General features: G+C 42.4%; 9 protein-coding genes across 21 annotated transcripts; 4 read left to right on the forward strand and 5 right to left on the reverse strand.

The window, feature by feature from the left end:
- Positions 1-17,866: 17,866 nt before the first annotated feature.
- On the reverse strand, positions 17,867-52,163 carry LOC108928867 (cadherin-related family member 2-like). The gene is made up of 33 exons (XM_029257471.1): positions 52,118-52,163; positions 51,092-51,301; positions 50,962-50,990; positions 50,732-50,821; positions 43,579-43,668; positions 43,346-43,468; positions 42,938-43,081; positions 42,723-42,801; positions 42,430-42,548; positions 42,031-42,258; positions 41,418-41,573; positions 40,687-40,848; positions 40,451-40,512; positions 38,624-38,873; positions 38,286-38,525; positions 38,120-38,189; positions 36,321-36,914; positions 35,462-35,533; positions 35,162-35,211; positions 34,661-34,812; positions 34,254-34,350; positions 31,684-31,772; positions 31,253-31,321; positions 31,022-31,160; positions 30,633-30,754; positions 28,804-28,914; positions 28,558-28,641; positions 24,135-24,198; positions 23,063-23,181; positions 20,583-20,972; positions 20,239-20,405; positions 18,816-19,090; positions 17,867-17,950 (listed from the first exon to the last, which is right to left on the reverse strand). The coding sequence occupies exons 1-33, from the start codon at positions 52,161-52,163 to the stop codon at positions 17,867-17,869; spliced, it is 4,776 nt and encodes a 1,591-aa protein (XP_029113304.1).
- Positions 52,164-52,876: 713 nt separating this feature from the next.
- On the reverse strand, positions 52,877-79,092 carry cdhr2 (cadherin related family member 2). The gene is made up of 29 exons (XM_029257472.1): positions 79,074-79,092; positions 78,647-78,786; positions 77,413-77,502; positions 76,960-77,049; positions 76,743-76,865; positions 76,477-76,620; positions 76,305-76,380; positions 75,313-75,431; positions 74,952-75,170; positions 74,577-74,732; positions 73,928-74,089; positions 73,691-73,752; positions 73,157-73,406; positions 72,778-73,017; positions 71,089-71,158; positions 69,379-69,969; positions 69,102-69,173; positions 68,851-68,900; positions 67,741-67,892; positions 67,423-67,519; positions 67,058-67,146; positions 66,094-66,162; positions 64,891-65,029; positions 64,302-64,423; positions 63,641-63,751; positions 63,363-63,446; positions 61,054-61,117; positions 54,684-54,761; positions 52,877-52,939 (listed from the first exon to the last, which is right to left on the reverse strand). The coding sequence occupies exons 1-29, from the start codon at positions 79,090-79,092 to the stop codon at positions 52,895-52,897; spliced, it is 3,723 nt and encodes a 1,240-aa protein (XP_029113305.1). The 3' UTR covers positions 52,877-52,894.
- Positions 79,093-95,989: 16,897 nt separating this feature from the next.
- rnf44 (ring finger protein 44) lies at positions 95,990-120,775 on the forward strand. 7 transcript variants are annotated; one of them, XM_018746911.1, is made up of 12 exons: positions 95,990-96,264; positions 107,524-107,751; positions 109,129-109,326; positions 111,324-111,528; positions 112,238-112,357; positions 112,699-112,875; positions 113,664-113,825; positions 114,491-114,606; positions 114,856-114,943; positions 116,914-117,035; positions 117,132-117,231; positions 118,144-120,775. In XM_018746911.1, the coding sequence occupies exons 3-12, from the start codon at positions 109,220-109,222 to the stop codon at positions 118,204-118,206; spliced, it is 1,260 nt and encodes a 419-aa protein (XP_018602427.1). In that variant the 5' UTR covers positions 95,990-96,264; positions 107,524-107,751; positions 109,129-109,219; the 3' UTR covers positions 118,207-120,775. The 7 variants fall into 7 exon arrangements, 6 of the variants coding, with proteins under 6 accessions (XP_018602427.1, XP_018602589.1, XP_018602351.1 ...); XM_018746835.2 differs by lacking the exon at positions 95,990-96,264 and adding an exon at positions 96,359-96,628; XM_029257363.1 differs by lacking the exon at positions 95,990-96,264 and adding an exon at positions 96,742-96,816.
- A 1,352-nt stretch (positions 120,776-122,127) lies between these two features.
- Positions 122,128-130,516, reverse strand: faf2 (Fas associated factor family member 2). The gene is made up of 11 exons (XM_018741136.2): positions 130,416-130,516; positions 129,745-129,813; positions 128,780-128,914; positions 128,281-128,357; positions 125,814-125,952; positions 125,376-125,461; positions 125,184-125,275; positions 124,848-125,025; positions 123,990-124,161; positions 123,252-123,395; positions 122,128-123,171 (listed from the first exon to the last, which is right to left on the reverse strand). The coding sequence occupies exons 1-11, from the start codon at positions 130,476-130,478 to the stop codon at positions 122,989-122,991; spliced, it is 1,338 nt and encodes a 445-aa protein (XP_018596652.1). The 5' UTR covers positions 130,479-130,516; the 3' UTR covers positions 122,128-122,988.
- A 6,833-nt stretch (positions 130,517-137,349) lies between these two features.
- On the forward strand, positions 137,350-145,780 carry cltb (clathrin, light chain B). 3 transcript variants are annotated; one of them, XM_018747518.2, is made up of 8 exons: positions 137,350-137,470; positions 137,555-137,774; positions 138,416-138,471; positions 139,277-139,394; positions 139,800-139,911; positions 141,333-141,353; positions 141,517-141,570; positions 144,148-145,780. In XM_018747518.2, the coding sequence occupies exons 2-8, from the start codon at positions 137,597-137,599 to the stop codon at positions 144,317-144,319; spliced, it is 711 nt and encodes a 236-aa protein (XP_018603034.1). In that variant the 5' UTR covers positions 137,350-137,470; positions 137,555-137,596; the 3' UTR covers positions 144,320-145,780. The 3 variants fall into 3 exon arrangements, with proteins under 3 accessions (XP_018603034.1, XP_018603123.1, XP_018603201.1); XM_018747607.2 differs by lacking the exon at positions 141,517-141,570; XM_018747685.2 differs by lacking the exons at positions 141,333-141,353; positions 141,517-141,570.
- A 1,128-nt stretch (positions 145,781-146,908) lies between these two features.
- On the reverse strand, positions 146,909-148,567 carry higd2a (HIG1 hypoxia inducible domain family, member 2A). The gene is made up of 2 exons (XM_018747798.2): positions 148,338-148,567; positions 146,909-147,398 (listed from the first exon to the last, which is right to left on the reverse strand). The coding sequence occupies exons 1-2, from the start codon at positions 148,561-148,563 to the stop codon at positions 147,232-147,234; spliced, it is 393 nt and encodes a 130-aa protein (XP_018603314.1). The 5' UTR covers positions 148,564-148,567; the 3' UTR covers positions 146,909-147,231.
- A 14,189-nt stretch (positions 148,568-162,756) lies between these two features.
- On the forward strand, positions 162,757-229,331 carry pdlim7 (PDZ and LIM domain 7). 4 transcript variants are annotated; one of them, XM_018745304.2, is made up of 12 exons: positions 162,758-162,899; positions 167,973-168,190; positions 170,491-170,589; positions 193,695-193,846; positions 200,091-200,121; positions 203,006-203,199; positions 222,263-222,330; positions 222,469-222,691; positions 223,206-223,386; positions 224,074-224,194; positions 227,956-228,071; positions 228,299-229,331. In XM_018745304.2, exons 3-12 carry the CDS (start codon positions 170,494-170,496, stop codon positions 228,383-228,385), a joined length of 1,269 nt encoding a protein of 422 aa, XP_018600820.1. In that variant the 5' UTR covers positions 162,758-162,899; positions 167,973-168,190; positions 170,491-170,493; the 3' UTR covers positions 228,386-229,331. The 4 variants fall into 4 exon arrangements, with proteins under 4 accessions (XP_018600655.1, XP_018600820.1, XP_018600738.1 ...); XM_018745139.2 differs by lacking the exon at positions 167,973-168,190 and having other exon boundaries at positions 162,757-162,899; XM_018745222.2 differs by lacking the exons at positions 162,758-162,899; positions 167,973-168,190 and adding an exon at positions 169,356-169,457.
- On the forward strand, positions 204,546-215,262 carry LOC108930230 (PDZ and LIM domain protein 7-like). Of its 2 annotated transcripts, XM_018745422.2 has the most exons (6): positions 204,618-204,815; positions 205,283-205,299; positions 206,347-206,385; positions 209,243-209,403; positions 214,314-214,350; positions 214,666-215,262. In XM_018745422.2, the coding sequence occupies exons 1-6, from the start codon at positions 204,786-204,788 to the stop codon at positions 214,760-214,762; spliced, it is 381 nt and encodes a 126-aa protein (XP_018600938.1). In that variant the 5' UTR covers positions 204,618-204,785; the 3' UTR covers positions 214,763-215,262. The 2 variants fall into 2 exon arrangements, with proteins under 2 accessions (XP_018601018.1, XP_018600938.1); XM_018745502.2 differs by lacking the exon at positions 206,347-206,385 and having other exon boundaries at positions 204,546-204,815.
- Positions 229,332-237,738: 8,407 nt separating the features above from the next.
- unc5a (unc-5 netrin receptor A) lies at positions 237,739-455,727 on the reverse strand. The gene is made up of 16 exons (XM_018746522.2): positions 454,958-455,727; positions 347,754-347,975; positions 314,898-315,041; positions 311,109-311,212; positions 310,361-310,541; positions 305,518-305,685; positions 294,935-295,099; positions 286,277-286,465; positions 280,536-280,835; positions 275,514-275,601; positions 273,919-274,087; positions 267,816-268,049; positions 248,519-248,668; positions 245,776-245,940; positions 243,735-243,913; positions 237,739-238,342 (listed from the first exon to the last, which is right to left on the reverse strand). Exons 1-16 carry the CDS (start codon positions 455,046-455,048, stop codon positions 238,177-238,179), a joined length of 2,715 nt encoding a protein of 904 aa, XP_018602038.2. The 5' UTR covers positions 455,049-455,727; the 3' UTR covers positions 237,739-238,176.
- Positions 455,728-576,716: the final 120,989 nt, after the last annotated feature.

Genomic DNA, 576,716 nt, shown 5'->3' on the forward strand with positions numbered 1-576,716 from the left:
TCTGTTACAACAATAGAAAACAAATATTAAATACCTGCATGACAACTTTGTTTGGTAAAAAATCCATCTGACAATATGGCCTCATACAGTTTAAAGTATCCATCCTCTGTCTTCTGTGAATGTTACCCTTTAAATAAACTTGATACTTTTTAGTGAAAGTAAACATTTTCTGTTTTTCTGAATTTTTCCATGTTTTTTTTTTTTTTTAACTGAAAGGACATTGTTTGATAACAGAATTCTGAACTGCTGTTATGTTGCTGAAAGACTGAATAGTCACATATCTAAAACTATTCAAAATAACTGCATTTTTTGTTTATTGCTTTTTATTTTCTGTTTTTATTTAAATCTTGTTAATAAACCTCTAATTCTGAGAGACAACTGTGAACTGATGAGCTTTGGAAAACACCAGCATGACATTACATGGAAGAGTATCCTTTAGCGCTCAGCATCGCAGTATCTAGGGTACAGGACACAGGAAATGGACAGATCTGGGTAAAATTGAGGATCAGTGTGAGAAACAGAACTAACCCTCTATCCCCAATATGAATGATTTGGTTGGTAACTGCAGGGCTCTGGAGAGCAAGCATAGCTGAAAACACCTACACAAAGCCACCTCCACATGTGTCCAAAACCCGCTAGCAACACCAGATTCAGAACAAATGCCTGCAAACCATAAAACAGTCCCTGGGAGTGAGTAGGAGTGAATCTGCGTGTGTGTGTGTGTGAGCATTTTCAGCTGAGGCATTACAGTCTCTCACTGACACTGAAAGAGTTCAACAGGAACCTTTCAAACTATCCACAAACCAATTTACAAAACAGACACCAAAAAGGGTGATTGCAATTATTAAAGACATAAAATATACATGAGACATACTGTATAAGTGAAACATGTCAGTGTAATTCTAATCAGCAATCTTAAACACACACACACACACACACACACATTTTCAGAACCGCTTGTCCCATACGGGGTCGCGGGGAACCAGAGCCTACCCGGCAACACAGGGCGCAAGGCCGGAGGGGGAGGGGACACACCCAGGACGGGACGCTAGTCCGTCACAAGGCACCCCAAGCGGGACTCAAACCCCAGACCCACTGGAGAGCAGGACCCGGTTCAACCCACTGCACCACTGCCCCCCCAAGCAATCTTAAACATCAGAATACAATTAAATATTGAAATTGTGCATACATAGACAGTTAAAGCTGTATTTAAGTGTTACGGTGCTATAGCTTGAATACTTAGAAGACATATTTAAGATGACAAACTGACATAAGACCTGCTCTAGTCTCAGACATCAGTATGAGGAAAGTCTTGCGCTTCACTCTTGGAATGTCTAAAATTCAGGTTGGGCAAATGATACAACATAGCTTTGAAACTAAACCCCATAAAATATGAAAACATAATTCTGACCAACGATGAACTGCATACAGTGGTTTACAAAATATAATAGCTCATACACGTTTCCTTTTTGGTAAAAGCACATCCTTTGCTGGTGTATGTAAGAAATACAAAATCAGTATGAACTCGTGTTTTTACAGTTGAAGGCTGATTGATGTCCAGTGGAATAAAAAATGTACTTTTCACAGTCTTTCTGTGGAAAACCTGTGAGGAGCGCAATACTTTTCAACACGTTCTTCTTAGCCATTTACCTACAAGGTTTCCACGAGATGACGTACCTCGAGCAACACAGTTGCTAGGGAACAGGAGTCGAAGTGATAGAGGGGCTGGGGTATTCAATGTGAGAATACGACTGACAGAAACAACTCGCTATGGCGCGTGAAAAGTGACACAAAAACGGACATTCTCTTACTTTGCTTTATCGTGGCCAAAAATAAATTGAAGTCATTGCCGACTATGGTATTCAGAGACATCAGGAATCCAAAGGCTGAAATTCACAATACCTTTGGTTGCTTAGCAACTGCTTTTAAACAATGCAGCCCACATAGCTTGCAATTTTTTTACCCATTTGTTACCCAGCTGGACACTGCTTTTTACAGACATGATGTAAGTTATAATCATTTACACTGAACATTTCTGAGATGAATGACTATATTAGCTATACTGGAAAAACAATTTTATACATATATAACATATAAAAGCATGCCCATATATCAGATGTTTTTTTTTTTCCTATTATATAATATGTTTTTCTTTTTTCCATCAGTACATCATAGCAGAATATTGTCATAATGCTGAAAACCCTTATTCCAGCATAAAAGAAATATGAGTATCTCCCATTATGCAGACCTAATTTGTTCCAGGAAATGGTTTATATACCAAGAGTCTAAACCAAGAGGTCCTTTCCCATTATTTTAAACAGGAAAAAATTATGCATTCCTAGACTTTATGGACATGTCCAAATATTTCCACAAACACGCCCTAAACAAATAAAACTAGTCTCAAGAAATAGTAATCAAAACATTATGATGATAAAATATTGAACATAATCAAGATGGAAACGAACAAAAATTAAATTAGGGCAAAAATTTTATTTTTTTTTTACTAAACTACACCTTAAGTACATGTAAACATAAAAAAGACACAGAGTACATTTACATTTATCTGTTTAGCAGAAGCATTTCTCCACAATGGCAATCATCTCAGAGAACAATATAAAAAAAGTGCATTACATCAACAGAGGCAGAGATTTTGATATAGACACATCATTTTTGAGTACAGCCAATTTGTCACATACCACAGGATAAACCAGTATACATTACACAGGTAGCTGTCTATAGGCTTTTAACAAACAAATTGTTCTTAAAAATTAGAAAACATAAATAGATACACATGTATTGAACATATACAAGATCAGGGGAGAAGTGAGCCAAAAAGAGGTAAGGTTTGAGACCTCTCTTAAAATAATTTGAAGCACAATGTACAATTAAGAAGAGGTTATCATACTTTCTTGAAAAATCTGTGCCTGACTGGCTCATGACTTCTAGATTGTGGGGAAAAGTCTCAGACTTATTGGTTGATGACTTCTATATCATCAGTGAAAAGTGACACTGCTTTCAGATTTTTTAAAGAAAATTTCAACAAGAATTTTCAGTGCGCCCTTTGTGAAATGTGCAGAATTTATCCAAAAAAAAAAAGACAAAACTGGTCAAGGGTCTGAATACTTCTGAGAGCCACTGCATGTGGTTCACTGAAATGTATAACTTCCACTAAGAATGTCAAATGTTTGAAACGTCCGTACCGTGTAAGCCAGGCCTCCATCTACCTGTAACGGTGGGGGTCTATGCATAACCAAGCAGGGACACGTGGAAGGTGGGGTGTATGCATAATTGAGGGGGCAACTGAAGCCTGTAGGTTACCAGGGTGACTCTCCAGAGGACCTTGAAAGGCCCAATGTAGCAGGGGCAAAGTGTCTTGGAAGAAATGTGGAGTAAAAGATCCTGGGTGGACAGCCATACCCTCTGCCCAGGCAGGAAGGAGAGAGTGCACCGGTGTCGGTCTGCCTACTGTTTGTACTGCTGGGTGTTCCATTGGAGGTGTTCCCTTATGGCTTGCCACGTCTCCCTGCTGTCCCAGTACCAGGCGTCGACCGCAGGGACGTTGCTTGGGCTAGCGTGCCAGGGAAATAATGCAGGCTGGTATCCTAGCACACATTGGAAAGGCAACATACCGATTGAGGAGTGGGTGAGAACACACACACACACACACACACACACACACACACACACACACACACACACACACACACACACACACACACACATTTTCGGAACCGCTTGTCCCATACGGGGTCATGGGGAACCGGAGCCTACCCGGCAACACAGGGCATAAGGGGAGGGGACACACCCAGGACGGGACGCCAGTCCATCGCAAGGCACCCCAAGCAGGACTTAAACCCCAGACCCACTGGAGAGCAGGACCTGGTCCAACCCACTGCGCCACCGCACCCCCTGTTGGGTGAGAACATTGTGAGTGTATTCTGCACAGAGCAGATACCTGGCCCATACCTGTTGCCTCTGGGTGTAATAGCTTCGGAGGAACTGGATAATGTCTTGCTGGAGCCGTTTCACATGACTGTTAGCCAGGGAGTGCAATCCAGAGGTTAGGCTCACTGATACTTTCAGCTTGCTCCAAAAGGCCTTCAAGACCCTTGAGGTTAACTGAGATCCCTGGTCTAACACGACATCTTCATGGAGGCTGAATAAGTGAAAAACCTGCTGGAACAGTCCTATAGCTATTTCCATAGCTGTGGGGAGCCTTGGGGGCAAAATCAAACGATAGGCTTTGGAAAAACGGTCAACCACAGTCAGAATCGTGGTCTTACCATTGGAGGGGGGTCAACCAGGAAATCCACTGCAATGGGTGACCAGGGACAGGAAGGCATGGGTAGCGGTTCCAGTAGCCCTGCTTGTTTCTGGGTAGGGATCTTAGCCTATGAGCAGGTCTAGCAGGCTTATACGTGCTCCCGGACATCTTCTCACATCGAGGGTCACCAGAACTGCCCCTGAATGAGGGACAAGGTTCGATGGATGCCTGGGTACCGAGCTGAGGGGGAGTCATGGGCGGAGTCTTACCGGTATATATTCTTTACCTGCTGGCTTGTCTGTTGGACCAGTCTCTGGGCTACGATACAGTTCTTTGGCAGGATAGGTTCGGGGACTTTGGTGGGAGGATCACTGTCGTAGAGGCACAAGAGGGCATCTGCCTTAGTGTTCTTGGTGCCTGGCTGATACGAGACACTGAAGTGGGACCAGGTGAAAAAATAGAAGCCACCAGGCTTGGCAAGGGTTCAGTCGTCAGGCCATCTGGAAGTATTCTAAGTTGTGGTGATTGGTCGAAACCAGGAATGGGTGTGCAGTCCCCTCCAACCAGTGACGCCACTGTTTCAGGGCTAATTTGATAGCCAGCATTTCCCGGTTTCCGATTTCATAGTTCTGCTCCACCGGGGACAGTTTCCTGGAGAAATACGCGCAGGGGTAGAGCTTCAGGGAATTGCCTTGCATTTGTGACAACACAGCTCCCACCCCCCCACCATGGATACGTCCACTTCCACCACAAAGGGCAGTGTGGGGTCTGGGTGCTTGAGGATGGGTGCCGTGGTGAACTGATTTTTCAGCTCTTGGAAAGCATGTTGGGCGTTATTGGTCCAAACCAGATGGATCTCCTTACCTGCTGTGAGAGCCTTGAGCAGGGTGGTCATGGAACTGAATCCCCTGATGAACTGCCTATAGATGTTAGCAAATCCCAGGAACCGTTGCAGAGCCTTCATGTTCTTAGATCAGGGCCATTCCGCAACCAGGTGAACCTTGTGGGGATCTATGGTGACCCCCTTCTTACTCAGTATATAGGACACTCGCGGCTGGTGCAATAAGCCTTAATAAGCCTCCTTTCATGCAGAGGTGGTTTTGCAGGAGTCATTGTAACACAGCTCTTACCTGCGGCACATGCTGTTCCAGAGTCCGGGAGAAGACTAAGATATCATCCAGGTACACCAGGATGCACTCATTGACTAGGTCCCCTAGGATATGATTCACGAAAGCTTGGAACACTGAGGGCATATTAGACAATCCGAATGCTAGCACTAATATTCATAATGACCCAGGGTTGTGCTAAATGCAGATTTCCATTCATCTCCCTCCCTGATCCAAATCAGGATGTAGGCACTCCTCAGGTCGAGCTTATTAAAAATCCTTGCTCCAAAAATCCTCTCCAAAGCCTCAGTGATCAAGGTCAAGGGATGGGGACACCTGATAGTCATAGCATTCAGACCCCAATAGTCAATGCAGGGAGGTAGCCCCCTGTACTTCTTACCTATAAAGAAGAATCCCACGGCAGCCTGGGATGTAGAGGGCCTGATCATGGTGGTGTCTAACGCCTCTGTGATGTATTCCCGCATAGCTCTTTGTTCCGGGAAGGACAAAGGGTAAACCCGGCCCCAGGGTGGAGAGGTGCCAGACAGGAGATCGATGGCACAGTCCCAAGTCCGGTGCGACGGAAGGGCTGCAGCTTGGGTCCTCTAGATCTTGGTACTCAGGGAGAATAATTACAGGTTGGGTCCCTTCGTGGCTCGACAGGGAAGGAACAGGCGGGACCGCGTGCATTGTGACCCCAGGACACCAGCTCCCTGGTGCTCCACTGGAACACGGGGTCATGCCGGACCAAAATGATGGGGGGTGCCTGGGGACTGGAACAAGAAGAATGCTGGGTCCTCCTGGTGGCATGCCCCAGCTGTTGCGCATATCAGCTCGGTGTGGACTTCCACCACCCCAGTTCCCAGTGGTTGCCTGTTCAACACGCTGACCCACAACGTTACGTCACATTCCTGCCTCGGGACATTATGGGTGTTGGTGAACCCGGAGTCCATAAAACAGCCCGCGGCTCCGGAATCCAGCAATTCTTACATATGGACCTGACCCCCCTCTTAGGCTAGGACCACTGGCACGGTTAACTGTGATTCAGGATGGCAAGGTTTACTAACTTTAGAGTCCTGGGGAGCTCTTAGTGGTGCAGGACAAACCAGGCAGGCTGTGCGTAAGTGGCTTGGTTCCCCACAGTAGAAACATAGCCGGTCTCTGAACCCGCGCTGCCTCTCGTTGGGGCTGAGTCGTCCATGTCCAATCTGCATGGGTTCCGAAGTGTCTGCTGAGGGCCCGGGGACCAGGGAGGGCACCCAGGATCACAGGATTCGCTCTCAGGCCAGGTTGTCAATCGTTATCGCGGTTTCCACAAAGCAGTCTAGGGTCCAATCCTCCCCTCTGCTGGCAAGCTCAACCTGGATCCGGAGTTGGATCCCATTCCTGAAACTGGCTAGGAACAAGGCGGAGTTCCAGCCACTTTGCCCAGCCAGGATTCGAAACTCCAATGAATACTCTGCCACCGAGCGATTGCCCTGCCAAATCTTCATCAGCTAATCACTGGCGGTGTGCACCGAGAGAAGGTGGTGGAAGACCACCTCAAACTGTTTCTTGAACTTGTCATAGGTCCTAGGAGTGCAGGTCTTCCACACCAAGGTAGCCCAGCGGTGTACCTTGCGTTGAGACGGCATGGTGCAGCAGGTTAAGCATCGCTGAGTCCATAGATTCGACAGGACCTTCTGTCGTGGTTGCACTCAAGAAACCAGAGCGGCCAACTCAAGTGTGAGTGCCCTATTAAGTCCAGGAGCAGAAAGAGTGGCATCAAGTACAGGCAAGGGTTGGTCAACCTTCATATGTTGTTCAAGGAAGCACACAAAGACAGAGTCAGGGTCATGGAGCACAGGGTTGATGAACCAGGAAAAACCAAACCGGAGGAGGACAGGGCAGGGAGGGAGAGGGGCTCCAATATGAGAAACAGGAAAAGAGGCTTGCTGGAGATCACAGTGAGTTGAAGCTTCTTGAGATGAGGTTCCACAGTCAGGTGTTTTCCAATCTGCCTCTTTATAACCCTGCCTCCCGAATTGGTCACAGGTGCTGTTGTTCGACACATGGGTGAGGGCGTGACATTTGATCACATGAATTTTGGAAAATTTGGTCACCCATTTAAAGCTAATTAGATATGCCCAACCTTGCTATATTTAATAAACTTTTGCATTTGTGCTACATTAGTTGTGTCTGTAAGTTTACAGATTTGCATTTTCTCGGTATCAGTTCTGTCTTTGTGTTGCTATGACCTGTTCCTATTGTGTTCTGTTAGTTAAATAATGAAGAAACACCAGTGTCATTGAAAATTAATACAGATTTCATTCACCTCAGTGAATATTCTGAAAAACATTTGCAAGCTGAAAGCAGGACTGTTTTTTGTTTTTCTTTTTAATTTTTAATTGCATAGTCAATACATGGGGGTGCAGTGGCGCAGTGGGTTGGACCACAGTCCTGCTCTCCGGTGGGTCTGGGGTTCGAGTCCTCCTTGGGGTGCCTTGCGACGGACTGGCGTCCCGTCCTGGGTGTGTCCCCTCCCCCTCCGGCCTTACGCCCTGTGTTGCTGGGTAGGCTCCGGTTCCCCGTGACCCCGTATGGGACAAGCGGTTCTGAAAATGTGTGTGTGTGTGTGTGTGTAGTCAATACACAAAAAGTATGAACTGGAATTTTAAGCACAAAATATATACCTCCAAATTCAGGAAGAATTAATATGAAATCATGTTTTATTTTATTCCTTTTCCTGTTTTAACAGGTTCCTTCTCTGAATGTTCAGAGAATACCAAAGGATGCCTTTAACCAGCATTATCAGCTGACAACCCTTAATAGTCTTTTGGAAATCTTTGAGTATGGAGACTGCTTCAAATAGTTGCATAAAGTTAAAAAAACAAACAGTATGAACCTATTTTAGATGACCATGATGATTAACAGATATATTAGTGGTTTCCTGAACACAAGGATAAAGTGATACACCTTCCATGACCTCTGCCATCACGAGACTTAAACATTACTGAAACACAGAGCTAACAATTAGGTTTCTATTCCATATAACCCTAAAAAATGAATGTTTTTGTTTTGGTGAGCAGTTCCCTGCCAAACACAGCTAGGCTTGAGTGTCAGACAGACTGAAGGTTTTCTCAGGTAAAAGTTTCAAGCTACTACTTTTTAGTTACATTATTTTTATTTGATTTCATCTTTGTATTTTAGGGAAATTCTAAATTAACAAGTTTATTACCTCTGTAGGGGGGGTGCAGTGGCACAGTGGGTTTGACCCGGACCTGCTTTCCAGTCAGTCTGGGGTTCAAGTCCTGCTTGGGGTGCCTTGTGACACACTGGCATCCTTTCCTGAGTGTGTCCCTCCCCCTCCAGCCTTGCACCCTGTGTTACGGGCGTGCTACAACCCTGCTTGGGACTAAAAGCAGAGGTGAGATTTGAACCTGTTCACTTTGGACCAAAAGGCAGTAGCTCTAACCAATAGACCACCAGCTGTCCCCTTACACACTGCTCAATGCATGTTTCCAAATACATATGCAGATGTTTTGACATTGTTAGCGTGACAGTCTTGTGTAATGATAAATAGAACTATTCAAGAAATATACTGGTATTTCAAAAGTGACAACAATAAACCTGATGCAGTTAAGCTAAAACAAGGTATGCAATAGGAATGTTTCTTAGTTCTTAGCCTTATTTTTCATTGTTGTGTTTTTATATCGATTGTCTTGTTAAAGCTAGTGTCATCTATTTCCTCAGGTTCCTTAAAAAGAAATGCTGTTCTTAGAAACTAATTAAAATGAAATTGTCAATATCACTGAGAACAATATTTCTGTATACATACAAAATATGTAAAACCAGGTATTCAAATGAATATGTAGCATTTTTTGTGATTTAAAGAGCTTGAGAGACGGCTCTTCTTTGATTACCACTCAGTGCCAGGTTGAAGCTGGTTTCCAGGGAGACAGCAACCAGAAGCTTTAAATTCTCTCTTCCACAGCAATATCCAAGGATTATCACAAAGATCCTTCTAGTACACTGATCGTACCTTGGCAAACTGAGACTCCTGATCCAGAAGCAACAAGAGGTGATTTGATAAACTCCTCATGGAATAGAGAACATCAATACAGTTTTCCTGAAATGGATGAATCTTCTCTGTTGATCCATTTTTTAAGGTATGTATTACTTATTTATTTTGTGCTTAGTATGTTCTTTAATCAAATGAAATGCTTATATTGACCAAAATGTTTGAACATATCTTCAAAATAAAATTCTATATAGATGGAAAATTGGAATGTTGTTTTATGTAAATTACCTATTGAACGATGACATTTTTATTTTTTAACTACTAACAGTCCAGAGTATACTGGATGGTTCAGCAACCGTCAGTTTTCATTTAGATGAAGAAATGATTATGGCACTATAACAGATATGTTCTGACACAATTTTTTGAGGTTTAATTTTTTTTGGCAATATTGTATATTAAAATAAATTATATGTTTACATAGTTTTGCATTGTTGTATATAGGGGTAACAAATCTGTAAATAATAAACAAAAGAATTCAACATTAAAATTAACAGTTTAGTTAGCCTACACTGCAGAGATTTCGTTCTCACTGAAATGTTGGTTATGAAAGGTGTGTTATGCAGTATCTAACATAGAAGTCTGGGTTTTATATGTAACAGTATGTTGCATGAAATGACTCATATTTGCTTGAACTGGATTTTTTAGCTTAACATTTCGGTTTTTGATGAGCAACACAAAAAAACAAAAAACATTGTTGCCTGTGGGGAGTCTTTATTTATTGTTTCTGAAGTTAATATTGTACTGGTGTAATTCTAAAAAGAGCATTTTTTTGTTAATATTTTACAGGTAAATAGTTCTTTTGGAAATTTTGAGAACTGGTCATGAGATGCTGGAATGAGATGATGGAAAGCCACAGTGATTTGCCTGGCAGTGCTGAGGAAACACACTGTTCTGATGAAGGTTCCTGTTGTAGCTGAAACTGCAACAAACATAAATTGTGCCTTGTCTGAAGGGGGCGTGAGCTGTGAAATTAGCTCTAAATAACTCAACTTTGGTATACGTGATAAGGACAATAGAAGCAATCTGCAGTCCCTAAGTACAGTTTCAAAAGAAAGGAATGTCTCAAAAGGAAGCAATGACAGAATGGATATGCCTTCAGATCACACTGAAATAACATCTTTGACAAAGAAAGGTTCCCTCTCAGCTGAGCTGGACCAACCCTGTAATAACCTGCCAGAAAGTATACAAGATAATGCCTCTGTTAATAGGAGAATGAAAGAGGTTAATTTCAATTTACCATCAATAGAAATTAATGACTATACTGAAGAAGAGGTTATGACTAAACATGGCAACGGTGATGACAAAGGTGAAGAAACAAAGGAATGTGAACATGCTCAATACGTTGATCCAGTCTGTCAGGATTCAGTCATACTTCTGTCCAATACTGAGTCTACTTGCTTAGCTAAAGGAAGCCGTCTGGAAACAGTTTCATTACCTTTGGATTCTAAAAGGCTTGACACCAACACTTCAGATGATTATGATGTGTGTAACGGCAAAACAAAAATAATACTCGATGGTCCTTCTGTGATTCAAAATTCAACTCACACAAATCTAAGTGTTCAAATGGTAAAAGGCAACAGTGTTGAAGTCCATTACTTGGGTGGCTCAGAACCCTCAGAATCTCTAAGTAAGTCTGAGATTTCATTAGGAAAAACTAAAACACATACATTTGACAATATAGAAGAAACTGTTTCAATTGCAGAAGTTGCAAACCTTTATGACAGACACAAACAGTCGCACACAACTGCAAAAGACCAGTCTTCAAATAAAATGAACAGTGAAGTTATCCCACTGGAAACTAATAACAAGGAAATGCAAGGAACTGGAGGTCAGGTTTCAAAGGTTTTGTCTCTGCCAGGAAAATATGGTCCACAAGAATTAAAGGAAAATGTATCAAATACTTTTGATATCAGTGAGATCAACAGACAATCTCAGGTGACTTCTGGTGGAACACCACTTTTGCCTTCTCACTTCCTTCCTCCCAATCTATCATTAAACTCCCAGCAACATGTACAGACTCAAGTGAGCCTGGAAGTCATGTGCCGGTCAGCAGCAACTAGTCCCATGACTCCCCCAGAAGGCATTGCTGCTGCATTCTTCCCATACTTGTCTGGGAAGTTAGAACTTAGCTGCAAAGAATTGGCTATAGCATCAAAGAAGGATGCAGAGTTACAAGTGGGAAAGGTAGTAGAGTCTCGATCTGTTGCCACAGCACCCATGAGCCCTATGACCCCCAATGCCCCAGAGGACTCTTATCCGAAGATCGATTTTAAGAGCAACGTGGAAGACAACCAGCAAGAGCCTGTACAGGCAATAAACTGGGATGAGAAGGGCATGACCTGGGAGGTCTATGGTGCAGCTGTGGAGGTTGAAGTTCTTGGAATAGCCATACAGAAGCACCTGGAGAAGCAGATCAAGGACCACAAGAAGTTTCCTCCTCCTTCTCTCCCTTCTCCCCATTCAATGAAGCCAGCAATTGAAGAGGCAGGACACCCTGTGGCTTCACCTCCTTCTTCACCTCCTCCTGTTTCAACACTGAGTAGTAATGTTTTGACAAAAGAACCTGGCAAAGCCCAGGAGAAGAGGGAGGCAAAGAAGAAAACACGGCTCCAACGCAACCCCTTTCGAGTGGCATTAAGAGGCATGCATCGACCACGTTGTTGTTTTCGCACTAGCACCATTGAATGACACAATTTTCTACTCTATCTTAAGCCCTTCCTTCAGTCGTGAAAAAAATTCTGAACATACTGTATATGTGATTGAAGATCTGATCCCTGCAGGGAAAGGTTCCCTCTTAAAACCATATATTTCACAGTAATGTAAATTGAAAAGTACATCTAAAATGTTGCAATAACATTTTAATGAAAGCTGCATTTGAATATTGCAGGCAATATTTGTGTTTTATGTATTTGGAACAGATTAGATAATTATCAATCAAGAGTTGTAACTTTTTTCATCTGAAAAGTAAGAAGACAGTAGTTTTGAGAGTACAATGCATACTGCTTTGTGTTATTCAGTTTGAAAAGTCCAATGATTTATTTGTTACATTTAGTGCTACAGTTTTGTTGGCATTTATACATGAATGACCCAATCATTTCTTTGGTATATTTATACAGTTTTTTTACCAAACATCAGAATTCCTCATCTGCAATGGAAACATTTTAATAGTTGATTAGTTTTGTTGCTTGTGAGTTATTCTGTTTCTTTTGTTAAATTCTCTCTAATATAACATCCAAACAATTCATTTTTCAAAGTATTAAATAGAAAAGTTATGATTTTGAGTGAAAGAGGATAAATATTATCTAAGATGGAGTATTAATTTTTCCTTTCTTTCAGTATACGTAATATGAATTGTTGTGTTCTAGTTGTTAAATAGACTGTCTTACAGTTTATAGGGAGTAGTTTAATTATACTTCAATCCAGATATATAGTGCTTTACCGTTTGTCATTCTTCCAGTAATATGATGGTCTTCAATAATTACAGATGTACTTTTTAATTTGTTCAAAATGTCCTCAGTCTTGGTCTTTAGGTGATCACAGTCAGCTGATACATGTACATTGTCAATATAAAGAAAATTATAAATTATTTCTGTGAAACTTTATTTCTGTTTTAAGAATTTACTTTGTAAATCTACTTAAGTAAATACATGGTGATTGTTTTCAGTTTTATGTTAATTTTCTATAAATACTAATTTAAGGTTTCAACGTTACAAGAATACAGGTCACCATGTTTAACTTTTTAACAGAAAGAGAAGCCTCTCTTAAATTAAAAACTTGCAACAAATCCCAAAATATTTAAGCTGGTCCCAGAAAGCATCTTAGACATGAATTTTGATCTAGTTCACATAAAATGCATTTCTTTGTGGGTATATTAACATGGATCACAGTATTCACATAATACCTGAGCCAGCAGAGATTCAGTGTTCAACTATGACAAGAAAAACAAAAAAAACCCAGCCCCCATTTGTGTAAATGAGCTGCCTTCCATGCTACTATGAAAATTTTTTGCTTCTTTTATATATAAAACTTATTTGAATATTATAGTTGTGTACCTTTATTTACTCTTGAGAAGTATTAATTGCTGTAAGTGTGAATTTGTTTTGAGTGTTAAAAAAAATAAAGTGGTCAACAAGTAGACATAATTAGCTTTAATTTATGTATGTATTTGTGTTGCTAGCCATATCACTGCAACTTTCTTTTACTTCCTTTTAAATATTAAGAGCAGCACTTAATATGAATTTAATAATCTCAACCAGATGCTTTGCCCATAGCCTGGAGATGCTCCTCCTTAAAAACAATTAAACCAGACGACTGGATTTTAAAGCTTGGTTGATCCTATAACGTACTTTGTGCTTTAAATGTTAAACACTTTATTGCTCAAATGCAGGAACATGTATTGGTTATATATCTTTCTGCAGAAAAGGTATTCAACAGGGTATAAGGAAGGTTCTTTTTTGCTCTTTTTAATTATTTAATGAATCTAAAGAAATTTTTACTTTAATTGTCTGGCAACAGTTAAGATAAATGGCTTACAGGCAAAGATATTTCCTGTATGTTGATGGTTCAACTTTAAGGTTAACTGTAACCCTATCCCTAAGCCCAAGTTTTTAAGAACAATAAACCATATCCAATATAAGGGTAGGAAGAGGCAACCATCATACTTCCTTTTCTGCTAGTGTGAGTACTTTTACATCTGCCAAACCCTGAAAGATTACCATCGTCCTAGTTACTGTACTTTTAAAGTTGATTGCTCATTGTAAAACTTCAGGTTATAAAATACATCTCTCAAAACTGCAGTGGAACTCAATATCCTGAGTTAGCCTTATTACCCAGCTGTCAAAATGGGTGGGTAAATAATTGTAACCTTAACATTGTAAGTCACTTTGGAGAAAAGTGTCAGCTAAATGAATAAATGCAAATAAAAAATGTAAAATAAATGTAAATATCCTAGCTGACTGTAAATGATGCTATCCCATTCAGTTGGCAAGCTTACGTTCGACAACTCAGTCAGCTGCTAGAATTCAACTGTTTATCACTAATTAGGAAGATTGAAGAGTATCTGTCTGCATGGGCTTCCCTACATCTTTCATCTTTTTTTAAGTTGCCAGCTTTAGTTACTCCCAAATTTTGTCTCTTTTTATCTATTGAGAGGTTTTAAAAAACTAGGTACCTTGACTTCTGGATTTGTTAGAAACAATAAAAGGCCTAGAAAAACACCTCTCCATTCTAGGCAGAAGAGTAGCACTGCTTTAGTTCTGGAGAAACATCAGGAGACATATGTGAATGTCAGCTGAACCCTCATTATAACTCCTATTTTATTAACCAAAATCTTCCCTTAGACAAGTGTTATCTTTGCTCAGTATAATACTCACTCACACACTGGCTGAAACCGCTTGTCCCAAGTGGGGTCATGACAAACCGGAGCCATAGCCGGCAACACAGGGCATAAGGCTGGAGGGGGGAGGGGGGAGGGGACACATCCAGGACAGGATGCCAGTCTGTCACAAGGCACCCCAAGTGGGACTCAAACCTCAGACCCACCAGAGAGTAAGACCTGGCCAAGCCCGCTGCACCACCGCACCACCTCAATATAGTACTGATTTCTATAAACACTTCTAATTGTTACACTGAATAGACTACAAAGTTTACTAAAGTGCATCTTTTTGAGCAGTTTTAAGGATACAGTCTTACATTATATTACATCCACTCGTAGTCTAATGATGTAAATTTGTTCTGTGAAATCATGCAAAATTCCTGCTTGTAAGGGGATGCAATTACAATTTTTATCTAGGGGAAGAAAGTTGGTTCCAGCATGAAAGATACATAAAATAATAAAAAAAAAAATAAAAGATATTTTTATAAATAACAATTACAGCATCAACAATAATTTCAAAATTAATATTTTTAACAAGAATTATTATTTCTAGCTTCTGTTTCAATGTTATATTTTCATCCATTCATTCATTTTCATTAGCAGCTTGTCCAGTACAGAGTAGCAGTGGTCTGCAGTCTACTCTGCAATCATAGGTTCCGAGAGAAGTTAAACACCACACTGGATGGAGATATTTCCTGCAATTCGTTTGCAAATGTTTGTGATGTAAAGAAATAAAGAAATAAAGAAATGTTCCCAAGAACATTTCTTATGTCAGTCTGCAGTGCTCACAAGAACTATACTGTTAGAGATGTTGCAAAGCATCTCAGACAAATGTTTAACACCAGACGATTTTCACTGAATTGAGATTAACATGTTACTTTTTAAGGGCCTTCATGTTATTAAAGCTGTTTCTATGATTGTGGCATGAAAGCACAAAATGAGGATGGTCAATGTCGTCAGTAGTAATCCTTTATTTATACTTTTTCTCGTAGTCTTGTACAGTAGAGTTAGGATACACAACCCAGAGGCGACCAGAGCAATTGTGTCCGTCACTGTTATCCCTCACCAGCTGCAGTTTCTGTACATAGCACAAATGAGTCAGTCCTGTTTCCTGGAAGAGCCAATGAATTCAATGATTTCAGTAGTTGGGTTAGTAGTTATATGTTTATACTTCATTTCTTCAGGTGCAAATCTCATTTCCTGCTGGAGTACCCTTGAGCAAGGTACTTATGCTCAATTGATGGAGCAAAAATGACCCTGTGATAAAATCAGGTAAATCACTGAAAATAGCTTTATACTCTAAGTCACTTTGGAAAAAGTATCAGCTAACTCTGAACTGATAGCAAGGGACAGAAGGTGTCACAAGCATAGGAGTAATGCTCCCAATGACCACAGGAGACACCACTCAATTCCAACAATCCAAGCCCACGTACCTGTTCACAAACTAACAATCAGTAACCCTACAGCTATAAAAGGAGTAACAAATGGAAGCAAGGTTGTAGATTCTTAATCAGCCTTCAGCTGACTGGGTCTGAAAGTATTGTCTTGCTATCCCCTGTACCTACATCCTAACCTAGTGCCCAGTGTTCTAGTGTTACCCCATTTTTCCCAGTCTCCATGTTCTTTGTCTTCCTCAGTCCATAGACTGATTCCCTGAACCATCTCACTGATCAAGTCACGAGTCTGTTCCTGGTCAAGTCTCTGTGGGTTCATCCATGTCCAGCACGCACCTCAACACCATTTCCCCAACCAGAACCTATAGAACTGTGTACTTGTGAATAATTTTGCATTTGAGTTCACAAGATTTCACATCTCCTTGTGTTTATAACAGAGGGATCTGGCAATAATGAACTCAGCAGACTTTTAGAATCTCAAGAAGGTGGCTGTTGCCAATGGACACAGTCTTGGAGCACATCCAAAAGAACGTATCCACCTCTATGATGTCAAGTGATACAACCCAGCTACCTGTCATCGATCGACCCAAACAAAATTTGTGGATGGAAGCACCAGTCCACCCTCACAATTTGCATTATGGGAGTGTGCGTTGCCAGCACAATTCACCATGATGTTGGACAGGAGAAAGTAAATGCCACAGACACTCACCAACAGGTATAACCAGAATCTGTATGGATCAGCTGGGGACATCAGACACTTGGGAACAGAAGATATTGTTTCCAGTATGGACTGTGTTTTTACTGTGGAGATACAAATCAGGTCCAGGTCTCCTGTCTAACACCAACCCCCCTGTGGACTTTGAGGATGTTATTTAGTGGTGAGTGGAGTTTCTCAACATGTCTCCATTTATTGTCACTGGCTAAAATGTCATTACCTGGGGGCTGTACTATGCTTACTATATGTATCAGTTCCATAGAAAGAGAACCTATTGGTTCTTGGTTGATAAAACATTGTATGAAGCCTGTCACCAGCATCTACTGGTTTCCTCTTCATCAAGAAAAAAGATGGAGTGTTGAGGCCATGTATGGATTATTGGGGGTTAAATGTTATCCTTGTGTCACACAGAAGGGCTGGAGATGGGGGGTAAGTGGATGGACCCAATTGTGGATCGGTTTTTACTTTCAACAAGGCTCGATGGACAGGGCAAATAGTGGAGGTCAGGGACAGGTGAAGTTCTTCCAGGTGCAGAAGTCACAATACAGGCAAGACTAAACTCAATGGTTGAGAGAACAGGCGAGGGTCAAGAACCAGGAACTTGAGAACAAGGCAGAACACGAAGGTCGAGGAGTTGATGCTGATACCGCTCAAGGGCGTTTGCAAGAATCCGCGTTGCTGTGCGGTCACGGAGCTCCCTTTATACCAGGTCCCATCAATTGTTCCTGGGGGCTCAGGTGTTGCTGCTCTGCTTGTTCCCGGGGGCATGACAGTACCCCCCCTTACGGACGGCTCCTGCCACCCGCTGAGGCCGGGGCACCGGGCGATCAGGGTGGTCTGTGAAAAGAAGAGATTAGGTCTGGATCCAGAATGTCCTTTGCCGGAGCCCAGCTGTGCTCCTCTGGGCCGTACCCATCCCAGTCAACAAAATACTACAGATGGCTGCGACGCCTTTAGGAGTCCAGGAGTTCTTTAATCTGGTACGTCGGAGTTCCATCAACCTGTACCGGAGGTGGCGGCTCTGAAGCCCGTGGGACCTGGAGGTGTGACACTTAATGTGGCTTAAGAAGGGAGACATGGAAGGACGAATGGACCTGGAGAGACGGGGGCAAGCGGTAAGTAACCGGAGTAATCTGGCAGATGACCTGATAGGGGCCTATAAAGCGGGGGTTGAGTTTTCGGGATGGGAGGTGCATTATCAGGTCCCTGGTGGACAACTAGACCCACTGGCTGGGATGAAAGGAGACAGGATGACAGTGGTGAGCTGCCTTGTGCTTGTACTGGTGCATGCTGCAGCATAGCCGGGCTATGACTGTTCTCCAGGTCTCCTCACTGTTCCAACACCAGACATTGACTGCTGGGATCTCTGTGTGTTCTGGATGCCAGGGGAATAGGGGAGGCTGATACCCTAGGACACACTTAAATGGGGTGATTCCGGTGGAGAAATGAGGCAGGGAGTTGTGGGCATACTCAGCCCAGAGTAGATATTGGGCTCATTGATGCTGCTTCCGGTTGCAATAAGGACCTTAAGAACCATTCTAGGTCCTGGTGGAGTCTCTTGACCTGTGCGTTAGCCTGCGGATGATACCCAGATGTTAGGCTTACTGTGACCCACAGTTTCCACCAGAAGGCCTTCCAGAGTTGTGAAGTAAATTGTGGGCCTTGGTCGGAGACAATGTCCTCCGGAAGGCCATAAAGACAAAAGACGTGGTGAAACAGGGCCTCTGTGGTTTCCAAAGCTGATGGGAGCTTCGGTAAGGGTATCAAGCAACAATACTTTGAGAACCAGTCGAGGACAGTGACAATGACAGTGTTACCTTGGGACGGGGGGGAGGTCCACCAACAAATCTATCGAAACGTGTGACCAGGGACGAGCTGGGATGGGAAGAGGCTCAAGCAGACCTGTGGGATTCTGAATGGGGTCCAGGCTTCGGCACACATTTCACAGGCCTCTACGTACTCATGCACATCTTCCCTCATGGACAGCCACCAATAGTGGCCATTGGAGGAGGGAAAGGGCCCGTCTGTGACCCGGGTGTCCTGCTGCTGGGGAGTTGTGAGCCCACTGCAGGGGAGAAGGTCGGAGTCTGACTGGCACATATTCCTTACCTTCCAGTCGGTCTGGAGGTCCGGGATCCTCTTCTTGGGCCGCCTGAAGCTCCTGTTGGAAGCGCCATCTGACAGGAGCCAATACACATTGACTGTTTCTCTATAGAGCCTGCCCACATCCAAACAGCTGGATGTTGTTTCAACAGGTCTTCTGGCTGTATGACATACCAGAGGATATTGTGTGTGATGGGGGTCATAGTTTATGTCCAGGGTATGGACTTCTTTCTTTTCCCTTCTGCAGTATTGGTCAGCCTGACCTCTGGGTATCATCCCCAGTGCAATGGGCAAGTGGAGTACCTCAACCAAGAAACTGGGCATAAACTGCAAAGCAACAATGGTCAAAACTAGGCCAACTGGAGCCGGGTCCTCCCTTGGGCAGAGCACGCTCAAAAATCTCTTGTGCACTCATTAGCTAATCTGATACCTTTCCAGTGTGTTTTGGGTTACCAGTCACCGTTGTTCCTACGAACTACTGAAGCTAGTGAGATGCTTGCTGTGGATATCTGCTACAAGAGGAGTGAATCAGTATGGGAATCTGCTTATGTCCATTCCAGGAAGTGGTGACAGCCAAAAATGAAAAGTCTGACAAAAGTTTAGAACAGCTCTATACAAACCAGGAGAAAGAGTGTGGTTGTCTACTCTGGATGTCAAACTGCACCTGCATTAAAAAAAATGAACTGCCAGATACATTGGTCCTCTCAAGATTGTCAAAAGAATCAACCCGGTCACTTACCATTTGCAATTACCCCCTACAGTATTTATCTGTGACATGCCCATTCTGGGGTAGGGAGGGTGATTGATGGCCAGAAACCACACTTCACCATAACTTACCAGATTTAAACAATTTGACTGACAGTGAGGGCACTGAACTGACAACCTGGGACCCAATAGTGAGAGACAGAGAGAGAGAGAGATGACTTGCACCTAATCTGTCTACAGTCGCCCTGAACACAAGAGCTGACACTCCGCCAGCAACCTTTTCCCTGAACAGTGAGCATTCATGTTTTTAGTTATTTAGTGGAGTTCAACAATCTGATGGCCTGTAAGAAGGAGCTGTCCTTCAGCCTGCTGGTGCGGGATCTGATGTTTCAATACGATCTGCCTGATGGTAGCAGCAAGAGCAGTCCATGGCTTGGGTGGCTGGAGTCTCCGATGAGCCTCCGTGCTTTCCTCACACAGCACCTAGTGTAGATGTCCTGGAGGGAGGGAAACTCACCTCTGACATCTGTGGGCTGTCCACAACACTCTCTGCAGAGCTTTGCGCGGTCGAGGACGGAGCTGTTCCCATACCAGGCAGTGATACAGCTAGTCAGGATGCACTCCAGGGTGCAGATGTAGAATGATTTGAGGATGTTAAAGCTCATATCGAACTTCCTCAGCCATCTGAGGAAGAAGAGGCACTGGTGAGCTTTCTTCACTCATTGCCTCAGTGTGAGTGGATCAAGTGAAGTCCTCAGTGAAATGAACACCAAGGAACTTGAAGCTGTTGACCTGCTCCACTGGAATCCCATCAATGATGATGTGGGTGTACTCCCTGTCCTGTCTCCTAAAGTCCTTTACAAGCTCCTTTGTCTTTTGATATTGAGCAAGAGGTTGTTTTCCTGCCACCAGTGTGTCAGAGTGCGCACCTCTTCTCTGTAGGCAGTTTCATCATTGTCGGTGATCAGACCTACCACTGTTGTGTCATCCATGAATTTGACGATGAAATTGGAGCTGTGTGTGGCCACACAGTCGTTGGTGTAGAAGGAGTACAAGAAAGGGCTGAGAACACAGCCCTGCAGGGCTCCAGTGTTGAGGGTCAATGGGGATGAGCTGCTGCTGCTGCCAATTCTGACCACCTGGCATCTGCCTGACAGGAAGCCCAGGATCCAGCTGCAAAGGGAGCTGTTCAGTCCCAGAGCCCGAAGCTTCAAGTCAAGCTTGGAGGGCGCAATGGAATTCGATGTTGAGCTGTAGTCCACAAACAGGATTCTCACATTTGTGTTCTTTTAGTCCAGGTGGGAGAGAGTAATGTCTAGGGTGAAGGCAATGGCATCGTCAGTGGGACGGTAGTTGCAGTAATCGATCTGCAGTGGGTCGAGCAAGGCAGGCAGCACAGAGCAGATGTGGTTTCTGATGACCCTCTCAAAACATTTGCTGAAAATGGGGGTCAGAAGAACAGAGTGCCAGTCATTCATGCAGGTTACCTTGGACTCTTCAGTACGGGCACAACATTGTAAAACATGTGGGGACTACAGACTGAGAGAGGGAGAGGTTGAAAATGTCAGTAAAAACACCCACTAATTTGCCTGCACATGATTTAAGGTTGTAAGCCAATTCAAAACTTTTACCTCACAATGGTATTTCTTCCGAAAATATTTTTGGAAACACCTAGCTGTGTTTCAAATGTAAGACTGCTTTGGGAACTTATTGATTCTGATCTGCACAGATCTGCTGGTCAACTGTGTGAGAATAATGCAATACAGACACACACTGTAACAATCAGGCCAGAATGAAGCATATCTTGTAATTCTTTACTATGTAATTGGTACATAGATATGTGCAGAATTCCAAATTTTAAATTACCCATAATAGCCTAATGTGAAATTCATCTCTCAAAAGCAACTCATACAATTCAAGGTATATAAAAACACACTAACAAAAAGCTTAAAATATAGACACACAACAATCAAAGAACAGGTGGTCTGTACTACAGTCTGTAAAGGTATAATCAAAACAAGAGGTATTGGAACCTTCAAAAAATTCACAAAGACATACAGTAAGTCGTATTTTGAGTTCAAATCTATGGGGACGCCATATACTTATTTTTTAACAGAATTTTTGTTATAAAAAACATTTTATTGAGGGGTACATTTTTCACTGAAAAACCAACCAACCAATGTCAACAACTGCTTATCCCAAGTGGGGTCACGGCAAGCCGGAGCCCTACCCAGCAACACAGGGTGCAAGGCCAAAGAAGGAGGGGACACACTCAGGATGGGATGTCAGTCCATCACAAGGCACCCCAAGCAGGGTTCGATCACTGAAAACATAGGTTTCAAAATTTTTCGCAGAGTAAAAATGAATATTTGCTGAAGCCTGTCCTGGGGAGGATAACAGCACTGAGTATCTTTCTGTAAAGTATGACAAGTTTGGAGTACACTTTGGTGGGATCTTGAGGTACTCCATCCTGCAGAATATTTCAAAGTCCTTGATAGTCTAAAGTTTGTGCTTGTGGATGGCCCTCTTTAATTCGGACCACAGGTTTTCACCAAGATTCAGGTCCTGAGGCTGAAATGCCCAAATGTTAATTGTAAGGGTGTCAGTAGTTTTGAAACCTATGTTTACATACTTACACACACACACACACATTTTCAGAACCGCTTGTCCCATACAGGGTCGCGGGGGAACCAGAGCCTACCCGGCAACACAGGGCGTAAGGCCGGAGGGGGAGGGGACACACCCAGGACAGGACGCCAGTCCGTCGCAAGGCACCCCAAGCAGGACTCGAACCACAGACCCACCAGAGAGCAGGACTGTGGTCCAACCCACTGCGCCACCACGCCCCCCTGTTTACATGCATTTTTGGTCAGTTTCGTGAAGGATAAGAATACTTCTTGACTTGCCTATATAGCTACGACTTTATAACATTAACTAAATTATGGCAGCATAAAATCAATGTTACATTAGCTGTATGTGCTACAGATATGATTGTGTGTGCAACTCCTGCTGGGTACTTTGGAAAAAAAAAATGTAGGCCAATTTCATGAATGATTGGTATTGATATTTAACATTACAGCAAAATATGGAAATAGTTCCAACTGTGTTTTCAAATAATGTTGCATTAAAGAAATAGTGAAACCATTATAATTTACCTGGGAAAAAACACACAAATAGAAAATCTGAGACAAATATTGTAACAATGTATTTAATTTCTGTGTGAAATTTTCTAGTAAAAAATCTTTTTACATAAAAGGTGCACTTGGCAGCTGTTTTATTGACCTTAATAGCAGGCTGGAGATAGACCAGTGTTCATACATAAGTAGGTGTATGGTGCTCACAGGTCAGTGGTACTGAGGGCAGGGTTGTCAAACGAGTTACTTGTGCCTTGTACTAGTGCAGCACCAACTGGCTCAATGTACTGGTCGTTTGCAGTCTCTTCATCTTCCTCCTGGATAATCTAAAAGGATGGAAGCACATGTACACCATATTTACGCTGACACCACTATCCAATGTTAAGGTGAAACATGAACTAGATAAAAATAATGGACTAAGGCATATATTTCCTATTTAAAAATAATGCAGTAATAATGTAGAATACAGTTGCTTTTTCCATTTTTTTTTTTTGTTTTGAATCTTTTTATGTTTCTCCTGATTCTCCTGCAGTTTATCTCTAATTTTATCCATTGTCACTTGACAAAAATACAAGTGCTTTACATCAACAAGTGGATATCTAAAGCAAATTACACACACATATTATATAACATACATAGATATTATATAGAGCCAACACTACCTATTGTTGTATCTAATAGTATTTTAAAGGTTGTTGCATTGCACTGAGATACTTTGATATCAAAAAGATAAGCACTGACAGTATACTGGCTAATTTCTGAGCTTTTTGCAGTAGCATGTGTCTTCATACTAATAGTTATGAAAGTTAGATGCATTAGAAGCCATGTCCTAAATTTTAAAAGCTCAGTAAATATCACACACATTTTCTGAACCACTTGTCCCATACGGGGTCACGGAGCCTACCCGGTAACACAGGGCATAAGGGACACACCCAGGACAGGACACCAGTCCGTCGCAAGACACCCCAAGCGGGACTTGAACCCCAAACCCACTGAAGAGCAGGACCAGGACCAACCCACTGTGCCACTGCACCCAGTGAATATCAGCTTGTGTTAATTTTCCACACTATGTCAACTTAAACTAAATTTTGCACAAACTTGGAATCCCCTTGATGTGATTCTACATTACAGGCATTCATTCAAGTCTGATACTATGGATCGTCATGTTATGAACACTCAAGCTGGGAATTTTAAAGACTCATATTTTTAACTTTGATTTTTTTTTTATTGTGTAGGGGGTGTGGTGGCTTGATCAGAGATGTTTTTTCTAATTTTGTACCATCATTGGCGTAGTGTCCCTCTCAGTCATGTCCATTTCAGTATTATAATCCAAGGAATTGAGGCTGCAAATAGAAAAACAAATTTTAATAAGATGCTAGTGCTTGAATTTGATCCTAAATAGTAATGATCAGTTTGCAAAATATTTGTAAATGTACAGATGATTACTCCAAACCTCACAATGATAATTTAACGTATGCAAATTACAGAAGCATTGATGATTAAATGCAGTATGAGCATGAGGCAGCAACGACAGGGTCTTTTTGTAGCAATAAAAAACATTGCATACTGTCGGGTAAGAGATACCATCCATCCATCCATCCATCCATCCATCCATTTTCTTAGCTGCTTAGTCCTTCTATGGTTGTGGTGGCAATAGGGAGAGCAGAAAAGCCCAGACATCCCTGTCCCTCGCAACTTCCTCCAGCTCAACCCAGGGGATCCCCAGCCACTCCCAGGCCAACTGGGAGATATAATCTCTCCAGCGGGTCCTGGGCCAACCTCGGGGTCTTGCCCCAGTTGGCCGTGCCTGGTATACCTCCAATGGGAGGTGCCCATGGTACCAGATGCCCAAACCGCCTCAACTGGCTCCTCTCAATGTGGAGGAGTGGCAACTCTACTCTGCGTTCCTCCCGGATGGCCAAACTCCTGACCCTATCACAGAGAGTGAGTCCCACCACACTGCGGAGAAAACTCATTTCAGCCGCTTGTATCCGCGATCTTATTCTTTAAGTCATTACCCAGAGTTGATGAACATAAGTGAGGGCTGGGATGTAGACCAACTGGTAAGTAAAGAGCTTTGCCTTATGGCTCAGCTCACCCTTCACCACTACAATCCGGTACAGCGACCGCATTACTGCTGCCTCTGTTCCCAGTCTGCAGCCGATCTCACGCTCCCCTCTCCCCTCACTCATGAATAAAACCCCAAGATACTTAAACTCCTCCACCTGGGGCAAATTCTGAAGGAGGCATGAAGGGGGAATGCCATCCTTTTCCATGAGTGACCCATAGACTCAGACTTGGAGGTGCTGATCCTCATACTATAGGAAACTTTGTGTGATTTGTCTAGGTGACCTGAAACTAACCCAGGCAAGAGTAAACACAGCTCAGGTATATGTCCTGGGATGAGGGTATGTTTAAACCAGTATAACAATCAATCAAGGGGATCCCTTGATGGCAGTCGTGTCTGTAAAACATAATAGTGGAGTAGTGACAACAGCATGTGATGACGTAGAACCCCAAATTAACGATACGTGTCAAGACAAGAATCAGGCAGACTATTCTATTCACCACTGTGACTGAAGGACCATTAACTGAAACAGCAGTAAAAATAGTGGCCTGATTAAAGGGTGATCTGGACCATGTATAAAAAAAGGGAGTGTCTGGTTAATTCAAAACTGTATACAAGGTACTGTTTATGAGTAGTCTGGCAGTTGCTCTGCAGACCAACTCAGCACTGTTACTTTGTAATAAAGTCTACTTAAATTTACAAACTACACGAAAAGTCTGGTGTGTTGTCTCTGGAAACCATGACAATACCAACCACTTCACACTCGACTGCAAACCATTCCAGTGCGTGCTGGAGGCATCCATGTGACGGTGCCAAAAGGACAACATCATCCACAAAAAGCAGAGACATCATCTTCCGGCTCCCTTCCGGCCCTCCTGACCTCGGCTGTGCCTTGATATCCTGTCCATGAAAACCTCAAACAGGAGTGGGGATAAAGCACAACCTTGGCAGAGTCCAACACCCACACTGAATGGGTTTGACTTAATACCAAGTATGCGGACACAGCTCTCGCTCTGTGTGTACAGAGACCAAATAGCCCACAGTTGTGGTCCCGGCACCCCATACTCCAGAAGCATCTCCCACAGAATTTCTCGGGGAACACGGTTGCAGGCCTTCTCCAAGTCCACAAAACACATTTAGATTGAATTAGTGAACTCCCATGCCCCTTCAGTTATCTGTGAGGGTAAGAGGCTGGTCCACTTTTCCACGGCCAGGACGGAATCCGCATTGTTCCTCTTCGATCTGAGGTTCAACTATCGGCCAGAGCCTCTTTTCCAGTACCCTGGCATAGACTTTCCCAGGGAGGCTAAGAAGTGTGAAACCCCAAAGGTTGGCACACACTCTCCAGTCTCCTTTCTTGAAGATAAGGACCACCACCCCAGTTTGCCAATCCAAAGGCACTGTCACTGAGGTCCATGCAACATTGCAGAGGCGTGTCAGTCATTACAGCCCCACAGCATCCAGGGTCTTATGCAGTTCTGGGCAAATCTCATCCACCCCCGGTGGTTTGCCATTGTGGAACTTTCAAACTATCTCAGTGACTTCCACCAGGGAAATACACTCTGATACCCCTGACTCCTGTAAGGGAGGAATATCTCTCAGGGTTCCTCAGAGTGCTCCTTCCACCTCCAGACAATGTCCTCATTTGAGGTCAGAGTTTCTCCACCTTTGCTGTGCACAGTTTGAGCGATGCTCCTCCAACCCCTAATGAGCCGCCGGATAGTCTTCCAGAACTTCTTTGAGGCCAGCCGAAAGTCATTTTCCATGTCCTCTCCAAACTCCTCCCATGCTCTGGATTTTGCCTCTGCAGCTTCAGCTGCTGCTGCCTTTTTTGCATGCCAGTATCTGTTGAGTCAGGAGTCCCCAGAGCCAAACCAGGCCCTAAAGGCCTCCTTCTTCAGCTTGATGGCTTCCCTCACCACTGGTGTCAAGCAGCAGGTTCTTGGGTGGCCGCCGTGACTGACACCAACAAGTCTTTGACCATAGCTACGTCTGGCTGCTTCCACAACGGACGTTTTGAACAGGGTCCATTCAGACTCCATGTCCCCTACCTCCTCCGGGACATAGGAGAAGTTCTCTCAGAGGTAGGAGTTAAAATCATTCCAGACAGGGTCCTCTGACAGTCGTTCCCACCACACCCTCACTATACACTTGGGTCTACCTGGTCTGTCCATCAGTTTTCCCTGCCATCTGATCCAGCTCACCACCTATCATTGACCTCTGGCCTAAGGAGCTCTGGTACCAAGTACTTACGAGCATCCTTGTGTTTGAACATGATGTTTGTTATGGACAAACCATGGTTAGCACAAAAATCCAATAACATTATACCGTTTGGGTTTAGATCAGGCAAGTCGTTCTTCCCAGTCACCCCCCTCCAGATTTCCCAGTCATTACCAACGTGAGCATTAAAGTCCCCCAGCAGGACTTTCAACATCTGCCCGGTGCCTCTCACCCCATGCAACTCCTAAGTAGGAGAGAGACTACGCCCTATCAAGGAGTTTGGTTCCAGAGCCAACACTGTGAGTGGAGGTGAGCCCAACTATATCTAGTTGGTATCTCTCAACCTCCCACACCAGTTCTGGCTCCTTTCCCCCCAGTGATGTCCCGGCTCTTCCTGGATTGGGGTCTTGTCATGGCTGAAGGGCTTGTGTGATCTAGGGATCTCCAGAGCTATATTGTCGGAAGCAGTATGCTCCTGGTAGGGTTTCCCATGGCGATCAGGTCTGGAGTGAAGATCCAGATTAACATGATCTGAAAAACCTCTATGGTGAACCGAAACAAGTCAGCATTTACCCTTCACAGAATAGGGTCACCGGGACCAACCCCTGGAGCCAGGACTAGCGTTCATATGCGAGTGCCTTGTGGCCAGGCAGCCCACATAACCTGGCTGGGCTCAGCCCGAAAAAGCAACATGGGGGGGTCATGTGGGGCCACCACCCGCAAGGTCCAGCAAAGGGGTCAGGTGCAATGCTTTTCAGGCAGCAGAAGGGGGCAGGGGGGCGCATGGTGTCACGGACCCTTGGGGCAGAAACTAACTCTTGGCATGTGGAATGTAACCTCACTGTAAGAGATATGTATCTGTAAAACTTCACTGAAGTTCCTGCTTTTGGGAAGTGAGCACACTGCATTTTTGAGTTCTGTTTTATTATCATAACTGCTAATAAAGGTGTAATGTTAGTTAAAGAGGGTCTTGCTCAGTGGTCGGGTGGAATTCCATCTGCCAGCTTGTACAAAATCATTATAATGAGGCCAAGGCTAGAGTGACGGGATCAAGTGTGGAGTTTATTGTTGTGAACAAGACTACCTAAAGAAGGAGGAAAAGATGTCAATAGCAGGAAAAACATAAGACTTCCAGAAACTCTGGCCAAGATCTGGCCTCTCAAATCACAAGCAGAGATTTCTAGTGTAATAAGACTCCTGAAAGAGGAGCTGGTGTGAACAGTCCAACAACTGGTAACAGGTGTACTTAGCTCTTCCAGAACTTTGGGTAGAGGGATAATTATGGGAAGAACCAATTTCATTATTGGGGGATAAAAACTGAAATCAGGAGTTTAATACAGAGTGCCATAAATTGCACTATAGAGTAACAAAGAAAAGAAGGTATCCATTCTTTTTGAAAGAAGTATCATTTTACCTCATTTTGTCAGCATTGGAACTCTCTTCATCAAAGCCCAGGTCTGTGATATTGTCAATGTTCAAATTTAGCACAGGGTTTGCTCTAAAAGGGAAAACAGATGAGCATGTGGATCCCTTTACAATTTGTTTATATTACAGGGTTCCACTTTTGAATGGCATGTTGGAACATACATGCAAAACACAGTATTTTCTCAAGGATATTTATGGTAAAAAGTGCTCATACATAATGCCATGTCATGCTTACCCTTCCATTGAGTATTTATTTGTACCAGGCACTACTGCTCCAGATGTGTGGTTCTCTGTCCTCATAGCAACTGTGCTCATGGCTTTGGCTGCCTTCAGCTTTCTCTTGTAGCTACAAAAGGCCATAAACACATATTCCAGTAACAAATAGAGTACATCATATATATTACATCACTGTTAACTGACAGAAAATACCAATCCTGTTGTACTGGTTTTTCATACAATAAGTCTGTGAAAATAAAAATAATGTAATCATAGCCATAAAGTGTATTGTTCCTTATACATGTGGTCTGTACAATGAAAAACAATCACACACAGTAGGCTTAATATTTTGTACAGCGGGATTTTTGCACATTACAGTCACTTCATTTCCAAGACAGATATTTTTATATTACCATGGAAACAATGACCACTAGTGTACTCTGCTATACATACTTCATACTGTTTGTTCTCCCTTTCACATTGATAGCATTAACAAATTGCAATTGTCAATTAAACTGAGTCTAACTAATTGAAATAATAAATTCAACACCAACTTTTAGATATAAACTAGAAACACTGCAACTCAGTTACTTAATAATAAAAGTTTTCTTAATAATAAAAGAAACTTTTATAAGATGAATATTACACCAGTGGGGGTGCGGTGGTGCAGTGGGTTGGACCGGGTCCTGCTCTTCAGTGGGTCTGCGGTTTGAGTCCCGCTTGGGGTGCCTTGCGACGGACTGGCATCCCGTCCTGGGTGTGTCCCCTCCCCCCTCTGGCCTTACGCCCTGTGTTACCGGGTAGGCTCTGGTTCCCTGTGACCCCGTATAGGACAAGCAGTTCTGAAAATGTGTGTGTGTGTGTGTGTGTGTGTGTGTGTGTTACACCAGCATAAAAAGCCTTAATGTTGCAATCAAATAAAGATCATTAAACAGTAGCACTGTATGGTGTCTTTGTGCTTTACAGAGTGAAGGCTATACTGTGAGTAGTGATCCTGTCAACTTTACTTCTTTTCATTGTAAAAATCCATGAGATAATTTACCCAAATGTCTCCCAAAAAGGTTGAGAAAAAAGCGCAAAAAGGCATTGGGAAAGGGTATCATGCATAAATACAACATTTATTATTTTTTTATTTTTACTACGTCAGCTTACAGTTATTCATAGTGACACATTTCATCTTAAATGCAAACACAACTGCTATATAAAGCAGACAGTATTTCTTACAGTTCTGCTGAAAAGATTATTTCCTCCGAAGATTTAAGAGCCTCCCTTTCCACTTTTGCATTAGTTTAGTGTTAGCAAGTTTGTCATATTTGAGACACAAACGAATGGTGAAGTAACAGTTTGGATTGGTTTTTGCTTTTATTGCAATATCCAACCCCCATAGTCGATCAGTGCCAAGCTTCATTTCAAAATGAGAGAATTTAGCTGCACACTTTTCAGAGGCCCTTGTTGCCATAGTGATTACAGCTATTTCCATACGCAGCAAGAGGCAGCATACTAGCTTTCTGTCTTCTCTTATACTGTGCCATTTTTAAGAACTATGTAATGGATAAAATATATTGATGCATTCTGATAAACTGATTTAAAAAAAATGAGAAGTTGTCAATATCTAAGTTATAAAGATGCTTATATGGTTTGTGCTATATGTTCTTCTCTGAAATCTTACCTTGGCATTTTTGTCTTACACACTCCTATGACTTGTATTTACTGTCTTATGTCAGGGAGACTGGTAAGCAACAATGTGATTTTGGTGTAAACTTCGAATTTTTTCATTATAGTAGCACCACCTTGGAAGGGGAGTGCCATTACACAGAACCTTTGGGTCAGAAAGCTTCTGCTACTCACCTCCTCTGAGTGCACACAAGCAATGTTATCGTGACCACCAACACTATAAGTAGACTAGCCACCAAGCCAGTTAATATAAGGAACACAGGATCAACTTCCTTGACCTCAGAGCCACCAGACACCTGCAACAGAGGAAGCTGGGCTGGCACATTCCTGAACAATGCCTTTATTCACATTATATGCCTAATCCAAAGACACAAAATCAATAACAGTGCTTGAACCTCCCTCCTGCTTCATCCCTGAGTAAGGCACACAATCAATTATTACCAGTTATATACAGTCATTAATAAAATTATCATACGTTCCTAAGAATGCAGCATCTGTTTCATACTCGGGATTTAATGCTTTCAAAGCCTACAGTCCAGATTTATTGGTTCTTGTATACTCACAATGTATGTGAGGCCATATTTTCGCAGAATACTGGCATGATACAGGTCTTCTTGCAGAATCTTTTCAACACTGTCAGAATTGAGTGCACTTCCATTGGGAAGTATAAAATAGGCCCCCAAAACAACTATCTCTGAGGCTCTGTAAACATAAGCAATTAAACGTGATTGAGTTTTAAATCATTATAATGTGAAAAGTCAGTTTTCACTTCAAATGCAAATTCAGATCCTTACCTCGGTTCCACACTTTCTGCCACAACGTCCAAAATACGAACAGTTGTTTTTGTTGCTGCTGAAAGTGCCCTGCACAAATGTAAGAGATGCAGACAAGGAAAAGGAAAGGTAAGTATATTCAGCATGTTTAGAAAAGCCTACTTAAGCAATGTTTTCAAAAACTATTTTATTTTGCATCAGCTGGTAGCTCTGAATATCAACTCTTCTTGAAGAATGTGAAAGAATAGCATATAAAAGGCATCTGCAAACATGGAAAATAAAAGTAAACAACATCCTGGCGCCAATTATATCACATTTTGTTACTAGAAGTTTTTATTTTTGTTTTTACAGCATTCCTTCTGCCAAGCTGGACCTTTTTTCCATTAAATTTAACTCTGCACTTAGACTTCATAGTTCGCATACACATACACTTTAAAGCACAGCAACTTTACCACTGAATTTGATTGAGGTTTGTGTTGACTTCTGACACTGAAGACTCAAAACGAAGTCCAACACGATAAGATTTGTCAATGGTGTAAATCTGCAAAATAGTTCATTCAGATGTCAGATCACGTCAGATGTAAGTAAATTAATTGGAATATTTATTTTTATATTGTATCACTCAAACCAGAGCGAGGATGGGACTCACTTTCGGCCCAGGAGTTATATTCTGCAGACTGGCCCTTAGTTGTTTTGGCTACCAGGCAGTGAAACACTATAACTAATGTAGACATAATGGCACCCTACACTAACCCAACAGCCTATTCCAAATAACAGACAGGCCAAAAAAGGCTTTCCATGTGACAGAGTAAGCTATGATTCATAACAAGATAGAAAATCAATACAAATAAAGCATCAACTACTTTAATATCTGAAGGTAATAACCTCAGTTTTATCTCACATATTCATATAATTTTCTCAGGAAAATCTTGACAAATCTTGACTGTCTCAGATTTCAACAAAAGTTGTCCCCTCAATAAGTCACTGCTCTCTGTCACCTTCTTTGTCATGTCATTATTGTTCAAGGACATATGACATGAAAATGAATGTGTCAAAGTGCTCCTGAATGGGAGAACTCCATATTCTGTTCTTTACAGAGCTGATTGTAGAAAATGAGTAAAAGTACTACTGCACTAATCCAAATGGACTGGAATTCTTCTATAATTCTCATTGTAATATTTTATAATTTTGTAATAGTAGAGCTTTCAACTCTTAATGTACCATTAAACTGCACTCTATGCCTTTGCTGTTTTAATATATAGTGCTGTATCACTGTATCATATCTGAATCTACAAGCTAACTCTGGAAAACTGGACTCCAATGCTCTTTTTGGATTGTGATCAGTATTGTGGAGTTGAACTGAACCCATCACGACAGCCCATTTATAATTTCTTATACATTTAGCAGATGTTTTTCTCCAAAGTGACAACTCAGAGTAAATAAAAGTGTATTTTAACAACAGAGAGATGTAGATGCTGAAGACAATTCTCGAAGTACAGTAACTCAGTCAAAAAACTGTTTTTGCCAGCATACTATAATGGCATTGACGGAGGCTCGTGTGGATTAATGTACATGGTTGATGCTAGTTTCTATTCTTGTACATAGTCCTTTGTTCCTTTCTTTTTGGCTGTTATGTTGCTTATGCTTAATTTGCCACAGGAAGATTCTGGGGGGTACAAGGGGCAACCTCCTAACCATTGTGTGGAGAATGGGGGCTTACAGTGACCTGAGGGAACTTTTTTGTGCTTAGCACTGTCTTATATTCTTTTTGTCAAGACTACTATTGAAAAGATATGCATTTACTGCATAAAACTTTATCAGAATATCTATGATTCTAAATCACTTTCCTAGTTATATATATATATATATATATATTGGAGCTATAGATAAACATTTGCATTACATTGCAGGAGTAGCTGTCTAAAGGTTTATCCGGATATGCGTATCCATATGTGTTCAATAAAGAGCATTTTCCTAGAACCCTGTCTCCTGTATCTGTCTCCAGTATCTCCATGGGGCTACAGTACAATACCTTATAGAAGTAGCTTCACATAGTACTTATAAAACACGTAATTTAAAGAACACTCAGTGGCTTCCTTTTGAAAGTAAGGTGTGGTAGTGCTTACAAATGCCTTGTTTGTCTTTGAATCACAAACGCTGGGAAAATATTCATCATCTGGATGCTCAAGCCAGAAACTCAAGAGCTGTGAGAGACTGACGTCACCTGCTGCATCACTGTACAAACAATTACTAAAAAGAAAAGAGCAGATAGACTTTTCCCACACAATCTTCAGTACTGCATAAGTAAAATCGTTTTCTATGGGCTATCCTTTAAATGCACAACTAACACTGTGGATACAAGCTGCAAGCCACATTTTATGGTACGCCCCAGCTGTATCTTCTCCGTCTCTAACTTGGAATATATTGCTTATTATTCTGGACACCTTGGGTCTTGCACATATCACTCAAGTTCATTTTTCAGATGCTATATGTTTCAATTATTGTTTTAGTTGCATGTAACACCAATCATTTGCACTGCAGAAACATGCCAAAGTTTAAAACACTCAATTAAGACCCCTCAATCTTTAATTTGGCGAGCACCTCCTCTTCAAAATGAACAAGGATCCATAGCGTCATTTGCTGACCAATCAAGATGCATTTCCAGCTGTACCAGTGCGGGAGGAGCCGTTCCTTACAAACCTAAATCCATAGACTTGACCGCAAATGACTTTTGTGTGTGTGTGTGTATGTGTGTGTGTGTGTGTGTCTGTGTGTGTGTGTGTGTGTGTGTGCGCGTGTGCATGTGGGCAACTTTCAGTCGCTCAGGCAAACCCTATCCGGCCCACCAGGAAAAAGTTGTGCTTCTTCCAATTGCTGCTGCAACAATGACTGTAATTACCTTAAAGAAAAGATTACGAAACTGTTACTATAATAGCTTTTAAGATATAGAATGTTAATAAACTGAATATTTGAAACAGAATAAGACTGAGTGAAATGCAAATGTACATCACAAAAGGTATACCTCAAGCTGAGTTTTTGCTGATAAGTTTCCAGTATCTTTTGCCTCAACTGTAACCAGATATTTTCCTTTTAAGGTACTGTCAAGGCTGCCCATGCACCTGAAACATTTATATTTTATTAAATGTTTGTTCTGAAGCTAATAATATGCTAAAACTACATTAATATATTTCATAGTATTTACATTTATAAATTTATGAAAACAAGGTCATTTCAAACAAATACTGCTACTTTCCAGAAAATCAGTGCATAAACATCTTGACATTTATTAAACGTCTAAAGTTGCTATTAATTAATGTATTTTTAGACTCTAAATTAATCGTTAAAAGGGCAATCAGAAGAAGCGGGAGCATAGTTCTGAAAACATATAATGAAAACAAACACCCAATACAGATCAAAATTAACATTTACCTGATATCTCCTTTATAATAATCTAATACTGCAGTGGCTTCAGCGCTGAAGATTTTTTCTGTTTGCCTCTGTGCATTATTAGAATCTATAAATTCAACTGATAGTACATCAAAATTTATCACCTTGTTGTTTCCAGAATCCAGGTCTGTTGCCTTTAGAAGATCAATAACAAAACATTAACAAACATGAAGAGAAATTTACTGATAGGTTAAATCATTTATGTCATTGTGTGATTTGCATTTGTTAATACTTTTCACGAATATAATACTGAAAAGAAATTTCCATTACACTTAATTTATTGTTTTGAGAATTGAATTGAATTGAACTGAATTATGTACAAACTCCATGGGCTGGCAGTACAGTATGTTCTGTTCAATATGTATAGTACACTTACATGGTATTTCTGGCCCCAAAAAATGTTAAGGCAAGTTTCAGCAACATGTGGACTTAGCTGGTAAAAAATAATAAGCAAGTATACAAAATCATTTAAAAAATACTTACAGTAAAAGATGCAACCACAGTTCCTTGTTCAGTTTTTTCACTAAGGACAACTTCAGAGAAATACATTTTTAAAAAATGATCAGTACATCAAATTTATAGTTAACTTTTAACAAAAATGTAAAAAGAAGAGACAACAGGAAAATATTCTCCAGAACAGCAATGTATTAGTTATTGATTATTATTGATATTATTGATGACTGATTATAGTTCAAATTATCATAATTTTTGTCAAGTTATAGTTTAAAGGACCTTCTGTAACAGTATACAATGAAGAACAAACATTAAAAAATTATAAATTACCAAAAAGTCCATCAGGTTTCAAGAAGCTGGGAGCATTGTCATTGACGTCATTAATATTGATTGCCAGTTTTCCTAGAAAGAACCAGTTATATTTGCTTGAATAAATGACTATAATATCAGCATTTGAAAAAATAGCTCGCAATTTGATTCCTGGTTATATAAACAAGGAGCATTAAAAGAAATTACACAATTGTTATCATTAAAAATATCACGACCATATAGTATGCAATGGAGGTCTTTACCCTATTTTAGGCCACAGATCCCTGTAAGAATCTGAGAGCCCCTCTTAGAAAAATTTCTGAAGATAAATTTGGAGAACATACTGCGCTCAATTTATTGAGCACTGACAAGTAATCACCTGGAAATGGAATTATGTCATAGATAGTAAAACCAAAGTAATATTTCTTTTTAGATTTAAGTTTTATTTATTGTCTTATTTTCAGAGGAAGTCTCCTCTTTACAGAGCAAAAGCTACCTTCTTTAGATCGGCAGTGAAAAGATGCACATTTATGCAATGAATTGTTTTACTGTCAGCATTGAATAACAGTTTGTGGGGACAACATACTTCTATTTGCATTACATTTACATTTATTTATCTAGCAGATGCTTTTCTCCAAAGTGACTTCCAATGAAGTCTATGTAGTGTAATCAGCCCACACACCATATTCACCAAGGTGACTAATTAATTTCAAATGTGTCTGTTTTAATGTAGCTGAAAGCTAATGTAAATATTAAAATTAGATGTTATACAAAATACTTTGTATTTACTTACAGCTTCTTAATATAGCTATTTCTGACATGGTGTGTCAAGATGGTTGATATTTTGGGAAATTTTACAGGGCAACAGGGTAGGACTAACCTGGAAGACTGTGATTCTCTCCTTTCTCTGTGAAAATGTCCACAACCCCAACTTCAAAAATGAATTGGTCACACATTTCATAATCAATTACAAAATCCTCATTAACTATTATGGCTCCTGTGGACTCCAGTATGAACCATTCTTCATCACAGGGACCCACTGTATCATTGCAATGGCACTGCATGGAGAGTAACTCGTAGATGAGAGAACTGTTGGTGTCAGGGTCCTGTGCTTCAATCTTGACCACCTCCCCTAGGCCTGTAGTGTTCTCAGGCACATGCAGTGTGAAACCTTTAGGGAGAACTGGCCGCTCATCATTTACATCCAGTACAATCACTTCCACGTCAGCTAGATCCGTTTTCTGGCCCAGATCAGTGGCTTCTATTTTGAGATTATACGACCTTCTTCCTTGCTCAAAATCCAATTCAACATCAGGGTCCACAGATATATCGCCAATGTAGCCACTGCCATCTTCTGCTGCTGAGGTGATGACAAGAAAATTTCCAAAGCTGCCATCCGTAATGCGGAAAGAGATACGATTGTTCATCACAGTTTGGTCCGCATCATCTGCAAATACTGAGCCTACAAATGCTCCTGGGGAAGAGCAGAAAAAAGGTTGCATGAGACTTAGTGCCTCTGCAAATGAGGATATGCTTACATTTATTAATTTAGCTGACACTTTTCCTCAAACTAACTTACAATGTTAAGATCACTGTTATTACAAGCGTACAATTATTTACCCATTTGAACAGCTGAGGTATTTTATTGGAGTAATTTTAGGGTAAGTACCTTGCTTTACTACAGCCAAAAGGTGGGAATGGAATCTACAACCTATGTATCCAAAGGCAGTTCTCACATCCACACACACTGCAATCGATAGCACCTGACGACGATTAAGTGCCTGTTGACAGCAGTAGCTGTAACCACTTTGCCTCTGCAGTCCAGCAAAGTAATCCAACGTTCTTTTCACTCTGATGTTACCATTACAGTACTCAGTCACTCACTCACTTTCCATAACTGCTTGTCCAAGTCAGGATACACAAACTTTGATGCAATCCTCATCCATTGCAGGATAGCCACACATTTGCGCATGCACACACACACACAAACACACACACACACATGCAGAGTACCCAGGGGAAACCTACATGGAAGTGGGGAGAATATGCACACTCAACACAAAATAAAAGCGGATCAAACCTATATCTGACAACACAGCCCAGGTGCTGTGAGACATTTGCAGTACTTGATGTGTCACCGTAATGTAACTCATAACAATAATGTTAGAAAATTTAATGAATAATAAATCTATTTATCCATTTACAAACCTAATTTTCACTAAAACTGTGTATGTTAGACAAAAATTTATAAAACCGAAGACTACCAATATTCTTTATGATCTTCATTATAAAACCATCCACTCATCTGTTTTCAGTGTCCTGAACATGTGGCCTGAAGTCAGATGAAATGACTACAAAATCAATCATTGACCTTTGGACTAAGGAGCTCTGGTACCAAGTACACTTATGAGCATCCTTATGTTCGAACATGGTGTTTGTTATGGACAAACCATGACTAGCACAGAAGTCCAATAACATTTCACCATTTGGGTTTAGATCGGCCCCTCCGTGAACCGCCACCTTACCGTGGTGGAGGGGTTTGAGTGCCTGAATGACTCCAGGAGCTATGTTGCCTGGGGCTATATGCCCCTGGTAAAAATGGACGTACAATATGCTTAAACTGAAATTTTTATTAAAAGTTAAAAATTATTTATTTTTACTCAAAGAAATATTACTCACCTTTATCACTTTCTTTGACAAAGAATTTGTAAGTACTATGTTCAAACTTAGGAGTGTTGTCATTGACATCCTGGAAAAAATATTAAAAAATGACAATTCTGTTAATTTAAAATATAAAATGTTGTTTCACATCACCATTCTCCTGTGTTTCTGATATAAGGCTTACCTCTACAGTGATTATGACCGTTACCCCTGTAGATCTGGGTGGCACACCCATGTCTGTAGCATTCACATTTAATTTAATTGCCCCATTAAATGAAAAATCAATTGCCTCTCTGTCTAATGGCCCGTTATTTTGCAATAATCCTGTGTTTACATCAATGGTGAAGTTGTCACTGAATTTGCTTCTCTGTATTCTGTATTGAATTCTACTGTTGTCACTGTCTTCTTGGTCCCCATCAGTAGCCTGCAGAGTGAAACATATGAATGCATCAGAATGATTTAATACCAACAAATAAAATCAATTTAACATTAACATTACTTCAACAGAGTTACAGGACTGACCTGGATTAGTACTGACCACTGGAGAAATGGTCCTTCCTTCACAAATTCTGGATATATCTCTCTGGGTATATGTGGTGTCATATCATTTATGTCCAAGAGTGTAATCACTAGGATTGTTCTACCCACATTGTTGTCATTGTCTGTTGCTTGTAAGGTTGCTGAAAAAAAATAACTGACCTCCCGGTCGAGTAGTTTTCCATCTACCACTATAACTCTACCAGTCTTTGGATCAACATCAAAGTACTTTAGTCTGGAACAAAAATATAAAATCATGCAGAACATATGGTAAGTAATTCTTGGACAGTGTTCCTCATTCTAGAAATTTCTATAGCATATTTGTTGTTTGCAAAATTAAATATTTATATATAATATTCACACACACTTGTCCCAAGTGGGGTCACAGCAAATCGGAGCCAAACCCGGCAACACAGGGCATAAGACTGAAAGGGGGAGAGAACACACCCAGGACAGGACACCAGTCCATCACAAGGCACCCCAAGCGAGACCTGAACCCCAGACTGGCCAAAGAGCAGCACCCAGTCAAACCTGCTGTGCTACTGTACCCCAAGCATGAGTACAGACATCCCTGAATTTGTTCCTGAAAATTGTGCAGATATCAAAATTTCGGATGCTGAAAACTCTTTTTCCTCATCAGTTTAAATGGGAAAAAAATAATAATGCATTCCCAGTCCATCTAAAAACCTCAAACAATTTTTCCCAAATATCACTAGAAGACTCCAAAACACTTTTATGACTATCAACCCGTGATTTCAGCACAATATAAAACACTTTAGACACAGCATTTACACACTTACTTCTCTGGGAAATTTCCACTTTCCTTTTTATTGATCAGTTTTCTACAGGATGAGCAATAGATCAAGCAGAGAGCATCTTGTGCTCATTGTGAACGTTTGTCTAAAATGCACACTGCTGCTAAAACGCAAATACATTCTTGGTAAACTATTAAACTTTTCCTGCTAATTTCTCAGTTGGCATCACAATCATTCCATTAACCAACACACCCAATCTGGCCAAAAGACACTTCTGTGGAATTTTATACACTTCCCATAATGGCCAACTCTCTTAAACAACTCTTTGACATTAACACACTAAAGGCCAAGAGATCTGGGTGCAGATACACCAATTACAGTACAATTTAGACGATTTCCAATACAGAAAATGGAGGAATGCCTGTACTTAAGATTGCATAAGGATAATTTATTCTTCACATTAGGAATGGGAATCATTCATATAATGTTTGTATGAAAATACAACTGAAAAGTGAAGCTTACAACCTTAAGGTAATTGTGAAACTGATGTAAAGTATTGTGCAAAAGTTTTAGGCACTTGGGGGAAATAGCTGTAAAGTGAAAATGTTTCCAAAAATAATGCTCTTAATAAATAAAGTTCCTACAAAGCTTGGTAACCATTCATCGTCAACAACCACTTGTCCCGAGGGGGGTCGCAGCGGGCTTGGCTGGGTCCCGCTCTCTGGTGGGTCTGGGGTTTGAGTCCTGCTTGGGGTGCCTTGCAATGTGTGTGTGTGTGTGTGTGTGTGTGTGTCTGTACGTTCTTTCAATAACGACATACAAAACCCTTACTGTAATACTATAACTTTTTGCAAAAGGAATGCTTGGAAATCTAAAATATGCTCTTTCCTATTGACACTGATACAGAAGACATTAAATAACAGTCTAAAACAAATATTTTTGTGAAACATCTGTCTAAGATTTTTGCACAGTACTTTATATAAAAAAGAAATATTCACTTGAAACATAGTTTTTGCTTTTTACAGGGCTTGCATCTATTCCACATGCAGGCACTTACATGCTCTGTGGTAAAAGCCTGTATGTAATGTTGTTCACATCTGCTGTATCTGGATCTTTTGCCTGGAAAAAAAATGTTTTATCATTGAGACTTTATTAGAAGTTGGTTGTTAAACGACATGTTTTATTGTCTCTATTGCACTGACTTTTATTGTCTCTAAAAGACATTTTCCCAAAACGTGCTCTTCAAAAACTTAAATTCAGTCACAAGAAATATGAAGAAAGAAATTGACATACTGTAATGGTGTCTATGATAGTGCCTTTTGGGCTGTGTTCGCGAATTTCTAAATTGTAGGTTTCATGCTGGAACACGGGGCTGTTGTCATTGATATCGTTGATCCGAATAATGACTGTAGCCGTGGAGCAGCAGTCCATGTTGGAACTGTCATGAGCAACAACCTGTGAATTCAAAGCATCGTTTCAGTTCATGTATAATCTCAAGTAAACTTGTGGGCTTACTATGTTAATACAGTTAACTTCACGCCATAAACTTTTTTCTTTTTAATTAGAAATGCATTCCAGTTAATGGTCACACTTCTGCCTGTCATATTTATCCAAACTGTGGACAAACTGACCATGTGATAAAATCATAGAACAAGGTAGATTTCATCATCAGCAGATGATTAAACTGATACACTGATCACTTCAATTCAATTTATTTTTATAGAGTGCTCTTCTCACACAGTGATACAGAGCACTGAATAAAAAGATAAGACAAATAGAGAGTTGGCTATATGTTAAATTACTACAACAATCATGCAATTATTAGAGTAAGCCTACTGGCTGTGGAGGAAAGCAAAAAAACTACCAACCGAAAGTCAAGGGAGAAAAACAACTCTGCGGGTCCAAGTGCCAGTGGCTGCCCACCCTTCTTGGGCATTGTAGTTTAAAAAAGACTTTTAAGTTAATTTACAGCAATTAATAACAGTGTATCTAAGTGCTGTTAACTTGACACGTCACACCTTTACCTTGACTATCATTGTTTTTACTTCCTCATAGTCAAGAGCTTGTGGGTTTTTGACATGGATCTGGACTGGAGTGTCTGAAGTAGCAGAGAGTGGAAACACGGAGAAGGCGTCTTTGTGTGGCCCACCTAGGTGTAAGGTGAACTTGGCATTCGTGCCCTGAATGAGAAAAGACATTATTTTGAAGTTCATCTTTTAACTATGTCTTCTCTGCTTTCTGTTTTGTCTCCTTGTTTTCTTTGAATGAAACACATAAAGAAAATATTTGCCTTTTTTCCTTTAAATGTGTAGGTTTTTTTTGTAATCTTTCTTTCTTTTCATATATTGTCCCACTGAAAATTTGCGAATGTTTGCAAAAATTTTGCTTGTTAAATTTATTGCCAAAAATTTTTTCAAAAAGCTTTATCAAATAACCCAACAAGTTTTCCCAGCTCTTGCGCAGCAATTTCTAGAGATATGAGAGACATCTGGGTTGTTTTGCTTTGATTTTTCTGTCCAGTTAGTTTCATAATAGTACTGCCCAAGTTGCCCAGGTGTACTCAGAATTTTGACTTTTACTGTATTTGACCATTTAATATTTGCTAAAAAATATTTTCCAGAGTATAATTCATCTTACCTGATCCAAATCTTGTGCAAAAATATTCAAGCCATTCACGGGCTCGCCTACAGAAGAGTGTTCATTGATGTTTCCATGAAAGTTTGTTGATTCCAAGGCTGGATCACATGACTCATTGTTACACTCATAAAATATAGGCTTGTTGTCATTGATATCGCCGATATTGATTTGGATATCTGTTGATGTTCTGGCAAAAATACCATAAATGTTATGTGTGGTTTCCTGGGCCTGAAAAACATGAATTTATTATTGGTACAATTTCATTACATAACATCTTCCCCATATCTAGCCTAATACAGTAAAAATGTTCAAGCCTTGGAAGGTCTTCACTCATTAAGGCTTAAATTCAGTTTTATGGAATTAGCATCTGTGTCAGTAGATCCAAACTTCATCACTTACCAGCACTTGAAGTGTAACAGCAGCATTGATGTCCAAAAATTTTTCTCTGTCAAAAATGTTTTTTACGATTATGTCTCCAGTATTTTCATTGATCTCAAACAGATCAGGTACAGTGGTACCTATAACAAAATCATCAAAATACAGATGTTAAACGGTGCCATCATCAAAGCAAATCCATTAAGATTAACTACTTAGTCATTTTTAATGTTATAATTTAGTCATCCAGTTATAATCCATTAATAAAAAATAGTAAATGATTTTTCAGGTAAAAATAAATTACAAATAAAAATTACTTTTTTGAATGCTGTAGCTCATTGTGGCATTTACTCCTGTGTCAGGATCTACAGCTTGCACTTTTAGCACTGTCTGGCCCTAAAATTTAAAGAAAGAAACTCCGTAAGCTATAATTGTACTTGCTCAGAAAGTTTATTTATTTATTCATTCATTCATAAATATATAGAATATGGACAGGAAAATGTACAATTCCATAACAGTTACTGACACTTACCACTGCTGTATTCTCATTGACAGTGGCTGAGTAGGGAATGTTTATAAACTGTGGATCAAGGTCAGGAACATCAATCACAGTAATAGAAGCAAAGGCAGAACTGAACTGAACAATATTTTGTCCATCAAGGAGGCCGCCACTGTCCTTCAAAGACAGATCAAAGAAGGTTTTATTTAAGTCAAAACATTTGCTCTAATTCTGAAATTATTTATTTTGCTTCAAAACTAACCATCAGTATGAAGTGTTCAATAATTTAACAATGATTATAAATTCACCAGTGGGAGAAAAATTATTTATATTCTTTGATGATATTATGTGTGATAAAACCAAGTACAGTAAAATGACAAAAATAATAAAAGCCTTTAAAGCAGATAACTTCTTAATTTTTAAGGGAGATTTCATGCCTACCGAAGCATTGATTTTTAACTGATAAAATGTGCTTTTGCTTGTATAATTCAAATGTCCTGTCAACTTGACCTCACCAGTTCTATCAGAAATTGAAAAAAGATCAAAACCGTCATTTGGTATTACCTACAAAAAATGAAAAAGAAAGTAATTAGTGCTCCTGAGCATAATATTATGAAGCTGTGTTGCATAATTAAGAATAGTTTGTAGACAATCTTCTTACAAAGTTTCCTTACATTGTCAATTTTGTAAACCACAATTTTTGCTAATCCGATATCAGGATCGTTGGCTGACACTTGAAATAGACTTGTATTCACACGAGTATTCTGGAAAGAGAAAATTAACAAATAATTATATGAATTTAAAAGGCCTTGGCAAATTTTTGGGCACAAATGTTAGCTGTATTCTGTGATCTGTACCTCAATGGAAATTATCTTTGTTGAATTTGGTGATCTCCTTTTCCTTGTTGATACCTTGTAGAACTGTTTCATAGTAGAACTGTTTTGAAGTGTTTTAATTTAACAGACACTTTTCTCCAAAGTGACATACATCTTATAGAAAATACAATTTGTGCATTACATTACAAGAAGGAGAGATATAGTTGCAGACGTGTGATTCTTAGTTTGTTTCTTTCACATTTTGCAGCAATGTTCATCACATGAGTAGCTGCATAAAACTATCAGAATATCGACGATTCCTGATCACCTTCCTAGTAATTTTTTTTTTCTGAGATACATATAAACAGGGGGGTGCAGTGACATGGTGGCGCAGTGGGTTAGACCGGGTCCTGCTCTCCGGTGGGTCTGAGGTTCGAATCCTGCTTGGGGTGCCTTGCGATGGACTGGCATCCTGTCCTGGGTGTGTCCCCTCCCCCTCCAGCCTTATGCCCTGTGTTGCCAGGTTAGGCTCCAGTTCCCTGTGACTCCGTATGGGACAAGCAGTTCAGAAAGTGTGTATGTACATATAAACATTTATGCGACATTACAGGAGTAGTTCCGTAAAAGATTGATCCGGGCATGATCTTAAAGTTATATTGCATAAACATTTATACTTTACATGAACTTAAGAGATCATGAGCGAAGTTAGTCTGGAAGAGGTGAGTTTTAAGATGCTTTTTAAATGTGGACAAAGATTCAGCAGTTCTGACTGAGAGGGGGAGGAGCCAGAACCGAGAACCTTGTGCTTTACCTTTCGTGAGTGGGACCACCAAGCAGGCAGATGTTGAAGAGCGTAGCAGTCTGGTTGGGGTGTTGTGGATGATCAAGATTTGTAGGTAGCTAGGAGCAGTTGATGCATTTGTAGGCCATAACCAGGGTCTTAAATTTTAACCAAGCAGCTATAGGAAGCCAGTGCAGAGAAACAAGTAGAGGAGATACATGGGAATGTTTCAGCAAGTCAAACACAGCTCAAGCAGCACCGTTCTGTATCAGCTGTAGAGGTTTGATGGCAGCAGCAGGAAGGCCAGACAGACATCACTGCTACACTGACAATTAGGGTTGCCAACCCCTGCAGAAGAAAATAAGGGACACTTTTGGGTTCTTTATAGGAAAATAAGGGACAGTATAAGAGACACTCAGAATTTCTTTGTAGTTAATGTACATGTGTAAAAAAGAATTCTCTGCTTGACTGAATTAAATGTTAAAATGAATTTACACATTTAATTTGCTTTTAGCTCACTGACATACATGTCAATCGTAAAAAATACATTTTAATGTCATGCAAGTCTCACACACCATTACACACATATCACTATAGCATCTGTCTAAGCGATTTATAACAATTTCTAACAAAAACACTGAAAATAGCTCCTTGGCTCGTGTGCATTCAATCGTTCCGTCAATGATTATCTGGTTCACATCTTGTTTTACATCGTATAGTCCACCATAGCTGACAGAGGAATCTCTCTAACAAACTTTAAAGTTCACCATAAACTCATTCTCCATCTGTTCTCCGTCTCCCATTCATTTTTATACTTCTCTAATCGTTTTTGTTAACGAGGTGGACTATTAGTAGCCATGATAACATCTAGTCATCTAGCTACCTGCCTTGACCCTCTCACGGGGCGGAGATTCACTTTGACCCCTCCAACTGTCAAATGTAGCATCCAGGTAACGTAGCAATGCCCAATGACAGTTGGACTCAGACACGCAACACAGCTCTGTTTCTCATACTTTTTTGTGATTTGTTTTCCTAATCTTTTAACACTTTTATGCAAACTGTGAAGTTTATGTATGCAATAAATAAATATAATAAATACTTTTAAATGTCTCTGTGTGTGAAAGGTTAAAATCTGGGACAAACCACGTTCTGAATAGTTTTAATACGGAACACAACTCTCATCCCTTAAATAACGAACAATTCTGTATTATACAGGACGGTTGGCAACCCTACTGACAATACCCAACAATTTCTTTCTTTTCCCCCAGAACTACAAATATTCCACCGTATATCACTGCCTGCCTCTCCACTCAGGTTCAAGATCAACTCGAGTCTGTCCTTTCTCAACATATTAAAGTCATAACCCAGTACTGCTGATATATTTTGTGTAAGGTCCGCAATTTCCACCCTTAGGTTACAACAAACTCTGTGCAACTTCTGGCCCAGGCTATGGTGATATCCCTCCTGGACTACTGCAGCTCCCTCATTTCTGGTCTTCTGGCTTCTGCCATCAAACCTTTCAGGCTGACAGAGAGTGCCACTGCACCAGTTTTGTTTGATCTCCCAAAGTGTTCCCATGTATCTCCTGTTCTCGTCTCTTTCCATTGGCTTCCTGCAGCTGCCTGCATCAAGTTCATGACTGTAGTTATGGCCTACAAGACCATCAACAGATCTAGCCCCCAATATCTACAAGAATTGATTATTCACTAAGCTCCAGCCAGACTGCGATGTTCCTCAACCTCTGGCCGTTTGTTGGTTCCACATACAAGTGGTTCAAAATCAAAATCTGAAAAATTTTTTGTTTATGGCTCCATTGTGGTTTAATGACCATCCTCCCTCACTCACAAGTGAATCTGAATCTCTCTAAGCATTCCATGTTCTCAGAACTCATTTCTTTCGGACTTACTGCTGTTCAATCTTCTATGTGCTCAGTAAAGTTGTACTGTGCTATTTGTTAGAAAAAATTGATGAAATTACTCATGCAATCTATACTGGTTTATGCTGTGGTATGACAATTGACTGTATTCAAGAATCACATGTATGCATCTACATCTCACCATCTGTTGGTGCAATGCACTTTTGTGATCTTTTCTGAGATTTACATTGTAGAAAAGTGTCTGCTAAATTAATAAATGTAATTTAAATGCATTATATACCTACTTCTTCAGAACATGTGTCAGCCTCCCGTAGCTGCATTCTAACACTTGTAAGCCTAGACACCAAGATGTTCCTCTTCTTTCCTACCAACAACTTTCATAGTGGAAATGCAATATATGAAAGCTAGATTTATGCTCCTAAGACCAAAGTTGAACCTCTCAATACCAGTTTTCCTTCTCATTTCCTCTATCGTTAGTTCCCAAGATGGCAGCATGCTCAAATGTAGCTGCCTCTCTCATTCCAGAAACAACAGTGTTTTCTAATTTTTGTTTTATATACCTTCAACACTCTCGGAAAGTATGCCTAAATGTATGTACAGTCGTCAGCTCCTGCTAGACATGGGCAGAACAACTGATGTAAATCTCACAAACATCCAAATAGAGGAGCTACAGAGCTTTGTACTGCTACGCATATCAAGCTGACTAAGCCCCAGAACAGCGATCTCGCCTACTGCTACAACACCCGGATGGAAAGGTCGTAAGCGCTATGAGAGGGGACGTAAGCAAGGCCAGCACGGAGGCATCCAGGCTAGGCTAAAGGCTAGTCCCAACAGACTGGCAATCTTGACCATCCTGCTCGCCAATCTACTCTCTCTCAATAACAAACTTGACGAAACCCAGCTACGAAGAACCACTCAGCAAAGCGTGAGGGACTGCTGTGCTTTTATTTTGATGGAAACATGGCTAAACAAAACTGTCCCAGACTCCGCCATTCAGCTGGACTGACTAACCACCTAAACAGCGGACAGAGACACGGCCCCGTCCGGTAAGACTCGCAGGCTTCTCCGACCACATATCTGTTCTATTCTTGCCTGCATACAGACCTCGTGTGAAATCTGCCAGACTGGTATCAAAGCAAATTAGGGTGTAGCCAGAGGGAACCACAGCTGCACTACAGGACTGCTTCGACACCACCGACTGGACTATGTTCAGAGAGAAGCAGCAACCTACGACCATCACACAGACATTGAAGAGTATGTCGAGACAGTGACTGCCTACATCAGGAAATGTATCAGTGATGTCACTGTTACCAACACCATCACCATTCGGGCTAACCAGAAACCATGGCTGACAGGGGAAGTCCGCACACTGCTGAGAACCCAAAATGCTCCCTCCAGATCAGGGGACTGAGCAGCGCTAGGAACAGGCAGGACCAACCTGTCCTATGGTATCAGGGAATCTAAGCACCAGTACATGAACAGGATAAACGGAAACTTCAGTAACAATATAGACACATGGAGTCTGTGGAAAGGAATCCAGATCATTACAGATTACAAGCCCCCATGACAGGCCTGTGACAGCAACAGCTCTCTGCCAGATCAGTTCAACAAATTCTATGAACGTTTTGAAATGCTGAACAATACACTGGCACAGAAAATACCACCAACAGTTGATGACCAGGTCCTGTGTATGTCCACAGCCAACATGAAGAGATTGCTAACTAGGATCAAGCCCCACAAGGCTGCTAGCCCAGACAACATACCTGGCCATGTTCTGAAGGACTGTGCAGAAGAGCTTAAAGATGTCTTCACAAATATTTTCAACATTTCACTGCATTCAATAAAATCATCCCTCAGCAACTTGTGGAAAAACTAGACTGGCTGGGCCTGAACATCTCCCTCTGTAACTGGATCTTGGATTTCTTCACTGGAAGGCCTCAGTCAGTCCGGATTGGAATCAAACCCCTCCTTCCCCCATCCAGATGAACACCAGCCACTTTCATACGGTCTGCACAGATTTTCCTCTCAGGTCACTGACGGTCTCTGTTTAAAGCTCATTTAAATTGGGGTCCATCTAAAAGTATATAGCTATTTTTCTTTAGTGCATTCCACATTGACTTACATTAGGTCACACTAACCCTCTTGCAGAAAAACTAACTTTTTGAACTACCACTTTTAAATCTGTTTACATTTCTATTTATTGTAGTAGTATATGTTGTATATGTCATCTATGTCACACCGTGGTCCTGGAGAAACACTATCTCATTCCAATGTATGTTTCAAAGATATTGTGAAAATGACAGTAAAGTTGACTTTTGACTTCAGTTTAAATGTGGTCTGTAACTGTTGACATAGTTTTTCCAACTCTATCTAATAAGCCTTAATCTTGGGTGTTAACTTTGAACTACAAATGGGGCATGGTGGTTAGAGTTGCTGTCTTTGGATGAAAAGGTTGTAGGTCTGATTTTCACCTTCTGCTATAGGACTCTTGAGCAAGGTACTTACCATAAAAATTGCCTTGATGTACACCAATCAGCCGCAACATTAAAACTACTCACAGGTGAAGTGAATAACATTGTTTATCTTGTTACAGTGGCACCTTTCAAAGGGTGGGATGTATTAAGCAGCAAGCGAACAGTCAGTTCTTGAATTTGATTTATTGAAAAAATGGGCAAGTGTAAGGATCTGAGCAACTTTGACATGGGCCAAATTGTGATGGCTAGATGACTGGGTCACAGCATCTCCAAAACCTACCAAAAGTGGTCCAAGGAAGGACAACTGGTGAACCAGCGACAGGCTCATGGGCACCCAAGGCTCACTGATGTGCATGGGGAGCGAAAGCTAGCCCATTTGGTCTGATCCCACAGAAGGGCTACTTTAGCACAAATTGCTGAAAACCTTAATGCTGGGCATGATAAAAAGGTGTCAGAACACATACACTGCATCGCAGATTGCTGCGTATGGGGCTGTGTAGTCGCAGACCAATCAGAGTGCCCTGCACACTGCCAAAAGCGCCTACAACGGGCATGTGAGTGCTAGAACTGGGCCATGGAGCAATGGAAGAAGGTGGCGTGGTGTGATGAGGTACATTTATTTTAGATCATGTGGATGGCCAGTTGCTTGTGTGTCTTTTACCTGGGGAAGAGATGGCAGCAGGATGCACTATGGGAAGAAAACAAACTGGCGGAAGCATTGTGATGTTCTGGACAATGTTCTGCTGGGAAACCTTGGGTTCTGGCATTCATATGGATGTTAGTTTGACACGTACCACCTACCTAAAGATTGTTACAGACCACATACACCCCTTCAATGGCAACAGTATTCCCTGATAGCAGTGGCCTCCTTCAGCAGGATAATGCAGCCACACTGCAAATATTGTTAAGGAATAGTTTGAGCAAAATGACAAAGAGTTCAAGGTGTCGATTTGGCCTCCAAATTCCCCAAATCTCAATCCGATCAAGCATCTATGGGATGTGCTGGAAAAACAAGTCTGATCCATGAAGGCCCCACCTTGCAACTTACAGGACTTAAAGCATCTGCTGCTAATGTCTTGGTGCAAGATACCACAGGACACCTTCAGAGGTCTTTTGGTGTCAATGCCTTGATGGCTCAGAGCTGTTTTGGCTACACAAGGATGACCTACACAATATTAGGCAGATGGTTTTAATATTGTGGCTGATCGGTGTATAAATGGATCAATTACTGAAAGTTTCTTTAGGGAAAAGCATCTGCTAAATACATGAATGTCCTTATTAAAATAGGACTTCTCTGCAACCAGTCCCTGCTGTTACCTAGTGTACCTTCTCTGTATCTTTAAACTCAGACCCTTCCTTACCACCTCTAACATTTAAATACTAATCCAGGACCTGGTCCTATACAGGTTGAACCACTGTAGCTCTGTGTTCACTGGCTTTCATCAAAACACTGTTGAAGCAACATATCCGCATCAAGTCAAAATCACATTTTTCTGATTCTTTTCCTGGCACATCAAAATTGTTTCTGTTGATGTATTACACACACACACACACATTTTCAGAACCGCTTGTCCCATACGGGGTCACGGGGAACCGGAGCCTACCCGGCAACACAGGGCGTAAGGCCGGAGGGGAAGGGGACACACCCAGGACGGGACGCCAGTCCGTCGCAAGGCACCCCAAGCGGGACTCGAACCCCAGACCCACCGGAGAGCAGGACTGTGGTCCAACCCACTGCGCCACCGCACCCCCTGTTGATGTATTAATTTAACGAATACATTCATTTAATCATAAATACTAAACTAAATCTAACTTCTTTATTAAACAGATACTGAAATTACCAAATTGACTGCATGGACATGAGTAAAAAATTTCACTTACTTCTGGTACATCTATATCATATGAAGGAGGATCAAACATAGGTCGATTGTCATTAGCATCATCCAAAATAATACGTATTAGTTTGGACACCTGTTCAGAACACAAGAAATAAAACTGCAGAAAAGTGATAGGAGGCAATATAACAGATTATATACACTCTACATTGTGATTTATATTATATAGTTTACTGTATGTCAATGATATAATGCTAAGAAAGGTTTTGTACCTACCTCTGTATGAATGCCATCAGAAACAGCAACTGTTACTGGAAATGTATCCATTTGCTGTAGAACAACATGACAGGCATGTAAAGCTGTCTATAAAATCAACACAGTCCCTTTATTATTTCACAGGATGAACGCTTCAGTGGTGTCATGGAACTTGCCTCTCTGTCCATGAGAGCTCGTATAGCTACAATTCCTGTAGACTGATTTACAGTGAAGTAAAATGAATTTTCTCCTCTGAGAGAGTAAATTAAAGGGTCACCATCTGGATCAGCTGCTGTAATATTAAAAGCAAATGCACCTAATGGAAAATGAGAAATAAATATTGTCACATATTTAAGGTATTCTTACATATACACCTCCGAAGCACATAATTTCACATTCATTCATTCATACATATTGATCATTATTAATCAAAAATCAATCATTTGTCACAATCAGCAAAAACTTATATTTCAAATGTCTCTCTGTTTATTCATGGGTTAAGTTGTGTAAAAACTGTAGAAAAGACTTCCTTGCTTTCTTGAATTTAAGATTTTGAGATATATGACGATTTTTGTTAACTGTAAATAAATTCAAACCAGTTATTCGACTACTTAAATAAAAAATGCAAAAAACATACCAATGTATTGTTAGATCCAAAATTAATTATGGATGACAATAAAACTTTAATTTGAATACTGAACATAGGTCAATAACATTCCTGCTACTACTACTACTACCACTACTACAACTACTGCTGCTACTACTACTACTACTACTACTAATAATAATAATAATAATAATAATAATAATAATAATGTACACATACCAATTTGAAGGTCCTCACGCAATCTGACTAGACTCATTAATATCTCTGGCATATTTTCACAGTAAGCTTGAAGGAGATAAAAAGGTGATTGATACAATGAGTCCAAAAATATTGCCATAGTTGATATGGAAACACTGCAAATTGATATATTAAATTCCACTTCAGCAATATTGTATATAAAATAATATGAAATTAAATTCTCAGTGCTGTTAGTTTTTTAAATATGTAATACATCAGAGATAAACTTGCCTCAATTAAGACATTGTTTAAAGATCATTGTTGTAGTCAGGATCACTTAGGTGGTTAGTTTGTGATGGATCATGCTGAGAACAAAAAAGTTTTTCTACTTACCAGTGAAGCACAAGAATGCCAGGACCAGCACAACAACACTTGCCATTTTAGAATCTCTTTCTATGCCTTTTAAAATGAACAATGAAGTGTTTCTTTCAAGCCTCTGCCCCATGCATTTATTGTTCATGCAAAGTCATGCCCAAAGTATAACTTACAAAGAAGTTAAATTTTACATGAAGCTTATTGTTCTTTCCAAAGATGTGCAGAAATAATTGCTAAAACTCTGCTTAAGAATTAGATTTTTTTTTAAAGAGAGCAACTCCTATTATGAATGGTGTAATATATACAGAACAGTATAGTAAAGTACAGTATACTGGGCTTTTTTGAAATCTGTGATTTATAAAAAAGTTAGTATTATTGCATTACTTGTCATAATCTATTGTGTACAGTAATTCTTGTCAGTAAACCTAAATTGGTTGTAAACAAAATGCACTTTGTGCATATAGCAGGTTTTCAGTTGTCTTATGGATGTGAACCACTGTCACCTGTGAAAAGAAAGTGAGAGCAAAGCAGTCCCTGACTGAAGAATTCAGCTTCACAAGCAGGTAAATCTGTGCTGAAATTACACTGTCTTAAGAAGTCTGTACAGCACAAAGACAACTGAAACATTTGTTACAGATGCCTTCCTTCTACAGCCTAAATGCAGAACTTACCCATCCCTGTGAAAAAAAGACCAGTTGTACGAAACAATAAAACTTTTTATGATCACTTTTGTCCCAAGCAGAGGTTTCTGAACACTAACCAGCAGAGAGTCCTACTGTCAGGGCCTGATGGGGATCACCAGTTCAGGACGGGTGCTGGCGTGCCCCTCATTGGTTCCATCTGCAACAATTGCAAGGCAGTGGGGCAGAAAATGAGCAGCTGCTGCCTTTGGAGTGAATTAATGGAGTGATTGCACCTCTCTAAATTCACCATCATTGTTTAGTGTACTAAAATCTTATAGTACTAGGCGCAACACAACATAAGGAAAGGGGAAGATGTTTTGATATATCAATGTGAAAAATTGTCAGTGGGTTGAATACAAAATTGTAGAGAAAGGAACTCCAGGAATTTCAGAAGAACCAATTTGCTTGACCATACTCTGAACTGCAAGAATGAACTTGTTCTACTAAGCTCCACCACTCTCGGCCCATGGCTGCTCCAAGCAATTATATTCAGTGAAATAATTATCCACTACTGTCCACTCTTCATCATAATTAGACACAAACCACGTGATGAGAACAATAGTGTCCATTCGAGCACCAAGCATGAACACAGGCTATTTATTTTCATTTAAGCAGCAGAGCTTTGGCCATTTTCAGACAGCACAGAGCTCAATACAGTGTTTAAATTTCAGGAAAATCAGTGCCCTTTAAAAGATATTTTTAGTTCATATTTTCAAGCCAAACCATTATAATTTAGCCAAATGAACTGAATTAGTAAAATAAACACAATAAATACAAACACAATATGCTTATATATACAGTATTGTGTATGCTGAATGACACATACACAGTGACAGAAACTGTAACAAAATTATTTTTATTACTGTATGCCATCTGTAATTCCATGAGCTTGCAAAAAGAGTTGATTGACATACAATTGTATCCCACATTAGTTATTAAAATCTTTACAATTTTTTTACATTTTGATGTGATGAGAAGTTTGTTATTTACTCTTGGCATTTACGGGTAGAATACTCTCAATCCTAGTAATTCATATCTTGCTCGTGGTTGTTTTACAGTGTCAGTTTTGAGGTAACAAATGCCATCAAATACACCAGATTGCATTATCTGAAAATATAAATCTCAGTATTAATTAGACATGATCCATTTTACTGAACTATTCATTCAACAGCTGACAAAAACACATTGTGCACTAATGGCACCACCAATGACAGGCAGATGACTCTCCACAGCTCCACCTGACTCCACTGAAGCACACCAGCATGAAGCTGTATGCGTACAGTTTTCACGAGGATGTGCTATGCTGTAAAACTGAATGAATTTGAACACACAACTGGAGAACATGTGGACACACAGTAGAGCATATAACCTGTAAAAGTTCTTTGGATACAGTTTCTATGGACTTTGGGATAACAAGAAAACATTGTTAGCACAAGTTTCAGTTGAGCACTCGAAGAGTGAGGAAGATTTAATTGGTCTCCATTTCCTCCAATTAAAGTGGTAGTCGTCAGTATTCATTTAAAAATAAGGGCATGTTTAGGCTATTGTTAAAAATTTTAAAGTCATAAAAAGTCTTGAAAAGCTGGTGACCTTGATCGGTCACTGATGTGAATGATTATTTGTAAGTTCGAGCAGAGTCTTTATAAAGTTGCCAAAATAATAAGAAAACAAAATTTGAGAAAACTGTTTGGGAGGTGTAAAAACTTAACATGAAACATTTCAGTAAACACAATTATCTGTGACTGTTTCTAAGGGGATAAAAGGTATGCTTGGAATTTCGATATATTTGTCTTGACAAAAGGTTGTGATGCACCACAGCTCTTGAATGGAAGACTATTTATTCTTCACAGGTCTGTAGTATCAAGGCTGGGGTTGGCAAAGTTCATATGCTGTTGGGGCACCTTATTCTTGCCTCGTTGTGCCAGTGCAGCACTGAGTGGCTCGATGTAGTCGTCATCTTCGTCCTCCTCCTGGATCACCTAGTTTGAGATACATACACACACACACACACACACACACACATTTAGAGTGATATTATCTTCTGGAAGTTCAACATCCCCTGACACTGATCTTCTGTCTTTATTGAACCTGTTCGTTTGTTAACTTTAGAGCCTCGCTTTCTGTACCATTTTTGCTCTTACTTGTCTTTTAAAGCTCCAGCAATGAATAAATGTAAATGTCAATTTGAAGGGATCCAATAAATATCTGCTATGATAAAATTATTATATATGAGGACCGCTACAGATAGGACAGCAAACCAAAAGCCAAATCCTAACACAGGCTTTTCTCAGATTAATTAATTTTTCCCTTGACATCATCCTGTTAGACAAATTACCATTATGAAGAGACTGAATTATCATTATTTTTTCTAGAAAAAATAAAAGTTAACAGACAAAAAAACAAAATAACCGACAAAAAAATATATATTGCCTAAAATTAATTGATATTTCTTTGTTCTTTTTAAAAACCTCACAGTGACTAAAATAACACAAAAGCAAGTGGGTTGTCACATTCTTTTGTTTACATTTACTCTATTGATTCAGCAGATTTTTTTCTCCAAAAGTGACAGTGATTTACCTATTTATACAGCTGGGTAATTTTTACTGGAGCAATTCATGGTAAGTGCCTTGCTCAAGGGTACTGTCACATCCCACGGGGTCACTGCCCCTCCTGGTCAGAGGCGGCGCCACTCAGTGCCGCTAGCTAACGCTTACCTATCACCTCACAGTCTCGTAGGACATGGAGGTATAAAAGGAGCCAGCGGAGCAGAACTAGTCGCGGATTCTTAATCAGCAGTTCTCTTGTGCTTCGTTGGCGATTGGTAGTCTCTTGTTCCCTCAGTTTGTTTCCTAGGTGTGCATGTTCCAGTCCCGAGTGCCCGTCCCGTCAGTTCCTGCCTCTTGTTCTTCAGTCCTGGTCCATCGTTCCTGTCCGGTATTTCGTCACGTCTCAGGGTTGCGGTCAGACTCACAGATTAGCATTTCACTGTTCACCGTAGTTCCAACACCGTGTGTGTTTCCTGGTCTCGTGTTTCTTGTTTCACTTCCACCGAGTGTCTTACAATACTCACCGTACACGTCTAACCTCACACTGCACGTGAAGTCATTATATATTTCGTCTGTGTTTGGACGTAATAGCAACGCGCGTCCGTGTCGGACTCCCGTCCGGACGCTACAGAAGAATCCGCCTGCTAGTATGACTTCAGCGGAATGGCGTGAGCTGGCGGATCTGACAGAGGCGAACCAAGAACAACTCCTGGTTTGCACAAACGCCGCTAGCCGCCTCACAGATCAGTTGGAGCGGTTGACACGACTCCTCAGTCACGGTGGGCGGGGCGCCGATCCGACCAGTTCGCAAACGCATGATGATTGGCGGACATGTCTTTTTGATCGTCTTTATGCTTCCTCGGGTCCTCGCGCGGAGCCCACGAGCCCTGTGCAGACCAATGGGATCAGCGCTACTGAGCAGCTGTCCGTTCCCTTCCAGGAGGCTTTGCAAGGTAGCAGAGGTGAGAACCAGAATTACACAGAATACTCAATCTCCAGTCCAGCCTCTCTGTTCCCAGGGCCCTACTCTCCTGAGTCACCCCCTAGCCCAGACAGAAAGACAGAGAGACAGTTCTTCCCCAGCACCAAGAGTTTTCAGGTGCGTTCCTGGTCTCCAGTGGAGAAGACATCCAGCCCCCGATTGTCAAGACCACTCTCTCAGGAGTTCTCGCCGGATTACCGGAGCAACTCCGGTTCCAGCCGGACCCCGACGCCGCCAGGGCAGCAGGTGCCCTACAGCCCTGTGGACCGTGAGCCGGCTCAAGCACGCAACCTTGTCAGCTGTGCAGGGCTCGAAGAACAGTGCGTCAGACAGGGAATAATACGACTCAGTAACGGGCGTGTGACAGAGGAGGAAAGGAGGCGCCGTTTTCTGCAACGCTTGTGCTTTTACTGTGGAGCTGCGGATCACGTTCAGGTTTCCTGCCCAGTGCGGCCACCCCGTGGATCCCAACGGACCGACTTACTGGTGAGTGATGTATCTCTCCATACCTCCCTGTTGACATTACCAGTTACAGTATCCTGGGGTTTCCAGCAGCAGCAGACGAAAGCTATGGTAGACAGTGGCGCTGCAGGGAATTTCATGGATCATGATATGGCCGCGTCCTGGGGCTTGCCCTGTGCCCGATGCCCAAAACCCCTGGCTGTTAAAGCTATTGATGGCGCTCCAATCGGGTCGGGGCGTGTAGAGCAGCGCACAGAGCCCGTTACTATGCAGGTAGGGCCACTCCATAAGGAACAGATATGGTTCTATCTGATTAAGTCCCCTGATAACCCCATTATTTTGGGATACCCATGGTTATGCACCCATGACCCTATTATCTCTTGGAGTGAGGGGAAACTGCTGTCTTGGGGACAGCAGTGTCCCAAACACCTGGAGACGTCTTGTAACTCCACATCCATAGAGAGCCCTAATGCAGATCTGCCCCTGCAGCTTCCAAGGGAGTATGCAGATCTAGTGGCGGTGTTTAGCAAACACAAGGCTGCAGAACTGCCTCCTCATAGACCTTGGGATTGTGCTATAGATCTTTTTTCGGGCACTACACCCCCTAGGGGGCGGGTATACCCTCTTTCTCAACCTGAACATCAGGCAATGGAGGCTTATATAACGGAGGCACTAGAAGCCGGATTCATCCGGCCGTCTACCTCTCCAGCTTCCGCTGGCTTTTTCTTTGTTGAGAAAAAGGACGGGGGTTTGCGCCCGTGTATTGATTATCGGGGGCTAAATGCCATTACTGTGAAGTACCCGCACCCCTTGCCTCTTATCACGTCGGCCCTCGAACAGGTTTCCGGTGCTACCATCTTTACGAAACTGGACCTTAGGAGCGCATATAACCTGATTCGCGTTAGGGAAGGGGATGAGTGGAAGACCGCTTTTAGCACCGCCCTCGGCCATTATGAGTACCTGGTCATGCCTTTTGGCCTGGCGAATGCACCTTCCGTATTCCAGGCTTTTGTTAATGAAGTACTCAGAGAGCTAATTAATCGCTCAGTATTAGTGTATCTGGATGATATCCTGATCTTTTCTCGGTCCCGTGAGGAGCATATTGGACATGTCAGGGAGGTGTTGCAAAAGCTGGCTGCACATAAGCTGTACGTGAAAGGGGAGAAGTGCCAGTTCCATGTGCACTCTGTGGATTTCCTGGGGTACATCCTAACACCCAACGGGGTCACGATGGATCCACAGAAGGTCTCGGCAGTTCTGTCATGGCCCCAGCCAAAGACAGTAAAGGACCTGCAACGGTTCCTAGGTTTTGCGAATTTCTATAGGCGCTTCATAAGGAACTTCAGTTCCGTTGCAGCCCCGTTGACTGCTCTGTTAAAAGGAGCCCCTAGGCGCCTGACCTGGACTCCTGAGGCGAGTCAGGCCTTTGAAGACCTAAAGAAGCGTTTTACTTCTGCCCCAATCCTGAAGCACCCTGATCCCAAACTGCCCTTTATTGTGGAAGTTGATGCTTCTGAGGCCGGGGTAGGGGCAGTGCTCTCACAGCGCCAGGGAAGTCCCCTGAAGCTCTATCCATGTGCGTATTTCTCACACAAGATGTCGCCTACTGAACAGAATTATGATGTAGGAAACAGGGAGCTCTTAGCCATAAAGATGGCCTTAGAAGAGTGGAGACATTGGTTAGAGGGGGCTACGCACCCATTCTTAGTGTTAACTGATCACCGGAACCTGGAGTATCTGCAGAAGGCAAAGAGGCTCAATTCCAGACAGGCGCGGTGGGCCATGTTCTTCACCAGGTTCCGTTTCACGGTGACCTATCGTCCTGGCTCCAAGAACGGCAAGGCCGATGCCCTGTCCCGTTTGTTCGAGGTATCGCCTCAGCTCTCCCCACCAGACACCATCTTGTCCCCGACGCAGTTTGTGGCTCCTATCCGTTGGGCTTTATTGGACGATATCCAAGCAGCCCAACGTCAAGAACCCGGTCCCAACGAGCAGCCCCAAGACAAAGAATACGTCCCGTCCACTGTTCGGTCCGAGCTCCTACACTGGGCCCATGATGGTCCAAGTACAGGACACCCAGGGGTCAACCGAACCTTGAAGCTTCTCGCTGAACGCTTCTGGTGGCCATCCATGAGACAGGACGTACGAGACTTCGTCCTTGCCTGCACCACATGTGCCCAGGCCAAGGTCCCACGGCAGCTGCCAGCAGGGCTTTTAGAGCCACTCCCGATTCCCAACCGTCCATGGTCCCATATAGCGGTGGACTTCCTTACTGATCTTCCGTGTTCTGATGGAAACACCACCATATTGGTCGTCATAGATCGCTTTTCCAAGGCCTGTCGACTGATTCCTCTGAAAGGTCTACCTACAGCCCTGGAGACCGCGGAACTGCTGTTCCAACATGTCTTCCGGCTGTATGGCCTGCCAGAGGATGTCGTCTCGGACAGGGGACCCCAGTTCACCTCAAGGGTCTGGAAGGCCTTCTTTGCCCGCTTAGGAGTCTCAGTCAGCCTCTCCTCTGGTTATCATCCACAGTCTAATGGGCAAGTGGAACGCCTCAACCAGGAGGTTGGACGTTACCTGCGGAGTTACTGTGCTCAGAATCAAGCGGATTGGAGCAGATACCTCCCCTGGGCAGAGTACGCCCAGAACTCCCTGGTCCATTCGTCCACAAACTTAACTCCTTTCCAGTGTGTGCTCGGTTACCAGCCTCCGCTGTTCCCGTGGACGATGGAGACCAGTGGGTTGCCAGCTGTGGACGACTGGTACAAGAGGAGTGAGTCGGTGTGGGAATCCGCACATGTCCGTCTCCAGGAGGTGGTATCCAACCAAAAGGAGAAGGCCGACAAAAGGCGTAGGACTGTATTGTACCAGCCAGGGCAGAGAGTATGGTTGTCCACCCAGGATCTCAAACTGCATTTGCCCTCGAGGAAGCTTGCCCCCCGTTTCATCGGCCCCTTCAAGATCCTGAAGAGGATCAACCCGGTTTCTTACCGTCTTCAGTTGCCCTCGCATTATCGTATCTGTCCCACGTTTCATGTTTCGCGCCTCAAGCCCCATTGTGTTTCCGCCCTGCAGAGCCCAGCAGTCTCTCCACCTCCACCGTTGGATGTGGATGGTTCTCCTGCCTACTCCGTCAGGGCCCTCCTGGACTCCAAACGGAGACGGGGTACGCTGTACTATCTGGTCGACTGGGAGGGCTATGGGCCGGAGGAGCAGTCTTGGGTACCAGCACGGGACATCTTGGACCCAGCTCTTATTGAGGACTTCCATGAGTGTCATCCAGATCGGCCTGCTCCGCGACGGCGGGGGCGACCGCCTACCCGCCGGCGTTCTGCGGCTGGAGCCGCCCCTGGAGGGGGGGGTACTGTCACATCCCACGGGGTCACTGCCCCTCCTGGTCAGAGGCGGCGCCACTCAGTGCCGCTAGCTAACGCTTACCTATCACCTCACAGTCTCGTAGGACATGGAGGTATAAAAGGAGCCAGCGGAGCAGAACTAGTCGCGGATTCTTAATCAGCAGTTCTCTTGTGCTTCGTTGGCGATTGGTAGTCTCTTGTTCCCTCAGTTTGTTTCCTAGGTGTGCATGTTCCAGTCCCGAGTGCCCGTCCCGTCAGTTCCTGCCTCTTGTTCTTCAGTCCTGGTCCATCGTTCCTGTCCGGTATTTCGTCACGTCTCAGGGTTGCGGTCAGACTCACAGATTAGCGTTTCACTGTTCACCGTAGTTCCAACACCGTGTGTGTTTCCTGGTCTCGTGTTTCTTGTTTCACTTCCACCGAGTGTCTTACAATACTCACCGTACACGTCTAACCTCACACTGCACGTGAAGTCATTATATATTTCGTCTGTGTTTGGACGTAATAGCAACGCGCGTCCGTGTCGGACTCCCGTCCGGACGCTACAGGTACTGCAGCAGGAAGTGGAACATGGGTCTTTTGGGACCAAAGGTGGCAGGTTATATCAACTATTTTTCCACTCTTTGTGAAAGTAAAATAACCTCATAATGGGTTAAAAAAAAATGCAGCTATATTAAATATTAGTCCCTCTGCATTAATAAAAGGGTGCATATTTTCATAAACTACCGTAAGCAGTCTTTTCTTGTATGGGATCCCATTGCATGAGGGTTGAGAGTATAAAATAAAGAATATTTTATAACATTTGGTATTTCCATAAAAATGTGGAAAATAAAAAGGCTAGTTAACTTAATTCACTGCTGTGAAATACAAAAGCCTAAAATGCTATGTGGTGAAGCTTTTTTCTTGCTGTCAGTTTTATCTTTACCATCATTTGCATATCATCCTTGTCCATAATGTTCGTATCCATGTTGTAGTCCAAGGAGTTGAGGCTAAAAATGGTGTTAAAACAAAATAAAGGAAATTGAAACAAAACAATAAGATTAAATGAGAACCATATGGACCTTGCTCATGACGTTAAAGACAAGGTTTCCATTGAAGAGACTTTTTTTTTTACCCCAGTAAGTAATTTTTCACAACTGTGAGTAGATAGCGTGTTACACAAATTTTAAAGGACAAAATATATGTGGTCATAAGTCTGTTTCTGATTACATTACCATTTATTAGGTGAGGGAAACCTGCACTAACAAAAACTGTTATTTGTCTCATATGTTGGATTAACTATAATAAAAATATAGAAATGAGAAAATACAAATAGAAATACTTTTCAAGGACGATATTTTCTGATAATTACAGAAATTAATACAACACTGCTGAAAACAAGATCTTATTAAGATAAACATACAGTATTTATAATTTTGCTGCTTTTATGCAATAGACATTAGAGTTTGTTTGTAACTCAATCAAAGGCTAGACTGCAATTTCATAAATAAGGCCAAATGTGATTTAAAAAATAATAGTGTCATGGGATATTAAATTTTAATTTGTTCATCAAGGTTGTTGGGATAGTGGATTCAGAAAGTATTAAAACCCTTTCATTTTTTGCCCACTTTTTTTGCATTGCAGCCTTATGCTAAAATCATTTAAATTCATTTTTCCCTCATTAGTCTACACTCAATGCCCCATAATGACAAAGCAAAAACAGCCTTTCAGAAATGTTTGCAAATGTGTTAAAAATAAAAAAACTGAAATATCACATTGACATACACTAAGTGTTCAGACCCTGTACTTATTACTTAGTTGAACCACTTCTGGTAGCGATTACAGCTTTGAGTCCTCTTTGGTATGACATGATAAGCTTTGCCCACCTGGATTTGGGAATTTTTTGCCATTCCACTCTGCAGATCTTCTCAAGCTCTGCCAAGTTGGATGGGGACTGTTGGTGAACTGCTATTTTCAGATCTCTCCAGAGATGTTTGACTGGGTCCAGGCTTTAGCTGTGCCACTCAAGGACATTCACAGAATAACCCTAAACCATTATGCTTAGGGTCATCACCATGAACTTTCAGTCCAGTCTCCAGAGCACTCCGGAGCAGGTTTTCATTAAGGAAATCTCAGTATTTTTCTCCATTCACCCTGAGTGGTGGTGCCTGGTTTCCTCTAGACATGACATTTGGAATTGATTTCATCAGACCAGAGAATGTTATGTCTTACAGTATGAATCCTTTAAGTCCATTTTTACAAACGCCAAGTAGGCTTTCATATGTCTTACTGAGGAGATGCTTCCGTTTGGCCATTCTGCCATGAAGCCCAGATTGGTGGATTGTTGCAATGATGGTTGTCCTTCTGGAAGTTTCTCCCATGTCCTAAAAGGATCTGCGGAGCTCAACCAAAGTGAGAATTGGGTTCTTGGTCTCTTCTCTTACAGAGGCCCTTCTCCTCCATTGTTCAGTTTCACCAGGCAGCCAGCTCTAGAAAGAGTTGTGGTTGTTCCAAACTTCTTCCATTTAAGAATTATGGAGGCCACTGTGCTCTTGGGAACCTTCAGTGCTGCAGACATTTTTTATATCTTTCTCCAGATCTCTACCTCAACACAATCCGGTATCTGAGCTTTACAGACAATTCCTTGAACCTTGAACCTCATGGCCTGGCTGTTGCTCAGCTGTGGAACCTTATATATATAGGTGTGTACCTTTCCAGACCATGTCCAATCAATTTAATTTACCACAGGTGGATGCAAAACAAAGTGTAGAAATATTTCAGAGATGATCAATAGAAATGGGATACACCTCAACTAAATTTCAAGTGTCATAGCACACAGATGGACTCCAAACAAGGTGTACAAACATGTCAAAGATGATCAATGGCAATGGTCAATAGATAAATAGAGAGAGAGAGACGCAAAGGGTCTGGATACTTCAATGTAAGTCAATGTGAAATTTTAGTTTTTTACTTTTAACAAATTCGCAAAAATTTCCAAAATCCTGTTTTTGCTTTGTCTTTATCATGAATTGAGTATAGATTGATGATGGAAAATAGAATTTGAAGGATTTTAGCATAAGGCTGCAACATAAAAAAAGGTAAAAAAGTGAAGGGGTCTGAATACTTTCTGAATACACTGTAACCTCATTGCTATAGGATTAAAAACAAAAGTGAGGCTTTAAAAATTTGAACAATAAATTAAATCACACATTAACAATGGAAAAGGATCCATTGGAGAAAAAAGCAGTATCATACCTCATTTTATCATCACTGGAAGCTTCTTCATCGAAGCCCAGGTCTGTGGAGGCGTCAATGTTCATATTCAGCACAGGGTTTGCTCTACAAGGGAAAACAAGAGCCCATAAAAACTTTAAACATGAGCATTTTTGTTTAGAAACTCAGACAATAATTTGTCCCATGTGAACCAGCAAAATGTAAAAATTAAATTTCGAGCCCAGCTTTCAAAAGCAGCTTTAACATGGATCAATCGAAGCAAAAGCTGAATTTACAAAATTTCTATTTTTAATGCTTACCCTTCCATGGTGTACTTATTTGTACCAGGCACTACTACTCCAGATGTTTGATTCTCTGTCCTCATGGCAGCTGTGCTCATGGCTTTGGCTGCCTTCAGCTTTCTCTTGTAGCTAAAACAAGTCACTGAGCATAAGTTAATACTGCACATTCAGAAACTATTTCATCACATCTTTACTACATGTGTGAAAGCCCCCTACCATATGCAGAATCCATTACTTTTACCATAGTTGTACACACATTAGACACCGATTTCATATAAAGCTGGAAGAATAACACTTTCACTAAGCTTGATCCTATTACCAATTTATACAATCAGTATTATTTCTCAGTAATAGCTAAACATTGGGGGTGACTAAATTCACACTGTTTATAAAACATTATGGGAAAACTATAAAAGTCAAGAATATTTGAAACATCCCGTCCTGGGTGTGTCCCCTCCCCCTCCAGCCTTACGCCCTGTGTTGCCGGGTTAGGCTCCGGTTCCCCGCGACCCCGTATGGGACAAGCGGTTCTGAAAATGTGTGTGTGTGTGTGTATTTGAAACATTGTGCACTCAATGAATAATGATACTGCATCATTTAATTTCATTGTTTTAATCAGAAACACTGCTCACAGTCACCAGGGCACCAGGTCCATGACCTCCTGCAGGAGAAATCTCACCTCCTCTGAGTGCACACAAGTGACGTTATCATAATCATCAATACGATAACCAGACCAGCTACCAAGCTGAGTAAAATAAGGAACACAGGATCAACATCCTTTTTCTCTGTGCCACCCAACTCCTGCAACAGCGAAAAGAGCTGAACAACCAACTGGGTAACAAACTGAGAAAAACATGGCCTTCACATTATACATGTCTGAAGATCATCAATGTTCATATGTAGACTGAAATAAAAAACATTTAAGACATGTGATTTATATCCACTTAATTCCAAATGCCTGACACAAATTGTGAATTAATATCACCTGAAAAGTTAAAGTTCATTTGGCCTTAACTGTGAAATATGACTTTGATATGGAAATATTATTTTTTTTAATAGTTACTTACAAAACTGTGTGTAAACTGTTGTTTAGGTTACCCTTAAAATTTTTCAATGACTAGCAAAGTGAAATGTCCATGTTCTCTCTTCCCCCCCATTTATATATTCTCACTTTACAGCTTTTTTCCCCAGCCAAGTGATACATTATCAACATTTTAAATAAAGCAGGTGTACAGCAAGTGCAGTTAAACAGGCTGTTATTCACTTACAATGTATGTGAGGCCGTGTTTCCCCAGTATACCACCAAAATATAGGTCACCTTGCAGCATTCTTTCCACACTGTTAGAATCGAGTGCACTTCCATTGGGATATATGAAATATGCCTCCAAAAGCGTTATCTCTGTTGCTCTGAAATATAAATCAATAATTACTAACGGGAAAAGACAGAATTAATTAATAATTTGCGTATTGAATAAGTAACAGAAAGTTATATTTTTGAACATTTTACCAGTGCCCAGTATTTTCTGCCATAACATTCAAATTGTGAGTGACTGCCTTAGTTCCTGATGAATGAGCCCTCATTTAAAACAAGGATTTAAATGTGTCAGACATTTTCATTACTTTTACACTTCTAAGCAACAATACTTTTTCAATAGAAAAAAAAAAATGAATTAGTCTGGGTTTTCAGCTCACAAACTCGACTGGGAGAAGGCTTTTCTGAATTTGTTTTCTCCATAATTCCAGTGTCACAATAATTAAAAGTCACAATCATTAATGCAGATATTCACGGGTTAGCTTCTGTAAGAATCTCAGCTATACCTACAATAAATAAAAATATTAAATGTATGACTTCTTATTATTTCTATAACCTTTAGCTAAACTAAAAATAAAACTGATTTACAAATCACTGAAAAAATACAGTGCTCCCAAAATCATATCCAATATTCATTATTTTCTCACAACTTTGGTCTGTGCCTCTTTTCTTCACCTTGCTCTGCATGGCAAAAGAACACCTGTTTTTACCAGAACTATAAGAATCGCAATCACTACATGTGTGCCATAAATAATAAATAACAATGGATGTGTTTTACTACCACCTGCTGGATCAGTGGGTAAGCATAGCCCATGTTAACTTTGCTACAGACTGAAATTTTAGAATATAGGAAAAAAATGCATTTAAAAAAAAATACACAGAAAAAAGTTTACATTCTTTGTAAATTCATAATTCAATCATTCATAAATTAAAGAGCCATAATTCAATCATCCATAAATTAAGGAGCCAAAAGTCTTTTATGGCAAAGAATGTCAGCTTTGCCTCTAATGTTAGTTCTTCTCTGTGCAAAATAACAATCACAATGATCTATTTTTATGAAGGGATTGCTGTCTAGAAGTCCATTTTATATATTTAACCAATGAAAAGGGTTAAAGCTCACATCACATCAAAATTCACATGTTACAAAGTCACATAGTACCTTTGTTTGGTACTTTCAGCCACCACCTCCAAAATGTGAACAATTGCTCCAGTTGCTCCTGAAAGAGCCCTGCAATTAAAACAGAATTAGGCATATAATAATAATAATAATAATAATAATAATAATAATAATAATAATAATAATAATGTTACACTGTTCCTGTAACAGATTGACGTAGTGCTCAGCCACGTATGGGCACTTTTATTTACTCAAAACATGCCAACATGACGGTAAACAGAAAGTTCTTAACTTAAAAACATGATAAGGATTGGAAATCTTTTTGTAAGTTGACAGATACTTTTACCATTTTTTAAACTGAATGTAAAATATACTTTTTGTATATGTAGTACATGGACAATATTTGAAATGTCTTAACCTGCTTATTTATGATTTGACACACTGTAAAAGAGAGACAAAATAGATAGATTTGGTTGTTGATTTTCATGTCTTTACCATATTTTTCTGTGTGTTTCTTTTAGTAGCAACTTCTGCGCTTGTCAAATACAGCACTAGCAAGCACAAAATTACATAGAATAAATAAGGGCCGGAAAGTGGAAGTGCTGGACTGTGGCTGGCTAAATACCTTCAGCAGTGACATATTTGGACATACAACTATTGATGACTACAAGACATGACTAAGAAGATTACAAGACAGTGGACATATTGTCAGGTTTGTTCATATCTTTGAAAATCTGTAAGCTGAAAGTTTGCAAGTCAAAGGCCTACTATAATTGATTGCAAGAGCCTATATTCAGTAAGGACAATTCTCTTCTTTATCCCTGCTTTCTTGTAACATGTTAAAATACCTCTGCTTTTGGAGTAAATCCAAAAAAGTTGTTTTAAAAAGTAGCTGTTGCTAACTACTATTACTGATTTATTTGTTCTTGTACTAGGTACCTGCTTGACGTGGACAGATGCAGATTTCGTCCTTAGTCATACATACCAAAAAACAGTGATAACTTACCTAATAATTTCAGCCAGATTTGAACTGACATATTCCACTGAGTTTTCAAAACGAAGGCCAACACGGTAAGATTTGTCAATTGTGTAAATCTGAAAATAAATATAGAAGGATATATATATGTACAGACACAAACATACACTGGTTGATTTTTACATCACTAATCCTTCATCTAAGAAATAATATCAAACAAAATATTCTGTCTGACTCAGGGTTGAAGAATCAATGAAGAAATCAACAAAGAAATATCAGTTTTTATAGTATAATACCCAATAAAAGGAAAAATAGTTCTGAGGCTACAGTAGAAAATTTCTGCTATATTATCCTTTATGCTGTTCAATTCACTTCTATATTTATAAAAACCATACCTCTATGTGAGTTGCTGTTGCAAGGTTTCCAGTGTCTTTTGCTTCAACTGTTACCAGGTACTTTCCTCTTAAGCTAACGTCCAGACTTCCAAGGCACCTGAAACATTCATTTGTTTGCTTGAAAGTTTGTGTTTCTTCAGTAGTTACCATTATTATTCTTTGCACCCCCAAAACCCAACAAGTTCTTATGTCGCTATTTGAACATATCTAAATTCATTACTTAAAACAGACATTTAAATAGAAGAATCAACAGAGTATTCTTGTAAAGTGATGATTGAAAATAAAAAAGCTGCATGCCAATATTTATCATTTGTTTACCTGATATCTCCTCTATAAATATCCTGCACTGCTGTTGTTTCCACGCTGAAGAGTTTGTCTGTTTGCATCTGGTCATTATTAGTGTCGATAAATTGTACTGACAGCACTTCAAACTTGATCAACTTGTTGTTTCCAGAATCCCTGTCAGTTGCCTTTGGATGAAGAATAAAACAACGAGCAGGAAAGCACATTCTTAAAAGACAAAAAATAAAACTGGTTATATGAAATAATTTAATTTTGTCAAATATCATAATGCTATAGATCTAGCATTAGCCAAAAATATGTAAATAATTAGTACTGTAACAGAAATTGTTACAAGCTTGTGCTAAAACTGGGACACAGTGGTATAGCAGGTAAAGCTGGTGGCTCTCAATCTCCTGAACTGTTCAGCAGGTATGGGGTTTGAAGTCTGCTCAAGGTTCACAGAGTTTGCATGTTGCTCCTCCTGTTCACACTCCCCAGACACAGGTGGAAAAAAAGGCAGTGGAAAACCAAAGGAGTAGTTGCTATGAGTTGGGATCAACTCAATAGCAGGACCATGATCATTGTGTTAAGATATTTGATTCACAGTTGATAACAAGTCTTATGCTTTGAGCGGCTGTCAATGATCACTTATAGCTATTGAAAATGGTGGCATGATACTTGACATTTTTAACAGTGAATTTCTGTTAAGATTTTAGAGCCATCTATCTATCAATTATCAAAAATTGCCTGTCTAGGGTCACAGTGGTCAGATCCTATCCCAGAAGTATCAGGTGTGAGGCAGGGTACACCCTGAATGGAACACCAGTAAATCACAGGGCAAGAACACATGCTCATTTACACTATTTCAAAGAAATCAATGGACTGTGGAAGGAAATTAGAGGGACCAGAGAAAACCACCCACTAACACAGAAAAAAACATGCAAACTCAGACTGAGCTGGATTCAAACCCATATGGGTACCCACAACTCAGCAGCTGTGAGGTACTAGTGCTACTGCTTGTGCCACTCTGCCACTATGAAGTTTAAAGCACTACACTTTATTCAGACAGATATGTAGGTACTGAAACTGTTCATAACGGGTACATAAAGTACCTTTATGTACAAGAAAAAAGTGTACAGGACTTACTGAAACATGGGCCACGGATGTCCCTTGCTGGGTGTTTTCACTGAGCGCAACTTATAGAAACAAATTTTTTAAAAAAACTGTAAATCTGTATTTGATGAGTAGTATAAATACACATATAGTAGTGAAATAGATATAGCACAACAAATGTAAGACAGTTGCATACCATAGACTTTCCAAATAAAGGGAGAAGTACAGTCTTTAGCTGTTAGTGTCAAAACCATGTGGAAGAGATATAAAAAAGTAAAAATTACCAAAGACTCCATCAGATTTTATGAAAGTTGGAGCATTGTCATTGATGTCATCAATATTGATTGTCACATAACCTGAAAAAAATGAGTTACTTTAATATTGACAATGGAATAAAAGCACTTAAGAAAATGGCAATAGTTTTAAAACACACAAATAGCATTTGAAAACATGGTTTATAATAACTCAAGTGAATATCATATCCGTGTATTATTATTACACCTCTTTCCTACCTACAGAACATGTGCTTTCTTTGTCATGAAGGAGGCAAACGCTTGTTACCTGCGACACTGTGATTCTCTCCTTTCTCAGTAAAGACATCCACCACGTGTACTTCCAGTTTAACCTGGTCACATGTTTCGTAATCAATTACGAAATCCTCATTAACTATTATGGCTCCTGTGGACTCCAGTGTGAACCATTCTTCATCACAGGGACCCACAGTGCCGTTGCAATGGCACTGCATGGAGAGTAACTCGTAGATGAGAGAGCTGTTGGTGTCGGGGTCCTGTGCTTCAATCTTGCCCACCTCCCCTAGGCCTGTAGTGTTCTCAGGCACATGCAGTGTCAAATCTTTGGGAAGAACTGGCCGCTCGTCATTTACATCCAGTACAATCACTTTCACATCAGCTAGGTCTGTGCTCACCATATCAGTGGCCTCAATTTTGAGATTATATGACCTTCTTCCTTGCTCGTAATCTAGTTCAACATCACGGTCCACAGATATATTGCCAATGTAGCCACTGCCATCTTCTGCTGCTGAGGTGATGACAAGAAAATTTCCAAAGCTGCCATCCGTAATGCGGAAAGAGATACGATTGTTCGTCATAGTTTGGTCCGCATCATCTGCAAATACTGAGCCTACAAACGCTCCTGGGGAAGAGCAGAAAAAAGGTTGCATGAGACTTAGTGCCTCTGTAAATGAGGATATGTTTACATTTATTAATTTAACTGATACTTTTCTTCAAACTAACTTCCCAAAGCTGCCAACCATAATGAGGAAAGAGATACAATTGCGTACTATAATTTGATCTGCATCACCTGCAAACACTGAGCCCACAAAGAAGAGAAGCAAGACAATTAAAGGAATACCACGGTATGTGTGGTCTTTTGTTTATTTCAGCCTTTTGGTACATTACAGAGGGAAAAATAATTTATCCATTGAAAGTAAACACTTATCCAAAGTGGGTAACATCAACCTTCAACCAGGATTTTAACCTTAAACACAGGACAGTAAGCAACGTCCTCCTTTAACACTATTCCATCACACAGCCTTCTGTGGCTGTTTAGTTCACACTGGCAATAATACAGATTTCCCTTATATAACAAATGTTTCTTTTTACAAGAATGGAATTTGTACCAGAAAACTCATTTCACAAGCTGTCAGCTCTCACGAGATACAGACATTTCAATTCAATAAATGTACTTTGGTGACATCTCACCAGGTAAGACTTCCGTCAGCTGGAAGCGACAGTGAGTGATCATAGCAATTAGAAGAATTGCTCATTTCCATTATTATTATTATTATTATTATTATTATTATTATTACAGTTCTTTTGATTTCACATCTTTTCAGATGGTATTAAGAATCTTTTAATGTAATTCCAGAGCAGATGGAATTCCCTAATTTATGATGTTGTCATAGACCGATAAATGTACCAAAATGAATGTTTTAAACCTTAAACCAAAATGTATGTTTGACACGTACGCATACACAAACTGGGACAGGCACAAACAGCAGATATTTGTCACAACCCATAATCCTCCTCTACATTTGATGGGACATGAAATGTCAATGCTGCGACCACAATACAGCTGTACTTTAACTTAAGGCCTTTAACAACTAAAACATTTCTGTTTCAGGAAAGCATGGTTCATTTTTCCATCATTGCTAGTAAAGAGTTGTTTTTATGAGATTTCACTTTATGAGCACACCTTAGGGAAAAGATTACACTTCAGTGACACAATCAACAATACAAAAATCTTACTCACCCATCTCACTTTCCTTGACAGTGAAGACATAAGATTTATTTCCAAACTGGGGTGCATTGTCATTGATATCCTGAAAGACATTTTAAAAAATACCTAAGTGTTGAAATCTAACTATCCCTACTTTTCTGACTGAGGACAATTTCTCAATTTCGATTCAGTGGTAATAAGTACAGGCCCCCTTCTGTAAAGGTTGACCAGACAGAATCCAAAGCATCTTCAGAGAAAGACGAAAAGCTGAATAGCTCAACATGCTTTTCAATCATTTATCTACAGCACACTGGTCCATACTGCAAAATTTTCCCTTATCTCTTATGGCAAATACCTCTGCTACTATCAAAGACAAGAAGTGCTGCCTAGAAACAGTAAAAAAGTAATCCTTTAATGTAAAGATCTGAAAAAAAAAACAGACAATTGAATTGCTCTGAGGTGTTTTTAAACCAGCATCGGTGGCAGTTCATTGTGAAATAGGAGTTTGGTTACTCATAAAAAAGCTTAATTCTGAAAAAAAACATATACAGATGCTCCTCGACTAATGATGGGGTTATGTTCCAATAAACCCATCATAAGTGGAAATATCGTAAGTGGAAAAACAGTACAGTACTGCATCTACCAAACATCATAGCCTAGCGTATCTTAAACATGCTCAGAACACTTATCATAGCCTACAGCTGGGCAAATTTAGCAGAGAGAGACACACACATGGGCATTTAGTAGACATGATGGGATGCAAAAACACAAAATAAAAAAATGCTTTCAACACAGTATCAGTTGCTTACACTCATTCACGTACAGAGACTGCAAGTGTGGTTGAGTGGATGCTGCCATCAAAGCGCTCTGTGTCACTGCGTGAGAAGAGCGCTCTATAAAAATATATTGAATTGAACTGAATTGAATATGTATGGGAAAAACTAGACAGGACAGTGAAAGCAAAGCATCACATGTCAGTCAAGTGTCCTTCATGTCTGGGGACTCCTGCAGAAGAACTAGGAACACGTGTGCTCATTTCTTTGATGCAATTTGTTAATCAAAAGCCTTATGAAAAACAAAAATTGACATTTGGTTTATTTTAATGCCTTTAACTAATATCTAATGGAAAATTGCTGGAATATACAAAGTGAGGAAATTCCCCAGCACTGTTTCTGTTTTTATCAGGGATTTTAATCACAGTCACGTGAAATATGATCTGCCTGAATATTACTAGTTCATCAATTGCTCGAGGGCATTCCTGCATTTTCCCCATGCATCCCTCAGCAAACCGGCTCACACCATGCTCATGCTTGTACCCACTCAGAAAAGGAAACTGGAAGAGTCTAAGCCTACCAAGACCATCAGCCGGTGGTGGACACCTGAGGACACCTGAGGCCATTGAGAAGCTGAAGGACTGCTTAGGCTCCACAGAGTGGGAGGCCATGGAAGGCTGATGTCACAGTATAGGTGAATGTACTGATATATCTCCTATGAGACACTGTCTCCCTTGCACCAGTCCCCTTCACTCCCTGTTCTTTTTCCCACCTCAGTGTCACTGCCCCTTCTCCATCCGTGTACAGTTCACGTACTCCAGTTTTTCTCCTTCAGTCCCACAACTTTTTACTACCCTGTTCTCTCTTTTCATTGTTGACTTTAGTGAAGTTATTCTGTTGGCAATAACAATATATTATATATAATGCTGATGCTTGATGTAAGGCTTACCTCTACAGTAATTATGACCATCACATCTGTGGATTTCTGTTCTACCCCCATATCTGTAGCCGTCACATTTAGCCGGATTTCCCCATTCAGTGAGATGTTAATGGCCTCTCTGTCTAGTGGTCCTTTATTCTGTAATAAGCCAGTGTCTTTATCAATGGTGAAGTTGTCACTGAACTCTGTGTCAATAATATTGTATTGGATCCTGCTGTTATCAGTTCCCTCTTCATCCCTGTCAGTAGCCTGCAGAAGTAACACATCAGAATTATTTATCAGCAAGATTTCATATCCAGTAATGATAAACATTGAACATAACTGCTTAAGTTTTTATGAGCTGAATCATTTCTGTTGTGTTTCTACAGAAAGGACATGGCCAACTAACCTGGATTGTAACTGATACTTTCCCTTTTGGTCCTTCTGACGTATATTCATCATATGTCTTTCTGGGTATGTATGGTGTCATATCATTTATATCTAGGAGTGTGATCACCAAGATGGTTCTTCCCAATTTGTTGTCGCTGTCTGTTGCGTCTAAAGTTGCCGTAATAGAGGGAATGACCTCCCGATCCAGCAGCGTGTCGTTCACCACATGAATGCTGCCATTCTTTGGATGAACATCAATGTACTTGTGGCTGAAAAAATGAAACAGAGAGTGTATTGGATTTAACCCTGTCATACATTTCTGTGGTGCCACTTTGAAATGTCTCGTTCTAAAAAAGACTGGTGTTAAGCTTCTTCTGTATGTATTGGTATAATGGTTATTACCGATTCATAACATGTAAGCTGAAAGTAGTGACACAAAGCAGAGTGTCATTGCACTCATATAACAGGTTTGTGCTCTGTTACACCAGGCAGATATTTCCTCAGCTTTGCCTTGAAGCTTTCTCTTTATGAATCCAGTGCCTTAGCTACTTACATGTTCTGTGGTAAAAGCCTGTATGTAATGTTGTCCACATCTGCAGTGTCTGGATCTGTTGCCTGGAAGACAAAATAAAAAGTTTTTGGATGGAATGGAATGAGAAGTGAAATTAAAGTGATTGAACGAGATGTGAAATTCCCAACACAGCTTTTAACCTCTTGCAGAATAGTTCCAAAATGTGCCCTTTACAATAACTTTTTCTAGCAGAAGAAGGCAAAATAAAAGTGAACATACTGTGATAGTTGCTATAATGTATCCATTTGAGCTGTGTTCTTCAACCTCTAAATTGTTTATCTCATGCTGGAATGCGGGGCTGTTGTCATTGATATCGTTGATCTCGATGGTGACAGTGGCCGTGGAGTGCCAATATGTGTTGGAACTGTCGGTGGCAACAATCTGAAGAAGAAGCATATTTCTTCATCGTTCAATGCTTCAAGAACATTTGAATGCTTCATGAATTCAAATCGATTGTTTATTCTTTACGTAGCGTGTGTGTCATTAATGCACATTTCATTCAATGTCATATTTATTTGTCTTTCTACAAAGCAGCTTAGAGCGTTAACTTCTTTAGACTGATATATCTATTTATACGTCAGGGTCATTTTTATTACAACAGTAAAGATTCAAACCTGCGACTTTTCAAGTCTGAAGGTAGCAACTGTAACCACTACACCAAATGCTGCCTCAACAATGAGATACAAAATCTTACATATTGATTGTAAGCAATACAGTCTTCAGCAGCACACATTTACTGCTTTGGGGATCATTCACTTGTAGTCATTTTAACTGTAATTTAAAACATAACATAAAGCATCTTTATAGAAAGCTCTTTTCAATCCTTAGCTGTATGATTACTGTTCAGAAAATATTTCATGGTCTTTACCTTCACTATCATAGTTTTATTTGCTTCATAGTCAACATCTTTTGAGTTTCTGACTTGAATTTCCACTTGAGAATTGGATGTAACAGATTGTGGAAACACTGTAAAGGCATCTTTGTCTGGTCCAGCCAGCTTTAAGGTGAACCTGGAATTTGATCCCTGAATAAGAACAGACATTATTTAAATTATCACCTCAAAATTCTAGTAGAAGTTTTCTTTCAGTCATAACTAAAAAGGTTGACTTTTTACATGGTCCTGAATTAAAGGTACTATTGATCACACCAGTTTCAATATAAATAAAGCTTTCAATACAATATAAAGCTTTTTTATGTTCATCTACATGCAGTCTTTTCCATAAATAAGGGGAAGAAAACTGACCTCATCACTGTCTTCAGCCAGAATGTTGAGTCCGTTCACAGGCTCGCCCGGGGGAGAGTGTTCATCGATGTAGCCAATAAAGACGGTTGTTGGAACACAAGGTTGAGCCGTACAGTCGTAAAATTCAGGCTTGTTGTCATTAATATCTCCTATCGTGATCTCCACGTTGGTCAGTGTATTGGCAAATACTCCATGAACATTTATTGTGGTTTCCTGGGCCTGGAACACACAAGTTCATTTGCGGCACAAGAGCATTATGAGATGGAAACTTCCTTCATACATAACAAAGCAAAACATTTGGTGAAATTCATGAAAGATCAGTTTTAGCTAACTTTGGATTGGCCAGACGTATATCACTTACCATCACTCTGAGAGTAACAACAGCATTAATATCCAAAAATTCTTCTCTATCAAATATTTTTTTGACAAATATGTCTCCAGTATTTTCATCTATCATGAACAGGTCAGGTACATTTGTATCTGAAAAAAACCAAAAAATTGACTCCTTTAAATGGTGTCATTTTCATAATTGCTATTACTAGGCAAATTGTATTTTTCTTTTTGTGACAGAAACCTAGCACTAAAAATAACACAGTAACATAGAAACCCAGAGCTAAAGATGAATGAAGCATTGATCATTGGCCACAGCCAAATTAGCTCAGAGGTGCCAGTCTTACTGATTAGACTGGTCTAAGTCTATTGATTAGAGGGGTCATCATTTCCAGTTTGAACTGGTTGACAGTTTACAATCACAGTATCACTTCTCACACTAAGAACCTTATTCTGAATGTAATTTTGCTAAAAAAATCATTTCTATGGTGACTTGTTAGTGTTATAAATATATATTTTTCAGATTTAATTACAGCTCAATCACACACACACACACACATTTTCTGAACCTCTTGTCCCATAGGGGGTCGCGGGGAACCGGGGCCTGCCCGGCAATACAGCTCAATCAGTTATTGAAATATTAATGATTCTGTATGAGTTTCAGATGGCATGCAGTGCACAGCATCAGAGCATTATGCCACACTGTGTTCTTTCTTGCTTGTAGGGACTGTATTCTTCCCCATGAAGGGTTTGAAAAAGACTTGCAAAATTACAGTGATTATTTGTAAACGTGCAACAACACTGAGATGTTCACTGTGCAAAAATTAGACACATAAGTAACTCAAGAAACAGGGTAAGGGGACAAGGAGTTGTGTAGTGGCTAAAACTCAATAGCACTACAACAGAAGGTGACATTCAAATCTGGGTCCTTCAAGGGAAAGGGGCAGGTTTAACTCCTACAGCATCTGTTCTCCCATACAATGTATATGCTTTGCATTCAAATGCATATCACTCTCCTCTCACCTTGAATGCTGTAGACAATTTTGGCATTAACCCATGTGTCAGGATCTATAGCTTGCACTTGAAACACACTGGTGCCCTAAAATAAAATTTAAAAAACTACAGTTAAATTATCATTGCTTCAGAAAAACTATATATTGCATTTATTAGCCATAAATGGACAGCAGACACTTACCACAGGTGTATGTTCATTGACAGTGACTGAATAGGGAAGGTTTATGAACTGTGGGTCAAGGTCCGGAACATCGATGACGGTGATTGAGCCAAATGCCACGTTGGATTGAACAACATATTCTCCATTAAGCATGCCACCTTTGTCCTTCAAAGAGAAAAATATAAATAAAAAAAAGGGAACTGAAGCTACTGAGTGAAATATAATTGTTTCTCAACATCAAGTGTTTAAATGGGACATGGCCACTTTTTTGCCATTTTCTTTCTTACCGATGCATTGAACTTTATCTGATAGAAGCTGCTTTTACTTGTAGAATTTAATTGTCCTTCTAGTTTAACTTGACCGGTTGTTTCAGAAACGGAAAACAGGTCAAAGCCACTACTTGGTACAACCTGTACAAATAAAGGAAAACATCGGAATGCACTCTTTCGACAAAACTTGTTTGGGTTAGAGACTGCAACCTAGAGCACTTCAGTTTCTACTTACGCTGTCAATTTTGTAAACAGTGGTCTTTGCTAATCCAATGTCTGCATCAGTGGCTGACACCTGAAAGAGGAGAGTGTTCACTGAGGTGTTCTGTGAAAAAAGAGAAAAAGTATCATTCACCAAACAATACTGCTGGCTGTACAGTCGAGGTAGTGATCAGGGCCCTGATATACTGTGACAAGTTCTTTCATTTTAATAGCCCCCAAGAGCAAATGTATCCTGGAAGCACTTGATTTTCATCTTTGTGAAACTATTATACACTAAGGGAGCAGCTGATAAAGAGACCCCAAAGGATGTACACTGAGCCCCAGTAGCAGAACTGTAAAACTGTTCTGGGCCAAATTTAGAAAATTGTTAACCATTTAAAACTGCAGTGCAAAATGCTTCTGATATTTCATGTTCAATTATATCTGACTGCTGCATGCAAATACTGTTTGTAGTAATTTCATTTACCTCTGGAACAACCACAGAATATGAAGGGGGATTAAACACAGGGTGATTATCATTGGCATCTTCCAAAATTATGGTAACAGTTTTTGAGGTCTGTTCAAAAGCAAAAAAAAGGAAATAAAGGAAATAAATTATCTTAGCTCCGTCACATAGTTTATCTGTTGATGTGCAAATGTTTATATACCATAAAATGTGTGTTTTTACAATGATAAAGATTTTGCACTTACCCTAGAAATGCCATCAGAAACTTCTATTGTTACAGGAAATGTATCTGTTTTCTGTGGGATTATAAAAAATATTTATAAAACTGTCCCCCATTATGAATTTTATGAAATTATTGTTACACTATCAATATTAAAAATTAAGCTGCAGTTTTAAAGACATTTCTGCAGACCCATTTCATTTGCATTGTTTAAACATGTTTGTCATACAATGAAAATGGCCTAATTCAGTTCTTTAATTCATTTAAAAAAACATTTTAAAAGAATGAATTTATAATTTTGTCTTCCATTTTGTGCTAAAGTCCAAATGAAGTAGGCTTAAACTGAATAACCAGACTATATCACTGACTTTCCCACACAAAATAACCACACTGTATCACTAACCTACCTAAAATAAATCACTAAAGCAAGCTAAAAAGGACTCCCAGAAAATGCATTTGAAAGATTAAACTTCAAGAAAGTAAATGTACTAAATGTACAGATTACTGTCCCCCCAGTCATTGATTTGTGTGTTTTTATTACTGTCTGCCCATACATTTTCTCTGCATCACAAGTGATGGCTTTTTTGGTCATAAAACTTCGTATTGATGTGTGGCATATCCATGCCCAACACACTATACAGCCATTATTTCCACGGGTAACTTGCTAGTACTGAGAAAATCTAAACAGAACCAAATTTAATCTGACCATAAATCATCATTGTCTGAAAATATTAAAGGACTAGTTCCATATACAGTTCCATATGTGTCCTATAATCTCAGGTGTGGATTTTATGCCTCTAGCTCTGATTCACAGATCAGCTTGTGCTCTGTTTTTGACATGAGAGCAGATGTACAGGACATCATCAGAGGCACTGTGCTTTCACCACGCAACACAGCAGTAAATACCATCTGGCATCTACATGTTGCACAACCCGGAACCACAAACAGTGGCCTGTGAAGTGGAGCTACTACACATTTTTACCAGGCTTACATTATTACGTTTATTCATTCTACTCAGAGCTTAACAGAGCTTACCTCTCTGTCCATTTCAGACCGTACAGTTACATTTCCGGTGTTTTCATCTACGTTGAAGTAATAAGCGTTTTGGCCTGTGATGAAGTAAGTTAATTCATCGCCTTCAGGATCTGATGCTATAATGGCAAACGCATATTCATCTACAGGAAAAAAGTGAAAATATGTGTTCATTAATATTTACAACACAGTATCAAAGCACACAAGTATTGGAAATTAAAAATAAAATCAGAAACACTGACTTTCAAATTAAATAGCAATACAAGATATTTGCTGCCACTGAGCTGAATGTATGAAAACACTCACTATTTATTGAAAAACTGTTTTTTCAATCTACAGCACAAAAAAATTCATGGAAGTATTGAGAAATTATTTCCTCATTGTTTGTAACATTGTTAATATCAGACATTTTATTTTTAAAAAAACATACCAATCTGAAGGTCTTCCATTACTCTAACAGTTGTCATTAATATGTTTGGTCCTCTGTTGGCTTGAACTGAAAGAGGTAAAAGACATTACTAAAAAAGTTAGTAAAGCCATAAAATAAAATTGTGACTCACCATACTTTAAACAGAAATACTGAAAAACAGTAAGATTTAAATATAGAAAAGTTTAATAGAATAATGAATTTAAAAAGAGGTTTAACAAAAAACATGGAGCAGTGAATAACCATTGGTTTGTTGATTTAATTTATTCATTTGAAACAGTGCCTTGTGAAAGCTTGAACACAACTTAAAATTCTTTTGCCTACAGTACAGCTCAAAAAACTTCCTTGATCTGAAAAAAGTATTAAACAAAAAACAGTTTTGGGAAGTAAAGTGTGAAAAATGGATGATGGTTATGATAACATGAATGAATGAATGAATGAATGAATGAAATACATATATACATAGAAATTTAAAATTATTGGCATATTTATATACAGTATATATATAAAGTAACTGGGGAATAAAATCAAAACTATTTTCTACTTTTTTTCCTGTCAGTTACATATGGGAAATATGAAATTTAAATGAGAGTATGAGACGTATGAGCAGCTGTGTGTTAGATATGAGCACAAAATGGTGTGTCCTCAGATTGCTATTTCTGCTGTATTTCTGCTGGCAGATGTCGTGTGGAAAAGGGCACTGCCCTGTACTGCTCACCAGCAAAGCACATGCACCACAAGAGCAACACGAGTTTCACCATCTTGGAGGCTTCGTGGAATCTAAAAACACACTGTGAGGTCAGCATTCCCACACTTCTACAAGACAGCTGTGTATACATTCATTTTTATGTGTAACTGTAATAGAGAGGTGAGCCAGCAACAAACTTCAAATTGTTTCTAAACACAAGAAACATTTTGAGCAAGAAATGGTTCAACCCTCGAACACGGGAACCTTGGTGAACACTGTGTTACTCTGGTGAGGAGCACACGCCATAAAAATAAACTGAATAAACTGCTTTTTTTTGAGCATTCTTTTTAGCAACTACTAGACATTTCTTTTTAAACAAAACCATATCAGTGCTGAAAATGTATAGTAATCTTAGTCTTAAAATAACCACTTGTCATACAGTGTTGCATTTTTACATTTTTATACAAAGTATTTTCTATATGGCAAAGTCAGGTGCATGCTGATACCACAAATGTAGATTTCTTTAATGTCAAAAATAAAACACTCTGAAACCTCATATTAATCGCCACAACAGCAGCAATGGGTGCTTGGAAATACAACTGTTTAGAATAACTTTTCCTTTCTCAAGTGAGTAAGATGCCAAAAATATGTGTAAAAAACAGTATCCACGGAAATTTTGATTCACAGTTAATCAAAATTGCATGATGTCCAATATTTTTCAAACATTTACCTTTATATCCAAAGAGTGTGGAGTTTCCACAAACCGCTTGTAACTTTCCAGAACCTTTCGCACTAACACAGTGTTAATACTTTCATTAAAAACTCTGGAGAGCAGATCTTGAAAGACTTATTTCTAATTCATGGGAAAACAATCCAATAATTAGAGAAAGTATTAAGAAAGCCTGTTCATTCAATTCTTGAAAATATGCAAACTTACCAGATGGAACCAACTTCTTGTGTGGTTTTCATATGTTGGTTTCCTGCAATAAGAAAGACCAAGCAAAAGAGAACTTTGCCTTATCCATAATTAACATTTTCTCAAATCAGAGGCAATAAATGTGAATTATTAACAGAAGGAGAAACACAGCCCTCAAAGGACTGCTTTTCGGTCACGTAAAGGATGTCAGTATGGATGACGCCTGATGTTTTATCGCATGGCCTTACAGGACAACCGATAAGAAGCATATCAGCAAGCACTTTCCTAGCATTAGCGTCCACATAACTGTATATACCACACTTTCCAAAGAAACACCATCAACTTGTTGAGGTCTTTGGCAACACCTCTATGCTGTTCATCACCATCCCTAAGGTACTCTATTTAACGGAGTATGGGATCTGCACAGGTTAGTGTCACTGTGGAACCATGCTGAGATGGTGTGTGTGTTTTGTGATAGGACACATCATCCTGCTGGATGTATGAATCTGAGAAACACTGGAGGCCACTAAGAAGTGTACCTGGTCATCATCAACGTTTAGGTATGGTGGGGAGTTCAAACAAAGCTCTTGTTGTTGCTAACGAATCTCATGTAAGCAATAAAAACGTTTGTCATGCAAGGCAGGATCTAGGTAGGCATCAGTTCCCACTCTTTATGAATAATGCCATACTTGTCATCAGCATGTCACAAGAGGAGGCAGAATGAGTCATACCAGACAATATGCTTCACTCTTCAGTCGTACAGTTTTAGGGATGATATGGGGATCCATGATTCCTGTTTTTTGCTTAGCAGAGAAGAATCCCACATCTTCTCTTAAGCTGGAGCCCATCTGCTTCAAGGTTTCCCAAGTTTATTTATATATAAACTAATAGCATAAAAGAAAGTCAAACCAACAGTACATCTCGGACTTATGCATACATATTATATATAAACATATACATAGTGTACACATATACATACAGTATACTGACTTTCTAGGCTGTCCAAACGTTTGCACATGCCACAATTACTATTTTCTTTCTTCCTATCTTTTAAAGTTCATGAAATAATAACTGTGTATTAAGAGATGCAAATATGTTGTTTTTTAACACAATGTTTCCTGCAGCAGTTGTTTACTACTTTTCACTTACAAAATTAACTAAAAATGTAATTTGGGTTAGGGGTGCCCAAACCTTTGCGTAAAACTGTATGTATACTAGCTGTAATGTTGTTAACTTTTGCTCCGCTGATGTTCTTAGATAAGAAACTTTACAGTAACTCAGCCCCTCTTTCCAGTAAAGCAGTTCCCCATGGGAATTTGAACCAGGGAGCTTCAGGTTGCTCTCACTATTATGCTACCTGCATACAAACACACAGCACTCACTTTGTGAAATCGATACAGTTAAAGCAATTCCGAGTGAAATAACCACTTCACTGGCATGTTTTGTAACAGCTCTGGGAAATAACATTGTTTGTAAATTAGTTTCAGATAATTTCTGTGAACTAATGTGAACTAATAAAGATGTGCGGTTTTTTTATTGCTTTTACTGGGAGTATCCAGTGGTGCTTTTATCATATCATTCTGAGCTGTACATACACCCATCTTTTATCTTAATTTGCTCAGACAAGCAGACCTTTAAACCCTTGTAAAAACAAGTGATACATGTAGTGCTCATACTTGGAACTGTCCTAATTATCTTAGCTGTGTAATGGATGCTGTGTACAACTGAGTATCATTCTGGTTAAAAGAACTACAAAGCTGATTGGACGTACTTATGAAATGTGAACAGCCTGTACAGAAATTATTACATTAACATATTCAGAAATCAAATGATATTGAGTTTCATGACAACATCAGGGTGAGACGAAAAGCCACGCATTAACACGAAGAACTCCTTGCTTGGCAAGAATCATACACAGAAGAGTGGAGTCCGTTGAAGGGTCGTGAAAAAGCATGATTCCATGAAGATCAGTGATTGATCATAAAGAAAACCATTTCTGAACAAAATTTGCCTCATGAGTGTTATTGGTACCAGAAAACCATTGGGCCAATGGTTGAAAATCACCTTTATGGTTAAGTCAGCAGACTTGATACCATTTGTTTTGGAGACCCAGGAGTAGAGAGGAGAGAAAAGAAGAGTTGTGTTGTGCACTGAGCAAGTGGACATGACTGAATTCAACTGGTAGATTATTTCTCAGAAAAGCATATATCCAAACTACTGAGAAAACCAAGGGACTTTTTCATCATTACAAACAATAGAGCATACTTTTTTTTTTTTTTTTTGCAGCTTTGACAAAGGGATATCAGACAGTACAAGAGACATTCCAGGATCCCCCAGGTCACTCTGAGCCCCCCAACTCCCCATAATGGTTAGGGGATCGACCACTGAACTCCCCAGAATCCCCCAGTGGCAAACAGAGCATCAGTAACATTACAACCAATCAGAACAGAACACAGGACAGGAAAGGACAGGAATGGAGACTAACAACAACTATTTACATTAATCTACAGCAGCACCCCCTCAGTTCCATTACAGTAAGGAAATAAACAAATGTGAAGGTGAGAAAACATGAAAAAGGCAATGAAGTTCCCTTTTACACTGTTTCTTACTCAGTTTAAATGAAGGAGCTAACAAGGGTAATTTTTGCTGTATGAATTCATGGTAAAAACCTTGATCAAGGCCACAACAGCAGAAAGTGATCATTTGAACATGGGTCCTTTAGTTGTGGTTCTAAACACTACACCACCTGCTCTCCCCTCTAGTGCTAAATCCTGCACACCTCACAAACACACCTATGTGAAGGGTGCAGCCTGTCAGAATTTTGGATCTTTTGATTCTTGATACTGAGCAATTTGATCAAACAAAAAGATATATATAGAGAGAGTATGTTTATGGCACAAGCTGTCTATGAGTACTTAAAATAGCTTTTCACAAAATACTCGCTAATCTCTCCGGTGACCCAGGAATATTCCAGTTTATAATGTCCGTCTTGTTTCTCCACTATGGAAGTCTCCTGATGAGTTTCAAAATTTGATAAGCAAGATTCAGCAAGGCCATGTGGGCCCACCGCCTGCAAGGTCCAGCATGGGGGTCCAGTGCTATGTAAGAGTTGCGGGGGAGGAAGTTGCGGGGGACAGGGGCAGCTGGGCCTCTCTGCTCTCCCTGCTGCCATCGCGACCCTTTTAGGACAAGCGGGACAGAAGATGGATGGAAGATTCAGCAAACTTTAGTGACAATTTGAAATTTTGCTGCCACTTTTCTTACATGTGATTTTTTTTAACCCTCTTTCTGTATTTTTCTAAAAATCCACATTCCATTTCTGTCACTTGGATTATTGGCTTTACAGGTATTGTAAAAGAAAATAATCAGTACAGTAACTGCTTGTAATGACTAATTGCTATTTTCTAGTGTTTAAGTGACTATAATATGACTTTTTATGCCAAGTAGTAATTTAGGCCACATCCCCATCTCCTGGACCTTGGCTGCACCTGGGGCTTGTTGACCCTATTAAAAAGTTATTGAACAGACATATAAGAGCAGAGAGAGACTTTCTTTTACTCCTGACATGGAATCATTTCTTCTGGTCTTGAAGGTCACCAATAGTGCTGACTTGGTACCACTGAGAATTTTTTCTCTTGAGATAGTTCACCGTTTGACTTTCTGTGGTCGTTTCACTTCTCACTTTCCTTGGCCCCCAATGGTTTTATTCTTTATTCTACATAGCTTCTGTCATTTAAGAGCCAACAGGCCATTCCAAGTTGCTGTTCGGTCTGAGCTCTATTTTGGTCTTGTTGACATAGGCAGAGAGGGTCATAAAAAACATAAAGCACCTGGTCATTTCCCGCAACAGACACGCCTTGACACGTCATAGTAAAATGAAGTTTCATCTATGTTTCTCAGTACAGTATTACAATATAAACTGGCATAACTGTTTAAGTGTCAAAACTAGAAATACTTTTTAGTTATCATTGCTGCAAGCTGACTGTCTTGAACCTCAGATGTTCAAAATGAACTAATTAAAATGTGCTGGTCTATAAAGCATTCTCCTGTGGACTGTAGTTGAGTGCTATTGCTCTGATTTATAATGAGATCATATCTTTAATAGAATAACATGCTTAGAAAAAGTTTTTCTATATCAGTGCATGAAATACGTTGTTTGCTTGCGTGTATCTGGTGCAACACAGGTTACATTGTTGACCTTTAACCAGTCACATCATTGTCTGTTTGCTGAAGGAAATGTTGCCCAGGTGGGCTTTCAGCCAACTGCAGGCAGGCACACAGCATCTACCTCCAGGCTTCCGAAATCCTATTAACTGCAAGTCCTCAAAGGTCAGATTCCATTCACAGTCATATATTTATATAATGCTGTATATACATTACAAACATTTGTGCATATTAATTAAAATAATGCTGTTTTAACAAATAAAAACACTTTGCAATGGTAGTTCAAACAGAACAATGAAACACAATACTTGAAACTTCTACTCTTTTACTATAGTGCAAATGTAGTGTAGTGTATGTTTTTCTTCTCTAATTTTTCTTACCTAAGTATTTATGTATAAAAATAAAACATTACAGTAAGATACATTGTTAAATGTTTTTATCTTTTAACTGTTTTCATATAAATTTAAAGTGTTCAAAGTACAATATAAGAAAATGGATGTTTTTCATATTAGGAGGGCGGGGTGGTGTAGTGGCTTTGGCTGGGCTCTGCTCTTGGGTGGGTCTGGGGTTTGAGCCCTGCTTGGGGTGCCCTGCAACAGACTGGCGTCCCATCCTGGGTGTGTCCCCTCCCCTTCCAGTCTTATGCCCTGTGTTGCCGGGTTAGGCTCTGGTTCACCGCAACCCCGCTTCAGATAAGTGGTTTCAGAGTGTGTGTGTCATTTTTACTGTTAAAATAATGTAAAAACTTTACTTTCAATATATTGTCCTGTATTCTCCTGATCCCAGATAGAAGACACTTCTGACAAAAGAGAAATTATTTCAGATATGCAGACATTCTAATACATGTATGTGTTCTGTTTTATTTCTGGACATGTATTACAGGAGTAACATGGTGGAAGATGGAACTTTACTGTGCTAGTGCTGCCCCCTGTGGCCAGAGAAGGCACTGCACATGGTGTTCTCAAATTACTGGCTACACATTTCAGTACAGTTAAAGTTAAGAAAATATGAAATACATATCCAAAGCAATATGTGTGCAGTTTGTTTTTCCCATCACCAACATATACAGCAGGTTTGATCCCCACCTCCAGTGCCCTTGAGCAAGGTGCTTACTTTAAATTGCTCCAGTAATATCATGCAGCTGTATAAATGGGTAAATAATTGTAAGTACTTTAACATTGTAAGTCGCTTTGGAGAGAAGCATCAATTAAATGAATAAATGTAAATGTCAATGTAAACTGCATTCATAACTGATTTTTAAGCAATTAAGTGAACATACCAGTTTTTAGGAGACATTTCTTCAAAGCATGATAGTGACAATTTTACTGCATCTGAGATTCCATCTGAATGAATAACAATTGATTTTAATTTGAAGCATAGAATTAATTTAAAATCAAAACATACTAGCAATAATTTGGGATTTGATATGGAAAATATTTGGTCATACTTTGATATTTTAGGACACTATCATAGCCAGTCTAAACCACATCTTACTGCCTTGAGATTTGCATAATGACAGTAATCACCTGTTATCAAATATCACATATCTGCTATCAAGTGTCCTAGAGTACAGTTTTGTGCTATGGTCATATTATTTCAATAGGTTTTTGTATTTTTTATTTACTGTTATAGTGGGTGGGGTGGGGGGGGGGAGGGTTTGAATCCCGCAGTGGCGCAGTGGGTTGGACCACAGTCCTGCTCTCCAGTGGGTCTGGGGTTTGAATCCCGCTTGGGGTGCCTTGCGGCGGACTGGCGTCCTGTCCTGGGTGTGTCCCCTTATGCCCTGTGTTACGGGGTAGGCTCTGGTTCCCCGTGACCCCATCTGGGACAAGCAGTTCTGAAAATGTGTGTGTGTGTGTGTTATAGTGGGTTTCACAGTTAGGCTCTTCTTCTAACATAAACAACTGAAAAAAATGAAAAAGGATGGGAATATAGATACAAAATTTGTTGAGAAATTTCAAATGAATAAGCATTACAGTACAGACCATAAAGCAAACATGGAAATTAAGCAATAAAATACAGAAATTAAGCAATAAAATACATTCCATGAGAAAAGAATAGGAATATATAAAAGCAGAATAAACAATAATACTTACAAATAATTGTACTGCACCACATTTTTTTTAATTTACAATAAATGTTTGCAGCTTTGTGCTGTTTTCGGTTGTATTCCATCCCGTAAATCTAACACATGTAAACTCATCATTTATTTCGGGACCGTTTATTGCCAGTTTTGGATGTCATCGATTGAATGGCTTTGTTTTATTAATTTCTTCATTGTATTTAGCTCAGGGGGTGTGGTGCCACAGCTGGGACACCTGGTTTGGCCAGGTCCTGCTCTCCGGTGGGGCTGGGGTTCGAGTCCTGCTTGGGGTGCCTTGTGACGGACTGGCATGCCGCCCTGGGTGTGTCCCCCACCTCCAGCTCTGCGCCGCTGGGCTAGGCTCTGGCTCACTGTGACCCTGCTTGGGACAAGCAGTTTCAGACAGCATGAATATTTAGATTAATGCCTGTACGGACATATACTGGGAGGGCCAAAATCACCAGAATGACCATACATGTAGACTAGCATTGCAATTCGGGATTCTCCGATTATAATTTAGTATGTGACCATTTTCTGTAATATACAAGCATTATATTTACAGTCACAAACACACAAACACTTTCTGAACCGCTTGTCCCATTCGGGGTTGCAGGGAGCTGGAGCCTAACCCGGCAAAACAGAGTGTAGGGCTGGAGGGGGAGGGGACACACCCAGGACAGGATGCCAGTCTGTTGCAAGGCACCCCAAGTAGGACTCGAACACCAGACCCACCAGAGAGCAGGACCCGGTCCAACCCACTGTACCCCCCCCAGAAAATAATAAATTATTATTATAATAAATAGACCCTTGTTATAACTGATCAGCCATGCGGTATGCTTACTACAGTTAAGGGGTTCTTGGCCTCAGTCAGAGTGTGACAAACCTTGAACTGTCTGTTCATGTGTAAAAATGCTGTTTGCTCTGTGTGTGTCTGTATGCATGTGAAGATCTTATTTTCAGAGCAATTCTTTTTTTTTTTTTTTAAGCAGACGCTTTTCTCCAAAGCCATGTACATCCCAGCAAAAATACAATTTGTGCATTACATTAAGCAAAAGAGACATGGCTGCAGACATGTCATTAAGTAAACCTAGTTTGTTACCTTCCACTTGATGGACCGATGTTCATCGATCGAGCAGGCGCATAAAGCGCAGGATAGATGAATCCCGATTAAGAAAAATTGGTAGGAGGTTAAGAATAAGGTAAACAAACAATCACATACAATGCCAGAGTAGTGGCTCTGTAAAGACGATTCTGACACGATACATTTTACTTGTGTAATATTTCTAAAGAATAAATGTGTCAGGGACGAGGACTGTACGCAGGTAAGTTTGTGGACCCACTTGCGCGTTGGACTTTGATCTCGTAGGACAGGTTCAAGGGACAAGGCAAGGTCAGAGTCAGAAACAGGCGTGGGTCAATCCTGGGACAAACGCGGCAATACAGGCAATCCAAAACTCGGTGGTCAAACAAAGAACAGGCAAAGGTCAAGACACAAGAGCAGGCAAGGAACAGATGCTGAGGAGAGACGCTGAAACTGCAAAGGCACAGAGCAATTGCAAGAATCCGGGCCTGGGTGTGAACGCAGAGCCTCTTATCCCTGGTCTTGAGTGGGCGTAGGTGTCTCTGCTTTGCTCGTTCCCGGGGGCGTGACAGTACCCCCCCCCACGGGCGGCTCCCGCCGCACGCCGAGGAGGACGTCCCCAAGGACGAGGTGCTGGGCAATTTGGGTGGTCTCTGTGAAAGGAAGCAGTTAAGTCTGGATCTAGAATGTCAGATGACGGCACCCAACTGCTTTCCTCCGGGCTGTAGCCCTCCCACTCGACCAGGTATTGCAGCCAGCCATGACGTCGGTGGGAATCCAGGAGTTCCTTGACCCGATACGCAGGGGTCCCGTCCACCTGTATTGGCGGGGATGGCTCGATAGTCCTTGGGGCCTGAAGGTGTGTTTCTTTATAGGGTTTAAGCAGGGACACATGGAAAAAAAATGGGTGAACCCAGAGAGACGGGGGCAGACGCAGACAGTAGGTAACGGGAGGTAACCAGATGGATGATCTGGTAGGGTCCAATAAACCGGGGGCTGAGCTTACGAGACGGGAGTTGCATTTTCAGGTTCTTGGTTGATAGCCAGACCCATTGCCCGGGACGGAAGGAGATCTGGCGCCGGTGACGATCTGCTTGGTGCTTGTGACGTTGGGTAATGTGCCGTATCCTAGCTGAGACTGTCCTCCAGGTCTCCCTGCTGTTCCGATACCATTCTTCAACTGCCAGGATCTCGGTTTGTTCTGGGGACCAGGGAAACAGGAATGGCTGGTAACCTAGGACACACTGGAAGGGTGTGATACCGGTGGAAGAGTGAGTCATGGAGTTGTGTACATATTCTGCCCATTCTAAATTCAGATATTGGGCCCACTGTTGCCGTTTGCGGCTGCAGTATGAGCGGAGATATCACCCCAGGTCTTGGTGTAACCTCTCAACCTGACCGCTCACCTGTGGGTGGTACCCCGATGTAAGACTTACTGCCACACCCAGTCTCTGCCAGAAAGCCTTCCATAGTTGCGAGGTGAACTGTGGGCCTTGGTCCGAGAGGATATCTTTCAGAAGGCCGTACAGGAGGAAAACGTGTTGGAATAAAGCTTCTACTATGTCCAACGTGGATGGGAGCTGCGGCAGGGGTATCAGGCAGCAAGCCTTAGAAAACCGGTTGAGGACAGTGAGTATCACGGTGTTACCTTGTGATAGGGGCAGGTCCACCAGGAAGTCCACCAACACATGTGACCAGGGACATGCTGGGACGGGTAAGGGTTCCAACAGGCCGGCGGGCTTCTGATTGGGAGTTCGGGCTTGAGCACAGGTCTCACAGGCCTTGACATACTCCTGCACATCCTCCTCCATGGATGGCCACCAATAGCGGCCGTGAAGGAGTGACAGGGTCCGCCGAGCTCCGGGGTGTCCCGCGGTGGGGGAGTCATGTGCCCACTGTAAAAGGGAAGGTCGGAGCCGGACTGGGACGTATTCCTTACCCTCTGGCTGGTTCGGTGGCCCAGGGTCCTCCTCGCGAGCCTCCTGAAGCTCCTGATGTAGACTCTATCGCACCGGGGCCACAACCCACTGCTCCGGCAAGATTGGGGCCAGTTCTGCTGGTTCTGGGTCTCGGCTGTGTATCCTGGACAATGCGTCCGCTTTGCCATTCTTCGACCCGGGTCGGTAATTCACTGAACCGAAATCTGGTAAAGAATGGGGCCCAGCGCGCCTGCTGGGGATTCAGGCGCCGAGCCTTCTGCAAGTATTCAACGTTTGTGGTCCATGAACACGAGAAACGGGTGCACCGCTCCTTCCAGCCAGTATCGCCACTCCTCCAAGGCTAACTTGATTGCTAGTAGTTCTCTGTTGCTGATATCGTAGTTCCATTCCGGCGCTGTCAGTTTCCCGGAGAAATAAGCACAAGGATATAGCTTGGGAGGGTTACCTTGTCTCTGGGAGAGGACAGCCCCCACCCCGATCTCCGATGCATCCACCTCCACTACAAATGGGAGAGATGGCTCGGGGTGTCACAGAACCGGGGCAGTGGTGAACTGCTCCTTTAAGGTGTGGAAGGCCTTCTGCACCTCTGTGGTCCACTCCAGTCATTTCTTGTCCCCTCGCAGGAAAGCGGTGAGCAGGGAGGCCACTGAACTGAATCCCCTAATAAAATGCCGATAAAAGTTAGCAAACCCTAGGAACCTCTGCAGAGAGGTGACGGAGGAGGGTCGAGGCCATTCAAGAACTGCTTGCACCTTCCTTGGATCCATTGCCACCCCCTCTCTGCTCAATATAAAACCAAGGAATGCGACCTGCTGTTGATGAAACAGACATTTTTCTCCCTTTGTGTAAAGGCAATTCTCCAACAAGCAGGACAAGACTTGTTGGACCAGACGAACGTGTTGTGTTATTGTGTGTGAGTATATCAGTATGTCGTCCAGATACACTATGACTCCCTGGTTTACCAGATCTCCCAAGACGTGGTTCACATAGTCCTGGAAAACAGGAGGCGGGTTTGCTAGCCCGAACGGCATCACAAGGTATTCATAATGCCCCAGCGAGGTACTGAACACGGTTTTCCACTCGTCGCCTTCCCTAATCCAGATTAGATTGTACGCGCTATGCAGGCCTAGCTGGTGAACACCTGGGCACCGTGCACCTGTTTCAAGGACGCGGTGATAAGTGGCAAAGGGTGTGGGTATTTTACTGTGATGGCATTGAGCCCCCGATAATCGATGCACTGGCGTAGCCTTCCGTCCTTCTTTGCTACAAAGAAGAACCCAGCAGACATGGGAGAGGTGGATGGTTGGATGAATCTGGAGGCAAGGGCCTCTTTGACATAGTCCTGCAATGCCTGTTGCTCAGGTAGAGACAGGGGTAGATGCGGCCCCTCGGAGGGGTTGTACCTGGCAGCAAATCGATGACGCAGTCCCAGGGCCTGTGCGGCAGTAGAACAGTCCCCTTACTTCGGCTGAAGACCTCTGCCAGGTCCTGATACTCTGGAGGGACCACAAAGGGGTCAGGTATGTTGGGGCTTTCCACGGAGGTGGCCCGACAGGGCAGGGCTAGACACAAAAGGTTGCAGTGCGGACCCCAGGTCACCAGTTCCCCTTTACCCCATGAAAAGACAGGGTCGTGCTTCTTCAACCAGGTGAACCCCAATATCACAGGTGTTTCAGGTGCCCTGATCAAGTAAAACACGAGATCCTCCGTATGACAAACCCCGATTTGAACCCCGTAATGGCAAGGTCTGCCTCTCCACTCTACCCATACCCAGCAGCTGCTTGTCCAGGGCCTTGATTTGGTAGACGATATCACACTCACGTGTCGGGATGCCACAATGTAGCGCAAAGTCGATGTCCATAAAACAACTCGCGGCCCCCGAATCCACTAGTGCGCGGGTCTGAATGTGTGAGGACCCCCAATTCGCCTCTAAGGATATTGTCAGGTGAGTACCAAAGCGACAGATGGCACTCACCTCGGTTCCCCGGCGCGGTGTGCTGGTGGGCTTCTCTGGGCAGTGGGCTCGGAAGTGTCCTGCCCCCCCACAATACAGGCACAGCTGGCCCTGGATCCGCCGTGCACGTTCCTCTGGTGAAACACGTCCCCTGCCCAGCTGCATGGGTTCTGGGGCCTCCGCTGACCTCTCTGTCTCCATTGGGTACGGCCCCAGGCAGGGCAGTTGTTCCCAGGTGAGGTTGTCTACAATGAGGGCGTTTTCAATGAAACGGTCCAAGGTCCCATCCTCCCCACGGAATGCCAGTTCTGCCTGGATCCGGAGGTTCAAACTGCAGCGAAACGCGGTCAGCAGGGGGGTTTGGTTCCAGCCGCTCTTCTCAGCCAGTGTCCGGAACTCCAGGGAATAAGTGGCCACTGTCCGATTCCCCTGCTGAATGGTCATGAGGATGCTCACTGGCTGCAAGCACCATCAGCGGGTGGTCGAACACTCTCTGAAAATGCTCGAGGAAACCTTCAAAAGACATGTTTTCTTTCCTCTCCCACACCGCCGTCGCCCAGTCTAGAGCAGGGCCCGTCAACAGGAAAATCATATAAGTACTCTTACTCATATCGGTGTGATAAGCCCGCGGTTGGTTCGTGAACACCAGCTCGCACTGAAGAATGAAATCCTGGCAGTTTTCGGCTGCCCCATTATACCTCTCTGGCGCGACTGGTTGGGGCTCCATAGATGGTAGGACCGGGATGACTGCTGATGACACAGGGAGGACGGTGACGGAAATCGGGGTTGCTTCTGCGCCGGCGGGTGGAGACGCCAAGGCAGCTTCCGATTCAGGAGCTGTGGCTCTCAGGTTCTGAATCACTTCCAGTATGTCATAGGGTTTGCTCGTGCACCCCAAGTCATGCACCCTGCACACACACTGCTCGCTGCAGCTGCTCCAATTCCGCTGGGTCCATGTCGATGTGGTGGATTCTTCTGTCAGGGACAAGGACTGGACGCAGGTAAATTTGTGGACCCAATTGCGGGTTGGACTTTAATCTCATAGGGCAGGTTCAAGGGACAAGGCAAGGTCAGAGTCAGAAACAGACGTGGGTCAATCCTGGGACGAACGTAGCAATACAGGCAATCCAAAACTCGGTGGTCAAACAAAGAGCAGGCAAGGAACAGTTGCTGAGAAGAGCCACTGAAACTGCAAAGGCACAGCACAATTGCAAGAATCCATGCCCAGGTGTGTACGCAGAGCCTCTTTTATTCCTGGTCTTGAGTGGGCGCAGGTCTCTCTGCTTTGCTCGTTCCCGGGGGCGTGACAAAATGTACTTCTGCTCTGTTTTGTTTCTGTCATCCTCTTTTCATTACTTGTGAATTTTTCACATTTACAACTAAACCACTTGTTATTATGGTGAACCATTTGCTTCCAAAGAAGTAAACTCAAGAAAATGAATGTGAGCTTAAATACTAAGTTAAGAATGTGTTTTTTTTTTCACACATTCAGACATAGAATTTAGAATGGCCAGTTCACTAAAAGGACAGGTCTTTGTACTGTACAAAGGAAATCATGCAAACTGCATACAGACAGCTGGATTTTAAGCACCGCTGTGGTAACTGAAAAAATAAAAAAAAAATAACTTTATTAAACTATTTATTATATTTATTATTCTATGTAATATTTATTCTATCTATTATTTATCTTTATCATTTATTACAGACTAAATAGTGTTGGTCTGGGACATTTCAGTTATAAGGAGTAAAAAGTAAATTTACAGCACACTTATTCATCTGAGACTCAAGGTGTCAAACTGTGTTCTACAAAGTGCCTAGTGGACATTTGTGTAAAGGTCAGAAAACAAAGTGTGTTTGCACTTACGATGCTTTTTTCCAAACTGGAAATCTACCCACAATTATTTACCCATTTACACAGCTGGATCATTTTTCCTGGAGCAATGCAAGTACCTTGATTAAGGGTGCTACAGCTGGGATTCAAACCTCCAGTGTTTGAATCCAACAGCAGTAGCACTAACCACTACACTACAATTACCCTCAAGACCCAACCATTGTTCCTTCCGGTGAATTATCAAATCACTATGAAGGCTGCACGCAGGATAGTGTTATGACAAATGTTCACATATGGAAATCCACCCAGCCAGTTTCAATAAGCACATGTCCTGAGTAGGGTCGCTGTTGGCCAGAGCCTATCCCGGAAGCACTGGGCATAAGGCAGAGAAAGGTACTCCCTGGACAGGATATCAGCTGAACACAAGGTAGTCACCTGTGTACATACTCATTCTTCACACGCTAACCATGTCCATTCACACACTAAGGGCAATTTAGACTGACCAATTCACCTGAAGCAGATGTCTCTGGACTGTGGGAAGAAACCCATGTAGGGTTAGGGTTTCCACATGAAAGAACATGCGAAGAACATGCAAACTCCACACAGACTGAGCAGGGACAGAACCCATCTTTGAAACTGTTAAAACAACTTTTGAGTATTAATTCTTGGAACTTATGTGTCTTTTCTAGTCATTTAAAGTTGAATTTGACTTTCACATGGTCTTAACATAATGTCAAAGCTGGACAGCATACAAAATAAGTTATATATTCTCCACTTCAGGTGTGTTGTCATCCTTGTCTACCACTCTTTTCTAGTAACGTCAGTGTCGGTGTGCATGAACTCTGCTCCCACTGGAAAAAAAAAAAAAAAAACAAAGTTACAGCAGGTTTTTTCTCTTCTCCTATTACTGAGTATTCACTAACTATGGTAACCAGCTCTGTGTACAGTATTTTCTAACCAGAATATCAATGGTAGCATTAGCAATGGAGTACTGCTTCAATATCTAAGCGAGACAAAACTGAGCAAGCTGCAGTGAACTCCCTACACAACCTGTACTCAAGCCAATGCTACTGTCCAGCTGTGATGACCACTGCCCACCTGTATTGCCAGACAAAGTAAAGCAAGTTAACAGAATGTGGTAAATCTATATTGTTCCACCTGTCTCCAGATTTGAAGCATCTCACCTCACTGGCATTTTTCATTAGTTCATTCATTCATTATATGTTACTTTGTGTCTGTTTTTTTTTCTTATTATGGGACAGTCGGCAGTTTAGCATTTACGGATGCCTTGTAACCAAAAGGTTTTCTGTTCAAATCCCAGTCTTCTCGATGCTGTTTTACCTCATTTTGAACTCCTCTTGTATAAATACAGTGGTAAACTTTGGCTAACAGTGTCAGCTAAACTAGCAGATGAAGAATATAACATCATACTGGGCAACATCTTGAATAGCTCCTCCTGTTATAGTATCCTTAGTAAAAGCCTTTAGCCTGAACTGATACAATAAAGTTTCCCTGCTGTATAAATGGGTATATTGTAATATCTGCAAACAGCTAGGTATACAAACCTAAAATTGTAAGCCACCTTGGCTTGGATAAAGGGGTGTTAAATCATGGTAGGCTGTGGTCTTTTTTTGGTGTTTTATTTGATCAGCATAACTGACAATATCCATTTTTGCACAGTACAATTAATTTCTTGAAAAGATGAGTTAAAAGTACACATTTTACATGTTAACCTTGCTGGTGGTTCATAACATTTAAAAAAAAAAAAATTTAATTTCAGTCAAAGTAACTTCAGTACTTGAGTAGTTTTTTGACCTAGTACTTTTCAGTTTTAGGCCAGTCAGTTTTTGAACGAGCACTTTTACCGAAGTAAAAATTTTTGAAAGCACCAATAACTGCATCCAGTGTTTGGCTGCTCTCCTCATGGGCCCCAAGTGTGAGCTGCGTGGACCACAACAGTCATGTCAGTCTTCCCTCTTCCACATGTATGGTGCACACACTTTCTCATTTTCTGTCTGGACGTTACGTTTCGACTTGCTCAAACTCAATAACATTTTAACAATCGATATAAGGACGAATTCCATTTAGGTAAGCTTGTAAGAAATGAGGAGAGCCCGAGGACAGCGCACACCGGTGGGGGGATTGCGTAATGCAAGCGAAGCGGATGACGTCAGTGTATTTCTGTGTGGCGCGCATAGACGGCGACTCACACTGCACTACTGTACTAGATGAGCAGCGAATAAGTTCGAAATGGGATCCTGCAAACGCGACAGCAGGGGAACTGCAATGTCCGCAAAGAGGAGTACGCCTCAAATACCTGCTTTTAGGCGTTGCATTCGCGTCATATGCTTTCTATAAGCATGTATGAGTAGCTGACCTACGAACGTGAATTTGTTCTTAATGAGCGAAACATGACATTGAGACGTTTTCGACTCGCATTAATACGGTCTTTACGGTAGCTTTGCCATAATAGTGTGCGCGCGCTCAAGCGCTTACCAAAGGGGGGGGGAGAAACTTCGAACCCGCCCGCATATCAAGTAAGTGTACGGTCGTGCATGTGTCCTCTTTATTTTGTTACAGATAAACCAATACATTGTTAAACGTGTTTTTTCATCTAGGTTCGTAATGGGGTGTCATTTTAAGACGTGTCGGAAGATTGGTGGTAAACGCAGGTCCGCTTCCCCCCGGCGGTGGTGGCGTCCCGGAATGCTCCATTTAGCAGGAGCGGCTCGCGGCGTCGCCGAAGCCTGGAAATGTGAACGAAATGAGAAATGTGGCAAGACAGTACATCAATAACAGAATGCTCGTACGCTAACGGTCAAAGCTCGGAGCTTGAGCTGCGTCCCCGCGCGCTCTCGGCACGCGCGTTCCGTGCCACTGGGGGTCTGCGCTGTCTGTGAGGTACCGAACCGCTCGTCTTTTTTTTTTTTTTTTTTTCTCCCCTCCTTTTTTTTCCGCGGCCGCATTCCGCCTGGTTGTCCCCCGGCGCCGCGCCGCGAGCCCCTCCTCACGCTGTCGCGCTCCACTGTTTACACGGGCCTGTTTGTGCGCTCGGGGCCGGGCGCGTCCCCGCCACGTCGGGCACGCAGGTAACCTCCCTGCTGCGCGGCTGTGCGCGCACTGCGGAGGGCGGCGGAGAAGCCTTGGCGCGGTGCAGTGGCGCGTCGACACGCACAACGTGTAATAGCAATAACAACTGGTGGTGGTGGTGGTTGTCGCCTCGCGCGGGGACGAACCAGAGGCCCGAGTGGGAACGCGAGCCCGGACCGTTTGTTTGTGCACACTAAGTGCTGCCGTTCAGCTCTCCGTGTCCCGTGTTGTTATTCAAGCTGGAATACAATCTGCTCGGGCGGACGGATGAACGAACGGACAGACAAAAAGAGCGGCGAGCCGTGGTCTGTCGGCCGTGTGTTTGTGACCTAGTGGAGGAGCCCGCCCCACTTTCCTCGAACTCGTCCAGATGCAGTGTGTGGCGTGTAGCTCTCCACGTACTTCTTAACACTTACATACAAGTTCGTACGCACTCGGGTTCGCTTGAGTCTCGTGTTGTTTCAGTTTCTTTGTAAAAACTCCCAAATCAGCTGAGTTGTACCGCTAACTAACTAATGAATTATTAGTTCCCTTAATCATTTAACCGGTGCAGCCTTTGCTTTTCTCGAAAGCAACGCATTGTTAATTTACCTACAATTATTTACACAGATGGATAAAAAAGTTTTTACTAGAGCAATGTAAGGTAAGTAGCTTGCTCAGGGGTAGGTGGGAATCGAACCCGTGACCTTTGGGTCCAAAGGCAGCAACTCTTAACCACTGCATCACCAGCAGCTGTTCCTGTTTATTTCATGATTAGATTCAGTAAAACTTGAGATAAAACTAACAAACAAAATACTTTAAGCAGCTTTTAAAAATAGAAATTTAATATTACTGAAAATCAGCATCTAATTTCCACAATCTCCTCTTCAGTCCTGCAATGCTTGCTGACCCATTCATTATATATACAGGTCTGGTATTTGTCAGCTTCTGGCTACTCTTTATTATCTCTTCAAATGGTAAAAGTTTAAACCCCCTTTGTGGATGTACTGCATAGGTTCTGTAGAAGTCTTGCATATTGCTATTGTAAGACTTAACTTTAGGCTATATTGAAATTAATTTGTAAAAGTTTTTACACTGTCAGTTCTTGACCAGCTTATCCCATAAACTGGGAGCATTTGTCATTCTCTGATCACCAATACTGAGGAACACCAGACACCAACTGTCAACACTGGAAAGGAGTTGAATGAAGGCAAGTCCACACTTACACTCTAAAAGCCAGGAGTGGAAACAAGGGATGACTTTCACTCTGCAACTCTCAACTGAAATTTTAGCCAAGTGAACAACATACATTTTTTTTTTTTCCCCCAGATTATTTACTGTATCTCATACAATTTTGCAACTAGGATGTTTGTACCATGAGGAGCCAGTGGAAAAACAGACAGGAACAGAGAAAGTACAGCAGGAAAAGAAGATGGTAGATATTTGTGGACATTGCCATAGTAAAACTTAGTAAAAGTTTTTCTGCCTGTTTTATACGGGTTCACCCTTTCCTCAGTAACGAATGACAACAAAGAGAAAGGCAATTACTTGCATAAACTAAAGGGAATTTAACTTATTAAAGGTAAAAATGCTTCTAAATAACTGGGGAAAAAAATTTTTTTTTAATCCAGACTACATTGAAAGCATGTTTGTAAGGATGACATTTCTCTTTATTTTGTTTTGTACCATTACATTTATTAATTTAGCAGATACTTTTCTTCAAAGTGATGTACATCTCAGGGAAAAATACAATGAGTGCCTTACATCAACAGAAAGAGACTTTGACATGGATATGTGATTCTAAGGCACAGTTAATTTGTCACATTCCACCAGATAAACCAATGTACATCACATGAGTAGCAACATAAAGGTTTATCTGTTATTCAACAGTTATAATCACAGGATAACATTTACATCACCTGAGAATTGACAATCTTTGATTCCAGGTCCTTATATCTTTCAGTATTATCTCATGTATGACCATCATAATCACAATTAATGGTGTTAATTAGTGGGTGCAGCTGGTAATGTAGTGATTACAACTGCTGTCTTTGGAGCCAAAGGGTGCAGGTTCAATCCCCACCTTTGGCTGTAGTACCCCTGAGCAAGGTGGCTATCCTAAAATTGCTCTAGTAACATTACCCAGATGCACAAATGGAAGAACTCTAGGTAGGATAACATTGTAGGTCACTTTGGAGAAAAGCATTAGGTAATTGAATAAATGTAATTATTATAGCAGTTCTGTGTTAAGCAACGGGCCAGATTTCTTCCACAGCAATGTGAGATCCTAGTCAACAACTATAAGAAGTGTTCAGTTGCAGTCATTGCAGCCAAAGGTGACGCAGCCAAAGGTGACACAACCTATTAACTCTGAGAAGTTATTTTTTTCACAGGGGTATGTGGGGTTGCCATATAAATTTACATCTTTTGTGTTTTTTACTTGAGCTTTCTCATCTGATACAATTGATCCCTGGAACATCAGACACAGAAACAATAAAGAGTGGCCAAAAATATATATATTTTCTAAATTAAAGAAATTAAATGGGGGAAAAGGTGTTTAGAAAACAATTTTAAAAATGTATACATAGATATGTGCATACAGCTGTGTACGTGTGTGCAAATGTTTGCAAAATGTGCCTTCAGAAGAGCTATGTGTATAGGCCCATTGCTGTTCACTGTGGCACATTACATTTATTCATTTAGCAGACGCTTTTTTCCAAAGCGAGACACATCTCATAGAAAATAAAATTTGTGCATTGCATTAGTAGGGAGACACTTAGATGCAGACGTGTGATTCTTGAGTGCAGTTAGTTTTTTGCTTTCCACCATATGCACCAGTGTTCATCACACGAGTAGCTGCATAAAACTTTATCCAAGTATCCATGATTCCAAATCACCTTCTTAGTAATACTTTATTTTTTGAGATGCATATAAACATGACCCAACCTCAGTGCCTCCCTCTCTCAAAGTTTGCAAAGCAGACTCTTGTTTGCATGTTCCAAAGTCCATGTTATCCATTGTTTTTTTTTTTTTTTTTTTTTTTTTTTTAGCTTGCATTTTTGTCAGGAACATATGTGTGTGCAGATTTATTTACATTTTTGTAAAATAGAACAATGTATACATATACTAAGTTTACATGCATGTGTATATATAGTACATGAAGATGGGAAACATCAGGAACAACTGATATTCGGGGCATAAGACACTGCATCCCTCCATATGGTGTGTTGTTCTGTGGAAAGACTGTATTATTGTTGTAAGATCTGATGGAATTCATTGTCATACATGGAAAAAATGGAGAAAGCAAAGGCAAATGCTTTGTCATGGCTGTGCATCTCCATAGTATACAGATTTAAGATAATTCAGGGATGCAGGGACCTCTTCAGTTTTGTTCTACTTTTTCATGAATGGAAAGGAAGTTACAAGAATCTGAAGGTTCCATAGTGGCATTTTTCTTGATGACAATGCATTTGGATGTAGACACCCAAATCTTTTGAGACATATTTTATCCTGTGTTAGCTATTTTTTCCTTGCGCTGCCTTTCCTTTTGCAAATTGTAGGTTTTGAATCATAAATTAGTTGAATACATTGTCAAAACTTGCTCTGCAGTGGTTGGACAAAGTAATGGAAAGGAAAAAACACAGAATATACAAATTTCAAGTAAATGAAAGAGTAGGCAATCATATTTCTTAAGAACAGCTTCAGTACGTGTTTAAATGCTGCCCTTTGGGTCCTGAATTGTATGTAGTGATACTAGATCGTTGTTCCCGAAGGAAGGCCTTAAATTATTTAAAACATGGAGGAGGTGAACTCTTGTGTTCCAGAACTTCCCCAAGTTCAATGTGGAAGTCATGTAACTTCTTTGTGGTGTTTTTAAATCCATTTAATGCTGTCTGTGGGGTTCTCATTGTCTGACAATATGGGAACATGATGGTTGGCCCTGGTCTGTTCGAAAGACTTCATGATCTTGGTCATTATACTGTGGTACAGAGCAGTTATTGAGTGCAGTAGCTCATAAGATGGATTCTTATTGTTGTTCCTCAACAGCTGAAAACAATTTGGGTTGAAGGCTTCATTTAGTTTTCTTCTAAGAGATCCCTGCATGTAGGGACAAACATGAAAGATCGACATCTCATGCTCTGCACTCCAGGATTATGCACTTGGGTGCAATGGGTACGATACAGGTGCATCAGCTTTCTCAAGCTCCTCAAGCTCGGCATTGATGAGATGGGGTCACAGAGTTCTTGACGCAGTTGTGGTCATGTTTGAGGCCCAATCTTTCTTAGAGATTTACAGCTAATTTAAGTTCTTGTCATTTCCCGCAGATGAGTTTTGTCTCAGAACTACTGTTCCTCTCTTGATGGAGTTTCTCCTTGTTCAGCATATGCTGTCATGGTTTTTCAAGACTATTTTTGCTCAGTGGTTGCACTTGGGGTGCTGACCTCCATCGTGCTGCGTGTGTGTGTGCTGAATGCATTCTATGGGTTTGCACTGATGCACCTGCCTGGATGTAGGAAAGGGTGACATGGTAAACTATAGTATTTTTTCCACTGCTGAGTGGTCTTAGTTCTGTGCTCTTCACAGTCATACCAAGAGAAACATCCCTCATGTTGTGAGCATTTCACTACGACGAGTTAAATTCAGTACCCCTAATTGAGCTCACGTGGCATTTCTTCACAGTTCCTATCAGTTTCACACACCTCCCTTCAGGTGAGCAGTGTAAGAGCGGCGCCATCAAGTGCTCTTCTCACTTCTAGTTTGGCTTGTACTGCATTCTCTCCCTGTATCGGCCCTGTTTACTATCATTTTTGATCATCTCGCTGATCATGGACCCATGTGGACTCTCCAGACCGTGACAGCTTCTTCTCTGAGTGTCGCTTCATTTGCATTGTTTTCATTGACTTCTATCGTGTTCACTCTCATTTTTCGCATTAAAGGCTCAATTAATACATAACATTGAGTGTCGTGAGTGTATGTTTTGTGTGCGCGCTATATAATAGCTATGAAAGAGCTCAATAAGTGCAGGTAGAGAGCCGTAGGCTATTTGCAGGGTCAAAAATGCACTCTTGTGTTATGATGACTGATGTTAACTACTGAAGTAATTGTGTCCCTTTCAATGGGATTTGGTGATATTTTAGCACACGTGAATGTCAGTTTTGGGATTCTGCAATACAAAAATGACCATTCAAACCAATGGTAATTATGTTTTAACTTGTGAAAATTCACCTGGCAAAGGCTTTTTTCAAAAATAACTTGCTGCCCAACATGAAAAGACTATTCCCAGCTGTCTACACCTTGGACACAAGCCGGTTCTTAACAGCAGCCATACCATAAATGTGTGTTAGACCCATTACGTACAGTTTAGGTTGAGCTCGTGCTGTGGTGTTCATTGAAGTCTGAGGAAATCGAGTTTCAAGTTTATTGTCATAGGTACAAGTACTGTGTGCAAGTATTGTGAAATTCTTTTTGAATGCTTCTCCACAGACTATGGACAAAAAAAAAAAAAAAACTAAATAAAGCTATTTTGACCACCCTCTGTAGGGCTTTCTTGTCCTGTATTGAGCAGCTGCCACCCCAGGATGTGATACACCGTGAGGACGGACTCCACAGCACACCTGTAGAAGTGGTGAGGACTGTAGTGGACATCCTGGCTTTTTCAGATGCCTGAGGAAGTGGAGGTGTTGATGGGCCTTTTTGATGGTTGATGCTGTATGCTCAGTCCATGTGAGTTTGGCAGTGAGGGTGACTCCTAGGAATCTGAAGCTGTTGACCCTCTCTACAATGTCCCCTCCTACGTATATGGGTGCATGAGCCGTATCCTGTTTCCTGAAGTCAATCACCAGCTCCTTAGTTTTACTGACATTTAGAGACAGGTTGTTGTCCTGGCACTACTCTGCCAGGAGCCCCACCTCCTCCCTGTAGGCTGTCTCATCATTGTTGGTGATCAGACCCACAATGGTGGTATCGTCAGCAAACTTTATGATGGTGTTGGAGCTGTACCTGGCCACACACTCATGTGTGAACAAGGAGTATAGCACTGGGCTCAGGATGCTTCCCTGTGGAGTGCCAGGTTTGAGGGTCGGTGGGGAAGGGGTGTTTCTGCCAATCCGCACATGCCGGGGTCTGTCGGTGAGGAAATCCAGGATTCAGTTGCCTGTTTTCTGATTTTAGGTAAACGTCAGACTGAATATGTCTTTCTCTTTTGAGCTTTGATTCCCATTTGCAGTTTCTTTTTGCTGTCCTGTTTTCTGTTTTTTGGGAACATACTGTCACTTTGTCAGTGTTCTTGCCATGGTATATAAACCAGTATACACATTACACAAGTAGTTTGTGTGTGGGTTTTTTTTTTTTTTTTTTAAACCAAATAACGTATACGTGTTTACAGAGCACGGGAAGAAGTAAGTTCAAAAGAGATATGTTTTGAGGCCCTTCTTGAATGTAGAGAGATTCCGCAGTTCAGAGTGAGAGGGGGAGGTCATTGCATCACATCGGAGCCAGAACTAAAAACCTTCACGCTTTTGATTTTTGACCTCATATGTGCAGGACCACCAAGGTGCCAGAGGTGGAGGAGCCTAGGGCGTGATCAGACTTTGTAGGTAGTAAGGAACAGGTCGATTAACAGCCCTGTAGGCCATAGCCAGTCTTAAATTTGAGGCGGCCAGCTACAGGAAGCCAGTGGAGAGAGACCAGCAGGGGGGATTCGTGGGAAGTCATGTTAGCCTCATGTTGCTTTAAACTCCCTGTTGTATGGCTGGTGCACACTGACAATTTGGTAGCTCTTTGTCCTTTAGTTCAGACGGAGGCATTTCTCATGTGGTGTTTCAATAATTTACTGCTTTGAAAAATATTGTGCTTGCAAAAAAATCTGAAGGTATCCATAGTTCCAGGAATGTCTGTATGGGGATGTGATCAGTGCTGGAAAACAAACTGAGGACCAGAAATACAGTGTTGTAAGGAAATATTTGTTCATAGTCAGGTTCTTCACCACAAAGGTACGCAAAAGAACTGTTCAGTTGCCAAGAAGCTGCTTCCCACTGTCAATTGCAGCAGTTTGAATACATGGTTGAGGTGAGCCCTGCCTGGTAACATTGTTACTAGGAAGGTAATTAGGAATCGGCAATATTTTGGTAAAGTTTTATGGAGATACTTGTGTGATGAATGTCAGTGCATATGGTGGAAAGAAACAAACTAACTGTACTTAAGAATCACACATCTGCAGCTATGTCTCTTTCTCCTAAGGTAATACACACATTGTATTTTTTATGAGATGTATGTCACTTAGGAGAAAAGCATCTGCTAAATTAATAAATGTAAATGTATGATATAACAATTTACCATTATGTTTTAGCTTAGCAGCAGAAATGTGCAGCTGCAATTCAGTGTTTGCACAAAACTATATGTTCACATGTCATCACAGTCTCAGGTGGGGGTGTCACGTTGGAGCTGCTGTCTTTGGACTCAGAGGTCCCAGGTTCAATGCCACTTTGTGCTGTAGCACCCTAGAACAGTATAAAAACAACCCTGCTGTATAAACGGGTCAATCGGTGTAAGTAAAAGAACAAAGGGGGCACCACATCAAGGATCAGGCCTGCGAAGTGTGCAGACGACAGTGCAGTGCTGGAAATGCTTCCACTACACATCCCTAGAATGAGGCCGTAGTAAAAGACAATTATTCAGCACTGCTGTGCTCAAACAGCTGCACCAATAATCCATAATCCCTTTCCGCTTTCATTTCCTTCATAAAATTAAGGCTCTCGAGATGTGCAGTTCTTATGTATATGATGTTCAGATATCTTTCTTGTAGTTGCTTGAGCAGAATTTTTACTTTTAAAGAGAGCATTTACTACAGAAATATTTCAGACTGCCCTACTTTTACATGTTGATACATGTCACTTGATTATCTGTACTAAATAGTAAGCTTGTGGTGATTTCAAAATGCTACTTGAATCAAGGAGTCCAAGAGTGAAAACTTAAAATGTTATATACTGCTGTCCAGTTGTACAATTTTTTTTCTTTTCTTTTTTGAGGTACATATAGGGGGGTGTGGTGGCGCAGCAGGTTTGGCCAGGTCCTGCTCTCCGGTGCGTCTGGGGTTCAAGTCCTGCTTGGGCTGCCTTGCAGCGGACTGGTGTTCCGTCCTGGGTGTCCCCCCTCCCCCTCTAGCCCTACAGTCTGTTTTGCCGGGTTAGGCTCCAGTTTGCTGTGACCCCGCTCGGGACGAGCGGCTTCAGTCACTGTGTGCGTGTGTGTGAGACACATAAAAACATTTACATGTAGATAACTGTGAGCTGTTCTATTGATGCATCTGTAGGCCATAACCAGGGTCTTAAATTTGATCTGAGCAGCTATGGGAAGCCAGTGCAGAGAAACGAGTAGAGAAAATACATGGGAACACTCTGGCAAGTCAAACAACTCGGGCAGTAGCATTCTGTATCAGCTGTAGAGATTTGATGGCAGTAGCAGGAAGCCCATACAGGAGAGAGTTGCAGTGTCCAGACGGGATGTCACCATGGCCTGGACAAGTAGTTGCGCAGAGTCTGTTGTGAGATAAAGACGGATGCTGCAGATATTATGCAGGATGTATCTGCAGGTCCAGGTTGTGGCTTCTATGTGCTGAGAGAAAGAGTTGAGTCAATCATCACTCCCAGACACTTAGTCGAGGAGGTAGGCAAAATGAGTGAGTTGTCCAGTTTGATCGAGAGATCATGGCAGGAAGACAGGCCAGCTGAGAGGTGTAGGATCTCTGTTTTGGAGAGGTTGAGCTGCAGGTGGTGATCAGACATCCATGCAGAGATGTCCGACAGGCAGGCAGTGATGTGTTTAGAAATGTCTGATGCTCCAGGTGGACAGAAGAGGAAGAGCTGGGTATCATCAGCGTAGCAGTGGTATTTGAATCCATGGGAGGCAATGACAGGGCCAAGGGAGGAGGTGTAGATGGAGAAGAGCAGAGGACCCAGTACCAAGCCCTGTGGGACACCAGTTGAGAGAGGCAGAGGGTAACAGCGGGAGTCCTGCCAGACCACTTGATAAAATCTGGTGATTGACAGTGTCAAATGCTGTAGACAGGTCAAGGAGGATGAGGACCAAGGAGAGGGAGGCCGCTCTGGCCGACTGGAGAGCAAACACTGCCAGGAGCGCCGTCTTTGTCGAGTGACCAACTTTGAATCCAGACTGATATCTATCGAGTAGATGGTATACCTTTAAACATTGGTGTAGCTGTCTCTTGTATTATCTTTTGTTGTCCATCTTGTGCACTCTTGTATTTCAGTGGAATGACAGTTACAATTCACAATTACATTTATGTTTATTCATTTAGCAGAAGCTTTTCTCCAAAGCGACGTATATAGAGAAATACAACTTGTGCATTACATTAGGGGAGAGAGAGACATAGTTGCAGACACACGATTAAGTAAACTTAGTTTGTCTCTTTCCACTTTACGCAACGATGTTTATTGCACGAGTAGCTGCATAAAATTGGATAAAGGTCATCTTTTTGAACTCGAGGACCTAATACATGTGGGAAATATGCCAGATGTCAGTGTTAGTGCTGTTTTTAACGTTGTAATCGACTTAAATGAGGAAACAACACAAGTCACAGAAAGGCACTTTGATTTTTTTTTTTTTTAAGCGCACAACTCTGGGCAGTAGTGTTTGCGTTTTTAAAAGCCGGTGTAAAGTTTCCCAGTGCATTTGTGACGGTTTCATAGCTACTGCCAGCTGGGGTGTGCACAGCCTTCTGGGGTTTTGTGCTTCCCCCCATGCATCCATGTTCTCAGGTGTAAGTCTTACACAAATTAAATACTATCCCGCACTGTGCATCTGGCTCCCTATGAGTGTTTGAGCCCATGTTTTGAAGGCAGAGTGCCAATGTCTAAGTTCTCTTGCAGTTGCTCCACAGAGCTGTTGGGGGCAAAGCATTGCTCACTCTTCACCGAAAAGTGGTGCTCAGCACTGCACTCCTTCATGATCCAGGTGCAGCTTTATAATCCCTGCACTGGTACCACAGCTGAGGGCACATGATTGTGTATCTGCGTCATGCCTCACAAAATACGTACTGTAACGACCGGCATTACTGGGAGTTTGAGTGGGAAAATTAGCTTGTTGTAAATACTTGAATGTGGCGGGTAAAAAGTGAAATTAGTGTTTAACCGCTGTTGAAACGGAATGGGGACGGGGTAAGTTTGTTGGGCAGTGAAAAAGGGAGGGGGAAGGCCAGCCTGGGGGACGCTAAGCATGCTGCTGAGAAGGCTGGCTTGAGGGACAGATCCTAGAGGGCTTCTCGGGCCAGTCAGGAGCATTATTTCCTTGTGTTCGCGCCTGTATTTTTCGCTGAGTGCCGGTAACGGTATAAACGTGAGCAGTGAAGAACGCTGTCCGTGCCGCGCTTCCATCCGAACCCAGAGCGCAGCGCGTGACGATGCCATTCATTAGTCGCGCGTGCCACCGTACAGCATGTTTGCATGACGTACGACCAGCGTACGCGACTTTTCGCGTACTGCCCTTGGTAGCGGCATGAACAGCCTCCGTAGGTCGCGCGCACGTGGCCGTTCGTCCGTACGCAGCGTAGTCCGTGACGTCACCGCCGTCCCCTAGCGGAGGTTGTCCCCGTGTTCGCGGCTGTCGGTGGGGCGTGCGCGAGCGTGGTGCAAACTGCTTCTTTTTCGTACTACCAAGAAGTAAGGGGAGAGTCGGCGGAAAAGTAGTTCTAAGAGCAGTTCTCCTTTCAGGGTGGTGTGTCGACGGCGGATCTGTAGCATCGACCGGAGGGGAGCAGTTGCCTCGCACTTGGCGACTAGCAGAGCGGAGCAGCAGAAACAAAGAAAACCAGGAGCAAGAAGAAGTGGCAGCTCGTAGCGCCCGTAATCTCGCAGCGGTTCAGATGTGAGGCGGTAGCGCTCACCTGCACACCGCCGTAGAGCCACTGGCACTGCGCTCCCGACCGTCCGAAGGCGAAGGTGAGCCGAACTGGGCCGGCATTGAGTGGAGCCGTACAGCTCTCTCGGCTTTTCTCTTCTCTTGATTAAAACGGGGTGATTTTTTGGTGAGGTCGGGGCGATCGCGGCTGGACGCACACGACTCGAGTGTGTGAGCCGTTGCTGCGTCTTTGTTCGCGCAGCAGCCAGCGGCAATCGCGCGCTCGCATTGCCAGAGCTCGTATGCACACAAACACACGGAACGTGGCTCCGAACGCACGTGTTTCTGTAAAAGCAGCGGAGCGGGCACGGGAAGGAGGCGCGAGCGATCTGCACTCGCGATGGCCAAAGAACCCGCGCGGGCACCGCGGCTCGCTAGCCCTTTCTTTGTTGTTGCTTTGTTTCCGAGCGTGGCGCACGTGGCTTGGCCGGCCTCCCGGGGACGCCCTTAAAGGGACAGCGCACAGTAAACTCAATTTAACTGTCGAGAAACGTTGTGGTGCTTAGCCCAAGGCACCATGGGAGAGCAACGTCCTATCACATCGACAGACTCAACCGATTAATGCAGATGTATCGCACACAAACACACCAACGTGTGAACGGCCTTTACAAATAAAAACGTGGTGTTTAAATGACTAACTGTAACGGCATCCACAGAGAAAAGTCTTTTCTACGCACATAAATAATCAATTCTGCAAAGTGAAATCAGTCGTTTCCGATTTGATCGATTTCGATGGATCCCGTGTTTGTGTCTAAATTTTTTCTTTTGTAAACGCGAATAGCAGTATTTCGGTGAAAATCTAGCCCCACGCTTTTGAAAAACGGAAGTTGTCCACTGGTTTTTCCCTTATTTGTTCATCGTACATTTGAGATATTTTATTCAGTTATTTAATAATTTCCCCAGGCAGTTATTGCTGACTATAGTGACTACTATTGTGTCTAGTTTTTGCTCAGTTACTTTTTCTCAGTCTGTTTTTCACAGAGGAGGCCTTTGCTGAGATCCCCTCTTTTTGCTATCACATGATGATGGGACATGGAGTGTAGATAAACTCCTAGGCTGTGTGTGCGCTCCTCAGTATATCCGTATAAAAAAATGTATGTGCTATGTGTATATTTTGGCGACAGGTGAGGTGGACACAAAACACTGACGTGCTCTTAGCAACATACGCTTTTGTTTCGATTTCTGAATGTTGACTGTGCTCAGATAGCTACTGCACTTGATCATCTTTAGAGTATTTTGACACAGAAACGATGAGGCCGGTTTTCCGCTTTCGTTAAAAATGATGCGATGTGTGCGTTGTGCCCGCTGGGTCATGTACTCATGCCCACGTGTGTCAGAGAAGTGCCCCTGAATTGGAGGTTGCAGCCGGAGCTCGTGTGATGACGCAGTCTGTGTGCTCCTTCTCCTTTCTGAGCCAGAGTGAAGACAATCTGAGGCTCCGAGACACAAGTGCCTCAAGCACCATCTTTCTGCTGCGCTGGAGCTTGACTCGTCCCCACATCGTCACCAATGCGACCATGGGAAGTCACGGTCAATAGGCGGCCACCAACTGCCCCCTTAAATCAGAGGAGGTTCTTGGGGGAGCCCTGCAGCACCCCAGTGCTTCTCAGGAGAAGGTGAGTGTCGTGGGTCCCTTCGCAGCGCTGCTGCACCGTGTGACCTCAGCAGTTTGGCTTCCCTCAAGTGCAGCACGTTGTTCATTCGCAAAACTCTGCTTGCACATATTCTCCTGAGGTGAATTCTTTGCATCGACCTAAGTGGGAAAGTGAATAATCCATTCCCGATCCACAGCAAGTTCAGCTTCCCCCCACTCAAGCCCCCCCCCCGTAAATCATGCAAAATTCCTGTCATAGTTTGAATATACAAAAAACAGAGAAATTCCACTTCAAACCCAGGCCTTTAAATCCTGGCTTAATGTTCACATGTTCTGTGTATGCCGCCCTGTGTTTCTGGGCTAGCCTCTGGACAACCACTACACTACATTTGAAAATGTGTTTCTGATAATGCATTAATTATTATAACAACAATAATAATTAAAATAATGTATAATAAATAAATCAAACAATAATGGAGCCTGCTTTTTATTCTTTGTCACAATCTTTTTAATGTAGTGTTCATTTAGTATTATTTATGATAAAGGAGCAGTAGATCAAATCACACAGCAATCTGTGGTGACAATGCCTTGCAAAAGAATTCTGTGCATATTATTGTGTCAGGTTTTAAACTGATGGGTATGGCTTTCCTTTGCCTTCACAGCTTGTTCAGAAAGTTGTAAGTTAAGTGATCATAAATTGAGGAGACAGTGTAGTAACATTAAGTATTTTGAAAGTTTGTGACACTTTGTGGACTGCCAGGTGGGAGCTACAGGCGAGCAGCTCATGCACCCCATGGCTGCACAGCAGGTAACTCTGGTGCCTCACAGCACCTGGGTTGTGGTTCGGATCTGGGTTTCCATCCGGCTCAGTCTGTATGGAATTTACATGTTCTCCCTGGGTTCATTCCAAAGACACGTGTAGAAGAAGGCAGGGGGATAGGACTTAACCTTACCGTGGAAACCACACGTTAAATCCACTTTGACTGTTCGGCCCTTAGCCCTTTGTCACTTAGAGAAATTTCAAAATGGACAAGCTAATGCACTGTACCTAGCAGTCCAAGTCTAGTTTCTAGAAGAGAGTGGCATGGACTCCCGTGTTTCATGTGAATGTGGCTTTTTCACTCTGCGTTAAAACATGATTCACTTGTTCTCCTAATTTTCTTTAGCTTGTCGAAACGTACGTATTCTTTGTGTGTGGTTAGTGTGTTTGGATGGATCTGTTTTATTTTAGCGGTGTACCTGCTTCCTGTGGATAACGGTAAGGGCCAAGAGCTCGAGTGGAGACAGTGACCGGCGGCTCGGTTCAGTTTCCAGTCCAGCTGAAAGGGGGTCCCGTCGTGACAAGGGCACTGCTCCTCGGAAACAATGCTATGTCGATAGAAAATCCTGCTGCACGGAGCCACATGGTCACTGTGGTCAGTTGGTCATATATGAGATGTTTGGCATGCGCGATGTGCATTGTTTCACTGGGGGTAGAAGAGGTGGAACATGGCTGAACCCTGCAGTGGTGTGTCAGTCTTTTGGTGTTCCATTTCGATTCAGCCCCGTGTTTCCAGCTTCCTTTCTTACTTCCCTGTGCCAGGGTTAATTATTGCCAAATAAGATATGTCACAAAGGTCAGTTTTGGCTTTCATACGGTATCCAAAACAAGGCGGTAGCATGGGGACAGAAACAGTGTGGTCTTCATTATTGTACCCTGTCCCGGTTGAGGGCGTAATGAATGCAGTGGAGAAATACACACATCGCACAGTGCACTTTCACTGGCAAAATGGATGATTCATTGATACTTGATAGCATTGAGCTCTGCTCTGTGTTGTTGTCGTGTGAGGATATGCAAGTTTGAGATGAGTTCATTCACCACTCGTGCTGGAGTATTTATTTCTCACTCCTATCCATGTGGTCCAAAGGCTCGCTTGGGGTCGCTTTGTTGGGTCAAGGCAATATGGACTACGTGAGAGGTTGGATAATGAGATGCTCTGGTGCTTTGCTGAGCTTGTCTGCATTTGCCTCCACCCCTAGTCCTCCTGTGAGACGGCAGTGGGGGCGACGAGACAGACCCATACTGCACCCGGGCGAGAACTTCCACCATCCTCTCCTCTCGCAGCAGCAGCTTTCTGTAGATGAGTCCCGACTGTACAGTCACACCAGCGCACCGCCACGAATGCTGCACCCTGCCGCTCACCCGCCTCAGCAGAACGCCATCATGGTGGATCTCCATGAGCAGGTAGGCATACTCAGCCAGGTGGCCACTTTGGTGCCCGCTCACACACAAACACACCACCAGACTGGGTGTCTACATTATTGAGCTCTTCCTGTCCGGCTCAACAATCAAGATGGGTTTTTGGGTTAGGGTTGTCTTGGATTTTTGTTTAATTTTTTTTCTTTTTTAAATAAATAAATATTTTTTGGTAAAAAGAATTTTATGGCAATGCATAGCTTAGTGGCTACAGCTGCTGCCTCTCGACTTGAAGGTTGCCCGTTCAAGTCCCACCTCTTGCTGTTACCCTTGAGCAAGGTACCTACTCTGAATTGGAGCAGTAAAAATGTACCCAGCTGTATAAATGGGCGGAAGTCATTGTAAGAGGCTTAGCACTGTAAGTTCCTTTGGGAAAAGTGTCAGGTAGGCGATTAAGTGTAAATTTAAAAAGAATTATCTAATAATGGTTGTAACAATGGAATCACTAGAAATATCACTAGAAATCATAGCACAGAATATTTTCACAGGTCTGTTTGAGAAATGTAACCATACTTTTTGGTGTTAAAATGTACAAGATAAATAGGCCAGAGAACAATCTGCTGTGCAGTCATTTGTAATTAATAAACATATACCGTTTGGCTCATTTGAATTGTTAATAATTACAGGAGTCTGTCCCGACAGCCTTGAGTTCAGTTGTACTACAAGGATTCTTGCACGTTTTGTGTGTGTTTTCCAGATGCACCAGGGACCGGTCCCAATATCATACACGGTTACCACGGTGACAACACATGGTTTTCCTCTACACACTGGCCAGCCTATCCCAGGGTGCAACGCTCAGCAGCTCCCAGCATGCTCGGTAATATTCGGTGGACGGCACGCTCTGCTCTGGTGCCCTCTTCTTCCTGTGAGTGTGAGAAGTGTGTAAAGGAAGTGCTGGAGTGTGAGGTGTTCTCTGTACCCACCTTTCCCACCTACTGTTGACCATTCTAGGCAACTTTAACAACACACTCAGTATTCAGGGATACTTTTGTGCATTCTGTTCATCGTTCACTGCTTGTGGCATGAAATAGTTATGGTGAAGAATGACTGTAACTAGGGTCCTAGGAGGGTTCTCTGTTGCGGGGGTGAACCTTGAAAAACATAAAGGCCTTTCAGTGAAACGTTGTGTGTGTGTGTGTTTGTGTTTTCTGCCCTCAGCTCATCCAGGCCTGCACAATGCAGCACTTACCCATCTCTTACCAAGCCTTCCCGCCCCTGATCTCCAGCGAGCATTTCATACTTCACCCTCCCCCGCCGCCGGTGCCCCCCCACCAGCCTCCGCACCTCCCACCGCTAAGCCAGTTTGTCCCGCTGCAGCCGCAGCACCCTCGCATGGTGAGCGCCACCTCTAATACACTGCCTTTCACACTCACATCATGTACGGAAACAACGAGGAAGGAGCCGTCGGTTTACTTTGTGTGTCGTTCGCATTTGTCTCTCATTTGTATTTGTCTGTGTGTTGTTTGAAGTTGACTCTGTGACTTGTTTATTTTTTGTTTGTGTGTCGATTTTTCTGTGTATTGTACCTTAAGTATAGTATTTGCACAGAATTGCTCCAGTAAAAGTGCCCAGCTGTATAAATGGGTAAATAATTGTCACTACCTTAATATCGGAAGGCACTTTGGGGAAAAGCGTCAGCTACATGAATAGTTTGTGTGTCATTTTCCTGTATGTCGTTTGTGACACCTTTGCATAGCAAAGTGCAACTAGAGTTTACTGCTGAACAGATTTACATTGCATTTATGTATTTAGCAGACATTTTTCTCCAAAGCGACTTCCAGTGAGCTCTATGTAGTGTTATCACCGCACACACCTTATTCACCATGGTGACTTAACACTGCTAGGTACACTGCTGACACTGGGTCACTCATCCATACATCAGTGGAACACACTCTTTCTGTCACTCACACACTATGGGTGAACATGAACAGCATGTCTTTGGACTGTGAGAGGAAACCCACGCAGACATTGGGGAAAACTCCACACAGACTGAGGGGGATTGAAAATACTTCCAAAGTGGGGGGATATGCAGAAGAATAAACATGATGCATGTGCACGTTTTTGTTGAATTCCTGTCATAGCAGCCAAAAATGTGAAGAGTGTTTTCCAAACTGCCTCTTCAGCCTGTGCAGAGGGTGGAAAACGAGGTGGAAATGAGAGGGGAGCAGCATCCCGTGGGGGGATTCTCGTACCCTGCAGCCCATCACCCACCAGCAATGGCTCAGTCGGTGCCCCTGCAGTACCTTCCGCAGGAGCCCCTTCATCAGGAGATGCCCTTCGGAGTGGTCAGTGTCCGCAACCTTTCTTCGCAGCTGAAAGAGAGCTGCCACATACAGCGTGCGCAGTGGTTGGAGTTGCCGCCAAATCCCCCTCCTTGCTCAAAGCAGGACCATTGATTGAAGTACTTACTCTGAATTAAGGCAGTAAATATTACTCAGCTGCATAAATGGCTAAATCAGCAGAAATAGCTCAGTGTACAAACCTGACATTGTGAAAACCATCAGAGAAATGAATGTCAACAACACAAGATGTTTATGCTGGACCACAGCCACTAATATGGCTGCTGTAGTGCTGCACTTTCTAAATGCCATAACTTTTTTTTATTGTTTTCACAAAAAAAGTTCTCAAATGTGCCGCATATGAAGTATCTTCATGTAAACGTGTTTCAGCACGTCGAATAGATGTCAGTCACTGAACTGTTCATTTGGGTTTTATTCCGACGCCCTGACTTTTCACGTCACTGTCGAAAATGTATGTAAAGAAGAAAATGACATTGTAGTATATAAAAGCTGTTTCTTTTCAGAGATCTTAGTAGCCTTACATTCATTGAATGGGGTTTTGCTAAAGGTTACTAATTAGTTTGAGAAGTTGGTGCCAGAAAACTGAGCACATATTCACAGGTGGAATACGGTCTCCTTCAATGACGCTATCTCTGCCTCCCCTTTTTTAGCCATACCCGCACATTCTGCCACGACGTGTCAGTGGACAACGATACCGACTACAGCAGCCTTTGCCCCCTCCGCCACCACCTCCAACCTACTACCCTAGCTTCCTGCCATACTTCCTGTGAGTAGTGGATGACCACATGTGTGCTTTATCATATATTATCCCTAGCTTTGACACAGGGTTTTCCTCTTGGTAGGAAGTTCAGTGCAAATATGTTACCCGGGGCTTTTTTCTATATTTCACGGCCACTCCTGCTGTATGAGCCGCTTGGCATTTCCCAGGCAGTGCCAGTGTGGCGTTCACTCAGCAGTTGCCTCTTTTTGTGTGTGTTGCGTGCGTGCGTGCCTGTGTGTGTGCTTCTCTACGCAGCTCAATGCTTCCTGTGCCTCCAGCTGCAGTAGGACCTGCCATCAGCTTGGACCTGGATGTGGATGACGTAGAGATGGAGAATTATGAGGTGAGCTTCTCTACTCTGACCTTACCCAGGCTGCCCTTGGACCTGCATGTTGGCACACAGGTGTGTAACAGTGGAGTGGTAGCTTTCGTAGAGACTGGGATCTGAAATCGCAACCAAAGCCAAACATAAGTGTAACCCCCTTTCACTATAAAACTGTATGGGTATGATAGGCATGCTGCCGCAAGCTTCCGCTACACATGGAAGTGTAAAGTACTGTGACTCCTTAACTAACAAACACAACCGGCACCAAGAAATTTGTTTTTCCTTATTACTCCAAAGTAATGTTTCACTCAGCTCACAAGTACAGACACTCCTCTGCTTACATAAATTTGACCTGCATAAATCTAGATTTACATTAAAAAAATTCCCGGCATACACATTATTTACGGATAGCACTTTTATTTTACGCAAAACATCTGAAATACGTTAAGCGCAAGTTGGCGTAGCCAGACAAGGCAGGAAGCTGCATCTTCCCACTTCCCTCGTATTTTGAGCTGTGAACACATCTCCTCTCCTTGGTGTAGTGCCTTTTTCCCTTATTTTTTTACCCTTTTCATTATTCGCAATGCCTGGTGGTAAACGTGCACTTGAAGGAAGACGAGAGCTGTCTCGCAAGCGTACAGCAATTGATTTGGAGGTGAAATTCAAAAAAAAATAATAATCTTTCTCCATCTTCATACTTCCTTATCTGTAGCACGGGAGCAAGGTTTAGCCGTATCAACGATAGTGAAGGATGCTGGAATCCAACATACGTAACTTTTGACTTACGTAAGGGGATGAAGAACGGTTTATTTGCATTGAGGGGTGTTGGTAATAATACTGATATTGCTCAGTTTTACTGATATGTCATTTGCATAATAGATTGGGTAAAAATGTGGGATATGGTGATTAAAGTATACTCTGCAGCCTTTCAAAGTATTTTTAAGCTTGTGCTTCGTCCCATAAACACAGTGTTCATCTTATTGATCAGTGAACGCTGTGGAAATGAATTAATTCAAGGTGGCCCTACATTCCTGCTGTTTGGCTGTTCTTTACTTCCATCTCTTAACTCACTGGGTAGATACAGGTCACGTTTGGTCCCCTGCGAACATATCGTAGAAAAAAGCTAACACAGTGCACTTTTGCTTTTTTGAAACTGGGGGAAAGTGTTTGTATTTTTGCAGAGTTGTAATTCAGCCTTTTCTTGTCCACTGGGCCAGTGTACACACACAAGTAATGTTTGCGGAAAACACCTTGTAATTATAGTCAGAAATATGCAGGAAAGGAGTGAGAGATGCTGATGAGCGCTCATTTGGTGTGCAGTCTGCTCACAAACCTCATTAATTTAGCTCCTTTTCGCTGAAAAAAAAAAAAAGAAAGGTAGCCACTGTAAAGCTGAGAGTGTGTGAGAGAGACGTGTGGCGTGACTTTGTCGGTACAAATGCTCTGGTGAAGGTGTGCGAACACGCTTGCTGTTCATTCATGTCGTGTGAAACAATCCTCTGCACCAATAACTGAAGATTTGCTATTGTTTTTAATAATGATAAAGCTTTTTTTTAAAAAAAAAATACAGGCAATTGAGAGCAGGGTTAAGGAATTCAGAATGATAGTGGGCTAGTAGGGCTTTGGGTCGATATGAGCTGCCACCACAGCCCCAGTGTGCCTTGGCATAAATTGTGCACGTCTGTGGGAGGGGTGCCATACCATATCCCATCCTCTAGTGTTTGGTGGTTGAGATGTTGTTTCAGCTCCACTCCAGAATCTCCCACATCCTTTTGTTGTTGTTCCATATAACGTCGTCACCAAATAGTGAGAAACAGTGGGTTATATACTGCAGTTCCTCTGTGTATCACTGCTGCTGTTGCTCCATTTTTCTCCTCAATATAATTGGATACATAACAAATAATAAACAAATGAGTGTTTGTGTGTGCTGTATTTGACATGGAGCCAAGCACTCACGCTGACGTGCTGCCCGCTGTGCCCAACTGCAGGCGCTACTAAACCTCGCTGAGAGGCTCGGCGAGGCCAAACCTCGTGGGCTCACCAAAGCCGATATAGAGCAGCTTCCGTCCTACAGGTTCAACCCAGAAAACCACCAGTCCGAACAAACCCTGTAAGAACTCTTCCTTGCTTACTATTTACGTGCATAGATAAAATGAGCAAAGCTTTGTGGCAATATGTTCAGACGCATTTATCTTATTTCTTTTAGGTGTGTCGTGTGCTTTAGTGATTTTGAGTCCAGGCAGCTGCTTCGAGTATTGCCCTGTAACCACGAGTTTCACGCAAAGTGTGTTGACAAATGGCTAAAGGTAAGTCGTCTCTTCAGTTTGCATTATAAAGACTTAATTTCTGGAAAATCTGTTGTTACAATTACAGTACCTATAAAAGTTCAATTACATGCCTTCTATTCATGTAGCTGATGCTTTTCTCCAAAGCGACTATTATTTACCCATTTATACAGCTTTATCCCACTTTGATCTGTAGTACCCTTGAGCAAGGTGCTTGCCCCAGATTGCTCCAGTAAAAAAATTACTCAGCTGTATAGATGGGTAAATAATTGTAAGTAGTTTAACCTTGTAAGTCGCTTTGGAAAAAAGCGTCAGCTAAATTAATAAATGTAAATTTCAATCAGAAATTTGTTCCATTTGCAACTTACGGGGTGCGTGGAAGTAGAAGATTTAGTGATAATTATTGGTTTTATTTATTCTAAGTTTAATATTGTAGTAGTTTTATAAAAAGATATTTCTTATAAAGATAAAAAGAAAAACCATAAAGTCTCAATGTGCATGTACTGCAGCAGAAAAATGAATAAATTAGTCAATAAATTACAGTGAAGGGGAACAGAGCAGTTAGCCATGAATTCGACATTGTAGCATGGAATATTCATTTATGATACAAAGATAAAGAAAAACCTGCCAAAATTGCCCGACTGCAAACCGCTGGTAACATCATTAAAATGAAGGAAATACTAAATTAAAATATGCATATTTTTTAATTGCTTATGAATAATTACACTGTAAATTTATGGCTGTTGATGTTTACGTGGTCGGCAACTGGATGCTATCTCTTGATAAGTCACAGCCTGAAAACAATTGGAAGATGTGATCCTATGCATAATGCATAGTTAGAGTTTAATTCTTTAAAAAATGTTTTTCGGTATTACTGCATCGGTACTCAGAAGTAGGCGTTAGCTGTGCTTAACCTTTTTCCCTGTGTTTTAGACTAATCGCACTTGTCCAATCTGTCGAGCTGATGCATCCGAGGTCCACAGGGACGTCGAGTGAGTCCACAAGTTGTCTACTCAATGGCGAAACAGCACAATAAACGGAGTCTTTCACGTGGAGACTGGAACAGCCACCACCAGCCCCGCATTCCCCTGCAAATCGGAAAGAGACCCGTCCCGCCCTCCCCATTGTGAGCAACAAGCAATGTAAAGTAGGATCGTATGCGGGGCTCATTGTGTCCCTTTGACGGAAGCTACCGCATTTGACAGCCACACAGACACGAGTTGTCCGGAGTTGCCCTCTGCCTCTCGTTCGCCCTTGTATCGCCAAGACTCCAAAGATTTATCTCGTAATGTCCTTTGTTCAGTCGCAGCTTCAAGGAAACAGAGTCCCATTTTCTTTTCTGTGTAGTCGCTTTTTTGTTCCTGTAGCTGGGAGTCATTCCAAGTGATGCATAAGTGATCCGTGGAGGAGTTTGCGAGTGCGGCTGTGGGGGTTGGCTCGTGCAGCCAGCAGACGTACAGAGAGAAGACTTTACGAATGAACGTGGTTGGTGGCAAACAGGACCGCTGGCTGGGGCACGTCTGACCACCGGAGATGCATGTCTGTACAGGTGATGGGGCAGCGTGACTCGTTGTTCATAATGTATGTTACGCAATAATGTATGGGTTATTTTGCTCTTTCCCTGTTTTCCTTTCTTTTTTAATATACAAATGCAATTGTGAAAGTGTTGACTTGCTGTGGTAACAGGTGCAGTATCTCTTTCAGGCCTGAGGTAAAAGGAAAACACGCTAAGGACTGAACACGCGTTGGTTTGCAACCTCCCGTAAGCTTTACCGCCCATAGAGCGAAGCGAAGCACTTTGGCAGGCGGAGGAGGGACGTTGCGCAGGGACGCCACCTAGCCGCGCCGCCCTGCCCTTTATCTGCCGCGTCGCTTCATGTCACCGCCGAATCTGGGGGGACGCTCGGGCATTTGCATGGGCTGTCGATGTAGATTAGCAATATTTAAATTACGAATCGCCGTGTTTTACACTGCTAGGAAAAAAGAATCCTTGGTCAAACCAGGAGGAACCGTGTTCGACGGACGACCCCGGTCTCGCCATTCTTTGCACATGTGCGTTGGCCGTGGTGCCGCGCTCCGGCAGACCGTGAACACGGCAGAGCCTCGGCAGGAAGCAATACGCACAGCGAGTGCCGCTTCTCAGCCAACGCGTTCATGGTTTCTCCTCGTTTCGGAACCAAATAGTTGACACGTTCAAGATCTCAGCTCTGCCTTCTCCAGACAAGCACAAAGTATTATTACTCCTGTTAAAAACAATCGTTCTGTTGTGTCCACTTGTTTTAATGGTACAACGTTTTTAAACAGTCTTGTTATTTATTGGTTTTATCTTGGGGGGAATCCAGCCGAACAGTGAGGAGACCACGCCAACGTGGTACGTACAGTAATGTGTGGGGGTTAAGGCAGCTTTGTCACCTCTCAATCCTCGTATTCTTGCATGGTGTGTGAGGACCGCACGGCGCACGATGGAAGGAGCACTTCAGACGGTCTCGTTCCTCACACAGACGAATGCTTAGACGCCTTTAAGGATGGATTAAGCTGACAAAGCTGACGCTGCGGCCGAGCAGCGTGTCTACGTTCGCGAAATTTCTCACGTTGCAGGGTCTTTTTTGCCCACTGGCACTTATTGGCAGTGTGAACACTAAAGATGGAGACTTTCTTTGTTTCCCGCCGAAGGGACCTCGCCATGTTCCGCTGAGAACGTCTCCAGTGCCTCCAGTGAACCCAGTGAGAAAAGCCATTTCAATGAGCCCAGAGTTTAGGTAACTGACCTGTGTATACATATCTGTTCACTAGCTTATATATTGTGAGTTTAAATAAATTTCACTCAGGGCCTTTCATTTAGTAAAATAGAATAAAGCAAATCTGAACTGAAAATGTTACCATGAAGGAGGACATATTTGATTTTCCTTGGTTGTTTTTCCTCAGGCCGTACATAGTTTGTGTAACCAATTCAGCATAATCTCAATTTCGCCAAGAGTAATTGATATCTTTTAAAGACAGGCATGCTAACAAAAAAAAAAAAAAAGAATAACAGAGAGAAAAAAGAAGCAATGTCACTGCAACCCATCAGAGCATATATTAAACTGTTAATGTTCTGTTACTGTGTTCTTGTACTGAATGAAAACACAAACACACAAGTTGTGATCCTATTTTAAATGTGCGTATTTGCACACACTATCCTACCTAAACCACTTCCAGACTTATCCTAAAGGTGTTTGCATGATTTAAAACAAAAAAAAAAAAGTGTGTATTTTGAGTGAAAGACATCTATAGAGGGGGGTGGGGGAATTATTTAATTGTGCACAATATGCATGCATGTCCAACCAGCTCCCAACTGGTTTTTTAGCTAGCTCTAGTTGGCTTCGGGTTCGGGGGTTGGGGACTCTACGCTCAGCTGATAACTGCCATGCATTGTACTGCACATGTTTGTAACATGTTTGAAAGACTACAAGATTTCGTTGCCCTGCGGCGTCGACGCCAGCTTGTCGGAACAGCAGACATGAAACGTCGGACTTTATCGCAGCCATCGAGTGACATCGGAAAGCCATACTGTGCAGAGGTGCTATGCTGCTGCTATTTTCCCATGCCGGCAGGGGACAGCGTGCTCTTAAAGCCCCCGATTGATCGCTTAATTCAAAAGGAACCTTTTCTGGTAACGTTGGCTGTATGATTCTACTTCTTGCCATGTCCTACAAAGTTTAATACTACCTGCTTGTACAACTTAAATGAGTTGGATCTGGAAATGTTTGCTGCAGTTACATATTACCACCAGAAACATAGTAAAAGCACGTGCTAAATGGCGTCGACCATGTTACCTAAAAGCTTTTTGACAGCATTGCCAAAAATATACGTTATCAGCTCGGTAATCTAGTGGTTCATGCATAATATATGACTGGATTTTTTTAAGCAATTTTTAAAGGCATTCCAAAACAGTCTTGAGTGCGGATGTCCCACAGCCTCACACTGACACTTTTAATACAGCATAGATAGAATATTTGGGGGGGTAAAAGACAGAATCTTGTAGTCTTTCAGTGATCCAATTAAATAACTTCACAGCTTGTGTGGTGCAAAATTGTATTCCAATAAGCAGCTAAAGTTCTTTAGGATTTGTGATTTGTTGATTGCTCTGTAGATGCCACTGATTGTTTACCAATGATTTTTGCTGTGGTGGGATAGTGGATTGTTTACTGTTCTAATTCTTGCCCTGGCCCCCCCTCCCCCCCGGGCTCTTGCCTGACCTTCAGATGGGGCCAGGAGCATGTGTTCCGTGTTAGAAAGATTTTTTGCTTTGGTACTTGCACATTTACAGTTACCTCATTTTCGCCATGTTTGTATTTGGAAGAAAAAAGAAAAGCTAATATATATATTATATATAGGAAATGGTTCTTAATGCTATAATTTTTTCATTCCATTGGAATCATTGTTTGTAGCATTTAACATAACTAGCTATAGTGTATTATATATACATCTGTAAACTGAAATTTTTAAGATTTGTACTTTTTTTAAATGAAAGTTGCTAGTTCTGCTTTACCGAGTAGTGCAATCATATTTTTTTTAATTGTTGTGGCTGATTTGAGAGGGTTGTTCACTAATAAATGTATGATGTATACCAGTACAATTGGAAGTTTTTTTTTTTTTTTTAAAAATACAGAGGCCTCATCCACACTAATGTGATCTACACTTAATGTGGGATCTGCTGATGACAAGATTTACCGCAAGCCGGGGGGGGGGGGTAGTAGGCCAGCATGAAACACTGGAATTGCACTCAATACACAGTGAAGGTCAGCATTCAGAGCAGTAACAAGGGGGCAGATGTGCAGCCTGAGGGCATTTTGTGGGCCCACGGTGATGTTCAAGTTGATTGACCTCTTTGAAAAGGCTGACTGCCACAGTCTGTAGGGAGGAAGTGAGACAACACCAGTTTCTAGCACTGTATTTCTGTTGTGTTAAATAGAACATTGGTTGTGTACACCCTCTTGAGCCCCGCAGTGATTCGGAAATAAATAAGCTTACGCCAGAGCAGAGTTTTTACTGGATACTGTGTAACATTTTCTCTGAAACATGAGGAGGGGCGCGCCTGGGACACAGCGCTAAAGACGTGACCAATTAATCCTGTTCACGTTACACGTGGAACACTGAAGGTTTCTGTTCGGCTGCAGGACCATCAACAATCATGCTCTGCCTCATCTCACTTTTACCTTAATGTTTGCTGACTCATTGGCGCTGGTTTCCAAATATTACGCATTAAAACTGACTAGTTGTCTCTGGAAACATCTGTAAACAAAGCTCCAGAGTTAAAAGATGTTAATTTAAATAAAAAGTTTTAATTTATGGCTGGGAAACAAAGTTAACATAACCAGCCCATTCTGCAATTAGAAGGGCAAATGAGGCATCTATGAATTACCACAGGCACGCTATAGGCAAACTCGTACTATGCTATATAGGCAAAAACCACATGCGGAAGCCGTGGCCTTATTTTAAAAAACATTAATGAACAAGTGCAGGCAGTTCTGTGTCCAATGAGCATTAAACCCTCCTTTGGTCTTCATAACAAACATGTACAGTGAAGTGGTGGTGGTGTTAGCGACAGGAAGATACGGTCCACGTCCTCAATTCTTCAGTGTGGGGGCTGCGTGTGGCCAGTGCCACGCTGCTTGTCCTGTCTGCGGGGTTGGGGCGGGGGAGAGGGGCTTGTCACACTACGGTACGGTTAACGTCACTGATCCCTTGTGCAAAACTCAACGAAACACAGGAGAAGGGTAATTCTCTGTCTGCACGTTAATCGTCCGTGAGGTCCTGGACAAAGAGGACCTCGGAGCGGCTGAGTCCCGCCTCCTGCAGCGTTGGTGGGTTCGGCTGCTCCTCCGTTGGCAGGCACGGCAGGACGCGGCGTGGGAAGTTTGTGACAATCTGAAACTTCTCGGGGGTCTCCTTCAGCGAGAACAGGAAGTCGTGTATCACCTGTCCAAAGATGACAGGAAAGAGAGTGAGCAGGGGCAGAGCACCCACAGGCTCTTCACTGACGGGACCTTTTTCCTTACCGTCAGGGACTGAGTGAAGAGGAAGCGCCTCTCTACACGCGAGTCATTTGGAAGTTTGAACACTATTTTTACACTGTCCGGGTCGTCCACTGCTGGCTCCTGGGGAAGACACTCCGACTTGCGCTCCTTCTCCTCCTGCAGCGTCTACGACACATAACAGCATCTGTAACTCTCACTCTCGCACACGCTGATTCCCGAAAGCAGCCGGTAAACACCAGCGTTCCTACAGTGGGTTTTTACTTCACGTTCACCCTTGTAACCGAGCCCATGTAGACATGTACAGGTGGCCCCCGACTTACGATTTTTTTGACGATCGTGAGCTGGCGATAGACATTCAGTAGAAACCTTACTTCTAATTTTGATTTTTTTTCCCCGGGCAAGCGATATGTGGTGCAATACTCTCTCACGATCTGCATCTGACATATTTTCAACTTCCTATGGGTTTCGTGGAACGTAACCCCATTCTAAGTCGGGGATCACCTGTAGTTGCACAGGTGGAAACGTACTGATGCGATAAACTCAATTAAGGCAGTTTCTTTGCCCTGGAGCCTTTCTCCCAAGTCTGCTTCCTTTCATACGACAACCATACTGCTTCATTTTAACTACATTTCACACCTGGACACACACTCGTTTTTGTCTTTCTAATGCACTCCTCCACTGGACACACGAGAGATGAAACACACCTGTCCTTGTGGACAACCCAATGCACACAGTGGAAGAGCCCCCTGAGCAGCTCACCCTTCGCCGTCTCTCTTCAGCTAGGATGCTCTGGCGAGCCATCTCCTCCTGGTGGCGCCGCTGCTCCTGCTCCTCCCGCTTCTTCCTGTCCTTCTCCTGGTCAGCCCGTAAGGAAGCCATGTAAGCTTCGTCCTGCTGCTGCCGCAGCACCTGCGTTTGGTTCCTCTCCTCCCTGCCCCAAACACACACGCACACACAGTGTTACACACCACTAATGCCACAACATGGGAAATCTGTTCTGTTCATATTCACACACAAAGTAAATCACGCCTGTCAAAGGAAATACGTTTAGAAACATGACAGCTGAGGAAGTTACCCAAGTTCTCCTTGTTCCGTAAACTGAACAAAGTACAGCAAAAAAATCAAAACGCAAGTGAAAATGTCAGCAAAGCAGCAAATGAAATCCTTCACGTTTAATTTGATCTTCATGTGCAGCCACAGGCGCCGAGCACTGTTTTGTGATCAACACTGCAGCGTCATGGGAAAGGACACACAACCATCTAGAGCATTTCCAGTCATGTTTCCTGATAGTAAAAGCCACTTGCTTTGTATTGCCTGCATTTTTACTGAATACAGTGCAGTAGCATAAAGCTGTTGCTCCAGCTGAAAATCCTGCCCTGCACAAAAACTACATTTACACAGTTATTCAGCTGACACTTCTCTCCAAAGCCACTTCCACTATTATTTACCTATTTATACAGCGGGGTGATTTTACTGTGCTAATTCAAAAAAGTACTTCTCTCAAGGGTACTACAGCAGGAGGCAGGATTCAAAACTGGGTCCTTCAACTGAAATTAACTATTACATATAATTTTCCATACATAAAAACGTGAGCAAGGTATTTCAGAGATATTTTACCTTTCCAACCTTTCAGACATCAGATATGTCTGGTTAGCCTCCATGATGAATGTGAGTTGGTTGATGAGGTCCTCTGGCTGGATGACTCCCTCTAACCTCCCAACCACAGTCATTTTCCTGTCCTTCAGCATGATCATGGCAAGGAACGGGTATGTGTTCTCTCGCAATGCCTGCGACACTGAAACACAGCGTTTCACAAGTCATACACAAATATATACACAGCTGGAATAAAACCATTCCTGTACAAGCATCTTTAAAAAAAAAAAAAAAAAAAATTGTAGACATCATGCATTAACACTTCTGAGGTTTAGTAGGGAAGAGCAGGGCAGAGGATACCTCTGTATCCTTCTGGTTTGTTGGAAGAACAAGCCCACAGGAGCATTCTACCGTTGATGAAGTTCACAACCTCTTCTGAGCACAACGTATTGCTGAATGGAAAAGCAAGGAGACGTGGTGAGGCCCGGGCCCAAAACACTCAGTACTGGAGAGAAGAGAGCGAGGTGCCCCGATACCATCATTGGGCCCTACCGGCAGAACTCGTCTGTGTCCTGGTGATCGTCTCCATGAAGATATACTAACAGAAAACGCAGCTCACGCTTTGCATCATTCAGTGCCTAGAAGCCAGAGGGAGAAAAACACTGACAAAGTGGCGGAGTGATGGCACCGCTCACTGTATGGATGTCCAGTGTGCACAGAGTGCCCCACTGAGTAACAGTACAGTATATGGTGTCAGTCAGAATACAGAAGTGGCCTTTCCTAGTTACAGAGGCTACACACATCATACTCCCTGGAAGGATCTACAGTGAGCACTGTGGTGATACTGTATGGCATGACCCCCCCCCCCCACACACACATTCGAGTGGCAAGAAAAAAGGGAGCAGGGAGTGGCCTACAGTGATATGTCCCACCTCATTCTACCAGCCAAATGTACCTGTGACACACGAGGAAGAAGAGGAAAACACCAACCTGGCTATATGTTCCCTGGTAAAACACTGGATGCGATCGGCCATATCTTTCCTCAAAGGTGTGAATGAAAGACATCACATCGCCGACTGGATCTGTGACACGACCACGAGGATCTGGCCTTATGAATCTTAGTGCAAACCTTTGAGGGGAGGATGTTTAGCAGAATTCATAAACAATGAGTCAATATTTGCACGGATTCTTTTACCTGAAGCAAAGTGTAGAAGTCTTAAACATCATATTAAATTCCAAACTTAAAAACTTGTTTAGATGTTTACATATAATTTTGGACCATTTCAAAATTCTAAATTAGTCTGGGACATCTGACTTTTGTGAAAGGCACGTTTACAAAGTTTCACAGGAACATGATGATCTGCCAGCCACAACTGGATTCATTTTACAGTTTGACAGGAATATCAATCACCATCCACACCAGCACCAAGAACCAAGGGCTTTTTGCTGAAACTGGCTGCAGTTCTTTAAAAAAAAAAAAAAAAAAAAAAACTGCTCATAAATGTGTCTCTATGTGAGGTATACTGCAGGCCACTGCATTTCAGTGAATCCAATTGTTCCATCTAAACAAAGGGTGTATTGTGAGGTAACAAGCTGTTCACACCCAGTTCTGGGCTCTTACACACATCCACAAACAGCTCCACAGATCTGTCAGGTTGAGGATCACTTTATGAGTTAGAAGTTGTAAAATGTGTTCATATTGTACACTTGGAATGTCATCTTTGCTTTAAACATTGAATAATGAGTGAATAGTTATGATCTAAACTCATTCAATGCATTTGTATCAGTTCATACCTTTTTTTTGCCACTGATTCTGAGTATGTATGTATGTATGCTGTAACAGTAAAGCTGTACCCTTCCAGCAGACATCAGTTAAGAATGCCTGTTGCAAATAGTTTGAGTCTTTCGCACGTGAAGGCAATTTTTAACGCTGCCTGTTCATAGAGCAACTTGATGAATAATTAGACCATCCACAGTAGCATGAAGACAAATATGTTGTAAGCACTTCATCGTTCACTGAAAGCATAGTCTTCTTTCGATTGCGCTGTTACACTAACTCCTTGTGTCGCACAGTCAAGTTACACATACACTACCAGTCAAAAGTTTGGATGCACCTACACATAGAAGGGTCTCTATTTTTACAATTTCCTACATTTGGGGACAGTACTGAAGACACTACAACTGCAAAATAACACACATGGAATTATTCAGTGGCAAAAAAAATCTGTTATAGACAGAAGTAGCCACCCTTTATCTTGACAGCTGTGTACACTCTTGACATTCTCTCAACCAGCTTTATGAGGAGCAATCCGGAGTGCTTCAACAGTCTGGAAGGAGTTCACATCTACACTGAGCACTCTGACGGCTTTTCCTTACTCTGCAGGCCAATTCATCCAAAACCAACTCAAACGAGTTCAAGTTTGTTGACATTTTCCAACTCCAAATTGTACTGAAGTTCTATATTTAAACTAGTTTTGAAGATAAATGTTTTCATTTGAAATTTTTCTTTTGGACAGAAACTGATACATAACAACCGCACCATTAATATTTGTCTTCGAAAAAAATAAGAATTAAAGCATAAAACTTCCAATCAAAATGTGAAAATCATGAAAAACACATTCTATCAAATGTGTCCAAACTTGACTGACTGGTACTGTACATGGCCTGAAGCAGACAAACACTACACATACTTACTTTAATTCATATATTTTTTGCTGTTAATTACAAAAATAACAAAATTAAGTCATCTTTATCTGAGGTTTCTACAGAATCTACATTACGTAGCTTTTACTGATTGTAACTATTAAGAAACCTGGTTACAGTCCCAATTACATTCATAGGTCAAGCAACCAGTGTAATCGGTTTTCCATTTTAAGGGTATAAGCCTGTCAAAAGTGAAATGCTGCTCAGATGAGCTGAAGTTATACGACACTATGAGGAAACACTGCAGACTAACAACACTACTCAAATGTTTTATAATGTATGTTTTATAACATCAATGTGCAGTCCTTCGATCATCAAATACTATCATGGCATTAATAAGCACCCAAAAATGTATCAAAAGATGTGACAGCCTTAAAAGTCATACTAATGATACATTAAAAAATACAGCATATCATAAGGCGACGCATGTCAACTCCCAACTATGGGCATGATTGAATTGTGACGGCTAGCTCTCGTATCTCAACCTGTCAACTTTGGTAAATTTACAGAAGTATCTTACGAATAAGAAAACAGATGTTTCCTGGTGCTTCTGCTCCACCTAAAATTTCCATGAATAGTGCATTTAAGGGAAGCTGTCCTTATTAGCACAAATATGGCAAAGTTGTGACACTTTGATAAAATACATCAAACAATAAATGTGACAACAGTATTTATAAACTAGTTTCAGACAGTGCTGGCAAAAAACATTATCAGTCTACAGAACAAGTCAAAAACCATTATCAGAGTAAATTACCTGAATATATCCAGTAGTGTGTAATACGTAATTCTGAAAGGGAGCATTATTAAATAGTAACTCCATCCTAGCAAGCCCTGAAAGGAGACAAAAGTACAGTTAAAATACCATAGTGGAAACCTATATTATCCCTGTATAACTGAAGGAATTAGACAAACTTACAGCAAAGAGATGCAATCATACAACTGACAGTGTCTTTTGAACATTATATTTTTCAGATGTTTAGGTTTGAAAGATCACAAAGTTTGTGAGAAAAAGTATTTCTTACCACCAAGAAAGAGATATTTATATTAGTATGTTGTCAGCTAAACGAAAAATTTAAATGTGCTGCTAAGTATTTACTAAGAGCAGTACTTCGTAAAGCAAATGAAGAGCTGTTGAAACAAATAATGGAAATGGAGCCCGTTTGTTATCCAGTAGTCAGACAGACAGAGACTGTGTGACTAAACATTATCGAAAACGGCAAAGTGAGACAAAGGATGGAATTTACTTCACTTACCCTAGGCTGTGGCCTTGACACTATATAGCTGTATACTCTATGGTCTGCTGTATTGACCTGTAAAGGTCTGGAGGAGGGAGGGTTGAACACACTAGGGACACCTTCTTGTTCATTTAGTCTGTCCTGTACAGCTGCCTGCAACACAAATTATCCAGCGTGTCAAAACAGAAAGCGCCACAGGGATGATGGAGGATTCATAAGAACATCTAAGTGGGTTTAGCAGCAACATGTTTAACCCCCTTCTGCTTAAAGAGAAAAGACGGGGGGGGGGACTAGCTAAGATTCAAATTAAACTGTCACACTGAGCCCTTCTGTAATGAATGTTCAAGTTACAATTTCTCAAAAACAAACATTTTTTTTTGTTTCATTTCCACTTTCTTCACTTGTCGATTTTCTTTTTTCTGTGGCACAACAAACATTTGCATTTCTACATCTAATCGTTACTTTGCAGTTAAGAGCACCCAACACAGTGGGAGTGCGAGAACAGATTAGTTCACCTCCCTTCCAGTGTTTAGAGCTTGTGCCTGGTGTTTGAATGTTGTCATCAATAACAAGATAAACATTTGGAATTTTCATTGTGATGAAACAAGCCCTATTTGCTATTGTTATTTGTTACAGCTGTATGTGGAACTTTTAGAGAAGCTTCCCATCAAAGAAATCTCTATTGTTACAGGTTTAGTAACTGGATGAGCTGTTTCAAATCCTGAGTGAGTGACTAAAGACAACAACAGGAGCCGCAAGCAGCCACACGCTGTAAGTTCAGGAAAGATGATAAAAGTCCTGACATTCACTGGTGTCCTGTTACATGCTCGTGTTTCCAGGACAAGCTCTGAACACGGAGAGCACTCATACTATAAAGCTTTTACTGACTCACTGTGCTGTACAAACAAACAGATGATTGTGGCAAGTGTGAAAGCTCCAGTGGACACAGTGTGTGTTTGCACCTCTGTTCTGTGCCTTCTCACCTCAATATTCCAGTTGTGTTGTTCTAATGTCCGCCGACACTGGTCCATTGACTCTAGGCCTGTCAAGTCCTGTTGGGGAACAAGCACAGAAACACAGCAACTAGTTTGGAAGAAGCTCGTGCGAACGCCGGGGGCCTGATCTGATGCATAGCAGGACTGAAGTTATGGATCAATTCAATTATATTCCCAAACAAAACAGCGGTTTCCACCACCACAGTGGAAATAACACACCTAAAAAACCACTAGCCTAGGATGAATCGTGAAGGAGAAATTCATCTAAGAAAGTATAAGAGCTATTCGTTCGCACAGAGACCCAAGCAGCGATCTATCTCTCGCTCTCTCTCTCACACACACACACACACACACTCTCTCTCTCACTACCCGTCGCCCGGACCAACGCGACACTGTCAGGGCGACTGCCGCTGCGCTGCCTGCTCCGGTCGGCCGAGCACGGTACGCGAAGGTTACCCTCCACCTCCTGCTTAGGAAGACGCCGCACACGGCCGTTAGCACAACGGCTAGCTGCACCACTGTCGTGCTAGCTCCCACGCCACGGCGCGAGCGCTGCCTTCGAGCGTGTTCCCCCGTTCGACAGAAATTTTCCCTTTTGACATATTCTCTCAGCGCGCGACACAAACCAATATGTCTGACGAGCTACAAACATCGATTACCTGAAACTGCAGGAGTTTCTCGGTCTGCGTTTGAGATAATTCCTGCTCCTCAGGCGCCGCCATCTTGCCCAGACGAGGCCTCTGACAGAACGCACCGGAAGCGGCCGGATGTGACGTTTCACTAGGCGGCATGGTGACATGGGAAATTTCACTGCCGAAGAGTCTCTTGTGGCCAAGGGTGTTTGGTCAGTGTCCATGGTTTTAACAAACCTGGAGTAAACAATATTCAAACAAGCAAAGGTCAAGCATCTAGTAGCCTACTTGCTGTAACCTTTTCATTGATGGGTCCAGTCCAGTTAATGATCCCTCATGCCTTTAACAATGTATTGCAAGCATTTCACAAATATGAGAGAGAGACAATGAGGACCATATAATTAACCTTATTTTTTTATTAACCAGGTGTTACATACATAAGTGTAAATTTAGTCATTCAAAGCATTTTTTTTCTTCTGTTAATAAAAGAAATTAAACATTACAAGAAGACTATTCTAATTTCTAAAAACTCCAAAGCAGTGACAAATGTACTTCAATTGACATCTTACACCATTTCTAATGAATAAGATGTTTTTTTCCCATATATTAATGTATTTATTTTTCTTTTTATGTATTTACTTCTCTTTTCTCTTTGTTATAATCCCTCTAGTATTTGTTGATGATTGTAATATCTAGATCTGTTTCCTTGTTCTATTCATGATCGTAATTTTTGGAATTGGTCATTTTTTGAGTAAAGTTTTTAAAAAAACTGTAAAATAAATAAATGAATGAAAAGAGGCCCCATGCCCCTCTCAGCCATGTGAAATGGGTATTGTACTGGTTGGACCTTTGCACACTGAGGTCATGGGTTCAAACACCTCCTCCAACAGTACCCTTGACTAAGGTCCTTATCTTGCTGTATAAATGAATAAATCAGTGTAACTGGGTTTAGAGACATTTCTTTACATCTTTTTAAGGAAGAACACAATACAAAAAAGAGTATATACATACACCCACACCATTTGTCCCAAGCGGGGCTGCAGCAAACAGGAGCCTAACCCGACAACACAGGGCGCAAGGCTGGAGGGGGAGGGGACACACCTAGGATGGGACATCAGTCCATCCCAAGGCAACCCAAGCAGGACGCAAACCCCAGACCCGCCAGAGAGGAGGACGTGGCCAAACCCGCTGCACCACCCTATCCCCGCACACAAAAAAAGTACACATATCAAAAGCATTGTCAGGTGTACATATTGCAGTATAAATACACAGTATGATGAAGATTTTACAAAGCAAACAAGGATGAAGTTTGTATCGCTTTCATGTTTTTATATTTTGAAATAGTCTGGAAGGAGGCCTTCACGTCTACCTGTTAAATGTTCAAACACAAGACTCTCCCATGACCGTTTTACTTTGTGTACATAACAACGTGTCAGTAAAATACCTCAGACAATTATAAACTGTACTTTTGCATTATTTTCAATGAGGTTAGTTTATCCATGCTTTAGAAAAAAAGTGTCAGGTCAGTAATTTTAGCAAACATGATCTAAACAAGGTTCAGCTGGTGGTGTAATGGTTAGGGCTTGTTGCTTTTAGACCGAAAGGTTCCAGGTTCTAATTCTACCTCCAACTGTAGTTCATCATTGGCATCCAACAGTCTAGAAAGATCATGGAATTGCGCCTTGGTTTTGTCCACTTCACGGTGGTTTGCATCGCCGGCCATGACTGTGAAGGCCCAAACAAGAATGACAGTCCTTGCCGCAGTTGCAACAGATGTGCTGGGTGCTGTTCATATGTTCCACTTGAAGCCTGACCTTCCTGCGTCTTCGCCTCTCCTCAGCCTGTAGTCGCAGCTTTTGTTCGCCACGTCCCAGACCTTGATGAAGTTCCCGCCTCCAGCTGCAACGATCAGTTGCCAGCTCCTCCCAGCCGTTCACATTAATGTCAAGCTCTCTCAAATCCTTTTTGCACACATCCTTGAAGCGCAAATGGGGCCGTCCGGTTGGACGTACACCAAAGGCAAGTTCCCCATACAGGATGTCTTTCGGGATCCTTCCATCATCCATCCGACAGACGTGCCCTAGCCACCGTAGCCTGTGTTGCCTGAGGATGGTCTGCATGCTTGGCAATCCAGCCTGATTAAGGACATCACCATTAGTAACTTTGTCCTTCCACGAGATCTGGAGGATGCGTCTGAGACAACGCAGGTGGAATGTGTTCAATCTTTTCTCCTGGTGGGCATACAAAGTCCATGTTTCACTTCCGTAGAGCAGAACTCCAAGAACGCAAGCGCAGTAAACTTTGATCTTAGTACGCCTGGAGAGCATGACATTCATCCACACTCTCCTGCTGAGACTGGACAGAGTCATGGCGGCTTTTCCTATTCTTTTATTGAGCTCAGGCTCCAGTGACATGGTATCTGTGATGGTCGACCCAAGGTAATTGAATGCGTGAGCGACCTCAAGAGTGTAGTTGTCGATGGAGATTGATGGAGGTTGAGGGGTACTTTGTCCCATAACATTGGTTTTCTCCAAGCTTATTTTGAGACTGAAGGCCTCAACTGTGCGAGAGAAGCAATCCATTTGCCGCTGAAGCTCTTCCTGTGTGTGTGACACCAGAGCAGCGTCATCAGCAAACAGCATATCACGGATGAAAACCTTTCATACCTTCAACCGGGCCTTAAGCCTTGCGAGGTTAAACAGGTTCCCGTCACTTCAGGTGTGTAGGTAAACCCCCTCTGTGGAATTTCCGAAGGCTTGCTTCAGCAGCACTGCGAAGAAGATCCCAAAAAGAGTTGGAGCGAGCACGCATCCCTGCTTGACACCACTTTTGATGCTAAAAGCGTCAGACGTTGATCCATTGAAACGGACTGTGCCCTGCATATCAGCATGGAAGGATTGAATCAGCTTAAGCAGCTTAGGCGGACAGCCGATTTTGCCGAGAACCCGGAAAAGCCCACTTCTGCTGATGGTATCATACGCCTTGGTCAGATCGATGAAAACGACGTACAAGGGTTTCCTTTGCTCTCTACTCTTTTCCTGCAGCTGCCTCAAGGAGAAGATCATATCAACGGTTGATCGTCCGTCATGGAAGCCGCATTGTGATTCCGGGTAGATCCGCTCGGCAATTTTTTGAAGCCTTCTGAGGACAACTTGAGCAAAGAGTTTCCGAGTAACACTGAGGAGTGAGATACCACGGTAGTTGTTACAGTCACTTCGGTCTCCCTTGTTCTTGTAGAGAGTTACAATCGTGGCATTTCGCATATCCTGTGGTACCACACCTTCTTCCCAGCACTGACACAGTAACTCATGGAGAGGTTGCAGAAGAGTATCTCTCGCACACTCGATGACTTCTGGCGGTATGCCGTTCTGTCCTGGAGCTTTACCAGCAACTGGGTGGTTGATGGCGTTCTTGAGTTCCTCCACCGTGGGCAGGTCATCCAGCTCACTCATGAGTGGCAACTGTTCAATGGCTTCAAGAGCGGTGTCTGACACTGTGATCTCGAGGTCATACAGTTCGGAGAAATATTCCAGCCAGCGCTTCATCTGTTTGGTTTTGTCGGTTATAATATCACCTGACTTGGACTTCAGAGGAGCTGTCTTATTCTGCCTGGGACCGATAGCTTGCTTGATGCCATCATACATCTCCCGGAGATGACTGAAGCTGGCATGGATCTGACTCTTGTTACACAAGTTGAGTCAGTAGTCGTTCGCACACTGCCTGGCTGTTCGCTGAACTTCTGCTCTGGCTGCTCTCAGCGCTTGCTTAGTGTTCTCGCAGGGTGATCGTTTGTGTTCCAGAAAGGCGGAACATTTCTTCTCAACGGCTGGAATCATCACGTCAAAGTACTCCTCAAACCAATCGTTCACTTTCCTAGATTTCCTCCCGAAAACTGCCAAGGCCGTGTCATGAATTGTGTCCCTTAGGTGATCCCACTTCGAGGTGACGCTTTCTGTAACGCATCTGGTGGATAGCGTTTTCTCAAGGCAGTCACGGAATATCTTTGCCATCTCTACATGCAGTGCCTTGTTTCCATCGATGCGGGGCTTCCCATAGGGTTTCGAATGATGTAACTGCTTGGGCATCAGCTTAACTTTTGAACACACAAGCGAGTGATGCATATCGCAGTCAGCGCTCTGGAAGCTGCGTGTAAAGAAGACATTGTTCAAGTTTGCACGCCTAGTGATCACCAAGTCCAGTTGGTGCCAGTGCTTCGAGCGTGGATGTCTCCAGGAAACCCTGTGCTGTGGTTTTGTGTTGAAGAAGGTGTTAGTAATGCACAGGTTGTGATATGTGCATAGTTCCAGAAGGTGCTGTCCGTTTTCATTCATTTTTCCCACACCGAAATAGCCTAAGCATGAGGGCCAAGAATCCCGATTAGCTCCTACTCTTGCATTAAAATCACCCAGAAGGTATACTTGCTTATTTGCAGATATGCGTTCCAGGACGGCATGGAGATCGTCGTAAAACCGGTCTTTTGTTTCGGGCGAAGCACTGAGGGTTGGTGCATAGGTGCTAACTAGGTGAGCACAGCCAGCACAGCTTTGTAGCTTGATGCAAAGTATTCGTTCTGATCCATCCGGACATAGTTCCACCAGATGCAAGAGACCGTTTCTGATAGCGAAACCCACCCCGTGTTCTCTTGGTTCACCGTCTGATTTTCCTTGCCAGAGAAATGTGTAGTCAGCCTCCATAAGGGATCCTGACGCAGCTAGCCTTGTCTCTTGTAGTGCGGCAACGTCAACACGAACCCTCTTCAGTTCATTGTTGATTACGGCAGTCTTCCGTGCGTCACTCACATTTTGTAGATTATCAGTCAGGCCAGTTAGCATAGACCGTACATTCCAACAGGCAAGCCTAAAGACCTCCCTGTTTTTCTTGGTTATCTTTTTGCCTGGTGCTTTAATTTCAGTCCACTTGTCGGGTTGAAAGCCTTAAGCCCCACGCACCCAGAGAGGCAGGTGAACTGTGGCGGGACAGCACCTTATTGGCCGGAGGCTGCCCAGCTTGAGACGGGCGGTAGCTGTCCAGTGAGACGTGATGATCTCTCCCACCGTCGGAGACAATCCCTGGTGTTCATTCTCTACGCCAATCGAGTAAGAACTTATAACCGGTATCTATTATCTCCTGTGTTGTTTCGTTGGAGTGACCTCTCCAAGGCGCAAACCTGGGCAATGATTTCGGGGGTCCTGAGATGCCCAGTGATCAGAACCCCCCCGCCGCCCTCCCTCGGCCAAGTTGGCATGTTCCAAAGGAGAGCAATGCAATACATTTGATGCCAGTCTGACTGCAGGAGCTGCCGGTAGGGTGTCAAGGACATCCATCCGCCTTCGGGGCTCCACTCTGGATTTTTTGTCTGGGTTTACTCCCATAGCATACTGAGACCGCCTTCTTGACCGTTGGACCTTTCGTGGGTCTCATCCGCTCAGTCCGCTGAAATCCATCTTCACATGCTTGGGTGAAGATCCCCTAACTCACCGAGGGTTTGAGGCCCATCGGCTACCCTCACCTGGTTTAGCCGGCCTGTCGAAGCCGTTTCCCGGGGTGTGGCCACTGTCGCATGCAAACAGCTTACGGGGAGCAACAGGTGAGAGCCGAGCATCAGGTGGGGACCAAAGGTAGACGAACCGCCCTGAAGAGGGTGCGACATGTTCTTCCACCTGAGGTGCTACCCCTCCCTGATACCCCATACACACCAACTGTAGTACCCCTGAGCAAAGTACTTACCCTAAACTGCTCCAGTAAAATTACCTAGCTAAACAAATGGATAAATAACTGTAACTTACTTTGGAGGAAAATACTAGTTAAATGATTGATTTCCAATGGATCCAAATGAGTTGGGCTAGGAAAACAATGGGGCTGAAGGAACATAGAGTACAGCCTTTGAATCACCACCCTCCGTGAACTATGTTTTCCCAAACCCACTTGGGACTGCTTAGTGGGAGTATATGCAGTGTTAACAGAAAGAAAAAAGACTATAATGTCTCATTTCCTTATTCATTTAGCAGATGCTTGTTTCCCAAGCGACATACATCTTGGAGAAAAACACAGAAAGGTCTTTACATCAGCAGAACAAAAGATTTGGATGCAGACATTCCACCATATGAACATTCATGTTGTTGTATGAAAAACAGCCATTTAAAACACTCTGAATCAGAGTCTGATTTACTGGCTAGTGGATTTTGTATTTTATAACACACACACACACACACACACACACACACACACACATCTTCAGAACTGCTTGTCCCATACGTTGTCGCAGGGAACCGGAGCCTACCCAGTAACACAGGGCGTAAGGCCGGAGGGGGAGGGGACACACCCAGGACGGGACGCCAGTCCGTCGCAAGGCACCCCAAGTGGGACTCGAACCCCAGACCCACCGGAAAGCAGGACTGTGGTCCAACCCACTGCGCCACCACACCCCTCGGTATTTTATAACATAATATTAAATTCATTCATTGTTATAACCGCTCTGTCGTCAGGTCAGGGCTGCGGTGATCTAGAGCCTAGTCTAAGGGATAAGGTATGAGGCACAGTGCACTCTGGACGGGATACCAGTCCAACACAAGGGCACTCACACACAAACCAAAGCACATGAAACACGTCTTTGGACTGGGGAGGGAAATCAGCATGAATTCACTGTCATGTAATTCCCAGAGAAAGGGGGTGCGGTGGCGCAGTGGGTTGGACCGCAGTCCTCCTCTTCGGTGGGTCTGGGGTTCAAGTCCCGCTTGGGGTGCCTTGCGACGGACTGGCGTCCCGTCCTGGGTGTGTCCCCTCCCCCTCCGGCCTTACGCCCTGTGTTACCGGGTAGGCTCCGGTTCCCCGTGACCCCGTATGGGACAAGCGGTTCTGAAAATGTGTGTGTGTGTGTGTGTGTGTGTAATTCCCAGAGACGCAGTAACACTGCTGCGCCGAGAACTACATCCGGGTACCTCGTCATCTGTCAGCACCGCGCAGTCGCAGTGTCAGACACGGGTCCTCGAGACTGACACGTACGGCGGAACAGCGAACGAGCATCGTAGCGTAGCGTCGAAGTCCCGTGACAAGTGAGCGCGCCCGAGAATCGGAAGTAACTGGTGAGCAGAGAATCGGCGAGGCCCGTTCGTTACTCGAGCGCATCGACATACCCAGCACCAGAACAGTGTTTCTCTCTTCGACAGCTCGACTGGGTGGCTCTGCCTGTGGGGGCGCATCATTGCAACATGGCAGACGACTTCGCCTTTTTCTCTTCATCCGACAACGGAGCGCCGGCCGTTGAGGAGGACCCCGCCGCTGCGTTCCTAGCGCAACAGGAGAGCGAGATCGCGGGCATCGAGAACGACGACGGGTTCGGGATACTGGAGGAGGCCGGACAGCCGCCGCCGCAGTCCAGCTGCGCCGGTGGGTACAGAGCAGGGTAAAATACCGTGTTGTGCGTGTAAACAACGCTGGCCGCGGGCTGGGGGGGCAACTGTGTTTGTCTAAGTCGGGCGAGCGGTGGTGAGTTGGAGGAACACAATACAACATACCCCATTCATTCCGAATTCCTCAGTGTGACGGAGCAGCCAGGCTTGCGCACGGCCACGGTGTGTCTGTGTGTCTGTCTGTCTGTGTGTGTGTGTGAGAGAGAGAGAGAGAGAGATGATCATTCATGATGTTAAGCTGGTGGAATGAAGAGGAACGAGGTTTCACCCACTACTGTTCCACAGCCATGTCAATGATGAAAGGTTCTGTTTGTGTTTGAAGGCAGTCATTATTTTTGACTGCATTCCCTATGTATGTAAGTAGTACTGTAGTTTACCATGGAAATGTATATGATTGAACTACAACCTTTTTGACTGGTTGTCTTGTTTGATCATTATGCCATGGTTTTAGTGACAAGTAGCACAACAAGGGCTTTTGATTTGAAGCTACAGTACTTATACATATAGTATCTAAACAATAGAGCTCTTTGTAAGATAGTGCACTACAGTAGTTACTGTTCTTTTGAGCAATGTGCCATTTGTGTGGAGTGTTTAACCATTTTCCAACGTGTGTTGTAGATGAATTTGGGGGAGGGACTACGGTCACTACCACAATGAACGGAGACATATTCCAGGTGAGCACTCATACTTTGGCCACTTCTTTCATGTGATTTGCAAAGGAAAAGTATCCATGAAAAACAGATTCATCAGCAGTAATTCATATAGTTTCATGAGCGGTATTTAGTTTTCATGAATCTGGGACATGTGTTGAAGGTTAAGTACAGAATCCCGTACGCTGCAGTTGCCTTTTTTCCTAGTCTTGTTTCTACTCAATGTTTTTATTGCAGTGTACTTGCTCAACCAGGGTCACTATATAACTTGTATACAGTATTTTTCATTACATATTTATATTTACTTAGCATACGCTTTTCTCCAAAGCGACCTCCAATGAACTCTATGTAGTGTTATCAGCCCACACACCTTATTTACCAACGTGACTTACACTGCTAGATACACTACTTACACTGGATCACTCATCCATTCATATTTCTTTAACCTTTGTTCCTTAGTGATTGATTGTATTACCGGTACTGTATGTTTTCTCTGTTTTGTATTTGTGCTGTAATGGTGCATCGAATCGTACAGGAACGTAACATGTGACTCACTAGTACGCTCCTTAAACACTCCCTTCCTTAAGAGCGTGTAGGCGTGTGGGACTGACAGGTGTGTCAGTGTCACCCGGGTATTCTGTCTCCTCCGCTCAGGTCTGATCATGACGTGTGTGAGAGAGAGAGGGAGATTCTTTTTACATTTCTAATGTTACCCTTGCTGGGTGGATTCATTCGACATGTGGCAGCGCTTTATCACAAAGGTGCCTCATCATTTACACCTGTGTCACATGAAGTTACTGTGCTTATGCTGAAGTGATGGTTGCCGCAGGAGTCAAATGGACCAACCGACGGCTACGCTGCCATTGCTCGAGTCGACCAGCAGCGACAGGAGCCCGAGAGTCTGCGCAAGTGGAGGGAGGAGCAGAAGGCGCGGCTCGAGCAGCTCGGTACGGCCCCTGGTGCTGGTTTCGGAGCGGAAGTCCCGCCTAGTTCTGCGCACAGCTCGTCTCATCTGTTGTGCTTTGCCGAAGTAGTGTAGCTCTCCAGATGCGCAAGGTGTTGGGGTGGGTGGGGGTCAACCAGCTACTGCGGGCTGCACATGTTGAAATACCCTGAACAGAGGAGTGGATGGGTACCAGCGCTGTAATGAAGAGTGCGATCAACACAGTTAATTTGTAGACACAATTTATCTGGTTGTTTGAGCGCTGGAGGTGCTGGAAAGGTTCTTTGTCTCTGTGTGTGGATGGGAAACTTGTGTGTCGCTTCATGGCAGCTCTTGGTGGCTGAGCCATGCATACGTGTGGCTCGCACTAACAGCAGTGTGTGTGCTGTCTGTCCACCTGCGCACACAGACTCCGCCTCCAGGGCCGCAGAGGAGGAGTGGAAGGAGAAGGCAAGGAAGGAGCTGGAGGACTGGCACATGCACCAGGCGGAGCAGATGGAGAAGAACAGGGCCAACAACAGGTAATGTGCTTGACCCTGCGGTGCTGCACACAGCTCCGCTTTCAGCAGTCTGCTGTTGCACAGGAACCTCGAGTTGAGTTGGAAAAATGCGCACAACACATCTGTTTCTTGAGAGATGGCAGTAGCACAGTTCCGATGTGCGATGTGTGTAGAGAGAGTCACTAAGTTGCTCCCGAGCCTCTCCTGGAAGCACAGGATGCTGGGCTAAGTAGGGTAAACCTTGGAGGGGACTCCAGCCCATCAGAGGACATGGACAGAAACGTTACGGAAGAAATTTAAAGAAAGTGTTACTTGTATTGTGTCATACATGATGGAAATGGCTGTACTGTATCACTTTCACTCCATTGTTGCTTAAGTCAGTCTAAATTAAACTAAGTAAATACATATTTTTATTTAGCAGACACTTTTCTCCAAAGTGACCTCCAATGAACTCTAGCAGTGTTACCAAACCACACACCTTATTCACTATGGTGACTTACTCTGCTAAATACACTACTTACAATGGGTCACTCATCCATACATCAGTGGAACACACACTCTCTGTGTCACTCACACACTATGGGTGAACCTGAACAGCATGTCTTTGGACAGTGGGAGGAAACCCACGCAAACACGGGGAGAACATGCAAACTCCACACAGACTGAGCTGGGATTGAACTAACGTCCTCTCGCACCACTCGGGCGCTGTGAGACGGTAGTGCTACTCACTGTGCCGCATATATACTACACTGTGCACACGTTTGCACATATATGGAAAGGCCTAATCCAGTCACGAGTAAAAGTCTATTGTTTTGACAAGTATAAATTTGAAACTTGTTTTTAAAGTACTTACATTGAATAGTTGTACTGTAGCAGTTTATTTGTTTAGGGAAGTGGAATGAAGAATAGTTTGTCATTTGACATCACATTAGAAAGTGTCACAGGCTTGCCACAGAATGTTTTTTAAGAATGTTTTGTTTTTAAGAACCGTATGAATCCAGAGTGTGTTTGGTATGCAACTGTAAGGCGATGGGACAGGATGTAACGCAGCGTGACGCCTGTGTGTGTTGGAACGCTAGTGGAGGCTCCCTCTAAACCTAGACAGAAATGTGTGGGAACCCAAGATGCAGCCAGTATCGGCTTGAGACACTTCATCCTCCCAAAAGTTTCTGAAACGTTGTGTGTGTACGCTGCATTGTGCATCAACACACTTCTCTCTCACTCATATTGACCGTTTTATGCTGTGTGTGATGCTGAAGACTCCGCATTGACATGTTAGCTATTAATGGTCCTGTGCCTTACTGCCCTGTGTAGACAGTGAGCCAGTGCTGAAGGACAGAGGAAAGTGTGTGTGTGTGTGTGTGTGTGTGTGTGTGTGTGTGTGTGTGTGGGGGGGGGGGCTTTGCTCTACTAATACAACCTTCTCTTGTGTTTTTCAGCAGACTCTCCCCAAGTCTGACACGGTATCTTTTTGCCATTATAAACGTGTTGACTGTCTGTGACTGTGACTCTTGCCATGCCTCCCTGTGTCTGCTGCTTGTGTGACACTGACCTTTTTTCTCTCTGTCCCTTCTTGTCTCTGCCTCTGGCTCTGCGTGTGTCCGGACTAATCCGCATGCGCGCTAGGATTGCAGATCAGGCTTTCTACGAGCAGCCCCACGCTGATGCAATAGGCTTTGTGTATGTTGGATCCTCTTCCTTCTAGCCTTTTCTTAACACCATTTTACTTTTTTCCCCTTCTGTAGAGAAATAAGGTGTGTGTGTGTGTGTGTGTGTGTGTGTGTGTGTGTCCCAATATCTTCTAAAATGTTCCCATTTGATATATATATATATATATATATATATATATATATATATGCATATACAATGTAAAAAAATATTTTTCTTACTGGTTTTTTAAATTATGAATACAGTGCAGTTCAATAAGGGAAGTCTCATTACACAGTACATTTGGGGAATTTTTTAGAAATTCCCCTTCAAACAAAATATTGGCTAAATAAAGAATGTGAGTACTTTAAGTGGACTCTAAGTGTTGTACAGCTTTTTAGAATAGCAGGAGTCTTATTTTCCTGCTAGATTTTGCTACTGTGCTACAGCTACTGTATAGTGGAGGACAGGAAAGTTGATTATAGGCCACGATAAGTTAAATTTTATTTCAGAGTTTAATTGTGGACTCGCTCCTAATTGCTTTGCTCTCTTCAGGAGCACTGCTGCTGTCCTGGTTTTAAATGTATTCCTAGTGGCGGCATAGTGTCTCTGCAAATACTAAGTGCATTTCAGAGAATGGCAGTACAGCACAGTCTTTCTTCTCATTTATATTGTAATTCTAATTGTCATTTACAATTAGCTTCACTTCATTTATAATTTGCTGTCTCATTTAGTGGAAGTCCTGTGGATGAGTTTCTGTGCTTACCATGCACATCCGTGTGGTCGTCAGCTTGCATGCATCACTGTGAAATATTGCCATCACTTATGATTGTATAAGGTGAATCTTTTATGACTGTAGTGGTGTTAAATCCTCCCACGTCATGTAGTCATTGCAATGCAGTTTGTTCATGTCACTTTGTGTCCCCCCGCCATTGTGCGAGGCATCCACAGCATCTTCACGTGTTCTATGAACCTTTCCCGCGAAGAGGCATGTCACCCACTGAGCTCTCTGCATATGGCTGTTTGTCTAATCATTTCTGAAATATGTCATTAGCTGTATTTCATCTGAATTTATATCCCATTTTCTTGCTTATAAGAGATGACCATAATGCATACGAAGGTTTATAGTAGCATAGTTTTGTTTGGAAGGGGACACATTTGAACATGTTACGAAGGACTGACAATATACACATAGGTAATCGGTTAGGTTGTTACACCCACACATTGCAAAAGGACATACTGTATAGAATGGGGAAAATGTCACATTTAAATGGTGCTGAAAAGCTTGTTTTCAAAAATGTACAAGGGTGCATTATTTCAGAGTGATGGTGTGTACCTTGCATTAACAGCTGCTTTTGTGTTTGAATAGCAAATTTACATAAAATCAGCTGGAGGATGTGCACACTGACTCGTCCATTTTAATGTGTAGTGCTGTAGATTTCTGGTTGGCATTTAACCATTTAGCATGTTTAATGTTTCCAATATTCCAAATGTACTCAGTTGCATATTTGAAACGAGACCTGTTTTTACTGTTAATTTATTTTGGCAGTATAATTGCTGCAGTCATCCTCAGCGTGCTACATGGATAGTGTAACTAATGAAATGTATGTACTGGGCTTGTTTAAGTAATATTTTTGCATGGCAAAGCCTAGACTATTGAGTTTGTCATGCTTAGAGCAACTTTTTTCTTTAAAAAAGAAGAAAAAAACTAATGGAAATGTTCCTTCATTCAAGGCTTGACTTAACTGGAGACGCTGATTTATTCCATGTCTCAAAGTGTCATCGGTTCATTCCTCTAACTTAGTTTTATCTAACAGGCCTAGATAAATAATGACTCCAATACAATCTCTGCTCCCACCATAACAAATATACTAGAATAATAATGAACACATGTAATGCATGAGAATTCTGTGCATTAAAAAACACGTCTGAATAACTGTCATGTTAAAGTAGCACCACTGTTAAAACAATCGTACATTGTGCACTTTTTCGCACTGCTTTTCCATTTGGGGGAAAGAAAGAGAGGTTGTACTAGAGCTGGTTGGAACAGTGGCCACATTTTCTGTGTTTAGTTTTATCTTTACAGGTGTAATTTGTTTTTGGTGGCTTTGCAGTACAAGTGATGCACAGTGCATAATATTTGACAAGGGTAGCGAAGAGGAGCCGGGGCAGGTCGCTTCAGGCAGGGTGCTCACAAGCCCCATGGTGCCCGCATTACTGCCTTTGTCTGACATATGATGGGTCGCCTCCCAGTGCTTTATTGGTCTTATTGTTTTATTTGATTGATTCTTATTTTGTTCCAAAATATCTTAGCATTACTATAAATGATTTTGGTAACAATTTTCATGAGTTAGTCAACATTTTTCACTCCTTTATTTTCAAGGAAAGGCTGATGGATGAGCTGCACGTTACTCAGAAGATGAATGTCAGTACTGAAATATCAGTTCCGTGATATTTATTGGGTAGGAAACTAGGAGTTTTTTTATTGTTTTTTGAACACATTTACAGACACTGTATGCTTTAGCAGTAGGCAGCTGCGTAGTATGGTGGTTGTGTGTGTGGGAACTGCCGCTCTCACTTGTCTAAAATGCCCTTTCTTGCTTCTCGAAGGGCTTCTGAAGAGGCCTTCCGGAAGGAGTGTGATGAAGACACGCCTGGGTCCGAGTGGGAGAGGGTGGCGCGGCTCTGCGACTTCAACCCGAAGACCAACAAGCAATCAAAAGACGTGTCTCGCATGCGCTCTGTGCTCATCTCACTGAAACAGATGCCCCTTATCCGCTAGGGCATGACCTCCCCCCCCCCCCCAAAAAAAAAGAAAAACAGTGGCGTAGCAGCGCTCAGTCGTTTTGCTCATTACTCTCTTTTTAACCACGTTCAGATTTCGGTTCCTTTTGCCTACAGATGCAAGATCATCAGTGCTCCTGTCTGGGGGTAGCAGCCATGTCTCAGCAGTTCTCCTCCACACAGTTCAGCCACCTCACCAGGTACTTTGTCACCCTGTGCATTGGAAGGGCAAGGCTTTTAAAATGTATACAAATGCCATGTTTTTGCAGCTCAACGTTAAAAAAAAAAAAAAAAAATCCAATGAAATACTGAACAGAACTGTTTGGCCCCTTTCTGCCAGCCACTGACGGAGGGGTGATGTGCTGCATCTCTAGATGTCCTTCGGTTGCTCTAAGTACCATTATTTGTTGATCTCCAGTTCCCCTGATGTTGCTTGCAGCATCGAGCCTTGTGTTTTGTCTGATTGTTTGGTTCGCCCTTTTCTTGAGCAGCCCGCCATCTAGCATGTGCAGTTTGCTGCTTTAAAGAAGTGGCGCTGCCCATGTACCAAAGCACTTGCCTTCTCTAGATTTGCCTTCAAGTACTCGTGCGAAAAGTTGTTTTAAAATTGCAGCTGCTGATCTTTCCTTTTCGTAACAATGTTTGTTTTCTGATTGGCTTGCTGCTCAAAGGCCACAGCCTGCCTTGTATTTCACCTGTCCCCAGGTGATGATGCTTCTGTATGCCACAGCACTTAAAACGTTGAAATGCTATTCATCCCCTTTTGTATGACATTAAGTACAATGTGATTGAAATGTCCAGATAACAGAAAAAGTGAACATGCACGAAGTGATGAACACTGATGGGATGTTGTAGGATAAGGGGTCACGTAGGTTTATTGAAAAACTCCACATGCCCAACGAGCATTTTGTGTGCTGCATCGCATTCTGAACGTGCAGTGAAAACACACCATAAGGACAATGTCGTCCTATAGCCAGTTGGAGCATCCGTGGGAAATGCAGTACTAAGAGTACGAAATTGCATTTTATTCCAAGTCTTACCATGGTAGTTTGCTTCAGATGCAGCAATCGTTGCATTGACACAGCAGTGACACCATGCTTTTGGACACGCTTAGAGCCTCATTATGTATGACACTCGTCATAGTTGATCCTAGGAAATCCTGTAATGTTCCATTATATGCTTTAGGCTCCCATGATCATACCGATAATCAACTGATTGATAATCCATCTTCCGGGCACTGTGCCGTTGTGAGGGAACTGTTTCCTAGAGCCCATTGGCTTTTTTTGTACTGTAGTAATGAGATACTGTAAGGGGCTACAGGGTGTCAGGTGACCTGTTTATGCGCACCAGTGTATGCGTTGATTGTATCTGGTGGCCTTTCTGAACATCATAATGCCCAAAGAGCCTCCTTAGCCCCTGGACAAAAGTTATCCTCCCCCCTCCCCCGCGCTTTCACTCAAAGGACATCAATTAGACTAGACTAGACTTGCCAATGAGATAATGAAGGAGGTGAGGACAACAGACAACAGGAGGGTTTTGCCTGACTTCATGTAGAGCTTCTTTGGAGCCTCTTGTCCCTTCCCAGCACCTTGACATTAAAGTTTTAAACATGGGCTGTGTGCGCGTGCTGTCAATCCAATGATACGTGATCAGTTACTGTACTGCCTCCACTCTTATGTTAGACTTAATTTTTACTCTATTCTATAATGATATTTCAGAGAAAAGGTGACCCTCATCACATCAGTTGTGTATTCTTCTGTTATTGCTTATCTATATATCTGCATGTGTTTATGTTGTATAGTCTAAAATAAGGCAGCATTTTTTAGACAAGCAGGCATTTCACCGAAATCTGTTACAATGAGAAAAATAAAACCATTCTCTATTAAATGTGTTGGTCTCCTTTTTGTACACAATAACTGCTCGATTTCATACATTCTGAATTCAGTGAAATTTCAGTGAGATTGTGGTTACTGATATCAGCATTAATAGGCATGTAACAATACCAAAGATACACCCCCTTTATAACAAGTGTTTACAACATAACTTTGCACAGTGACTTCTTCCCTTGTCCCCTGACAACGAGAAGCATGGCAGGTGTACTCCACTGCCCTGAGTGCTAACAAACTGTAAATGGAGTCCACCAGTGCTGATGTGGAAGCTGCATTTGCCCTGCTCTAATAAATAGCACTGACTCTGTGTAACAGATGAAAAAGCTGATGAGAACAGTGAGGCTCTCCAGTACCTGCACAAGTCCAAAGCTTTCAACTTCCCACAAGCTTAGCCGAGTCCACTATAACTTGCTGAAACAGAAGTAAAAAGCTGGTATGGGATAATTCTAACAGCAGTGCTCAAAGCAAAATGTGGCCTTTGAAACACATGCAAAACGAGCTGCTTCATCAGAAATGTGCAATTACGTAGAGCAGCAACATGGGCACTAGGCATTTCCATACTTTAATGATAATGAGGAATACAACTTTCATAGTGGGGGTGTGATTATCAGCAAAATATTCCTTTAAGTCAGAAGGTAAAGTGGGAACAGAATACAACAAGTGTAAGCACTGTTTCAAACTTGGAGTAAACCCCCCCCCCCCCCCCCCCCCTTTTGTAATAAACTGGAGTTACAGCATTGCAGCAACTCAAATCACTTTTTTCCTTTAGAGGCATCACACTTTATGTGTGCAGCAATGCCATTACAATCGTTTCAATGTCACCTTGCATTCCTTAAAAAGCAAATGTACATGTTATGGAAACTCCTGGGTACACGAAGGCATCACAGATTGACAGAACACAGAATGTCTGGCCTTTACAGCAAACAAGTGGGTCCCTGTTCTGGTGCCCTGCAGAGGGGAAATCTGCAAGCAGGAGCTGCTACAGCCACATGACGGACAGCTCTGCCAATGAAATCTGGGGTCATTGCTTCGGCTTCAGGGCGGCCGCTGCCACGCCCACCACTATCGCCACCACCGTGAAACCCTGTGCAAATATGCGACCCCGCATGAGCAGCTGCGACTGCCGTGTCTTCCCTTGTTTGAAGGATATGAGGCCGTACGTTAGGGTTGCTGCCGTCGCCAGGCAACCTGGAGACAAACGAAAAGGGATAGTGTGAAACAGTGTATCCCCACAGACACAAAGCGCAGGACATTCACATTTATTTGTTTAGCGGACATTTTTCTCCAAACAAACTCTATGTAGTGTTACCAGCCCACATACCTTATTCACCAAGGTAACTTACACTGCTTGATACACTACTTACAATGCGTTACTCATCCATACATCAGTGAAACACTCTCTCTGTGACATTCACACACCATGGGGGAACCTGAACAGCATGTCGTTGGAGTGTGTGTGGGAACCGGAGTACCCAGAGGAAACCTATGCAGACATGGGGAGAACATGCAAACTCCACACAGACTGAGTGGGGATCGAACGCACGCCCTCTCGCATCACCCAGGCGCTGTGAGACAGCAGAGCTATTCACTGTGCCACCTGCTGCCCAAGACAGCAAGTTTGTTTTCTTGTTTCATTTCAAAGTGAGGATTGTACAAAAGTCAAACATTTTTGCCGTTGGCCTTTGGCTGGTAAACTGTTACACATAACCTGAAAACCATGTTTTAATGCTGCTGATATTCTAGTCGGTCCAGTCCAGGGTGCACTTGCATTGTGCTTGAACACCAGCAGTGGCACCTATTTCATTCGGTCAAACCCTTCAGGTGTCCCACCCAGTAGCTTAAGGCCCTACTGATGCGTCTTCATGCGTGCGAGAAAGGTGTGCCACGAAACTGTGCGTAAAGCTTGGAAGAACAGAAGTGCTCAGAAAACTAGGAAATTTGAATCAAGAGACAATTTGCCAGGAAGGACAGGAGAAAAAGCTGCAGTTACTGAGTCAGATAACTTTCATTGTTATGTAATCAGGGAAGCAGCAGAGGAATTGAATTGTTACTATTATTAGTATGTTTAATAAGAGTACCTCCCCACACACCCGACGTATGACATTTGCGTGACTTTACGTAACTTACCTAAGGGCACAAAGGGGTTTTCCTTAGTTTTCCTAGCAAACTTGTCCATGAAGCCCTCATCTCTGGCTCGCGACCGCGGGGCGAACCCCTCTATGACCGGAGGCTGTCCCAGTTCCAGCGGCACATTAGGAGACGGCGCCGATTTCGCTCCTGCCACTTGTTCTACCGAGTTTGTTGTGGCCGCCATTACTGCGAAACGCCCGGACGAAAGTGGGCGCAACACCATGTGACCCGGAAACATTGACGTCACACGTAGTGAACGGGTAAGGGCGGAAGGAAGACGTTTTTTTTAAAAAAAAAAAAAAAAAAAAAACTATTCAAACACTCACAATACAAGAAAATTAATCCAAAACAAGCAGACCTAGCCAAGGGAAGGCAAACAAAAATAAATAAATACACAAAAATTTACAAAACATTCCAATAACTACAGACATCAACACCCTAAAAATATTACAATCATATACAATGTTAATGACCTTCTTATTATTACATGCCTCAATAGTGTTCATCCATCCATCCATCCATCCATCTTCCTCCGCTTATCCGGGACCGGGTCGCGGGGGTAGTAGTCTAAGCAGAGCCCCCCAGGCTTCCCTCTCCCCGCACACCTCCTCCAGCTCCTCTCTGGGAACCCCAAAGCGTTCCCAGGCCAGCTGGGAGATGTAGTCTCTCCAACGTGTCCTGGGTCTGTCCAGTGGGACATGCCCGGAACACCTCCCCAGGGAGGCGTCCAGGAGGCATCCGGAACAGATGCCCGAGCCACCTCAACTGGCTCCTCTCGATGCGGAGGAGCAGCGGCTCTACTCCGAGCTCCTCCCGGGTGACTGAGCTCCTCACCCTATTCCTAAGGGTGCGCCCAGCCACTCTGCGGAGGAAACTCATTTCTGCCGCTTGTATCCGCGATCTCATTCTTTCGGTCATGATCCAGAGTTCATGACCATAGGTGAGGGTAGGAACGTAGATCGACCGGTAAATTGAGAGCGTCACCTTTCGACTCAGCTCCCTCTTCACCACAACAGACCAGTACAATGACCGCGTTACCGCGGACGCCGCACCGATCCGTCTGTCAATCTGCCGCTCCATTTTTCCCTCACTCGTGAACAAGACCCCGCGAGATACTTAAACTCCTCCACTTGAGGGAGCAACTCCCCCCTAACCCGGAGGGGGCAATCCACCTTTTTCCGACTGAGGACCATGGTCTCGGATTTGGAGGTGCTGATTCTCATCCCCGCCGCTTTGCACTCGGCTGCAAACCTCTCCAGTGCACGCTGTAAGTCTTGATTCGATGAAGCCAACAGGACCACATCGTCCGCAAAAAGCAGAGACGAGATCCTGCGGCCACCAAAACAGACACCCTCCGTTCCCTGGCTGCGCCTAGAAATTCTGTCCATAAAGATAATGAACAGAATCGGTGACAAGGGGCAGCCCTGGCGGAGTCCAACATGCACTGGGAACAGGTCTGACTTACTGCCGGCAATGCGAACCAAGCTCCTGCTCCAGTCATACAGGGAACAAACAGCCCGTAGCAACGAGCCCCGAACCCCATAATCCCGAAGTACCCCCCACAGGATGCCACGAGGGACACGGTCAAATGCCTTCTCCAGGTCCACAAAACACATATGGACTGGTTGGGCAAACTCCCATGAACCCTCCAACACCCTAGTGAGGGTATAGAGCTGATCCAGTGTTCCATTGCCAGGGCGGAAACCGCATTGCTCCTCCTGGATCCGAGGTTCAACTATCGGTCGGATTCTCCTCTCCAGTACCCCGGCATAGACTTTCCCAGGGAGGCTAAGGAGTGTGATCCCCTATAGTTGGAACACAATCTCCGGTCCCCTTTCTTGCAAAGAGGGACCACCACCCCGGTCTGCCAGTCCAGAGGCACTGTCCCTGAACTCCACGCGATGCTGCAGACGCGTGTCAGCCAAGACAGCCCCACAACATCCAGAGACTTGAGAAACTCGGGGCGGATCTCATCCACCCCCGGAGCCTTGTCACCGAACAGTTTTTTGACTACTTCAGCAACTTCAGCCAGGGTAATGGACGATTCCCCCTCCGAGTCCCCAGCCTCAGCTTCCTCTACGGAAGGCGTGTCGGAGGGATTGAGGAGATCCTCAAAGTACTCCTTCCACCGCCCGAGGACATCCTCAGTTGAAGTCAGCAGCGCACCACTTCCACTGTAAACAGTGTTGGCGGAACACTGCTTCCCCCCCTCTGAGTCACCGGACGGTTTGCCAGAATCTCTTTGAGGCTTTTTCCCCCGCCATCGAATCCAACTCACCACCAGGTGGTGATCAGTTGACAGCTCAGCCCCTCTCTTCACCCGAGTGTCCAAGACATATGGCTGAAGATCAGAAGAAACGACTACAAAGTCGATCATCGACCTCCGACCAAAACTTTGTAAACAGTAAAAAATTAAGGGGTGCTCAATAGCATCAAATGCATTGTAAAAGTCCAGAAATAATATAAACCTATCATCCACAGCAAAATCAGAATAATAATCAGTTAGGTCTAGGATCAATCTTATACTACTGATAATATGCCTTAAACTAATAAATCCAAATTGATTTTCCTCAATAATTGAATCTAACACTGGTTTAAATCTTCTGGCAAACAGAATGGCACACACACACACACACACACACACACACACACACACACACATTTTCAGAACCGCTTGTCCCATACAGGGTCGCAGGGAACCGGAGCCTACCCGGCAACACAGGGCGTAAGGCCGGAGGGGGAGGGGACACACCCAGGACGGGACGCTAGTCTGTCGCAAGGCACCCCCAGCGGGACTCAAACCCCAGACCCACCAGAGAGCAGGACCTGGTCCAACCCACTGCGCCACCACGCCACCCTCTTAGCCATAATAAAAGTTGCAAATTTCCTTTGGGCTCTTGGTAACACTTCCCTCTGTCATGGTGAACCGGGATGGAAGGACCCAAATGCTGGGTCGTTCGTCTGGATTCAGAGGATCAGGCAAGTTCTCGATGTCAGGGACAGGTGGGTGGTCGGTCGATCAGCGATCAGGGTCAGAATGAAGATCCATGGACGTGATCAAGAAACAAAGCGAAGGGTCAACAGCCAGAGAACTTGAACTGAGAACTGAAGATGAGCAAGGAGTCACAAGGACGGGCAATTGTCTCTGACGAGATTCCGCAAAGGTATGGGAGCTGAGGAGGGTCTTTTAAAGGGTGAGCAGTTAATCTGGTGCTGGAGCAGAGTCAGGTGTTGTCATTTGACACCCTCAACGTTCATCTGAGAAATAGAATTAAGTTTGTGATTTCTCAGGCTTGAAGAAAAATGTAGACATTTGCTCTCCATTCTCCAGCCACTTCTGTTGAGACCTTATGAAAGCTCCCTCTGCTCTTGCTCTGTACATGCCATCCAATTTGCTCTGTAGCTCAGTTAACCTTAATCTCTCCTCTTCTGATGAACTCCCTGGCGGTAAACTGGAAAGGGTAGTGATCTCTGAAATAACTTCCTCCAAAACACATCAAGATTTGGCTAGAGAGCTGCTGTAATTTTTTAAATATTTGCTTATTTCAAACTTTAATAGCTCCCAGTTGAAACTAAACAAACCATCCTTCTGGGCTAGCCCAGTAATAAATGATCAACTTCTTCAGCTTCGACCGTACAGATTTGTGTTTAAGAAGGGAGCTGTTCAGCTTCCAGTAAGAAGCCCCACTGCTGCAAGATGTTCCACAGTCAACAGTGTTGTTAGGATATTAACTGTAATGCTATTTTTATCTATTGCTTTAGAAACAAGCCAGAAGTCTATAGATGACTGTAAAGAGCCATCTCTGTAGCTCCAGGTGTATAACCTATCATTTAGAAATTTCTCCCTCCATATGTCCATAACATCAACTTTGTTCATGAGAAGTTCTAAAGTAGATTTTAAGCAAGAGGGTCAACTGGTGGCCATCTAACTTTAGCCTCATCCAAAACAAAATTAAAATCTCCTTCTTTCAACAAATAGGCCTCTAGATATTTGGACAGCCAGTGTACAAGTTTCTCCTCCATCAAATTAAGTAACTGGTCATTGGTAGTTTCATAAACATTAACCACAATTAAAATAATTGTCATATTTGTTAACTAAACAAATGAAATGGCCATTAAGATCACAATCAGAGTGGAGGACCTTACCTTCAAAAGTACTTTTTAGGCATGAAATCCCTGCAGAGCGCTCTGACTCAAGGGACGGCCAGAAATCCCCACCCCATTGTGATTTCCACAAATTAACATCACTAGTAACAGAGTGTGTCTCTTGAAAAAAACAAAATTAGTTTTTAAGTGTTTGGTAAACAAAAACAAGGCCTTATGCTTCACATTGTCTCTCAACCCCCTGGCATTCAATGAAACATCCGAAAAAGACATTAAAATACAAAATACAAAGATCAAATAAAAAAAAAATCATTTTTAACCTCTATTGAGTCTAATACTCTATAAAATGAGATAAGTAGGTCAATGAAATGAGTAGCACCACAGAACATTTCAAGTTTTGTGAAAAGAAACTTCTAGCAAAATTCTATTGTAATCTAAGCTATATTCTCTTAAGTGACAACTTTAACAACATAAAATATGCTTCTTAAATCAACGTCATCCAGGGTTTTAGAAAATGGCACAAATCCATGTAAAATTATGGCCCATACCAAAAGAGTGCAGATAATCTATGCCTAATAACATAACTATCTGTTAATAAGGCACATGACAGAACAACAATGAGTGAACAGTTCAACATAGTCATCCTGCAACGTTCTCTCCTTCTCCTTTGCTGTAAATTCTGGCTCCTACGAACTAGGCTGTCTTTCCGCTGGCTGGGCCTTCCGAACCTCTGGCCAAAGCTGATGCCTGTTCTCTTGGTCTTCCTTAGAGAAATCCACCTTAAACTGCAGGCCATGGTCCTTCAGGTAAGAGGAAGTCTTAGCTGGCCTCCACATAGCATTTCTGGACATTCATAACATGAACTGTAGGATGATCGCTCTAGATCTTCCACCTTCATCCGTTTGCCAGCTCTTTCCAAGGCGATATGTCAAGAGCATCAGCAAGTTTGTCCTTCTCACTGCGTAAGACATTCTGGCAAATCTTTATCACTTCAAGACAAATGTTTTCTTGGGCATGTTCTGGAACTCCCAACAGTTTCAAATTCTGCCTTCTCATGTAATTTTCAAGATCCTCCTCACCAACCTGACAGGCTGCTCCACTCTTTCAACAAGCTGCTTGAGGTTAGAAACTTTCACAGTGATAGCCTTGAGGTCAGTAAAAACAGCTTCCACTTTCTCATTCAAGTCAGAGATTTGCCTCTCAGTTGCATCAGACCTGCTGTTTATCAGCTTAGTGATGTTCGCTAACTGACACGCGAGCTCACCAGCCGGCATCACGCCGTCAGACTCCAGTGATTTCTTTCTGGCAGCAGGCAATATGCTCGGGGTGGTGGGCAGCGGGGGAACTCCTTCTCCTCCTTGGCTGTACACACTGCCTTGTCTTCACACATGTCTTGTGTATAATCGTGGCCCCAGCATGCTGGCGCATGTGCGGAGCTCACAGCCAAAGAAGACGAAAGACCATGCTGATGAACCATTGGAACGTAAACAAATGAGAATGCACTCACTTTGCTACTGAACAATACAGTCACTGTCTAATTAGAAGCCTTTTCGCTATTCTTTTCCAAAACTTGGTGCAAGAGCTCAAAATGTGCATCCAATCAGGCAGCCATCTTGGTCCCCCTGTATCTGGTGCAACACAGAACATGAACAAGCTTTTGACTCTCTCCGCAGTTGTTCCATTGATGTGCAGAGGTGAGTGGTCTACTCAGGTCCTCCTGAAGTCAAGAATTATCTCTTTAGTCTTATCAACAATGAGAGATAGATTGTTGTCTTTACACCACTCTGCGAGCTGGTTTACCTCCTCTCTGTATGCTGACTCATCATTGTTGCTGATGAGGCCCACAACTGTAGTGTCGTCAGCAAACTTGATGATATGATTTGAACTGTACTTTGCAGAACAGTCATGAGTCAATAGGGTAAACAGCAGTGGACTGAGCACATAGCCCTGGGTAGTGCCGGTGTTCAGTATGGTGGTGCTGGAGGTGGAGTTGCTGATCCTGACGGACTGAGGTTTCCCGGTCAAAAAGTCCAGGTTAAAGTTGCAGAGGGAGATGGTCAGACCCAGCAGGCTCACCTTTGTAATCAATTTCTGAGGCATGATTCTGTTTAATGCTGAACTGAAGTCAATGAACAACATCCTTACATAGTTGTCCTTTTTGTACAGATGGGTCAGAGAAAGGTGAATGGTAGCAGATACGGCGTCTTCTGTTGAACGGTTGGGACGGTAGGCATACTGGAATGGGTCCAGTGTGGTGGGAAGATTGCTCTTTATGTGTTTCATGACTAGCCACTCGAAACACTTCATGCTGATAGGCATGAGTGCAACTAGTCGGTAGTCATTCAGGCAGAACACCAATGATTTCTCCGGCACAGGGATGCTTATGATCGTATTGAAGCACACAGGGACAACTGCCTGGCTCAGGGAAATGCTGAAGATGTCTGTGAAGACATCTGCAAGCTGATCAGCACATTCCCTGAGTACCCGGCCAGGTATGTTGTCAGGACCCACAGCTTTCTGTGGGTTAACTCTGGAAAGAGTCTTCCTGACATCTACTGTAGACAGACAAAGTACCCGGTTGGTGGGAGTTGGGGTGATCTCACCTGCTGGCATGTTGTTCTGTGTTTCAAACCGTGCGTAGAAATCATTCAACGCTTCTGGGAGTGAGCCGTCACCATAACAGGCAAGTGATGTAGCTTTGTAGTCTGTGATAGTCTGAATGCCTTGCCACATGCACTTTATGTCCTTGGAGTTTAGAAAATGATGGTGGATTCTTCTTGCCTAATTGCACTTTGCCCCTCTCATAGCCCGGGACAGATTGGCCCTTGCTGTGCGGTATGCTGCCTTGTCACCAGACCTGAAGGCAGTGTCTTGGATTTTCAGCAGTGAGCGCACCTCAGCAGTCATCCACGGTTTCTGGTTTGCACGTGTGGCGATGGTCTTGAAGGAAGTCACATCATCTATGCACTTGCTGATGTAGCCAGTCACTGATTCTGTGTATTCCTTCAAGTCTGTGATGTTATGGTATGTAGCAGTCTCTCTGAACCTCTTCCAGTCGGTGTGTTCAAACCAGTCCTGAAGTGCTGAGATTGCTTCCTCAGACCAGATTCTCATCTGTTTCAGGACTGGTTTGGCACGTTTCAGGTGTGGTCTGTATGCTGGGATTAGCATAACAGTGATGTGGTCCGAGTAACCGAGGTGGGGGTGGGGTGCAGCATTGCAGGCACCAGGAATGTTTGTGTAAACAAGGTCTAAAGTGTTTGTACCATGGGTTGTGAGATCGACATGGTGGAATTTTGGCAAAACTGATTTGAGATTCGTGTAGTTGAAGTCCCTAGCGACAATGAAAAGTTCGTTGGAATGTGCTGTCTGTAAGTTGCTGATAGCCCCTATGAGGGTATGGATGACGGATGGAGGCAGCAGTGGAGAACTGAAGTAGTTGGATCAAAAAGGTTTGTTTTTCTTTACTTAAAAGATGTTCTTCAAAACACATTAACCCCAACCAAATACAAAAACAAACACTAAATGACAAAACCTCTTGCACCAACAGCAATACACAACTCTTCTATTTGATGTGTGAGTGTCTGTCTGCCTGAGTCTGCATAAGTTTGCATCAATTGGCAACCCCCACTAGTGACCTAATACAAGCTTATATAGCAGTAACTCTGCCCTTCCGGCTACACCATACAGCCTCAACTATTCCAAAGTGCATTTCCCCCAAAAATAACATCCAACGTGAACACCAAAACACACAAGCCATACAACAACATACAAAACATTTTTCTACTACAATATCCCTATGTTACAACTTATAAAAACATTTATCCCATTGCACAGTAAAACACCCCTGTCAAGTTGGTTGTGCCCAAGGACTCCCACTGTCACGCGAAACATAGGGGCCTAGGACGGCTGGACCCAAGTGCAGCATCGTTCGTCCGGAGACGGGGGATGAGACAAGTTCTTGGTGTCAGGGACAGGCGAAGGGACGGTCGATTGGCAGTCAGGGTCAGAGCGAAGATCCATGGGCAAGGTCACGGGACTTAGCGAAGGGTCGGTCGAATGGCGATCAGGACAGGAACGAGGATTCGTGGATGTGGTCGGGAAACGAAGTGAAAAGTCAGAAACTGGAGGATGTGAATGAAGAGCTAGCGATGCTTGTGAATGAAGAGTGACGAGAAAGGGCAGTTGTCCCTGACGAGATTCCGCAAAGGTCTGGGAGTTGCGGAGTGTCTTTTAAAGGGTAGGTGCTGAACTGGAGTCAGGTGCTGTCGAGTGAGTTGTGGGCATGGACGTGACACCCACCTAGAAATACCCCAAATGGTTCACTCCATCTGGTTTATAATACAAGGTTCCAAACACCACAAAATGCCCAACAGCTGAATGGTAAGAAAAAGGATTACAGAAATTTCTGAACCGCTTGTCCCATACAGGGTCGCAGGGAACCGGAGCCCACCCGGCAACACAGGGCGTAAGGCCGGAGGGGGAGGGGACACACCCAGGATGGGACGCCAGTCCGTCGCAAGGCACCCCCAGTGGGACTTAAACCCCAGACCCACCGGAGAGCAGGACCCGGTCCAACCCACTGCGCCACCGCGCCCCCGGATTACAGAAATGATTTTTGAAAACAATAAATGTATTTACTTTTAACAACCAAATGCATATACTTGTCATACTTTTATAAAAAATGTTCATGTTAATGACAAACAAACTGTTGGAGATTCTATTCAGTGTGCTCTCATGTTGGTGAAGTATCGATCACATGACCTTTGTTGTGCGTGATGTGTTCTGATGAAGCACGTACGTAAATAAATGTTCTCCCCTTCCGGTTTAAGCAAACCGATGGTGTGAACGTGTACTTTGTTACCTCCGTTAAGTATAATCTATTTACCACTTCTCAAACGCAGAGATGGCTGCGCCAACACAAACACATACCGGTAGGCCTTTCCCGGCACCCAATCTAGTTCAAACAAGAAATGTTAAGTGGAATACTGGACCAAAACAAGCAGTGTAACAGCACAAGGTGAAATGCATGTGAACAGGCAACAAGAGCAACAAAGTTCAGCACTTCATTGTGTTGTGTTTACGGGTGCAATAACTACACTCGAACACAAATAAAGATAAGACGTGATGGATAATGTTTTCTTTTTCCTTTACTGAACCACGTGCAGCAACAACTCTTGTACCATTTTTCTGTACATATTGCCGGCCAACCAAACTCTAACCCATGGTGCTATAAAGAGTGGCCTATTAACGCTTAGCCCGGAGTTTTCTCTATAATCAATACACAACACCAACGAGTTACTAAATGATGTGAAAAGGATGCTGACAGCTAAACTCAAGGTGAAAGACCTTGGTAAATTGAAACATTTCCTAGGCATTGATTTTCAGCAAATGGATGGAGTTGTGAAAATGAATCAAAAGGGATACATCTTAAAAATACTGGAAAGGTTCAGCATGTCGAATAGTAAGTCCAGGTCGACCCCATGTGAACAAAAGCTAGAGTATAACGGTGATGGAAACTCTGTAAACCACACAAAGTATCGTGAAGCAGTAGGTAGTTTGATCTATCTAATGACATGTACTAGACCAGATCTTAGTTGGGCTGTGAGTAAATTGTCTCAATCTATGTCAAGACCAAATGAGCAACACTGGTGTACAGTGAAGCATGTGATGAGGTATCTGAAAGGTACAGTAAACCAAGAACTGACGTACAAGAAGAGTACCGAGAAGCTGAAACTTACGGCATACAGCGATGCTGACTGGGCATCAGATCCAAATGACAGACGAAGTACGACTGGATACTGTTTTAGTCTAACCAAAAATGGTCCCCTCATTTCCTGGAAGTCAAAGAAGCAGCCTACAGTTGCTTTGTCAACATGCAAAGCGGAATATATGGCACTGGCTGCGACCACACAAGAAAAGTTTGAAAGCTTTATGTTTGGGGCATAAATGTTGCTGATACAGGGATGTAACTGTGTGTTGTATTGTAAATGGGCCTGTAGAGAATGAGAGCAAGTGGGGGTGTTGGAGATTCTATTCAGTGTGCTCTCATGTTGGTGAAGTATCGATCACATGACCTTTGTTGTGCGTGATGTGTTCTGATGAAGCACGTATGTAAATAAATGTTCTCCCCTTCCGGTTTAAGCAAACCGATGGTGTGAGCGTGTACTTTGTTACCTCCGTTAAGTATAATCTATTTACCACTTCTCAAACGCAGAGATGGCTGCGCCAACATGCTGTTAGATTCTTTCCACCATATGAACCAATGTTCATCACACGAGTAGCTGCATAAAACTTCATGCGAATGACCACGATTTAGAATCACCTTCCTAGTAATTTTTTTGGAGATATATATGAGCATTATTATTATTATAATTATTATTCCTTTTTTCAGTATCAAGTTATACAGACAAATCACACAGTGCATGAATACTACTTCATCAGTACCCTCAGTTGATAAGCTGTGTGGCGCTGCTTTGCTGGAGGAGCCTGTCCACGAAGGTCACATAACCCCAAGTACAGAGGCTCACGGTGCTGACTGTTGTTGTGCTGTACTACAGTACACTGTACTGGAAACTTGCTGTCATTAACGAAAAGAATACTTTCATAGTTGAAGCGGCTGTAGCATATTGACCTGCAGATGGTAGCAGAACCACACAGATCATAGAGAGATTCCATCTCTCATCCTTTTTACTGCTGAAAATTGAAATTTAGTTGCTTTTAGGGCCCTTCTTCCTGCAAGAGAAATGATCAGTATGTGTTTACTATCCCACAGGCTATTTATTGACATATACATAGGACTATTAGTGATGTTTCTATGCATAAACAATGTGTGCTGCTAATATCACCTGAAGCTTTGTGCCATTCAACACCTGTGTGGAGTTAGGTCAGGTGTCCTGCACTGCTCCAACATGCACCCTTGTCTGTACAGGAGGGTAAATCATTCGAAAGATGCTTATGTGATACTGTCAGTCTTCCTGGGCACAGTGTCAGCTCAGTGAAGGTCAGGAATTTAAATCAGGTGTAGTGACAGTAATGCACCCTGGGATTGACAAAAGGGACATTAAACCAGTTACTGCAAACAAACTGGGGTGGCACAGTGGAGAGGGCAGCATTGCTGCCTCATAGTGCCTTGGTGGTGCAAAAGGATATGGGTTCAATGCCTGATCAGTTTCTGCGGAGTTTGCATGTTCCCCATGTGTCTGTGTGTTCTGGTTTCCTTCCACAGTCCAAAGACATGCTGTTCAGGTGGGTTGGTGGCTCTGAATTTGCCCTTAGTACGTGGCTGTGTGAGGCTGCCCTGCAATGGACTGGCATCCCATCCAGAGTGTACCCCACTCAGCCTTGAGCCCAGCACTTCTGGGATAGGCCCTGACTCACCCTTGTCAGAACAAGGGGTAACTGAAACTGGATGGATAGAGAAGTACATTATCATTGTAATCAAAACTACATCTTTAAAATAATTTTTTGCTGCCATAATAAATCTTTGTTATTTTGTCAGTAATGCAGTTTGCTTACACAGCACTCTGTGGGGTGATTATCTAGGTCTATGGTGAAGTCGTTACCAAGTGGTCAATAAATGGTCACTAATAGGTAATGCTCTTGGATGTTTATGGTTTCAAATGCTACATTTGTCATGAAACATTTTCAACTGGATTCTCTGAGGCCAGATGACACAAAAGTGCTACAGGACTTTAAATATGTATGTATGTATCTTCGGTTCACGGGTTCTGTTTAATGAGCAACAAGTCCAAAAGCATGAGACGAGCAGTAGTTTGGGACTGGAGTGGGTCAGGCGATGTGTGTTCAGGGTTTCGGGGATAGACAAGGAATGTTGTCAATGAAATGAAGCAAGCTCAGAAGCCAGGGGAGCAAGACGTAGAACGGACGGGTTTGCTGTAGAGACTGGAGTCGCGGTTGCTTGTGAGAGGTTCCACAATCAGGCGTAGACTCCCGCTCTGTTTAACCCGTACCGCCTTCATGAGAGACAGGTGCTGGCTGATTGCATGTGACATATAGATGTTTTACTCACTGTATATATACTTTTTACAATAATCCCTTTCTTAAAAAGAGTAATTTTACATTTATGGCTGTCTTAAAAGAAAGAAATGACCAGTAAAATTAATTTGAAAAAACAAGAAAAAGCAATGTTTATTTTACTCTATCTAATATACCAATGGTTTACATAAAAAAAAAGCTGCCCTGTGGACTACACTACACAAGTATTTCTAAAAATATGCTAATGATGTAAGATGCTATATAAGCAACATTGTCAAAGCAACTGTATTTCTGAGGCTCACTGACAAGAAATCCACTCATCTGAACGTGGGTTCTTGCTATGGCTGTGGTGCAATGAGCTCCCTCTGCTCCTCAGAGCTGCTGAATCTATCTCAACATTCAAAAATGGTTTCAAACCCTTGTCTTTCAGACCCACTTCTTTCCTAATCTGCTGATGCTACTGTAATCTGGCATCACGGCATCTCTCACAATTACCTCTATTTCCTATTGCTCTTAGTTCTATATGCAGCCACCGATGTGATGTGTCCCGGTAAAAACAGGGGCATAGGACAAAGTGACTGTGCTTCAACAATTGGGTGTCTGTGTCTAAAGCACTTCATCTGTTGGCAAAATGCACTGTGTTTAAATTGTATCTCTCTTTGGAGGAAAGCATGTGCAAAATGGATGAATGTAAATAAAAATGCAAATGTTCAGGAAATGACTGTAGACTGGAGTGCGCATGGAGTCACTTGGTTATTTGGCCGTGGCTCCTGAACTGTCCTTTGGGACTCCAGGAGTGAGAATTGGAGGCAGGGAAGGGAAGTCCTACAGTTTACAGGACATAGAGGTGAAGGGTTTCTATTCCAGGGTTTAAATTCATCACTGCAAGCAATCACTCTGTGTTTTTGTATTTTCTCTCTTTTTCACAATGATGTAGAGACTGACTGCGGGTTGCACATGTGGGGTCTCCAGATATTCAGTGCTATATAAACCTATTTATGATGCTCCTTTTTGCATGAAGTGAAAGAACGGTATGGCTATGTGAACAGCTGAGTGCTGGTGCAGGTCACTGGTCTGTGATGTATAACCTGGGGAAATTTATCTTATATTTTACTTTGAAGCAACTTTTGTTTTACATAACTGCTCACGTGATTAGAAATGTCAGTTTGGCTGTCTTGAATGAAGAATAGAGAGCATCCACAGTGTAGTCCATAAAGGTGGAGAAATAAATGTGAATAATTCACCACTTGTTGGAATCAGTCTTTTCAGACAGGGATCATTTCTTTGGAGACTCAATGATGAGACACAATAACACCTGAAGATATTTTATTTCTGCTGTATAAATAAACGTATGAATAAATGTAAATGTTTGGTAAGTCAACTGAACATCAAACTCACTGCTCAATCTAAGTTATTTATTTATTTATTTATTTTTAAATCGCCGCTATAGGCAATACTTTCACAGAACATATCCGGTATATTGTATAAATCAAGGTGTGTCTCTATCACCATGCTCTTGAGTGCATTGATAATGAAATAAAGTGAAAGTGTCCAGATGCTAACAGATGTTGCACATGCTTATGTGATCAACTGGGTGACAATCGTCACTGAATAGGTTGCGGATATGATGTATTCACTGTTTTAAACATTTTTTAATTTTAATGTATTGAGTTAATAAAAGAAAACAAACTAATGGTCCTGTGGCAGACTGATATCCCATACATGATGATGTATCCCGTGTTTCCAGACAGGCTCTGATCTGGAATACAGAAAACCTGGAATGAGCCGATGAAAAAAAAAATTGTCTTTGAAAAATTAAGTCTGATGGCACACACACGCGCACACACACATTTTCTGAACCGCTCGTCCCATACGGGGTCGCGGGGAACCGGAGCCTACCCGGCAACATAGGGCGTAAGGCCAGAGGGGGAGGGGACACACCCAGGACAGGACGCCAGTACGCCACAAGGCACCCCAAGCGGGACTTGAACCCCAGACCCACCGGAGAGCAGAGCCTGGTCCAACCCACTGCGCCACCGCGCCACCGCGCCCCCGAAGTCTGATGGCATTTTTTAAAATTAATCTTGGTTTCTGAGTTTTTTTTTTACAGAACTTAAGACTTGAATAAATCAGTACCATGTGATCCACAGAAAATATTTTAAAATAGACAAGATATAAATTAGCGGAGAAAAGTTTATATCTTCGCGAATTCGTAACTTCAATATTCGAAATATGAAGATGCAAAGTGCGCGTGCGCGAGCGGGTGAGCGATTTGACCTCCAGTGCAGTAGGGGGCGGTAGGGAGTCACTTCCCAAGGCCTCGGTTCCAAGAAAGTAAAGGAAGAGGGGAGTCGGGAGCGGCCCAGGTCCACACTCACTACCATACAAGGAGAAGGGAGAACACGAGCGGGAGGGCGCGCGCGTGTGTGTGTCCGGCGACTGAAGGCACGCGCACAGGTAAACACGGGTTTCGCGCTCACTTCGCTTCGTACTCGATGAGCTTTCAGTTGAAATGTCCCAGTTTTTATACTCTATGTACTGTACTCTTTTATAATTGTAATACTCCATGCACGTTTCTCACTTTTAACAATCAGGAGTAGTTGACACGGACGGCGCGAGGCAAAAGCAGTTTTTCACTGTTCCCCGCGTGCCATGTTCTACTTGAAGTTGATACTTCGGCCCGGGCTCTACTGTACTCTACACTGCTCTTATTAAACGAACGTCTCAGCGCTCCGGCTGTTCCAGGATGAGCACCTGTGACGTCACTGAATTCGCAGCGTTTCATTAAAAAGTAACAGTTTGAGCGCTTTTACAAGTTAAGAGTATGTAGGAGGTGGTGGATACAGCGCTTCCCTATACTTGTGGTGATAGTTTATAGATGTGTGTGTGTTTAAACAAAAATTTCTCGTTTTAATAATGTATTTCCCTTAATTCATTTTAGTAAGATATTTAGTGTACAAATTGACCTTGATGTTTCTTTGATAACCACGGAAAATGTAGCTGAATATTAACCCATTTTTTTAAAAAGAAAATGTGATGGAACCAAGTAGAGTTGTAGTGGGGGCCCAAATGATGCTGAAAGTGTGTATGTGTGTTAAGCCCAAGGCTTTGTTAGTACATTGACATTTACATTTCATTTAGCAGACGCTTTTGTCCAAAGTGACTTACAATGGATACTATGTAGTGTTGCTAGCCCACACACACCTTATTCACCAAGGTGACTACACTGCTAGATACACTACTTATAATGGGTCACTCGTCCATGTATCAGTGAAACACACTCACTCCGTGACACTCGCACACTATGGGGGAAATCCGAACAGCATGTCTTTGGACTGTGGGAGGAAACCGGAGCACTCGGAGGAAACCCACGCGAACACGGGGAGAACATTCAAACTCCACACAGACTGAACGGGGATCAAATCCACGTTCTCTCGCACCACCCAGACATTGTGAGACAGCAGTGCTACTCGCTGTGCCACTGTACCGCCTTTGTATTTCAAAACCGATCAATAAATCCTAAACTTACTGTGGGAACTGCCACTGGATAAGAGTCAACATGCATGGTTGGTCTTCGGGGCCAGAAGTGCCTGAAGATCACAGTAAAACACTGTAAAACCTTGGCGGACCACTTAACTTTTAGGTGAAATGAGCAGTGAGTGTCGTGTGAGTCTCTGTGACGAGCAGTGCTGTCAATTATAGGGTAGAAAGTACACCCACTTTTTTCCCAGAATCCTTTAAAAATGATTGTACTCACAGGCATCCATTGTTCTAGCTGTGTATTTGGTGGGGAAACTGGTATGAACTTGACTACAGTGCTGCTGGCAGGGCCTTACTGCACTGTATGCTCAATAGGATAAGGAATGAAGAACATGTCCACAGCTGGATGGGTCTTTGCTTTCCCTACCACGTGTGGCCACATGTACGTGCTGTACTGTACCCTTTTGTACCGCTGTCGTACCTCTGTTAGGTCATGTGCTCCTTTGCATCACATGAAAGTGGATGAGGAATGTGAACGGGTAAAGTGGAGTTCATAATTGTGCTCATAAGTGAGAATCCTGTTGAAATGCTCTTCTGTGTCACGCATACTGAACAGACAGGGTGGAGCAAACCAATTAGCGTGTTAATAGCTGCAATAAGACTGGGGATCTGGGCTCCTCTATGAAGCGTTTGCGCCACTATTGTTCTGACAGAACGATTATAAACTCAACAATGCAGGCTTAGTTTAATTCAATTTGGTTGAATCAGAGAGAAAGTGAGATTTGTTTTCTCGCACCTTGTTTGTCTATGTGTATAGAGACACCCCTCGACTTACACAAACAGACTGTTCTTCAACACCTGATGTAAGTCTGTATGTCGGATTTCCGCTCCACCCCCTCCATTCAGCATAATAATTTTTCCATCTCAGTTATTGCACCTTGATGTTTCTTTGTTGTTGTTTTCATGCTAGCTGTTCCTTTCATGTGCCCCTTTATATATGCAGCATCCTTCAGGATGGTATTCACAGTCGATATGGCTAAGCCTGGTTCCTATGCTATAGACCATAATCTTTGTCCACCTTCATACTTCCTTTTTATTTTCAATTTAATTTCCAAATCGATTACCGTACACTTGCGAGACAGTTCTTGTTTTCCTTTAAGTGCACATTTCCCACCAGGCATTGTGAATAATGAAAAGGGTAAAAAAAAAAAAAAAAAATGCGAAAAAAGCACTACATTAACGAGAGGATCTGAGCATTCAATGCTCAAAACGCAAGAACTGGCAAGATTCAGCTTCCTGCCTTGTCTGATTATGGCGACTTGCACGTAACGTATTTCAGATGTTTTGCGTAAAATAAAAGCGCTATCCGTAAATAACGTGTATGCTGGGAAATTTTTACGTAAATCCGCAATACGTAAGTCAAATTTACCTAAGTAGAGGGGTGTCTGTATACAGTTCTGGTGGTTCTGTCTGTTGAAAGGCAGATACAATACTGCACTCAAAAAGCAGGAGTTCCACTCAAGTGTACGAATTGTCCTCTCTTGTTCCCATCTTTATTGCGGCAGGAATATTTTTCTTCTGCCAAAGTGACCACCTTGTTTTTGTTCATGTATATCAGAGCCAATACTGTGTCTATTTCACATGGCTCCCAGGGTGCCTTTGGGTTTTTACTGGAAGGTTCTTCACCTTCTCAGCCATTCTTGGCAAACACAATTAAAATTCTGGTAGCGTAAATGTCAAAGTGTAGGAATGCTGTTTTAAAGAATCCGACAAACACATTTATGCAAGATAACCATGATTTTTTTAATTTTTTTTTTTTTTTTTTTTTTACCTTTTCAGATTATAAACAGTGATTATTTACATAGCACGTTCTTTCACTGAGATATCTGATGGAATAGTACAGTTATCCTTTGTTTCTCTTCCTCTTTGATTTGTTCTTATCCCTGCATGTCATCAGCTGGTTATCACAACCTTGTGAGCACTTCTCTGCCTGTTGTGAACTGTGCCTGTAGGTCACCCTGGCCAAAGACATGAGCTTCATAATAGCAGTAATTAAGGTCATTGTTGACAAAGCAAAGGACTGCTTTTCTGTTTCAGATTCATAATAGAGTCATGCCCATGATGCCCTCATTCTGGTTCTGACTGTTCCGATTTTTGGGTTTTAATACTCCTACCATGGCTTACAAGACATTTCTTCACCTTTACGAGAACCATATTTGCACTTGCATTTTGCTTCATGAGACCAGGGCCACCATCTGCTCTTCTTCTCAGTTAGTTTGTCTGATTATTGCTTAAGTTCTCACCCTGCAACAGTCCTGTTTACTGGTGTCACCTGTTGTCATCTCAGTGATCAAGGCTCCGTTTGGACTGTCAAAACCACATCAGCTTGTTCTCTGAGCAGTGACTCATTTGCATTGTTTTCAGTGATGTCTTTTGTCTTTAGTGTTCGGTTTCTTTGCATTAGAGGTTGAATTTTTTGCTCAGAACTGGTGAACTTGCTGAAAATTCAAGAAGGCCTTCAAAACACATCCTTTGGAATCTCTTCTCTCCCGCGTTCTTGATAAACATGTACAACGTTATCTGTTTAAAAAAAAAAACCATATGCAGCTACTCATGTGATGTATACTGGTTTGTATGGTGGTATGAGACAAATTGACTCCATTGAAGGGTCACGTGTGTAGTTCACAATCGCTACTAAGAGCTGAATGCATGTAGGAAGACAGCCATACAGTATTAGTCATTAATGAAGCAAAACTGCTCTGTTGTGTTGTATTATGAAAACTGTTAACTATTTATGTCCTTTTAAATTAGATTTTCTGATATTTTATCATAAATGGGTGTTGATATTGGGCCCAGGAACACACAAAAAGGTTTATTATTGAAGGTAACATTAATTAAGACTTAGTCATGAGAATTCACCTTATGAAAGTTTTTGTAGGGATGTATCACCATCCCAATGTGGGAAAAGACACTTTTATAGTCTTCCATACACTCCAGCATGTGTGTTCCCAGTAATACTAAATAGTTGTACTAATATGAAAATAACAGGCATCGCTTGATTTATGGAATTAATCATTTCATGAAAACAGTGTGGATATCGCAATTCCAGGTTCTGAAGGCATGTTCCCCATTTTGTTACATGGGGGTAAATAATGTGTTCCCAGCCTATCCGAAACTCCCGAACATCACTAGCACACTGTAAAACACCTACATAACTATCAAACCATGATTTCAGCATGATATAAAGGACATACATTTACGCACTTGATAAACAAGCAGGGATCCACTGAACATGTTGTGACTATTGTAAACAGCTTTCTGAAACTGTGCAATGCTACTTAAATGTGCATACATCTCGAAAAACCAGCAGCTAAACTTTTCCTGTTAATTGCTGCGCTGTCTCCACCATCATTCAGTACAATAGAAGGCTCAGCTGATTGCATAGTATTTAGAACTGCTGCTTTTAGAGCCAGAGGTTAGTGGTTTGAATCTCATGTACTGCTGTAATACCCTTTATCAAGGCATTTACCCTACATTGCTCCCAATAAAATGTACCCAGCTCTTTAAATGGTAGCTGTAGGTAGCTTGTAGATTTATTTGGAGCAAAATGTCAGGTACGTGAAAAAATGTAACACCCCCCAATATGACTAACAGACACTCCTGTGCAATTACATACACTTCACATAATGTCCCTCTCTCAAAGTAACAGAGTCACATTTCTAAGAAGCTGTCAAGCAGCAACAGTATTTTTTTCCTTCTGCAAATCGAAAATTAGGTATCAAAAGCCAAGAGCCATTGTACTGAAATTTTGGATAAACTGAGTTTGTAAATCAAGGAATATCTCTGCGTTTATTAATGTAGCAGATTGTCTTCTCCAAAGCAACTTAGAATGTTAAGCTGCCTACAACACTTTATCCATTGATACAGCTGGGTAATTTTATTGGAGCAATTCAGCATACCTTGATGAAGGGCACTACAGCAGAAGTGATTCAAACCAGTGACCTGATATGAAGGCAGCAGCTCTAACCACTCCTTCTTTTTCATCAACAGTGCTGCAGATTTGGACTCAGTTTCCATTTTCTCAAATAAGCTGGCATTGTGTGTGTACATCAGTGGATTGTGCCTTCATTGTTTGGTGGACCAGCAAGCCACGTGCTGCAGTGCGAATCGGTTGTGACGCCCCGTCGCAGTGAGGAGCGTTGCTGCGTACGTGCCCTTTGCCTCCGAGTGCCACTTGGAGTGGCACTCGTTTCAAGACTCTTACTGAAGTAAGTGCTGCTGCCTCTCTGCTTTAATGGTGAAGATGATCAGTGTGTGACATCTGCAACAAGCAGCTTCAGGAAAATCTCTTGCTCTTCTTTCAGTATTCAATTTTGTTAACTTTATTTTTAATTTAATTAAAAAAAAATGTTTCAAGCATTTGCTCTCCGGTGGGTCTGGGTTTCGAGTCCCGCTTGGGGTGCCTTGCGACGGACTGGCGTCCCGTCCTGGGTGTGTCCCCTCCCCCTCCAGCCTTACGCCCTGTGTTGCCGGGTTAGGCTCCGGCTCTCCGCGACCCCGTATGGGACAAGCGGTCCAGACTGTGTGTGTGTGTGTGTGTGTGTGTGTGTGGGTTTCAAGCATGACATTGTGGAGTTTGAGAGTCTGGTTCTGTTCTCAGCTGTGTGAAAACGACTTTATGCATATTTGCGTGCCACTATACATGGCTATGTCTCGGTGCTGTGGTGAAGAGAGGAACTCTGACTGCATTCTTCTGTAGCTTTCTTACCCCCCCAGACCTTGATTTGACTTGTGTTGCCGGACAAAACCCCCCATGGTTTCCTGTGTGGCCCTCTGGCCACTGAGCTGCTGCTGCTCTTTTCTGCAACTTTATACGTATTTTTGTAGTGTTTCTGAGCCCATAGCTCTCTGTTTCAGACGGAGGTGTGCCACTCCTGCCCAGATGGTGCTTTTTGTCTGGCTCTAGTCCACCTTTTCCTTTTACGCTCTTACCCCTTTCATATCAGGGTTCAGCAGCCAGGCCTCACCTTTAGGCCGTGCTCAGTTATCGTGGGTTCGAGTCGACGTCATAGGGGTAGTACAGAGTGCTGGCTGTGCTCCGATGGACACTCGTGCCGTTGTTATAGTTTGAAGGAGGTCGGGTGAGGGGGAGACCCTTGTGTGTACAAAAACAGCAGTTTATACCGCAGAGGTTCACTCACTCCATACGGCCTGGGAAACGTCACTGGTGGAGGTGGTTTTTCTTCTGCAGCCAGGTGATTCAGTTGTCTGTCGGAGGGGGCCCCGCCTTGCAAGGGCGCGTGATCCAGAGCCAGAAAATGAGGGCGGTTGACGCACAGCCCTTCTTGCTCCCTCCTCCCCCTGTGAGTCATTTGGGTGTTGGGCTCAAATAGTTTGGTGTAGTTTTACATTCCTTATATAGGCTGTGTGGAGCGGTGCACAAGGGGAGTGTGAGCCAGCGAGCGAGTGACCGAGCACTCACCAGCCCTTCCAGCCAGTCTCTGCTGTGGCTTGCAGGCTGCCCCTCGGGACAAGGTACACTCCACATGTCTGCTGCGGTGGGACACCATCCGTCATGCCTTTCAGAATTTCTACTGCCACCAGGAGAGCAGCACCAGTGCAGGACACATCAGTGAAGTGATCCACTGCGCTTTTGGTTTCATTGTGCATGTTACACTTCAACAACGGAAAACTTATCAGTCTTGTATTTTTCTTACTTTTTTTTCCAAATTGAACACATGACCGGATTTTTATGACTTTACTAGTTGTAACGTTTAGTTGTGATTTATTGTTCTTTGGAGTGTGATGGAAAACTACATGCAAAAAAGTCAGTGTTTCACATATGTGGCTGTGTAAAATCAGTGTATTTTGAGGCGAGTTTATTTACACGTGAGACTTCTTCATGTGACTATGAATGTTACAAATGAAAGAAATCGGGGCCCTTGGAATCTTTCTGTGGCAGCATGCAAGTAGAAGTGTACCTGTGATGTACCGGAAGCACCTGGTCTCTGGAAAATGAGTGTGTCTTGTCTTATGAAGCAGTACAGCTCAAGACAGCTCAAGCACATGGCAACTGTCTGGGTATTGTACCTGCAGTGGGTCCCAGCCGCTGCCTTCTAGGATCTCTGTTTTCCAAGGAACAACCAGAAATGTACAGTGCAGCTGCTAAAGGGCAAGGCGGTACCCTTTACCATGGTATTTCCATACAACTTGAAGTGCAATGAATAGACGAAGTAAAACAGTTTCCAGTTGTCTTATTGCACCTGTTGATGTTTGGCTGAAGCCTCTCTGCATGATAGTGGTGTTGTGTTGAGGCGCCTGTGTGTTGGCGGCGTTGGGTTGAGGCGCCTGTGCATCGGCGGCGTTGGGTCGAGGTATCTGTGTGTCAGTGGTTGGTTGATGTGCGTATCATACCCCTATCTGGTTGGGCCCCCATGTTGCTATTTTATAGATGCTCACATGGACACTATTGAACTCACTGCCAGTTTTTATACATTATGCTCAAATAGTTGATGAAAGGAAACCTTTGGTTGACCTTAAAGTGATGCTTTTCTCTCTGCTCTGTCAGGCCATGAATATATACAGCGTGACGCTGAACGGCCCAGCACCCTGGGGCTTCAGGCTCCAGGGAGGAAAGGACTTCAGCATGCCTCTCACTGTGTCCAGGGTAAGAGAAACATCTTCCTCCTTCGCTTCATCCATAAGAAACTTCAGTAAGGATTCCCATGCTGCATGAATTTGTCTTGCATTAAAAATAAAATACTGTAGACACCGAAATACATTAATATGGAGTGTTTCAACCATGTAGCATGTATTTCCCTCCTATATAAGAGTGTATGCAGTTCATGCCCACATGACCAGTTTGGGAGGCCTAGTCATGCAATTCACTGCTCACTCCAATGAATTACATCCTTTTTTAATTTTTAAATTGTCATTTTACCATGGTGGTAATCTTTTTATATGTAAATAAAACATTATTTTAAGAAAGCCTATAACAAAAAAGACAAGATGTTGGAAGATCATTTGGCACTTCATTAGCAGTGCTGTGGAGTCGGAAGCAATTATTGGGTTACTGGAGTCGGGAGTCAAAGGTTTTGTGATTCGACTCCACAGCCATGTTCATTAGTCAGTCTGCATTTACTGTATAATAAAATGTTTAGTGATATTATTACGATACAAATACTGTGATATTATGATATTGTTTTTATTTATTTTTTGCAGGCAATTCACTTAAATATTGATAAATATTAACAAATATTAACAAATAAATGAATTGCAGTATTGGGCCCCCTCTGGTCAAGTGTGGGTGAACTTCTCATTGGTGTAGTTCATAGCCTTCTTTCATTTGGAAGAAATGTGGCTTTGAGATGGTTTCTTTGCAAGCACCGAGACTGAAAATGTTAAGCCAGGGTATTTTGTTTGGAGCATAAAGTTCTTGGAACTTCTTATTCCAGTAATTTTTTATTCAAATTAATGAAAGTGTAATTTTTATACTATTTTTAACGTTTTGAAAGGAGCATCATACATACAGAAATACTGATGTAGAGGAGTGATGAGTGAGTATATGTGATTTGTGCGCGTTAGTTTAACCTGGAAGTATGTCTCTTAATTGGCCAGGGATGACTCTTAATGAGGTGCTTTTCTGCGTTCCTTGTTAGCCAGGCATAATGACTGCCGGGAAAGGGAAAAATTCATTGGGGGAAAAGGAGCAAAATGCCCTCACAGATGGGGCTCAGTTTCTCTGCAAATGAAAGGAGGAATGAAAACACTGCACCCTTAGCTACCATCAGACAAGGTGATCACCTGCAAAGCTCCTCGACACTTGGGTCATTAATACTATTTACTGGAGACTGTGTGAGCTGAGCGCTTCCCCACGCCTGGGCTTGTCTCTAGTAAAACTCTTTATAGAAGTAAAAGCTCTTTTGGACTGTTCAATTAAGGCTGTCCAGGAATAGTGCTTCATTTGCGTGAGAAGCATGCTGATAATGTAACGAAAGTGCAGCCGAGCAGGGACAGTGAAATATGACCCCCCCCTAGTTTGAGCTGATTTTAAAGAATGATAAGTTTTCCTATATGATATGATACCCTGGCCCTTATGCACTGGTTTTCAGCAGTGCTTCACTGGAATGGTTTCAGGCTTTGTGTGTAATGCTAACATATCCACACTTACCATTTTAGGCAGTGCTCTGCTCTTTGTTCGCAGTTCGTGAGTGTTCAGCAGTGTAAATATCTGGAAGCTGCACAAGGCAGTTAGACAGCTCTCCAAGACCAGAAAGGTCATAACCTTGGAAAGAAGTGGCTGCTCTGTTCCCCCAGCTCTCGTTTGCCCCATGGTAGAGGTGATGACGACCACAGTGACGGGTCGTTTTTGACCCTGGAGACACTTTATGTAGGCCTGGTTTCTTTTGATCGCTCTTGGGGTATGCAGCAGGTCTGGCTGAGGTGGTATTGCGGAGAACCTTCCTGGAAAAGCTCTGACTCAGCTAGGCTGTGGCGGCTTCCTCTGTTACAGTGTCCGAATACAGGCAAAGTGACGTCGCCTTACACTTTGTTCTCTGTTAACCACTGGGTCAAAAAAATGATTGGCAGCTTCTTGTGGAAAATGAGAAGTGTGCTCATGCTGTGGTTCATCTGTGATACAACTGCTGTGTGTACTCTTTACTTTGTCACTGACTGTCTGAAGCAGTCTCATTTATTATGGTTAATGTAATATCACAAGGAAAGCAGAAGATTCAGTGCTAACTTTTACAAATAAAATGCATAAGCATGTAAATAATTCAGTAGTTTGAATCATTAACAGATTTTATAATGCAAATTACACTTGAAGTATTGTGAATAATGTTCCTCTTGTGGTTTGTGACATCAAGAGCAAATGTTACACTGATGGTCCTGTTTTAATAATGTGGATAACTAATGGTAGAAAATCATTTTTCTTAGAAATCTAAAATGTCTCTGCGTCAACATTGTCATGCACATTTATTTTGGTTAATTTTAATGTTTTTTCATAAATAATTGTAAAATGAACCCCTAATCACAGGAATTTGCCTGCCTGAATGGTTTCATGGAATGAATTAGCCCTGGTACGTGAGAGATGGATGTACTAAAAATGTTCCTGCTTGTAAACTGTGCGCGGAGGCGGTGAGCACCCCAAAAGGAAATGTTTTGGTTTTGATTGTTTCAGATTGCCTGCACTTACCCGTGAGTGTTCTGGTGCCTGTGGAAGGAATGACATAAACCTGACATTTCCAACCCTTATATGTACTGTACTGATTGCCAGTTACACATGTTCATTTTCCACGCTGGCAGCCGTCAGATGTTCATGTCTGGTATTTAATATCGCTCCATGTTAATAAACAACCGCTCTTCTGTCAGTGCTTTTGTATTCACACATTGCACTGTGGGCTCTGTATTTATGTTTGTATCCTTAACCTCTGCCCCGCTCGCAAAGAAATGTGTGTTTATTTCTTAAGGTTAATTTAATTTTTATTAGTAGCAGTGAGTGCAGTTTGGTCAGTTTTTACGAGGGTGAGTCAAAAAGTACGTCGCTCACAACTCAGATGTACGTCACTTTGGAGAAAAGCGTCGGCTAAATGAATAAATGTACAAAGTATCTGCGACCATGTCTTAACTTTTTAATGAATATTATTGCGCGCACCCATGTCGACTTATACTCATCTGTACCATATATTAGTTACATACTAGTATGTATTGTTTACATTCAGGGGAAAATAGCCAACATCTTTTTTAAGGCTCTGGCAAGGTAACTGGTAGTGTAGGGGTTAGTGCTGCAGTCTTTAGATCCAAAGGTCAAAGCTTTGAATTCCACCTACAGCTGTAGTGGAGTTGAGCAAGGTTTTTAACCTAAAAATTGCTGCTGTAAAGTTACCCAGCTCTATAAATGGATGAATAATTCTAAGCAGCTTAATGTTGTAAGCTGCTGTGGAGAAGAATCTGCTAAATCATAGAGCACGTAGAACCACCGGATTCTACCCTCTTGTCTTGGTCTGCTTGGTATCAAAGGAACGAATGACACTTACATGGTTTGAGTCCTATCTATCAGGCAGATCCTGTCAAGTGGTCAATCAATACATTATTTATTCATTTAGCAGATGCTTTTGTCCACAGTGACATACATCTCAGCAAAAGTACAATTTATGCATTACATTAAGAGGAGAGAGACAGCTGCAGACATGAAAGTCTCAAGTCAACCGAGTTTACCTACCACTTGCTGCACTGAGGTTCATTATGCAAGGAGGTGTATAAAACAGGATAGACAAATCCTGATGACCTACCAATTTTTAAAAAAAAATACACAAACAAGCAGATACAATGCCAGAGTAGCGGCTGAATAAAGGCTATATCTGGGGATGCTCGTGAAGTTATGGTGCACTAACATTTAGACCGTACATGAGCTGGAGAGATCTTGGGCGAAGAGGGTCCGGAAGAAGTGAGTTTTCAGACCCTTCTTGAATGTAGGCAGAGTTTCTGCAGTTCTGAGTGAGAAGGGAAGGTCATTCCACCACCACGGAGTCAGAGCCGAGAACCTCCGAGCTTTACCTTTTGTGCGCGGGACCACCAAGCAAGCAGAAGTAGACGAGTGAAGGGGTCTGGCTGGGGTGTAGCGGTTGATCAAGACCTGTAAATAGCTGGGAGCAGTTCTACTGATGCATTTGTAGACAATAACCAGGGTCTTGAATTTCATTCGGGCAACTATAGGAAGCCAGTGCAGAGAAATAAGTAGAGGAGATACGTGGGAATGCTTTGGCAAATCAAAGCTAACTCGTGCAGCAGCATTCTGTAAAAGCTGCAGAGGTTTGATGGCAGTAGCAGGAAGGCTACACAGGAGAGAGTTGCTGTAGTCCAGATGGGAAGTCACCATGGCCTGAACAAGTAGTTGGGCAGAGTCAGTTGTGAGGTAGGGACGGATCCTACGAATATTATGCAGGATGTATCTGCAGGACTGGGTTGTGGCTTCGATGTGCTCAGAGAAACACAGACTTGTCTCAGTCGTTACTTCCAGACTCTTAGTCAAGGTGGTAGGCGAACTGAGTGAGTTGTCCAGTTTGATTGATAAATCGTGACAGGACGACAGGCCAGCTGGGAGGAAAAGAATCTCTGTTTTGGAGAGGTTGAGTTGGAGATCAGACAACCATGAAGAGATGTCCGACAGGCAAGCAGCAATGCGTGCTGAGATGTCAGGTGCACCAGGTGGAAAGGAGAGGAAGAGCTGGGTATCATCAGCATGGCAGTGGTATTTGAATCTATAGGAGGCTATGACTGGAGCGAGGGAGGAGATGCATGTCGAGAAAAGAGGAGGACCCCATACCGAGCCCTGCGGGACACTGGTTGAGAGAGGCAGAGGAGAACGCGAGCTCTGCCAGACCACTTGATAGGATCTGTCAGATAGGTAGGACTCAAACGATCTTAGTGCCGCACCTTTGAGTCCAAGCTGGTTAAGGGAGGAGAGTAGAATCCAGTGGTTGACTGTCGAATGCCACAGACAGATCGAGGAGGATGAGGACCGAGGAGAGGGAGGTGGCTCTAGTGGCTTGGAGAGCATCAGATACCGCCAGAAGGCCTGTCTCAGTGGAGTGACCAACTTTGAAACCAGACTGATATCCATTGAGGAGATGGTTCCGGGTGAGGAAATCAGACAGTTGATCACAGGCTGCCCCCTCTAGGGTTTTAGACAGGAAGGAGAGGAGAGAGACCGGTCTGTAATTTTCAACCAGATTGGGATCCAGGGAGGGTTTTCTTTTTTTTTAAATGGGTGAAATTAGAGTGGTTTTGAAGGCAGCTGGGAAACAGCCAGAGGAGAGCGAGGAGTTGATGGAAATGTTCTGTAGGAGTGACGACGGGATCGGATCAAGCGAGCAGGTGGTGGCTACGCACAATATCAGGCGGTCAGAGATTTCAGATTGAGAGAGCGGCTTGAATTTGGAGATCCAGCGTGAACCGGGCAAGTTGATGCTGAGAATTTGTCAGTGATTGCTTTGACCTTCTCTGAAAAAGAAAGTTGTCAGCAGTGAGAGGAGGAGGTGGCAAAGTCTGTGTGGTTTTTTTAGATGCAGATTGTATTTTGTTGTGGAAGGAGGAGACTTTTAGCAGAAGAGACAGCAGATTGAAAAGCAGCTAAGAGTGACTGGTAGGCATCCAGGTCTGATGGAGTTTTGGATTTACACCATCTTCGCTCTGCAGCCCACAGTTTGATCCTGTTGGTATGTAACGTATCAGACAGCCATGGGGTAGCAATGGGGCATGCTGGTCTAGAATACAGGCAACAGAGAGGAAAGTGTTAGTGACATAATCTGTAGATAGATTCGAGAATTGTGCAGCAGAGGGGAGTGCAGACAGAGTAGCAGAGGCAAAGCAGGAAGGTGAGAGATTTTAAGTTGCGACAAAAGGTGACAACGGGTGTAGAAAGAGGCAAGGAGTTAGTGGTGAGGCAGGGTTGAAAGGAAATGAAGTGGTCAGAGACATGCAGTGGTGTGACAGAGAGGACAGGACAACCACCGTTGTGGGAAAATACAAGGTCAAGAGAGTTGCCTGCTTTGTGAGTAGCAGGGGATTGGGACAGAGAGAGATCAAAGGACTGTAGGAGCAACAGAAGGCCGCTTGCATGAATGTCATCGACATGCAGGTTGAAGTCACCCAGGAGAATCAACGGAGCATTGTCCCCAGCACAGAGCTCAACAAGATGTTGAGGTCATCCAAGACGCAGCTGAGAGGGCCAGGAGAGCAATAAAGGACAACCACAAGAAGAGTGGTTGGGGCAGTGATAGCGATAGCATGCCATTCAAATGAGGACAGATCATGCAGGTGAAGAGGAACAACAGAGTATTCCCACTGTGGAGAGATGAGCAGCCCTGTGCCTTCACCTCTGCTGGAAGAACAAGAAGTGTGAGAGAAGGAGTAGTTAGTGGAGAGTGCTGCAGGTATGGCTGAGTTGTCTGGGGTGATCCAGGTTTCAGTTAGGACCAGGAGGTCCAGTGAGAGATGGGAGGCATGAGCTGGTATGAAGTCAGCCCTTCTCACAGCAGACTGGCAGTTTCAGAGTCCTATGGAGAAATTGAAGCAAGATGGAAGATTTGACAGGTGAGGGTAGACTAGGTCTTCGGTGGGCTCACCACCTGCCGGAGAAACTGTAAGGGGCCGGTGCATTGTGATTTGGGCTGTGGTCGGGGCCGAGTGCCCGGCCGACCCAAACCTCGGGCGCCAACTCTGGTTTTTGGGACTTGGAACGTCACCTCACTGGCGGGGAAGGAGCCTGAGCTGGTGCGGGAAGTTGAGAGATACCGTCTAGATATAGTCGGGCTCACTTCCACTCACAGCTTGGGTTCTGGAACCACTCTTCTCGATCAAGGGTGGACTCTCCACTCTTCTGACGTTGCCCAAGGTGAGAGGTGGCGGGCGGGTGTGGGCTTATTAATAGCCCCCCAGTTCAGCCGCCATGTGTTGGAGTCTACCCCGGTGAATGAGAGGGTCGTCTCCCTACGCCTTCGGGTCAGGGAACAGTCTCTCACTGTCGTTTGTGCTTATGCGCCTAGCGGCAGTGTAGAGTACCCGGCCTTCTTAGAGTCCCTGGGGGGCGTGCTGGAAAGCGCTCCCACTGGGGACTCTGTCGTTCTACTGGTGGACTTTACGCCCACGTGGGCAGCGACAGTGATACCTGGAGGGACGTGATTGGGAGGAACGGCCTCCCTGATCTGAACCCGAGCGGTGAGTTGTTATTGGATTTCTGTGCTAGTCGCGGTTTATCCATAACGAACACCATGTTCAGGCATAAGGGTGTCCATCAGTGCACTTGGCACCAGGACACCCTAGGTCGGAGGTCAGTGATCGACTTTGTAGTCGTTTCTTCTGACCTTCGACCATATGTCTTGGACACTCGGGTGAAGAGAGGGTCTGAGCTGTCAACTGATCACCACCTGGTGGTGAGTTGGATTCGATGGCGGGGGAAAAAGCTGGACAGACCTGGCAGGCCTAAACGCATAGTGAGGGTCTGTTGGGAACGTTTGGCGGAGGCCCCTGTCAGAGAGGTCTTCAACTCCCACCTCCGACAGAGCTTCAACCAGGTCCCGAGGGAGGTGGGGGACATCGAGTCTGAATGGACTATGTTCCGCGCCTCCATTGTCGGGGCGGCGGTTCGGAGCTGCGGCCATAAGGTCTCCGGCGCCTGTCGCGGCGGCAATCCCCGAACACGGTGGTGGACACCGGAAGTAAGGGATGCCGTCAAGCTGAAGAAGGAGTTCTATAGGGCCTGGCTGGCTCATGGGACTCCTGAAGCAGCTGACGGGTACCGACGGGCCAAACGGAGTGCGGCTCTGGCAGTCGCCGCGGCAAAAACTCGGGCTTGGGAGGAGTTCGGCGAGGCCATGGAGGAAGACTTTCGGTCGGCCTCAAAGAGATTCTGGCAAACTGTCCGGCGACTCAGAGGGGGGAAGCGGTGTTCCACGAACACTGTTTACAGTGGAAGTGGTGCGCTGCTGACCTCAGCTGAGGATGTCCTTGGGCGGTGGAGGGAGTACTTTGAGGATCTCCTCAATCCCTCCGACACGCCTTCCGTAGAGGAAGCTGAGGCTGGGGACTCGGAGGGGGACTCGTCCATTACCCTGGCTGAAGTTGCTGAGGTAGTCAAAAAACTCCTCGGTGGCAAGGCTCCGGGGGTGGATGAGATTCGCCCCAAGTTTCTCAAGTCTCTGGATGTTGTGGGGCTGTCTTGGCTGACACGCCTCTGCAGCATCGCGTGGAGTTCGGGAACGGTGCCTCTGGACTGGCAGACCGGGGTGGTGGTCCCTCTTTTTAAGAAGGGGGACCGGAGATTGTGTTCCAACTGTAGGGGGATCACACTCCTTAGCCTCCCTGGGAAAGTCTATGCCGGGGTACTGGAGAGGAGAATCCGACCGATAGTCGAACCTCGGATCCAGGAGGAGCAATGCGGTTTCCGCCCTGGCAATGGAACACTGGACCAGCTCTATACCCTCACTAGGGTGCTGGAGGGTTCGTGGGAGTTTGCCCAACCAGTCCATATGTGTTTTGTGGACCTGGAGAAGGCATTTGACCGTGTCCCTCGTGGCATCCTGTGGGGGGGTACTTCGGGATTATGGGGTTTGGGGCTCGTTGCTACGGGCTGTTCGTTCCCTGTATGACCGGAGCAGGAGCTTGGTTCGCATTGCCGGCAGTAAGTCAGACCTGTTCCCGGTGCATGTTGGACTCCGCCAGGGCTGCCCTTTGTCATCGATTCTGTTCATTATCTTTATGGACAGAATTTCTAGGCGCAGCCAGGGACCGGAGGGTGTCTGTTTTGGTGGCCGCGAGATCTCGTCTCTGCTTTTTGCGGACGACGTGGTCCTGTTGGCTTCATCAGGTCAAGACTTGCAGCGTGCACTGGGGAGGCTTGCAGCCGAGTGCGAAGCGGCGGGGATGAGAATCAGCACCTCCAAATCCGAGGCCATGGTTCTCAGTCGGAAAAAGGTGGATTGCCCCCTCCGGGTTAGGGGGGAGTTGCTCCCTCAAGTGGAGGAGTTTAAGTGTCTCGGGGTCTTGTTCACGAGTGAGGGAAAAATGGAGCGGCAGGTTGACAGACGGATCGGTGCGGCGTCCGCAGTAAAGTGGTCATTGTACCGGTCTGTTGTGGTGAAGAGGGAGCTGAGTCGTAAGGCGAAGCTCTCAATTTACCGGTCGATCTACGTTCCTATCCTCACCTATGGTTATGAACTCTGGATCATGACCGAAAGAATGAGATCGCGGATACAAGCGGCAGAAATGAGTTTCCTCCGCAGAGTGGCTGGGCGCACCCTTAGGGATAGGGTGAGGAGCTCAGTCACCCGGGAGGAGCTCGGAGTAGAGCCGCTGCTCCTCTGCATCGAGAGGAGCCAGTTGAGGTGGCTCGGGCATCTGTTCCGGATGCCTCCTGGACGCCTCCCTGGGGAGGTGTTCCGGGCTTGTCCCACTGGGAGGAGGCCTCGGGACAGACTCAGGACACGTTGGAGAGACTGTCTCCCAGCTGGCCTGAGAACGCCTTGGGGTTTCCCCAGAGGAACTGGAGGAGGTGTGCGGGGAGAGGGAAGTCTGGAGGACTCTGCTCGGACTGCTGCCCCCGCGACCCGGCCCCGGATAAAAGCGGAGGAAGATGGATGGGTAGACTAGGTTATTGTAGCAGCAAGAGCACCTAGGTCTCCGGTGGTGGTGAAGATGCATGGCTTGCTTACTGTAGAAGACTGATGGTCGACATGTTGGACGCATGATCCCTTGCGGACAACTGTACTGGTGGCCTTCCTCAGCAGACTCCCTTGTCTTTGCACCTCAAGTCTTCACACCAGGAGGCTGCTGCTATGGGTCACCAGCCACTATTTAAACCGGGCTAATGCCCATCAGCTGGGATTCCTAATTGAAACCGAAACAACTCTCACACACACACACACACACACACACACACACACACACACACACACACATTTCCAGAACCGCTTGTCCCATACGGGGTCACGGGGAGCCCCGGAGCCTACCTGGCAACACAGGGCGTAAGGCCGAAGGGGGAGGGGACACACCCAGGACAGGACGCCAGTCCGCCGCACGGCACCCCAAGTAGGACTCGAACTCCAGCCCCACTGGAGAGCAGGACCCGGTCCAACCCACTGTGCCACCACGCCCCCCTTGTATTAATAATAATAAATAATAATAATACTTTTAACAACAACAGGAATATTTCGTACTGAAGGCATTTCCCAGCTTTTGCAAATGGAAGTCCTTGACTTATGAGTGCCACCAAGTACAGCACTAATCCATAACCTGTAAGTGTAGAAAGCATGAAAATGTGTCCTGCTACAAAAGTGTGCCAACAGAAGTGTGTCAACAACCTGAAGCTGGGAAGAGGGATGGTGCTGTTCTAGCAAACTACTGTTAGTGAGCTATACCCCAGTTGGGATAATGGGAAACAATAACTGACTAATTCTGTATGCGTTTGCCCTAACCTGACTCACCTGATATACACTTGAACCTACCTGTATTGTCAGCACGGAGCAGTCATGTCTGAGAACGAGTGGGCAGTCTTACCCCTCACTGAGCTCCTACAGTAAACTGGTCTACATGTAGGCTACAGGAATGTGCTTTAATATAAAATGGAAATGACAGGAATTGAATACATAAACATTGTGCGTACAGTGAAAGCTGAAACACTAGTTGTGTTTTGCTTGTTTATGCGGTTCTGGAGATCTAGATGTAGTATATTTTGATCTTTTCCTTAAGAATTATTTAACTCAATTGGGTCTATGACTCATATTTCAGTGCGAAAGTAGAACGAAAAATTATGTGTGTATCACATTTTAATTTAATTGCAGATCCAAAGTGTACTGGAGGGAAGAATTTCAGTGCTCTAAGTGGCTTTGAAGAAAAGGGTTAATAAATAAACCCTGTAAATGTATGAAGATGTAAAAATTATTCTTTAAAATTAAATGTTATGTTAGTTGTTGGTGGATGTGTGGGTCCCCATGCAGTGCTTTCAGACAGTATTCAGGACTCTTAACTTTTTTCACATTTAATAAACAAACTTGCAGGCTTTTGGGTTTGAATACTTATGTCATTATGATATTTTAATCCACTTGCAGTCATTTCTGAAATCCTGTTTTCGCTTTGTTATTATGCTGTATTGAGGAGGAAAAAATGAATTGAATTGATTTTGGCCTAAAGCTGCAAAAGAAAAAATGAAGGGGAAGAAAAAAAAAAAACAGATGAGGTCTGAATCCTTTCCGAATGCACGGTAACTACAAGAATTAATTCCCAGTTTAGCTGTACCTATAGGTAAGATGCATCTTTTTCCCTCCCAGAATTGAGAATGTAAAACCAGTTGTCCAGAAATATTCCGCACCACACCCAGTGTGAATTTTCACGGAGGGATATAGAAGAGGTCCCTGGTTTTAGCTCCTTTTGTAAGGTGTTGGGGGAAAGTGGGCTTTTGGAAATGGAGAGGAGCAGGGCACGTTTCTGAACTTAATGTGGTGATACAGGAGTGTAGATTTGACACTTTTATGACAGTCATTGACCAAAGACAAGCACGAGTACGTGTGGATGACGACACCGAGGCTGAACAAATATATACAGCTTGATTTACGGCACAAGAGCTCTGCTCTCCATTGAAATTCCAGAGAGGCTCTATAAAAGTGAGGTGACGTAGGCCTGTCCTGGGCAGCCCTGCTGCAGGCACTCTGAAACTGTGTGCAACATCTCGGTGGAATTCTGACTCAAGTAAACAAATTGGTAGGAGGTGCAGAACACCTGGTCCGCTAAGAAGAAGGTGTGTAATGTTCAGGGCAGGGCTGTGGAGTCGACACACAAAACCTTCGACTCCGACTCCAGTAACCCAATAATTGCTTCTGACTCCATGACTCCGACTCCACAGCCCTGCCCAAAAGTTACACATTTTTTTTGGGGATCGACTTACCTGGTGAATATAGGCCTAAATCTATAGTACACCCCTGATTTTTGGGGGTCGACTTATATGCTGAATCGACTTATATGCCGGCATATATGGTACATTTAGTCGGAGTCGGTACATTTTTTACTGACTCCGACTTCAGTAACCCAATCATTGCTTCCGACTCTACGACTCTGACTCTACCATACTGGTTCAGGGGCACTTCAGCACTTGAGGAGTGGTGAGCAATGGCAATGCTAGGGATATTTCCCACCCTGCTGCATGAAATCTTCAGCACAAATTTGACTTGGCGTTCTCGGCATAACATCAGTGCTCGGGGTCCTCAACTTCCAATAGGCTTCTGTTCCCACGACCTCATAATAAGTCACAAGCCCCCACACTACATTATATAAACCATAAGGATATATAACCAGGTAACATGCACGAATGCTATGTTGTATAACATGGATTTGTTTTTCACGACTTTCTCACATTATTTATGCTAGAATACTAATAATATAGAACTATAATATGTAAGTATGTAATATGTCATTGTGTTTTCATGCTGCGCTATTTTCATTTTCGTTTCTCAATGTCCTTTCTTTCATGTTTTCATGCTGCGCAACCCAAAAGATTTTTGTAAATAAAACAATCACTGATAGACACACTGACTGAGTCAATAAGAAATACGGTGCCTCGTGGCAGTGAACCCAGCCGATGTAATTGTACAGCAGATGAAGCGGTCAGCATTAGACGTCACGACCAAATGGAACATCGTAAGTCGACGTCTAACTCTGCTGTGTTCTGTGAGCTGCAGGTGTTCAAGTCGAGCTCAGTATCTGTATTAAGAAGTGTGTACTGAGTGGGTGAAGCCCTCAGCAGTCCATAAATAATAAGAGCTGTTTTTTCCAGTGAGTACTCGCAGGGTGCTGCAACTTTCATATTCGAATCAAAACAATAAATCCAATTTGATGGAATGATGGGAGTACATGCAGTACTCCGTGCTACATTTTCCGAGCTTAGGAGATGGTGATGCTTGTAATCAAAATCTTTGCAGTCCATTTCTTGTATGACCCTGCACTGTCCATTAGTTTTACCAGCCTGTTGCAATTTCTTTGTGTGATCCCTCCTTGCTTTCCTCAGAGGTGGTAGTATTATTATTAGTAATGTATTTTTTTAAACATTTATATTTGATCAACAGATCCTTTTCTCCAAACCTGCTTGATACAAATGTGCATTTCACCAGACACAGCTTTAGAAGTCAAAATGAACCACAGTGTATTTGTCTCATATCACTTTTTTAAATTGTTTTTTTTTTTTAAATTTTTTTAATGAACAGAGCAGGCTCATATCAACACTGAGAAATCGCGAATATGTCCATATATATAAAGTGAGGGCTCAAGGTAAAAGGGTTGTAATATATGCTGTATGCATGATACTGAGATTTTAGATTGGTATACAGTAGGCTTTTAATATACTTTGATTGTTGCTTTATTTCTTATTTATTGCATGTTATGATATGTATTGTTTTATGTGAGTCCAATGTTGTGCGCTGGTCGTGTCATGGCTGTCCAAGACAAATTTCCCAGAAATGGGGCAATAAAGTATATTCTATTCTATTCTATGATTGCTCTTGGGTTGTGATTTAACCAGAAAATAAATGACGCCAAATAAAACTTTATCAACGTTTTTTTTTTTTTTTGAATGGTTGCGTATACCGCACTCCAGCATTGTATCTTATAGCATTCTCAGAATAAATGTATGAGTGTGCCCAGAGAGGCTTTGCATCTTATGACTCTTGCATGTTTGCTTCAGTGAGTTTAGGAGGATCACACTGTATGTGTTATTCCATGAAAGTGGGCTTTCCGTTGAATTGAGTTTACAGCAGAGTATAAGATGGGTGCTTGAACAGCACATGTCAGGGCATGTTCACGCGGGTGCCGGTGCCTGGGCTGCCACTGCGACTCACTGCATCCAGGCGTGGAGTGCACCTCTTTCACTGATGGCTGCATTTTGTTACAAACCTGTCCCCTTTTTGGAGGGAAAAACCTGGGGGAGGATTTGGCATCTTGGAATTGGGAAGTGATCTCAAATATGTGAAAGCTTGCTATCAGTTCTGTGTTTCTATATCCCAGGATAAAGTGCCCGAGTTTTCATCTTTTTTAAAAGTGTCAGGAAAAAAAAAATAAAATAAAACAATTATGTCTCAAGACATCTTTTACCAGGAGACTGAAAACCTAACTTTTTAAATTTGTAATTCTGTAAAATTTATATAGGATCACCCAAGAGAAAAAATTAAGTGAGTTCATTACTGTATTACTTTTTCCAGATTTTTAAAAAGGAATAGAAGGTATAACAAGAACCCAAGTTAGTATAACCAGTTCTTTGAATGAGATCAGGCATTACATGCAGCACCACAATGAGCCCTAGCTTTCTGTGGTGCATCTTCTCCATCCTGTGAAAATGCTGCTGGTAATGCATTTCTGCTGCTGAATGAAGAATAATGACACTCCATAAAAAGGAATGGCCCATTTTCCACTTCAAGGAAGGTTATGTACATTGTTAAAAAAAAAAAGTTCATTGTTACCATAAGCACTCTCGGCTTGCAGCGTGATTTTTGTTTGTTTTGTTTGATTGATTTGATTGATTTTAATTCCATTTTTGTTTTTAAATTTGGGTTTTTTTTTTTTTTTTTTTTTTTTTTTTGCTCCATCTTGAGTGGAAAAGAGGTTGGCTTTTTGGTGTCTATTGGTGTCCTGGTTTGGTTGCGTTTGCCTGGGTTAATGCGTTGCAGTTTAAATTCGTATTTGTACAGCACTGTATCGTTGTGGGGGTGCGCGGTGACGCAGCAGGTTTGGCTGGGGCCTGCTCTCTGGTGGGTCTAGGCTTCGAGTCCCGCTTGGGGTGCCTTGCGCTGGACTGGCATCCCGTCCTGGGGGTGTCCCCTCCACCTCCAGCCTTGCGCCCTGTGTTGCTGGGTTAGGCTCCGGCTTGCCGCGTCCCCACTTAGGACAAGCGGCTTCAGACAATGTGTGTGTATCGTTGTGGGTTCAGCCTTTGCTTAGGTGTCCAGCAGGGAACTCCTCTATGTGAGTATGGGTACCGCTCTAGTGCTGCTTTAGTGTTATATGCAAAACACTTGTAAGATAACACATGGTCTGGAGGGGTGTGGCAGGACTCTGCAGCCGGACTATAAGTGTCATTGGGAACAGAGTCGTGCCATTAACCACTGCGTTTGCAGCACACGTTGCAGGAGGTGGAGGCATCTGGGTGGCTTCCGAGTAAATATTGATCCCCCATGAAAAATGTGTGTGTCTGTCACAGTGACTCACTCATTTAAAGATGGGTTGTTTTTTTGTTCTTCCATCCTAAATCATTACGCACTGTCTGAATTATGCTTTCTTGATAGCGCTGTGCGAGTAGGTGATTTACAACCTTGGACAGTTAAACTTTTATATATGCGCCATGAATGAGAGGGCTGGAATTCACTGCCTGTGCTGTGCTGCAGTATGATGATTAAAAATAGATTTTTTTTTTGTGTCTAATGAAATTGTCCAGTGACTCCATTTCAGTTGCAACTGTTCAACTCAATGTGTAGAAGGCAGCAGTGCTGCTTCAGTCTTGATGTGACCCGCTTCTCCTTCTTTTTGGGCGGCTTTCTTGCATTCCAGGAATTCTTGACATTGGTGCCTTAGTCAGAGCTGCCGATGACCCTTTGTTTGCGCTTTTTTGCCTTGGTCCATTGTGTTGCTCCTCGTCCTCCTCCCCTGGCTGAGCCCAAGGTTGAAACAATGGCCTCCAGCACTTCCTAGAGGAAGGAATTCTGCACTTTATTAAAACACTGAGCAGTGCCACAGCTCTGATGGAAATGGAGAAACTGAGGGCAACACAGTGGTGATCGGCTACTGTATGTCATACAGTATGAGGACAAAAGCAACACCATCTAAGAAGTTCCAAAAAAATGGTGGTGGGATCTAGCAGAAATATCATGCGAAGGTGTACCGGAGTAAGGCTGAGTCTGTAAATAAACGTAGAAGTAAAGGCAGCTTTCTTATTAATTAAAATGTCAGCACATCTGTTGTTAAGGCTGAAGGAAGATAAAGTAAACTTGAGCAACGAGGTCCTATTTGTTTTATATGCTTTGAGCAGAGATGGTTTGTTATTTTAATGTAGCAGCTACTTTTCCTCTTTTTTTGCAATATTCAAGTCCTCTTTTTCTTAATGAATTCATCCATACCTTTGTTGTTCGTGGTAGCAGTTTTAAGTCAATCTCATTAAAATTGTACTGTAACATAATTATATAACCCCAGCAATTCTCTCTTATTAACACAACAACATAAACAAAAAAGTGACCCAGTTAAAGAACAATATCAGACCCAAGCAAAGTAGTGAACAAAAATGCCGAGAACCACCCCACCCCCCCAGGTGGAGACTACTCCTACTATCAATTTCCCATCATCTAAAGCTGCACCAGTACCTCAGATCCATAGTAAATATTATAAGTGCAGAAGATAAGAGCAGCGCAGTGAAGACCATTATCAATGGAAAGAGATTCAGGGTGGCATGGTGCCACAAGTAGCGCTGCTGTCTCACAGCACCTGGGTAGTGTGAGGGGACGTGGGTTCGATCCCCGCTCAGTCTGTGTGGAGTTTGCATGTTCTCCCATGTCTGTGTGGGTTTCCTCCGGGTGCTCCAGTTTCCTCCCATAGTCCAAAGACAGGCTCTTCAGGTTCCCCCATAATGTGCGAGTGACAGAGAGAGTATGTTCCACTGATGTATGGATGAGTGACCCAGTGTACGTAGTGTATCTAGCAGTATAAGTCACCACTGTGAGTAAGGTGTGTGTGTGTGTGTGTGTAAGAGTTTATTGGAAGTCGCTTTGGAGAAAAGTGTGTGCTACATAAATAAATGCAATGTATGTAAACAGGTCAAAGAAGTGTACGCTGATTCTAGGCTGTGAAACAGGTGCATCTTCCCTTTATGTGCTAAATTCATAGATTATTGGCAGAAAAGTTACTGGAATCACAGGGGATCGTGCATTTCTTCATCTTAGCTTTGTGAGGAAAGGGCAGAAATGTAACTAACCAGTGTGTTTCTTGGGCCAGTGTTCAGTCAGGTGCATCAGCAGGGTGTGTATCTGTAGATGAAATGTATCTCCACTGGAGGAGCAGGGGCTGGTGAACCCACCAGTGATGGCAGCTTGTTCTGCAGAAATGATTTGAGTGTAGTGTTCCCTTCTGGGGGTGTGGTAGCGCAGCGGGTTTGGCCGGGGCCTGCTCTCTGGTGGGTCTGGGTTTCGAGTCCTGCTTGAGGTGCCTTGCGATGGACCAGCGTTCCGTCCTGGAGGTGTCCCTCCCCCTCCAGCCTTCCACCCTGTGTTGCCGGTTTAGGCTCTGGCTTGCCGCGGCCCGCTTGGGATGAGTGGTTTCAGACAGCATATGCGCGTGTGTGCGTGTGTGCGTGTGTGTGTTCGTTCGTTCGTTCGTTCGTTCCCTTCCGGTCAGTGCATGATGTTAAGGTTATCGCTCAGAGTCTTGTTTGGCAGCTCACTGAGTTTTGCTTGGTTCAGCTCAGCTTTTCAGCCCCAGGGCAGCTGTTTATTCCATTTGGGATTTGTCCGAATCCTCAATAGCATAAATCCTGTTTTCAGATTTGTTCACGCAATCAGATAAGTTTCTACATTTCCTTTCTGTAGCCAAAGTAGACCAGTAAAACTTCCAGTTCACCATTAACAGCATCCAGTTTTATGTCCTTACTTCTCAACATGGCCCTCATTTGGCCAGGAATGAGTTTCGTCCATAGTATGAGCTCTTCATTTCACAGTGAACCAGTGGAAGCAGAAGTAGAAAGATCCGTTTCCTTCGGTGTCCATACGAACCACCCAAGACCGAGGGCCCCAAGTTATCGACTTTATTTCTTCCTTGGCTCTTTTGCGTTTCTTAGTGTGTTGTAGAAAAAGTCCTTGTTGCCCTTGGCACGAGACAGGGCAACATCTGTTCGTTGTAATTTCTTCCGTTTGATAGAGAGGAAAGAAAAAACCATGAAAATTGTGGGTTTCTACAGTGAAGTAAGAATTGATCTCCTGATTTTCCTCTGTTTAACACCTTTGTATTGCTTGTCACTTATACTAGAGAATGCAAGGTAACTGTTCTCATGTGTAGTTTAAGAAACTTGAATTGCATTAGTTTGAGAAGTTCATTTTTGAATTCAAGTTTCTCAGATGATGCAAAAGATGTCCATCTCTATGTACATGCTGTATGAAATTAGGAGATGTACAGTTGGCCCTCCCACATCACGGCTTTCCACGTGGCAGCTTCGATTTTTCGTGGGTCGGAAGCAATTAAATGGGAATTTTTTTGGGAGTTTCGCGGCCTTGTATGGGAAACCACGTAGCACTGCAGATAACACGCATGGCAGGCGAAAAGTAAACGTAAAAAAGTGTAGTAAGTCATAAACACATAAAATATATGTATAATGTTAATGTGTTTTATTGTTTAATACCATAAATATACACAATTTTTTTTAAAGTTACTTTGCAAGAAAAATAAGAAAAAACTGGATATCTGTGCTTCGGAATGCCAAAATGGTTTGAGTGACACTTGTAGAGCATCTTCTGCGTAGTGATCTTGTGTCCTAGTCAAATCTCAAAAATTTTTTGGAGGTGTTCGCTTTGCTTGCCTCGGGGGGGTGAAAATTTTACACGGTTTTTCCACATCGGGGGGGGGGCTGATGTGGGAGGGTCAACTGTAATATTCTTGAGTAAGCAGTAGGAGCTGTCTTCACCTGTACTTTATATAAATAAGAGAGTCATGGGGAAGGTTTTGCAAAGTTATTTGAAATGAACATTGCTCTTCTGCTACATCAGTCTGCCTTTGTTTTCCGGTGTAGCATAAACGTAATTAGATACCTAGTAATGGTTTTTGCTTTCTTTGCACTTGTCGTACCATCTTTTTTAATGTTTTTTCTTTTCATATATATATATATATATATATATATATATATATATATATATATATAAAATATATATTATATTTTTTCCCCCCTGTATTTGGTCAACTGCTGGGTGGCCAATATCCTATTTAATAATGCAGTAGCAAATATTTTGTCTTATCTCAGAACAGGTTTTTTTTTTTTTTTTTTTTGGTCAGTGTGCATCACTCGCTATTACGTAACATGGACACTATATCCCTGGAGTTACAGGGAGGCTCTTGGAAGTGTGTGTGATCAAGTACTGCACACAGGATGTCTCCCCCCCCTTCCCCGAAACTTCCCAAAAACATTGCTGTGATCAAGCTCCCTAAAATTAAAAATGTACAATTTTTTTTCAGTTCATTTATTTTATGAATGGTGTTATTATAAATCACCATTATATAAATGAAATCATCTGCATATTGCTGTTTGCTGAGCAGATATTTAATCCAAAGGTACTTACATGTTTTACACATTGGTTTTCTCTATTTATAGCTGAGTATTTGTAGAAGCAATTCCTTCTGTGTACATCATCTAAGAATCTGCAGTGGAGATATAATTGTCTACCTTTTGTCACAAGTCCAGTGTAACTATTACACCAACAGTTTTTTTTTTTTTTTTTTTTTTTTTTTTTTTGAATCTTGTTAGATTTAAGGATTAATCTGTAGCCACAGTTATCTGCTGCTAGTTGTTGACCTCTTTGTACTTTACGTGATATCTCAATTTGAACAAGTGAAAATTATCTTAGTTTTGTTCTGGCTCTGACTGTTATCCCCTTTCCTTGATATGCTGTATAAATCAGAATGTTTTCCGCTGTCACTCTAATTTATTGTCAAACTCTGTGCTCAAGGATATTTCTATCCTTGCTGAAGGCCTGACCTCAGCACGTTGGCGCTCCCCACCTAAGCAGAGGAACAGCTGTGTACTTAACCCGAGCCAGGGACACAGGTGGCACTGTCCCTCATCAGTCTCCCTCCCCTCGAACCCCTTGGGGTCTCTGATTTGCCACCCCCTCCCAAGCTTTATCTGTGCTCTTCCTTTAAATTAACAAAAAAAAAAAAGACCAGAATGTACACTCTCTCAGGTCAGCTCTTGACTGTGGCAAGTAGTCGTAGTTTTTGGGTTCTGAGCTTCTCCAGGCCTTAAAGAGCTTCTAGAGTAAAAATCTTATTGACTGGGAGTTTTGTGCTTCTGGATTAAACCACATCGTGTGGGACATGTCGCAGCTCCCTGACGATGCTTCCAACAGGAGAAGCGAAACATTGGAACCAATGTCCCACACGACGCGGTTTAATCCAGAAGTACAAAACTCCCAGTCAGTTGACACCATCTGCGGAAGCCTACGTTTTTTGATAAAAATCGTATTGTTTTTTTGTCAAAAGTTGGAATGAGTATGGTGTCCTATGTACTGTAGTTGTGTTTCACAACTCAGGATCAGGATTTAACTCTAAGCACTGAAGTTATAATATCCAGAAAGAAGAAATGGGTGCTGTTTTGAGCAGTGCTGTGGCGTCTGAAGCAATTATTGGGGTACTGGAGTCGGTAAAAACTCCAACTAAATGTACCGTATATGCCGGCATATAAATCGACCCCCAAAAATTAGAGGTGTAATATAGGGTTAGACCCATATTTGCCGGATGAGTCGACCCCCAAAATAATGTGCAGCTTTTGGGCAGTGCTGTGGAGTCGGAGTTGGAAGCAATTATTGGGTTACTGGAGTCGGAGTTGAAGGGTTTGTGTACCGACTCCACAGCCCTGGTTTCCAGAAACAGTTAACACTCTTTAACTGAATCAATGTACTTCTGGATTAAGGAGGTCTTTGTAGACAGCCTTGACAGGAAGTTTCCAGTACGCACTACCATTCGTTGAAGCTGCAGGGCACCTCACCTCTTTGTCTCTTTCCATATTTCCTTTTCCTGCTTATAATGGCTACATGGAGGTCCATCTGCAATCATGCAAGACCTAGAAGGTCAATGTCTTATTTCTTACTCTTTGTCAGCTGTTTCACATTTTCTATGCATTAGAGTTAAGTTTAATTTAATACTTTTAGTCTCTATCTATTGATATCGTGCAAAAATTTTTTAATGGTTTTTGGTCCATCATCTTTGATCAGTTTGTCAAGATCGACCCTTCCTGGAGTGCAAGGCTCAGTATAACTGATCCCTGGGCAGCTCAGTCTTCTCCCCTGTAGCGAGCATACAGTCTTAAGTAAATTTTGAAGGCCTCAATAAGTCTACAAAATGCTAAATATTATTTAATGTAAATTGAGTTTTCTCATATTGAGCATATTGCCCAGGCTGGACTTTTGAGGATGAATGATTTTCCACCTTAGGGGCCAGCTTGGAAGCAAAGTGTGGAGCTGCTTTGAGGGCCCATTGCTTACACCATACAGTTTTGAGACTTGGATAGAATGCTTGCTGGGCAACCGGGATAGATGGAAGAGATGTCCACAACTTAGACCTTCACACATAGAACATCACTGTGTTCATAGAAAAGTGGCTTTAGCTAAGGCAGGAGATTTGGAGGTACAGATGAAGTTGGTGTTACGCCCACACACTGACAGCTTGTTTGTGGTTTTCTGCTCTGCAGTTGTCTTATGTGAGAGACCTGAGGCAGGTGTCTGGACACACAGCAGTGATCACATGAGTTACAATGAGAAACCCGGAGGGTCGTTGACTGGAAGAACACATCTGAACTCAACTAGTGTGTTTCTGGACTTCTGTGTCAGCCATATATTGACCATAGTGAACACCATGTTCGAACAGAAGGGTGCTCATATGTGTACTTGGTTCAGAGGATCTTAAATCAAAGGTCAGATGGTGATCCTATGGCTGTGAGCCGGGTTAGGTGGTTGGAGAGACAACCGGACATATCTGGAAGGCTCAAGAGAATTAAAGATGAGCCCCGAGAATGGCTGCTGAAGGCCCTGACTTATGATGAGATCAGTCTTCACCTATTAAAGAGTTTCTTCTACATTCATTCTTACATTGTCTTTTGAAGTGCTGTGTCAACCCTTTTGGAGACGTGGGAGGGTACAGCAGAATGCCACCTGGGCTCTTCTTGAGGACTCCGTTTCCACACAGTCCTACAACTTTTGCAGTACTACAGGCAACAGTTGCAGTTTACGGTTTGGTCTGTATCTCTATCCTCAGCTATGATCGTGAGCTTTGAATACAAAGTAGAACAACAAGACTGTGGATACAAGTGGCAGCCGTGAGGTTCCTCCATAGTGTTGCTCTCTTGCCATGGCAGTATTGGGGGCTTAGTGGACAGGGAGGATCTCAAAGTGAAGCTTCTGTTCCTTTAGAATGAGAACAGTGTGCTGTGGTGGTTTGAGTAGTTAGATGCTCCCTAGGGAGGAGACCCTGGGCACAGCTGGAACAACAGTCTCTACTGCTGTAGAAAGAGAACCATGGCCTTGGACCATTGCCACCTTAACCCTTACCAGGATAAGCTCTTCTGAACATGGAGACATTGTTCTTTGCTTCAGTCATTCATTCCAAGCAGTGACTCAAAAGAAAACCTTTTGGAAGAATGAATAATCTTTAATTAAAAAAGTCAGAGCTGTAAATTGCTGGACATTTCCCTGCGGTCTGATATACTATTTCAGTGAGTCCTCACACTCTTCAGAAACTTGGAGTGAAGGTCTCCCCTTGTCGTAACATAAACGCCAGGCTGTGCATGGGCCCTCCGACACCATGAAGTGCACGCCAGTCTTTGGCGTGGGGGCGCCGGTACTGCTAAGAGCTGCACGCAGCCAATCATTTGCGTTTGTCACTATGGCGACACTCTGAGCCTCGTTCTTCCTCATTTTTCCCAGCTGACTTCAGCGTTGGAAGGTTAATAGGCCTTTTCAGCGCCTCTGGAACGCGTGCTGGAACTGCAGGTTGGCCTCATCATTTAGCTGGGCTCCCTCTTTTGTGCAGCTACAGTAACACACACCTTAATTCCACCTTGTGTGAACAGGAAGTGAGTTCAACACAGCCTGTATATTTATGTGATGATGAAATGGAGTGATTAAGGTTCTTAAACAAAAATGTGCTACTTGCTCTTAAAAGTGACGTGAGCGTCCAGCTGGGGGGCTTTGGATAGGATGGACAGGTTAGGATGGCACTTAAGTAATCGGTGCAACTCGATTCTCTCTCTCTCTCTCTCTCTCACACACACAGCAGCTTAACACAAGGTGTGTAAAAACAATTATACAGTAATACCCAATGAAACTAAGGAATAACAAGCAAGCAAAGTAGATAATTAGCAATTACAGGTTACATTGGCATGGGTCACTTGAATAAAATGAATGGTCTTCACAGTGCCAGATTTTTTCCAGTGGAACCTGCTGCATTGAAAGTGCAGCCTGATATGTCTCACTCTGTGTTGTCTCACCCTCACAGCTCACTCCCGGGGGGAAGGCGGCCCAGGCAGGTGTTGGTGTCGGTGACTGCGTGGTGTCCATCGGCGATGCCAATGCTGAGGAGATGACCCATGTGGAGGCACAGAACAAGATCCGAGCGGCAGCGGACTGTCTCACTCTAACCCTGAGCAGGTGCGCCACCCTCTTCCTTCACAACACACACACACACACACACACACACACACACACACACACACACACACACACACACACACACACACACACACACCATCTCCAAGTGCATTTGCCAGTGCTGTCACCACACCTATCAAGGCTTGACAGTAATGGCTCTCCGGCAGGTAATTGGCTTAAACTCGGACAGGTACAGTCATTCTGATACCTATCTGATGGACAGGTGCACTGTAAATTAAGGTAAAACAGTAAGAAATTAGATGCAAAATGACGACTGCTATCAAAACCATGCAGCAGTGCTTTTTGTGTCGTCTGTTTTCATTTTGAAATTGTATCGCTACAGTAAAGTGTCAAATATATTACAGCAGCCCTCCTATCTTGCCATTTTGGTCAATTTCTTTATGTTGGAGCTTTTCTGTACATTACACTTCCTTTCACATGACACCCTGAACAATTTTTAACCATTTTTTTAATCATGTATCCCTCTGTTTTAGCTCTTCATTTAAAATTATATTTAAAGTCCTTTAAGTTTGCTGTCAGAGAGAGATTCATTTTTGGATTAAAATTGTATTACAAGTTAAAATGTAATTTTTAAACTTGTGAACATTAAATGTTGTGTTTCTACACATTAAAGAGTATTGTAACACGCTGTGCTAAGTGTTCCGATGGGGCAAGGCAGGACGTGTGGACAGCATTCATTATGAACGTTTATTAGAACACTGGCACACAAGGAAATGATGCTCTCGGTCTGAGGAGGAGCACTTTTTCCTCAATGACCTTCTCCTTAAGCCAGTCTTCCCAGCCTGCTTAGCACCCCTCAGGCTTTCCTTCACCTTCTCACACTGTCCAACAGACCTTCAGCCCCTCATGATCCCTTTCAGCCCCAACCTCCTCTCCAGAACAACCACGTTACATCTTTCTCACAATTCCCAACTATTTACAATAATCATCTCTTCCCATTCGAACGTGAGACTCCTCAGTAACGTGGGTCGCTGCAGTATTTTTAATCCTACACATTCACTCATCTTTGCCTCTCCAATATTGTCTGATGGACAGGACAGGTGCACAAAACCTTTGATGGGACAGATAAACTGTAACGTACCTGTTCTGTAGACAGCCCAAGACGTGAAGTTAGTGTTGAGCTTTTACCTACAGTGTATAAACCATAATTTGTTAGCATTTGTGCTTCCAAACATTGTCACTACATTTACTGCGGTATTTTCACTGTTATTCCAAGGGAAGTTTAGTACTTTTCCCTGTTAGTTCCTCACATTTTGCCTGGGCTACGATCATTTAGGACTTCATTTACAATTATGCATTTAGAAGATGCTTTTCTCCAAAGCCACGTACATCTCCAAGAACAATACAGAAAGAGTATATATATCAACAGAAGGAGAGATCTGGACGCACACGCTTATTCTTGAGTAGAGTTAACAGAGCATAGTCACGTAACACAGTATAAAGCAGTGCGCATTACACGAGTAGCTGCATATAGTGTTTTTGCATTTAACAGATAACGTAGTAAAATTTATGACGCACATAGGAGATCAGGGGAGAAGTGAGTCCAAAGGATTTGAGTTTTGGGACCCTTCTTGAAGAGAGAGATTCAGCAGTTCTGAGTCAGAGAGGGAAGTCATTCCACCACATCAAAGCCAGAACCAAGAAACACTTGCTCTTTTGATTTTGGACCTCTTGTGTGCGGGACAGCTAAGTTGGGAGTGGTGGAAGAGCGTAGCAGTCTGGTTAGGGCATAGCAAGTGATCAGGTCTTCAAGGTTTTGGGAAGGGAACCCTATATAAGGTGTAAAATACAGAAACCTTTATACCTGGAAACCCTCGTCCCTCACTTACTCACTTTCATTAATCGCTTGAATGTTCAGAAGGATGCAGCAGTACTGAGTGACTGAGGGAGGTCTGAACAGGGGACAAAATACGGCAAGATTTAAAAGCCAAGCGCTATTAAGGAGTGGTTTAGGAATGAGGCAGACCTGTAGCCGACATGCTTCCCTCCCCAAAAACGAAGGTACACCAGTTTGTAGAAACCGCTTGGCACCCTACGTGCTTCATTGTCAGATACAGCGTTGGTATTTTGTCACTCGTGTTGTCACAGAGAACCAAATAATGTAGCTCGAATAATGATCATACAGCTACATTAATTTAACAAATACATGTTGCAAGAGGAAAAAGGATCAGCAGGGAGTGACAGACTGGAAACGGTTTTGATTTATTTAGCTGTCAGTTCCCTTCTTCGCAACCGAATTAAGTATCACGTCTTTTTTCCTGGGAGACAGTACGTTGGCTGCTTTCTCAGCTGGTTGTTAAGAAAGAAAGGGCCGCTTTGCCATCAACTAAGTCCAGGGAAGAGAGTCTGCTGGTTACTGTTAATCTAGTTTTTTGCTAAAGCTTTTTGGATGGAAATGTGTTGTTTGTTTGTGTGTGTGAGAACAGTATGTGCGATGAGCTTTATAACCACTGGCGTGTTTATTCTGTTTTCTTTTCTGGTATCTGTACCTGCTCATAAACTATAGAGGCCTTATACATACGTGTGTGTGTGTGCGCGTGTGCGCGCAGCAGCGAATTCATTATGTGAAAATCCCCAGGTGTGTGTTGGCCTTTACTTCTAAGTATACAGAGGCCGGAGTCGGATGTTTCTGATGTATAATTTATGGTACGCTGTCAAAACCTGCCTAATAAAGCTCTGGGTGTGAAAGTGAAAAGCTTCACGTAAACAGTGTGGTACAGATTTCCCCTTCGTGAATAATTGAATGATGGACAGAGAAAAGGTTCTGCGTGACCTCAACTCTTACATTTTTAAAGACTTTTTGCAAAACATCTCTTTATTACCTGGAAATACAGTGTTTCCCTAATCTTCTTAATAGCAGACTGGACAAACTTTTTTCCCAGTGGCCAGCTAGTAGTTATGAGGGAAATGCACCCAAGTAGAGTAGGAGCGAGAGGGAGTCTAATTCAAGTCTCTTCCACAGTGTTTACAGCTTTTATCTTGTGTTCATGACTGTTGCTCAGTGCCATGGTGATGAACCTTGGCAACGTTCGTTGGACACATTGGTCGACAATCGAGTTTGAATAGGAAACGACATGTTTGAGTTGTTTTGAATTGGTTTTATTTTTGTGTAGATAGACGTTGATCCTGAAGATTTCTAGTGAGATAATTACACGCGTTACTGTTCCTAGCAGAAAATGAACTTGCACAGGCATATTTCATATCCTCTGACAGAGTGGCATCCCATCTAGGGGGTACCCTAGTTAGCCTTGCATCCTGTGCATCTGGGATAGGCTCCAGACCACCACAGCCCTGACTTCGACAAGTGAGCGATCAAGTGAGTCACCTTGCATCTAGTAGTATAAAAACATGAATTAGTTGCAAAGTAGGTGATGTCGTATAAAGGACAAAGTTATAGGGGAGAATATATGAATAAAACGTGCAGAGAAGCCATTTGGGTAGCGATGTAGCCTGATGATGTTGATGACGACGTTGTTTGGTGCCGTTCTCACTGCTTTAGCACCTTTTGAGCTTTTACCAAATTCACACTTGTGTCACTTGCTTTTGCACACATATCTTCTGAAAGGATTGCATTTTCAGGCTTATACTGTAGTCATTCATTTTTTCTTGTCTTTTTGTGAGTTATTAGTGCTACATGCCGCTGTTTGTTCATTTCTGCTTGTTCAGTACCCCGATTTACATTTTTTTTGAATCACGTTAGGTAAAATAAATTTCAACCAGCCAAGAGAGATGCTTCACTCTGCTTGGCGTGAGTGTGGGACAGAACTCATTGTACAGGTGGTCACTGGTTCAGTGCTTGGTAGCCATGGCAGTAAGTAGAGTCTAAGCGAGCTCTCTGTTGTTTTCATACTTGATTTTCTGTAACACACACACACACACACACACACTTTCACATCTTTCTTTTAACTTTTTTTTCTGTGTTCATATATTTATGTACTTTTTCATCAGCATGAGATTGAAGCTGTAAACACTGTTAAAGAGAGTAGAATGATGTCTGTCCCACACTTCTATCTAGATGTGCATCACCACCATCCATTGGCTGGCAGCTTAAGTACAGGTCTTTTATTCTCTGCATTCCATTTTTAGAAGAAAAGAAGAAAATATAATTAAAAAGAAACAAATTTGCTTCCGTCTTTGAGAAGTGGTAACTCGGATGTTGAAGACATAAGGAGCTAGTGCGCATGTGGAAAGCCAAGGACTTTCTACTGCCAAGTCTACATCAGTACAAGTTGTCCCAGCAAAAAGTAATGCTTCTTTCAGTGAGTAGCTACTGGAAAAAAGTACCTTCAGCATGAAGTACATTAAGATTTTATTGTTCTGTTTTCGTCCATTGTCCATTGTGAGCATGTTGCCCCGTGCTCGGTGTCATCCTAAGTGTTTCATGGTGCAGCAGGACAGAACATTCCCACATTGTTGTCTAGTGTTGCAATGTTTATAAAATTCTTGCAGTGTGTTGTCACAATTTTTTTGTGACTTTCCTGGTTCTGCTCATTGTCTTGGCACTCAGAAAACCGTTTTTTGAGAGATCAGAACAAGCAGATGTTGCAGTTTACATTTTATGAGCAGTCAATGTAACCATTAATATCCATTCTTTGAACCAGGTCTTCACCCCTTCTAGCTGTTTGGCAGATCTTTTTGTTTATTCTGAGAACACCGTGCAAGTCTATCAGTGGAATGATATGAGGACTAAAGCTCAAGAAGCAGTGCAGTGTACAGGGGTGTTAGTACTGTTTCTGCCCCAGGATGCTTCCCCGAAGCTTCATTGGGTTTAAATATCCATGTTGGTTCTGTACCGCAGTGGAAGTAATCATAGTGGTCTCGGACTGGTGCAAAAGTAAAGTAATTACTCACGTAAACTGTTGTGTACGTTACATTTATTTCTTTAGCAGACACTCTTCTCCAGTGCGACTTCCAGTGAACTCTGTGTAGTGTTATCAGCCCTCACACCTTATTCACCAAGGTGACTTATACTGCTAGGTACACTACTTACAATGAGCCACTCATCCATACATCAGTGGAACACACTCTCTGTCACTCACACACTATGGGGGAAGCTGAACAACATATCTTTGGACTGTGGGAGAAAACCCATTCAGACATGGAGAGAACATGCAACCTCCATGCCGGCTGAGCGGGGATCGAACCCACATCCTCTCCTACCACCCAGGCACTACTTGCTGTGCCACCATGCTGCATCAGTTTATGTTAGTATGAACTGTGTGCGCACTGATCCTCGGCACATGGAAAGCTGTCACGTCGATGGGAATTTCATTTCTGTAATGCATGACTGTGTATTGCTCAACCATTTGTTCAACAAGACAAACAAATGCATATCTGTAACATGTCAAGTGTAGCAGCAACACAGAGTATTTTTCTCTGTTTGTCTGTGCCCCTGTGTTATTGTCAGAGAAATGTGATTTTTCCACCCCCCCCCCCCCTTTCTGTCATTGTGTCGGTATCAAACATGTGGCTCCTGTTTCTTCTGTCATCCAGCAGACCAGTTTCTCCTCACCTGCCTTCGTCTCCGTTTACGCTCTCAGTACAGCTACATTGTGATGCATTGTGTCTTTGATTTCATGTAGAAATGGCCAGTCTTTAAGCATGCTCCAAGTAATTTATGAGGAGCATCTTTAAGGAGAAAAACAGGCTCTGAGAACAGAACACCCAGTTGGTGAAGCTACACTTCTCAAACATCCCTTGTGGGTGGGCCGTTGGTGGCGTCACATTTCAAAATACTGCTGTTTGCGCAAGAGCACCCGGCGCCTCTATATATAACGCCAGGCTAGAATGTCATGGAAATCCAGTTGCCAGTTGAATTCTTGCTGCACGTTCCTTAGCTCAAGGAAGGTGCACAACACAAGAGGTTTGTTTCTGTGAAACTGTCCATTCGCACCTTGAGCCATCCCACTTTCGTTGCTGTCTTTTACAGCTTTTTGGTGTCCCCCCAGCTTTTTTTTTTATACTTACTTCACTGTTTTTTTTTTTTTTAAACCTCCTCAGTGAGGTTCCAGTGATAATCATAAAGATATATGCTTTTGTGCATATTGCGTATGAGTCATTAGAAATGATCTGATTCCAGTTAGAGTTCCCTTTTAGTCAATAACAATAGTTAAAGGAATCTTAGATGGGTGTCGTGTAAAGCGAGTATGAGGAGGGTGGTCAGATTTGGAACTGATTGGAGAAGGGGCTGTGCCTCATTTGTAACCCACCTTTTCTCTTGCAGGGCTTTCAGTGGAGCAGCAACTGAGCAGAAGGTAAGAATCTGCACGTGCTAATGGAGCCTCACCTGTGGGAACGTGTGACATGAGCAATGGGGTGCTGGTGCTTTCACAAAGTGCACTGTCGGTTGCTCTGTACAAGGAGATGTGCGTGACTCTCTCACACTGACCTGAAAGCCTCAGCATTCTGGACCCAGAGATATATTATTATTTATTTATTTATTTTTAATACTTTGGTTGTTTTCTATAATTGGATGCCGCCTTGCACTTGAAGAACCAGATGTTAATTCCCTGTCCTGCTGTACTACCCTTTAACAAGGTACAGTACTTAGCCTGAGTCAATACAGTAAAAAATTGCCCAGCTGTATAAATAGATGAACCAGGTGTACGCAGCTTAGTACTGCAAATAACTTTGAAGAAAAGCATCACCTAAGTGAATATATGTAAAGTAGAATAAGAGGCGGCACCTTTACATAGCAAATGTGCCAGGTATCATAACATTACATGAATCATGCACTGTAGCAGCACACAACATTCTGTCTGTGTTCTGCCGAGGTTTCCCTCCTCCACTGTGCTGTAGGTTCTGCCTCCCCACAAATTCATGACATTGTGTCACGTGAACACGACAGACGTACGGCCCCCTTCTCCCTGAAGCACGGCGCTCCTTGTCGAAGCATCACACACTCGTTTGCTCGTTTGTGTGACGGACGGAGTGTGCCTGCAGACAGCTGCTGTGCTTGCGCTTGTTCGGCATCGGTGGAGAATGGCATGTCCCACAATGCACCATGCTCAATTGTCTGCATATTCATCACAGTGTGCCCACCTTTCTTTTTGATTTGTCGGCCAGTCACGTCTCGGGTACAGCGTCAAATCAGACACGAATGCTAAACATCGAAGGACCACTGTAGTAAAAATTATTGCAGTTTCATGGGGAATATTAATATGCATGATGTACACTTTGTTTACTTGTGTAGGTGTGAAGTTTTTAACATTGGAAATAGATGTCATCAGTTGAATGACTACACGGGCAGGTGTGTGTAATGACAAGAGAAGCTTTGGCCGATTAATAAACCTGCCTTGTACAAATTTAGCACAGCTGTCTTCAGTTATGAGCAGATATTTAATGCGCAACAGGCTGCTCCCTAGCAGGGCCTTCAAGATACAGTATCCAAATCTGAAGCCTCACATCCAGCTTTGTTTGAGTAGTGAATGAATTCAGGTGTTTGGAGACTGCACCCACTGTTGGTCTCGTCACAGCTGGGAAGACCCCTTAACTGCAGCTCTTTCCCAGAGGCTACATGGCTTGGCTGCTTTCCAAGCAAAACATTTGACAGCGTGGTGTTTACAGAGCACCCCAAAGTATTTCTTCACCACGCAGGCAGCTGTACATCAGAATCACAGTACAGACATGTCACTTAACGACGGGGATACGTTCTGAGAAATGCGTCGTTTTCGTCGTTGTGCAAACATCATAGAGTGTACTTATACAAACCTACATGGTATAACCTCGATGCAGTCAAGAGATGCGGTAAACACAAGATTTATGATGCTGCTGCTGGAGTAACACAGCATACTGTTTTACAATTTTTTTTATAAGTAGAAAGAGTACACTGTAAAATTCCAATAAAAAGTAGAGTATAGCAAATACATAAACCAGTAACATAAGTGTTTATTATTATCAAGTATTAATACATTTACATAATTGTATGTGCTATACTTTTATATGACTGGCAGCGCAATGTGTTTGTTTCCAGCAGCACCACCGCGAACAGGTATCATGTTGCACTACGACGTCGCTAGTCGATAATTTTTCAGCACCATTATAATCTTATGGGACCACCGTCGTATATGCGGTCAGTCGTTAAGTGGCACATGGCTGTACAAGATTATGTAACCGACTGAGATGGGACCAACATTCAGGTGCAGGGATCATACTTTCCACATCTAATATTGGCTTCTCATTGCAGTGATGTATTTTGAGATCTGGCTTAAGAACAGCACCCTCGTACACTGGGTCCTCAAGTTACGAACACAGCTGGGACTGCAGTTCTCTTCGTAAAGCTTGTAAATCAAAGCACTGTGTTACAATTTATAAAAGCTTAATCGTTGTGAAATGCCTTGACTTACTCATAGGTAAGGCTCTGTGAATGTTCTGGAGCCTGGCGTTCAAATAAGGAGCGCGGCTGGAAACACCGTGCATGGGGCACCAGTGTCTTGCACGACTCATAATTTCAAATGAATAAAACATAATGAAGTATTTGCAGCGTCTGTCAGCATCTGCCCACTTCGTGTTTGCTTTAGAATCTGTACAGTCAATAATAGCAGGTGTTATGTAGATTTTTTTTTTTTTTTTTGCTGGGTGGGTTCTGTGAAAATCTCAGATATAGCTGTTATACTTAAAAAATTTTGCTGTATTTCAAAGTTTAAAAAATAGTATCCACAAATCTTATTTAATGCCAACTGTTGACTGATTTGTGATTAATACCCTAAACATGAAGCGCTTGTCATGTTACGGACCGTACGTACCGAACACATGCTTTGAACTTGTGACATGGGGGGAATGAAAGCAATCCCATGTTCTTATGGTGTTTGGCTGCTCTTTAGCACCAACTGACTGTGAAAAGCTGATGATACATGGTTGGAAGGAGACAATGAAATGCAATTAAAATCAAGGCGGAATGTCTGTACTTTTGAAGACGCAATGTTTGTTACACGAGGATCCAGTGTATGTGATTTCTCTTGTGTTCGTGCTCTAGAAACGGTTAAACACGTGGAGCTAACTGATACCAAATCAAAAAGGAAAGTGTGTGTGGATGTGGGACTGCCTGCTCACCTGCGATGTGTGTGCGTGTCCGCACGTGCAGTGTCTCACCGCATGATGCTGCTTTGCTCCCACCCTTCCCTCCCTTCTCCCCATCAGGACACGTTTGCTCCTGCCTTGAGTCAGCCCAAGTACTCCTTCGGCCCCAGCACAGCGCTAAACAAGTTGGCGCGGCCCTTCAACGCGGGCGGCAGCGCTGCTGGTGCACGCTCAGCTGTCAGGCCCGTCGCTTACAGCCCTAGACTTGACCCCAGCTCAAGGGCACCAGAAAATGTGCTGCAGCCACACAACGGGTAGGTAATATGTGGACATGCTGAGTTGGGAAGCCGCTTGGCAGTGTCTGCGCCTGTTGCGCTGCACTCGTTCTCTTAACAGCCCCATCAAGAGCCTCGTTCTGTGTGCTGCTTGGGGCGCCCATGGAGCACATGGGCTTTTTTCTGTGACAGCGGCACTCCTGCTCTCTGTCCTTTTCGCATTTACTGCAGATTGTGCTTCTCCACAGAACACCATGGAATAGATAGTCTCGGGTACTTGCGCTTTTTCACTGTTCATAAGTGGGTGCTGAAGTAAATCTTTGTAGACCCGGGCGCGCCGGGTGTTGTTTTGGCATTGTTCGCCTTGGGTCACCAGTGTGGACTAATGCTTGTTGACAGTGCAGTGTCCGTCCACTCAGCACAGTTGCCCTTGTTCCCAGCTCGCTGTCCCTGCGTGTTAGAGCCACAGGCTTTGAGGTACGCAGGGTTTTGACCAGCTTCTTCATGACACAGTACACTTAAAAACAGTGTTCACCCCCCTTTGAACTTGTTGTATTGTTGTGCAGCATTCAGTCACAATGGATTTTAATTAGGGTTTTTTGAAATAGGCTAGCAGAAAAACACAAAACGTCAAAGTCGACACTCATTTTTTTACAGATCAATTTTTAATTAATTACAAATGTAGATCACAAAATGACATGAATTTGCATGAAGTATTCACCCTCCGTTGTTGTTAGGTGCCGTCGAGTCCATGTTGACTAATGGCGACGCTATGGTTAGTTGTCCTGAAAAGCATCCGGTGATTCATCAACTTGAGGGCAGGCACTTCCCTATGTGGAAGGTCACACGTTTGGTCAGTCAATTTCAAAAACTGCATCATGAAGACAAAAGAACATTCTGAGCACTTCTCTGTTTAAAAAATTCGGTTCTGTGTGCTTTTCAGCTGGTTTCAATACCATGTCATTTGTGGCAGAAAATGGCTAGTGTATGGGGTTGGATTAAGATGTTGAGAAGGGTTATCAGATGTCTTTTGTTGGCGCACAAGAAAAGATGTTGAGTGTGTTGGGTTCTTCAGAGACCATATGATCCACACCAAGGCAGGTTTGGGCCACTGCTTTCATTCTCCCTTGCCTGACGGGAGTTAAAAGGGCTTGGCTTTCTTTTGCAGCTTGACGTGTCTCTCTGCTGTTTTTAGACGACCAGGCACCCCCCTCCCCGGCCGAAAATGTGCTGAGCTCTCATCATGCCTTTACTGGACAGCCACTTCATTACTTAACCGCCTTACTTGGAGAGATCACTTCATATGCAGCTAGGGCTAAATCTGTTTGCACAGCCTGCGGTTTTAGTGTCGAACTTTGCCTGTTTGTTTTCATACAACTTGAGGTTTTTGAAGTTTGTTGGTCTTGTTTTGCTAAGTTAGAATAAATTACCAGTTTTCTGTTGTGACATTTCTTCTGTGACTTAAAGTGGAGAAGATTAGATGCTTCAATTTATTTCTTCATTTTTTTTTTTGTTTTTCAAAGTTCTTGCATAAAAGACAGGAAAAAGCTCAGCTGCAGTGCGTAAAATTTTAGATTTTTATTTAGCCTACTAGCGTGTAGTAACTGCGTGAAAACGAGCAAAAAATGTCTGCAGCAGCTACAAGTAGTGGGAAGGTCAGTGGTCTTGCGTGCGTGCGTTCGTGTGTGTGTGTATGTGAGAGTAAAAGAGAGCGAGCATGCACTCATGCGGGGCACTCGGTATTGGCTTGAAATGAAGATGGTGAATTCACTCCAGTGAATTTCATGTGTCATTACCCAGTAATAACATAGTGTCCTCTGTCTTGGTAACATGCGGGTGCCATCGGGATAGGTTGGTCACACATACTGCTTGTTGTGTTGTGTATGAAGCCGAGATGTTTCCGTGTCGAGACTCATTGTTTGGGCGATGACACATGCAGACAGCAGAGCTGCTCTCTCACACTTTGCCTGTCACCTGTGTCACAGCATGGCCCTTGTGTGACTCTCTCCTGCACCGATTAGTTCCGACTGCAGAATTTCAGTCCTGTGCTCCTCCTTTTCATCCTGACTGATGAGTGTTTCTCTCTTTCTTTGTCTCCCTCCCTCCTTGTGTAATCCTGCAGGTGGAAACTGTCAACAAGTCAGTAAACCTTTTTTGTCATTCTGTGTTACCTTGTATAGAGGCCTAAGATAATGCTTATTGCTGATAATTATGGGGAACAACCAAAAAAAAAAAAAAAACACAAATCTCTGTTTGACAAGTCATTTTCTGTACACACGTCCCCTGTTATCTACTCCTAATTTGCTCCTGAAAATGGATGTAATGAAGTTACTTCTCATTTTTTTTATGGGGAAAAATTTAAATTTGTTCCAAGCGTTTCCCAGGTTCACCCAAAGATCAATCTTAAATGCCAAATGTTATAAGGAATAGTAACATAAAATGTAAAAAATTTTATGTAGTTTCACTTTTTCCAGTTTTTTCCAAAAGAAGAAAATGCTCGTTTTCTTCCACCACCCCTCCATAGTGTTCTTGAACCATGCATGTGTCAGCAAAGTTTTTTTTTTTTTTTTTTTTTTTTTTTTGGAATTGTGTGCACGGTTGTAGTGAACATGGGTAATATATAAAACTAATTTCAAAAATAGTTTTCATTTCATAAAATAAATTTGTAGTAATAATGTAGACTGGCTTGATGAAGATGGAAGCTGACAGTGCGGGTACACAGTTCCCACAATGCCATGTGTCTCACACAGGCGCTTGGTGCAGTTTTCACTTTTCTCAGTTTATTGAATCAGGCTCAGACTGGTTGTGGCAGAACATATAAATGAAAATCAGGACAATCCAGAACTATGAACAAGTGGTATTGATGATCTCTGACAAGATTAATGAAAAACCAGATATCCCCTGTTTTTTGATCTCCTGATGAGTATAATGTCATTTTTAGAATAGGTTTCACTCTGATTTTTCCAACATTTTTAGCTCCATCTTTCTTATTTCCTTATAACAGAGTAGATACATTCTAAAGGGTGTGTGATCTGCCTCATTTCCAGAATATTAAAAGATTATTTTCTCTGTGTGGTTAGATGAGCTACATCAGATGTCTCAGAACTGTACATAACAGGCCTTTTCTTGCATCTTCCAAGGCAATTTTTATGTCTTTTTTTCTTTCATGCATTGTGTGCTCCTCAGGGGTGAAACGTACATTGAGGAGATTTACCCCGAGACCAAGTAAGGTTTTGACGCATGTAGAGCTTTCCTGTGCTCATGTCACAGCACTTGCTTCTGTGAAAGATGCAGCGATGAGCATCTCTCCAGCATGTTTTATGTGCCTTCACACAGTATTGCTGGATCTCTGTCACAGTACAAGGCACTGACTCCTCTCTTACAGACCGAAAGACTGTAACCTGTTTTGTTCACAATTCCAAAGTCACTTTTACTCTTAAGTCACTGTTGGAAAATGTGTACTGGAGTTGACCGCTGTCGATTTTCTGGATATGGGTTTTGAAAACCTCAGATATGGTTACAGTAAATTAAACTAAAACATTTACGTTTGAGCTATTTTAAAATTAGAACTTTCTGAATATAAAAAGTACTGCAACTCCATGAACTTCTGTTCAATTCCCTATTACTTATCAGTTCATCCCATAAGCATGTTCCATGTTGACCTCACCACTGTAAACTTTATTATTGCCACTTTGGTCTCCATGATAACGGTAAACGTCCTGTTATTGACACTTTTAGAAACAAATAGGAATGCAGCCACTGCCGAGAGTTATTATAATTATAGTCAATTTCATTTTTAGAAACACCGACGCTCATGAACACAAGACATTAGTTGTCAACAATGTGGAAATGAGCTGAATTAAGGCAGTGCCACAGTCTTGTTTAGTTTGTGTGCCTTATTGTCTTCATTCGGCTTACGAGGTCTCACACATCACCACACTTCCAAGGAAGAAGTTAGTTCTAAAATTTGTATCTCAAGCTTTTATATCCCAAGCAGCAAGTGCACACTTTTATGCATGTCCATTTACTGAAGCTGATGTAAATAAAGCTGGAACCATAACATTTTCCAGATCCACAGAGAGTGGCTTACACGACCAGACTATGGTTGTGGTGTATAACTTTAAGAGAGACCAGACAGACCGGTGAAGGTACACTTATAAAAGTATGGCAACCCTGTACACAAAAGCAGTAAATCAAGCTCTGTTTTGTCTCACAGTTGCATGACTCACTGCTGCCTTTGTCTTGACTCACGTCCTTTATTTAACCTTCCTTTGGTCCCACCACAGTGACTTTCACTGAATAATTCTGTCCTCCGTACAGTCAATGAAAAGTTCGCACCGTGGTGCACAACTTTTATTCTTGTTATGAACACTTGTACTGTTTATTATGTATCGACATGAGTATTCTTCCTTGAAACCAAGTACCTTAGGTTTTTATGAGTCTGTTGTAATATGCCTAACGGATATCTTGAGCTTGTCGTGTATGGCTGCTCTTTGTGAGGACTTCAGCAGGATATCTGCCTCTTAGCAGTTTCTCCGGAGGTATCAGACACCTCGTAATTGATGTGATGAAGCGAGACGAGAACACGCATTAGATCAAATGTGAACGTTGCAGCTTGTCCACGCTCAGGTCTTCGTGTCACTCCCCGTGACGCTTAGTCCCTTAGAGTGTGTCACAGGGCAACTGGATGGGCTTCCCTACGGCTACAAACCTGTTTGAGCTTTAGATCGATATTAGGGAAGTCTCATGTTTAGTTCTCTTGTTTAAATGTGCTGCAAAAGAGGAGCTGTGAAATATGTTGTACCGTTTGCTTTTTGTACTTGCATTTATTTATTTATTTATCGGACGCTTTTCTCCAAAGCGACTTCCAATGAACTCTATGTAGTGTTACATTCACGTACTATGGGGGAACCTGAACCTGAATCAGAAACACACATGAAAAACTTGGAAGAAAACTGTTTTGTAGTGTAAAAAGTGTTTGTAAACAAATTACAAAGGTTCGTAGCTCACCACATCCTTCAACTTGATACTCAGTATTAAGAAGACTTGGGGCAAGGCATAAGAATTTTTTTTCTTTTTACCCAATATACTTGGACCTCAGCCTGTGCTCCCGACTGGGACCAGAACTCTGTAACTCCGTTTGTTTTAAAGTCCAACCACTATGTCATAATTAATTAAGTTTTAATAATCCCTCTGTGCATTCACAGATTAGGTCCTGTATTGAAAAAAACTATACTAAATTAAGATTTTGCTGTAAGACTATAGTTCATCTATTCCACTTTTATCAACCACTCATGCAGTGCAGGGTCTCTGTTTGTCTGTTCTACATATCTATCAGGGAACACCGTGGGTGGGATACCAGTCTGTTACAAGGCTCAGTTATTTGTCTTTTCTTCATATGTTTAACAGAGGACTTTTATAAAATAGGAAGAAAATGCTATAAAAGATAAACTGCAAAATTCTAAAAATAACTTTTGTTACAAGTCAGTTGTTACAATGAGGCTAAAATATTTATGTACAAACCAAAGCTTCCTACCACCATACTTTTTGTGCTTTTATTCTTTTGTGTACAAGCTACTTTGAATCCTACAATTTTTTACTTAAAAAAATGTTATAGGGTGATGTCTCAAGAATTGAATCCTTAAATTGTCATATTTGTAGATTTTCCCATGAATTTTCTAAAAAAAAGAAAAAAAAAGGCCATTCTATTCTTTTAATATGCAGATGCAATGTAGGATGAATGTGTTTTCTTGGTTTAGTTGTAAGTGTAACACCCGCGAACAGAAATGATCAATGAATATGCAAAAGTTGAATAAGAGAAAATTTTTAGTTTAATGTCTTATTTTGGACTCCTATGGGATTCGTTAATGCATGGGAACGCTCTGATTCATTTGTTCATGTAGAGCCTCTGGATTTGCATGTTACTTCATAAGACTCACAACTGAAGGTTTTTTTTTTTTTTTTTTCCTCTCTTCTAAGCACTCTGTTTTCCGATTGCCCTTTGTAAGGAGTGCGTTTGTAGCGGGTCCCTATATTGATGATATAAATTGTCGCCTCCTAACCCACTCCTGCCCCAACCCAGCTCTAGGCATGGCCTCCGGATGGAGAGCGCCCCCTGCTTCATCCCTAATGACCGCAGCAAGAAAAGACTGATTGAGGACACGCAGGACTGGCGGCCGCGTACGGGCACTACTCAGTCACGCTCCTTCCGCATCCTGGCCCAGCTGACGGGCACTGACTTCAGTAAGTCAGAGGGAAGAGGGAGCTGGCTTTGGGCAGGAGGCCGAGTCCTTGTGCTCCTCTAGCCTCAGATGCCTCAAACACATCAGCTGGGGACTTAGTCTCAGCTCTCAGCGTAAGAGCTTCCATTGACACGTAATGTGGTACATTGCTGCTGTGTTGGTTGAAGCACTTGCCTTGTGATCAGAAGAGGGAAAATTTAAGTCTGTGGAGGGAGAGTAAGGTGCAGTCACTGCCCAGTTGGGATCATATGTGTTGGCGCACTTCTGCAACTCTCTGTTTTTGCTAATGCTCACTTTAGTGACTGTGCTCATATACCCTTTCGTAAATGCTGACATCTAAGGCTGAATCAGAGCAACCAGAGCCAATAATGTTGCTCACAGGCATACAATAAGTATCAATATTCAGTAATATTTGCAGATAATGAGTTAAAACATACTTTATAATGTATACCTAACTTTAAATAAATAAGGGAAGGCTGTCCTGTTTTCTGTGTTTTGGGTGAGGTGAGATGAAAATAGAATGACGTTAATAGTAAAATAAATATTCCCATCCATATTCTCTTATTTATAGATGTAGTACAGGTTTCCCCCGCTATCTGAAAGTATACTGTTCCTATGAAACCTTTTGTAAGCTGAAATGGCATAAAGCGAATAAGCAATTACCATTAGTTTGTATGTGAAAAATTTTTGAGCGTTCCCAGACCCAAAAAATAACCTATAATGCATAAAACCCAATAGTACGAATGGTGGAAACAGGCAAGTTCAACACACGCACAATGCCTTTATTTAATTCACCACGATCGAAACACTTGATTACATCCAGTTTACGTAACACCCTTACGAGCTCTTAGGCTTTTCTGATACCCCAGGACACATCTTGCTAGCAGATGCACAAAACAAATCGAGATAAAGCACAGATGTTCACAGACACTATGGTGGCTTAATGCTGAGTGTACTTCCCAGAGAAATAGTGTGGTGGCGCCACTTTCGCTGTTCGAGGTGTGCTCTGCCTCTATAACGCTATTTTCGCTTTTTTTGCCTTTTTTTTTGTAAAAGCAAAAATCCTCTTTGGATTTCTTTTGATTAGCCAAAACAGGTACTAATGTAGATCTTTTGTAAGAGCGAAGTGGCGTAAAGCAAACTTTTGAAAAGCGGGGGATACCCATACTACATGTACATTTACCTTTATTTGTTTAGCAGGCGCTTTCCTCCGAAGTGACGTACATCTTGCAGAAAAATACAGTGGGTGCATACGAAAGTGTTTCATGTACTTTCTGCCTCACATCATGAACAAAGTTAAGAAATGATTACACTTAATTTGAAAGCACTCTTCGGTGGGCTCACCACCTGCCGGAGAGGACATAAGGGGCCGGCGCGTTGTGATTTGGGCAGTGGTCGGGGCCGAGTGCCCGGCCGACCCAAACCTCGGGCGCCACCTCTGGCTTTTGGGACTTGGAATGTCACCTCACTGGTGGGGAAAGAGCCTGAGCTAGTGCAGGCGGTTGAGAGATACCGTCTAGATATAGTCGGGCTCACTTCCACTCACAGCTTGGGTTCTGGAACCACTCTTCTCGACCAAGGGTGGACTCTCCACTATTCTGGCGTTGCCCAGGGTGAGAGGTGGCGGGCGGGTGTGGGCTTATTAATAGCCCCCCAGTTCAGCCGCCATGTGTTGGAGTCTACCCCAGTGAACGAGAAGGTCGTCTCCCTGCGCCTTCGGGTCAGGGAACGGTCTCTCACTGTCGTTTGTGCTTATGCGCCTAGCGGCAGTGTAGAGTACCCGGCCTTTTTAGAGTCCCTGGGGGGCGTGCTGGAAAGCGCTCCCACTGGGGACTCTGTCGTTCTACTGGGGGACTTTAACGCCCACGTGGGCAGCGACAGTGACACCTGGGGAGGGACGTGATTGGGAGGAACGGCCTCCCTGATCTGAACCCGAGCGGTGAGTTGTTATTGGATTTCTGTGCTAGTCGCGGTTTGTCCATAATGAACACCATGTTCATGCATAAGGGTGTCCATCAGTGCACTTGGCACCAGGACACCCTAGGTTGGGGGTCAATGATCGACTTTGTAGTCGTTTCTTCTGATCTTTAGCCATATGTCTTGGACACTGGTGGTGAGTTGGATTCGATGGCGGGGGAAAAAGCTGGACAGACCTGACAGGCTCAAACGCATAGTGAGGGTCTGTTGGGAACGTTTGGCGGAGGCCCCTGTCAGAGAGGTCTTCAACTCCCACCTCCGACAGAGCTTCAACCAGGTCCCGAGGGAGACTGGGGACATTGAGTCCGAATGGACTATGTTCCACACCTCCGTTGTCGGGGCGGAGGTTCGGAGCTGCGTCCATAAAGTCTCCGGCGCCTGTTGCAGCGGCAATCCCCGAACACAGTGGTGGACACCGGAGGTGAGGGATGCCGTCAAGCTGAAGAAGGAGTTCTATAGGGCCTGGCTGGCCTACCGGGTACCGGCGGGCCAGACGGAGCGCGGCTCTGGCAGTCACCGCGGCAAAACTCGGGCCTGGGAGGAGTTTGGTGAGGCCATGGAGGAAGACTTTCGGTCGCCTCGAAGAGATTCTGGCAAGCCGTCCGACGACTTAGAGGGGGGAAGCATTGTTCCGCCAACACTGTTTACAGTGGAAGTGGTGCGCTGCTGACCTCAACTGAGGATGTCCTCGGGCGGTGGAAGGAGTACTTTGAGTATCTCCTCAATCCCTCCGACACGCCTTCCGTAGAGGAAGCTGAGGCCGGGGACTCGGAGGGGGACTTGTCCATTACCCTGGCTGAAGTTGCTGAGGTAGTCAAAAAACTCCTCGGTGGCAAGGCTCCGGGGGTGGATGAGATCCGCCCCAAGTTTCTCAAGTCTCTGGATGTTGTGGGGCTGTCTTGGCTGACACGCCTCTGCAGCATCGCGTGGAGTTCGGGAACGGTGCCTCTGGACTGGCAGACCGGGGTGGTGGTCCCTCTTTTTAAGAAGGGGGACCGGAGATTGTGTTCCAACTACAGGGGAATCACACTCCTTAGCCTCCCTGGGAAAGTCTATGCCGGGGTACTGGAAAGGAGAATCCGACCGATAGTTGAACCTCGGATCCAGGAGGAGCAATGCGGTTTCCGCCCTGGCAATGGAACACTGGATCAGCTCTATACCCTCACTAGGGTGTTGGAGGGTTCATGGGAGTTTGCCCAACCAGTCCATATGTGTTTTGTGGACCTGGAGAAGGCATTCGACCGTGTCCCTCGTGGCATCCTGTGGGGGGGTACTTCGGGATTATGGGGTTTGGGGCTCGTTGCTACGGGCTGTTTGTTCCCTGTATGACCGGAGCAGGAGCTTGGTTCGCATTACCGGCAGTAAGTCAGACCTGTTCCCGATGCATGTTGGACTCCGCCAGGGCTGCCCTTTGTCATCGATTCTGTTCATTATCTTTATGGACAGAATTTCTAGGCGCAGCCAGGGAACGGAGGGTGTCTGTTTTGGTGGCCGCAGGATCTCGTCTCTGCTTTTTGCGGACGATGTGGTCCTATTGGCTCATCGAATCAAGACTTACAGCGTGCACTGGAGAGGTTTGCAGCCGAGTGCGAAGTGGCGAGGATGAGAATCAGCACCTCCAAATCCGAGGCCATGGTTCTCAGTCGGAAAAAGGTGGATTGCCCCCTCCGGGTTAGGGAGGAGTTGCTCCCTCAAGTGGAGGAGTTTAAGTATCTCGAGGTCTTGTTCACGAGTGAGGGAAAAATGGAGCGGCAGGTTGACAGACGGATCGGTGCGGTGTCCGCAGTAATGTGGTCATTGTACCGGTCTGTTGTGGTGAAGAAGGAGCTGAGTCGTAAGGTGAAGCTCTCAATTTACCGGTCGATCTACGTTCCTACCCTCACCTATGGTCATGAACTCTGGATCATGACCGAAAGAATGAGATCGCGGATACAAGCGGCAGAAATGAGTTTCCTCCGCAGAGTGGCTGGGCGCACCCTTAGGGATAGGGTGAGGAGCTCAGTCACCCGGGAGGAGCTCGGAGTAGAGCCGCTGCTCCTCCGCATCGGGAGGAGCCAGTTGAGGTGGCTTGGGCATCTATTCCGGATGCCTCCTGGACGCCTCTCTGGGGAGGTGTTCTGGGCATATCCCACTGGGAGGAGGCCTCGGGGCAGACCCAGGACACGTTGGAGAGACTACGTCTCCCAGCTGGCCTGGGAACGCCTTGGGGTTCCCCCAGAGGAGCTGGAGGAGGTGTGTGGGGAGAGGGAAGTCTGGGGGGCTCTGCTTAAACTACTGCCCCCGCGACCTGGTCCCGGATAAGCGGAGAAAGATGGATGGATGGAATTTGAAAGCATTGTTGGAGAGTGACTAGGATGATTTTATTAAAAACACAGAACAATTTGTGTAAGATCCAACAGAAAACACGAAACAAGAGGTTTCTGCAGCAGCTTTATAAACAGTAGTCCAAACTCCTCAGTGTGATGACTCCTGTCCTTCTCCAGGCCTTTAGATACTATGATTGCCCCATTAGTCGACTGTTAGCTAAGTGTTAATGCTCCTGTGTGTCACAAATATTACGTTAATATTATATTATAGTTTTTAATACATTTTGCAACTATTGTACTTATCTTTAATGTGTAACATGTTATTTTCACAAATTTATACCAAAATGATTATATTTAGCCATTTTCCAACTGTTTGACTTGTACCACTGGACTCTCATAGGAGGGGGCATTTAGCTCAGTTGTGCGGTTAATGAACATGTGCGATTACTAGCAGCACTTTGGTCTCTCATGCTAACTGGACAATGTCTGCGGCATGTGCTTCAATTATAGAACAGTCAAACAGTCTAGTGTGTGCTCCTGTTTTGGTTTCTCTGTCTTGTGGGAGGAGAAGGGTGCACACTGGGAGCTGTAATGGTGATGTTTCATTTGTTTCTTCTGGCTTTATCAGTGCAGGACCCAGATGATGAGAGCGTGAAGAGGTCCAGGTAATGCCAGTGTGTTTGTGTCTGTGTGCTAAAAACACACACAGTTTAGAGCTCACGCCTGGAAGGCAGGTTCCGTGTGTGGTGCAAAGTGTATCCCAGCAGTTGTGTATGAACGAGCATGAAGAGAGCAAGACTCACATCCTAGCTGTAGCAGATGGTAGCACGCTGGGCATACCAGATCAGTGGCTTTCTCATGCATGTCCTTTGCCACGACCGTCTTCAAGGCTGTAGCTCCTTACCTCTGACTTCCGCCTGTATGTCCTCTTCCTTCCCCTGTTCTCCTTATCTAATGCTTTTCCTGTCTCTCTCGGTTAGGGAAAAGTTTCTCAGTGAAATTCAGAGTCCCCGCTATGCCAGGCTTCGGGACTGGCACCACGACAGGTCTGCTCGTGCCCTCAACATCAAATCCTGAGTGGCCTTGGTGCTTTCGTGATGACAGGGTCGTGAGAGGGCCCACCCGACGCACCCAACACGGCGAGAGCTTCCACATCTATGTAACGAACAGACTCGTGTAATTTTCAGGAGAGAAGGCGAACAAGAAAACCCTTCTTAATGGAAATTATTAAAAAAAAAAAATAAAAAGAATTGCAGTGTAGAGTACAAGCCAAAGAGGAGACATGCATACTGAGCCTACAGACAGGATTCCTGCAACACAGTGCATGACGGTGTTGACAGCGGTGCTGGTGGCGTTGCAGTTTTCAGCACTAGGGTTACGTTTCCGAGATCTCTCTCCATCTCTCTCTCCTGATCCCACTGTGTTTTATCTTTTCTCACTTTCTGCTCTGTCTTTGACAAGTGTACATTTGTTTAATCTCTCAGCAGTTTGTTTTCCGTCCTCGCTCCAAAAAATAAGGAAAAGTTAAACACTGTTGGTTTTCTGCTTTCATCAATATATACAATGTTTGAAAACCAGTTTCCTCATCTTTTCTGTGTGCTTCTCTCTGTGTGCACATATCACAGTGTACCCAAAGAAACTCTTGTCTCAAAGTAAATCGAATTCCCCAGATAGGTGTCCTACGCATTGGAAGGTTTCCTTGTCTCTTCACACTACACGTGAGCACAATCAGGTGACTGCATCTTGCATGTAAAATGTGATGAATGACCACCCAGCCTCACCAAGGTTCTCAACAGTTTTGGGGTTTAAGGCCTCATTTCTACTTGAGGGTAAATGGAGAAATGCATGTGTGGCATTTTTTCCAGAGGTCGCCTGTCCTGCCTCGTAAACTCTGACAAGGACCCAGACTCGGGTATGTTCCTGGTGACAGCAGACACAGCTATGCAGTTGTCTTTACCGTGATGAACAGGAGTGTTGTGAAACATACCCGCCCCCCCATTCTCTCAAAGCGTGGGAAACCTTTGAGTTCTCTCATTGCGTACGTATGTTGATGTGATCTGAAATGTGGTTCTCCATCCCTGGGGCACTAGTGCAATGTGTTGACAGGCTGCACTGTAAATGAAAACTGCCTGCAGGACTGTGCTCAGGTTCTCCGACTACACTTTACTTTGTCCTCCCTGTCACACTCTCTGATGATACAGTGCTTAGTGTACAGAGTCATCCGAGGAACTTGATCATTCAGCATGTTATAATTGCACATGTGGGGAAGCTGAGGACACAAGAAATCAGAAAGAGACCAACAATGATTTACTGCTGTTAATCTGGAAGAACTGAAAAATATCTAATTTGTTTTGCAGAAGCTTTTAGTTTGACTTTTTCTGTGGGAACTGTGGGGATCAATAACTTGACTCCTAGCTGTGTTCTCCTCGCAATAACGCTGCTGTGCGAAACGGACTCATTGAGAGAATGGTTGAATTGCGCTGTGATTTGCATTAATGAGACACTGCTCTGTACTGACAATGGGCCTCTCATGGGACCGGCAGATTTATGCTTCCGTTCTCCTTACCCTTTTAACTGTTTTTTTTTTTTTTGTGTGGGAACCCAAGGAGATGTAAGGACTTCCAATTAAGCGTGAATTCTATGATGAGAGGCGAAGGAATGAGCGGGTGACTTCCTCGGGGGCCATTTGTCTTGCACTAAAGGCTGAACTGCTCCAGAATCTCCGTGTCCCATTAGAAATGTCTTTCTTGCAACCGACCCCCATCTCTCACCTGGGCTTCCTGTGGGAGGGCCCCCTTGAAGAGGGGAAGCAGTTCCATATGATCATGTCAATGGCGGCCTGTCACAAGCGAAGGCCTAGTCTCATCCATAATTCATGAAACAGCAGGTGTTTTGGTTTTACTTGTCAATCATCCCTGAGCAAGTAACTCACAGGCAGTGAATAATGTTGCCGCCCACCCTGTACACACACCCTTCCTTTAGTTTGAGCTCTCACCCTTTCTCTTGCCACATGTTCGAGTGAGGAAAAGGCTTTCAGAGGCCTTCATTTACACACATGGCACTGCAGTACTACCTGCACTTCCTTCCTGATATGGAAGAAGGACTTTCGATGTTGCATGAATAAGAAACCTCTTGCAACATGTCACTTAACATTGCCCTTGCTCATACCAAATGGAGCCCAGCTGAGCGCTTCCACTGACAGCCCAGTGCTTCAGTCCAACATGCCACCAGGAACATGGGGGATTCTTGGACCTCTGCAAACACAAAAGCTTTTCCAGTGTTATATATGTGTGCCATGTATCCGGAAGAGATGTAGCTATAATTTTATTTGGAATTCTTTGTGGTGACGCCGAACTTATGCTGCGAACTGTGTGTGTTTTTGAAGTGATACACACCCAACATGGTTAATTCCTTCTATAAAATCACTAGGTTAGGCAAATTCCCCTTATGAGGGGGTCAAACTAACATTTCTTATGGGGGGGGGATTTTCCCAGAATAAAAAAAAGCCATTGGAAATACCAAAATGTACATTTATGCATTACAGTGATAATCAGGTACAACCAGGACAGAGACATTTTGGTAATTTTGCTTACAGGGGTTTATAATACAAAGAAATAAGATTGTAAGGTCATTGCCTGTGTCTTTCATTCTTGAAAGTCCACTGACAGTGTAGTTGTATAGCCACTGCGTACTGTTACTAACAGATTTTGATCCCACCACCTGTTGTAGGACCCATCATCAATGTAGGTATGCTGAATTGCTCCACACACACCCACCCACCCCCCATTTCCCATATGGGGTCGCGGGGAGCCGGAGCCTAACCCGGCAAGACAGGACGTAAGGCTGGAGGGGGAGGGGACCCACCCAGGACAGGACAGGACGCCAGTCGGTCGCAAGGCACCCCTATCAGGGCTCGAATCCCAGACCCACTGGAGAGCAGGACCCGGTCCAACCCACTGCGCCACCGCACCCCCCCTTCTGAATTGCTCCAGTAAAAATCATCTTGCTGTATGAGTGGGAAAATGATTTTAAGTAGCTTAAAAGTTTTATTAGCTAACCGAATTAACTTTACAGTCTAGCACATTTTTGGACTGTGAGAGAAAAACGTGAACACGGGGAGAACATGCCCATTCCTGCAGACTGAGCTCTACTGGAGTCTGTGCCTGAACAGCCCTGACCAAACAAATGCTTTTGTACCAGTTAAATGTATTTTCAGTTGACCAGTTACAGTTTAACTGCTTACAAAATTGTTCCTTGTTACCTATACTTGAGCCCATGTGTGTATGCAAGGCTGAAGAAGTTTACTGTTAATATCAGCAACACCCACAATCATTTACCTTTGCTACTTCCTATTGTAAAACCAAAAGACACCTTTAAATAAAAGCTGTGCAGGAACAATCTTAGAGTAATGGTAGGCATCCTATGTGATAACTCTGGTAAAAATTGGCATTAGTGTATTCTAGTAGGTGCTGTGCTGTATCTATAGTTACAGAATTATTCATGATTAGTATAACTGCTGAGTATTGCCTTATTATGACTATAAAGGCGTTAGAATGGGGGTGTTTTACATTAGCTGTTGAGGGTACATGACATTAAAGGTCATGTGAAAATAGCGAGGTTAATTGAAATTAGTAGTCTTCCCCTGCCTTATAAAGGTAATTTGTTACTGAAAAATCCGGTGTGAATTCTTGAAAACTTAATTACCCTTTGTTTTAATTCTAAACATTCTAATGCATTCCCGAGCCCCATAATCAACACTCATTTCTAATAAAATGTTACCAAATCCTATTAAAATGGTCAAGTCATTCAATAGCTAACCCTTTTTTATAGTTAAAAAACGACATTCAGTTATTCTGTAATACTGCATGACTGTCCATGTGTGCTTGTTGAGTGCCATCACAGCTAATACATACACACACACATCTCTCCAACTTCACCTCTAAGATCATCAACTCCTTGCTCTCCTCTGGCTGTTTCCCAGCTGCCTTCAAAACTGCTCTCATTTCACTTCTGTTAAAGAAACCATCCCTTGATACCAATTCAGTCCAAAACTACAGACCGGTCTCCCTCCTCTTTTTCCTTCAACTGTCTGTTCCGGGTGAGGAAATCAGTCTCCTCGATGGATATCAGTCTGGTTTCAAAGTTGGTCGCTCCATGGAGATGGTGCTTCTGGTGCTGTCTGATGCTCTTCAGTCAGCTAGAGCCACCTCCCTCTCCTCGGTCATCATCCTCCTCGATCTGTCTGCAATATTCAACACTGCCAACCATCGGCTTCTATTCTCCTCTCTTGCTCAGCTTGGGATCTAGGGACTTGCACTAAGATGGTCTGAGTCCTACCTATCTGACAAATTCTATCAGGTGGTCTGGTAGAGCTCCCGTTCTTCTCCTTTGCTTCTCTCAACCGGTGTCCCGCAGGACTCAGTACTGGGTCCTCTTCTCTTCTCGATCTACACCTCCTCCTTGGGCCTGGTCATAGCCTCCCATGGATTCAAATACCACTGCTATGCTGATGATACCCAGCTCTTCCTCTTCTTTCCACCTGAAGCGTCAGACATTTCCACACGCGTTGCTGCCTGCCTGTCGGACATCTTTGCATGAATGTCTGATCACCACCTCCAACTCAATGTCTCCAAAACAGAGATTCTTCATCTCCCAGCTGGCCTGTCCTCCTGTCACAATCTATCGATCAAAGTGGACAACTCACTCATTTTGCCTGCCTCCTCGGCTAAGAGTCTGGGAGTGTGACGGTTGACTCAAGTCTATCCTTCTCTCAGCACATCGAAGCCACAACCTGGTCCTGCAGATACATCCTGCATAATGTGCATAATAACAACTGACTCTGCCCAACTACTTGTCCAGGCCATGGTGACATCCCGTCTAGACTACAGCGACTCTCTCCTGTGCGGCCTTTCCACTACTGCCATCAGACCTCTGCAACTGATACAGAATGCTGCTGCACAAGTTGTTTGATTTGTCAACGTGTTCCCATGTATCTCCTCTACTTATTTCTCCGCACTGGCTTCCTATAGCTGCCCGGATCAGATTCAAGACCCTGGTGATTGTCTACAAATGCATCAATAGAACTGCTCCCAGCTCTTTACAAGAATTGATCAACTGCTACACCCCAACCAGACCCCTTCGCTTGTCTGCTCCTGCTTGCTTGATGGTCCCGTGCACGAAAAGTAAAGCCCAGAGGTTCTCGGTTCTGGCTCCATTGTGGTGGAATGACCTTCCCCTCTCACTCGGAACTGCAGAAACTCTGTCTACATTCAAGAAGGGTCTGAAAACTCACCTTTTCCGGACTCGCTTCGCCCAAGATCGCTCCCTCTTATTTATGGTCTAATTGGTCATGCACCATATTGATATTCCCCAGATAAGCCTTTACACAGCCACTACTCCTGCATTGTATGTTAATGTTTGTATACCTCATAAAAAAATGTAGAAGGTTATCAGGATTAATCTATTCTGCGTTTTATGCACCTACTCAAGCGATGAACGTTGGTGCATCAAGTGGAAAGTAACAAACTAGGTTTAATTAAGAATCACATGTCTGCAGCTATGTCTCTTTCTCTTAATGTAATGCACAAATTGTATTTTTGCTTAGATGTACATCGCTTTGGAGAAAAGTGTCTGCTAAATGAATAAATGTAAATGTAACAGTACACTTAAATTGCTCAGATAAAGCCTGTGTATAAAGTATGTATTATGATGATGAGAGGGAGGCTAAATTAATTCTCTTGTGTTGCTGTCTGCTAAGACTGTTTGTGCCTGTAATTTAGTTTGTGTGTAGTGGTTAGAGCTGCTGCCTTTGGACCCAAAGGTTGCAGGTTTGAATCCCACCTCCAATTGTAGTACTCTTGAGTAATGTACTTACCCTAAATTGCTCCAGTAAGATTACCCAGCTGTACAAATGGGTAAATTATTGTAAGTTGCTTTGGAGGATAGTGTCAGTTAAATTAAGTAAGTTCACTCTACTGCTATGTTATTTCTAGTTTTCATTCCAGGTTTGGCCCACACTGCATTGTGGGTTGTCTTTTTGGAATCGAAGTTGTGTGGTTGGGAGTGACCTACACAATGTTCGCTCTTGTTTGTGTCGTTTCCTATGCTGTCTTTTTTGTGCATTCCAGACATATGTGGTGTTAATACAGAGCGTTTCCGAGGATCCCCATCTCCAACCCAATCTGTAGTGGCACTACAGGGGATGCTAGAAAATGATAGTCAGTGTTTATCTTTTAATTAAACCTTTAATGCAATGGAATTTGAAAGATGGAAGAAATTAATAATCCAAATAGGGCCATGATTACTGAGATCATAACTGGGGAACTAGCAAACAGGAGTTAATGGAGAACTTAACGCAGCACGAGCCAAGCTGTAGCCGAGAAGGTGACCGCATGGTGTGCTATCCCACTGTTCTGTTGTTGAGAGGCGAGAGAAATCAGAATTCAGTCCTCGTAAATGTAAAGAAGTGCTTAATATGCCAAAGTAGGAGCACTAAACGTGAAGTAAAATTCTTGCAACCTGGAATCTACCATGGGGTTTTTGTGGCTCTGGTTACTTGCTTTTGGTTATTTAATGTTTCCTTCTACTTCAGTGTTCATAGCATTGTGGTTTAATGAAGCCATCTTTTTTACAATTCTGATTGTGGACTGGAAGGATGTACCTTGTTATACTGGAGGCAGCCACTGTAAAATGCAATATAGTGCCGTGATGCCGTAGTGCCCTAAGAAATGGTTTATTTCGAAGTTGAAGATGATTATGTGATTCTGTACATTCTCAGTGCCCTTGCAGAAATATGACATAAAATATAGAAGACAATCGTGATATTCTGTGCCTATTTTCTAATAATGAAGTAAAATGTAATTAACATTGTCGGAATGACACTGAATTGTCCCTTTTTATGCATGGAAAAGCTTTCTGGGGAATTGTCTATGCTTCATTATAAATGCTGTTAATCCTTCTTAATTCTGTTACATAATTCCTGTCATTTTCTATCATTTTAAAATCCATGTTTTCCACATAAGGTCCAAGTTGTCTCATCTAGATGTATTTGCTGCAGTTTTTTTTTTTTTTTTAAAAAGTTCCATGTGAAAAAACTGGTCAACACAAAATACATCAAATTCAACAGTGCTGATCTTTTATCACAGCTTTTTATAGTAGATATATATGTACTGTAGATACTGTTGTTTGTTTTATTTAGTCACATTCATTCAAGGGATTTCATTATTTGCCAGAGAGGTAGTAGCAAGTAGTAATTTTAATTTTATAACTTTTATTTCAGGTAAGTGTGCCTGTCATATGTAGTTATTATAGAAGAGTACTACACACAAACTAAGACCACTTTTTCTTCTTAATTTTTATGTTATGAAGAACTTATCATGATTCTCATGGTTTTTTTTTTTTTTTTTTTTTTTTTTTTTTTTTTTTTTTTTTTTTTAAGTATTATGATCCGTTACCTTTTTTCCCTTGTAGGCTTTTGAATAGAAAGAATGACAGTAAATTCAAAAGTATGAATTTGAGGGAGGCTTTATGTAAATATCAGGAGTCGAGTGCTGACAAGAAGGTGTTTTCTTTACCCAGCCATGAGGTGGAGGCTCAGAAGTGCAAACCTGCAGCACCTCCTGGAGACAAGCTGGATGGAGGATCAGGTAAGGAATCAGTGGTCAACTGTAGCTCCTGTTGTTTTAAGACCATGACAGAATTGTGTGGCTGTTTCATATTGAACCAGCGGATTAAAATAATTCTTTCTCTTGTTCTGCTTTCGGTTAAATGTGCTCCCAAACCAGAGGCCCCCACCACGGGCCCTTCCTGCCGGCCCCCCTGGGTGACGGACCCCGGCTTTGCCAACCGCTACCGTCCTGACAAGACTAGCACAGTGCTCACCCAGCACAGCAAGCCGGCCCAGCCAACTCCAATGCAGAGCCGCAGCTCTATCCTGCAAGCTGCTCAGCAAACACCCTCCGACAGCGGGAGAACCCCTGTGTGCGCTGCCTGCAGCAAGGTCATCAGGTGGGCAGTCGGTGCCCTCTGCACACGAGTTCCCTCATTTAGCCGCGCTTGACTGTCGGCGGTGTCTTCCGCCGACACACATCTAACGCGGCCAGTTTACACAGAATGCGGAGGTGACCGGTGGCCCACTTTCAATTTCAGCGAGATAATTTATCTAGCAATATTTAAGTGGTTCAGTTACATTTTGTTCTATTTTTGATTTGATATGGGGACCAAAGCAAATGCAATTTGAGCCGCAGGAAATTGCCATCCGAGCGTCTGTTTGATGTATTCGAATGTGGAGTAGCATCCTGCTGGTGACCACCTGGGGGCGCTGTGCCGCACCACTGGGGCAGCTGTTTGGAATTCTCAGTGTGTTCAATCAATATTGCAGCTTCAGCTGCTGCCTGGTACATAAAGTCATGGATTTGGGCGTATAATATTCGCTGTGACTTTAGTAGCAAATGACCTTGATGATAATGCCAGTTTTCCAACTTTTTTTTCTTGGTTTGGCTTCTGGACCCGTGTGCTCCAGGGGCCGCTACCTAGTTGCCCTAGGGCGCTCATGGCACCCAGAGGAATTCATGTGCTCCCAATGCAAAGTAGTCCTGGATGAGGGTGGCTTCTTTGAGGAGCGCGGTTCTGTTTTTTGCCCCAAGTGTTACGACAGCCGTTACGCACCAAATTGTGCCAAGTGCAAGAAGAAGATCACTGGGGTGAGTATGCACGCACCACACAGCACAGAGCACTGCTCTCCCAGTTGGGGATTATGCATTGCTGCCGTTTCACCTAAACATTTTATACAGTGTTACTGAGAGGATGATGTTCAACCACACATGCGATCAATTTTTGTCGCCAGCGCGTAATAATAGGAAAATATCGTCTTCATACTTAAATACAAAATGATACCGATTATGAATTGTTTTACATTTTTATTTACTCACTCACACACTCCCTCCCTCCTTCACTTTCTGTGAGGAGCCACTTGTCTAAGTCAGAGTTATGGAGGTTCAGTGTCTGTTCCGGAAACACAGTCTGCTAGACTAGACTGGCTATACCTCGAAGGGATGCGGGTCATTTAGTAATGTTAGAGTTTTCCAGACCATTCAAAAATGTCCCACCTTAGCCCAGAAACATTTTGTGTCGCACATCATAAAATATGCATTGTGTGGGTCACCCCGTAGCTTTTGTTCGCATGGCTCATTCCCCATGTGCTTTGTTAATCAAGTGGCTGATGCCACAAGGACAGTGGGAAGGGTTGATAGCACTTTGCAGTAAAAGTGAGTTTGGTGTGTGTGTGTGTGTGTGTGTGTGTGTGTGTGTGTATGTGTGTGTGTGTGTGTGTGTGTGAGATACATGTGCGCTGGGGCTGTGTTCTCTGCACTGTGCACTTCGCCCCACAGGAGATCATGCATGCCCTGAAGATGACCTACCATGTTCAGTGCTTCGTGTGTGCTGCCTGTAAGACCCCTATCAGAAACCAGGCCTTCTACATGGAGGAGGGAGAGCCGTACTGCGAGAGAGGTGACAGCACAGCTTGGCAAGGCTACACACACATCCATTGTGTTCCCAGTCAACAAGCGCCACAGAACACATATTCTCTCCTTTTCACCTTCTGAAAAGCTTTTTTGATTTTTAATAGATTTTTTTTTTTTAGTTGCATTTCTTCAAAAACCCCTTATGAAGAAAAAATCAAGGCTTTCGTTTACTCCGCCCGGTATGGGGTCACCAGGGCCCCACCCTGGAGCCAGGCCTCGGGGGGGGGGGCTCGCATGCGAGCGCCTGGTGGCCAGGTCTATGCCCACGGGGCCTGGCTGGGCTCAGCCCGAAGCCATGACGTGGAGCCGCTCTTCAGTGGGCTCACCACTTGCCGGAGAAACCATAAGGGGCCGGTGCATTGTGATTTGGGCTGTGGTCGGGGCCGAGTGCCCGGCCGACCCAAACCTCGGGCGCCAACTCTGGTTTCTGGGACTTGGAACGTCACCTCACTGGCGGGGAAGGAGCCTGAGCTGGTGCGGGAAGTTGAGAGATACCGTCTAGATATAGTCGGGCTCAATTCCACACACAGCTTGGGTTCTGGAACCACTCTTCTCGATCAAGGGTGGACTCTCCACTCTTCTGACGTTGCCCAAGGTGAGAGGCGGCGGGCGGGTGTGGGCTTATTAATAGCCCCCCAGTTCAGCCGCCATGTGTTGGAGTCTACCCCGGTGAATGAGAGGGTCGTCTCCCTACGCCTTCGGGTCAGGGAACAGTCTCTCACTGTCGTTTGTGCTTATGCGCCTAGCGGCAGTGTAGAGTACCCGGCCTTCTTAGAGTCCCTGGGGGGCGTACTGGAAAGCGCTCCCACTGGGGACTCTGTCGTTCTACTGGGGGACTTTAACGCCCACGTGGGCAGCGACAGTGACACCTGGGGAGGGGCGTGATTGGGAGGAACGGCCTCCCTGATCTGAACCCGAGCGGTGAGTTGTTATTGGATTTCTGTGCTAGTCGCGGTTTATCCATAACGAACACCATGTTCAGGCATAAGGGTGTCCATCAGTGCACTTGGCACCAGGACACCCTAGGTCGGAGGTCGATGATCGACTTTGTAGTCGTTTCTTCTGACCTTCGGCCATATGTCTTGGACACTCGGGTGAAGAGAGGGTCTGAGCTGTCAACTGATCACCACCTGGTGGTGAGTTGGATTCGATGGCGGGGGAAAAAGCTGGACAGACCTGGCAGGCCTAAACGCATAGTGAGGGTCTGTTGGGAACGTTTGGCGGAGGCCCCTGTCAGAGAGGTCTTCAACTCCCACCTCCGACAGAGCTTCAACCAGGTCCCGAGGGAGGTGGGGGACATCGAGTCTGAATGGACTATGTTCCGCGCCTCCATTGTCGGGGCGGCGGTTCGGAGCTGCGGCCATAAGGTCTCCGGCGCCTGTTGCGGCGGCAATCCCCGAACACGGTGGTGGACACCGGAAGTAAGGGATGCCGTCAAGCTGAAGAAGGAGTTCTATTGGGCCTGGCTGGCTCATGGGACTCCTGAAGCAGCTGACGGGTACCGACGGGCCAAACGGAGCGCGGCTCTGGCAGTCGCCGCGGCAAAAACTCGGGCTTGGGAGGAGTTCGGCGAGGCCATGGAGGAAGACTTTCGGTCGGCCTCAAAGAGATTCTGGCAAACTGTCCGGCGACTCAGAGGGGGGAAGCGGTGTTCCACGAACACTGTTTACAGTGGAAGTGGTGCGCTGCTGACCTCAGCTGAGGATGTCCTTGGGCGGTGGAGGGAGTACTTTGAGGATCTCCTCAATCCCTCCGACACGCCTTCCGTAGAGGAAGCTGAGGCTGGGGACTCGGAGGGGGACTCGTCCATTACCCTGGCTGAAGTTGCTGAGGTAGTCAAAAAACTCCTCGGTGGCAAGGCTCCGGGAGTGGATGAGATCCGCCCCAAGTTTCTCAAGTCTCTGGATGTTGTAGGGCTGTCTTGGCTGACACGCCTCTGCAGCATCGCGTGGAGTTCGGGAACGGTGCCTCTGGACTGGCAGACCGGGGTGGTGGTCCCTCTTTTTAAGAAGGGGGACCGGAGATTGTGTTCCAACTGTAGGGGGATCACACTCCTTAGCCTCCCTGGGAAAGTCTATGCCGGGGTACTGGAAAGGAGAATCCGACCGATAGTCGAACCTCGGATTCAGGAGGAGCAATGCAGTTTCTGCCCTGGCAATGGAACACTGGACCAGCTCTATACCCTCACTAGGGTGCTGGAGGGTTCGTGGGAGTTTGCCCAACCAGTCCATATGTGTTTTGTGGACCTGGAGAAGGCATTCGACCGTGTCCCTCGTGGCATCCTATGGGTGGTACTTCGGGATTATGGGGTTCGGGGCTCGTTGCTACGGGCTGTTCGTTCCCTGTATGACCGGAGCAGGAGCTTGGTTCGCATTACCGGCAGTAAGTCAGACCTGTTCCCGGTGCATGTTGGACTCCGCCAGGGCTGCCCTTTGTCATCGATTCTGTTCATTATCTTTATGGACAGAATTTCTAGGCGCAGCCAGGGAACGGAGGGTGTCTGTTTTGGTGGCCGCAGGATCTCGTCTCTGCTTTTTGCGGACGATGTGGTCCTGTTGGCTTCATCGAATCAAGACTTACAGCGTGCACTGGAGAGGTTTGCAGCCGAGTGCGAAGTGGCGAGGATGAGAATCAGCACCTCCAAATCCGAGGCCATGGTTCTCAGTCGGAAAAAGGTGGATTGCCCCCTCCGGGTTAGGGGGGAGTTGCTCCCTCAAGTGGAGGAGTTTAAGTATCTCGCGGGGTCTTGTTCACGAGTGAGGGGAAAAATGGAGCGGCAGGTTGACAGATGGATCGGTGCGGTGTCCGCAGTAATGCGGTCATTGTACCGGTCTGTTGTGGTGAAGAGGGAGCTGAGTCGTAAGGCGAAGCTCTCAATTTACCGGTCGATCTACGTTCCTACCCTCACCTATGGTCATGAACTCTGGATCATGACCGAAAGAATGAGATCGCGGATACAAGCGGCAGAAATGAGTTTCCTCCGCAGAGTGGCTGGGCGCACCCTTAGGGATAGGGTGAGGAGCTCAGTCACCCGGGAGGAGCTCGGAGTAGAGCCGCTGCTCCTCCGCATCGGGAGGAGCCAGTTGAGGTGGCTCGGGCATCTGTTCCGGATGCCTCCTGGACGCCTCCCTGGGGAGGTGTTCCGGGCTTGTCCCACTGGGAGGAGGCCTCGGGGCAGACCCAGGACACGTTGGAGAGACTATGTCTCCCGGCTGGCCTGGGAACGCCTTGGGGTTCCCCCAGAGGAACTGGAGGAGGTGTGCGGGGAGAGGGAAGTCTGGAGGACTCTGCTCGGACTGCTGCCCCCGCGACCCGGCCCCGGATAAAAGCGGAGGAAGATGGATGGATGGCATTTCTTGAAATGAGTGCTTCCATGATTTCTGCAGGCCCTTTTAGCTTGAAGACATACTGGACATTTAGTGTGACCTGCACGCACACGCTGTGCCTGCTTTTATTATAAATAATGGTTGTGTTTCGATGAAAACGCTGCAGCCTCAGCACTGTTGGAATGTGCTCTAAATCAGTTGCCTTAAGTGCTCCCTCAAAGGCCTCTTACTTACCAGGTTTAAATTGTGAAAAGCCTGGACCGTTAATTTAATCTTCTCTGATTTGCCCTACCCACTGAATTCTATCTCACCGTGGTTATTTTTCGTTGTATTTCTTAAGGAACATTTTGCCTGTTTTCTTCCACGCTCTGTGCAAAATGCTCCCATCCATTCTAATGTGGGCTTGCTCTCTTCTCCACAGACTATGAGAAGATGTTTGGCACTAAGTGTCATGGCTGTGATTTCAAGATTGACACCGGTGACCGCTTTTTAGAAGCTCTCGGCTACAGTTGGCACGACACCTGCTTTGTCTGTGCTGTAAGTCATTGTGATTCACCAGAGGCGGCCTCAGCCCATCTGCCTCACACACACCGTGCAAAATAGTATCACAGACTCCTGCACTTGGACTTATCCTCTGAGATGTGTGTCTGAGGACTAAGTAAAGGTCAGCTGATCCCAGCTGACCTCTTTATTGACATCTCCAGTGAGAGTTCTCCACTGAGTTCTCATGCTGTTGCTCATATGCTCCTTTTGCATCTCTGCAGATCTGCCACATCAATTTGGAAGGGAAGACATTTTACTCCAAGAAGGACAAGCCCCTATGTAAAGGCCATGCATTTTCCACCGTGTAGATGCTGGAACCCTTTAAGGCTGCAGGGAATGTGGCGATGTGCTGGTTCAACCTGCAGCACTGCCTTCATCCAATGCAGTCGCCCAACACAATGTTGCTGACAAGTCGCTGGTCTCACCTCATCATATCACATACTTCACATTCCACACTGGTGGGGCTGCTAACCCCTAACCCTTTGTGACACACCCTACCCTACACTCTGTAGGACAGAACCACTCAGTGCCCCTTGCCTTTGCTGATCAAAGTATTGTTCACAGATGAGCCATTTAAGATGTTACCTTCAATTCAAAATCACATTTACTGTTTTAAAATATTTTAGTCCTTAGAGTCCTTCAGTTCTTATTTACAGTCATTGTCCCTGTGGATTTCATGTTGAATCGGCTACACTTGGTGCCTGTTTTAGGATAATGTGGTGAATTTTGTACCTCAATTTGCGAACACAGTTAGGACCGGAAGTCGGTTTTAACAGAAGGTATGTGGAAGTCCAAGCATGAGCACACAATTAAGAAAAGCTAAATAATGCAGTGACTTGACAACATTAAGTATATGGTCACTTTCAGTTTTCAGTCAAAAAAGTCTAATAGTCACGTGTCTATTCACTCGGGAGTCTGTAAAGTGTCGGATGTAGCTGTTCTAAACAAAATTGGTCCTGTGCTACTTTGTTTTCATTCTGTTTGGCTTTCCGTTCCGAGTGTGTTTTGCTGCAAACTAATGGTGGCCTGAAGAAATACAGACTGTCTTCACTCTACAACAATGAATTTTTAAAAAATGGCACGGTGGAAAAAAAAGTGCAATTAAAAACAAACTGGGAAATCTTCAAAGATTCATAACTCACATTTTCGTAACATTAGGTACAAGTATATCATGTTTGACAGTACATGTTTATTGAAGGTCCATATGTGCCTTTTTTTGTTTAAAAAAAAAAAAAAAACTGACCTGGAAATGGGCAAGAATTAATACCAATAAAGTTATGTCTTTTTTTCCTTATGTTTAGTGACATCGTACTGACATTAGGAGTTTACAAAGACAGCCTTGGTGGTCTCCATCACTTCTTGTTGCTACAGCTTTATATATCACTGCTGTTATTCTTCTGCTTTCCCACAAATACCATTACTCCATCTGTAGAAAGACTAAAATATTCTCTTTAATAGCTTTTATAGTTTTTTTTGGTGAAATTCTGCATTCCATTTTTGTTGTTCTGAATAACATTTTACTAATACAACTCTGGTAATGGGATCCATAAGAGAATTAAAATGCATCTAGAAGAGTCATTACATTAGCACTGAAATTGTGTTTTGGAGCAATCCATGCAATGAGGTGCACTTGTCCCAGACACTAAATATCAAAAAAATATGAACTTGTTAATCAAAGGGACAAGCTAAAAAGGTCTAATGTAATACTGATTGCTATATGTCAAATGGATTTCAAGGGTCACTTGATTTATGAACTCTAAATTAATGGATTTCTTTATCATTTGAATGAATCAGATGTTTTCTGTCCATATTTAAATCGACCGTAACAATTAATAAATGCAAAGTGTATTATCCCAGTATTTTTAATTACAATAAATTGTTTAGCTTTGTATCTATCCTTCCACCATATTTTAAAGTTTAATTTAGTTTACACATGTATTCACTACTAAATGTGTCCCTTTCCCCCTCTCTTCTTCACTCGTATTTTGTCATTTACTTTTTTTTTTTTTTTTTTAACCCCCGCATTATATTGAAATGCTGCCCAGCATGCAATATTAAGTATCCTGCCCCTTCTTAGTTTTCCCAACCACTTCTTCAGGGTGTTGACGTGTAACTGAGCGTAGCATAAAGATCCCATCTTGAGCCGGACAGGGAGCAGATACTCTCTGCAGTTGCTGTGTGTGTCCTTTCGAGATTGAAGATACATGCCTACTACTGCACACTCTTGAGACACTGGCAATGGCAGTTGTTCTCCAGTGTGTCTCAAGCAGATCCAGTGAAAGTACTTTTGTTGATGTGTTCACAAAGGAATGACTACATCAGTGAACTGAAAGATGTTTTAACACAATTGGTTTGTATTAGGCTACTTTGAGAGGGACTCGATGTGATGACTTTGCGTGCAGTTGGAAATCATCTTCCTTAGAGGGATTTGATGTCAACATTCTGTGTTTTGCTATCCAGATTTGTAGGCATTGTTTTTGTAGTAATTATAAGCAGAATTTCTCTGAAATCTGTAAGCCAGAGGTGTCAGACTCAGTCCACAGAGGGCTGTCATGTACACACTACTGCTTTTGCTTTTTACTTCTAACAGCTCCGCACACTACCTGAATAACCAGCCTTTTCTTCGTTTATACTGTATATACAGCACATATATAGGAAAAAACACCATACCTTTCGGGAGTATTTTAAGAAATGCACAGTAGTGGCCTAAAATAAATGTCTTTGATATTGCACTACATATAGTTCGACCAATTAAAACAAATAAATAAATGGGGTGGGGCTGGTATTGTGGGAGAGACAGTCTGAGTTTGACACCCCTGCTCTAAGCCAAACTGTGAGCGCCGTCAAAATTCTCCTTCCAAAATGCATCATCCAAATATAATGTATTTTATTTTTGTTCACTATGTATGCAACAGTCTAAGTGCCTTTCTCAGCTTTTTACCAATATACAGTTAGACACAAAACCTGCTGTAGTCATGTGGTTTCAAATATTTTTACAGAAACAGTTGAAATTTGTTATAAAAGAAAACATTTGTTAATTAATAAACAAGTTTACAATGATAAACAGTTGCTTGGATTTTTTTTTTTTTGCATGTCATCAGTGGGTTGGTACTCCTCCTGGGAAATGGCTTTGGATGTGGATTCAAATCTGGGTATTAATGTTTTATCTATAAAAGCAAGTGAACAACACAAAGCATTTTTAAAATAAATTATTGGATTGTTTCAAATAAACTTTTGTAATTTTCATTGTCTATAGCTCTCTGGTGCCATTAGTTCATATGTCCCCTCAATATGGTGGCTTGTGCTGTGCATTGTGACCATTCACTGCTAAAATCTAATTAATGTGAATTGTTCACTGGGCCAGTCACCTTGTTACCTGTTTTTTTTTTTTTTTTTTTTTTTTTTTTTTTTTTTTTTTTTAAACTACGTAATTACTTCATTCTTCATTATGTTTACAGTCGTTTGATAAAATAGATATTTTTCTATTTTAAATGCTTTTTGTCTAATATTGTTTGTTCACCATTCATACACAACATACATAATGACTTACAATACATATACAGGTATATGTCCATAAATATATGTACAGTGCTGTATTTCATCAGAAATTTTGAAAAACCCTTTCAGTGTCTTCTGGAGTAAACTTTTTTTTTTTTTTTTTTTTTTTTTTTTTTTTAAAAAAAAAAACATCCACTTTACCCCTACCAGCAGTTTAGATCTGACATCTCTAAAGCTGTGTTTTTTAATTTAAATGGTCTAGTTCTGCTTTTGAACTGCTATATATAAGAGGTATGGGTAGGAAATACTGAGAACTTCAGTCCATTTAAAGTACAGTGAACGAGAAAAAGCAAACTAACTGGAAAACAAACACACAAAGCGGTGTTGATTGGGAAAAAAGAAATTTCTCCAAATGTTTATTGGCTGTTCTTTATCATGGCAGACTGACCCAGTCTTTTCGGAATTGTGGGGAAGTTACAACGTAACTATAAGCCGAAATGGTCCTCATAAAGTCATTATTATTATTATTGTCACCTGAGGTCTTACTGGGTGTGTTCTCTCCCCAGTGCTGCCACAGACAGCATATAACCACAACAGAAATGATTTTGTCCACATATATATGTATATTTTTTTTAACAATATATAATTTATTTACATCAATTTCAAGTTGAATTACTATACATACCTTTTTGAAATTTCATATATATATACATAAGGCCAAGTAAAATCTTGAATGCACTTAGAAACAAATTTTCAAAATTCTACCCACAAATCCATAGTATTGTCAAAAACAAAATGGGAAAAAAACACAGAAAACCTCCTTTTAACAGATGATTTTCCACTTGCACATAACATGAAATTTACATTTCAGGGAAAGTAAAAAATAAAAATAGTACAATTGCATAAGCTGTGGCATGTAATAAATACAGCATTTTTGACTTACAGAAAGGCAAGGAAAATTTTGATTTAAGAAAGAACATTCACAAATACAGGTTAGTCTCAGTTCAGAAAAAGTAGCAACTGGTCAAAAAAAACTCACACATTCTTTACACAGATCAACTATGAATGAGGTTGAGAAAATGTACAGTTGGAAATCGATTGGCTATTACTTTCCAGTGGTTAAAAGGTGTGATACGAAAATTCTTGGAAAGAGTGCTTCCCCCCCCCTTTAAACTGTCTTTGTAAGTAGCTACAGCATTTGTGTGGAATGCTATCAACAAGTTGACAAATGTGTGTGTGCCCTTGTGCACTTTAAGGGCTTTAGGCTTTCTAATACATGGAATATGTTCATATTAATGGGGTCTTTTTACTTAGTGTTCTGATGAAAAACCAAAATTTATGAATTTAAAATTTGCTTTGGACTAGATTCAATAGCAGTGTTGTTGTTAACTTGTATTGTGCATTTCTACTTGTGTGTCTGTGTGTGTGTGTGTTTTTATTGATGCGATTAACACATACAACATTTTTAGCAAATTTCCTTTCTATGGCTTAAGCATTCCCCAGGTAGAGTGGGGGAGAAATCTGTGGTTTACATTTAATTAATTCACCTATAAGTAATACTAATTCAGAAATATTCAAGCACTGTGTCAGGCAAACGATTATGTAGTTGACCATAATACAAAAGAAAGGTACACAAGATCCTGTCAAAACAGCAGTAACCCTTAACACAGCAGAAATAATTCATAAAACAGTATTTCTCCAATGAACAGTAGGCAAATACTTCACAGGTTATGCTTTGACAAACACTGTACCAGTTTTTAATCTTTTTTTTTGGTTACAACTTTCTAATAAAATAGCATTTACAGGTCTTTACAAGAACTTTTAAGGTCTAACACTGGTAAAAAGATGGACATGAAAGCGCTGTCATGATAGTCAAATGTAAAATAATTTGGATGAGTTATAATCCATCTTGACAGATGTCAATGGTTATGAAGGATTACGTATTGGTGTTTGGAGGAATTCAGTGGTAGGTGCATCATACAGGTACTAATCCCCAAGTTTACGTTTACATTGTAATTCCCAGAAGAGTATTACGCTACAAGGTGACCAGGAGACGACTCCAAACTGACTCATGGAATGGATGTTGTTTCATAGAACTTTGGTTACCAACTTTGTATAGAAATGTTCAGTGACAGCATCCTGTTGATTTGCAGAAGTATTTATTTACACAGATCAGTAAAGCAAGTGCTTTAATATGTTCCGTTGAAAATTAACAAGATCGAAAATAGGCATTAGTTGCAAATCACTTTTACTTTCTGGCTATTTCTTCCCACGTATTTTCACATATAAACACACGGACTTGGAAAACAATGAACGTAACTGTGGAAACTAAAGAGACAAACATGGTACCCAAGTAAAGTTGCTGCTTCAGTCCTTCACGTGACTGCTTTGCACAAAGGGACTCATTCAAGACAGAATTTCTTTTATATTCAGGTGCAACAAAACCATCAAGGATATCAACCTTGTATTTTGCTCTTTGCTCTTGAATGCCACCATTCATCACTTTTAACTGTATTTGTAACTGTATTATGCTGTGCAACATCAACATTACAGTGTGGCCTTTCAACACTATATATTGCATAAAAGTTAGTAGCAATATACAAATATTCTCCTGTACTAGGAGACACCAAAAATAGTTTTACTCAGGTAAAATTTTATTCTATTGACAGTTTTTACCTGAATTTTTTAAAAATTTCATATTCAGAGACTATGTAACTTGAAGAGAAAGCCAGGCGAGCGAAAAGAATAAACAGCATTTACTGAAAAATAATTTAAAAATCTTACGTGTTCTGATTCCTTTTGACAAATAAAAGTACATACAGTGTGTGTGCACAGACATTTCCAATAGTCTGAAGTTTTACACTGAAGCTAATTTACAGTGTGAAAACACACTGTTGCCTGCGGACCTAAAGTGAATAACCATCAGCGTGAACTAACTAAAGAAGTGCCCCCTAAAGTGCGTATGGACTGAACAGTGGAGAACTGGCTTCACCAAACTCTTCTAGCTACAGTAGATAAGAAATTCTGTGTCTATAGCCAAAAGAAGGAGTTGCATAAAAATTACATTGATAAAATAAACATTTAAAAAATAAATAAATAAAAAAAGATAATGGGTGGAAAAGGAAAGTCATCTGAATTTTTGGTTGATATTTGTATTCATGAGAAATGACTGCACCTTGGATTAGCAAACTGAACGCCTCTTAAGTGTCTTACCTGACTCCACACAGGGTGTACGTGTGTGTGTGTGTGTGTGTGTGTGTGTGTCTAGGCAGTTGACACTGTACAGAAACAAAATGCATCCAAACTAAGTGGCAATAAATCCAGAACCTCATCTGATGTTTGTAATAACAAAGTTAAGATTTACACTTAATTCCATGGTGAAATGAAAGAAACGTTGCTCCAGTGATCGTGCGGAGATGTATGCCCAGTGTGACACTTCTCATTCTTCCATGCTTAATGTTTCTATGAATTATTGATAATGCAGTCAAAGACACGAGTCTACAATCCTCCCTCCTTCTGGCTGTGTTCTTATATAATACACAATGTCCCTGAAGAAATAACACAATCAAAAAGAAATTCATATTCATAAAAATGGTTTGATAATATTTGCACTTCTAATAATAAGTGTGATAGATGCCCTAAGACAAAAAGCTACATTAGAAAGTGAGAGTTTTTTAATACAGAAAAAGCAAACAATGCATCCGATGATAACATGAAATTTGAAATAGCTTGCTACAGCAGGTTCAAAAGAAGAAAGCAGTCTTCTCCAAAAGCTGCTCTCATATCTTCCTTTTATGAAATGAAGGAAAAGAAAAACGAGAGAGCTGTATTGGGACCTTAAAAGCAATGAAAGGAAATGAAATCATTAAACTGTGTGAGTGACTTTTGCAATAAATACTCCCATAAAAGAGGAAAGAGCACATGAAAGGCCCTAAACAAGCTTTACAGTTAGTGTGGGACAGAAAAGAAATTCAAACAACTCTTGCTGGCTATATGTTTTTAAAAATAACAAACTCAAGCCACTTTGACTGCATTTAACCATTTTCCAGGAAAAAAAAAAAAAAAAAAAACAGCTGTCAATTTGGTGTTTCTCAACCTAAAGACACACATTACTAACATGCATCATGGGCCACTGGGTAAAGCTTCTAAAATGGGGAATATTTCACAGACCCTCATCACCTCCGAAACATCACTCAAGGCATAAAGTAGGGCTATTTGCATATAGTAGTTAATATACTGGTTAATAATTCTAACTAATGGGGTTTAGCACTAAGGGCCGATTTTTTCACGAGACAAAAATTATGGGCATTTTAAAATAATATTCCTAATTATAGCTGACAGAAGTTGACAGAACGTTCATGTCTTCATATCTGCTTCAGTGATCATCTTATTACATGCGATGATGTGAATGTCATGGGAGTTCAGAGTTACAGATATGGAACACAGTGGCTAAATGTGGAGTACAGATGAACTGTTCGCAACATACTGTACGTTCAATTAACACCTTACTACTTCACACGCAAAGTAACTGCGAGTCTTTGACTAATGTGTTATAAAACATGTTCAAAGTTTGTCTGATGTACACAATGAATACCATATACATCACACTACATCAAGGGGTTAAAAAAAAAAAAAGAACTGTGGGCTCTGCTTTCATAACAATAATGAAAATATGAACATGAAATGATGATGACAAATGATGTCAAATGCCAAATGTGTTCATATAAAAGATGACAGAAATGATAATGTTGGCAGAATCTGCATGTTAAGCTGGCAAATAAAGGGGCTGTGCTTTTGCCTTCAGAGTCATATCTACGGTTCCTGCTGTCACTTAACCAACGTGTTGTCTGTGTTTAAGAGGCTCCTCCAAGTGTTCCACAATTATTAGTAATCATTATATAGAGTTGTAAGTATCTAAGAATTTATAGAACAGAATCCTCTCAATGAGGCTTTTTTAAACTTTATAAACTTTATGTGCATTTCGCACTGTCTTGATTCACAATAACTTACAAAGTCAGAGTCTCCCAGGTGCGTGAAAACCATCAGGAAGAGAGAGAGCACTACTTGCCATTTAATGGCGAAGACTTCACCAACACAGTATGTGACTCTATCCAGTTAGGGTTCAACACAGACATTTTTATGTGGTTCTAAGCCCTTCATTTCTTGCTGGTGGATATTAAATTTATCTTACAGCGCATCATGAAGTTGAGTCATTTTTACAGTTCAGCTCAGTGCCCTGAACATGCGTGTCCTGGTCGACTGCTCGCTTCCATGCGCATACCTGTTACTTCTCACTATGGCTTATTGTGAAATACAAGCACTCTTTGGGTGACAGTTGGGTGACAGTTGCCTATTTGTATTTATTTTTGCAATTTTAACCATTATTGATGAAACCCAAGAGTAGAAGACATGAAATGGTGAAAGCTGCCCATCAACCAGAATGCAAAGCTGGTTTTTAATCGGGAGGGATATGTTAGTTGGCACTGTAATATAGTTAGGAAAAACTTGTATAGTCCCAGGTAACTTCAGTGATTTTGCTTCCTGAGCACAGGCGATCACAAATATTTCCTGTTTATAGAAACAGAAAGTGCAAACAATCAGCACTGTATGAAATAAAGTAGATTTTTTACATTCATATTGAAATTACATTATTCACTGTAAGGGTCTACAATCCAGCCTGTGATAAACTGTAGATATGGTCATCATCAGATAACTAGCACGGTATAATAATTCTCATGAAATTTGCACTCTGCCAACTGAATATTCATGATCTGCATTTCAGACGTATCACATCTACACACACGTTATGATACGGGGTGACTTTGATCCATGGAATATGGGATATTTTTACAGTGTACTTTATTATAGCCCCAGAATTGCACTGCAGTTGATGTATTTATGGTTAGAAGTTTTTTCTCAAATGTGTTATTCTAATTTGAATGCCAAAAGAATAATAATTTCAATTTACAGAGGTGAAGTTTGGGTTACAGACATTGTCTTGTTCTTGGATTCAGCAGTTAGAGTTGAAGTGTGAAAACAGTTTCAAATGGCAATGCTATTTAGGAAAGGTTATATGGTTTTATATTGAGCTTTGATCAAATTTGGAGCAAGGGGTCCTAACCTTAGGTCTTTCAAGCCTAAGGAAAGATCAGTCATGGCTCTCTTGAGAGGTCACAGGACGACTCGGATCTGTGAAATATCCCCAAGGTGTTGTTAGCCAAGTCTTGCATCTTTGTGAACAGCAGGATGGATATGCAATACACTTATTTTCCATTAAGAAAGAATCTTGCTTAATATATTCTTGTTTTTTTTTTCTTTTTAACAAAAACTACATTACTAAAAAAGTTCTGCTTTGATAACAACACCTTTTCAAAATAATTACCCTAGTTGACTCTGCTGGAACTTGTGAGCATTTCGGTTGAATTCTTTTGTAAAGAGGGAATGGGGAAATGGATTGCGAACCCTGTGTTTTTGTTTCCTGTTAGGTGGAGGGGTGGTGGGGGAAAGGGGGGGTTTCCAGCTCCCACACCTCTCACCCCCTCCCATCGGTGTGTTCTCTGTTCACACTCAGCTGTCCCCTCCTCGTCCTATGCTTCTTGGGCTAGCACTCCCCATCTGTTACCAGAAAGATCATGGCCTCCTGCTTGCCAATCTCCGCCATGACGGCAGCAAGTTGGTTGAGGTTGCCGCTGTGAAAATGCTGGGCCTCCCACAAGTCCAGGATCACTGAGGTGGGGCTGGCTTTGCATGCAAAGAAATTGAGGTGCCTGGGAAACACAGAGGGAGGAAAACAACATTACATTCAGTGCAAGGCTGGTTCATTCCTGATTGTTTGCAAATTCATTTCAGGATTGTTTTTCAAAAACGAATGAAAGTAAGCATTTATTATTCAGTGGCTGCTAGCTAAATGCTGGAATAAAAAAGCCCGCTTTGTAAGACTGTAAGAAAAGTTTTACACAAACATATACTTTACAGATTAAAACAAGAAACTGTATTATTGCATTATTTTATTTGCACACACACACACACACACACACACATTTTCAGAACCGCTCGTCCCTTACGGGGTCACGGGGAACCGGAGCCTACCCGGCAACACAGGGCGTAAGGCCGGAGGGGGAAGGGGACGCACCCAGGACGGGACGCCAGTCCGTCACAAGGCACCCCAAGCGGGACTCGAACCCCAGACCCACCGGAGAGTAGGACTGCGGTCCAGCCCACTGCGCCACCGCACCCCCATCTATTTATTTGCATTAATAAGAAATTATTCAGGAGAGGCATTATGAGGCAATAATGTTTACAGGATTACAAAGGAAGGACGGTGTTTACCCAGACGGATTAAACAATTCCTGTGCCTGGAAAAGGTACACAAACTGCCGTAAGCCCTATATCTTTCTAGCAGTGATATTCAGATAGGATGTGACCTTTTTCTATCTACCGAAACCTCCGGGATCAAACCTGATCAATAGCAATAAAGCAGTAACCCCTGCTGGCAGCACATTTGATGCCGTAGAAGCTGTGCTTGCTGTGGTACCTGAGGAGGCCTCCAGACTAAATTCAACAAAGGCTTGTTTCGATCTAATGGCATTTTTCTGTTCTTCAAACATCTGGAGTTTTTAGCGTTCTTAAATGTGGCCCTTATTACTTTGAGGAAAAAAGTATTTTGGGAGTGAAGGGGATAAACAGCAGGGGTCAAGGCTACCCATTGGTTCTCTTATATTTATTTGATATATGATGGAGTGATATCAAAAGTCTCCACACCTTTACACTGATGTAAATGCTAAAATCAAGACAAGTCACATCACAACTTTTTGACCCTTAATAAGATCTTGTAAATAGATTAAATGAAAGCTAAATTGATAATTGTTGTTTACTAAAATAAATAGACAAATAAATAAATAAACTTTCAGTAAATCGGTTACATAAATGTACACACCCTTTGTGTTTTCACATTTAAGAAACCACATTCCATATCATGGGCAAAGGTAAATTTGCCTTCACCTGACATCAAGTGAAGTGGTTCTGATTCGCCCTAAAAAATTAGCTGTACATGAAAGATTTCCCTCAGGGTTTCTACATAGCAAAGCACAAAGATAGCTACGGCTCATAAGAATCTTTAGGATCTTATCAAAGGGCACAAATCAGGACTGTGATATATAAGAATTCTGAAGGCATTGCACATATCATGAAACATTGTGAAGATCATTATTAAGGAGAAAATATGAGACCACTAGGATGTTTAGAAGATCAGGATGACTTTCCAAAATTCATGATTGATAAGGAGAAAGGTCATCAGGGAGGCTACCAAGAGGCCAATGGCAATCTCAAAGGATCTATAGGATTTTATTACCACTCCCAGCATATTACAACCATTTTGCTTGTTATCCACTAGTCTGAGCTGTGGGATAGAGTGGCAAGCTGGAAACAATTTCTCACAAAAAAGTATCCAACACAGTTTGTCACCCTATCAAGTTTAGGTTTTAATGCAGACATATCCAAATGCAAATGTGTTACAAAATGTGCACATTATGCATAAAGACCTATTCAGTCTCTCAAAATCATGTGGGAAAGTGTCTCATAGTCCGTTGCCACAAAGGTAGAACTGGCCTTAATTCCAAAAGACTTGTTCAGCATAAAGCGAAATACAGATAGTCATCCAAATAACATTGCACCTACCGTTATGCATAGTGGTGGTAGCATCATGCTGTGGGGTTGTGTGTTTTCAGTATACTTTAGACTGAGCTAAAGAAGCCTTGAACAGGACATCCCTTCAGAATTTTACTGAGCTTTTACTCTTCTGCAAAGAAGATTGGGTAAAATTGCAAAATCCATTTGAGACTAATCAAAAGGTACTTCTACAAAGTATACATTTATTTCATCAAGGCATTTAAAGTTTTTATTTTTAATTATTCTGCCTAAAAATAACTGATTCAAATTTCACATAAGTATTGTTGGTTAAAAGATCTTAAAGTTGAAGAGGTGTAAATCACGTCAGAAATCATGTCAGAAATCCTTTTGCCTTTAATAACATCTTGATAAGGTCTTGAGATCTTGTGTAGAAATCTTTTCTAAATTGATACAGCTGGGTTATTATTTTCTTTCCAAGTATCCTAATGGAAAGTAAAACCTTAAAAAGGTTTACCTGTAAGGAGGAAACCTGTATGCTGTTGCCATTCCTGCACTGCAGGATAGCACTTTCCCTGCATGCCTCCATGTGTCTCAGAATGTCATATTGCAAGAGCATCTTTGAAAGGAACTCCTGTCACATCACAGTTTCATATTTTAAAAACTACCAAAGTCAAATGAATGTATATTTTTGTTCTGGGTGATAAGAAACCACCTTATATTATATAAAACTAAACAGACCAAAAAAAGATGAACGTTTTTTTTGTCTCTGTGAGCAACCTGAAAACAGTTCATTACAGAGGCCTTTCAGAAAGTATTTAACTGAGAGGTCACTCAGTTTTTCTCCCCATTATTACTTGAAATTCATTTGAATCCTTGGAAATAATATTTTCCCCGTTTCAACATCACAAATTTCAATGCATTAATGATGCAAAAACATTACTGTTGAAGATTTTTGGGCACTCTTTAAACAGGTTTTTGATAGAAAATTTTTGTGAATGAAATTTGCATATGTACATTTTGAAAATTTTTTTGCCTGTCTCTAAATTTGAGCCAGCACTGGCAATATAAATGAAGACTGGTAGTGGAAGAAAAAACAATTACAATTTTCGAGCGTCATTAAAATTAAATTCAATTTAGAAATACAAAGTAAACACCGATCATTGCCACAAAACCCGAGACCAATGTGCACTGGAGAGCAGAACCCAGTCCAACCCACTGCACCACTACACCACCATGCCCCCCTGCTTAATTTGCAATCTCTGTATTAATTTTAAACAGTACTGTAACAAATATTTTTAGCATTATATGTTAGAAATAGGGGGGTGTGGTGGCGCAGTGGGTTGGACCGCAGTCCTGCTCTCCGGTGGGTTTGGGGTTCGAGTCCCGCTTGGGGTGCCTTGCGACAGACTGGCGTCCCGTCCTGGGTGTGTCCCCTCCCCCTCTGGCCTCACGCCCTGTGTTACCGGGTAGGCTCCGGTTCCCCACGACCCTCTATGGGACAAGCGGTTCTGAAAGTGTGTGTGTGTGTGTGTGTGTGTGTGTGTGTGTGTGTGTGTGTGTGTGTGTGTGTGTGTTAGAAATAATGGCAAAGTATTTAACTTCAGTACCTAACTAAATAAATGAGAGCCCTAAAATGGACCAAGTACTGTACAATGGAAAAGACCTTATGCAATTCTTCCCCTGCCTAGAGCATCAAGAGTTCAGAGATGGTACTCCCACTGGGTTGCACTTAAATCCTTAACCAGCTTAATTATTCAGTGCCTGTGCTTGAGAAGAGATATCCCAGAGAACATATGCTTCGTACTGTATACCTTTTCTCAGTACACCGACAGGAACGAGTGAAGGAAGGCCTAATGCGAACACATCCCACCTGCCAGTGTGCAGGCTTTTTATGGAATGCCAGTTCAGCTGCATCTAACAGGGCTTTTGGTATTTAATCATATGTTTTGAACCTGAAACCATTTGTCTCAAGGAATTAAATGTAAGAAGATTCATCCTGTGCTAAAAGGCACCGGTAGTGGTACCATCTCTTTCACACTGTATAGAAAGCGATGGAAATTCAATATTACTCTACTTTTTGCTTGCACAGAAAAAAGGATTACACAGACACACACAGACACACACACACACACACAGACAAATTTACATTTTACATTATTTATTTAGCATATGCTTTTCTCCAAAACGACTTCCAATGAACTCTATGAACTCTCAGCCCACACACCTTATTTTCTAAGGTGACTTACACTGCTAGATACACTACTTACGAGTTACTCATCAGTGAAACACACTCTCTCTGCAACTCACACACGTATTTACATATTTACACATATTTAGAAATATATTTATAATTTATAATTCTTTAATTTCACTTTAATTTTTGTTATACAGTGCTTTGAAGAAAATGACTTGCCAGATCACCCAAATAAATGTAAAAGTAAATTAAATTGGGTAAGGTGTGTTTCATTTTCTGAGATAACACTAAAACAGGAACATGGTAGACCTGCACTGATCTGTAATGTATTTGTGCTCAGTGGCACGAGTAGAGTTGATTTTATTGTCGCTGCTCACAGCTGAATCAGCAGATGGGATCTGTTATGCTGCCGTCAGAATGAGGGAGCTACTGTACCTACGGAAACAAGTTTTTAGGCTTCAGTGATCTGGAGAAGGTTCACAGGAAATAAAAAAGGCAGTGGAGGTCTGATGTGAGTCTCTCACCCACTTTGATCTTCAAGCAGGGTTGTGGCAACAACAAGATGGACAGAACCACGCAGAGCCAAACACTGCATCCAAAGGTCAAACTCGAATCCGACTGACAATGTGATGTGACTTAAAATCTGATTTTTTGTTGATGTGTTTTAATCCATCTTTGCATAGAGGAATTTGTTGTATCAAAAAGGGAAATAACATTTCAATGGGGTCAAATTGAAAGGTGTGACAAAACAAAATGCAAAAAAGTGGGTGGGGGTGATGAGATGTGTTCATTATGTGATTTAAAAACAGCCATTCGATTGAATCTTGTTTCTAACAAATTAAACACTTTGATCCAGCTGCACTATTTTCTATTTAATTCGGTGATCTAAAAAACTGCTTTTGAAATAGTGGGCCCCAGCATAATACTGATCCAGCAGTTCATTAACATTTAATTAACATGCTGATTAAAACTGTGAAATACATGGGTCCATCATTAAATATTCATTTTACTTAGAGGACAGGAAAAATACAAACCTGAATCTTTTTCAAAGAAAATATTATGAACAGGGATTTTTCTCTAAATATTAAGCAATTGATCCTGGCATAATTAAATTAAATAATAAACAATTAAACAATACTACTACTACTACTACTATTATTATTATTATTATTATTATTGACAACAACAACAACAAAATGCTGATGTACACTGACATATGACTTAACTTTACTTAAGAGCTTTTGGCAGCCAGAGCTCATGAGCTTTGATTTATTAGCTGACAAGTTGCAGGAACAGTGGTCATCCACTGTCAGTGACCCCAGCTAACTTTTCCTCACCTCTCCAGTTTGAGTCTCTGTGCAAGTAGCCTCCAGTCTGCTCCATGGGGGCATGGCGCATCCAGGCTGCTGCATATCTTCTGTCGTATCAGGTACGGAATTTGGAACGCACTGGGGCCTGCTAGAGCTGGGGCACTGTTGTCCAAAACCAGAAAATCGCTGTCCAGAGGCCGGCTGTCCTGTAGACCCAAAAATCATACCTTCATTTATTTATAGGTACAGTCACCCCAAGATGCTGCAATTCACAATAACAGAATTTATCTTTACGAGGAGTCTCGTGTAATGACCCCTACTTTGGCTTACAAGGGATTTCTTCACATTTATGAGTATCACATTTGGATTTTGTGTCCCCTTCCAGCTGAGCAGTGTGACGCCAGAGCCACCATGCGCGCTATTTCGCAGAAGCTATTTCGCTTGTGCTGCGTGAAGTTCTCACCCTCCATGAGCCCTGTTTACTAGTGACACCTGCAATAATCTCAGTAATCAAGGCCCCATTTGGACTGTCCAAACCATGTCAGCTTCTTCTCTGAGTGTCATTTCATTTGCGTTGATTTCATTAATTTCTTTTGTCTTTACTGTCCTTTTTTTGCATTAAAGATTTCATTAATACATAAACATTGAGTATGATATGCATGTATGCTTTGTTTGTGAGCGTTTAAGTGTGTGGTACAGAAATGCTATGAAAGTAGCCGGTAGCACAGCAGGTAGCGCCCCCCACATTGGATATGAAGCTCACAGGCTTGTGCCCCATCAACTGCTGTAGTGTTCTTAAGCAAGATATTAACCCTAAATTGTTCCAGTAAATATTATCTAGCTATGTAAATGGGTAAACAGTGGTAGACAGCTTAACGTTACTTTCTTCCCCAAGATGACGGCATGCATGGACACAGCACCTTGGTACTTCTGCAAAAGTTCTCTATAATTTTGTTGTATTGCACAGGAGTGCAATGACAATGAAGTCTTCAATTCAATTGCAAAGTCATTTTGGAGAAAAGTGTCGGTTAAAAGTGTGAGCTGACCGAGTGCACGTAGACAGACATACAGTCTTTTAGAGTAATTAATGAAGGGAAACTGCGCTGTCATGTTCACTAATCCCAACTGTCAAAGTATTTGTGCCTATGTTAGTGGGATCTGGTGATATGTTAGCATAAATGAATGTCAATTCTGGGGGTTTGGAGCAAGTTTTTAACCATAGAAACCAATGGTACAAAGGGATGTCAAGAACAAATGACCTTTGTGAGGTGCAGGGAAACTGCACTATAATAAAGTGAAACGGCAAGCAATTTGCAGAGCATGTAACACTCTGGGCATGAGACCGAAGCCATATGGTGTTCACATATTCAACAGAGTATGAATTATCACTTTGATTTGAGCATAGCAAAAGGAAACAGAGCAGTAACCCTGCCGTCTTTTCCCCCTGCAAAATCCCATACATGTGAAGAGAAATCTCTTGAGCAGTGCATTGCTGTGATGTTCCTGACCAGCTGCTTTTCTTGTTCATGAAAATCTCTACACTTTTCACATAATTAAAAAATGGCACTGCTGCACTTGATATCCTCAACACTCATATTATATAAACATTCTCAATTCTGCTTTAATTAAAATAGGATTGCAAGGAATAATCACGCTACAGTAAAAAAAAAAGAAAAAAAGAAAAAAGAAAAAGAAACCAAAGCTTTAAAATGACACAGTGATCAGACATAAACACCATTATAAGGGCATAAACTCTAGGAAGTAGTGCAATAGTTGGAGCAGGGCACTCAAAGGAACCCATGTCCTGCTGTAGTACCCTTGAGTGTGGTGCACACCCTGAATGGAGAAAAATTGACCTTGTAGCATAAAAGGGCAAACCAGTGTTTAAAAAGGTACGTGTATTACTTTGAAAGGTTTTTAGTCATAATGTGTCCTCCCTGGCTTTAATTAAGGCATTCAGTTCACAGCTACTACCACTCTATGTTTCAAAGATAAACCAGTCGAGGCCCTTTCTACCAGTATTCATGAGTTTCAGAGCAATGTTTTCATTTGGTCCTGCTTCCGTCACCTTGGCAATGTTGATGTCGATGCTGAAGCTCTGGCCCTCCCCCTCCACCTGCCACACACACAGCTGGCAGGTGAGCTCGCAGGTGCTCAGGCTCAGGCGCTCCAGGGTGAAGGTGCAGTGGAGGCTGCGCTGGGAGCCACTCCAGATGTGGTAGAATGGGATCTCCTGGGGGCAGCCCGAGAGGGGGCACCATCAGCTTGTGCACATTTACATGTCAATCTCCATATTCAGAAGCAAATGTAATAAACTGTCCCCAGAAAGGACCTTGTCGTGACCCTTCAGCCCCCTCAGTCTGGAATTTACAGTCAATGGTTTTCCAGACGAAACATTTAACATTTAAGATAAAGGCAAACGCAAATTAAAATAAATGGATGAAAGTCCAGTTAAAACAGCTACAATTTCCAATTAATATACAGTATTTGTACACAGTGGGGGTGCGGTGGCGCAGTGGGTTGGACCACAGTCCTCCTCTCTGGTGGGTCTGGGGTTCGAATCCCGCTTGGGGTGCCTTGTGACGGACTGGCGTCCCGTCCCGGGTGTGTCCCCTCCCCCTCCGGCCTTACGCCCTGTGTTACCGGGTTGGCTCTGGTTCCCCGTGACCCCATATGGGACAAGCGGTTCTGGAAATGTGTGTGTGTGTGTGTGTGTGTGTGTGTGTGTGTGTGTGTGTATTTGTACACATTCTCCTAAAATGCAGTAGTAACTACTGCACCCACCTACAGTTGTATGATGACCATAAACAGTCAACATGGATTCCGATGAAAATTATGGCAAAAATTTGTCCAAATGAAGAGTTTCACACCTGATAATCTCAGCTTTAAATGGACACCGGATGGCATTTCTTTCATCTTCAACTTGAATGCATAAACCCATAAATTTTCAAAGGGACATAGTAATGCATTTGAATTAATTCACTAATGATAATCTGTTTAGATGTGTTAAGACTACACTTTTCTGTCCTATATAAATAACCGAAATGAACGAGTCCTTTATTTGTAAAAGCTTTTGCTGATTGTAAAAAATATGGTCGATTTTAATTGAGCAAGTGTTTTAATTGGTCAAAATGTGGTACATTTTGCCCATATGCACACTGAGGTTAATGACCAAAACACGCTGGCACAGCAAGGATGGGCAGTAAGGCCAGAAATCGGGCGCCCCCATCAGCGTGATGGAAAGGGTTACCAAGGAACGCAACGGCCGATCAGAGGCCGACACGCTCATTACAGGCAGTGAGTAATGAGTCTCCGTGACCGAGGGATGCCGACACCTTGAGTGGCCAGTAGTGTTTGCAATTATGCCCTGTTACTATCATTAATGAGATGGCATGATAATGGGCCCTTTCTGATGAGAACCTGCAAGATGGGGGAGACACGTGAGCTCTGCTGCCAGCGGAAGTGTGAACCCATTGCCACCTCTGTAAGTGCTGAATGACCACGACACCGTGCAGAGTCTGTCCAGGGTACAAAACACAGCTAGCTCCATTTCCTTTGTCTTTCCTCAACCACACACACACACTTTCAGAACCGCTTGTCCCATACGGGGTCACGGGGAACCGGAGCCTACCCAGCAACACAGGGCATAAGGCCAGAGGGGGGAGGGGACACACCCAGGACAGGATGCCAGTCTGTCGCAAGGCACCCCAAGCAGGACTCGAACCCCAAACCCACTGGAGAGCAGGACTGTGGTCCAACCCACTGCACCACCGCATCCCCTTTCCTCAACCCCTTCAGCCTAATATCTTCTGCTGTGTGAAGAAATGTTCTTTGTCCTTCACAGATGATTGAGAGGTCAACCTCAGATGTCACCTCTCAACCTTGATGTGTCCTTCAAGGCTGTTATCATGAACTAACACAGCAATATTAGCCTGCTGCATACATGAGTAAATCAGTGTAAATCACTTTTGGAGAAAAAAGTGTGAGCCAAATGAATATGTGACAAAGTAAATCACTCATGTGCCACGCTGCAGGACACTGTCCAACAGGGGGTGCTGTTACACAGGCCATGTGCCAGCTGCTGCCTGGGAAGAAGTGGGCATGCTTGTTTGGCGGCACTCAGAAAAAAAAACAACACTTCCAGAGAGACACCCGTTATGCGGGGAGGTTGTGCAGCTGCCCGGCAGTCCGCTACTCTCTGGGGGATTACAGAGCTTCCTCATCACACTGTGTGCCGTCCCACATGCTTCCATCCACAAGTCTTCCGGCTCACCTAGGCCCTCTTGATATGCATGTTTTTAAGTCTGAATTTGTTTATAACAACCAATGAATGGGAAATTCAGAGCTTTCTATACTCTTTATAATATCAAAAAGCAATAAGTACATTATATGCAATATCTAGATTATACCCTACAATGGTCCCATCCAGGGTTTACCCTGCCTCACACCCTATGCTTCCAGAATTGGCTGTGGAGCACTGTGACCTGGCCCTGGACCATTGCTTACCAATAGTGAGCGATTCAGCAAGAATGAGTTCGTTGTTTTCCACCCCAATTTTACTGTTCAGCCAAAGCTAAGATGTAGCTGCAGTCCTGGTATGTGCAGTCAACGTCAGGGCACCTCAGTCTCTTTTGTGGTCAGCGTTTTATTAATGACATCATCAAGTAGATCGCATGTTGGCTCACAACTGCTTTGGAAAAGACACTGTCGAATGCTGATGGAATTAATAGTGATGAGAACAGTATTGTGTGCTGTAGTCATCAGAGCAGAGTGAAACACAATGGAAGTGAATGAATGAGTGAGTGAGTCACCTGGTACGCGGCCAGCAGTTTGCTCCTCCAGTGGGCCCGGGGCATGTCATGGATGGACAGACGCAGGTTGTGGTAGCTGTCTTTGAAGAGCAGGACCTGCGGCTCGTCGATCAGCCGACCTCCCAGCTGCTTCTCCATCTGCATCACCTCCTGTGGGACAGTTGAGGACACAGCTCAGGGATGGGAGCTTAGCGTCATGGCTTGGAGACACGAACAGTCCTTTCCACTGGGCCTAGAAGCTCATGGAACAGCCTTCTCTCTCTTTCTCTCTCACACACACACACACACACACACACACACACACACACACACACACACCAATGCTTTTCTACTAAGAGCAGTCTTAAAGGAACTCCCTATTCTTAACTACAACTCCTTTTCCTGTCTTTTCCGTTTTATTCTGTCAAGAAGAACTGGGAATTTGTCACATTTATTATTAATTTCTCATTTGTTATTTTCCTCTCTGGGGTGTGGTGCAAATGAAACAGACATCTGAAATGTCACTAAAATACAAAGTAACAATTTCTCAGATGAATATGTTAAATAATTTTGCTCTGCACATAATCATATGAATCGTTTCATGAAAAATTTTGAAAAAGCCTCACCTTCACAAAACTGATATCAAAAAAGAAAGATCTTATTTTACATGAGAGCAAAAGTATTGCTATGAATACATCACTGACTGCAAGCGGCAAAAAGAAACACAGATATCTAACAATGATGCTTCTGTGGAGAATTCTTAGAAGTTTCATACCTTGTGTGAATATAGACACAACTGAAAGTGTTTTAGAACAGAACTAATTAAGACAGAGAATCTCGGGTTTTTAGCTGCACACCAGTGATTCAATTTTATGCTCTCTTTACCCTGTTTTGGGTAGACTGATTTCAATTAATATGCTGGGGAACCTATTAATTACCCATTAAGAATGCACCTTTGTTACATGATACAGTTGCTCTACCTGAGAGCTTGCTGTGCGCATGATCACTGTCACATATGATTCCAACAATGACAGAAGGAAAAGGCTGAAATATTGGAATACAGCAGTTATTTGTTTTCACACACTTTCATCATTTCACAATGTCTACTGTATGTGTTTTTATAATATTATTACCTTTAAATTTCCCTTTATTAGTAAGGACAACAGATTGGAAACTTTGGTCCTGAAGTTATGTAATGATTACAGTGTTAGAGCCCCTTGTTGCACGTCAGTGAGTTCAGAGATTAATTTGTCCACCACAGTGGTATTTTACATCTCTGCAGACTGTGTTTTGCATAAGTGTCTGCTGTGTCGGCTGTTGGCCACATTCACCTGATTCTAGACAGAATGCCACCCTTTGACCTTCTGTGCTAACAGCTAATGAATGTGGATGGGTGGATAATAGACCTCGAGTAGAAGAGTTGAGAGCTCTTTGACAAAGGGACAAGTTGACACCGCTACGTCCCTGTAATTGTCGACTGGCACACGGGCCAAGGGTTACATTTCTCTGTGGCCACTGGCTTGTTACAACACTGAAAGTTGAACAGATCCTAATTTTACCCAGTAGGCTTTGTCAGTTCCTGCTGAAGGGCAGTAAACTTTGAAGAGTTTTACAAGCTCCTCTAAAGTGTCTTTTACAAAGACAAAAAGGGTAATTTATGGACGTTACAAGGAGGTTCATTTAACACGGTTCTTAGGCACCAATTATTCTTCTGCGGTGATGATATCATTAGCATTGCAAATTGATGGCAGTGGACTTAAGACTCATTCCTGACCCTGGCTCCACATCACACTGGGTGCTGATAATAGGGGTCGGGGATTGGGGGGGCTGTCAGTTATCCATATTATTAAATACACAGTTATAGTTAGAAACAGCAAGGAGCTTTTTGGACCTCCCCAGCCTTTCACATTAACAAGATGGGACAAGGTAACAAGGCTAAACCCAACTTCATTCTTCTCGAATAAACCAAATTCTCCATGATTTTGGCATATGCTGGAGGCCTTGTGGGTAATTACCCCATTTATGCTCCATTATCTTTTTGCAATTACGGTGTGATGAAGTGAACAGGTGGAAAATAAAAATCCCGAGGAACATTTAGTCTCCCTAGACCAGGACCTCAAGGCACATATGTTACAGGCGAGAGTCTGGTGTTCATAGAAAATGATAAAATAGAAAGTAGAAAGATAATATAATTAAAATAGAAAATACATCCAATCCTTAATTTGTGATCATTCAAATGACAAATTTTTGCTTTTTCCCCACTGTTGAATTTCTACCTTCAACAATCAATATCCCCTCTGCGAACCGCCACCTTAACGTGGTGGAGGGGTTTGAGTGCCTGAATGATCTCAGGAGCTATGTTGTCTGGGGCTATATGCCCCTGGTAGGGTATCCCATGGCAAACAGGTCCTGGGTGACAGATGAGACTAAGCGCGGTTCAAAAACCCCCTTATGACTGTAAAATCAAGGCTCTCGTTCACCCCGCCCGGTATGGGGTCACCGGGGCCACACCCTGGAGCCAGGCCTGGGGGAGGGGCTCGCATGCGAGCGCCTGGTGGCCAGGTCTATGCCCACGGGGCCTGGCCGGGCTCAGCCCGAAGCCAAGACGTGGAGCCACTCTTCGGTGGGCTCACCACCTGCTGGAGAGGTCGTAAGGGGCCGGTGCATTGTGATTTGGGCGGTGGTCGGGGCCGAGTGCCCGGCCGACCCAAACCTCGGGCGCCAACTCTGGCTTTTGGGACTTGGAATGTCACTTCACTGGCGGGGAAGGAGCCTGAGCTAGTGCAGGAGGTTGAGAGATACCGTCTAGATATAGTCAGGCTCACTTCCACTCACAGCTTGGGTTCTGGAACCACTCTTCTCAACCAGGGGTGGACTCTCCACTATTCTGGCGTTGCCCAGGGTGAGAGGCGGCGGGCGGGTGTGGGCTTATTAATAGCCCCCCAGTTCAGCCACCATGTGTTGGAGTCTACCCCGGTGAACGAGAGGGTCGTCTCCCTGCGCCTTCAGGTCAGGGAACGATCTCTCATTGTCGTTTGTGCTTATGCGCCTAGCGGCAGTGCAGAGTACCAGGCCTTTTTAGAGTCCCTGGGGGGCGTGCTGGAAAGCGCTCCCACTGGGGACTCTGTCGTTCTACTGGGGGACTTTAACGCCCATGTGGGCAGCGACAGTGACACCTGGGGAGGGGCGTGATTGGGAGGAACGGCCTCCCTGATCTGAACCCGAGTGGTGAGTTGTTATTGGATTTCTGTGCTAGTCACGATTTGTCCATAACGAACACCATGTTCATGCATAAGGGTGTCCATCAGTGCACTTGGCACCAGGACACCCTAGGTCAGAGGTCGATGATCGACTTTGTAGTCGTTTCTTCTGATCTTCGGCCATATGTCTTGGATACTCAGGTGAAGAGAGGGGCTGAGCTGTCAACTGATCACCACCTGGTGGTGAGTTGGATTTGATGGCGGGGGAAAAAGCTGGACAGACCTGGCAGGCCCAAACGCATAGTGAGGGTCTGTTGGGAATGTTTGGCGGAGGCCCCTGTCAGAGAGGTCTTCAACTCTCACCTCCGACAGAGCTTCAACCAGGTCCCGAGGGAGACTAGGGACATTGAGTCCGAATGGACTATGTTCCACACCTCCATTGTCGGGGCGGCGGTTCGGAACTGTGGCCATAAAGTCTCCGGCTCCTGTTGCGGCGGCAATCCCCGAACACGGTGGTGGACATCGGCGGTAAGGGATGCCGTCAAGCTGAAGAAGGAGTTCTATTGGGCCTGGCTGGCTCATGGGACTCCTGAAGCAGCTGACGGGTACCGGCGGGCCAGACGGAATGCGGCTCTGGCAGTCGCCGCGGCAAAAACTCGGGCCTGGGAGGAGTTCGGGGAGGCCATGGAGGAAGACTTTCGGTCGGCCTCAAAAAGATTTTGGCAAACCGTCCGGTGACTCAGAGGGGGGAAGCGGTGTTCCACCAACACTGTTTACAGTGGAAGTGGTGCGCTGCTGACCTCAACTGAGGATGTCCTCGGGCGGTGGAAGGAGTACTTTGAGGATCTCCTCAATCCCTCCGACACGCCTTCCGTAGAGGAAGCTGAGGCTGGGGACTCGGAGGGGGACTCGTCCATTACCCTAGCTGAAGTTGCTGAGGTAGTCAAAAAACTCCTCGGTGGCAAGGCTCCGGGGGTGGATGAGATCCGCCCCGAGTTTCTCAAGTCTCTGGATGTAGTGGGGCTGTCTTGGCTGACACACCTCTGCAGCATCGCGTGGAGCTCAGGAACGGTGCCTCTGGACTGGCAGACCGGGGTGGTGGTCCCTCTTTTTAAGAAGGGGGACCGGAGATTGTGTTCCAACTATAGGGGGATCACACTCCTTAGCCTCCCTGGGAAAGTCTATGCCGGGGTACTGGAGAGGAGAATCCGACCGATAGTCGAACCTCGGATTCAGGAGGAGCAATGCGGTTTTCGCCCTGGCCGTGGAACACTGGACCAGCTCTATACCCTCACTAGGGTGTTGGAAGGTTCATGGGAGTTTGCCCAACCAATCCATATGTGTTTTGTGGACCTGGAGAAGGCATTCGACCGTGTCCCTCGTGGCATCCTGTCGGGGGCTACTTCGGGATTATGGGGTTCAGGGCTCGTTGCTACGGGCTGTTCGTTCCCTGTATGACTGGAGCAGGAGCTTGGTTCGCATTACCGGCAGTAAGTCAGACCTGTTCCCGGTGCATGTTGGACTCCGCCAGGGCTGCCCTTTGTCATCGATTCTGTTCATTATCTTTATGGACAGAATTTCTAGGCGCAGCCAGGGAACGGAGGGTGTCTGTTTTGGTGGCCGCAGGATCTCGTCTTTGCTTTTTGCGGACGATGTGGTCCTGTTGGCTTCATCGAATCAAGACTTACAGCGTGCACTGGGGAGGTTTGCAGCCAAGTGTGAAGCAGCGGGGATGAGAATCAGCACCTCCAAATCCGAGGCCATGGTTCTCAGTCGGAAAAAGGTGGATTGCCCCCTCCGGGTTAGGGGGGAGTTGCTCCCTCAAGTGGAGGAGTTTAAGTATCTCGGGGTCTTGTTCACGAGTGAGGGAAGAATGGAGCGGCAGGTTGACAGACGGATTGGTGTGGCGTCCGCAGTAATGTGGTCATTGTACTGGTCTGTTGTGGTGAAGAAGGAGCTGAGTCGTAAGGCGAAGCTCTCAATTTACCGGTCGATCTACGTTCCTACCCTCACCTATGGTCATGAACTCTGGATCATGACTGAAAGAATGAGATCGCGGATACAAGCAGCAGAAATGAGTTTCCTCCGCAGGGTGGCTGGGCGCACCCTTAGGGATAGGGTGAGGAGCTCAGTTACCCGGGAAGAGCTCGGAGTAGAGCCGCTGCTCCTCCTCATCAAGAGGAGCCAGTTGAGGTGGCTCGGGCATCCGTTCTGGATGCCTCCTGGACGCTTCCCTGGGGAGGTGTTCCGGGCTTGTTCCACTGGGAGGAGGCCTCGGGGCAGACCCAGGATACGTTGGAGAGACTACGTCTCCCAGCTGGCCTGGGAATGCCTTGGGGTTCCCCCAGAGGAGCTGGAGGAGGTGTGCGGGGAGAGGGAAGTCTGGGGGGGCTCTGCTTAAACTACTGCCCCCGCGACCCGGTCCTGGATAAGCGGAGGAAGAAGATGATGAAGATGAAGATGAGACAATCAATATTTTTACAGAGCTATTTCCATTCACACAAGTCACATTTTAGCAAACTCTTTTGGCTAACTCCTACACTTCCTCCCGCAGTCCAGTTTTAATGCCTTTCTTGTGCTAAGCAACAATGTGGGAAACAATGCCATATTAGTGTTTATGTACCCTCAGGGCTGTGGTGTGTGCTGCGTGTTGTAATTATTTACTGCTTAAAATCACACTAATCTGAGTCATTCGCCATTAGTTACCTTCTTGCCTCTGTTTTCTTTGAATGACTAACTAGTTAACCCATTTCTTATGTTTAGTGTAATTTACATAAACAAATAAATGTAAATGTAATTTACGATAAAGTACGAATAAATTTTTTTTAGTGTAATATTAAGTTCTGTATATATAGTGCTGTATTTTATTACAGCATTTGTAATTGTTAGTAACAGTTGGGAATTTTCAGCAAATGTATCATCTCTTGAAGAACAAATAATATTTCTTAATGTACTGTACATTCTGTAGTTACATTTCTAATAATAATAGTAATTATTATTGTTATCATTACATCATTATATTGTATTATTATTATTATTACTGTATTGTTACATTAAAGATGTTTTAGTGTATCCAGAAGTGTTTCTTTAATGTTTTTTTATGCATAGAAAGGTACACAATATACTATATATTAAGACAAACATTTGACTAACTGATGTTAGACACGAACTGTACCTAACTGTTCCGACTTACTTAAAATTCTGATTTAAAGACAGACTTAGAAATGGAACTTGTTCGTAATCTGGGGACTGCCTGTACACCCAAAGACCAACTTAATATACACTGATCAGCCACAACATTAAAATCACCTTCCTAATATTGTGTAGGTCCCCCTTGTGCCGCCAAAACAGCTCTTACCCATTGAGGCATGGACTCCACAAAACCTCTTAAGGCGTTTTGTGGTATCTGGCACCATAATGTTGGCAGCAGATCCTTTAAGTCCTATAAGTTGCGAAGTGGGGCCTCCATGGATCTGACTTGTTTTTCCAGCACAACCAACAAATGCTCGATCGGACTGAGATATTGAGAATCTGGAGGCCAAGTGAACAACTTGAACACTTTGTCATGTTCCTCAAACCATTCCTGAACAATTTTTGCAGTAAGGATGGGCCACTGCCATCAGGGAATACTGTTGCCATGAAGAGGTGTACGTGGTCCGCAACAATCTTTAGGTAGGTGGTACGTGTCAAACTAACATCCAGATGAACACCAAAATCCAAGGTTTCCCAGCAGAAAAATACTCAGAGCATCACACTGCCTTTGCTGGCTTGCCTTCTTCCCATAGTGCATCTTGCTGCCATCTCTTCCCCAGGTAAACAACAGACATGCACCTGGCCATCCACATGATCTAAAAGAGAACGTGATTCATGAGATGAGGCCACCTTCTTCCATTGCTCCATGGCCCAGTTCCATGGTGCTCACTGCCCGTTGTAGGTGCTTTCAACAGTGCACAGGGGTCAGCATGGGCAATCTGATTGGTCTGCGACTACACAGCCCCATACGCAGCAATCTGCGATGCACTGTATATGTTCTGACACCTTTTTATCATGGCCAGCATTAAGGTTTTCAGCAATTTGTACTACAGTAGCTGTTCTGTGGGATCGGAATAGACGGGCTAGCTTTCGCTCCCCATGCGCATCAATGAGCCTTTGGTGACCCTGACTCTGTTGCGTGTTCACCGGTTGTCCTTCCTTGGGCTACTTTTGGTAGGTACTAACCACTGCATGTCTGATGACCACCATCCACTGATGATGTCATCTCGACTGGTGATGAAACACTTGCAGTCAAAATGCCAAGCTCGGCAAACACCTGAACATCTGAACTAAGCATTCCGGGAACACCCCACAAGACCTATCGTTTTGCAGATGGTCTTTCCCAGTCGTCTAGCCGTCACAATTTGGCCCTTGTCGAAATTGCTTAGATCTTTACATTTGCCCTTACACTTCCTGCTTCCAACAAATGAAATTCAAGAACTGACTGTTCACATGTACCTAATACATCCCACCCCTTGACAGGTGCCATTGTAACGAGATAATCAATATTATTCACTTCACCTGTCAGTGCTGTTAATGTTTTGGCTGATCGATGTATAATAGAGAGAGACATAGAAAAAAAAAAAACGTTACTATAGTATTTATAAAAGAGAGAGAGGAGGAGAGAAAGTGTGTGTGTGTGTGTGTGTGTGTGTGTGTGTGTGTGTGTGTGTAGGTACAAAAAACATTAAAGAAGCTTCAATGTTCGCTTTTCTAATGTTCGTTGACGTTTCACCTTTTTCCGATCGCTTCATTATTTCCACTTTAGTTTCAATCGTGATCGTTTTCCTTTTCTTTGATGCATCACCATCACTTGCATCACATTTATACTTTGATGGCATTGTTAGGAGGGTAAAAACAAAACACTTAAAGCCAAAGATGGTGGTGTGGTGGGTTTGTCCTGTACTTGCTTTCTGGTGGGTCTGGGGTTCAAATCCTGCTTGGGGTGCCTTGCGATGGACTGGCGTCCTGTCCTGTGTGTATCCCTTCCCTCTTCAGCCTTGCGCCCTGGGTTAGGCTCTGGTTTGCCTTGGGCCAAGCAGTTTCAAAATGTGTGTTTACAGTAACACATGAGACACTGTTAACAGCAACGGGGTCTGACTGAAAAAAACAAGGTTTTGTCCACATCACACAGTAGCGCCTGTTTGTTATTGCAAACCATTGCCTGTCACTTGAATTTTTGATATAATGGGCTTTAAGGGGATGGCTCGTAATGATGAGTTTTACGTAAGTCGAATGTTCGTAACCCTGGGACTGCGTGTACTTGGGTTCTAATTGGGAGGAGGTGGAATTTTCCTGATAATAAATTCATAATTTCAATTTCTTAATTTTGCCTAATGAACAGATATCTTGGAATGAATGAGTTTTTGTAAACCAAGGAATGTGTGTACAAAGTTGATAATACTGACACACACGATATATTACAAAGGCAATGGAAACGAGCCCTTCTGTTGGAGCCGCATCATTGCAGGACATGTGAAGTCAAAGCCCAGTGGACATTGGTGTTAAAACGCACACCACCATGGCTGCAGTCAGCTGGAGCGGATGGGCCAGTGACAGGAGCTGGTTTGATCTAAGGGAGCAAAAAAATGCACTCTGAGCACTGACAGCCCCTTCTGTGGCAGGCTGAGCCAAGACCACCCCTGAAGTCCCTCTGCTTGCTGAAGGAGGGGCAAGAAAGAGAAGAAAGAAACACAAGCGGCTTAAAATTCCTGTGTCCAAGTCACAAGGGTGCCAGCTTTAGAGGCACAGATAACAGGATTAGTAGGAGCACAGCTTCGGCGCGCGCACACACAGACAGGGTTCCTGTGCACTTTCCCTGCATTCCCAATTGCAGAACATGCACTTTTCACGGAGTGTCCAGCACAAGCCCAAAGGATAGTGAACAGAAACAGAGCCAAAATTTTCCTTGATAAAAATACTAAACCTGTTGTTTTCACTGAGGACGGAAAGCCAAGCTCAGAACTGCACATATTCTAATGCTTAAACTGTAACTTGATATTGTACCCAGCATATTAATTTATTCCTGGAGACAGTGGTGACCAGTTTGACAAATATGGAAAGTATTTCCCTCTCTGACATTTGTGATCAGTGAAAAACATTCAGACTGGAATGCTTTGAGATGCACCAAAATTTCCTAATTATAGGATGGGAATGAAAAACATAAAGTCAGCTTTAATGTAGCTGGATTTTTCATAGGAACATGAGTGTTGTCACAGAGATACGTGGGACCTTGTCAGAGCATCTGACTACTCACAGGTAACTTGCAGTTCATATCCTCAGGTAAAATACATCCACTTTGATTAACCTTTCCCTCTGAAAGGCTCCCATTTGAAACAGTATAAAATACTACTAGAAAGACAAAATGGCTTGTATACTAAAATTACACCTATCTGTACACACAGAAAAAAAATGACATCTTCTGATGCAACACTACAAAATACGACACCTGCAAGCTTTATTCTAATGCAGTGCATGATGTTTGCAGAAATGCTATATTTACGCAAGAAGCCACTGGGAAATGGTATGGATTTGTTTCCCCCCTCAACAAATAAGGATAGCTGTCACATGTAACTGGTTCCAGAATGTCATAAATGATGCTTTGAAGCTTTTTAAAATGCTATGCTCTATCTATCTATCTATCTATCTATCTATCTATCTATCTATCTATCTATCTATCTATCTATCTATCCCCTATTAGGCTCCCCTATTAAAAGCAAATTTTAAAAAAATGTATCGACTATCTGTAAACAAAAGGTAGATTGTAAAGAAGGCATTTATTTTCAGTGCAGTCTGTACCCCTTCAACACATTTTCCTGGAACGATTTACTTGGGGAAAAATGTGACCACTGCAAGCCTTTCTCAGCAAGAGCAGATGACTGATAAGGCAATTTCAACTCAGTGTTTTTTTCCTCCCATAAATTTGTTAGACTAGTCTTTTTAGAGTGAGGTGGAAGTGGAAATGTAAGCCCTCTCTGTTTCGAGTCGAAGTAGGACCAGAACTGTTATGCGGCCCAGGAGAGTTTCCTGTTTGTTGAAGCTGAAGAAATTACATTAATTATTACTGTGTTAATAAAAGACTGAAGTGGTTCAGTGTTCAACACAACTCTATGCATGTGGCACATTTATTTAAATTTAGAACCATTTGCATCCTAATCTTACATATGGAGAAATAAGAGACCACTTGACAGCATTCTGAGCCCCACAACCCCCACCCCCCCAAAAAAAACATAAATAAAAGATGTATTTGGTCTGAGCATGGGGGTGCGGTGGCGCAGTGGGTTGGACCGCAGTCCTGCTCTCCGGTGGGTCTGGGGTTCAAGTCCCGCTTGGGGTGCCTTGCGGCGGACTGGCGTCCCGTCCTGGGTGTGTCCCCTTCCCCCTCCGGCCTTACGCCCTGTGTTGCCGGGTAGGCTCCGGTTCCCCGTGACCCCGTAAGGGACAAGCGGTTCTGAAAATGTGTGTGTGTGTGTGTGTGGTCTGAGCATTAAAAAGTTGTGAAAGCATATCACAGGAAACCAAGCGAGGTTCAGAGTTAACAATATATAATTCATACTTTTCAACAAGTTGACTGGTTCCCAAAATGACGGGTAAAAGAGTTGAACATTCTGTGTTTTTATACTATATATATATTTTCAAGTTATTATATACTGGAGAAGCTCTCACATGCCCATATAGCATACAGCAGAAATTCAGTAGACCTCCTGGTGTGACTTAGATATTCATAATCAAAGACAATAATATCATTTATTTCACTGGGAGATAAAAGCCAGGTTCAGATCTTGGCCACAGGCTTGATGGCGAACTGTTGACCACGGACAAGTGTTAGAGGCAGAAGGGAACAGCCTAGTGCCATCCACAGCACATCTGTACAGCACAGATGTGGTACAGACTGTACAGGCACATGCGGCTCTTCATGGAGACACTTAACAGTCACATTCTACTGTGACAGTTACATGAGAAAATGGTGCAGACAAAACTCCCATGGTTTACTGTTTCCTACTTTTAGGAATTTCCTCTCTGCCACAGTGCCTGGAATGGAATGAGGAATGAGGATTAGCAAGCGGTCCAACTGTGTGCACACTGAAGGTTTAGCCCACTGCATCAGTGACAAAAAGAAGAGTTACTCATGTTATCACTTAGCTGTTACGATAAACCCAGTTAGCCATACTAAAAAGTCTGCTGCATACAACTGTTTTCAGAAAATCATGACCACCTCTGCGATGGAGCCTGCAAATTAAAATTGTATAACCACGTAATTTTGTGCCTAATAACTTCACAGAACAGCAAGAGAAGAGGAGTGCCGTATTAATGCAAAAGACAGAATTTCGCCTGGATTCATGTTGTATGCTACAGGAAAAAGATTCACCAATCACTTTGGGCAGCAATTAAACATTTCAGTGCTTTATTCACTTCTAATTATGAAGCCTGGTGACTCTACATTTGAAAGTGAGGATGTAAATAAAACATTTACTACTGTTTACTGGGTGATGGCTGAGGAGTACATCTGTTGGTTAAGTTTTGCAAAGAATTTTTTTTTTTTTTTTAAATTTCTTCATATATTCATGAACAAAAACTAATAAGCTATAAATTAATTGCTAATAGTGTGATAAATCTCTGTTAATGAGTTGAAATGCTGTACAGATTAAGACTCTACTACCCTGAACTGCTAACCAGACAAAAAGATCTGACCCAGTCACTTTAGAAACTTCTTACAAAATTCTAAAATCTTCCTGACTCTCTAATGCTCCTATATATACAGGACCATGGGCTGGTTGCCGTGGGACTGCAGAGGTTTCTTGTTTAATTATTTCTTCACTATCACTTTATTTCCCCTTGCTTGGGTTTTTTTCCCCCCTCCAAATTATACCATGTTTAGTGCTCTGTTGAGAAGCAAGATATACTGAAATATCAATGGATAAAATCAAATGTCTACATGCTTTTCCATGGTGTTACTTAAACTTGAGTTTCATTATTACATATGATATTATGTTAACCTCAATATTAATATCAGACACTTTTGACTTTGCAAATCAAATGTTTCCATAGTTATAGTATTCATATTTAGAACATGCGTTCAGCAAGTAAAATGGAAAAAGCTACAGCTTATATTTTAATGTTTCTCTACCTCAGGATTTAAAACTCCTTATATTGTATGTATACACCAACTGTTGTAAGTTACAAAGCATAATTCTTTGCCTTTACATCCGATATTAAAACTCAGTTTTACAGGTGTTGTTTGATATACAGGGGTGTGGTGGTGCAGTGGGTTGGACCGGGTCCTGCTCTCCAGTGGGTCTGGGGTTCGAGTCCTGCTTGGGGTACCTTCCGACGGACTGGCGTCCCATCCTGAGTGTGTCCCCTCCCCCTCCGGCCTTATGCCCTGTGTTGCCGGGTAGGCTCCGGTTCCCTGCGACCCCGTACGGGACAAGCGGTTCAGAAAGTGTGTGTGTGTTTGATATACATGGAGCAGAAAAGAAAGCCTGTAAGTTCAGGAAGGCAGGGTGTATATAAAATACTACACATAGCAAACTGGAGCCAGATAATTTCTTTATGATTTTTACAGACAAAACAAAACCACAGGGGGAAATGATGCGCTCACTGTGCATAGGGTCACCTTCTGCTACACATGCCATCTTCATTACATGAATCATGCTCTACGCTAAAGAACAGTGTAGGAAGAATTCAAACTTTGAGAATACTGCAAAACAGAAAAAACACACACACACACACACACACACGGAACCGCTTGTCCCATACAGGGTCGCGGGGAACCAGAGCCTATCCGGCAACACAGGGCATAAGGCCGGAGGGGGAGGGGACACACCCAGGACGGGACGCCAGTCCATCGCAAGGCACCCCAAGCAGGACTCAAACCCCAGACTCACTAGAGAGCAGGACCTGGTCCAACCCACTGCGCCACCGCGCCCCCCACAGAAAAAAAACAATTGAGTTTCATAAATTTCACATATTGGCCTGACATTTGACGAATCAAACTATGGCTGCAGTTTGCAACTTTTCGGTAAAATTTGTAATATTAAATCAACTCATGACAGAATTTATTTTAATCCACTTTCCCTGTAACAATATCTATAGCATTTGGACAGCTTTAACATCTGAGTCACAGATGAAATTTCACCAACACAGCTACAGACAATACTCGACTTATGTAAAGGTTCTGTTTCACAGACCCTTACGTAAGTCAAATTTTATGCAAGACGGATTTGCCCCTTCCCCTACTAGCCTATTTCAGAGGATTAAAGAAATAAGAATCTATTATTCTATGCACAACTATAGCACAAACATTTAAAACATGTAGTACAGGTAGCACAATAAATTACCAAGGAAAAAACATTATGAAAACCGGCACAGACTGCATACCTTCAGGATATTTGCCCTTCAGGTCCTCAAAAAGGCTTTATGTCATTGTTTGGATCATCATTAGCCATAGTGGAAAGTATTTCTGGATGTGGTCTTCCATCCACGTTGTTAGTAATTTTTCCATCTCACTAATGGCACCTTCATGTCTTTCTGTTTTTATTGCTGATTTCATGGATGTTCTTCCTTTCACATGCTCTTTCATATGAGCAGAATCCATCATGCAATAATTGAAACATTGAAAATACTGTAATTACTGTGCACTGAAGATGTCTTACAATGAGAAACACATGGTGACTGGAAAGATGCCTCTTGCATGGCATGCTACACAGGTCATATGCATTGCGTGCGTTGAATGTTTCACACACACGCATGCACACATTTTCTGAACCGCTTGTCCTATATGGGGTCGCAGGGAACCGGAGCCTAACCCAGCAACTCAGGGCGTAAGGCTGGAGGGGGAGAGGACACACCCAGGACGGGACGCCAGTCTGTCACAAGGCACCCCAAGCGGGACTCGAACCCCAGACACCCTAGAGAGCGGGACCCGGTCCAACCCACTGCGCCACCATGCCCCCTGAATGTTTTACAATTCACTTAATTTACAATTGAGTTTGGGCAATTCAAATATATATTTTTAATTTCCTCACACTTTCCTCAGACTATGTAACAGATTTATGCAAGTCAGGGACTGTCTGTATTCTGACTTTGTAAAGGTGCAGATGATTTCAGTGTAGCTGTTGCTCTCTTGTGGTAAACAATGAAAATAAAACAGTAAACAGTAATATGTTTAATGTCAAACCGGTTAATGATATACGTCCAATGCCAATCAATTTATATATCATTTCTACTTTTACCATTAACCTGGTTGTCAGGAGAATGTGTGCTATTAATAAAAAGTTATTTTCCCTAAGTGCAGTGGGTTGGACCGGGTCCTGCTCTCTGGTGGGTCTGGGGTTAGAGTCCTGCTTGGGGTGCCGTCCTGGGTGTGTCCCCTCCCCCTCCGGCCTTACGCCCTGTGTTACCGGGTAGGCTCCGGTTCCCCGCGACCCTGTATGGAACAAGTGGTTCTGAAAATGTGTGTGTATTTTCCCTAAATTGTCTATTTAAACTACCCACTTTTTTTTTATCCAAAACAACATTTATCTAAAAACACTGACATGCTCCTTCAACAAACTGCAAACTGTCAATATATTTCCACTGTTTAGGTTTTATTAGCAAAAATATATACTTTATAGACAAAAAGACAAAGGTAGGGAACACATTTGTATGTTTTTATTGTTGAAAGCTCAAACTCAGTTTTCTAATTAAAAGCAGAAACAAATAAACAATCCTTCCAAATCCATTGTTAAAAAAAGACTGAGCAGATAATTGGGGAAAGCGCTCCCATCTATTAGCAATGGTTACACCAAACTGTCCGCAAAGCAGACGGCTAATTTGCATAGCTGTGTAAACAGTAATTACACTTTACAGAATAAATGAAGCAAGGAGCAAAAAATTTTTTAATTTTTCTGTGCATTCTTTTCAAATTATAATTTCTACATTATTTGGTCCATTACTTAGGTCAATGACAGTGCTCCTCAACTCTCGACTGTTCCAAATTATACAAGTGAAGACAGGAGTTGGTCAATTTGTAATGTTAAAGTTTTACTCCAATATGTGCAGTACTGAATATCAGATTTTTTCTTTAGGAAATTCTAATGTTTTGATTTAATTGTGGCTGTCAAGAATACTTGTGTTCTCAGATATCTTCTGGTGATGTGAAGCACTGGGAGTAAATCTGTTTTCTTTCATAAGGTGAAAATTCAAATTAAACACGCTGTAATGAAACAAACTAGTTATGTTTCATGAACTGTCACTAACAAAAACTTTAAGAAGTAAAGTGGGAATAAACAAGTTTTCTTCATTAAATACTGAAACTTGCAACAAAAACAAGGGGGGGTGGCACAGTGGGTTGGACCGGGCCCTGCTCTCTGGTGGGTCTGGGGTTTGAGTCCTGCTTGGGGTGCCTTGCGACCGACTGGCGTCCCGTCCTGGGTGTGTCCCCTCCCCTTCTGGCCTTATGCCCTGAGTTGCCGGGTAGGCTCCGGCTCCCCGCGACCCCGTATGGGACAAGCGGTTCAAAAAATGTGTGTGTGTGTGTGTGTGTGTGTGTGTGTGTGTGTGTGTGTGTGCAACGAAAACAATGCCTTAGAATAAAAATGTTCATCATATGCAAAGAACATGATCATTGACAGTCCAGACTAAAACGTAAACATTACAACATAATGTTACTGTAATTATTTTTAAATCTATTATCACTAACTTCTTGTTCAGGGTGGTGATGGCCTGGAGCCTATCCCAGAAAACAGGGCATAAGACAGTGTACAGCCTGGTCATTCCATCATATGGCAGTCACAGGCACACACCAACCTTATGAACAATTAAATCACAATTTTACCTGAAACATGTGGGACAGTCCAGAGTACTTTCACTGTGAGATTTGCATGCACCTTGTTTTGTCACTTCACATGGAGGAATTCACCTGGTCTCCTAAGGCCCAGTCCCCATGGAGTGCACTCACCACAAATAACTTCACTTGCACCTCCAACCCGACCCCTGCATCATCTGGTCCGTTGACCATGCGAATTGTCACAAAGTGTCTCTTGACTGTGGGAGGAAATGCATGAGAACATGGAGGAATGCAAACTCCACACAGACTGAGCTGGATTCGAACCCTGTCTGAATTCAGAGTGCAGGAACTGAGAAATAATATATACAATTTGTAATGTTTTGTACATCTATAATATAATTCACACACACACACACACACACACACACACACACACACACACACATTTTCTGAACCGCTTGTCCCATTTGGGGTTGCAGGGAGCTAGAGCCTAACCTGGCAACACAGGGCGTAAGGCTGGAGAGGGAGGGGACACACCCAGGACGGGACGCCAGTCTGTCACAAGGCACCCCAAGTGGGACTCGAACCCCACACCCACCAGAGAGCAGGACCTGGTCCAACCCACTGCGCCACCGCGCCCCCCCGCTAATATAATTCACTGAAATGATTATTGCAATTACAGTAATTTTAGTCTTATTTTATCTTACCCAACACCTGAACTTATCTTCTTTTTAAAAATTTCTAACAAAAGAATATTGCACACTTAAAATTTTTTCGTCACAGTATAAAACATTACTTTAAACTTTGGCTTGGCATGTGAGGCTTGAGAGTTGAAATTCACAAGGTAAACCAGTCAAACAGCTGGCATCTTATTTATTTATGAACAATCATTTAAAGCATTAATTCCAAGTTTAAGCTCACATTTCATTTGTGTAATTATGGTTTAAAAGGGTCTACTCTGGTGCATAATGACAACAATACATTAACAGGTTTTTGTTCAGTTATTGCCCCAGAGCACTTAGTTAATCCTCCAACACAACATATCTGCTTACTGACAAAATCGCTCTAAAATCCTCCTGAATGTATTATTATTGGGTGAAAAGAAATACTGTGGAATGAAAAGTAGAGAATGACTTTCTTTGGTTAAGACCTGTATTGGGAACACTGTACAGAAGATAACTGGTCATATTTATTACCAAACAAGTTGGTATTTCGCTACTTTTAAGACATCAAACATCACTAAATAATTAGTGCACAAATTACCAGAATAGTTTTTCTAAGAAGATAAAACATAAAAAATGGACATAAGAATGTTCACTTAATCCTCATATACTGAGGTCCTGTACAAAAAAACAGAATAATAGCTCATAAAGTATATATCATTTTTAATACAGTAACATAATGATTGTTGTGCCAGTTACTAGATTATTTCAGTTTCATATGCAGTGGAACAAGTACTGATAACAGGACCAGTTGCTTTTGTGTTATTGCAGCCAGTGGCATGTTTTCAAAGGAACACTTTTAATGCTGTGCAGCTGCTGTGTGATGAAACACACACACACACACACACACACACACACACGCACACACACACACACACACGCACACACACACACACGCCACACACTGTGCAGACACCTGCTTCTGAAATTAACAATGTGTTGTTTCAAAATTGGAGAACTGAGCACTCACCAGTGAAGCACTTTAAAATGAGAGCTGTATAGTGTAAAACACAAGCTATCCAGGAATAACAGCTTTCCCAAAAGGATATAAATAAGACAATAAAATCTTCCAAAAGACAGTACTACGTTATGAGCACAGGGTTTCCTTCATAGAGAAAAGTTCGATACTTTAATTCATGTTGAAAACACAAAAATCTGGACCACTGTACCCCACTACTTGCTGTCATTACTGATAATCTATTAAATTAAAACACCAAAACAAGCTAGATATAAAAATAAATTATAAGTAAAATATGCTTTTGTCCTTGTCAGACATAAAAATAAAATTTGTTTTTGCATTTCAATTAATTTCCAAGTGATATTTTTAATCTAGTAATGTTTTTCTTTTTTTTTTTTTTTTTAACTAAGTAGGAATGGTAAATGTACTGTCTCTGGAATTCACCTAATGGGGTTATTTCACAAAACAAATTAACCCCATTATTTGAAGGATGCGTGCGCTTCTTTTACGTGACTCACAGGAAAGCACTCTAATCATTGTGAATGTGGCGTTCTATGTCAGTATTGAGAAACAGACAAAATACATAAAAGCTGAAATATTTTAAGGATAGATGATTATGCTTTCTAAATAAAGGAACTGCAGTAGAGATACATGTGCAACAGGAAACAGTTATTTGCTGAATAGCTGGGTAATACTCCACTAAGGAAAAAGCCTACCTTTGAACACATCAATGCTCACAATGAATGCTTTGCTAAGGCTCTATTTAATTATACAGCTTGTATTGTTTTATGAAGCCTGGTAGTACCATGTAACATGCACGTGTAAGAAACTGCTGATGGCGGGAGGTGTACAGGTATACAGCAAGATGACAGTTGTACATTAAATCACGGTCAGTCAAAGGTGATGGTATTTTAAGACACTTGTCACTACATATGGACAGAAAAAGCTTCCCTGCAACAAGGATGAGGGTGACCTTTCAACAAATTGATGCTTTTTTGTCCTTTCCTTTCTGAAACTCAAATGTCGAGAGCCCTACCGTTAAACACTTGTGGGATGCTTAGGGTTGCTGAAAGGCAGCTCATTTCCATCTTGGCTCTGTATCCTTATACAGCACACTGCATTGGGAGGCACAGATGCTCCATTCTGTGTAGGTGCTCTTTGTTTCAAGGGCAGTGTCTTTACATAAAAGTTGTGCTCCACCACCGACCCTCCCTCATAGTTCAGCCTCTCAGGTGGGCTTTTGTGAAGTGGAGTCATCAGGTCTCTTCAAGACAAAGCACTTGGTGGATTTCTCTGTACTGCTGGTATTACAGTGGAGTGAGTGGGAAGTACTGAGGGTACTCAGCCAGGTTCCCTTATTACTAATTACTAATTACTCATTCAAATGAAATCTTGACAGGCTGCTTGGGTTCTTGAGGGCACATGTTTGGCATTAGCTTCTAACTATCTTGCAGACGGGACACCGATTTGCACTTGCTGGAGTGCTCTAGGAAACACTTCCATAGACATCATTGAGGATATGGATAGATGAAGAATGATACCGTCCAGAATGATGCACATAAGGTAATATGAATGTTACAGGTTGTGTGGTGAAAACTTGCCTTGTAGGATGACCCATCAGACGAGGGTGCCTCACCTTCAGTACATCCTGGGTGTCATCCATGCAGTAGACGCGGATGCTGTATTCCAGTGTGGTGCAGTACGCAGGGGCAAAGAGAAGAAGCTTGAGGCGCTTGGCGGCAACCATGCTGAGGGACTCTCCAACAAGGGCAAAGCGGCCCAGCTGCTCAGTGAAGATGCGGCAAGTCTCCGCCTCTAGCTGACAGTAATAAGGGTCAGAGGGCAGCTCTTCTCCAACCTGCAGCACATCCTGTGGACATGGCACAGAAGCATCATTACGACAGTTGTCGTGGTTACATTTACTCACTTAGCTGATGCTTTTCTCCACAGGAACTTAAAATTCTTTAGCCATTTATACAGCTGGGTAATTTTACTAGAGCAACATAGAGTAAATACCTCACTCAAGGGTACTACATTCGGAGGTTGGGATCAGACCTGTGACCTTTAGATCGAAAGGCAGTAGCTCTATCGGCTATGCTACCAGCTCACCCTGGTTACACATCCATGCCAGTTCTGTCTATTGGAGACCTGCCCACCAGCTCAACGTACAAATCCCTGCTGTTACTGAGAATTGGTGTACAACAGTAATTTCTGCACAACATGTATGGAGCACTAGCTCCTCTCTTCTCTTGACTCAGCTGCCATTACCAGTTCCTGCAGCCCTGACACATAAAGCCTCACTGCCTCTGTAGCTACAGCTAATATTCTTCCTACTAATCGCCACTGTTTTATGTATCAACATTAGTAAACATAATCATAGTATACTGTTATATCTTATTCATTATTATAATATAGTAAGTTGTAATTATTATGATGCTGTATAAAATCTTTGAACTTGGCATTTTTGGTGCAAACATTTTATCTGGTGAGACAATGTCATCAGCATTGACCTCTGTCAGCAATAAAATGTCTGCACCGAAAATGCAGAGCTTGATCAGCTAAACAGGAAACTGAACCACTTGAGCTATAAATCTTTTTTTATCTCTATAATTACAGTATAGTAATTGTTATTACCATAATAATTCAAACTTATGCAAGTTCAAATTTAGCCAACAATTTAATGCTCCCTTTCAACCATTCAGAACGTAATCTGTATAGTATTTCTAATTATTACTTTGTTGCCTATAAAAATAATTGTCTACCTTGTACATTCACTCCTTAAGATGTGAGTAGTTTTGTGTTTTAAGGTTCCTGTTTGTTACAAGAACTCAAAATAACAGTGAACTTTAACTTTTTTTTTTTTTACATTTTTTGACTATAAATAATAGTTTCAGGAAGAGAACATGTCACTCTGCACCATACTATAAATCAGAAGAAATGCATTGTGGCTCTGCAAGCCAGGGAGGTAGGAGGGGGAGGAGGCACTGGACAGTAGCTGAACAATAGGCATGTCGAGCAGCCAGCATCATTGACCAGGGTATGCTATGCTGCTGGAATCAAGCATTTCGAAAAGGTTCTAAATGGGAACAATTTGTATTCAGCTTTTCAAAATGTTTTTCCACTGTAAAAAGTATACTGTGAATTAGCATGTGCAGATGCTAAACCTCAGGAAATAATGAATATGCAATAATTGTGCAGCTCTGCTTGGGTAATTTTTTGCTTTTCCTTCAATACTTCTATAAACCAAGCTGCAGCAGGGATGTTGGACGGGGGGGGGGGGGGATAAATAATAAATTGTTGGATCAACATTTTTCCAGCCCATACATCACCACATGTCTTTGTTATAATCATGTTGTTTATTGCAATGACTTTTTCGAAATCCATTTCATTAGGAAAACAATGTTATATTTTCTTGTCAGATGTACACTGCAACTATAATTTGGAGTTATTTAGCTACAAAGAGTCTGCATTTACTGCATTACGTAAATGTCAAAAGCAGACAGATAATTGATAATCTGCTGGTAAGTGTTGGTGACATCAAAGGACAGGTGGTTAAAGGGAAAATAAAAATGAGACCTTATTAACTGTGCTAACAAGTCACAGTATTTCATAAACAGGCTAGATATTACTTTACTACGTAGTGCTGTACTATGTGGGAAAAAATATGTACTGCACAGATAAGTGACCTACTGCAATCTCGGTCAACAAACTAAATGTTCCTCTTCAACAACAAAAACAAGCTTTTTCTTCATCATTCAAGTGCTTTATCTCTGCCATCTGTAGCTTCTGGTAAACCACTAACACAGCAGCCAAATCAATATCGATATACACTGACTAATGACAAAATCCAACAGGAATAAAACAAATTCAGTCCCTCAACAATACAAGGTTTATTATCCGTTTAGAATCTGAGTGAAAAAGTAACACTGAAATCGTTACAACATTAACCACTCGAGTGCACACCAAAGGTCACGCAGAATACATTCCCACGTGCATTGGTAAAATAGGTTGGTCAGTCTACATGAACTACATGTCCGACCTTAAAGAACACGGAGTTACAGTACGTTGCTGCTTCTCGGCCATTAGGTAGCTAGCTAGCAGAGTGTTCGCTTATTAGATACCAAATGTCCTTTTTAATCAGAATGTCGACGTCATTATTTAAGAGCTATGTTACACAGCACGTAACTAGAAGTAATTCACCCGCTGAATAAATGTATTGAAGCCAGTGTTTGCTACCTTTCTTAATATTTAGAGTATTTGAATTGACTGCCCCGTCCTGGGTGTGCCCCCTCCCCCTCCGGCCTTATGCCCTGTGTTACCGGGTAGGCTCCGGTTCCCCGTAACCCCATATGGGACAGGCGATTCTGAAAATGTGTGTGTGTGTGTGTGTGTGTGTGTGTGTGTGTGTGTGTGTGTGAATTGATTGTCTGTTTTGTTTATTAGTTATTTGGATAGTGTTTCTTTATGTCTGAATTTTCTTTTTATGGAACAGTCAGCACTGCAGCAGTTAAGGGTAACGACTTGTAACCTAAAGGTTGTCCATATTCTATCCTTGCCACTGTTGTATTTCCTTTGAGAAAGACATTTACCCTGAACTGCTCTAGTATAAATAATTATAAATACTCTGCTATTCAAAATGGTAGACAGTTGTAAACCATTTTGGAAAAAGGTGTGAGCCAAATGGAAAAGGAATGATACAACTTCATTTGGGGCAGTAGGTAGTGAAGTGGTTAAGGCTGTCAGCCTTGCAATAAAAGGACATGGGTTTGAATCCTACTCCTTTTGCAATACCCTTGAGAAAGGAACTTATCCAGAATGGGTCCCGTAGAATATAACCTGTTATACTGTATTAATGGATAAATGTGCTTTGGGCAAGTAATTTATTACAGTAAACCATTACAAGTTTGACCAGGCAAAGCGTTTCCATGCATCTCCTCTCTTTGTTTCTCTCCATAAGTTTCCTGTTGCTGTTAATGTCAAGGTCAACACCATGGATCTGCATTCCAATACCCACAAAACTGGATCACTATAACCCAGCGGTGTGCTCCTCTACTTCCGGCTCTTCAGTGATCCCACTCAATATGGGTCCCAAATAAAGAGCCGGTTCTTGGTTTTCACTCCACTGTGGTGGAATGAACATCCCATGCCCATGAGAACTGCTCAATCTTCATAAACATTCAGGAGGGGTCTCAATCCCAGTTCTCCTCCTGACCTTCTAATTGCTCCATAAACTTACATCACACCATTGCTGTTTATTTACTAGCAGTTCTACTGGCAAAAACGGTGGAATTTGACACATTTTGCTTCAAGGCTTGTATCTGTATGTAAAGGTCTAAGTCTCTGGGTGAAACATTCACTTGAGCAAAAAGTAGAAAAGTATGACACTAAATTAATAAATGTTTCAGGTGCGAATATACTTTTTGGCTTTGAATTAACATAATTATGGGTAAAACATTTGTCATTTCAAACAATCTACAGTAAGTCTGTGAAAGCAAAGGGCAGTGGAGTGTTGTGATGTGGGAAGCGATGTGTCACAGAAGCTGAAATACAAATCCAAAGCCAAATGAATTGTGTTACGGAGGTCTCTGCATAGATACTATTCACATTAACAAACTCTCACAATTTAAGATTGCTCCGATCTGGTCCACTAAGCCTCATAATAGAGGTATCACTGCATTGAATTAACTCATGTTTGAATGTCTGTACAGGTGTGTACAGTATGTCTGTGCGAGCTTGAAAGCCTGCATGTGAGGGAAATTCTGCTAAATTAAAACTGGAAGAATTACTGAGACCTGTAAATTCAGCAGATCCAGCAGTAAATGTGATGAGCTGGTCATTTCATTCTGTTATTAGAGAACTGCATACTTCACAACAATATGGTGTATTAAAGGTTTTTCTTTAGTAATTAAAATTTCTGGCAAGAGAATTACATGAAAATGTTAAGGTTTCCATGCATAAAACTGCTATAAACAGGGTGTAGCTGTAGATGTACACTGAGACTTGGAGGAAGTTCTGCATCAGTGTTGAGCAGGTCCTATTAGGTGAAGGCCAGCAGATCAGTGATCCTCTAAGCGTCTAAATGTTCCCTACTCAGCTCCGTGTCTCACATCACCTATGCTTGTTAAAAAAAAAAGAAAACATAATTTTATTAATTTTTGGTTTGTTTAGCTAAGGCCTGTGTCTAAGGTAGCTTTCATGGATCAGTTCACAGAAGGTGCAACATGGTCAAATGTCGACAAACTGGATTAGGCATATCATGTTGCTAATAACATAGAAACATCCAGCACAGGAACAAACTCTGACTTAATAATTTTGTTTAATTTGGTTGTAGAGCTCTGTTTTTTTCTCTTTTGGGAAAACAATAGATCTCCACTCTTCTTCTTTCTGTTCTATTTATAAAATATGTATTTTCCGGTAAAATAAATTACTTTGTCCTGAAGGCCATTTTCTATCTTCAGCAGGACAAACTTTGATTTGTCTGTGGCCTCTTCCCCTGTTCCCAACCTGTGGCCTACTGGCTATATCTGGGTCTGGGAAGATTAAATGCGGTCCTCTAACCCGAGTCTCAGACAGGCCAATTCATCGTGCAGACACCCTGCCGCTACCACACCAAGGGGCCTGAATAATTTATGCACGATATCTAACATGAAAGAGGATCCCAGTGCCTGTCCACCTCCAGCACGGCATGCTGAGCAAATCCTGGCCTGGGCACTAAGGCCTTCATACACCTCTACTGGACAAAGTCAGCGCTTTGTCCAAAATTAGAACCTATGATAACCCAAATAAAGAAAAAATGTGAAATAAAATTAGCCTATAACATTACCCTAGTTGTATAGAGCTATGCATAACACTAAAAATAACCTTGTTGCTATGCAACAGGTATGATTTCCACTTTTATTTTCTTCAAACAAATTATTATACTTGGATAATAGTATAATGCCAAAATCACTCCTCAATATTAATGCAGTTGTTACAAGTACTTTCATTATTTCTTATACAATAACACTTACTGTATACTGCTATTAAAGCTGCAAATGTTATAGTTAAGAGCTGGCAACTGATGGTTTAATTCCATTGTCATACCCTGAGATACACCCATTCGGGTTGCGAGAATTTGACTTTACACTCATAATTTGGGTATTGTGCACCTCCCTCCAGCTGAGCAGTGTAAGACCAGCATTACCATGTGCCCTTTTTCTCGCCTGTTTGGACAGTGCAAAACCAAGTCAGCTTGTGTGTCAGTTCATTTGCATTGCTTTTGTTAATTTCTTTTGTCTTTTTGATTTTTTTTTTTTGTATGAAAGGTTGAATTAATACATTGAATATCATATGTACTGTACATATATTAATGTTTGTGAATGTTTGTCAATAGTATACGGTACATAACAGTTATGAAAGGGCTGAATAAGCGCAGGCAGACTGATGTTCTGTATTATAGAGTAATAAATGAAGGGGAACTGCACTGCTTTGTTGTGTTATAATAACTAATGTTAACGAGTGAAGTAACTGTGTCCAATTTAATGGGATTTGGGAACACATTAAAGATTTGCTTTTGAAACTAATCGTAATTTCCACTCAGTTATGAAAATTTACCTTACGAAGGGTTTGGCAGTAATGCATCACAACTGTAAACCTCACTTTACGAAGGGTTTTCAGGAACAAATGACCTTTGTAAGGTGGTAGAATACTGCATTATGCTATACGTGTAATATGTGGACTGCAGAGTACCAGATACCCACCTCCCAAGTGCCCTCATATGACTGCTTCTTCAACCTCATGGTCCAGTTCTCAGGGCTGGCATCTGAGCAGTGGTCCATGCTGAGAATGACGGGTCGGGTCAACATGACGCCTGGTGGGCCACAGCTCACGACAGGACTCAGCAGCGTCTGGCAGCCAGCCAGGGGTAACCTGACACACAGGTTGACTACACTGTAGGACCACGGTTTCAAACATCAGCAGTTCTTAGGTACATGTGCCTTTCAGTGGTCTTTACTGACTGCTGCACCTGTCCTCTTCTCACATACCAGGCACCTAAAATTGAGGTACTGAAGCCTGTCCACACCCACTCCCTTCCAGGACTAGCAGTGACACCAGGAATGGGCTTGTTTGGAGAAAGGAAGCACCAGGTGTGGCCAATTCTTAAAAAAATGGAAACTTGAATAAACTTTAAGAGAGACTACAGATTCCAGTTGGCCTTGCTTTTAGTCTTTTTTCCTTTCTTCTGAAGTTGGAGAGGCTTGAGAGAACACTGCATATGCATAAAGGTTTGAACTTGTGCGAACTTGAGGGAATTGAAGTAAGTTAAAGGAGATTTAGGAGCTTTATGTTAAAAGGTTGATTTAATTTGTTTGTGTCCTGTTTTCTTAAGTTTTATATCAGTCTTGGTAGTTGTTTATCAAGGAAAAAGAAAAAGGAAAAATCCAAGTTTCACACACACACACACATCTTCAGAACCGCTTGTCCCATACGGGGTCGCGGGGAACCGGAGCCTACCCGGCAACACAGGGCGCAAGGCCGGAGGGGGAAGGGGACACACCCAGGACGGGACGCCAGTCCATCGCAAGGCACCCCAAGCGGGACTCGAACCCCAGACCCACCGGAGAGCAGGACTGCGGTCCAACCCACTGCGCCACCGCGCCCCCTCTCATCCAAGTTTCAATGTTTGGTTATTACTTTTACTTATTTAGCAGATGATTTTCTCCAAGTGACTTCCAATGAATTCTCTGTAGTGTTATCAGCCCACACACCTTATTCATTGTGGTGACTTACACTGCTAGATACATTACTTACAAGGGGTCACTCATCCATACATTAGTGGAACACACACACGCTCTCTCTGTCACTCACACACTATGGGTGAACCTGAACAGCATGTCTTTGGACTGTGGGAAGAAACCTAAGCAGACACAGGGAGAACATGCCAACTCCACAAAGACTGAGCGGGGATCGAACCCACGTCCTCTTGTACCACCCAGGTGCTGTGAGACAGCAGCGCTACTCACTGTAGCGCTGTGCCGCCCAATTACTATTACTGTTGAACAGTTATGGGGGGGGTGAAATTTGGCATATATTTACCCACCACCAATCCCTGTCTGGTCACTTCAGGAACTCGATGCTCTGGTGTGTTACAGTAGTTAAGAACATATAAACAATGAAGCATTAATAATGAAAAATGGGTGGTTTTTCAATTTTCTCAGTCATTACCATGAACACAAGGTTATTGTGTTCCGTTTTGGGCAGAATCAGATTGCGCTGATGCAACATGACGTACAGTACCTGTGATCATTTGTTTATACCACAATAACCATGCAGAAGGAAAGGGGAATGGACATACCGTACATCTTCCTTTCTCTGAACAGTTAGATAAATCTCATATATTTTTCCTCTGGGAATAGCTTCTGGTGGGATGAGGAGGCTGACTCCTAGAAAACAAACAAATGGAGGAAAAAACAACAGCATGAGGCCCTGCTTGCTCTCTTTTAGTTGTCATGGTTAGTACAGTGCTGTCTTTCACCTTGCTGCAAAGAGGGTCTGGTTGCTAACTACATCAGAACAAATGAGCTGAGAAGGTCAATGGTGCCCTGTATCAAGCACACTGCGGTATCCGCCACACTCGGCACATTCTCCAGCAATCAGTCTTCCCAACAGCATGTAAAGGTGCAGCTTAAAGGCATATTATTGCAGAGGCTTTATAATGACTTCATCTCCAAACTGGGTCGGTGACAGTGAAGCAGGAACATTCCAGCAAAGCTGTGAGGTTCTTTTGCCATTTTCCCCGAAAAGGATTTGCATCACAGGGCCGGGCAGAAACATATTTCATACCAGTTATTTTGCAGGTAGTTATGCTTTTTTGCAAGGTGTTTCTTCCAGAATGTGCAGGTTAAAGCACAGAGAATAGTGGCGAGTGGGGAAAAAGTGGCTGCAATTCGAAGAACTCAAAATATGAAATGGACTCTCTGTTGATTGAACTTTGAGGCCCTCGGCAAAACATAAAAGGCTGCTTGAAAGGTGCGGTATTCCACTTGTCCACATGGGCTACTCTAACAGGTAAACCACTCGATCAGTCTTTTCAGCCTTCATGGTAAAACTAAGTAGTGTGGATGTGCTGTACAGTTGTGTTGGTGTGTTTCACTTCACCTGTCTGGAAAAGTACTTCTAAATTTCTAGAAATGTATATACAGATTTCTGATGCAAGTCAGCATTTGGAACAGTGGAAAGTAATCTTTTCATTGCATTATATTTGATATTTAACTTCTTTCTTCTACTCCTTTGATAAAAGTGTAAATTAAAGATTTATTTTATAGTCTATCTTATAAGATTTACTTATCTATAGGGTAATGATGAGCTCTTTGGAAATTTCATGCAGGGTCATGTAATAATTTCATGAAGTAAACTTATGTGTGTGGGTGACAGTGTGTGTGGACTGGCCTGAGGGTGATGAAGGCTATGTGTGACATTTAAATAAATAATTAAAAGAACGACAATGATGCAAGACAGAGGACTGAAACACACAAGAGAACACAAGTGAGATGGTGTTCTGAGTTCCAGAATACAAATGAGAATAGGGAACATGATTCCTGCAATAAAGTGCATCTCTCATAGAGATGACTGGTGCAGTTTTGAGAGTGTCTCTTTATTCTGCTGAATCAAATGTTGCAGATCAGATAAATGAACATCTGGACTCATCATTATGGTATTAATAACTGTTGACAAAATATGTAGAAAACTGGATTTTAGGAGGCAAAATAATGAGGGTGACTGAATATGCATTATGTACAGTGGAAAAATTTGTTGAACAATGCAGCTGCTTTTACACACTTTATAATCTAATATGAGTTTGGGAGGAAATGGCAGCAGTTATAGCCAATAGAAATACTGGCTTTCACAGGAGTAATACATCACAGACAGGCAGAAGTAACAAGAGAACAATCATTGCAAAACTGCTTCTCAAAATCACAATATCGTAGTGAGAGGTCAACATTTCGCTATAGCCTAATGTTACCTCATTTTACTGTTCACTTCCGAGGATAGCTATGAAAGGTTAGGTCTGTCAGTAGCTTAATGTAAGAATACACTACAGCCTTATTCATTAGTTATCAAAGGATTCAGAAACTCCCTTACATTTACGTAAAACTCATAGTTATAGACCACCCCCGTAAAGCCTACTATATTAAAAATTAGAGTTATGATTATGATTCATAATAACAGACTGGCACTACTTTGCGACATGCATCAAAACATTGTGCGTCTACAGCAGTTTATCAGCTTCTGGAGTTGTGAGCCCGAGGTAAGACAAAGACTTCCTTCTTTTCAGTTGGACAGTCACACCCACGACCTCGCCCCGAATGTCCACACCTGCCCGAAATCAGAGCAGCGGATATAAAGAAGCCATAGTTGCACACCCTCGTTGCAGAATCTCATTTGAAAAATTCGTCTCTCGAGTGCTCTCAAGTGAACGCACAAAAACCTAACCGTCCTTCCAAGTCCCTCATTCTCCTTAATCCTTTGTTCCCACTCCTGACATCCACGGCTCCTATCACTTGTATCGCCTCCTCAACTACGACATCAGATTCTCCCCAAGACCTACGTTTGTGCATCAATCGACCTACGCCCGTTGGCCTGTTACATTGGATTATTATTATTATTATTACTGTATTGTTATATTAAAGGGGGTACGGTGGTGCAGTGGGTTGGACTGGGTCCTGCCCTCCGGTGGGTCTGGGGTTCGAGTCCCGCTTGGGGTGCCTTGCGGCGGGCTGGCGTCCCGTCCTGGGTGTGTCCCCTCCCCCTCCGGCCCTACACCCTGTGTCGCCGGGTAGGCTCCGTGACCTCGTATGAGACAAGCGGTTCTGAAAATGTGTGTGTGTGTGTGTGTGTGTGTGTGTGTGTGTGTGTGTGTGTGTGTGTGTGTGTGTGTTATATTAAAGATGTTTTAGTGTTTCTTTAATCTTTTTCATGCATAGATAGGTACACTATATACTATACACTAAGACAAACATTTGACTAAGTGACGCTAGATACTAACCGAACCTAACTGTTCTGTCTTACGTACAAATCTGATTTATAGACAGACTTAGGAATGGAACTCGTTTGTAATCCAGGGACTGTCTGTATTGTAAATGTATATGACTCTGTATGAATCAATGTCATATTTTTCCATAGTGTATCTTTCAATGTCCTGGAACAACTGACCATTTGATATACTGCAGTGAGTTGTTAATTCTGCTATGAAACAACCAAGCATGTCTTGCATGTGAGGGGTACATCTACTGAACAAGCAATCCGTCTGTTTTTATAGGGCAAAATAATTTCCACTGCTTAGAACTGCAAATGAATACTGAAAAACCACTCCTTTTGCCAGGTAGAATATCTGATGTGGCAACAAGAAAATCTGTACTGTCATCATCAGATATTTGAATAAACTCTAAAGGGCTCCTCAGAGTGACTTGTGTTACAGTTGTGTGCTGTGTGGGGACTGTCTTACTCAACTGACAGCCAGAACAGTAACACCGTTGGAAGCAACTTCTTTGATGCGTGCTTTGTCAGTATAAAGCTCTGCCAGACATTAAAAAACACAATTTTGCTGATGTAAACAAAGTAAATTATGGAAGAACGTGAATACGTTTCTGGAGTGTCTTCAGCTTGAGGTTTTGCTTGCAAGACAGAGAAACATAAAGCGTTCTCTTTCTTTTGTGAATTACATTTTGGACAAGTGAAGAAATAAATTAAAGCCTCCAGGAGGATATTGCTACTGGATCACTTTGCGTTTTCTAATGCAACAGTAAATGTTTTCCCTCTTTAGTCCAAATAATGGCAGTATTGAGATTTTTAACACTATTAGTATACAGAAAAACAAAATTATGGACCACAGTAGAATCTCGGTGATCCAGTGTTTATTGTGGCAGTATGTATGAATGTCAGAAAGGTATAAGAAAAACAACTTGTGCTTTCATTATCTTGTGTCTGTCTGTACAGACAAACAGTTCTTTGTCTGTTGTTCCAAGCATTTTTATTCGACTCAGAGTTACATGTCATTTGGGAGAAAAACATCTGCCGGATCAATAAATGTACGTGAAGTGACTCATTAATAATCATTCTATTTCCCCACTTTTTATCCCCGTTTGAGAATGCTACAAACACTTGTTTGTTTTGTTTCGTACAATATTTACACCTAATAACATATTGATTCTTGTTTTTTCAGCATTTCAGACAGTCTTTAATGGAAAATTCTCCTCAACCTACTTTTACTGGAATGGAACACCTGCCCTTAATATGATGAAACGAAACATTTAGGCAGCCAAGGTTGAACCTTTAGCCCATGGAGATTTTGATCTAAAATGCAAATGCCTTTTCAGGTAACATTTTTCTAGATCAATGGATTGGCCATCCAGCGCTTTCAATGAAATTTTAATCAAAAGACAAGACTGTATAGTTTCACTGAGAGTCTTAGGTGCCACATGTTTACACTGCGAATTATGAGCAATTTATTGTAATAAGAAGAGAGATAGTATAGATGTCTATATTTTTCAAAGTGATGCAATATGTTACATCTTTGCCATAGAAAGATGTGGCCATTATTACTATACCAATTATTACACACACACACATTTTCAGAACCGCTTGTCCCTCACGGGGTCATGGGAAACCGGAGCCTACCCGGCAACACAGGGCGTGAGGCTGGAGGGGGAGGGGACACACCCAGGACGGGACGCCAGTCCGTCGCAAGGCACCCCAAGCGGGACTCGAACCCCAGACCCACCGGAGAGCAGGACTGCGGTCCAACCCACTGCGCCACCGCACCCCCCTATACCAATTATTATTACAATAAAAATAGTCAGTATATATTTATACTGAAACTGCAACTGAAAATGCTAAGATATTTACCCATTTATGCAGCTGCGTAATTGTACTGCAGGAATTTAGGAACATTATCTCGCACGGGGTGATACAGCCGGGACTGAAACCTGCAACTATTGGGTCCAAAGGCAACAACTATAGCCACTACAGTACCAACTGCCTCAAACACTGAAAAAGTACAGACACACACACACACACACACACACACACACACACACACACACACACAATGGCTACAACTGCTTGTCCTGAGCGGGATCGCGGCAAACCAGAGCCTAACCCGGCAACATAGGGCGCAAGGCTGGAGGGGGAGGGGACACACTCCGGGCGGGACACCAGTCCGCTGCAAGGCACCCCAAGCATGACTCGAATCCCAGACCCACCACAGAACAGTCTCATTGAAAAAGTATTCAGTTTCACATGCAGTGTTCTGTTTGCTGGCATTTTTGAGTGAAAACGTAGAGCTATAGAACTTTGTGAGTGTGTGGTCAGGGCTCACCTGTGTTGGGTATGGTTAGCCGCCCCCCAAGGAAGTTGAAGGTGCCATAGGAGGTGTTGGCTGTGTCACGTGGCAGAGTTTTGAAATAACTCTGAGCGGAGAGTCGATTCATGAATTCGGCTGGGTCCGAAGGAAGCTTTCCATTATGGAGTGTGTGGGACCCATTGGGCAGGGGGTCCAGAAGGGGCCCGTTGGTGACAGAGAACTTGCCGGTGATCTCGTGCCGAGAGCGGAGGCTACCCTGGTAGCTGCTTGTAGTAGTGGTGAGGTCGGGCTGGATGGTAAGCAAATGGGAGTTCTCTATTAGAACAGAAACAGACAAAGGCCAGTGAAAATCTCCCAGTGCTGCAGAGGTTAACATGCCCCACACAGCTATTTCTGCAAACATGTCCCTGCATGCATTAACACCGCCCCCCCCCCCCCCCCCACACACACACACACACACACACAATAAGTCCTTCTTTAACTGATCAATTTCCTCTCTCTTTCGCATTCAGGCTTGAAAATCAATCCCAAAAAGCATTTATGGGAAGCTTAGCAGTCACGGTACAAAAAGCTTTTCTGACACTGCTAAACAGAGAATAGTAAACCTGAAATCCATAAAGTCACATCACACTTGCTTCTGTGGGTGTTTTCACAGTCATTACAGTGCACTTCCCAAACAGAAAAACACTGGGTTGGCAACACATAAACACACTGAAACTAGTCAAGGTGTTTCATACTGCAGGATGTCTGACAGCCGAAGAAGTGTTCTTCTCAGAGCCATTGATACGTGCTGTCCAATTACACAAAGAAGCCTCAAGTAAGCCAAATTAAAACTGCTGCATTAAAAATTAAATTAAACATTTATTACTTATTACTTACTAATTATGCATTAAAAATAATACTTATTAATTTTACTTATTAATTTGATGATTAATCATATTTTAATTTTCATTGTTGTTGTGTGAAATTGAAGCTTCTTTCACTGACCAGAAGTGTTTCTGGGAACACAACATACAGTTATTTATTTATTTTTATTTGCAACGTGTGGCCCATATCAAGCTTTTCATTTTATAATGAATAGTCTAATATGAAAAAGGGGGAGTGGTGGCGCAGTGGGTTGGACTGGGTCCTCCTCTCTGATGGGTCTGGGGTTTGAGTCCCGCTTGGGGTGCCTTGCGGCGGACTGGCGTCCCGTCCTGGGTGTGTTCCCTCCCCCTCCGGCCTTACGCCCTGAGTTGCCGGGTAGGCTCCGGTTCCCCGCGACCCCGTGAGGGACAAGTGGTTCAGAAAATGTGTGTAGTCTAATATGAGCCTTGAACTGCAAATGGAAACACACACACACACACACTTTCAGAACCGCTTGTCCCTTACGGGGTCACGGGGAACCGGAGCCTACCCGGCAACACAGGGCGTAAGGCCAGAGGGGGAAGGGGACACACCCAGGACGGGACGCCAGTCCGCCGCAAGGCACCCCACGTGGGACTCGAACCCCAGACCCACCGGACAGCAGGACTGCGGTCCAACCCACTGCGCCACCGCACCCCCGATCAAATGGAAACAATTTTATATAATTCATACATACAAAAAGATTTATAGAAATTCTTGTAGTGTATTGCATGCATGTTTTAGGAGTATTCTGATTTAGTCTATCAATGGACTGGCATCACATCCAAGATAGACACTGCACCATCTAGACCCTGTTTTGGACAAGTGGTTATTAATAATAAACAAATGAAAGAAAGAAGAAATAAAAGAATAAATGAATGAATATTTTGATTTAAAGTACCTGAATTTTTTAACTTATATTCTGCTAAATTGCCATGGGCAAGAAGCAGACTTGTTATCACTCATTATGGCTGATATTCTGGACACTTAAGTGTTATTTTTTCTCTTCTCTGGTGATGACATTATTATTCAGTGTGCCTCTCTCTATAATGGGTAAATCAAGTAACAATGGCTGAGCTATTTATTACTAAACACGTACATTTTTTTGTATAATGTTAACACACGCACGCACGCACGCACACTGGCTGAAGCCGCTTGTCCCAGGCGGGGTCACGGCGAGCCTGAGCCTCACCCGGCAACACAGGATGTAAGGCTGGAGGGGAATGGGACACACCCAGAACAGGACACCAGTCCGTCGCAAGGTGCTCCAATCAGGACTCGAACCCAAGACCCACCAGAGAGTAGGACCTGGCCAAGTCCCATGCGCCACCGTCCCCCCATAATGTTAATAGTGTACATTATTAACAATTACTATATTAATTTGCTCAAAAGTATTTTTTTATGTTAGTGAGCACTTTCCTTGTATTGTTTGATTAATAATAACTGTAAACTGTAGTTTTGACTAACTTGCTACAAAGGTAGTCATATAAAAATATGTTTTGGTCGGCAAAAATGAAGCTTGAGTAACATTAACTGTTTCCTATCCAGACATTTCTTAGGTAAAGTCGATCTTGTCTAAATCTAAGTAAAATAATGTGACCAACCTACTTAAGAAGGAAAGCTCCACCAAGAATATCTTGCTGTGAAAGCCAATAACTTTGAATTGCTTATTGCACAAACCTACTACGGTAAGTCAGTTTGGACAATTACAACCCAAAATTATTCTAAAAATTATACTGCAAGCTAATCTGAGTGGATAGATATATATTGTTATCTATTAAAATAGATATCTATTTGTATCTATGTAGATCTATTAATTTTAATTTTAATGTAGCTCAAAGTGAATGAAAATGTGAAAAAAAGTTTCATATGTATTTTAGTTTATTAAAATTTTACCCAGAATTTTGACAGAACCTTACCGATACATAAATTAATGGACATCTCAACTGTTAAGCTTGTATTAACTGCACAGATAATGGATTTGCCAGAAGCTGACAAACACTGAAGATATTTGTTTGATGAATATTTTAAATAGGGTATTTAATGAATTGTCAATTTTTTTTGCCAGTCTGGGATTGTTTGAAGCATATTTCCTTACTTTGCTTCACTGAGCAGCCGAAAAGGAGTTGAACACAACAACGGTTGCTTAAGCAGCATTCAGGTTTCCCAATCACATTAACACCATTGAAATATCCAAAGTCAACAATTGGAAATATAAGTAAACCTCTAGGAGAGAGAGTAGTTGGAATGAAGATGATTGGAATCTGTTTTTCCAGTTCCAGAAGAGCCCAGTCCTGTAAAAGAATGTCAGAATTTGGGTTTCCTGCACTTCAATAAAAGATAGCTGTTGAAGCACAACCTGGCACAATGAAAAGAGCTGACAAGAGACTTTAAAAGAAGAGTTGTTGAATCTCAAAAAGCTGCACAGGGCTGAGAAAGCACTTCTAAAGAAACAGGCCTCTACCAGTTCACAGTATGGCTGATGCACATGGGAGAAATTCTGCACTGCCACTGAACTAAGAGTGAGCATGCCTCAAAGATCACTATGTGTTATACAATGCAGTGTTCAGGGAGATGACAAAAACCACTGGGTGACAACTAAGGATCTGCAAGCATCACTTACACTTGCACTTAATAAGGTTTGCAACCATAAGGCTACTGTAACAAACACTGAAGAAGACTGCTGCTCTTGGGCGGTTACCACACAGGAAATCACTATTCTTGAAAAAAAGCAAAACTAAGGTTTACAAAAGCAACTTGAGGGTTGGAAGAACATAGTTACTTGAAAAGATAAGACAAGAGTTTTACTTTCTGGCAAAAGTTTAGAGTGTTATGATATGGAGAAAGAAGACACTGCACACCAATACGAAAACCTCACAGCAAACCTAAAGCATGGTGGAAGGAGCATCATCATGTGGGTTTTTTTTTGGGGGGATCTTAAGGCTTGGATGGCTCGTAGAAACTGAGGGGATAATAAATTTCAACTTATATCAGCACATTATCAGTAATTCTAGAGGAGATCAAAAGAAGATTGGTGCAGTATGCAGCATGATAGCAACCTCAAACACAGGAGTAAATTAACAATGAGGTGGCTTAAACAGGGGAAATTCTGCATTTAGAAATGGCCAAATGAGAGTTCTGACCTCAGTCCTACTAAAATGATGTGGCATGATCTGAACTCAGATGTTCTTGTAAGACGCCCCAGAAATATAAATGGACTGAAAAATTCTGTAAACAGGAATGGACTGACGTACTTTCTTACCACTGCACAGTTCTAATCAGCAGCTATACAGTAACAAGTACAACAGAAACTCTGTTAGAGGTTACTGCTGCTAAAGGAGTTTCCACTTGTTATTAAGTGATCACATACTTTCTCTATGCTTAACCTTGAATATTAAAAACATTTTCACTTAAGATACTGACAATGTATATATTAATTTCTGCTGTGTAATTGGTCTTTACTTATTATTAAGATAAAGATCAGATCACATTTTAGAATCCAAACAACTCCAAAGTTACAAGTCTTTCACTCACAACTGTACCATGTGAAACTAGCACCTCTAGAGATGAGCAGTAAATTCCATTAAGCATTAAGTAACTAAACTTTTGGATGGGCAGACATGAGTTCTTCTTACTTTAGCATGATGCAGAAGACACATATACAGTGAGTCCTTCAGCCTGCTAAATCCTTTGGTCATGAAATCCTTGGATTTTGATCATGCACATTGCTGGCAATGCTAAAAACCACATCTAGGATATTAGAAGGATATTGGGTGTAGGAAGTGGTAGCTTTGTCAATGTGAAAAGACTGGGCAACTACCTACATGATGTCCTAACCTCCATGTGCATTCAAATACACCATAATTTAAAAATCAGCCACTGTGGCCGTAACAACCACTCATTCAGAGTACGAAGCAGATTTTTACGACCATTACAGTTCTAGCAGATTGCTTTTGTCCGCAGCCTGGCTGTGTTCCAGCTGGACCTGATGTACAGTTTGAACACTCTAGGCATCTCGTAAGTCTGCTGAGTCTCAGAATCTGTCATTAGCATTTCCGGTCGAGAACTACATGGAGCATTGCCTTCCTCTGACAAACCTTAAAACACATCGTGTTGTCTGAAATACTGCCAGTGTCAAGCTGTCATAGCAATATCTGTATGCAAAATAGAATGTAAGGGGTACACTGGTTCCACTGATTTTTTTAAAAATAATACTAGCAAGCATTGTCTAGCTTCATGGAAAGGTTTCTTTCATATCTCAAGGCAGAACTATATTCACTTATACTTCTAATATACTTTATTAAACTTATTATGTATCTTATGCATTATTTTCAGCTCATTGGAATGGAAACTGAGAAATGTCCCACAGTTTGACATTTAGCCTTTCTGGTAGAACCCTTCATTCTGAAACAGAATTTTATCCTCTGTTTCAGCTGAAAGGTGTTCCAGACTCACTACTTTTGTCCATGTGAATAAACCTGCCACTAACATCTAAATGCAGTAACTTACTTTCCAGTCAATACCAAAAGAAATAACATGTGATACGTGATATAAATAAACTTGTAGTTGGACAGTTTGTGTTTAAATTACATTACATTGCATTACAGCTTGGTTAAATCACCAACAAAGTTTCAAGCAATATTATGTAATAATTACAGTAATGTTATATTGTTAGCTTTGACTGACAGACAGACAGACAGACAATTTACTGATCACAGTGGAAAACTGCACAAGCATATGCGATATGAGAAACCACAGATATGAGAACAATGAATGGAAAATGTTTCCATTGCCATGGAAGGAGCACCAAATTAGTGTAATAGAAAACCATAGCCTACTGCAGCGTGGTGGTCTGCGTGGTGCCCACACACCTGGCTTGGTGGGCTTGATGCCCACGGGCTGGAAGCCAGTTGTGAGAATGGAGGAGTCAGCCACATCAGCATCCAGGCCCTCCTTCTTACGGCGGTATACCAGGACGACCACGATAAGCAGGAGCAAGAGGCAAAGGGCCACGGCCACAATGCCTACATACAGGGCCACATCCTCTGGGCCTGAAGCAGCTGGCAAGGTAAAAGAAAACACAATTATATTGCTTCATCAGAATTACATGTACTTACTTATTAGACGCCTCTTTTCCAAGGCAAGTTACAATGATGTTCTAATTTACAGAGCTGGACAATCTTTGCAGTATAAGTGCCCTGATAAAGGATACTGTAGAAGCAGGTGGGATTCAAACCTGAGCTCTTTTTTGTGAAGGTAGCGGCTTTAACCACAAGTCTATACATCATATTAGCCTATATAACAAATAAATTTGTAATTTACTAGGTTAAATTCAGCTCTGCCTCATCTCATCACCTCTACTTGATTAAGCAAATTCTGAAGAAAAATTGCCTTATAGGTCTGGACCTGTGGAGAAACTGTTTAATTGCATAAAAATCACAACAATCTAAAAAGAAGCCCAAAACACAATATTGTTTATTATACTGTATTTCAAATGACAAGATCGAAAGTGATGATTCACAGACAGATAATTATACAGTATAAGAATTTTAAAAATCACAGTAGGAAACAATCACAAATAATTCAATGTTCAATTCAAAATTCAAAATCTTAGAACGCAACAAACACTCACAGCAAATATGCCACATCGCCATATAAGAACGGGCAGAGAAACACCTCTGCACTTCATTGATGCATTGTGGGAAGGGCCCTACAGATATCCGCTGTGGTTCAAAGAGAGGCTTGAGTCACCTGCGGGTGCCAAGAGCCCACAATTCTACTCCTCTAGCCTACATGATGAGAGAGTTGACCACCGAAAACGTGGTGTTCCACCTTTCAAGAAGATCTCAAAATCATGAACATCGAATGGGCAGATGTTGAGATCATTGCTGCCAACAGAGCTCATTGGAGAATGCTCATTGCCCAATATGTCAACCGACGTGGGAGGAACAAATTAACGAAAGCCTACATGATGGTGTCCCACTAAAGTGGATAACACCATTCATCCAGGGTCCTCCAGTTATTCCTCCTTCCATAGTCCTGGGTGTGCCCCTGCTGCCCATTGACCAACCTAGACATTGTGTGTTACTGGGAGCAGCAAGGGTCCTGCTGCAATGGTCCCGCCAGTAGCTACAGCAGTCATGCCGCCATCAGTTTCCAAGAGTGACAATCCAGCATCACCCAACAAGAGCCATTTGATTTTCAGTGGGTGTCGAAAGTTACCTGCTTCCCTACAAGGAGATTCTTCAATTTATTTTTGTTGTTGCAGAAACAGGATGGTTTCACTCTACACAGTTACATCCCTTTCCATTTATGATTAGCTGATGCTTTCCTCCAAAGTAAATTGCAGTGTTAATCCACCTATAATTATTTACCTATTTATACAGCATTTTACTAGTGCAATTCAGGGAAAGTACTTTGCTCACAGGTACTACAGCTGGATGTGGGAATCAAACCTATGGCTTTCAAGTCCAAAGACACCAGCTCCAGCCACTATGCTACCAGTTGTCCTGCACTACCAGCTGATGTGCGGCCACATCACACATAAAATTACATTTATTCATTGATCGGAGGTTCTTCTTCTACAAAAAATTAGATAGTTTATACCAATTATGCAGCTGGGTAATTTTTACTATATCAGTTCAGGATAAGAAGCATGCTAAGGGTATTACAGCAGGAGGTGGGATTCAAACCTGGATCCTTTGGTTCTTTGAGCTCTGACCCGTAAGCCACTTGCTGCCGTCAGATAAAATGAAACTGTTGCGACATTGTAATGAACAGGATGCTTGCCTTCCTCAAGGTTGCGCAAAGATCCCCAAAGTACACAGCTTCATAAATTTATTTAAGCTCTTTGAAATCTGTATGCGGCTCAGAGATAAACTTCAGGAAAACCAGAATTTAAGCATAATGCAATTTTGGAATATAACTTCTACACCCAGAGGAGAAACTTAGTTTGACACACCCTTGTTTGTGTCTTTGAACTCTGTGGTGGTTATAATTGACTATATTTATCTAGGCACCCTGTTGGAGCGGGAGATGGAGTGTGTGTTGGAGCCCCATGCTGCCCGGGGCGTTTGGGTGGGGGGGGCAGCCGCGCCGGCCGTCCCGCTGTGTGTGAAGTGGAAATGATGATGACGGCTTTCTCCGGCAGAGGCCTGACACTTCAAACTGCTACAGCGGCTGCAGGGGGGAAACGTCGCATGTCACAAGTCAACACCCGCCCCGTCTGCTGTTCCCCCACTGCCAGAGTCTGTGTGTGTGTGTTTTGTGTGTGTGTGTGCGCGTGCTAAGGATGGAAACAAGTGTGACATTCTTGACACTGGAGGCCAATGTTTGTGCTTCGGAAAACACTGACCGGTGTTAAATCCACCTGAAAGGAGCCAGTGGCAAACCAACACCCAACTGTGTCTTCTGGTGGCTGGGCAGCAGACTTAGAGTTTAAAGAAAAAGTTTGTGAACCTTTTGTATTTGCCTTGATTTTTTGCATTAATTACTCGTAAAATCAGGTCTGATTTTCGACTAAAGAACACTAACAGACCACCACTAACCACCACTGTGTGAAGTGATAACACACAGACGATTGCACTTCTGCTTGTCAATACTGAATACATCACTGAAACATTCGCAATACAGACTGGGAAATGAAAGTCTATGGTAAACATTTGTCTGAAGCTAATTAGTCAGGTATTCCAATCAGTGAGACAGGATTGGAGGTATGGGTTGGAGCTGTTATGCCCTATAAAAAAAGCCACAAAACAGTCTGCTCCTCTCAAGAAACATCTCTTCATGTGAACCATGCCCAAATCAAAACAAATTTCAGAAACCTTGAAAGAATGTACAGATGCATAAGGATAGAAATGGCTTCAAAAGCATTTGTAAAAGCTGTGGTGTTCATCCACTGACAGAAAGATAAATTGCTTACATTATTATTGTGGTTTAGAGTAATTGAAAGAGAGAACACATTTTATGAGTAATTAATGTAGAAATCCAGGTAATTCTAAGGGTTTCACTAACTTTGTCTTACAGCTATATCTCAATGTAAGTTAACTTTTATGCTCACCCTGTTAGTGTTGAAGGAAGCATGTTGAGAGTGTGACCATGACCACTAATGACAATGCTTTTGTCTTATTTGGGCTTATAAAGTTGTAGATCCTCCGAATATACCCACTGCTTAATTTGCAAACATTTGAATTATGAATTGTCATTTGTTCAAACTCATTGAACTTTAATTCTGATTTATGATCAGTAGTTTTCAGATAAAACATTTCCATTAGTGTATGAGGAAAATTTTAGCAAACTTTCAGTGCTGAATTTTGAATTTACCCCTAGTGGCTCAGAATTTACATGTTTCTGGTGCTAAGCAATATGGGAACAAAGGCTGTATTACCTTGTATGTTTCCCACAGGGTGTCTGGTTTATGCTGTGTGTTGTTTACTGTTAAAAATCAATCTCACTTGTTTGGTAGGCTCATCATCTTCTTACCTCTGTTTTCTCTTACCTAGCTCACCAGTTAACCTGATTGTTCATTATGTTTAGGATAATAAAGGAACAAATATTAACATTTTTTTATGTTACTATATCTCATATTCTTTGCTCTTCGCCACATATATCAATACATGCAGACCACACATAGATATGAGTGTGTATGTACAATACTATATTTTATTCCAGTATTTCTACTGTTTAATAACAGCTGTTGGGAATTTTGGTGATTCTGTACTCTGAGATCAGAATTACATTTGCTATTGTATTTAGGTTATTGGGTGATTTTTGGGTGTACTCGGGTCCTGCCTGAAATGAGTTACTATTTCCCCTGTAATAAATGATTGTATCTGTCATTGCCATTTATGGTATTTGTGATTGATGAGTTTTCTCCTAACAGAAGGATTTCCATGAACGAATTAGGTCTGTAATACGAGGAACGGGTGTGTTTGAAAGTACCTTATTACAGTGGCCACACGGGGGGATTGTGTAACATGTAAAAGAGCTAAAGAGCAGCTTTACACTTGACAGCTCCAAATCATTCCTAATATGCTGAGATAATGCAACTCTGCTTCTACACATTTCAAGTTCATTATACAAATGAAAGCAATAATCATTTGATGCTGCCCTAATTTCCCCTGGCTCAATCTTACAAATTAATGTTTCTTAGGGCAAAACATAAATGCATGCTTATTTCATTCTTTTTCTTGGCCTTTAACACCTGGCTGCAATTTGCATTTTGGCTATAAGCCACACTTCTCATTACTTCTCAGAGATCATAATATCTTACTGTACGCTTTCATGCTTTCACGACTCAAAGATCCTGTCCGAGATTGAAGACCTGGACCTGAACAAGTTGGCTGTGCACAAGCTCCCTGACCTCCTCTTTTTCAAGCGATCAGAAGGCTAGTAGTTATTGAACTTGACATGCACTTTTCAGTGTAATGAGTAAAACACAGAATTGTCTCTGTGGTCAATCACACTGGGCTCCAGGCTGACAAGTCAGAGACATGCAAAAGAATCACTGCATAATTACATATTTGATTCTCTGATTAGCAGGCAAAAATAATCATGTTTGAACTGTGTGCTCAACTTTTTGAAAATATCATGTCACCCTTCCTTACACAATATGTCATGTGCCTCAAAAGGGGAATATGAATGGGGAAAAGACACAAAGACAAATTGATGTATACTGACTTATAACACCTTGTAGACATTTTTTGGGTTTCTTTCAAATATACATTTAAGATACATATAAAGTCAAAACATATCCGCAACATATCTGTTAAAGTAAACTAGTAAAGTAGTAGTAATAGTAGTAATAGTACAGTAACTAGTAAAGTAAAGCAGTTAAATAACTCAGTGATTCATTAATCCAAATCAGGTTCATCACTAATTTAACCAGTTATGATTCAATTTCAGGAATAATTAGATATATTAAAATATCTTTTTCTGAAGTAAAATGTACTACTATCAGACCAACATGAATTTGGTTTCAAATGACAGAAGGTATACTGGGTCCTCCACTAATGAATCAGACTAATCTATATTTGTATCTGATTCAATAGATGGTGTATGATTGCACATCAGAAATGGATTAAAAAAATGAACACTGGTCTGATATGAGGGTCTGAAGAAAATTCTATAGAGTTACAATACCTGTATATTTAATGTAGCAAAAGTACAAATCAAAATGGACCAGAATAATTTCCTGATTGTATTTTACATGGGGTGGGCACATTCACTGTATTTTAATATGCTATTATAATAATAAAAATGTTAAATAAAACTGGTACTTTCAATGGGATCTTAAAGGCTTACACCTACTGGGAAAGGACATTTATGATCATTTATTGTAGCGTTAAAATTAGAACCAGAAGGGACAGATATTTTCTGTAAATTCTCTTAGCAGCCAGCAATAAAAGCCATTATGAGAAACCAGTAAAAGACACAACCACATAGACCAGGGCAGGCATACCTTGGAGAATACATAATATGGAAGAGATTACATATTCCCTTAATGCCTTGTGTCTAGAAGGAACTAGGGGAGCTGGATTATACTTACTGAACAGCAGGAAGACCCCAACTGAAGGATGGAGGCTTTTTTGGGAGGCTATTTGAGGAACTGATATGTACAGTATATTACAGACTATTGATTACATACCCCAAGGCAAAGTTTGTTCTAAGGCTGCATTTACGAAAGCAGAAAAAATGAACAAGAATGTGGTTATAAAAATATGCTCTGCAGTTTTAAGCAAAATGCTGATTGCACTGGTAAGATAAGCTAATTATTTTTGCTCTAAACAAATCTTGATTATTCTATACCTCAGAAATTTCAACATTTCTAAAAAGTAAGTCCAATTTTTTTTATAATGCACTTTTTGCCAGTTGTCAGAGGAGCATATTCCTAATGTTCACAAAAACAATTTGGGGATTTTTGCCACAAGCAGTGCTAAATGTGCACTGATTAACTACAATCAATAAACGAGCAAGTTCATGAAGTAAAACCACAATTTGTCATTTGTCATATTTGTAGAAACAGAAGTGTGAGACTGATCAATAAATACAGTGTATAGATTTCAGCTTGCACGCTGAAGTCTCACATCTTCGCCTCGGCATCCTTGTTGTTTTACTGAGCAAATACTACCAACACTTAAAAACAAAGCAAAGATGATCATTTTCAATTATCTACTGTTATTCTATTAATCTGATAAAACTAGTCAGAGGAAATTATGTTTGTATTACTTGTCATTTACCAGAAAACAAAAAACAATCTGAATTAATGTGATTTTCAACAAATTTTACAGCATGAATTTTAAACTCCCTTTTACATGGTAAAAGATTAACCATGACAAAAAAATTTTATTTTCAGTTAGTTATATAAAGAACTCCAATTAGTAGAATTCCACCTTGAATTATCAATAGCATTCGCATGTCATTTATTCATTTTGCACATCATGGCATATTTTGTGATGATCCTGTATATGTAAAAAGATACCATGGATGCTATATTTATAGGTAATTAATTATTGACAGTACAGTAGATATATATTTCTTATTATGTTTTTTATTTTGATATCTAGAGGTTCTAGACAGTTAAAGGATCCCCCCCCCCCATTTCTATGGGAAAAAGGAATTTTTTCCCCAGGAATGGCAAGGAAAATGGTTTGTTTCATAGAGAAAGTGTTTATCTTAAGAAACAATACATATGCCAATTGTTGTGTTTGGATTGCTGAATACCAAATGTGCCTATAATGTAACAAATGGTTGCATGTGAATCAGTGTGAGTTCACTGTTTTCAATTTCTGCCAGACAGAAGACCAGTGCTCCAGAAGAAGAACATCTGTTTGATAACCAGCATATATGACAACAGGTCCTTCAAGAGTGATAAATCTGCTGTATGCTTTGCCATGCAGTCAGCCTATGATCTGTCATGTTTTTATAATAGAGATCTTGCTTCTGGGACACAAAATTCCTAATATCACAGTTTCACAATGGAGAAGCTACAGCTACAGCTCTGGTTGGAATCATGCTGTTATTTTTGACTCAGTTTTATCATTCAAACTTCATACCTCAGCTTCAAAGACTTGCTTTTTACACATAAGGAATACTTCTAAAATAAATTTCTAATTATTTCTAAAATAAAGTGCTTCCTCTCCAGATCTGACACCAGAAAGTTCATTCACACCTTCATCTCCAGCAGGGTTTATTATTTCAGTGCATTGTTGTCTAGCAACGGGGGGGCGCGGTGGCGCAGTGGGTTGGACCGGGCCCTGCTCTCCAGTGGGTCTGGGGTTCGAGTCCCGCTTGGGGTGCCTTGCGGCGGACTGGCGTCCCGTCCTGGGTGTGTCCCCTCCCCCTCTGGCCTTGCGCCCTGTGTTGCCGGGTAGGCTCCGGTTCCCTGCGACCCCGTCTGGGACAAGCAGTTCTGAAAGTGTGTGTGTGTGTGTGTGTGTTGTCTAGCAGCCCACCAAGCATCATTCACCATTTTCAGCTCGTCTAAATCATGGTCGCTGAGATCAATGATCCTAAATATTACACATTTGTCCCATTCTTCACTGTCTGCATTGGTTACCTGTGTGTCTGTCACAGATGTGATACCTAAATACTTATTATAACCATTGAGGTGCTGAGGGCATTCACATGGTCCTACCTTACCAAGCTTATTGTAACACATACACTGAATTATGCTCTTCACTTATAAAACACCAACACTCAGTTTCCAAAATTCCTCTGAAAACCGTAGGTGGCAGAATGTTTGACTAGATGGCCCTAAACTGTTCCAAACTATGTTAAACGTGCCCCACTGGTCTCAGTTTTCAGATGCAGACTGAAGACGCACCACTGTAAACAAGCTTTTCAGGCAGACCAGTGATCCACTCGGTATCTCCATCTCACCTCACCTTTCTGAATGTCCTCTGTATTCCTAATGCACTCATAATATTTTTCCCTGAGATGTATGTTGCTTTGGAGAAAAGAATCTGCTAATAAATGTAAATGTCTTAACTGATGCCATTTGTACGTCGCCTAAATAAAATGTACTTCTGAGTTATAGTGATTTCCAACAGAGGACCAGTGCATGCCCAAGGTGTCAGGAGTTCTTTGTTTTCCTTTCCTCAGCTGACAGTTGGCTGATTTATGAACTCATAGCTAACAAACCACAAAGTTTATTTTCTCAGTTCGACAAAATTTCTTTTTCTTTTATCACTGTGTTGCTCTATGTGATCAATAAATGAAAAAAGGACAAATAGAAACAAAATACATTAAAGTTATTTAAATTGTGAGCTCGGGTGCTATAAAAGACAGCACAGTGGTCTCCTCTGCTTATTTATTCTCCTGCCATAAAATGTAATTCTGCACTCTGAATTGCTCTAAAGAAGCTGAGTAGTGATGATGTAAAAGCAATACTGGCACTAACAATAGCTCAAGATGAAAGACGTATGGCGAGCAAACATGATGTTCAATTCTAGACTTGAGGTGGAACAATCTTGCCCAAACCTATAGTTTGCATACACTGGGACGGGAGACTGATAGACAACTGAACTTACTCTGTGGACACAGCTCGCTGGTGCAGTTCTGAGACTGGAGGTCCAGGCCTTGGCAGTCCTTCCCACCGGTACCGGGCACAGGCTGTGTGCACTCACGACTCCTCCACGCTGTGCAGTCGGCGCCACATGCTGACCACTTGCTCCACTCGCTCCAGCCTCCGTCTACTGGTCACAAACAGGGCCCGTGTCACCACCGCATCTCGTCACATCATCACCATTTCATTCATTCATTTGCAACAAAACAGAAGTGAGTACTGACAGAGAGAAATCAGCAAAAAACTAGGAAGCTGCCAATACATACAAGTACATAATACAATTCAAAGGCAAAGGGTCACATATTCAACAAGAGTGGTCATAGAGCCCTATCTGAGAAGGTACAAAAAAATGTCCCAGTCATCAGTTCAAATGATCCCATAGATGTAATATTGAGTTTTCCATCTGAACAATCTGCAAAAGCAGTATCCTATTCTAGCAGTGCAGTAACTATTTTCCAAAGAGTGTTGGATGGCCATTTTAGTGACAGCCACAACAGGAAGCAAGCAGTGTAGCAGTGTGCATGTTACATGTCAGCTAGGATTTTATAGATAATTTTGTACATTTTCTACATGCGGGCATTCCAGGTGCATGCTGCTGTTGAGCACACAAGCACGCTGTCTCATACTGTAAGCCTTGGCTGATGCCATTCTCCATGTTGCACAGTAGTGGTCATGGAACATAAATACTGTCAAATTGCTGCTCGTCTGGCTCTGGGCGTGTGTGCTATTCACCGAGGACAGTTATGTGAAATTTGTTGAAGGTGTTACTCCTGCCTTCCATAATGGTGTTTTTCCCACACTATTAGCTCAGAAGCAGGTCATTAGTGTGTGGATTTATGTCAATTGCCTCACTCGTGACCCCTAGCCAAAGAGCCGGCAACACTTATGACTTCAGGGTGCACATCTGAAAAGCGTGCATAGGGTGGGCACAGGTGAAATGAAAAGAATAATTTAAGGTTTTATTAAGAAGAAAGGGACAATGAATAAATGAGGGCAGCTGAAATGCAGGGCAGAACAGACCAGAAAGCACATTAAGATATGCTGGGGGCAAGCTGGAGCCACAAGGCTCAAAGGGCTACATCATTCCTGCGAGTCGACAGGACTCATTTTTGGAGTGAAAGTCATTTGGAAGCTCCACTGGAGGTCAGATAGGGAGTGATATTCACAGTGACGTTGACTCCAGGTTCTCGGAGGTTACTGGTGGGCTAATATGAACACAGGCTGTAATGAGCTCTCTTGGGGGCAACTGGTTTCTCCTGAACTGAAAATAGAGCAGAAGCAAAGTCGCGATGCTGTCGAACTGCGGAAGACTGCTGCCAGTCAGAGCCTAGGCAGCGTTTACTTCTTGTTACCTTAGCCGCCATCCTAATTTACTGCACAGAACACAGAGCCCAAACAGAATGTCTGCGTATTATTCCTGTAATAAGCATCTTTGGTAAATATACTGTCATTTCAAAAGTAGCATGTTTAAGACTAATATTACAGTCTAATCATGCCATGGAGTTATACCCACAATGAGATTTTTTTTAAATTATATAATCAGGTAGTGTATATAGAGACACATATGGAGAAAGACGGAATGAAGTTCTGATGTGTCAGATGTTGACATGGTCCTGGTCTCAAATCCAGTGGCTACACCTGACTGAAGGAGCCAAACTAATCAGGTAACTGGTCTTGTCGGGCATTAATTCTGACCCGCACTTGGGTAGGAAGGCTGCTAGACGATTACCCTGGAGGTGAAGCCAAATGCATCACAAATCTGTTTCTAATGAACACATTGTAATGCAGAGCATAACCATTGTCATCCTTGTCAAAAAAATCTTTTCTCCTGAAACAGGGATAAAATGAGGTAAACATATACTTTTGAATTATCATAATCAGAAATTAATGACATATGAGCACTTTCCCTTGAAAAAATGGAAGGAAAAAACAAACGAATGGCAGGCATAGTGCTGCAATGGTGTAAGAGAAAGTGGGTTTGATCCCTGCTTAGTTTGGGTGGAGTTTGAATGTTCTCCCCATGTCTATGTGGGTTTCCTCTGAGTAATCCAGTTTCCTTTGAAACTTCAAAGACCCTTACTCTGTAAATGGGTGAGTGACTGTGTCTGTGTGGCTACCCTGTGATGGATTAGTGTCCCATTCAGGGTATTCCCACTGTTTCCAGGATACACTTTGGATCACCATGACCCTGCTCAGGACAATCTGGTTATTGAAATTGGATGGATAAATGAATAAATAACTCATTATTGAGACATTTTTCAGCTCTTTTCCAGTTTTTGTACTTCCAACTTTTTCTTTACATAAATTGAATGAAGAAACTCCCCAAAAGCAATACATGCAAGAAAGGTGTGCCCACAAAATGAATGCTGTGTAATTGTAATTGTGAGTGAATTCATCTACTTGCTTGCCAGGTAAAAAAAACTCAATTTAAAGAAATCATTCCTGATTCTTACAGGGCACTACAGGTCTAATGGGGCAAACCTGTCTCACAGAGCACACTCTAATGTAATAACGCAGAGATAATTCATTTTTGACATCTAACAAGGGCAACACGAAAGGGTGCCCAGTGGTTTTTTCCCTGGCTGGCACGGAGGACCGTTTAATTCCGCAGCTCTCACAATCAAAAGCTTCAGAGCACTGTGTCTTGTTTTCTAGTGAGTGAAGGAGCTGAGTGATTACTCCCGGCATCACCATGTAAGATCCCTGCCTAAAAGCTAATTTTTAATCAAATCTCCAACAATCTTTTCAAACAGAATCTGATGAAACAAACATGACAAAAATCTCTCTAGTTCCTCATATGTAGTAGTGGGAGTTAGAATCACTATAAATGCAACAAATGACTGTACTTTTCTAAAAACATGTCATATATTAGTGACTGAACCACATTCTGAACCAAAGACAAAAATCACCTTCTCTAATGTTACGTATTTTTTTCTGAACAAATACCTCTCAGTATATTTTAGCAAATTGTTCATTTGAACTTTTCATGCATAAAATACCACAGGAAAACCACTCCTGGCTAGTGGACTGCTGCTTAAATCAAGGTCTTACTAGGATGCTCATAGAAATGCAAGATATCTTTCATAAAATGAGACATGACTGTACTTTTTTATCCTTTTTGCAGTGTTTGAAACAGCTTTTTATTGTTGTTGTTGACATTCAAAGTTGGGCAGTCCATTAAAAATAGTTTTGAAAGCAATTATAAAGCATACTGCTTTATCAATAGACCGCATTTACGTCAAATGACACCACTTGTATGTGTGCATGTGTGTGTAAACTCCTAAATCCATCCATCCATCTTCCTCCGCTTATCCAGGACCGGGTCGCGGGGGCAGTAGTTTAAGCAGAGCCCCCCCAGACTTCCCTCTCCCCGCACACCTCCTCCAGTTCCTCTGGGGGAACCCCAAGGCGTTCCCAGGCCACCCGGGAGACATAGTCTCTCCAACGTGTCCTGGGTCTGCCCCGAGGCCTCCTCCCAGTGGGACAAGCTCGGAACACCTCCCCAGGGAGGCGTCCAGGAGGCATCCGGAACAGATGCCCGAGCCACCTCAACTGGCTCCTCTCAATGCGGAGGAGCAGCGGCTCTACTCCGAGCTCCTCCCGGGTGACTGAGCTCCTCACCCTATCCCTAAGGGTGCGCCCAGCCACTCTGCGGAGGAAACTCATTTCTGCCGCTTGTATCTGCGATCTCATTCTTTCGGTCATGATCCAGAGTTCATGACCATAGGTGAGGGTAGGAACGTAGATCGACCGGTAAATTGAGAGCTTCGCCTTATGACTCAGCTCCCTCTTCACCACAACAGACCGGTACAATGACCACTTTACTGCGGACGCCGCACCGATCCGTCCGTCAACCTGCCGCTCCATTTTTCCCTCACTCATGAACAAGACCCCGAGACACTTAAACTCCTCCACTTGAGGGAGCAACTCCCCCCTAACCCGGAGGGGGCAATCCACCTTTTTCCGACTGAGAACCATGGCCTCGGATTTGGAGGTGCTGATTCTCATCCCCGCTGCTTCGCACTTGGCTGCAAACCTCCCCAGTGCACGCTGTAAGTCTTGATTCGATGAAGCCAACAGGACCACATCGTCCGCAAAAAGCAAAGACGAGATCCTGCGGCCACCAAAACAGACACCCTCCGTTCCCTGGCTGCACCTAGAAATTCTGTCCATGAAGATAATGAACAGAATCGGTGACAAAGGGCAGCCCTGGCGGAGTCCAACATGCACCGGGAACAGGTCTGACTTACTGCCGGCAATGCGAACCAAGCTCCTACTCCGGTCATACAGGGAACGAACAGCCCGTAGCAACGAGCCCCGAACCCCATAATCCCGAAGTACCCCCCACAGGATGCCACGAGGGACACGGTCGAATGCCTTCTCCAGGTCCACAAAACACATATGGACTGGTTGGGCAAACTCCCATGAACCTTCCAACACCCTAGTGAGGGTATAGAGCTGGTCCAGTGTTCCACGGCCAGGGCGAAAACCGCATTGCTCCTCCTGAATCCGAGGTGCGACTATCGGTCGGATTCTCCTTTCCAGTACCCTGGCATAGACTTTCCCAGGGAGGCTAAGGAGTGTGATCCCCCTGTAGTTGGAACACAATCTCCGGTCCCCCGTCTTAAAAAGAGGGACCACCACCCCGGTCTGCCAGTCCAGAGGCACCGTTCCCGAACTCCACGCGATGCTGCAGAGGCGTGTCAGCCAAGACAGCCCCACTACATCCAGAGACTTGAGAAACTCGGGGCGGATCTCATCCACCCCCAGAGCCTTGCCACCGAACAGTTTTTTGACTACCTCAGCAACTTCAGCCAGGGTAATGGACGAGTCCCCCTCCAAGTCCCCAGCCTCAGCTTCCTCTACGGAAGGCGTGTCGGAGGGATTGAGGAGATCCTCAAAGTACTCCTTCCACCGCCCGAGAACATCCTCAGCTGAGGTCAGCAGCGCACCACTTCCACTGTAAACAGTGTTCGTGGAACACCGCTTCCCCCCTCTGAGTCGCCGGACAGTTTGCCAGAATCTCTTTGAGGCCGACCGAAAGTCTTCCTCCATGGCCTCGCCGAACTCCTCCCAAGCCCGAGTTTTTGCCGTGGCGACTGCCAGAGCCGCATTCCGTCTGGCCCGTCGGTACCCGTCAGCTGCTTCAGGAGTCCCATGAGCCAGCCAGGCCCAATAGAACTCCTTCTTCAGCTTGACGGCATCCCTTACTTCCGGTGTCCACCACCGTGTTCGGGGACTGCCGCCGCGACAGGCGCCGGAGACCTTATGGCCGCAGCTCCGAACCGCCGCCCCGACAATGGAGGCGCGGAACGTAGTCCATTCAGACTCAATGTCCCCCACCTCCCTCGGGACCTGGTTGAAGCTCTGTCGGAGGTGGGAGTTGAAGACCTCTCTGAAAGGGGCCTCCGCCAAACGTTCCCAACAGACCCTCACTATGCGTTTGGGCCTGCCAGGCCTGTCCAGCTTTTTCCCCCGCCATCGAATCCAACTCACCACCAGGTGGTGATCAGTTGACAGCTCAGCCCCTCTCTTCACCCGAGTGTCCAAGACATATGGCCGAAGGTCAGAAGAAACGACTACAAAGTCGATCATCGACCTCCGACCTAGGGTGTCCTGGTGCCAAGTGCACTGATGGACACCCTTATGCATGAACATGGTGTTCGTTATGGATAAACCGCGACTAGCACAGAAATCCAATAACAACTCACCGCTCGGGTTCAGATCAGGGAGGCCGTTCCTCCCAATCACGCCCCTCCAGGTATCACTGTCGCTGCCCACGTGGGCGTTAAAGTCCCCCAGTAGAACGACAGAGTCCCCAGTGGGAGCGCTTTCCAGCACGCCCCCCAGGGACTCTAAAAAGGCCGGGTACTCTACACTGCTGCTAGGCGCATAAGCACAAACGACAGTGAGAGACCGTTCCCTGACCCGAAGGCGTAGGGAGACGACCCTCTCATTCACCGGGGTAGACTCCAACACATGGCGGCTGAACTGGGGGGCTATTAATAAGCCCACACCAGCCCGCCGCCTCTCACCTTGGGCAACGCCAGAATAGTGGAGAGTCCACCCTCGATCGAGAAGAGTGGTTCCAGAACCCAAGCTGTGAGTGGAAGTGAGCCCGACTATATCTAGACGGTATCTCTCAACTTCCCGCACCAGCTCAGGCTCCTTCCCCGCCAGTGAGGTGACATAACTCCTGAATCCATATACTCTATTATAGTCTCATCCATTCATTTCCTACGGCTGCCCAGATCTGACCATACACACCACAGATGTACAAAATGTGCATACAACAAATAAAATTCAGTGAATCTGGTGATCATTAACTTTATTATGTGTTCAGATGCCTGATGTGGAGGATATCATGAAGCTTTATAGTAATCACATGAAATAAACCATATTTATGATGGAGAGAAGTTGTAAAAGGGTCAGACTGGTCGGCACACAACCTGAGAGTTAAATGCAACATGAGTGGCAGAGGGTCACACAACTGTACATCGCACCTGAAGCGGACATTATGAGAAGTATGCCATTGATACCCGAGGGCTGTCTCCAGGAAGAAAAATGGCCCTCGCATCATCGTATTCTCTGCAGCACAGCAAGTCCTCTTGGTGTCTCTTTTTGTGCCTGTGTAAGGATGAATGGTGCTTTGCTAAGTGGACACTGTTCTCCCGAACGCGCCTCATGTGGGGTTTTGCTGGAAGCTGCTTGGCTCCTGAGATGGGGGAACGAGGCCGGACCAGCTGCTCAAGCTCCTCCTGCCATTTCCAAGAGAAGTGGTACTTGGGGGAAGGAAAGGAAACAAGCAAAGCATGAAGTCTTGCCGCCGCAGGCGCTGTTTGTGACCAGTTAATTTGTTTTGATGATATTTATTTGGGGCAGCTTTGTTCAGCATACACAGTCTCTCCTTAGGAAGAAGCTTTAAAAGAAATTCAACCCTGGGGAGATAGAATTCCACGAACGGCTTCACTTGTACGACTGTCAGTGCTGTGTGCCCATGGTGCACACCGGTCAGATGCACCCACAGTCTGTTTGTCTTGCTGCCTACAAAATCTGTCTTGTAACTCCCTTAACAGGCCATTGCTTTCAAATAATGTATCTGGATTGCTTCGCTTTTTCTTGATGCTGTTTCTGAGACAGTGTCCTGTTTCTTTTAAGGTCATTAGCAATTCAGAAATATGTTTTGACTGCAGTAATCTCCTGCCATATCCTGCTGACTGTTTATTTTGTATCCAGTACAAGTTAGTGTGACCCTGTGTTCTTATTTCTGCCACCGCTAGATGAGCAGCCATGCACACTGACTTAAAACCCACAGCGTAGCCCAACATCCAGATTGTAGCCATCAGATTCTACAAGCAGATACCTGGAGTTCCAAGAAAGCCACACGCAGGTTGGAGAGCGGGTGTGTATAACTTCACAAGATGAAGCTGACAATAGCTGATGGTTTTGCTTAACATCCATGTGTAGTTATTTCACTGATTTAACCCAGAATGCCAAATTAAGGAAATAAGGTAGCATAGAACAGTGTCATAATTGCTAATATTGTGAAATATAGAACCATGTCTCTTGTGGTTTTGAATATACACCCCATATCTAAGATGAAGCACCAAAGCATCTTTGTTTAATTGTTCTTCAGTCTTGTTTTACACATTTACAAAATAAGGTGGATTTCTCTCTAACCATGGAAAAGCCTCTGATCATTTTACAGCACCTACCTACTCTTGTTTCATCCAATTTCATCATTTTATCTGGAGTTGAGTGACATTTAAGTGTGATGTGCTGTATTCTTAATGGTGACTGTAAGGTTTCTTTACTTGCTGTGGGACCTTCTCAAGAAACCTAAAGGCTCGAATGTTTAGGTCAGGATGAACATCTACTTTGGCCCATTGAGTCAGCAATGCAGTGAGGTGCAATGCAGCCTGGGACCTGGAGCCACGATGTATCGCTCAGCATGCTATTCCTCCTTCAGTCCTTTGCTAATGGGCCCCGAATTAGCCTCAGCAGGCACCCCGCTGGAGGAAGTCGCATGCTCTGAGTGATTCATATAATTGTGTAGAGAACAGCCACTGATGTTTTTTACTTTTCAGTATTTCCAGCTCCAACAAATAGATGAATGGTCACACGTTCCCCACCTGCTCAGGACAGGAGGGAGAAAACGAGGCCCATAAACTCAAGCATCCATCATGGCAAAGTCTACCAAACAGATGGGCCTCCGGAATATAATTACCTCCATGGCAGAACTCCTGAACCAGGCCAGGGTCTCCACTGGCTGATCTGGGTTCCATTTGTCCATTTTTCCCAGCTGGGTCCCATTATACCACCCACAATTCTTTTTAGGGAAATGAGAAACAACAGTCGGTTGGTCGATGCTCAAATGTAATCTGAAGTGAGTTATATTTATGGATAATATGACAACTTGAGGCTTTTTACATGTCTTGTCTTAGTCATATTGATGGTTAACTTGCTTTCCAAGTTATTATGTGGCTTGTGCAGCAACATGGAGATGGAGTGATATTCAACAAGTTTCATTGCCTTGATGTATAAATTAATATAGATGTTATTATATTCATTATTTCAGAATAAAACTGTACACATGATGGAATATGTATATGTTTTCTTAGATATAGGTAGGTGTTGATAGGTGTAAATAAGAAAGCAAATACATGTATGAAAGACTGCAGGTTTGTTTGTTCAGTATCATTTGTTTAACAATGCAGAATTATACTCAAAAGCAATTTTTGCCTATAAATCACAGGTAAAGTGCAAAGCAAAAGTGTTACATTTCAGAATGTGGCCATCTCATTCAAATACATCATGTGACAAAAAAGCAGTATTTCATCATTATTCAAACAATAATGAGAAAGAAGCCTAGTGTTGATCATTGCCTGCAGAAATAGCCATCATGAAAGTGCAAATTAGAGAAAATAAAACATGAAAGCAGTCTTTTATCTGCCAAAAAATGCTGAAATTGTTTTACAAACAGAAGTACAAGTGTTTGAGTATCGCTGGAGTGCTAATGACATAGAAACCCATCTCAGAAAGCTGATACTGGTGTATCTCCTTCAAAAAGAAAAAAGAACCCGCTGTACTGCAGGGCTAATTTAAATGGTCACAATTAGCATTCAGAACCTGCAGTTCTTGAGCTATAAGCCAAAAGCTGTAGAAACCCTACTACACAACAGTGTCTCAGAGACTGGCCAGTTTAAACTGATAAAAACCAGAAAGCGCTCCTAAGTGAGATTCATCCACGTTCACAAGAGGTGGTCATTTGCCTTTCTATTTACAGCCATGGTTAACGAAGTAACACCCAGATATGGTCAAGTGGTGCCTCAGAGGAGAGCCTTGGTCTCCTGTGGACTCCATTTGCCATGTGAGCCTGATTCATGGCTGGTCCACAACTCCAGTCTGTATATGATGATTTATGTCCACACAGGGCAGGAACCTGGTGTTGATAAATCGAGAAGATCTCTCTGCGGTAATTTTTAGGTGCTGCTGCTGTCAGACGACATCTCTGGCTGATGACAAATGAGGGGTGGGTTGAATTCCCCCATGGGATTACAGTTCCCCCGATGAACCATCAGTGGCAGCGAGGCACCTGTTCATTTGATGCACAACCTGGCTGATTGTTAGCAAACCATTACAGTTGGTGCAGAAACTGAAGCCAGTGTGTAACGCAACGGATTTATTACGACATTCCGTGTCCCGAAATACAAACAAGCGGAGGTTCTGGTCCCAGAACTGTTTCTAGAATGGCGCCGTGGGATCCATGCTGCACACACCTTCCAACCTGGACACACAGCACCCATCCAAACCCCTGCAGTATGCCGTACCACTGGAAGAATCTTGCTCTACCCTAACACCTCTTCCACATCTGCAATTCCACAGGCACTCTGTCAGGCTCTTCTGAAATCCTCTATTTTTTATTCCACAGACTTAACACTCTTGAATTTTTTTTTACTTAAAAAGTGAGGCTGGCAGAAGTCTGAAGGAATTCCATGGGATGCATCTGTCTTGGGCACACTGTTGCCTGTGTCACGGAACACGAGGAGGGCTTGAATAGATGAAGCCTAATATGTAGGACTGTGGAGAACTTGATATGATCTGGACATTAAACACTTCAACCCGTGCTGGCGGGTGCACTACCATCACTCTGTTCGCACAGCAAGCTCATGTTGGCAGCCTCACTTTCATTACACTCTCACAATGCGTTGATAACTATGAAAAGGCAGTTGAGGCACAGTGTTCTGGTTTTCTATAAGAGGGGGAGGACATCTGAGGGCCAAGGGTCTGAGCAAAGGACCCAGGTCTCTGCTTTGAATTGAAATTCAAAATGCCCTTCTGATTTAAATATTTTAACTGAACAATAACATTAGCAATGTCGTTCATTAGCCTTGCTATGTCTTTGTGGGAAATCAGAATTCCATCCTTCCATTGCAGTCCCTCAGAATGCCAGGTCTGGATTACAAAGAGCCAGGCTAGATGCGACGTCTGAATGAAACTGAACAAAGCTGTCCGTTAAAGGGCCCTCACTGAGTGCCTGAGGGTTACCTGGACAGGTGGCAGTGCAGGCGCTTTTCTGGACACTCTGCCCCTCGCAGGAGGTCCCTCCGTTCAAAGGGGTTGGGTTGGTGCAGCTTCGGGTCCTCTTCTGCCAGCCGCGACCACAGGTGGCACTGCAGGCCGACCACCCTGTCCATGTGGACCAGCCGCCGTTGACTTTCCACGCACAGGCCATGTGGAGGGGGAACGAACAGAGCGGCCAGCATTACGGTGCACCATAGCACAGCACAGGCATTTGCTCGCTCTCATTGTGGTCACTGCAGCTCTACAGATGTCTCCCGTGCTCGGCGCTAAATAGCTACTACATAATACATATATGTGCAGGCAGTCCTCCACTTATGACAGGGTTCTGTTCCAATAACCCGAATGTAATTGGACTTTGTCATTAGTGGAAAATCCCCCCGAACTGTAAGAATGTACAAACAATTAAAATGGATGGATACAATGTCGAAAAACGGGGCCTTGTTGTTTTCCCACAAACTCATTTGTTAAAATCACATAACTTTTGCCTTAAAATAGCACAAGAATTACATAGAATAATAATATAACTATCAAGGAAAATACCATACAGAGAACTATTTACGAATATTGCAGTAAGTCCTGTTTCATTTATTAATGAAAAATGAACACTAATTTTTTTTCACTTGCATGGCATTTTAAATTAAAAATAACTTAAAAGGAATCCCCCCAGAAATGTGTAAAGACACAGCCACTGTCAGACACCCAAACAGAGACTGAGAGAAACAATAAAGCATAGAGTCCCTTGCTGCTGCGCAGCGGATATGATTGTGCAGCAAATGGAGTGGTCGTCAAGTGGTTCTCAGAATTATATGACAAGGTTAATGGGAAGGCCGTTGTAAGTCTGGGTCATCTTAACTTGCATTTGTCATAACTTGAGGCCCCCTATTTATTTACATACTCTTTGTATAAGACTACTGTATAATCCATGATATGATTAACCATTTTGACCATTATTATAGGCCAAAATGAACCCTTTCCCTAAAATTGCCCTTCATCATAACATTTGTATGAATCACAAAGTTGGTAGAACACGACGACCTTTGACATTCAATGCAGCAGAATGTATAGTAGCTGACATTTGTCTTAGTTACATACTTTGAAAAGTGGACCTTTATACGATTCTTGTTTTTTTTTTTTTTTTCCTCAACTGAAAGAAAGTTTTTTTATATAAACAATATGTAGCAAATCTAGAGTACAGTCCAATCAACTACATGCAATCAGCGAGAATGTTAAACGGGTAGGTCACCTGGTACTAAAACGAGTTTAATTACATTTATTTATGTTTTATTATATTTCCAGAGATAAGTATGAACATGAAAAATTCAGCTTTTATAGTAATCATTCCAATTGTTGTGCAAGTAATCTTTTGTGTAGTAGTTTTTACAGTTTCTTTGCAGAATCCTATTAAAATCACAGTTAGATAGTAATATGTACCTGATAAACTGATTAAAATTAGGTACAAAATCTTCAGGATTGAGGAAGATACAATGCAGCGGAAGCAATGCACAGGGTGATGCCGTCTGACACACAGATTAATTCTTGCAAATGCATTCTTTGCAGTGGAGCAGCGTGTTTAGCCTGTGCCCACTCTCTGGTGGGTCTGGGGTTCAAGCCCTGCTTGGGGTGCCTAGCAACAGACTGGTGTCCTGTCCTGGGTGTGTCCCCTCTAGCCTTGTGCCCTGTGTTGCCAGGTTAGGCTCCAGCTCACCCCACCTGTGACAAGCAGTTTCGGTCAATGTGTGTATGTGTGGAGTGCATCCTTTGGAGGGCAAAAAAAGTGAAAAGATTACAAAGCTGATCTTTAAAAAAATCAGAAGGCATATGCATGCATTTTGAGGAAACATATCATTACTATGGTTTAGAAGCCATTTTCCCCTGACTGCTGACTGTGCTTTCTCGTTTTTTAAATGCACAACATGAAAGGAAGGAGATGATCCGCTATAGTGGCTATGTGCTCAACAGTCTGAAGTCCTTACTCACCGACAAGCCATATTTGTTCCTCCAAAATCATGGTGCCTCTGTACTTTACATCAGTCGCTAGAATTTTCAGTCATTCAATATATTTTTCATTGCACGAACTACATTTGCATTACTTAATTTGCATACATGAGACATATCTAGGACATGAATTCATTTCATCCTGAGAATAATTTCCTTTAGGAAAATATCTGATTGTTCACCAGTCAAGAGATACAATGTAATAATTCATCAGTAGATGTTAATAATTCTTTAGAAGACTACCCCTCAATGACACCCACGTCCAAGTGCTAACTTATGTTCCAAAACTGTATTAACTGTGAGGAGCCGTTCTTTCTCCCTTCATCTGCTTTTTCAACACAAAATCAGAAAGTTTCATGTTATACACATGCTGACAATCACTAAAAGAATTTATGCTTAATTTTGACGATGTGATGGTTTCAGGAATATTGTGATGCAATTGTACGTCAACTGCGATGGACAGGCATTCCATCCAGGGCGTACCCCCTCAGCCCCAGAAATTCCGAGAAAGGCTCCAAATCGCTGCAACCCTGAACAGGACAAGCAGGTAGTGAGAGTTAGTGAGTGAGATCCACATAAAAATGAATGCCAGTGTATGCTGGACCTCTGCTGCATATTCTACTGAATATTTGTGGTCATGACACTACAGTATGTACAATATCTATGTAGTTAAATATTCTCTGGAGGACTGAAACCTCAAAGACCAGCTGTTGTCTAAACTTTGTAATGCAATAAAAACATGCACACATATGCTAACTCACATCCGGATATTAAGTACAGTACAAGAGCAAGGAAAATGGGGATTAACAAAAAGAGATGAAATATTCAAAGAGGAATATGAGTTCAGACCATTACCGTGTACCCTGCTGGGATCAGACATTGTTCCAGGGTGTATGTGAGTTGAGAATAATGGCGCTTGCCTGTGCTCACAATGTAAGGAAAGTGCAGGTGTTTGGAGACCCAATTACACTATGTGCTTGCAGTGCCAGTGTGATGCGGCAATGCGTTCTGCTCGGTGTCTCTGAGGTATTCCTGCAAACTGAGGGCTACATTCACAAGCAGTAGGACACTTATACTTTTCCCTTTTCACCATGCTATCTTGTGCAGGACTTGGAATCAAACACATGGAGCTGCATTGCTGGGATGCAATCGGGCCAAAAAGAGAGAGAACAATTAAAGCCCTTACGGGCACAGAGCCCCTGCCATACAGCTCGAGTCAGGAACTAACTGATTAGTAGCCGTGAAGCTCTAGTCTGAGTTATACTTCTGTGTTTTTGCGGAGTGCCTCCCTAATTTGCTCCGTAATCCCCCTGCGGTCGGGCTGCATCATTTTCTCGCTTCCTTTCTGCAACTGATTGCCCACCTCGGCGAGGCAAATCACGGCCCTCCTCAGGCCCTGATTGCCTCTTAGCACAGCGTTCGGCCACATCAACTGAGCCTTGTTAAAACGCATTCCGGCCATTTTCAAACCTGCCCGAATTGCAGAGCAATCAAAACAAGCCACACATATGCCCGCACCTATGGTTCAGGTAGCGTAGGACTCCTGAAGGCCTTCATTAGCAAATCATGACTTCAACTGCAGAGCCATAAAAAAGGGGGGTAATTAATCTTAGGGGAACAGTAATGGCAATACTTCTGATTCAAAACCATCTGGCTCAAATTTTCACTCAATTCATTTTTACAATAGTAACAAATTAGTCATCTCTCACTCACTGCACGGCTCAAAAAACTTAAATTGGGCCAATTAAACTGAAACTGAAAGACAAAATGCCTCCAAAGTGTAAAAGTCAACTTCTGGACAATGTTAAAGGCATCTACATGGACTGAAACTATTTACAGCAAGTAAAAAAATACAGAATACTGTTACTAATATCTAAATTTCCTTGTTAATATTAAGAGAATTTAGATATAAAAATGATCACTATATAATTAATATAATTGTTGACAATGGATGGATGGATGGATGGATACTCAAATAATAATAGCACTCATTTATACAAACATTTATCTAGCAGAATTTAGATTAAAAAAGATTATGCATTTAGGCTGTTTCATTTTTTTTTTAAATTGACCAATTAATATTCCCCACAATTCTCTGAATTTAAAATATGCTAGAAGACAACAGTGTCTACCTATTCTGAAATTGTATCTTTTTAATGTAATCAATGCCATCTATGCCATGATTTGGCTAAATCAGCAGTTGCAAAAAATATAGAAAATTTGAGTTAACATAAAATAAAAAATGTAGTTTGGTTAGATAATTAAAATCATTTGACAAAAAGGTACGCAAAGAGAAAAATTCTTGTTATTGTGCTATATATATTGTTTCCAAGTAATGCTCCTCTTCAATTACCATCTCTTGTTTGCATGCTTGAACATTTAGCTCCACTCTTTGGTGTATACCCTGGGACCATCTATAAAAAGAAATGTGCTGCTTCCGTGCATTTTAATAAATGTCAGCTTTCTTATCAATCCAATTCATTATTTCTTTATGCTGCTGCTAATTCAATGACTGCATACAAGAATCAGTTCTGGAGGGAAACAACTCAGAGGAACAGTTCACTGTACATTTTGAAATGTGTGTGTATGCTCGTTGCCTGGTAAAAGATCAGCCAATGGCAAAGGGCTCATTGCATATTAGAATTGGGAATAGTGGTAAAGGCATAACAAGTATTATTTGCAGCAACTGTAAACTTCTTTATCCCAAATTACTGTGCCTTCAAGACTTCAGATTAAGGACAGCTGCCTTTGAAAGCCATAGAGCCCAATGAGCACACTGTGTATGCTGTATCCTTCCCTTAAAGGGCCCTACCATAAACAGTGACACTGGCTGAGGAGCTTCTGCGTCTTGCCACAATATTCTTGGCCACACAGGTGTAGTTGCCCGTGTCTGCCAGACGCGCTTGTTTGATGATCAGGTTATGGTCAGCAGTGACATGGTAATTGGGGTCAGCAGAGGGGTCAATCACTTCTTCATTCTTCAGCCACTCCACCTGCAAATACATTGGAACACATCAGTTATGGATAAATGGATCACATACTGAGATAATCATTGATAGATTATAATTAACTCCTGCATGCACAGAGTTTGTACATCTGACAGAAAGACCTTTAGTTCATATTTTTTTGTAAATCACCAATGCACTTTGAGGCGTATTTTATACACTGACAGAAAGAAACAGTGCATCTAACTGTATATCATCTCTCTCTTTATCAGTATATTGCAGACTTTTTGTTTTTGCTGCCATACCTGTTTTGTGTGTGTGTGTGTGTGTGTGTGTGTGTGTGTGTGTGTGTGTGTGTGTGTGTGTTTGGGGGGGGGTGGGGGGGATACATGACTGGACTGAATCTATGCCCAATTTCAGAATTAAAATGAAAGCAAAATGGGTGACTGATGCCACTCTTGTCTGGAATGAATAAAAACTTCAAACCCATTTCTTCTCAATCAACACTAAAATGTCTTCCTCACAGATGTGAATGTGACCACAAATCAACAACGGACAGACAGCCGCTTTCTGTGGAACGGTTTCCGGAAGGCCGGTGTCAGCGCCAGTTCTTACCTCTGCTGTGGGGACACCCTCCGGAGGGTGACAGCGTAACAGCACCTCCTGGTCCAGCGCCACCTCCTTACCCAAAGGCTCCTCCTCAAAGTTCTTCCTCAGGTCTGTACAGAGACACAATGGGCACCGGTCAGCAATATGGCTTTGTGGACTCTCACCAACACACTTTGAGAGAAAAGATGAGGTGACTTTAAACATTATTCCCCCTGGGTGGTGCTTCAGTGGAATCCATAAAGGAAATGCTAATACTGCTTTGTTTCTTGTGTCCATCTTGCCCCTGCTGTCTCAGCGTGTTTACTGTGTGCTTCTTCTGAGTCTAGTAGCTGGCTGCCTTATGTGAGGTGCCGCAGTTTTGCTTTTTGCTGTCAAAACATTTGTCTTTTGCTTGGTGTGCTTTGCTTGACATTTTTGGTGTAGAAAAAGCCATACTGCTGACCACAGTACGTCTGTTTGCATGCTGTTCCTCTTGCTTACAATTGGCAATCTGAAGCCAGAGGTTCATGCGGCACAAAGTGATTGCATTAATTCCAGACATGCTAGATGGCTGGCCAGGTCCAGATATACAAACAGCTTTGGAGTATGAAAGCTCCATTACAGACTCCTGACTGGGCCAAAGCAGTGCCATGTACTGCTATGCATGGACATTCTACATGCAGACTGAAAAGAGCACTAGTAGCCCTCCATCAAGATGAGTTCTAAGTTTTGACATGGCAGAAAATGAAACTGTTTGGGGTGCTAACCCTTGTTGACAGAAATGGTCTTGTTCTTCTATTCTGTAAAACAGTCTTCCTTAAACTCCTATGTGCACGTTGTTTTAAATGATGAGTAACTCTATACTTCGAGCATAAAGCAAGAGTCCTTGTCTCTGAACACCAGAAGAAGGACTGATTTCTTTTTTTGAGTCCTTCAGGTGTTCCAAGCAGTAGTTTGACCCCTATTCTGAGAGGGCGGCACAAAGTTATGTGTCTTGAACTGTGACTGAATTTTGTTGGGAACTCCAGAAAAGTGCTCGAGAGACTTTTGAAATATTGAACCAAGCATACGAAACAAAGACAAAAAAAAATTGTGGAGAAGGAATTTTTCATCTGTTGAAGAGTTGAAAAAAGCTCTGCCTGCTGCCTTGAAGATGATGTCGAAAATTTGTTGCTGCACATCTTTAAGGAGTTTATGAAGCCCCACAATAAGTGTAGGAAGTGTGAAGGAAGATGTTTTGTCGAGGAAAAGGTTCCCAACCCTGAGGAACCTTCAGATGCAGACATGTTCAGTCTCCAAACTTTTCAGTCAGCCCACATGGAATAATCAAAAGGGGATTTTGTCACAAGCTAATTAGAAAAATATATTTGTGATGTGTTTGTTATAATTAAACACACAGGGAGAACTCTTGCTATTGGAAGCCAAGTTTAAAGTGAAAACCAGGTACCAGTCAACTTGCCATGCAATCTTTACACTAAATAAAGGTTCCACTGGAAGCAGTCTAATCCCTAAAACAGATGTTGCACATGTCCTGCAGGATCATTTTATATAAACAGCAAGGAGAAAGGATTTCTCCTGACATGAAAATTTATTAAACTAGATGTAATGGAGCTACAAGCGACAAAGTATGTAACGATCCTTGAGGGTTTAGGGATCATGGTGTCCTAATGTCATCTTTGCAGTGTTGGGGAGAAAACATCAGAGCTTTTCAAAATATTAGAGACCAGACTGAGCTTTCCCTTTAAATAGTATAACGGAACTACCTATGGATTAGTCGTAAAGACTCAGTTAAATATAAATTAATGCAAGAAACTTCACACTATAATTATACACTCAAGGTTATGAAAGAATCTTTCTGTTTTCCCCAATAGATACATGAGGTCAGTGCATTCATATACATGCAGTCTCTTATTTATTTTCATTTTTTGATTTTTGCTGGCATTGTCAGGGCTGCTACTCCTCTTAAAGACCTATTCAATTATATCACTACATACTTCATTTTCAACAGAAATTTTCAGAAAAACAATGGATCTTATCAAATTCCATTCCTTTTTTCTTTCAGAAATTATCCTTCTAACTTCTAGTTTAGTAAATCACTGAAGAACAATCTAATCAACTTTATTTAAAATGTAAAGAACACAGTAATAGCACACAATTTCTATTTTGTGACCTTATAAGAACAAAAAATAAGCAGGCTCCAATCATTACATTTTGTTATAGGTATTAAACATGAAAATGACTGGATAAACTTGGAAATATTCTTGTTTTATAAAATTCTTGGGGATTTCTTATATGTTGCAATTAAAGTCAATAGCTACCTTGTTGAAAGCAATCTTTGAAAAGTTAATGTTAGGGTTAGGGTTAATACCTGTATGCCAATAATATTTCTAGTGGCTGCTACATGATTCTTTAATATTACTTTATGTGTTTTCTGCATTAATATGCATAATTATGTCAAACTAGGGAGATTTATCAATAAGTTCAACGATACACATCAAGTGTCACCTGGGGGGAGACAGAAGAGACTCTTGTTTCTTTCATTTACTATAATTAACCACAATGTATTCACACTTTTCCAGATGTATTCCATTTTCCTTTATTGCCTTTGATATTAGTAAATCTCTGTTACAAAACAGACTAGATCCAATCCTTTTTTTGCACTGTAAAAGTCCAGCTAAAGTCGTCGGCATTAAGTAGGTCTATGTAAGGCATATTTTAAAAATGCTATGGCCAATACAATGCAACTGGTGTCCTACAATTATTATTTAATTTTTCTAGAAGATGTACTAGTCTAAATGAGTTCACATAGCTTGGCCTTATCTCTTTATTTAAAATTTCCTATATACTTGTTCAAGGATTCAACAACTCAACATATTTTGGTCCTTAACCAATATACAACCTGTAGTCTACAAGAAAGGAATCCTACTGTAATTGTGCTTTTATTTGTCATTAAGGGAACATGGATAACGAAAAGTGGTTGTGAGGTGGGGGGCACGGTGGTGTGGTGGTGCAGTGGCACAGTGGGTTGGACCGGGTCCTGCTCTCTGGTGGGTCTGGGGTTTGAATCCCGCTTGGGGTGCTTTGTGACAGACTGGCGTCCTGTCCTGGGTGTGTCCCCTCCAGCCTTATGCCCTGTGTTGCCAGGTTAGGCTCTGGCTCCCCACAACCCCACATGGGACAAGTGGTTCTGAAAGTGTGTGTGGTTGTGAGTTGCCCCACCAAGAGTTCAAGCAAGTCTAATATATCTCTCCCAGTATTTGGGTATAACTCCTCATACTGCTACCCCTCTGTATAACTCCTCTGGGTACTACTAATATGTGTTCAGTAAGTGGTTGCCCTAATGAATTTGGGTACAGTAATAGCCTTTGTCTTTTCATAGCCCTTTTAATCACGGCTAACCACATTCCACTGTACTTTCAACACAAAGGAGTCCTTTGTTCAACTTGTCAAGTGATGACCATTTAGAAGAATTTCATTTTGTTGCCAGAAGTCTGAGCTGGTAATTGTACTGATTAGTTAATGACATTCATTCCCTGTAGCTTTGCTGTTCAAACGCATGAATCCTAATAGAGTACAGTCATTTTTACATTTATATATTGCTGAATATCCATAAAGTCAAAGCTGAATGTCTTTAAAATGTGTTTCAAAGTAATGCTTACTGGTTTTCTTAGTAGTGGCTCAGGTGAGACAGAGGGAGAGGAGTCAAAGCTCTACATGTCTTTAATGAATATTCAATAGGAATGAATTGAGTGTATTTTAAAAAAAAATTCAGACTGTATGAGCATACTGGCCAGTGTGATACCAAACGGAACTCACAAGCAATCCGCACATATGCCTTTTGGCTCTTCTGGGTTCCTGTGGTGCTCCAGGCCACACACTGGCACCAGTAGTCCTCCAGCCCAAAGATTTTCTCCACTTGTTGCCTGGAGATATCAATCATCACCTGCATTACTGGCAGACCTAGAAAGGAGGAAAATGAGTGATGTTATTTCCTGTAGATTGGAAAGTTTGCAAACTTTTTTATGGACGATGGAAAGATAAAGACTACAAAAAAGACTTATGAAGTGGTTAAGACACAATACCAAAGGATATTATATTTTTATGATTTTCCTATCATTTTTTATAAGGCATGCTAGTGTTTTGATGTGGAGTCACAAACTTCAAAGAAGCAAATGCATACAAGCTATTATTATTGACTGTTATATATATGGGTTTTGCAGCATTGCTCTGGCATAGTATTGTTTTGCTTTGCATATTACAGAAAATACAAAATGTGAAAGGAGATTTGTGGTAAACCGAGTTATTGTTTTGCATGCCAAGCAGTTGTATTATACTATAGTTCTTCCCACAGAGGCCAGGCTCAGTTTCTTTGCATACATATCCCAAGCATTGCAGTCTGATGCACAGCTGATGATTGACTGGCTTTCAATTTCTAAAGCTGCAGAGCAACTTTGATACAGGCATGCCATGCCTGGCTGCCTTTTGTCTATGAATTACTGCATATTCGGCATTTCAGCACAGTTATACTGCTACCATCCCTGAGAAGAAAGGAACAAAACAGAACTGCAACGCACATTCCCCACAACTGCAACGCTGTAATCCGCAACGCACAAAATAGTCTGTCTACTGGAGATTCAAAACTTGTTCTGTTTGTTCTACATTTTACTGGATGGATGCAATGAAAGTGGTCATTATATTACTTTTATACAGTGTAGTAATGGATTTACCTATGCTGAAGAAACAATAATTGTGTCTCATGGTAAACAATAGGATTGACATAATACAAATCCAAGAAATTAACCATTGTGTATTTGTACTATTTTTTTTCTTTCATTGCAGTCAGAAGTGTAACTGATAGATCTGCTGTGTCGGCTATCAAACAATACAAGACATTGCAGTACGTTTAAAGTTGACATTTAGGAGCAGCTCATGGCATAATGCTTAAAGCTACTGCTTTTGCATTTGCAAGTAACTAGTTCGAATCTCACCTACTGCAGTAGTGCCCTTGAGCAAGGTACTTACCCTAAAATGTTATAGTAAAATTATCCAGATGTATACAGAAGTACATAGTTGTAGGCAGCTTAACAATATAAACCTTTTTGAGAAAAGTGTCAGGCAAATGTAGAACATTTATATCTGGATTTTAGTACTGAACATACTGAAAATTCACTCAATTTCTCAGTTTTTAAATAACATGTTTAAGACATAAGCTGATTGTTTTTGTTTTTGTAGTTAAACTTCCATAACCCGGAGACTTGAAACATTTCTTTGGCTGGGATGAAAATGTTTGTTGAAATGCACAATGTAATCATGGTTTAATTAAACATTGCTATAAAAAAATGTCTTTAAGCGTTGTCGAGTCGATATTGATTTTTGGCAACATTTACAGAATGCCTCAAGAATGTTTATCCCTCCACTTGTATTCTTAGGCTTGAAATGGGTGTGTCCATTGATGTCTTGGTTGAGTTGATCCATCTGGTTGTCGTCTTTTTCTTTCTCCTGCAGCTTTTCCAAGCATTACAGTTTTTTCAACAAAAAATAATCTTCACCTGGTATGATAACATCAGTCTCAATATTTGTGCTGGTAATGGCAATGATAAGTATTTTCTGCACCATTTCCACCATTTTTATTTTACTTTCACTTATTCATCTCACTGTTGCTAGAAAAGTATTTCCTTTTTACCCAAAAGCAGATCCATCCATCCATCCATACATCCATCCATTTTTTTTATGATGATGTTTCTGTCCAAAGTTCTTCTGGTTCTCTTTCAATGAGTGTTTTGCCTGAAAAGATCTCCTTACAAATTCCTTGGAAATATCTGGTATTTTTCAAGATCATATTTTGGAAGTTGGATGGCTGGATGTCTTTACTGCTGCTGTTATTATTCTGTTGCTGTTCCTATTTTGAGGGTGGGTGTGGTAACGCAGTGGGTTGGACCAGGTCCTGCTCTCTGGTGGGTCTGGGGTTCGAGTCCTGCTTGGGGTGCCTTGCGACGGACTGGTGTGCTGTCCTGGGTGTGTCCCCTCCCCCACCAGCCTTACGCCCTGAGTTGCCGGGTTAGGCTCTGGCTCCCCGCGACCCCGTATGGGACAAGCAGGTCAGGAAGTGCGTGTGTGTGTGTGTGTGTGTGTGTGTGTGTGTGTGTGTGTGTGTGTTCCTATTTCATTTGAAAACTTGCCCATCAGTAGTTTGTGGTCAGTTCCACAGTCCAGTCCAGGCCATGCCTTTGCTCTTCAACCTCCTGCTGCCAACAATCTAGCTGAACTCATTTCTATGTCCTCTATAAAGCTATGTCCAGATGTACCCACTGCAAACATTATGCTTGGATTGTTCAAAGAATATGTTCAGACAAAGGTTGATGGATTTGTAAAAGCTTAATATTTTTTCTCCTGAAGCATTCCTGTTGCCAAGACCATGAGGTCCAATAAATCCTCCTACTTTCCACATTTGCTACTCAAGTCTCCAATCACAAGAAGGATGTCATGCCAATTATGACTTGGATATGACCTTAAAATTGTTCAACAATATCTGCATCATTCATTAGAACATGAATTTGAATAATGATCATGTTTAAAGTCTGTTTATGAAACCTAATCAATGTTAAGCAGTTGTTCACTGCATTAATGTATTTTGAATGGCATTAACATGATGATCATGATGACAATGATGGTGAAATATATGATGATGCATTTTTGGGTCAATTGGTTCTATAAATATATTTTGAAATGTATTCCACTTTTGTATGGCCCCATTTCTCTGGTCCATTTCCTTCATAGTCTGCAGGGCTGTCTGACAGCCAACGAACTGACCTCTTCTCTCATTGCACTGGGCCATGTCCTTCTCAGTCAGGCCTGTGCAAATTAGACTCTCTAGGTCCTTTCAGTTATGGGCAATACAACAGCATATTTCTGTACGGGAAGGCTGCTAAACATTAAGTTCGGCTTCTCTTGGCTTAAGTATGCCAAATCTGCTTTAGCCATAGCCAACTATGGCATACCACATAATCTGAGGTTCTATTCCATGGTCCAAAACATTTGTTTGAACAAATGTCTTTGTGTCAAATTGCTGATCATTGTTGATCACATTTCTGATAAATGTTTAAATAGGTGAACACAGACTGGATGGTAAGGTATCCAGATATGTTGTGGTCATCGAGGGGTCTGTTTTGGAAGAAAATATATTTTTCTTAAGTGTCTACCCATACCTTTTGTTGTAAATAACAGACTTCACCCTTCGAAGACAATGCAGTATGGGAGACAAACAATGCAAGGTCACAAGATGCATAGTTGAAACAGCCGTGCGCGGATGTTGAAGAGACTGAGTTTTTTGGACAAGACCTCCCTGTTATCACCTACAGTGCGGCTGCCATACTGTGAATGAGGAATTGCACACTGCCCACTTTAGTCAGCAAGCTCAAATTTTAACTGGATACCAAAACTTATTAAATGAGGAGGATGGAAAATTAAATGGTTCTTTGCAAAGGATTTTGACACTATCTTTCAGAGGCAGTGTGACCCCTATATGAAAGAGGACATGAAAATGGATTTTTCTGTTATAAAAATTCTGTGTTTTTACATGGCTACCGTGGTAACATAAACTGCATAGCAACAGTAAAACTGAACAGGAAGAAAAGGGATGGACAGAAAAAGAGTTGTACACACCCTTTTCCAAAGTAAAAAAACAGACATAGCTTTCCTGAATTTATTTCTTTTCTTTCTTTTTTCTTTCTTTCTGATTGGAATTGGATTTAGAGTGTAATTGATAAGTCTGTAATATAAGAAAGATGTCCATACACTACAAGCTGAAATGTAGAACACTCATTTTTTTTGATATGGCCAATTTCACAGATTGCCTTGGTTACCCATTAATAAGCACCCATAATTTAATTCTTGATGCTTCATTATTGCATCAAGACAAAGATCAACAAAACAATAAATAAAATTCATTATGCCCATCAAACTTAATACAAATGTGCAAGTGACAGACAGCCTTAGCTGGAGATGTTTGATTTTCAAATACTAAACTATATAAAGAAAGGCTCTATGCACTACCAGCTGTGTCAGGTAGAGAAAAAGTTGCAAAATCCATTCAATGTATTCCAGTTATGAACTGGATAATAGGTTTCTGAATTAGTTTCATTTCCAACATCTTCGTATCTTCAAGGAAGTTTCCTTGCTGGGCTGCTGGCAGGAAGGCACCAGCAGACCCAGATAAGTCATTATTATGGGAGAAGGTGGCTAATTATCCAGGGAGAATTTGTAAGTAGTATGAGCAGCAATTACCCGCTGCAACATTCCCCATAGTTGGGGGCTAGGACATCGACATACTATCCATGGGGCCACACCTGTTGGCTGGAGCAGGCACATGCAAAATTTTTTTTGTGTATGTGCACCTTATAACCATGAATATATGAATTTCAGCAAAATAGCTTCAGTCCCCATCTCAGACAAGCAGATTAAACATGGGCTCTATCAACATATTTCATCCAAGTAAGCAAACTAGGACAAAGAGATAGGATAGTGTTTTTATCTGAATGTGACATTATAGAAGTCGCTGTAATTTTAACATTTTGAGTATTTTTTAAAGCTTTTATTCAATTATTGAATTAATTTTTTCATTCATTCTCTGTTTTTATTTAAATTAAAAATGTATGATTATTACACATTCATAACTATTCCAGATGAGTTTTATCAATTGAGTTATAGTATTAAAGTAGCATCTTCTGTTTCCAGAATTACTTTTGTGTTATGAATCATTCAGGAATGTTATAGAAAACCAAATATCATAAGAAATCTGTTTAAAAATTGATGAAAGTCACTGTATTGGTAAATGGTTCAGTAAACCTATATGAATAAACACAAACTATGGAAATGCGAAAACTTCTGCAGCTATCTCCTGTCTGGCCTTCCTGCTGCTGCCATCAAACCTCTACAGCTGATACAGAATGCTGTTGCCCGAGTTCTGTCTGACTTGCCGAAGTGTTCCTATGTATCTCCTCCACTTGTTTCTCTGCACTGGCTTCCTATTGCTGCCTGGATCAAATTTAAGACCCTGGTTATTGCCTACAAAAGCATCAATAGAACTGCTCTCAGATATCTACAAGACTTGATTGCTCACTAAATCCCAACCAGACTGCTATGCTCTTCCACATTTGCCAATGTACATTGGTTCATATGGTGGTAAGTAACAAATTAACTGTACTTCAGAATCGCGTGTCTGCATATATGTCTCTCTGCTAATGTAATGCACACATTGTATTTTCTATGAGATGTATGTTGCTTTGGAGAAAAGTGTCTTGTTAAATTACTAAATGTAAATGTAAAAAGATTGGTTAGTAACACTGTATGTACTACTGGTTAAGGTCGTCAGCCCAAGACAAGGTTGTGTTCACAGACCAAAATAGTTTGGGAACTACTGGTTTGCTCCCAGGACAGGGCCTGCTGCAGCATCTCTGCTCGAAGTGTTTAAAATGACGGAAAACCAACATAATATTTTATTGTTATTATTATTATTCTTAGCAAAAAAAAAAACTAGAATGCATAATACATAATAGAGTTGTTACATTTTGCATGAAGCTCACTGACACTCATCAATAGACAGAAAAGATGTTGCAAATATATGGAATCAGAACATTTGTTCACTATGGTATTTCGATGCACAACTACAATGGAATTACTGAAGCAAAGTTGAACAATTACCAAATCAAATTTCCTTTTACTGTTGGAAATGAACTGCTAATACTCCATGTAGTTCAAGAGTCTTACATATCTCACCTTGTTTTGTTCTCCCTTAACCACAGTCAGCGATTAACATTAACCCTATAGTGCAAATTAGACTCTGAGCCCTGCTATCCCACAAAGGGTGTTTTTATTAAACTTGAAGAGTAGACAGTAATTCTATTTACATGTTCTATTTACATGTGCATATTAAAGAATTAAACATAAAAATTCTAACACAATAACAACAACTACATCAATAATACATTATGATTTATTTTTATTTAGGATTTTTTTCAACAGTTGTTTAATCGCATACTGCTGTTTGCTCTATTTTTGTGTGTGATACAAAACAGAGGACATCATTAACCAGTGGCTTAAGGATGCTGCTGCACAGCATGTTGTTCTGAACTAAAATACAACACATCATTTTGTTTTAATTTCTAGTTTTGCTGTTTACTTTTGTGTTTAGAGATATTAATTGCAATGATTATTTTGAACTTTTAATGCTAGATGTTTGTATGTGATGATGACTAGCTAATTCCTAAAATACACCAATAATGCATAATTCACTGAAAAATCTATAAAGTACATTAAAGGTGTTTTGAGTAGAAGTAGCTACTAATAATGATAACAATAATTGTCTTTTTTAATTTGAGGAACTAAAACCTCAGAGCTCCAGGTTCAAATGTGGGTTAAAATCCGACTAAGTCTGCGTATGGATTTTCTCCAGTTTATTTCTGTAGTTTTTGCCCACAGTCCAAAGACATGTCTTTCATAACTGGTGACTCTAAATTGGCCTTTGTGTGTGTGTTCCTCTGGAACAGACAACCTGTAACCAGTTATTTACATTATCTGCCGTAAGTAGCGTCCTTGATAGATTCAAAGTAGAACATTCCATCAAACTGCCTTCATCGCAGTATTAGATGCTCTCCAGTTGGCTACAGTGGCCTCCCTCACCCTGGTCCTCATTCTCCTTGACCTGTCTGCAGCATTTGACCTTCTCAACAACCACATCTAATCTCTCCCCTCTTGGACAGCTTGACATCAAATGAACAGTACTGAAATTGTGAGTTCTACCTATCTGGTAGACTTACGAAGCAGAGTCTCCTGCTCATCCCCTCATCCTCTCTCAAATGGTGTTCCACTGGGCTCAGTTCTGGGTCCTGTACTCTTCTCCATTTACACCTCTTCTCTTGCCCTTTCCAGTGCCTCCCACAGATTCTCTTACTGCTACTTTGTTCACAATAGCCAGCTCTTTCTTTCTTTCCTCAGGAGCTACAGACATTTTGTCATGCATCACCACCTGCCTCTTGGACATCTCTGCCTGGTGTCTGATCACCACTTTCATCTAAACCTCCCCAAAACAAAATCTTTCACCTCACTGTTGGTCTGTTCACCTGTTGAGACCTCTCTATCAAAGTGGACAACTAGCTCATTTAACCTCCTTCATTGGCTAAGAGTCTGAGAATAATTATTTCTCTCAATTTATTGGGGGGACAGATAGCAGTGAAGTGGGGGACAACTGCTGGTTGCAGGTTGAAATCCCACCTCTAGCTGTAGTACCCTTGAGCAAGGTACTTACCCTAAATTGCTCCAGTGAAATTACCCAGCTGTATACATGGGTAAATAGTTGTAAGCTGTTTTGGAAATAAAGTGGCAGCTAAATGAATAAATGTCAATATTGAAGCAGCACACATCAAAGTCAAGACTCTGGCTATGGCCTCCAAAACCATCAATGGATCTGCTTCTTGATGCCCACAAGAACTGCTCACTCTCTTTGTCCCAACCAGACTGCTACACTCCTCCACCTGTGCCCTCTTATCCAACACACAAGAGCACCAAAATCAAAAGCAGAAAGGTATTTGGTTCTAGCTCCCATGTGATGGAATGACCTCCTTCTATCACTAGAACTGCTGAGTCTGTCAACATTCAAGAAGGGTGTCAAAACTCACCTCTTTCAGACTCCCTTCTCCCCTAATTTCAGGTACAGGTGCTCCTCAACTTAGGACAGTTCGACTTACAATTTTTTCGACTTTACAATGGTGATCTGGCGATAGACATTCAGTAGAAACTGTACTTCGAATTCTACATTTTAATTTTTTCTCGTTCAAGAAACATGTAATGCGATACTCTCTCGTGATGCTGGGCAGCGGCAGCGATCCACGTCTCCTAGCCTGCAACGTAATTGTGTTTTGTGCATCCATAATGTCACAGAAACACCGATCTGTGTCTCCTGTTACTGGTGGGAAAAAGAAGAGGAGGGCAATTACTCTTGAGAAAAAACTCATGATAATTGCCCAACACGAACGCGGCAAGCCTGTAATGGCCATCGCACGTATGCTAGGCTATGATATTCAGTAGGTTAGGTGTATTAAATCTATTTTCAGCTTACGATATTTTTGATTTACGATGGATTTTGCGGAATGTAACCCCATCGTAAGTTGGGGTCCACCTGTATGTGTATGCTATCTGTTTAAAAAAAAAAAAAAAACTATATGCAGCTCACACACATAATGTCTGCAGCTGCTAGTTGTGGCAAGCCGGGGCCTGGCCCGACGGTGTCAGGTACGAGGTGCGTGCCCTGGGCGGGGTGTTGGTCGACTGCAGGGCACCCCAGGTGGGACTTGAACCCCAGACCTACCACAGAGTAGGCCTTGGCCAAACCCACTGTATCACATCCCCTCCCATACGCAGCTACTTGTGTAATATATAATGGTTTATTCTGTGGTATGTGACTAATTCACTAAACTCTAGAACCTCATGTCTGCATCCAAATCTCTCCTTCTGTTGGTGCAATATAGTGTTGTATTGTTCTCTGAGATGAATATCACTTTAGAGCAAAGCGTCTTATGAATGAATAAATATGAGTGTTTCTCTGTATAAATGAATGAGTGTGTTCGAACACACTGCAATGGAGTGGTATTCCATATTCCATCCAGGATGTACCCTGTCTCACGCTCTATAGTTATTAAATAGGTTCTGGATCACTGTGACCCTGCACTGGACAAGAGTTATTGATGATGGATGGATGGTTTGAAGAATTACAAAACACAGAATTGCCTACATTTCACTGTGTAAGAAAGTCTTAACACATCTAATTGTCTCTTTCTATGGCTGGGATGACTGCATCTCAATTTATCTGTTACTTCAGCTCTTCCATTTGACATACCCAGTTATTAAGTGCTATCTGTCATTTTTTGTTGTCTGCACCCAAGTTATAATTTGCTGTGACAGCCTTCTATTCTAATTAGAACAGACAAAAGGTGATTGTCTGCAAGAGAACACTGATTGCAAATTACCGTTGGAAAAGAATAAGCATTTGATCTTTGAAAAGAATTGGAGTAATAAAGTGTGATGGTGAGATTCAGCAGGAGATGAATGTTTCAGAGGCACACTTTAATAAATATGTTCTTTAAAAAGCCCCTATCTGGGGTAAGTCAGAAATTCAGGTTTGAAGGATTTTCAACATAGTTCATCGAACAAAAATGTATCTTCTATTCAAAGCTATGTGACAATTTTCCAATTTCAGTGCAATTCTGTGAACAACTGCTGGGTGAAATATTTAAATTGTGCAAATGCACAACTCTAGAATAAACAATCTTTTCAATTCTGCATTTCCAAAATATTACAGCAACAAAAGCAAGAGTCTTTTAGGGTTTATGTTTCAGGTGTGTGGCCTAGTGCTAACCAGCAGTACAGCTTCAATTTGTAAATTCAGTAATTAATGTGAGGTGTCTAATATGCTGAAAGCATTCAGTATATTCTTTTTACTACATATTACAACCTCAAATTACTCAGAATAGGTTGCTTTATACAGTATATGCTTTCTGCCTTTTAGAAAAAGGATACGTAACCAAAATCCACTGCCAAAGTTTTTTTTTCAGAACCGCTTGTCCCATACGGGGTCACGGGGAACCGGAGCCTAACCCGGCAACTCAGGGCGTAAGGCTGGAGGGGGAGGGGACACACCCAGGACGGGACGCCAGTCCGTCGCAAGGCACCCCAAGCGGGACTCGAAACCCAGACCCACCGGAGAGCAGGACTGCGGTCCAACCCACTGCGCCACCGCACCCCCACTGCCAAAGTATTTTTTCTAAATACAAAACACACTCTCACTGATCAATGCCATCCATCCATTATCAGTAACTGCTTGTCTAGTTGACAGCATTGTGATGGTCTGGATCTTTTCCCATACACGTAATGTGTGAGGTAGGGTATTCATTCATTACTACACACTCACTGTACACTATTTTTAATCATTTAGCTCATACTTTTCTCCAGCTCAACTTACAATGTCAATCTACATACAATTACTTATCCATTTGAACAGCTGGGCATTTTTTTCTTTTTTTTACTTGAGCAACTCAGGGTAAGTACCTTGCTCAGGCTGGATGTGAGATCAGAATCTGCAGCCTTTGAGTCTAAAGGCAGCAGCTCTAACCTCTACACTATCAGCTGTCTACAATGGTCAATTCAGAGTCAGAAATTCATCTGAAACTCATATTTTGACAGTGGAGGAATATATTTGTGTGTGAACATGATTTTTACATTTTGAGATACTGCCTATTGAATTCTAATCCCTGTAAAATATATTCATGTTAATGCACTTAACACTGTGCGTTTAGCTGTTCTTTAGTTACAACTGACCCTGAATAGATATAATGTTATGTAAGGTTGGAGACAGTACACTCTATGGAAATGCCTCTAAGGGTTTTCAAAAAGGTTTAGAAAAGAGTCTCAGAATAATTTTTGCAGAATATTACAAATGATAGATTTTTAAACCTGTGATCTAAATGTGGTTGCCTGTTTTGCAGTATCAACAACCTCGTTTAAAATGCATCCACACACACATATTTTCTGAACTGCTTGTCCCATACGGGGTCGCGGGGAACCGGAGCCTACCCGGCAACACAGGGCGTAAGGCATCCAATTTAGTTATTATTGTAATCGACACCATGATATCAAATTTGAAAATGCAGTTATTACCAGAATAATTACGTTGCCAATTTCTATTCATGCGTGAAGCTGTGGGATATTTTCAAGTTACAGAATATAAGGTGTTCTGTAGCTGAAGACTAAATGATCAAGTTTCTCTTAATTGTGAGGAAATAATAGCAAGGAAGGCTATTGTTTTAGGAACAGATTGTTTTTACGAATACATACCATTTATTCATTTAGCTGACACTTTTCTCCAAAGCAACGTACAAAGTTAAGGTACTTTTTTTACCCATTTCTACAGTTGTGTAATTTTACTGGAACAATTTTAGGGTAAGGCTGTGCAACATCACATATTCAATTACATAAAAACCAATATGAGATAGTGTTCTTTTCTATATATTTCAGCAAAATCTGCAGTGTGCTGAAATATGTGGAACACAAATTTTAAAATTTGAATAATTCATGTTTGTGAGCTCTGTCCTTCTGTTGATCTTTTCTAACTTGCTCTTAGCAGTTCATAACACCTTAACCTGGATTACTGAAGTCGAGAGCATTGTCAATTATTAGCATTTATATGGAAATTCTTACATGTACTTTTTTCTGTTCCAAACTAGACTTTGAGAAATTGATTGTGAGTATTTTTATCTGATCTACATGCAATTTTTTTAATCAAATGAATAAAAATAACACGATATAAAGATAACAAGGACTATGTTTTTCTTTCTCACTTCGCCACTGGAATCAATATATTGTTGCCTTCAGATTACATTCAAGATTTATTATATAACTTGTGTCTGATTGCACCAACATTTTTTTTTTAAATTTTATTTTGGAATTTTACAGGGAAAACATAAGCCTTGATGTCTGCGAGATCAAGTCCTATTGCAACAGCATTGATGGGCAGCAGCCCATTCTTATTTATTTATTTTCTTATTTATTCTTATTTAGACTTACTACTCTTGATTATCAGAATCTTGCAGAACTGATAGTACAATCAGAATTGAGAAGGACTGCATATGGTAAAGGTAATTTGCTTACAAAGAAATGGTCTTTTTACCACCCTCTCCCCAAACCATAGCCTGGATTATTTGTTTATGATGTAGGGGTAATGCTAGAAGTTCAACTGCAAGGGCAAAAATAAGAGGAGGCTGTGCATAGCTTGGGATAATACTGTGCTGGACCTGCAAATTAATATGGTTGGTATCTGAGATGATTGTCATGTAGTCAAATGACATAGGGAGGTTTGACTTTTGACCTTTGGACCCAAAGGTGGCAAGTTCAAATCCTGCCTCTAGTTGTAGTAGACCTTGAGCAAGGTATTTACCCTAAATTGCTCCAGTAGAACTTACCCAGCTGTATAAATGGCTAAAGAACTGTAAGTAGCTTAACATTGTAAGTCACTTCAGAAAAATGTGACAGCTATATGAGTAAATGTAAAATATAAATGATTTAAATTCAATGAAACAACAGGTGACAGACTATATATATAACTAGTAACTTTAAAAAATGATGTACTGTATATCGAGTCCACACATTACTCATACTTCATTATATGATATTGACTAAACTGTTATCTCTATGGGGGGTGCGGTGGCACAGCGGGTTTGGCTGGTGTCTGCTCCCTGGTGGGTTTGGGATTCGAGTCCTTCTTTGGGTGCCTTCCAACGAACTGGCGTCCCATCCTTGGGTGTGTCCCCTCCCTCTGCAGCCCTGCACCCTGTGTTGCTGGGTTAGGCTCCGGTTTGCCACAACCCTGGAGTTGTGTGTGTCTGTGTTATCTCTGCAAAGCCTGCAGGCAACTGGTCAGAAGTTTAGGTGCTAACTAAGTCAAATTCTGCTTTGAGTTTTAAAAGCTTATTAAATACAGTTAGACTTTGTGTTATGACATTTTGCCACATGCATTTTTAAAGACACAAACAGTTTTTTTCTGTTTATTCATTTTAAATTTTAAATTCTATTTTTAGCACTTGCTTATTTTTAAAAATTTATTACGGATTGAATAACACCTGCATTTTTACATCCCGCCATCAGATCACACTAAAGAGCACTCAGACAGAACAGGAGAAAACAGCCAGATCGATGAATGTTGCACATGTTGTTTCATGTTAATAAAGGTAATGACAGTCTTGTGATGGACTGGCGTCCATGGTGTTTGCTGCCTCATGTCGTGTGTTTTGAGCACAGGGGATATAGCAATCCTACAGAGTTGATGGAAATAGAATAATCAGAACTCAGTTTAATAGGCAGCTACACTTGTCATGTGTGCCTTCAAAAAGGATTGTACCATGAAAATGAAAAATAAGTAAATAAACTGAATAGATGAATAAATGTAAATGCAAAACAGCGTAAGCAAACAGAGTGATAACACTAATGTTATGGCTCAGTCTTTATTTTATCTCTTTTTAAAAATGATCTTTTAGTTCCTGCTCATCAGGTGCTGATTTCATGAGAACAACAGACTGCAGCCATTAAGGACTTCACCCATAAATTCTAACAAGTTAGGATGAATGAGGAAGTGTCACTTAAATGTGGGTAGTTAGTCTTCCTGAATGTTGATCATGGCTTAATGAGAATATAATGCAGCTTGTGAAAAATAAATTTGTCAAGCACTAGAATGCGTTGGGAGTCCAGTTTTACAGGAAATGAATGTAAGTTTGCATGTAGAGTCTCCAGACTTACAAAAATTATCGGAATGATTAAATATTTCTTTCAATTAAAAACAAAAATAAAACTGCTATATACTTTTAAACCATTTACTAAATTAATACATGATGTTTTTAATTAAAACGTACTTTTAAATATTTTCTTGTTTAAAAATATGCCTTCACAAAGCACTATCACCCATCATTTTATATGTTTCGATATGTGACGATCACCTCTAAATTTCCTGTCAATTCTATATACAGTCACTGGTGTGATGTACATCAGAAAAGAAGCTGATTTTGGACAAACTGACTGTTCTTTGACGAATGCCTGCCTTTACATAACGCTCTTAACCTGCTGTTGATGCACTTTGTTGATGGAGTCAACAAATCACTACAAAAACAAGAATCTGCTAAATGAATTCAATAAACAATGTGTAAACAGCTATTATGGTGGCTAAGACAATGACCTTGTAACTTGAGATTTGCTGGGTTAAGCCCCCCCTCCACATTATTGCTGTTGTTGTACAAAGCAGTTACTATAAAAAAATTCATGCTATTTTTTACATTCATTGCAGAACACAGCTGCCAATGTCAGCAATGTTGGGCGCTTTTGTCTTTCAAAGTGGAATGTGAGGTCCTGCAGCATGTTCTCCAGAATCTATATAAAAAAGGTTTTTGTCTTCTGCCTGCTCTTTGCCTTGGTTTATTAGCCAGACCTTCCATTTATTAACCGCTTATCCAACACACACATTCACTGACTGTCTCTCTCTCCAACACACACACACACACACACACACACACACACACACACTGTAATGCAGCACCATACAGCCCTTCCTGTTTGAACGCACAGCCCAAGAGCTGTGAGGCAGCAGCACTACCTACTGTGCTGCTGGGCACCACCTGCCCAATCAATCTTAATAGTAATTTAAAGGTGATGCAAAAATGTACAGGTACACATTCTGAGAATAGTTTGTGTGAACATTGAAGTCTGTTTGGAGGGAAAAAAATATTATTTCTTTAGAAAAGAACATGCTAAAGAACAATTATTAGAACACTTTCAGTATACATTCATACATTCAGGTGAATAACCATACTAAATCATTGTCTTAATAAATTGCTGTCTGTAATACGGAGCTTGGAAATCAAACTGAATGAAAAATAACAAAAGTAATTGCAAATGTAAATATACAGGGAGGAACAGCTGTTGACTGGCAGCTCCACAATTTGCACTATTTTATTTGACAATAACCACTTGTCAGAATTAATTTGTAGTCATTGACCAGTTAACATTATATGTGGTCAGCACTTGAATAACTTTATCACCTTTCGACCAGGTTTACTAATGCTTACTTTAGGAACTAGACTCATAAGTATTTTTTCATTAATGGTCACATCTTTGACGGAACCTTCATAAGCTACCAATAATACTGGCATCTTGGGTATGTGCATTGTTTACATGAATTGAATGGATAAACCGTATCTATATTTATTAATTATTTGCAAATAATTCTTCAAAACCAAAATGATAATGTATAGCTAATGTTAAGTAAATAAGGTAATGCTTTCCAGTTATTAGTCTTTTTGATGTAGGAAGATGATGACAGAGTGAAAAAAAAATATTTCCATGTATATTCTGTTTTTTATATATGGAGTGCTAAAGTGTATTTTTGTATGTTCTGCCTCATATGACATCATAGACAAAGGCAAAGAACTATTGCACTTTATTTTAAAATATTTTTTGGAGAGTGACCAAGATGGACACCAGTCCAAACTCCTCAGTGTGATGACTCCTGTTCTTCACCAGTCATTTAGACACTATGGCTTATAAACCAGGAGGTCAGCGGTAATGCTCCTGTGTGCCACAAACATTTTAGTTTTTCAAAGACTTTTTTGCAACTCTTGCTTATTTTTTGGCAATGTGTTATTTCAGCAAACAAATACTTAAATAACCCTTTTAATTGCCATTTCCCAACTGTTTGACTAAAATGGTACCCAGCACAGGACCTCATAAGAGGGGGCATGTAACTCACATGGTTAGGAGGCAAGTGCAGTTACAGCAAGACTTTGGTTCCTAACCCTGCCAGCAACTGTGCAATGGTGTTTTTTTTTTTCTTTCTTTCATATAGTCTGTCTCCACTTTCTGGTTGTTCACTAAATTAATCAATGCTTATTTTTCTTTCAAGTTCTGCTGTGCTGTGCCTCAGTGCCCCTATGGCTGCTTTCCTGCCACAAACAGCCACACCATGAGATGCAAATGATTCATGACTTAATGTGGCAAGTTGCTTTGGACACAGGTGTTTTCTCACCAAATTTAGGCTGTAGGTAGATGCAGAAAAGTGGTCTACATATAAGTCAACGTAAACAGCGAAATATCAGAAATCCATTTAATTTCCTTGAATTTTAATTTTTAATGAATGCTTTTAATATTTTATATGTTTCACATCTTTAATGAATATTAATTTCCTTGCATTTCAGAATGAGGACTTTTCCATGCTATGAAGCACTTGCCTGGTGCACTTCTAGTGGACAGCAGCATTTCAGATGCAGCACACGTCTCAAATGGCATGCCAGGATCTTCAATAATTCAGAGAAATAAAGGGTCTGACCTCATCAGAGCCCTCTCCCACTTCATGGGCTGAAATGGTGATTAAGGTAGGCCTTCAAAGAAACTCCTGTCAACATCCTGGTTCTTGTCCATCACAAAACTGGTTCTCCAGCAGGCTATCGGTGTACCTTGCTTTCTATTTTTATTAAATGACAAAAAGGATATTTAATTTATATGAGAGGACAGTGTCATGTGTGACTTTTCTAAAGTACCTGTTTCCATTCACATGGGTAAATGTGATTCTACTGAAATCGTGGGAAAAGCTCCCCCAGCCCCCAGAAGGGACACCCGGGGGCCACTGATCTGTGTTGGGCTGGCGCCAACATGATGTGTGAGGGAATACAGGGGTGAACTGCAGTTCAGTTTTGTGTCACAGTGAGGCAACTACATAGAAATATTTCGCAAGATGCCATACCATGCCAATAACTATTTCTGTTTAATACAAAACCAGAGCCAAAAAACCTCTCGAGAAACTAGGAAATGTGCTTTTCTTTTGACCAGGAATGACTGAATCTATTACATTCTATTTATATTCATACTGTTTTTTTCTATCTCAACTCAGAAGAAGTTTGACATGCAAGCGTGTTGGGAACACCGCTCACTCTTCTTTTTTCAGAGGAGGAAGCTGGCACCAGAGAGAGGGAATGTTCCCAAGCCGAAGGAAAACATCACTGAAGTCCTTCTTCTGTGGGAGTCGATATCGTTTTTTGTCTGGGAGAGACTTTATTTGTCGCTCCCACTCTTGTTTTTGCACATTGTGACCTCAATTCCATGGGGGTCATTTGCTTATCATAGACACTGACTGGAAACAGCAGCTTTAGATTCGTTTCCATTGTGGCCAAGTGGATTCAATTAGGCTGGGTCCAATAGGGAGTGGCTCTCTGCCGGCTCTGGGGACTAATGCCACGTGACTCAATCTCAGGAGGCACAAAACACTCAAGTACCAGTTCTGAGGCTCCCTGTGAAACAAGTGGGTGATTTAACAGTTCCACTCAAACAGGGATTTGTACAAATACAATATGCAAAGAACAAAGAGATCTAAGTGTAGGGGCACCACAAATCAAACAGTAATGCTATACAATTCTTCTTTGTACCTAATATGATTTAACATTCATTGATGTAGTTATATACCTAAAACAATGTAAGAGGGACTTGTTTCATTTTTATTTTATTTCTTATAATGATGTTCTAAATGGATTTGAAACAGCTTCAGATACTTTGATGGCACAGACCTAGTGGATGTGTGATACCTGGGACTATTATTCCAAGATATAAAAGTTGTAAACATTTTTTGTCAAAAGTGGGACCTCTGATAACTGTGCTGCCCATGCAAGATGGATGTGTGGTCCACATTTCTTTCATTATTTCGTCCTGAGCAGCTGTGTCGTGTTAGGTGGGAGACGTTTTTGTGCATTGCCTTCAGAGAACCTACCATGCGAGGCCTGACCCGCAGGGGGTCAATGGAACTGTGTGAATGGAGCTTCCTTTTGGGTCAAGGCTCACCTTCAGCCATGATGGGCTTTTAAAGTGCTTCTCTCATTGAACAATCCATTTTCCACCATATTTGCAGACTCCAAGGCCCTTGCTGAAGATAGGATGTCATTCTGCATTATCCATGGCTGACATCACACAAATGACCACATTATACAATGTGAAAAAGCAAATCTCCACTACTGATCCTTCCAGTGCTGCATCCAATGGCACTTGAAGGAAACGTACTTTATGCTCGTTTATTCTAAGCCTGCAATTATGAAACTCTGCACGGCTGAAAAGAGGATAATACACTTAAAACAGATCAGCTGGTGATAGCTTAAAACCTGCCCTAACATGAAAAAGACACAGGTGTCAAACAACAAGGTCAAACGCTATGATAATCTAATTCTTGAACTTCCTTAATTTGTTTAATTTTACAGTACTTCTAAAAGCCCACCTTGGACTTTTTCATGTTTTGCAGGTTTACAACATTGAATCACGGTGGATTTAGTTTTGCTTTTTGACACTCCTGAACAGGAAAATACTCAATGTCAATGTAAATTCACATTTATTCGTGAAGCTCAATGCCACCTTTGTGCAGTTAAGGTGATCAGAGTGATTTTAGGATAAGAACAACTGTATCTGGAAGGTATTAGTGTGATACATTGTTTTAAAGCAATAAAGCATGAAACAATGTATTGGTGGGGTGTATATGTCTTGTAGGTACTTTATCTTAGCTATTTACAGATACAAAAAAAAATAAAAAAATAGAGTAAAATAAAACACTTGGGAGATTTTCATATCACAAGGCCAGTGAGCCAAAAACAAAACTTCACGGCTTTGTGAGTTTTTTCCTTTGGTGGGACACGGCTCAATATGATGTGCTGTCCCTGGGACTTTTCCTTCCTATCCTGTTGTGTAAACAGCATATTCCCACACATGCACAGTAAGCGGAAGCAGTGGTATGTTTTTTTATGTTTCTCTAAGGGGAATTCTTAAAATTGAGCTTAACAATGGTGAGAAAATAGACAAGACAGGACACGTCTGGGACTGTTCTTCATTTGGCCTAAAACAATTTATTTTCCCAGCCACTGTAGCACTGACCCAGGTTCCAGAACATCTGTGTTTTGTTCTACACGGTCCCATCATATTAGACTTGATCCTGATAAAACTTCCCAAGCAGTATCATTGTCTAATATCACATTAAATATAATTTCATTTTACATTTACATTCAGGAGCCCATTAACTGACTTTGAAGCACTTTTCGTTAACATTCAAAATTTTAAAAATAAATCAATACAAAAGTAATTTTTGAAAGTTGTGCAAATCGGTCATTAACCTAATTTAAGAAATACAAAACAAATGATACATTTATTCTGACACATACTTATATAATATAGTGTGTGTTAGAAATAATCATTTATAGAAATATAATGATATATGGTGTTTCTTGAAAGTATTTAAACCCCTCATGTCTCACAGTTTTAGCACAAAATCATTATTTAATCAGAACCAGTCTTTCTCATCTGACATAATAGGTATGTAATTACCAGAACTTGTGCTGGCTGAAAGGAAATCATGCATATTGAAGAAAAACTGAAGTAGTGCAGGAGGAAAAAATGTGTGAACCCCAAAATCCATAGGTTAAACCAAGCAGAATCAGGTCTGCAAGTCAAAATCATTCATTAATTTTTATAGGTTTCTTTTAAGATTTAGATTTTATGAGTTTTAATATTTTATAAAAGAAAAATGACCATCTCTTTAAGGTTCACATACTTTCATACAGCACTGTATATTCCACCTTCTCCACACTGTCTGTTGAAATACTAAACTTATTGTTGAAAAAACCATTGCTTTAGTTATTGTCAATATATGCAATTTAATTATGTCCCAAAAGGTATCTGTTTTATTTATTTTGTGTCCTCACAAAAGGTCAGTGAAAAAGAGCACCACAAAGTGCAGAGCACAGCAAAGTCTGGTAATATGTGTAAAATGCAACCTGGAGCACAGTAAACAAATATCAGATTGACAACAAATGTATTTTGGTTGCACTGCAAAGTGTGTGCCCGAGGTTCAACATGAAACCAGTGAGTAAACGGCAAGTTCTTTTAAAACTATGCATCAAAAATGCATATTGCTTTGCATACCTGATGCGCCAAGGCATCTTACTCCCTCCTGATAAAACCTACCTCTGAACACCTGCTCAAACTGATTTAAAAATAGTGAAGCGCCGGGGGTGAGGGGAGGGGGGGTGGCGGGGGAGGGGGGGGCTGTGCGGCTGCTAAAGAGCCTTTGGAGATTTATGATAGGCACAAGCGTATGAATGACAGCTGATGCTTTGTCTGCAGGCCCCGCGGAACTGTTTTAAGGAGACACCTTTGCACAATGTTCAAACAAACATCAAATCACAGAGCACCTCACTGTCAACCAGCTGCACGTCGCACTTTGCTATGAAGCACTTTTTTCGTCACCACGTTCCACACACGGCAAACCAGCGGCTTGACAGCCTCCTCATTATTCCCCTTACCTAAGTACCTATTTTCATATTCTCCATGACACGACCAAGCTGGTATATGGAGCCAAATTCCCAGCAAAGTTTCAGGGTGTATAAACACATCATTAGGCATTTGTGGATATCTTGAATTTTATGTCAGAAAAAAGACTCATGAAGCATGCTCTGGACAACACCTAATGCATTCAAAATTGTTGTGTTGTTAAGGATGTGGTATTTAGGAAAAAATGTAGTTTAGGTAAACAGGAAGTAATTTTCCAAAAGTAAATGTTTATCGTAAACAGGAGGAGGTTCCCTCTTAACCACCTAGTTCTACACATTTCTTTTTAGTTACACTTCAGCCTTAATTTTACATATCAGCTAATACTATGCACAAAAACATGGGTCTATTTTTATGTGACAGAACGACATTTTTGCAACTATCATTATAACATTCAGTATTGCTCACAATTTATACAAAGTAATTAGTGTGGAGCTGTACTGGGCTTCTTCAGCAAAGACTTTTGACAGAAACGTAGGTTTGGATCTCTGCAATTCAGTACTAGCCCAGTGTGGCCCATAGTTCCTCGAGTGGATGATGTTGCTGCAGTTCCCTCTCATGATACATAATATGTACATAAACCCCAAAGATTCGCTGGTATAGCCTGTAACTGATAGAACATGAGGTGCAATGGAGTGTGAGCTTTGGAGAATGCACTTCAATGGCTGGGTGTTGTGATTTATTGGAGAGACATTGGAAAACTGGCGACACATGGGGAAAAAAGTAATTCAAATGCAAAAGAAAAATTAAATAACACAGTAGCACAGTAGCACATTTAAAGTATGTTTAAAAATGGACTCATAAGGCGCTGCAATCAGATGTTGCCAAGGTTTTCTGATTACAGGGTTTACAATTGCTCTTGTAAGGCAATGAATTTCAAGTAATTCCAATCAAATTCCTTTTGTTCACAGGGCTCAGTTGTAAGCTTAGTTCCGTCACTCTGGAACTTGTTTGTGTGTATGATTTGGGGGGAGGCATGACACATGTTCCTTTTGACCTGTAAAAGCTAGTTAATAGAGCACAGAGGCAGCTGTGTTGCTGAAACAAGTGACCTTACCATCTGTTTCAGAGCCTTATAGCCAAATTCTTTCCCCTTATAGAGTACAGACACACTGAAATACAATTCCCATTATAGGGATCCAGCTAATAATACATTATCAATTAGCCCTTTTGCTATTGATCGATGCACAGCAGGTGGTGCCAGCCCATTATCTTCATTTAGGACTATATTGTCCTTCCTGCTTCTCCTATTTCCACTTGTTCATTAAACTCCATCTCATAGACATATTGGCTTTTACGTAAATTGTGGCTTGATTGTTCTCCGATACCCCGTTAAAGATCATCTTTAATCACCGTCGAGTCTCTGTCTCACAATCCTTTGGACTTCATTTAATCCTACAGTTAAATGTGAAAAAATATGGTTTCAGAAACAAATACTTATTTAATTACACTGCACAGTCTTGACATGTTTTCACATATGCATTATAAAAATATACATATATGATCATAGAGCTGTGCACAATATTAACATTAAACATTCAAAAGTCACTGATTTTGAGTTACATAGTAGTGTAAACTGCAAATTGCAAATATATAGGCCTACACCATCCCAGTACAAATGGAGAGCAAAATAAAATCTTTTCTGATTGTTTAGCATGACACTGCTTAATATAATTTTATTAGTTTACTAGGGTATCGAGGAAGAAGAAATGCCACATTTTTTAAGGAAGTGCACAATATCTATAATTTCTACAGACTTCATGTCCTTTCTGATATCACCATTTTTCTCTGCACTGCACACAAATTATGACATCGCAGTTCAGACAGTGCAGGGTTGGCAGTTGGCAGTCTCATTGCCAGTTAATCTGCATCTATATTTATGTACACACAGTTCAAAATATTAGTTAGTTTTTAATTGAGACTGAAGATCACCTACCATTATTTGTGAAAATAGCTGGTAAGCATTGGTTTTGTAAGAAAAAAAAGTCATTATGTGGCCTTATTTGATGTTACTTTAAAGAAGAAAATTTCATTTGTTTTCTGAGAACTAAAAGCGTTAACTAACATGTTAACTAAGACAAAAAATAAAAAAAAAAGCTAAGTCACCAAACCCCAATAAATTCAATTTGCAACATTAGTCACTATAACACAACATAACAGTGCAATTTCTCTTCATGTCTGTTTCTGTGCTCCCTAAGCTCTTTCATATCTGTTACATACCTCACACATAACAAACACAAAGGTAGCTACATATGCTACTCAATGATTATGTATGAATTTTACCTTTAATGCAAAAAAATAATGAAAACAATGCACTTCAACAGTTGACACTAGAGAACATGGAGTGATGACAGGTAAGAACGCAGCACGAGCCAGATGATAACTGAGGAGAAGAGTACATTCTGACTCTTGTAGTGAAATCCAAACTCACTCATTTTAAACAAGAAGAACTGTCTTGCAAGCAAAAGTAGAGGATTGAATGATGTCCTCGTAAAGTCAAATTTTCATAACTCAAATCGATGTATCTCGGTCCGGGTATGCCTAATCTAATACACATAATAAACACAGACATGATAATCATTGCCTGCTATATGCTACAATTCTGCATTCCACATTTCTTTGTTGGCTGTGATGAGATTACTTGCAAGCTCCCAGAGCACATTTCTGTCGAAATTTCAATGGTGAGGATAGCTCGTTGTTCATGCAGTGTAACACAGCGATGGCAGGTCCTTGGCCCAGTCTAAAGGTCATGTCATCGGCACAACAGCTGCCACTGACCTTTCTCAGTCTGAGCTAGCTATCCAATTCCATGCTTTTGCTACATTTTTTTCCCCTGGAGTGATGTGAGCACAGCTTTTAGCTGCCAAACATGAGGCACAACAAATTTGTAATTAATGAGCTCAACTGGAGGACCAGAATCACCAGTATCACTTGTACCATCTAAAGCAGATGCATTTCCTCCTACAGCCACCGGCAGGGGGTACCAAATGCATCTGTATTTAACAGGCTATTCGCTTAAAGCTGTTAATTTTCCATGCAGAATCCCCAGGGCAAGTTCCATGGAATGAGTCAAACTAGTAATGGTGTTGCTGCCAGTATAGCTTCCATTTGCATGGTGGCTGACTGTTAGGTGCATATATCTCCACTTGCCATATTGCAGAATGTGAAGAACCATAGATGTGCTGTGCAGTGACTCAGCTTTGTGATGCTTCTGGGAATAGTAACAGTCCAGTTCCTCTGTCTCTTAAGTGACAACCATCTGCCAAGCCATTTCAAACTTTTCCCCCTGATTTATTTTTTTAATACCCACATTTCTTCTGTGCTCTCTCCATAATGATCCTAGTGGTTAAAATGTGTTTTTTAAAGACAATTTCTCTTTCCCTTCTGAATGTCTAGTTTTGTCTATAAGTGCTCACAGTCCATAGAAAAGCCTGAATGATAATGTAGCCAAAGTACAGCAATAAAGTATGTACTAACAGTAAAATAGTTCTTGGATTCTCCTCATTTATAATATGATAGAAAATGTTGACAGTGGAACTACATCACCGAGCTCCATCTTATCTTATTATCACTCAATAGAAAGGATTTCCTTCCTTCCTTCTGTCGTGTCCGGACGAGAGTCCAGCACAGAAGCGTATTGCTGTAATTTCCAGACACGGATGTAAAGTATAATGACCCCACGTGCAGAGTATATTTATATGTGTACGCTGCAAACTGGAAAGTACAGTGTAGAGGTGAAATGATGAACATGAGACAAAGAGATGCACAGTGTATTCTCACAAAGGGGAAAAGTGAAACAGAACTGGAACAATGGTAGTGGCCTGGAGCACAAAAGGCAGGAGTAGAAAGGATAGGCACTCGGGACTGGAACATAAACACGTATGGAGCAAGACTTGAAAAACAGGTCACTAAAGTTTGCTAGGAGATCATAATGGTAAGCTGATTAAGAATCCACAGTCTAGCCTATTGTTAGTTACGCATATTCCTTTTACGCATAACTAACAACCAGATTGTGAACAGGTGTACGGGTCTGGGCCAGTGGCACTGAGTGGTGCCTCCACTGGTCACTAGGGGTATTGTCCCTGTGGGTCATCTGAACAATATATATTTTGTAAAAGTACTTTTAAAGTATATCTTAAGACGCCGGGCTGTTACGTCTTATACTTATAATGAACTTATTTAATTTTCTCTAAGGGAACTTAGAATGTGCGGTTCATACACTTATTTGTTTGCACCAATTTACCCATTGATACAACTGGGTAATTTTTACCCTATTTTTTCAGGGTAAGCACCTTGATCAAGGGTAATACAACAGTTGTGGGTGACAGCTGTGACCACAATGCTACTTCTTGTTCCATTCAGCAGCAGCAGCAGCTATATTATAATCTAAATAATAACATTTTTATTTTGATCACTTCAACAGAGCTGTGGGAGGCTCATATCAAAAATACATCACGTGCTGATCCTGTAATAGACTTATTTCCACAGTGATTTCCATCTTTTTTGAGGTTCTGGGTAAGTGAGAATGCTTTTCAAGGACAGGATGGATGTTTATCTGAGGGCAGGTCAGCAGATGCACTTCATGGGGCTTTCATGCATTGACCTACATTACCTGTTTGCTTGTCAGGGGTTAAGCTTCAGAGCTAAATTTGACATGAATGCCTTTACTGCTCGCTCAGTAATGGCCTTCACCTTAAAATTTCATTTCAAAGAAGATAGTCCAGTGAAGCCTTTCTATGAGTACCCTCAAGGACAAAAATGCATAAACATTGGAAACTACATATTAGCCTCAAAACATCTGCAATGATTCCGGTAATATTATAAGGAAAGGAAAATCAAAACTCCAGTTCTGATCCTCTAAACATAAGATTAGCAACACAACAACACAACACAACAAGTTCTTACAATGTTTTAAAAACGTTAGTTACACAAATTCTGAACATTGTTAACACCGTCTGTCTAAAAGAAAAGCTGCATCCAAGAACGTTTTTTCCATGCTTTTTTCCATCACAACAGAATGTTTAATTACTCAATTTATCCGGAAAAAGGCAAGTCTTTTAGTCTTGGTCTACTAACCTTGCCATTAGGAGGCATTCAAGGGTCTACAGTTGTGGTAAAGGAAATATTTTGGTTGGCCCTCTCCCATTTCTGTCAGAAAGAAAGTGGATTACTGTGAACAACTGTCTCTTTGCTGTAATGACGTAGCTGAGTTTAAGAGCAGTAGGAGAGCGATGTGAGTACCTCAGAAACATATCAGAGCGACACTGTTAGGCATCTTGTGGAGTTCAGTCTCTCTACAGTCTTCATGTGACACATTCATCAACTGTACTGGGGCCACAGAAATTTCGGATAGGGCATGAAAGACATGCAATGGCTTACACAGTGACTCAGATTCAAAACGATACCTTTGAGAATAGCATACATAAAAATAGAAAAATTTAACACACAGTAATTGATGACAGTACAGTGGACCTCTATAACTAGTAAACAAACTACAAAGACTCACAATATTAAATGCTGGCAGAGTATTAAGGAAGTGGCTCTATGCCTCCTTTAAATATTCTGTGTAAGCTAACCAATTTCCCAGGTAAAACATAAAACCTTTTCATTGAAAGGGTGCTCAGGTAACTCTCAGTTTGAAACATCTAACTGAATGCAATACCATGTATCGCATTTAAGTTCTTTTCAACAATGCCAGGGATTGTAATTTAGCATATACAAGTTTGCGACTGATATGTTCTTTAGATCTGTGCAGTAACCGCATATGTTTATCGAGTTACTATGCTACAAAAGTTACTTTGCAGGTGGAGTGTTCTTTAGCTACAGTAAACATTCTTTGAAACAAAAGTAATTTGTTCTGGGGATAACAAAATTCATTAAAGTTCCTTTAATGAACTCTTTCATCAAGTTGGTATTATATAATTCATTCTTTAATCACTTCATCCCCTAACAGTACAGTGCATGGCTATATTTTCATATTGTGGCGCGCAGCGCCGTGGGTTTGGGTGGAGCGAAGAGGGATGCAAAGGCAGCGTTCATTTCGAACGTTTAATTTGAACACCAGCACGCAAGGAAATAATGCTTAGTCCGAAGACCCCGTTTCCTCCAGGACTTGCGCGTCAAGCCAGCCTTCCCAGCCTGCTTAGCGCCCCCAGGCTCCCTTCTCTTTCTCCTCCCGGCAAACGCAAACATCCCCTTATATTCCCTGTGCATCACCGAAAGCTAACCAATAAACAACACATTTCCCGCTCAGAACAGTAATGCGGGTCGTTACAATATTCCACTGTAATACTCCTAACTGGAATAAACTTTGGGGTGATCAACACAGCCCTCTAGGAGGTTTAAAATGTATGGACTACTTAACTGTGAGCAGAAAATTTTAACAAAGAATAGTTGTCTTCAGGGGGTGCGGTGGCGCAGTGGGTTGGACAGGGTCCTGCTCTCCAGTGGGTCTGGGGTTCGAGTCCCGCTTGGGGTGCCTTGCGACAGACTGGCGTCCTGTCTTGGGTGTGTCCCCTCCCCCTCTGGCCCTATGCCCTGTGTTGCCGGGTAGGCTCCGGTTCCCCGCTACCCCATATGGGACGAGCGGTTCAGAAAGTGTGTGTGTGTGTGTGTGTGTGTAGTTGTCTTCATTACTTACTCCACTGATGCTTACATCCACCTTCTGTGTTTTAAAAATATTTTAACAATTCAGGGACTTCAATCATTTCCACTTCTCTACTGTTTTGCTGCAACATAGGATTCTTTAGTAGTCCATCAATATTGATATTTTCCTTTGTTTCATTGCTATATTCTTTACAGTCCAACACTGCTAAAATTATGACTAAAACACACCTCTGAAATTTGCATTACTCCTACTTTCACTTTCAAAATGTACGGGGTTTGTTTTATTAATCTGCACTATAGTATTGCAGTCCTGAAGAAAACAACAACTACAGCATTGAGCTTATATAAAAACAACAGATTCACTGAAATATCTTTGCCGTTTCACTCCATTTGAGGACTGTACTGTAATAATACCAGTGTTAAACACTACATTATTACACTATAACATCTGAATGTCTTTGGCAGTGGTGTGAATAGCAAAGACCCTTCGCCATATCAAACCTAGAGACTTGTTGCATCACCAATGTGTCCTTTCCAGAAGTGAGGATTAAAGCTGTTTAATATTTACTTCTACAGGGAAATCATTAATTTTAAATATTTTCAAATATATTGTATAGAATGTAATAATATGCCAATCAGTTAACAATACAAAGTATATATAAATAAAATTAAATACATCTGGACACTAAAATTGAGGCTCCTTACTGGTGGTGTCACAGATAGCTCTATTGTAAAAATACATGAAAAATAATTAATAAAATGTGTAGTGAAAGAGAAATAAAATACTATATTACAGAAATACTGTACATCCTTTCTGCCATGGTCTGTTTACTTATGTTACGACCGAGAAGAACAATTTGAATGATTATGAGGGACATGACTACAGCTCCATGCAGCCCCATCAGCGCACCTGATCCCAAATTACTGACCAGCCCAAAAAAAGGGGTGAAGGAGTAACACTGGGTTGCAGATTATTAATAAGCAGTTCAGTGTCTTGCTTTTTTACTTTGCCTTGCACTTTGAAGTTTTATTTACATGCTGCGTTTCATTTCAATTCTCACTACTTTCGTCTGTGTCCGGATGTTGCAGTGAAATACGTCAGTGTTTGTGTTACTTGAATGTTGGATGTTACTCACAACTCACAACTAAAGCTCTACACTTGTTTCACAAAATGCTCATAATTCAAACCAGGGTCCTTTGATTGGAAAACAATGACTCTAACCACTTTGCCATCCCCTGCACCAGCAATTACTATTATCAGCATATTCTTTAACATTAATTAACACAGAGTACCTTGCTGTACTTTGTACAAATCAATTCTATAATTAGATGTTCACTCACAATTCTCCAGTGGCAGTTACAACAAATTAAAATACTTCACCCCTATTAATAATACTTTAAGTGTGTTTGAATAAATTTGAAAAATTGCTTTAACATGTCTAACTCATATACTGTAAGCTTATAAGCTTTTCCAGATGTGCACAGATGAAATCAGAGGTCATGCACTTTCACCTAACTGAGTTGCTCAGCAGACCCTCCATGCTCTCATTCATGGGTAAAAATTGTGACTGATAGATGACAATGGCCAGTACCTGGTTTTAAAGAAAGTCAAAACATAAATGTGAACAATTTAAAAGTAACAGGGAGATGATGATCAAAACAGAGTATAGGTATGTTTCTTTCCTTACAACTGTATTTTAGTAAAATCATTGTCAAAACTGTTGCTAAAATTTGCTACTTGTTGCCAAAATTTTTGCCAGAGAATACTGTTTCCAAAAACTATTCTGAAAAGTTCCATTTATCGAGGACATTAACAGAGTACTGTATGTGTAATCCTTACTATTCACCTTTACTAATAAGACTTTAAAAACAAGGGACAATACTTCCCATGTCACTCTCCTTTCCCAGCAACAGTTGAAACCTTCCTCCACAAGCTGGCCAGCCTGATATTTTGAGTCCAAAATGAAAGTCAACACACCATGCACAGTGGCATGCAATGAGTCTTTGTGACTGCAGAGGTAGTTTTTTTGCAGTGCTTGCTAACAGTCTCCTGCGTGGATCTAAAGAGGCCTCAATCAATTTCAGCTACAATTTCACCATAAAGTGAAATAATTGCTGGACAATTAGGATAAAAACTTTAAGATTCATTGTATTTTACTCATAAAAGCATCTTAAGTGCAATCTTCTACTTGTGTCAGCATTTTATCTTATTAAAAATGTAAAAGAATTACTATTATGAAAAATAGTGTCATTTTTATCTTACTGTATATTTAGCCAGTTCTTTATTGGCTAAATTAAATTACCTAATTACCTTGGCAGAAAATATCACACAGCCATATAATCTGAAACATATGTGCCCATGAAATATTAATTTAGGGGTTACATTGTTACTACACAGAGTTCAAACAAACATGGAGAATGATATGCATGATTTAGCAATCCAAAGTAGTACACTAGAACATTTTATAGCTGAGACTAATGCAAAACAAAGGTTACTGTGGGGATTTTGCATTAATGGCAATAAATTGTACTATCTTATATTTTACATGGAAAGTTGTGAATCATGATATGGAAAGTCGTGAGTCAGGGTTTTTTAAGAATGACAGTTAAGAAGGAATAGCCGATACAGTGTCTTAAAAGCATCCAGATTCATTGAAACATTTCAAATGCTGTAAATAATATGCACACATCAGTATTTTACCATACTATCAAGATCAAGCAGATTGGTAAATACCAAAAAAGCAGATATTTTAAAGAAAATCAGAAGTTGAACTGGGCTCTTCATAAAAGTGTTACAAGTCCTGTGTTCTAATTTTACACTTGTTAAACACTGTAAAGAGAATAAAACTAACCTTACCATTGGCCTATCTCTATTCACTGTGGATGTGACAGACTCACCCTTCATGGATAACAAACCCAGCTTGTTTGGTAATCACTGGTCTGGCTATTTATCATGTACATTGATATTATTGTCATTCATTTAGCAGGATCAGAAGGAAAAGCATGAAAATTAAAACAGAGCATTCTAAGGATGATAAAATGGGAAAAAAATGCATGAATTAGGCAAAGGGTGGGAATATGTCAAATTGTTATATCCCAGCATCCAAACACAACTTGTTAGGAGAGCTGGCGGGAGGCCATCAATCCATTTGTTAGACTTGCAGGATCCAGCTGATGGCAGTTGAATAAAAGTGCATCAGTCACCTGTATCAAGAGCTCTGAAACATTGGGCCTTATGGAGGCAGGAAAAAAACACTGATACCAATAAGCACATCCCCATCTGTGTTTCCTAGACAACCCAAGTATGATTCAGCTAAGATCTGGAGAAAAGTTTTGGTCAGATGAGATAAAGATTGGTCTTTGTAGCCAAAATTTATAGAGGTATGTGCGCTCTAAGTCTAACACTGCTGATGTCTAAAGAAGCAATATCTTTTATAGGTAAAATATAGTAGAGGCAGCATTATGCTGTGACAATGCTTCTCATCAGTGCAGTGTCCTAATCTCAACATATTTCACGAAAACTCTCTGGCAAGACCTGAAAATTGCGGACTGCAAGCATTGTTCAAGGTACACAATTTTGGAAAGAAAAAGGTTAATCTTTCATAATTCATTCATTCAAAGTTGTGAAAAGCTTGTAAAGGTATTAATGTGAAAAATATTACTGTTTTAGGTAAGAATAAGTATTCATTCTTCAAAGTCTGCAAAAAATACTAATTCAAAAATGTGTAATAAAATGATACCTAAAAATGTTTAAAAGGGCTGAATAAATAACTAGCATTCAGTAAAACAGTTCATTACTAAGGGACCCTAATATATAAACTTTACATCCAATATGATGAAATTAAATACGAACAGGCACTAAGTATATCCTGGCAAATAAAATAAAATTAATGAGATAGTCTAGAGACCAAACAATGAAAACACAATGAGAAAGAGACAAAAATGACAAAATTCAGCTCATAAATCCTACCAAGCAGGACAGTCACTACACCATCAGCTGACCAAATAAAAACATATTATGGAAAATAAGTCAGAACAGATGTTTCTCTTTTTACAATTCGTAAACGACATTGAAAAACGTTTAGCTTGCTTGATTCACTTAGCAATGTGAACATCAGCCGACTAAGGTACCTGCTCTCCCAGAGGTTTCTGCTCAGCTTCCAGGTAGCCAAGATAAATTTTTAACGTCCACCAGTGGCATGTGAGCTAGTCTTATAGCTGTGAACTTGCCAAGACAGTCGGATGCTGCTGTATGATTTTCCTGGCTTTTCCAAATCCTTCAGAGCCCAGTAATAATCATTTTCCATTCTGCAGTTTTCACAGTGCAGGTTTGCAGGTCAAGCCTCTCCTTCTGCTGTCATTTGTAATTTCTGAGTACCAGTTTAATGTGGTTGTTTTGCATGCTCTCCTGGTGGTAACATGACAAACGATGCTATTCACTGCTCATTGCTGGGCAACAGAGGGCCCAAAAATATGGAGCTATTTTTGCGTTTTAAAGGCATGGAGTTATTTCTGCAAGCCGCACATTGCATGCATTTAATCATGACCACCATCCACTGAGCAGAACCTGCTGAGCTGAGCTACAGCAGCCCACTTCTGCCTCTCGCTGTGCACAGATTGCAGTTTTTCCACAATTTTGAGTAGCTCTGTGGTCACAGTCATGGTGGTTTCTCCCCAGTGCTCCATCTTGCTCGCTTGAATGAATCAATTATTCCTGTTTGAGACCTGGCATCCACTCATTTTCACATGTTTCCACATTGGCTAAGCAGTTCCTTGGCCTTTGGTTACTCTGCTGTATTATTCCACTATATTCAGCCATGCCTTCCCTTTGCCTTGGACTTCATGTGGGTATATTTCATCAATCTGCTGTAGTCTCTGTACATCTAAATCTCATTAGCCCTTCTGAATACAAACATATTACAATTTTTACATTTGTTTAAGAATCAGTCTATACTGCATTTGGACAATGTGTAAGACCAACCAATACTCACAGAGTCTGTCAACATAATAATTTATGTCTTTCTATGTTATATAATTTTATTCATGTTTAATGTATAGTGTCTTCAGTATCTCTTAGTAGCTCCAGTATCTCGTTGTTTAGTTTCCCTTGGAAGCTGATATAACGAGATGTTGACCTTCACACTTTGGACACATGGCGCAAAGAAATAGGATTATTAGAAAAAGACATCATGCTCGGAAAGGTAAAAAAGAGGAAGATGGGCAATGCAATAGATTGGTATGATAACAGTTATCGATGCCACTGTACCAACAATTAATTATCTCACTGAAAACCGAAGACAGTTCAGGCCGACTATCCATAGAGTCACCATGAACTGACATCGACTCAATGGCATTTAGAGAGAGAAGGAGAGAGGTCTAGTGGTTGGTACCAAAGTGGTTTCTTGGCTCATGTTTCAACAAACTCCAACATACTACAGCTGGTGGCCCTCTGTAACCTTTGTCAGCCATCCACAAGACCAGATGAAGGTTAAAAACAGAAAAATTTGGATGGTTTCTCCAGATCAGGTTCCATGAGCTTTTGTTTAGAAGACGATTGTTCTATGTTCATAAAGTCGTAGAGTCTTCCGTTAACCATCAGAATTACAAACTGACAACCTAGCTTACATTTGGCTACTAAGTGGAGAGCATTTTTAACATTCAGATGCTGTCAGGTTGGAAAATGCAGGCCCATCTAGAAATATGGTCTTTTGGATACAGATCACTGGAATGTCTACCATTAACAGGAGCATGAGCCTGTCAAACATGTAAAGTTTGCTGGAATTCTGTTGCATATGCCTACAGACTTTGCTGCTGCTGCATTTCAGCCTTTTCAAACAACATTCTAGCCATATCACTTTGCAAATGGAGTCTTTGTTTTAAACTCTGATCCCAAGATCACACAAAACATAAATACTCAACTGTAGTCAAAACTACCTTTTGAATAAAACCAGATATAACAGCATTGGGGAGGTACTAGAACTTAACATTTATAACTGCTGTAAGCACATAAGGAACTTGGTTAAATACGACTTAGGGTATAGGAGTGAAACCTTCTGAAGTCCACACAACTGAAACTATTTAGTAGCCAGGCATCCCTCTTTGCGTACACCCAGAAAAACAGAATGTTACCTGTGGCAGGGTCGACTGTGCGTTCAATCAGATGGTCATCCTGATGCACCCATTCCCCATTGCACTTGAAGTATATCTGCGTGGCTGGTGTGGAGCGGCACGTGAGGGTAACAGGCTTGTTCTTAACGATGTAGACGTCATCAGGTTCCACTAGGAAGTGAGGCAGAAGGTCCGAGAATGCTGCAGGAAGGGGATTTGTCACAGTGGCAACGTGTTGGGAATCTGGGACAAAAGAAAAGGAAAAAAAAGGTAATGGAATGGACGTTGGCAGGTAAAGATATGGAACAGAAGTCCAGAAGGTCACAAAAAGTCTTTGTAATTCTGACAGCTTCCAACTGGAAGTCACATCCCTCATTGAATACAGTGTTGTGTGTCCAGTAAACTGATGTTACGTGTTCAGTGCTTGAGTTCTCTCAAGGAGCTTGCCACACACTTTCTGAATGGAATACAATATAGCAGACAAGTCAAGAACAGCATATTTAGGTGAGCGATGTGTTTACATTCTGTAGGACAGAAAGTGCATGCAAATTGCTTGGGTTTTGTCTGATGCATTGAACCATGCAAAGCGAAGAGAACAAGGGCTCTATTCTGACAGGCAGTTGACAACAATGAGAGATAACATGCGGTAAGTGTGCTGTTGTGCCACTGCCTCCCAGGTACTGTCACTTAAGTAGTTGAGAGGCATCTTCCAGAATAAAGATTTTGGGATTCCTCCCCCTCCATCCTCCTACGCATGTCGAACAAAGCCTTGCACACATGCACACACACACACACACACACACGCACACAAGCACGCACACTGACATAAATGCAGTGCGAAACAATAATAATAATAATAATAATAATAATAATAATAATATAACCAGTTTCAAGGTTAAAACCACCAATTCTCATAGGTTGTGAGTTAATGTTTACATTGAAATGTACCTTAAAAAAAATGTTAGCAGACAATTGCATGTGCTCCATTGAGGGTATCCCACCCTTATCTGGCTGAGCTAGTGGTAGATGCATGGGCTCTCTCCACTCCACTGTTAATAACACTCTTTTAAGATCAGAGCTGCGCTGCTAGAGGCCATAAATTCTAAGCCCTGAATGGCTGCAGTACTTCACAAAATGTTATATGGGTCTCGTTTCTGGGGCTTTAAATCGACTCTCATTAAAGAGGAACCCAAAAAAAGGCATGTGACAGACTGCTTGTTATCACCAGGTAGAAAGTGCAGGGAAAATGCTGCCGCTAAATTCAGCGGCAGGATTCTGTTGTCTTTCATTAGCTTAATGATGCAAGGGGAAATTTGTTGCTCTTGTTTGTGACTTGTTTTGTCTCCGCCCATTATAACTACTTAGCAAGCTGGAAAAAATATACTAAACAAATCAGGCAAGTTGTTGTTTTTAATTGTAGGTGGTAATTCAGAACCCATGAGAGGAAAGGGTTTCAAGTATGTGTCATTCACGAGTTCAAAAGTGTACTCACAGGAAGGCATAAACACACATCACTGGGTACTGTTATAAAAGTAACAAAGAACTCTGAAGACACGATTAACTTGTAAGCACTCGCAAATCGGCAGAATCCCAAAAAAGTAATTGGTGAAGCCAAATGAAAGCCAGATAGGCAGGAATCTGAAGACAGATCCAAATGCTCCCCAGCAACAACTCGTGCTAGCCTTGAGGATTTACTTTCCTAATGAAGAAGAGACCAAGAAGCAGACAGACGGGGCTAAAACATGTGTTCGGGTATTTACGTCTACTCACACATTTTCAATTAGGACAAAGAAATCTAATTAGAAGGAGATTAAAGAGTATTACACAATTCCAGCAAAATCAAGCTGAATACTAATGAGGACTAATGTTACCAATGTGCAATGCTTTTGATGCTTGGTCTTAGCAAGTCAATGTGTTTAATATGGGAAAAGCTTCAGAAGGAAGTTTTTCTTTTTTTCCCAAAGATAAGCACAAGGCAAAACTAAATTACACCCACCATTTTCACATTTTTGTGTTGAAATTACAGTGAGGCCAAAATACAGATCCTCAGAAAACATTTTCTCAGCTGGTCTACTGAAGTCCATGGCTGGCCTTGCCTGCATGCCACACCTGGACACATGCTGAGGGAATCAGATAACCCCTGCTAGTGTGTCTGTGTGTGCGTGTGTCTATAGATCCTGTTGGGCAGAATACTTTCTTACAATACTAGGAAGAAAGAGACCAAAAAGATAACCTTAGCTGTATTGATTTCCATGGTGAGTTTATGTGTGGAGGATCTTCAGTGTGGTCACATGCACTATTATTGTGGATCTTTTTTCTGAAGTGCCCTTTTGTTGCATCTACACTCGTATTTCCTTAATGTCACTCTGACAAAATGGACTTAAATTCAACCCACTCTCTATATGTAAAACCTTAACAATTATAAGCAAATAAATTAATGAAAAGAAAAACGAGAAAAAAACCTCTAAATAAGATATCAGTTTAAAATTGTTACATTAAATATGTAAGTATTCATTAGGAACAATGCAGGAATTACAGTAAAATTCATGAGAGGATGGTGTTTACACTACACAATGTGCATAGGCCAAAGGGATATTTACTTGCTTAAAACTACTGCTTCTTTAAAAATGAGCAAAACGCTACCTCAAAGACTATTTCAGAAAAGTCAACTTGTTGTGTGTTGGGAACATCACTGATCAGTGGAAAAATTAGGAACACTGCATGTGTCGACATCTTGATGAGATAAATCAATTAACAGTCAGCAATGAGCAGTAGGCTTTGGTGAGCATATATTTTTTTTTTTATTTCAGTTAGTCATTAGATGTATCTTTAATTGAAAGACAAGAAAGAATTGTAGCTCAAATTAATAAGGGTATTCTTCTTCTTCTTATAATAATAATAATAATAATAATAATAATAATAATAATAATAAAGGGAGGACGAAAAGAAAGCACTTCATTTATAATAGCTGTGTACGAGACTCTTGCTGTATCAAAGAGGGAATAAATTTATGGAAAATGTTTTAAGCTTTAAATGATTGCATGGATAATAAAGTGTAAGTGTCCAGAAGTTGAAAAACAATGGACATACTTAATTGATGAACTAGTTAGCAATTGGGATTGAATAGATTTTGTGGCAATGATAAGAAATAATCATTTTAATTTAATTTAATTTAAATTTATTTTTTTTTTATTTCAGTTTTAAATTCATTGTACTTTGAAGCTATTAAAAAAAACATGTACCCTGCCTTATGTCCTCTGCTCATTTTGAAAATAGTGGTTAAGCACTGCCAGTTGTCAATCCTGGCACCTCTGCCCCCAAGCTGTAGGGTGCTCACATGCCCAAGGGGGCACACATGAGATGTTACAACTAGCATAACGACCTGCCACAGTGAAGCAGTAAATAAGATAGCTACTGACTAGGACTCTACCATGACAAAGGGCCTTTAAGGGCACACAGGATCCAGCATTAGGCTACTGCCCACTAAACAGAGTTCACGGATGTATCGCATCGTACCCTCAAACCCAGGCTTACCTAACATAACCCTGAATTATCCATGAAATAACAGTGTATTTTTAACTGGAAGATTTTCTCCAGCATAATGCCCTTTGGTAGAATGACCTCTTGCGACAAGTAATGGACAGATTTATGATGTGAAGTACATCTCATTGTTCTTCTTCTTACTTTCACTGACATTAAGAAGTAGTAGAAGTGAGGGTTCATTCAAACAAAGGCATTACTCTGCCGAGAAAGTCAAAAGCAATGTTGATCAATACAGACAGGCATGTTTGCAAGAGATGCCAAAACAGGACTCTGTGATATTCAGGACGGAGCAGAAAAAATAAGCCTCTTTTAAGCGGGGAATAATATTAATTTACTGCCTGGGAATTCAATATTGGTGACAGACTTTACATTTACGGTGTCCTACATCACTCTCAGAGGGGAGGCCACAGCACTTGCAATGAACGGGTGCCGCTCAGGCTGACCTTTCCCATCTCCTGCTCCATGCTCCAAGAGTGCTGTCTGGGTCAGGGACAATATTAAAAGCCTCTAAAACACCATCCTCACACAAAGACATTATGTGGCTGGCACAACACATGTCATATTAATGTCACTGTCATGGCTTCCTCCGACAATCGCCCGCCAGTGTGTGGAGATGCTAATCCATCAGAATGAAATACAGCTTGGCTTCTCACAGCGGCCACTGAACCCAGGTTAATGCCTCTTGTATACATTTAAATCTTAATGGAATTGGAGGATTCTGTATAATGCGAAGGACATCCATCTCCTGTTACAACTCCCTTATGCCTTTTCTCACCCCAAATACAGTACATTTTCCCCCATTGTTCGCTCTCCTGATTTTTCACTCATTTTGTCTGCAAAATTCAATACCACCAGTCCAGAGTTAATCAGTCCAAAATTCTCATTTATCTGGCTTGAGACATTTGGTACTGTGCAATAAAGTGTGCTCACATTTGAAAATTGCACCAAGTAGCTGTGTGAGACTTTGAAGTGCACTGTATTGTGGGAACCATGTACCCATGCTCTCGACTGCATTCTAGCACTATGTGGTGGTACCTGTGTATTCACCTTTGTGTTACATCCTTTCTTTTGCTTCACTGTGCTTTAATTTTCAGATTCTTCATTTATTTAAATGTTTAATCTTTAGGGGGTGCGGTGGCACAGTGGGTTGGACCACAGTCCTCCTCTCTGGTGGGTCTGGGGTTCGAATCCCGCTTGGGGTGCCTTGCGACGGACTGGCGTCCCGTCCTGGGTGTGTCCCCTCCGGCCTTACGCCCTGTGTTACTGGGTTAGGCTCCGGTTCCCCGTGACCCCGTGTGGGACAGGCGGTTCTGAGAATGTGTGTGTGTGTGTGTGTGTGTGTGTTTGTTTAATCTTTTGCTTCCTCAAGCCAGCGCATGTTTTCCTTATGAAATCAATATTATTTTTTATACAATGTAATTAATTGTTACTCATTCTATTTTAATGTTATGCGACTTTTACTTTACGGCACAAGGCATTATTTAAAGTGATTTTTGGGGTGAATTTGGGATGAAACAAATTGTAATTTTTATGGAATAAAATCACGGAATGGAGTACGTAATGTCATTATCAGGTCCCTTTTCAGGAAGAAATTACATAATTGAGGATAAATATATATTTAGAGATGGGGGGGGGGCGTTATGACAGTCTTATTTAAGTTTTCAACTTGCTCCACGTTAAGGGTCAGACTGTGCCCAATATAGCCAGACAAGGCTATATAACAACACACAAGCTCAGTTTTATTTCCTTAAATTCACAAACTGGAATCTTTCCATTTAGTGGGTCTGCATCACTGTAATGGGCAATAGCTTTGCATTATTAGCTTTGCTCAGTGACATTTGATCTCACTTGAAAAAGTATAATAAATCTGCCCTCGACAAACAGATAATGAAACTAACCTCACACCCACCAGGTTCACTGTTTACAGTGTTCATTTCCATGCTGCGACTACTTATTCTTAGAAATCGGAAAAAAGGCACAAAAAACAATATAATTGCCTACATTTTTGAACAGCTTGCTTCTACTCTATAAGGCACTTTTCAGCTTTACTAATTTTTCATTTCTATGCATCTACAAATCCACTTGCGCTGAGTTTCATTCAAACGTAGTCCAGGATACCTCTAAAGAGTCTTGAACACCTAGTGAAACATCAATCCATCCAAACATTCTGATGAATTTTGGTCATTTATCATTTTGAAAGATTAGATACAAGCAGTATATTTCAAATGCATTTCAGACATCTTAACTCTGCAAGAAATGCAACACTATATAAATAATTGAGAACTGAGCACCAGGGCTGCAGATGAAACAGAATCAGATGGAGAGGTCCTTGCTGTCGGCATGGAGAGCAGCGGAAACTCTAATCCATGGATAATTTTAAAGCCAGTTACTCCTCTTTTCCACATTTAGATAAAATTAATGTGTAAAACAGTCCTTTTCACTTAAAAGATGAGGACACTTGCTAAATTAAATTGCCAAATTTACAATTTCTAGAATCATTTAAAGGTTGTTAAGTGCTCTGACGTGTTTTTCACCAGTGCGAAGTGTTTTTCCAAATGCTTCAAATTTATTCAATACTTGTGTGTGTACTTTTAAATATTACAAGAAAGAAAGAAAGAAAGAAAGAAAGAAAAAGAAAAGTCATGCTTACAGCTTTGGTTTGAGCAAAGAATTATTCATTAAATAAAGCAAAAAACAATCAGACTATCATGGAAAAAGACTAAGTGAAACTAAATGAAAGAGCGAAATCCTTATATTAGCCGAGAGGAGCTTTACAAACATGTATAATGTCTATGACCTCAGTGTAATTTCAAGCTCATGGACCACAGCATGCAGCCTCGCTGTAACTGGACTACATGGCACTGTCTGCAAATAATACTTACATATGACTTTTTCGCCTGAGGTTGACAGATGCCGCACCATGTTTATTAGCACCTCACTTGTCTGTAGTCTCTTTAACATGACATAACTGGGTTACTAACAGTTCAGTTGAGAAAAAAAATGCTCTGAATGTCTCTCAACAATTAACAAATCCATTGACAGACTGCCAGGGCCAACCAGTGGGTTGTTTCAACCCTATTGTGGTGTTATAAATACAGCAATTTTTATCTTATGTTCTTACATCTGTACACATAAATCTAAATTGAAAAAGTTACCAACGCAATGGCTTGATGTACGGGGGTCAAACTCATTCTATACTGTATGCTAAATAGGAATCATGTCACCTGTTGGAGGACAGCTTTACATATCACTTTTTGAGAGAAACTTCAAAGTAATTAAAGCTTAATTCACCTGTAGTCCTGTAGTGCAGTGTAGTGATGCAATATTATTCATTTCTTGTCCTGTATGTTTGGAAGCATCCCAGTTTTCAGAAAGTGACTGGGAGGGCAAAACACAATTGTCACGCCCCCGGGAACAAGCAGATCGGCAACACCTGTCTCTAATCAATGAGACCCAGGATATAAGGAGCTCTGTGACAATGACACAATGCGGATTCTTGCAATCGCCTTCGTGCCCTTGCAGTCTCAGTGGCTTTCCTCTTTGTGTCTTGCTTGTTCTCCTGTTTTAACCTTTGCCTGTTCTCTACAACTACGAGTTTGGATTGCCTGCATTGTGATGTTCATGCCCAGAAAGACCTTCACCTGTTCCTGACCTGGATTTGTCTCGTCCTTCAAACCTGGTTGTGTGAATAAAACCAACCCAAGATTGGTTCCTCGACCTACCTGTCTGTCTCCTGTCCGTCTGCCGCCATGACAACAATTTTCTAAAATTAAATAATTCACCAATTCTTTTTTGAACATTATGGATAAATTACCGGATTGAGAAAGGATATTTGCTGCATTTGTCAGCCTCAAACCCTCACCCAAACAGCCCTTCTATCTGTGGGCTGAATGAAAAACCTTCTGGTAAAAAAAAAAAAAAAAACACCATGAATAGATAACATGATGCAGTAAAAACTGCAAAACATAAGCCATGATTACAAAAAAGTCCATTAATAACATACCCAGAAAATATTACCATATCACATTTTAAAAATTACCTGATTGTTTACTTTATTGATCAATAAAAATCCCTGACTAACCATTAGTATGATAACATATTAACTGATTCACACAAAAAAATAAAGTGGTAGTCAGTATAGCACTGTATGTGGTTCCCTTGAGTCCCAGGAGACCCATGTCACTGATATCATTGGGCTTGAGACTTTTCTGATAACACAATAGAAGAAATCTATGACACGGCAAAGGAACGCACAAAGGTCAGAGAAACAAACCAGCAGGGCACCTGTAAATCAGGTCCTCTGACTGCAGCCTGTAATTTGTTTTCAGGGGTCAGATTGCAAGGTGTGCCTGAAGGCTGTGGCCCCTGGTCAGGTGCCCCACAAAGTCCAGTTTCCTGCACACATTTATTTCTTGACCCTTTCGTTTTTTGTCCGGAACACCAGGAAGAGCTGTGTCGGGCCTGATCTTTCAACAATGCAACAGTTCTTTCTTGTGTCTTTGTCAAGCTGATGGCTCCTGCAACCCATTCCTTGTCCACTCCCTCACTTCCACATCTCATAATTCTCATATACCGAGATCCTACAGGGGTTTGCTTGATACCTCTCTATCCAACCACCAAGAAATCATAACACATCATAGGCTGTACAGCAGCAAGCCAATTTCTACACAGAAGGAAAAATGACAAATTAAGCTTTTATGAACCTTTTGTTCAAATAGAGGACTGCAAAAAAGAAAGGAAAAGTGGACGATGCAGCTAGCATAATTTTTCAGCAGCCCTGCTGCATCTCATGTGCTTTTAGAGGCAGTTAGTTTTTTTTTTTTTATAAATCTTTGTGCTGTCCCTGAATGAAGGCATCATTGAGCAATCATGAAGCATAATTTACATCACAATGATGAATGACAGCTATAACATGTGTTTTATTATACCATCAGCATTTTACAATGTCTTTAGCAATTAATTTAATTAAAATTGCTGTCCAGAATATTAAACCATTTTATGATCCAGTGAGTTAACAACATAACCACAGCGGTATTCATAAAAGAAAAAAATGTTCCACTATAAATGTATTTTTAAATGAATTTTTTATCCATACCGCTTTTTTTGTTTAACGGCCTCTTCACTTGGCAGTGATATCAGATTGGAAGAAACTGGAGGAGTGGGAAAAATGTGTAACACCAGGAGGCCGAATATCAGAAACAACTCATTCTGGTCAACAGGCACCATTCACAGAATAATACTGGAAAAACCTCAAAAACCGACCAACTCATGACAACTGATGTGGCTCACTGCAGCTTAACTGACTGGGACTTATCTTGGACTTATCTTACCCAAATAACAAATATTTGTTCTTCTTTATGGGTATTTCATGACAATATTAAATTAATCACACACTTCCTCCTTCTTTCTAGGGACAGCTTTCTTCCAGGTAAAGTGTTACTAATGGATGTTTGTTTATTTTCTAAATTTTTAAATATATGTTTAGATATGCATGGGGGGTGCAGTGGCACAGTGGGTTGGACCACAGTCCTGCTCTCCGGTGGGTCTGGGGTTCGAGTCCCGCCTGGGGTGCCTTGCGACGGACTGGCGTCCCGTCATGGGTGTGTCCCCTCCCCCTCTGGCCCTACGCCCTGTGTTGCCGGGTAGGCTCCGGTTCCCCGCGACCCCGTATGGGACAAGTGGTTCTGAAAATATGTGTGTGTGTGTTTAGATATGCACTTTTATAACATTAGAATCTGATAAGTCTATTGAGTGCTCTGTCTTTTTGTTGCTTTAGATGGAGGCCAGAAGTGGTGACAAAAGGAGAATTTCTTTATCATGAGAATCCCTGTAGTGGTTGAGCAGCCCTGTGTTTCTGGTCACTGAACATCGGAACACTAACAGAAATATTTCATAACTGCTGGCATGGCTAAGGAAAATGAAGACAAAAATGCAGAAGAAATCCTTTTACTTAACCAGCTTCAGTGTATTAGTGTGCAAGCACAACTTCATAGATAAAACCCAGAGCACAAATCATTTGGTGCAACATTCAGTAAACACCAATGGTGTTTATTTACTAAAACCAACAAGCCTCGCAAGCAATGGGACTGTGGGGGTCTGTCTGATGAGATGGCACCTCTGGGGACCCCATCGACCTCAAATAAATTTATTATTTTACATTAAATAATTATATCTACTTTCCCTTTATTTTCGTGAGTTCTGGAGTCTTCCATAAATTGTGCTTCGGCAAATGCTCTGCATTTACAGACTGGTTTTCTCCCTGAACCTGTACCACTTTTTTAGGAATATGAGTTAGAGAGAAAGGAAAAATGCCTCGAAATGTAAGTGTGGATTTAAAAAAGGTGTCAAATCATGAATCTGTGATTAATACCCAAGAGGTCCTTCCCATATTCCCGAGCTCTCTCAAATGCTGGTTAATGTGCAAATCACATTTATAATAAAGGTTTTTCCACAGAATTTGAAAGGAAATTGTTCGGGAGTGAAGTTTTTGTGTCTTAAAAAAATCAACTGTCAAACCGCATATGAGCCTTACTTTGTCACGGTCAAAATCCAGACCATTACAAGAGCCCAACTCCCATACCACAAAGCCTGAAGCAATGCTAAACAAATAATTCAAAACTCAACAGGCTATTTTAATCTTGGGTGTTAACATATGACATTTAGAAAATAGTTTAAGAGTGAACAAAACAATTCCTATGGAGGCTCTGGCCCTTTGATGTCAGCACATTGAACAGATAGTCGCAGAAAATGCAGGTATTAATAAAGAACAGCAAGCGCCCAAATGTGGTGGATGATGAGAAGACGATTGCAGATATCAGGAGGTGTAAACAACCTAGCGGCCCAAACAGTGTCACATTACACTCTTGCAACACCTTTCAAGGCAAAGCAGATGCAGCTAGAATTCTAACCAGGAAAACACAAGTTTCTTCCCACCAGGAGGAAAACACATCACAGAATATGATAGCAGTAATGAAATGGTGATATGTGGGATTATTCTATTCTGATTTAGTACAAAGCTTCCCCATGTTTATGAAAGGCTGCTCCGATAACTATGGTCTGCAACATGATACAAAGAAAATTGAGAAAAACTATTTTCCTGAGCTGATTTTTGTTAGACTTCATTAACAAAGGGGAAGCATGTAAGCAATGTAATTCCCAGTTTCTTTCAGAAATTAATCCATGTCTGTTATTGAAATTCACCAAATTGCAGAAATCCTCTACTGGATCCCCCCACCTGGCAGCTGATTAACTGTTGCTTCCCCACTATAACCTATGAAGGAACACAATGATCATCTTCACAGGACAAAGTACCTGAAATTTTCAGAGGCCATAAATAGTAGGAAACCAGTTTTAAAGGAGAAATTAACATTGCAAACTATTTCTTCAAACTAATATTGTTGTCTTCAGCATTCAGCACACTTCAGCATTCGGAGGGATATTCAGTTTATCCAACAGTTTTACAGCGCCCAGCGTACAGCGTTTCAATGAAATAAAGGTCCGAGGGTAAAGAAAATCAGCTTGAATGCAACATAGTGTATATTTAAACATTCATGCCTTTGTTGGATGGATTAGTGAAAAATTATAAAGGTGTAAAAGCAACATGATGATGGGCTGCACTGCAATTCAACAGATGTTTCCATATTTTTTATTAGTCATTTCTTTTATCTGCTCCTTTATGATTTTATTCTGTGATCCTGTTTCACAGTGAGAAATAATCTAAAGAAATGTCATGTAAATTTTTGTATGAAGTGCAACATCTGGTAGTGGTCACAGAACTGAAGTATTTCACTCTTACAGGCTCATTAGAAAACATGTTAATTTTGAAATGTCTCATAACGTCAGCTACTATTTCAGAGAAAACAATAGCTCACATGTAGTAAAACTGACGAGGTTACAACATCTGCAACTCCATCACGGCAACAACACCTGAAATTAAAGCGCATTTGCATTTATTTAGCTGATACTTTCCTCCAGAGCAAATAAAATGTTAAACTATTTACAGTGATTTACCCATGATAACTACTACACTACATTTTTCTCAGTAATTGGGGGTGTGGTCAGAAAAGACAATTCCCACTTGTAACATTAAAACAAAGCCAGAGAAAAGAGCTCAAGCGATGTATTCTGATCCATGATGGAATCTGGGACTGGTGTTCCCACGGACATGCTTCTCTAGGGTTTTGCTTGACCTTCAGCAGGATGCACTTAATGTGGAATCATTTAAATTACAGTCAGCATTATTAACTGAATATAACTACACTCATTCATCACATAACGGGGTTAATTGCTCACTGAAATCACTCCATTAGGTTAATTCCCGCTGTGAGGGTGTAAAATGAAGAATGAGGATGTATGGGAGAAGAACATAATGGGCAAAAAGGCCACTGTACTGAATAACAAACCCATTGTAAGAATAAAGGGTATATTTTTCCATAAGCCACTGAAGTGCAGTTTTTCAGTGTATGGAAGCCGGTTACATGAGGACTGAATGTATTAATTTCTAATAAATGGTTCCAAAACCTCTCATTGGTCCTGGATCCAAATTCCATTTCCACTGATATGTGGTGACAGCATTGAAACACAACTAAAGAAAGCAGTGGCTCTGCAGAATTTCTGGAGTGAAATATGAAAATAAAAATTATAAAAGTTTAAACGGAAAAACTTATTATAAAAACGTGAAGAGCTAACGCCTTATTTCAAGACAACTAAACGTGGAAAAAGATCTGATCTCTCGAGACGATAAGTAAAATTTTAATTTGAGGCACAAATGATTCAAATTAGTTTAAGGAAATCTCCAGTCTAATTTCCAACTGTGCAGCACTTTCTGATTTAATTTCACATAAAGTAATATGGAGCTCATGGGATATAGTGCTCATGTCGATTTTGGATGATACATATTTCTAACAGCTTAGCTGCATCCATAATGACTCAAGCTCTTTTTGTCATTAATTTGGTTTTTAATCAGGTTTTGAAAAAGAGATTTTTATATCTCGCTGGGACTACCAGGATTACTCGTTAAATAAAGAGAAAAACTATTAATAATTTTAGAGAATGAGATAAAACACTTTGAAAACAGCTCTAAACAACCAACAATGACTTTACCTAGTCAAGAAAACAAACTGAAATACGAAAGTTTACTGACTGAATAATTTAGCGTTTTCACATCTATCTTAGCACTTCAGTTGTATAAGAATGTGGTAAACGAGTGCAGTGCTGTACTATAAGTGCTCATCCTAAAAAGGAAACACCTGACAGTGCACGGCCAAGCACTATTTTTGCTATGAAGTTCAAGAATGGCTGTGATCCCCTTCATTTCATTTCAAGTATGGATACACTGCTATTATAATTTAACAACACTGAAAATAAATCTGTGGATTACAAGAATGGCAGGATTTAGAAAAGAAGCAAATGGAAAAGCAGTCATGAGACATTGAAATTAATGTAACTAATAATGTATGGAAATAGAAAGAATAGAGAGGAAAAAAAGCAATTTAGATTAACATGCTAATCCTTTATCTATTTACTGGGCAACGCTGGCATTGACATTCTACGCAACACACTTACAACACACTTTTTTTAAAGAGTGATACTCAGATATGCAACTGAGTTCTAACCAAAAAAAAAAAAAAAAACCAGCAGAGCTGTGTGATAGCAAAGATAGTGACCCCCAGGCCTCGTTCATGACGCTGTTGTCGTGTGGCGATCTCGCAGCCGCCTTGAGCAGCAGTTCGAAAATGTAATTAGTCGATGCAGTAGTGTGTTCGAGGGGCCCCTTGGGGGGGGGTCACAGATTGCACTGAGCAGAAAGAGAAATAAAAAGAGGTCTTGCTTCCTTGATAGAGGTTACTGTCTTCTTTGTTCCTCCCTCCGGCACCTCCATCTATCCGTCCCGCTCTTTCTGCCGTTCACATGAACACCTCCGCAAAGTCTACATCCTCCTTTTTCCCAGCCACAGCTGAGAACAACGTGTGGTGTCCTTTGGATCAGCAGTTCACAAGATGCCTGACACCAGAGCCAGGAGGAAGCCTCAGACCTCAGCACAGACCCTAAATACTAGTGCTGTGGTCTCCACCTGAGATGATCTTCTGACTATGGAGAGACACAAACATACAGTACTATGTTCTTTTCAACAGCTTTACAACTAAGGAAAACACTTTACTTAATAATCACATGTCTGCAACTGTGTCTCTCTTTCTCCTAATGTAATGCACACATTTTATTTTCTCAGAGATGTACATCACTTTGGAGAACACACACACACACATTTTCTGAACCGCTTGTCCCACACAGGGTCGTGGGGGCACCGGAGCCTACCCAGCAACACAGGGCGTAAGGCCGGAGGGGGAGGGGGACACACCCAGGACGGGACACCAGTTCGCCGCAAGGCACCCCAAGCGGGACTCAAACCCCAGACCCACCAGAGAGCAGGACCCGGTCCAACCCACTGCACCACCGCGTCCCCTATCACTTTGGAGAACAGTGTCTGCTAAATGTAAATGTAAATGTAAAACATAGTGCATCCACACATATATCCATAGATGACAAAATGCCTCTTTTGTTTCTCGGTGTATTATATTATGCACTGTGCCATGGTTTCTCACACGGAAGGGAAGCGTCGAACCCAATCGCAGTGCTCAGGCTGGTTTATTCAAAGGGCAATCTCGCAGTCAAAAAAACAGGCAAAGGGTCACCGAGGTGCAAATGTAGTTACAAGGAGAATCCAAGAAACAAGCCGTGAGTCATGGAAGCCGGAAAGACAATAACAAGGAGGCAAACAGACAAGGAAACTGGGAACATGGAGGGGGTCGAGGAAAACAGGCTCTAACACAGTTGTTAGGTAAGGTTGAACTAAGGTTCCGCAAACCATTGCGTCCAGATCCGCCCTTTATACTCCCGTTCCATGATCAGCCTTAGCTAACGTTTAGATCCCATTTACCTGAACTGATACCACTCGTGTGTGTGTGTGTGTGTGTGTGTGTGTGTGTGTGTGTGTGTGTGTGTGTGTGTGTGTGTGTGTGTGTGTGCGCCATTTGATACTCTTTCCTCTTTATTATAATCTCACCCATTCACTCTACGGCAACCCAGATCTGTGCAGACACATCACAGATGTACGAAATGTGAATAAAACATGTAAAATTGAATGAAACTGCTGATCATTAATGTTATATGTTCAGATGCCTGGTGTGGAGGATTTCATGAAGCCTCAGAGCAATCATATGGAAGAACCTCTGTTTATGGTAGATAAAAGTTACATCAGGGTGAAATCTGACTGGCACGCAAGCTGAGGGTAAAGATACACAAACTTAATTTGAAAGAAAAATTGTGGAAAATGACTAGTGGTCCTTAGTATTGTTAACGCTGCACCATGTGTTGCGACCACAGTAGCCACTGGTGATGCGGATAGTCTCAGTGTGCCTAGCTGCTGTTATCAGGGGTAAACTTTCAGCTGAAAGCTGCACAAGGCATTTTGGAAAACGACTCTGGATGTTTAATTAGCGTGACAAAGAGCTCAGGCAGCAAAATCAAAGGGGAATTAAAAAGGACAGATAATATGACACATAACCAGAGGGAAATAATGCTGCACCTGTTCAGACCTAATGATTCCTCTTATTATGGTAACCCAATGTTTTGCACAAATGCAGCTTTCAGATGTTTTTTTAAAGACATCTTCTGTCTGGGTGAGTATGGTAAACATATATTTCAGATACAATTATAAACCTGCTGATCAAGATGTTCTTGTATTACATAACTATTTAGGACCAACAGTAGAGTGATCACAACTGCTGCATTTATGATGTGTTCTTGATGGAAAGCAGTCAGTCTAGTTTGGACATTGGAGGTAGAACCCATCTTCATATCAGTACTTTCAAGCCAGAAATAGCATTTCTAACCAGCATTATGAAAGAAAGCGTCAGCTTTATGAAAAAGCTTAGTTAGGGGTAAATGTCATTAGTTGGAGTCCCAAATACATACATTCACTCACTCAATTTGTTTGACAGTTACTGCATCAAAGTGAGTACATATCAAAATTGATGGTAAAAAGTTTTCTTTTTCATGGACCACGAACACAAAACAGTTACCGTCAAATGTGATAATCATGTATTTCTGTGCATCTTGAACATGAAAGCTGAGAACTTCAAACGGAAACAACAAGGTCTGATCTCAGTGAGAATAATGAATGAATGCCATAAACCTAATTTTACCCACACTTTTGCAGGAACTGTAACAGTTCAAGAAATCAAGTGAACAGTTTGGAGATGTCTCCTTGCAGCAGACACCAAATAAATCTTTCACTTTCAAATGAAACATCTGAACATGCAAATTGTGACTGGTTTGTGAGCCACTTCATTTGGAAGCTGGAGCCTTTTACTTAACTTCTCTCATTACCTTTAGGGTCACTGTCTGAAATATTCCTTTATGTCTACAATACAAAGATGTGCAAAAATAATAAAAAAGCTGAGCTCACTCCCACACAGCATCTGTATAAGGTTTTCTTCTCACTCAGAAAGCAGAGGTGTAGCTTAAACTTTATGACACATTCTTTTAGTAGTTGGTTTGGTATAAACTCCAAATTAAAGTAAGAGACGAACAGGAGGTACACACAGTGTGGACGCTATGTGCCTCATTAAAATACTGTATATATTTACTATGAGTATTAATTATAAGTCTTTACTTGTAAGCAGTGCTGTGTATTTTATTTTACATTAAACTGTATTACATATTAAATCAAAAATGAAAAAAAGCTGCATTACATTATTGCTTAACTTGCCAAACACAACACACTGGTTTGGCATATTGGAATGGATAAAGTAATAAATAAATTTTTGAAAAAAAAAAATACTATTCAGTTTAAAAAAGTGTTATACTTGTTACCTTTATATGTAAGAGGAAAGGATTACACTGAACAATGTTTATCAGACATTTTCTAGGCAACCAGCGCAGGTTTTTCTGCTGCACCAGTCATAGGAGAGATGTTAAAAACAGAAATTCCAGGGTCTTAGCAGCCTTATTAATAACCATATGTGCAGTAATACTGAGTGGCCATATAAAGTAGACAGTGCACAAGAGTGGCTCATAAGCTTGCTGTATAAAGAAATGCTTTACAGTATTTATTTAATTTTACAGAAAGTGAATAAAGCCCACCCTTGGGAGTGGGGATGGAGACAGCTGCATATAAAAAGTGAGAAAGTAAATCCAGCTGAGCTGAGTGTTCCTGCCCAGCAAAGTGCACATCCTCTGGCTCTGCTACACTTAAACCGTGTGCTCGTATTGACTGTGCCAAGTTTTCCTTGACATCAGTTTACCAAGAGCAGCATTTCAAAGTAGCGTAATGCTGACACTGAGCATACTTAATATATGCAGCTTCCAAGAATGTGAGAAAGTGGCCTGCGGCACACCGGGTGTGCCCGGTTCGGGCACTGACCAGGTGTAAGGCAGTACTGGGTGGACTTACAGAGTTTTTATTAACAACAAAACAGTGCAAAACACATAATAAAACACAACAAAGGGTTGCTTTAGTCAACAACAGCATCCACATTCTTACATGCTCAGCTGAAAAGTGCAGCAAATCCCTGTCCTTCAACAGTCCATTGAAATCCCTTAGCCACACCTGACCCTTATCAAAGAATCGAGTGCGAGATACTCCCACCCAGACGTGGCCATGCCCCTGTATACCAAATAGATGTTTTAGCAAAAGCTGGATGTGAAATGTTACCTAGCAAAGTATTTTCGAAGGAAAAATTTAAAACACAATCTTAAGAAAACCTGTATAACCCTGAAAGAAATCCAACATCCATACACAAATTAATGGTACTAATTGTGAAGTAGATTTAATGTTATGCTTGATAAATATCAACCGCTTGATTTCATGCCTTAAGGAAGAGTTTGGCACTACTTAAACTTTCAGCTTTCATAAATGTAAGACCATGCCATCTGACAATTTAAAATGAGCAAACATTATTCAACACAATTCAGGGCTGAAAATAGCAGTTATGTGTGTGATACTAACACTAGTGAATGTTCTGTATTCGATTATGTGATATAGACATGAAGGGCACTAAGTGACAAAACTACATGGGCAATATAGTGTGGAAGGACAGAACATCCATCCATTGTCAACAACTGCTTGCCCCAAGCGTGGTCATTGTGAGTCGGAGCCCACTTGGCAACACAGGGTGCAAGGCTGAAGGGGAGGGGAGACACCCTGAGTGGAACGCTAGTCCATCACAAGGCACCCCAAACAAGGCTTGAATCCAAGACCCTCCACACAGCAGGCACTGGCTGAACCTGCTGTGTCACCGCACTCCCCTAAAGACAGAACAAGGATGCAAAATTAAACTTCATTTGAAGAGACACATTACAAATGATACACATTATCACTGAAAGGACCAGGTCTACAGGAAAAGGAAAGTCTACAAAACAAAGACACCCAACAAAGAAGACTTTTTCATGCTTTTACTATGCACACTTATTCCACTATCCTTGTTAATTGTTTAACACAAACTACTTTAGTGGATATTTATTCTGTCAGGAGGTCAGTGGGATACTTTTAGGCTGCAATTCTGCCTCTACAATATGGACCTTGGACACAGGAAGCTTGCTGCAGAGCTCCTGCTTGTTCCTGGAGACTTCCATCATTCATGCTTTTAATTTACCATTGAAAGTAACCATTATGGGGCCACTTACTGAGTTCACCCACAGACGAAAAGCAGATACTTCTGTCTTTGAGTTGTTTCTCCCCTAAACATTTCAAATGAGTAATTCATAGTATGGTACTGAAAGGGTAATAACACCCATGGAGCAGTTCCATTTTCGGAAATCTTTCAAAGGTTACAGTTGTTGAATACAGAACTGCATTTGAGGGGTTCAGAATTGACATTTCCGTCTTGTAGTCGATAATTTCTAATGATTGCCCTTGATAGAGGGGTGCAAAAGGGATATTTGGGGAAAAAAAAATGTCACAAGTTTGAACAGGGGTATTTTGCCAGACAGAAGGAGCACCTTCAAGTTTCCTTTGAAAGCCATACATGTCCATGCTTTGATATAATATGCAGAAACACAGGATACAAACATAAAACCATTATTTGCTTTGCATAACAACGTCTAACGACCTTAGGGATACAAACAATATGTAAATGACAAATAAAATGTACAGCAACAGAACCGACTTCTGTAACTCAGGGTGCTTCAGGTTTTTGTGGACTATTTCCATGGCACATTTACAGCAGGAAAGAGGAGATAGACAAGAGCTGGAGTGAATACAGAGCATTATGAGGGTTCCCAGTGGGTCCGATTTAGAACAAACTGCTAGTGGTACATTTGCTTACTTTCATTAGGGCTGACAATGCACTGACAGAAAAGCAGACAAGGTCAACACAGGACAACATAGCTTTGCCATTAATACCATCTCAATAACGCAGCACTGAAGACAAGCCCACTCAAGAAGAAGGAACTCTTTGGTGCAGGATGACTGGGACTTTTTATTTCCCCCAACCCCCTTTTCCCTTTTCTTACCCCTTCAGTCCCTGGGGACAAGTTTATCTTTGTGCTCTTTACAGAGAGATATGTTTTCGGTGCTGGAACTCAATTTATTTTTTTCACTTAGCTGTCACCTCCATGACAGGTAATTTATGGCAAGCACACTGGCTAACTGACCCAGTGAGATCTTCTTTTCGCATCTATTGGGAAAATAACTGGCACAAAAGTAGCTGAGTGAAATAAGTGACAGTGGCACACAGCACAGCTTTAAATACACATCTGCAGTTTGCCAGGAGTCCTCCTCACGAGCTTCTGCTTATGAAATGTTCACAGACACTGAATGTCAGTTTAAAATTTAAAAAAAAAAAAAACATTCTGTTCTAAATGGATATGTAGTTTAACAAATTGCATACTGGATATGTAAAATTTGGTTTTTACAATGAGAACAACATTTATACCTTTAATAATTATTATGAATATAGAATACAGTGTACATGAGATATTTTTGCTGATCTTTAGTAGCTAGTTATTTGAAAATTCTTGTTATAATGACATTTACATTGGAGAAAAGTGTCTGCTAAATGAATAAATGTAAATGGAAATTTACTTTCACTCCTTACTCAAACATCTGGGCAACATTCACTAGCCTTACCTGTCATTATTTTTTATGTATTCTCCCTATTTTACATGTCCACGTGAATATATTTCATATTTTTCACATTTTATGTTCACATTCCACATTTTGCTTATTTTCTGTAACTGCAGTAAGATTGTGTTTTTCAACTTATTCACTGGGCTAGTTGGGGAAATTCTGTTAGATTGCTTTGGAATTTTTTTCTTAATTTGAGCCCTAGAAATATTTGGAAGTACATCTTACCTGATTTTAGCAATTACCATTTTGAGTCATTCATTTATTTTATTTTTTCTTTTTTCCAACTTCTCCATACATCTAATTTCTTCACACATTCTTTGCTTCATACCACACACTTTAATGAGGGCATAACAATTGTTCTGCAAAGTGTGATGCAGAAATCGATGGAGCAGCTAAAAATATAACAGAAGATATGCAGAAGTGGAGAACTGCAGTCAGACTCAGCTGCTCCCATTACTTCTTGAGATAACAACAGCAGGTTACCATCCTGTTATGTTTTATATAAACCACAAGCTAGTGGTGGTGGGAGGAAGGGCTGAGGATGCATTTCTGCACTTCTGTGATCAGTCAGTACAAAGGAAGATGCCATTTCCATCCAGTAATTTCCCCAGTCTAACTCTATGCATGCAGAATTGCTGAAAAGTCAAACTGAGCAAAACCAGAGTAAACCATAAGCGCTTGTTCTAAATTTAGATGTGCTTTAATGATGCTCCTCATAGGTAGTAGAGCCCAACAAGAATCATCGTACCGAATCCTTTTTCATTTTTTCTCATCATGTTGTACAAACAAACAAAACATCTTGGAAAAAACTCTTTAATGAACAATGATGTGCTGATTATTAACACAAAGAGGAATGCAGAATATAAAAACATGACACACTACAGCTGCTGCAAAAGATGTCATTTTCAGTTAAAGATTAAGAAACCTATATAGAAGTACTGGTCTTGGCCATTTCAGCAATTTAAATGCTCTTTAGTATGTCATTAGGTACAGTATTGTGTTAGTATTAGTCATAAACAACATTTCCAGGTGCTAGAAATGAATGTCTTGTCGTCAGTGGAATTACAGGTCATTATTGCCAAAAAATTAATGGTTTTCCTTTTTTTTTTTTTTTTAAGTCAAATATTAGAATATTTAGAATGGTAATTTAATTAGAATATTAGAGTGTTTTTTTTTTTTTTTAAGTCAAATGAAGTAAACTGGAGTTTTAGAGGAGGCGGAATTCCAGCCTATGACCTTTGGGTCCAAAGGCAGAAGTGCAAAACATTATACTACATTTATTCATATAGCTAACACTTTTTTCCAAAGCAACTTACACTGTTGAGGTCACAATTATTTACCCATTTATACAGCAGGGTAATTTTACTGCAGCAATGTAGACTAAGTACCTTGCTCAACAGTACTACAGCCAAATGTAAGGTTCAAACCTACAACATCTGGGTCCAAAGGCAGTAGCTCTAACCACTACAGTACCAGCTGTGCTACCAGCTCTTGCAGTAAAAACAGAAGCAGAGGCAGTTTTTAATCTTTTCATTGCTATAATTATGCTGTGCCTCAATGCTATAAGAATGAAAAAACTGAAAACACCAGATTCACACACACACACACACACACACACACACACACACACAAAGTAGGTACAATGTACTGAGAACAAGTGATGTAATGATTGTCATGGTTTTCCAACATTTCATGCAGCCAACTAATTAAACATCTTCACAGGGCCGACTCACCCTGCAGTGCAAAGCACCAGTGGCATTTGAGTGCAGTTCAGAGTACATCAGGTGAGCTGCAATGGACATTGGAGGGAAAACCATGTACATGCATCCATTATAAGTACACACAGTCCTCACAGTGCATACAAAGCATATTGTAATTTTAATTGTTGACAAAGCCAAATTCATAAACAGCAATTTCAAAATTAATAAGTTTTATCAAAAAAATCTGTCAATAGTGTGAATACCCTTGATAAAGCTGATTTATACCCTGGAGGGAAAAAAAAAAAAAAACATAGTTATCACACTGGGTCAAGGATTTAGCAAAATATGTCAGCATGGCAGAAGCAGAGTCCTGAAGAAGGTGCTAGTTCAAGTATTGCTCAGAGAAGTTGCTACTGACAAAGCACTCAGGGCCAGCAACAACTATATTCCTTTGCTCTCGTTGGCACCTTCTGATGTTTGAGCAAAAGCAGTATGACAGCTTTCCCGAACACCGAAAGCCAACCGGAGGTTTGGGGAACACTTTTGTCTGCAGGAAGGATTTTCTAAGGGCTTTAATGAGGCATTCTGACAATGCCTTAGAAGAATAAGCATCCACCATCTGCAGTGAGATGCACTGTGCAGTGTCCTGTTATCCTGTAGAATGCACCAGAGATGCTCCATTCCAAAGATGTTAAGCAGAGAGGTATGTGCTATTAGAGCAATGCTATTGATTTCTTCTTTTCTGTAGCTTTCATTCACAGACTAAAGAGGAGACCAAAAAGATGTCTCTCAGAGGACCCATCCTTCTATCTCCTCAACTGCCTCCTTAATCTATGATTCTTTAGCCTCAAGAACGAACAGGAATGCTTTAACACATGAAAATGGAGATAACACTGTGGAAAAAATCTGTGCCTACAAATTCAAATTTTATTTACACTGGAAATGTCTTTCACACAGCCAAATGAAAACATTCAGACAGATTAATCCACAAAGAACCTCCACTCTCTCACACACACATATATGTGTATATATGCTGAACACCGTACTGAATATGGGTAACTCATACACAACCTTTGAAAAAAAAGAAGAAACTGAAACAAAAACAATAAAAAAAAAAAAAAATGCAGAGCAAGCTCTTGATTGACCAAACTGGGGTTAACACAAGGAAACCTCTTATCACATCAAAAATCCTAGAGGGCCCCACTGCCTGTCAGGGACATGAACAAACTGGGAGACGGATCCACATTCAATCCAGGGCATCTTATTTAGCTAAAACTTTTCTCTTAAGCATTTCTTTTATCCTGTGTAGTCAAAGCAGTCATGACCTGATGGTAAAACAAAAAAGATCTGTTGGTTCACAATGGTTTTTGGTAGTTAGCAAAACATAAATTGGAAACAATCTTAAAAATGTTACCCTTATATATATATATTGTAAACTTAGTGGAAAAAGCTAGGCCAGTTGGCACTGGATTGCAAAGTTATGGTTGCGACTTTAATGAGAGTCAAAATGGTGATCCTGAGGGTACTGTGTTGAAAAAAAGAGAATATTAGAGTGTTTTAAGGGGATTATTTCACAGGCACAATATGAAAGATTATTGAAATAGTAATTCAAACAGAATAGCTATTGAAAAAATACAGTATCCATATATGCTTAATATAATAACGTTCAAATCTGTTCAAGTCTAGAACTCGTATCAACTAGACCAGCGAGGAGCCTGTTGTTAAGCAGTACTCCTATCCAAATGCAACATCATCACTGGTGCAGTAATTATAATATTACAAACTCAATCACTGATTGTGCTGTTTTTATCTGTTAAATGTTATTTAAATTAAAAAACATTTACACTTATTCACATAGCTGACACTTTTTTCCAAAGCAACTTACAAGGTTAAGTTATTTACAATTATTTACCAATTTAAACAGCTGGGTAATGTGACTGGACCAGTAAACACCTTGCTCAAGGTGGGAATCAAACCTGTGACCTTTGCACCCAAAGGAAGTAACTCTAACCATTATGCGACCAGCTGCCCCATCTGACTTTTATTCTATAATCTAGATGAGTTTGATGATTTCTTTGTTTTATTATATTCTCCAGCCAAAACCTCACTTGCGTTCTGAATCAATCAGCGTTGTCAAAATGACGAGTCATTAACGCTGTGTGTATGGATGTTTAAGGTCGCCAGGCTGGGGCAAAAATGTTTTCAGGTTTGACACCAAGAAAGTTTGAGGAGTACTGCTCTGCGGCTGTAGGACACGTATTCAAACAGGCCTTGAAAGAGGATCTTAACTCATCCAATCAAAATTCATTGAGTGTTACGTGGATCAGTGTTTGGGAGTCATGACAAAGGTACTTCACAATGTGGAACAAAAGCTGCCAAAGCCTCTCTGCCCAATGTAGGAAGTAGAGGAAATGAGTTCATTGCCTGCTTGCTGTTAAGGGTGCTTAGACCTGACATCTGCTGCGGTGTCCAGTTTAGAGTCCTCATGTGTGCTGACACATAGCCAAGCACAGAGACGACGAAGTGCTTCCCCACCACAGGGCAACCTGCCCTGCTCCGGCCTGGCATACAGTAGAGACCCCTTGGGCTCTCTTTACACTAGTGCCGATGTCAACTGACACCAGGGCATAATTTCTATGGAAAAACACAAGGTTTTCATTTCTGCAGTAATGGATCTGCTTAACCCAGTCTCACAAATCTGCAAAAGTGAGTGAAGTCTTAACTGATAGCACAAAAGTGAGAAGGAGGCATCAAATATAAAGAGAATGACATAAGAGAAATTACAATCTATATTAAATGTGATTAATTAAATTAATAGTAAATAAAATTTACTAAATATCTTTCACAGACAGCAATTTGTAAGGTGGCATGGTGGTGTGGTGAGTAGTGCTGCTGCCTCACAGGGCCCGGCTGCTGCTAGAAAATGTGGGTTCAATCACTGCTCTGTGTGGAGTTTGCCTTTTCTCCCTTTATCTGGGTGTTCTGGTTACCTCTTACAGTTCAGGTGGACTGGTGATGCTAAATTGGCTTAGTGTGTGAATAAGTGAATATGTGTGTGTGTGTGTGTGTGTGTGTGTGTGTGAGACGAGCCTGTGATGGACTGTCCCATCCACAGTGTAACCCTCCTTGCCTTACACCAAATGATTCTGGGATAGGCTTTGGATTATCATGACCCTGCTCAGAACAATTGGTTATTGAAATTAGACAGAGTGGATAATTGCTTTTACAACTCTGTGGAACTAGTTTATGAATGTGTAAAAAATAAACAAATAAGAGCAGATAACATTAAAATGTAATATAAATTTTCCAAGAAAATTAATTGCTCTTTTTGAAGGAATGGATTGCTATATACACCGCTATCTATACTGTATATAGATAAAGATGAAAGTGATTAATTTAGCTGTGTAATTCCATGAGGGAAGGAGAAAGAAATAAAACCAACGAATCTGCTCTTGAGAGAGCATAATCATCTCATACAATGGAAATGACAAGGAATCAATGTGTTGCATCACTGCTGCGCTGCATTCCAAACAAAGGTGAAATGAGTCATCGCTGCTATTGGATTCAAATGATGAGTGAGCTTTCAAACAGGCTGCATTTCTCAGGGCTGATCGATCTCTCAACACAGGTGAAACACGTTGTATTTGAAAAGGAGGAGATGGTCACATACCCCAAGATGTTTTTTTATTTATGGGCACCGAGCATTGTCTCAGGCAACACAGATAAGACACAAACATTGTAGTGCTTCACTTTTCTGGGGCTGGACAGCCTTGTAAACTCCCTGGAATTCATTTAAAAGTGATGATTGCTTAGCAGAACTCAAGCCTTGTTCTCCTGCCTGTAGTCCCGTTTCTCTCCTGACTATGTGCACATTGTCTGATTTTCACTCATAAACCTTCCCCTTTCCAGTCATGTTCTGATAAGTTACTTAATTAAAAACTTTATTTATTGCAAAATGTCTCAAATTCTCATTTCAGAGAATACTGTACAGTATTTCACTATTGTTTGTGATGCATTTATTTGTTGCAGAGCCACCAATCAGACATTTTTTACCTCTGGTCCTAAGCCTGCCCCTCTTATGCTACGGAAATGACAGCAAGGCAAAGAACTTCACCTGGCAGAGGAAGCAAAGCAGCCCAGGCAACTGGACTTATGACGGAGGGGGACCAAAGCTAAACGGACATCTCTAGCTCGACAGTGGACTTCCTGACACCAAAGCAACACATAAGAATTGGATGTTGAAACATGGAGACTCCGTTCCGAACTGGGAAGTTGGCGCAAACAGTGAAAGACATGAACAGTTACAACCTGAGCTTGCTCAAAGTCATGGAGCCAAGATGGACAGGAACAGGGAAGCAGAAACTAAACACTGGGGAAGTCATCATCTGGCCAGGAAGGCAAGATAATAACCACCGAGAAGGAGTTACCATCATCCTCAGCAAGAAGCATGTCAACACCTTGCTGCAATGGAAGCCCATCAGTGAACGCTTGCTGTGTGAAGCTGAACTCCAAGTTTGCCAAGCTACCCATTGTAGAGGCTGATGCACCCATCCAATAATGCTGACGATGAGAATAAGGTCCACAGCGTACTACTAGCAGCACTGGAGGACATCCCAGGAGGACATCCCAGGACGTGACGTCCTACTCCTGATGGGAGACTTCATTGCAAGGGTTGGCAGCAATGATGAGAACAGAGAGAGGATTATGGGACCAGGAGACCTCACCGACAATGGAAAATGAAATACGGGCTTTTGTAAAGAAAAACTGGTCATCAGCAGCATGCTCTTTGAACACAAGACCATTGACATCCTGACTTGGACAACGCCTGGTGGGAGAACCCAAAGCCAAATCGACCACATCATTATCAACAGCAAGTGGAGGCCCTCCCTGCAGGATACACATGTGATGCGACACACTGACGTTGCAAGTGACCACAACCTATTGCTGGCAAAGCTGACTTTAAAGCTGAGGAAGGCGAGGATCGGGACAGCAGAAAACAGCGTTTTGAGTTTGCTAAGCTGAAAGAACCAGCAGTCAAGAAAGACTTCAGCATTGCTCTGAAAAACCGATTCAGAATCCTCCAAGATGAAGTAGCGCTGACCATTGATAGTTTCAACAAAGCCACGGCTGAAGCAGGAAAAGAGATCATATGCTACAGGAAGAGCATAAAGTCTCAATGGATATCTGCCAACACATGGAAGGCCTCAGAGGAAGGGAAGAAGTTAAAGACAAAACTCCTGGATTCTAAGACACCCAGACTGAAAGAAAGGTTAGCAGCACAGTACAGAGAGAGAGAGAAGGAGAAGTCAAGATGACAGTGAGGAAAGTGAGACTTGCTGATGAAGCTAAAGCAGTCGCCAAACAGAAGGACATAAAGACAGTCTTCCTGATTACCAGAAAACTACGAGGCAACCAAAGACAGAACCAGGTTCTCCCAGTGAAGGCTGAGGATGGAACACACGTCATAGAAGAACAAACTAGGTTAGAAAGGTGGAAAGAGCATTTCCAGAGGATCTTGAATCAGTCAGATTCACCAGTACTCACTGATACAGAAGAGGACCTGGACATCAACATAGGAGACATCACAGCGCAGGAGGACAAGGAAGCCATTTGCAAGCTGAAGAATAGCAAGGCTCCAGGACAGGATGGTGTGTGCTAAGATGCTGAAGGCAGAAGAGCAGAAGACTCCACGTATTCTCCAGCGCATCCAAAAAAAACATGGGAGACAAGGAAAAAAGCCCCTGATGACTGGAGAACTGGCTTCATAGTCAAACTGCCAAAGAAGGGAGACCTTGGGCACTGCAACAATTAGAGAGGAATCATCCTACTGTCTCTCACAAGTAAGGTCTTCACCCGCATCATCCTTCAACGCATCACAGCAGTGGTGGATGCCGTACTATGCCAAGAACACACTGGTTTTATGAAGAGGAGATCCTGCATCAACTACATCTTTGTCCTCCACCAGATCCTTGAGGAGTCTTATGAATGGAACAACTCATTCTACGTGGTGTCTGTGGACTTTGAAAAGGCATTAGACATTAGTGCCCGTGGTGTATCCTGAAAATCTTCTGGTTAGAGACAACTGAGTAGCATAATGGTTAGAACTGCTGCCTTGGGATTATGCTTCAGTTCCTTTACCTGATGCCATGCCCCCTAGGGAACGGACATACCCTCTACCCAGCCTGAGCAAGAAGCCATAGAGGTGTATCTCGCAGAGGCATTAAACTCAGGCATAATTTGTCCATCCTCATCCTCGGCATCATCAAATTTCTTTTTGGATAAAGGAAAGATGGTGGGCTGAGGCCCTGTATTGATTATTGAGGCCGTAATGTAGTAACAGATAAATATTCCTATCTCTTGCCCCTCATTATGTTAGTCATAAAATAGGTTCATAAAGTAAAATATTTTACCAAATTGGACCTTAGGAGTGCATACAACTTAGTTCAAATAAGGGAATGAAATGAGTGGAAGATAGCTGTTAGTGCCTCCCTTAGTTACTATGAATACCTTGTCATGCGGTTTGGTCTGGTGAACACACCAGGCTTATAGTTCCTATCTGTTGGACTTTTCTGGATGACATCAGGACCACCCAACAGCATGATCGAGGATCCAGGGAACAGCTGACGGACAAAGAGTACGTCCCAGCATCAGTGCGTTCTCAGTGACTGCACTGGGCCCACAACTCTCCCAGTACAGAGGATCCTGGGTTTAGCTGGACATTGAAGCTGGTATCAAGAATTTTGGTGGTCCACTGTCAAAAATAATATGTCTGATTTCATCATAACCTGTACAACCCAAGCCAAGGTCTCAAGACAGCTCCCAGCTGGGCTACTGGAAACCCTGTTCATCCCTAATCAGCCATGGTCTCACATTGCAGTTGACTTTATTACAGACCTGCCAAGATCCGAGGGGAACACCACTACTCTAATACTGGTGGATCACTTTTCTATGGCCTGCTGATTAATTGCTCCCAAAGGACTTCCCACAGCCATGGAAACAGCAGAGTTGTTTCAGCGGGTATTCAAACTGTATGGCCTCCTGGTAGATGTCGTTTTGGATCGGGGTCCGCAGTTCATGTCCCAGGTCTGGAAAAATTTATTCTCTAAGCTGGGGGTTTCAGTCAGTATAACCTCTGTGTATCACCCCCAGCAGAACGGCCATGTGGTGTCGGTCAACCAGAAAATTAGTCGCTATCTGCGAAGCTACTGTGCCCAGAACCAAGCGGAATGGTGTCAGTTTCTTCCATGGGCCAAATATGCCAGAACTCCCATATCCAGTCAACCATGACTCTAACAGCTTTCCAGTTAATTTTAGATTTCCAACCGACCTTATTTCTAAGGACAATCAAAACCAGCAATATTCCAGCCATGGATGACTCATACAAGAACAGAGGAGATGTGCGGGAATCAGCACACATCTGGCTACAGGATGCTGTGGCCTCCCAGAAGAGGAAGGTGGAGAGACACAGGCGAATAGCTCTGTATCAACCCTGAGCAAGTTTGGTTGTCAACACGGGATATCAAAATGCATCTTGAGCAATGTACTTACTTAATAAGAGTTCAAGTATAATGATCTAGTTGTACAAATCGGTAAATAATTGTAGGTAGATCAACCTTGTAAGTTGTTTTGGAGAAAAGCATCCGCTAAATGAGAACATGTACATCACTAGTTTGTGGATTCTTGATAAGCTCTTTACTGCTTTCCCTGTGATTATCTAGCAACTTGTTCACTGACCTGTTTCTCACGTTACCATTCAAGTTTATTTCTGTTCAGAGCTGAGCTCGTGTCCTGTCTATGCCAGTCTATCATGGCTCTGTCCAGGTCTTGTGTACCACCCTGTCTTTGTCTTGCATCTTTGTATTTAGCTCTGTTCACCCAACATTATTTCACTTCTTGTACAACATCCTGTGTTTCTTATGAATTTTAATTATCATTATCATCAGAATATCAGAACAAAATACACACACACACACACACACTTTCTGAACTGCTTGTCCCAGACGGGGTACCGGAGCCTAACCCGCCAACACTCGAACCCCAGACCCAGCAGAGAGCAGGACCCGGTCCAACCCACTGCGCCACCGTGCCCCCTCAGAACAAAATATTAACAGAAAAATTTCTCTATGCCTTAGTGAACCATACACACACACACAGAGTCTGAAATAGCCCATCCCAAGCATGGTTGGAGCAAACTGGAGCTTAACCTGGCAACACAGGGCATAAGGCTGAAGGGACACACACAGGATGGGACGCCAGTTCATTGCAAGGCACCCCAAGAAGGACTTGAACTCCAGACCTACCAGAGAGCGGGACCTGGTCAAACCCACTGCGCCATTGTGTCCCCTTAACTGAACCATACTGTAGGAAAATTTATTGCCTTATGTGCATCCAGCTTCATTGATCAAAGCAAGGACACTTAACAAGGTGAATGTGCGTATTCCACGGATGTTTATAATTACGATTATAACATGTTTGCAGAATGATCCACTGCATGAATCACCTTGCTCTGCCAATGGCTGGGAACATTGTAGGCTATAAATTAAAGAAAAAAATGCAGTTGTCTTGAAGGCAGTCATTTAAAGTTATTATTGAGGCATTTTTAGAGAACACATGCAGCTGAAATAAGCACTATAACCTGTTTTACGAAAAAAGCTGAATAAATCAGGAATAAAAAGTGCTGCATAAGTATGAATAACCCATTGTTTCAAAACTACTGAAAGGGAAGAAGTGATGTGAAACACCAGAAAAACCCTTTTCTACTCATAGCTAACACTGTAAGGAGCAAAAGCCATGCAGGCAGATTGGGAAGCCCTGGGACGGGTGTGAGTGAAAGGGCAACTGTATCTTTTTGCTCTCTACGAGCACAGGAAAAAAAGGCACCAGGGAAACACTGTGATCTAACGAAGGTTCCTAGCTGCTGGAACAGGCTATCAAGCCTCTGGCAGCACTCAGAAAAATCCCCCCGCAGATATTAATAATAAAACAGGGACACCCAGTCAAACAAATCGCCTCTCTGGCAGATCATAGCATAGGACTTCAGTTTAGTTTTTTACTCGGATTACAGATGAAGCTACATCTCTGTTTTGTGCCTTTTTAAAGGCTTATTTAATGTTCCACAGCAGCAGCTTCCTTTGATGCTATCAGACACTAACAGACACGATGGGATAGAAAAGCTTTGCTTTGCCTGAGTCTGTAATGTCTTCAACACATAAGAAGAAATTTGGAGAAACGAAAGTAAATACACAGGAAGGCATGATACTCCTCATAATCACATTTCAGGATGTACCGTATGCATTAGTTAAAATTAACACTAAGTTTTATTTGAATCAGGGGAAATGCATTACAATAAAATATAATAGAACAGTCTGCATCTAACATTTTATTAATCTTACTGGGTATTGCTGTGTTTGTGTGGACCCTGCTAAGATCAGAGTTACTGCACTGCGGTTTACAATGTGTTTGTGTGGACCCTGGTAAGGTCAGAGTCATTTCATTATGGTTCAGAATGTTTATGTAAGTATAAAGTTAGCTGTAATGTTAGCCTGGTGCCAGAATTAATTTCTTAAATGTTTAGCAGGTGTTTCTGAGAGCAAGTATTTATTGGTGAATTCTTTGCTTCTTGGCAGGATAGATAAAAGATTTGTGCAGGTGGGAGAGAGTAACTCTGTGTGAAATCAAACATATCTTGGTAGGTGGGGTAACACGCAGGACTGGAAGCTGCTGGCTGATGTGGACAAACAGCTCCAGATGCCACTGGTCATTGCAGTTACTTCATTGCATCCAGACATGGTGTTATATTCAGGGTGCAAGCAGATCATGTGCTTTGTAGAGTTAACAGTGCTCTTTGAGGAGGCTATTGGGGAGACATATGAGTAGAAATTGTTTAAGTCTGCAGATCTAGTGGCAGGCTCCTTTGAGACTGGTGGAAGTAGGTTTTAGGGGGTTTCTAGCTAAATAAGCTACGTCATTGTTGAGGGAATGTGGTGTTAGAGGGCGTTTGTTAAGGGTGACGGTGAAGGACCTGTCTGAGGCTGCTGAGATGGTGAGTCAGTTGTTATGGTTGAGAAGAGAGCAGGGTACTGGGGTTACAGGTTGGAGGGAGGTGTGCAGTGGTTGTAAAATTAGTGGCAGGTGGCTAGTAATAGGAGGCACCTGGTGGTATGTAAGGAAGCACACACACACACACATTTTCTGAACCACTTGTCCCATACGGGGTCGCGGGGAACCGGAGCCTACCTGGTAACACAGGGCGTAAGGCCGGAGGGGGAGAGGACACACCCAGGACGGGACGCCAGTCCGTCACAAGGCACCCCAAGCGGGACTCAAACCCCAGACCCACTGGAGAGCAGGACCGGGTCCAACCCACTGCTAATATATACCATTTCATTTATAAATTTAATGGGAACTGAAAATAAGATTTGAAAAATATCACCAACATGCATGTGATTAAAAATGTCAGTACTAGTGTCCAGTACAGGACCCGGTCCAACCCACTGCGCCATCGCACCCCTCTCTAAGGAAACATTGCCTTGTTAATTAGGTTAGTTTAAGTTTGTGGAGTAGTGCATTTGCACCTTTTGTTGGCATGTATGGGGGTATGGTATTATTTATGATGGTCTGAGTTTGTGAAATTGGCGCATTTGATAGTATTTATGGAAATGTTTAATTGTTGAATTGGGGTAGTTGAGGTTGTGGAGTTGCAGCATTTGTTGAGGATGCACCTAACATGTGTGGAAGGGGAGTGGGTCAGGGGAGCCAGACTACACTGCTGAGCCTTCCTGAGGTGTCGTGGGCCTAATTCAATGAAACACCAATGAAGGGAGGTGCCCACTTTACAACCTCAATGAATTACCCATCTTTGCACCTTGTGGTTGATGTTGTGGTTAGGGAAGGAAATTAAGTCTTGAGTCATAGAGAAATATGATAACTATGCTGGATGTTTTTCTCAGTGGCTTCATGGTGAAGTCAGTTGGACTGGGTCCTTGTGTAGAGCTGTTGTAATGCACACAGGGGGTAACATCTTGTCCTGTGTATCTTGAATGTTTATGGAAATATTGAAATGTCAGTTGAGGTCAGTTTATATCTGTCATATTTTTCAGAAGATGGTTTGATTTTAAAAAGTTAAAAGACGTGGTGTGCTGCATGATACTTGTGTGTCTGGTTTTAATATATACCACACACACACATTTTCTGAACCGCTTGTCCCATACGGGTTCGCGGGGAACCGGAGCCTACCCGGCAACACATGGCGTAAGGCCGGAGGGGGAGAGGACACACCCAGGACGGGACGCCAGTCCGTCACAAGGCACCCCAAGCGGGACTCGAACCCCAGACCCACTGGAGAGTAGGACCCGGTCCAACCCACTGCTAATATATACCATTTCATTCATAAATTTAATGGGAACTGAAAATAAGATTTGAAAAATATCACCAACATGCATGTGATTAAAAATGTCAGTACTACTGTCCTGGGCTGTGGATTGTCAAACTTGTCAGACAATGTTCCTGTCCTAAATTGTTTGTGTGTCTTAGCATGTCTTCCTTCCAATGTGCAGAAATGCTAAGATATACTGTACATGAGAGTCCCACTTCTGTTCTTGTGTGCAGCAGCGTTTATTTTTACATACATACATTGTATGTTGCTAGGTAGGCTCCAGTTCCCCGCGACCCCCTATGGGACAAGCGGTTCTGAAAATGTATGTGTGTGTGTGTGTGTGTGTGTGTGTGTGTGTGTGTGTGTGTGTGTGTGTACGAAAATTTCAGAGGATGAATGAATGCATGGAACGAATTAAATTCGTAAACCGAGTTTCCACGTATTTTACATTTTGAGCAAAAAATGGTTTTTAAACAGTTAATTCATAATTTGTTTTTCATTTTTAAAACAAAAAAAAAAAAAACAGCTTTTTTTTTAAAAAAACCTGGTTACGATGTCCCATCTTATCTGTTTTATGTGAGTGTGTGTGCATATATATAATATATATATATATATGATAATATATATTTGGCAATCGGAACACTTGGGGCTGTGACCCCTAAGCTGGGAGAGTGGCTCCAGCAGATCCCGGGAACAACATCCGAGATTTCTGTCCAGAAGAGCGCGGTCCTAGGAACAGCTAAGATACTGTGCAGAACCCTCAAGCTCCCAGGCCTCTGGTAGAGGACCCAAGCTTGGAGGAGTAAGACCACCTTCAAAAAGGGGGGGCGAGTGGGGAATTTTTTTTTTTTTATGTGTATATATATATATATATATATATATATATATATGCATATGTATGAGCTGTCTTTTGTCAGCATATGCATTCAGTTTGAGAACACAGATTGTCGGTTGTTACAAAGCATTCCCTTTTACTGTGTTTTCATTCATGAAGTCATCACATAACCGTCGACATCACATTTATTCATCACATAACCATCGACTTTAAAAAAACTGAAGTTGTGCAACCCTAGTTTCTACTAGAACCAGTAATGCTACAATGGAGATGTATACAGAGGTGGGGAAGGTACTGACACTATTCATCTCGAGCCCACTCTGTTAGTTTACAGCTAGTCAGTATCAGGAGCCATTTATCTGTTGTAGGATCAGTGTGTCTTCAAAGCAAAATTTCTTCTAATTTTTTATATAATAACACACATAAAAAATAAGACAAAGTAAATAAAACAATACAAAGTAAAATAACAATACAAGTTAAATATAATCTGTCTCTGTACCTATTTTTTTGTTTAAAGACCATGGAATGTTTGATATCATCCCATGTAGTCTGAACAGAGAAATTCACTGAGAAATAATTGAAAAGCCTTTTTTGAAGCAATCGTGAATTCACCCTGCTTTAATATTCAGTCAAGTTCACATATTAATTTCAGGCATGGTTTTTTATTCCTTTTAATGCACTATTATTACTATCCAAACTATCAGATAGACATTCATTTAGCAAAGTCAGTAAAACAGAATCATTCCAAAAGAGCAAGACGTCACAGAATGTTTTTTTCTTTTTTTTTTCTGGCTTTTAATATACATTCATATATTTTCAGACTTTGCCATTTGCTCTCAGGTGTTTTAATGGGTAGACTCAATCAAAACTAGTCCCACTTTGACAGGATTGGTCACTTAGATGATAAGGAGTTGGTTTCCTAAAGGACATCATTTAGGTCAATCTAAGTCAAATGAAGGTGGTTAGTAATGAGGTTTCCTGCTTTAACATACATATTGTCATGCTTATAGAGCAGAAAAATAGGAAACTATTTTCATATTTATAACTTAGAAGGGGTACATAATCTTTTTGCTTTTAATGATGCAATTACAGGAGAGAGTTTGTAAATATAAAACAAGTTAGTCTTTTATACAGCAAAATGAGACCCTGATGAGTTCACAGGCATTCTGCATTATCTGCACTTTATTTCATCCAAGAGGAAAGCCCTGAGAACAAACTTTTACGATCTTACTGTAACAGCAGGACCACTATACTTCTGACAACATGTCTTTCAAGAATGGTCTAAGTCACAGCTCAAAATGTATGTAAAAATTGGGAAATAACAGTTGTAGTCAATTAATACCGTATTTGTCATATTTTTGATCAGGGGGTTTGCACTTAAGGAGTTTAAAGACATGTTGTGATACATGTCATCTGTATGTTATTATGTAGGTTCATTCATTCATAAATTTATATGGAACTGAAAATAGGAATGATTAACAAATGTGTCCTCAACTGTGGATTGTCAAATTTGTCAAATAATGTGCCTGTCCTGAATTGGCATATTTTACACCAATGGCAGCACAGTGGCACAGCGATTGAACAATGGTATAAAATATGTGCATTCAGTCTGTGTGGAGTGTGCATGTTCTCCCCTTGTCTGTGTGGGTTTTCTCTGGGAGGTCTGGTTTCCTCCCACAGACATGCTGTTCAGGTTCACCCATAGTGTGTGAGTGATAGGTGTGTTCCACTGACATATGGATGAGTGACCATTGTAAGTAGCGTACAGTACTAGCAGTGTAAGTCAAATTGGTGAATAAGGTATGTGGGCTGATAATACAACATAGAGTCATTGGAAATCGCTTTGAAGAAAAGCATCTGAGTGAATAAATGTAATTGTGTAAATAACTGTATTTGGCCTTGTGAGATGGCTCTTGGTGTAGGTGGTCCTTGTGTTGAGCTGGGACCCTAGAGCTGGGACATAAACTCTTATGTTCCATGGTGCTTGTATACCTACTACATATAAAGAGCAGCACAGGGGTCTTCAGGATTAGTATTTGTTGGATTTATTGCTCCTTTTGCAATAATTAGTAGGTTTCTGAGCATCCATTTTCTGCCTCTCGGTTCAGCATGTGGAAATTCTATGAATGTCGCGTAAGCATAGCATGAGCTGCTGATCACACCGTCAACACCTAAAGCAAGGTGATTAACATGCATTAATTATAAAAAGGTATCTGAAATTCATTTTTTTTGCACTGATTTTTGACGCCCTTGTAGCTAAGTCTTGAAGCAGATTTCAAGATTCTTTAAAGAACAAATTTAATGCTTCACTCCTCTAACTAAGTAACACAGGGCTAAAGGTAAAAAAAAAAAATAAAGAAAATGGTAAAGCAAAATAGCATATTGCAGTAGCTATGTACAGTTTTTTTTTTTTTTTAAGTACCATTTATTCATTTTTACAGATGCTTTTCTCCTAAGATGTACAATTAGTGATGTATTCAGCAAACTCCATCTTTCAAGGTCACTTACACTGTTAGACATACTGCACTACACTCCCTACAATCACTCACCCATACGTATTCACTAAAATATTGTGAATATTTCACGATACATATTTTATTTAATACATATTTTAATTTAATGTCTATTACGATGTTGCGCACACACATTTTCAGAACCGCTTGTCCCATACGGGGTCGCGGGGAACCGGAGCCAACCCGGTAACACAGGGCATAAGGCCGGAAGGGGAGGGGACACACCCAGGACGGGACGCCAGTCCGTCGCAAGGCATCCCAAGCGGGACTCGAACCCCAGACCCACCGGAGAGCAGGACTGTGGTCCAACCCACTGCGCCACCGCACCCCCTCTACGATGTTGCAAAATGGTAAAAATTAAAGTTTAAGTCAATGTATAAACTAGCTTGAGAATAAGATGGGCTGGTAGAATAAGTGGGAAGTGTGATTTATGATGGATCTAAGCTAGTATTGATTGTTTGATTGGAAAGAAATTCTACTGCTGACACTCTCCTGCAGTCATGTACTAAATTTAGTGGATTAAGTTGCAAAGTCTGTGGTTTAATGAGACTGCATTTATAATCACTGCTTGTGATGAGGTTTGAAGTACCGTGTCCAAGTTGTGCCAGGGCTTTGATTTTGTCTGTTTCCTACATGTTGGCAGGTCAGAGTCAAACCTAGATCCCAAGAGAGAAGTTTCTCACTATTTTATTCTTATAGGGTCTGAACAGCACTTTCAGGGAGCTTAAACGAAAGTGATGAGGAGAGTGCCTTCAACAGTCATGAGGGAATACACTGCTCTTTTAACTGTCAAGCAGGACGAAAAGGGAAAGTGTATTTAAAGGAATCCACAAGCCTTGATGCTATTTCTTACATTTCCTGAGCAGAGAGAAGGGTGGCTATGTGTAATTGCAGCCATTGATCTTGCCTGGAGACAACAAATCAAGATGGATCTCTCTGACTCCGTAGGGATTGACCAGTGGGGAAGTCAAGTGACATGGAGACAGGACATTATTTAACACGAGCCTGGAGTGACATTAAGGAGCTCTAAGTTTCGGGGGTTGTTATAGCTGTTGTCACGCTGCAAAGGCATCCATCTGTGCAGTATTGGCCTAGATCAATAGATAAGTAATGTTCTGCAATGAGGAAGAACATGGCGCATTAGTCACCGTGCCCCGAAAAGTGCCAGCTACCCAGGATGGAAGCAGCACAGCCACCCTTCATACTGACAGCATATTCACATAGACACAATGGTATGAACTATTCAGAGTATCCAGGATGTCTGCTTCCACATTACAGTGGTGTCCAACAGGCTCACGAGGTTATGATGCTCAAGATCAAAACTGGGAACCTCCTATCAATTTTCAGTCACAGTCTCTGACTGTATCATCATAATTTCCAAATATCCGCAAGGCGGACGACCTCATAAAGACAAAGACATGTTAAGTGATGCATGGGAATGAACTGGGCATCTCTGTACTATGACCCTGAAAGCCAACAGGGGTTTGTCATGAACACACATTCAGTGTCCTAAGTGATTTTCAGACCACATCACTCAAGATTCACACCGTAAACAAATGCACTGAAAAACAGAGAAATCACAATTGACAGTTTTGCTAGTATCAAAATTTAAGGAATAAGCACTTAAATCAAAATAACTGCTGTTAAAATCACAACTTTGTAACAACTAGCCATTCCATAGACATGTTTCAGCAGTTGTACTCAAATTTTTGACTGCTACAGTAGTAAATCTAAGCTGCCCATCCAGAATCATGCAAAGTGACCAGAGCTACTCTAGCCTGTCACATCTAACTAGGCACCTTTACATGTAAAGTATTTCCTATAAAAATGTGTTTTTGCTATATTACACTTATACTATAGTTACTGAAAGAATGAGCAGCAACAGGTTAGATCTCATACAAGACAGAATCAGTAGTCACCTAAAGGAAATGCAAAATAGAACAGTACACCCTTACGTATTATATTTTGCATGTTAAAATAATCCAAACTAAACTTAAAAATACATTTTGAAATGTATTAAACAATCAGTCTCATCTTCCTTGTATACTTTTTCCACATAGGTTTACAGAATACATTCTGTAACTCATGTTTGTAACGGCCAATAGAAATACATTTCAGGATAAGTATACCACAAAAGTTTGAGTACACTTGCTGGAGGCTACTTTTCATTCATTCATTTATTCATTCATGAGCTATTCAGACAACAGTGAGTTGCCATGCCTTCCCAGGTTTTCTGCAATGATTTTTAAAGATGCAGTGCACTTTACTTTGCACCTTTAGAAATGCAGTGCACTTTGGGTTGCCTTGCTTTCACTCTGTCCAGTTCACTCTATAAAGGTATCACCAGATATTCAAACTTTTGACTGGTACTGTTACATTTTACAGCACTTTTTTGCCATATCACAATACCATGAAATTACGTGTGATTTAATTCCTGTTTTTCACAAAAGCAATAAAAGCTGTGAAAATTTTGAGGTTCATCAAGTACCACGTATAGTCTGGTTTTTCCAAGAATACTGTGCAGTAAATAAAACAACATTTGCACTACATGTCAATATTTTAAATAATGTTCTTAAAAGACAAAAGTACATTTTTTGTTAAAAAGAAATACACTTAAGAACAATTATAAAAAGCTATGTAATGTCGCAAATCCTCTCAGTTATGGAGTTGGGAGGTCAGGCAGTGATTATGCAGGATGTTCCACAATGATCACATAGTTGCGGGAGATGATACACACCAATTCATTTCCAGCACAACAAACACATTCTGGGGATTTTCTCCAAGAAAATGGAATATTTAATTTGTCATTTAAGTGGATTACAGTGCCTTCTATAAAACTGTGCTCAATTATTCATGGCAAGAATGAAAAAAAGAGGTAGTGCGGCACAAGACTGAGTCGCTTGTTCTTGCCTGCAGTGTTTATGTTTAGATAAACACTTAAAAGTTAAGAATCTCAGTTACTAATTGCTCTTTATTTCTGGGACAGAACACATGCAATTAAAGTGTGTCTGCCTAATTAACAAATGGATATACAAAACATTTTAGAGACAAGGCTTCCTCATTGCTAATGCTATGCTCACTACGGACAGCAACTTTAACCCACATGTACACACTCAGATATACACCAGCCAAAATATTGAAACCACCTGCCCAATATTGTGTAGGTCCTCCTTGTGTCACCAAAACAGCTCTGACCCATCTATGCATGGACTCCACAAGACCTCTGAAGATTTCCTGTGGTATGTGGCACCAAGACATTAGCAGCAGATCCTTTAAGTCCTGTAAGTTGCGAGGTGGGGCCTCCATGGATCAGACTTGTTTTTCCAGCACATCCCACAGATGCTCAATTGGAGTGAGATCTGGGGAATTTGGAGGCCAAGTCAACATCTTGAACTCTTTGTCATGTTCCTCAAACCATTCCTGAACAATATCTGCAGTGTGGAAGGGCACATTATCCTGCTGAAAGAGGCTACTACCATCAGGGAATACTGTTACCATGAAAGGGTGCATGTGGTCTGCAACAATCTTTAGGTAGGTGGTACGAGTCAAAGTAACATCAACATGAATGTCAGGATCCAAGGTTTCCCAGCAGAACAATGCCTAGAGTATCACACTGCCTCCGCCAGCTTGCCTTTGTCCCATAGTGCATCATGCTGCCATCGCTTCCCCAGGTAAACGATGCACATGCACCCAGTCGTCCACATGATCTTAAAAAAATGTGATCCATCAGACCAGGCCACCTTCTTCCATTGCTCCATGGTCCAGTTCTGACGCTCATACGCCCATTGTAGGTGCTTTCAACAGTGGACAGGGGTCAGCATGGGCATTCGGACCAGTTTGCGGCTATGCAGCAAGCTGTGATGCACTATGTGTTCAGACACCTTTCTGTCATGGCCAGTATTAAGGTTTTCAGCAATTTGTGCTACGGTAGCTCTTCTGTCGGATTGGAGCAGACAGGCCTTCACTCCCCATGTGCATCAGTGAGCCTTAAAAGCCCATGACCCTGTCACCGATTCACCAGTTGTCCTTCGTTGGACCTCTTTTGGTAGGTACTAACCACTGCATACCGGGAACACCCTACAAGACCTGCCGTTTTGGAAATGGTCTGACCTAGTCGTTTAGCCATCACAAATTAGCCATTGCCAAAGCTGCTCAGATCCTTACGTTTGCCCAATTTTCCTTCTTCCAACACATCAAATTCAAGAACTGACTGTTTACTTGCTGCCTAATATATCCTACTCCTTAACAGGTGCCATTGTAACGAGATAATGTTATTCACCTTTCAGTGGTTTTAATGTTGTACCTGGTGTATTATACACATACTTACATGTTGTGTGTGTGTGTACATATATATCTGCTATGGAAGTTGCAGAAGGAGTAAATTCTACTTTAACTTTTGCATCTAGTTGTGGCAAAGCTTCGATTTTTGGACCTTCTGCTTGAACACGTGTTTTATGGCCTTGCAGCCTTTGCAAGTTTACATTTAACAGGTACATAATTGCAGAGTTCTGTTCCTTTGTTTCTACCTGTATGAGTTCTACATCTGTAGATATGAGTCAGCATCACATTTTATTTTTGACTCTAAACAGAATGGAGAGTTCACAAAAATAGGAGCCTGTGCTCTGTTAAAGTGTCATGGCAGCTGGGAAATGGGCGCACCGAGGGACGTTAAATCACCCTCTCGCCATGTTAATGTCCTCCTTTAATGCCCATGGTGATGTATTCTTGCCAGAAAAAACAGTAATTGTGTTCATCCACAACAGGCCACTAAGGGCTATATTCTTCAGGACAGCGAGTAGAAAATGGAGGCTTAGATGACACACACAGATGTCTGGGGTATGCTCAGAAAGTACACACAATCTGTCAAAAGATAGGCATACACTGTGGAGTTATTTGATGTGAGCATGGACATTCGAAGCTCCTGGTGACCTAGACCATTTCACCAAGAGTCCCATCATTTGACTCTATTCACATACACACACAGTCTGAACCGCTCCTCCCATATGGGGTCAGGGGGAACTGGAGCCTAACCCGGCAACACAGGGCATAAGGCTAGAGGGGGAGGGGACACACCCAGGACGGGATACCAGTCCGTCGCAAGGCACCTCAAGGGGGATTCGAACCCGAGACCCACCAGAGAACAGGACCCGGGCCAACCCGCTGCACCACTGTGCTGTGCCGCCACACCACCTACTGACTCTATTCAGTGATGTCTATATATATACTTTTTTTACCTAAAGAGAACTGCATGCAGATTTGTATGTTATATGCCACTTCCAGCACTGTTTTCTGACATAACCTTGAATATGAAACAAAACCATTTATTTTAATACAACCTGTAATGACTTGTATGAAAGATCAATGTAAAAGTAAGACTTCATAGTCCTGGTTGTCATAATAATCATGCTGAAAAATTACAGTGGAGCAAACATAGTTCAATTTAATCTTATGACATAAAATAAAATTGTGTCCTTTTAAAGGCTGACCTGCAATCTTCAGTGAATCTGGGATCTCTACATGCCTTTAAAACTCTTTTTTCTTATAAGATGGAGTTACAAAGACAAGAACCTTTCACTACAGGTATCTGATTGGTTCGACCCCTTGATGACAAAATGGGCTTCACGTTGGCCTTTCAGAAGAATTTCAGAAAGGCCAATCCGATGGAAGGATTAATGGACTGAATGTGGACAAAGGCAGAGGAGGAACCTGTAAACAAGGATACCATTTGAGTTTATTCTCTATCAGAGGTGACTCAGCTCCTCACATTTGCCAAGAAAAGCCATTGGGTTACCAGATTATCACAAACTATTGATAATCTAAGCATATCTGCCACACAATGGAGTAGATAGTTGTGAAGTGCAGGCCCAGTATGTCTCATTATATTTCTCCATACCTGTTGGATTTGAAAACTACACGTTCACTACAAACTTTCAAGACAGTAAGTGGAATAGTGGTTAGAGATGTGGCCTTGCACGCAAAAGAACTGAGCAGTAACATGGTGGGATAATTAGGTATTGTAATGATTAAGGATCAAGACAGAGTGGAAAAAGACATTATGCCCAAACTAGGGGGATAGCTAACAGTGTAGTAGTTAGAGCTGCTGCTTTTCAACCCAAAGGTCACAGGTTTGATTCCCACCTTCAGCTGTAGTACCCTTGATCGAGAGAGTACTTGCCCTAAAATTGCTCCAGTAAAAAAAAAAAAATCCCAGCTGTATGAACAAGTGAAAAACTGTAAATACCTCAACACTGTAAGTTGCTTTGGAAAAAGCATCTTGCAAAAGCAATAAATGGAAACTGTAAGACCACAACACTTAAATCCATTGTTTACAAAAATGTTGACCACAGAATGTAGTTCACTGATTTAACACTGATATGCAGATGGAAATCAAGAGTGGATCTAAAACCATTCTAAGATGCTAAGAAACACATTGTTCTGTTTCATTTAGCGTGCCCATGTGTTCTGATAGTATACACACACACACACACACACACACACACACACAAAACTATTTGCGTAACATCTTAGCAATGACCAACTGACTTGTTATATTCTGAGTAAGGAGCTCACACTATATTTACATGATATGCCATTTTAGGGAAAGCGATTATGAATAAATGAGTGGTGAGTAATCAGAGCTTGCAAACTGAATCAAGACAAAATCAAGAATAAACAGTACTAATTATAGACCACATCAGTTCCGCCTGAAAGAGGTACCGCTTCCATTTAGCAAAGGAAAAGTAATTTTTACATCAATAACTTGCTTGTTCCATTGTTGCAGTTCTGACAGAAAGGATTTTGACCATACAGTGAAGAATGTGCCAAAATATATGGGCGATACGAGCTGCAAAGACTAACACAGCACTAACATAGTATATTGTAACGCCTCGCGTTACCGAGAATTTGAGCGGGAAATGTGTTTATTTTAAATAGTTGTTTTGTGGGAAAACTAGAATTATGCATTCAGCCGCTGGGGGGGTTTATGGGGAATATAATGGGGTGACCGTGTTTGCTAGTGGGAAAGGGGAGAAAGCCTGAAGAGGCACTAAGCAGGCTGGGAAGGCTAGCCTGCGGTAAAGGTCCTTGAAGAAAAGGGGTCCTCGGACCAAGGGCATTATTCCCCTGTGTACCAGCGTTCCAATAAACGCTGCCTGTGCGTCCTTCTTCACATCATCCGAACCCAGAGCACTGCTCGCCACAATATGGTACATGCCAGTAAGTGTTCAAATTGGTCACCGTGTGATGCTGTTAAACACACACACACACACACACACACACACACACACACACACACACACACACACACACACACACATTTTCAGAACCACTTGTCCCATACGGGGTCGCGGGGAACCGGAGCCAACCCGGTAACACAAGGCGTAAGGCCGGAGGGGGAGGGGACACACCCAGGACGGGACTCCAGTCCGTCGCAAGGCACCCCAAGCAGGACTCGAACCTCAGACCCACCGGAGAGCAGGACCGTGGTCCAACCCACTGCGCCACCGCACCCCCTGCTGTTAAACAGCTAAATATATCTAAAACATATACAGTATAAGGAGATATTTAAATTTACAGGTGGTCCCCAATTTACAATGGTTCCACTTAGGATTTTTTTTTGACTTTATGATGGTGAGTTGGCGATAGACACTCAGTAGAAACAATATTTTGAATTTTGATTTTTTCCCGGGCAAACAGTATGCAGTGAGATACTCTCTTGTGATGCTGGGCAGCGGCACGCGATCTGCATCTCCCAGTCTGTCACACGGTTGCTGTACAGATACCCCCCCTGTATCTATGTTGTGTTTTGTGCATCCATAATGTCACAGAAATGCCGATCTGTGTCTCCTGCTACTGGTGGAAAGAAAAAGAGGAGGGCAATTACTCTTGAGGAGAAACTCAAGATAATTGCCCAGCATGAAGGCAGCAAGCCTGTAGTGGCCATCGCACGTATGCTAGGCTATGATGTTCGGTAGGTTATGTGTATTAAATGCATTTTCAACTTATGATCATATTTTCGACTCGATGGGTTTCATGGAACGTAACCCCATTGTAAATCAGGGACTGTCTATACATTCATTTATTTAGCAGACGCTTAAGATATAAGATACCATGCAGTACACGCACACACACACATTTTCAGAACCGCTTGTCCCATACGGGGGGACGGGGAACTGGAGCCTACCCGGTAATATAGGGCGGAAGGCCGGAGGGGACACATCCAGGATGGGACACCAGTCCGTCGCAAGGCACCCCAAGCGGGACTCGAACCCCAGACCCACCGGAAAGCAGGACTGTGGCCCAACCCACTGCGCCACCGCACCCCATACCATTCAATATCTAATTTTAATTCAGAATATAATTTCAATTTCAATTTAATCAATATTTTGGCTTTCAAGAACATACATTCTATCTAATCTTATGATATTTTTCAAGAACTGCCATATATTTTTAATATTCCTGAAAAATTATGTTCTCAGAAATAGTCTGAGTGCATACAAAGGTTTTCAGCATTTATTAGCAGGCAATTAACTGGGTACATATTATTTATTCATTTGTTCAGAACAGAAACAATAGTTTGCTGTGTAACATCTACATATGAATTGATTTCTGGTCTGCTATCCCATTTTCCTTAGGAACAGGTGACACACCTGCTAGTCTATGACAGACTCCCCACACAAAGGGCTCAATCATTCTTGCAGAGAATTTGGCGGATGTGTCACTAACAACTTCATTATTACTAAACGTTACAAGAACACCTACTTGCTTGCTTGCAAAATTAGAGACATCAATATGGCAGGGTCCAGATGGTGAAAGGCGAAAAACGCTTAGGTAAGGTATCTGCAAAGCATTTATAATAAGGAAAAAATGAAGGAAATTAAACTGTGTTGAGAAAAAATACTTTCTGTGTTTGACTGGATAAGCACTGCTATGGGTATTTCAAAGCTCAATCAGAAGGTTATGCATGTGTATCTCAAGAAGTTATTGTGTAACTTGTCCCTGAAATTGTTCTCAAGAGATATATGCCTAGCCCAGAATTCCACTTGGTAAGGCCTGTCTGCCCCAGGTCCTCAATTAGATATCAGCAGCAACATATGCTTCTTATTTTCATATATCGCAGGGATCCAACTACACACCTTGTCCTCCTCATTAAAGAATGATTCCTCACCAGTCACTGTGTTAATCATCATGGAAACTTCAGTCATGTCCAACACATCCTGTGTCATATATTTCCAACATAAACTGCCTGACTTGTTGCTCCCTTTTCAATAAATATGGCATCACAAATATAACTCACTAAACATTATGGCATTATGGGTTGATGAGTCATGTGAAGATGATAAAGCTTGGCTCAGAGAAGTTATCACTATGAAGACCGTATTACTCATCTTTCATGTTTCCATCTCTCCTATTTGCATTCTGCACAGAAAGAATGTTAAAAAAGAAACAGCAACAAAAAGAAAGTTCCAATTGTTCCATATACACTGTATAAAAAAAGTCTGAAAATAAAAAAACAACTAAAGTTCTCATTGACTTGGAAACATCTGATAAAATCTTGTCTGCTGCTAATGTGTTCATATCTCTGCTGTATCTGCGTGATTCTCAGTTGAGCACCTGTTCGAAAAGGAGCAAAAAAAAAAAAAAAGATTTCAAGCGAATAAAAGGAATTATTTGTAGACAACATTCCTTCAGAATGCACTTTTCAGTAATTATATAAAAATGGGTAAAATTAAACCCATCCAAAAAACTGCTTGGGTTTAAATGGTGTGAACATGTTCATAATCAGTAATACATAACCACAACACAGAGACAGGGATGCATGGAAATTGAATAAAAAGAACAGTCAGCAAGATACATTTTCAAAACATTTCTACAGTATATGAGTAACTTGCAGTCATATAAGAACTCCTGGTGGAATACATTAAGTCTTAAGTACGGATTTTGCCACAGAGGAAAGGAAACAGAAGCCATTTCTGCCATTATATGACACCAGTAAAGCTGACCAAGGTAATAACAGGAGAGAATCAAAAGAGAGGAGCACATGGTAACTTACTGAACATAAACTGGAGCACCTTTTGGTTAATGTTTTCTCCTGGCAGTGCACATATTTAAGATTAAGTGGGGTACAAACATTTAAAACCCTCAGGGGCAGAATGAAATGGAAATTGTGGAACACTTAGAATGTGAAGCATGAAGTTGTCACCCAGTCTATTTTCTCTTCTCTTTCATGTAATAAAACTGTTATCCTCCCCGGGCACACATTGCATGTGTCTTTTTACCCTGGTGGATTTCTTATGGGTCCATTGGGAGCAATCATTTTCAACCTCAGCAGTAATCAACCAGGAAGGCACTCCTAATTTCAAAACCTTCTACCTAGATTACAATGGGCAAACCTGGTGCCATGAACAGAAATGACACACCATGTCCTTCAACTGTGTCTCCTGGACCTCTGTGCGAATCCTTTGTAAATGGAATGAGTTGTATGTACAAAGAAACAAAGTTGAAGTCATTATGTTATTTATCACACACACACACATTTCCAGAACCACTTGTCCCCTACAGGGTCACAGGGAACCGGAGCCTATCCGGCAACACAGGGCGTAAGGCCGGAGGGGGAGGGGACACACCCAGGACGGGACGCCAGTCCGTCGCAAGGCACCCCAAGCGGGACTCGAACCCAAGACTCACCGGACAGCAGGACTGTGGTCCAACCCACTGTGCCACCGCACCCCCCATGTTATTTATCATTTTTTGCTTAATATTATTTTTAAAATTTTTGTGAACACAGCATATCTCAATTTTCATCAAGATGTACAAAATGATTTAAAACTGAAATAAAAAGTGTTTTTATGCAGGAAAAATGGTAACAGCAGGATATTTGAAAATATTTGTAACAAAACATCATTATTTCATTGGAAGCAGAGTGAGGCACAGCAAGGCAGAGCACAGCATCCACTGAACCACATCCGTGACCCAAGCACCATTAGCTGAGACAGTGTCTAAGGGATGACTGAATCCCCTTTTTTTATGTGGGGTCCATCCTGAATCCAGTAGTGTTCGGTCCTTTACCTAAAGTGTTTATGGTGGACATAGTCTACAGTAGACTGTTGTCCTTTAACAGGTGGCTGGAGATGTGGTGCCATTCTAATTATGTATCATTCATTAATAGGATGATTTCTGGGAAAGGCCAGGGTTTTTCAGGCATGATGCTGTACACCCCAGCTGGAGGGGTTCTTTTGTACTGTCCCAGAACTTGGCCTGTAAATTGCAAGATTTACTCAGTCATGGGTCATTTCGTTTATTTCCTATTTATGTTGATGGATCTGTTACTTGTTCTGGTATCAGCAGTCTGTTGTTGTGTAATGGGGTTTCTTGTGCCTTGTCCAGTGTGGGCCTTTAGCACTATAAATGAAAGCGGTAATTACAGCCAAAAAATTGACTATTATACGACCACGACGTTTCCCTAGGTTTAGCGACAGGAGCGCTTGCACAGCTAACCTGAAATAAATTAAAACAAATAAACTCAAGTTACCACTGCTGCTGAATAGTAGCCTAAAATGCTGTCTGTTAAATATCCGCTCACTAACTAGTAAAGCTGCTTTGGTAAATGATTTAATACTAAGTTACGAGTCCAGTCTCTTCTATTTTACTTTGATATGATTCTGCTAATTGAAGCCGTCTGTTCCAGACGGATATATGTATTTGTATAAATCACATTATGTATATCGTGAAGGTGGATTTGACATTTTTTTAATAATGGGGTACAAATAACAAACATAAACCTTGATAACTTTATCTCAGTTGAAGTTCTATGTCTAGGTTTTCATTTCGAAGTTAATATAATTCTGTTGCTTATCTACCATTTACCTGTGCCATCCTTCTCTTTTGTCAACAAATTTTGAAACCTAATAGCCAATTCAGGCACAGCTCATGATAAAGTACAAGAACTAGGAAGTATGACCATATAACACTGGTATGTAGATTGCTGCAATGGCTTCCAGTTAACTTTAGAGCTGATTATAAAATCTTACCTTTGACTTAAAGGCAGCAAATGGGATTACTCCAGTTTACCTGAGTGAAATTATTGATTCTTATTGTTCCAGAATGTTGTCTTCATTCATTGAATGGGTTATAACGCACCTGTTATCTTAGTAGAAGGGTGTACCTTTAGCTATAGAGCACCTAAACTTTCGAACAGTCTGCCTGTTATTGTTAGGAATGCCCTGTCTGTCTCAGCCTTTAAATCCAATCTTAAGGCTTACTTGTTCACTCTGGGATATCTGTGATGTATGTAATTCCTCTTTGCTCTGTTATTTTTGATTCTGTATAAAATTCTCTGGTCTCTTTTTTGTTGAACATTTTTCCCCACTCCATGTTGATAGAAGCTGATGCCTACATGACATGGTGGATGAGATGTGCCTAATGTGAAACTGGACAGTTACTATCACTTTGCAACAATGTTATCAATAGTTGTAAACTGATAGTTTTTTTTTTTTTTTAACTTCTAGAATGTTCTCTACATTTCAGAAACTGAAATCTCTGCTCTCCTCCTGTCACACACAGTGACATCCTGCTCCTTCAATCTAATCCCTTTGCATCTCCTACAAGACATTTCCCTGCAACTTATCTCCAAGATTAATTAACTTCTCACTCTCCTCTGGTTGGTTCCCATCAGCCTTCAAAACTACCCTCTTTTCACTGCTGTTAAAGAAACCTTCTCTGAATCCCGACGCAGTCCAGAACTACAGGCCAGCCTCCTTCTTCCCTTTTCTATCAAAAACTCTGAAACATGCAGCTGTAAATCAGCAGTCTGCACTCCACAATGATCTCCTTGGCAGGTATCAGTCTGGACTTAGAATTGGACATTCCACCTACAGCTTGCCTTACAATTTCAGATGGTCTTAAGTCGGCTAGAGCGGCCATCCTCTGTTCAGTCTTCATCCTCTACAACTTTTCTTCAGCATTTGTCACTGTCAACCACCGGATTCAACTATCCTCTGTTGGACAGCTTGGCATCATTAGAACTTCTCTGAAATGGTTTGAATCCCACCTATTAGATCCTACCAAGTGGTCTGACAGGGCTCCCAATCATCCCCTCAGCCTGCCTCAACTGGTGTTCCAGAGGGCTTGGTACTGGGCCGCCTACTCTTCTCAATCTACACATCTTATTTCAGCCCTGTCATCACCTCCCACGGATTCTCTTACCACTGCTATGCCAACGATACCCAGCTATTCCTCTTTTTCCCCCCAGAACAACTGACACTTCTTCTTACATTGCTGCCTGGCTGTCGGATATCTCTCACTGGATGTCTGATTACCACCTACAACTTAACCTCTCCAAAACAGAAATCATCCACCTCATAGCTAGCCCCACCAAATGTCAAGAAATCTCTATCAAACTGGACAACTTGCTAATTTTTCCTACCTTATCAGCCTGGGTATAATGACTGCCTCAAGTCTGTCATTCTTTCTACATATCGAAGCCACAGCCAGGTCCTGCAGATATATCTTGCATAACATTCATAATATCTGCTCATATCTCACAAAAAGCCCTGGTTTGGTGCTGCATGAGTCGTGTTAGACCTGTCAAAGTGTTCTCATGTGCCCCGCCCCTTATCTCTCTGTACTAGATTTCAATAGCTGGCCCAGATCAAATTGAAGACTCTGACTATGGCCTCCAAAATCCATCAACGTATCTCCTCCCTGTTATCTACAAGACCTGATCACTCCCTACACCAAAGCCAAATAGCTACACTCCTCCAACTCTACCCACTTGGTGGTCCCACACACCTGCACACAATGTCCTCACTTCCTCTTGATTCTCGAAATGAATCCATTCCTGAAGCTCCACCCTCCTAAAGCAGCACATTCCTAACGCACCAACATAGAGATCTTACTGGGACATGCTAACTACAGTACATTGCTACACTTTCACTTCAGTTGCACAACTTTCATGTCATGACCCACAGGGACAATACCCCTACGGACCAAAGGAGGCTCCACTTGGTTCCAATAACTCAAACCCTCACACCAGTTCACAATAAGACAAATCATTCATCCACTGACAACAACCGCTTGTCCTGAGTGGGGTCGCGGCAAGCCGGAGCTGCCAACACAGGGCACAAGGCTGAAGGGGCAGGGGACACACTCAGGACAACATGCCAGTCCGTCACAAGGCACCCCGAGCAGGGCTTTAACCCCAAACCCACCACGCCACCATGCCCCCTTTATGACAAATCTCTCTCTCACACACACACACACACACACACACACACACACACACACACACACACACACCATCTGAACCGCTTGTCCCATACGAGGTCACGGGGAGCTGGAGTCTAACCCGGCAACACAGGGCGTAAGGCTGGAGGGGGAGGAGACACAACTAGGACAGGATGCCAGTCTGTCACAAGGCACCCCAAGCAGGACTTGAACCCCAGACCCACCAGAGAGCAGGACCCGGACCAACCCACTGTGCCACCATGCCCTCCCTTTATGACAAATCAAACAAGTATAAAAGGAACAAACTGCAGAAGCAAGATTATGAATTTTTGATCAGGTCTCTGCGTTTCTTGTGGTTTCCTCATAGGCCTTAACTCTCCAAATCACCTTCCAACCTAGTAATCTTAGGATATCATGATTAGTTACTCATGACTCAGTTTTTTCATTGAGTATTAGTGAATTGCTTTCTTGGTAAAACAGTGTTCAGAAAATTCTCTAACTATACCATATGGAGCCACATCAACTGAGAGTCAAAACGTAGATGTGTCCTTGAAGATCCCTGGAGAGTACTTAGACCTAGCTGAAGTGTTTAATAAGCACCAAGGTTCTGCACTCCCTCCTCAAAGGCCCTGGAATTGGGCTATTAACCTTCTGCCGAGTACAACGCCCTCAAGGGGACGGATTTATCCCCTCTTCCAACTAGAGCATGAGGCAAGGGAGGCTTATATATCTGAAACAGTAGGATCAAGGATAATTCACCAGTCTATCTCTCCAGTATCTGCTGGCTTCCTCTTCATAGAGAAGAGAGTCGGGGGCTTGGGGTCTTGTATTGATTATCATGGGCTAAAATGCTATTACTGTTAAGTATCTTCACCCCTTACCTCTAACTATCTTTGCCATTGAACTGGTCACTGGAGCAAAAATATTTTATTATTATTATTATTATTATTATTATTCTTATTATTATTTATAGAGCGCTCTTCTCACACAGTGACACAGAGCGCTTTAACACAGGGATACAGCAAGAAAAATTGATACAAACAAAGAAGACAGTCAACTAATGGCTACCATAATGAAGAACGTATTATAGAGCTATAAGTATACCTACTGGCCAGTGGTTGCCCACCCCTCCTGGGCATTCTAGAAAGTAACAATTTGTAAGTCAGTGTTTAACAAGTAATTATAATGTTGGTAAATGGCATCTTGAATCCCCAGCTCGGCATGGAATGTCTCGATCATCACGGCAGATGGACATCATCCTCTGTCAGCACGGGATTCGTCTGTTACCACTGGCTGGCCTCCTCAGGTCTTATGTAGCGAGGTAGTGCTCAACGAAAAGATAGGACAGAGTTAGTAATTTGTTACTTAAGTAAATTTAAAATGCATTTTTGTAAAGGTGATAAAATAAACAACCAAGGCAGGTCGAATTACATTACGAGGTGGAATGCCTGAGTGAACATGTAAGTCTTTAGTCGGGATTTGAAAACAGAAACAGACGGGGCATTTCTGACAGTAATTGGTAGACTATTCCACAGTTTAGGTGCTCTATAACTAAAGGTGCGACCTCCTACTGAGGTCTTATTGATCACAGGTACTTTAAGGTAACCTGCATCTAATGAACGGAGATACCGTCCTGGGATATAAAAATTAATCATCTCACAAAGATAAGCCAGAGCAATGCCATGTATTGCCTTATAAGTCAAAAGTAGGATTTTATAATCAACTCTATAAGAGACCAGGAACCAATGCAACGATTTAAGTACCGGTGTTATATGGTCGTACTTCCTAGTTCTAGTAACAATTCTCGCAGCAGCATTTTGTACCAACTGTAGCCTGGATACAGTCTAGTATGGACAACCTGACAATAAAGCATTACAGTAATCCAGCCTGCTCGAAACAAAAGCATGAACCAGTTTCTCAGAATCCCGTCTACAAAGGAATCACCGCATTTTAGCTATGCTTCTTAATTGAAGGAAGCACAACTTAGTCAAAGCATTTACATGCGATACAAATGACAGCTTTCCATCCAGCAGGACACGCAAATCCTTGACACAATCCGGACGCTTGAAGGTAATGTCATTTGTTGTAAATATTGGTGTGATTATGTTGAGAGTTTTAGCATCACCACCCACCACAAGTACCTCTGTTTTACTGGCATTTAGAGATAAAAAATTATTACTCATCCATAATTTTATACTGGTAAAACAATTAGCTAACAACACCACATGTGATGGATCATCAGGCTTGAACAATACATAAAGCTGTGTGTCATCGGCATACGAATGGAAATTAACATTGTGCTTGCGAATAATATCACCCAGTGGTAACATATAAAGTGAGAACAGTAATGACCCAACACAGAGTCCTATGGCACACCATTATCAGAATCAGAATCAGAATGAGCTTTATTGCCAGGTATGTTCGCACATACAAGGAATTTGTCTTGGTGACAGGAACTTCCACAGCACAGACAGAATGACAGTGACAAAACAGATGAGAAGATAGAGTATATGAATAAGGGATGAAAAATATATAAAAATATACAGTACCCAATATTATATACAAAAATAGTCACTAGTTACAAATGCAAGGGAGTGTGAGTAAGAGATATGATGTGATAAAAAGTTATAAATATAAATATAAATAGCATTATGTATTGCACTGGTGTACTCTCTGGGGGGGGATTTAGCTGTTCATGAGGTAGATGGCCTGAGGAAAGAAACTTTTCTTGTGCCTGGCTGTCCTGGTGCTCAGTGCTCTGTAGCGCCGGCCAGATGGCAAAGGTTCGAAGAGGAAGTGGCCTGGATGCGAGGGGTCTACAATGATTTTGCTAGCCCTTTTACTGACTCTGGACGAGTGCAGTTCTTAGAGAGCTGGGGGGGATGTGCTGATGATTCTTCCAGCAGTCCGAACTATCTGCTGTAATCTTCTGATGTCTGATTTCGTAGCTGAGCCGAACCAGACAGCTATAGAGGTGCAGAGGACAGACTCAATGACTGCGGAGTAGAATTGCATCAGTAGCTCCTGTGGCAGGTTGAACTTCCTCAGCTGGCAAAGGAAGTACAACCTCTGCTGGGCCTTCTTCACAATGGAGTCTATGTGGGGCTCCCACTTCAGGTCCTGTGAGATGGTAGTGCCCAGGAACCTGAATGACTCCACTGTTGCCACAGTGCTGTTCATGATGGTGAGTGGGGATAATGCTGAGGTGTTTCTCCTAAAGTCCACAATCATCTCCACTGTTTTGAGCGTGTTCAGCTCCAGGTTGTTATGGCTGCAGCTCTTGGACCTCCTGTCTGTAAGCAGACTCGTCACCATCCCGGATGAGACCAATGAGTGTGGTGTCGTCTGCAAACTTCAGGAGTTTGACAGAGGGGTCTTTAGCGGTGCAGTCGTTGGTGTACAGGGAGAAGAGCAGTGGGGAGAGCACACATGGCGACAGGTCTGTAGTCATTAAGTCCTGTGATTTTGGGTTTCTTCGGAATGGGGATGATGGTGGAGCGTTTGAAGCAGGAAGGAACTTCACACATCTCCAGTGATCTGTTGAAGATCTTTGTGAAGATAGGGGTCAGCTGGTCAGCACAGGTTTTTAGGCAGGCCGGTGAGACACCGTCTGGGCCTGGTGCTTTCCTTGTCTTCTGTTTGACAAAGACCCGACGCACCTTCTCTTCACAGATCAAAGGTGCAGGAGGGGGGAAGGTGGGGGTTGCTGGAGGTGTTAATTGATTCGTGGAGAGAGGGTCTGAATGGTTGTGGGGTGTGAGACAGGGTTTATCAAACCTGCAATAAAACTCATTCAAATCGTCGGCCAGTTGTTGAGTTGACACGGTGCTGGGGGGTGATGTCTTTCAGGCCTTTCCACACTGATGCAGGATCGTTGGCTGAAAACTGTTTCTTCAGCTTTTCAGAGTAGTTTCTCTTAGCCATTCTGAACTCCTTTGCCAGTGTGTTTTTGGCCTGTTTATACAAGACTCCGTCCCCGTTCTTGTAGGCGTCTTCTTTGGCCTGACGAAGCTGTCTGAGTTTTGCAGTGAACCACGGTTTGTCATTGTTGTATGTTAAACGAGTCCTAGTAGGGATGCACATATCCTCGCAGAAACTGATACATGATGTTACAGAGTCTGTGAGCTCATCTAGTACTGAACCGTAGTAGAGATGGACGGGGTGCTGTCGTCAGATTTCAATACAAATCGTTCACGGTTAGCTAAGTACGATTCAAACCACTTCAGAACAGTACCTCTTAGTCCAACCAAGTTTCCAAGTCTACTCAGTAAGATACTATGGTCTACAACATCAAACGCAGCACTCAAGTCAGGTAACATAAGAATAGAGATCTGACCAGCATCAGAAGAAAAGAGAATATCAAAAACAAGACGTCTAAGTGCCGTTTCAGTGCTGTGACCAGTGCGGAAACCAGACTGAAATTTTTCAAATATATTATGGTAATTAAGATATTTTACAATTTGGGACAGGTTACTAAATGATGATCAGAAATAGCCTCGTTTAAAGGAATAATATCAACATGATGAACATCTATGCCGTAGGTTATGATGAGATCGAGCGTATGGTTACAGGAATGAGTAGGACCAGTAACACCTTGGGTAAAACCGACGGAGTTTAAGAGAGACAGAAAACTATTAGCGAGAGTATCCGACAACACATCTGCATGAATGTTGAAATCACCCAGCAGGATAATTTTGTCATGGTTAATGACTAAATCGGTCATGAAGTTGCTAAATTCCTCGAGAAAAGAGAAGTACGGTCCAGGTGGACGGTAGATAAGGAATAGAATTATATTGGGGTTTGAGTTGAAATCTAATTGTAGATCTTCAAACGAGGTGATATTATCACTATTTTTCGGTGTTATTTGTAATCTATTATTAAAAAGAACGCCGACTCCACCTGCACGACACACAGAACGAGATTTATGGAAATAATCATATTTGTCTGGAGCGGCTTCTATTAGTGGAATAGTATCAGACTCACCAAGCCAGGTTTCGGTAAGAAAGAATAGATCGGACTTGTAACTTAATATTAAGTCATTTAATAGGACAGCTTTACTTGTTAGTGAACGAATATTTAACAGACAGCATTTTATATTACAGTTTGGCCTCGGTGGTAAGTTGAGAATGTTTGTTTTAATGTATTTTAGGTTTCTGGTGCAAACGCTCCTATCGCTACGTCTAGTTAAACGCCATGGCCTTATAATAGTTTGAATGTTTTGGCTGCACTTAACGCTTTTATTTAAAGTTTTTAGGCCCACACTGGACAAGGCACAAGAAACCCCATGACATGAGAAATGACTACTGATATCAGAACAAGCAACAGACCCATCAATATACAAAGTTGCTAAAGGAGATGATCCATGGACCATGAGTCAGTCCTGCAACTTTTCAAAACTGGATCTCAAGAGTGTGAAAAATTTGGATCGTATTAAAGAGGGAGATGAGTGGAGGCCTGTTTCTTGCACAGCCCTTGGGCATTATAAGTATTGGATCATGCCATTTGGACTGGCAAATACACCCCCCGTTTTCAAGGGTTTTGTGAACGAGGTACTCCAGGAAAAGATAAATCAGTTTGTATCAGGGTATTTGGATAACATCCTGGTCTTTTCTTGCTCATACAAGGAATATGTGGCAAACATACACGGGGTTTTACAGAGGGTGGCTAAAAATGAGCTAAACATGAAGAGAGAGAAGTGCCAATTTCAAAAGGACTCAGTGGAGTTTTTGGGATTTATCCTTGGGCCCAATGGGGTAACTGTGGTCCCAAAGAAGGTTTCTACAGTATCATCATGGCTGTAACCTAAGACAGTAAAACTCCTGCCAGTTTCTACAGGTGATTCATAAGGGGCTTAGCTCCATTGCACCCCCATTTGAGTGCATTATTATGGTGAGCACCCAAGTGACTGACCTGGATTTCCAAAATGTTTGGACTCCAAAAGTCCTTTGAGGATCTCAAGCAGCGGTTTACTACTGCCCCAATTCTGAAACACCCTGATTCTAAGTTGCTATTTGTGGTGGAAGTAGATGTGTCAGAGGTAGGTGCTGGGCTGGTGCTCTTACAACAACAGGGGAACGACCCCCCCTCCCCCCAAGTTACATTTTTGTGCATATTTTTTCTCCTAAATTGTCACCTACGGAAATGAATTGTGACATTAGGAACCAAGACCTTTCAAATTTCTCCCAAAAAGACAAAGTTAGCATTGGAGGAAGAATTTCGTTAGAGGGCACCACTCACTCATTTTTGTGTTGACTGACCATTGAAACCCGGACTATTTACAGAAAAAGAAAGGTTGAGCTCCAGACAGGAATGGTTAGCTATTTCTTCAGCAGGTTTAACTTTACAATGACAATTCATCACCAAGGTTCAAAGAATGGCTAAGTCGGCGCTCTCTCCAGGTTATTTGAGCTTTTGTCCAGAGTCATTTCCCCAGATAGTATCCTGTCACTTACACCTTTCGTAGCTTGAATAAGGTTGGCTTTGAAGGACAACATTAGCCCAAGTCCAGGAACCTAGACCCATCAAGCAGACACAAGAGAAGTATATCCCTTCCGTAGTAAAGTCCAAGCATTTATAGTGTCCACGTGACTTCCCCCATCCAAGAATAAATAGAACTTTAAAGCTTGTTTCAGAACGCTTTTGGTGGCCATCTATGAGACAGAACATGAGAAACCATGTCCTTTCCCACATAGCAGTTGACTTCATTACTGATATATGCAAATCAAATGGGAATACCAGCTTACTGGTGGTGATAGACTGCTTCTCCAAAGTCTGTTGGTTGATTTCGTTGAAGAGACTGTCCACTGTTACAGAGACCACTGAATTATTGTTGGCATACCAGAAAATATTGTATCATACAGGGGATGACAGTTCATTTCAACTATATGGAAGGTCTTCTTTTTCCCATGTAAAGGTGTAGGTCAGACTGTCTTCTGGATATCACTGTCAGTCCAATGAACAGTGCCTCAACTAGGAAATCAGACATTACCTGCAGAGCTACTGTGGCGAAATTTAGATTGATTGGAGCCTATTCCTCCCTTGGGCAGAACACGCCCAGAACTCACTAGTACACTTGTCAACTAACATGACACCTTTCCAGTGTGTTTTAGGTTACCCACTCCATTGCAGTTCCCAATTTGCACAGTGCACTTTTATGTTGGGACATTACATTTTAAGTCTTTTTTTTTTTTTGGACACATTTTAGATGAATTTCATTATATATATTTTTTGCTCCCTATTTTGAAAACTTGGTTTCAAAAGAAAAGAGTTGTTATGCCCAAATTTTGGATAAAAAGAGTTTGTCCATTGAGGAATGCCTGTAACTGCATTAATCGATGGTTGATTGTTTGAGTTGTCAATGAGATAGGAAGTTGGAAATATTTCCCCCATGTTGAATCATGTAGGCATCATGTTTCTGCACGTTCCCATGTCTGTTTATTCCATGTTTACTTTGTAATGAGAGACGTGTTTTTGGAGAATAACCATGCAGGCCTCACTACATGAGTGTGGCTGTGAGTGTGGCTACATGAGTGTGAAGTGTCTGTTGCATCTTTGACAACACTCCACACAGGACATGTATAAAGCTATGATTACATAGGCAGAAATGCAGCTGTACTGAATAATAAGCTTGTTGTATGAAAAAGAGGGCATATTTTCCTAAGTTGTTGTAGCAATTTCTCATTATACAGGACCCTGTCTTGAGCACTGTGTGTACTGCCTTTGATTTGTTCAATATACAGACAGACTAGTTATGTTCCAGTGGAAGCTGAGCATCACCAAATTACTAACTACCTTTCAGAGCAGACAGTTCCACTGTAATCACTTTGTTTTTTGTCCCTTCAACAGAGCACCCGAACCCCTCAAATACCATGGTTTCTGCTCCAACTGTATCATTTTCCTCATTTTTACCATGGTTTCAAATGTATAATTAGGAAAAAGTATATATGGTACTAGGAAAGCAGGTGTTTAAAGACATACTCATGACTCACTTATGAAGGGTCTCAGAAGCTGAGAGCACCTGAAGAAAACCCATGTGAACATTGCTGTGCAAACCTTTTTCCAGAAAATAAATAAGGAGAATTCTTATTATATGTAATAATGTTACAAAATTTGCTACACTGTAAACTTAATTAAGACATACTAGACATTATTTATGCTTTCATGGCTACGTTTGCCATTTGCTCAGTTCATTCACTTCTTCTTCAATGCACAATTCTGCCTCATGTTGCACTGTGACCGGACCATTTCTCCATCACGTTCCCAGATATGTCAGACTGCACACCACTCTCCTCTCCATGACTCATTATTCGTTGCTGGGGTTTCTGTCACTGCCTACTGAAAAGACACCATTCTCATTTTACTGCATGTTATTCTTGTTTCCATGCCACGAGTGTGTTGTTGCTATGTCAGGAACATCCTCAACAAATCTTTTGAGAAGACTCTTCTATTTCTGATGGGGAAAAAAATACTAAAATCATTATTGTTTATGCTTTTTCCCTTTCATTTTTGTTTGGCACAGGTTAAGAAAGTAATAACAAGGAAAGTCAGTAATGTGTTTCACCCTATCACAGCAGTGTGTGGCACTGGGCCTGTCTGGGCACAAACTGTAAGTTCAGTAATAATTGCATCACCCATGGACATCACGAAAATGTCACTCTCCACGGGAGAATCAGCCTTCACATCCCCTCTCCCATCAGTCACGGACAGGGAAAGAAGATTCCCCTTGAAATCTGTGTTGGCATGTGTCGCCTCCTCCAGTAGGTTCGGCAAACTGGAGGGGATTTCGTTTGTTTGTGCTCATAAGCAAAATCACAATAACAACTCTGGCAGAGTTTCTCATAATGAATGTAATTATAGTCTTTCTGCAAATACTTATATTTTGCCTGTATTTGTATAATTAGGCCCATTTGACAGAGACTGCATTATTATGGACTGCTTCCATCCCACAATGCTGGAAAACCGAAATTAAATTCTCTTTAAATACTGCCTTCCAATCGCTTGGGTGCTTTTATCTTGACACGCTTTGAAAAATGTTGAGATCTTATTTCCTTAAATATACAATTCTCAATATTCTTATCATTTAAAGTGCAAAAAAAAAAAAAGAAACGAAGGCAGAGAGAAAAAAATGTCAGATTTAAAAAATGTTTTTGTAATACCATGTGAAAGCTGAGACTTTTGTGTGGCAGAATATGTATTATTATGCTGAAGAAAGGCAGCCTTTTCAGTCACAATGAGCTGGATTCAAGATTCTACAACCTGTACAGGTCCAGTGGTATTGAGAAATGGTACATTTAGAAAAACTATAGTTTAGTGTATAGTATAGTGTATCCAATATTACTCAACTAGATACTGTGCCCTGAAGTTTACTTTTAGGGATTACCACAGTACTTTCAGGGTTTAAAAAAAAAAAAAAAAAAAACTGTTCTCACACAATCTGTCAACACTTTCAAGAGCCACACAATTCCTTTGACACTGCTAATTAAGAAGCTTGGTTTAAAAATGCATGAATAAATAATAAAATAAAATTTACACCGTCCTCAGGTGAAATGAGGTACTAGGACTCCAGCCAATGCTAACTCAAACTGTGGCAGAGAGAGTGAGAAGCTGTGACAAATGCAATCTTTGCCCCACCATGCATACAGAGTCAAACTCCATAAAATAGCGTTGCCGAGTCCTTTTGACATTTGAAGGGTTTTTAGAGCACCTGTTTCTCTTTCTTTCAAATACAACATGGTTCCAACCAAAGCAAAGCAAAGGACACATGAAGCCAGACCGTGTCCCTAATAATCCCTGGCCAGCATATGAAGTGCTCAAGATGAAAGAAGACACCCACAGTGACTTTTCTTGGCTACTTTCATTGTCCTCAGTGCAAAGATCAAGTCACACATGGTTTTCCAAATGTCAGGTGTGCTGCGCAGCTTCATAACTGTGTGGCTTTGTGTCAGAAACAGTTTGGTACCCAGTGGCAGGAGACAACAAATCCTTCAAGATTTGTAAATTTGCAATGAGGTAATAAGCAGATGTGGTTAGATTGTGAACAATTACAAATCTTGTCCCCCCAACTGACCTTTCCTACATACAGTCAATCATCACAATTCTACATGTCTTCATTTTGGGTGTCACTGTACACACAGTGTGTGACAATGTAATTGTCTATTCTTAAATTTTCAATTCACAATAAAATACATGACAGCATTGAAAACATTTTAACAATCATTTTAACAATATTAAAAAACATTCATGGTCCCCAGTTACATTAACTACAGCACAATAAAGAAAATAAAACAAACTATATGTATACAAATGCATGCTTACAACAGTTCCAAGATTTTTTTGAATTGAACTCAAATAAACTGACCGTATATAATATAGCTATTGTAATGCTTTAGTTTTATACGGAATGATGGTATTACAGTACGGAGGCAGTGTTTAGACCTGTTGCCTGGCAACCTGAAGGTCTTCGGCTTCTATCCATCTTTAGCTACAGAACTCTAGAGCAAAGGCCTTGCCCTAAATATTGTAAGTCGCTTTCGATGAAGGAGTCAGTCAAACAAAGAACAACAATAAGGGCTTACATGGGGTCTGACTCTCAGCAAATGGTCCAGTGTTTTATGAAACGTGATTTCCTCTCAAGTTCAAACCTAGCAAAAATAAAATGAAATTCAAACATATAACATCAGTCCAAATATCAGAAGTGGCAGGGAAAGATCACACAACCATTAGCAACTACCTTTGCTTTTAACTCAGTTGACTCAATAAAGCACATTTTCCACACAGAAAGGATGCAGCTATTGAAAAAAGGTGACTGGCGTCTATGGTGGCAGGGCACAGCACTGTGGGACGGTTCCCCCGATGGGAGGTGACAGGTGAGCAAAGAGCCCTGCCACGCTCAGGGTGCGGTGGTGCGGAAAGCAGTGTCTGCAAGGTAGAGAAGGGCCCCATTGGGGAAATGCTTTGAGAAGATTTGGGGCCCGGTCTCCACCGCTCTAAGGGCCACTGGAAATAATCTGAGAGCCCTGCTTTCAGGATACAGTCTCTCTCTCTCTCTCTCTCTCTCTCTCTCTCACACACACACACACACACACAGAACCCCAGTGCAAAGCCCGACTCATCACCCTTCTGTTCCATTGGGTCTTTAGTGTCAGAGATGATCCGAAACCCTATATTATCTTCTTTCCATCCATTTCTTTCAAAGTCTTCATTTGTCGAACCAGATGACACAGTTATAGCATGAACGTTCTCTTTTTCTGACCTTTTCTGATGCTTCATAATTAAGGCCCATCTTCTTTCCTCTGCTCAAGAAAGGCCGTTCAAAACTGACCATATTTGTTTGCCCAAGACATGGTATTAAAAGAGTTTATTTTAAAAAGAAAATCATCTTCCACTGACTGCAGAGGGTACTGGGGCAAGGTGAGTACCATGGTAGAGCAGGTAGAGCCACAGAGGTGGCACCTAGCTTCGGCTGCAGCTGCTGGGTGCCACAAGGGGGCAGCACAGAATCAAAGGCTTTTTATTAAGACTGTACTCCCCCTCCAGCAAAAGGTGCCACTGTTCCAGCCTTGTCGTCACCTCATTTTTACAAATGAGACACGAGGAAAAAGCTATTTTCCTACTGTCTCTTCTCTTATCTGCAGCTTTTACATATTACTGCTTCATAGGCAAAAAGCTGACGCTGTCATTTATTTCACCGCCACAATTTATTTTTGCTAAAGGCCAAAATTTACTGCAGCTGCCATTGCCTGTGATTTCTTTAGTCTTTCTCAACACTGTAAAAAAAAAATGTCAGAGGTCTGTGTCATGGATATACAACATTTACCATCACTTATATTTTCAACACCCAGAGAAAACAAAGACATCCCAGCTTATCAAAAAATAAAAAGTGCTTCTGATTACAGGACCAAGTGTCATAATAATGCATTTTGGAACTCTACAAAGTCAAGTATTAAATATAAGAATTTGAAAAATTATATGAATTGCTCTAGATTTTCCATTAACATTTTAGGTTTCATCAATCAGGGCCAAGAAATGAAGGACAAGCTGCATTACAAGCTGCTGATTTTTGTACTAAAGTTTTTGTTTTTCTTTTTTTTTTTCTTTGAAATGTTCATTCCAGAATCATAATGTTCGGTCCTCCCACTGATCAAGCTGTACATCTCTAATCTAATTCTTAAAAAAGCTTATTTGCAACAGCAATATTAGGACTGATTTAAGCAGCAGTAACGTTGCATCCTATGGGTTTGTGCTGGCTTGAGGTGTGACTTTAGCCAAGGACACAGTCTTTGACATCAGCTCTTTCTCCCCTCCTCCGTACCATGATGTGGGGGAGAGCATTTCCAGGTGAAATAATTTGAAGTGGCAGAACTGAGCAAGATGTTCAAATCTCTGTCTCTGCAACCAGAATCACAGGAAAGGAAATTAAATGACAATGCGTAGAACTGAGGCACCTGCGGAAATTAAGCATCGAGGACAAAACTGACATTTGAAGTTGACGTCCTGTTGCTCGGAGATAAACTGGGTATGGAGAAAGATGCTAAACCCCTTCGGCTTTACTCGCCTCTACGTGCATCTCTGTGTGACAGGCCATGGCAAATTGTATATGAAATGCACCAGTAGTCCTCTCTCTTCTGCCATGTTAGCAGAAATGAAGGAGACTCTCCAACACACTGAATTGGAGGCAGAACACATTTCAATTGGTCTTAATTCACAGCAAAATTCCAGTCACAGGAAATTCCATAAGTACCAAGACACAGAGAACCACATAGGATATTTATAACAACACATAGATGCTACATTAAGGGACAGTAAAACATTAGATTTGCAGAAGCATAAGCAGGGAATGGGTAGATGAATGCCACAGACTCTAAATGGAGAAATTTCACATTTGACAGTACTGTGTTGGTATCAAATAGGGGATATACTGACAAGGTGAAGGCAGGAATGTCTTGTTCCTTGTGCTCCCAATGCTACCCATGTTGCTTGTGCTCCTTGTATTCTCCATGATCTTTGTGTTCCTCATGCTTTTGTTCCCCATATTTCTCGTGTTACCCATGTTGCTCTTGCTCCTCGTGATTCATGTGTTCCTCATGCCCATGTTCCTTGTGTTCCTCGTGCTTCCCATGTTCTTCGTGTTCCCCGTGTTTCTGGTGCTCCTCATGTTCCGTGTGTTCCTCATGCCCCTCGCTCTCATGCCTGCCTGGGCAGTGATAGCCAATTAGGCCTTCAGTGACGAGCAATAGAGACGCCCGGGCAGCAATTAGAGAGCAGAAACGGCATCTCATTACCGCCAGCCGCCAGCCGTGGTGTCGCCGTGCTCCACGAGCCTCCGAGGCAACATTCTCGTTCACCATTGCTCATTAAGGGCTGCTACGCTGTACCTGGGACAGAACTCATTGTGCATTCACACTCACTCATTACCTGTTACTGTTTGTCGTTTGGTGCCCGCATTCAAGAGCCTATTCAGATCTCCTTGTTTCAGCACTTTTTTGTGCATCATTTCCTGTTAAAAGCATCTCAGTGTAAACAAACAGCAAAGGAACGATGCCAAGTAATTACTGTTGCTTAGTGTCTTAAAAGACACCTTTGTCCTCACACCAGAAGTATGTTCTCGGGGTACAGGAGGGTGATCTCTGAAAACAGCGCGAGATAAGGAAACGTCAGACCACCCTTCGCAAACACAATCTAATATACTGCAGAGGCAAAACCAAATGGTAACCTGATTAGCATATAATGGGAGATTTCTTAGTATTTTTCCAGCTTATGTCCTCTTGTATTACAAACACACAGAATGAAAGAAAAAAAAGCTGTTTTTTTTTCTTCAATATTTACCATGTTGTAAAAAGTCCTAGGGTTACTCTCATTACATTAAACTCGCCTGGAAGCATCATCATGCAGCTCTTTACATTTACAGTGTTTTACATTGCTTCGTAAAATAGTTTCCTCTTTCATTTTGTTCACCGTAAAAGTGAACCTTGCACATATATTCAAGTAAGGGTTTAAAGTACTAAAGTTTCACATTTGACAAAGGTTCTTAAACTTAACCAAAGCTTAAGTTAAATTTATTATAATGAATTTAATACAGTGGAAACAAAACAGCGAATAGAGAATGTGTGTCTGTTCCTGTCATGAGTGTTTGTGACTTTATTGGGGTAATTATTTTAAAATCATGAAGACCAAAACAACTACAAAAACTGCATATACAAAGCAAACAAGTGCTTGTATCATATTAATTAGAGGCCAGCTCACGATTCCTGGGAGATTTTAGCAATTAAACCTCTGGCTTTACAGCTTGGAGAATCAGCGAATGCTGCTGGTGACAAGGTTTGAGTATAGGTGCTACCAGCAGGCTGTGCAGCAGATTGGCTCTCCCTAGCACCTCCTCTCCACCCCTCCATTTCCCAGCCCTCCCACCCCTGTGTTTAGCACCTACAGACAGGTGGCATGTATTTCTAACCATATGGCATTTTCTTGAAGAATTACACTGATGAATTGACGGAATATGAATAGGCCACAGAATGAAGACAGCTGCTGACTCCTGTCACTGAAAGAACTAATGACCTTTTACTTGGCACCATGTCCGTGCTTGGCGCTTATGACATATAACAGCACATCACATCCAAGGATTATTACTTCAGAAAATCCACAGATTATAACTTTGTTCTGAATTTCAGTTGCAACTGTTCCAATTTAATTTTAAGGGCAAAGACATAACACCCATCCTGAGGGTTGACTGAAAAGTTTTAAGACAGTTGAGATTCTGCAACTGAATGTTGCTCAGGGTTGAGGACCTTTTCTTCTACAAAGCACTTTTACCCTCTGTACACATTGCAGGGCTCAGATCCATGTGCAGCAGTGAGTTTTTTGGCACTATCTTCAAGGCAACAGGTGTATCTTTTTCACCTCTTTGTCAGATTTCCTTCCCTGGAAATTTTGTTCTCTCTTGATTCAATGCTTAAAGTTTCTTGAGCGCTTTCCCCAAGTTTTACACACAATCCAATTGCACATCTTCATCATACAGTTGAAGACGCATAAATGGGGGTTAAACTACTGGGTGGGACACCTGAGGGATTTGACAGAAATTGGTCTTACTGCTGGTGTTCAGGCATAAGGCCTTGAGTTGGACTTCCCAACACCAGACAGCCACAACTACATGTGATGTATGCAGTACAGTCAGACTGTAACATTTCCCATCCACCTTCTTACTTTTTTCAGGTAACCAGAGTTGTTCTTCAGCAGCATCACTCTTAAGTATTGGTTATACTTCAGGCCAAAGTGATAAGTGTGCTCAGAACTTACTGCAGACTACACATAGTCCCCAAGAGCTGTAAAAAAAATGTGCGAGGACCCATCTGAGAGTCCTCAACACCCCTCCAATCCATAAGTCCGACCATTCCTGATGATTATGGATGAGATGCGACACCCTTTTCACTGCTCCACATTCATTATGGGCCTGCTGTACCTGGGACAACTGCACTGACGATTCAGCCTCAGACAAGTGACCAAAACAAACCATACGGTGTACTCCCTCTGAAAACTCACACCCTGTAATTATTCTTAAAGCCAACTCAAGAGACACAAAGAGTAGGACATCCTTCCAAAGAGCACCGCCGAGATGTGTGACAGCAAGGCAGGGAGCCCACAGAGGCTGAGAAATGCATTTCCCCATTTGCAGTGGAAAAAGAAACTGCTTGAAGTGGGAATGGGGGTTCGACAGAGTGCCACTTTTGCAAATCTGTCATTCGGTTCCCAGCATGGGGTAAAAGCACACCCACACACACCTGCATACACAGACACACAGAGTGGTAGGTACATCTACACAATCAAAATCAGCTCCACTATCACATCCATTACTAGACTACAGGGATGTGGGAGGAAAATTTTCAGACTATCCCTACATACAGTATCTGCTAAAATAAATATCCTAAAACCACTTTTGATGCAGCAGCAGCTCACAGCATTCAACGTCCACCTCACAGCCCCCTTTACTTGAGATCAACATAAAATCAGTTGCCCTGATCCCAAAGTCTGGTGGGATTCCTTCAGCAGATGCCAAGAAGAGAAATTTGTGTAGCAGCTCATCCTCCATCAGCACACTCAAGTGTCAGAATGACCTAAAGGCACCCACTGAACATAAATTAGATACTTTAAGGGTATACAACAGAAGGCAACCAGTTCTCTAAGTAATGATGCTTCTGTGATTGTTGCATTTGGATTTTCCTTTACAAAAACATTAAAAAATTCAATTTTATTTCAAATATGGTTGAGATGCTGTAGAGCTTTCACAGTAATTCTGAGCAAACCATGTGTAATAATGATATACTTTCATATTTACATTTATTCATTTAGCAGACGCTTTTCTCCAAAGTAACGTACATCTCATAGAAAATACAATGTGTATATTATATTATCAGAGACAGACACTTAGACGCAGACGCGACATTCTTAAGTACAGATACTTTGTTACTTTCTACCATAGGAACGATTTTTTTTTTTTAATTTTTGATTTTCAGAAGTTTGGAGAAAGTTAAAAGTAGGTTTATAAGAAGAATGGTCTATGATTTCAGACTTCCCTTAGGATCTAATAAGGTCTACAAATTATTCTTTCGAGTGTGAGATATAACTTGTGTCACTTTGTGTGAACGAACTATAACACAGCTCTGTCCTTTCCCGCTGCCAGAAGTATCACGGGTGGATAAGCATTTTAGAAATTGGCAATCCTCACCGATAGAATTTTAAACAGCATGTCATGTTAAAATGTGCCTTGCTGACTTGATCCATGGACCCTGTTTGTGTGCTTTAGCAACATGATTGCATTTCTTGACATCACAATGAATATTACCATTCCGTTGTAGAAAAATGTATATATTGTAGGAAAATGTATATACAAACACATTCATAGACGAAAATTGTGCATTATATCTGATCATATGCTTACAAGACTAAGGCAAAAAAAATCATCACCCAAAAACCATGCTTCTACATGAGATGACGAATGACCTTGAATGACTATGAGAAAGCCTCTTCTAACACAGATTGATTTTGCACAGTGAAAAGCAGATTATACCTTCTATCATTACGATTGTGTTTTTTAATGTTTGTAGTGACTGTCATTGTAATGGTTTTCTTGCAAATCATATTTTTCAAATTTGTAGCATGTTTCAAGCATTACAAGGTATTTACAGTTCATGCCATGTTTGGTTGTGCATTGAGTATATTTATAGATACTCTATGTACTGTATGTACTTGTCAGAAAATAAAACAAATGGTGTTGACAAAATCGTTGACACACTATACTCGATATTTGAAGGCACAGCCTTTACTCTGTATTGACAGTGGGTTCCACTCCTCACTAGCAAACTACTCCAGACCTGCTAGATTTGAAGTTCTCTTCTCCCAACTGCTGTTTTCAGATTTCCCCACAAGTTCTTGCCGCAAACTGTACCAATGTTATACTGCTGTAGGTGGAGGAATGGTATCCGTGAAGCTGGAATAACTAACAGCATGAATGTGGCAGGGCCTTCTGAAGCCAAGGCTGCTGAAAACACAAACGTGTTTTGCAGCTCTGTCCTGACGGTTGATGCCTTCGTGTGCAAAAGAATGAAGATACCATTGCTTTAGGAAAAATTTGGTTAAAATCATACTGTGATGCAAGAGAATTAACTGGGACTGTGTGTAAAAATGCAGCCGTGACTGTAAAAGGCTGCCCACCGGCCTGCTGAGTAACAGATGCTGCTTCTTCTGTCTCATTCAGCCTCCCTTACCTGTATGTATAGGAGAGATAACTAAATCCAGCGGAGGGGGATTATTTGAAACTGCAGTAATGCCAGTGTTTACCGCATTAATGTAGGCTGTGGTAAATAAACATTTCCAGTAAGAGCAGAACTGTTTCTGTGCTGAATGTGAACAATGGCGCAGTAGCAGGAGAAGAATGCAGGCTGTGGGTGAAATTCACTAACAGGATAACTGTCACCAACAAGACAAACACTAGGCACTCCAAAGAAATTGAGCAACACACACTGTTTTGCCCGTGACAGCCCTGTCAGAAGGCTGCTGGGAAGTATCTCAACTACGGTGCCAATGTGACTTTTTGAAGAGATTTTTGAAAAAGATTGGATTTTTTTTTTGTCCAACCAGTATTAGCAAGGAGTAAGGCAGTGCATCTTTCTTTGACAACCTGGAGTTAGGTGTTTATGTAAAACTGCAGGCTCTTCACCTCTGGTCTGCTACAATTTTTTTATGGCTGTGGTCAGCTCTGGAGATCTATGATCTTTTGCCTTTGGTGGGTAGCAGTTTCAGCAGCAGCTCCACTGCACAGCCAGTAATGACTATTTATTATGAGATGTATTATTTATCCATTTCTTATATCATATGCATCAGAAGCAACAAGATGAAATTATATTGCTTGTCTGCTGATGAATCTATTGAATTTCCATATTCTTTACATTTAAAACACTCTTAACTTCACTTTATCAATGAATGAGACAATTACAGTATTGAAGACCAAACTATGATCTCCCATGCTATTAGCTGGATAAAAAAGGTGAAGAGATACAAAAATGGCTATGTGTCATTAGAAACAAAAATTAAGATAAGCAAAAATGACAATCTGGAAAACGTGGTATGAGTTGATTAATTAAATATATTTAGTTCTGAATCAAAGAAAAAGTTCTGAATGAAAAATAACAGTGAACTAAAAAGCCATGGAGACCAAAGACATTTGTAAAAACTCAAAATATGCCAATACTTTTGCAACAAATGTGTATGCAGTACCACAAGGAAGTCTCGTTTTTTGCACACTAACCATGTATTTAATCCCATGTCAGGCTTGTACAAAAGTTGTGTGATAGAGCTTTTTCTGTATTTTGTCCATACGGTACTAGTGTTTTACAGCGAGGAAAACTAGCTGCTGAAAGCAAAATTTTTAGAAGTATAACTTTACTGTAATTATTTATTTACTTTCACATATACTGAAAAGTGTCTCTCAATATAAAGAAGGGGTCCATATCCCCAGTGATCATGCCTACTCTTATAATTTTGGCAACATTGTGTCATTGTATTGCTCATTAACCATTGTTATTGAGCATGTGAAAATTAATACATCATGTTGAATTGTTATCATTATGATTAACTTGTACTTCCTGCATTTTCATCTTTTTTTTTTAAATTTTTTTTTCCAGAACAGACTTTCACATGTTACAGCATAAACCAAAAAAGAAAAAAGGTGACGACAAAGTCAACACATCAGAATTGGTGTCAACAACCTTAATTTATTCTTTCACTAAATTTCATCAGCTCTGGTAAGAGTACACTGAAAATGGTAAGAATTCACAGAAAAATGAGCATCTGATGAACAATAAAACATGGGCTCTTTTGAAAATCAGCAGTAATTTCTCAGCTAAGCAGAAAGAAAGCTGCTAGACACATGACCTCTGGCTCCTTCTGGACCTGCCGTTTCATCACTGCAGGAGTATCCGTGATGGCGTGCAACACTGAGTGGCGGTCCGTGCTCACTGGCTTTGTCTGCATGTGCCCCGAGAACACAGCATGCTTCAATTTGTGTGTGTTTCGGGAAAATAAAATCAAATTGCCCCTGCTAATTTAATCAAAGCCCCTATGGCTGAAAGTGGGGCCCTTCACCCAATTAACAATGATTATTACCGGCAAGATTGACCTGCCTAGGCCTGATAAAGATGTGAGCTCCAGTACATGCAAAATGAAAAGCTTTTTCCCCAAATAAATAAATAAATAAATAAGGTTCTCTATATTTGTACTGAAAAATGATTTAAATGGAACAAAACTATCACCAACTAGAAACATGCTCAGGCAAAACTGCACATGGTAAATGACACGTTTGGAAAAGCCAGTCCTCGATAAAGATGCAGTTTTGTTGCTATTTACACCAGATGCTCTTCATCAATCATGCATCCTCTTATGTCTGGCTGGGCCACCGTTTCTATCGCTCACGATTACATTCTATTAGCTGCTCTGCGGTCTCAGAGCGGCACCTACAACCTCTGCCATGCAGATTCTCCTGTCGGCTGTTATTCAGGATTGCGTTGTGTCATCAGGCTGTGTCGTGAGTCCAGATAATTTTCCAATTTGGGCTTCTGAGGTGTGCGGACATGGCAAAAGCATTCCCCTAATTTGCTTAGCATGCCCATGTCCATGCCACTAATATACCTATTGACATTATCTCCACTGTCCACTCTCCCTGATCGTTTTGTCCAAGCGTTGCATGCAGATAGCATCCCAGGACCTGGGGAAGGTATCAGGAGCATGGGAGAGTGATGTCTGGGTTGCATGCCACTACCAGCATCTTGGTGTCTTTAATTAATACATATACACCCACCAGAATCTGTGTTTGCCTGACTTCACCCTTTTTGTACAGCGTTGAGTACAACCCTACTGGCCTTCTGTGTGTAAACTGATAGGGTTTATTGACTGAACCTACTATGTCTGAGCAGACCCAGTTTCCACCTCTCTTTTTATCTGCATTTGCAGTACTGCTCGCCTGCTGCCTTCAATCACCATACAGTAAAGCTGCAATATTACAGCGCAGAAGGAAAGAGGAACATATAAAATTACCCCAGAAAAATCAATAAAGAGTTATTTTCTTGAGGGTGTCTAGGATTAATGCCTAATACAGAAAAGTTAATTAATAAGGCAAACATGCCATATTTGGCCTTGCAGACTGCTTGCTTACTCGTTTTACTTTCAAAATGTTTAATTTAAATGCAAGTTGAAATATTCAGGATAATGCAATCACTCATTATTACGTCACTGTTTAGGTGGCTTTATTGGGTTCAAGTGATACTTCCATGCCCCTGTGGGTTTCAACGCAAGACTGGTGGTGGCTCCTAAAAATCTATCAAATATATAAATTTTTATACTGCATACTTTCTCCTTACCTTTTTAACTTGTATTCTAAACAAATTACAGGTAACAGATAACAAGGCAAAAAAAAATGGCTATTCAAAATTTAATTAACATCAGAAATCTTTCATATATCCACAACACAGCACAAGAGATCGTGAAATCCTAGTAGAATAAAGTAGATGGGGGATGGGGCTATATTTGAATTTGAAGAAATTAAGATCAATAATCAATAATCTTGCAGGAAATAAACTGGAGACATGCACATGGCAAAGCTGTGGTGAAAAATCTGGAAAAGACCTTCAAATGCAGTCAGCTGTCCACAAGAGCTAGTATTAGAATTGTTCAAAGCAATGCTATTTTTGATAAAACTAAATGTGAAAGTTGAACACTGCAGGGAATTTTTTGAACTTTGGTGCTGGAGGAGACATTTATGGATACCATGAACAGCCAGGGAAAAAAAGAGATGGATCTTAAACCAAATCAAGCCAGACACCTTATGAGAAGGTTAGACACATCATGAGAGATTGGATTCTGTAGAAAAGTGGTAATACTTGGAAAAGTTGGAAGAAAAAGTAATGGACAAGCAGTAACCAGATAGACAGACTCAACAATAATGGACATAGATGCACCATTTTTAAGCCTAATGACAGAAATGGAGGCACTGTCTAAGTGGTTGTTATGAGTCAACATTGATTTGACAGCACTTAGCACCAACAGCATATTTAGGATTGTGTCTGCATTTGTATATTAAAAAGACATGTAAAATTGCTGTGATGATATAAATCGTTTGAAAAGTGAAAACCGTCATAGAGTATTTGTCCCCAGATTATAGTGTACAGTGAACAGAAAAGACAAAGACTGTTCCAAGTCTATGGACAATACACTTGGCTATCTAAATACTGGTTAATACAAATAATTGAAAAACCACCCCACTGCTACAATTACATCTGCATTAATAGAGAGGAAAACAGCACTATGAGTAGAAACTACCTTCACTGTATCATCTACATCACTTTAATTCGTCAGAAATTTCCATGCACAGAAATTTACCGCTTTGCATATTACAGGTTTGAGTATTAGAGTGGTGGTGGGGGTTATAATCTATAGCATTATGCTGGGTTTAATTTTCTTCCTGCTCTGCTTTTCCAGAGTTTAAAGAAGACAAAATGCAGGGAACAGAAATAAAATCCAAAGCCACTGAGTTAATAATATTACTCTTCTTTTTGGGGAGAGAGAGTTGGATGCCCTGCTGTGCAAATATGCAAACAGCCTGGTTGGTAGAACAATCCTGTAAGATTATTGCACACTTTCATCTCCCTTGTAGAACGATGGGAAGCCAAATAGGATGAGAAATCAGCAGCTTCTCGCTCCAGCCACAACATGATGATTCTTAAACCCATCTTCTCACAGTAAATGCTATCACTGGGCAATTTGGTTTGTTGTCACTTTTAGGCTGAGAATATAATATGACTCCTTATCATGAACTTAATCCAGTCTTTCATAACATGGCACACCCTATCATTACCCAGAGAGACAAGGAATGTGAAAAGAAAAGGGCATGTGGGAGTGGATAAAACAACAACTAATTAGTATAAAAAATGTGCTTGGGGTTGGTTGGGGAGACCACATATCTGTTCCTGTGTGCGACCTTATCAGAGACTCTGCCCACACAGTGTAATTGACCTGGAACAGGCGCCTTCTCTCAGATTCCCTACCCAATTTACACAGATGTCATCCACCTTGTCCTCAACTTTTGGAAAGGCCACGGAAGCCAAGATTTGTTCCTTTCAGGTAAAACAAACAATCAGTGGCTGACCTTCTACCCTACCAAAGCACAAGCCCTGGATCGATATGTGAGTTTGGCCAGGCTTGTTGGAGAGCAGGGAGATAAAGAGGACTATAGAGCAGAGAGACATTTTCACTCACCCTCCTCGAATAGACTGCTTTGCCATTCCCTTAGTTCCAGACTTACAATAATTCAGGCAATCAGATTGCAATTCCATAGAAGACTGTCCATTTGCAGTATTGTTTTCGGCTTTGAACGGGGCAGCTGGTAGTGTATGGTTAGTGCTGCTGCCTTTGGCTACAAACGTTGCAGGTTCAATCCCCTCCTCTGACTGTAGTACCTTTGGGCAATGTACTTACCCTGAATTACTGCAGTAAAATCACCCAGCTGTATAAATAGGCAAATAATTGTAACCTCAACATTGTAAGCTGCTTTGGAGAAAAGTGTTAGCTAAATGAATGAAAACAGAAAAATTCAAGTGTGTGATACGGAAAAAAGAAAAGGGTTATATTTATTGTAAGAGGACATGTTAAGAGGTGTCAACTCGATGAAGACCAGAGACAATTGCCTATTTTCCCATTTAAAGATGGGAAGAAAACTGATTGGCAGTAAATTTTCATAACTTCACTGGCAAACAAACAGAATATGTGAAGAATGTATTAGTTAACCTCAACTTCTCATAAGAAAATTGCATTGGTTAGTAACATTCAGAAAATACCTGATATCAGCCTACTTAAGCAAACACAACACTATCTTAAATAAAATCCTTGTGTAGGAGCAATGGAGAGATGACTATCCATAGGTATCTCAGTTGATTAACAATGGGTCAAATGGGTGGGTCCGTTAACTGGAGGTAGAGAAAACGGGCTTGTAGATAGGAGAATGGTGTAGTTGGGGCTTCAGGAATGAGGTTGTATTTGAACAATGACTTGAAAGATTCTGATAGTTTTACAATTTGAAGGAAAAAGACCTTAGGCAAAGTAGGAGGTTAAGAACATACAGGAAAGTCTGCACAAAAATTTTGATCTGAAAGGGTCACATGTTGTAAGTATGGCTGGAGGCTCAACACAATTATAGAGAACTCATGAGACCCTCTACAAACTATAAAAGATTTGTTTCACAGCAGCAAAGAACTGGACCTTGTAATATATAAAACTAAGTATTAACTAAACCAGTCCAAAATCCCACAACCTGATAGGGGGATTTAGAGATGCACAGTGTCAACATAGTTATTTAAAACAAGCGTACAGTCGATAAACATATATTTCAAACACAGGAGCTGATGTAATGAAAAACATACACCGTCTTACACAGCTAACAGATGAAACAAACTCAATTCTTGTGACTACAGACAAACATCTGTGACTTCATAGATCTGTGTTAATTTTAACATTCCTTAGCTTCGAATGGGTTTATTTAAATAATAGACTTCCATAAGACATATATGCCATTTTATGTTGGTTTTAAGAAACATTTTTTTGTGAAGGGTAAAGTTCAGAGCCGCTCAATATTATAGGCTAACACTGTTATGCATTGTTTATACAGTTACTGCTGACAAATAATGAAAAGGAACAGAAGGTGTTTGAGAACCACGGAGAGCTCTGAGAACAATCAGACCACCTAATCGACAAGTCTTCAGAAATTTTTCTGTAAGATTAAATATTCCAGGTTAGGGCTATTTATTGAGGGAGAAATTAGATCTGTCAATGTTAAAGCTGACTTATTAAGCTATAATAACAATACATTGACAGAGAGAAAAGAGCACATGCTGGCTGCAGTTTAATTAAAGTGTCACATAGAAACTCTCAAGTGGTTTCCACTTGTTCATGATTACGAATTACGGGTCATTAGTTCAGGAATATGCTGGAAGCTCAGAAAAGGTTAATTCAGTTCTGAATAGCTGATTTAAAATGACAGAAACATCCCTGCATCAATGTAATCCAAGAGGGCTGCTACTGTACATAAAATATGAATTTATGTTTCCTAATAATTAAGTGCAAACATTTATTTTAAAACAAAAAAGCAAACCTGTAATTTGAAAAACTCGTAACTGTTCATCATAATGGATGCCCCTACTGAACTGGCGCAACATGCAGTCCTACAAAGTGTGAAATGTCACGTTGTAGGCTGACTGCCTTCATTTTATATTCATAAAACAAAAATAATAAATCAGTGATTTATAGTGAATCTATCTCTTTCAGCATAATGGCACCTTCTTTCAATGATAAATGGATTCCTTTTGCATGGGTATTATATGCAAAATGAAACCCAATGAAATTTATAGAAGGCTGAGGTAATTGTGCAAAGTATAATTGCAGGAATATGTGAAATTGTCAAATAGAGAACAGTAAGATTCTCAGCAAAAATATATCAAATTCATATTTGAAATTAAGATTAATCCATAAGAATATCACAAAGAATTGTAGTCAAAATCTGCAAAGGGGTACAACTTCGAAGACTGCTTTATTTTTGGCAACCTGCAAAAATGACATAACATTTATTCATTTAGCAGACACTTTTCTCCAAAGCAATGTACTGTACATCTCAGAGAAAATATAATGTGTTCATTACATTAGGAGAAAGAGAGACATAGATGCAGACGTGTGATTCTTAAGTAAACCTAGTCTGTTTCTTTCCACTTTATGCACCGATGTTCATCGCACGAGTAGGTGCACAAAACTCAGGATAGACTAATCCTGATCACCTTCCTACATTTTTTTAAAATTTAATTATTAATTATAATTAAAAAATACTCTTAAATTATAATTAATATAATCTTTTTCTTTCTGTAAACGGGGAAGCTAGGTAACACGTGAAACTAAATAATTTAAATAATTACAATAGGCACTTCATTTACAAGACCATTATCACAAAATTAAATTAAGGGTGTTCATGGAGCTACTTAGATGATCATCTCAAGTTGTTTCTTCCTAGTTTAAAAACAGTCACTGGTAAAACTATATAGACTCTGAAATTGTTCACACATTGGAAAACTTGCATTTCTCATGGTCACCATGACTAAGTACACGTCAGTGATGTCCTTGGGGAGTTCATGAAGTATGTGGTTTACATCAGCAACTAATTATAAAATAACTGAATACACTTTTTCTAGACAAGAAAGATCTGGAATGAAAATCAACTTTTAAATGTACTTATTAAATAAAGAAAAACATGATAATTAATTTAAGGGCATGAGAATATTGCAAAAACCAAAAACCTCCTAATAGTGTCAGACTGTTGAATTGGCTCCAGTACCTTGAGGCTGTCCCAGCATGGGCCTAGATGTTTAGCTGTGCTTTCAGTGACAGGTGCGCTGTTGCCAGGGAGACCTGGAGAAATGTTTGTTTCCATGGTTTTCTGAGGCTTCGCTGCCCTAGGAGCCATACTACTAGACTGGGCCTTGATTTACGATGTGGCATCAACTACCTATTGAGCATAATTACACACTGCTGGAGGACATGCAAACAAGCTTTCCGAAGGATCCTTTTTTATTTTTTTAAATTAGTTTATTTATTTTTTCTTTTTTTTGCTGGGTAGAGGGGGAGAGCTGAGTGAACAGTAAGAGTGGGAATAAACACATTACCTTCACTGCAACAAATCTAATTTCATTTCAGAAATGAGATCCAGAACAAACAAACAGACCAGGGATCTGAGTGCTATAATGTTTAATTACTGAGCACTTTGCCAGTGAATATTAAATTATCTTTTTTTTTTCTAAATAAGAAAAATGTTTCTTCAAAGCAGTTGACCAGATTACAGTACTTTTTTCTGGTCTCACTTGCACTTTCACATTCTGAAATTGTCATATTTATCTTTTCAGGAAATGTTGTTATTTTTAAATATAGATGTATTAATATAAATATAAAGGCAAATATAAATACAGAGCATGGAGTGGCAACATGGCTAGAACAGTACATTTACATTTATTCACATAGTGGACGCTTTTCTCCAAAGCCACTTACAATGGATACTATGTAGTGTTACTAGCCCACACACCTTATTCACCAAGGTGACTAGACTGCTAGATACACTACTTACAATGGGTCACTCATCCATACCTCAGTGAAACGCACTCTCTCTGTGTCACTCACACAGTAGATCTAGGTGGCAGCTTTACTTTTTATTTAAAAATAAAAATAAAAAAAGCTGCCTGTGACATGGTACCATCCCCATCAGCTGAGAAGTAATAATAATAATAATAATAATAATAATAATAATAATAATTTGTCACAAGCTGTCTACGTAGTGCAAAATAAATTTGTTTTTCAACATACTATCGTGATGCATTAGCATCTGTCAAATTTTAATACTTTAATTAGCTATGTATATGTACAATGGCAACAATTCTACTAATTGAATTGCCTATGTTTCTTGGAGTTCTTTGCATACAGGATATAATGTGTAAAATCATAATCTCAGAGCAAAACTAATACTATCTAAAAACATTTTGTTCTATCAGTACATGCACCAGTGATCAGTTTCAATTGCATACTTCTGTCTTGGAAAATATTGTGATGATGTAGAGATTATTGCATTGTTGTGATTTGTTTTTGCTGATTGCTTCCTACTGTACAAAAAATCTTGCTTTTACTTTAAAACCGTTAAATGCAAACTGTTAGATGAAAAAAAACATGTGCTACCAAAACTATGAAATAAAGATGATGCTTATTAAATAAAAATTGTGTATTTTAACATTTAAGTCAAAGTTTTTTTTGTACTAAAAACGGACTATAATTTACAGAGAAACTGTATACTCTGCATATTATAATTACAAAAAAAAAAAAAAAAACACTGGCTTATCCAAAAACAGTACATCGACAGTGGAAGTACATCTACATAAATTTTGGTCTATGGCTTCCAGCATTCTGATCTAATTAAAAAACATATACCCAATAACCAAAAGGATAATAGTACATAAAAAGATTTAGAAAGATGCCAATTGACTGGAAATATATTTTTGTGAGTAAATCTCACAAACTTTTTTCTTTTTTTTTAAGTAACATATGTGGTGAAGTGCTGGAGTTCATCAATAAAATAGGAAACAGCTTTTCTGCTCTGATTTGAGTTTTTAAGTGTTAGAACAATACGATGCGACAATATTCTGGTCAATGCAAATTATTTCAAATACTTTTTGAGTGTTTTGAAATTGTGCTGCTCTTTTCTTCAAACTCTTAAGAATTTAAAATTCAGTTTTGTATTTTGACTGGTTGTCTGTCACTATAATAGAATGCATCTCTCCAAATTTTCAATATAAATACATACCAAATAATGAAAAAATCTGTTCTACCAGGTGTATGCGTGTGTATAAGTGTGTATGTACACAGTGAAAATAAATATATATATATATATATATATATATATATATATATATAGAGAGAGAGAGAGAGAGAGAGAGAGAGAGAGAGAGACAATTCTTCATTTAAATTTTTGCTATTTAAAACATTAAACATACTTCCAGTAGTAGTGTGTAAAAACTGATTCTAACTTCCATACACTGGTAAAATAAATGAACAGCCAGAACTGAACTGAATAAGAACAAATTGGGTAGCAGGTGGCCAGAGTTGTTAGAACTGCTGCCTTCGGACACAGAGGTCGCGAATTCAACCACCACCTGTTGCTGTAGTACCCTTGAGGAAGGTATTTAGCTTCAACCACTCCAGTAAAAATTACCCTGCTTTACAAATTGGTAAATAATTGTAAGTTGCTTTGGAGTAAAGAAATAGCTAAATGTACAAATGTACTAAGGTGCGAGTCTGCCAGCAGGTCTGATGACAGAACCACTAAAAGTGTTTTAATTCATTTATCTTAAATTATCCATAGATAATATGAACTGTGTGGAATTAAGAACTGCTTAGACAGTTTAGGGTGAATGAGCGAATGCCGCACAGTTCGCCACACACGCAAGTGTACATTTTCTGCTGGAACCTCCTACTTGGGGTGCTGCCATTTTTGTATCACTGTTGCCCGTCTATTCATACATCTTTATGTCAACAAAGGGGTCGAGAGGAATCTCACAATCTGATGTCACTGTTCCAGTGCTTAGGAACGTGGGTAAAGTGAAGTTGGGTGAAAGTATTGATTACAGTAAGTGCCTTTGCTGATTTATAGGATATACTACTCTTGCTGTTTAACCCACTGTGGTAGACTTGAGCCTGGGTATCACAGTTAGATTATGAGAAAATATGAATACACCCCCGATCTACCCCCCCCCAAAAAAATCTTTTAGAATGCAGTCAAACACAAAAAATAATAAATAAAAAATAACAAAAATCCATAACCTTGTTGGTATGATGAGCTTATTATTTGATACAATGGCATTTTTGCCCATTATGTGGTCATTTTACTCCCACAACAGGTATTTTACTTTGCAGAATTGCATCACTGCTTATATCAAATGTCTGAAACCCAAAAGAGTTTTGTCCCTCAGTGATTTCAGTCTGGTTGTTTTCTGGTTAAAGTGTATTAACCTGTACATTACCATGGAAACAATGACTACTAGTGTAACAGTGGGGTTTGAATGGTGCGGGCTGGACTCCTCTCTTCTAATACCGACACTGAAGGGAGACATATTTTTTTCAAGTACAGTAGTTTATTCATAACGGAGATAATCAGAGTTTAGTGTTGAGGTTGGTATGGCCTTGATGAAATGAGGCAGGCAGCACAGTGAGTTGCTGCTGCCTCATAATGCCTGGGTGATGTAAGAGGTCATGGGTTCCACCCCCACTCATTCTGTGGGTAGTTTACATGTTCTCCCCATGTCTGTGTGGGTTTTCTCTGGGTGCTCTGGTTTCCTCCTACAGTCCAAATACATGCTGTTCAGGTGGATTGCTAACTTTTATACTTTATTGTGAAAGTTGAGTTGTAGAAAAGTTAAACAGATCTGATTTTTGACTTGTTATACAGTGTCACCCCTATTTTATTAAGTTCACAATGTAACAAACTGTATTTTGCATGCAGTCAACCTTAATAGTATGCCACACTTCTGAAAAGAACTATAAAATCAACAGATTAAAAAAATAACCAGTTTTATTTAAACACAAATATTATTGCTCTGAAGTATCTTGTTAAAATGTAAGGTTAGTGTTTATTTATATGTAAACTGCATTGAGGACACACACACACACTTTCTGAACCGCTTGTCCCATACGGGGTTGCGGAGAGCCAGAGCCTAACCGGGCAACACAGGGCGTAAAGCTAGAGGGGGAGGGGACACAGAACGGGACGCCAGTCCGTCGCAAGGCACCCCAAGTGGGACTCGAACCCCAGACCCACCGCAGAGCAGGTCCCGGTCCAACCCACTGCGCCACCACACCCCCTCTATTGAGGACACAGATGTTGTATTTTTTTGAGTTTAACTATTTTGTATCTATTTCCATTTACTAAAAAAGCTGCACCAGGATCATGACATGACAAATGTTTACGTGATGATGTAACAAATATTGGGAATTTATTTGCCATTAGCAGGGTGGCATGGTGATCCCTCTCAGCACCAAGGATTTTTCAGGCCTAGGTTCTAGGGGCTCAGCCTGTGTAGAGTCTGTGTGTAACCCCCGTATTAATTTATGTTTCCTCCCATAGTACATTTGTGTTTCAGGTAGACTAACGGAGTGACACTAAAGATGCCTATAGTGTGTGAATGTCTTGTGTGTGGCTACTCAGGAGATGGACAAGCAACCTGTACAGGCTGTACCCTAACGTTTACGTCCAGGATAGGCTCTGGACCACTGTCATCATGATTTGGGCAAGCAGTTAATGATAGTATTTGCCATTTATTGTAATTGAATGGAACTTTTGAATACAGTTTCCCAATTTTACAGTAATGTTGATTCAAGATTATATTTGTCACATACACAGTTATACACACATACAACCTGTAGTGAAATGTTAATCAAGTCAGCTCTGTAGACTGTGCAAACAAGACAATATATTTAAAAGAGAAAAATTGTTGGCTACGATTACTTATTTTTATTAGTCTGTCAAAATTAAAAGAAATCTATACTTCGTGAGTTTTTGAAAGGAACAATATTTTGTGGCAAATTTTAGTGTAGCTTAAATGATTGAAGGGCTGTTTACATATTTACATTAAATTACAATAAGTGGCAGGCAAGCAAACTTATAAAAATGTGACTTGCTTTCCTTGGAAAATTAATAGACGAGTACATGGTACCTGTGTTACTCTGAACAGGAAAAAACATAGTGTATCAATAAGCATTGTGAACTTTTTCCTCAGTGAAGCTGAAAAAAGATTAAAAACATTAATCAAATTAAATCAAAAGACCCAAACATAAAAGGTTAATATTCTTACAATAATGCAGTCACTGATTTAATGTTTCCTGTAAATATTCAACAGTGGAACTATACACAGAGTATAAGTACAGAGAAGAAAGGCCTTCACTTCAACTTCAAAAAAAAAAATATGTAGAGCTTGTGTTCAAATGTAGCCCAAACCTAGTTAAGTGCGTTGCTGACCATTCGTACCAGTTTTCTCGAGGCTGTGCGGCTTTTTTTCCCCAATTAAGGCAACACATGTCTTTAATCTATTGTTCTCACTGCCCCTTCTATAGTACATTGATTACATGGGCAGTCAAGGCTTTGAAAAGAGGAGGCCCTTAAGGGTCTCCTAGATAGTGGGCTTTTTATTTTTCATCGCAATCCATACATTTTTATTCTTCTAGAAAAGTAGCTTTAAGGTGTTCTGGACCGTTTTACTGTCAAATAATACCAGATAAAGCAAATGTAAATATAAAAGTGTACACCATCTTCCGCAGCACAATAAAAACAGTCAGGTAGCATATGTGCATGTTTTGTTTTCTTTTTGTTTTTTAAATTTCAGATGTTTTTGACCTTCAAAGGGACTTGAAATGCACATAGCATAGATGCATCCAGTGTCTCTCTCTCTCACTCTCACACACACACACACACACACACACACACACACACACACACACACACCTCAAGTGGTGGAGAGGAAGACTGAAAACCCCAACTTTGGATCATAAATCTAAATCTGTCCTCTGTGATAAGAAATATAAATAAATTTGATTATTAGCGGCATCATTTCCCCATTAATTGCTTTATCTGCTCATTTCAAGCTTCATCACCAAATATAAACCTACGATTCAGTGCTTACCACCTTCTGTTTGCTCTGATTTTGACACGCCATCTGATGTCATCTCTGACAAATGGTCTGAGTAATATCCATTACAACACACAGTTACCTGGCCTACAAGGAAAAATACATACAAATCATCTGCGAGGATATCAAAATAAAGATGAAAAATTTGTGGCATTAACATTTAACATTTCAAGGGGGGGCTGGAAAAGCAGCAGGTAGCTGTGTGGCAGGAATTTACATGTTCCGCCATATTTCTATAAGCTTCCTCCAGGTGCTCTGGTTTCCTCGAAAAGTTCAAAGACGTTTTTCAGGTAGACTGGTCACTCTAAATTACCTGTAATATATGTGTTTGTGTGTGTGAAACAGTATGAAATGCAGGAGTTGAAAGTAAATAATCTATAGAATAAAAAAACACCCTTAAACTCACTATTATTAAAAAAACAAAAAAACAAAAAATGCCAAATACATTTTTAAAGGGGTTCTCAAGTACACAACAGTCACCTTGCTTTGATTCAAATATCTGACAAAAACTTATGATAAACAGATTTTATATCTACAGTCCATACAGTATCATACACATCCTGTGGTTGCAACTTTGCAGCAGGGTAATACCATAATATAATAAATACTTTACGTAACTATATTACAACAGCAGCTAAGATCCAAACCTGCGACCTCAAAGTGCACAGGCTGTAACCACTACCTCACCTACTGCCCCTAATTACCTACTGCACTCACTACAGCAGGTTCCACATGCACATACAATGACAAAGCACTCTTTTCAGGCTCCAGATAAAGGACTAATTTGCTTACACTTTGCCTGGGGACGCTTATCATTGAATTCAAATAAGGTCAAAAGAGAAACCAGTCATGTAGCATGTGATAAGACTCCAGCAAGGAAAAAAGTAACTCCACCCAAAAAAGCACCTTCAAAATCTCTGTGGTGTGCAAGTTCGAGATACACTCATATGTCAACCTCACTTAGCTCCCAACACGGATGGAAGAAAACACTAGAATAATAGTACATAAATAACTGAAAAGGCAATAAAAAGAGAAAATGTCAGGTTTGAGTTTATCAGACAAAAAAAAGCCAGAGATTTTACAGCGGGGACTGTGATAAGGTAATCTAGAATGAAGGTGACTTAAATGAAAAAAAAACCTGAATCATGAATCACCACAGATGACATCAAAACACTCATCTTTCCACTTTGTTCCTCATATATTAGCGCTTACAGCTGATACTGACACAGTTAAATTCTGAATTATTTGCAAAGCATGCAAGGGTGCCAATATTTGTACCCACGACTGTACCTGAACTCAAGGTACTCTTAGTGAGGCATATAGAAGAGGATCAGTACAGTTTTTCCCCATGGGTAGGGAAGGATTGAGGTGCCCTCCTCAAAGGGTCAGTGATTCTGGCTGTCGGTCAGCATCCCCTCCACCCCATAATCAAAGAGAAGGGGCAAAATTGCAAAGTGCGCGTTTTCATTTTCAGCACATTTCAAACAATATATTATCTGAATACTATGGTGGTGAACAAAAGAAGGAAAACACCTAACAATATATTCCTATCAAGGACCTAATAACCTTTATTTTTATAACAGGTTCAATCTTTCTTGGAATCCTGTCATACGCATCCTGAACTATTCGTAGAGGAACATTCTATCGTTTTTGAAGAAGAAAAGCCTCCAGTTCTTTTGAAGGATGAAGGAGGTAAGAATGTTGTTCACACAGTCGAGAACTTCCCACAAAGGTTCAGCGATGCTCAGATCTAGTGATTAGACACAGTTTTTGTTGAGACTGGGTTACATAGGTGCCAATCCAGCTTTCTGGTAATTTTTGAGGCTGTCCTTTTGGGCACTTACTAACTATCCTGTGAAAGGTCTGACTGTCCCTGTCAGTGAGCTTCGACTTGTGACCACTGTTCCTCTTTGCCGATGAGGTTTGTCTATGTTTGACATATGCTCTCATTACCTTTGAGGCTATTACCTACCCTTCACACGCTAAATATTTCAGCAGTTTTGTGAGTGATGTGCCTGCAATTCTAGCACTAACTATTTGACCTCTTTGAAAGTCCATTAGCTAATTCAAAGCTTTGAATACTCACATATTAAAGTACCAATTGTCAAAGCTCTTTTACAGCGACACACACACACACACACACACACACACACACACACACACACAGCTAAGTGGCAATCAAAAGAATACGAGTTGTCTTTGGAAACTCAGTTTGTCATTGTAATTCAGTTTCTTCAAACTCCTTTTTCATGCGGCATTTCTGTTATTTTTTTCACCCATGATATTCAGATATTTAGGAAAAAAAAAATGTCATTATATTTGGCCAGTGTACACATTTGGGGGACTTACTGCAGTCGATCGCACATGTTGCATCGCCTTCCATCTGAGCCACAGATAAAGGTCATTGTTGCACTAGACCATGATCATGTCTTTAAGAGGAAAAGCATGGCATTTTTCCAAGGTGTGGGCCTGCTTTCCTTCCCCCGCACTCTGGAAGGCCATTTGTAAAATACCAGCCTTGCACCCAGGAATTAAACCCCCTGAGGGGGACGGTGGGCAGAAGGTTGCTCTTTTCCTCATAGCTCTCTCCCGTGCCAACAAGGCATTCCCCTCCTGCACTGCAGCAAGTGCAAAGAGACCAATGTGTTGCAACTGCACCTCCCATGTCTTACCCACAAGATGCCGTACAATGGCTCCTTCTGCAAGCTGTAGTGTGGAGTGCCTTTTATAATTATACAATAAAACTGCTTCTATGATGTCTAAAAAAGACTTTGTTTTTAATCATTAACCTATGAGTCAAAATGCTCAAATGATTTTCTGGAGCATCCGAAAAAAGGTGAGCATTAAGACACAGAGCAGGAGTAAAACACGCATAAAACATCTAAAAAATATGCATTAAAAACATCAAATAAACATATCACCCTTCTATATAATAATAATAATAGTTATTATAATTATTTTTTGTGATGTTGTGTCTCCTCTAAAACCTGAATTTGCTGTATAAGGATGCTGTTACCAAATGGTATCAGTCTGCTGTCCGACTTCAGTATTCAGATCTCAGAAGTCACAACGAAGCACATGGCCTAAATAAATAAAAGACCTGCTTTTATCAGGGCAGTCATTTATTTATACACACTGGATTACCCAATGGTGCTTGTGCAAGGTTACCCCAATTTCCAAGCATTCTTAACAGCTGAATCTTTGCACTATGATTAATCAAAAATGTATTTCAACAAAGCTATTGCACTAATACTGCTAAGAACCATGGCTAATACCAATACGATGTGTGTAGATATCATAAAAAGCACAGTTATGGTGGAAAACTTGAAAATGTAACTGTCATAACACTAAAGTGCAGTAGCCGAGAGGAGGGCAGCATGGTGGTGGCTCTGGCTCTTTTTGGGTGGAGTTTGCATGTTCTCCCATTGTTCGTGTGGGTTTCCTCCTGGTACTCTGGGTTACTCCCACAGTCCAAAGACGTGTTTCTGGTAAACTAGTGACTCTAAATTGTCTGTAGTGTGTGTGAAAATAGGTGTGTTTGACTGCCCTGAGACTGACTGGCATCGCATCCAGGATGTACCATGGCTCATGCCCCGTGCATACTGAGACAGACTCCAGACCACTGTGACCCTGCACTGGAAAAATGGTGAATGGTAACGGATGGACAAAACTGACTCATGTGATTATGCAGCTGAAACAATATTATATCCTGTAAGTCAGTGTTATTCTTTTTTTGTTGGTAACTTAAGTCCCAGTATGAATGGGTGCACTTTACGAAATAACCACTCAAAATACTATATTAGCTGCCACAGCTTTCACAGGTGGGCAAGATATTCCTCATTTTAACGATGGTGAAAAACCAGCGTGACAGGCTGTTTTACACACTGAGACAAGCAGCACTTTGGAGCTTCAGCAAACCTCAATTTAACTGCAATGTGTCTTTAGGGCGACACTCCTTTCCAGAGCCACAGCTCTACTAATGAAACGTGCATATATCGCAACCATTCAGGAAATGGCAAACACATGAAACAAGTTAGTAACAGCTTCATAACTAAATCTGAAAAAAGCAGAGCTGGTGAAATGTATAAAGCCATGCATAGCTCTGGAAAAATTATGTGCTTGAAGCCTGACGAAATGCAACACAAGTATGAACTGGACGGAAAACATCCTTTTGATTTCCTTCTTTGATACGCATTTCTACAAGTTTTTTTGCTGAGAATGGAGTTTTTGCAAGTTTATATACATTTCTGAGTAATTAATCTGTACTGCATACTATTCTCTAGTGAAATCATTAGGATTGTGCAAAAATGCAGTGCTGCTGACCTTGCTGAATTAATTTGAATTTAAAATATTGTCGTGCACTGCTACAAGGTGTAGTCGTATTTAACATGTATTATTATTATTATTCTTATTATTATTATAGATGTTTGTCCAGGTATTTCATTGGAGTGGTGAACATCCTGTTCTATCACATTTGAAGAACTTCTACACACAAGAAAAAAAAATAAATAAATACTGACAAGCGATCAAAATGATCAATCTTATGAATGTCCACTGAATGCTAATGAAACAGGAGAACATTTTACATTTTAAGATGATGCTTCTAAACTGCACAAGTGAGGAAAACAGAGAGCTGCGGCTCCTTGGGCCCTGCGTCTACTGGGGCAAAGGGATGGCCTGGAGTCAATGGGAGGTTTTCGCATTGGTTACATTTCGGGCAGGAAAATATAACTGCATCTCAGCAGGGGTGCTGCTCTTGTTTTGCTCCCCTCACATCCAAATAAGCCCTTAGAGTCATGACATGGAAAGAAAGAAAAGGACAGACATGATCATTTCCTATTTATCAGTGCCCACGCCACCCCCCATGATGACTATAATGAAAGTCTTCCATCACTTCCCTTTGAAAATATTGCAATTCAAAGGACTTATACAGCTAGGGGGAATCAATTGAGGACATCACACCAAGATTTGAAGTCAGGGGCTTGCAGACCTTATCAGAGGATCACACATATGTGTTGCTCGCCCACAGGATTTCAGACACTTTTGCAAGGCAACTGACATTACCATAACTTTGACTTAAATTCCCAATACAGCTTTACATTTCCAGTACAACTAGCAGTTGCAATAAAACTTCTTTTCCCAATATTACTGCTATATTCCAAATACAGTAACTGCACTTCAAAAATATTAACATACTGTATTTCCTAATAAGATTTCAAGATCTAATCAAAGCAACATCCATCAACAACAGAAGCTAAATTAAGAATTTGCACCACTACTCATAAAGTTACGATCATGGATTTAAACAAGAGCTCATTGATTCGTGGTTCTAAGTAAAAACTGAAGTGTGCATATAACAATTAAAAAAGCGGATGTAACATTAAAGAGTTTCCACTGATGGCACACTGCCTCACTTTATTAAGGCTCCAACCAGAAAAGGCGACAAGTGTTTTTAAAAGATTAAAGAGGTCTAATACAAAGTGCTGAAAAGCCAGAAGTACAAACAGGTTGTAAAGGGTCTGACAGACAATGCCTTATCTCTTTAGCAAAGTATCAACATTCTGGAAGCCAATAGTGATCATCATTTATTTTTTTAGGGTGTGACAGATGAGGCGATAGGGAGCCTGCGCTGGTCCGCAGGAATCTGGAGCTGCAGAGAAAGAAGTGGGAATTAAGGGGAAATTTATCATCCAATCAGTCAAGCATGGCTTGGAGGAGCTAAGGGTTATTCTCCTAGTGTAGTTTAATTATCAGCAGCTCCACCACATTTCCATTTTAAATTTGGCACTTGACGCAGTGTTTGCACTGAAGGGCACTCCACACAGACAGCCGGTAAATAGTCATTACATTTCATTGTCTGATTTTCCCTTTGTCTGCCATGATAAAACACAACGGTATGTTCTCCCTTCTGATGTCCCAGTGTTAGAGTAGTGGGGGGGTGGGGGGGGGGGGTGCATGGATGACCCTGATGTTGGGGTACGACTAAAAGCGCTGTGCCAAAACTGCCCGCAAGGCGGGAAGGGAAAAAGCTGCGTACACAGCAGTGAGTTTTCAAGAAGAGGACAAGAGCTTTCGGGGCCATCAAACAGATGTCATGGACTCTGAGGATTTGTTTTTTATTTTCCATTTTCCAAAAAAGGAAAATAAATTGCCTTCTTACAAAGGAGCCTCAAAGGACAGACAACAGAAATGCAAAATGTTGCAGAGTGGTAATTATATAAAACGAGATCATCTTGAGTCTTATTTTAAAAAAGTAGTTTACAGACACTGCTCAACAGTTGTTTTATTTGAATCTGCTTCACAGACCTTCCCTGTGTGCTCACCGTTATCCCTCACCAGTCACCGTTTGTGTAAACGGCCCGAGTTAAAGCAGCAATTCCGCATCCACCTCCAACCTGTGCTCAGTCCTGCTCCCTGAAAGAATGAATCAGAAAGAGCACACTGGTCTCCCAGTGTCCTTTTCAACAGGATCATTTGGGGTAGGCCACTTCCACCAGTTAGTATCACCAGGAAAGGCCCTCTGATGACAATTTATAGTATGCATATAATCTGTAAAATAAAATATATCTATAGCACATAAATAATATGTTGATTACAAGTAAGAAAATTCTGAGAGCAAAACAATTACTTGACACAGAAGTTGTCGTTAACCCAGCTGCTGACAAATACACTTTATAAACGACACTCAGACCTACATGTTCTGTGGCTAAACTGTTTCCAAATGCAAATGAGTGGCTACTGGGCAATAATTGTCCAAAAATGTGAAAAGTGCCGGTGTGATCCTTTTATTGCTTAAAATGTCTTTATCCTGCTGTTTTAGAGCTTTTAGGTGCAACTTTGTGGATCCATAAACACATTGTTTCCCCCATAAGGCCTAATGGTAATTCAAACCCCATGTAAGGGTAGCCTAACAGGATAATTTCACAGATTTAGACCCATCAAGCAGCTTGGTTAGTGTGTCACAGTGGAATATTATAATGTACTGCAGACCCATGGAATTCTAAGCAGAATTGTGAAAGTGAGTGGGTGAAACAGAGCTGTTGCACAGCACCTCCGAATCCACTAGCCAGAGAGAGAGAGAGGGAGAGCGAGAGAGTGTGAAAAAAGCTCAGGATTTGCATGAGTAGGAGCTTCGGCGATTTTCTGTTTTACATATTGAGTTCACAGAAAGTAATAATGCAAGGAAAATCTTTTTAACAGACAAGCAACACTTGCCATACAGTATGTTCCCCAAACTGCAGTAAAAACAAACATGTAATGCTAATGACCAGTTACATTTCAGAGACAGATGGGAGAGAAAAAAAAAATGTAGATGCCGTCCCATTTCAGAAAAAAAAGGGAAAACGCTGTAGCCTGCAGTGCAGCACAGTGAATGCAATAGAAGAAAAAAAGGACACTGCTTTTGACCTGTAAGGAGTAGAGCACAGCAAATCGTTTGGTCTCATTGAGAGTTTGACAGACACGCGGTTCAAAGTACACACAATAGTTTCCCCGAGGAAGGGGGTGCATGATGTGCATCCTTGCTGATGCTGCCTGCCCTTGCTTCCCTCATCCCTTTTGCCCTTTCCAACATCCGTGTCATGACATAGGCGTGTTACAGAGTAGCAAACACAATGTGACGCCGCTGGAGTATGGCAGACCCCCCAAGCTTCACTCCGTGAGATCTTGTCCGGAGGCCAGAGGGGTGCTCTCCGACTGGACGATGAATGCATCTCCTGAGCAGACCATATCAGTGACCTTTAACAACATGATCCCAACTTTTCTTCAAGGGAACAGGACCATATAGCCATTTTTAGGCTTTTTTTTCCCTTCAAATCTCTTCATGAGCTAAATGAATTCACAGACAACAGAGCTGTCCACAAACCTGTGCATTTACAGTATGTACAATAAGGACAATTGACAGACATCAGCTGTACAATAACTATAATGTTCTGCTTACTTTCAGTGAAGTTTGCTTGTGATGCCACATTCACATATATAAAAATATCTACCATCGAGCTCGTCTGAAACACAAGATCTTTGTAATAATATACTCATTGTGATTAATAGTATGCGGTGGGGCGGTTCATACAGAATTAAATATGCGTTTCTGTGCATTTAATCTAATATTTTGTAATGACAGCGAGTTTATGAAAAGCCAAGACAAAAAAAAAAAAAAAAAAAAAAAACACTATTATGACTGATTTCCCTTGTACCACAACATAACAAATGTATTGGTATACATAATGTGTGCGATGAAAATACTATACTGTATGCATTTCATATATATATATATATATATCCTGTAATTTATTTCACACTTTTCTCCAAGGTGAAATGTTTAAAGTAGTTTTCAACATATAATTTTATATATGTATTTATACAGCTGGACATTTAAGTTTCTTGTGTGTGCAAGTGTACTGGAACAGTAGTAGTACTGAGATCTACGAGGTGGCAGGTCAGGATACTTAGTCACAGTGGTACCTGACACTTCTAATGTATGCATCGTTCCAAGTAGTGATAAACAGCGCAACATTTTTAGCTGCATAAAGCACTTCAACAGAAGTGTTTCATTTTAACCAAAAATTAATTAATTTTGTAAGCATTTGTGCAGAACAAGGAGAAGGAGAAACAAATCTAAAAAAATATTACTCAACGAAACAACGCAGGTATGTCTACTTTATTTTATGTGACCTGTTTCCGTATCAACTGCTTTTTCAATGCATTTATCTGTTTTTTTAATCCTCTTTTTTTTTTTTTTAATCATTGTCCTGCAGTCATTTACATAAGTACAATTGTAGCTATACTTGCTATGCTGTTTGTGCTACTGTGGTTTTAGGTTAACCATTCATGCCTTAGTCCATGAACCATGACATCATAGCTGATCATATGGTCTGTGTATTGTGCATTCATACCATTTCCAGCTACACCTGCATGGTGATAAAGGCAACGGCTGAAGCACATCCATGCTGTACTTAGGATAGGTACTCCATCCTCATCATGTGTATGGTCCCATCCTACTTTTTCCATCCATAAACACAACCTTAAATCTGAGCTCAAAATGGTTGCAATGATAAATTGCAATGTGAGAGGAATGACAAGAGACAGATGCCTATCAAACTCTGGATGACATTAAATGTTTATTCACATTTTAATTATTAAACTGGGTATCATATTGAAAACAAACCCTTGACAACAAGGACAATAATGCAGGTTTTATAGTCTTACACTGAACAGACAGGTTATTAATTCAAAGAATCAAGCAAGTCTATAGATGCATATGGTTAAAAAGACCCAACATTTAAAAGCATCTTACCTAACTGAAAAATACCTTTCAATAATACTGAAAACATACTGACCTGATAAATGACCTTATGTTTCATTAAAAACTGTGGAGAATTTTAAAATGGAAAGAAAACATGGCTGAAAAATCAATTCAGCAGAATATGAGAAAAGATGAAAACAGTAAGCTACCTATAATGTAAAGACACATTTATTAAAAGAAGCTAAATCCTACAGTAGTAGAACAAGGTTGTACACACTGCATGGTACGATAAGTCAAACATTTTCTCATTAAATACATCTTTTTTTATATTTAAAAGACTATTTCATTATATAATAATGTTTCTCCATGTATGAAAGTGATTGATGAATGTTTTCAAATACAGGCAGTCCCTGGGTTACGAACGTCTGACTTACACAAACCCGTAGTTACAAACCACCCTCCGTAAAGCCTACTGTATTAAAAATTCGAATTACATACAACTGTTCGTAATAACAAACGGGCGCTACTTTGCGACGTGCATCAAAACATTACACGTCTACAGTGGTTCATCGGCTCGTGGGCGCAAGAACCTGAGGTAGGACAAAGACTTTGTTCTTTACAGTCAGACTGTCATGCCCGCGACCTGCCCGAAGTCAGAGCAGTGGGGTATAAATCTCATTTGAGAAACCCGTCTCTCCAGCACTCTCAAGTGAGCTTACTACAACCTACCCACCCTTCCAAGTCCCGCGTTCTCCTCAATCCCTTGTTCCGGCTCCTGACGTCCACGGCTCCTGATACTTGCACTGCCTCCTCGACTACAACATCGGATTCTCCCCAAGACCTAGGTTTCTGCATCGACCGACCCACACCTGTCCCCGACCACGAGCTCAGTATGACATGGACCACACTGCTGTTAACAATATCTCGTGTGTGTTACTGCATTTGGTAGTAATTTTTATTTTTACCCTCCTAACCATGGCACCAAAGTAAAGTAAATGTGATGCAAGCGAAGGTGATGCATCAAAGCAAAGGAAAACGATCACGACTGAAACTAAAGTGGAAATAATAAAGCAATCCGAAAAAGGTGAAATGCCAACAAACATTGGAAAAGCAAACAATGTTTTTTTTTTTTTATAAAATGTTTTATACCTACATACACATTCTCGCTCTCTCTATTATACTGTAGCACACATTTATTATCTCTTTATTATAAATACTGTACATAGTCAAATTTATTATTGTTATCATTACAACGTATTATCATTATTATTACTTTATTGTTATATTAAAGATGTTTTGGTGTATCCGGAAGTGTTTATTTAATGCTTTTTTTAATGCATAGAAAGGTACACTATGTACTAAGACAAACATTTGACTAACTGACGTTAGACATGAACTGTACCTAACTGTTCCAACTTACGTACATATCCAACTTGAAGACAAATTTAGGAACAGAACTCGTTTGTAATCCAGGGACTGCCGGTACATGCGTGTGTGTAGTTTTCTGTATATTGTCTTCTGATTTGGGCAGGATCGCCACCTTATTTCAAAGGGTTCTGGATATGAGTAAAGTACTGTTATGCCTGTGCCTTCAGGAAGTCACAGCTCTATCGCTAAGAATGGAAGAGAAAACACACATTTTCCAAACCGCTTGTCCCATACGGGGTTGCGGGGAACCGGAGCCTACCCGGCAACACAGGGCGTAAGGCCGGAGGGGGAGGGGACACACCCAGGACGGGACGCCAGTCCATCGCAAGGCACACCAAGCGGGACTCGAACCCCAGACCCACTGGAGAGCAAGACCTGGTCCAACCCACTGCGCCACCGCGCCCCCCGAAGAGAAAATAACAGAACAAAAAGCCTCAAGTCTAATGGAGAGGGGATTTTGATTTTATTTATTCTTAATTCACATCTTTAAACAACCTTTCTGCCACTTTGCACAATCTGGATGTGCCATTAATCAGAGGAGCAGTGGATGCTGATGCCTTGTGACAGGCCGTGGCTGCCTGCAGCCCTGTGAGCGTCCCGTGTCTACTCTAATGCCCCTGGACACAAGTTGCACTCCCAGGGACCCCCTTTGTTCTCTGTCCTGGGGGGGGGGGGTAATTCTGTGCCATCCGGCCCTTAATGGCAGCTTCGCTTGTCAAAAACAGTGTAGGACGTGGCCCACATTAAGCATGCACGTCCTCCTTTGGCAGTGGTGGTGGCAGGCTTTGTGAGACGCTATTGTTGTATAAATTGCGGTCAGACAGGAAACATGCAGGGATAGCGGCGTAATCAGGACAGAGCGATAACAGTGACGGCGAGTGAGTCTGTGTAAAGTAGATAGGAGGGCTTTAATTCCCTGCTTGCTCTACGGAAACCTCCCTTAGCTGAAACGTGGCCAAATAACTTTAAAGTTTTCAACTATCTGGTGGAGGTGGGGGATGGGGATTAGTTTCCAAGACGTAAAAAATATCGGACTTCTGAGCATTTATTCAAAGTAATTGAATGTCATTCAAACTTCTATTGTAGGTTTCACAGGAGCCTGACTTTAGTTTGAACTGAAATATGACTAATGTCACAAAACAATAGCAGGCAGTATGAAACATGGCTCAGACAGTACTTTTGAGGGGACAAAGCCATTTGAGCAAAGTCCAATGGTTCTGGAAGGAGGAGGTGTTCTTTTAAAAAAAATTTAAAAAAAAAAACAAAAAAACGCTCCATTACCGTGTATGTACAGAACATTATTATACAGCCGCATATACAATGGTGGTCCCATAAGATTATAACGGAGCTGAAAAATTCTTATTGACTAGCGACGTCGTATCGCAACGTGTTACCTGTTCGTGGTGGTGCTGCTGTAAGCAAATGTACCGAGCTACCATTCATATAGAAGTATAGCACACATAATTATGTACAGTACATAATTTTTGATAACGATTATAAACACCTGTGTTACTGTATGTATTGACTATACTGTATTTTTCCTTAGCATGTACTCTTTCTACTTTTTAAAAAAAGTTTACTGTAAAACAGTATGCTGTGTTACATCAACAACAGCATCATAAATCTCATGTTTACCATGTCTCTTGATTGCATTGAGGCTATACCATCTAGGTTTGTATAAGTACACTCTATGGTGTTCTCACAACGACGAAATCGCCTAATGAAGAATTTCTCAGAACATATCCCCGTTGTTAAGTGAAACATGTCTGTGCATTACTGGAAAAGTCGACCCTTTCAACATAATGTGAGCATGTGAGAAAATATTTAAGAATGTGTAAATGTTGAGCAAATATCCTGGTCATACGAGCAGAATGCTAACGTGAGAGCAACTTGCTTGTTTTTGCTGTTACCAAAGGCATACACCTCAGGCCATACATATACCAACTCCTCAAAATGAACCAAATGTCTTTCACTCAATTTCCAAGTCTTTTTTACCCTATCAGTCAAAGGCTGCAGTCTGAGCAACGCTGACTGGGTGGCCTTGGGGAAACCCAAAACACTCAGATACCCCAGGTTATCTTACTGATGATGCATCCAAATGTATCACAACATGTGTGTAACATGTAATTACTATATTGTCATATCTCAACCATTCAAAACACAGGCAATCAGTATATATGCTGAAGCTGTGCGCGCACACACACATGGACATCCTGTTCCCACTGTAGTGCAAGTTCAGGTCAACGTAGGGTAGTACACATAGTACACACTGCATACAGCACATGAGGAGTGCAGCCCTGCTGTCACTGCATGTTCTTCGCTATAAAAGCCGCTGCGGGGAATGAAAGTAACTGTCCGACAGCTTCCTCTCACATTTCAAACAGCCTCTCCTGAAAGCTGACCTGCACGGGTAACACAGCCATTGACAGGCATCACTGTCAGCTTAATGGTGCTCAAACATTTAATTCACAAATTCAGATTTCAAAAATCGCATCGCATGTAACACAAGACGGACTATCAATCAGCTGTTTCCCCCCCTTACTATACAGCTGAAATCAAAGTTTAATGGACTTTCAGCATTGTTCTGTAACAGCTGTCCAGCACTGCACAGATAATTATAAGGTTTTGTTGTTTTAGGTAAGGTAAATATTGAAAACGAAATGAAAGCAAGAAGTCAAACTCGGAATTTCTTCCTTTGCTTTGCCTCCTTTTGATTCTCAGAGATCTTCAGTTTATATTTGAAGGCAGCTGCTTCCTTTTAATATACACTATTGATTAAAGTAATGGTGTTTGAAATGTACAACTGTTTTCGAAGATCTTCAGCACTTGAAGAGTCAGTGCAGAGCCTGTGGGGGAAAACACACATCAAGGTGGAAATGCAGAAGTGTAAATTGCACACCAGTGTGTTTTTGCCCACATGAATATGGTGCAGGAAACATAACTGGGTTAATAAAGTGCAGCATCTCAACTGAGGACACCAAGACTTGCTATCTTTTAGTTACAAGTGCTCCTAAATTAGCATTTTTCTGTGGAAATATTGCAATGAAAGGACTGAACAAATGCATTTCTGTATAACTTGTGGATTTTTCTGTTGCCCCATTCTGACATGGCAGTGGGCTTCTGTGCGCACCTGGCATATCCCCCATCGCCTGCATACATATTAATATACAGCTTCTACTTTCACTGAATTATTCCGTTATTCTTTTTTGAAATACAGCCGTCACAATGCAGGTGCACTCACTGTAAGTACAGCTAATTTCACACTGAATATCTATAATTACACTTACGCAAAATGGACTAGTAAAGCCTTCTTTTCTGTCCACCTTTATAGCCACACAAGTTTGTCTGATTCACTTAAGACCTTTCAGGAGATACCACAGTACAGCATGTTGAAGTGCTGTACAATTCACAATGCACATTGTTTTTAAACATAACAGGAAAACAGTGTGACTCACCATAATCAACTGGCCAAGTTTACATTCAATAGAATGTGGGAGTTTAAAATAAAAAAAAAAAATAGGAAGAAAAGAGAACTGCTGTGGTGGAAAAGTGTTGCAGCCTCTTAATTATTTAATCAAATCAATTAAACCTACTTACCCAAAGCTTTTCTAATTATTGCAATGTCCTTATTACAGTAGGAGTCAGACCTTTGTTTGTTGATGCACGAACATCAACTGAAAAGACAGAAGGGGCTGCATTTTTCATAAACACCAGAATAATGACAGAAATTAGATGGCTGCTGTCAAATATAAAAGTCAACATTCAGCTGGGACTTTTTCACGTTTCGCTCAGCAACACACAGTGCAGACACAAGCAGTTCACACTACTCCTTTCTCGGATTACATTTACATTTATTCATTTAGGAGACACTTTTCTCCAAAGCGACGTACATCAAGGATTACACTGACGCCTTAACATCACAGCGTGAACATAAACCACCATCATTCTGGTCGTTTGCTCTCTTCTCCATTAGCTATGACGTGTTAGACCAGGTGAGTCCAAACCTTTTCTATCCAAAGCCCACAATGATTATTGTAAACAGGTTCAAGGCTTGCATAAAAAGCAGTAAGCAACATACTTAGTTTGTAATCTCAATCATTAACAATTATTCTTTCCTGAATAATTTTAATACTGAAATCATTAATACTCTGTATTTATGTGCAATGTGTGTTCATCTGCATGCCCATTTTGATGTAGTAACACACACACACACACACACACACACACACACACACACAGTTTGAAACCGCTTGTCCCAAACAGGGTCATGGTGAACCGGAGCCTAACCTGGCAACACAGGGCACAAGGCTGGAGGGGGAGGGGACACACCTAGGACGGGACGCCAGTCCATCGCGAGGCACCCCATGCGGGACTTGAACCCCAGACCCACTGGAGAGCAGGACCCGGTCAAATCCGCTGTGCCACCACACCCCCCGATATAGTAACATTCAGCAAAATAATGTGATAAAATATATAGTGTTTATCAGTACTGTGGAGTCATACTCAGAAGCAATTATTGGGTTCCTGGAATTGTTAAAAATGTACTGACTCCCAACTAAGTGTATGGTATAAGCTGGCGTATTAAGTCGAGCCAGCATATAAATCGACCCCCAAAAATCTGAGGTGTAATATAGGTCTAGGCCTATATTCGCCAGATAAGTCAACCCCCAAAATAACGTGCAACTTTTGAGCAGTGCTGTGGAGTCGGAAGCAATTATTGGGGTACCGGAGCCGGAGTCAAAGGTTTTATGCACCAACTCAAAAGCCCTTGGTGTATATGGCATGCATAAGCTGCAGTACACAGTGTGTTAGTCATCTTACAAATGCTCTTGCAGGTTGCGCGTGGGGATGCCCCTAGGTTAAACTTTACCATTAGGACTTGGCAAAAAACTCACTGTGTTGAGTAACAGCTAAGTGCTGTTGGCTCATGTCTACTGGAATGGGTGGCGCATACAGTATGTGTGTGGTATGGTTACAAAGCAATACCTCTCTTATTACCATTACTGTACAGCCATATTTCCTGCTGTTTGTGTACATGCAATTCAACATTTCCTCCTCATCAATTCTGAGTGTCACCACCAACATTTGCCTCACACAGGGGCATCAACAATGCAGCGGTACATTTATCAAAGGTTAAATGAGCTGGAGTCAGATTTTAAAAAAAACTCAAAGCAGAACTCACGACTGCAATTTAACAAACAACCACGAGCTCAGGGATTGTTAAATGACTATCCAAGAAAATGCAAATCGAGGTTTGGAGCCTGAAAAATCTCCAGCACTCCCTTCTATGATAAATGTGCTCCTTCTACAATAATCTACACAGTGCAGTATTTTTTCTGAATAAACAGACCTTGTGTTTCATCTGGAAATCTGTAATAAATCAACTGTACGTTAAAAAAAGATTTAACGTGTATGCTGCCTCTTTACTATTCAGGAATTGTAGCGCATCCAACAGTTTACAGCAGACAGACAGACATTTAGGGGTATGTATTGCATAAAAATATGAGGTCTGTAAATAAATAAAGGCACTAATTCTGCATTTTCTTCACAAAGTATGTTTCCAGGACTGTGGGGAGGGGGGCATAACCTCTCAGTGCTCAATTAAGATTAATTCACCCCCAAAATATTTATGTACAACTCATTTTAGTACTATTGGTAAGTTTTTTTTTGGTTCAGGCAACACACAACAAGCTGTTCCGCTGCTCTTCAGAAGACATCACAAAGCACAGTATCAGATCTCATTTATGCAAAGATTAGATTTTAAAAATCCAGGCTTGATTAATTGAGTGGTAATAACATTTCAAATCTATTTCACAGCCTTTGCACAACTGATGTCCTTGCCAAGAAAAGCTCTTTCCCTGCGTGTGTAATTCGGAAACCCAATTTCTCAGTGCACTTAACCCGAGCTTTGTAACAAGACAACAAGCGAGAGCCAAAAGAATCCAGGCTCAGAGTGGGGCACAAAATCTTGCAGTGGCTCTGGATTAAAAGTTTCTAAAATGGTATTAATCTGTTTTCCTATGAGTGAAAAGAAACACCCGGATGCCGTGGTATAATTATAAAATGAGAGCAGGTTTATGCTTCACAGAAAATATAAAAAGCTTTATATTGGAGATGTGAAGTGAGGTGAATGAAGGGTCTTTTTGGCTCACAATGACGCCCATTGTGCCGCACAAGGCCCACTCCACTTGTGTTTTCATACGCACTTAGTTGTGACAAGCTGACGGTAGGGTCATGGGCACATGGCCGAAGAGGAACTAGCAGTCGACATCAGTGGTTCACTCTCTGACTGCTCTTCTGTACTACGGTATTAATACGCACCTGCCCTATTGAACGTGCAGCCACCTATGGAACAGAAAATGGGTGACACAAAGATTCCTTTCCTCTGAGCAAACTGCACATTGGAGTAAAATGGTCTCAAATGAAACAATCTGAAAATGATCTAGATGAAATCAACAGATAGCATGCAAATTCTCTCATTATATGCTGATCATCTCATCAGTCTTGACAGAAAAATAACAAAGACTCCCAAAAAGCTATTCTTGTGCAGTTGAGAAATGCCGTGAATTAAAATCTACAGCGATCGGATTCTGGTCATCAGTCGACAATTTCAACAAAAGTTGCCTTGCATTTAATCAGCTTTATATTAATCAAACTGCAATAAAAATTAACAGAAAGAAATGCTGAATCCCCCAATACTCACAGACTGACAGATGGAGTCTTAAATGACAGTAAGAGGATTTCCCCCCCCCTCCCCAAAAATAAATAAATAAATAAATAAATAAATAAATAAATAAATGTAAGCTGGCAGCCAGCTGTTTTGCATTCCACTCTCACATTTGCCATCATTTGGGGCAGCTGGGCACTGAGACACTGGGCCGTGCTGACGTGCCCGAATTGCTTGCATTGAGCTTAGGAGCCCGGGTAGACAAATATAATAAGGGAAGGTCAGCGAGGATCACTCCTTCAACATCAGCAGGACCCCCTTCGGTGGCCCATTAGAGGCTTTGTTTCAACACCACACAACAAAAACACCCTTATGAAAGCCCACCACCCTATCCCTTCACCCAGCCTTCCCGTCTTAGTTCAAAAAAGAAGAAAAGCTGATGAACTATTTGAACATTACTCCGTACTGTACTTCTCCACATCTTGTGTTAAATTTAACATCTATTTCATCACCTCCTACCTTTTTGGCCATGATTGTTGTTTGCTGTGCAACCAAGTCCAAATAAAATTTAATTTTCATTCATTCATTTAAACTACAGGAATTCTGAGCAGATTTTAATTATTTATGTAACTGTTTCTTTGCATCGGGGGGCGCGGTGGAGCAGTGGGTTTGCCCAGGTTCTGCTCTCTGGTGGGTCTGGGGTTCGAGTACTGCTTGGGGTGCCTTGCAACAGACTAACGTCCTGTCCTGGGTGTGTCCCCTCCCCCTCCAGCCTTGGGCCTTGTATTGCTGGGTTAGGCTCCGGTTTACTGCAACCCTGCTTGGGACAAGCAGTTTCAGACTCTCTCTCTCTGTGTGTGTGTGTGTGTGTGTGTGTGTGTGTGTGTGTGTGTGTGTGTGTGTGTGTGTGTGTGTGTGTGTGTGTGTGTGTGTGTGTGTGTGTGTGTGTGTGTGTGTGTGTGTGAGACATGTTGCACTGACATCTCATACAGGCTAAAGAGAAAAGCCCTGTGAAGATTTAGAAAACCAACATAAGAGCATTTTATTTGCTTGTGTGTTTAATTACTGGGTCTTTCTAGACCAACAAATGCATCTGTGGTTGGAAGGACACTTGATTCCTTCAAGGGCCAATATAAGAAATAAGGAAAAAAAAAAAAAAAAAAAAAAAATTTAAAATTCCCTTTGTTGCAGAGGAAGAGGTGCATATGCATGAGTAAATATACAAATCACACACCAGTGCCCAAACACAGGAAGAGCCACATATACTGCCCCCTAGTGGGACAACTTGCATTGACGTTGAAGTGACACTGATTGTTACGTGCAGATGTTCGACGTTCTGGCCGCTCTGCCGCACCCTCACTTAGAAGCCCACAAGGACCCAGCAACAGGATACTCGAGCATCCATGGAGCTCAACAATAAGTTAAGATTCAACACCTCTCGTTTTATACGGATTTCGCTGTCAAAAGACTGACGGCCAATTAACCATTTAAAGAGGCCTATTGATCACAGGAAAGCAGGGCAGATTTGTGGCTTTCATAAGGCAAGCTGGGTGTGATCTCATAGATATGAAGGAAAAAAGAAAGCAGTGTGTTCCTAAATTGATTTTCTTTGTATCGATCCCTTCTTGCATCCCCCCCCCCCCTTTTTTTTTTTTTTTTTTTTTTTTTTTTAAAGGGGTCCGTCTTCTGTCTTCACAACGTTTTAGTCTTACACACTAAAGCTGCACTGATAGATATCATTTCAGTGTGGACGTAATCCTACTTTCCGGCTAAGAAACTGATGCATGGCTCAGGAGTGCCAAATTCAGACTTCATGGGTCCAAGTCCTGCAGTTTCTCGGATGGACTTTTTCATTTGTTGGTGGTTCACACCTGCAACACCAGGTGTGGTGGCCTACATTCAGGTAACTGTGTCTACAACGGGAAGAAATAGCATTGCTGAGTAAAATCCGGCACCAGTATCACTCTGAACACTTTACATCTTTCAAAGGGCGACACTTGGTTTGGTCACAGGTTTGTATGAAATATACATATCCAACATGTTTGTGTATCACAGAGTTAGAAAAAAAACTGAAACAATAAAGCTCTTCACGTACAGTGATTGTTGGCGCCCTTTGACAATGTAGTTTCAGCAGTAATCAGTTATACATACTGCAGCTATGTGGTATCCGAAATAACACACCGTGTCAATTCGCAATCAGCGTACCTCTGATGGAAGAAATACTTGCAAAACTCAATCATAGCTGATGATAAATTATATGAATGAAAGGCTCTCATTTTTCTCCTTTCATGTCCTTTTTAACATTCTCATTATCGCAGCTTTACCAAATCATGTGTGTCAATTAAAGGGAAGACTTTTTGATCATGCAGCAGTGGATTCCGAAATTCCATTGCGCTGTTTCCATCATAATTCATTATCAAGGCCATTATTCACTCAAGGAGTTTGAGTGGAATTTTTTTTTTTTTTTTTTTTAAAAAAAAAAAAAAAACATGGGTTACCACAAAGGATGGGCTTCACATCATCCATAAATGTTAGTATGGAAGTGGCTGCAAAGACCATCTCAGCAAATGAATTGAATATTATCCTACTTGCTTTAACAGCAGATCACTGTATTTTTGTTCCCATGTACACTAGTATAGTGCATGATGTGGAAATATTGAGTGAGAGCTGGAATCCTGAAGTGTAGCACCTCTGTCAATCCATACACAGAAACCATTTCTGCCAATACATAAATTATTTTGCAGAACTGTGCAGGAATCAAAAGCACACAGTTAAACTGACAGATGAAGGAACTCCACAAGAGTTTGTATGGTCCTGGCCTGTTCCAAGAGAACTCCCTGTAGAGCTGGTTTAACTCTCCAGGAATCAACCATATTCTAGCAAATTTATTCTGTGCACAACGAAGTGGGCACCATCCTTTTACACTGTATGCATGATACAGTACCATTCCTGCATATGGTACCCTACCATACAGGATGTAAGTATAACCCACTTCTGAGTGCTCGCATACAGTACGGTGCGTCATTCTTACAAGGTCTACCTGCAGGGGTCGACCATGGGGCTCCAGAGCCAGGCCTGCCGGGTCCCAGCCAATAGCAGCATTTCCTCACAGCATGTTAAATCACAGCCTGAACCACTTGACACCAGCATGACAGCCATATTCCTGGAAATAGGGGTAATCTACACAAAAGGGAACATTTTGACAGATTTAGTGCTGCACAAAAGCTCTTTCTGACTCCTGGATGAAACAGCACAGCTAAAGATGCCTCTTACAGTCATCCTTTCCGCCACTCCTCTTTCCCCTTTGCCTGTGCTGTTCTGCTGACCAGCACCTACTTATTCTGAGCATAAACCTTTTTTATATAAACTCCAACATGTTTTATTCCCATATAAAATGTGTAGCTTATTTTCCCCATTACTTGTTCATACTCAAAAAGTACTTTTTGGAAACAAGATTACAAACAGTTTGGAAAACAAATATTTAAAAGCATATTTTGGTAGTTGTAGTAGCATGACATTAAATAAATATGTATATACACATATTACAATAATAAGCAAAATAGCAGGCCTGAATAATGAAACTTTAATGTGTGAAATTTGTAAATGACAATTCTCGATCATTCGTGCTCAGTCTGAACATTACCTGTTACTTTTTACTCAAAAGTCCTATATCACAGCTTGATCTCCAGAGAAAATAAACTTTTGTTTCTTCTTTATTTTTTCCTTTTTTGCTTCGTAATATAATTCCCATCAGCACGCTCTCTCCACTTGCACATCATGCTAATTCACTGACTGGGTACCACGAGTGAGGAGAGACAATAATGTTATGTAAAGTCTCGCTTCGCTCATTGCAAAGCTCTTTTCTGTATGCAACATTTGAAGTCATCGTTCAGAACTGGGCGGTGAGAGGGGAAAATCTGATTCTTTTTTTTTTTTTTTTTTTTAATTAATTTAATATCGCCTTGCCTTATGAATACGTAGTGATAATTTGCCTGCAAGCTGTGGTTTTAAATTCTTTAATCTAGGAAGCAATTTTCCCAATAAATTATGTTAATTCCAAATTTCCTTTCTCTCGTTTTAATCTTATGTGACTCAGCATATGAAAAAAAAGGAAAAATGCAGTTGCCTGGTCCAAGTACAACTCTGGTGGTGCAGTTTAACAGAGACAAGCCATACACTGAAGTGACGGCACCAGGCCAGGCACACCGTTCCACACGGTTCATATCCGAGTGTCAAGTCTGGCTGGGCCCTTGGCAACGTGATGCCAGCAAAAGCGATGGAGCACAGTCAAACTGCATCCCCTTACCTTGTAGAACATGATACCAAGGGTTTGTGGCTGCTACTTGGTCTCTGTTCCAGTGCCAGGTCAAAGGAACCACACTGCTTCCGGTTATTGCCGAAGCTCTAGTGATTATTTTTTCAGCAAATAAATGGGCAAAATCATAGCTGTGCATATGCATGTTGGGCTCTTTGGTGCCATGGGTGTATACTCTCCATTTCAGTGATGAACATTCACCTCACCTATGATGGCATGGTTTAATGTAAATTCTTATGTAATATGAATGTGTACTGTTGTATATGCACATGATATACAGACACTGGGAAGAGCAGATACAAAGTAGCTGCAGTTCGTCTTCAGTGGGAAGCCAAGGCCCCGGTGTAGAGCGCTGGTGGAGTGCTAGGAGTGTTTCAGAGCGGCTTCGACTCGCTCTAATGCAAAATGACAGGATTATTTTTTAAGTCTTCATTTTTCAGCTAAAATACTTCCCCGTTTAAAACCAAGTAGGCTTTGATACTTATGAATGCTAAGTCAGCACTTTCCCTTTATGTTCCAAATACAGTTTGTGGTCTTAATTCAGTAGTTCTCATCTTAAGTGAGAAGGCAAATAACCTGATAACACTGGAATTATACTCCAGCTATGCCAGAAAGTCTCATTATAGCCACTGTCTTGTGAGTTCTCTATTACTTTGCATCTTACAATTAATTACTAGCAGCAAGAACAATAGTTGAATGTTTTTTTTTGTCAGTCTGAAGTATTTGATGATTAAATGATGTTAAGTACTGCTCATAATGATATCATGCTGTGATTTGTTAAGCAAAATGTGAACAATTATTTTCAGTACATAATGATAACACTAGTAACTGATATTGTAAAGTACATACAAATGTGAAAGAGTGTATTTAACTGATAACTACGTTTCATTAAACAGTATATGCGTAGCGATACAAATTCTACAGTATTTCTCTCTAAAAAGTGAAAATATATGGGTAAAGCATTGATTCTTGTTTAGTTACTAAGCTACAAATGTTAGCTTTTATACTGGGTGGAGTTGTCCACTTAAGTATACAAAATAAGGGTGATTTATAGATCAGAGTCTGCATGACAAAGGCTCAAGGGATATAACTTAGATTGTTAAATAATGACTTACAGAGAATATCTGGTGGATTATGTAAACATCAGTATTCACGTGTACCAGTATACAAATATAATAGAAAGCCATAAATTGTGCACATACAAACTGAGGCAAAAACGGAAAGCTGTGTTTAGTCAGAGTAAAGTATGTCATCTCCAGAGAACAACTGTTTATCTTAGAATAATTGTAATTATCCTCTAATTAATGTAACAAAAAAAAAAAATCACTATCCATCTTCTGTATTTTAGCAGTCCTGGGGCAAGAGCAGCAATTACCAATTACTTTAATTTACCCCTCTGCCCATAACAAGACAAAGCAGTCGCAAAAACACTGTGAAATGCAGATTCAGAGCAGTAATGCCCTAATAAAATGCCCTTACAAATTAGCCTGCAGGCTCCCAGTAAAATTTCTGATATATCGTGCTCGGTTTTCCAGCAGCTATCTTAACAATTACTAAAAGGATAATTCTGCCCTGTTCCTCTTACAAAATGAGTAGTGACTATTGCATAATGAAGACAACAATGTTTCCACCCGACGTCTTTAAGAATTGCATGCGCAATGTTTGGATAGATACTCAATACCTTTCCTAGAAAACCATCCCGAAAAACCACCATATAATCCCTCTGCTAAGCATTTTGCCCATAATCTTATTACAAAAATGTTCCAACTGTGGTATCATAACAAGATCAGGAAAGGATCCACTGTATGTGACAATTTTAAATGATCTGCATTAGAAACTAACACAGCATTAGACTTCGTCCTTTAAGAAAGTGTATGGATGGATTTGCAGGACTGTACATTCACCTGACCTAAAATAGAAGATGTTTCTCTGGTGTGCAACTGCAACCATAGCACACTCTACATGTTCGGCTAAACCGTACAGTGCATCCATGTGTTATTGCCTAATGATTTGTAATGTTTATTTACTTTTTAAATACTAGTGCTATTAAATATTAACTAAGGCTTGTAAAGATTATCTACAAATGCATGAGAAATCATTAATGAAATATTCCATAAAAGCATGTGAGGGCTTTGTCAAGGAATGTGATAGTATTTGCACATCCCCCCCGCTTATACACACAATGGTCTTACACACCAATATGCTCACAAGTCAGGGTCCTCAGAGCACACTCAAGTATGCACTATGGATGGGGCCATACCGTACACCTTACAAAAACTAAGTGACTGTTTAGAAATTTGTACTAAATGCTGTAACAGACGGCACAACAAACACTAATTTGACCGTTGCACAGAACATGAAGAATAGTATCAGGCATTTCTATATTCTCATAGAATAAAAGGGGAAATATCCTCAATTCTATTGTTGCTGACGAAAGGATGACTTCACTGCAAAGAGTGCTGTCACAGGGGAATGTATTAGTTCTATGATGGACCACTATACCAACCCAGAATATCTGCCAGAGTCAGCATATGATGCTGCAAGTAAAAACAGGAGTGCTGCGCATAGTTCAGCACATAAAACCTAGTTGTGTGACTGATTTTAATTGGTTTCTATCGCCTTCCCTTATACATTTTCTGTCATTTGCTCGCAAATGGGGGGATTTGGGGGAATCAGCTCCACCGGTCGGTCCACCACCACCTGTCAGAAATACTGCAGATGCAGCAGGACTGCTCCCTAACGGGCTGGACGCACGTCTCGCGCGCTCCATTGACCAGCTCCAGCTCCTGGCTCCCCAGAACCCGAGCTGTTCTTCTGAGGATGGAGGACGCACGCTGACGGTTCGCTCCCCGGGGACGCGCTGTTATTCTGCCTTATAACGCAGGTGAGTCGGATCGCGCGCTCTGGGCACCTTTCGTACGTGTCGTTTGTTTCCTCTCTTTCCAGTCGACGGACTGCTACAGATGGCCAGTGAGAACTTCAGAGACACACGACACACACACACACACGTGTTTGCGCGTCCGCGGCATCATGGACGCGCACACCGAGTGGCGCGTCTCCTCGCGGAAACAATGACGCGCGCACAAGGTACGAAGGACCCGCGGTGCGCATCCTCTCCGGTAACACAAAACCGCACAACGGCGTGTTTAAGGTTAAGAAAAAGCCAAGTCAAGTGATGGTGCATTGAAGCTGCCTGTCGATGGATGATCCGACGTAATGACACCGTTCGACGGTTCATTGCAACAAACAAAGGATGATCTTCCTAACACGATAATGAAAAAACAGAAACTGTGGGTGACTTTCCACAGAGGAGAGGTGCATGTTGTAATGTAAGTGTGGTTTACCACACTCGCTGCTCAGTAGCTATAGGGATCGCGAAGACAGGCACGTTGCAGTCTAACAAATCGGCTCGTTAAGGACCGATGCGAGGCACCGCTGGCAGCACGCAACGCGCAACTTACCGACGCAGGTAAACGTTGCCACGAGAAGCAGGCTCCCCAGCAGCGGTATTCCGCAGCTCTGGCCGGAACGGCGACCCACATGTACCAGCATGGTAATAAGGACGGAGAAGTTTTCAAGAGGGCGATCGGCAAAATTAAAATGAACCTTGACAACTAGCCAGTTTGTTCCGTACGTCCAAGCGCGGCTGCGACGTAGCTCCGTCTGGTTCAGTAGCCCTGCGTGAAAGTGTCCTTTTCAGCAGACGCCCTGCTCCTGCTCCGGCCCCGTGCCCATGGGTGCCCGCGCCGCGCGTCCTCGTTGCTCAGAGACAGCGCATCACAGGTGTGGTAAATAAAGGAGGGTCGCCGCGCCGCCCGCCTCGCTCCCCCGCCGAGGGCACGCACAAGTCTGCTTCGTCCTGTCAGGGGCGCCCTGGTTGCTGTACACCACCTCTGTGCAGCAAGAATTTCGCGTCAACTATTTTCCTTATTTATCTTCTTATGGTTTTTTGCTGAAGGAACATCTGCTTGTAGTACAGCAATGCAGAAGCGAGGAGTCGGGCGGAGAGGTAAGGCGCACGGAGGAGGAAAACCCGGAGTGGAGCGAGCAGCGTTAGCGGAACGGAATCACCTCAAGATGCCGAACTCGCAGCAAGTGCTGCGTTAAACAGCGGCCTTTTGGTGCCCGGGAATTTTCCCTCCAGAGCTGAAGTTACGGAAATGCTTAGTTACTTAATCAACATGTTAAATAATACATCTAGAAATGCTTATGTTAGTCTTCGGGACAATCACTGGCCACTGTCAAATGAAGACAATAACAAATTATAAAGTGCAATAGTGGCATTTGCAGACTTAAATACTTAGGATTATGTGTATGTGCATCTATTAATGCAACACTGCTTAGAAGCAGTACTGTCTATGCTATCTAGCTATCTGTTGCTCTTGTCTTTTATTGTGAGAAATTCTTCAGTCAACTTCATGTGAAAATAAATAAAAAAATAAATTTTCTTCAGAAGGACAGTTTTTGATTTTGAGATTTTTTTTTTTTTTTTTAATTTAGCGTGTTTCCAAAATTTTTAGTTTTGTATATTGTTTCCTGGTGTCTTTTTTTTCTGTGATAATATTAGAATTGTGTAATAGTCGACTGCTACTCAAGTGCTGTGAGCCTCCCCGTTATTAAAAAGTCATCTTGTAGCATGGCCCGCACAAGTGAGAGGTAACTTAGCCTGGAGGCAAAACTGTCCTGCTGATAATCGTTAGCTTTTTTAACAGGTGTACACTGCTGGTCGATCTTACAAAACACTGCAAATTTTACATGTGTTTTTCATTTCTTTCTGTGTGTGTGGTGGGTGGGGGATACAAGGATAGGGTTGCAAAGACATTTCAAACTTCAAAAAGGCTGAGAAAGACAACCTTAAGAGAAGAGAACTGAAGTCACAGATGATCAAGATAAAGAAGGGAAAGAAGACAGTGAATTCAGATGAAGAATACCTACAGCTTGTCAAGGGCATACAAGTACAGTCATGTTTTGTTAGAATGGAAAGCTGAAGAAATCATGAGTACAAAATCTCAAATCAGTCATTCTAATTTGGATACTTTTACATTTCTCAGATAGGTAAAATCTGTGCTGTATTGTATGCATTGCCTCATTGTTCCACTCCTGCTCTAAATAACACAATAGCTTCATACTGAATTTATGGTTCATAAGGACTGTTTGTTATGTTGGTGATATGTCATAGCTGTTACTACTTGTTCAAACAAAATAAAAGTTTTCTCTTCATTTAACCACTAAATTTCACCAGGTTAAATGAAAACTTTACCGTTAATTAATATGAGCTTGTGGATAACACAGACACTCCCAAGTTCACAGATGGCTAGGATGTACTAAATGCTCTAGAAAGCTGATTACATGTAATTGATTACTAGCAGAATTAAGTGAAGTAAAGCTTTTTGTACTGAGTTTTCACCATTATCTATGTACCTTATTTGTCTGTTTTTTGGTCCTAAAAGCATGACTGACTTACAGAATTGAACTGCTAAGGAGTGCAAACATCTTCTAACAAGGGATATCGCTTACTTTCATAAAAGATGTGGTACTCTTCATTGTGACATATCAGTTATCTTATTTGCATTTCTTTCAGTCTCGTCCTGTAATTACTGAAAATTAATGTCTGTAAATTTTATCCTTTATACTCTATGGCCTCATGTTGCTATAGTGTGCAGACTTGATTTAAGCAGGACAAAGTACCTACACATCTGCATTCCATAGGATCACAGGACATGATGTGTGTAAGAATCACAATACTAACGTTATCTGTTTCACTTCATGGTCATAACAGCTTGAATTTTAATGTATTATAGGATTTTATAGAGACATCATGCAGACCATTAAAAGTATTACTATATACACATTTCAGTTTGACATATGAGAAAACTAGATCACAAGTAAACATTATACACATTTCAGTTTGACATATGAGAAAACTAGATCACAAGTAAACATTTTTTCCCCATATCAACTATTATATTAAAAATGTGTTTTTTTAATACATACAAGTTATAAAAAAAGCTTTACCTACCATTTCATTTTACTAGTACAAATATTATATGGGACAGGAATACCTTTCTGCACATTTTAGTAGTGCAAGTTAGCTTCTTCATTGCAGCTGCTTGACTGTATGGGCTGGATATCTTACTGTGTATTGTCATTTGAAGCAGGGTTTATGAACCCAGTCACCAATGAGCTGCCAGGGCCTGGAAGTTGTTCCTGTTAACTTTCAAAAATATGTAAATTTATAATATAGGTGCTTCCTTTTTGTCTTGATGTTTCAACAAATATGGTTTTAGTTTGGTTATGGTTTGGTTTTTGAAAAAATTATATTAGTGGAAAAAAAACAGCACAGATTGCATAATACCATTGCCACTGGATGTACAGTGTCAGTGCTTTGTAATCAAATCTAACAGTAAAACATGGTATATACAGTAAATTCAGAATATCATGCCTGAATGCAGTAATGCAGTAAATATAGACAGAAATGGCATAATTCTTTTCCCTTCCTCATTGGTTTCTACAGGTTTAGGTGCCTTTTTTTTTAAACTTTCGACCCAATTGAACAACCAAGAAAAACTATTTATCAGACACAGGCTTTAGCACAATAGCACTAGCATCAGACAAATTGTTAGATAAATCTGCTTTGTGTGGTGTGCAATGTTGTACTTAAACTTTCCAGAAGAATGAGACAAAGATAAATAGATACAATATTGGGTAGATGAATGGATGGATCAATGTGCATTGAGATGGATTGTTCGACAGAGAAACAAGCTCTGTGGAGGAGAGACACACAGAAAGGAACAGGGACAGGTATTTGAAACCTTTTGAGGAGAATATCTAATACCATAGAGCCATTGTGCATACCTGATGTTTTTTTTTTATTTTTAACTTGGTGCAATTTGTAACCTCAACCTGAAATACAAAATTAAAATCTTAGTACTTTTGCTTTTTTGACTGGCTAAGAAAAAATATGAACATACTGCACTAGGGAAACAGTTACTTTGCATAATTATGGGCTAAGACATTATCCAAAGTGCATCCCAAGGTTATTTATTGTCTCCCTGAGACAACATCCATCTTTCTAGCCGCTGCATTTTTAGCTTAGGAATTTTAGATCAGCTGTTAACCCCTTGGCAGAAATAGTGTAAACCTCAGTTTTTGGAATTCATGCAGTTATTACTATAGTGTCTTGGAGAGTACTCATAAAGAATGAAAGATAAAGCTCCTGTTTGAGATGCAGCAGCCGACATGGCTCTCCCAGGCTGCTTATTCGGGCTGTTAGTGGTGCAGAATGCAACACCAGTGGGAGTCAAATGAATGTAGGGACAACTGGGGTTTTGTTCAAAGTGAAGAACCAGGTTTTATTGTCTCAAAACCAACTTTATTTGTTAGAAGCATACAAAGATTTTGCTATTTCTACAATTATAATAACTTGTCAGCCAAGTGTCCAATACCATAGTGGTTAAATATTACCATGTCTTTTTGTTTTTCACACTGTGCTGACTTGGTTTGTTGTATGTTGAAGGAACTCTTAGGTCACTCTTCTAAGGGAGAAAAAAACCATGGAGCTGCATCCAGTGGAGTCATTTTCAGGCAACTGACCATCAAAAGACTGAGCATTACATTCTTCCTAAAATTGTGGCCAAATGGTTCTGTTTAGCACCGTTTTGATTTGTTCACTTTCACATGGATGTACATCCTGACTATTGAGCAGGTCGTGTGTGTGATTCATTTGTTGGGGGAAGCTGTCCAGAGGACCAAAAGCAAACACACAAGCAAGGTGTATTCCATTTTTGTATTACCACATGTAAAAGGTGGGCACAAGCTGTAACGTTTACATATATACTACTATAGTAAACCTGCCCATAAAAATGATTTTTCTCTGTGGGCATGTTATATAAAAGCTTATGAAAATGTGAAATTTAGTTGCTAACTTTTTCAGCCCTACACTAAGACATAAACATACTCTCAAAAATGTGTACAGATAAAGAAATTAAGCTACTGGTAACCATCATATGGCCATCCATTCCCACTTATGTTCTCCTCCAGTTGCATTTATCCCAAGAGGCATGGCACATATGGAGGAATATAGCCTTTACAGGACACCAGTCCATCACCGGTTGCTCACACTACCATGCACTAAAGGCACTTAGAGGCCCCAGTTCGACTAAACAAGTCTTTGCAGGAAGACTGTCTGCCGTGATGCTCTCGCTGGACTGACTATAACTGGCTGGTACACAGTCAGTGCTTTTGTGTCCTGAGAATAGGGGGCTGCGCAGAAAACCTTTTTACCCTTACCCTCAGCTCAGTACATAGAGTAAATCTGATATTTGACAACGTTTGCTATACAGCCATCCCTTCATTTACAAACTCTCTTTATCAGAAATTTCAGTTTCATGACTCTTGGCTAGGGGGCGCGGTGACGCAGTGGGTTGGACCTGGTCCTGCTCTCCGGTGGGTCTGGGGTTCGAGTCCCGCTTGGGGTGCCTTGCAGCGGACTGGTGTCCCGTCCTGGGTGTGTCCCCTCCCCCTCCGGCCTTACGCCCTGTGTTACCAGGTAGGCTCCGGTTCCCCGCGACCCCGTATGGGACAAGCGGTTCCGAAAGTGAGTGTGTGTGTGTGTGTGTGTGTGACTCTTGGCTTTTGATACCCAATTTTACTGGAAAAAAATCTGTGTAACAAAATTTTTCTGAGCATGTTCAAAAAAGGAAAGTCATGTGTTGTGCAAGTGAAGTGGAAGCGTTGTAATGTACTATAAGCTGCTGCATCTGCATCCAGATCTCTCAGTATTTTGGTGTTTTGGGAACATGAGAATGTTGCTTTAAGAGAGTTGGGCATCATAGCAAGTGTATGAAATTCCACAGGAGTGTCTGTCGGCAATTTTTGGTGTGCTATTTAATTGAATGATTACGGAGACAGCAGAGCATTTAGCAGGAAAAGAAATGGACAGACGGACAGATGGATATTTTTGCCATCCAAGTACTGTACTCTAATCTGCATTTTAAATGACAGATGTTCCCCGTCTGTGTAAGTGCACCAGCAGAGTGCTGGTATTCATCCTTCAACAGCACTAAAAGCAAAAAGAAAGCTGTTTGCACAGGTAACAGCCATAAACAGTAGTAATCAGTAAAATATTAATATATGATTATGTTGGCATGACACAGTTAATAAAACAATGAAATATTATGACTTTAAATGAGCAATATTTAACAGTGATTAAAATCTATTATTGTTTGTTATCAAATGACATGTATCATTTTGTCAGTTCTCTCATTTCAAAGGTAATGGTAATTACCTTTCTGAGATCTTATGGATGTTTTTAAAACAGTAATAAAGAAATTTGCATTTCTGTAGTAACTGTGCAGGGGGTGCGGTGGTGCAGTGGGTTGGACCACAGTTCTGCTCTACAGTGGGTCTGGGGTTCGAGTCCCGCTTGGGGTGCCTTGCAACGGACTGGCGTCCCGTCTTTGGTGTGTCCCCTCCCCCTCTGGCCTTACGCCCTGTGTTGCCGGGTAGGCTCCGGTTCCCCGTGACCCTGTATGAGACAAGCGGTTCTGAAGATGTGTGTGTGTGTGTGATACTGTAAAGCACACCACTGGCCCAAATCAGCATTCCTGCTGATGCTGAGATCCCACAGCAATTGTTCTGCGAAGTAAGTTTATGAACAGCTGTGATTTAGTTATTGTCTTATCGGCTTAATAGTTACTTTTCAACCAAAATTGTCAGTCATAAGCACCATTTACAGCCTTGCCAAGCTGCAAGGTGCACCTTCCTGAATATGTACAGTTCTCACCAGCAGGAGCTCCTGCATGCAGTGCCCATGATCAGTGTAAATGATTTCACACACCGTCATTTTCTGCCATGTTGAAGATTTTGTCTTTTGTGTCTTTTCTCTTTGTTTTTATTCAGTTCTTCTATAGGTGTTGTCTTACATTCATTATGTTACCATACTTTTGCTTTGACCGTGGGGCATACCATACCATACCACAATCATACCATACTCTTGCTTTTAGACCCAGGCTACAGTGACATTTTAAAAGCAGAAGAAAGATGAACAACTTGTATAAATCGATTTAATTTAATTTAAATTAAGGAGGTTAATTTAAATACTTTAATTTTCTTTTTTTTTTTTTGTCTAATGAGAAATACTATGCTAATTTAAATTTCTCTCAGTTTTGAGTATCATAAATGTGTCTGCAGCAAGCAGAGTAGGCTACCAACTGACAATTTTTCAAGTTCACTGTTCATCACCTGAAGCAGTTCACCACAGGGTTAAAACACCAGGGAGTTTGTGCTGTTTCTAGTGTTGCTTCCCACTCTGTGACACTTAATGGTCCTTCAGAGGTGAAGCAAACACAGGATAAGAAAAGAAATTAAAGTCAGAAGTAAGTAAATGGCAAGATCTTGGAAATCACAACTACAAATTAAAAGATGGGTACTGGTAGTTTTTGAATGCACACACACACACACACATTATCAGAAACCGCTTGTCCCTTACAGGGTCACGGGGAACCGGAGCCTACCCGGCAACACAGGGCGTAAGGCCGGAGGGGGAAGGGGACGCCATTTTTAAAAATGTCAATGTTAAAACAGGTAACAAAAAAAGACCATGAGAAAACATTTGCCCATTTTTTTCAAGCGTGTTACTATGAAAAAGGGGATATCCTGTCAGTGCTCTTGATTGTTTTCACTTCCTTTGTCTGTGTGCCATGAAAAGTGTTGAAAATGCCTCTTTTGTCAATTGTCATTTACCCACTTAGATCCAGTAAGTGTGTGTAGAGCTACAAAAGACATAGCCGAGTTTGCTGTCATTCAAACACACAGTCAGAGGCACATCATATTCCTCATGTTTTCATACTGAACCAAAAAAAAAACTCACAGTTTGCCTTCTGACATGTCTTCCTAAGGAGCATGTGCCAAGTATATATTTGATTTGGAAAAATAACCGTATATTTCAAACCAAGCATGTTTCTTGGATGAGTATGGCTACGATAATTTAAAGTAATTCGATTAGAACATACAACTTCCGTTCAAAAAGCAATCTTCCGGTTTATCAGTTTTTTCTTCTTTTAATTAGCAACACGTTAGAACAGAGTCACAGCAACACAGAGACACAAACAGTACACAGATAACTTGCACAAATACACATAAACATAAAAGAGCTGTAAAAGGTGATGTCAATATTTAGCAAGAAGGTCATGTTGCACTGTATACAAAGTTCCAAAAGGGTGACAACATATTCCAGGATTCATATAAATTATTGTGCAGTTCAAACATCAAGTCCTCCACTAGAAGACAGTTGGACACCTGTGTCAGCCATATATAATGGCTTATGCTGTGGTCCAGAGCAATAACACACAATTCCTTGCCAACTATGCAAGAGTGTGTAAGAGTAAACAACCTATATTCCATAACTTCTTTAAAAATAAAATATGGATTATGGTTTAGCTACATCATCAGTAAAATCACTCTTTCTGCTTAAAAATTAAAATTTAGAAAACTGATGGTATAAAACAATTCGCTTAAATACAATATTTCACCCCGAACCGCCACCTTAACGTGGTGGAGGGGTTTGAGTGCCTGAATGATCTCAGGAGCTATGTTGCCTGGAGCTATATGCCCCTGGTAGGGTCTCCCAAGGCAAACAGGTCCTGGGTGACAGATGAGACAAAGTGCGGTTCAAAACCCCCTTATGACTATTAAATCAAGGTTCTTGTTTACCCAGCCCGGTATGGGGTCACCGGGGCCCCACCCTGGAGCCATGCCTGGAGGGGGGCTCGCATGCGAGCGCCTGGTGGCTAGGTCTATGCCCACAGGGCCTGGCCGGGCTCATCCCGAAGCCATAACGTGGAGCCGCTCTTCGGTGGGCTCACCATCTGCCGGAGAGGCCGTAAGGGGCCGGTGCGTTGTGATTTGGGCGGTGGTCGGGGCCGAGTGCCCGGCCGACCCAAACCTCGGGCGCCAACTCTGGTTTTTGGGACTTGGAATGTCACCTCACTGGCAGGGAAGGAGACTGAGCTGGTGCGGGAAGTTGAGAGATACCGTCTAGATATAGTCGGGCTCACTTCCACTCAGAGCTTGGGTTCTGGAACCACTCTTCTCGATCAAGGGTGGACTCTCCATTATTCTGGCATTGCTCAGGGTGAGAGGCAGCGGGCAGGTGTGGGCTTGTTAATAGCCCCCCAGTTCAGCTGCCATGTGTTGGAGTCTACCCCGGTGAACGAGAGGGTCGTCACCCTGTGCCTTCGGGTCAGGGAACGGTCTCTCACTGTCGTTTGTGCTTATTCGCCTAGCGGCAGTGCAGAGTACCCGGCCTTTTTAGAGTTCCTGGGGGGCGTGCTGGAAAGCGCTCCCACTGGGGACTCTATCGTTCTACTGGGCCTGGCTGGCTCATGGGACTCCTGAAGCAGCTGATGGGTACTGGCAGACCAGACAGAACGTGGCGACTGCACAGAGGCAAAAACCTGGGCCTGGGAGGAGTTTGGTGAGGCCATGGAGGAAGACTTTCGGTCGGCCTCAAAGAAATTCTTGGAAACCGTCCGGCGACTCGGAAGGGGGAAGCAGTGTTCCACCAACACTGTTTACAGTGGAAGTGGTGCGCTGCTGACCTCAACTAAGAATGTCCTCGGGCGGTGGAAGGAGTACTTTGAGGATCTCCTTAATCCCTCCGACACGCCTTCCGTAGAGGAAGCTGAGGCCAGGGACTTGGAGGGGGACTCGTCCATTACCCTGGCTGAAGTTGCTGAGGTAGTCAAAAAATTTCTCGGTGGCAAGGGTCTGGGGGTGGATGAGATCCGCCCCAAGTTTCTCAAGTCCCTGGATGTTGTGGGGCTGTCTTGGCTGACATGCCTCTGCAGCATTGTGTGGAGTTCGGGGACGGTGCTTCTGGACTGGCAGACCGGGGTGGTGGTCCCTCTTTTTAAGAAGGAGGACCGGAGATTGTGTTCCAACTATAGGGGGATCACACTCCTTAGCTTCCCTGGGAAAGTCTATGCCGGGGTACTGGAGAGGAGAATCCGACCGATAGTCGAACCTCGGATTCAGGAGGAGCAATGCGGTTTTCGCCCTGGCCGTGGAACACTGGACCAGCTCTATACCCTCACTAGGGTGTTGGAAGGTTCATGGGAGTTTGCCCAATCAGTCCATATGTGTTTTGTGGACCTGGAGAAGGCATTCGACCGTGTCCCTCGTGGCATCCTGTGGGGGGTACTTCGGGATTATGGGGTTCTGGGCTCGTTGCTTCGGGCTGTTTGTTCCCTGTATGACCGGAGTAGGAGCTTGGTTTGCATTGCCGGCAGTAAGTCAGACCTGTTCCCGGTGCATGTTGGACTCCGCCAATGCTGCCCTTTGTTACCGATTCTGTTCATTATCTTTATGGACAGAATTTCTAGGCGTAGCCAGGGAACGGAGGGTGTCTGTTTTGGTGGCCGCAGGATCTCGTCTCTGCTTTTTGCGGACGATGTGGTCCTGTTGGCTTCATCGAATCAAGACTTACAGTGTGCACTGGAGAGGTTTGCAGCCGAGTGCGAAGCGGCGGGGATGAGAATCAGCACCTCCAAATCTGAGGCCATGGTTCTCAGTCGGAAAAAGGTGGATTGCCCCCTCCAGGTTGGGGGGGGAGTTGCTCCCTCAAGTGGAGGAGTTTAAGTATCTCGGGGTCTTGTTCACGAGTGAGGGAAAAATGGAGCGACAGGTTAACACACGGATCGGTGTGGCGTCTGCAGTAATGCGGTCATTGTACCGGTCTGTTGTGCTGAAGAAGGAGCTGAGTCGTAAGGCGAAGCCTTCAATTTACCGGTCGATCTATGTCCCTACCCTCACCTATGGTCATGAACTCTGGATCATGACCGAAAGAATGAGATCGCGGATACAAGCAGCAGAAATGAGTTTCCTCCGCAGAGTGGCTGGGCGCACCCTTAGGGATAGGGTGAGGAGCTCAGTCACCCGGGAGGATCTTGGAGTAGAGCCGCTGCTCCTCCGCATCGAGAGGAGCCAGTTGAAGTGGCCTTGGGGTTCCACCAGAGGAGCTGGAGGAGGTGTGCGGGGAGAGGGAAGTCTGCAGGGCTCTGCTTGGACTACTGCCCCCGCGACCCGGTCCCGGATAAGCGGAGGAAGATGGATGGATGGATGTACAATTTTTCACTGTATATGAGGTCACATGTGCAGCATTAGAAAAATTCGATGCTACATGACTGCAATATAAAAACTTTTTTTTTTTTTAAAAAAAGCTTTTTAAGGGAAAAATGCTAGATGTACTTATTTCTGAACATCCTATTGAAGGCATCAGAGTTATGCTGTATTTTTGAAAGCGCACAGTTTTTTTTTTTTCTTTGCATGTGCAGCCTTTCTCGGAAGTCTTGGAAATAAGAGCAAGAACCAGGTGGGTTACCAAAAGCAGCTATTGTTGGAACGGCTTCCTAAAAGAGGTTTCCTGCTCATCTATCTGAGTTTGTTGTGTGAATGCCATATTGTGTAATAGTACAGGCAGACCTTGCAAATTGTTGAATGTTTTATGACTCAAGATTCATGTTGCTAGTTTTGTACTGATGCCATGAGAATAGGAAGAGGAAATTCACTCTGCCCCTCTCGCACTGATCAAGAAAGAGAAGTCTCTGAGAAACTGGTACAAAACAAACATTTTCCATTTTAGCGTTGGCATCAGCTGCAAGCAGAAAATGTCTAATGCATGAATTACTGTTCAGCACATCAATAAAGGTCATAACTCAAAACAATGTGGTAGATGCTTGAAGTATACTTTATTTTCTTTACTTTTCAGTGATGGTTGATAACCACTGATTTATGCTTTCATTAATAAACAGAATATATAGACATACAGTATATACCTGTATGCATCCCGACCTCAATGTGTCTCTTCCCTCTTCTACCTTGTGCCCTGTGTTGCCGGGTTAGCCTCCGACTCGCCACGACCCCGCTAGGGACAAGTGGTTGTTGACAATGGCTGGATGCATTGATATACTTGCATCTATGTGTGTGTGTGTGTATATATATACATATTATATACACAAATGTATTCACTTCCCTCGCTTGCTACCACAATTTGGTATAATGTATAGATTATGCTATGACTATGTGAAAATGTCAGATATAAATACTCATTTCCTTTAACAGAATTCACAATTAGTGTTCATGAATTCATGTTTGAATATAAGTTCACGAGAACAAAATGAGTCCTCCGTAAGCCTCTGCAGCAGTCTAGAGAGAGCCTTGTAAGCAGAGACATCATCATCTCTGCCTCTGCTGTCAACCAGTCTGCCAGTCACTTTGCATTTTGTTTGATCGTTGACCCACCACTACACTGTCATTTCACACTGTTTTCTTGCAACTTACTTTCAGAAGGCCAAAGACAGAGGAGAATTTTTTATTTATGTATATCAGCAACGTTTGTAATGACTCCAGTTGCTAATTGTTCATCTGCTGTTTTGTGCACTCTTTTGCCCTGTCCAGAAACTCCACAACATTTTTCTTGACAATTTATCCACCTTTCTGCTTTTGTTGCCTTTTGTTCTCCTCAAATTTCTTCTTAGATGCTATGATGTTTCAAACAGAAATTCAGGAAAGAAGTGTTAGACTGCCCTCTACCCTCACCTAGCTATGTGTCACAGATAAACAAGTTAAGCTCCCACAATCCTCTATGGTTCTGCATACAGCACTGCTTTCACTTCCTACCTGCTGCTATCTGTTATAGCTCTCAAGGTCTTAGAAGCTGCCGGTGACTTCTTATCCAGCACTTCTCCCACTTTAGGACAACTGATGTTCCCTCCTACATGAGCATCTCCACGGTTATTTCTACCCGAGCTAGTTTGCCGGCCTCTTCTGCGCTCTCATGTCTGCCACATGACTGATTGTGCAAGGACTGCTGTGTGCTGTGGCTCCTGCCCCCACTCCTGTGCACTGGAGCACCACTGCCCCTGGGTGGACTGTGACCAGTATGCAGGGGATTCTTTGAGAATAGCTACTGCCTTGTCCTGAAAGACCCACAATCCCATGTCCTTCCATCTTTTCATCTGTTACCCTAGTTAGCTTGAAGGTTCTGCTTGGTTCCTACAGCTGTTGCTGATGTTGCCTCTGTGTCAGATTCCCTAGTGCTGACATTGACACTCCTGGATCTCTGGGCCATGGCAGCTCCTGCTGTGCCAGCGGTGTCACTGTTTTGCTTACTGCCCCAGACATATTGCTTATTGCCCTACTCTTTACCCCAACATTACTTTCAGTCCACCACCGCCACCCCCCTTTACCACCTTTTGCTGCCTTTTCACCTATTTTACTGATCTACTTGTCCTACTCACTTTAAGTGAAAGTGCTGTCTTTGCCATTAGTATGTTATGGAAGTGCACTCCTACACGTCCTCCATGGATTAAGCTCATGCCTTAATGCCTGAATAAATGTCTCCTTTCTTAAAACAGTCTAACATCTTGAGGGGCTCAGCAGTTTCACCCTTTGGCACCCCCCCAGTGGACATGGTGCCAAAATGGAAGTACACTAAGCATTACCCAGCAGCCATTAGCAAGGTATAATACTTAGTTTATCAAATTTCTTTACACAGCAGCACCAGGCAGGGTGAGCTGGATACCAGCCATCACAGTGTTCCTGAGCACGTCTAAGCTTAGCTGTGTTTACACAAAGGACTAACACTCCTCACAATTCTTGACACATCACCTTGTGAGATTTTTGGGGTTATAACTGACATAGTTTTGCTTTTCAGGAGAGTAGCATCTCATTGCCATTTGTGCTCATAGTTGGCTTTAGTGAAAACTGGAATGTTCATTGGTAAAAAGATCACTGGAATGACTGTGCCACAGTGCTCATGTCTAAGTGATGCTGTGATAGAGAGAGCATAATGCCAATGCAAAAAATTCAGACAAGGAATACTTTCTTTTGTGGATTTTATTGACTCTTTTATTGGAGTTTTCATAGATGAAGAAATTAAATCCCCTCTTTGAATGTAATGATAAATTACCTGTTGTAAGTAGAAGTACATTGGATAGATGTGTTTGTCTGTACATGGTTATGCCTTCTGTACAGTTCTCTTTCCTTTGACGTATAATGTTTTGGACTTAGAAGACTGGAAAAGAATGCAATTAGACTATAACTGCAACATGACATGAAGCGTGCATCGCAAATTGCAGCAACATGGAGCTGCCCTGCCACGGACATGACCACTATTGGATGCAAAGCCATGCACACTTCCACATCAGTGAGAGAAGGAGTGTGTCCTTGTCAGAGTGCAGTCTGAGAAATAAGTCAAGCTGCTGTTTTCTTCGAATTTTACCCATTTTACACTCTTGTATGTCCCTGTATTCTTACTTTCCTTATCTTTTTTAAAAAATTTTATTTATTGCTTAACTGAAGTTAACTGGGGGGACGCGGTGGCGCAGTGGGTTGGACCAGGTCCTGCTCTCCGGTGGGTCTGGGGTTCGAGTCCCGCTTAGGGTTCCTTGTGACGGACTGGCGTCCCGTCCTGGGTGTGTCCCCTCCCCCTCCAGCCTTACGCCCTGTGTTACCGGGTAGGCTCCAGTTCCCTGGGACCCCGTATGGGACAAGCGGTTCTGAAAATGTGTGTGTGTGTGTGTGTGTGTGTGTGAAGTTAACTGTTAACAATAGAGTGCATGAAGGTTAAGGATAGTAAAAACATACATTTTGTGGAGTAATTGTACTGTGTATGTTATTAGGGATCTAAATCACAGCTGAAGATCTTTGATGTGCTAGTGATCACATGTAGTAAAAATCCAACAGTGTCCTTGAGGCAACCACCAGTGAAAAACATGATAGAAAAAGAGAATTTACAGATTATGCAATTTGCTGAAGGAATCTGGGGTTCCAGATAGTCCTTTTACATTCTTGAAATGCAACAACTCAATATATTGCACATATCGTATATGTAACCATACAGCCATGAGGACTGCAAGCAGTCATATTCTAATGAAAGTATATTACATTAATGTTAAAGCATCAACCTAGCAACTACACGCACATTGTCTGAAGCCGCTTGCCCTGAGCAGGGTCATGGTGAGCCTAGCCCGGCAGCACAGGGTGCAAAGCTAGAGGAGGAGGGGGACACCAGTCCATCGCAAGGCACCCCAAGCAGGACTCAAACCCCAGACCCACCAGAGAGCAGGACTCAGCCAAATCCACCGCACCACCATGCCTCCCTACAAACCAGTAACTAACAAATTCTAAATTGACTGCTACGGTGGGGTCATCCTCAAATACAAGTTTTAAAATACATTTTAGAATGCTGCAGTACAGTTGTTTTAGCTGGCATATGTGTCACTGAATATCTAAATGATGAAGATGAACAGTGGTTTAACTATGAAATGGTTTGAAATCAATAAAACTGAGATTTATAGATGTCTCAAATAGTGCTTTTGGTGTGTTAACTCAAATTACAGAAACCTATGATTTAAATCATAGCCACAAATGTGTAGAATGTGCCACAGACAACTGTACTGTACTCTACTGTACTGTAGTGTGCATAGGAAAGTAACAATATTGGTAAAAATCGTACATTAACATTGCACTATCTGATAGCATTTTGCACCAAAAAATAAAAACTTTAAGCCTTCTGTAGAGACAATTCCTTGAAATGAGTATTACTGAATATTGAATGTTATTTATTTAAATGGTTTCCATAATATTATTGTGTCATTACAGAAGTATAGGAAAACAAAAATCAGTATTAGGGAAAAAATATAAAAAATATATTGAGGTAGGCATGAGGGGGGTGCAGTGGCACAGGGGGTTGGACCAGGTCCTGCTCTCTGGTGGGTCCAGGGTTTGTGTCCTGCTTGGGGTGCCCTGCGATGGACTGACGTCCCGTCCTGGGTGTGTCCCCTCCCCCTCCAGCCCTACGCCCTCTGCTGCCGGGCTAGGCTCTGGCTCCCCGTGACCCTATATGGGACAAGTGGTTCAGACAGTGTGTGTGTCTGTGTGTGTGTGTGGTAGGCATTATCTTACACCCATAAGTATTTTGTAGCACTACAAAACTGTTGCCTGAAATTAAAAGTTCTGTTCACCTTTACATTCTGTTTTTGACTTGTAATTTCCACATTCCCCATTTTCCAAACTGCTTGTCCCATACGGGGTTGCGGGGAACTGGAGCCTACCCAGCAACACAGGGCATAAGGCCAGAGGGGGAGGGGACACACCCAGGACGGGACGCCAGTCCGTCGCAAGGCACCCCAAGTGGGACTCGAACCCCAGACCCACTGGAGAGCAAGACCTGGTCCAACCCACTGCGCCACCACACCCCCCGAAGAGAAAATAACAAAACAAAAAGCCTCAAGTCTAATGGAGAGGGGATTTTGATTTTATTTATTCTTAATTCACATCTTTAAACAACCTTTCTGCCACTTTGCACTTGTAATTTGTTCACATAAAATCTCTTATAGCTTAGAAATCTGACTTATTTCAGTGATGTGCGGAAAACTGAAAGATATTGCGTATGTGTAGCACTTAAGTAAAATGCATTAGCTTTCAATAAGAAAAGAAATTACTTTTGTTTTTATTTCCATTTCTCACATTTGAAATATATCTATATTTATAAATCGGGCAAAGAAATTATTATTTCTCAAGGGTGTAGAAAAAAGACAGCAAGAAAAAAGGAAACATACTGAAGGCAGTCACATGAAAATGTCTAATATTTATGAAAAGAAAGAGTCCTGTATTTATTTGTATTTTCATATTCCAGTCACTTCTGCAAGCAGACCTTTCCCTCTAACCTAGACCATTCATCTCAGCACATGCCCAGAAACAATACTGCTGGAAACGGACAGAGACAAATATTTAGAACTGAACCCAAACACATTGCTCGTTGCAAATGCAAATCTTTGTATTATGGGACACCTCTCTGTATGGAAACAAATTGTTATTATTTTGTTTCACTTTACCTAAGTGAGATTTACAGCAAATCACAATTCCTACTACTCACAGGAGACCTTATGGACATCTGGCAAATAGAACGTCATAATTGTTTTTCAAGCTCATTGTATGATGGTTGTGTGAATTTGACACTTTCAATGTGCTCTAATAAAAATCTCTGTTGGATTAAGTCTATATTGAAAAATATATTCTTAAGTCATTTTTTAATTGAACGGCCAGAATCAAGAGCATACTTGATATATTGAGGATGAAGGGTCATACCACACAATTTTTTTTTTTAGTATGCCATAAAGATTAAAGGTTTCAACTTCTGATTTCAAGTTAATAAATAACATCCATAATATATGTTGCATTAAAGTTCAAGATTTATTCAGTATAATACCAGTCTAAAGAGACCAGAAAGTAAACGAACAGCCATGTATTTTTCTTTGTGAAAGTGAAATTCAAAACTAGGAAATCAATACTTATGGGCTCAGAAGCAAAAGAAATGGCACATCTGTAGTTCAAAGATGAGAAAAAACATCATCGCAGATGTATACCAGAAAATAGCATAAGGAGTGGTAACAGTCTTCAGTTGTACACATGCCCTTATGTCAAGAATCAGTGTTGTGTAACAAGATAAGAAGTTTTCTTGTGATTACATTCATGCATTCCGTAGTTACACATGGAAGCAGATGAATTATTGTTAAATTTCATCTGCACACTTATTATGAAAAAAATCCTGTCTCAAAGTATTATGAAAAAAGGAAATAATCACACACACACACACACACACACACACACACACATTTTCTGAACCGCTTGTCCCATATGGGGTCGCGGGGAACCGGAGCCTACCTGGTAACATAGGGCGTAAGGCCGGAGGGGGAGGGGACACACCCAGGACAGGACGCCAGTCCGCTGCAAGGCACCCCAAGCGGGACTCGAACCCCAGGCCCACCGGAGAGCAGGACCCGCTCCAACCCACTGTGCCACCTACGCCCCCCCCAAGGAAATAATCATCATACATAAACTGTACGTTTTAGTGTGATTTATAGGGACCACAATAAAGTTGAGAAATTTCATGACTGAACAACTTGGTGAAACCGTCCTGTTCCATAAATTGTGACAGCTGGATTGATTACAATGCTCTGCACATTTCACATAAAAATGTTCTCCTATAATTGCTTGTCAAACATCTGTAGCTGTAATGAGATGTAGGGGTAGACACCTAGGGATTGACGATTGGAAGCGTTCAGCTGGATCTTTCTCCAAACTAACTAATCACAAGGGAGCAATTCTGTTCCTCTAGAGTGTGACATTACAGCTAATGTCATGTACCACCTCCTATCCCCATCCTTTACTGAGATCCATTCAGTGATAATATCACTCACAACAATGTTGAGAATGTACCAGCAGCAATGTACCGTTCACAGTGACATGCGGCCATGGACAGAGTGAAAGTCAATATGGCAAACTCATTGATGGGCTAAGACCTGCTCATCAACTTTGTGCCACTGCATTCTGATGCCTAAGATCATGAACTACAGCACATAGTTTGTTGTTCTTCTCCAGGATAGTGTTTTGATTTGCTATGATCAAGTCATAGGAATAAAGGAAAAAATATGTGCAATACATCTACTATGGAAGACATTCTCTTACCTGTTCTCTTACAGTTTTGCTTTTCCACCCATCAGTCACAAATCTTGCAGTGCCTACAAAAACATAGTGTCCCCTACAGAAATAGTGTTCAGCTGAGTATTATGAATCCTATGAGTCATACCAAAATGGAAAATTTCAGGCAATGGGGAAGATGACTTGGCAAGGCCAGGTGGAGATGACAATGGAAATGAGATGCCCACCTGGAACACTAACTTTAACTCAGAGAGAATTATCAGTCATGGATCTTCAATCAGTCATTACTTTAGGTCTCAACTTTCTGAGAACCTCTTTCCTTTAAGGTTGCTTTAAACCTTTTGAAGATCAGCGATATTAATAAAGATGAGTGGGCATTCTTAGTTTTAAGGCTTCAAAGAACTACCTAGGACACCAGGTGGTTCAGTGTTAGAACTGTCACCATCCAATTGAAGGTCCCTGGTTCTTATTCCTTGCTCCTGCTGAAGTATCCTGGAGCATGGATACCATAACCAGTTACCCAGGTGTATAAAGGGTAAATAGTTGTAAATGAGGTTAGTATAAACAGATCGAACTTTAAGCTTTGGAGAAAGGTGTCAGCTAAATAGGTAAAATAAGAGTGACAATTGTATTGCTGGATTACAGGTCATTCTGAATGAAATATCATCATGGAATATCCCTCAGGGTGGGCTATCATCAGCTTGAAGAACATCAAGGCATCACAGATCCGATAACCCCCCCTTCACAGGGTTTGCAACAAAAAGAGGGACTAAATGACCCCCACGGCCAGCGTTCTACATGAATGCAAAAGGAAAAGCAGTTTACACAGCATGTGCAGTATATAGATAACATTCAAATGCTTCATAAAAAAAGAGATTGTTATCTACAGTGTGCTAAATATGATTGGTCTGGCACGGCAGCTGAAATCAGAGCATCTGTATGAGAACACAAAAATGTATCACAATTTCTCTAATTCCTGCATTACTATTACTGTAATTCAGTTGTTGTATGAGATTTCTTCTTTCTATTCACCTGCACAATAGCCACAACACTGTTGTAAGTGCTATTACTGTGATTCAGTCTGTGTATGAGCACAAGAGTATTGCAGGTTGGCTGCAACAGGGCTGAAATTGACAAACGACTTGTCTCGAAAGGACGTGATTGAAGTTTGCTGAGATGTGCTCCCCCAAATAGATCCAGGGGATCACATGTCAGCAGGAAACACAGATACACTCACTGTAGCAAGGGGATGTGTGTCAGATAGAAATTTTATCTGGCTTCCTGCAGGAGTTCATTTTTATTCCTGCTGCACTCTGATACACTGACACAAGAAAGTTGTAAAGGAGGAAATCAAAGCTTATGCAACGTTATAATAAATCAGTTTCTCCAAATAAATGGAAGGCAATCAAATCTTGATTCCTACACCAAATTCAGCTTCAATTATGTGACTTCTTGGGAATTACATTGTTAGGATGGAATAATTTAGTATGTCTGGAACTGTTTTGTAAATAGCTTTGGAAGTAACAAAATCATGAGCTCAAAAAAAAAAAAAAATGTCTTTCATTTTAGAAATAATTTAGCTTTTTCTGTGCACATTACTTTTTCCTGAAAGATGATTAATAAATAAAATAAAGGTGTTGATGTGGACTCAATAAAAAAGAAATTGATTCTGGTTGCCATTGTACAAGAAATAACCTACTGTTCAATGTAATCGTAAACCTTTTAGTAAGATGTCTGTGACTGACAGTTCATTTTCTACTAGTGTTTCTGCAAATATTTTATTTTCTGAATAATGTTTGTGAAAAAGGAAAATTAATGTGTCATTTGTATGTGTCTGCACATCACCTTCAAAATCAGAGTGCTCACACAAGCATAATATCAGAAATCAGAAGAGAGGGGTGCACATAAAGCCAAAATATGCGCAATATGACTTCTGCCATCTTGTTTACTTAAAAATTTATGCAAATTTGAAAAATATTGGCACTGTGGCATTAATCTTTGTGATATGACAGTTTTTATGTGAAACAAAATTTTACTGAGATGTGTTATGAACTTTTTATGTATTGACACAATTATGTCGTCACATACAGCGGGTTGGACACCAGTGTTTGGACCCAATCCCAGGATTTTTTACAGCCAAGCTACAAGAGGAAGGCGATATTCGTTCTAAGGGACAGGCCTGGTTCAATCAGATGTACAAACATTGTTCAGGGGGAGAATTCGAAAATGTGGTTGACGAGGCAAAGCGAAGACTAATGCCGTGGGAGACTGGAAAGAGGTACAACAAGCCAGGCAAGGGAACAAAGAGGGAGACGTATGGAGAAGGACAGGTAGGCGAGGGAGACGTATCGTGAGTGCAGGAGGGACACACACACACACATACATTTTCTGAACCGCTTGTCCCATACATGGTTGCGGGGAACTGGAGCCTAACCCGGCAACTCAGGGCATAAGGCTGGAGGGGGAGGGGGACACACCCAGGACGGGACGCCAGTCGGCCGCAAGGCACCCCAAGTGGGATTCAAACCCCAGACCCACCGGAGAGCAGGACCCGATCCAACCCATTGTGCCACTGCGCCACCACGCCCCCCTGCAGGAGGGACAGTTTTCTCAATGCGATTCCACAACTAGGAAGTGGTGGACTGGTGCTCTTTAAACCCGGCTGTGTTGATTGTGACCAGGTGCTTGCAGTTGAACTGAGGGTGTGGGCGTGATAGTACCCCTCCTCCCTACAGGTGGCTCTTGGCGTCCTGCAACTGGGCGTGACAGTACCCCTTCCCCCTACAGGTGGCAGGGGAAGACTCCTGGGACGCGGCACTGGCCAATCCGGTTGGTCCCTGTGGAAGGCAGTAATCAAGGAAGAATCGAGGATTCCACGAGCAGGAACTCAACACCACTCCTCGGGCCCATACCCCACCAGGCAGTGCAATCCTCCCGTTCCGACACTTGGAGACCAAGAGCAAGTGAAATGTATACAGTGGGGCCCCAGCCACCTGCAATGGAGGAGGCAGTGTCCTACCCTGCAGAACTTGAAAGAAGGAAGTCCTATAGGGCTTGAGGAGGGACACAAGGAAAGTGGGGCAAATGTATAACTGTGGGGGCAGTTGCAATCATTAAGTCACCGGGTTGATCTGCCTGAGGATCTTGAAGGGATCTATGAATCAGTTTTTTTGATGGGAACTTCAGCTTAATGTCTCTGGTGGAACCTGGGGGTGCTGTGGTGCAGTGGGTTGGCCCGGGTCCTGCTTTCCAGTGGGTCTGGGGTTCAAGTCCTGCTTGGGGTGCCTTGCGATGGACTGGTGTCCCGTCCTGGGTGTGTCCCCTCCCCCTCCGGCCTTACGCCCTGTGTTGCCGGGTGGGCTCCGGTTCCCTGTGACCCCGTATGGGACAAGTGGTTCAGAAAGTGTGTGTGTGTGTCTGTGTGTTTGTCTGGGTCTGGTGGATAATTACACTCTCTGCCCAGGTTGGAAGAAAAGGGTACACTGATGCTGGCCCACCTGCTGCTTGTGTTGGTGGGTGCTTTAGCAAAGGTGCTCCTGAATCATCTGGCATACCTCCTTGCTGTTCTGGAACAACTCATCTATGGTGGGCATGTTGCTGGGACCAGGGTGACAAAGGAACAGGTGAAACTGGTATCCTAAGATGCACTGAAAAGGGACAGTCCTGTGGATAAGTGGGAGAGTGAGTTGTATGCATATTTGGGCAGAAAATGCAACCACAGGTGTTGCTTCTGAGGAAATGCCTTAAATCTTAGTTAAGCCTCTCTAGCTGGCTGTTCACCTGGTGATGATATCCCAAGGTGAGGCTGACTGATACCTCTAAGTTGCAATAAAATACCCTCCATACTAGATGTAAACTCGGGTCCCCAGTCCTATATTATATTCTCCGACACGCTATAGACTTGGTGGAACAAAGCCTCTGTCCTGTCTAGAGTGGTAGGGAGCAAGGTAAGGGGACCAGGTGGCACGCTTTGGAGGAGTGGTTGATGATGACCAGGACAATGATGTTACCTACAAAAGGAGGCAGGTCCTTCAGGAAGTGAACTGCGACTTGGAACCACAGCCTGGAAGGCACAGGGTATGGTTTCAGTAATCAGGCTGCCTTCTGACTTGGAGTTTTCGCCTGGGTGCATACTTTGCACGTCTCCACATATTCCTGCATGTTCTCTCAGATGGAGGGCCACCAGTAGCTTCTTTGCAATAGGGAGAGGGTGCTTTGGCTGTCTGGGTGAGTCGTGCACACTGAAACAAATGGGCCTTCAACCATGCAGGGACATATTCCTCCTGTGTATCCTGTCAGCTGGACCTGGCTCCACCTCCTGGGCTGTCCTGAGGTCCTCCAGGAACTTCAGGGTGATGAAACAGGTGCCGGGCAAAACCAGTTCCGGGGAGGCCGTGAATGGGTCCTTATCTTGGATCCGGGATAATGCGTCTGCTTTGGTGTTCTTCCCACCAGGTCTGTACAACACAGTCAACTGGAAGAGGGTGAAGAACAGTGCCCAGTGTGACATTGCGATACCCAAGATGTAAGTTCCCTGGTGCGCCATGAAAAAATCTGGTCATGTTGAGCCAGCCAGGTGTATCCCAGAATACTGAGGTTGTCGGAAGAGTTCACACACACACACACACACACACACACACACACACACACACACAGTCTGAAACCGTTCATCCCAAGTGGGGTCATGGCAAGCCGGAGCCTAATCCGGCAACACAGGGTACAAGGCTGGTGGGAGAGGGGACACAGCCAGGATGGAATGCCAGTCCATCGCAAGGCACCCCAATCAGGACTCGAACCCCAGACCCCCCCCAGAGAGCGGGACCCAGCCAAACCCCCTGCTCCATCGCACCCCCCCCCTTGTTGGAAGAATTAATGAGAAAAAATGTGATATCTTCTTTATGACAAGCCCCTACTTGCAGTCACAGCTTCTCTGTTTGTGACTCCACCACCGCTGATCCCAGTGGTTGCCTGTCAAGCGGACTGACCCTTAATGTTACATTACACTCCCACATTGAAATGCCCTGGACCTTGGCGAAGGTGACATCTGTGAAACTACTCGAAGCCCCAGAATCCATGAAGTCCTGTGCTAGTAACTGGATTGCCCCCCACGTTAACGTTATGGGCATGAACAGCTGCGTGGCGGGTCAGAGGAGATCACTCATCTGTTGTTTTAGGCGCAGGTCTCTGAGAGGCAGTCAAGCAGGACAGGTGGCTCGGAGTTGTTCAGCACTGCTGCAGTACAATCACAGCCCTTCCCAGGGCTGGCACTGCCTCTCCTCACTGGTCAACCATCTGCGCCCAATCTGCATGGGTTCCAGGCATTTGACAAAGGGGTTGGACACTGACGGACCTTACCTGGTACATGGTGTTCGCTCCTGGGCCAGATTGTTGATTCAGATTATGTTCTCAACAAACTGACTGAAGGATCTATCCTCTTCCCTGTAGGCAAGCTCAGCTTGGATCCGGGGATTCAAAACGTTGCTCAAATTGGCCAGGGGGGCTGTGAAGTTTCACTCATTCTTGGCTGCCAGTGGTGAAACTCCTGGGCATGTGCTGCCACCGATTGGTTGCCCTGCTGCATCTTTATGAGGTAGTCACTGGCTGTTCGTCTGGAGAGCGGGTGGTTAAAGACAGCCTCAAATACTGTAGTTTTTTAAAGCACTTGTAGGTGGCGTGGGGTGCGCCTTTTGCAGATAGATGCAGCCAATTTGAGCATGGGTCTGGTCAGCAGGGAGACTAGATAGGTCACCCTGCTTTCCTCTCTGTTGTATACGTGTGGCAGGCTGGCTAAGATTAATTTACACTGCATGATATACCCCTGGAATTTCTCTGGGGCACCTTTGATACAATTACGAAATTGTGTCAAATTGTAATTTTGAAAATCATGATCTCCCGATCCCACCAAAATTTGCCTTTGTATATATATATAATGATACACAGACAGGAAAAGCGTGAATCCGAGTACAGGAGTTTCTTTACAATGAAAATAAGGGTAACATGAAAAAAACTTTTAATAGTGCTGATCCAAAAGCAGCAAGAAGCACAGGTTCAAAACATAAGACACCAGGACTAATAGAGAAGCAGAGCAAGGCCATCAAGCAACGAAAGAGTGTTCAGGAATTGCAAGGCAAGTCTCAAGAATGCAGGCAAATGAGCAAACAAAACTGCACAAGGAAAACTTCTTGACTATTGTCTTTTAAAAGATGCCTTCATTTCAGATTAGTCTTGGGTTGGAAGGCAATGATAAATACTTGGCACCTGGGGTAGTACCCTATGATAGTACCTCCATTTCTACATGCAGCTCCTGATGCATGTCTCAAGTCTCCAGGCATCAGTTTGCTCTCTGTCAGCACAGTGTGTCATACCAGAATCTTTCTTTATCTTTTCTTTGCTTGTTGCATAAAAGTGTGGGTTTATACAGTCCTACCATCTTTTTACGTTTCCTATTTATATTCTAAGGGGCGCAGTGGGTTGGACCGGGTCCTGCTCTCCGGTGGGTCTGGGGTTCGAGTCCTGCTTGGGGTGCCTTGTGATGGACTAGCATCCCATCCTGGGTGTGTCCCCTCCACCCTTATGCCCTGAGTTGCCGGGTTAGGCTCTGGCTCCCCGCAACACTGTCTGGGACAAGCGGTTCAGAAAATGTGTGTGTGTATTTACATTCTGAAATATGAGGCTCTAGATCACCATGGCTTGGGTATGGAGTTAGTGAAGGTGAGCAAGGTCTTTCTTCCATCTTTTGATTACTTTACATGCCATCCTGAGTGTACCCTGTCTAGCCTAACGCCTTGTGGTTCCAAGACAGGTTCTGGAGTGCTGTGACCGTGCCATAGAACAGGCAGCTGTTTATAATGACTGAAAGTGATTTTTTATAATCAGCGTTCTACTGAGGACATGTACTACAAAGAAAAAAATTTTGTACAATTCTTGTTGGTGTGCAGAGCTCAAACCTCTCAGTGATTCAGAGAGGTGATGAGTAGGAAGATATACATATGTATGTTTGTATATGCATATGTATACATATATATACAGCATATATATATGTATAAACATATATATAGATTTAATCTGCAGATACTATGACTGAGTTTTATTAGAAAATGAATGTATGAAAAAAGTTAGGATAAAAGTAATATGCATAAATTGTACTTATTTAATGCAAAAATTGTACTTTTGCTGAAATGTACGTCGCTTTGGACAAAAGTGTCTGCTAAATGAATAAATGTAAATGTAAATGTAAAGATGGTTAAAAAAAAAGTGGTAAAAATGAGGGGTAGGTTATATTGCTGTAGAAAATATTCTGGACAAAACAGATTGCTAATCCTTTATGTTTATAATTCAGCAGAAGAAGAATGTGCAGTTGGGACCATATGGTTCTATCAGCATTTCATAACAATATGACTCTTATTCCTGGAGGATCATTGGAGATAAGAGAAGGCAATTACTCATCTTTAGATTGTGATGGGTGTAAATGATTGGAAAACTGTGAGGCCAAGATACATCCTCGAAAGGAATAATTTGGGATGCTTTATTCAGATTTTATACAAACTTTTATAAATTCAGTGTTCGGATGTTTTTATTGTGTGTCCTAATTTGGATGGCATTCTTCTCTCTAATGGAGGCTACAAATGATACTGGTTTTAATTTAGTAGGAACTGTCTGTAATGACAAAAAGGCCAAAGAAGGCAGAGCAGAGAGCCTGAGTGGTATAAAAGTGCTATAATTGTGACGGAAGTCACTGGGCAGGCGGTCTTGAAACACAAAAGGCTCAAGGGTTTGAGTGCATTAAGTGTCTCATAATGTCTTGTTTTCTACAGCTACTTGAGTAGGACATATTTTATACAGTTTCAGTGCTTTTGCTTTTTATAGAGGTACACTAAAGAAGTCCTCTATTTATTTTCCAGTACAGCAAGTTTAGATTCTCCAAAAACTAGAGAAATTAAAGGAAGCCTAGAGCTGAATAAATGTTTCTGTTCAAATGAGTCATGACAACATTGTTGTACAGAGCTTCTTTCCTTTGATCTTGTAATGATTTTAACTGTGTAGGTAGTCATCACCACCATCATCCTTGTCATGATTGTCATCATCATCATCCTCTACATAATTATTATTTTTAAATTTCTGTTCTTTTTTATTTATAATTGAGTTTGAAAAGTACATGGGTACTCATTTACACTGTGGAAGAACCTATCCATGACAAGTAAAATATATAGTTAAAACCTGTCAATATCTAGCCATAGTGGTTAAAGAAGCACTTTTACTTAAAGTGGGTATAGAAAGTCAATACTCCCTTTCAAAATCTCTACTGTTCAGTACCAGTTCAAAATCTGTACTGGACACTCTGAAAATAAAAACAAATGTGGGGTGCGGTGGCGCAGTGGGTTAGACCACAGTCTTTCTCTCTGGTGGGTCTGGGGTTTGAGTCCCACTTGGGGTGCCTTGTGACAGACTGATGTCCCGCCCTGGGTGTGTCCCCTCTCCCTCTGGCCTTACGCCCTGTGTTACCGGGTTGGCTCCAGTTCCCCGTGACCCCGTATGGGACAAGCGGTTCTGAAAATGTGTGTGTGTGTGAATTAGACAACTCATTTTACATGCAGCAACCCACATTAACCATGTGAAAGTAAAGCTCTAAGACATTCAGAAAATTAATTATTTTATTAGAATTGTTTTTGTAAACTTGCTCAGGTATAACAAGTTACCTTACAGATCATACAACAAACTAATTAGCTCCAAAGGGAGACGGGACACATCCAGGATAGGACGCCAGCCCGTTGCAGGGCACCTTCACTAAGGCTCAAACCCCAGACCTGCCACACAGTGGGCACCACCTGAACCTACCATGCCAGCACATCTTGCTTATGGGTGGAAAAATACTTTCGAAATAGCTTTGACATTAACTTCTTGAAAATCACAAGTAAGGGGATAGGTATAAAAAGTTGTAAAAGGCTTTAAGTATCCCTTAGAGCACAGTTAAGAAAATCATTAAGAAATAGAAGGTGTATGGCACCACCCAGACCTTGCCTAGATTTGGAGGCTGTCTCTCCAAATTAGGTAACTGAGAAAAGAGACTGATCAGGGTGGCTACCAAGAGGCCGATGGCAACTGTGAAGGAATTACAGACCTTAATGGCAAGAATAGACATTGTGTGTACAATATCACAGGTATTTGTTTTTTCCCTGATATTGATGACAATATCACAAGTGCTCCATAAATCTGGTCTGTATGGGAGGGGGGCCAAGAAAAAGCTTTTTCTTTAAAAGCCACATGAACCCTTATTTATGTTTTGCTAAAAATCACCTTCTAGAAAGAGCTAAAAATCACTTTCTAAAAAACGCTTTTTGGTGCCAACACAAAGCAGTTCATCTGGCAAAAGCCAGTAGATCATAGCAGCCAAAGAACACCATTCCTACAGTAAATCATGGTGGTAGCAGTATCTTGTTGTGAGGCTGTTTCTCTTCAACTGGGACTCGAGTCTATGTCAGAAGGAAAGGCAACATGGATGGTCCAAAAACTGACAAATTCTTGAAGACAACCTGCAGCCCCCAGATACGAAGTTGAAACCAGGAAGATGGTTTACCTTTCAACATGACAATGAGGCAAATGAGCCATGCAGTGTCTGAATGACAGGAGTGTGAATGTCATTGAATGGCCTAGTCGGAATCCAAATCTAAATCCTTTTGAAAATCTTTGGGATAACTTCAAGAGGGGAGTTCATCAACAGTTTCCACACAATTTGACTGAGCTTGAACAATTCTGTAAGGAGGAATGAGCATATATTTCTTCCGTAAGGTGTGCAAAGCTTTTAGCAAAATAGGCTTAAGGCTGTAATTCAATGAAAAGGGTGCTTCCACTAAGTATTAACTCAAGGGGGTATTCTCTTATCAAAGTTATTCTACTTTTTATTTATTTATTATTTAGGAATTTTGCTTTTTTTTACTTTAATACTGCTAGGCACAATTTGTAAGTAACACTGGGAAAAGGAATGATTTTTTTTAGTCTTCTTTTTGGGCTTTAGGGCAACAAAATGTGAACATTCTGAAACAGGGATTACTTTCTTTCTGTACCGTAACCAATGTTTCAGTGGGAACTGATCAGTACAGATGTGCATCTGCCTATGTGGAATACCTTAATTGCCTTATAGAATACCTTACATGAGTCAGGGACGTCTGGTTTCTCAGATTTTTTTGTATACAACAGAACCTGAATTTCTGAGATTTGAATCAACACTTCTTCTCAATAAACTTTATTTCTTTATGGCTTACTGCAAACTTATACATGCTTCCATGATTACTCCCTCACACTAGATTCTTCTGATTCAAGATTTAAATCACTGTTTTCTATTTCTCATGGTGAATGTGAAATGTCCCCAGGGTTAAGAGCAAATAATAGTTCCTGTTTTGAAAGGGAGATGGTGGAAAGGGTCCCCAAAGACTTGAGATAATCCACTTATTCGATTTTGGACAAGCTAATCCTGATTTGACATTATTCCCCATCATTTCTGTGTTGTAAGCAAACAGTACAAGATGGTGGTCATTCCTATTTTTAGCTGAATGTTCCACAGGGGAGGGTAGAAGAGGGAGGCCTGGGGTACAGGCTTAGCTGCCAGTGGAAGCTGTTCCTTCCAAAAGATCCCTTTAAGAAGGGCAGAAGGCATTGTGGTGGACACCCCTGCTACCATCACTAATTCCCCCAAATCCGCCTCTCCTACAGCAAGCAGCATCTACTACACACTGTGAAGTCTTCTTTCTTCTTCTAATAGATGTTTCATCATTTAAATGGCTAATTATCCAAAATTGTGGGTTCTAGAAAAGATTCTTTTATTTGTTACAGGCTTCGATTTACTGTTCTGTATGTAGAAATTCCCTTTGTTCCTGTCTCTTCATTGTTTTTCGGCTAACACAGGAGGAAGGAAAGCATTACAAAGCAGTAAATAACATTTGTCTTTACTTGTTGTAAATAATACAGGGCTTCCGGCCTTACAGTTCTAACAAGGTTAGCATGAAACTAGTATCTGTGGACCCACAATGTTTGCATGCCAGGTCTTAAACTAGGTCAAGAAAACTGATTTGCAAAAATATTTTCAGTTTCATACTGTATAGTGTATTAATTTAGAACATCTGATGTTAGTAATTTAGAAACTATAACTTTTCTGCCAAACTAACTAAACTCTAACTGTTGTATGTTTCACTAAAATGGTAAGTTTGAGAATGTGTTCAATGTTTGCCTTGCTGTTACATGACACACAAATGATTTCACTATCATATAGGACTCTCATTTTTTACTAGGATTCCAACGATTTAGGATTAAAAATGTAAACTATTCACAATTAATTTGGCTGTTGGTTTGAGTCTACATCACTTCATTGAAGTTCGATGTAAGTTTCTTCTGGTGATGTTTCTTGTTTTGGTGTCGTACTGTATGTCAGTAAGGTGGGGGAAGCCTCCTGTAGACAGTTTATCGCTACAAAATAACAGTACTTTTGCATGTTAAACTGGCTTCTTACACATAATATTTGTACATTTGCATTTATTCATTTAGCAGACACTTTTCTCCGAAGCGTCCTGTCGTGGGTGTGTCCCCTCCTTCTCCAGCCTTTCACCCTGTGTTGCCGGCTTAGGCTCTAGCTTGCCGCGACCCCGTTCGGGACAAGCTGTTGTAGACACTGTGCGTGTGTGTGTGTGTGTGTGTGTGTGTGTGTGTGTGTGTCTGTGTGTGTGTGTGTGTGTGTGTGTGTGTGTGTGTGTGTGTATGTTTTCTCCAAAGCGATGTACATCTCATAGAATATACAAAGTGTTCATTACATTAGCAGAAAGAGAGACATAGTTGCAGATGTGTGATTCTTAAGTACAGTTAGTTAATTTCTTTCACCATTTGCACCAATATTCATCACATTGCCACACCCATGCCATCACCATAATCAGATACACCTGGACCTGGCAAGAAATAAGGCAAAAACAAACAGAGAAGGACGCGGAACCTTGTTAGCCGAGCCAGCCAGCGCACTTGCTTGAGTCAGCCTGCTCCTCGCTTTCATCCTTGTTCCCAGTCCTCCCGCCCGACTCCTTCTCCCGTGACCCCTACCTTCCTGTGTTTTGACCCGTGTTTTTGTGTTTGACCTATCGCCTGTATTCACCGACATCGATTCTGGATTTCCCAATAAACGACGTTTGCAGTACAAAGACCCACGCCTGTCCCCGACCACGGTTCCTGTCCTGTCCCTCAAAATCCTATGTGCTCCACAATTGAGTCCGCCTTCTACTTCCGGACGAAAACATGGCAGAAGGTTCCGCCAACGGAACGGACTCAGCGGAGATCCATCGCGTCAAGAAGGTGCTCGCCACACAAGGCAACTGTTTGGGGTCGATGGAGCAAACCCTGAATAGCCTCACGGAGGCTTTCCAGTCCCTAGTCGGGACGATGCAGGAGCAAGGTATGCTCGTTGCGGCGAAGACCGCCCCCGCGACCACCTCCAGACCAGAGCAGCCGCCAGCAATACCACTGTCTCCTCTGTCCCAGCCTCCACCGCCTCAAGACCCGCGCCTCCTGCCGCCTGCCCGCTTCAAAGGTGACTCCACTCGCTGCGCAGAGTTTCTGATGCAATGCGAGCTGGTTTTTTCTAGCCTGCCTCAGGTGTATGGCACTAACCTCAGCCGTATTACTTATATCATGTCTCTCCTTGCCAGCCGCCCGTTAGACTGGGCCACGGCCACTTGGGGGTGTAATTCACAGTCGACCTATGAAGACTTTAAGACCCAGTTTCAAGCCGTGTTCGGGCTGCCCCCATCAGATGACAACATAAGTGAAAGACTGTTGGAGATCAGACAGGGGGAAGGAACGGTAGCCGACTACGCCATCGAGTTCCGCACCTTAGCCGCTCGCAGTGACTGGGGCAAGTCAGCACTCCTGGCTAGTTTTCGCCGAGGTTTAGACCCTCGCATACGGAAAGAGATGGCATTCCGAGGAGACAAATGGAACCTGGATCAATCCATTGATACTGCGGTGGCAGTCTACAACTCTGTGCGCACCAAAGAACCACGGCGCCGCACCACTCCGGAGCAAACCAGCAACGAGTGCAGCACTGTGGAGCCCATGCAGCTAGGACGGGGACGCCTGTCTCCCACGGAACGAAGGCGAAGATTCCAAGAAGCCCTGTGCCTGTATTGCGGGGAACCCGGACACCGTCGTCTTCAGTGTCCCGTCCGTCCCAGAGCCCAGGTGAGTGGGATCCTCCACTGTGACCGTATGACTGTCCCCATCACCTTGTCTTGGGGAGTGGGTAGCCTGTCCATACAGGCTTTGGTCGATTCTGGGGCAGCAGGCAGTTTTATAGACATTAATTTTGCCCAGTACCACAAGATTCCTGTAGAAAAATGTCCCCAGCGCCTCAAGATTAATGCGTTAGATGGACAACCCCTAGGCAAGGGGTTTGTAGATTTCCGGACAGCCCCCCTTCAGATGGTGATCGGGGCTTGTCATCATGAAACAATACAGTTTTATCTGATCACACCCCTGAGGTTCCGGTGATTCTGGGATTTCCCTGGTTAGCATCTCATAACCTCGTTTTCGATTGGAGCACCGGAGACCTCACTTCGTGGGGAACTCAATGTGAGGGAAAATGCCTGAGGTTACCTTGCAGGGCTACCTCCATTGAGGGAAATGAATCTGCACAGCCTGCACAGATACCCCCTGAATATCAAGAACTGACTACAGTTTTCAGCCGTAGTCGTGCTGCCGAGCTACCTCCTCACCGCCCATGGGACTGTGCACTTGATCTGTTACCAGGTACCACACCACCCTGTAGTCGTGTTTATCCCCTGTCACGGCCTGAGCAGCAGGCGCTTCAACAATACATCACAGAGGCGCTCGCCTCCGGTATCATCCGACCCTCCACTTCTCCTGCCTCCGCCGGTTTCTTTTTTGTAGAGAAAAAGGACGGGGGATTGCGACCGTGCATAGACTATTGGGGCCTAAATCGCATCACTATCAGGTACCCTCATCCAATGCCATTGATCACAGTTGCCCTAGAACAAGTCCGAGATGCAAAGTGATTCACAAAATTAGACTTAAGGAGTGCATACAACCTGATACGTTTCCGAGAAGGAGATGAGTGGAAGACCGCGTTTAGTACGACCATGGGCCATATGAGTACTGGGTCATGCCTTTTGGGCTTGCCAATGCACCAAGTGTATTTCAGGCCTTTGTCAATCATGTGCTGGGGGACCTGGTACTTTGCGGGGTGCTCGTATACCTGGATGACATCTTGATTTTTTCCAAGGATTTTAACAGTCACATTCAGTTGGTTAGACGGGTTTTACGGCGCCTGCTACAAAGCCGATTGTACGTCAAGCTGGAGAAGTGTGAGTTCCACCAGCAAAGGATCTCCTTCCTTGGTTTCATACTGACCCTGGATGGAGTCGCCATGGATCCAGGTAAGGTACGTGCATTATTAGAATGGCCGTGTCCGACCACTACAAAGGCCTTACAACGATTCCTAGGGTTTGCCAACTTCTATCGCCGGTTCATAAGGAATTTCAGTTTGATTGCTGCCCCGCTGACTGCGTTAACAGCAACGAAATCATACAGACTCCCATGGAACCCAGAGGCTCAACAGGCATTCGATGAGCTCAAACGCCGCTTCACCTCAGCGCCCATCTTACACCAACCAGATCCCGAACTCCCATTCATCGTGGAGGTCGATGCATCGGAAACTGGGGTAGGTGCTGTGCTTTCCCAACGCCAGGGTAAGCTGGAGAAAATGTACCCTTGTGCCTTCTTCTCTAGGAAATTGTCTCCTGCCGAACGCAACTACGACATCGGGAATCGGGAGCTGTTAGCCATGAAACTGGCATTAGAAGAATGGCGTCACTGGCTGGAAGGTGCAAAGCATCCCTTTCTGATACTAACCGATCACAAGAACCTCGAGTACTTGCAGAGTGCCCGATGCTTAAACTCTCGGCAAGCCAGGTGGGCGCTCTTTTTTGCTTGGTTTAACTTCACGGTGACCTACAGGCCTGGGACGAAAAACACCAAAGTGGATGCTCTCTCGCGCCTACATGAGGAAAGACCACCCCCTGGTGAACCTGACTATATCCTGCCCAAGACCTGTGTGGTGGGGCCCGTGCTATGGGATGTCAACCAAGGGCCGCAACCAGATCCGTCCACAGTACCTCCTGGAGGACCGGTGGGTAAGCAATATGTTCCCCCAGGGAGACGAAAGACGCTGCTCCAATGTGCCCACGATCACCCAGCTGCAGGACATCCCGGCTTCAGCCGCACTCAAGAGCAGCTGCAGAGGCAATACTGGTGGCCGTCCCTCAAGGAGGATGTGCAAGACTATGTCCGGGCTTGTCCTGTTTGTGCACAAACAAAGGTTCCAACCCAGAAACCTGCTGGACTCCTACAGCCCTTGCCCATCCGAAGACGCCCCTGGACACACATAGCACTCGACTTCTTAGTCGACCTCCCCAGTTCAGAAGGTAAGACCACAATCCTGACCATCCTTGACCATTTCTCTAAGGGTTGTCGCCTGGTTCCTTTACCAAAGTTACCCACTGCTCTCGAAACCGCCGAGCTCCTCTTCCACCACGTTTTCCGGCTTTACGGTCTGCCCGAGGACATCGTCTCCGACCGAGGACCTCAGTTCACCTCACGGGTCTGGAAGGCATTCTGGAGAAAGCTAGGGATTATGGTGAGTCTGACTTCTGGCTACCACCCCCAGGCCAACGGGCAAGTGGAGTGTCTCCAACAAGACATTGGTTGATTTATCCGAAGCTACTGTTTGGGTAATCCCCAGCAGTGGGTGCGGTACTTGACCTGGGCAGAATACGCCCACAACACCCTTAGTCGCTCATCGACTGGACACTCACCTTTCCAGTGTATTTTAGGGTACCAACCGCCGTTATTTCCATGGCATCTGGAACCCAGTGACGTGCCCGCGGTGGATGCCTGGTACAAGAACAGCCAGACGGTATGGAAAGCCGTGCGCGATCATCTTCTCCGTCGCCAGTCACAATTAAACACCAGGAGGACAGACGACGACGACCACTCTCCATCCTCCCAGGTCAGAGGGTATGGTTATCCACCCGCGGCTTACAAGGACCCTACATGTCCAAAAAACTTAGCCCTAGGTACTTGGGACCCTTCAAGGTTCTGCGGCGAGTCACTCCTGTCACCTATCAGCTGCAACTACCCCGGCACTTGCGTGTACACCCCTCTTTCCATGTGTCGTTCCTGAAACCCATGGCCACTGCTCTCCATCAGCCGCAGCCAGCGCCTCCCTCTCCCATAACCTTGCTCGACGGGAGCGGGCCTGCATACATCATAAGGGCACTCCTGGATTCCCGTCGCCGTGGAGGGACCCTTCAGTACCTTGTGGATTGGGAGGGTTATGGGCCGGAGGAACGCAGTTGGGTGGCAGCCCGTGATATTTTGGATCCTGACCTTGTTTCTGATTTTCACAGGGCGCATCCGGGTCGGCCCGCTCCCCGGCCCCGTGGTCGCCCCCCGGGTCCCAGGCGAGCATCTAGAGCCACTCCTGGAAGGGGGGGTCATGCCACACCCATGCCATCACCATGATCAGATACACCTGGACCTGGCAAGATATAAGGCAAAAACAAACAGAGAAGGACACGGAGCCTTGTTAGCCGAGCCAGCCAGCGCACTTGCTTGAATCAGCCTGCTCCTCGCTTTCATCCTTGTTCTCAGTCCTCCTGCCCGACTCCTTCTCCCGTGACCCCTACCTTCCTGTGTTTTGATCCGTGTTTTCGTGTTTGACCTATCGCCTGTATTCACCGACAACAATTCTGGATTTCCCAATAAACGACGTTTGCAGTACAAAGACCCACGCCTGTCCCCGACCACGGTTCCTGTCCTGTCCCTCAAACTCCTATGTGCTCCGCAATTGAGTCCGCCTTCTACTTCCGGACAAAAACATGGCACACATAAGTAGCTGCATAAAACTTTATCAGAATATCGATGATTCCTGAGTACCTTCCTAATATTTTTTTTTTTGAGACACATATAAACATTTATCTTACATTACATGAGTAGCTGCATAAAGGATTGATCTGGACATAATATTAAAGTTCTAATGCATGAACACTTATACCTTGCATGAATTTAAGTGATCTTGGGCAAAGTGAGTCTGGAGAAGGTGACTTTTAACACCTTTTTTATATGTTGACAAAGATTCAGCAGTTTTGAGTGAGAGGGGATGGTTGTTCCACCACAAGGGAGCCAGAACTGAGAACCTCTGTGCTTTACCATTTGGATGTGGAACCACTAAGCAGGCAGATGTGGAGGAGCATAGCAGTCTGGTTGGGGTGTAGCAGATAATCAAGTGTTGTCGATAGCTGGGAGTAGTTCTATCGATGCATTTGTAGGCCATAGCCAGGGTCTATGTACTTTGTATGACAATTTACACCATTTAAAAATGTATAATATTTCAAAGTGTGCTAAATCAGAGTAGCACCAATGTCACACTGATGTACACTCTTGTTTAGTGCTATCCATGCATACATAGCTGCAAATTAATAAATAGCTGAATAATTTTTTTTTTTTTACTATATTTAAAGGAAAGAAGTAAAATCCTTCTTTCAGCATTGAAAAGTATTGATAATTACTGTCCAATAAAATTGATGACAGTTTGATTGCAGTAAAATAAAATCTACTTCCATAATTTTTTTATTCCTGTTGATGGTTAGATGCTGTTCAAATTCATGCTTATCTCAAATGTAGATGGGCTGTATCAGCTGTCTGCTGTGCACTACAGAACGTGCACCACGGGGCACGGGCATCATTATCAGCCTGAGATAAATACAGGGGCCCGACACACAAAGATTGCTGTTGCTAACAACCAAAGTGTTGTGGTTACAGACAGCTGGCAGGGGCAAAGTATTAAATGTTTTTCAAATGATTTTCTACCAATGCAGCTATAAGCAAACCAACACCTGAGATGACAAAGAAAGGCAGGAAATAAGTACATGGCTGAATAGTTAAGGACAGCCCTCTGTCTATTAGAACCAATATGTACCACTTAGCATCCAATTTACACCCCATCTGTGATCCATTTATGTCTCCATCATTAACTCAAGCCCTCATAAATCACATCATTTGTGTATGAAGTTGCATTGGAATTTTAAGCGACATACTCATTATCACATTTGCAATTGTTATTACTTACCCCCTGTGTAAATATCTTTCAAGATCTGAAGAAAGAGTAATTCCATATGGACCAGAATATTTTAATTGCAGGTGAGAGAAGCACAGAGATTTGTCTCTGCACTCCACAAAAGTGCTGTACCATTTTTGTATAAGGTAAAGGTTAATTATGTTTGACATTACATGAGAACCATTTGATAATGAAGTTCACAAATGAACTGGTTTATTCTCGTTTGAGGTTAGTTTTTAAGCTGGTTTCTGCTTCTGTATAAGGCAGCCTGGTGGTGCAAAGAGTCTGTAGTGACTGTTGGTAATGAGAAATGTATCTCCAAAAAGCAGCCTCCTATCTCTGCTGTCATTTCAGCCAGTGCTTCAGGCCCTGGGAGAGAATGTGCATCATACTTATCCTGTCCACTGTACATAAAAATATGTTCCTTTCTTTAGCCTTTGAAAACTACAGCATAGGTAAAACACATTACTTTGGTTTTTTTTTTTTTTCTTTTTTTTTAAATTCACAGCCTGGAGGAAGCCTTTTCTTAAGGAGTAATAAAAAGATTAATACATGTGAATAACCTACATAACTTAATAGGAACTGTGATAACAATAGAAATAACCACGAAAAAAGTTAATCTGTTAAAGGAATTCTCAAGTAATTTTAAATTAAAATACAAATTTGAAAGATACATTTGCCATACAGACTACCTTATGTTGGCCTTGTGTCCTGTTCGGGGTGTACCCTCCCTCTGCCTTGTTCCCAGTGTTTCCAAGATAGGCTCTGGTTAACTATGTATATTTGCTAAACAACAGTGGGAGATCTAAATTCCTACATGGAATTGTAAGAAGTACTTGCAGTAATGTAATGTTCCTATTTTTGTCCATCTAGTTTAATTTTAAAGTCAATATACTGTGAAAAACAGCTGTGTTTCAACCATGCTAATACACACACACACACACACACACACACACACACACACACACACACACACACACACACACACACACACATTTTCAGAACCGCTTGTCCCATACGGGGTCGCGGGAAACCGGAGCCTACACGGTAACACAGGGCGTAAGGCTGGAGGGGGAAGGGGACACACCCAGGATGGGATGCCAGTCCGCCGCAAGGCACCCCAAGCGGGACTCAAACCCCAGACCCACTGGAGAGCAGGACTGTGGCCCAACCCACTGCGCCACCCCACCCCCCACCACCATGGTAATATTAATTTAGTAAAGAATGGCAGCATTGTTTTAATGATATATAACAGGCTTTATAATGACATTATAGAAACTTTCAGATATTGCTATTATCTGTGTCACGTCCCCCGCAGCCAGCACATCGGCGACACAATAAAGAGGGAAGCCGAGGAAGCCCAGACGCGGAACCTTGTTTTGCCTCCTTGTTTCTCTTTGAGCGGTGCTGCAGCGAACCTATTCCGACATTGACCTTTTGCCTGTATATTCCCGACCACGTTCTTTGCCTAGCCCTTTCTACTATGTTTGCTGATTGCCTGACCCACGCCTGTCCCTCGACTTTGCTTTTTGGATTCTGATTCGGCTTCATTAAACATCGGTGTACGAGAACTCTGCACTTGAGTCCGTCCTTGCTACGCGCAACCATGACAGAAGGTTCCGCCTGCTACCAGGACTCAGCGGAGTATGCAGAACTGCGTACGGTGCTTGTCATGCAAGGCGACATTTTGGGAGCGCAAGACCAGTCACTGCAACACCTACAAGAAACGATCGAAGGATTGATCCAGGTTCTCCTGGCAAGAGGGATTCTCAAACCCGCCTCCCAGATGGCACCCGCTACTCCTGTTGAGCCTGCCCCGCCCCCACCACCCGAGCCATCCGATACGGTCGCAAGGATCGCGACCCCAGAGAGGTATGACGGTTCGCCCGATCAATGTCAGGACTTTCTGATGTAGTGCGAGTTGGTCTTTGAGTGTTCTCCTCGCATGTATCAGACGGACGCAGCTAAAATCGCTTTTGTCCTGTCCTTGTTCACCGGTCCAGCCTGGGCGTGGGCAGCCGCTGGGTGGCGCACTCGCCTAAGAACGACCTATGCCACGTTTCGCGAGAAGTTCGAAGCGGTTTTTGACCACCCGCACGCGGGGCTCGCGGCGGGCAATTGTCTCATGCGTCTCACCCAGGGAACTCGAAGCGTGGCTGAGTATGCTCTTGAGTTCAGACCCCTCGCTGCCAAGAGCGGATGAAACTCTCCTGCCCTCCTCACCTGTTTCTACAATGGGCTGAACCCCCGGATCCAGGAAGAGCTCACATACAGGGGTGAGGAGGGGGACTTCGACTGATTTGTAAAGACTGCCATCACCATTGACAACCTTGGCAGGAGTAGACAACTCCGGGGAGACCCGACCCTCCCCCCGAGGGCCGGCCCCAAGGAGGACCGGCTCAGGAGAGAAGAAAGGAGACGGCGCCTGGTGGGGAGACTGTGTCTCTATTGTGGGTCCCAGGAGCATCTCCATGCCGCATGCCCAGCGTGACCACCTCAAGGGACCTCCACAGACACGAAGGCGAGGCCAGGGGAGCACCGGGGACAGTTGCGGTTGCCAGTGAGTATTTCCTGGGGGGCAAACCGGGTGCAGGCAAGTGCTCTCATAGATTCCGGAGCAGCAGGCTGTTTCATGGATGTGGGCTTTGCCAAAGCACACTATGTCCCCCTTAAAACCTGCGAAGTCACCCTGAGCGTGAGAGCCCTGGATGGTCAGCCCTTGGGAACTGGGGTGGTTGATACCCGGACTGTACCTCTCCTGCTCGAAACAGGAGCTTGTCACCACGAGAGACTCACCTTCTTTCTGCTTCGAGCTCCAGACACCCCAATCATTTTAGGTTACCCCTGGTTGGCACCTCATGACCCCGTCTTCAGGTGGAGTACCAATGAGCTGGTTTCTTGGGGAGGATCCTGTCACGCGTCTTGCCTCACCCTTCCTTGTCGGGCCACGTCGATGGAAGGGGTAGAGGGCCTTCCCCCACCGGTCATACCCCTGGACTATGAGGATCTACGAGAGGTCTTCAGTAAGGTCCCCGCTGCCGAACTGCCTCCTCACCGGTCCTGGGACTGTGCTATCGACCTCTTACCAGGTACCACACCACCTCGGGGTCGGGTGTATCCCCTGTCGTTGCCGGAACGGGCCATGCAGGAGTACATCAGGGAGGCCCTCGAAGCTGGTATGATCCGGCCGTCGACGTCACCAGTGGCGGCAGCGTTCTTCTTTATCGGTAAGAAGGACGGGGGACTGAGGCCGTGCATAGATTACCAGGGGTTGAACGCCGTAACCATCAAATACCCACACCCATTACTGTTGATCACCTCGGCCCTGGAAGGTATTCATGGGTCGACCTGGTTTACTAAATTAGACCTCCGCAGTGCGTATAACCTTATCCGAAACCGTGAGGGGGATGAATGGAAGACGGCCTTCTCCACTACACTAGGTCACTATGAGTACAGGGTCATGCCTTTTGGCCTAGCTAAGGCCCCCTCGGTTTTCCAGGCCTTTTTGAACCACGTGTTGGGCGATTTCCTTCATCACTGCGTCATCGTCTACCTTGACGATATACTGATCTACTCAAGGACCCGAGCACAGCATATCCAGCAGGTCTGGGCGGTCCTCAGGTGGCTCCTACAACATCGACTGTATGTCAAGGCAGAGAAGTGCGAATTCCACCAACGCCAAATCTCCTTCCTGGGCTACATCCTGAGCCAGGAGGGAGTCTCCATGGACCCCAAGAAGGTGGGTTCAGTGACCTCCTGGCCTCGACCCACCACGGTAAGGGCGCTCCAGCGCTTCCTTGGGTTTGCCAATTTCTATCGTCGATTCATACGTAATTTTAGCACAGTAGCCACACCCCTTACCGCATTAACGGCTAGCAAGGACCGAAGACTCCCTTGGGGGGCGGAGTCGGAGAAGGCTTTCCGGGATTTAAAGAAATGGTTCACCTCCGCCCCAGTGCTGAAACAGCTGGACCCTTCCTTGCCGTTTGTGGTGGAGGTCGACGCAGGGGCAGAGGAAAGGGGATCCTCTGAAGTTGTACCCCTGTGTCTTCTTCTCCAGGAAGATGACCCCTGCCGAACGTAATTATGACATTGGGAACCGGGAACTCCTTGCTATCAAGCTCGCGCTTGAGGAGTGGCGTCACTGGCTGGAGGGTGCTGTCCATCCCTTTGTGGTACTCACGTACCACCGAAACCTTGAGTACCTTGAGACCGCAAAAGGTTGAACTCCCGTCAGGCCCGATGGGCCCTGTTCTTCACCCTTTTTCACTTTACTGTTTCCTATCGACCAGGTACCAAGAATGGGAAAGCCGATGCTTTATCGCGGATTCATGACCCAGAACTGATGCCCACCAACCCAGAGGAGATCCTACCCCAGGGATGTGTGGTGGGTCCGGTCCACTGGCAACTCCTCCAGGACATCCACGAAGCCCAGGACAGCGAGACAGAACCGCCCGGGAGACCAGCAGACCATGTGTATGTACCCATTTCCTTCCATACAGCAGTGATGAAATGGGCCCATGAGGCTCCGGAGGCAGGGCATCCCGAGATCTGACGTACCCTCTCCCTGGTACAAGGACGGTTCTGGTGGCCTTCACTGTCCGATGACGTCAGGGACTTCGTCCAGGCCTGCACCACCTGCGCTCAGACCAGGACCGTACCCGAAAAGGCAGCTGGTCTCCTACAACCCTTGCCTACGCCGACCCGACCCTGGACCCATGTGGCGCTGGACTTCCTAGTGGACCTACCAGTCTCAGAGGGTAAGACCGTGATCCTCTCTGTCATAGATCGTTTCTCCAAGGCCTGTAGACTGGTGCCCCTTCCGAAGCTGCCTACAGCTCTCGAGGTATCGGAGATCCTATTCGAGCAAGTATTTAAACTCTACGGACTCCCTGAAGACATTGTTTCAGATCGAGGGCCCCAGTTCACCTCTCGGGTACAGAAGGCCTTTTGGGGCCGACTCAGAGTAACAGTCAGTCTTACATCGGGATACCACCCGCAGGCCAACGGCCAAGCAGAACGCTTACAGCAGGATGTTTCAAGGTTTCTCCGAGCCTACTGTTCCCAAAGATCGCACCAATGGGCTCGCTACCTGGCCTGGGCAGAGTATGCCCACAACTCCGCTCCTCATACATCCACAGGTATGTCGCCCTTCCAGTGTGTGTTAGGCTGCTAACCTGTCCTGTTCCCCAGAGAGACCTCTCTGTGTCCTGTTCAGGCCGTGGAAACATGGCACAACGAGAGCGCCTGCGTCTGGCGGATGGTCCGGTGCCACCTGCTCCGCAGTGCGGAACGCCACAAACGTCAGGCGGACTGGCACCGGTGTACCCTTTCATTCATGCCTGGGCAAAGAGTTTGGCTCTCCACCCGAGACCTTAACCTGAAGGTCCCCTCAAAGAAACTCAGGGCCCGCTACATCGGCCCCTTCAAGATAGTGCGTCGCGTCATGCCGGCTACTTACTTCCTTCAGTTGCCTCCTGACCTCCGAGTGCACCCAACGTTCCATGTCTCCCTCCTCAAACCGGTAGTGGTGTCCTTGCGTCAGCCACCAGTAGAAACCACACCACCACCTACGCTACCCTTCGCAGGGGACGATGTCTATACGGTCGGGGCCTGCTGAACTCTCGCCAACGGAGAGGTCGGCTGCAATATCTGGTAGACTGGGAGGGGTACAGCCTGGAGGAGCGTTCCTGGGTAGCTGCTTCGGGCATCCTGGACCCTGACCTGGTTACCGCCTTCCACAGGGACCATCCAGAGTGCCCGGCCCCGCTCCCCCGGGGGCGTCCTCCTTCTTGGCCCAGGGCATCCGGGGCTGCCAGTGGAAGGGGGGGGACTGTCACGTCCCCCGCAGCCGGCACATCGGCGACACCTGCCGCAATAAAGAGGGAAGCCAAGGAAGCCCAGACGCGGAACCTTGTTTTGCCTCCTTGTTTCCCTTCGAGCGGTGCTGCAGCGAACCTATTCCGACATTGACCTTTTGCCTGTATGTTCCCGACCACGTTCTTTGCCTAGCCCTTTGTACTACGTTTGCTGATCTCCTGACCCACGCCTGTCCCTCGACTTTGCTTTTTGGATTCTGATTTGGCTTCATTAAACATCAGTGTACGAGAACTCTGCACTTGAGTCCGTCCTTGCTACACGCAACCATGACAATCTGAAAGGACTTTGAACACTATGTAGCTAATGGCAAGGTTTTAGTATTACTTAATAAAAACAGGAATATTAGATTTCACCATTAAAGCACACTAAATATTGAATACATTAATAGGTTTGTATTTAGTTGTTTAGCTAATAATTACTCTTGTGTTTGCAAGCATAACATACTTTGAACAAAAATTACATTTTCCATGTTTCCTTTCCCTAAGGAAAAAATCCCTGCTGTGTGTTGTGTGAAGATAAGTAGAATTTTTTTTGCTCTTATTATTGGCCTTATATTTCTCTCTAAGTCGAGAACTATAAGGCCAATAACTATATTTCAATGGACAACGTGATATTTGTTATGTAAATAAAAGTGTAAATAATTGCTTTGTCTTGTCCATGTCATGCCTTCCACCTCAGCGCAACGAGGATCACCTACGGCAGATCAGGGGACAAGCGCATAAAAGGAAAGTTCGACGCACAGTCAGACGTGGAACCTCGTTCAGCCTTTACTGCTCGCTTGTGTCTCCTTCATCGGCTTGCTTACCTCTCCTGATTTCCCTATCCTTGTTCCTGTTCCCCGACCCTTATCCAGAACCTCCACCCCTTCCTCGTATCTCTTGACCCTTTGCTTCTTCTTTGGATTACAGCTCTTGGATTCTCCTTCTAACGACGCTTGATCATCGGTGACCCACACTTGTTTCCTTGACGACAGCTTCCGGATTCCCCGCAATAAAGTACGCCACCGCTCTGCACTTGGGTATGACATCTGAATTCTGAGAGGAAGACATGACAGTCCACATATACAAGAAGTATAAATATTTCTCTAACTTACAAATTATAAATGTTATTCATGCAGTCCACATTTGTAAAATTTTTTATTAAATTTACAAATTTAGTACAGTCATAGAAGACAACATGTCTGAATATTGATAAGCTTTAGATAAATTGGGGAGAAGCTAAAAAAAAACATCCCTAAGAAATACATAAATAAATTCAGGTAAATTGAAGTATTGTGTGTGCATAAAAACAAGTGAATTGGTGTGCACTCTTGTGTGTGGAGGTCAGTTTAAATTGGTCGGCTGCCCACCCCTGTCTCTTTGCCAGTGGCATGACCTAAAGAATACCCATCTAGACATGTTCATTTGCTGCTTGTCAGAGCAGCAGGTGCATAACCAACTGTCACTGTCTTGGAGATGGTGACATGTTGCACTTGAAGGGCAGCAGTGTCCTAGGGAAGAGGCTAAGATGCTGAGCAAATCACCCTCACTGAAGGAAACAGCTGCTACTTGACATCCGGTGGAAGATGGCAAGGGAAATTGTTCCTGGGGAGCCATATAATTGGCATTTGTTCAATCCTGTGATTTTTTTTTTTCTGTTCTTATCTTTAATATCTATTAAGAATGGGTCACCAACAGCCTGTGAAATGTATTTAAGATATTGTACATTTTTGTTATCCCAGTCATTGTTTCTGTAATCATAATTATCTCATATTAGCATTACCATATACTTGAAAATAAAATGTAGACATAAATGGAATCCTGTTGTCGCAATGTGCTTTCACTGTTTATGCTTTATGAAACAGGCCACATAAAAACATTCTAGCAAATGTTTGCTGCAATTAAATTTGTGTCTTCAGACGTTATATAACATACAAAGAGGCACAAAACAATTTTGAACAAAACTTTTAAAAATCTGCATTTGGCATCTCTGAAACATTTTCTACATTAAAACTATACACTTTTTACTGAAAAAGGTCATTGCATAAAGCAGTGAAGCCATAGATGAGCTTGTTCTGGTTGTTATGTGCACAGTCATTTTTTCTGCCCTGCTTATAGCAGCAGCCAAAGAACAGAGGTAAAATTTGAGTTTACAGGTCAGATGCCATTGCTCTTTAGTATATGTCTCAGTAGAGCTGCCCCTTGGCCCTGCCATCACTTTGCCTATCAAGCCTCTAAGGTGCAGGGTTGGCATGATTACACATGCTGTTCCAGGGAAATGGCTTTCAGTCTGCAGCACACATAGTCCAATGCAGTACAGGTGGGAGGGGCAGGATGGTTTGAACACACCGCTGAACAATGTCCATTACATACATATACACACACACACACACACACACACACACACACACACACACACACACACACACACACTTTCAGAACCGCTTGTCCCACACAGGGTCACGGGGAACCGGAGCCTACCCGGTAACACAGGGCGTAAGGTCGGAGGAGGAAGGGGACACACCCAGGACGGGACGCCAGTCCTCCGCAAGGCACCCCAAGCGGGACTTGAACCCCAGACCCACCGGAAAGCAGGACCCGGTCCGACCCACTGCGCCACCGCACCCCCCTACTGTGTATTCATCATCACCTAAATAGAGTTCACAGTTTGTCCTGCAAGCTAAAATCAGAAATCGTTGCAATTATTTCCCTTGAGTTAAGTGCATCTATCTTTTTAATTTTATGTCTGTAAATTTCTAAAAAGTCATTAGTCCATCATATCTGTCTTGTTCAGCTGTTTGACAGTGTACCACAGTTTTTACAATTGTCCTTAAATTCAAATACATTATTAGAGAAATAACTTTAAGGTTATCTAGAAATACACAGTATGCTGCCCTTAGCATTTTTCCATTCTTTCTTATTTTTGAGAAACAGGGTGCTAAGACAAAAAAGTGCAAGAATCCATCCAAGTCTATCTAGGATGAGTCAGAGGTCTATTTAACTGTTTTCTTTTCTCGAGATCAGTTTCGATACAATGACCAATATCTCCCCAGTAAAGTAGTTTGCTACATTTGTGCTATTGCAAGCTGAGAAAAGAAAATCCTGAAAATTACTTTATTTTTTAAGGCAACACATTTTTACCATGCACTTACTAAAAGTGTATATCATGTTTGCTTCTTGTTTTGTCGTTATGTGTATTGCTTGGCCTAAGAAACAGAATTAAGGGAAAGTGGCTGCTTGATGTACTTTGTACCACATGCACAAAAGGTGACCATCATAGCCACCTCAAATATGCAAATATGCAAGATGTGAAAGTCAGAAAGAGGAGGTACCGAACTAAATAAATATTCCTTTTCACTTTTTTCACATTATTTTCACTTCTGCAAACTAAGAATTGTTCTAAGCCTTTTTATGTGGAATGCTATTTTTATGGTGTGAAAAACAAGTGTAGGGAATTATATTTACATTTATTCATTCAACAGATGCTTTTCTCCAGTGACATTCATCTCAGAAAGTTTTACCATAGTTGATCACATTGAATATTTTAGTAAAGTGTGTACAAAAGCAAGAAAAACATACTTCCTATGCAGATTGCAATGGCGAGAAAGAAAAAAAAAAAACAGGACAATTCTCTAGCAATTCTACAATACATGGGTTCCTATGTTTGGAAATTCTGTCATGACATTTAAATCAGGGCTCCGTAATGTGCTTCTTAATTGCATGTGCATTCCTGGAATACTAAATTGTTTAACATGTATAAGGGGGGGCACAGGTGGTGCAGTGGGTTGGACTGGGTCCTGCTCTCCAGTGGGTCTAGGGTTCGAGTCCTGCTTGGGGTGCCTTGCGGCGGACTGGCGTCCCGTCCTGGGTGTGTCCCCTCCGGCCTTACTCCCTGTGTTACCGTGTTACCGGGTAGGCTCCGGTTCCCCGCGACCCCATATGGGACAAGTGGTTCAGGAAGTGTGTGTGTGTGTGTGTGTGTGTGTGTGTGTCTGTCTGTCTAACATGTCTCTGGTTTTCCATGAGTTGTTTGCCTCTGAAATTCAAAATACCTTAAAGAATTCAACAGATTCCAAGAAGCTGATGGGTGTACAAAGACAAAATTACACTTGATGGCTGAAATTTGTTTGGCGAACCTAAATTATCCTTTGAACACCTTTAGCTTCTGTATGGTGATTTTGTTATCCTCCACCCATTCAGTATAACAGACACATTCAGTACAAGTACGAAAAAAAAATAAAAAAACTGAAAGCCAAACATCTGCAGCTGTGCAAGCTAAAATCCCTTTGGCACAAAAAATGTGTTGCTATTTATTCACCTTATGTATCAACTCCAGTAACACCAGAAAGAATGAGAAGTCAACACTGCTTCCCTGAGTTTAATTCCCTTTGTCTTTGGAAGAGAAATATGGAAATATGCTTCATGTCTGTCTCCCCCTTGAGGGAAGACACATGTGCTTTTGAGTGGGCAGTATGGTGGCACAGTGCGTAGCTCTGTTGTCTCATAGCTCCTGGGTGGTGCAAGAGGACATGAGTTTGATCCCTGCTCAGTCTCTGTGGAGTTTCCATGCTCTGCCAGTGTCTGTGTGGGTTTCCTCCTGCTGTTCAGGTTCATTCATAGTGTGTGAGGAACAGAGTGTGTGTTCTACTGATGTATGTGGAACATGATGTATGAGTGACTCACTGTAAGTAGTATATCTAGCAGTGTAAGTCACCTTGGTGAATAAGGTGTGTGGGCTGATAACACTACATAGAGTTCATCGGAAGTCACTTTGGAGAAAAGTATCTGCTAAAGAAATAAATGTAAATGTAGTGACATTAAGTTCACTATGCAATACTTGTCATTCCATATTCTAAAAAATAAACAGCTGACAATTTAAAACCAAAATAGAAGACTATAGGATATTGGCCTTGTTCTGCTCCTTTGTCTTAATTTAGACCATCTCGTAGAAAAACGCATCATAAAGGTAAGTGGACTTTAAAAGATAGTGAGTGCTCTAAAGCTTTCATTCTTTTATTAAGGTAATTACTCCTTGCACAACACCAGATCTATGGATGAGAGTAGATCTCTTTAACTTTAACTGCAGGCCAGCGTCTCCCAAGAAAGCATTCTGAAAATGGGCAGGGAAGTTCTTTCCATTGCTTTCAGACTAGAAAAACTGATTTCTTACTCCATTTGAAATGTATAAATGTATCCTCAGAGTGATGGAAGAATCACATTGTCACAAAACATGTTGAAAAGTTATACTTACATTACTGACTGAAGTGGCGCTCTCTTCACACCCACAGTTCAAAGGCTAAGTCTTGTTCATATAAGCCCACCTTCCACATACCATATTTTAAAATGATCTTTTCTTTGTGATAAAAATTCAGAATTATTAGCGTTTGTAGGGACAAACACAATTTCAGGCAACTGAAAATAGGAGCAATCCAAATAGCTATTTTTTTAATCTACTTGTTTAATTAAACTAGGTCACATAGAGATGCATGACTTGAAAAGTGCACATTTTAGATTGGAGGTCAAATATCAGATTTTCCTGAAGAGTTACATTTATTATTTATCTGAAAGTTTTCTTTCTCCAAAGCAACTTACAATGTTAATGTTAAGAATTATTTACCAATTCATAGAGCTCAGTAATTTTACTGCAGTAGCCTGGGGTAAGTACCATGCTCAAGGGTACTACAGCTGCATCCGAAGACAGCAGCTCTAACCACCACCAGCTGTCCCATGAGACAGTGGGAGATCAGAGATAGTCTGTAGAAAATTTAGGACTTTTGCTCAATCTGAGTACAGCAGTAAGTGCCCTTGAATTAGATAATCACATCAATGGCATTGCTCAATGCTGCATGTAAGCAGGCATTCTTATTTTCATGCTAATGCTTCCTTGTGTATGATGCAGATGTTGATCCTTTTATTCCACCACCCAGATATTCCACTCCTCCAAAACAGTGGAGATGAATCCAAGAATTTACAACATTGTTTGAGCAAAATCTGAAGTGAAATAATCAGACTGCACCAACACAGCTTAACACCTGGACTCACACTAATAGATAGAGACATAAACCTTGGAAGCAGACCAAATGCTTGGGCACTACTTGGACTGCTCTTTGGTGTGAACAAACTTTTATACATCATTTGGGCCTTCTTTCTGTTTGTCACGATCACAGTGAAACTACGATGGTTGTAGACTCAAGTGCAAAGATTATTTGCATGGTGCAGTTGGTGCTGATTGTAAACATAGTGTTGTGGTGATCCAGTGACTAGTGAATGCTGTAGCTTGGGGAAGTGAAAACATGAGAATCACTGACAGTTAATGACGAGCAGACTGAAGAAATTGTGGAAATACGAAGAACATGAATGTAAGGTGGTCTAAGAAAAAGTCTGGCTATGAAGACAGAGAACAACTGGAAGACGCAAGACCTGGAGACTTGGTCCTTGATGAACTCAGCAACAGAGTCTCCAGAAGAAGGACTATGGACAAGGGGTGTGAACAGGACTTGCCTTCTCTCAGTAATGGCATAGTAATATAGACCAAAAATTTGTGCTCTGGTACTGGTCTTTTCACTTTTTACAGATCAGACGTTTGATATTGATATTGATTTTTTTTCTAGCATTTATTAGCTCACTGCGACCAGGTGACTGTTTTAACCAGGTTACTTTGAGCAGGGCTTCTGATGATCACTTAGATGATTACCTATTGTACCTAGAGGTTGTAATAGAACTGGTTTCTGTAAATTTGTGCTTAACTGTCTAAAACCAGTCCATAAGAATTCCCTGCCCCCGTTTGTTATGAATAATAATGCAATGGTTTTTATCATGTCTACAGGAAAAAGTGAAAGAATTTGAATTTAAGACCTTGTTTCATAATTAAGAATTCCATGGGTGTACATAAAAGTGGCTTTACTTTGACCTTAAAATTCCAAAAACTTACCCTGGGGAGTTCATCTCACCCTAAAGAAGTGGAGCTGGGTGAAGTCTTGAAACAGCATAGTGAGACTGCCCCAAAAAGAAAACAAATAAACTGGCAAGTTATTGTCAAGTGCAGCAAGTGGCTTTTCTATGTTCTGTTCTACAACGTTCATCCCCAGTTGAAGAAGTAGTTTTACTAGCTTTTGATGACGCATCTTGGTTGGGCAACCTAATTTTCTATGGGTAAGGCATTTATGATCGTTTTCTGTGGGGTGTATTGTTGCATGAACTGACTGTATGAAGAATCTCTCTTTGTCTTTCAGCTCTTCTTGGATGAAGGTAAACTCTTCCTGTTCATTCAGGCAGCAGAGTCCAACTATTGCCCACAAAGCCCAGTTTTAATACTTTTCAGGTGTCTGGCAGCAGAATATTGACTGAAATTGGTACAGTTTGAATTTGATATACATTTTGGTTATTCTTGACCTTAGTAGATTTTGCACAGATTCCAAAGTGAGTGTTGAAGTCCCCCAGCAGGACTATGGAGTTTATAGGTGGGGTCCTGTCCAGAACCCCACATACTCTCACCAAGGAGGTTGAATACTCTGAACTTCTGTTTGGTGCAAAAGCACACACAAGTCAAACTTTTTCTCTTTGTGACCTTAAGTTGCACTGAGGTGACCCTCTCCTCCATTAAATTCTATGAGTGGAAATGAGCCCAACTATATCTAGATATAGTTATATCTATATCTATTTCTCAACCTACAACGCCAGTTCCAGCTCCTTCCCCGCAGTGGTTAAATTCCACGTGCCAAGAGCCAGATTCTGCCACAAGAGTCGGTGACGCCATGCACCAGCTTCCTCCTCCTGCTGCCTGAAAGACATTGCACCCGACCCCGATACTAGACCTTGTGGGTGGTGGGCCCACATGGTCCCCCCACGTTTCCTTTTTGGGCTGAGCTGGGTCGGGTTACGTGGGCTGCCTGCCCACCAGATTCCTTCACTGGGTTATAAAATTCTTTATATATATACACAGACATACATAAATACATACATACATACATACACACACACATTTCCTGAACCACTTGCCCCATACGGGGTCGTGGGGAACCGGAGCCTACCCGGCAACACAGGGCGTAAGGCCAGAGGGGGAGGAGACACACCCAGGACGGGACGCCAGTCTGTCGCAAGGCACTCCAAGCGGGACTCGAACCCCGGACCCACTGGAGAGCAGGACCCGGTCCAACCCACTGCGCCACCGCGCCCCCTCGTTCTTTATAGAAAATTTTTAAATTCCTCCACAGACTTTGGGAAGTGACTTTATAACAATAACTGAAATACAGGCAAACGGTTCAGGAGGGCTCATGGCATCCAGAAAAACTTTTCAGTCATAGAGTGATAAATTAACATTTTAAGACTCTCCACATAGCATCCCATGCTAATACATTGTCAATTTTTTTTAAAGGTTTTGGCTTTATCAACACTGAAGATCAATTGTCAGAGTTCTAAGCACAATGTCTACTACTTTCTTCTTCTCCTCTAATAATTGCAGGTTGCACACTTACAGGTGGTGGTACCACTAGGGCAACAGGAGGCATTTACTGTGACAGAAGAGAATGTATGTCAAAGTCCAAATAAGGATGAAGAGGCTTTGCAGTATATGGAGTAGTGGACGCCATTCACAGCCTGCTTCCACGATAATTCTGTGTTTTCTTCAATAACAGGACCTGCTGCTGCTATGATAAGATTTTGGCAGATATATAGAACACCATAAGAATTTCCTCCCAGCTCTCATTTAGTTTCCTTCTGGACAGATGTTGGAAACCCTAACAGCTGCTTAAACACACACAAGCCAAAACTGCCCATCCAAAGCAGAACTGCGGCAAACCAGAGCCTAACCCGGCAACGCAGGGCCAAGGGGGGAGGAGATACACTGAGGAGGGGACGCCAGTCCGCCGTAAGGCACCCAAGCAGGATTCAAACCCCAGACCCACCAGAGAGCAGGGCCTAGCCAAACCTGCTGTGCCACTGAGCCCTCTGCTGCATACACATTGCTGTTCAAAACACATTCATCTTTTACTAATTGGGACATATTATTAACCATACCAGTCCAGCTTACCTTGCTTTGAAATGCAGTTTCAGACCACAACTGATAACCATTTTTTGTGATTTTAATCTTCCTGTCCAAACAACTATTCACATTTTTTCATCACCACCCTACTTGGTCTGAAACCAGATTGCTATGTCTTGTTAAATCTGTGAGCACATTTCTTACCTTTGATCCACCTTGTACACAGCAGACAGCAGACAACTTAGGACCACAACTGAGATCTTTATGCAGCGTCTTTCTCCAACTTGCCTATCTTGAAGTCATGGTCACAGATTTCCCCAGCTGGATTAGTCTCACTGATACTCAGGCAAAACATAGTTTTTGTCTGACTCAGTTCTGAGAATATAGCAAACACACACACACTTTCTGAACCACTTGTCCCATACAGGGTTGCGGGGAACCAGAGCCTAACCCGGCAACACAGGGCATAAGGCTGGAGGGGGAGGGGACACACACAGCACGGGACGCCAGTCCGTCACAAGGCACCCCAAGCAGGATTCGAGCCCCAGACCCACCGGACAGCAGGACCTGGTCCAACCCACTGCGCCACTGCGCCACCGCACCCCCCCCTGGAGAATATAAACGTTTTGTAAATTTCAATGTGGTGACATGAGCTCTCTTTTCACTAAGAACTGCTAAACCCCTTTCATCATTCATGAACAGTTTCAGAACACATCCTTTTTGGACCCACATTTCTCTTGACCACCTATCTACACCATAAACTATTATTCCAAAATTATTTTTTTGTCACAGCTTTGTATTTCCTATGAACTATTACAGGAGCGAGTGGGGGGTGCGGTGGTGCAGTGGGTTGGACCACAGTCCTGCTCTCCAGTGGGTCTGGGGTTCAAGTCCCGCTTGGGGTGCCTTGCGACGGACTGGCGTCCCGTCCTGGGTGTGTCCCCTCCCCCTCCAGCCTTACGCCCTGTGTTGCTGGGTAGGCTCCGGTTCCCCGTGACCCCATATGGGACAAGCGGTTCTGAAAATGTGTGTGTGTGTGTGTGTGTGTATTACGGGAGCTGCTTGTGTAATATGCACCAACAAAAACAGTGATATTGGACAAAGTTGTCCATCTTTGAGAATTTCTTGCATCCACCTTTCAGATTCTTTGGGTGCTGGTGACATGTATTTGTTACAGTTACATTTATTCATTTAGCTGATGCTTCTCTCCAAAGCTACTTACAATGTTACTCTACCTACAATTATTTATCCATTTATACAGCTGGGTAATGTTATTGGAGCAGTTTTAGGGTAAGTACCTTGCTTAGGGGTACTACAGCCAGAGGTGGTGATAAAACCTGCAACCTGTGGGTCTAAAGGCAACAGCGCTAATCACTATGCTACGAGCTATGTTCTGTTCATGTTTACTCTAATTTTAATGTTGTTTTGGCAAAGTGTCTAGTAAATGAATAAATGGATATGTAAAAATAAGTACAGAAAATCTAAACTAGTCTGTCATTCCAAGAGATATGATGAAACAGACATCATATTTGAACACTACCCCAATTTTGAAGAAGTATAACAGTACAAAGTTGCCTCAGTAAAATTTACAGCTGAAACATCATCTAGGTCAATGTGATTAATTTAGCAACAAAATGACAATACTCCCAGATTACATTTCCATTTATTCATTTAGCAGACTTTTCTTCAAAGTGGTATCCATCTCCGACATTAGAATTACTTAAGACCTCAAATGCATCACTAACCCAATCAAGCCCAGTAGGTGTCACCAGTAAAAACAAATCATAAATATGCATTTATTTAAGGGAGAAGTTGGAATTAATGATATCGCAATGTCATTCAGATGTGTGAAGCTACAGAATACTGATTAGTATGCAGTAATAAAAGTAAATCTGGCTGAGTTTTAGTGCTAAGAAGTTAAACTGTACCTCCTGTACTTCCTGGCAAAATATTAGTTCAGGCAGACAAGATTTTTAATTAACATATAGGAAGCAGTTCTTCGGGCTTAACCATAAAATTTCAGTATGCAGTAGTGAGATTTTTGCTAATGAATTATAAATTATGCCCACAACTAAGCAGCATCCATAAAGTGAAGAATACCACACAAATGCTGAATGATATGGGAAACTAGAAAACTGTGGAGTGCCGTGATGTGTTCTCATTAAGATACAGAACTAATATCTGCCCAGTAAATAAGACAGTAGCTTGTAAACTAGTGTAGATCAAAGAGATCATCTAATTGGTTTAAGAGGAAGGCTACACACCAGGGCACAAATTGTTTCTGTTTACTTCTTCCTTTCAGCACAGTAACATCACTTTATATTAAATCAATTCAAAAAGTCACAATATGAGCATTACTGTAAAAAAGCATTAAAAAATTACACTAAAAAAGCAAATATAAAATATAAAATTACTGTTATATGAGCAGATTTTGGGTGCATTTTAATACTCACAGCTGAAAACTATGAGGCAACAGTGCTGCTGCACCATAATAATAATAATAATAATAATAATAATAATAATAATAAGAAGAAGAAGAAGAAGAAGAATTGTAGTAACAGTAGTAGCAGAATTGTAATTTTTTTTGCAAAAACTGGGATTATTCTGCAGAGCAGGAACTCTGGAAGATGACTTCAATAAGCCCTTTCAAAACATATTCCTGATTTTGTTTTTTCTTTATTTTTCTTCCGTGTGAATTACCCCACAGAAATGTGTTAATAAAGTATTTTCCTATCCAATCCTTCTCTGTTGTGTCCCATCCAGTCTCATCCTATCCTGTCATGTTTGTATGCTTGTCTTTCTGCTCAACTTTTGGTCAGAGGTAATAAACACAGCTTTGGAAGTTGACTTCTTGTGCAATGACCAATGCCAATATGCTGATTATCTAAATTAGATATTAAGAAAATGAAAAATAATGTGTCTGTATTCTGCCTGACAGCCTAACATCATGACTTAATCCCTAACATCAACTCAACACACTACGTATGCATATGTCATTCATGTCTGATGCAGCAAAGAGGGGGAGCACCAGGGCTGTCCGAACAAACTGGTAATCAATAAACCCATCACTAACAGTCTATTTAATGTTTTCCCAGCACAGTTTGAGAGACAGAGAGAGAGAGAGAGAGCGAGTGTCAACCACAGTGTAATGCCCCTAATAACAGTGTGCTTGCATCAAAACCAAAAATTACATCTTCTACCCAGACTTTTGTGTAACTGGGTTGCAGACATAGTCTTTGGTATTACATTCAATTTTAAGCACAGGAAGTCCGAAGAGAGTAGCTAGGCAATGTTCTGGTTCGCTGGATTTTCCCATACCTCATTGCTGACCAATGTCTTCCAGCGATTCTGTTCCACACTCTCACAATTCCATTGGTTAGCATGTGAACTGGAAGACCTAAAGTAACTGCCCCAACCTTAGCCATGAATGGAGAGGGGGGAATCTGAGTTTGACTCTGGAAGCAGCTAAAGAAGGGAAAATTAATTTTGCTACATTGATATTTTGGGCATATTTTGTTTTCCTCTCAGTGATTGCCAGCAGGCTTTCATGTAGTTATGTATTTCTTTTGCAATTGTCAATGACTATCTGTATCATATCATTCACTTCTCCTTGAAACTATGTTCAATTCAGAAAAAAAAATATTTAAAGTTAAATATTTAATATATAATGCAAAAAAATTAAATGTACTGTATATGCATCATATTATTCATAATACAATTCAATTAATAAATTTTCACATATACATTGTTATGATTCCCATTAGTTATTTCTCAGAAAGCAAGCATGAAGATTTTTTAAATGAAAAAAATCATGGTTCGCAAGCCAGGGTTTCAGTTCAAAGGGGCATGGTTGGGACTTGAATGAGAAGGCTGTAGGAGCAAGGAGCAACGAGCAAGTAGCAAAATTTTTTGATGAGATTTGCAATTTGCACGAGTTTTTCAATTTGGTACAATTTTCTCAAGGCAGGTCTCCTTCTCAACTGAGATAAATTTTGAATATTGGGTGTTTGAATTGAGGGCGGTGCAGTGGCGGGGCCTGCTCGCTGGTGGGTTTGGGATTCGAGTCCCACTCGGGGTGCCTTGTGATGGACTGGGGTCCCCTCCCGGGTGTGTCCCCTCCCCCTCCAGCCTTGCGCCCTGTGTTGCCGGGTTAGGTTCCGACTTGCCACAACCCTGCTTGGGACAAGCAGTTTCAGACAATGTGTGGGTGTGTGGGTGAGTGGGTGTTTGGGTGTCTGGGTGTGGTGTTTGGGTGTTTGAATTGGAATAAACAGCATGAAGACTATAGCAAAAAATAAATAAATACTTCCAGTAAGTGTTTTAAAATTTTGAAACAGGATAGGCTGATTAGAGCCTGTGCCACAACCTATTAAATTAAGCATGGTTGTTAAGATACTGGGGGTGCAGTGGTGCAGTGGGTTGGACCACAGTCCTGCTCTCTGGTGGGTCTAGGGTTTGAGTCCCTCTTGGGGTGCCTTGCGACGGACTGGCGTCCCCTCCTGGGTGTGTCCCCTCCCCCTCCGGCCCCGTGTTACCGGGTAGGCTCCGGTTCCCCCGTGACCCTGTATGGGACAAGCAGTTCTAAAAATGTGTGTGTGTGTGTTTGTTAAGATACTCTCACTAAGCACTTTATTGGGAAGTCTATACTAATTCTTGGTAGGATCTCCCTTTGCACTCAAAACAGCCTGAAATCTTTGTGGCATGGATTCCACAAAATGTTGGAAACATTCAAGAAATTGGGTGCGGTGGCGCAGTGGGTTGGACCACGGTCCTGCTGTCCGGTGGGTCTGGGGTTCGAGTCCCGCTTGGGGTGCCTTGCGACGGACTGGCGTCCCGTCCTGGGTGTGTCCCCTCCCCCTCTGGCCTTACGCCCTGTGTTACCGGGTAGGCTCCGTGACCCCGTATGGGACAAGCGGTTCTAAAAATGTGTGTGTGTGTGTGCGTTCAAGAAATTTGATATTCTGGTTCATGTTGACATGATTGCATCACACAATTTTTGCAGCTATGTCAGCTGCACATTCATGCTGCGAATCACCTGTTCTACCACATGCCAAAAGGTCTTCTACTGGATTCAGATCCAGTGACTGGGAAGGCCACTGAAGAACATTAAACTCATTGTCATGTTCATGAGACCAGTTTGACAATCTTTTCTTTGTTACATGGTGCATTATCATGCTGGAAGAAGCCATTACAAGATAGGTAAATTGTGCCTATAAAACACTCAGAGAGACTGTGGCATTCAAATGGTAATTGATTGGTATTAACAGACCCAGAAAACATTCCCCACCACATTACACCACCACCATCAGCCTGTACTATTGACACTAGGCAGGTTGGATCTATGGATTCATGTTGCTGATGGCAAATTCTGACCCTACCATCTGTGTGCTTCAGCAGAAATCGAGATTCATGAGACCAGGCTATGTTTTTGCAGTCTTCATCTGTCCAGTTTTGGTGAACCTGTGCTCACTGCAGCCTCAGCTTTTGTTCTTATCTGACAGGAGTGAAACCCTGCGTGGTCTTCTGCTGTTGTAGCCCATCCACCTCAAGGTTTAATGTGTTGTGCATTCTGAGATGCTTTTTAGCTCAGCAACGTTGTAAAGAGCAATTATCTGAGCTACCGTAGCCTTTGTGTCAACTCAAACAAGTCTGGCCATTCTCCTCTGACCTCTCTTGTCAACAAGACATTTTTGTCCGCAGAACTGCTGCTTGCTGGATGTTTTTATTTTTCGCACCATTCTGAGTGAACTCTAGAAACTGTTGTGCATAGAAATCCCAGAAGATCAACAGTTATAGAAATATTCAAACCAGCCAGTCTGGCACCAACAATCATGCCATAGTCAAAATCAATGATATCACATTTTTTCATCATTTTGGCATTTGATATGAACATTAACTGAAGCTCCTGACCTGAATCTGTATGATTTTATGCATTGCACTGCTGCCACATGATTGGCTGATTATCTAATTGCATGAATCTACAAACGGTTCAAAAGCAAAAGCACAACGGTTTTTGGTTCTGGCTCCAAAGTGGAGGAATGACCCCTTTCACTCAGAACTGCTGAACTGTTGTCTAAGAAGGCCTTAAAAACTCATCTTTTCCAGACTCGCTTCTCCGATGATGTCTTAAGTTTATGTGATGTGTAAATGTTTATGCTCTATAACTTTGAGATCATACTCATGTAATGTAAATGTTTCATTAAAAACCCCTTTATGCAGCTACTCGTTTAATGAACATTGGTTCACATGGGGAAAAGTAAAAAACAAACTGTGTTTTCGAATCATGCATCTGCATCTAAGTCTCTCTGCTAATGTAATGCACACATTGTATTTTATATGAGATGTAGGTCACTTTGGAAAAAAGAAATGTAAATGAATAAGCAGGTGTACAGGTGTTCCTAATAAAGTGCTCAGTGAGTGTATTGCCTATGACAGACAATCAAGAACAGTTTGAGCTAATTTGCTTCAAAATCTTACCTATTCAAACTGGCTGACCTCAATACACAGTGTAAACATTTTTATGTGACTTGTTTTTTAGCCTTTTTTCTTCATTAATTATAAATAAAATGTTTAAATCTTTTATCTGAGACAGACTACAATATTTTCACTGAAATTGTCCTAGGTTTATGGATGCTTTCAACAAAGAGCTCATGATCATTTTATGTTTGTTTTCATTGTTTGTTTATAGGTAGAACTTTTACTTAGGATTTAGTTGGTGAGGTTATTGAAAAATGTCATTTAACAAAAACTGCTTTGACATGCATTTGGGGAGAAACAATAATAACATGACCAGTTAAACTATGAAAGAGAACAGATTAAAATTCTTCAGAGATAACTGTTGATAAGCTGAAGTAAAAAATCTCACAGCCCAAAAGGGCACATTCAGACAGCTCTGTATTTTCACTTGCATTGTGATGTAGAAGTATGAGCATATTGCTTTGTCATGTGCCTCACTATTGTGCAATATTGGCTTCCTGTCATAACAGGTAAACAAAGATCAGTCAGTGAACACCAATGTCTTCACTCTGAAATATTGCCAGCATGAATGTACCATGAGTGCCAGGCAGACAAGAACTGTGATAAGAACTGAAAAACTCTGTGTAAAGAGAGGTTTCATTTTATACAATCAATTAAAAGCAAGCACTTTTTATATCTTTTTTTCTAATTTAACACAACCTGTAAATGTCACTGCAGTAATTCAAAGAGAATTAAATATATTAACTTTTCAGTACAATACAGCTTAACCTGCCCCAGTTAACTGAAATTGAAACACTGAGTAATAGCTCTCCATATTTTTGTGTGACAGTGATGGTAGGGCTCTGTGGGTAAAATAGAAATGACTTTCATTTCCAACATGTGCATTTATTACTACAGAGATTTTTTTCTGCTGCTTTGAATTTGACTTAATTTGAAAATCGAATAGAAACTTGATGGAGATAAAATGCTCCATACATAAAAAAACTAAAAGACGGGAAAAATACAGCACCTCTATATACAGAGTAATTCTATATTAAGCAAGTTATACGTGTACATATATATACACACACATTTTCGGAAGCACTTGTCCCATACGGGGTCGCGGGGAACCAGAGCCTACCCGGTAACACAGGGCATAAGGCCGGAAGGGGAGGGGGACACACCCAGGACGGGACGCCAGTCCGCCGTAAGGCACCCCAAGCGGGACTCGAACCCCAGACCCACCGGAGAGCAGGACCAGGTCCAACCCACTGCGCCACCGCGCCCCCTAGTATTATATATATATATATATATATATATATATAAGCATGCTAACATGTCTTCAAAATTCTAGTAAGTACTCTCCTAACCTGCTAAGGGTTCACCTATGTCTGTAAGAGCAACCCTCTTGCATCTGCTCATATCCCTTGCTACATTACAGAAAATATTTCTTGTTTGCTGTATTTGCAGTAAGGACTGAATAAACTTGAAGCATAGCAGACTCCTCCGTGCACCATGTGCATTACACATCACTACACAGTTGTTGACTGTGAAGACTAAATTGATTCTGAAGACAGCTTTAAACTTTAGACCCCTGAACAGTGAACAGTGTAGAAAACTATGTGTCAGTAAACACAGATGATTTTTTTGTTTTTTTTATTCTTAACTGACAGAGCTTGCCAGGGGGTGTTTTGATCTTCCCATAGCAACAGTGTGTCAGAACCATTATTTATTTGAACTGGCACAATATTGTTGTGAGAAACAACAGGTATCTGAAATCAAGATATAGTGAAGTGAAAAGAGAAAAATGAAAGTGATAGAAAAATCTTAGTCTTAAAGGGATCACATGAAAGCATTTTAAACACACCGTTAAAAGAAAAACATTTAAATCTGAAAACAAACATGGGCAGTTGTTCGCTAGGATTGGTCTAGATCAGGCCTTGTAGCTCAGAAGCTTCTCTTAGGAGGCCTGCACACACACAGCCTGGTGTTCTGGCATACGGTGAGTGAGAACAGTTTGGCAAATCTGTGTGTGAATGACATTGTTACTGTAGACTTCCCCTTTATACTGTGCTCAATGTTTACAGGATCTCACATTTGCATCAGGAGAAATTATGCATATTGTGCGACACGGAGATAAGAGAGATAATGGCTTTTTTTCCAGCAGGTCATTCTCACCACATGCTGCATGTAACCGGTGACGTTTCAGTGAACACTATAATTTATTACGGAAACTCATTACTCCTCAAGACAGCTTGTCCTTAAAGTGCATTGTGAATAAGAAAAAATAGCTATCAAGTAATCAAACCTGTATTATATAACTAGATTGAAAAAGTGCTTTGTCAGATATGCCTTGGGTTTCTGCAATGCCTGGCCATGACTTTAAATTTTTTATACTTGAAAAAGCAAATTTTCAGGTGCTTTTTGCATTCATTTTAAAAAAAAGCAACTTTTCAAGTGCTGTTTGTTACAGTTTATTTAGATTTACTGAGGCTGATGGCATTTATTTTAGTCATTTCAGTTCAGCGTAAACTGGAAACAAAAAAGGAGATTTGTGTTTTTAGGGGGGCGTTATAAAAAAAAAAGTTATGTAAACATATATGAAGAACAATGCATAGTTTGGGGTTGTTTGACCTGCTACATTAAGGTGAGAACAGTAGGAGTGTGGTGGGGCAAGTATTGTTCTGGACTGCATCTGATTGTGTCTCACACAGCTGCATGGTGCTATATTCAAATGTGGTTCCAGTTGGCCCCATGGCCCATCCTTGATGTCGCAGACCAGATATATGAAAATCCAGACCTTTTAAGAATAATTGCTAATAATAACAGAGGACCAGATATACGAAAACCCTGATATCGAGAGACTGAATAACGGGGCAGGGCGGTACCCTCACTGGTCACTTTATTAGGTACACCTGGTCTTTCAGGCTTTTACACTGCTTTCCACAGTTAGTGAGCCACATGGTTATGACTCAGTATATAAAGTAAACCGACAGGGTCAAGTGGTCTTGTTACTTTCTGAGAGAATATTAGCATAGATTAAGACAAATAAAAGTAATTCTAAACATAATTTTATGATTGTTACTAGACACAGTGGTTCCAGTGATTCTAAATTGACCATACTTCTTCAGATTTTTGTACACTATAGTCTCTAGAGTTCATAGAGAATGGTGTGATAAACAAAAAAATCCACTCAGTAGTACTTTTGTGGCTAAAAACACCTTCAGAATCCGAAAGGAATTGTCAGGCCTATTAAAGCTAACAGGAAGGTCGTAAATGCAAAAATAACTGCTCAGCACAAGCAGTGTGTGACACAGTACACAGAGCAGGAAGGCATCTATGAATGCCTTTGACTTCTGAATTGGAAGGTAAGGTTCAGATGAATATTAAGTCACATAAACTGGACAATGACAGTATAAAAAATGCTTCCTGGCCTGTCAAATCCCAGTTTCTGTTGTGACATACTGATCCCAAGGTCTAAAACTAGCATAAAAGGATTGAATCCAAGCACTCATCCAGCCTGTTGCCAATGGTATGTACTGGTGGTGGTAGTGCAATGGTCCGGGGATGTTGTATTGCAATTTATTAACTTTTTAGCATCAACTCAATATTATTTCAATGCCGTAGAATACCACAACACTGTTGGTGACCTGGTAAATCCGTTTATCGTGAGTCCAGCTTTTCTCAAACTAATACATCCAGCTAAAAATATGCCATGTCAGAAAACACATCATCTCAGGATGGTTCCACAAACATGACAATGTTTTTGCTTTACTTCAATGGTCTCCACAATCCTCACCATCTTTAACATCAGGTGGGATGTAATGTTAGTGGAATGAAAAATAAAATGACTGACAATGTGGCAGATGAGTAAAGCCTACCATTGTAAGCCACTCTGGAGAAAAACATCATTTAAATAACAACACTGTTGTTTCAATGTCAAATATTTGCCTTAATCAAGGTTTGGGACTGGTTCAGATTGTCAGCATAATAAGAAGTAAGTGCATACAGTTGCTCGTTTATTCATGGAAGAAGCACACACACACACACCTTCAGAACCGCTTGTCCCATGTGGGGTCACGGGGCACCGGAGCCTACCCAGCAACTCAGGGCGTAAGGCTGGAGGGGGAGGGGACACACCCAGGACGGGACGCCAGTCTGTCGCAAGGCACCCCAAGCGGGACTCGAACCCCAGACCCACCGGAGAGCAGGACTGTGGTCCAACCCACTGCGCCACCGCGCCCACCATGGAAAAAGCATAGTGTCCATTTTACTTGTCCATGTCCGTTTTACTTTTTTAAGTAAAATGGCTCACGCTAGTCAGAAATGTAACTGTATTGAATAATGAGCCTGTTGCATGAAAAAAGGACACATTGCCTACATGGGGACACATTGTCTACATAAGTAGACTACTGAAGATTTCATAAAAACCATCTTGTCATTTAGAAAGTTAAAAAATTCAAAGTGGCTTTATTGCTATTTCAACCATATACAGCTGGTACAGCATACACTGAAACAAAACAACGTTCCTCCAGGACCATGGTGCTAAAAACAACACAAAGTTGCCTACACAAACAAAAAACAATAAACACAATAAAAAAAACAAAAGATATTACAAAAAATCATAAATACTATAGATATAAACATACTAATTAGCAGCAAAAAACACAATTGTAAAGTCCAGTAGAAGAGTTAGACTTCAGTGACTGTTCTCCAAATTGACATTATTGATGTTCGTTCAGGGCTCAGATCAATAGAGGGATTGATTAATAAACACCGGTAAAATGGGGAGGCAGGGATTGCTCTAAATGGGCAGTCTAGAACAAAACAAACTAAACCAGGCTGTCCTGCCAATGTGAATGAAGCGACAAAACTTTTTCCAGTATGTAGTCTCAGAGCATTAGAAAGAGCTGGCAGGCTTGTTTGTCTTTCATAAGTATTGCTATTCTTCATTTTCCCTTGAAGTTTAACATATAAATTCACAGCCTTACAGCAACAAAGTTTATTTATTTATTTATTTATTTATTTATTTATTTATTTATTGTTAGTTTTATGAAAGGGGTGCAGTGGTGCAGTGGGTTGGACCGCAGTCCTGCTCTCCGGTGGGTCTGGGGTTTGAGTCCCGCTTGGGGTGCCTTGCGGCAGACTGGCGTCCCGTCCTGGGTGTGTCCCCTCCCCCTCCGGCCTTACGCCCTGTGTTACTGGGTAGGCTCCGGTTCCCCGTGACCCCGTATGGGACAAGCGGTTCTGAAAGTGTGTGTGTGTGTGTGTGTGTGTGTGTGTGTGTGTGTGTGTGTGTGTGTGTGTGTGTGTGTGTGTGTGTGTGTGTGTGTGTGTTAGTTAGTTAGTTTTATTTAAGCCCCCCTATGGGCACAACAATATAGTTTATAATACCTGTACTGAAGAAGAAATGCAAGTATGATTTTGACAGCTTTATGACTAGTATGCATTTGTGAGCTCTACAAATAAATATATAATAAATATGTAGATTCTTGAAAAGTACAAAAAAATCTTTTTGAAGTACAAGCCTTATTGACAAACTGAATTCGCTTGCATTCGTACTGTTTCAGATGAGGCTGGTGGGAAAATCTCCCATTTATTTCCATTTTCTTTAAAGAAGACTGGTAAATGTACAACGTGTCACTGGGACTAGTGCTCCTGGTGTACCCGACAACTGCGTAACTAGCAACAGCATGCTTGACGACCATCTCAACCCCCTCAGTGACGACCCCAGAAACATAGTATAAAAGCACCCGCTCCGATACACCTGGCTGTGGAACCTCCCACTGAGAGACGTTCTCCTCACCTGTCTTCCAAAGCTGGCTGTTCTGCTTTGTTCTCTGGGTGCAATCTCGTGTGATACAAATAAAGCGAGTTAGCATCAGCACTTGAGTCTGCTCTCCTGATCCCCTACACTCAGCGTGACACAGTGGAAAACGAATTCAACATAACTCAGACAAAGAACTAAAAGTAGGAGAAAGCATCTTACTTTATTTCACCCCAACTGGAGGAAGAGTCCCCGTCCCCTGTGTCAGAGTGTAGGGAGTCTCTCTGAGCATCAAATACACACATATGAAATGGTTCCAAAACACATGCTATATACATGATAACATTTCTCATTGACTTTCTTTCTGCATAATCAACACACGCTCAGCTTGTGTTTGCTTCTAATTTGTTACTTATCCACTATGTTACACACACTGTCTGAAACCACTTGTCTCAAGTGGGGTTGCGGCGAGCTGGATCATAAACCAGCAACACACAGAGCGTAAGGCTGGAGGGGGAGGGGACACACCCAGGACAGGACGCCAGTCCATCACAAGGTGCCCCAAGCAGGGCTCAAACCCCAGACCCACCAAAGAACAGGACCCAGTCAAACCCGCTGTGCCACCGCACCCCCTTCCACTGCATTCCCTATAGGCTAAAGCAAGTTATGTGCATCATATAGCAAGCACCCTACACCCCTTCAGCATATCTCTCAACTTGCCAATATTATTTATTTTTTTGTTTTTGAATTCCAGCCAGTGTCAGTTACCCTTTATAGTCGGAGGTGCAGTTTCAGTATGTCCTGCTTCTCACACAATGGGCTTTCTGCAGCAGTTACAGGACACATCAGTTATACATTTAATGCACATCATTTTTACTCAGTTTTTTTATTTTTCTCTCACAACACTGCAGGTTTTTAAACAAGTCTGTTCAAAGGGAAAATCAAAATAAAATGTTTATGTGGCCTGCACCTTCAGCATCATATACAACAGCCAAAGAACTGGGCCCCCTGGGTATACAGTAGGCTGAACAGTGAGTTCATGTTTGAATTTGGATCAGTCTTGTTGGAGATAAAGCCCTGCAATCCATTGTTTATCTCAGGAGCACAGCTTTTTCAACGTCCCAGAGTCTGTATCAACAGAACTCTGTGCCCTGCCATACATTCGCATCCTTCCTCTTCAGGGAAATTTCCTTAAGAAACAATGGTGGTGACTACCCACTGACTGTTCCTGTTGTATGGAATAGCATTTCAATGACTGCAGATGAGCTAAGATGCAAGTAACAAGGAAGGATTGCCAGGCTGCAAAATGCACTTTCAAAACCAGTTGATACTGAAGGAAACAATACTTTAATGGCCTCCCTGTTTAAGACTCCTAATATTTTCTTCAGGGAGTCTGTGTTTTATACAGCAGCATTGAAAATCAGGATATATAGCTCATTGCAGCCAATCCACCTTCCATTTCCTTGGCTTTTAATTTGTGCCTCTCCCTTCACTACCATCCACTCATGAAACAAATCCTTCGTAGAAAATCAATAGTCTCTCAGAAGTAGCCCATGTAGAACATGGATCTCCAACCCTCAGTATTCACAGATCACATAGTGTAGAGGCTTAATGTTGACAAAAAACAAAAAGATGGAAAGGGTGTGTAGAACACATACCTGACAGTGTATCTCTATATATTTATTCATTCAACTGTATTGTTTTTTCTAAGCTACTTGCACCAATTTACCCATTTATATAGCTGAGTAATTTGAATCATATCAATTCAGGATAAGAAAATTGCTCAAAGATATTGCGGCAGGAGGTGGGCTTTGAACCTGGGAGCCCCAAATCCAAAGATCGTAGCACAAAATAGTACAGAGCTACTTGAAAGTATGTGAACCCTATTTCACCAATTCTCTTGTATGAAATGTTAAAATAATTGTTAAATCTTTTTCTAAACGTCATAATAAAGACATTCTAAATAAATGTATGTATCGATGAGTGATCCATTGTAAGTTGTAATACTGCAGAGTAAGTCACCTTGGTGAATAAGGTGTGTGGGCTGATAATACTACATGGAGTTCATTGGAAGTTGCTTTGGAGAAAAAAGGGCACAAACAAAGGACAAAAAACAATAAAAGACAAAACAATAACAACATTATATATTGCCATTCTTTATTCAAGGTTTTTAATCACAAAAAATCTGATTTAATGTGTGCAAAAATATGTAAACCGCTTAGGTGAATAGCTTGTGGCAGCTCCAGTAGCAGTGATAATTTGGAGTAAACATCTCCTATAGCCCCTAATATGTCTCTGACACTTATTTTGAGGGATTTTTGCCCACTCCTCTGTCCCTCGAATACTCTGCCAGTTGAGTGAGGTTTGAGGGGTGTCTGGCATGAACTGCCTGCTTCAGGTCCTGCTACAGCATCTCAACTGGATATAGGTCAGGATTTTCATTTGGCCAAAACACAAATTTTCTTTCTTCTGAGCCATTCTTTTGTAGTTTGTTTGTGACTTGAATATGTCATTGCCAGGTTGGCAGATCCACTTTCAGTCCAGCTTGAGCTTCTTGACTGATGTCATGTCATTCTGTTCAAGAATCCTCTGGTACACCTTACAACTCATGGTTCCTTTAATAACATGAAGTTTTCCTGGATCAGAGGAGGAAAAGAAGCCCCAGATTTTGATATTTCTACCACCATGCTTGACTGTTGAGATAGGTTCTTTTGGTGCTAGGCATTCTTGTGTTTTTTCCAAACATAGTGGCTGTGACCAAAAAGGTCAATTTTGGACTCATCTGTTGAGTGAAAAGCCTTCCAAAAACTGTCAGATTTTATGTAGGTGCTCTCTGGAAAACTCTAAAAGGGTAGTTTGAGTCTTTCTTGACCTTCCCATGCCTCCAATGAATGCCATTCTATCCAGCGTTCTTCTTATTACGGATGCCTGCACTTAGAGGTTCTCTAGATGTTATGTTTGGTTTTGCTTTATCCTGATTCATTATTTTTCTTGTGGATCTTGGTGATATTTTGGAAGGGCATCTTGTTTAATGCTCACTATTTCTAAAGTATTTGCTTCAAAGTAGACTCAAATCTTTCTGAGGTCATTTTATGGCTTTCCCCAGACTGATTTGACTCTCGCTACCACTCTTACTGATATCCAGTAAGAGCCCCTCTCCTCTTGGCATGGTGTGTTTGCATTCAACTATATGGGTAACACCAAAGTGACCAAACTGACCACGTTTCTTATCATCTCTGTTTATCAGAGTCAAGCCCAACCTCTATCTCTATCCTGAAGGTATCTCCTTCGACCGATTAATTTGGTTCCGAATGATTTACCCATCTGATTTTACTCACTTACTTGATTAACTCAGTGCTACTTGTGGTTCACTTATTGTCACACCTGCAACAATTTCTTTTTAATTATGTTATTCTTTTAAACCAACATATGGAATTGATAATTATACACCCATTATATCAGATGAAAAAGAGTGGCTGTGATAAAATAATGATTTTGTGGGAAAACTAAGGGAATCTATAATTGCACAAGGGGTTCACATACTTTCAGGTAGTACTCTATATCACCTGCTGCTCCAGAAGAGCTTGCTGCCTGCTTCACCCCCACAGTCACCAATTAAAAAAGCAAAATATTTAACAGAAAATAAGTCAATACATCTTCTAAGTGAAACTGTTGCTAAAAAGCACATTTTTAAAGGGCTGAACAGAGGTTTACAAGTGAAAATCTGCCAGGATCATGCATTTGAGAATCCTTCTGTTTTCATACTCTTGTGTGTGAACATTCATGTTTTCATGCAAGCAAATATGGTGCCACAATGAGTAATGAGATACCTCACCAAGTGTGTCCCCAGCATCCTGCATTTTAACTGGTTTGATGGCATGCAGTTCAGCACAGCTCAGTGCTATCAAGAGCACCTGTACCTGAGACACCTAAGCATCATAGGAGAGGGTTCTGGGACAGATTTTATCTTCTACAAGAAGTCTCATAACAATCGACTCTCAGCTGCACCAACACACACACACACACACACACACACACACACACACACGCGCACAACAATGTCTACAACCTCTTGTCTGAAGCGGGATCATGGCAAGCCGGAGCCTAAGCTAGAGGGCAAGGAGACACAACCAGGACGGGGTGCCAGTCCATCGCACGGCACCCTAAGCAGGACTAGAACCCACCAGAAAGCTGGCCCAGGGCACACCCGCTACACCACCACACCCTCTCTGACCAACAAACATTTCAAAAGAAAATTATATCCATCCATCCATCTTCCTCCGCTTATCCGGGACTGGGCCGCGGGGGCAGTAGTCCAAGCAGAGCTCCCCAGACTTCCCTCTCCCCGCACACCTCCTCCAGCTCCTCTGGGGGAACCCCAAGGCGTTCCCAGGCCAGCTGGGAGACGTAGTCTCTCCAACGTATCCTGGGTCTGCCCCGAGGCCTCCTCCCAGTGGGACATGCCCAGAACACCTCCCCAGGGAGGCGTCCAGGAGGCATCCGGAACAGATGCCTGGCTCACCTCAACCGGCTCCTCTCGATGCGGAGGAGCAGCGGCTCTACTCCGAGATCCTCCCGGGTGACTGAGCTCCTCACCCTATCCATAAGGGTGCGCCCAGCCAATCTGCGGAGGAAACTCATTTCTGCCGCTTCTATCCGCGATCTTATTCTTTCGGTCATGATCCAGAGTTCATGACCATAGGTGAGGGTAGGAACGTAGATCGACCGGTAAATTGAGAGCTTCGCCTTACGACTCAGCTCCCTCTTCACCACAACAGACCGGTACAATGACTGCATTACTGCAGACGCCGCACCGATTCGTCTGTCAACCTGCTGCTCCATTTTTCCCTCACTCGTGAACAAGACCCCAAGATACTTAAACTCCTCCACTTGAGGGAGCAACTCCCCCCTAACCCGGAGGGGGCAATCCACCTTTTTCCGACTGAGGACCATGGTCTCAGATTTGGAGGTGCTGATTCTCATCCCTGCCGCTTCGCACTCGGCTGCAAACCTCTCCAGTGCACGCTGTAAGTCTTGATTCGATGAAGCCAACAGGACCACATCGTCCGCAAAAAGCAGAGACGAGATCCTGCGGCCACCAAAACAGACACCCTCCGTTCCCTGGCTGCGCCTAGAAATTCGGTCCATGAAGATAATGAACAGAATCGGTGACAAAGGGCAGCCCTGGCGGAGTCCAACATGCACCGGGAACAGGTCTGACTTACTGCCGGCAATGCGAACCAAGCTCCTGCTCCGGTCATACAGAGAACGAACAGCCCGTAGCAACGAGCCCCGAACCCCATAACCCCGAAGTACCTCCCACAGGATGCCACGAGGGACACGGTCTAATGCAAACTCCCATGAACCCTCCAACACCCTAGTGAGGGTATAGAGCTGGTCCAGTGTTCCACGGCCAGGGCGAAAACCGCATTGCTCCTCCTGGATCCGAGGTTCGACTATCGGTCGGATTCTCCTCTCCAGTACCCCGGCATAGACTTTCCCAGGGAGGCTAAGGAGTGTGATCCCCCTATAGTTGGAACACAATCTCCAGTCCCCCTTCTTAAAAGAGGGACCACCACCCCGGTCTGCCAGTCCAGAGGCACCGTTCCTGAACTCCACGCGATGCTGCAGAGGCGTGTCAGCCAAGACAGCCCCACAACATCCAGAGACTTGAGAAACTCGGGGCGGATCTCATCCACCCCCAGAGCCTTGCCACCGAGGAGTTTTCTGACTACCTCAGCAACTTCAGTCAGGGTAATGGACGAGTCCCCCTCCAAGTCCCCAGCCTCAGCTTCCTCTACGGAAGCCGTGTCGGAGGGATTGAGGAGATCCTCAAAGTACTCCTTCCACCACCCGAGGACATCCTCAGTTGAGGTCAGCAGCGCACCACTTCCACTATAAACAGTGTTGGCGGAACACCGCTTCCCCCCTCTGAGTCGCCGGACGGTTTGCCAGAATCTCTTTGAGGCCGACCGAAAGTCTTCCTCCATGGCCTCACCGAACTCCTCCCAAGCCCGAGTTTTTGCCGCGGCGACTGCCAGAGCCGCGCTCCGTTTGGCCCGTCGGTACCTGTCAGCTGCTTCAGGAGTTCCATGAGCCAGCCAGGCCCGATAGAACTCCTTCTTCAGCTTGATGACATCCCTTACCTCCGGTGTCCACCACCGTGTTCGGGGACTGCTGCCGCGACAGGTGCCGGAGACTTTATGGCCGCAGCTCCGAACCGCCGCCCTGACAATAGAGGTGTGGAACATAGTCCATTCGGACCCAGTGTCCCCAGTCTCCCTCGGGACCTGATTGAAGCTCTGTCAGAGGTGGGAGTTGAAGACCTCTCTGACAGGGGCCTCAGCCAAACGTTCCCAACAGACCCTCATTATGCGTTTGGGCCTGTCAGATCTGTCCAGCTTTTTCCCCCGCCATTAAATCCAACTCACCACCAGGTGGTGATCAGTTGACAGCTCAGCCCCTCTCTTCACCCGAGTGTCCAAAACATATGGTCGAAGATCAGAAGAAACGACTACAAAGTCGATCATTGACCTCCGACCTATCGACCTTATGCATGAACATGGTGTTCGTTATGGACAAACCATGACTAGCACAGAAATCCAATAACTCACCGCTCGGGTTCAGATCAGGGAGGCCGTTCCTTCCAATCACGCCCCTCCCGGTGTCACTGTCGCTGCCCACGTGGGCGTTAAAGTCCCCCAGTAGAACAACAGAGTCCCCAGCGCTTTCCAGAATGCCCCCCAGGGACTCTAAAAAGGCCGGGTACTCTGCACTGCTGCTAGGCGCATAAGCACAAACGACAGTGAGAGACCGTTCCCTGACCCGAAGGCGCAGGGAGACGACCCTCTCATTCAGCGGGGTAGACTCCAACACATGGCGGCTGAACTGGGGGGCTATTAATAAGCCCACACCCGCCTGCCGCCTCTCACCCTGGGCAACACCAGAATAGTGGAGAGTCCACCCTTGGTCGAGAAGAGTGGTTCCAGAACCCAAGCTGTGAGTGGAAGTGAGCCCGACTATATCTAGACGATATTTCTCAACCTCCTGCACTAGCTCAGGCTCCTTTCCCGCCAGTGAGGTGACATTCCAAATCCCAAAAGCCAGAGTTGGCGCCCGAGGTTTGGGTCGGCTGGGCACTCGGCCCTGACCATCACCCAAATCACAACGCACTGGCCCCTTACGTTCTCTCCGGCAGGTGGTGAGCCCACCGAAGAGCAGAGCAGAACAGAAAATTATAGTTTATAATTATTTATTAAACTTTGTTTTATGTTTTTCTATATCTGCTTCATCTTTAGAGATGTTGCACACATTTTAAATACATGCAAGCATCAAAGCACTTGATGACCAGCAGCTCCAAACTGACAGGCAAGCTTTTAAAATGCAGCCCTTAAAAAGGAAGCAAAGATGCACCAATTGAGCGAATCATCTGTTCTTAGGAATTTATCAGCATTCCAGAAGAATGAGAAAAGGTAGTTTTTTTTTGTTCATCTGATTAAAAAGTGAAGAGTATCTCTCTGACTGTAAGTAAGCCAAAATAAAGAAATAATAATTCATGTCAGTTAAGGAAATAGAATCTTAAATCTGCATTGTTGATTTTATAATAAAAACTCTCAGTTAAGGACTGAATAAAATAATATACTGTTTAAAGCTGACATTGTTTTAGAAATGGTTTTATAGACCCTGAATAGTGACCTTGAATGGAGATTTACTGTAAATAATTACCATTTTGTAGTAATATAAAGTTGCTTTAGAGAAATATCAGCTAAATATGAGTGATAAGTGTATTATTTTGTTTGAGAGAAAAGACATCTCTGTCATGGCATCAGACGGAGAAGGAGGACAGACTCGGATAGGACAAAAAAGTAGTCAGTGGACAGGCGAGGGTCAGGCAAGGGACAAATGTCATCAAAGGGACGAAACAAAACCGTAGTCGGGCAATCCAGGCAAGAGATCAAGGAACCGGAGAGACAAAACACAGAGAACGGCGGTTGCTCTGGAAGAGGTTTTACATTGAAGGGCTTCCGGGATGCCCTTTCATCCTGCGATCTCTTAATGAGTCACAGGTGGTGCTGATGGGCTGGCGGGGGTGACAATCTCTTACTTATATAAAGAAAACACAAGGGTAGAGTTTAGGGAGGCTTCCCTGACGTTGGGAGAGAATGGCTCCTACTCCCACAAGCGAGGCATCCACTTCGACTACGAACGGCAAGGAGGGATCGGAATGCTTGAGCACCGTAGTTGAAGTGATGCATGTTTTCAGATCCTGGAACGCCCTCTCGGCGGCCTCACTCCAGGGTAGTCGGGGACCTTTGGTGGCTGTTAGGGCATTGAGTGGGGCTGCAAGAGAGCTGAACCCACGGATAAAGCGACGGTAAAAGTTTGTGAACCCCAGAAAGAGCTGGAACGCCTTCATGGTGTTAGGTCTGGGCCAGGCCATCATGGAACTTACCTTCTGAGGGTCCATGGCCATCCTCTCGGCCCTCAAGATGTACCCCAGGAAAGATACCCGTTGTTGGTGAAAAAGGCATTTCTCGCCTTTCACATACAGGCGGTGACTGAGGAGCTGGTGCAGGACAGCCCGAACCTGTTCGGTGTGCTCCTCGTGGGTCCGGGAGAAGGCCATGTACTGTATCTTGCACAATTGTTCTCTTGATCCAAGCCACATCACCCATTCAGCTTCCACCATTAAGCCTGTCTAGTTGATCCAGAATCTGTGGCATGAGTTGTGTTCAATATCTCAGTATATTCCCAGGTATCTCCCCTCCTGATCTCTCATGCTTTCCTGGGTCTCACGGATCAAGTTCAACACCCTGGTTGCAGCCTACAAAGCAAGCAGAGGATCAACAGTACCTGTAGAACCTGGTCATACTCAACATTAAAACAAGGGTGATGCACTCTTCCACGTCTGTTGTTTGGGGGTGAGTAGTCCAAAATTTAAACTCTTTCCCCAGAACTGCTGAATACCTTAAAAACTGTTTTTTTGGACCTGTTCTCTCATTATCTCCTTAAAGCTACATAAATATTTTTTCATATTATGACTCATTTCCCAGAATAAAAAGTGCAAGGGTCTTTTGAGAAGCTGCATTGATGTTCACTAGAGAATTGAAGCAGTTTTAAAGGATACAGAAAAAAATCTGAGATGGGACTTGAGAGCAATGCTGCCAGGAATGACACTCAGGAGGTAGGTGGGGGTCTGAGGTCCAAAGGGCTTGGTCGAGTTCAGGGTGTGATCTGAAAAGCCTTGATCATGGTGCAAAGCACAGGGGTCATGAGCCGAAAGGTTGTAGTTTGAAAGCCAGAGTTGGAATCCAAACAGGCATGGTCATGGTTTGAAGAGCAAGGTTGAGATCCAAAGGGATGTGGTTCAAATGCGAAAATCAAAATGCAAAGAGTCATGGTCATGGTTCAAAGAGCAAGAGTCGAGATCTGTAAGGGCAAATAACAAGGAGCGAAACTGAGGATAGGCAGGGTTTCTAAATGAGATTTCATTATGACTGTAGGTCCTTAATGAGGTGCAGGTGATTGACATGTATTTGAGTTTAGCTATGAGGACCTTCCCCTGTGATTCTCTAGGGTATTTTGTCCAAAAGTTGTGACAATGTGCATCACACCATCTGTCTTGATCATCTTTGTGTTTCCTATGTGACTTATAATTGAAGTCAGCTACTGCAATTTTAGGCACTGGCAAAAAAAAAAAAACAAAACTGTGGTATCAAACAAAGACACAATCAATTATTATTTTTTTTTACCCTGAGTTTTATCTTGCTTTGAATAAAAGCATCTCTTATATGAATAGTTCATTTAAATTGCCTTTGCACTTCAGGAAATGGATTATAGCTGTTGAGCTAAGGTTTAGTGTTTTCCAGTGAGCTGTCCATGATGAGTAACTTAATTTTTCCGGAGACCATGTTGAATGGACAGCTAGCTAACCTTTAATGAAGAGTCTTCTTTGTCATGTTACTTTTTGTACCTTCAAAGAATCGATAAAACACAAGTTAGAATCTCCAACATGTAATTAATAGATATTAGGTGAAAGTTAATTAAAACAGCAATTTTATAAAGCAGTGTTATAGCATCTTTGCCTTTCCTAGTTGCCCATCTGCTCCTTTGTTTGACTGCCAGTGTGTTTATGAATGATGCAGTATTTGCAGTCAAGCATCTTGAGTTATTTAGAGTACTAGCCATGTATGATGTGGATGTTGGCAGTCTGCACCATAATTATACACAGAATGAGACTGAATACTTACAAGTACTTAATTTATATCAGTCTGAAATGTATGCCTTTTCGTTTATCCTATGTCAATTTCACTGTAGCTCAAAATGTACTGATCTGTTGGCAAATAACACACTCATTTGTTCCGCTTGAGATAAGAAACTGATCCCAACCAGTGATGTGTTGATATACTGTGCATACATTAAAACAACAGTCAAAAAGACATGAAATACTTTTATAAAAGATTAATGACATTTTCACTTTTTAGTGTGTGACCCACTGGATCAAGCAACAACAACAAAAAAAAAGCACCGTTAATGGGGATCCACAGGTTTATTTTCTTTAGGAAATGTTTCAGTGTCCAATTTAGCTGTTCAAGCATCCCAAAAATAGCTATTTATAAATTTCAGATTTTGAGAACTGCTGCTGACTTGCTATCCCTTCCTTGCATTTTTCCTGTACTTTGTTATGAAGCAGCTATATACAGTGGGCTGTGCCCATATCCATTCTATTTACCACTTACATTAACAAGTATGTCTCTGCTCTTGCTATCCATTTCAAATGAACTGTTCAAAAACTCCAACTCTCACAGTCCCCCCTTTGCCATCCTGGTCATTGGCTTCTACCTTACACATGGTAGGTCAAGTGTTTGTTTTTCCTGTAAAACAGCAGATTTTTATATAAACACAAGTGTCATATGCTCATTTTGCAACATAAAATTATACATTGTCTCTACACATTAACATTCTCTTTACTTTACATATTTTTGTAAATGACCCTTTATATATTCATGGAGCAACACATCACACTTCATCACACAGTGTCAGATAACACAATAGACAATTGTTGACAATTTAGGCAACTGCTGAAATGACAGGCTGATTCCCATTAATTTGTACAGTTGTAATACTCATAATGGATAAACTTTTATGCAGTTACTCTTATTTGTTCAAATGATGGAATGTGACAAATTAACTGTGATTTAGAATCACGTGTCTGCATCCAAGTCTCTCTGTTTATGTAATGCACTCATATTTTTCTCCAAGATGTACATCACTTTGGAGAAAAACTTCTGCTAAATGAATAAATGTAAATGTCACAAACATGGCAAATTAAAGTTTGAAAAGTACAATTATAAATCTGTGTTTTTCAGTGCCCGTTGTGTGGTGGGTTTGGGGTTCGAGCCTTGCATGGGGTTCCTTGCGACAGACTGGCATCCTGTCCAGGGTGTGTCCCCGCCCCCTTCAGCCTTGCACCCTGTGTGTTGCTGTGACCCCGCTCAGGAAAAGCGGTTTCAGCCAGTGTGTGTGAATGTATTTTCTGAAATCTAAGTTTATTGAACCTTTGCATTACATTCAATATATATAGATATACATACATACACACACACTTTCTGAACCGCTTGTCCCATATGGGGTTGCAGGGAACCGGAGCCTAACCCAGGGTGTAAGGCTGGAGGGGGAGGGGACACACCCAGGACGGGATGCCAGTCCGTCGCAAGGCACCCCAAGCGGGATTCAAACCCCAGACCCACCAGAGAGCAGGACCTGGTCCAACCCACTGCACCACCATTCAATATACACAGGACAAAATTTTATACCCCATGCATATATTACAACAGCTGTACACAAAGACCCAGTGCAAAACAACATCACCTTGAAGCCACAGAGACCAAAACCAGCATTGCCAAAATACATCTCCATGACTCGAGACCAAGAAGCTTAACTACCTTCCCTAACCAACCAACCAAAACAACTACATGGGTATTTCATTGGGGCTGTCAAATGGGCACCTCTCTTCGTTGGTGTTTTATTGAATTAGGTCCATGACATAGAATGTTATTAACATTTATTTTGACACTCCTGGTGATCAATATACCAGGCAAATCACCCAGACTGCATGACCACTACAGCACAACTATAACAGTAAAAATTATATTTACTTTAAATAAATTTGATTTGGTAGCAACTACACTACTATGACAATGCTGCAGTTTCTTTATTTAATTTTTTTTCTGTAAAGGTTGTACCAGTACTTTCATTAAATTGTGAAGACCGGCACTGACCATTGTAAATTAAGCTTTCTATCTCAAATTCGCTGTGAGCAAGTCAGTTGTGTTCAAGTTGATAAGCATTGCAAAATTGCTATGAGTAACAAAGAGTACAAATCCCACTAACAGAACATCTATTCCCATTGACAGCCACACAAAAAGATGCTTCAGTCTTCAAAAAGGGCTTTATTATTTCCTATTGCAGTGTGATTCAGGGACTAGGTTTAGATGAGATGAAATTGATGAGTTTCTGTGCCTTCAGGGGGTTATCAGAACCTGTACTTTTATATTACCTTTACGAAGCCTTGTCGATCACAGGGGAATATCACAGCTGCAATCTCCACCTATAAACAAGTTCATATGTTCCTGCAAAAAGTAGGCTTATTATAGATATGTAGGCAACACAGTCACTTTCAATGACTTGCTTCTTGAGGTTAACCTGTCTGCCGATACCAAGACAATGAATATGGTGGTCTGATCTGAAAGGGTGAACCTGCAGAAAATGTTGAACTCTGTACAAGGCATTTTTTTCCTCCATTATTAACAACGTAGAGGGTTGCGGTGGCGCAGCAGGCTTGGCCGGGTCCTGCTCACTGGTGTCCCATCCTGGGTGTCTTCTCCCCCTCCAGCCTTACCCCCTGTGTTGCCAGCTTTGGTTCCGGCTCACCATGATCCTGCTCGGGACAAGTGGCTTCAGCTAATGCGTGTGTGTATGTATGTATGTATGTATGTACACACACACACACACACACACACACACACACCCAGAGGACTGATACAAAATAATTTTAGACAGGTTGAAACCTTTGGAAATGCAGGACAAGTGAAAATATTCAGTCATGCATTGCCTGAAAATGGGGTTGGTACCAAGTGCAAAGTTTTGAAGCAAAGACTTGAAGCAGGAAGGGACTTGAGGAGATGGGAAAGTAGTACATGGGACCTTTAAGGGACAGAAACCAGGTTTCAGTGTAGGAGAGAATGTCAGGTCGAGGTTCAAGGTCGCAAAGTAGTGCTGATGTGTAGTGCTGGGTCAAGGGTCAAAGCTGAGGTCTGAAGTACAGCTGTAGTCAAGCTTGAAGATGAGGGTCATATCTATGGTCAGGGGCAGGGTCAGTCATGATCATGGTCAAGAGTCCAAGCTGAGGTCAAGAACATGGGTATGGTCGGAAGCGAGAAGGCACACTAAAGGAGATGTGTTGCCTAAAACAGATTAGGCTACCTTATTGAGGTGAACTCCATTATTCTTCCTTCAAGGAGTGTACATAAATGTGGTGTGTGGATCTTTCAGGGGTAGGCATCAGGTTTGTGACACATTCAGTGTGTCAAAATTTATCTCAGTATTTTATCCAGCTTTAATGCCTAAGCCTGAGCCGGTCCCATGACCATTTGAAAAAGTGAGAAGGGTTGGGCGTTGGGCTAGCAACCTGACTCTATAAAAACTAACACCACTAAAGAAACAGCAAGCAAAAATGTACTGTTCTCCCTGCGTGTTGTGCACACCCAGTACATTAACGCAGTTTAACAGCAAGCCAAACTCGATTCTCACGAGCCAGGATTATGAGCGTCTTGCTGCTTTATTGTCTCCAAATGTGAAAATGCAAGTGAAACTATAATAACTATAATAAACAGAAACAGTAAAAGAAACTTAGTCTAATTACAACAATCGTTATAATAACCAGTTAAATCGTTTGCCGATAGCACACTTAGCATGACACAGCGCGAACTCACACACGCGTTTTACAAGGACAGTAACGTGGAGTTACGACTGAATAAAGAGTTTACGTTACAAAGGTCAAACTTAAAAGCACGTAAACATTTTAGCCAATGTCTGCAAGAACTTCACAACTTACAGTTATTGCTTCCACAGGCGTAGGAAAAGCACAAGTGGAGTGCAGAAGTGACAAGCGGGCCTGGCTGGAGCAAAAGGGGACAGGAAACTGAGGATGCTGGTAGCCGTGGGAATACAAAGTCATTTTACCAGATTGTTTGCAAGTTAATAGGGGCAAGATGCAGTACAAACACACCCATTAAAGACAAGAATGGGAAGACCTTCTTGACAAAGAACAAAATGCTCGATGGGTGGAGCATTTCCGCAAAACCTTAACCAACCACGTCCTGCAGTCACCTTTGACTTTGAGAGTACCACCCTACCCAATGATTTACCAGTCAGATTGGATGCCATCACAAATGAGGAAGTGACAGCAGCTCTCAAAAAGGTGAAGAACAACAAAGCAGCCAGGTGTGATGAGATCCCTGCAGAGCTTCTGAAACAGGAAGGTCACAGTATAGTGAATATATTGAAGCAGATCATGAATAGATGCTGGGAAGCAGCGCTTGTCCCTGAAGACTGAAGTCAAGAGTCATCGTCAAGTTGCTGAAGAAAAGAAACACCATGGAATGCAGCAAGTGGCGTGGTGTCACACTGCTATCTGTCCCTGGCAAAGTTTTTAGCATCATACTATTTACAAGACTTTGCGATGTGGTTGACCAGAAGCTGCATGAAGAACAAGCTGGCTTCCATAGTGGGCGCTCATGCTCCGAGCAAATCTTCACCCTTCGTAACATCATTGACCAATATATTGAGTTTCAACGCTGCCTGGCAATCAACTTTATCAACTTCAAGAAGGCATTTAACAGTGAGTATCACCTGGCAACGTGGAACATTTGTAGGGCCTATGGCATACCGCAGTCATTTGTAAACACTTTTAAGAACCTATACCACATTCTCCAAATGCTACGTGAGGACAATCAATGGGACCACCGACTTCTTTGATGTAATTACTGGAGTCAGACAGGGCTGCATCTTGTTACCTCTATTGTTCATAATAGCACTGGACTTCGTGATGAGGCAAGTGGTGGACACAGAGTACCTTGGACCTTGGAATCCTATGGAACGATCAAAATTGGCTGACGGACCTTGATTTCACAGATGACATTGCCCTTCTGGCTGAGAACCAAGAAGATCTGCAGAAGTCAACTACTAAACTGAAGAAACAGCATACAAGGTTGATCTAAGAATCAGGGCAGAGAAAACGAAGCTGATGAAAATTAGTGACAATATAGTTACCCACCCACTGCTGAAAGCTGCTGATGAGGCGATTAAAACAGTTGAGCACTTCACCTACCTAGCATGATTACAGCAGATGGCAATGTGAGCATGGCATCTTCCAACGGCCTGGGAAAGCTGCAGGCATTTTCCAACGTATGCGCAGCATCTGGAATACATCAAACATCACCACTGCACTGAAAATTCGGCTATACTTGTCCATCGTATTACCAACTATATACGCCAGTGAAACATGGGAGAAAACTGTGAAGATAGTCCATAAGCTAGATGAGTTCCACCAGCGATGTCTTCGAAAAATCTTGCAAGTAACGTACCTGGATTGTGTCACTAACAAAGAAATCCCAACACGGACTGGCACACGGCAGCTATCCAAGATAGTGGCAAAATGTCGACTACAGCGGGCAGGACATGTATTACGAATGCCGGACCATCGGCACCCTTTGACGACAATGACCTGGACACCATCAGAAGGAGTGAGGAAAAGAGGCTGACCAAAAAAGACTTTGAGAAGTACCTTCAAGGAAGATTTGGCCCAGGAAGGCCTCCAACTTGCATGTGACAGGAAGACAGGCCAGCTGGGAGGTGAAGAATCTCTGTTTTGGAGAGGTTGAGTTGGAGGTGGTGATCAGACATCCATGAAGAGACGTCTGACAGGCAGGCAGCAATGCATACAGAAATGTCAGACGCACCAGGTGGAAAGGAGAGGAAGAGCTTAGTATCATCAGCATAGCAGTGGTATTTGAATCCATGGGAGGCTATGACTGGACCGAGGGAGGAGGTGTAGATCGAGAAGAGGAAAGGACCCAATATCAAGCCCTGCAAGACCCCGGTTGAGAGAGGCAGAGGAGAAAAATGGGAGTTCTACCAGACCACTTAATAGGATCTGTCAGATAGGTAGGACTCAAATCATCTTAGTGTCACTCGTTTGATCCCAATTTGACTCAAACCCTGGACCCACCACACAGCAGGCACCGGCCAAACCCGCTGTGCCAGTACCACTGATAATTTCCTGCTGCTAGATTGTTACAACAGTGTAAAGAAACATGAAGTTAATGTTAATTAGCTTATAGATTAGATGAGACGGCACCACAACTTTAAACAGGGCATTCACTCACATACTCATTCATTCTCACATAACCAAAGAGGCAGAATCAAAAATCACCATTTCACCTGGAATTCATGTCTTTGGGCTACTGAAAAAACAAAAGGCTTCGTTTATATCTGTAGAAAATAGGTGATAACTGCACACTTTTTGGAAATGGTTCCATCCCCCCCAGCTCTCCAAGAACTGCTCTCGTCCAGAGTCAGTAAAAGGGCTAGCAAAATCATTCTAGACCCCTCACATCCAGGCCACTTCCTCTTCAAACCATTGCCATCTGGCCGGCACCACAGAGCACTGAGCACCAGGACAGCCAGGCACAAGAAAAGTTTATTTCCTCAGGCCATCTACCTCATGAACAGCTAACCCCCCCCCTAGAGAGTAAACAAGTGCAATGCACAACGCTATTTATATTTATATTTATAACTATTTATCACATCATATCTCTTACTCACACTCCCTTGCATTTGTATAGAACATACCTGTACATACATACAATGTCTAGTGACTATTTTTGTATATTGGGTACTTTATATTTTTATATATATATTTTTTTTTATCCTTCATTCACATATTCTATCTTCTCATCTGTCTTGTCACTGTCATTCTGTCTGTGCTGTGGAAGTTTCTGTCACCAAGACAATTTCCTTGTATGTGTAAACATACTTGGCAATAAAGCTTGTTCTGATTCTGATTTAATGTACCAGGACTGTCTTGGACTTCCTTGACTTGACAGACTCAAAGACAGCGCAATGCAGAATTCAATGTTTGATCACCATTCAAGGAAATTTAGTTATATTTTCCCATGGATACAGTGCATTTTTTTTTTGGAATTACATTAGATGTCCCTCTAGAGCTTGCCATGTTCTACGCGTATTTATCCCATGAATACACACACACACACACATTTTCAGAACCGCTTGTCCCATACGGGGTCGCAGGGAACCGGAGCCTACCCGGTAACACAGGGCGTAAGGCCGGAGGGGGAGGGGACACACCCAGGACGGGACGCCAGTCCGTCGCAAGGCACCCCAAGCGGGACTCGAACCCCAGACCCACCCGAGAGCAGGACTGTGGTCCAACCCACTGCACCACCGCACCCCCCTATCCCATGAATAATACACTATAATTCCTCTGCCCACTGGTCTGAAAATTAAAGTATTTTAATACAAGGGGAAAAGCTCAGACACTGAGAAACTTCTTGCCCTTTAATTAAAAAAAATCAACAAATCTGTGTGTTATTACATGTGCGAACATGCCAGGTTTTCTTTTGGCTGCTTCTTTTATAACCTGTGCCTAACATTAAACGAGTTTCTTTCTTTCTTTCTTTCTTTTTTTTTTTTTGTAATGTCAGTGAAATTTATCCGTTTTCTTGCTAATGTATCCCAAATTTGAAATTATTATATTTTTAAATTCAATAATGTTATAAAATTAAACAAATGGAATTAGTTTGTTTTTTGACTAAGTGATAAGATTTTATAATATTATCACTGCTTTCATTTACAATGCTAATTGAAAATAAAAAGGCTTGTTCGAAATTTCAAGCTATGAGACAATTGGGAGAAAATATTTTTGGAAAGGAGGGGATGCGGTGGCGCAGTGGGTTGGACCGCAGTCCTGCTCTTTGGTGGGTCTGGGGTTCGAGTCCCGCTTGGGGTGCCTTGCGACGGACTGGTGTCCCGTCCTGGGTGTGTCCCCTTCCCCCTCTGGCCTTACGCCCTGTGTTGCCGGGTAGGCTCCGGTTTCCCGTGACCCCGTGAGGGACAAGCGGTTCTGAAAGTGTGTGTGTGTGTGTGTGTGTGTGTGTGTGTGTATTTTAAATTGGACTGGTTAAAATAAAAATGCTATAAGTTGTCAACATATTTGCATTGCCATTTTGGGGCTGTTTTACTGCTGTGTGTAACACAATGGTAAAGTTATATAGGACATAGAACAGCATAGAAAAGTATGCTTTGCGCACCCCATGCTTTTCAGCTTTTAAGCATTTGATCATTGTAATTTTATGACGTTCAAGAAATGTATATGGTATACAGCCCTGATCTGCAGTTTTTACCTGCACGCTCAATGAGAACAAAATTAGGAGGCAGTGAAGCGCGTGATTTTAATCTGGAACTAAATATCCTGCAGTGGATTAGTCTCACACGCTTTCATACCTCTAGCTCACTTCATGAAATATGGATAAGGCCAAGAGGATTATGAAAAATGAAGGCATTTTCCCAAACCTTCTTGGGTGCAAGCAAGATGAAAAGTTTTGCAGATAATGGGCAGCTGGAGGATTGTGCATTGCTTAGCATTGCAGATGCATCTACTCACCAGGCTCTATGCCACTAAGGCACAAGATTAATTAGGAGACCCCCTGGAAAGACACCTTTCAATGGTGACAGTAGCACCTTTGAAGTAGCCTTGTTTTTTGGGGTTTTCCTTTCATTGTAGGGTGTCTCAGGGTCATCTCTGCAGAGACAGCTGCAAAGAGAAGTTCATAAAAAAATCTATTTGAAGGTAGAAGCGAAAAACTTATAACAAAAACAGCTATTAATGCCACAATCCAAAAGAGCCTTTTCTGACAGTATACAGCTCTTAACTTTTCATGTTTCCTTTATCAGCGAGTTTTAAATTTAGCCTATTCTGGAGTTTGGATGACCTCAATAAATACACAAAACAATCAAAGAGAGTCAAATATGATACTTGCCTGAGCAGATAGTTTTGATAGTTGGAATCAATAATTAATATGAAAATGTATTTGTCTTTAAAAGAGAAAGTTAACAGATGGGTGATACAGTGAGTAGTGCTGCTGTCTCACAGCACCTGGGTGGTGTGAGAGAACATGGGTTCAATCCCTGCTCAGTCTATGTGTAGTTTGTATGTTCTGTCTTTGTTTTTTCTGCGTGCTCCAGTTTCCTCCCACAGTACAAGGACATGCTGTTCAGGTTCACCCATAGCGTGTGAGTGACAGCAAGAGTGTTCCACTGATGTATGGAGGAGTGACCCATTATAAGTAGTGTATCTAGCAGTGTAAGTCACCTTGCTGAATAAACTGTGTGGGCTGATAACACTACATAGAGTTCATTGGAAGTCACTTTGGAGACAAGCATCTGATAAATAAGTAAATGTAACTGCTGGAAAACTAGTTAAGATGCTTGAGAGCAGCAGCTTCCTTGAACAGTTATCTATGGGCACATTTAGGAAGGAAAGTAGATTTGAACAAAGGATATGCACAGACTTGGCTGGCAACTGCAGAAAAAGTGAGTTTTGCAGCTATGGTGTTCACATGAAGGAAATCAAGTATGGTGAAACAGTGAAACTGATGAAGTTATTTCTTCATTATATACAGATCACTTTCAGCTTTTGGGTCATAAAATCATCACAGTTTAGACGCATTGAGTAAACATTTTGGGGTACAGTTGGGTCCGAATTTTTGCTTCCCTGCTTTCAGCTAAGGCTTTTGGGGGAGAAGGTAAACTGCTATCTCTGGTGATGGTTGGTCTAACTCAAAGCTTGAACAGCACTTCTTCCTATTGCAGAGTAACAAACTAAAGTTACCCTTCAGAGGCTTATAGGAGGAATTTTGAGTAACACTGGTGAGGGAAGTGTTGTAATACAGGCACTAAAGAGGTTTTAGAGCTGGCACTGAGGGGAGGGCAGGTTAGTAAATGGAGTGCATTGGTTGCAGTAGCGCAGGCAGAATTTGAAGTCCATAATGGTGTGGTTGTGGGCACTCTGGCATCTGAAAGTGTTCTATTGTGACAATATGATGAGGTCAAGGTAAAGGAAAGCACATGGTGATTCAAGACAGGCTGTAGCATTTGTCAAGGACGGTTAAGTAGAGTGAACATCCAATGCCAGTTCAGGGTTCTTGGTAATGACATAAGACTGGCAGTTGGATGAAATGGATTGCTGGTTGCTATCACAGGGGCATTAAGGCTAGACATTGTACTTCCAGATGAACACAGGTGACCAAACAAAGAAAAGCAGAAGTAATGGTTGCGATTGTAACTAAGTCAAAGAGAAGAGAGAAAAAAATATCCCAACCACAAAGAAAAAGAGAAAAATTAAGCTCTGGAGATCCAAGCAGCAATGGCTACCCACCCCTCCTGGGCATACATGATGCATCCAGGCACATTGCAAGATGCGTGTAATAAAGAATATTCATTGTGCTTCATTGTAATAATTGCCCACCTCCATAAATGAGGAAATTGTTGTGTTGTAATATAGGAAAATTTTAAGTTGCTTTTTATTATAGCATTCCAAAGTACACTCACTTAACACTTTATTAAGAACACTACACTAATACTGGGTAGGGCTTCCCTCTGTGCCAATTCTTCGTGGCGTGGATTCCACAAGATGTTGGAAACATTCACATTCTGGTCCATGTTGACATGATTGCATCACACAGTTTTTGCAGCTATGTCAGCTGCACATTCACGCTCCAAATCACCTGCTCTACCACATGACAAAAGGTGTTCCACTGGATTCAGATCCAGTGACTGGTAAGGCCACTGAAGAACACTGAACTCATTGTCATGTTCATGAAACCAGTTTGACAATGTTTGCTTTGTGACATGGTGCATTATCATGCTAGACATAGCTATTAGAAGATAGGTAAATTGCACCTATAAAGGGATGCACATAGTCAGCAACAATACTCAGATAGTCTGTGACATTCAAGTGATAATAATTTGGTATTAACAGGCCCAGAAAACATTCCCCAGCACATTACACCACCACCATCAGCCTGGACTGTTGACACAAGACAGGTTGGATCTATGGATTCATGTGTCTGATGCCAAATTCTGACCCTACCATCTGTGTGCCTCAGCAGAAATTGAGATTCATGAGACCAGGCTATGTTTTTGCAATCTTCATCTGTCCAGTTTTGGTAAACCTGTGCTCACTGCAGGCTCGGCTTTTTGTTCTTAGCTGACAGGAGTGGAACCCAGTGTGGTCTTCTGCTGTTGGAGCCCATCCACCTCAAGGTTTGATGTGTTGTGCGTTCTGAGATGCTTTTCAGCTCAGCAACGTTGTAAAGAGTAATTATCTGAGCTACTGTAGCCTTTGTGTCAACTCAAACAAGTCTGGCCATTCTCCTCTGACCAGTCTTGTCAACAAGACGTTTCTGTCCTCAGAACTGCCACTCACTGGATGTGTAAACTCTAGAGAAAAATCAGCACCCAGTGTCATTTCAGGGATCCTGCTGGTAGAGTGAGACTGGCAGCTGATGGTTGGCTTAATAAGGCTGTTTAGATTTCTGGTCATCAGCTCAGAAAAATCTCTATGTCCACATGCTGACCTGCTCTTTGAGGCTATTAGACAAATCACTTATTTGAAGTTTACTGGAGGCATGTCTGGAGGAGGTCGGTGAGAGGAGGAATATGAAGTAAGAGGCACTAGTAGAACAATGCACTTGAGAGACTGGAGAGCAAGGTGTGCGTCCGTTGAAGTAAGCTGCAGGAGCACTGCAGGGCAGTTCTTATATAGGGTCTACAATGTGTTGAGTATCGCAGATAGTCATGGAGGGGTGGTGAAAATTGTTATTAATGCTGCAGACAGGATGTCTACATGATTGTTAATCAGGAGAGGAGAGCAATTGGTGCCTGGACACAGTCTGATCAACAGTGGAAGGTGTATGACATCGAAAGACCACAATCACCTAGTAATTCCTGGTTTCATTGAGGCATTCTTGTGCATTGTACAAGATGTGTAATAAATATTGGAGAGTAGTAACAAGTTCCTGAAATGACCAACAGGGGTAAGGAGGAAATGAAAAATGCAGATAATAAAGAATGGATTATGTATTGATCGAGTATTTTTAAGTTTTTCTTTTGAATTTTAAAGGATGGAAAGGTATGAAAAAACACATTCTCAACAGAAGAAAAGAAATGAAAGAAAAGAGATAAACCCAAGATACTCAGGATAAAATCTCAAGCTGGAGGCAAAGTTGAACACATCCATACAATAACAGGCAGACCTCCTTGCAATGTTGCCATGAAATTTCTTTGGGTTTTTACATTTTACATTGCTGATGTTGAAATGGTATTTTTATAATAATAATAAAATATTAGGCATTAAAAGTTACTCTATTAAAATGACTGAGCATCATTTTGCTTTGCAGGCACATCATTTTGCTTTGCATTCGAAGTATGTTAATTAACAGCAATAAAAAATAGACAACATAATGACATTTACTCTGTATATAATTTAATGTTTACAGGTCTAACGAAGCCTGTAATTTACTAAATTATTTGTTATTCTTTTCAGTAAATCGGCAGGTTCTTATGAATAAATGATATCTATAGCAATTTGTAGTCAATTCAGTGATGCTTTACAATTTATGAGCTAGAGTTGAAAATTGCAAAGTGCTATTATGTTCAACACTAAGCAGAATTACATTAATTTACCTTTATTTAATTTGATGTAGAATGGTAGTTTCAGAATAAAAATGTTAAGTTAAAAACTTTACCAAACAATCTTACCAGTTGTTGTGGATTATTTGTTTGTTTTTTTTTTTTTTAAATCATAATCAAGGAATCTCCAAGGACATTTGTAAGTTTCTGTTACTCAAAATTTTCATTGCTGAGTATAATTATTTTAGAATTCAATGAGGTCCATAAACTAATTCCTTTACTAATTAGTATTTTTTTCTTTTTAATAACTTCAATGTCATTATGGTGGCATAGTGTTCCTTCTTTTGATGTAAGGGACTCATTGTATTTTTCTCTGTGATGTATGGAGAAAAGCATCTGCTAAATGAATAAAAACAAATGTAAATGTAGTGGGTAACACTGCTACCTCATACCAACTTGGCTGTTTGGGCATTCAAGTCTTTGAGCATTTTGTATGTTCTCTTTCAGTTTATGTGTTTTTCTTCTCAGTTTAAAGACATGTTTCTTGTGAATTACTGGTTCAAAATTTTCTGTAGTATATGAATGTGTGACTCAGTGAGTGGAGGGTGTTTCTTGGGGGCAGCAGGTGGTGCAGTGATTAAAGCTGCTGTCTTTGGACTCAGTGATTGCAGGTTTGAATCCCTGTAGAAGCCCTGGGCAGGGTACTTATCCTAAGTTGCACCATTTTCAAGCAGTCTTAGTCTTAGTCTTAGATCCTCCCGTGCTGCTGGGCACATTGGGCGACGAGGTCTCTCCATCGCTTCTGGTCCGCTGCCAGCGCTTCAGCTTCGTTCCAGGATACGCCAGCGAACTTAAGATCGTTGATGAAGGTTTGGTGCCAGGTGGTGCAGGGATGCCCCCGGCCACGCCTGGCCGCCGGGGGGCACCAGTGCATTGCCACCCAGGGAATGTGATGTCATTGCATTCGTAGAATATGCCCAGCTAGCCTGAGTCATCGTTGCGCAATTGAAACTTGAAGGCTGCTGGAATTTCCCCAGCACAAGACTTCTTCGTTGGTGATGTGATCGATGTCCCGGATCTTGAGAATCCGCTGGAGAGATCGTTGGTGGAATGTGTTTATCCTACAGATAGTGTTCGCCGTTAGCTTCCACGTTTTGCATGCATAAATTGCGGTTGGGATGACAATGGAGGCTTATAGTTGTAACTTAATCTTGAGGGAGATTGAAACTGACGTCCAGATGTGCTGGAGGCGACGGAACGCAGCCGAAGCTTTCCTGATCCAGCACCGGACATCGGTCTCGGCATCACCATCGTGACAAATGATGCTCCCCAAGTAGGTGAATTTCTCCACTGTCTCCAGTCATGTCGTGTCAACGATGATGTTGGCTAGCACGCCTACAGGTCCGGTCTTCATGATCTTCGATTTTTCTGAGCTGATACGCAGGCCGATCTTACTGGCTTTGTGGCTGAGTCTCTCGGTTGCATTTTGGAGCTGGGTTTCATCTTCGGCGAGCAGAACCACGTCATCGGCAAAATCTAGGTCTGTCAAGCGATCTTGATCCGTCCAAGAGATGCCTGCTTCAATGTACGCAGTTGCCTTCTTCATGACAAAGTCGAAGGCGACGAGAAAGAGGATCAGTGAAAGGATAGAGCCCTGGTGGGCGCTGGTAGTGATCTCGAAAAAAGCTGTGTGCCCTGCGTTGGTCCTTACGCAGCATGAGGAGTTAAGATACAGATTCTTAAAGATGGTGACAAAGGCTTCTGGGACACCGTAGACCCGGAGGATAGCCCACAACGAGTCTCGATGGATATTGTCGAACACCTTTTTGAAGTCAATAAAGTTGATATAAATTGCAGGGCGATATCCAACACATTGCTCGATGATATTTTGTAGGGTGAAGATCTGCTTGCAGCAGGAGTGGCCATTACGGAAACTCGCCTGCTCTTCTCGCAGCTGTTGGTCGATGGCGTGGCCCAGACGACGTAAAAGAATAGCACAGAAAACCTTCCGTTGAACCGAAAGGAGCGTGATGCCTCGTTAATTTGCGCAGTCAGTGACATTGCCTTTTTTGGGGAGCTGAACGACGACGCCTTTTCTCCCGTCCTCGGGGACTTTTCCCTGGCCCCAGCAGATGTTGAATAGGTGGGTCAGCTGCATGGCCAGGGGCTGACCACCCACTTTCAGGAGCTCTGGGTTGATCTCATCGAGTCCAGCCGCCTTATTGTTCCGGAGCTCTTTGATGGCCATCTTCATCTCTTTGATCGAAATATCGCCCATATTGACATCTAGATTTTCCAGCAGTATAAGAGGGCAAATAATTGTAAACTGCTTTGGAGAAATGTGTCTGCAAATGTGTACCCTGACTAGCTTTGGGCTTCTGGAGTAGGCTGTGAAACTCTGTGAACCGCTGTGAATCACTGTGACCCTGGCTTGTACAAACAGTTAACCACAGTAAGTAAAATACCCATTTTTTACTGTCTAGGGTACTATAATAGCATTACAGCTGAAGCTGGGCTTTGACTTCTCTGATAAGTATCTGTATGCACTATCATGTTACTAACTTTGCTGTACAAGGACATAAGCATCTCTGTAGGTTAGATTCAGATATTTATTACTTTTAACGGCCAGGTTAGTTTAACTGATACAGTTCTGGTTTAAAAATCCTGCTTAAGGGTACTATAGCAGGAGGTGGAACTTGAACAGGGTGCATTGAATTCAAACGCAGGGACTCTTGCCACTTGCTAAGACTGCCCTGTATTTTTAGACATCTTATTCTTTCTTCTAAGATACACACAATAAGATTGACACTAAAGCACAAAGGCACAAAAAGTTGAAAATATGTTTTTAAAAATCACCAATAAATTTTTTGAAAAATATACTTGATATATTTTCATAGCAGTATCTACACTGCCTGGCCAAAAAAAAAAAAAAAGTCACACACTCTAATATTTTGTTGGACCACTTTTTGCTTTGATTATGGCACACATTCGCCGTGGCATCGTTTCAATAAGCTTATGCAATGTCACAACATCTATTTCCATCCAGAGTTGCATTAATTTCTCGCCAAGATCTTCTATTGATGATGGGAGAGTTGGACCGCTGCGTAAAGTCTTCTCCAGTACATCGCAAAGATTCTCAATGGGGTTAAGGTCTGGACTCTGTGGTGGCCAATCCATGTGTGAAAATGATGTCTCATGCTCCCTGAACCACTTTTTTACAATTTGAGCACAATGAATCCTGGCATTGTCATCTTGGAATATGTCCGTGCCATCAGGGAAGAAAAAAACCCACTGATGGAAAAACCTGGCCATTCAGTATATTCAGATAGTCAGCTGACCTCATTTTTTGGGCACATAATATTGCTGAACCTAGACCTGACGAACTAAAGCAACCCCAGATCATAACACTGCCCCCACAGGCTTGTACGTAGGCAGTAGGCATGATGGGTGCATCACTTCATTTGCTTCTCTTCTTACCCTGATGTGCCCATCACTCTGGAACAGGGTAACTCTGGACTCATCAGACCACATGACCTTTTTCCATTGCTCCAGAGTCCAATCTTTATGCTCCCTAGCAAATTGAAGCCTTTTTTTTCCAATTAGCCTCACTGATAAGTGATTTTCTTAAGGCTACACAGCTGTTTAGTTCCAATCCCTTGAGTTCTCTTCGCATAGTGCGTGTGGAAATGATCTTACTTTCACTATTAAACATAGCTGTGAGTTCTACTGTTGTTTTTTTTTATGATTTGATTTCACCAAACATTTAAGTGATCTCCGATCACGATCATTCAAGATTTTTTTCCTATCACATTTCTTCCTCAAAGATGATGGTTCACCACTATCCTTCCAGGTTTTAATAATGTGTTGGACAGTTCTTAACCCAGTTTTAGTAGTTTCAGCAATCTCCTTAGTTGTTTTCTTTGATTGATGCAGGCCAATAATTTGACCCTTCTGAAACAGAGTAAGGGGGGCGTGGTGGCACAGTGGGTTGGACCACAGTCCTGCTCTCCAGTGGGTCTGGGGTTCGAGTCCCACTGGGGGTGCCTTGTGGCGGACTGGCATCCCGTCCTGGGTGTGTCCCCTCCCCCTCCGGCCTTTGCCCTGTGTTGCCGGGTAGGCTCCGGTTCTCCGCGACCCCGTATGGGACAAGCAGTTCTGAAAATGTGTGTGTGTGAAACAGAGTAACATCTTTTCCACGACCACAGGATATGTCTTCCGACATGGTTGTTTTAGAAATGAGAAGCTACTCACTGCATCAGTCAGGGTTAAATAACTTGTTGCCAGCTGAAACATATTAATCATTGCAGTAATTATTCAATGGAAGGCTTTTACCTATTTGCAAGGTTAAATCCAGGTGGTGACTTTTTTTTTTTTGGCCAGGCAGTGTATTTATCCCATAGCTCTGTATGCTTTTATATTCTGCTTGTTGCATTATGTGATGGTTCCATTAATCATTTATATTTTCATGTCTCATGTCTTAAATACATTTTTTTATATTTATGAGACATCTGGTAGAATAGTGGTAGACCTGCTGCCTTAGGTCCAAAAGGTCACAGGTTTGATCCCTACCTCCAACTGTAGTACCCTTCACCCTATTCACCCTAAATTCCTCCAGTAGAATTACACAGCTGTGTAAATAGGTAAATAACTGTAAGTACCTTAATATTGTAAGTTGATTTAGAGAAAAGCATCAGCTAAATGAATAAATGTAAGTTTAATAATGTAGTGGTTAGCGAATGGGTGAGTGGTTGCATATGGCAATGCAGTAATGAATCAAAGGAGCTTTGAGTGAGACACACATGACTGATGGGCAAGAAGAACTCTACATTTCCTCAAGTATACAAAACAAAGAAGGTATATATAAACAGGTGTAGGTGAGCAGTCTGAGAAAACTGGAGTCATACTTTTTACAGCCTGAATTGTAACATTTCCCTCTGTACATTTGCGTTCTGTGTGAATTTCTGAAAAATTTTAGAGGCTTTATTCTCTAGAAATTTATTCATAGTTGGGATGATAATGCATTCAATGTGATTCCATTTAACGGGATCGCTGCATTTTTCACTAAGACTGATTCATACTCTGTGCTGCTAAGCCTTTACAGGAAAACCATGTTATTGCTTTATTATGTTGTATTATCCAAGTGCAAATTATTGACACGGTCAGAATATTATTCGCTGTAGTAGTTATATATTTCAATAGTGTGAAATGTTATGATATTAGATATTCTCAGGGAGTATGCAAACCCACCCTGAGAGCAAATAGCTCATTTCAAACCATTGAAAAGATGTGTGCTCACAGAGCCTTCAGTTAGTAAAAGACATTCTTTGTTTTTTTTTTTCTCAACTTTTGTATGTTTCAACTTCTGTGCTTCTACTTATAACTATTTTTGCAACTGTGCTGCAGTTTGTAGAAAAAAATGTTAAAGTTTAACCAGTGATTATTAAATCCAATAGAAATGGTTTAAGTCTCTCTGCAAACAGCATTATCAATCACTCACCTTTGACCATTTCAGAGATGCATGACACTCACTCTGTGTGTTGAAATCCGCTGCTATTTCCACAGAGGTACTAGTGAGATATGAAACAACAAAGAGAAGCCTTTTGCATTTGAACTTCTTTGACTTGTAACATTTCCAGCTAATATGAAAGGGGGAAAACATGATTTAATAAATATTCTTTTTCTATCTCACTTACCAGGGAATATGCACTTTATGCATTTAAATCCATCATATCTTAACATGCAATTTGTCATAAAGCATACCATGTCACTAGACTGGAATTGCAAATATTATCTAAGATGTCGTTTTTAGTATGTAAACACTTTATAAACACTTTACATATTAATAGAAAGTACCACAATGAACTATTATGGCAAAAGCAAAGGTCTGTTCCATAATCTCATAGAACCTTACCCAATTAGTCAATCAATACCATTTATTCTGTGCCACTTGGAGAATTATTTGTGTGACAGATAGATGTTATGAATAGATAGAGTGGTGTCAGCCACTCATACAATCCACTGCCTAAGGAAGAGATGTGAGCTTACCTCTGGTAAATAGGAAGGGCAAAACCCTTGCTGCTAGCAAGATAACAATTCACATAAGCTGTAAACTCTGTTTTTGAGAAATGCCTAAGAGACATTATACACGCACACATGCACACACACACACACACTCTCACACAAAGGAAAAACTTTACAATCCAACTCTTAATTTATGAAACAATAGGCTGTTAACCCCTTTAATTGTTCACTCTGTATTCACTTTAATAAGCCTGTTCCTCAATCCATTACTGCCATTAAAGGTTACACTGAAGGCTGAGAATGTGCAGCACTGCATGTTTAGAAGTAGTTGATTTATTTAATCTAGTCTATAAACTCGGTCAGATGAGAAAAAAAACACTTCACACCAGACAAAGAGTGCTCACAGTGTTTTGCTTCACTCCTGGAATTGCTACCATGGAAACCACATAAATGGCGAGACAGGGTTCATGGTATCTAGGAGGACGAAAAAAGGATAACCTTTCTTAAACTTTGTTTAACATAATTCTGAAAATATGTGAACTGAATATTTTTAAAGATTGTTTTTAATGTGTAACATTAAAAAAAGGCCTTTGATACAGGTTTGGCAAGACTTTGACTGAACTCTGATCATGTCCTTTTATAGACTGGGATATCATCCTAACAGGTTTCAGATCTGCTCTGTCCTCCGGTGTGGTGGCCCTCTGCTGGGCAGATCTGTGCATACAGGCTGAAGATGTGGCAGTATCCTAACCTCCATTATCGGTTCCAGAAGCAGTACTCAGACATGCAAGAGGGAAGCCTATAAGGTAACAGCACAAGGATCTGATGGTTTCTGTTGACATCAGCATTAAGAAATGAGCTGGACCATACCTTGTTGCTCTACCAGCTAATAGAATGTTCATGTAAATCTCTTGGAATCCAAGAGGGTGTGGACCAAGTAAACTGATGAACTGTCCACTGGGGTAGGTGGAGGAGGATCAGTGGGTGCTGATGTGTCCCTGGCTCTATCCTGTTGTCTAATGCCCTCGTCTTCCATGCTCACATATCCTTGCTGTATCGTAAATTGACTTCCTTCAGTTCTGTCCCAGGCTTCTCTGTTACTAATCAATGCCTTTTTTAGTGATAGTCTCAAGCTGTTTGTCAGCATCCCCTATTGTGGTTGGTTTGAGCACCCTATCTTTGTCTTCATCAGACTAGTGTCACTCTTTTCTCTTACCCTGAGGCCGCCTGTTTCAGATACACTTCTACTATTCTGCACAAAGATTGGGTCACCTGAATCTTCTAAACACTGTGGGTAGCTTCCTGGCCTGGGCCCTCCTACGTCCCACATTTAAAATATTTGTCGCTGTGCATTTTGAGTTTTGCAGACCTTTCCATGGTCAGAAAGGACACTCATCCTTGTTTGTGGAAAAACCAGTTTCGGATAACTTTCAGTCCATGCCTCATTTTGTCAGAGTGTGTTTCTCAAATATGGACGCGGCAAAGAATGCACATGTTCACATAGCTGTGCTTATGGCAGGTGACACTGATGGAATTTTCAAAGGAACAGCATATGGTAAAAAGGACAGCAAAGACCATAAAATTCATAGGCCATTAATAGTAATTCATAGATGAACATTGGAAGAATATCATCACAGAGTACAATATGCTTTAGAAAGATGTGGATTCAAGCTCAACAGAGAAAAGTAGCAGTTTTAAAATAATAAAGTGAAAATCTCTGGTCACTGACACTGACACTGAATGGGATTTGACCAGATTAGACAAAAAACAAGTTGGTTAGTGACATTTTACTGTTAAGAAAATCATAAAGAGCGCTTTAGGAATGTTAAACTATATGGGCAAAGCAGTACTCAAGATTTCAGCTAAGACACCTACGCCTGTTGCTGCATTAAAAAACTGAAAGGTCCTGACAGCAAAAAATATGAATACCAGCGACAAACACTTGAAGGAAATTCAACAACAGAGTCCATATTGGTTATCTTTGACCCTCTCAGAAATGCTATGATGTCAACAGATTCCTTAAAAAGGGGTTTGGAGTGGTTTTATTTCAGGAAAATGAGAGACATTAGAAACCTGTAGCTGATGTATTCAGATCAATGGCTGAAAAAGAAAAAAAAAAATTAAAGATGGAAAAATGTCAAGATAGAAATGCCAAGACAGAAAAATAGTGTTTAGTTCAACAATTTGGAGGTGAGAAAATTTACTCATATGTATTTTACCTGCTACAAATACAAACTAATTACAAAACCCGAGATTAACATTGGAAAAGAAGAATTTCAAAAAAATGTCAATATGGATCTAATGAATGATGAAGTTACACATGTATGACTTCACACTGTTGCACATAGCGGGAAAGCTGCTAATATCAGCAGACACACTGTCTGAAAAACATGTAACATGAATTGAAATGGAAGTAGCAGCCCATGTATGAGCAGTAACTGATGCAATTCCTATGTCATCTTCATGGGAACAAAAGATAGTTGATGAGACATGGAAAGTTTTGCAGCCCTACAAGGTAGTATGGCACATGCATAATGAAAGGCCAAGAAATTGTATCCACAGTTGTATGAATTAAATAGTTTTGTAAATCTGTTGGTTGTTAATGCAATGTTACTGAACAAAGGCAGAATTGTGATTCCCAATAACTTTAAATGAAGAGCTACTACATAGACTTGATAAAGGGCATTTAGCCAGGACCGCAAAGACATAAACACAAGTTGCCAAAGAACCAGCCCAGCACCCACTATACCACAGATTCCTTGGCATGACATAGGAACTTGTTTCATTACAGTAGAAACAAATGATGATTCTGTATTATTCAGAATATATAGAAACACCAGTGTTGAGTAGTACAATTGCATTCTGCATATAAAGTCCATCTTTTCTACACAAGCAATACCTAAAATTATAGTGTCAGATAACAGGCCTCAACATGCTAGCCAAGAGTTTTTCACACGCACGCACGCACACACACACACACACACACACACACACACACACACACACACACACACTTTCTGAACCTCTTGTCCCATACGGGGTCGCAGGGAACCTGAGCCAACCCGGTAACACAGGGCGGAAGGCCAGAGGGGACACACCCAGGACGGGACACCAGTCCATCACAAGGCACCCCAAGTGGGACTCAAACCCCAGACCCACCGGGGAGCAGGACCTGGTCCAACCCACTGCACCACCGTGCCACCACACCACCACCCCCCCTAGGGGGAAAACAGTGCTCTGTTAATAATAGGCTGAGTGGAGAAAATACATACATTGCGTTGTCAGTTTACCTGAATAGCACCGTTCATATGCTCACAAATATCACCCATCAGATGTGGTACCTTTAGCTTTTTTTTTTACCAATATAAAACTATGGATGAGTAAACATTTTTTGTCTTGAAATTCCACTAAAACAGAAGTACTTGTGGTGGGTGGTGATGCCAAAATTCTTGACACAATCACACAAATCTTTACCACAAATGGTAGTAGCTTCAAGCATACAGATTGTGTCACTGATACATTACATGCTAACAGGACCAAACTCTGGGCTGCAGAGTAATGACTGTGAAAATCCAAGACTAGCATGTACCTGAAGGTCTACAAACAACTCTCACTACTTTTCACTCTGCTGTCTCCTCAGCCAAAACGACCTTCTTCCACAGCAAAATACAGCCTGCAACTAAAAAAACTACACAGACTTTTATCACCTTCTCACCTCTTCTGTGTGCTCCACCGCCCCCTCCTCCTTCTTCTCTCACTTTCAATGACTTTGCTTTATTTTTCACAGACAAAGTCAATGTGATCATGACAAGTTCTCAGCATCACCTTGCCCAGTTCATGCTGGACCTCCCTGCGAAGTCACACTCTTCAAATTGAAGCCACTCTCCCAATCTGAAATCTCCGACCTCCTTTTATTACACAGAGCCACCACCTGCTCGCTTGATCCGGTCCCATCGTCACTCCTACAGACCATCACCCAGAGAGCAACTCTTCACCTTCATCTCTAAGATCATTAACTCCTCAGTCTCCTCTGGCTGCTTCCCATCTGCTTTCAAAACTGCTCTCTTTTCATCTCTGTTAAAAAAACCCTCCCAACTCGGTCCAGAACTACAGACCAGTCTCCCTCCTCTCCTTCCTATATAAACTCTAGAACGGGCAGCTTGTGGTCAACTGTCTGAATTCCTCACCCAGAACCATCTCCTTGATGTATATTAGCCTGAGTGCAAAGTCAGTCACCCCACGGAAACGGCACTCCTTGCAGTGTCTGATGCTCTCCAGTTAGCTAGAGACAACTCTCTCTCCTTGGTCCTCATCCTCCTCGACCTGTCTGCAGCATTCAACACTGTCAATCACCAGATTCTACTTTCCTCTTTTAGTAAGCTTGGGATCAAAGGAACGGCGCTAAAATGGTTTCAGTCTTACCTATCTGACAAATCCTACCAAGTGGTCTGGCAGAGCTCCCGTTCTTCTCCTCTGCCTCTCTCAACTGGTATCCCTTGGGGCTTGGTACTGAGTCCTCTGCTCCTATCAATCTACACCTCCTCTCTTGGCCCTGTTATTTGCCTCCCATGGATTCAAATACCACTGCTATGCTGATGACACTAAGTTCTTCCTCTCCTCTCCACCTGAAGCGTCATACATTTCTGTGTGCATCGCTGCCTGCCTGTTGGACATCTCTGCATGGATGTCTCATCACCACTTCCAACTCAGCCTCTCCAAAAGAGAGATCCTATACCTTCTAGCTAGCCTGTCTTCCTGTCACAATCTTTTAATAAAAATGAACAACTCACTCATTGTGCCTATCTCCTCAGCTAAGAGTCTGGGAGTGATGATTGACTCAAGTCTATCTTTCTCTCAGCACATCAAAGCCACAACACAGACCTGCAGATACATCCTGCATAACGTCCGTTGGATCCATCCTTACCTCACTACTGACTCTGCCCAACTACTTCTCCAGGCCATGGTGATATCCCGTCTGGACTACTGCAGCTATCTCCTGTGTGGCCTTCCCACGACTGCCGTCAGACCTCTACAGCTGATACAGAACGCTGCTGCCTGAGTTGTGTTTGACTTGCTGAAGCATTCACATGTATCTCCTCTACTTGTTTCTCTGCGCTGACTTCCCATAGCTGCCCGGATGAAATTTAAGACCCTTGTTATTGCCTACAGGCGCATCAATGGAACTGCTCCCAGCTATCTACAGGACTTGGTCAACTGCTACACCCCAACCAGACAGTTTTGCTCTTATTCTTCTGCGCGTTTGGTGATCCTGCCCACTAAAGGTAAAGCACGGAGGTTCTCTGTTCGGGCTCCATTGTGGTGGAACAACCTCCCCCTCTCATTCAGAACTGCTGGAACTCTGTCCACATTTAAAAAGGGTCTGAAAACTCACCTCTTCCAGACTTATTTTGCTCATGATCTCTTAAGCTCATGTAAGGTATAAATGTTCAGGCGCCATAACTTAACGATCATACCCGGATAAGCCTTTTCATGGCCACTACTCCTGTATTGTGTGTAAATGTTTGTGTATCTTAAAAAAATATTTTAAAAATAATTTAAAAAAAACTGTCAGAAAGTGATCAGGAATTGTCCACGTAATGAACATTGGTGCATACAGTGGAAAGAAACTAACTTAAGAATCACACGTCTGCAGCTGTCTCTTCCTCCTAATGTAATGCACAAATTCTATTCTCTGAGATGTACATTGTAACCGGAGGTGCAGCGGCGCTGCTCAAGCGCTCCAAGACACGCAAGCATGGAAAGCAAGCCAGTGCGCTAGTAAAGCTCCAAAAGCGCGGCCTCAGAACCGTGCTGCCTAGCATCCATCTGGTGAATCTCCGCTCCCTACCCAACAAAATGGACGAACTTCTTCTCCTGTCCCCAAAAAACAAGGACTTCTTAAACTCTGCTGCTCTGTGTTTCATGGAAACCTGGCTGAATGAAGCCATTCCGGACAGTGCGCTACATCTGCCGGGTTTCCAGCTGTTCAGAGAGGATCGCAACGCAGAATCAGTGGGGAAATCACGTGGCGGTGGGACATGCTTCTACATCAACGAAAGGTGGTGTACAGATGTAACAGTGCTGAAGAAGATGTGGTGTCACAACCTAGAAGCGCTCTTCATCAACTGTAAGCCTTTCTTCTCGCCGCTGGAATTTTCCTCGTTCGTTCTCGTAAGTGTTTAAATTCCACCGCAAGCGTGTGTGAACACAGCGCTGCAACAGCTGGCCGATCAGATCACAGACACAGAGCAACAACACCCGGACTCTGTTATAATCATTCACAGGGATTTTAATAAAGCAAATCTCTCCCGTGAGCTGCCAAAATACAGACAGCACGTTACATGTCCTACCAGAGACAGTGATATACTGGACCACTGTTACACCACAATAAAGGATGCATATCACTCTGTCCCACGGACAGCTTTGGGGCTCTCTGATCACTGCCTGGTTCATCTTATACCGACCTACAGGCAGAAACTGAAATCAGCTAAACCTGTAATAAGGACTGTTAAAAGATGGACTAACGAAGCAATGCAGGACTTACAAACCTGCTTTGAGTGCACTGTTTGGAGTGTTTTTGAGGCTGCTGCTAACGATCTGGATGAGCTCACAGACTCTGTAACATCATATATCAGTTTATGTGAGGATATGTGCATCCCTACCAGGACTCATTTAACATAAAACAATCACAAACCATGGTTCACTGCAAAACTCAGACAACTTCGTCAGGCCCAAGAAGACGCCTACAGGAATGGGGACAGAGTCTTGTTTAGACAGGCCAAAAACACACTGACAAAGGAGATCAGAGTGGCTAAGAGTAACTATTCTGAAAAGCTGAAAAAACTCTTTTCAGCCCACGGCCCTGCATTAGTGTGGAAAGGTCTAAAAGACATCACCAATTACGGATCCACCATCCCCCAGCACCGTGTCAACTCAACAACTGGCCGATGATCTGAATGAGTTTTGTTGCAGGTTTGAGAAACCCTGTTTCACACCCCACACCCATTCTGACTTTCTCTCCATGCATCCACCAACACTCCCAGAAACCCCACTCTTCCCCCCTCCTACACTTTGGGTCTGTGAAGAGGAGGTGCGTCGGGTCTTCTGGAAACAGAAGACAAGGAAAACACCAGGCCCAGACAGTGTTTCACCAGCCTGTCTAAAAACCTGTGCTGACCAGCTGGTCCCTATCTTCACACAGATCTTCAACAGATCACTGGAGCTGTGCAAAGTACCTTCCTGCTTGAAACGCTCCACCATCATCCCCATTCCAAAGAAACCCAAAATCAATGACTACAGACCTGTCGCCTTAACGTCTGTGGTCATGAAGTCATTTGAAAAACTGGTGTTGGCCTACCTGAAGGACATTACTGGACCCTTACTGGACCCTCTGCAGTTTGCTTATCGAGCAAACAGGTCTGTGGATGATGCAGTCAACATGGAACTGCACTACGTCCTGCAACACCTGGACAAACCAGGGACTTATGTGAGGATCCTGTTTGTGGACTTCAGTTCGGCCTTCAACATCATCATCCCACACCTCCTCCTGTCCAAATTAACCCAGCTCTCTGTGCCCACCTTCATCTGTCGGTGAATCACCAACTTCCTGAAGGACAGGCAGCACCTAGTGAGGCTGGGAAAATTCTCATGCAAGATTCGTATGATCAGTACTGGCACCCCCCAGGGATGTGTGCTCTCCCCACTGCTCTTCTCCCTGTACACCAACGACTGCACTGCAAAAGATCCCTCTGTCAAGCTCCTGAAGTTCGCAGACGACACCACACTCATTGGCCTCATCCAGGATGGTGACGACTCTGCTTACAGACAGGAGGTCCAAGAGCTGGCTGTCTGGTGCAGTCACAACAACCTGGAGCTGAACATGCTTAAAACGGTTGAGATGATTGTGGACTTCAGAAGAAACACCTCAGCATTATCGCCACTCACCATCATGAACAGCACTGTGGCAACAGTGGAGTCATTCAGGTTCCTGGGCACCACCATCTCACGGGACCTGAAGTGGGAGTTCTACAAAGACTCCATTGTGAAGAAGGCCCAGCAGAGGTTGTACTTCCTTTGCCAGCTGAAGAAGTTCAATCTGCCACAGAGGCTGCTGATGCAATTCTACTCTGCAGTCATCCAGTCTGTCCTCTGCACTTCTATAACTGTCTGGTTTGGCTCAGCTACAAAATCAGCCCTCACAAGATTACAGCAGACAGTCCGGACGACTGGAGGAATCATCAGCACACCACCCCCCCCCCCCCCCCCCCCCTTCACTTTCCAAGAATTGTACTCGTCCAATCCAGAGTGAGAAAAGGGGCTGGCAAAATCATCCTAGACCCTTCGCACCCAGGCAAATTCCTCTTTGAACTTTTGCCGTCCGGCTGGTGCTACAGGCCACTGAGCACCAGGACAGCCAGGCACAGGAAAAGTTTCTTTCCTCAGGCCATCTACCTCATGAACAGCTAAATGCCCCCTAGGGAGTAAACTGGTGCAATAAACAATGTTATTTATATTACACCGTATTTCTCCTATTTGACGCTCCCGCTCTAATAGTAGCGCCCCCACCCAATAAGCCAGGGCGCAGCTAATATTTTTCTGCTGATTATGTTGATTTTTAATATCTTTGTGCACATATAGGTAAAACTTTAGCTTCTTGAAAATGATCAATGATTAAACCTTAATTTAGAGAACACAGTTTTCTTTTTAACTTTTTATTTTTAACAACTACAACGGATTTCAAGCTGTCTGGGCAAAAAAATCGATGTGGACAAATACACCTAATGTTTGTTACTGTCAACATCGGTGACTCGAACCCCACATTGACGTCGTTCCTCAAACCAGTTTATAAGAGCAGTTTAAATATCTTCATATCTGATGGGCCAACCAGCTTCTGACTTTCTCTTTTCAGATTTAGGTGTGTTTTGTAATTGTGTCTGTCCTGGCACCAATCTTGCACTCGCTGAGGGTGAACATTGAAAGCTTTTGCGGTGAAATGTTTTCCTTTTTTCTTTAGCAACTGCAATAACCTTCAATTTAAAAGCATCTGTGTACGACTTTTTGCTCACCACATTTAACCCGCATTTACAAAATGACATAACTCAGGCTGCATGGTTACCACGTGCTACATGCTAGGGAGAATTAGGCAAACTTCATAATTTGCACAATCAGGCCTCAAATAGACGCGCCCTGCCCGTAATTTGCAACGCACCCGGGCGTGATAATTAGGAGAAATACGGTATTTATTTTTCACATCATATCTCTTATTTACTTTCCCTTGCATTGTATATAACATACCTGTATAAACATATAATGTCTAGTGTCTATTTTGTATATTGTGTACTTTATAGTCATATATTTTTCTTTTTATCTTACTAGCCCACTCTACTTTTATTATCTGTGTCTTGTCACTGTCATTCTGTCTGTGCTGTGGAAGTTCCTGTCACCAAAATTAATTCCTTGTATGTGTAAACATACTTGGCAATTAAGCTCATTCATTCATTAATTCAAGAATGAGAGACTCGCATCAATCGTTACTCCCAGACTCTTAGCAAAGGAGCTAGGCAAAATGAGTGAGTTGTCCAGTTTGATCGACAGCTCATGACAGGAGGACAGGCCAGCTGGGAGGTAAAGAATCTCTGTCTTGGAGTGGTTGAGCTGGAGGTGGTGATCATACATCCATGAAGAGATGTCCGACAGGCATGCAGCAATGCGTGCAGAGATGTCTGACGCACCAGGTGGATAGGAGAGGAAAAGCTGGGTGTCATCAGCATAGCAGTGGTATTTGAATCCAACGGAGGCTATGACTGGACCGAGGGAATAGGTGTAGTTGGAGAAGACAAGAGAACCCAATACCGAGCCCTGCGGAACACCGGTTGAGAGAGGCAGAGGAGAAGAACAAGAGCTCCTCCAGACCACTTGATAGGATCTGTCAGAGAAGTAGGACTCAAACCATCTGAGTGCCGCACCTTTGATGCCACGCTGGTTAAGAGAGGAGAGTAGAATCCGGTGATTTACAGTGGCGAATGCTGCAGACAGATCGAGGAGGATGAGGACCAAAGAGAGGGAGGTAGCTCTAGCAGCTTGGAGAGCATCAGATACCGCCAGAGGGGTGGTCTCAGTGGAGTGACCAACTTTGAAACCAGACTGATAACCATCAAGGAGATGGTTCCAGGTGAGGAAATCAGACAGTTGATTACAGATCACCTTGTCTGCTCAAGGGTTTTGGACAGGAAGGAGAGGAGAGAGATAGGTCTGTAATTTTCAACCAGATTGGGGTCCAGGGAGGACTGTTTTAACAGAGGTGAAATTAGAGTGGTTTTGAAGGCAGCTGGGAAACAGCCAAAGGAGAGCGAGGAGTTGATGATAGAAGAGATGAAGGAGGAGAGTTGCGGAGAAATGTTCTGAAGGAATGATGATGGGATCGGATCAAGCAAGCAGGTGATGGCTCTGCGCAATATCAGAAAGTCAGTGACTTCAGATTCAGAGAGCGGCTTGATGTTGGAGAGGATAGTTTTGCAGGGAGGTCCAAAGCGAACTGGGTAGGTTGATGGTGAGAATTTATCAGTGATCGCTTTGACTTTGTCTCTGAAAAACAAAGCAAAGTCATCAGCAGTGAGAGAAGAGGGAGGAGGAGGTGGCGAGGGACACAGAAGGGATGAGAAGGTGGCAAAGAGTCTGTGTGGTTTTTTGGATGCAGACTGTATTTTGTTGTGGAAGAAGGAGGTTTTAGCTGAAGAGGCAGCAGACTGAAAAGCAGCCAAGAGTGACTGATAAGCATCCAGATCCCGTGGAGTTTTAGATTTACGCCATCTTCGCTCTGCAACCCTCAGTTTGGTCCTGTTAGCACGTAACATAGACAGCCATGGGGTAACAATGGGGCGTGCAGGTCTAGAAGACAGAGGACAGAGAGAGTCAGGAGTGTAAAATAGGGAAGAGAGGAAAGAGTTAGTGGCATCATCTATAGATAGATCTGAGAACTGTGGAGCTGAAGGGAGAGCGGCCAGAGTAGCAGAGGCAAAGCAGGAAGGTGAGAGAGATTTTAAGTTGTGGTGAAAGGTGACAACGGTGCAGGGAGAGACGAAGAGTTAGTGGTGAGGGAGGGTTGAAAGGAAATGAAGAAGTGGTCAGAGACATGCAGCAGAGTGACAGAGAGAACGGGACAGCCACAGCTGCAGGAAAATACAAGAGTGAGACAGTTACCCGCTTTGTGAGTAGCAGGGGATTGGAACAGGGAGAGATCAAAGGACTGTAGGAGCAACAGAAGGCCGCTTGCATTAATGTCATCAACATGCAGGTTGAAGTCACCCAGGAGAATCAGCGGAGAGTTGTCCCCTGGCAGAGAGCTCAACAAGATGTCAAGGTCATCCAAGAAGCGGCCAAGAGGGCCAGGAGAGCGATAATGGACAACCACAGCAAGAGTGACTGGGGCAGTGATAGAGACAGCATGCCATTCAAAGGAGGACAGATCATGCAAGTGAAGAGAGAGAACAGAATATTCCCACTGGGGAGAGATGAGCAGGCCTATGCCTCCACCTCTGCCAGCGGAATGAGAAGTGTGAGAGAAGGAGTAGTTAGTAGAGAGTGCTGCAGGTGTGGCTGAGTTGTCTGGGGTAATTCAGGTTTCAGTTAGAGCCAGGAGGTCCAGTGAGAGATGGGAGGCATAGGCTGGTATTAAGTCAGCCTTGTTCACAGCAGACTGTCAGTTCCAGAGTCCCATGAAGAAAGTAAAGCAAGATGGAAGGTTTGACAGATGAGGGTAGACCAGGTTACTGTGACAGTGAGAGCACCCAGGTCTCCGGTGGTGGCGAAATCGCACGGCTTACTTACCGTAGAAGACTTTGATGGCCGACATGTTGGACACATGATCCCTTGCGGACAGCTGTACCGGTGGCCTTCCTCAGTGGAATGACTCCCGCAGGTAGACACCCTAGTCTTTGTTCCCCAAGTCTTTGCACCAAGAGGCTGCTACGGGTCACCAGCTACTATTTAAACTGGGCTACTGCATATCAGCTGACTTCCTAATCAAAACCGAAACTACACTAAAAATGGTGACCAAACCAAAACAAACAATCAAACAGATGCGATTAATTGAACCACCAAGTCACGCCCACTCCCTGCTACGGGACACAGAAATGATCCGGAGAATTGTCGTCTTAACAAACCACTACTTGTAAACTTAGAATTCTTATTTAATGTAAAATGCCCCCAGGGGGTGCGGTGGCGCAGTGGGTTGGACCGCAGTCCTACTCTCCGGTGGGTCTGGGGTTCAAGTCCCGCCTGGGGTGCCTTGTGACGGACTGGCGTCCCGTCCTGGGTGTGTCCCCTTCCCCCTCTGGCCTTACGCCCTGTGTTGCCGGGTAGGCTCCGGTTCCCCGTGACCCCTTATGGGACGAGCGGTTCTGAAAATGTGTGTGTGTGTGTGTGTGTGTGTGTGTGTGTGTGTAAAATGCCCAGGAGGGGTGGGCAGCTACTGGCACTTGGAGCCGTAGAGATTTCTTTTTTTCCCTTGACTTTCAGTTTTGAGTTTTTGTTCCTTTCTTCCATGGCCAGTACACATACTTATAGCTCTATAAAAGCATTGTATTACGATTATCTGTCGTCAACTGTCTTCTTTTTTTTTTGTTGATGTTCTTTTTTTTTTTTTTTGCCTTAAACCTGTGTTTTGCCTTATACCTGTTCAGTGTCACTGCGTGAGAAGAGCAAACTAAAAAATTGAATTGAATTGAATTTTCAGTTGAGCAGTGGACATTAAATGCCACTGTGTTACAGGATGTGGCCCCAATGTTCACATACAGTTACAGCTAAGGGTCAGGAGTTTCTCAGACAAAACTGAAGAGACTTGAAAATATCAGAGAATGCATCAAGGATCATGACAATCCCATGGAAAACATATCATCTGAGAAAACTGAGGAACAGGATATTAATGTTCTGTGACATTCCATGTGATGTTCTTGTAGAGCAACAGCAGAAGGACAACCAAAGCAGAAATGAAATCTCAACACTTAGGAGACAAACAAGAAGAATTATTTTTCCACAAGACTAATTTTGTAGCAGGAGGGAATGAATGAATTTATATACTGCATTATTATTACACTGATTAAAACAAAATATGTTTTGTGATCCCTTCTGCGAACCGCCACCTTACTGAGGCGGAGGGGTTTGAATGCCTGAATGATCTCAGGAGCTATGTTGCCTGGGGCTATATGCCCCTGGTAGGGTCTCCCAAGGCAAACAGGTCCTGGGTGACAGATGAGACAAAGCGCGGTTCAAAATCCCCTTATGACTATTAAATCAAGGATCTCGTTCACCCCGCCCGGTATGGGGTCACCGGGGCCCCACCCTGGAGCCAGGCCTGGGGGCGGGCTCGCATCTCGAGCGCCTGGTGGCCAGGTCTATGCCCACGGGGCCTGGCCGGGCTTAACCCGAAGCCATGACGTGGAGCCGCTCTTCGGTGGGCTCACCACCTGCCAGAGAGGACATAAGGGGCGGGTGCGTTGTGATTTGGGTGGTGGTCAGGGCCGAGTGCCCGGCCGACCCAAACCTCGGGCGCCACCTCTGGCTTTTGGGACTTGGAATGTCACCTCACTGGCGGGGAAGGAGCCTGAGCTGGTGCGGGAAGTTGAGAGATACCGTCTAGATATAGTCGGGCTCACTTCCACTCACAGCTTGGGTTCTGGAACCACTCTCCTCGATCGAGGGTGGACTCTCCACTATTCTGGCGTTGCCCAAGGTGAGAGGCGGCGGGCAGGTGTGGGCTTATTAATAGCCCCCCAGTTCAGCCGCCATGTGTTGGAGTCTACCCCGGTGAACGAGAAGGTCGTCTCCCTGCGCCTTCGGGTCAGGGAACGGTCTCTCACTGTCGTTTGTGCTTATGCGCCTAGCGGCAGTGTAGAGTACCCGGCCTTTTTAGAGTCCCTGGGGGGCGTGCTGGAAAGCGCTCCCACTGGGGACTCTGTCGTTCTACTGGGGGACTATAACGTCCATGTGGGCAGCGACAGTGACACCTGGGGAGGGGCGTGATTGGGAGGAACGGCCTCCCTGATCTGAAACCGAGTGGTGAGTTGTTATTGGATTTCCGTGCTATTCACGGTTTTTCCATAACAAACACCATGTTCATGCATAAGGGTGTCCATCAGTGCACTTGGCACCAGGACACCCTAGGTCGGAGGTCAATGATCGACTTTGTATTCGTTTCTTCTGATCTTCGGCCATATGTCTTGGACACTCGGGTGAAGAGAGGGGGCTGAGCTGTCAACTGATCACCACCTGGTGGTGAGTTGGATTAGATGGCGGGGGAAAAAGCTGGACAGACCTGGCAGGCCCAAACGCATAGTGAGGGTCTGTTGGGAACGTTTGGCGGAGGCCCCTGTCAGAGAGGTCTTCAACTCCCACCTCCGACAGAGCTTCAACCAGGTCCCGAGAGAGACTGGGGACATTGAGTCCGAATGGACTATGTTCCACACCTCCATTGTCTGGGCGGCGGTTCGGAGCTGCGGCCATAAAGTCTTCGGTTCTATCGGAACCAGGAGTTCTATCGGGCCTGGCTGGCTCATGGGACTCCTGAAGCAGCTGACGGGTACCGGCGGGCCAGACGGAGCGCGGCTCTGGCAGTCGCCGAGGCAAAAACTCGGGCTTGGGAGGAGTTCGGTGAGGCCATGGAGGAAGACTTTCGGTCGGCCTCAAAGAGATTCTGGCAAACCATCCGATGACTCAGAGGGGGGAAGCAGTGTTCCGCCAACACTGTTTACAGTGGAAGTGGTGCGCTGCTGACCTCAACTGAGGATGTCCTCGGGCGTTGGAAGGAGTACTTTGAGGATCTCCTCAATCCCTCCGACACGCCTTCCGGAGAGGAAGCTGAGGCCGGGGACTCGGAGGGGGACTCGTCCATTACCCTGGCTGAAGTTGCTGAGGTAGTCAGAAAACTCCTCGGTGGCAAGGCTCCGGGGGTGGATGAGATCCGCCCCGAGTTTCTCAGGTCTCTGGATGTTGTGGGGCTGTCTTGGTTGACACGCCTCTGCAGCATCACGTGGAGTTCGGGAACGGTGCCTCTGGACTGGCAGACCGGGGTGGTGGTCCCTCTTTTAAAGAAGGGGGACCGGAGATTGTGTTCCAACTATAGGGGGATCACACTCCTTAGCCTCCCTGGGAAAGTCTATGCCGGGGTACTGGAGAGGAGAATCCGACCGATAGTCGAACCTCGGATCCAGGAGGAGCAATGCGGTTTTCGCCCTGGCCGTGGAACACTGGACAAGCTCTATACCCTCACTAGGGTGTTGGAGGGTTCATGGGAGTTTGCCCAACCAGTCCATCTGTGTTTTGTGGACCTGGAGAAGGCATTCGACCGTGTCCCTCGTGGCATCCTGTGGGGGGTACTTCGGGATTATGGGGTTCGGGGCTTGCTGCTACGAGCTGTTCGTTCCCTGTATGACCGGAGCAGGAGCTTGGTTCGCATTGCCGGCAGTAAGTCAGACCTGTTCCCGGTGCATGTTGGACTCCGCCAGGGCTGCCCTTTGTCACCGATTCTGTTCATTATCTTCATGGACAGAATTTCTAGGCGCAGCCAGGGAACGGAGGGTGTCTGTTTTGGTAGCCGCAGGATCTCGTCTCTGCTTTTTGCGGACGATGTGGTCCTGTTGGCTTCATCGAATGAAGACTTACAGCGTGCACTGGAGAGGTTTGCAACCGAGTGCGAAGCGGCGGGGATGAGAATCAGCACCTCCAAATCCGAGACCATGGTCCTCAGTCGGAAAAAGGTGGATTGCCCCCTCCGGGTTAGGGGGGAGCTCCTCCCTCAAGTGGAGGAGTTTAAGTATCTCGGGGTCTTGTTCACGAGTGAGGGAAAAATGGAGCGGCAGGTTGACGGACGGATCGGTGCGGCGTCCGCAGTAATGCGGTCATTGTACCGGTCTGTTGTGCTGAAGAAGGAGCTGAGTCGTAAGGCGAAGCTCTCAATTTACCGGTCGATCTACGTTCCTACCCTCACCTATGGTCATGAACTCTGGATCATGACCGAAAGAATGAGATCGCGGATACAAGCGGCAGAAATGAGTTTCCTCCGCAGAGTGGCTGGGCGCACCCTTAGGGATAGGGTGAGGAACTCAGTCACCCGGAAGGAGCTCAGAGTAGAGCCGCTGCTCCTCCGCATCGAGAGGAGCCGGTTGAGGTAGCTCGGGCATCTGTTCCGGATGCCTCCTGGACGCCTCCCTGGGGAGGTGTTCTGGGCATGTCCCACTGGGAGGAGGCCTTGGGGCAGACCCAGGACACGTTGGAGAGACTATGTCTCCCGGCTGGCCTGGGAACGCCTCGGGGTTCCCCTAGAGGAGCTGGAGGAGGTGTGCGGGGAGAGGAAAGTCTGGAGGGCTCTGCTTAGACTACTGCCCCCGCGACCCGGTCCCGGATAAGCGGAGGAAGATGGATGGATGTTTTGTGATTGTAAAAAAACAATAATCTGTATTTGTAATGATACCGGTGAAGATTGATCCTTACATGCTGCTATACAACACAGGTAGCTAATGGGACAATTTTGAAACATGTTAAGTTAGAATGTAAAGAGTTTGCCACACCTGGGGGTTACAAATGATTTTAGATATTGTGATGAAAAACAAACAAATTTGCTATTACAAGAGGGCAGCATGGTGGCACAGTGAGTAGTGCTGCTGTCTCACAGCATCTGGGTGGCATGCGAGAATGTGGGTTTGATCCCTGCTCAGTTTGTGTGGAGTTTACATGTTCTCCCTGTGTCTGCATGGGTTTCCTCCGGGTGCTCTGGTTTCCTCCCAAAGACATGCTGTTCAGGCTCCCCCGTAGTGTGTTTCACTGGTGCATAGATGAGTAAACCCCTTGTAAGTAGTGTATCTAGCAATTAAGTCACCTTGGTGAATAAGGTGTGGGTTAGTAACACTACATAGTATCCGTTTTAAGTCGCTTTGGACAAAAGCGTCTGGTAAGTGAATCAATGTAAATGTACAAGAGATGTAGTTTGCAACTACATATTACTTCAATGTGGCACAAAACTGTAACAGGGTTGTTATTTTGATGCTGCTCATGAAAAAGAGCAGTGGTCTCTTTACAAGCTACACGAAGCAAAATAAAGGTATGATGTCAATAAATGTATTACACAAAAAAGAACGACTGATTAGTTAAAAACAAAATACAACTTTTCCACAGACTCAATAACAAAATCTGGCATGATGCACAATAAAATAAAACAAAGTGAAATAGAACATAGTTCAATAAAATCAAGTACTGAACACACACACACACACTTCCTGAACCGCTTGTTCCATACAGAGTCGCGGGGAACCGGAGCCTAACCTGGCAACTCAGGGCGTAAGGCTAGAGGGGGAGGGGACACACCTAAGATGGGACACCAGTCCGTCGCAAGGCGCCCCAAACGGAACTCGAAACCCAGACCCACCAGAGAGCAGGATCCGGTCCAACCCACTGCGCCACCACACCCCCCCCCGAACAAACACACAAAGTACAATTTATTAGAATGAAGTACAAACAGTTTGTAGAACAAAGTAAAATATTGTAATGAGCTCTCCTATAACAAGCATAACACATACCAACATGTAAGCTGCTGTTATTTACCATACAAAATATGCATAACTATTTCTTTGCTGAATATATGTCACGTTGTTTCCCCGGGCCGGGTGCGTCGAACCCAAGCACGGAGCAGAAGAAACTTGTTCAAGGGGCGATCCGGAAGACATGGTCGAGGAGGCAAGCAAGGGTAACCGATGTGCGCACGTAGTCCGAAGGGAGAATTCGAGAAACGTAATTCAGAAGACAGGCAAGGAGTCGAGGCAAACCAGGAAGTCGATCACGAGGAGCAGGACGAGGAGCAGGAGTGAGTAATGAGGCTGAAACAAGGTTCCACAGCTTCCTAAGGTCCAGGCTGCACTTTTACGTGCCTGGAGCCTGATCAGCTGCTGGTGTTGCTTGTTGCTGAGTTCGTGGGCATGACAATATAAGTTACATCAATGGCCATTGGGATCCCATGTGTCCTAGGAGCACAGAAGCTAACTCTCAGATTCTGTCTCTATTCCTCACCTTTTTCATTGTGTTTATTTATTCTTTTTCTTCTTTTTTGATTAAATGACCCAAAGTTTAAAATCAAATTGTTTTTGACAGTGTTTTTTTTTTCTGCCTGATGTCCATTTTTAAGACATCTTTTGAAATTTAGTTTCTCATAGATAGTTTGGACTGTGTGTAATTATTAAAGGGGAAATGTGATATAACAGGATCACTTAGCAGTTAAATACCTTTAATAAAAATATGTGCATCTCCAACATATTTCAAATGGATGGTTTTTTTTCTTCATTTTAAAATCTACATTCTGCCTTTCTTCATTTAAAGCTGGGAATAGATAGGAATGCTGTGTTGTTTTATTGTTTATTAGTATGAATTGTGGAACAGATTTCACAGAAACTGTTGTTTCACTGACCCCAGTTCCTGCTTACTAAAGCTTCTGACTACATTGCTCTGTTCCACTTATGTTATACCTCATGCTCACCATCCATCCTCTCTGCAATGTGAATCAGTGCTTTGCTTCCCCAGACAATCAGAGCTCAGAAGCCAAGGATATTAAATTGATTTTCTGGGCTGAAAGCAAGCAAATACAGTGGTTCTGGTTATCATAAACAAGATATGTTTACCAAAGGAGCATGGAAAGGGGAATCACAATCAGCACTCAAAAACTTGTTGGAAATCATTGTGGTCTCCCTTGGCAGGTGACACAATGTCCTCCACTTAAGCACTGAAGCAGAAATTCATTCAAAATGCAATGAAAAAATAGAAAAATCTTCAGCCCAAAATGATCTTGTGATTTCTCAATATAATTGAATTACAGGTCATATTTTAACTCCCCTTGCTGATCCTCATCTGTTATTAAGAACCAAACACCCAGGAACAACAGTGGGCAATATCATAAAACTAAATTCAAAAAAGGAATTATATACTTTGAGCTGGTGGGTTGGGAAACCCTGGTAGGGGGTACAATTAACTTGATGGACAGATCCCCCGCAGTCTACCCCTGCTTCAAACTGAAAAATGAGAACAAGCTGCTACCCATTGAGTGAGCATCAGGAGTGATAATAAAGCAGCTGGCCTAAGAACTTTGAGACACCTTGGGGGAAGTTGGACTGGGAGCCGAATTGGCTTACTGCTATGCTGGCTAGTTGTGTTGACTTTGTTTCTGTTTCCTAGTTGGAGTATAGGTTTAGTTTATTCTAAAGGAGGCCCATTGCCTTCTTTCCAGGATTAACGTGTTGTAGCGTGCCTTCATCCCACTGATTTAGCCACCTCTTCTTCTCAAAAAGCCACAACACACTATTATTTTAATTCTTATTTTTATATCTGGTGACACATTTGTTCAAGGCAACTTAAGGGATGGTTTAATACCGGGTCATTGCAAGACTGCAAGATAATCACTTGGTGGCTCAACAGTAGCTCATTTTGAAATACTTTGGAACATTCAATTAAATTAATGAAGAAGCAGAACAAGTAAGACAGTAACATTATATATTTTAAAACATTAGTCACAAAGACTTTTGTATCACCTGGAATAACCTAGACACAATATCCAGACTGCAGAATGAGGTACTGTTTCACAGAGATTTCTCAGTTGTACAGGCTAGTTAAATTCTCTCAGACTCACACACACCATCTGAAACCACTTGTCCCACACAGGGTTGCAGGGAGCCACAGCCTAACCCCACAACCCAGGGCATGAGGCTGGAGAGGGAGGGGACACACCCAGGATGAGACGTCAGTCTGTCGCAAGGCATCCCAAGCAGGACTCAAACCCCAGACCGACTGGAAAGCAGGACCCGCTCAAACCCACTGCACCACTACAACAAACAGCTTTCAGTCTTTACCCAACCCTCTTGACCTTTCACTTTTAGCCTAACAAAAACAATTCAATACAATTATTAAACTTTTTTTTGCAAAAAATGTACTCAGGCAGAAATTCACACATGGGTTTAAATGTAGCTGTGATGAAATTGTGCATTTGCCCTGGCTATGTAGGTTTCCTCTGGCTGCTGTGATTTATTTTTTTTTTCCCACATAGACATTTGTTTTAAGGGAACTGATGACTCCAAATTGCCCCATTTGTGCGTATGTGTGATTGACCTGGGGGGTGCGGTGATATAGTGTGTTTGAACTAGGTCCTGCTCTCCAGTGCATCTGGGGTTCGAGACCCACTTGAGGTGCCTTGCGATGGACTGGTGTCCCGTCCTTGGTGTGTCCCCTCTCCCTCCCACCTTGCGCCCTGTGTTGTCAGGTTAGGCTCTGGCTACCCACGACCCCGTATGGGAGAAGCAGTTCAGACGATGTGTGTGTTTGAGTGAGTGAGTGATTGGCCTGAATGTGTGTGCTTCCAATGCAATATACTACAGCTTCATACATGGTGTACCCCACTTTATGTCCTGTGCTTCTTGGAGTAGGCAGTGGGCCATCCAGACTGTATGCTAGCTAAGTGGAGAGCTGGGAGTGTAGTAGTTAGTGCTACTGTCTTTGAACCTAGAGGTCATTGGTTCAGCTCTCACCACCAGTTACAGTACTGTTGAGTAAGGTAGTTAACCTAAAATTGCTCTTGTAATAGTATTCAGCTGGGAAAAAAATTGTAAGTAGGTTAACACTGTAAGTTGTTTTGGAGAAAAACCTTTATTAAATGTACACACACACACATTTTCAGAACCACTTGTCTCATACGGGGTCGCGGGGAACCAGAGCCTACCCGGCAACACAGGGCGTAAGGGGACACACCCAGGATGGGACGCCAGTCCGCCGCAAGGCACCCCAAGCGGGACTTGAACCCCAGACCCACCGGAGAGCAGGACTGCGGTCCAACCCACTGCGCCACCCACTTATTAAATGTAAAGCATCAAAATTTAAGAATTAATTCAGCATTTTATAGTTTTAGTTTTGAGAAATAGAGGGGTAGTGTAGTGGTTAAAGCTGTTACCTTTGGACCTAAAGGTTGCATTTTTATTCCCCACCTCGGGCTGTAGTACTCCTGAGCAAGGCGCTTACCCTAAAATTACTCCAGTAATATTACCCAGCCGTATAAATGTGTAAATAGTTGTAGGAAGATTAACACTGTAAGTTGCTTTGGAGGAAAGCATTAAATAAATGTAAGTGGTCAGCAATAATGGATGGATTAAAAGAAAAACAGATTTTTAAGTATAAACCACCCCTGTGCTGAGTCAGGCTTTATAAAAAGTGCTTTTGCATGAGTTTTTGGATACATCCATTTTCAATTCAAACTACTAACAGATTGTTTTAAATAAAACCCTGGAGAAGCTTAGGGGCAGACATACTTGAACCAATGTCACATTTCTGACCGGGAAGCAAACCATCAGACCCAAGTGCAGCGCAGAGGCGCACAGGAGAAGGGATCATCCGAGAGTCGTTGTCAAGAAACTAGCAGAGGTCACCGAGGAGCAGTCATTGAAACAAGGAGAATCCGAAAACTGTGTAAGGCTGAATGTGGTTCCGCATCTTCCTGTACTCCGGGCTGTCCTTTTATGCGCCCGGACCCTGATCAGCCGCAGGTGTTCCTCGTTGCCGAGGTGGAGGGCGTGACAGTACCCTCCCTCCATGAGCGGCCCTCGCCATTTTGCGACGACCTGGCAGACGCCCTCCACGCCGAAGTGTGGGACAACCAGGGTGGTCCCGGTGGAAATCTGTGATCAGGTCGGGGTCCAGGATGTCCCGAGCAGCTACCCAGCACTGTTTCTCTGGCCCATAGCCCTCCTAGTTGACCAGGTACTGCAGGATGCTGCCCCGCCGATGGGAGTCCAGCAGGGCCCGCACCCTGTAGGTGGGGCCGTCCCCGTCCAGCAAGGGCAGCGGAGGCGGTGAGTCCAGCGGCAGCTGGTGTAGGGACGTGGCGCAAGGTCAGAGAAAGAACACATGGAACGTCGGCTGGACCCTCAGATACGGGGGCAGCTGGAGACAATAAGAGACCAGTGTGACGTGGCAGAGGACCTTGTATGGCCCAATGTACCAGGGGCTGAGCTTTTTGGAGAAGTAAGCTGCACGGAGGCCCTTGTTGGACAGTCTGCCCAGGCATGAAGGAGAGCGGGCACCTCCAGTGGTCCACCTGTGGCTTTGTCTGGGCCTTGCTGTGTCGGAGGTGCTGCTGAATGGTCCGCCAGACCACAGCGCTGGCCTGGTACCAGGCGTCCACCGCTGGTACGTCACTGGAGACAGGTTGCCATGAGAACAGAGGGGGCTGGTAACCTAACACACACTGAAAGGGAGAGCAGCCAGTGAATCCATAAGGCAGGGCATTATGAGCATATTCGGCCCATGGTAAGTACCTTACCCACTGCCGGGGTTGCTCCATGCAGTAGCTGTGCAGGAACTGGCTGACATCCTGTTGGAGCCTCTCCATTTGCCCATTCGCCTGCAGATGGAACCCCGACATCAAGCTGATGGACACTCTGAGCTTCTGCCAAAATGCCTTCCACAGACGCGAGGTGAACTGAGGTCCCCAGTCTGACAGTATGTCCCCTGGTAGGCCACAGAGTCGAAACACATGGAGAAACAAGAGCTCAGCAGTTTCGAGTGCAGTTGGGAGCTTGGGTAGGGGCACCAGATGACAGGCTTTGGAGAAACAATCTATGATGGTCATTATGGCGGTCTTACCGTCGGAGGCGGAAAGTCCACAAGGAAATCTAGTGGGATGTGGGACCATGGGTGGTTGGGCGCTGGTAGGGGCTCCAGGAGTCCCCCCAGCTTCTGGTTGGAGGACTTGACCTGAGCGCACACCCTGCAGGTCCGGATGTAGTCCTGTGTGTCTTCAGGTAGCGACAGCCACCAGAAATGCTTCTGGCAGAGGGCCTGGGTCTTACTGTACCCTGGGTGGCCAGCGGAGGGATGATCGTGGACCCACTGCAGGATCGTGGCCCGCAGTCTGAGAGGGACGTACTGTTTGTCTGAGGGTTTACCTGGTGGTTCTGGCTCAGTGGCCTGAGCACAGATGAGGTCCTGGCTGAAATCCAATTGCATTGGGACCCTGAAGCAGGTCTGAGGCAGGATGTATTCTGAGTCTCATTTAAGGGGTTCCCAGTCATGCATGTGCAAGCATGCATCTGCCTTAGTGTTCTTACTGCAGGCTGATAGGTAACGGTGAAATTAAACCGGGTAAAAAGAGGGCCCACCTGGCTTGTCGGGTGTTCAGGTGTCTCGCCGTCTTCAGGTACTCCAAGTTCTTGTAATCCGTGAGGATGATGAAAGGGTGCCGAGCCCCCTCCAGCCAGTGCCTCCATTCCTCTAAGACCAGCTTTACGGCTAGCAGCTCCCAGTTTCCGATGTCGAGGTTCCTCTCGGCCTGGGACATCTTTTTCGAGAAGAAGGCGCAAGGGTACAGTTTTGGTGGATCCCCCTGGCATTGGGACAAGATGGCCCCTACCCCTGTTTCTGAGGCATCCACCTCCACCACGAACGGAGCCTTGGGATCTGGGTGCCGGAGGATGGGTGCTATCGTGAACCTCTCCTTTAGGGTATCAAAGGCGCATTGTCCCTCCTCCATCCAGGGGAGTCGGGCTTTCTTGGAGGAGGTCAGGGCTGTCAAAGAGGCGGTAAGAGTACTGAACGCCAGGATGAACCTGTGGTAAAAGTTGGCGAAGCCCAGGAATCGCTGGAGAGCCTTTACCGTGGTTAGCCACGGCCATTGGAGAACTGCCCCTACCTTGTCTGGGTCCATAGCCAGTCCCTCTTTGCTGAGGACGAACCCCAAGAAAGAGACATGCCTCTGATGGAACTGGCACTTCTCCCCTTTGACAAAGAGGCGATTCTGCAGCAACCACTGATGGACCTGTTGGACAAGGGCCACATGCTTGTCCAGAGACGAGGAATAGATAAGAATGTCGTCCAAGTAGACCAGAACACGATTGATGAGGATGTGATTAACAAAGGCCTGGAAAACACTGGGTGCATTAGCAAGACCAAAGGGCATGACCAGATATTCATAGTGGCTGAGGAAGGTCCTAAAGGTGGTCTTCCACTCATCTCCCTTGTATATCCTTACCAGGTTGTATGCACTAGGCAGGTCCAACTTGGTGGTACCATTGTGCTCGGTGGACGTGTTCCAGGGTAGCTGTGATGAGTGGCAAGGGGTGCGGGTACTTTACCGTGACACGATTCAAACCTTGATAATCGATGCTGGGACGGAGGCCCCCGTCCTTCTTCTCTGCGAAGAAGAACCCCAGAGCAGCGGGTGAGATGAACTGACAGATGATCCCTGCTGCGAAGGCCTCCGAGATGTACTACTGCATGGCCTTCTGCTCAGGAATGGAGAGCAGATAGACTCGACCCCGGGGAGGTGTTGCTCTCGGGAGGAGGTCCATGAAGCAATCCCACAGCCGATGTGGTGGGAGCTCTGCTGCCTGCTCCTTGCTGAACACCTTAGCTAGGTCTTGATAGCCGGGGGGTATTTCCACCTGCAGAGGAGAATCAGCACCCTCCACCGAAGTGGCCCTGCAAGGGAGCTGCAAACAGGACCCCCATTGTCATCCCCATGACACCAATTCTCCCATGCTCCACTTAAAAACCGGGTCATGCCTGGAGAGCCATGGAAATCCTAGGATCACGGGGGTCCTGGAAGCATCAGATAAAATGTTCTTTATGGCATGCCCCAACTCCCAGGTTGACAGGTTCGGTTTGTGTGTCGACGAACCTCCATCCCAAAGGTTGCCTGTCCAGGGCACTCACCCGCATCTGAGTAGCACACCGGCGGGTGGGTACCTGGTGTGTTATCACTAGCGTGGTGTCCATGAAACACCCAGCTGCCCCAGAGTCCACCAAAGCTTGTGCTTCCATGGACTACTCACCCCAGGAGAGAACCACGGGTACAGTGAGACAGTTACATCGGAGTGATCCACTCACCTGGGGCTCGGGACGGACCAGGCAATGAACACGGAGATGGCCTGGGCTCCCACAATATAAGCAGAGGTGGCCCCGGCCCCTGCGCTGTTGCTCGGTGGGGGTGAGATGACCCTGCCTCAGCGGCAGGGGTTCGGTCACCTGTTGGGGCTTGATGTGTCGTTCAGGGGTTGCTCTCGTGTTGGGCTCCCCTTCTCAGGCGAGGTTGTCTAGTGCGACTGCGATCTCGATTAACCGGTCCAGAGTCCACTTCTCGCCCCGGAACGCGAGCTTTTTTCATAACATGGGGTGCAGTCCGCGCCGGGAGCAGACGAGCTGGGGGGGGGGGGGTCGCGTCCCAGCCACTGTGTTCAGCCAGGGTCTGGAACTCCACTGCATACTCAGCAGTTGAACGATCACCTTGTTCCAAGTCCGACAGGCGTTCAATCCTGAACACCGCTTGGAAGCAGGCTTTGAAATTCTCATACGTGCTGCTGAACCAGGTTCCCCTCGTGGCAGTGGCACAGTCCAGCGCCCAGCCGGTCAGGAGAGAGTTCAGATAGACGGCTCTGGTCTGACTGATACACATGGGGCATACTGGCAAAAATGAGCTCACACTGGAGAAGGAAGCCAGCGCATGGGGCGTCTTCCTGTGCTCCGGGCTGTCCTTTTATGTGCCTGAACCCTGATCAGCTGCAGGTGTTCCTCGTTACCGAGGTGGAGGGCGTGACAACCAATAGTTTTTGTAATCTAGTTTTCTACAAAAATTATCAAGTGCAGAATGTAAATGCAGTAAAGTTTGCAAGAATAGCCAAGAACTGAATTTCCATAAGGCTAAGATGAAATGCATGCAGGTAGACTAACGAGTCACAGTGTGCAGGTATTGCACCAGGACAGGTCACACCTGGAGGGAGTCTACGTGGATAGAAACTCCAGGAATTTTCTGTAAGCTATTTGTTTAGTCATGCTCTCTTTATCTGCTATTAGGACATTGATCATATTTCACATCATAGAAGCCATTCATTCAGATATCTAGATAATTCCACAGGGTTCATGAACACTTCTCACAACTTCACATAGTTTGACCTTTAATTGCTGCCCTGTGCTTCACTGTTGAAAGGTCTAGTTATACAACAAGTTTTCTGAAAAAACACAAACTTCTATCTAATCACTTCCTATCATTCCAGCCCTTATTAAGGCCTTTGATACACTGAAATAAAAGATTAATCTAGATTTCATATACTGGGAGAATTGCTTTGCTGTACCAAAAAATGCTGATAAAAACAAAAAGCAGTGATTTGTAAATTTACTTTAGAATAGAATAGAATAGAATAGAATAGAATAGAACTTGCACAAGGGTATAATTTCACGGGCTTACCTTGCCTCTGAGAAAGGACAGCGCCTACTCCTGACTCAGAGGCGTCAACCTCCACCACAAATGGCAACTCAGGGTCGGGTTGATGCAGAATGGGGGCTGTAGAGAACTTGAGTTTGAGGTTCTCGAAGGCTCGTTGGGCTTCTGGGTTCCACGGGAGACGAGGGGTTTTACTTGCTGTAAGCGCTGTCAATGGTGCGACGATCATGCTGAAGTTCCTGATGAACCAGCGGTAAAAATTGGAGAACCCCAAAAATCGCTGGAGAGCCTTAGTGGTGGTTGGGCGAGGCCATTGCTGGATGGTCTGGACCTTACCTGGATCCATAGCAATGCCGTCTCGGGTAAGTATGAACCCCAAGAAAGAGACCTTCTGCTTGTGGAATTCACATTTCTCCAACTTCACATATAATCTGTTTTGCAACAGTCTCTGGAGCACCTGTCGGACAGTCAGTACATGCCTGGCCAACGTATCAGAAAAAATCAGGATATCGTCAAGATATACCAGGACGCCTTTGTGGATCATGTCCCTGAGCACATGATTCACAAATGCCTGGAATACACTGGGTGCGTTCGCAAGACCAAAAGGCATAACCAGGTATTCGTAATGACCCAGGATGGTACTGAAAGCAGTCTTCCATTCGTCACCCTGCCGGATACGGACTAGATTGTACGCACTTCTCAGGTCTAGCTTCGTGAACCACTGCGCCTGCTGAATGTTCTTAAGGGCGGCTGTGATCAAAGGCAGAGGATGTGGATATTTCACACAAATATTGTTCAACCCCCGACAGTCGATACAGGGGCGAAACCCCCCCATCTTTTTTCTCCATGAAAAAAAACCCGGCAGACGTGAGGGACGTGGATGGTCGTATAATTCCTGTCTCTAAGGCTTCGGTGATATAAGTCTGGAGTGCTGATTGTTCGGGTCTGGACAACGGGTAAATGCGACTACGCGGAGGCGTGGTACCTGGCAAGAGATCAATTGCACAGTCCCACGGGCGATGCGGTGGGAGCTCGGATGCGTGTATTTTACTAAAAACCTCCGCAAGATCCTGATACTCGGGAGGAACTGGCACCTGCAGTGCCGATTATAGACGTAGCTCGACAGGGTAGCTTTAAGCAGGTTCTCTCACATTGGGGTCCCCAAGCCACCAACTCCCCAGTACTCCACTGAAAAACCGGGTCATGCTTGGAGAGCCAAGGGAACCCGAGAATCAGGGGCAACTCTGGAGACGAAATCAAATAAAAACTCAACATCTCCTGGTGACATACACCTACTCTCACAGTTACAGGGGCTGTCTGGTGGTCCACAAAACCCTTCCCGAGGGGCTGGCCATCTAGGGAGGTCACTTTAAGACGCCCCCCAATGGATTTGGAAGGGATACTATGAGACCAAGCAAACCCAATGTCCATGAAGCACCCTGCTGCTCCCAAATCCACCATTGCTTGCGTCTGTGCCTGTCCTGCTCCCCAGGATAACATTACGGGTACAGCGAGGCGGTTACAACAGAGGGTGCCACTCACCTTGGCCTCAGGGCAGACAGGGCACTGGAGACGGAAGTGACTAGGGTCACCACAGTAAAGAGAGAGGCGTTTTCGTAGTCTTCGCTGTCGTTCGGTGAGGGGCAGGCGCCCCAGCCCCAGCTGCATCGGCTTTGCTTCCTCCTGTTAGGGACCGCATCTTTCTGGGGCCGGTTCTGAGGCTGGTCCCTGGGTTCTGATCTGGTTATCTAAGGTAACAGCGGTTTCTATGAACCGATCAAGGGTCCATCTTTCTCCTCGGAACACCATTTCACCGCGGATGCGTGGGTTTAGACCACGGCGAAAACTAGCCAACTAGGCTCTCTCTCCCCAATCGCTGCGTTCGGCGAGAACACGAAATTCTATGGCGTAATCTGCCACGGGTCGGTCACCTTGCTGTAGATTCATGAGTCTTTCACTCAGCTGTTCCTCCGGGTGAGCCAGTCCGAAAATGGCGAGGAACCAGCTCTTGAACTGCGCATAAGTGCTGGGGAAGCCATTTGTCCAGACTGCTGTCGCCCACTCAAGTGCTCTGCTCATGAGCAGAGAGAGGACGTAGGTGATCCGGCTCTGTTCTGTGCTGTAAACTAGGGGCATACTGGAAAAAACGAGCTCACATTGAAACAAGAAGCCTTCACACTGTGCTGGGGTCCCGTCAAAGCGGGTCGGGGGAGACAAGTGGAAACCGCGTGATGGAGAAGGAGTTGCGTTCGACGAGTCAGGCGCTGCAGGACCGGCTGCGCGTTTCTCAACGGGCTGTGTGGGCACACGCGACGTATTCAGCACGTTTACCACCTGCTTGTAGGAGGCGATGAGGTTGTGGAGCATCTGTTCCATACCGGCCAAGCGTGCTTCACGCGAGTCCAACTCCGCCTGGAGATGGTTCAGCTCCGCTGGATCCGTATACGGGTGGAACCTTCTGTCATGGTCGCGTCTGAGGGAAGCGGCGGACCCAAGTGCAGAGCGGTACTCGTGGTGTCCTCGGGGAAATCCAAGAGAGGAGGTCAGAGGACGGGCAAAGGGTCTTCGAGGTGCGAACGTCGTAACAGGGGTGATCCAAAAGGCGAGGTCAGTGTACAGGCAAGAGGTCAATGATCCGAAGAAGGCAGTAGATCGGGGGAACAAGGGACGGGTTCGGGGAAGGCGTTCGGGAACAGGAAATGGCTGGAAAAGGTCGCTAACAAGGAGGCAGATCAAGGTTCCGCATCAGCTGGTTGTCCGACGCAGCCTTTTATGCTGCAGTCTGCGTTGCGTCCCAGGTGTTCCATGTTGGCCCGGAGGTGTGGGCGTGGCAGGTTAATGTTAATAATAACAATATTAATGCTCTGAAGGTTATTGCACATGTTATTATTGCACATTTTATTCTTGCACCCATAGAGGTTAAGTACTGCACTTTCGAGGTTAACTATTGCACTTTGTATGAGGTAGCTGAAATCTTAAATCAGTCCTTATGCAGTTAATGCCGTGAGTCTCACTGTGGCGGGGAAGAAGCTGTTGTAAAACTGTGTTTTGTGTGTGATTATGCTGTCTGCTCTGCTGTGCCTCAGATTGTGAACTGACTTCTTGTGCTTGAAGAAAAGGTGAGCTGGGTGATGTATGTTGCCGATGATTTTATGGGCTTTTTTCTTGCAACGTTGTGTGTAAATGTTGTCAATAGATGGAAGATCAGTCCCAATGATCCTCTCTGCTGTGTTCACCACTCTCTGGAAGGCCTTCCTCTCTGCCTGGGTGGTGTTGCCATACCAGACAGTGATAGTAGTAGTGAGGATGCTCTCCACGAGTCCTCTGTAGGCTTGTGTGAGGGGGCGGAGGCTCACTCCAGCCTTTTTGAGCAATCTGATAAAGTAAAGCCATTTCTGAGCCTTTTTCACTATGGCTGCAGTGTTTTTAGTCCAGCTTAGATTCAATGTCACCTGAAGCCCCAGG

The sequence above is a fragment of the Scleropages formosus genome, chromosome 13 (assembly GCF_900964775.1).
Source record: "Scleropages formosus chromosome 13, fSclFor1.1, whole genome shotgun sequence".
Lineage (NCBI taxonomy): Eukaryota > Metazoa > Chordata > Actinopteri > Osteoglossiformes > Osteoglossidae > Scleropages > Scleropages formosus.

Bases quoted from the DNA above. Each gene is read 5' to 3' on its own strand.
- LOC108928867 (XM_029257471.1), bottom strand. From the start codon at position 52,163: ATGGCAAGTGTTGTTGTGCTGGTCCTGGCATTCTTGTGCTTCACTG. The intron at 40,849-41,417 runs GTAAAGGTGTGA...TTGAATTCACAG, and splicing joins TAAAAACAATGATAGTCAAG to GTTGTTGCTCATGACAGTTC. The intron at 40,513-40,686 runs GTATGTCAATTT...TTTTTTTTCCAG, and splicing joins CTATCATAGACACCATTACA to GCAAAAGATCCAGATACAGC.
- cdhr2 (XM_029257472.1), bottom strand. The intron at 76,621-76,742 runs GTAAGAAAGAAA...TTCTCTTTGAAG, and splicing joins AGATAAAGTTCAATGCATCG to GACAAAGGTGGCATGCTTAA. The intron at 66,163-67,057 runs GTAAGTTATCAC...TTTTAATTGCAG, and splicing joins AATCTGGCTGAAATTATTAG to GGCTCTTTCAGGAGCAACTG.
- rnf44 (XM_018746911.1), top strand. From the start codon at position 109,220: ATGCGACCATGGGAAGTCACGGTCAATAGGCGGCCACCAACTGCCCCC. The intron at 112,358-112,698 runs GTAATATTCGGT...TTCTGCCCTCAG, and splicing joins AGCAGCTCCCAGCATGCTCG to CTCATCCAGGCCTGCACAAT. The intron at 117,036-117,131 runs GTAAGAACTCTT...TATTTCTTTTAG, and splicing joins CACCAGTCCGAACAAACCCT to GTGTGTCGTGTGCTTTAGTG.
- faf2 (XM_018741136.2), bottom strand. From the start codon at position 130,478: ATGGCGGCGCCTGAGGAGCAGGAATTATCTCAAACGCAGACCGAGAAA. The intron at 125,953-128,280 runs GTAATTTACTCT...CTCCCCTCAAAG, and splicing joins ACACTACTGGATATATTCAG to GTTTGCACTAAGATTCATAA. The intron at 123,396-123,989 runs GTGAGCTGCTCA...TATGTGTCGTAG, and splicing joins CTGAAGAGAGACGGCGAAGG to ACGCTGCAGGAGGAGAAGGA.
- cltb (XM_018747518.2), top strand. From the start codon at position 137,597: ATGGCAGACGACTTCGCCTTTTTCTCTTCATCCGACAACGGAGCGCCG. The intron at 137,775-138,415 runs GTGGGTACAGAG...CGTGTGTTGTAG, and splicing joins GCCGCAGTCCAGCTGCGCCG to ATGAATTTGGGGGAGGGACT. The intron at 139,912-141,332 runs GTAATGTGCTTG...GTTTTTCAGCAG, and splicing joins AAGAACAGGGCCAACAACAG to ACTCTCCCCAAGTCTGACAC.
- higd2a (XM_018747798.2), bottom strand. From the start codon at position 148,563: ATGGTGTTGCGCCCACTTTCGTCCGGGCGTTTCGCAGTAATGGCGGCC. The intron at 147,399-148,337 runs GTAAGTTACGTA...GTTTGTCTCCAG, and splicing joins AAACCCCTTTGTGCCCTTAG to GTTGCCTGGCGACGGCAGCA.
- pdlim7 (XM_018745053.2), top strand. From the start codon at position 169,498: ATGCCTTTCAGAATTTCTACTGCCACCAGGAGAGCAGCACCAGTGCAG. The intron at 170,590-193,694 runs GTAAGAGAAACA...TCACCCTCACAG, and splicing joins TGCCTCTCACTGTGTCCAGG to CTCACTCCCGGGGGGAAGGC. The intron at 203,200-222,262 runs GTAGGTAATATG...TTCTTTACCCAG, and splicing joins GTGCTGCAGCCACACAACGG to CCATGAGGTGGAGGCTCAGA.
- LOC108930230 (XM_018745422.2), top strand. From the start codon at position 204,786: ATGTCTGCAGCAGCTACAAGTAGTGGGAAG. The intron at 206,386-209,242 runs GTAAGGTTTTGA...GCCCCAACCCAG, and splicing joins GAGATTTACCCCGAGACCAA to CTCTAGGCATGGCCTCCGGA. The intron at 214,351-214,665 runs GTAATGCCAGTG...TCTCTCGGTTAG, and splicing joins GAGAGCGTGAAGAGGTCCAG to GGAAAAGTTTCTCAGTGAAA.
- unc5a (XM_018746522.2), bottom strand. From the start codon at position 455,048: ATGCTGGTACATGTGGGTCGCCGTTCCGGCCAGAGCTGCGGAATACCG. The intron at 295,100-305,517 runs GTAACCCTCAGG...GTTTGTGACCAG, and splicing joins CTGCACTGCCACCTGTCCAG to TAGACGGAGGCTGGAGCGAG. The intron at 286,466-294,934 runs GTAAGTTCAGTT...TTACCTTGCCAG, and splicing joins CAGCGAGCTGTGTCCACAGA to CTGCTTCAGGCCCAGAGGAT.